This window comes from Pseudorca crassidens, chromosome 16 (genome assembly GCF_039906515.1).
Source record: "Pseudorca crassidens isolate mPseCra1 chromosome 16, mPseCra1.hap1, whole genome shotgun sequence".
Taxonomy (NCBI): Eukaryota; Metazoa; Chordata; class Mammalia; order Artiodactyla; family Delphinidae; genus Pseudorca; species Pseudorca crassidens.
In genome coordinates this window covers 77,493,946-78,037,210 of record NC_090311.1, presented here as the reverse complement: position 1 = coordinate 78,037,210, position 543,265 = coordinate 77,493,946, and the positions used below count along the sequence as shown (strand labels likewise).

Below are 543,265 nucleotides of genomic sequence, written 5' to 3'. Positions count from 1 at the left end.
TCATCAGTCGGAAACCTAGTGACTTTCTAAAATGCGTCCCGGAGATGCAAAGATAAACAACACCTTCCTACCCTCCAGGAACCTTAGACGAGGGAGAGTCATCGTACACGATGAGAGATGTTCCTGGAGAAAATGCCACACCCGTCCAGGAATGGGCAGAACAAAGTGAGAATCACTGACGTAGAAAGAAAGACAAGTAAATAAGCAGTCTGACGAAGTGCTTCAGATGCCGTGATATCTATATGTGAAGGGCGGTTTCATGGTTACTTTCCGCCCCTCCTAACTTTATCTCTCTGGTCCAGGCTTGTCCTCTGAGCTGCCAGACACCCACAACTACTAGCTTCACATCTCCACGCATGCGGATGTTTCCCAGGTACCTCAAACCCAACCCGTCCTAAAGGGAACCCATGACTCTTCCGTCCAAACTTGTTCCTCACCGGAGTTCCCTGTCGTACCATCCACCTTGTTTCTAAGTCATCATCAAATCCCCCTCTCCATCCCTCTCTCTTCCACCTCCCAAATATCTCTTAAATCTCTTCCCTCCCTTCCATCGTCATGACCGTCCTCACCCAAGCAGCCACCCTTTCTCACCCGATGACGGTCTCCCAAGTGGCCTCCATACGGTGGACGGATCCTGTCATCCCCACATTAACGCCTTTGATGGGTTCCCATTGAACATTAAGTCCCAAATTGGCAGCGTGGCCTCCAAGGCCCTGTGACTTGCCTGTGTGGCATGTCGTCGTGCTCCACTCGCCCACAGCTCCTGATGCTTCAGCCACACTGAACCGTGAGGTCCCCTTCCCACCCAAGACTTCACTGCGAGCTGCCTCATCTGCCCCGTCCACACCCTGGCCACACTCAGACCTGGACACACCAGCCTTCCCTAGCTCAGCCACCTCAGCCCCCAGGTCTCACGTCAACACCACTTTCTCAGGGAAAGGGCACCTGACTTCCAGACTTGGTTGCCTTCCTATTATTCACCCCGTAGCACTCATCCCAACAGTAATAACTTGATTACTGATCTCACCCCTGCCCGACTGCACACCCCAGAGGACAAGGGTATTGTTCGCTGTTCACTCTGTCTCATCAGCACCCTCTGATCCAGAAGCAATTGGAAATATGCTGAAATAATGAAATGGAACTAATGAATTAATACTCTAAAAAAGCAAGAACTTTTTTTTTTTTTACAATATCGTGGTCCTTGAGGAGGAAAAATGCTTATAAATATAAATACAAAATGAGGGCGTTTACATACCAAACCATGAATGCTTCTCGGACATGGGGAGCTTTTATTTTAATGAGGTTCAACCTGTTTCATTCATTTTCTGGGCTTCAAAGATCAAAGCAAAAATGTTCCAGGGTTAGATGGTAGTGAATCTTGCACAACGTTGTGAATATACTAAAAAGCACCTGAATTGTACACCTTAAAATGCTTAACGGGGTGAATTTTATGTTATGTGAATTGTATCCCAATTGGGGAAAAAAAAAACCCACAAAAAAACACACATAAAAAATAACCAAAGCAAGGGAGGGAGACGCAAGAGGGAAGAGATATGGGGGTATATATATGTATGTATAGCTGATTCACTTTGTTATAAAGCAGAAACTAACACACCATTGTAAAGCAATTATACTCCAATAAAAACGTTAAAAAAAAAAAAACCAAAGCTGCTCCCACAGGGGAGAGTAAGGCAGAAAGAGCAGCTCCCAGCTCAGAGCCAGGCGTCTGTGGCTGAGGGGAGTGGGGTGAAGGTGGAGGGCTAAGTGAGGAAGAGGCTGGTCTTGAAGCCCGTGAGGACTTCTCAGTGAGTCCAACCAAACAATGCGCCTTCCGTCTCCTTGGTGACAGCTAAAACAATGCGCCTTCCGTCTCCTTGGTGACAGCTATGATGATGAGAGCGCTCTGGACCCCTGCTGTCCTCTGGGGAGCTGAAGATCCCGCTCCTCAGACAGTCTGTGGAGCTAGGGACCCTGCTCCAAATACCACCATCCATCTAACCTCTTTGCCCTGCCGCCCTCTCCCGGGACAGCACAGACCAAAACACCGAAGAGGCCAAAGTGATCAGGGCAGTAGCTGTTGGATTGGGCCGAGTTACAGAAAATCATCATATGTTTGCTGTGGACTCAGTAAATAACAACATGGGAGAACCAACCGGACCAGGTAAATGAAGAGAAATAAATGGCAAAAATTGGTTCTTCCTCTACATGTATGTCTCTGAAACAAGCCAGATCAAAAAAAGGGTTATTTTTCTGGAGTGACCGATTCGGACAGATTTTACCTCTTTTAGATGATTTGTTTCTAGTTTTAATGTTAAAAAGACATTAATAGAGGAATTCCCTGGCGGTCCAGTGGTTAAGACTCCAAGCTTCCACTGCAGGGGGTGCGGGTTCGATCCCTGGTGGGGGAACTGAGACCCCGTGTGTGGTGTGGCCAAAAAAATAAAAAAGACACTAATAGAAGAAATCACATTAGTTCGGTCAACAGACATTTACTGAGCGTTTACTGTGGTCAGGCCCTCAGCTCACTTCTGAGAATGTAATGACAGCTCTTGGCAGTCCCCAGCCTCAAGGGGCCAACAAGTCCAGGAATGAAGACAGACAAGAAGACAGGCAGCTGTCCTGTTAGGAAGCTGAAGGTTGTCTTTTATACCTAGAATATAGAATTTCTAGTTGTTTCAGTCAGTTTCTTTTTGGAGAAACAAATGGTAAGTTCCATCAAGGGAATTTAATAAAGGAACTAATTACAAGAGTTAAAGGAAACCAGTGAGGAGCTAACAGATGTAGGCATCTTTAGGTCTAAAGGAGGAGGGTGAGGAAGAGGTCAGTGGGAACATGGCTTGGTAGCTCATTTCTGTTTTTTGGGGGGTTTTTTGGCCATGCCACGTGGCTTGCAGGATCTTAGGCCCCAACGAGGGATCGAACCCGCGCCTTCCACAGTGAAAGCGCAGAGTCCTAACCACTGGATTGCCAGGGAATTCCCTGGTAGCTCATTTCTTTCTAGCACTGATTATCTGGTTGTAACACAGTTTATTTAACCACTCACCTACTGAGGGACATCTTGTTTGCTTCCAAGCTTTGGCAGTTATAAGTACAGTTATATTATACTGCTGTATAAACATTTATGTGCAGCTTTTTGTGTAGACATAAGTTTTCAGCCTCTTTGAGCAAATACCAGGAAGTGCAATTGCTGGATCATATGGTAAGACTTTAGTTTTGTAAGAAACTTCCCAGCTGTCTTCCAAAGAGGCTCTACCATTTTGCATTCCCACCAGCAATATATGAGCGTTCCTGTTGCTCCACACCCTCACCAGCATTTGGTGGTGTTAGTGTTCCAGATTTTGGCCGTTCTAATAGGTATGTAGTGTTATTTCATTGTTGTTTTAATTTGCTTTGTCCTGATGACACATGATTTAGTGCATCTTTTCGTACGCTTATTTGCCATCTGCATGTCCTCTTCTGTGAGGTATTTGCTCAAGTCTTTTGCCTGTTTCAAAATCAGGTTGTTCATTTTCTTATTGTTGAGTTTTAATAGTTCCTTGTATATTTTGGTGTCTATTGAGGTCTTTGATCCATTTTTAAATTGGGTAGTTTTTTGTTGTTAAGCTTTAAAAGTTCTTTATATATTAATATTTTGGATAATAGTCTTTTATCAGAGGTATCCTTTGCCAACAATTTTTTCTCCCAGTCTAGGGCTTATCCTCTCATTCTCTTGACACTGTCTTTTGCAAGAAGAAGTCCTTAATTTTATTGAAGTCCAGATTATCAATTATTTATTTCATGAATCGTGTCTTTGGTGTATCTAAAAAGGCATCACCATACCCAAGGTCATCTAGGTTTTCTCCAGTATTATCTTCTAGGAGTTTTATAAAAGTTTTGCATTTAACATTTAGGTCTAAGATCCATTTTGAGCTGTTTTTTGTGAAGGGCATAAGGTTTGTATTTAGATTCATTTTTTTACATGTGGATGTCCAATTGTTCCAGCACCATTTGCTGAAAACACTATCTTTACTCCACTTTATTCCCTTTGCTCTTTTGTCAAAGACCAGTTGACTGTATTTATATGGCTCTATTTCTGGGCTCTCTATTCTGTTCCATTGATCTATTTGTCTATTCTTTCACCAATACCATGGTATTCTTGATAACTGTAGCTTGAAGTCTTGAATTTGGGTAGTGTCAGTCCTTCAATTTTGTTCTCTCCTTCAATATTGTGTTGGCTATTCTGGGTCTTTTATCTCTCCATATAAACTTTAGAATCAGTTTGTCAATATCCATAAAATAGCTTGCTGGAATTTTGATTGGGATTGCATTGAATCTATAGATCAAGTAGAGAAAAACTGACATCTTGATAATATTGTCTTCCTTTCCGTAAACATGGAATATCTCTCCATTTATTTAGTTCTTTGATTTCATTCACCAGAGTTTTGTAGTTTTCCTCATATATATTTTGTTAGATTTATACCTAAGTATTTCATTTTCGGGAGTGCTAATATAAATGATATTGTGGTTTTAATTTCAAATTCCACGTGTTCATTGTTAGTATATTAGAAAGCAATAACTTTTGTACATTAATCTTATATCTGCAGCCTTGAAATAATCACTTATTAGTTCCAGGAAATTTTTTTGCCAGTTCTTTCAAATTTTCCACATAGATGATCATGTCATCTGTGAACAAAGACAGTTTTATGTCTTCCTTCCAAACCTGTATACCTTTTTTTTGTGTGTGTGTGGTACGCGGGCCTCTCACCGTTGTGGCCTCTCCCGTTGCGGAGCACAGGCTTCGGACGCGCAGGCTCAGCAGCCATGGCTCACGGGCCCAGCCGCTCTGCGGCATGTGGGATCTTCCCGGACCAGGGCGCGAACCCGTGTCCCCTGCATCGGCAGGCGGACTCCCAACCACTGCGCCACCAGGGAAGCCCCGCCGTATACCTTTTATTTCCCTTTCTTTCCTCATTGTGTAAGCAAGGACTTCCAGAACAATGTTAAAGGGAAGGTTACATAGTTTTTCAAAATTCCATTAGAGGTTATGTGAGCAGAAGTGTTTAAAGAGCACTTACCTGAACTAGTGTATCGTCGAGCTAGGATTAAGTTCCTTGTCTCTCTCAACGCCAAAGCTCAAGATCTTACACATAAAGATCTATATCATCTCCAGGTATCTCATGGTTTGCTGTTTTTCCTGCTTCTCCCATCTCCAAATAAACAAAAGTACTAACATGCCTCACCTCACACAACCCTAAGGTTTAACCAGTTGGCTGTTTAACCTGGAAACCATTGTTATTAAAACAAACCATTTTATTAAAATAAACAACTCTACTTATGGCTCAAGTACAAAAGATTATAAAATTTACCCTCACTTTCCTAAAGTTCCTTGCACTTTAAATGTGCAATATTATAACTAAATTATAGAAGAAAAATGAATATAACTACTAAGGTGGGAGGAGATTTTGAGTGATTGTTGCCCTTTCTGCATGGCCCGTAAGCCCAGCTAACTTGAGCAAGGCCGTGGCTGGACCATGTGACACCTTTGTACAAGTTAGAAAAAGGTGGTCTACACCCTACCACTATTCCTTTGCACCTGAAGATGGAGCACTTTATCGGTTTGGTGAGTAAAGTAGAAACTGGGTTTCAGCTACCATGTCTTCCTTCAGCTAATTGCCCTTGTGCATTTTATGAACATATGCAATGACTCTGTGACTTTGCATTATGCTCCAGCCAGCCAAGAAAAGAATGGAGGAAAGCAGCTGCTCTTCTGGGTAATTACCTTGACTACTTCCCAATTTGCTCCCAACCTTTGGGCATTCATTATTCCCACACTTCTGTTCCTGCATTGAAGCTTCCATATCTCCTCGTGGTCCCTATTTGAATTCCCCTAGATTTCCTTCCTGGCTTCTTGACTTTGACTTGCCATGTGTTTCCTGGTCCTGTTTACTCCTTTGGTTTTTCTGTTCCTCTCTCATCTCCGGTGAGAGGTTTCTCAGTACAGCTTCTCAGGCCTCACCTCCAATACCCCTTTCCCATCAGAGTAGCCTGGATCTTCTTCTATAGTAGAGTAGGGACAGAGAATTTGAATGAATTCTCAAAAAGTGCTTGGAGTCATATCTAGCAAAATTACATAGCATTTAACCTTTGACATAAAAATGCCACTTCTAGGAATCCCACAGAGGCAGTGTGGCAAATATACAAGGACATGTACACAAAGTTATGTGCTGAAGCATTACTTATGATAGATAAACAATCCAAATGTCCACAGGTTAAGTAAACTATGGTATGTTGACACCATGGAGTAATATGAAGCTATGAAAAGAAATGAGGAATGTCTCTGTAGTATACTAGTGCAGAGAGATCTTCAAGCTATATGTGAAGTAAAAGCCAAATGCAAAACTATTCATGGAGTGCCACCTCTTGTCTAAGGGGCGAAAATGAATAGAGATAGAGGTAACCATCGAGCTATGTTACCTGTAGAAAGAGGGAGGGAACAGCATGGAGAGGACAGGGGTGGAAGTTAGATTTCCTTGAATGTATCTTGTCTGTAAATTTGACTTTGAAACCATGTACTATATTTCACAAAATTATAAACCAAAATGGAATAAATGAAAAGCAAGGCCCAGGATCTGAAAGCAAGATGAAACCAATGAGTCTAATGGTGTATTGAGATGGTGGCTTCCTCACAGAGATACATTATTTCAAATTACTTTTTTAAAAAAATTGTGTTTAACACATAACATAAAATTTACCATCTTAACCATCTTTAAGTGTAAGGTTCAGTAGTATTAAGTACATTCATACTATTGTGCACCAGATCTCCAGAACTTTCAAAACTGAAACTCTCTACCCATTAAACAACTTCCCATTTCCTCTTTCCCCCAGCCAGTGGCAACTACCATTCTACTGTCTGTTTCTGTGAATTTGATTACTTTAGATGCCTCATATGAGTAGAATCACACAGTATTTGTCTTTTTGTGACTGGGTTATTTCACTTAGCATAATATCCTCAAGATTCATCCGTGTTGTAGCATGTGACAGAATTTCCTCCCTTTTTTAAGGTTGAATATATGACATTTGGTTTACCTTCATCTGTCAATGGGCATTTGGGTTGCTTCCACCTCTTGGCTATTGTGGATAATGCTGCTATGAACATGGGTATGAAAATATCTCTTTGAGATCCTGCTTTTAGTTCTTCTGGACATATACCCAGAGGTGAGATTGCTGGATCATAGGGTAATTCTATTTTTAAGTTTTTGTTTTTGCGGTACGCGGGCCTCTCACTGTTGTGGCCTCTCCCACTGCGGAGCACAGGCTCTGGACGCGCAGGCTCGGCGGCCATGGCCCACAGGCCTAGCCGCTCCACGGCATGTGGGATCTTCCCGGACTGGGGCACCGTGTCCCCTGCATCGGCAGGCGGACTCTCAACCACTGCGCCACCAGGGAAGCCCTATTTTTAAGTTTTTGAGGAACCTTCATACTGGTTTTCATAGCGGGTGCACAACTTTGTATTCCCAACAGTGCAAAAGAATTATGATTTTCCACATCCTTGCCAACACTTATTATTTTTTGATAACAGCCATCCTAATGAGTGTGAGGTGTATCTCGTGGTTTTGGTTTGCATTTCTCTAATTACTAGTGATGTTGAGCACCTTTTCTTATGCTTGTTGGTCATTTGTATACCATCTTTGGAGAAATGTCTATTAAAGTCCTATGCACATTTTTGAATTGGGTTATTTGTCTTTTTGCCGTTGAGTTGTAGGGGTTCTTTATATATTCTGGATATTAACCCCTTATCAGGTATATAATTTACAAATATTTTCTCACATTCCACAAGTTGCCTTTTCACTCTGTTGGTTGTGTCCTTTATGCACAGAATTTTTAGGTTTGATGTAGTCCTATTTGTCTATTTTTAAATTTATTATCGATGCTTTTGGTGTCATATTTAAGAAATCATGGCCAAAATCCAATGTCATGAGGTTTTCTGCCTATTTTCTTCCAGGAATTTTATAGTTTTAGGTTTTTGTTTATTTCTTCAATCCATTTTGAGTTAATTTTTGTATATGGTATGGTAAGGATCCAAATTCATTCTTTTGCATGTGGACATCCAATTTTCCCAGTGTCATTCGTTGAAGAGACTGTGTTTCCCCCGTTGAGTGGTCTTGGCACCCTTGTTGAAGATCATTTGACCATATACACGAAGGTTCATTTCAAGGTTCTCTATTCTGTTCTGTTGGTCTGTGTGTCTGTCTTTATGCCCGTACTACCCTGTTTTGCTTACTAACTTTGTAATATGTTTTGAAATTGGGAAGCGTGAGGCCTCCAACTTTTATGTTCTTTTATGTTCAAGGCTGTTTTGGTTTTTCAGGTTCCCTTAAGATTTCATATAACTTTTTGGATTCTTTTTTTCCATTTCTGAAAAAATGCTGTTGGGATTTTGATAATGATTGCAGTGAATCTATAGATCACTTTGGGTAGTATTGTCAAATTACTTTAAAACACAAAAATTTGATTATATATATCTTATGAGATATAGCCTCAGGAGAGAAAAAGATGGCAAATAAACCTTAGTTTGGTTATGTAATCATATTGTTATGATAATATTTATCTTTTTATCCTGAAACTACTATATATGACAGGATAAAGCAAATAAGTAATTTTGTTAGAAACTAAGATTTTCATAAGAAAAATGAGGTATAAATATAAAATAAAAAAGCTAAATGAAAACATTGTAATCCTAAATTGAGTGAAATCAGTATAAACTCAGATATTAAAAACAAAAATCAAAAAACTTTTTTCCTAGCTCTATCCATTGAGGAAGTCTAGAAACCAACCCAGTTGCCATGAACACTCCTTTCCAAAATTGTAGTCTCTCTATACCATTTCCCACTAAAACTTTCCTTGGAGAAACTGCTAAGTCCAAGTTTGGCAGGAAATGAAAATGATACCTTGGGATATTTTGTCATACCAGGAAGCAAGGAAACTAAGGTTACTATGTTGTGTCAAAAGAAGACAGATGCCAGCTCAAAGGGGTCCCGTTTGGTTATAGATGGGATAATTTAAGTATCAGGAAAAAAAGAAACACATCAAATATATTAATATTCATGAATTCATAATGACATTTTAAAAAACCAACTCATTGGTTACCTTTTGTGGAGGCTAGGAAAGCAGCTTATTATTAAGAAAACTCTTAAGTAAAGGGAAGGAATCAAGCTTTTGGCCTGCCTTTCTGGCATAAACTTCACCTTGGGGTCACCAAATAGGAAACAATATTTCCTTATAGAAGAACTCTAACTCATAAATGCAGGAAGAATGTTGGAATTGATGTATCACCACTTTTCAATTTTTAGTGAAATAATGGCTCTAGGCAGTGAACATGAATAGCAGCTGCTAAAACCATTCGATCAAAAACTGATGGGAACTTTGTAACAGATGAATGGATCAGCTGAGAACAGCGGAAACCACTGACCAGTCTTGATATCATACAAAGAAAAACAACCAGTGTTGCGTAGTTGCAGTGTCATCGCCAGTGAGGTTTATCCAAGGAGTGATTATTGCTAATAGAAAAACAACCAGACCTTCAGTTTCTCCTGTTGACTTGCGATTGGAAATACATACCACCTATGAAGTCTTCTGGCCAAAAAAACTGAACCTGGGTCTTATTAACCTTACAGTCTAACAACCAGTTTTGAAGTTTTATAGATTAAATGAAGTCTGAGATTTGCTTCAAAGTGGGCCGGGGTGGGGAGACAGTAGGTGAGGAGTAGATGAACCAAGATAGGGCATGTTGATAAGATATGTCCATTTTGGAGCTGGACCGTGAGTGGATGGGAATTCATCACACTATCTCTTATGTGTATGTTTTGAAATTTCCAAAATAAAAAATTAAGTATTTGGACTTAATAACATTTTTCTATTTGGAAAAACCACCTGGATTTCTTACTTGCTTCAACCTGTCACAGAAATTCTTCCCTTGAGGTTTCGCTTGTCAGTTTATTTTATAATGAGCTGTGTAAATACAAGCTGGAAGGAGATTAGCTATGTGCATGGCGGGTTGGTTAAATATTGAGAGAGCGAGGCTGAGGGAGGCCTTTTAATGGTTTTATGAGTTGCAGCAACTTTGCAGGAACAAAGATCACAATGAACATTAACAGTTACTAACAGCACTCTTTTGCACTTCTAAAAATCCATATATGTGATTACTGAATGTCTAACTCCTACTGGATTTAAGCTCCAGGAAAGCTATATTTTTTACCTGCCGTGTCTCTAGAGCCTAACACGTTGCCCAATTTATATATATATATAAACTTCTAAAGGATTCTATTTTGTTTTGACTTTTAGATAATTTCAGATATATTTTCATGTCAAATAACAATACAACATTTTCTAGTTAACATACCATAATGTGCCAAGCCATTCAAGAAAAGTATTTTAAAAATGGGACAGCATCTCATTCTTTGAGCCACTGGGATAAATAAATTAATCCACACTACTCTGAAGATTTCTCCCATCTCCAAGATTCTTTTATTTTATGACAGAGCCATAGTTCTAGAAGCTTGTTTCTCACACCTGAAAAGACTAGATTTGGGACATGATCCTGTAGAACGTAAGAGGTAAGCCTGATCAGTCTGAACACAGGGTGTCTGGAGGGTGAGAAAAGAGTTTGAGTCCTTATAGGTGATACTAGTATTGGTGTGTGGGAGACATTAGTTCAAAGCATGACGATTCAAAGAGGAAATGAGTCCACTGAGAATGGGGAAGATAGAGGAGGAAGATGACGCCAACCATGAAAACTTCCCTGGGAAGTAGACATACGCATGAGTGCTGTGATTTTGTAAAGAATGCACTCCTAAAGACTGCATGATTTAAAACCTGCATAGTTCAAGACTAATTTTTCCATGGGAATAAATGGAACAGAGTATGTGTTCTCAGAGTTCATAAGTCTATAACTTTTGTGGCAAATTTTTACTTTAATATCGCTTTTATTTATCATTATTATTGCTAAAGGTTCTAGAGTTCTGGCTCCTAAGTTCATAGTGAAAAAGAAGTAATTATTTAAAGTTCTTTACAATGTTTTATCACATCTAACTTGTATTTCAGACTTATTGATTTGGGAGCATATTTTCCCATCAATGGCACCACCATTTAATGAATGGAAGGCCAACATTTTAAAAAATTACTATTATTGTAATAACAAAAATAACACAGCAACACAACAATAAGCAAAATCACTACCAGAGGTGTTTCCTAGCTTGAAACAACATAGTTCACATTGTTGACAAAATATGGCAGGAATTTGTTTAGTCAACTAATCCTGCCAAGTAGCAAGTGTATATACAGTTTCAATTCGTAAGTCTAAAATCATGTGATTTGTTTTTTACTAGTTTTTTGAAAATTGGGGCAATATATATTACTTCACATTTTAATTTTTTTAATTGAAGTATAGTTGATTTACAATGTGTTAGTTTCAGATTTACATCAAAGTGATTTGTTGTTATATATATATATTCTTTTTCATATTCTTTTCCATTGTAGGTTACTACAGAATATTGAATATAGTTCCCTGTACTATACAGTAGCTCCTTGTTGTATATCTATTTTATATATAGTAGTGTGTGTATATTTAATATTTTTATATCACACTATTTCTAAATTTGTACTTTGTGAATGTGGCTTCTTGGGTAAGGAAAGAGGACAATAAAGATAGATGGAGGGGCTTCCCTGGTGGCGCAGTGGTTGGGAGTCCGCCTGCCGATGCAGGGGACATGGGTTCGTGCCCCGGTCCGGGAGGATCCCACATGCCGCGGAGCGGCTGGGCCCGTGAGCCATGGCCGCTGAGCCTGCGCGTCCGGAGCCTGTGCTCCTCAACGGGAGAGGCCACGACAGTGAGAGGCCCAGGTACCAAAAAAAAAAAAGATAGATGGAAAAGAAATTGATCCAACCAGAAATGATCCCTTCATCTCTGGAAGTCTAAGGCAATTATCTACAAATAATTAGTAACATCTCGTCTTGCAAACATTTTAGTGAGTTATAAACAATATTTTTTTAAAATGAAAAATTAGAGGGCTTCCCTGGTGGCGCAGTGGTTGGGAGTCCGCCTGCCGATGCAGGGGACACGGGTTCGTGCCCCGGTCCGGGAGGATCCTGCGTGCCGCGGAGCGGCTGGGCCCGTGAGCCGTGGCCGGCTGGGCCTGCGCGTCCGGAGCCTGTGCTCCGCGGCAGGAGAGGCCACAGCAGTGAGACGTCCGAGTACCGCAAAAAAAAAAAAAAAAAAAAAAATGCTTCATGCATAACAAGAGTATCGTTTTGTGAAATTTTTGTTTCCATGATTTTAAGTACATATGTAACAAGTCACAATGTAAATGTATTTATTTTTAGTTTTAGTTTTTTGGCCGCACCGCATGGCTTGTGGGATATTAGTTCCCTGACCAGGGATCAAACCTGGGCCCTTGCGGTGAAAGCACGGAGTCCTAACCACTGGACTAAATACATTTAGGTTCCCTAAATGTATTTATTTCTTATTGTGGTTTACTTGATAAAAGTCTAAAAGGCACCACTGTAGTATCTTCTCTTTTAAAAAACAAAACAAGACAATCAAAATATTCCCTTTACCCCACTGCTTCCCTAGCCTCTGCACTTCTTTGCTCCTCTTCACAGCGACATTTCTTGAGATATTTATAGTCATTAGTCCCACTACTTCTTTACCTCACGTCTCAACGCACTTCAGAGTCAGTCCCCAATGACCTCCATGTTGCTAAATCTATTGGTTATTTCTGTGTTCCTTGACCTCTTAACACCACAACTGGTTGTTCTACTCTCTTGAAACACTTCCTTTCTTTGGTTGCTAAGACACATTTTCAGCAGGTCTCCATGGTCGCCTCTTCCCAGCCTCTTTTATTGTTTTGTTTTGTTTTTTAATCTCCCTAGGGCTCTGTCCTAGGTCAACTCCTCCATCTATCTACTCGCCCAGGTGACCTCATCCAATTCCATGACTTCATGTCATATAATTTCCCCCTCTTTTATTATGCTTAGCCATGCTGGTGGCGTCTCTGTGCCTGAACACACTAAATGTATTCTCAAGAGCCTTAGAGACTTTGCATTAGCTGTTCCCTCAGCTGAGAATGCTCTCCCCCAAGATCTTCATGTAGCTGCCTCCTTTCTTTTCTTTTCTTTTTTTAAATTGAAGTATGGTTGATTTACAATGTTGTGTTAGTTTCAGGTGTACAGCAAAGTGATTCATATACGTATCCTTTTTCAGATTCTTTTCCATTATAGGTTATTATAAGATGTTCAATATAGTTCCCTGTGCTATACAGTAGGACCTTGTTGTTTATCTATTTTATATATAGTACTGTGTATCTGTTAATCCCAAACTCCTAATTTATCCCTCCCCCCTTTTCCCCTTTGGTAACCATAAATTTTTTTTCTATGTCTGTGAGTCTGTTTCTGTTTTGTAAATAAGTTCATTTGTATTATTTTTGTTAGATTCCACATAGAAGTGATATATTTGTCTTTCTCTGACTTACTTCACTTAGTATGATAATCTCTAGGTCCATGCATATTGCTGCAAATGGCATTATTTCATTCTTTTTTATGGCTGAGTAATCCATTGTATATATGAACCAGATCTTCTTTATCCATTCATCTGTCAGTGGACAGTTAGGTTGTCTCCATGTCTTGGCTATTGTAAATAGTGCTGCTATGAACTTTGGGGTGCATGTATCTTTTCAAATCAGAGTTTTTGTCTTTTCCAGATACATGCCCAGGAGTGAGATTGCTTGATCATATGGTAACTCTATTTTTAGTTTTTAAGAAACCTCCATACTGTTTTCCATAGTGGCTGCACCAATTTCACATTGCCATCAACAGCGTAGGAGGGTTCCCTTTTCTCCATACCCTCTCCAGCATTTGTTACTCGTGGACTTTTTGATGATGGCCATTCTGACTGGTGTGAGGTGATACCTCATTGTAGTTTTGATTTGCATTTCTCTTAGAGATGTTGAACATCTTTTCATGTGCCTGTTGGCCATCTGTATGTCTTCTTTAGAGAAATGTCTATTTCGGTCTTCTGCCCATTTTTTGATTGGGTTGTTGGGTTTTTTGTTTTTTTGATATTGAGCTGTTTATATATTTTGGAAATTAAGCCCTTGTCGGTGGCATTGTTTGCAAATATTTCTCCCACGCCATAAGCTGTCTTTTCCTTTTGGTTAGCTGTCTCCTTTCTTTCATTCACTACCAACTTAAACTTTACCTCTTTGGAGAAGTTTTCCTAGGCATGCAACTAATGTAGACACCCAAGTGCTCCCAATTATACATCATCCTATCTTTTTTTTTTTTTTTTTCAGTACGCGGGCCCCTCTCACTGTTGTGGCCTCTCCCGTTGCGGAGCACAGGCTCCAGACGCGCAGGCTCAGCGGCCATGGCTCACAGGCCCAGCTGCTCCGCGGCATGTGGGATCCTCCCAGACCGGGGCACGAACCCGTGTCCCCTGCATCGGCAGGCGGACTCTCAACTACTGCGCCACCAGGGAAGCGCCATCATCCTATCTTAATCTTCTCCGGAATGTATCACCATCTGTGTCCCCCACTGGATTAAGCACGATTGAAACAAGAACAGTCAAAACTCTGTCCGGGCTTCCCTGGTGGCGTAGTGGTTGAGAGTCCGCCTGCTGATGCAGGGGACGCAGGTTCGTGCCCCGGTCCGGGAAGATCCCACGTGCCGCGGAGCGGCTGGGCGTGTGAGCCATGGCCGCTGAGCCTGCGCGAATGGAGCCTGTGCTCCGCAACGGGAGAGGCCACAACAGTGAGAGGCCCGCGTACCGCAAAGAAACAAACAAACAAAAAAACTCCCTGTCCTCATGGAGTTTGTAGTCTGGTGGATGAAGTAATATAAAATAAAAAGGTAAATAATGTAGCATATTAGAATGTGGTAAATGCTAGAGAGAAATAAAGCAAGAAAGAGTGATAGGGATTGTGTGTGTGTGTGTGTGTGTGTTTTGGGAGGGTGTTTGTAATTTTAAATACGGTGGTCAGGAAGGGCCTCACTAAGAATCGACATTACTCACTGTCATTACTCAATTTTAAGGAGGTAAAGGAAACATCACATGCAAAAGTTCTGAGCTGGGAGTGTGACAGGCAGGCGGTAAGAACACCACAAAGGCCAGTACGGTTGTTACAGAACAAGGGAGGAGGAATGTAGTAGGAAATGAAGTCAGAGCGTGTGGAGGTGGAGGCGGGTCATGAAGTGTAAGGACTTGGATCTTTACTCAAAGAACGAGCAAAAGCTAGTGGAAGGTTTGAGCAAAGTAACATTGTTTAGGCTGTGTTTCCCCATGATCTCTCTGACTGTTGTGTTGAGAACAGACTGCAGGGGGAAGGGTAAAAGCAGGGAGATCTGGGCTTCCCTAGTGGCGCAGTGGTTGAGAGTCCGCCTGCCGATGCAGGGGACACGGGTTCGTGCCCTGGTCCGGGAAGATCCCACATGCCGCGGAGCGGCTGGGCCCGTGAGCCATGGCCGCTGAACCTGCGCGTCTGGAGCCTGTGCTCCGCGATGGGAGGGGCCACAGCAATAAGAGGCCCGCGTACCGCAAAAAAAAAAAAGCAGGGAAATCAATGAAGAGGCTATTGTAATAATCCAAGGAAGAGGAGTGGGACTTCCGTATATTTATATCGCTTCTCTGCGTCTAGAGGGCCCGGCTCGGTACGGCAAATGTTACAAAGCCCTTTGTATACTTATCACTGTGCCTTGTCATGGCGGACATCGAGTACATACTTGTTGATTCTAAAAGATATAAAAAACATACGGAGCTCATTGAACAAAACCGGACCAACGAAGGGGTTTTTCTAAGATAAATTCTCTGGATGTGTGGATCTTTTAATCCAGAATTACTGCACCAATACAGGATTTCTGGCCCTTTTGCACAGTCCTATTTATACCTAAATTCTACTTACCAAAGAAGTGGAGCATTGATGTGTATTTATTTCAGCTTACTTTGTATGGGGGAGGTAACCAACCCAGGCAAAGTTGTGAAGACATTCAATTGCTCCTCACTTTATCAATAACCTATCATTTCAACCTAATATTTACAGAATGTCTACTTCATGCAAAGCATTACACTAGGCATTGGGGAATATTCACGACATCCTCTTCTCAATTTAAATTCGAGTTGGATAGATAAAACAACACACAGAAAGGTAAGTACAAATCCCAGGCAGTGTATGTTAAGGGTTAAATACAGCTATTGAAGTTGGATCCCAAAGAGTGAAGCAAACTTGGAAAATGAATAGGAGAGCAAAGTAATAGGGAATCAGAATGTGAGTTCGATGGTATTGGGTGTGTAATGAATTTCTCAATTTAAATAAAAAATAATAAAACCCAAAGCTACAGAGGAGAAAGCCCAGAGTAGGGACACCAAAACATGTCTCTCAAAGGAAACGTGGATAAAAATCAAGTAGAGACAAGTAGGAAGATAAGAACTTTGTGATCCCTAACAGAAAACAAACTGTACCAGCTGTTCAAGGTAGCTTACATAACTTTATTTGTATTTCTCGCTGACGTTTTTTACAGCCAACAGGTCAAACTGGCAGTCATTATGGGCACTTGCCTGAAAAGTTGGTTATTTCTGAACATCTACCGTGCTCAGAATTGTGCTCTATACTGCTGACATTTCCCTCGGGGTAGTATATAACTTAGAAAACAACAACACACAAAATTGGCAGATAAGCCGCAGTGGCTGAAGTCCAAGTTAGACTCACTAGATAGGGGCTCCGGGCTGGACTCAGTCCAGCGATACTGAACCCATTTCCCCCCGCATTTTATTTACACCCAAAGGTGTGGCAAACAAAACACCGGGATGCCTCCAAGTCAGCTTCTCTTTTATTGCACTGTATGTACTATTTGGACTCTAACCCATGGCAGACAAGGAAGCAGACCTTGAGAAATAGCTGGCACTGACCCCGCTGAGCCGGGCGACCAGGGAAGGTCACAGACGGCCCCTCTGGCCGCGTGGGCCCCTCTCGGCCATCACCGGATCGAGGCGGGGCCTGTGCGAAGTCCACACCGGCCCTGGAGGCCGGGGACACGCGGGCCGAGGGAGCAGAAGGTCTCTCCTTCTCTCTTCCCCATTTCCCGGCCCCCCAACCCCGGCGGCGGGGCAGAGGCGGCCAGATCCACCCGGGAATTTTGGAAGCACACACTCTGCCCCCTCCCTCTCTGCTCGTCTCGCAGCAAGCCACTGGCGGTCCGAGTCCCCGAGGCCGTGCAGGGCGCCCCGCCGGGGGAGCAGCCAGCAGCGGACCAGCCACTAGCCCAGCGGAGCCGCCAGCGCGCCCCGCACGCAGACGCAAGGCCGACGGCGACGCCAGGGGCGCGCGAACCAGAAAATGGCGGCGGACTGACTCCTCTCGCTTCCCGTTCTCGCCCACGCACGCCCGGCCGGGAACCCGGAAAACGCGCCGCGGCCGCAGAACAGCCTCCTACGCAGAACAGCCTCCTACGCCGAGCGCGACGCTAGTCCCGGGGTGAGTCGGCTGGCGGTCGCGGCGGTGGGCTCGTCGGCCGAGGAGGGGATGCGGTGTTTCTGGCCCCGTGTCAGAGTCAGACGGGCGGGACCGGCTCCGGTAACCCTGTCGCGCGGGTCTTCACCGCGGAGGGTCGGGCTGGGCGGCTGGCAGTGCCCTGCGCGCTGCGACCCGGGAACGAGGGATGGTCGGGAGTCGCAGCCCTCGGGCAAACCGGCGCTGTCCCCGGAGGAAGCCCCGCTGTCGACCACCGCCTCGTCCGGTGCTGTCTTGGCTCGTGCGACCTCCTCGCCCGGGGGCGAGCGCCGCCTTCGCGCAGTGGAATCCGGGGACGTTTCTTTCTTGGTGTTTTAAATGACGGGTTCTTTAAATTTAATGACAGACCTCCGTGGCCCTCCCGGGCTCTGAACATCGTCTTTTGAGATGCAGAGTCATTTACTGCAGTGTGAAACGGTAGGAAACGTTTGTCCTCAGAATTGCAACAGCATCGTGATGGCTTCTTGGGAAGCGAACGAAGAGTTAATAACACCAGGACCCATGCCTGTGGATGTTTCTGGGAATGATTGGTTTCACGCGGGCCTGTGGCTTAAATTGGGTCACTCTCTACTAACGATGTAAATTATGAATGTGGCTGTGGCATCTCTGTATCCTTTGTTTTTGCTCTTGTTGATGCTTCTCGAGTTTGATGGAGCAAAAGTTTTGAGGTTTTGACTAATGTGTAAGTTAATAGATGGGGTTACATTTATAAACCAAGAGGGTTGCAGGGTTTTTGTTTTCCCAGCTTTATTGGGGTATATGTGACAAATAGAAATTGTATACATTTAGAGCATAAAACTTGATGTTTTGATTACACCCACTTATTTTCTTAATAGATCTTAGATCAGACATTAGGGGGACCAAAAATAAAATTAGGCAGACCAGGCTGAGTACTCTGATTAGGGTGTCACAAGCTGAAGTTCAGGTGTTATCCAGTTTGGGCTCTATTCTCTGGGGAAGAATCAACTTCCGGGATACTTTAGTTTGTTTTCCAGGTTTGTTTCCTTCTTGCAGTTTCCGTGTATGCCCACCCGCACTCCATCGAAATGCCACCAAGAATGTGTTGAATCCTTCTCAAGCTTCAAATCTCTGATTTCTTCTGCTACTGCATCTCTCAGGCTTCTTTGTTTATTAAGCGCTCATGTAATTACATTGGGCCCACCAGTTAATCCAGGACAATCGCCCTATCTTGACATCAGCTGATGTTAATTACACCTGCAAAATCCCTCTTGTGAGCCCATCTGACATTGTTCAAAATAGAGTAATGCCTGTCAAAGGCCACTATCATGTCTCTTTGAGACACCCAAGGACTGAAAAATTACTGAAGACAAAAAGTTACAGATTCTCAGAAGAACCACATCCTATAGAAACACAGCAAGCCAGAATACAACTGTGGGCCAAAATAGATGTGAACCCACCCGCTCTTTCCTGCACTTTGCCCTTTGAAACCCGTTAAAAGACTCAGACCGCCACCCTTCAGGGCCGATGCCACTCTATGTGTCTGGCCCCTTTCCTCCCTTGGAAAGTGAATAAAAACTTTCTTTTCTTCCCTTGTTAATACTTCTGTGAATTCTTTCACAACCTGCATCTGCTCAGCTAACACCTCTTGCTGTAACTTAACCACTCAGTTTATGTTACATCCAGGGTTGGAGATGCAGTTTTTTCTTAATAGAGAAAAAGTAATACATGTGATCAGTGCGTATTGCCCTTTGGTATAATGACAGAATCGGAGGAAGTAAAATGTAGGAAGCTTGAGTTTCATTTCTCTTTTGGTTCTGCTTAGTCTTCAAGTCTTCCCTGGAGCTGTTATATGTAGTACTGATGGGTACTTTTACCTTTAAAGCTTTTATCTTTTTTTAGCCACATGGAAGTTAATATTTGAGGCATTGGATTTTTTTTTCCTTTTGACTTGTTTAATTTGGAGGAGGAAGAGCAATCCCTTCTACTAATAACAATAGATAAAACTTATAAAGCACGTACTATTCCATTGCTTTATTAATTCATTTAATCTGCAGAACAAACCTGTGAGGTGAATACTGTTATTCTCATTATACAGATGAGAAAAGTTAAATGAATATCTCAGATAGCTGTACAGGAGTATTTGCTATTATTTGATATAGTATTTTTTTTTTTTTTTTTTTTTTGGTGGTACGCGGGCCTATCACTGTTGTGGCCTCTCCCGTTGCGGAGCGAAAGCTCTGGACGCACAGGCTCAGTGGCCATGACTTACGGGCCCAGCCGCTCTGCGGCATGTGGGATTTTCCCGGACCGGGGCACGAACCTGTGTCCCCTGCATCGGCAGGCGGACTCTCAACCACTGCGCCACCAGGGAAGCCCTGATATAGTATTTTAATAACAAATTTTTGTTTCTGTGTTTTTTGGCTGTGCCGCCTGGCTTGCGGGATCCCTGTACCCCGACCAGGGATTGAACACAGACCACAGCAGTGAAACCACTAGGCCACCAGGGAACTCGCAGTAATAAGTATTTTTAATAAATTTTCCAAATTAGAAGTTTTCTAATGATGTAGTTTTAAAATCAATATTTCCTGTACTCATAATCCAAAATTATTTAGTAAAGTACATTAGATAAGAACTGGAGTCAGATCTTTGTTATAGCATCCTGTTATTTGGTAAATATCAGTAAAATAATTTATGTACTTAAAAATAGTTATAAGAAGGGGCTTCCCTGGTGGCGCAGTGGTTGAGAGTCCGCCTGCCGATGCAGGGGACACGGGTTCGTGCTCCGGTTCCGGGAAGATCCCGCATGCCGCGGAGCGGCTGGGCCCGTGAGCCATGGCCGCTGAGCCTGCGCGTCCGGAGCCTGTGCTCCGCAACGGGAGAGGCCACAACAGTAAGAGGCCCGCGTACCGCAAAAAAAAAAAAAAAAAAATAGTTATAAGAAAAATGGTGCTTATTTTCCTTTCCCTCTATTTTGATTTTACACAGGTCAGGTGCCTCAGTTTCAATCTGGGAATTCTTTAAATGAAACTTGTTTAAACTCTTAGACCATACCCAAAAGAGAGACCCCAGTCAACAGTAAGGTGGAAAAGAATGATGTCCTTAAACAGTCTACAGAATGTCATCTGTAACCCGGTAAGTAATTTCTATAAAACCACTTTTTGCCTATGCCAGGGTTGAGAGCAAGTCCAACTGGATAGTAATTATCCACTGCTGGGGGATAGGGGCAGAAGTAAAATTCAGTAAACATAAAGCACCTGCTATGTGGTGGGACTGCAGTGGGCCCTGACTGAAAACCAGATCCAGCCCTTGGAGCTCCACAGATGTTTAAGTTCCCTAGTCAGCCCTCCTCGGTACCCAAGGTTCTGCATCTGAGGATTCAGCCAACTGCCCATCAGGTGGTGTGTGTTTATTGAAAAAAATCTGAGTATAAGTGGATTCAAACCTGCACAGTTCAAACCTGTGTTGTTCAAGGGTCAACTGTATAAGACGATAAGACGTGTTATGAACGGAGAACTTGGGAGGACAGTGGAGGGAAGGCTCAGACCATCCTAAGACATAATTTTCAGGGGAAAGTGGATTTCTTTGTCTACACATTTTAATTTTCTTTTTAAATTAGACCTGTTCACGAGAAGTTAATTTCTCAGCTTTTCCCTCTGCCTTTCAAATCCTGCTTGGTAGTTGAGCAGGGGAATGTCAAAAGCCAGTGGTGAGATGGAGAATGAGGAAAACTAATGGTCACGTCCCAGCCTCAGGCTGGTCCAGGAACCCCTGAATATAATTGCTGGAAATTTCAGTATACGTCCTGGGAAGTAATGAACTTGTTCAGTTTCATGTGGTGTGAGAATCTTTAGAAATGTCTAGTTTCCATGTGTCTGAAGCTGAATCCTGAATTTAGGTCTGAGACAAAGTTGCTGCCATTTTTTGTTTTTTCTTGTAAACCCTTTATAGGAGATTCTTGGTAAGGCTTCAAGTAAGGCTTTAAACCAGTCTTATTAGTGTAAGTGGATTCAATTTTTTGTTATTTACTTGTAGCTGTAGCTCTTTCTTTTCCCCCTAAGGTTTACTGTCATTGTGCAGGAATGAGGCTTAGAAGAAATAGCCTTCAATCGTAGTATGTTTAAAAAGGAAGACTTGATGAATTTGAAGTCAGCTAGACATTTAAAATAATTTTGGGCATCTTAAGAGTTAAAAACATCTCAAAGTTGTAGACTGACTTTCTGCGAAGATTTAAAAAAAAAAAAACAACGCTGCCTGCCAAGGGGGACTGAAGTAATGTTGGTGCAAGCCAGGAGGCTTGGATGGTCGGGTTAATGCCCTTCAGTTCTGCCCTTCATCACAGAGATGTCTTATTTGAATGTTATTTAGAAAATAATTTTATAGCTTAAAATTCCTGCATGTCTTGGTATTAGAGTGTAATGATGATTCCTGTAATTTCTGGGGTTAGCACCCTCGACTACAGAGTTGAAACAAAAATCAGCTGACGTTTCATTTCCTGAGGACAGGGGCCTGCAGAAGTAGTGCTGCTTTCGAGCAGCAGCTGCATTCAGGGCTCCCGGTGGCCTTGTGCTGTTCTGAGGATAGGTCGTGATAACTTTCCAAAGTAAATATTTCGTTGCATTCTGGTTACTTTGTTAGTGATCAGTTCAACAACAGGGAAGTGTTTATTGAGTTTCTGCTATACTCTTTATTAAGCCTTGTGAAGACAGGGAACTGCCATCTTTCTGTTTTTATTTCTTAATGTTTCCAAAGTTTTGGTCCACATTTATTGCCTCTTATACCGTAAAATGTTAAATTTTAATTCGTATAACCCTGCATACTATTCATTAATATCAGTAAAAAACTTAGCTTTAGGGCACTTTTTTATTTTGAGAGCATGAAGTACAGAATGTGTCAATGATAAAGCTGAAGCCTCTTGCAAAATGATTTTTTAAATGAAATGCATAAAATCTTTTTGAATAACATAGTATGCTCTATTTACTTGTGTGATGTCGAAAGTGTAACTATTTTTTTAAAAAAGTGTAACTATTGTAACAATATATTCCAAAAACAAGCTGGATTACTTTGAGGATGTTGAATAGCATTCACAATGACTTTGTTTTAGTTTGGTTTGGGGCAGCTGCCAACCAGGTAAAACAGTGTTATTAAAATTAATTCAATAAAAATGACTTAAAATATATTTTAAAAATTGTGGTAGACAAATTCTGTCCATATAGATATATATATATTTTTTTGTGGTACGCGGGCCTCTCACTGTTGTGGCCTCTCCTGTTGCGGAGCACAGGCTCCGGACACGCAGGCTCAGCGGCCATGGCTCATGGGCCCAGCCGCTCCGCGGCATGTGGGATCCTCCCAGACCGGGGCATGAACCCATGTCCCCTGCATCGGCAGGCAGACTCTCAACCACTGCGCCACCAGGGAAGCCCTCTGTCCATATTAACTCTTGGAAAAGATAAATTGTATAACTGGCCTGTGTAATTTTTTCCTACTTAGTATATTTCATTGACTAGTTCAGTTGATAGAATTCCAAGACTTAAAAAAGTCCGGCTCACTTTTCTTTTCCTTTTTTTAAAAAAATTAATTTATTTTATTTTATTTTTGGCTGCGTTGGGTCTTTGTTGCTGCACGTGGGCTTTCTCCAGTTGTGGCAAGCGAGGGCTACTCTTCGTTGCAGAGCACGGGCTTCTCATTGTGGTGGCTTCTCTTGTTGAGGAGCACGGGCTCTAGGTGCATGGGCTTCAGTAGTTGTGACACATGGGCTCAGTAGTTGTGGCTCATGGGCTCTAGAGCACAGGCTCAGTAGTTGTGGTGCACAGGGTTAGTTGCTCCGCGGCATGTGGGATCTTCCTGGACCAGGGCTCGAACCTGTGTCCCCTGCATTGGCAGGTGGATTCTTAACCACTGCACCACCAGAGGAGCCCGGCTCAGTTTTCTTTCCGCTCAAATTGAGTGAATAATTTGGAAGACGGTATCTTCATACCAGAAATGCTCTCAGTGAAATCTCTTGTTTGGCAACTCAATATCTGCTTAAATATTTTATTATTGCTGTTTATAGAGTTAAAACGTGATTAAGTGTTAGTTGAGAAGTTATTTAGAAATTAAACCGATTGGTTGTCACTCCTAATTAACAAAACACTTATTAACATTAATCCCACCTGGCCCTGAAAAGCTCATCTGTTCCAATTTCCTTCAGAACCTTACTTCCACACTGATCCTTTTTTCCTTAGTATTCTAAGTACTTCCGTTTCTACCTTGCAATTTAACCTTACAAAACAAAACAATAAAATCTTTTCTTTTTAACCTCTGAAGGTCCTTCCCCGTCTTTGTTCCCTTGTTCTTCTTTTGCTGACTTACCTTTTTTGTTTTTTTAATATTTTATTTATTTTTTATTTTTAATTTTGGCTGTGTTGGGTCTTAGTTGCAGCACGCGGGATCTTTCGTTGTGGTGCGCGGGCTTCTCTCTAGTTGTGACTAGAGTTGTGTGGGTTTTCTCTCTCTAGTTGTGGGGCGCAGGCTCCAGAGCATGTGGGCCTTGTAGTTTGTGGCACTCGGGCTTAGTTGCCCCACGGCACGTGGGACCTTAGCTCCCCCACCAGGGATCGAACCTGCGTGCCCTGCCTCAGGAGCCGGATTCTTTACCACTGGACCACCAGGGAAGTCCCTGACCTCCATCTTGAGAGAGTCGATTTCTGCTGCCTTAATTTCCTCACCATGGCTCTGCCCTCTGATTTTTTTTTTCTGAATCCTAATTCTTTTTTTTAATTCTAATTTTATATTGGAGTACGGTTGATTTACAATGTTCTTTTAGTTTTAGGTATACAGCACAGTGAATGAGTTTTACATATACACATATCTATTCTTTTTCAGATTCTTTTCCCACATAGGTTATTACAGAATATTGAGTAGAGTTCCCTGTGCTCTACAGTAGGTCCTTGTTGATTATCTATTTTATATATAATAGTGTGTATCTATTAATCCCAAGCGCCTAATTTATCCCTCCCTGCCCTCTGATTTTTTACTCTCTTAATTTCTTTATCAATCTTGTCTTCAGTGTCTGTCTTTATTTCTCTGATGTCTTTACTGACCAGAATATGAATACAGTTTGCATACAGTCTGCGTACAGTTCTGCCCTCTCACCCAGGGTGAATCTCCAGCCCTCTTAGATGCCCTGCCAGCCCTTGAAGACTGTGAGTTCAAAATGAAACTCCCATCGTCCTTCCCAAACCAGCTTCCGTTTTGTGGTTTTCCATTTCGCTCAGTGTCCTTCCACGCTGTCAGGCCCCTAACAGTTTGAAGATAATCTGTCTTTAAAATTTTAAATTCATTGATGTCATCAAACTCAGTGGCTTTTCCTTTTTTATTATTATTTTAAAAGTATAAAGAAAATATGTGTAAATCATTTTTAAAAATTCAAGCAGTATTTAAGGGTTTCATTAAAACATGAATTTTGGGCTTCCCTGGTGGCGCAGTGGTTAAGAATCCGCCTGCCAATGCAGGGGACACGGGTTCAAGCCCTGGTCTGGGAAGATCCCACATGCTGCGGAGCAGCTAAGCCCATACGCCACAACTACTGAGCCTGTGCTCTAGAGCCCGTGTGCCACAGCTACTGAAGCCCATGTGCCTAGAGCCCGTGCTCTGCAACAAGAGAAGCCATCGCAATGAGAAGACCGTGCACTGCAACTAAGAGTAGCCCCAGCTCACTGCAACTAGAGAAAGCCCATGCACAGCAACAAAAGACGCAACACAGCCTAAATAAATAAATAAATAATAAAATAAATAAATTTATTTAAAAAAAAACCCATGAATTTTCCTTCTACCTGGTGCTCAGTTGCCCTCCCTAAAGGCAATCATTTCCTCCCAGATTTTTGTATATCCTTCCTGAGAATATGTGTGTTGTGTGTGCATGTGTTGTGTGTGTCACCTTTTGTATACCCTGTTTCTTTACATGCATGTATCATACCATATAAACTGCTATACCTTGCTTTTTTCATTTAACACATTTTGCAGATACCAGCATGTTTAGAGTTTACTCACTTATTTTTAATGGCTGCATAATTTGTCCACTGTATGGAGGTACTGTAACTTATTTAACCAGTCCCCTGTTAAAGAGCTATTTCCTTTCATGATTGTATCCAGTGCTGTGCTGTACATCCTTGTAGATGCATCTTTCTGCACATGTGCTAGTATTTTACAGGATAAATCTGTAGAAGTGGAATCACTGGATCAGAGGGTATGATATCCATTTTAGTATCATTTGGGGGGCAGCCGGGGGGATCTTCCTTATTTTTCCATGTTAAAGACATTGACAGTCCTCCCGTTTTTGAAATCAACTTCCTTGATACACCTGCCCTCTCTGATAGATCCTTCTCTCTTCTTTCTCTTCTCACCCCCTGCATCGAGGTCTCCCACACACCCTCAGTTTTGATGATTCACCAGCATAGAGTCATACCCATGGCTGTGATATATCCCAGTGAAAGGACGTAAAGCAAAATCACAAAGGGAAAAGGCACATGGGGCGAAGTGCAGGGGGAAACAGCGCAGGATTTCAAGGGTATTCGGCCAGTGGAGTCACACACGATGGGCTTAATCTCCCAGCAACTAGTTGTGACAGCACGTGTGAAATGTTCTTTACCAGGGAAGCTCATTAGGGACTCACTGCCCAGGGTTTTTATTGAGGGCTTGATGCGTAGATAGCGTCTGCCTAGCACATACCCAAACTCCAGACTCTAAACAGGAAAGCAGGTTTTTAGCATAAACCATAGTGTTTGCACAAACAGTTTAGGTGGGTAACCCACCCTTCTCACCTAGGGTGGTGGGTGCTCTCTCCAAATCCAAGTTCCTAGACAGCAGCTGTGGGCCAGCCTTGGATGGAGGCCTTTCAAAGATAGCAGCCAGGTGTGCTGTGTTAACTCTTTCTGCACACCCCCTAATCTGACAGCCTTTGAGGCTTTGCTCCTGACTTTTCCTCTCTCTCAGTTTATCTAGTAGCTCTCATTGTACTTAGTAATCATCTCTACTCTGACTTCTGAGTCTTGGCCATTCACTTAATGTTGGTCCTGAGTGTTCCGCTCCTTTCAGTATGTTCCCTCTTAGATGTCCTGCCAACCCTTTACACTAAAAGTATTCCAAGCCAAACTCAGCAACTTCCCTCTGAAATCTTTCTTCCCCAGTGTTACCATTGTAGGTGGTGGCCCGGGATAGACAGCTTCCTTTGAAATAGCTCGTGTTTATCTCCTGCCTCCCCTTCCCCCTCAGTGTCTGCCGCCATCAGCCTGGATTATGTCCTTATCTCCTTGTGCTAGGCTTCCCGGAAGGAGTCAGTCTCACAAATAATCCCCTGCCCTCCAGTGAATTTTACCCCCACTGGATTGTTGTTCCCAACCCCCGCTTTCCTTATGTCCTTCCAAAATCTGACCCTAACTCTGTCTGTCTTTAATTGCTCCCTTACTATTTACTGGCTCCCAGATACGTTTTGTCTTTTCCTGCCTCTCTGCTTTTGTAAACGGACATTTCTACCTGAACTGGCTTCCTTCTCCTCTCTGCCTAACCATATTCTTCCCAGCTCAAATCATACCTCGTTATAAACTTTGGCCACCTCAGTTATTATTTTTTATACATTTTTCTGAAGCATTTATTCGACACTTACTGCCCCATTTCTGTGGATGTTGAATTGGTCAGGGTTTGTGGTTGTAAACATGGAAGCCAACCCCTAATTTAAGCAGAAAAGAAATTTATTAAGTGATATCTATCAGCAGGCAGGACTGAAGAACCAGGCTTGTCAACTACAGCATCACAGACAACAGCCAAAATCAGGCTGCAGGGCTGTTCTAAGAGACGTCTGTCGCCACCACTGAACAAACGTGGTACTTCTTGCACTGGCGACACCACCGGTGCCACTGCTGCCTCTGACCCTAGATGTAGCTGCTGCCCCCTGGCCAGAGTGAATACTGCATGATTCTGGCTGCTGCTTGTCACGAGTCCTAACTCAGAGTCTGAGCTGGGGGTACTGATGGACAGATTTTCATCGTATGCTCTCGCCACAGTTCAGATGAGGTCTCATGTTTATAAGGTAGAGGATTTTCCACCTGTGGAAGGAGATTCCAATTTGAACCGCTAAACAGTGTCACATTTCCTCTCTAATCTTTCCATAGGTATCTGACTTCTTCCCAACTGTATCAGCTCCTCCCGGATGGACGGGACTCATACTTCTTTCCAGCTGCAGGCTACCTTAACATGACCCTGGTGTAGAGCAGACATTTAATGAATGCCATAAAAAAGGCAAAGCAATATGAATCAGCTAGGATGTTTGGGCAGGTAACACCAAACCTAACTAGGGCTTAAGCTTATGGTATTGTCTCTAGTGTGTTCAGATCTGTACTTTATTGTTTTACATCAATTATTTTTGAAACAACAAAGCCTCAAAGCTTGGAGTTGCCTAGAAAACCACCTTCTGCCTTTCCTCAGGAGCAATGTTTGGGAGTAAGTGAGCGGGCTGTCGGGCGTTTGTTTCCTTCACCTGGTCCAAAAAGTTGAGTATTGTTGACATAAGTTAGGATACTTTCCTAAGTAGACAGCGTTAATATGGACAACTGAAACAGCAAATGGCCCAAGTTTGCAGCGCAGTTGTTTCTCAGACTGGAACAACTCATTAACAGTTGTAACAACCTATTAGCAGTGATGGGAATAGATGGTTGGTCTCAAAAAGCTCTTTGCACTTTGCTGTACAGCAGACATGGGGACAGCATTGTAAATCAGCTATACTTAAATTAAAAAGAAAAACTCTCACCCTAAAGTTAAATATATAATAAAAAAAATCTGTGGTTATAAACATTATAAGTACTTATTATATAAATCTGGAAAATATACAACTATATGAAGAAGAAAATTAAAATGTCATCCCTCAAGAAAAGTGCTGTAATATTTTTGGCTTATCTCTTTTTTTTTAACATCTTTATGGAGTATAATTGCCTTACAATGGTGTTAGTTTCTGCTTTTTAACAAAGTGAATCAGCTATACATATGTTCCCATATCTCTTCCTTCTTGCGTCTCCCTCCCTCCCACCCTCCCTATCCCACCCCTCTAGGTGGTCACAAAGCACCGAGCTGATCTCCGTATGCTATGCGGCTGCCTCCCACTAGCTATTTATTTTACGTTTTGTAGTGTATATATGTCCATGACACTCTCTCACTTTGTCACAGCTTACCCTTCCCCCTCCCCATATCCTCAAGTCCATGCTCTAGTAGGTCTGTGTCTTTATTCCCGTCTTGCCCCTAGGTTCTTCATGACCTTTTTTTTTTTTCTTAGATTCCATATATATGTGTTACCATATGGTATTTGTTTTTCTCTTTCTGACTTACTTCACTCTGTATGACAGACTCTAGGTCCATCCACCTCACTACAAATAACTCAATTTCGTTTCCTTTTATGGCTGAGTAATATTCCATTGTATATATGTGCCACATCTTCTTTATCCATTCATCTCTTGATGGACACTTAGGTTGCTTCCATGTCCTGGCGATTGTAAATAGAGCTGCAGTGAACATTTTGGTACATGACTTTTTGAATTATGGTTTTCTCAGGCCCAGTAGTGGGATTGCTGGGTCGTATGGTAGTTCTGTTTTTAGTTTTTTAAGGAACCTCCATACTGTTCTCCATAGTGGCTGTATCAATTTACATTCCCACCAACAGTGCAAGAGTGTTCCCTTTTCTGCACACCCTCTCCAGCATTTATTTTTTCTAGATTTTTTGATGATGGCCATTCTGACCAGTGTGAGATGATATCTCATTGTAGTTTTGATTTGCATTTCTCTAATGATTAATGATGTTGAGCATTCTTTCATGTGTTTGTTGGCAATCTGTATATCTTCTTTGGAGAAATGTCTGTTTAGGTCTTCTGCCCATTTTTGGATTGGGTTGTTTGTTTTTTTGATATTGAGCTGCATGAGCTGCTTGTAAATTTTGAAGATTAATCCTTTGTCAGTTGCTTCATTTGCAAATATTTTCTCCCATTCTGATGGCTCTTTTGGTCTTGTTTATGGTTTCCTTTGCTGTGCAAAAGCTTTTAAGTTTCATTAGGTCCCATTTGTTTATTTTTGTTTTTATTTCCATTTCTCTAGGAGGTGGGTCAAAAAGGATCTTGCTGTGATTTATATCATAGAGTGTTCTGCCTATGTTTTCCTCTAAGAGTTTGATAGTGTCTGGCCTTACATTTAGGTCTTTAATCCATTTTGAGTTTATTTTTGTGTATGGTGTTACAGAGTGTTCTAATCTCATACTTTTACATGTACCTGTCCGGTTTTCCCAGCATCACTTATTGAAGAGGCTGTCTTTTCTCCACCGTATATTCTTGCCTCCTTTATCAAAGATAAGGTGACCATATGTGCGTGGGTTTATCTCTGGGCTTTCTGTTCTGTTCCATTGATCTATATTTCTGTTTTTGTGCCAGTACCATACCGTCTTGATTACTGTAGCTTTGTAGTATAGTCTGAAGTCAGGGAGCCTGATTCCTCCAGCTCCATTTTTTGTTCTCCAGATTGCTTTGGCTATTCAGGGTCTTTTGTGTTTCCATACAAATGGTGAAATTTTTTGTTCCAGTTCTGTGAAAAATGCCAGTGGTAGTTTGATAGGGATTGCATTAAATCTGTAGATTGCTTTGGGTAGTATAGTCATTTTCACAATGTTGATTCTTCCAATCCAAGAACATGGTATATCTCTGCATCTATTTGTATCACCTTTAATTTCTTTCATCAGTGTCTTATAATTTTCTGCATACAGGTCTTTTGTCTCCCTAGGTAGGTTTATTCCTAGATATTTTATTCTTTTTGTTGCAGTAGTAAATGGGAGTGTTTTCTTAATTTCACTTTCAGAGTTTTCATCATTCATGTATAGGAATGCCAGAGATTTATGTGCATTAATTTTGAATCCTGCTACTTTACTGAATTCATTGATTAGCTCTAGTAGTTTTCTGGTAGCATCTTTAGGATTCTTTATGTATAGTATCATGTCATCTGCAAACAGTGACAGCTTTACTTTTTCTTTTCCAATTTGCATTCCTTTTATTTCTTTTTCTTCTCTGATTGCTGTGGCTAAAACTTCCAAAACTATGTTGAATAATAGTGGTGCGAGTGGGCGACCTTGTCTTGTTCCTGATCTTAGTGGAAATGGTTTCAGTTTTTCACCATTGAGGATGATGTTGGCTGTGGGTTTGTCATATATGGCCTTTATTATGTTGAGGAAAGTTCCCTCTGTGCCTACTTTCTGCAGGGTTTTTATCATAAATGGGTGTTGAATTTTGTTGAAAGCTTTCTCTGCATCGATGGAGATGATCATATGGTTTTTCTCCTCCAGTTTGTTAATATGGTGTATCACATTGATTGATTTGCGTATATTGAAGAATCCTTGCATTCCTGGAATAAACCCCACTTGATCATGGTGTGTGATACTTTTAATGTACTGTTGGATTCTGTTTGCTAGTATTTTGTTGAGGATTTTTGCATCTATGTTCATCAGTGATACTGGCCTGCAGTTTTCTTTCTTTGTGACATCTTTGTCTGGTTTGGTATCAGGGTGATGGTGGCCTTGTAGAATGAGTTTGGGAGTGTTCCTCCCTCTGCTATATTTTGGAAGAGTTTGAGAAGGATAGGTGTTAGCTCTTCTCTAAATGGTTGATAGAATTCGCCTGTGAAGCCATCTGGTCCTGGGCTTTTGTTTGTTGGAAGATTTTTTTTTTTTTTTTTTGCGGTATGCGGGCCTCTCACTGTTGTGGCCTCTCCTGTTGCGGAGCACAGGCTCCAGACGCGCAGGCTCAGTGGCCATGGCTTACGGGCCCAGCCGCTCTGCGGCACGTGGGATCTTCCCGGACCGGGGCACGAACCCGTGTTCCCTGCATCGGCAGGCTGACTCTCAACCACTGCACCACCAGGGAAGCCCATGTTTGTTGGCAGATTTTTAATCACAGTTTCAATTTCAGTGCTTGTGATTGGTCTGTTCATATTTTCTATTTCTTCCTGGTTCAGGCTCGGCAGGTTGTGCATTTCTAAGAATTTGTCCATTTCTTCCTGGTTTTATCCTACTGTCCATTTTATTGGCATACAGTTGCTTGTAGTAATCTCTCATGATCCTTTTCATTTCTGCAGTGTCAGTTGTTACTTCTTTTTCATTTCTAATTCTATTGATTTGAGTCTTCTCCCTTTTTTTCTTGATGAGTCTGGCTAATGGTTTATCAATTTTGTTTATCTTCTCAAAGAACCAGCTTTTAGTTTTATTGATCTTTGCTATCGTTTCCTTCATTTCTTTTTCATTTATTTCTGATCTGATCTTTATGATTTCTTTCCTTCTGCTAACTTTGGGAGTTTTTTTTTCTTCTTTCTCTAATTGCTTTAGATGCAAGGTTAGGTTTATTTGAGATGTTTCCTGTTTCTTAAGGTAGGATTGTATCACTGTAAACTTCCCTCTTAGAAATGCTTTTGCTGCATCCCATAGGTTTTGGGTCGTCGTGTCTCCATTGTCATTTGTTTCTAGGTATTTTTTGATTTCCTCTTTGATTTCTTCAGTGATCACTTCGTTATTAAGTAGTGTATTGTTTAGCCTCCATGTGTTTGTATTTTTTACAGATCTTTTCCTGTAATTGATATCTAGTTTCATAGCGTTGTGTTCGGAAAAGATACTTGATATGATTTCAATTTTCTTAATTTTACCAGGGCTTGATTTGTGACCCAAGATAATGATCTATTGTGGAGAATGTTGCATCAGCACTTGAGAAGAATGTGTATTCTGTTGTTTTTGGATGGAATGTCCTATAAATATCAATTAAGTCCATCTTGTCTAATGTATCATTTAAAACTTGTGTTTCTTTATTTATTTTCATTTTGGATGATCTGTCCATTGGTGAAAGTGGGGTGTTAAAGTCCCCTACTATGATTGTGTTACTGTCGATTTCCCCTTTTATGGCTGTTAGTATTTGCTTTATGCATTGAGGTGCTCCTTTGTTGGGTGCATAAATATTTACAATTGTTATATCTTCTTCTTGGATCGATCCCTTGATCATTATGTAGTGTCCTTCTTTGTCTCTTCTAATAGTCTTTATTTTAAAGTCTATTTTGTCTGATACAAGAATTGCTACTCCGGCTTTCTTTTGATTTCCATTTGCATAGAATATCTTTTTCCATCCCCTCACTTTCAGTCTGTATGTGTCCCTAGGTCTGAAGTGGGTCTCTTGTAGACAGCATATATATGGGTCTTGTTTTTGTATCCATTCAGCCAGTCTGTGTCTTTTGGTGGGAGCATTTAATGCATTTACATTTAAGGTAATTATCGATATGTATGTTCCTATTCCCATTTTCTAAATTGTTTTGGGTTCGTTATTGTAGGTCTTTTCCTTCTCTTGTGTTTCTTGCCTAGAGAAGTTCCTTTAGCATTTGTTGTAAAGCTGGTTTGGTGGTGCTGAACTCTCTCAGCTTTTGCTTGTCTGTAAAGGTTTTAATTTCTCCATCAAATCTGAATGAGATCCTTGCTGGGTAGAGTAATCTTGGTTGCAGGTTTTTCTCCTTCATCACTTTAAATATGTCCTGCCAGTCCCTTCTGGCTTACAGAGTTTCTGCTGAAAGATCAGCTGTTAACCTTATGGGGATTCCCTTATGAGTTATTTGTTGTTTTTCCCTTGCAGCTTTTAATATGTTTTCTTTGTATTTAATTTTTAACAGTTTGATTAATATGTGTCTTGGCATGTTTCTCCTTGGATTTATCCTGTATGGGACTCTCTGTGCTTCCTGGACTTGATTAACTATTTCCTTTTCCATATTAGGGAAGTTTTCAACTATAATCTCTTCAAATATTTTCTCAGTCCCTTTCTTTTTCTCTTCTTCTTCTGGGACCCCTATAATTTGAATGTTGGTGTGTTTAAGGTTGTCCCAGAGGTCTCTTGAGACTGTCCTCAGTTCTAATTCTTTTTTCTTTATTCTGCTCTGTGGTAGTTATTTCCACTATTTTATCTTCCAGGTCACTTATGCTTTCTTCTGCCTCAGTTATTCTGCTATTGATCCCTTCTAGAGAATTTTTAATTTCATTTATTGTGTTGTTCATCATTGTTTGTTTGCTCTTTAGTTCTTCTAGGTCCTTGTTAAATGTTTCTTGTATTTTTTCTATTCTATTTCCAAGATTTTGGATCATCTTTACTGTCATTATTCTGAATTCTTTTTCAGGTAGACTGCCTATTTCCTCTTCATTTGTTTGGTCTGGTGGGTTTTTATCTTGCTCCTTCATCTGCTGTGTGTTTTTTTGTCTTCTCATTTTGCTTATCTTACTGTGTTTGGGGTCTCCTTTTCACAGGCTGCAGGTTCGTAGTTCCTGTTGTTTTTAGTGTCTGTCCCAAGTGGCTAAGGTTGGTTCAGTGGGTTGTGTAGGCTTCCTGGTGGAGGGGACTAGTGCCTGTGTTCTGGTGGATGAGGCTGGATGTTGTCTTTCTGGTGGGCAGGACCACGTCTGGTTTTGTGTTTTTGGGTGTCTGTGGCCTTATTATGATTTTAGGCAGCCTCTCTGCTAATGGGTGGGGTTGTGTTCCTGTCTTGCTAGTTGTTTGGCATAGGGTGTCCAGCACTGTAGCTTGCTGGTCGTTGAGTGAAGCTGGGTTTTGGCGTTGAGATGGAGATCTCTGGGAGATTTTCGCCGTTTGATACGACGTGGAGCTGGGAGGTCTCTTGTGGACCAGAGTCCTGAAGTTGGCTCTCCTACCTCAGAGGCACAGCACTGACTCCTGGCAGCAGCACCAAGAGCCTTTCATCCACACGGCTCAGAATAAAAGGGAGAAAAAATAGAAAGAAAGAGGATAAAATAAAATAAAGTTATTAAACTAAAAAATATTAAGAAAAAAAATTTTAAGTAAAAAACAAAAACAACAACAAAAAAATGGATGGATAGAATCCTAGCACAAATGGTGAAAGCAAAAGCTATACAGAGAAAATCTCACACAGAAGCATACACATACACACTCACAAAAAGAGGAAAAGGGGAAAAAATAATACATCTTTGCTCCCAAAGTCCATCTCCTCAATTTGTGATGATTCATTGTCTATTCAGGTATTCCACAGATGCAGGGCACATCAGGTTGATTGTGGAGATTTAATCCGCTGCTCCTGAGGCTGCTAGGAGAAATTTCCCTTTCTCTTGTTTGTTCGCACAGCTCCAGGGGTTCAGCTTTGGATTTGGCCCCGCCTCTGCGTGTAGGTTGCCTGAGGGCGTTTGTTCTTCGCTCACACAGGACAGGGTTAAAGGAGCAGCTGCTTTGGGGGCTCTGGCTCACTCAGGCCAGGAGGAGGGAGGGGTGCGGATGTGGGGTGAGCCTGCGGTGGCAGAGGCCAGCGTGATGTTGCACCAGCCTGAGGCGCACCGTGCCTTCTCCCAGGGAAGTTGTCCCTGGATCCCGGGACCCTGGCAGTGGCGGGCTGCACAGGCTCCCCGGAGCGCAGGTGTGGAGAGTGACCTGTGCTCGCACACGGGCTTCTTGGTGGCGGCAGCAGCAGCTTTAGCGTCTCGTGCCCGTCTCTGGGGTCCATGCTTTTAGCCGCGGCTCGCGCCCGTCTCTGGAGCTCCTTTAAGCAGCGCTCTGAATCCCCTCTCCTGGCGCACCAGGAAACAAAGAGGGAAGAAAAAGTCTCTTGCCCCTTCGGCATCTCCAGACCTTTTCCCGGACTCCCTCCCGGCTAGCTGTGGCGCACTAGCCCCCTTCGGGCTGTGTTCACGCAGCCAACCCCAGTCCTCTCCCTGGGATCTGACCTCCGAAGCCCGAGCCTCAGCTCCCAGCCCCCGCCCACCCCGGCGGGTGAGCAGACAAGCCTCTTGCACTGGTGAGTGCTGGTCAGCACTGATCCTGTGTGCGGGAATCTCTCTGCTTTGCCCTCCGCACCCATGTTGCTGCGCTCTCCTCCATGGCACCGACGCTTCCCCCCCTCCACTGCCCGCAGTCTCCGCCCCCGGAGGGGCTCCTAGTGTGTGGAAACCTTTCTTCCTTCACAGCTCCCTCCCACTGGTGCAGATCCTATCCCTATTCTTTTGTCTCTTTTTTCATTTTTCTTTTGCCCTACCTGGGGAGTTTCTTACCTTTTGGGAGGTCTGAGGTCTTCTGCCAGCGTTAAGTAGGTGTTCTGTAGGAGTTGTTCCACATGTAGATGTATTTCTGATGTATCTGTGGGGAGGAAGGTAATCTCTGTGTCTTACTGTTCCGCCATCTTGAAGCTCCCTTTTGGCTTATTTCTTTACAGTGTTTTCTTTTTCCCTTTTAATGTTTATTATTAACTTGGTTAAGACCGTACTGTATGGGGTTTTGTAGGCCACTTTCTCACTGATAATTATATCACTGACATTTTTGTGTTATTAAATAATCTGCATAAATACAAGTTGAACATATAAAAAAATCTCAAGTCACAAAAACTGTTCTCATTTTATTAAGAGATTTAGAAAATGGAACATGCTATTTATTCTTGGGCTGTGGCCAAGAGGAGTAATTGCTTCCACATTCTCTATACATGAAAACCATCCACTCTGAGGTGCAGCTGTAGCCATGCTCTATACATCTGTTATGCTTTTCGTTTTCTGGTCTGATAAGCTTGTTCATCTCCCCCATGCTGCTTTCAGCAGTTGCCGTGACACCAGGTGACAGCTGGATTTGGTGATTTCTTGTCTTATTGCTTAAGGCAGCAACGCTCCATTCAGCAGCGGCTTAGTTGCTGCTCCTTTGCACATGTGAGGCCTGCCAGAGCCCAGCTTCCGGGCTGGTGAGAGCTCCTTCATTCACCAAGTGATTATTGATCATCCCTTGACCTCTGTCCTGGGGGTGTAAAGGTGACGACCCAGTCCTGCCCCATGCAGCTCGCAGTGTAGGCATTTGTTTGCAAGTGAACAGAGTACAGAGTGCCGTGATTGACCCTCAGAGGGCGGCTAACTCAGTTGGCCCAGGGAGTCTGAGCAAGGCTCCACAGAGGAGATTGTGCTTGAGCTGAGATCTTCAGCCGATGAGCCACTGACTTACAACTACTTTTATACGGCCTCTCTTGTTTTCTTTCTTTCTTCTTGACAATCAGAGCTACCCTGGATCAATTTTAGCATAGATGTAACCCGGGTGAGCTTGGTGTAAGGTATGCTGGTGTCTGGCCTGCTTGGTGTGGTCAGAGGCTCCCAGGGGGAAGAGGGAGGTGGTTGTGGCGCAGGAGATGCATCCACATAGCCAGTGGCCCGGGAGGATGGCGGATCCCCTGGGGGAGGGTGGAGCATCGGGGGGAGGGGAGTGACAAGATCTGATCATGTCAGGCCCCAGACAAAGAGGCTGGCTTCCAGCTGATTGGGGGGAGGGGGAGACCCGAATCCTGTGTGGGACCACCAGTCGGGGCATGGAGGTGCTGTGTCGTGAGAGATCCACAGGCACCCACAGCATGTCCTTCAGATCAAGCAGTTCTCTGGTTCCTGGCAGTACCCTGTGGGGTGCAGCTTGGAAGCCCAGCAGGGAAGGCGAGGCATGCAATCCCAGTTGCAGCAGAGCGGCTGCATTTGGAGCACCCTCTGCAGGCAGTAAGTGCTTACCATTATCTCTGTCAGCACTGGCCTAGGGCCTGGCCTCTTCTGGATCCTGCTGTTGGGATCAGTGGAACTTTAGGAAGGACGGAGGGGTGGGGTGTGGCATGTCACAGAACCCCCAGCCACATAAAAAGTACTGGGAATAATATGTGTCTTTTCCTAAAGAACTCGGAGTGGTGTGCAGGTGTTGCGAGCCTCCTAGCCGTGTTGTTCCGGTGTAGCTGTTTGAATGGTGGGGAGGAAGGACCTGGAAAATGCTAGTGTCTGAGCAGACTTGTGTGCAGCCTTTTTTTTTTTTTTAAATTAATTTTTATTGGAGTATAGTTGCTTTACAATGTTGTGTTAGTTTCTGCTCTACAGCAAAGTGAATCAGATATATATATACATATGTCCCCTCCTTTTTGGATTTCCTTCCCATTTAGGTCACCACAGAGCACTGACTAGAATTCCCTGTGCTATACAGTAGGTTCTCATTGGTTATCTATTTTATGCATAGTAGTGTATATGTGTCAATCCCCTCGTCCCAATTCATCCCACCCCCCCTTCCCCGCTGTTACCCATATGTCCTCTACGTCTGTGCCTCTATTTCTGCTTTGCAGATGAGTTCATCTGTATCGTTTTTCTAGATTCCACATATAAGCGATACTATACAACATTTGTTTTTCTCTTTCTGACTTACTTCACTCTGTATGACAGTCTCTAGGTCTAGCCACGTCTCTGCAAATGGCACAGTTTTGTTCCTTTTTATGGCTGAGTAATATTTATGTGCAGCCTTTAAGAATGTAGTCTTTTGATTCTGTAAATGAACATTTGTTAAAATTATTTTTTTCCTAGATAATCCCCTATGTTGGGACCATTTCTGAGCAGCTGGAGCCTGGAACTTTGATTGTACTACGTGGGCATGTTCCTAGTGACTCAGACAGGTAAAGTCATTCTGTTAGATGAGAAGAGAACAAGAATAAACTCGTTGTGATTGTGGGACAACAAAAAATCATGAGGGAGAGACCATTTGGATACTCGGAGGCCTGATTTTGCTTTCATAGCAGCCCCGGCCAAGGTGCTGAGGAAATTGGAATGAAAAACTGAAATACAGGTTATTTGGACTTTTTGTTGCTGTAAGTCTGATTGTAGTATAAAGAATTAGAGATACGGTTAATGAAGGGAACTGTGGTCAGATGACAGGGACACAGTCTAGTTACAGTGTAACATTCCCACACCATCTCTTAAGGCCTGTTCTGGGTGGTTTTATCTAATGCTTGCTTTGGGTAGAGTCTGGACGAGGCTGTATCAGCTAGAGTTGGGCTCGGCTCTGTGTGGTGGATGCCTGAACAACAGTGGTTTAAATAAGATGTGAACGTGACATCTAAAGGGGACAGTCTGGAGGGCTGAGGGCGCACGCCAGCAAGCTGTTGGAGGAGTGGGCCTCTTCACGCACTCACCCTGCCATGCCAGGGTGAGGTCCTCTTTCTCGTGGTTCCTGGAAGCTAGGACTCTGGTCCTCACGTTGTGTTTGGGTAGCTGCCTGGGACTGTGTGCTATTTGGGGGGAAGGGGTGGGGGGTGGACAGAAGGCAGATGCCAACTGACTTTAGAGACCGTTTCCAGGAATCTTCCTTGCACACTTCACTTCTACCCCATCGGCAGAGCTTGGGGCACCTGGGCGAACGCACCTGCGGGGAGACTGGGCAATGTGGGTGCTTGTGGTGGACCGCCACCAAAAGCATGTGAGTGAACAGAAGATCCGTCAGCTGTCACTCGGCCTGGGTTTCTGCGCTGCCGGGCCTGCGAGGCTGCCTTCCTCCCTGAGTCCTCACGCAGCCTGTGTTTCCTCCCCTCCTCAGGTTCCAGGTGGACTTACAGTGTGGCAGCAGCGTGAAACCTCGAGCGGACGTGGCCTTTCATTTCAATCCACGGTTCAGAAGGGCCAACTGCATTGTTTGCAACACTCTGAAAAATGAGAAGTGGGGCTGGGAAGAGATCACCTATGACATGCCTTTCAATAAAGAAAAATCTTTTGAGATCGTGATCATGGTGCTGAAAGACAAATTCCAGGCAGGTTTTGGAGAACAGTGGTTAGATCCTCATTCATGAGAATAAGCACGAGGAAAGCTTTTCACATGAGTGAACTCACCCTTGCGTGTCCTAAATCCAGAGGAAGAGTTTGCCTTTATCATGTTCCTCTAGAGGAGGGCCCGGCGGGGACCTTGCTGTGAGGCGGGCACAGCCAGCATCCCTGCCGGGGTCGCCATGCTGGCAGAGGGCGAGGCCAGCGCAGCGGGATTTTGTTAGATCGTTGCTCCTCGCAGGGCTGAGCTTCCTTCTGACCTGGCACAGCCTTACACTCAGGATGGGAAAGTAAACCCCAGGCAGCAGGACCCGCAGGGTGGGAGAGTCTGAACTGACAGATGGGATCCTGGCGTGGGAGTCGGGGTTTGTAAAGTTGCATCCTGCCGCAGCCTAGTCCCGTAGGATCTTGAGATTCTAGACCCAGAGGAGCTCATAGCAACCCCGCTGCGTGTCGTCAGTGCTCCCGCTGCTTCCTCGGGTGTGTGTGGTCCTGGAGGCGCCTCCACCTCCTGGCCCACGAGCCTGTGGAGGACTTGACGGCTCAGGTGGAGACTCCCCACCCGAGGTGCAGACCCCTCTGACCCTCAGAGCCTGCTCCCACCAGCACTTCTCCCCTAAACCTCCTCTCTCCCCTCATCCCTCCTCTGGCCATTGGAGTACTTGGGTCTGGATCGTTCTTTTTAATGCTTGTCCGTGCTCTTGAGCTTTGGTTTTTTTCCTGTGTTTCTTTTGCCCGCCAATGGGATTTTCAGCTCCTTGAGATCAGAGACTGTACTGTGTTCGGCGTGTCTTCCCGACACTCCTACAAGTACTGACATCTGGCGGGAGAGGGAGGCGCCCTGTGCACTGGTACCCGCTAAAATGCATTTATTAACTGTTTTATTCGTGGGGGGGACCTGTCTTCTGTGTTTGTCCAGGTGGCTGTCAATGGAAAACATACCCTGATCTACGCCCACAGGATCAGCCTAGAGAAGATCGACACCCTGGGCATTTATGGCAAAGTTATCATTCACTCCGTGGGTTTCAGCTTCAGCTCGGTCAGTCCCCTTCCATGGGGGGCGGCAGGGGGTCTTTGGTGATGTTTTCTTGAAAACTGTGTAAATATGTCCCTCGTTAGTGTGTTAATTTCTTGGAAGTAAATCTTTCAGACTAGTAGGATGCTAATCATTGACCAGGGCTTGCTTGTCTGTAGGATCTCAAATCTAGCATGGTTCCAACAAAAACCCAAACAGTAACAACAAAACAAACAGCCTTTACAGCTGGAGAGCGGCCGTTTCCCTGATGCAGGAGCGTAGTGGAGCAGTTCGCTAGGATTGTTTCCTAGAAGCGGGACGTCAAAGGGTACCTGCATTTTAAGTTAGGATTGAAATTGCTAACGTGCCCTCCAAAGAGAGTAAAACAAAGTAGTCTCAAGATCTGTATTCATTTGCTCACATTCTTCTTCTTCTTTTTTTTTTTTTTTTTTTTTTGCGGTACGCGGCCCTCTCACTGCTGTGACCTCTCCTGTTGCGGAGCACAGGCTCCGGACGTGCAGGCTCAGCAGCCATGGCTCACGGGCCCAGCCGCTCTGCGGCACGTGGGATCTTCCCGGACTGGGGCACGAACCCGTGTCCCCTGCATCGGCAGGCAGACTCTCAACCACTGCGCCACCAGGGAGGCCCCTGCTCACATTCTTCTTGACATTAGTTCTGATTTTAACATTTGCCAGCTTGACAGAGGGGAGAAGGTTGCTAATGTTCATGCATTTTTGGATAATTTTCTGTCATATTTTCATGTTTAATACCATTTATAATTTTTGTTGATATGTCAAGCAGGTTATATTTAGAATTCTGATGGATGGTAAATATTAATCTGAACTTTTCTTCAGGATTTAAGAAGTAGCCAAGCATCTACTCTGGAATGGACAAAGATAAGTGAAGAAAATGTAAATATTAAATCTCTTAATCAACCACCAGTTTAAAAATGTTTTTTTAGTTGCCATGTAAATTAGGTGGCAGGCAGGCTGAGTTTTAAAAAAACTATGTTTTTAATATGAAAACTTATATTTTTAGTAATTAACAGGCTGGAAGTAATCGTTCGAAAATTGAGGCATATACTTCAGGGTGCCAGGTGCTATAAGTTTTGCTGTTTAGACTCTCAGTGGATCTGACCACTACCCACCAATCTTCTGTACAAAGAACTCTCTGAACTGCTGAATAGGCCTATCCAGAGGTGTTTATAAATAGTGAGCACAGCCAGTGCATGGGCAAACGAACTTCCACATGTATCTTCTCCCCCTGTGGAAACAACTGCAGTTCAGACATTTTTTGCTGTTATTAGTGTGGAGAAAGTGAGGCCTTACTGATCTCAGCACGTTCCTAGACAGACTAGAATCTCAGCATTTGGGGAGCACCCTGGCAAGAACAAGGAAAATGTGTTTGAAGCCCACATGTGGCCTTCGGGAAAGGCTCAGCTTGTGGCGGAGGCTATAGGATTCAGATGAACAGGACAGTCAGTCTGTTCCCAGCCTGAGTGGCACTCTGCAGCTCCAAAGCACTTGGTCAGGAAGCACTGGCCACCTGCATGTCCCCCCACAGGAGTGGAGCAGGCACTACCGGCCCAGGCTCTGGGTGGTACAGCCAGTAAGATCCAACTGCTCATGTTATAAAACGTATTTCTTCCCTGTCAATCATCTGTATTTTGTCTTTCTCTTCCAATAGGTACAGAAGTCTGGCATGTCACAGTTTGTAAGTATTTTTGCTATAACCTGTGGAACCTTTTATAAGATTGCCCAGGAAATGAATAGTTGAAGACTTGGAAGACAGGTTCATTCATTCCATACCTTATTGCAGAACTGTTTCCCTACAGCCTAGTAATAGAGGAGACATTTCTAAAATCGTCCCCAGAACTGTCTACACCAAGAGCAAAGGTTCGCCAGCCAATCACACTTTGACTTGCTCCAAAATACTACCTACCGACTGTTTGTCAAAGGTTTGAAGAGCCAAAATTTTCTTAATTCTGTCTAACAAGTATTTAATGTTAGTTAGCTGATATGCGTAACTGCTACCCTCAGTACAAGCCCAAAGCAGCCACTCTGTGTTTGCACTGGTGTCCTGGACGGCTATCAGTCAACCGGACATCAGGTCCCTGAGCCGTTAGTGTGTTTCTGTAGCTCCCCCTACCTCAGCTGCTTCCCCTCCGGGCTGAAGGCAGTGCACGCTTCAGGCCAGCCGAGGTGACTTTCTCAGAGGGCATTTCACTCAGGCAGAGGATGTCAGGTCCCTCCCCACATCCATTCATTTCATTGTCTGAAAAATGGAGTGTTTGCTGTGAGCCAGGGACCCACCTGGGACCAAGGCAGACTTGGTCTGTCCCTTCATGGGGTTCATGGCCTTTAAACATTTCCCAGTGTCTTCTGGCAGTTTTCCCTCAAGATCCCTTTTTGCAGGCTTCCTGATGCTAACTGGGATTTCTTTGCAGACTCTGCCATTCGTAGCGAGGTTGAACTCCTCAATGGGCCCTGGACGGACTGTTGTCATAAAAGGAGAAGTAAATACAAACGCCAAAGGGTCAGTATCAGTAAGTGGCCGTAATAACGCGGCTGCTGCTGCGTGTCTCTTACAGCTGTAACCCTGTCAACAATCTCGTGAGGTGTAAGTCGGGCTAATGTCATAAGCTTCATTTGAAAAGTGAGACTGTTAAAGCCAGATGAAGTTAGACTGCTGACAACTAGCAGCTGGCGGCACCTCGGCTTTTTGTGGCCAGACAGGAGGGTGGCATTTTTGTCCACGAGGCCCACCCTTGTAGAACTGCAGGGCAGCTCTGTGAGAGCAGATCACTTTTATTAGGGCTTGTTCCCCTTGCCATGGGTCTTATAAGATTCCTGCTTTTAGAACCTTTTCCAGAGGTGTTCAGAGTTCTGAAAGCTTGAAATGAGAGCTATTTCCTAGCAAGTAGTACACTTTGAAGAACAGGGCATTGTAAATGCTGAGACTTCCTGCTTGGAAGGACCCTGTTCTTGCAGCAGACGTGATCCTTTGGGTCGCTTGCTCTAACCGTTTAATTTCTTCCTGTAGCCTTAAATGTGGATTTTAAAGCTTTTCATATTTTTATTTTGCAAATAACATACTTATACCAACGGTGTGCTGACTCGGAATTTTAAATTTCACCTTCATCGGCATTCTGGGTCCTTGTGTGTACATGTTTTGTGTAATCATTCTGATTGTTAAAATTGCAGAAACTCGACTCCTGTCTTCTACTTGGCTAATAGTGTTTTAAAATTCTCTCAAAAGCTTTGCTGTTGATCTACTATCAGGAAAATCCAGGGATATTGCTCTCCACCTGAACCCACGCCTGAATGTTAAAGCATTTGTAAGAAATTCTTTTCTTCAGGAGTCCTGGGGAGAAGAAGAGAGAAATATTACCTGTTTCCCTTTTAGTCCTGGGATGTACTTTGAGGTGAGATGATTATCTTTTTTGAAAATGGGACAGGAAAAAGAATCCTGCGGGCAGGGGTAAGATGCAAGATAAATGGTCCATTTAAATTGAGTCCAACTTAATATGTGGAGGTTGTGTGTGGTTTTTGTTTATTTGGAGATTGTATTTTGAATGCCGTCTTTTATAACGCAAATAATCAGCATAAATGGCCAAGCCAGTCGAGTGCCACGTTATTTGCATTGGAATTATCTGACATGTTTTCATAATGACAATTTCTGTGTAACCCCATATTAGTTAATAGGAATTTGAACAGGAACCTTGTCTCAGGGCGGGAGTAGCACGTTTAATCCTAAGTGAACGTGAGGACGTAGGAGCCATGAGACTGCCGGCACTATCCGTCGTCTCGGTGACACACAGCTTAGGTGGCAGTACTCTGTTCCAGGCGGTCCTGTTTGTATATATTCAAAGAAAGACATTTAGACTACCGGGACTTGAAGGCATGTAGTCCTGAGCCCCCAAAGGTGCGAATGTTCTAACACAGCCTCTCCCCAGATGTGCTTCCGGGGAGTCTCGCCACGTGGTGCTGCAGGGTTGGCTGGGTGCCCTCACCAGCTTACGTGGCTCACTGCTCACGTGGTCATTCAGGGTCACTGATTTCGGTCGTGGCTTCTCCAGCATTTTAAACTGTCACATGCTCTGGACGGTTGGAGCTCGCAAGACTCCTCAGAGTTGTTAGAAGTGTGAACATCAGGCTGAACAGAAGGTGGTGATTTGGCATTAATATTTATCCGTAAGTTCCTGTCTAATGCAGTGCCCTGGTTTGGGGAGTGATAGACAGGAGCGAGCTCATCACAGGTTCCCTGGAAGTGGTGGGTACTCGTTTGGAATTCAGAAGGAGGTGGGGGTGTGAAGGTAATCTGGGTTTTACAGATTTCGGGGATGATACGGACAAGTCGCTGGAGGTCGGAAGGGCGGCACAGGGGTTGCTGACTAGGCGGCAGTCAGGGTGTGAAGGGTGACGTGGGTTCACTGGAGGGAGAGGTGGCTGCTCCGGCAGGAAGCTGATCCTTGTGGTTGGTGACTGGAAACTCGTGACCTGTTTTCTGGCCTATTTGAGCCCCAAGTTTGCGACTACTGTATCAAAATAAAAGAGGAAAATAACACATTCTCTTAAATAATCTTTTCCTTTTGTTAGTTTTCTACTTCAGCAAGAGTAGTTGTCCTCGTGTGGGATCACTGTTGTCAGTTTTTTTGTAGTGATAGCTTTAAACTCCTGCCTTTTTAATAGGCTTTCATTGAGATTCTCAGATCCTTCCATTAAAGCCATTGCTTTGCTTTTAAACAGTATCTTCTGTTCCGTGGCATTTCAGACTCACTTGTTAGTTCCAGCTGGAATCATTTAAAAACTATCTTTCGGTTTTGTAATGTCATCTGTGAGCTCTTTATCAAATTAATGTTCTTAGGAGCTGTTCAGGTGGTTGAGGGATCTTGGTGTTCCATGTTTGCATGTATGTACTTTGTTTTGCAACAGTGTGTCCACTAGGCTTCCTGCCATTTCTCTTCCATTTGTAACATAAGGTGCTGGCTCTGCACTTGCTCTGACTTAGTCTAGAGAACTCTTTTCCCACTGCATCCGTCTAATGCCAGTTTGTTTTCCCTTCTGAGCATAAGGCTGTGTGTTTTGTGTTCTCTTGAGATTTTGTTAAATGTCCATCACCAAAGGTCCCTTCCACCTGGTTGAAACTGGGATTTCCACCATTGTTGTGGGCATATAATCCCCAGTTATGGCTATTTTCCCCAGTTCTCTGTATAGCCCTGCGCCTTCATCTGTGTCAGTTATTGCTGTTATCCATGGAATTTCCCCCTCTTCCTAATCTCCCCCAGCAGCCATTTCCACTAGTCCTAGCAAAAGAAAAAAAGACACTCCGTTGGCTGCTTTGCAGATCCAGATTTTGTGCCTCAGTCTGGCCTCCGGGGATGGAGGCGGGGAGTGCCGGGGAGAGCACAGTGTGGGTTCACCCAACTGGCCTCTGCAGTGTGGGTGGGAAACGAATGGTAGTCAGTGGCCAGACTGGCACGGGGAACATGGTAGCAGAAGTAAGAGGTTTAGGTGTACGAGCAATTTAAAAGGATCGCAGTTAACGCTGAAGGGCTAACACCAGTGAGGACTCTGAACTGAATCTCTTCCAAAACTCAGAGGTTCATAGAACACTGAGCTTTGAAGAGCTTTGGAGAAACAGACAAGAGGTGCTGAGCTAGGATGCGAATCAGGGTCACCAAGCAGCTCTGCAATCCCTGGCAAGTGACCTAAACTTCTGAGATTTCATATTGTCCGAGTTGCCCAAGACCCTAGAGTTTGAGGCAGCAAAGTGAGGATCCAAGCCCCTTGGTACCAGCCTGTGACTGGGAACCAGCTCTTCTGTGAACGAGTGTCACGGTCAGCCACTTTCTCCTTCCCAAGTGTCGGCGAGGAGGGCGGCTTGCCACTTCCCCAGGAGCACAGGGCAGGAGAGGGCGCGTGCTGAGGACAGGAAGCCAGCAGGCCCTGGGGACAGTGTGAGGGTCCAGGCACATGAGAGCCACTTCCTGGAGTGGGACAAGGCAGAAAGTGCCACTACAGATACACGTTAGTCAGATCCTGGAAACTGCAGCAGGGAGTCGGCGCTGGCAGGCTGGGAGAGGAAACCAAATGGTTTACTTGACACGCCTGTTCGTGTGCGGGAAACAAACTCTTAAGCCCAGGGGCACCACTAATGTTGTGTATACTTTCCTTCCAGATGATAATTTATTGTGATGTTAGAGAATTCAAGGTTGCAGTAAACGGTGTACACAGCCTGGAGTACAGACACAGATTTAAAGACCTGAGTCATATCGACACGCTGGAAATCGATGGCGATATCCACTTACTGGAAGTAAGGAGCTGGTAGCTGACAGGTGTGCTACAAAAACTGAAATACAGGTGACTTCTGTAACACTGGCCTTGTTAAAATGCATCTTACTCTCATGATACAGTTTATATATATTGTTAAAATGAGCTGTAAGTCCTACTGGGTGTCCTCAGTCCATGTCACGCAGTGAGACTTTGTCAAGCAAAAAGTGAGGACATTTGAGGCAACAGCAGCTTATAGCCATTATTATAACAGGCCTTTCTGCTCTCTCTCCTGTACCCTGGCCGCCTCTTTTTTAAACCTACTTCACATTCAACAAGTGTTTATTAAGAGCCTGCTGTAACACAGTAGCCACCCTGCATGGAGCGCTTGTCTTTTGCCAGCACTGTGCTGGGAGCTGGGAGGGCACAGTGAGGCACGTACGTTCCCTGTTCTGTTCAGCTCAGAACCTTCCGTGCTTTGCCACTGTGCCGTTGTTTCTCCTCCACGCACTACATAAACTCACCAGGCACTTAAAAGAATTATTCTGTTAGATCACCTGAGGACACTATAGGCGACACCACTCTTCCTGCAGTGCTGCCTTTCATACCCAGTGTTTGATCGTATCCTGTAATTGAGAGGATTGATGTTGACCTACATCTGGCAGTTTTCTTTAGCATAATATTTGTATCTTCTAGCTGTAAGCATTACCAAATAATTATCATTATGAGATCGGAACACAGCACAAGATAGAGGCAAAAAACAAAGCAAAACGAACAAAACCAAATGGTACTGAAATTAACTTGATGTCAATCTCCAGGCCACTGATCTTCTGTACCAGTAAATGGTTATTTTAGAATATTGGAATTTAGGGTGAGTCAGAGGTCTCCTCTGAAAGTTTAAGGTAGACGAGAGATGGATTCAATTTGTAAAATGTTTGTGGGCAACAAAGCAATGTCAAGATTAGACTTAATGATTGATTATAGAACAGGCCCTATCAGAAAGTAAAATACACCAGCAGAGACCAGTGAAGTAGAGAGAGGCCGTGTGTGCCTGTTGCTTGTCTGCACGCAGACCAGCACTGCCTCTCCTCTTCTAAGACGACCCCGTCATCGTTAGTGACTGAGATCAAAACGCTGTTCTCCCTTCAGTGATTAAAATCAAACCTGTATCAGCAAGTTAAACTGTTGTTGCATTTCTGTATTTTTTTCTGTTATTCTTTGAAGAGAGTTGGCAGAAGTTCTTTGTAGAATTCTTACAGGTCAGATCTTGTCACAGGGAATTTCAGAGCCTTGGGAGTGGGGAGGTAAAAAGCTAGATCAGTCAGATCATTTTATATTAAATCGCTGGGCTGAATTCTGCCAGGATTTGGGAATATTTTCATAACAGCTTTTGGTTAGGTATTATTTGTATCCCTATAGTGGAAAAAATACTGTTACCAGTCTTACTTTTAAAAAGTACTCAGTGTAGCACTTAATTCTTTTCCACCTTGTCATATTAATTTATTATGCCCAGTCTTGCCAAGCTAAAACAAACAAAAAAACACTGGTGGAGGAGAGGATGTTGGGAAAGCTGTAGAAGGCAAGAAGGGTCTAGTATCCCCCAAGGTTTTTTTTTTCCTCCAGAAAAGAACATCAGAGGGCCTGGCAGATGGTGGAAACGGTGGACCACTTAGGAAAAAAGAAAAGCCCACTTACCTTGTTTCCTGTAAGTCTTAAACATAGTTCATTTTCATTTTATGTGGATGATACTAAGAAGGCTGACTATTTCTTTGATAGAATAAATATAAAATCTTAAGATTTTTTTGGAAAAGAAGCCATTAGCATTTATTAATGAATCCTGTTGAGATGTTTCATAAAGAGAAATATGTGTTCCTAGCAAACTCCGTCTCCAGACTGCAAATCAGCCTTTGCTTGTCACGATTCCACACTAAGTTTCTGTATTAAATTAGATCAAGGGCTTTCAGACTTGATTTGAACACCTATGGAACAGTGCTTAGAGGCCTTACATTTTATAAAGGCATAAATAAATAAAATGCCTTAAACAAAATAAAGGCAGATTTGTTTACTTTTATTTGCACCCTCACTTTGCAGCTTCACCATGACATTGTATAGAGATTAGAGAACTTCAAAGCTTTGAAAAAAAATCTGTTGTTTACTTTTTTCCTCATAAAAGTAATCCTTGGTTAACCACCGATAGAAATGTGAGCATTTCTAACCCTGAAGGGGCTCCCTCTTACCACCTGGTGTTTCTGAGCCCTCGTTATTTGTGGGAGCAGTGAGGTGTGGCTGTTTTATAAACAGCCTACTGCTTCCACCCCCTGTCCCCCAAAAGACTGAAGGATAAAGGAGAGACGATCATATTCCAGAGCAGAAAATGCATCCCACAACTACTCCCCTCCATGAGCACACGCAAAAATTAAGACTGAAGTGTCACCTACCCAAAATGAAAAGTAAAAGTCCAAATGGCTTTACAGTTGAAAGCATTCTTGTTGGGTGCTGAATAACTCTCATTTTCTTGAAGTAAAGAGCTGCTTTGAGTGAAATCTCTGACAGCGATGCTACGTACAAAAGACAGTCCTTTACCAGGAAAGTTAAGGCTTTACAGTCTAAATGGGGGTTAGCTTTGGGTGCTAAAATTAATCATGTATGTAATGGTAATAACATCACTCAGAAAAGACCATCATCCACGGTCTTAATTAAACAAACAGCAGTCTGTATAAAAATACCATGTATCATTTACTCTTTTTCTATATTCTGTACAACTGGCAGGAGAGGCTTATGTGGTAGCACAAACCAGGTGGGAATTTTGTAAAGAAGTCCAAGTAGGTGTTAGCGGCACCAAAAGTAATATGGTCCTAAACACCCAAGATAAAAATATGAGAAGTCAGTCTGACCTCTGAACAGCATGAAATACCAGAGATCAGGGCTTTAGAAGTAGCTCTGGAGCGGCTCTCCCAGGATCGTTTCCAGCCGCTGAACAGTCTTCTGGCACTGATGCTCCACCTCTTCACATTCATCTAAAAACAAAATCAAAATCAAAATGAGTCAGTCTTCCTGCCTCAGTTCTCAGAGCCTGGTTCCTCACATCTCGCATTCGCTGGCCGTCAGTCAGAAGAGAGAAATGAAGCACAGTCCTGAGGCGGAAGCCATCCTGGAAACCCCTCCTCTGCCTTCCTCCTTCCTGCCTTCATTCCCTTCTTTCGGTCTAGGACTGGGGAAGCAGAATAAGACAGACCCCAAAAGAGTGGTGCACAAACGAAAATTCCAGATGCCTAGCGATGCCACTCTTAGTAGTTCACACAGCCCCTCTCCAGGAGGGAGGAAACAAAGGTGCAGGCACCTGGCTTTGGATCAGCAGTGAATCGCTAACGTGAAGGCATCTGTCTACTCGCCTCCACCACCCCGCTAATAAGCTGCACTGTTATTTCTTGGGCTGCGTGGTGGCACAGTGCTCGTTCTGCCGTCGGTCCAGAACTGCGCAAACCTGGACTTAAACCCCAGTTCCACCTGTCACACATTTTTATCAGCTAGATTACTTAATCTCTTAAAGCCTCTAGTTTTTTCCTTTATAAAAGGGGGATAACGGCATATGCCTTGTGAGGATTAACGACATCATCCACGTAGAGCACAGAGTAAGTGCTGGTCATTAACAGGCAGCCACCCCATTGCAGCCTTAGTGGCACTGGATGTTTTGGTATAATAACCCTATATCTGTGGACCAAAACATTCAATCACAGACATGCGTGAGGTTAAAGAAAAACAGTATCATAGTCTGCACCGTCAGCAAAAAAACACAAAAGTAAAGATAGTGAGATTATGCTATAAACAAATCTCAAATGACAATGAGGCAGCCCGTGCATCCCACTCAAACCAGGAGCTCAGCCTCTGCACAGAGGGCTGGAGACACGAGCTCATCACAGGCTATCCAAATGTGCATTCTCATTGGGCACATTCCCACAGAAGTTCACTCTAATTATTTCTTAATAGTTTGGGAATTACCTTCCATCAATTCAGCTAAGAAAGGAATGGATTCTGGTAACAAGACGATATAATTCTCTCTTAGTTTTTCAGCCAGTGCCAGCACCGTAATCAGAGCAGCAAATCGAACCTGAAAGGGATAAAAAAGGTGAAGAATAATTAAAAAAAAAAACAAAAAACTAGTATTCTTGTATTACTTTATGATCTAACTTGAGATCAGCTCCGAATTTTAAACTGTTAGCCTCACGTGAGTTTATTTCACTTTCTGGCCAACTTTCATCTTGGAATACCAGTTTGTTTAACAATTCGGGATCCATCTATAATATGGGCAACCTTATATATCAGTGCTTTTCAATCTGTGTTCTAGAATTACAAGCCTTTCATGTGAATGTCTTTTTATAACATTTTTCTTAAAACAAACCAGTAAAAATGCCACCTGCAAATTCAAGTGTGTCATCAAATGTGACTGCACTGGAGCCGCCAGCTGGCCTGGCCGCTGGTGATGCTGACCTGGCAGGACCGCGTCCCCGGCCACTGCAGGCAGGACTCCCGTCCTCAGGACCCTGACTGGGGTCACAGTGTGGTTGTGTGAGGGGCCAGGCGCCGGCTCTGGCCACACCCTCACCTCAGCCTGACTAAAAAACACACTCATTGTGTCATAAATGTCCTAGTTTTGGAACTTAAAAGATTGGAGTGTTGCTCACGACTTGTCCCTGACAAGGAATGCAACCAGTTGTTTGTTTTTTTAGTGATTCACTTTGAAACAAAAGCTATGTTAGTCTTCCTTCTGGTTTTGGGTAATTCTGGTAAAGAATATTTGGATAGAGAGCAAAGTGAGTTGTTGAAAAAACGTTTGTTACTGCCTATGTTCAATCAGGATTTTCTTGATATTGTACTATCAAAACAACATATTACAAAACAACAAATTTAATGCTGCAACTTTGTTAAGATCCTACAATTTAAAATTTGGGGGTTCCCATCCATACATCTGTGAAGAAGAATTAGCATAATAAGAAGAAAAATACATTTTGTTAATTACATTTTACTTCCAAGACCTTTCAAGCCAATGTAGAAAAAGAAAACTTTGGGCACTGTGATCCTTTCATGTGTAAGAAGGAAACTGAACTAGAAAAAATTAAAGTAATAAAAACATTAATCTGAAAAATAATAAGTAAATAAAATAAAATTTGGGGGTTCATCGAAACAGCCTCATTGTTTTCATTACTTCCTAATAAATGCTGTGAATTTCAACTAATAAATTTATTAACAAAATTCTGCTTCAGTCTGTTTTATCCCCTGAGGTTCTAGTGTGATAATTAGCTTGAGGAATGGCGATTCATTGCTAGAACAGTTTGAAAACTTCCAAACTTCCGCTCATTCCCCCCCCCCCCCACGTTAATGGGCATCAACCGCTAGCCCTTACCGTGCGTTACTCCACCAAGTCCTATGCCTGAGATCGATACACAACAGGGACTCTGCTCTAACTCAAAGGAATGTTCTGTAGACAAAGCATGCTGTCTCTGGGAGCACACTGACATTTAAATGGTGCTTAAGAAACATGAGGAATTCAAGTCTTTTCAATATTTAAAAGTGTAAAGTATTTTAGTGCTCGTGCCTAGCACACCATGGGGGTGGGGGAGGACTGCCATTATTTGTAAATGGCCTGTAAGAGAAAACCAAGTTTCCCAGGCTCAACCTTCTGCCTGACACAGCCAAACCCTGGTGCTAGAAGACACGCAGCAGTGCAGACCGGTGAGGCCCCAGGGAGAGCGCACAGCATCCCTGCTGGCCCTGCGGCTCCTAACCTTGGGTGAGGAGTCCCTCATCTTCAGCAGGATCTGGTAGTTCAGTGGTTTCCAAAGCGAGTCGTCTGCCATGGCCACTGCGAATTGTGCAAGGCACGGGATCAGGTGCTTCGTCACCCGTTCCTGGAACGTCTCTTCTCCTCCAAGCCTGTTTTCCAGCTGTTAACAGTGAGACAAGGACTGAGCAACGGGTCTCACTGCTGTTTGAGAAAATACTCAATGTATATAGTACTTTACTACCCTTCCTGGTATCAGCAGGCTCAAAAACCAAGGTGCTGTTTAGTCTCAAAAACCAGGTACTATTTGCGCTCAAGAGAAAGAGAGCAAATTTACTACCTTATAAGAACTCAAATGGAATCACAGCCCTTAGCATCATCCCTTTCCCCCTGCAGAACCTCTGAGAGGAGGGCAGCCAGACCCTGACGCATTCTCAATGAACCCAGTTTTTAAGAATTAAAAACTTAATACACCTTACATCATATCTCTTATTTGAAAAAATTTAAAGTAAAACTCGGTAAATGCCACTACAAAGATAAGTTATTAATATATCCATGAAAAATGAGAAATCAATTTTGAAATAAAAATTTCATGAAAAGGAAAAAAAACACCAGCAAACTGTGGTTCTGGTTGATATAAACCCCGCAGGCATGTAACACTGATGGCTTCCTTATCTTTTAACAAAAGATGATTCCACTGGTTACCTGATCCACCAGGGGCATCATCAAGGCTTCTGCTCTCTCTCTACTTAGAAAATGCTGGGTGTCAAAGAGGAAGATTTTATATAAACAGTTCAGAATAAACTGCAGTAGCAAGCAGCACTTTTCAGGGTCACTTTCAGAGTCAAAAAACGCTTCATCTGTAGATAGGGGCGAGAAACAAATGGAAACAAAAATAACAAAAAACTGAATTTCACAATTTGATCTCCAGTGTTTAACTTCAAATCGCTATTAACAGATAACCAGAAGGTTATTTCTAAAATGATCTAGAAACCACAATCAGGATGAAGGCAGAGCACAAATTAAATGGACGGTCTCTCGGGGTAGTGATCTGTTCTTTCAGAGTTGTTAAGATTTTTGGTTATTAAGGGCTTCCCTGGAGGCGCAGCGGTTAAGAGTCCACCTGCCGATGCGGGGGACGCAGGTTCGTGCCCCGGTCTGGGAGGATCCCACATGCCGCGGAGCGGCTGGGCCCGTGAGCCATGGCCGCTGAGCCTGCGCGTCCGGAGCCTGTGCTCCGCAACGGGAGAGGCCACAACAGTGAGAGGCCCGCGTACCGCAAAAAAAAAAAAAGATTCTTGGTTATTAAGATTGCTTAGTTTGGCAAGTGGACTGCTTATTAGCATTAAAAAATAAACCAATCTTAATGTTTTAGAGTTACTTCCAATAACACAGGACTGCCCATTTATTCTTCCTCCCAAGTGAGTCAGTTAATAACATTAACTGCTAAAGGAAAAGTGCTACAACACTTCAGTGTCTGACAACTGACTATAAAGAATTCACCTTCCTTACACTTACTGCATCTCGCTAAGGTGCACAGAGCAAGGGCACCAGCTGACCTGGAGTCAGCTACCTACCTGTTTTGGAGATGTTCACCTGGTTCAAGGTGTCAGCGAAAGGCTTCACTAAGTGGCCAGCAAACAGGGTAAAAAGCCCTTTCAGTTTTTCAGCAATGCAATCTGCCAAGCTGTAAAATGTCAACAGTCTGTCCTTTGGGGCGTCCTCTGTTTTAGCCCAATCAAACAGCTAAAAGACAAAGTAGCATTAGTTTCTTCTTCAGATCTTATAACTGATACGTGAGTAAAAGGAGAAGTAGAGGAAAAGAGCTCACCTTGAAGAACAGGGGTCTGAATGTGACCTCAGAAAGTTTTACAACCATGGCCATGAGACAGTCAATGATGTAATTTTCCGTTTTTCCAATTTCCTCCAGATCATTCTGAAAACAGAAAAGCTGATTTGTTAGCCAGAGTAGTGACATCTAGCCCTAACTTTGACAAGTACAACAGATCTGAGTCAGGTGAGAAGTTTAGGACGGGGGGTCGGGGGCGGGGAACACGCCTACCTCAGAGTGCTGGGCGCGGAAGTCCAGGGCCTCCAGGAAGAACGTGGTGAGCTGGGGCTGGTGGGAGGCGAGCTCCTCCTTCCTCATCACCCCGATGTGCTCGCACAAGATGCTCATAAATGGGCCCATGAGATTCTGAAAACACAGTCAAGAGACATGCCAACTGTTAATATTCCTCTAGTTCATTAATGCATTTATAATGGAATTAAACCACCATATTCTTTTTTAAGTGAAAATCTAAACATTTCAGTACCACATCTCCCTCCTCCAAAGTCTAATAATACCCAGTACGGTCTAACCTTCCAATTCTTCTCAATCTGCTTGTATGTCTTGTTGATGGCTGGCAGTAAGACTCGGGGTGACAGCGTGGTAGCCAGGGTCTTTTTAAGGGACATGAGATGGACATTAGCCTGGGAGGCAGGAGCTATTTCACTAGTGACTTTCTCCAAGTGAATCACCTGTAGGAATATAACAACAACGATCAAGGCCACCACGGGTCCTCGCCGGGAGCATCTGTCTACACACTTACAGAAAGTCCTGGTAAGGATGGAAAAGCCAGTCCAAACGCTGGTGACTGGGAAAGCTCAGTGCACTCAGCATCAACACAGGATTCCTTTTAATGCCAACCCCGAATGTTAAAATAAAATAAATAAAAATAAATATTTATTTGTAGTATTTAATATAAATTAAATAGATAAAAATGGACAGATGCCTCTTTCGAAGAGGGAGTCAGGGATGCAGGCAGATGATGGAAGGCAGGACACAGAGCTCTCAGAACGACCATCTTAGTGAACAGGAATCCGGGGCCCGTGAGGTGAGACAGTCACGTTCTCCTTTGCTGAAGAATCTAGAAAGCTCCTCAGATGCAGAGGTCCCTTTCTATAAGAAGTCTACCTTCAAGGCCTGGCTGGAGAGTATGTGAATTGGTTAAGTCATCTGCATCACGGCACTTAAGGCTCCTAACCTCATAAACGGCCAGGGGTCAATGCAACAGCATGGGGCGGGGCGGGAGGCCACTCTCGGGCATTTGCATTCAGTTGGAAATGCCATTAGCCCGCCATCGCCTTAGGGTGGTGAAGAACTAAGTGGGCATGCCTGTTTCTACAAGAAGCTCTACCAGACCAAGGCCAAGGAGCTCACGGGGGGGGGGGGGGGGGGGGGGGAAGCAATGAAATACATCCTGCAAAGTCAAAAAAGAGAAGAGCCTCATGACAGAGTGACACCCATACCAACGTCACGACTAAACAGGAGGGATGATGGCAGTGAAAAAAGGGACACATTCACTAAAAACAAGCACCTCTTCTCAGAAATAAGAATCTTCCTGCCAAACGAAAGACATCAAGCACAAATAAAACGATCAAATCTGTAAGCTTTCCCCTTCCTCCCCGTGGTCACCAGCTCACCTGCAGCAAGACATCTTCCAGGTAGGGGCTGATGAAGTGCGGCAGGGTCCCAGCCACCTTCTGCAGGGCCACCAGGGCGCTGAGCAGGTAGACCTCGCCCGAGGCCAGGTCGCGGGCGCGCCTCATGGTTGTCAGTAATGGCGGCATCAGGCTGGAAAGAAAGGGCACAAGTTTCTTTGAGGAGAATGGAGCAGAAGTCACTCTGAAAAAATCCAAATAACCATGTCCGTTACATCTCTGACGTCCCACAAAACGTCTACACGGTTTACGTGACCGAGAGCGAGAGCTCTCCCAGTGCCCACAGTACTGACACAACATCACAAATAACACCACCACCTTGCAGTTTAACACTTGCTGTGTGTCGGGCAAAAAAGCCCTGCACGCACTGCCCCACGGGCATCCTGTGAGGTTGGTGCTGCCTCGATTTGTAGACGGCAAAGCTCTAACAGGCTGCGTAACCCTGGCCAGCTGGCGAGGCTGCACGCTGGCAAACACCAGAGCCGACGAGAGAGCCAGCACCTGGCAGCTGTGGCCCAACCGGCTGGGCCCCTCTACGAAGCAGTGTTGTCACCTACTGCTTCTGAGGAACGCTGGTCAAAGGGGAGCAAAAACTGGGGGACAATACACATCAGGTAAACGAGAATGTTATTATTTTCCGGTTTGAAGAAAAGGTCACTTCTCTAACAAATCTAACTTTATGAAACTTCTACTGACACTCGGGAAAAAGTCACTAAGGTTTTATTTTCCAGCTGATACCAGAAACCTCGTGCGGTGGTCTTGTGTCCGGTCCCCTCGACATACCTGGGGAGCTGAGGGATGGCCAGGGCTTCCAGCGTGGAGACCACCTCGGCCACACACAGCAGGGCACCCCCCAGGACGTTCTTCTCCTCCTTTGTTCCTAGAGCAATCAGCCTCACGGCAGTGTTCAGCACAGGGACAAAAGGCTCTGGATTTTCTGCACCAAAATTCTTGCATAAAAGCTTTAAGGTGTATAAAGCTGTCTGTCTGTTGATTGGTTGTTCTTCTAATGTCTTTCTTTTATGCTTCACCATGGCCACAAGGACTGGGACCAGTTCCAGGAAGTGGTAAACCTGAAAAAGACAGCCCACCGTCCCACATAACTAAAGCTACAAACAAAATGCTAGTCCTTTTCTCCAGTTTTACTGCTTGAGACTCTGCCTAAATGGAGGTCAGACCAAGACGTCCTGCGCCACACGATTAAACACAAGCGACCTTTTCTCCATCTGCTTTATTTACTGATAAATGGACGCATGTGCTTGTGACCGATTCTGTATTTATATAAAGCACCCTACCCGTGTGGAGTGAAAGAGGATTAGAATCGTGCTAAAGTTAAGGCAACATATGGTCCATATTAAGCAAGAATACTGCTAGGGTGCAATTCCACTCTAAGAGCTCTTATAACACGTATATACGTGGCTCCTATCAAAATTAGCATCACATTTTAAACACACACGCATCACAGCATTGTATTTGGATAATAATACACTTATTTAAATTGTACCGCTGGAGAAACTTCAAGCAGTTAAATGCAGCTCTGATAAAGCAAAGAATGGGAAATGGGTCTGTAGCACAGTCTTCACTTACAATTTTCTTCTTCCAGGAGGTTTTCTGCTGTAATTTGTTGTTCAAAAGATCCAAAGCTTTCCGGCGAACAGAAGGCAGTGGGTTCTCCAGCAGCCCTCTGATCACAGGGATGAAGGTTTCTGTGGGCAGCAAGGCATTGACCTACACAGCAGTTTTACATTTAACAAAAAAGGAAAATAAAAAATACAAAAGGGAAGATGACTCATTTAAGACAGACCTCCATTCGCTGCACACCTTCTAGGTGCGAGGCATTTTCACCACTATCTAGTTGTTAGACTAACCTTTTAGGGAGGCATTACTAACCACATTTATCAAACAACAACAAAAGGATGCTCACACTAAGTGAACTGCTCAATGCCGTGGAGCTAAGCAATTCAGCTAGACCTTAAACAGTGGTCTTGGCCAGTGACTTTACTGATGAACTAGAAACTCCACTGAATAGGTATCTTTTATTCCACTTGAATAAAGCGAACATTATACAGCGGGACATGAATCAATATTTAAAGCATCATATTTATTGAGGCACATGTTCTCATAATTGGTAGGGAAACAACTGTTTTCCAGATAAAATGATCTCCAGTCATCAAGAGATTCTTTTCCAAGAAAAATCTGGGCTGCCTTCTGTTAAGCCATTGCTAAGTTTACTCTTAAAGTAAAACTTTCTGGTAAATAACTTTACGGTGACATAGAACAGCAACAAAACACAGAAGACAGGGAGAAATAAACACCCACCTTGTCCAGCATGTCGTACGCTTTGCTGAGGAGTGCTCGCCAAAACTTCCCGGTGAGCTTGTCTGCGTTTCTTTCCATGGACTGTGCTACAGCATTAATGTAGCCAAGAACCATTTCTAGCAACCTGAAACACAGGACACTCATAAGAGAGTCTTGTGTACTATTCTTCCAGCTTTTTGATTAAAAGTTTGAAATTATTTCCAAATACGAATTTTAAAAAGTAACATACCTCTGTTCAAGGCCTGTCAACACCTGAGGACCGCCACTTTCAACTACCTAATTTTTAAAGAAGGCATCATTAGAACAATAAGACAGCCGATGATGAAAAATCATTTGAAGTGCAATGAAACATCAGAGACCGACCAACTCACTCCCCAGTGTTTTCTGACATTACAATTTAATCAGGTCCAGATCACCCCGTCATACTGCAATAACTCCATTTCCCTTAATTTAATTAGTCTTTTCACTTATTTTGATTACATTCTATAGATATTCAAACTATCTGTAAAGTACTACAAAGATTCAGAAAAATACAGCAAACGATTAACACCTATTAGTTTTCTAAAGTGCTAATCTTTCGTTAGCCCATATCTAATTTTAAGATATTAAACTTAAGGACACAGCTGTAGTCCCCTCTGTATCGTTCCCTAATCCCAATCTCCTTCCACCCCAAGCCCCACAAACTGGAATCTGTGGCTGAATGTTATCAAAGAGTACGTATCAGCCGGCAACATGCTTTCTTGATTATATTAGATTTTTGAGATCTATCTATGGTAACTTATGTTGTTCTAGTTCATTCGTTTTAACTGCACACAGTATTCCTCTCCATGTACCAGGACTTATTTATTCATTCACCTCCCTTGGTAGATATTTAGTTTTATGGCCCTTTTTCCCCCCCTTTAGTAACAGTGCTAAAAAAGAACCTTTCTCCTTGAGCATCTAGGCAAGTTTTCATAGAGAAAGGAAACTGCTAGATAGCAGGGGTGAGCATCTTCACTTTGAATGGACACTGCCCCGCACTTTCTGAAGTGGCTGTACCAACTCCTGCTACCCACCACTGTACAAAAATGACCGTGTCCCCCCAGCCTTGCCACTTCTTGTATTAACAACTTTAAACTTCCTGCCAGTTTGATAACATCGTGGTATCCTCTATAATCTGAATTTTCCTTCTTACTAGGGAGGTTGTTTTTGTCACATTGGCCATTTGTGATTCCTCTTCAATGAATTCATATTCTTTGCCAGTTGTCCTAACAGAAACGGATACTTCTTGATTTATAAACAGCAATACCCTTCTTTTAGTCTGTGGCTTTCTTTTCATTGTTTATGGTGGCTTTTGGTTCAAGTTCTTAAGAAATTCTTTTCCACTCTCCAGGTACAACGATGTTTTCCCTTGGTTTTCTTCTCAAAGTGCTAAGTAATTCTTTTCACACTGAAGTTTTTAATCCACCTAAAACTGTCTTTTGTTTATATGTAAGATCAGTCTTTCTTCCTCCCACTTGGAAAACAGACCGTGCCAGCTCTAGTTTTTGGAACTTTTTCTCGCCCCACTGCCATGTGGTGCTACCAGCCATGGAGCACGTTTCTTACATCGCATGGGTGTGTCCGCCTGATGTCCAGTCACACTGACCCGCCTGCGAGCTTGGGAAGCACCGCCGTCCTCGGCAAGCCTGCTGGACACAGAGCAATGTCTACGCTGATCACTCTCTAGTCCAATCACACTGACCCGCCCGCGTGCTTGGGAAGCACCGCCGTCCTCGGCAAGCCTGCTGGACACAGAGCAATGTCTACGCTGATCACTCTCTAGTCCAATCACACTGACCCGCCCGCGTGCTTGGGAAGCACCGCCGTCCTCGGCAAGCCTGCTGGACACAGAGCAATGTCTACGCTGATCACTCTCAAGTGAGCTTGCTGAGCTAATTACCAGTTCTACAAGTTCATCAAGTCTCTTTTTTTCTGATTCTTACACTTCATTTCTTTTGCTGAGTAGGAATAGTGACAGAGGGCACTTTTGTTCCAGACTTTAACAGGCACATGTTAATGTCTCATCATGAAGTGTGCTGTAAACCACAGGCTTCTGACAGATGTCTTTATCAGGCTGAGGAGTTCTGTCCATCTCACAGTGGTGAGGATTATTTTTCTGAAATCACGAATAAACGCTGGATTCACTAAATTCTTTCTCTAAATATTTCAATGATCATAGGTTTCCCCCCGGATCTGTTCATGCATTATAACAGAAACAGAATACAGATATTTGAATGCTCAGCCATTCTTACGTTCCTGGTCATGACCCTGGATCCTCCTTTCTGTTTCTTTATTTCTTCATTTTGTTTCTGTATTTCCTTCTTTCTAATTTAAAGTTTAGCACACAAACAGAAAGGTGCACGAACCATGTGTGTAGAGCTCACTATATTTGGGTAAAGAAACAGCATGTTATCAGCACCTCAGAATCCTTCCGCTACTTGACCCTGCCCTTTCCTCCTTCCCAAAGAGAGACACTGTTGTTACGTCTAAAACCACAGGTGTGCTTTGCCTGTTTCTGAACTTCATACAACCGGAATCACAGGATGCATTCCTGTGCGTCTGCCTTCTCTCCTTCGATGTTATGCTGATGAGTCACCAGATAGCTGTGTGTCACTGAGGTTCACCCACGTCCAGCTATGACGAGACGCTCTGTCCACTCCATGATGATGGACACTTGGGTTGTGGCCAGTTCTGGGCACCATGAACAATGCTACCACGAACATTCTTGTCGATGTCTTTTGGTGCACATGTTCACACACTTCTGCGGGTATATACTACTGGAGAACAGAACTGCTGAGCCACAGGGTTTACGTATATACAGTCTTAGTAGATCGTGCCCAACGGGTGTTCATGTTGAGGTGAAGAGCACTACCTGTTTCTATTACAGGCATGCCTCACGTTTTCATGAGGGACTTGCCGAGCTGTTTTTACTAGCCTAAAACACAGTTCCTTCAAAAAAAGCAAACACATTGAAAGAACATCTCACCTTTCTGATAAAATTATTGGAGGCCAGGAGCTGAGACATGAAGGACACTGACAAAAATTTAAAATGCCGCAGTTGCTTGCTAGTGTGAGCATCTATGTTAAAAACCTGGAGCATTTCTTCTTGTGATTCGCTCTTGTAAGATACTGATATGGGAAGGGTTTCTGAAAAAGAGCAACAAAACAAGTGACCTCACTCATCTTCGACCTGATTCTTTGGTATATAGATACAGACATAATGAGCAGGGTAATTTGAATCTGAATTCAAATTTGAATCCCACATTCAAATGCATACAATTTTTAGAGAGAAATCTGTTACTCTGTTATACACATAATATACAATATGTATATTATTACACATATGCATGTGTATATATAATTTGTTATACCCAGTTTTTCCTCTTCTAAATAAGTGAAAGATAGGAGTATATTTACCAAGAAAGTACCCAAACAGCCCTGAGAATATAGAGTATGTAAGACAAAACCAACCAAACAAAAAATAAGGTAACTGAGACAAATAAATAGAAGACAAAGATACTGCAAAAGGAGTCTGAACTGGCTTCATGCCCCATTTCCAAAGCTGAAGAGACATTTACTTTGATGGCCCACAACAGACTAAAGGAGGGTCATCCCTTGCCTTCAACATTTAACCCTAAAAGCTGCAGATGTCTGTCCTAAAACTCTGTAGAATCCCACATTCAAATGTATCAAATATGAAAGGGGTTGGGGTGCCATGGCTGGGGGTCCGTGGTGGGCCACTTAAAAACCACTGTCCTAGAGAGTGACTCAGAATGAAGGCTTCGTCCTCAGCACGTCACCACACACAGCTCACCAGCGCCTCCCAGCTCTGTCCCTCCCAAACCCGGCCAAGCAGGGCAGACAAGGTAAACGGCCGGTCACCCAGACAACAGTCCCTGCGGAGTCTTCAGACCCTTCTTTCTAATGTACCTCACTGTTCTCCAAAGGGCAGAGAACTAAGAACAGTCAACACGTCAGCCCTTTCTTAAGCCAACCTCATTGGTGCTGTAATTAGCGGAATTTTCTTCAAGACCCCTACGTGATAAAATTTTCATATTTAGTTACCACTGCTGTGGTACCTGCTTTATTTTTCTTCTTATAAAGGTCTTCACGGGAACTCCCTGGCGGGCCAGTGGTTAGGACTCCGCACTTTCACGGCCGTGGCCCAGGTTCAATCCTGGTTGGGGAACTAAGATCCCTCAAGCCACACGGCGAAGACAAAAAACAAAAAAAAAGCTTCACATTTTAAGGGGAAACTAAGATACAGCTAATAAGATGCTGCTAACTTGCTGTCACTTTACCATCAATTCATCCCAGACACTTGGAACACTCCACAGCCCACACAGAGGCACAGAGGTCTGAAAGTCAACATGTGAGGAACAGCAAGCAGAAACCCCACTTACTGTTTTCCATAAACATTTGAGAAGGTAACAACCGTATACTCGAATAAAAATTACTAACTTTAAAAAATCCTTCTAAGGACGCACCATGGGTTCTGAAGACAAGCTGCATTACCTTCTGCCTCTCTCAAGCTTCCAGATTAAACAGTAATTAACATCGGACTTAATGCCCACCTTCTTTTTCCTCTGGCAGCTTCATTAAGTACTCAAGGATATTCATCAAGCTTTGGATCTGATGCTGCACAGTAAATTCACAACAGACTGAAATCCAAAATTCAGTGTCTGCCTCTAAAACAGCATCCTGTGTAGAGGAGAGAAACAGGTCGTAAACTGTACCTCTCCAATTTATGTTACTTAGTAAGTACAAATAAGGGAAACGTTTTAAAAGTACTTCTTCGCACAGAAAGCCACTCCACGCTGTTCCTTATGGTCACGTGTATGACCAGAGGAATCAGGTACTGAGCTTCTTACATAAAAAAGCCAATTTATGAGAATTATGAGGCATAATTCCAGGATAAACTGCATTATGATATCTGGCAGAAATGAACATATTACTTTACTTGGAGTAGGCCCTAGATCTATTCCTGGATCCCACGTCTAAGAAGCCATTTAAAAACAGCCCTGGACGTGTAACTTCTGCCCTCATCTCTCTTCAAAACAGGGCTCTTCAAAACTGTCACCTGCATCTCACTGACTTCAGTGACACCGACCCTCCTCCCCTGCCCCCTAAAAGGCCTTCAACACCATGTTCAGGACACAGCTTAATTCCTGTACAGCTGTACTCTTTGGGGCTTAATTAAAATACACCCACCCAGCACGGCACCAGCCTAGTTTCTTAGAAAAGTCAAGTCGCCCTCAGGAGAAGCCCTGTTGCTCCTGGGGGTATTCAGTGCCTCAGGCTCTGGAAGCAATTTCAGAGAATGCTAGAAACACCTTTAAGAGCCCTTCTGAGCACACACCGTTAAGTAGTGCACACTAAGCACCACCAGCCCCACGTTTAAAGTGGAAAGTAACACAAAATCTGTGTGAAACACCCCCCGTTTTTTCTTGTCACCGCGCCCTACGCTCTGACCTTTTCTCCGAAGGCAGCCACCAGCACTGTTTTGGTGACATACTGTTCAAACAGCAGGAGGAGGAGAACCCAGAGGAATCTCTCTGCGCCCAGGGTGCCAACAAGCTGGACGAGGACAGGCAGGCGCCTGTGCTCGGGCACGTGGGGCAGCGCGTCTACAAACACGCTCATGATCTTGACCACGATGCCCTCCACGTTCCTCGTGACTTCTGCAGAGTCGCCACCATCAGACTGCAGGACAGCAAGCAGGGACACTGAGTAGAAGCAAATAACCCTCCGAGAGACAAGCTATAAGCAGGCATGAAAAGGCCTTCAGATGTGCCCCCAAAAAGTTATCAAAGGAATTCTAATAATCAAAGACCAATCGGTAAGTATCCAAGGAGCATATATAGATTATGTCCTCGGCACTCTGTGGCCCTGAGGGGACTACAAAGTGCACGGCGTGAGCACTTCCCCAAAGGAGATGTATCATCTCCACGAGACACAATACACTTGTGAAAAGGTTAACAGGAGGCACTAGATGGCAGATGCCAAAGACGGGCCCTGAGAGCAAGGCTGCTCTCGGGCCGTCCTGCAAAAACCAAGCAGGATTTGAGTTGTGCCTCGAGAAGAACGGTTTAATCTGAAGAGCAGAGTGTGGCAAGGCCATCAGCTCCCTGCTGCTTTCAGAATAAAGTTCAAACCACCTGGTGTGGGTACTCAGAATATAACAGCCTAATGGATGAAAGGATGAAGGAACAGACACCTGCACGAACGGCTAGCCCGGTGCCCCTACTTCCACCCCCTTCGGCTCTCCACGTCCCTCACACACACTGCGCACACCACCCCCAGGCCGGGACTGCCTGCCCTGTCAGGGGGCAAATCCTATCTCCTCTTCAGACCCATTCAAAGTCCACTTCTTAATAAAGTCTGTGTGGTCATCCTGGCCCACGTGGACCTTCCCCTATCCTGAACTCTTCAGTGTTTATCAAATACCACTGGCATATACCATATTAACGCATATCGTTATTTTCCTTTTTATATACGTCTCCTGTAGTGGCTAACTTGCTGGACAGAGAATACCAACCTTGTACCAAGATTAAAAGGAGGAGGTGCTGGATATGGTCATCGCTGAAATGGTCAATAGCATGAGGAAAGACAGTGACAACAGTGGGGGTAAACAGAAAACGCAAGCCGACAGCCATGCCCATTCATGTGCAAGGCTACTTTTTAGTTTCAAACTCTTCACTCCTTGCCGAGACTAGTCCGGCAGAGACCAGGTCTCACTCATCTCTTTGCGTACTGAGCTCTCAAGGGAATGCTTGGTAAATGTTTGTTGAATTGTATGTTAACACATTTGCTCTAAAACTTCCTATTTCATCGACCTACACAGGGGTCTTGTCAAACTGACGCAATGTCCTGAGATACACAGTAAATGTAAATGCACTTTGTCAGAGCAATGTTAAGGCACTTGTATAGTTATACTGGCAGTACAGCAGAACCAGCTCGGCATGTTTATAGGTATTTCCGCAAAAGACATTATTTCCAAGAGTACTCCTTAGCTTCACCACTTTAAAATTTAAGGGGCATAAATAACTGAGCATTTCAGAAAGGCTTTTCATGTCATGTATTTACCACTACTTGAATTTCATGCTATGTAAAATCTTAAAAATCAGAAAAATAACACCCATGATGGTGGAAAGACAGCTTACCTGCATAAGTGCTGGAATTACCATTTTCACTGTCTTGTTAATAACTTGAAAACTGTAAGTATCATCTAGACGCATCACATTGGCTCCCATAAATGTAAAAATAGACATGATGTTGTGTAGAACTTTATCCTGAAAGAAAACACATTTTTCCATATTTTCCATTTTAAGCACATCAAGTATCAAGATTCATTAAAATCAGCAATAAAAAGAAATAACTCAAATTAAAAATAGGCAAAGGATTCGCAAAGACATTTCTCCACAAATAAACAAACGGTCAATAAGCACATGAAAAGATGATCAGTATCAATTATTAAGAAAATGCAAAATCCAAATCAGAAGACACCACTTCATACCCACTAGGATGACTATTATAAGACAATAACAGCTGTGAGGGAGTGGGGACATAGAACCTCAGACACTATTTGGTGGGTACAAAATGGTACAGACGCTCTGGCAAATAGTCTGACAGTTTCTCAGAAAGTTAAGTTGGCATATGACCCAGCAATTCCACTCCTATTGAAAATACTGAAAACATATTCACATAAAATCTCCTATACGAGTGTTCACAGCAGCGTAACTGTTAACAGCCAAAAAGTGGAAACAACTTAAATGTCTGTAAACTAATGATAAACAAAATATGGTATACACGTACAATGGTATATTATACAGCCGTAAAAAGAATACTGATTCAAGCTTCAAAACGGATGAACCTTGGAAACGTTACATGAAGTGCAAAACAGACACAAAAATGGCCACGTATTATAAGATTCCATTACAGGAAACGTCTAGGATAGGGAAGGTAGATCAGGGTTGCTGGTGGTAAAGGAAACAGGCAGTGAATGCTAATGCATACGGCGTTTCTTTCTGGGGTTGATGAAAACGTTTAGGAAGTACATAATGGTGATGAGTGTACAATTCTGTGAATGAAGTAAAACCACTGAATCGTACACTTTAAATGGGCGGCATTTAACTATATATTCTTATGGCATACGAACTATATTTCAATGAAAACAAAAGAAAAATAGCAATGATTCTTAATTTTTTCTGGAATATCTACCCCTTTGAGATCTACTGACTCTACACCAAGGGGAAAAAAACCCATACACCTTAAATCTTGTATATGATTTTAGTAGATTAAGAGACCCGCTAAAGGTCATGGAGAACGAACTCCAGGTTACGTACATCTGACCTAAATCCCCTACATGAAAATACTTTCAATCTCTTCAAAATTTTTTAAATGACGTATTTCTATAAGGAACACAATTTCTTTAACTGAGGTACTTTATAATCAAATTAATTTTAAGTCACTGGTTGAAAGCTGTGTGAGGATTACCTGAGGATTCACGGGATTTTTTCCAAATAACACTAATACCACCACTTATTGGATAGCTACATTGCACCTAGCACCGTGCTAAGTGCTAACAATAAATTATCCAATCCCGTTCTCACAACAATCCTACGAAGAAGGTTACTATTATTCTCCACTTCACAAAAAGGGGAACCAAAGCTTAGCAAGATCAACCAGCTTACGGTCTCAGCTATCAAAGCAGCAGGGCCAAGAGTCCCATCAGCGCTGTAAGACCCAGAATGTCCACTGAGTTCAGAACAGTGCAGGCCTACGCATTTCCACGGGAAAAGTATCTGCTTAAGTCTTAAATCATTAACACTTACAGGAAATATTCCAGCAACAGCACCCAAAAGTAAAAGGGCATGGTGATGGGTCTGAGGCATCTCGGAAACGCGGATGCACTGAACTATCAATTCCACGTTGAACTTCTCCTCATCAAGAACATCTACAGGGCGAGAAATAAAAAGTCTCTAAGTGGTAGGTACATTCATACTCAGAGTAGATAATCCTTCCCCCCTTTCCTTCCAACAAATTACACACCTTTTGGTATTTTGCCGCCATCTGGAGAGAGTTTTTGGCAGATGTTAAGCAAACAACTTAGAATTAACTGTTTGGTGTATTCCATACTTCCCTGCTCCGGTGGCAAAGGCTCTAAACACCTTCAGGATGCCCGGAAGAGAAATGATGGGAAATGAAAGAGTTGTACAATTTCAGTGCTGCATTAATGACCACTGTCCAGAACATATATTAAATAAACATTTAATTTAAAATAAAACATTAACATTAAACATTTAATGTTAATAAAATATTAACATTATTTAAACATCAAGTCTAGGGCTTCCCTGGTGGCGCAGTGGTTGAGAGTCCGCCTGCCGATGCAGGGGACACGGGTTCGTGCCCCGATCCGGGAAGATCCCACATGCCGTGGAGCAGCTAGGCCCGTGAGCCATGGCCGCTGAGCCTACGCGTCCAGAGCCTGTGCTCTGCAACGGGAGAGGCCACAACAGTGAGAGGCCCGCAGACCGCAAAAAAAAAAACAAAACAAAATCAAGTCTAGAGCCTGCGCTCTAAAGCCCACAAGCCACAGCTACTGAGCCCGTATGCTACAACTACTGAAGCTCACGTGCCTAGAGCCCCTGCTAGACACATCTACAGAAAGCCTGCGAGCAGCAACAAAGACCAAACGCAGCCAAAAATAAATAAATAAACTTATTAAAAAAACCAAAAAACATCAAGTCTATAAACATGATGTAAGATTTCTAACTCTGATTCTTCTAGTGCAGGCAGGCGCTTATGTCACATTACCTCTCCTCTCTATCACACCTTCCATCAACCTATTTTAAATCTCCTTAGAGGACAACCTTGGGAATTACTTTCTTTTTGGACGAGAGCACACATCCACGATGCAACGCATACACTATAGCTATCTAATAACGCACACCTAAAAACTACAGCGGGTGTCACACTATATCCTTAAATACAAGTAATGATGCCCCCGGGGACATGGTGTTGAAAGTGAGGAAGGAAAGTAGGCCGGAGAAAGCGCTCATTTATTACGTGATACAGGATGAAGGTTAGTTTCGGGCCCTGGCAACGGGTTCCTATAATCATTCTTTAAATCTTTCAACTATAGTATTCAACTTGCTCTATTTTACAGACTAGCTAAGCAAGAAGTGAATGTGAAAAGAGAATGTTAAATAAAATAAGATGGGCAAGAATTAGAATCTCATTCTCTCACAGATCAAAGGCAAGTGTCATTACCTTGACAGCAGGTTAAAAAGAGTCGGTATCAATATCTGAGGACTTTTGAGTTTCTTTTTGTGCTGCAGTAATTCTAGGATGAGGGTTGCTCTTTGCCAGTAAGAACCGCCAACTTCCTGAACAGATTCTAGATCTTGTGATTTTCTGGGAAACAGACAAGACAAAAAGTTAGAAGAGTAAACATTATCAACGCTAATAAGTAAAAATGACTGTATCCGATTATGCCCAATTGATGGGTATCAAAAAATCACAATGGTTCCAAAACATCCAAGGCCTAGGGGACAACAGTGTTCTCACTGCATTCATGACTCTTACTTCTGCTGCATTTTCTGCCTCCTTGTTTGCTGAATTGTGCCTAAGGACTTAGTTTTATCTGGTGGCTCCAGTTCTATTCTGACTTGTTCAGCATTAACGGAAATCTGGAATAGGAAGGAAGAATGGGTGATGACAGGATTCCATGGGTTAAAATTAGAGCAGTTTACGTTTATTCAAACAGATACAATGAACATGTTTCTGTCCACTTTGTCCCCCTACAACCCTACAGCCCAGTCCAATGCCCAAAGGCAAATATCACTGACAATTTCTTATGTATTGTTTGGGAAATTTTCCATATACCAACAGCTCTATAACGATTAAACACAGACAGACAGACAAACAGACAGACACACACACACACACACACTCACAGAGGAGCATATTATGTACACTGCTCTGTGCCTTAATTTGTTCCACTTAACTCATCTTAGAAATCTAAGTAATTATGTTAAAATTCTGAAAACTGCAGAATCTGGATACTAAGACTTTACCACACTATTATCTATTTTTGTGAAAGTATTTTCCTAAAAAAGCACAACAAAACAAAACACTAAGTAACTAGGTGGTTATTCTGATCTACAGCTAGGTTTCAATATACATATAAACCAATGAGCAGATTCTCAATTCCATTCTATATGTCATTAAACAGCTATTTAAATCAAGCAGAATAATCCACGACCCAGCTGAACATGAAGCCACCACTCATTCCTGTTCTTGCATAAGAGGGAGATCCTCCCTAATATGAGTAAGATCCAAACTAACACACACCCTACGTGTTCAAAACTATAATTATTTCATACAATAAAAATAATGATGGGGCTTCCCTGGTGGCGCAGTTGAGAGTCCGCCTGCCGATGCTGGGGACACGGGTTCGTGCCCCGGTCCGGGAAGATCCCACATGCCGCGGAGCAGCTGGGCCCGTGAGCCATGGCCGCTGATCTTGCGCGTCCGGAGCCCGTGCTCCGCAACGGGAAAGGCCACAACAGTGAGAGGCCCGCGTACCGCAAAAAATAATAATAATAAAATAATGATGAAGACTTATAACATTGATTTTGCACTTTCTCTATGACTTCCTTTTCCATGATTCTGGTTAATGGGAACATCTGACTTCCTAAAAGCATTATAAAATGGAGGAAACTTAAACATGGTATTACTTGGAAGAGAGTAAACATCAATAAACAAATGGCAGGAAGTTTGCAACTTACCCCTTTAAAAACACTGCTAACAGTCTGAGCACAATGTGAGTTTTTACAGTTCACCAATAAATCAAACAATGTGCACAAAAGCTTCTGCTGAACCCTTTCATCCGAAATAGCTGCAAAAAATGGCTTCGTAATCTAGAGGCAGAAAAAAGGGCAATTGAGATAAATGAACAAACTTCAATTCCAAACATGATCTTTCTATCATTCTCTTTTACAATGTGAAACTGGTCTCCATTTTGTCAGTTTAAATGACTCATGTACATCATTCAGTTTTGCAAAATGGGTCAAATATATCATATTCCTTTAAGGTATGCCCAGTCTATTTTCTTGAAGTAAGACATTACAGATCTTTGAAACCCTGAACATGTTTTAGTTTCTGACAGAAATCACTGACCTTTTCGAGGGCTGTAATCTGAATGGTTGGCATTCCTGTGCAAAGTTCCTTTGTTGTGTGCACAGCTTTTATAAATATATCTAGACTCTTCGGGTCCTTATGTAAAAGGGAAGCTGAATATTCATTATATTTTCCCAGAATGAGATGCAGAGCAATGACCTCATCTTTCAGGACAACTGTGGGCTCCTTCTGGATCTTTTCTAACAGTTGCTCAATCACAGGCAACAGCTGAGAAAGTACCATCTAAAGTTTGGAAAATTTATTAGTAAATAGTTATCTATATGGATACAAGTCTTTGCTAGCTGTACAAAGACATCCGAAGATATGCTGCAAGACTGGAAGCTTAGCCTGGAGAAAAAAAACCAATAAAATAATGACCTCTTAAGACACAGGGATAGCTATTAATCCAACTAAGGCACCCAGGTCCCCTCTGACAGTTCAGTCTGTAACAGTCAAAAGCTCCACACCCTTTAGAGATGACAAGAAAAATAATCTGTGAGCATCCTAACACTTTCTGAAAATAGGAAATACAAACTCAAGTTTTGGACTATAAAAATAAATTGTACTTTTTCTACACTACATTTCCAATGCTGTGTAATTAATATTGATTCAAATTATGTATCTGGAGTCTTTAATAACTCAACCAGGAGTCAGCAAATTACGGCTTGCAGGCCAAGTCCAGAGGACCATCTGTTTTTGTCAATTTTGTTTACTGAAACACAGGCACGCTCATTTGTTTACATACTGTCTGAGGCTGCTTTCGCAATACAATGGCAGAACTAAGTGGCTGCAACACATTCTGTATGGCCCACAGAGCCTAAAATATTTACTACTTGGTTTTTTACAGACCAAGACTGTCAATTCCTTATTTATACCAGGCTGATAAAGGCCATCTGTTTGCTTACAACAAGACAATATAATCAAATGGCTTTTACTCCATTTGATTCCTCTTTTAGTTCAAGTTGCAGTCAGTCCAAGAATGGTAAGGTCCATGGGCGTTTTTGGAACACAAGGATGAGAAGCAGTTTTTCTGTACCAGCACAAACCACCACACAAACATGTGATTCACAACCTCTTTCTTTTGAATCACAGGCTTCCTTGACAACATAATGAAAGCTTTGGATTCTCCCCACAGAAAAAGGTACAGCCACATACATTTTAAAAATGAGTAAATGATTTTGGAATGTGCACAGACTTTTATGTTCAAATATATTATTTTGTGGAGGATTTTCACCTGAAGAACAAACAAAAACTGACAGTTTTTCAGCAGTGCATCGCCAGTGTTTTTCCCTGTGTAACTGTAAAATTCATTTAAAATCACATCAGTGATGAGACAGGGATAACACACAATTTTAAAATGGAAAGAAACTCACTAATATTTGCTTTTTGTATCCTGTATCTCTTTTCTCCACCTCAACTCTTCCCCCTCCCAAATTAATAAAATGTTCACATCTGAGTGTATACATGCAACTCTCACAAAGTCTTACGCACATGTGAGCAGTTACAATAATCTTTAGTAACATCACATGGATTGGACAGCCCACTTAAACTGCACATACCTCACTGCTGACGTCCTGAAGTACTTTCATCAAATCTTTTGCAATATAAGATGGGCAACTATATACACAATAAAGTAGGTTTTTCAAAGTTTCAGACAACTTCTGATGAGATTTCAGCTTCTTTTCTCTCTGTAGTTCCTCAAATAAAGTAGCCAAATCCTAGTATACAAAAAAAGAAAACCGGATTGGAAAAAAAAAGTTACATGTGCTACTTATGGAAGATTCTTTGCCAAATGATGCGACACTGCTCATGATTTTCAATACCCTTAATAGGAAAGGGTATCACTACCCATCAGGTAGCTTACTATCAAAAGCTAAACACTGGCCTTTTAGCCAGTAAAAAGATAGCAGAAATGAAACATGGCATTGCTATCTTTTTAAAATGGGGGAAGAAAGACGTGCAGACATTGACATATCAATTTCTAAATTCAATGACTTAGTCAATAAAAATCCCTGCAGGGCTTCCCTGGTGGCACAGTGGTTGAGAGTCCACCTGCCGATGCAGGGGACACGGGTCCGTGCCCCGGTCCGGGAAGATCCCACGTGCCGCGGAGCGGCTGGGCCCGTGAGCCATGGCCGCTGAGCCTGCGCGTCCGGAGCCTGTGCTCCGCAACGGGAGAGACCACAACAGTAAGAGGCCCACGTACCGCAAAAAAAAAAAAAAAAAAAAAAAAAAAAATCCCTGCAAAGCAGAATGTCAAGAAAGGAGAAAAAGGTTCATGTGTCCACACGGGCATACACACTCTCAATCTTCTTTGCTACTGAGTTTACCTGAGCAACATAGGTGGCATCTGAGGTGATCTCCTCTGCTTTAGGAACCACATGATCTATGATCAGATGAAACTGGGATGCCACTCCGCTGAGGGCCTGGAGACAATGAATGGCAGCCCTACGTACTTCTTTTATGGGGCTTCCCAGATTAACGAGTAGAGATGTCACCACTAAAACCAAAGGGAAAAAAATTTAAGTAACAATTCAAAACATTGAAACAGTGTAAAACTTCAATAGTACCAAAGGGTGCATGATGCAAGTTTTCCTCTCAACTCCAGCTCCCTCTCTGAAGACCAGTCACTGTTTGTTTTCTATTCTAGAGAAGTGTTAGACATTTTCTGTTATATTCTTTTGAAAACACACAAATGAGACCACAGCATACATACCCTGTTCTGCACCAACTGCTATCACATCTCAATGTATACTGGAAAGGTTTTCCATGTAAGTACATACATATCTGCGTTAAGTATCCTTTTAAAACCGTACACAAATGCTCCATTGTATTTTACTTTACTGGTTACTGTATTTTACCTTACTGGTAAAAGTTTAGATTGTTTCTAGTCTTTTGGCATTAAAACTGCTGCAACAAACACCCTGTACATACATCCTTGCACAAGAGTGCAGAGGAAATAACCCATCTGTGCATGACACTTTGCAGATATTTTGTCCTGAATAGATGTTTGTTTTCACTTTCTTTTTGATGCGGAAATTTTATAGCTTTATAGAAGAATTTTTCTTCCAGTTTTACATGCTGCTTTGAAAGGTGCTCCCCACTCTAAAAGAGTTTTAAAAGTATCTACCTCTAGTATTCCATATTTTCTTCTAACACTAAAACTAAGTGTTTTTTAATGTGAAATCTTTAGTTCAGGTGAAATTTTTGTCTAAAGAATAAGGTTGGAGTCAAGCTTCTTTAATGTTTGCAAATGGCTAGCAGATGTCCTATGTAACAGTCAACCTAAGAACCCCACAGATCTGGGATATCAGCTTTGTCATTCACACATCTCATCAGTATCTGAAACGTATCTATTTTTGCCAACTATACTTCTAGAACCATGTTCAGTAAAAATGATGCACTTAACAGGAATGCTTCTGTTTCGCCAATTACGTGGCAAAAATACTAGCTTTTGATTTGAGAAGTATTTTCATCATGTTACTCCTACTCTGCTGTCACTTAATTAGGAGTAATTACTGATTTTTATCTCATGCCTTTTCAGATCTTTGGACATGATTATATGGGTTTTCTCTAGCCAGTTATATAATAGAATACCTTGTTTTGAACCAACTTTGTATTTTGGAATGAACTCTGGGGAAATGTTTATTTTCTAAAATAATGTTGCTGGACCCAGCAAGTATTTTATTTAGAATTTTTGCATCATTATTAAATACAGCGATCGCCTTTTATCTGTAAGGATGTTGTGCTGGTTTTAGACAAAGAATCTGGACGTTTTCCTTGGTTCTATGCCCTGCCCACTTCAATAACACTGAAATAACCGGCTTCAAGGACCTGGTAGAAATCAAGTGAATCAGGGTTTTTTGAAGAAAAGTCTCCAGGATAAAGAGACATCTAAAATCCTTTAATGGTAATTAGTTATTTAAGCTTTATTCCATACTACTTACTGGGGCAAATTTTGGTGATTTTTATCTTGCTGGAAATGATCCATTCTACATACACTACTTCTGGAATGCTAAGGAAGAGTGTGATAAGCTTTCATACTCTTCCAAGAAGGTCATATGAAAGCTGGAAATCCTTCGTGGTCTCCATGACATTAATTTATAAAGTAAAGCCAAATATGAACAGCTGAGAAGTTGAATTCATACAAAGGGCAGCATCAGGCCAAGGTATCTGTTTGCTAAAATTCCCAGTAGAGTGGGGCAGAGCTTTCAGAAAAAGCCAAATTCAAAAACAAAGTACTAACTACTATGGTTACTATGCTCAAGTAAGTAACTGGAACCCAAGGTGGGTTAAACTACATTATTTAAGCAATCAGCTGTTAAGTATGTCCTCCACTTAAAAGTCTATGTGACTTCATTCTCCCAACTAATATTTTCAGATTTGAAATAGCATATTTTACATAAAAGCTGAAAAAAATACTTGAGTTTTGCTTTTAAACATGTAGATAAACTTACTATATTGATAAGGCATAACAAACCAACAGCAGCCTCCAGCTTACAAACGTTAAACTCTTATTCATTTAGCAAAGACTTGCTCTATGCAAGCCTGAGCTGGAATACATATTTGCAAAGAAAGTGAAAAAACTGGTTAGATTCCCAAGCCACTGACAAAAAGTTAACTCATACAATTATATTAATATTGCAAACCCTTTTTCTTTTGCACAGCATAATATTTTCTTGTAAATATATGAAAACAAATACCAGCCAACACTTCCTAGACTCCTAAGGGAAAAGGTATGGCTAGAAGCTCACTGTGGATTCACAGTGGAGTGCTCTGAGGACAGGTGCAATGAGGAAGCAGCCCTCTGCTTGAGGCCCTGGGGGACTCTAGTGGTCCTTGAGCTTCCATGAAGAACAGAGTGCATCTCTCCTGTTTTCAGTGGAGTAACTGTGACATATCTAGGCAGCATAAATGCAAAAGTACTTCAGGAAGTGGGGAGGTGACAGAAGGCAAGACAGCAGGGGTAGAAAGGGAGCCCATCTTGCAGCAATACCAGAGGAAAAGTTAGGTCCTTTGGTCATGCTATGTACAAAGAGGCATATATTCCTCAAAAGCCACTGCCTTTGATGCCAAAGGATAGCACATTTCACACCTAATTAGAAAATCTAACTACTTATGACTTCGTTTTTTTTGAAAATTCGTAAGTTTAACAGTAGATAACTATTTTAATAAACTATGGTATCTTCACACAAAATATTCTGCAGACATTTAAAAAATATATATAATTCTATATTTATTAATATAGAAAGATGCTTACAATGTATTCATTCAAAAAGTTTAAAAAATGCCCAGGACATATACCCTGAGAAAACCATAATTCAAAAAGAGTCATGTACCACAATGTTCACTGCAGCACTATTTACAATATCCAGGACATGGAAGCAACCTAAGTGTCCATCAACAGATGAACGGATAAAGAAGATATGGCACATATATATAATGGAATACTCAGCCATAAAAAGAAACAAAATTGAGTTATTTGTAGTGAGGTGGATGGACCTAGAGTCTGTCATACAGAGTGAAGTAAGTCAGAAAGAGAAAAACAAATACCGTATGCTAACACATATATATGGAATCTAAAAAACAAAAAGAAAAGGTTCTGATGAACCTAAGGGCAGGACAGGAATAAAGACACAGACGTAGAGAATGGACTTGAGGACACAGGGAGGGGGAAGGGCAAGCTGGGACGAAGCGAGAGAGTAGCCTGGACATATATACACTACCAAATGTAAAATAGATAGCTAGTGGGAAGCGGCTGCATAGCACAGGGAGATCAGCTCGGTGCTTTGCAACCACCTAGAGAGGTGGGATAAGGAGGGTGGGAGAGAGACGCAAGAGGGAGTGGATATGGGGATATATGTATACATATAGCTGATTCACTTTGCTTTACAGCAGAAACTAACACAACACTGTAAAGCAATTATAGTCCAATAAAGATGTTAAAAAAAAAAAAGTCCAGGAAATTCACATCCGAAAAACCTGAATAAACCTTCTTAAAAGTAAATCCACCTTAAAAAGGGACTGCAATATTTCAGTAAGTAGTGGAGAAAAAATTACATTCGTGGGATTTTATTGTGTAAGTAAAACTTAAAATTGTATATCTATCTCACATATAACAAAATTTTGGTTACAACTGTAATTATGTGCTCTTTCAAGGAGCTAATAAAAGATAAATATTGAGAAATTGTTCTGGGGAAAATGTATGATCATTCACTTTGCTTTCATAGAAAATTTATAACAAGTGATTTGGGAATAAAAACCTTAATCAAGAGCATGTTCAAATTCTCCACAGGCCACTCTCATTCCTCTGATACTTAAATGATTCCATCATCCTCATCAACTTTCTCATCGTCAATCACTATAGGGTCTAATTCTGACAGATCCTCTCATTTGTCAATAGCTTTGCAAGTCAATCCACTTCTCAACAGCATATTTATCAACTTTATGAAATTCTGCATCTTTTGCAAAATTTACAATTTACTTTATAAAAACAGAAGTTTTATTTTTGGGTGTTTCATTAGTGAGCGTCCAACCTGATAAAAGAGATACCTGATAAAAGAGAGAAATCCAGGAGGGCTGCTTGAATGGAGACCAATTTAATAATTAATCAGTTGAATGCTGAATTGTATTATGATGGTTTGGCTTCCCTAGACAGCCCAGTTACTATTCAAAAAATGAACAGATGGATATTAAAAACCCATGATTAACCACCTGCCATTTTTATTATCTGTTTTGGTGAGATTTTGCCACTGACGTTTAGAACTTAAAAGCAATACTCAGAAGTAACCAAAAACAGTCTACAAATACACAAAAATAGATACGCACACAAATACATACATACACAGACAGAAAGAGTATCCACCCACACTAATAAAAAAATAAAAAGAAATTCTCCAAACTACGACCTTCACACACCACACGTGGAGAAAGAATTACCATCTGGTCACGACAGAACGGAACGATGCTACTTGTAGTACCTGGAGAAGATGCGGATGCCAGCTGATGTTTACACTGAGCTTTCTGAGAAGAGAGCATTGCAAAGCCCACATAAAGAGCTTGAGTCTGCAGCACTGTTGTCACCCTGCAGTTAAGTGGATTTGAAAGGCTAGAACCATAGGTCCATAAAACAGAAAAGAACTTGAATAACTGGAAAACATCTTCTAGATGTACCTAAATTAAAAACAAAACACAGTGAAGTTTAATTTAATTTTTACTCACATAAGCTGGTTCCAAATCCTCTTTCCACTAGTGTACAATTACAGAAAACAATTTATCGCAACGTTTTGCTTTGTCTAGTCACTTAAAATTATTCTCTGCTTGGTACTTTACCCGACTGGGAAGGGTGTGAAAGAATTCAGACGACTCACTATAATTTTGCACTTGAACACATTTAACAATGGAAAGCATGAGGTTGCCAGGCAGAAAACCAAGACAAAAGTGATGTCGGGAAGCCTCACTAAGAAAGTACCGTGAGGGTGGAGTGAGCAGTGTCAACTGTGTCAAATGCTGTCGAGAGGGCAGGTAAGACAAGAGCAAAGAACTGACCACTGGGCGTGGCAGCACAGAGGTCACGGTGCCGTGATGCAATCTCTTCACCGAGCGACTGCATATCCTAAATCACCTCTCTGAACTGCAGTTTCTCATTGGTAATGACAGTAGTCAACCGAACATATCTGGCCATTGTGATTACTAAACACCTGAGCAGGCCTAACGCATGAGGAGGCCGGCAGCAATGTCAGTCTCCGTCCAACCTACCGACAGGTGTCACGAATCAGCACTGCTTTACAGGGTCTGCATCCATCACCACACGCTCGTCTAAAAGTCTACTTTCATGTTCATTAAAAACTGTCATAACTCAAAGAATCTACAACATCTTCTTCAAGGGGAGAGTCTGCCTGAAAAAGGTGAGCTAGTACCTTCATGAAAAGTTTCATCAGAACCCGAAAATGGACGGTGTCAGCACCACTGAGAACCAGCTCGAAGAGCCCAATGAGCAAGCACAAGTAGTCTCTGCTGTCTTCTTTCAGCTGCTCAGGGTTCCACCAGGTATCGTCTACGGGGACGTTAAGAGAAGGAGAAACGGTGCATAAACTTATGCAAATACACCGCTGAGAACTTCTCATTCAAGACAAAGAACAAGTTGTGGAATCAATAACTCAGTTTTCCACAGTATCACATTCAAAGGATTCACAGCTTGTCCTACCTTTAGGAAAAGATTTAGGAGCCTTTAGTGCATGAATAAAATTTTTCAGTGAAAACACGAGTAAAACTGAGTCCTCCACAGCAATCCTCCGGGCAGTCTTGAGCTGTTCTACATAATGTGCCCACAGCTCCAATGGTATCCCTCTGTCCATCATCAGCTCAAAATTCCATTCTGAGGGGATCTCCTGAAATGTTAAAGGAAGCAAAAATAGCACAAGTTTAAAGGGGTTCTGAACATGGGTTATACAGATGGACTGCAATGGCTATATGACTGGGTAATTTGCAAAATCTTGTCTATATGTGTATTTGGGTGGGGAGAGGAATAATAGTTTTAATCAGATTTTTAAAGAGATCTAACCATCACTAGTCACAAGACACAAATAAGTTCATCATGGCTTCATTTTATCTATGTTTTCTTAAAACATCATCCCTAAAAACAAATGTTATTCATGTAATTTATCCTTGTCAAATAAAGGGTAGGCACGTTTCTAAACAGAAAAATAAGGTACTGGATTTCCAAGAGATCCTTAAGGGGACTTTTCTCATTTCATACTTTTCCTGCTTATCTGAAGAAGGTACATGGTCAAATCCCCAAACTTGCAGATGATTCTAAATAAGAAGCAAAACGTTAAGGTGTTTAGATGTTACACTACAAGCGCCAAAAGGAAGCATGAGAAATGGTGCAGGAAAACAACAAACGAGACTCCATGTAGGTGAGCGCAGAATAATAACTTGGTAGTAAAATAACCCAAAGCCAGACTTTTAAGATAATATCTCTAGTGAGGGATTTCATTGGCTCAAAGTGCTGCTACGGCCGAAAAGATGCTCGGGTCTCTCAGAAAGGGCATCAAATATAAAACCACCTGTTATCTACGTGTGTATAAAACACTCGATTTTTCCACACTTTACCACTGAGAACAAACACAGTCCGGGTCACCACACTTTCAAAAAATAAAGAAAGAAGTTAAGAAGGGCTCATCTGGGTATGTGGGTGTGTACGTATGTATTTATTTGCCACGCTACGTGGCTTGCAGGATCTTAGTTCCCCGACCAGAGATCAAACCTGGGCCCTGGCAGTAAAAGAGTGCCGAGTCCTAACCCCTGGACTGCCAGGGAATTCCCTGGGCTATTTTTTAAAATATGAAGATTCAGTCTCTTAAAGTTTACATAAATTTAGCTATAATGGCTATGACCAGAACTTATAAAATCCTAAGAGTATAAGTGAACGTTAAAAAGATGGGATTTGTTGAGCATCTCCTACAACAAGGAACCCTCTGAAGTCTGGAAAACAAATAAAAACAAGACACTATTAAATACAAGACACTATTCCATGGCAGGTATTAAAAGAAATAATCTATAACCCCAAGGTGTGGTGTTTCGTAAAAATATCAACAACTGAAACATGTTCCTTAGTAAGACTGTCAAAGATAATAGTATGCTGGCAAAATCCAAATTAAAATAATACAAAAGATCTATTCTAGTAAACAACAGAATGAAACAATACTTTATTCAAGCACTAATATATCTAGTGAATTCCTCACCACTAGACGTAGTTAAGTATAGCTTGGATACTTACCCAATAAAGATGATACAGGGGAGAGTCAACTATCAGACACAAACACCACAAACGCGAAATTCCATGATTCAATTAAATTTCTTGCAAAAGGAAGACAGCACCTAATCCACTATCTACTGCTACCCAAGGCTGACTCACATCTCACCCCTAGAATCCAAAGACTCAGCATCTCAGCCCCCGATTTTCAGTTCTGCTGCGATTAACAGGCCAGGCAGTCACTTTTCTAACATTCAACTTTCCAGAGAGTTTGCACTCCTTACCACTGTAGTAATGACACTTTCGAGCTTCTTTATTTTTTTCTGCAACAAATTGAAGACTCTTGTCGCAAATGGAAAATGAGTTTCTTTTAAAGACGAACAGCAGGAGACAAGTACAGCCATGATCACGTGAAAAGTCACTTTCTGCTTCAGGCTAAAGGACTCCTTTTCTCCAACACTTATTAAATCCTCCACCTTGAAAAATAGACAGACTCCGTGAATGGTAGCTCTTGGTTTGCATAAAAACTATTTTTTCTACCTCTGGTATCTAGGTATCATGTATTTCATATTTAGAGTGAGATGATATATATAAAACCTTAAAAAAGTAGTAAGCATTGATTTCTGGGTAACCATAAAAATAAATAATTTCAGAAATTATAACAAACACAACTGCACTTGCCAACTGGATGTTTTTATGCCTTTAAAAGATTTACTAAGGCAAAAGAAAATTTCTCCTCTTTTAGATATTTTGCTATTTTAACAAAAAATATGACTTTCATATTTTAAATGAGAGGAAAAAAGGTTAAAAAGTAGACATTATATTCCTACTGTCCAATATACAACCAGGATGAAATAAATTACATAAAATGTTAAGGATTTCAAACAATCTGCAAAATATACTAAACACTATGTTTTTAAAACAAAACAAAGTACTCAAGAATGGAAAAGTTATTTTAAAATAACTAGAAGAATCTAGTAAAGCAATCACTGAGGATCCAATAAGATTATGAGAAGGAAACCCAGGGGGTTGACTTCGACAACATACCTACCATCTTTAACATTGAAGAGGGATCCCCTGAATTTATATTGTCAGCCAGCAACTCAATCATCTTCTGATTTGCTACACCAATTAGTTCTCCTGACTTTGTGCTTTTAATCACATTTTCAAGAGCTGTTTAAAAAAGAAAAAGGAATTGAACACCAGAGGGCCCTTATGTTACTAACACTCACCTAAATATCATGTCAAGTAATGAATTTAGGCAAAAGTTTTACAATTTTCCTACGAAGGTTTGCTTTTTATTTTTCTTTTCATAAAATTACGAATTCTTCAGTGGGTCAGTGTCCTTTTCACTGTATACTTTCCATATTAGCAAAAATTTTAAAATATCTTGCTGGCATGTAACACAATGAACAATTTCAAATAACAATCACTGCCAATTTTTAATTATGGTTATCTTTTTTTAAAGTGTCACCTGTTCACTTTTTCTAAAAAGCAACTGAATTTCTTACCTTCTTTCCAGCCTCTTAATAAAGGATGCAGAGAGCAAATTCCTGATTTTGATAAATATATAGCCATTTTCATCTCAGCAGATTCCATATCATCATTGTTGATGACCATAAATGGCAGCAGGTGCACCACCACCTGATTCGACAACTGATCATTTTCACTCAGTATCTCTGCTTGAATTAGTATGTCTGCTGCTATCTCAAGCACATTGTACCTAAAAGATACATAAACACATTTGGTTGAGACACATTAGAGACTTCAGTTCAGCAAAAAGTCATCGTTACATTTTTCCAGCTCAACTGACACCATCCTAGTCTCTTTACCAAACACATTATTGAGAAACATCAAGATAACACTTAAAATCCATGCTAACAAAGGAGTTGTTTGGGACATTAATTTTAAACCAACTCTGTCAAATCTTTCTTTTTGAGAAATCATTAGGTTAACTATAACATAAAACGTATCACACTATACATCTCAACTCCACTAGAAAGCAGAGATTCACTCATCAGTTCAAAAAATATTATCTGAACACATACTATATGCTAAGAACTAAATAGGACACAAAAACCTGTAAGACATGCTCTCATCCTCTAAGGAGCTTAGTCACTTTTCCATGCAAAAAGCTTAGGTGCCAAAAATGAAATAACAAACGCTCATCAAAACATTACAGAAGGTATCATGTGATTCTGAGCTTATTTTTTACTTAATATATTTGTAACTGTTTTAATTATAAAGTATAATATATTATCCTTGTAAAATAGAAATACATTATATGAAGTAAAAAATTAAAGCTCCTTCCCATCCTACTTCCCAGATCTCAGTATTATATCATACATTATACACTTCTTTTTCCATTTTATTAAGAAAAATTTCAAACATAGAGAATGTTACAACAAATCCATACAAACCCAAATAAAAGTGAACTTAATATAAGAATTTCAGGCACTTCCCTAGTGGCGCAGTGGTTAAGAATCCACCTGCCAATGCAGGGGACACGGGTTCAATCCCTGGTCCGGGAAGATCCCATGTGCCGTGAAGCAACTAAGCCCGTGCGCCACAGCTACTGAGCCTGCGCTCTAGAGCCCGCGAGCCACAACGAGTGAGTCCGTGCGCCCAGAGCCCGTGCTCCGCAACAAAACAAGCCACCGCAATGAGAAGCCCACTCGCTAAAACTAGAGAAAGCCTGCGCCCATCAACGAAGACCCAACGCAGGCAAATATAAATAAATAAATAAATATATTAAAAAGAAAAGAATTTCATTAATTTATTTGTATGAGGAGATACAAATACATACCATCCCTTATTTTTTGAAAGTTCTGCTCTTTGAAAGAGATTCAGGAGATTTGAAACTGTCACTTCTGAACTAAACCGTTGTTTGAAAATCTAGAGAGAAAAAAATACCCGTAAGTAAATTTTTGCTTGCTTCAAATATGGTGCTTGTTAAACGAACTTAAAAAAATTATGAATTATAAAGAATTTATCTCCCAAGAATTCCAGTATAATTTAAAAGTTCTATGAGAGCAATTTCGCAAAAGTGCCATTCAGGATCCAATTTCCCAGGATCCCTACGTGTTTACTACTGGTAAAAACTCACAAAGCACTTTTCCTTTTTAAAAGAACTTCCAAATATATAAAGTTGTATGACCTAATTACTCCCATGTGCTTTCCCCAACCAGGCTTAAGTCTGTGCGCTCAACAGAACAAATTTCCAGTGAAAGAATAATTTCCAAATACGCTGCTGCCTAGAGCAGAGATTCATGTGAGAAGGGTAAGTAAAAATTTACAAACAAAACATGCATATCAATGAACAACAAATTCACTCACCTCAAATGCACTTATAGCTGACAAGACAACATCTATGTTATCATCACCTAATCGGGTTAAAATAGCTTCTTTAATGAAAGACTCCTCGATACTCTCCTGAGCAATAGAAAAAAATATTAATTTAGTTGTTGCTAAAACCTCTGAAGACTTTACATTAGAAAGAAAGTATGGTTTTGTGAAAAGCACTCCAAAATTCCAGTTAAGGAACACAGGTTCTGCTGCCCCAGATGCGAATTCAAAACTAAGCACACTTGCGTTGAACTAGGCAAACTCTAGAAGTCCTTTTTAGATGAATAATTGTTTGGTACAAACTCTTTCCAGTTTCCATTGAAAATATAATAAGATGTGCAATTAAAATACAATTCTGCATTAAAGAGTTCATCTTGTTAAAATGAGAACCTAGATTTTGGGAGAGCACAAACTAAAGAACCAGAATGTCTAAGTTTAAATCCCAGTTCCACCACTTACTAGCTGTGCGACCTTGAGCAAGTTACTTAACCTTCCTAGGTCTCATTATTCTCATCTATAAAATAGGGCTAATAATAATACCTACCTCAAAGGGTTGTTACAGGATCAAATAATACATATCAATACTTAAAACAGTACTTTAGACATAATAAGCAGTGTTAAAAGTTAGCTTTTAATTTTCAAGGTTTTTACAAGGATGATAAGTGCTGATGACAGTGCAGTCTGCCCCCAAAAGTTCATATTTTTCTTTTAAGTAACAAAGAAAATAAAGCATAAAATCATTCACAATAACAGAAAAATAAGACTGCTAACCAAACTGAATATATCCCTACCTGTAGGTGGTGAAAAGAAAAAAAACAAGTAAATAATCCCACAGAAATAATTTATGTCGGAACATTGGGAGACAAAAAGTAAAATCCCTAAAATTCATAAAACTGAAGTCAAAGTTTAATGCCAAATGCCAAAATTTTCTCAAAAGCTAACAAGTAGCCAAATAGCTCAATCTGGAATTTGAGAACAGAACAGAACATTAACAGTGAAGGGAAAAGGAAATCAAAGCATGCAAAGACAGACATTAACTGCAATTACAATACTAAAGCCTGTAAGTTGAATGTATACACTGCCCTTCACTGAAAAAACTAACAAATCCAGAGGAGGACAGGGTAGGACAGGATTAAGAGTAAAAGCAGGAAGGCTAAGAATGGCTTCAAGAATATTAAGAGATTCCAGGAATCTCTTAAGAGTAAAAGCAGGGTAGGACAGGATTAAGAGTAAAAGCAGGAAGGCTAAAAATGGCTTCAAGAATATTAAGAGATTCCAGGAATCTCGCTTTTTATTCTAGGCGCTGAAATCTTCCTATTACAACAAAGAACAGTATTCACTGAGTTTAATTATCCAACAAATCAATAAGACAAACCTACCAGCAATCTATGAAAGAAACATAATTTGTACCAGATCAGAAATGAATCAAGCCAAGCAATATTTTTCAAATTTGAATACGTCTACCATTTTAAAAATTATGTATAACTCTTTAAAAATATAAGAGAACAAAAATATTTTAAAATTACCAATTGAAAAGTAAAAAAACTAAAGAAAAAACAGTAAAATTTAAAATTAAATAAACAACATGGTAATTACGATTAGCTGAAATTAAATTCTACTTGTAATATGAATCTGGTTTTAATGGTCATGACACAAGTTTAGAGTTCAGTGTGTTTATACTACTATGTGCTATGGAGAAACTAAACTCTGGTAGCATTTTTATCTAGTCTAGAAATTTTCCAAATATGCAAACGGTAGTACATGAGATGATTTTAGATATTAACAGATGAACATTCTTATTTCAAACTGTATTACCTACAGTAAAATGTACATACAATTAGCACTTCAAACGCATGATTTTAAAAGCTATGAAAAAGACGAAGAGGATAAAGAAGTATAAACTACTAGGTATAAATTAAGTTACAGGGATATAATGCATAGCACAGGGAATATAGTCAAAATTTTGTATTTACTTTGTATGAAGTATATAATCTATAAAAATACTGAATTACTATGTTGTACACTTGAAATATAATATTGTAAATCAACCATAACTCAATTTAAAAAAACGAAAGCTATGTGAAAAAATGAGTCCATTTAAAAGAAACTAAAGAAAAATTTAAAAAAATAATAACATCAGTGGTCAGCTAATACAGCAAAATATTTGCTTGAATGACTAAAGTTTGGAAAATACTGCTCTATTTGAATCACTGCAAAGTCTTTGTAAAATATCATTTTGTTCTAAAGGCTTTATTTACAAATTAAGTCAGCTTCTGTACTTACTATTAGGAGCCACCAAAATTTTAAAGCCAAATGCAACTGGCAGGTACCGAAATCATGAACAGGGCTCCAAAAGCTATCACGCTATCACGCTCATGTTAAACTTAAGACTATCAAATTCAAATTTCAAAACTAAAAAATTCTCAGATAATTTATGACCCTCTGTAAATTAATCTATAAATCCCAGGTTGAAAAACTCTCAACTAAAGCTAACCTAATCATCTGCAACGTGGAAACATATACAGGTTAAAATGGTGGCTTCTGGCATGTATGGTCCTAAATCTTTGTCCAGTGAATGCCCATATTCTTTATTAGGCTTATCTCTATAATTAAACAGTATTGATTCTAGGTGGTAACTCCAATTTCTTATTCTAGAATTACACTGCTCATCATAAGGGTAAAAACATCACAAATGAAGGCTATCTGACACAAACCTTTGATGTTGTCATGACATTTTTCAGATGATTAACGGCCAGAAGTCTCACAGGAGCAAGTGGATGATTCAGACTGAGCATCAAGGAGGTATCAGAATCTGCTAAAAACTACAGGATTCAGCACAATTACCACATGATCTCGCCATTCAATCTGAGCAGCACATGATCAAGAAGAACCAGAGAAAACCACCCCGAGCTGCCCAACTTATTCAGTAACAACCATCTAATTTCAGAAACCAAAAAGTACACCAAACTGAAAGTAAAAAGTAAAGCAAAAATCTTTGTCTCCAGAACATAGTATGAGTAACAGCAGATAAAAATTTGTTTTGTGAATGTTGCGATTTCATGTATACTTGTGTCTACATGTAAGTTTAAATTAGTGAAGTAATTCTATGAAGTAATTTTGTATTCGGCATATATCTGATTCCAAGGTGAAAAGCACCTAAGATAAATCACTGTATTAGCGCCTAAATGAAAATATAAATCAAAAAAATTGATCACTGAAGAGAATGCAATTCATCTAAATGATGTAACAGTGACACTCAAATTAGTGACTACTTTATTTATGTATTGATAATTAGACTACGAAGGAAGTCTATCAACATATGGTTTTGGAAATGAAATACCATGAAAGACGAAAGTCTAATTATGGAAGAGAAAAACCCAAACAATCATATTTCTCTTCCTAACATTTATTTTCAAGGCTAATTATAAGAACTACTTAAATGTCTAACTTCTAGTATAAAGACTTAGGGCGAATCACCAGAAAATTTCTGAAGTTCTAACATAATCATGAAACAAAATCCACTTCTCTTTTCCTAATCAATGACTTAAAAAGCCACACGTGGCTGGTGGGTTCTGCACTGGGAAGATAAGGGTACAGGAGAAAGATAAGGAACACTAGAAACTTATGTTAGGCCATCTTTTGGTGATTGCTGATGGGCATCATATACAAAATTTCCAAACGCTTTTCCAGAAATAAGTATCAGGTTCACAGTTATCTAAAACTCACTGTACCCTTCTCCAATTATTTAATTCCTGCCTCAGAGTCTTACTTCAGCTAACTAGGCAAACTGTATAAAATCTTCTCTCTCTATGAAACTTCCCAAACAAAAGTGAAGTAGCAAATTTCCTTCCAGAGCTTTTCAACTAACCACACAAATACCCGTAAGTGTCATAATTCCCCTGAAAAAAGTTACCTGATACTTTCCACCACTTGCAGAAAGAGAGATAAATTGGTGAAAAAGCTCCTGTTTTTTTAGGTCTGTAATTTCCTTTAGGCGTTCCTCTAATACGGCATCTAATGTTTTGGGATATCTGGGATGAAATTAAAGAGTTAGTTCATTATTCGTTATTAACCACACACACCATATATGTATAAAAAATATATGTAATTTTTTAAATTACTGAGATTGAGACTTAAATTTTTGACAAATGGAACATATAAAACTAAATGATATTGATCAAGTTTGTTACTATGACTCTTTCAACAACAGAAAGTCTATATAAAAAAAATTATACTCTCCATAGTCCCCACACAACCCCTATTTTCCCTTATATTTCAAATATATTTAAATCCTATAACTGTCCCTTCCTGAAAAGGAGAACAGTATCTTTACAATTCATTCACCATATTAAGTTGTGACTTGTGAATCATCTCTTTATAAAACAAGACGTACACATTAAGAAGGGCACAAACACACACACAACTCACCTGCTTTCTACAAGTCTGATAAGTGGAAGAAACTGCTCATTAAGCAAAGATACTTTATTAGAATCGATTTCTTCCTGTGAGCTATAGGAAATATACTCCTCAAAAAGAAGGCTGCAGAACAAAACAAATAACGCAGACATGACAGTTACTATTTATTGAATACCTACTACCTTCTAGGTACTTTAGAAATATTCTCTGTCAGACATCTACAAGATAGAAATTAGACTCACTTTACAGATACAAAAACGCAGACTAAGAAGTCTTATAATTTGCCTGAGGTCAAACAAGAACAGCAGCAAGAGGCAATACTCAGTGAGCCCTACTGAGCCATAAAAAGTAGAGCAGGTTTTCCACCCCTGTCTGAGTCCAGAGCCAAGCTCTCAACAGTACTTTGCATATTTAACCTCATTGAATTCACAAGCCAACTACGGGAGCAAGAGACACAAATGACACGCCCACCAGATAGGTACCTGCCCAACGGCAAACCGAGATCCACGCAGCCTGACTGTCAGAACTTACTATTCTACTAGCCGGAGGCGGTAAGATTTAAACCTACATCTGACCACCATGACTACATTCTTTTCAATGCATCGAGTTGCCCTTCAAATAAGAAAAGAAAACAGGAGGCTGAACTATCTTTACTTCATGCCAACCCTCAATATTAAGTTTCTAATGGGTATTTACTGATTGCCAACTGTGATGTATTGTTTCAGGCATTTTGGTCCGCTTAGTACTAGGAAATTTTAAACCACCACAAATTACATGTAGTATAACCCAAATTTAGTTTTACTATTAACTTTCCATGACCACATATAAGCACTAAAGACAAACAAGAGAAATTACATTTTCTGTTGCCACAATCATTGGACTAAGTACTTATAATTAGATGAAATGGCATGGACAAAGCAAGAAATACATTATAAAGGGATACTGGAAAACTGTTAGCCAACCCTCAAAAGTATACTAAGCCACAAAAATACAAATCAAAAGCATGTCAAAAGTAACAGCTTACCTAGCCAACAAATGGTCTAAGTTGTTCTTCAGGTATATATTTGTAAGTATGGCTTCTAAGAGTCTCCTATAGATTTGACCATCCATCTCTTCAGTTTCTTCCCCTAAGCATATACAACAAATTAAAACTGATTGGGGAAAACTTTTCCCACATGTGTATGCTATTAAGTTTTTTTACAGCAGAAAATCTTTCTACAGGAATAACTTTAAAACATATATATATAACGACATCCAGCTTTTTACCTATTTTCAAAAGTGTACTTCACCTGTTTAGTCATTTATATCTTTTCAAACCACTTTTGTATACATTACCCTCACTTATCCTTTACCTGAAATTCTCTACATTTTTTAAAAACAAGTACTATCCATCGTAAAGCAATTATACTCCAATAAAGATGTAAAAATAAATAAATAAAAATATAAAAAACAAGTACTATCTTGCCTCTCTCGTGAATGAAACGGAAGTCCAAAGAATATAGTCTTTCCCCAGGCCACACTACAAGCGGTGAAGTTGGGATCTGAATCTACATCTCAATAAACTATCCTGAATACAGGCTAAACTTCATCTCAAAGCCTCCTTACCGAACCAAGAGCTGTCATCTTCCATTCCACATTTATGAATGAACGTGAGCCCTGGCTTCATTACTCATCACCATCAGAACAGGAAAAGTACACTTTCATTCGTGCTAGTCATGTTTCTGAAACTCACGTTTAAACTGAGATGGAGTTAAGCAAATCTTATTTTCCAATAAATGGATATAACTTTAGAAATGACTTTCTTAGTAGTCTTTCTTAGTCCAGTAGCAACAGGACCAAGTATTTCTTCCTTGTCTTTCTATATTTATTGAAGGGTGAAACACGTATAATGCAAATAATCACCTTCTAATTAACTTTCGAGCTTTTTTAAAATTTGAATTTTTCATGCATGAGATTTTCTTGATCTTGTATTTTCAATGACTCAAGGGAGAAAAACTGTTTTGGCAACTGGATATTTATTGTAAATGAATCACTAAAGTTCATTAAATACCTAAACGAGAAGGGAAAGTTGTACTGAGTAGTGTTCTGTTTTAAAATAATTCCAGTCTTTTTCATGTAGAGACTGTGTGAGAACACATATTAAAAAAAAAAAAACTGAGCATATTACTCATTTAACAAGGATTTCCTTTAAACCTGCTCCCCACCTCAAACATTTCTCTATTCATAAAAATAGATACATTACACAAAAAAAATTAGCAGAAACTCTAAATATCTTAAAGATATTAACAAGGATATGGTTCCTATTTTAAGAGAATCGCATCTGAGAAAGGAAGTTTCTGGACACAACGTGTAAAACCACATACCTGTAACATGATTAACAATGGAGACAACCAGATGGGGAAGCATGTAACGCAGAAGAGGACTGATGTCATATGTTTCAGAAATCCCGTGAAGTAGTGTAATAAGATCAGGAACAGTACATAAGTGAGGAAATGGCCTTTGAAGAAGCAAGACATAAGATGTTGACTTCACAAGTTAGACAATGAATGGCAATTTTTAAAAATAGTGTAAAATTTATCTTATGAAAAAAAACTATTCAAAATAACTCCATTCACTTGTAATTATTATCATTGCCAATTCAATTATACGTACTTTTTCCCCAGGCTCTCTGGCTTCTGTCTCTGCAGGAGCACTATCAAGCACCCCAATCCATCCTTGATCAGAGAGGGAATTCTGGTCAGTGTTTTGATGATCTGTGAAGCCAAGGAATTGACGAAGGTATCTTCCATGGTCACTTTCACCGAAATCTGACATATTATCATGTATGTTGCCGCTCTGTAATCTGGTAAAGATGATTTCAATCCCTAAATATATTTTAAAATATAAGGGAAAAATGACAAACTGTGTTATTGTATCCTACTTAAAATGTTACTTTACTTTGACAAATTGGAAACGTCATAAATTAGAGATTAATACAACCTAACACACACTGAGAGTCAACGCTCCTCGGAAGTGAAAAATCAAGATGTTGGCCCCTTTTCCTGAGGGGACATGGAAATGAGACAAGTCTCTTGAATGACAGAAGGGATCTCAGAAGGTCTCCCAACTCAAACCTCCACAACACATCCTAAGAGGAGCCAAGGAGTCTTCTTTTATATGAAAACATCCACCTGTGTAAGGGAGACTTCAATCAGGAACAAAACAGTGCCTAATTAAAGACAATAATTCTGGGACACTGGTGGGAAGCAAAGCAGTTCCTCCATCGGGAATCTGGGACGGTGGGACGCAATGAGGTACTTGGGGAGAAGAAACACTGAGAAGCAGAAGTCAATGCAAACGGAATGGTAAGAGAGCCTCTGCCCTGAAGAGATTTTCTAATCCGTTCTCTTTCCGCTGAGGTAACATGACTACTAAGAAAACAGATCTGGGAGAAGATGGCAGGGCCAAACAGCCAACATTCATCCCTAAGGAGCCCTAAGATCCCACTCTGGTAAGTTTTTAAGAAGTCATATTTTTTACCTATAAATTAAATCTCATTAACCACCTGAAATAAATTGTCAATGTGAAAACACTGATGTCTACGTGAAATTTTCAAAAGCAAGAAAATTCCTTCAGGTACAAAAAAATCTACTTTACACATGAGCAGGGCCAACCTTTTGAACATATGGGAACAGCTTGGCGACTATATTGTCGGATAAGTCCTCGGCGGTCACCAGAGCAGACACGATGGTAGAAGCATAGAAAGTTAAGAGCACCCTCAACTGAGCTGAGCTCCCAGGATACTCAGCAAAAACCTGGAAAAAACCACAAACCACACACAGTTTTAAGAGTGAAAGGCCAATCAGATGAAAGTATAAAAATATTTACAGCTCTCCTCAACTACTTCAGGCTGACACTTTAATTTTACCATATGTAACATTACATAAACACATCTAACAGTTCAATGAAATATGCCAAGAATGAACAACCTTCCTGACATTTTTAGACTGTGTCTTTGTTTAAACAGTCACTGTAAATAGAATCTGGCCAGGAAGAGAATAATTTATTTTTGTAGAAAAACAGCTTTGCTGATGAAAGACTGACCACTGCTCATGCTCCAAAACAGCAGATCCTTTAAAAAAAGGGCACTTCTTCAAAGTCCCACCATTTTAGAGAAGGTCTTCATTTGTTTTCTGTATGAAGAGGAAGCAACCTGCTAATGGAATTATATATTCATGAAACAATTTACTACTCACCTTCACGGATTTTGTCACCAGACTACAAATGAAATCCATGAATCCGAGATCTTTGTAGCAGTGGGTAACCAAAGTTCCCTTAGCTAAGGGCACTCCAGATTGCTATTACAGACAGAAAGGACCAGCTATTACTTAAGACATTCATCAACTCATCATTATTTTTAAAGTACCTACCAAAGTAACAGCTTCAAACTGCTGCAGTTCATAAATACGAAATATAGTCTTTCCTTATCGCTGTTGGTAAAGATGAAATTAACACATAAAATTGTGCAAACTTTAGAAATTCAAGAGAAGGCCAAGCAATGAGTGTGGATGTACTCAGTGAAAAACGCTTACTTATCACGTGTTGCATTTTGATATGTATTTATCTAAACTGGATTCTCTAGATTCTTAGTAACTCTACTGGTTAAATTTGGTTTTTGAGCCAATGTGCTATGGTTCTGTCACTGCTTCACAATAACACTAGTAATAGAAACAGAGAGGAGCACGGTCAACTTATACTGCTCTTCCCACTGCCTAGCACTGTGCATGGCATGTATTAGTGCTCAATAAATTTTGAATAAATCAATGAAAAAATAATTTGAAGTGAACTTTAATAGGTAAGGGGGGTTTGGATACCTGAAACAAGTGTGCCTAGAGAACAGCAGGGTCTGTGTGTAGACTAGGGGAAAAATAATTTTGATGTTATTAGCAGAGTGAACGTCGAGTAGTTGGATTAAGAAGCTTTATTTTAGGTTGGCCTTCTCTTCTTGAACATTCTTTAAGTTCAAGTGCTTTACATTCAAACACTTAAATTTTTCTTCTAATTAAAAATTCCCATTCCCTTTCTTTTTACTAATTCTGACCATGGACCTCCTGTCATCACCCATCAAGTTAACTCATTCCACAGGCCCAGCCTATTAACCTACTTTCATCCCCATTTGCCCTCCTGCTGGCCTGAATCGCCGTGCTCAACATTCAGTAAAACTCTTGCTAACAACATACATCTACTTTCCTCTACTATAGATGCAAACAAAGTGATAATGGCAAGTCAGTTGTTTTACTACAAAATCATGCTATCTGATCTCAGCCAGAGCTATCCTGTAAGACAACCATCCTATTATTCATCTATAAATTAATTTTCTAGCATCTTCTTCACAACTTTAATAATTTCCAAAGTCCTTCAAGTTATCCTTACCCCTTTAATTTTTGTAAGTATTTTATGCATTTCTTCACCTCTAACTTGTTTTAAGCTTCTCAGTTCCAAAATTTAAAATGCCAGACAGCACGGTATAGTGGAAAGACAAGCTTTATAATCAGATCTGGATTCAAATCCCAACTCTGCCACTTTAGAGTTACATGAACTTTGGCAAGTAACTTAATTCTCTGAACCTGTCCTCATCTGTAAAAACAGAATTTTGTGAGAATCCAAGATAATACAAATTGCCTATCCTGATATCAGGTACTAAATGAAAGCCAGCTATTATTCATAACAGTTTCAACTGGAAGTTAGGAAATACAAGTGATGGAGGTAATACTTGGTCTACTCTCAGGAGCACCAAAAACTTAATTTTTTCCAAATTATACCTTTAATGAAGGTTTGCAATGATTATAGATACATGTCATTCAACAATCATACCTTAATTGGCAATAACCAGAACCACTTGTGCTTTGAATTATTAATTTTTAGAAGCTGTATAACCCGCACAAATATTCTTGTCTCGTGGTATGGGAGAACACAGGCAATGAGGCTATCCTGATTATAAAGATGGATGTGGAACCTGGGGGAAAAAAGCAAACACTTCTAACTGACACAAAACTTACAAGCGTGATGTCCTTACATGTCCAAACGGTGTATCAATGAGCTAAACCCACTTAAAGCAACCATACAACTATAAGCAAGGTACAGCTCGCTTAAAGCATAGGCATGAAAGTACTCAACAGGGTTTGCCAATTCTCATGCAGTAGCATTTTAAAATATTCACTATCAAAATTGACATCCATTCACTGTCTCTCAACTTTTTTTCAAATCCATTATTACATTAACGTGACTTTGGGATCATTGCAGTCAAACCAACAGAAAACCGAACTGGTCAAGTAGGCAGCAACACTCAGCTTCTCTCCATGCTCCAAAGTTCACCTTCCACAGCTTAGTTTCCTCACCTCACCTAACTATCATAATCCTAAAACCAGAAGACTAATTATAAAGAAAATCATATTATCTTCTCTGAATAAAACAAAAAGATCAAATTACAACCATATTTAATTTGTACATGAACTTTACAAAACTTGGTATTGGTCACGCCACCCTAATAACGTAAAACAGATTTATTAACTCTGTCAGATCCATTACATCCTGTCTAGTCTTTAAGATCTAGCTCAAATGCATTCTTTTTCAAGATGCTTTTCTTAATTCTCCCAGCCTGGTGATCCCTCTTACATCTGTCTAAACTCTCCTATCCTTTCACCTGTACCTTTCTTACAGCACCACACCCCTTGCCTTTTATTAGTTCTATAATATGGCTTTAGTACTAGCCAAGACATCACTTTCTCCATGAAGCTTTCCTCTACTACTTCAGGCAGCACCACATGCCCCAAACTTTGTATACACCCTTATAGTGGCATTTCTTTCAAAATAGTAAGAAAGGGCAGCCTATTCATCCTTGTATTGAACTTACTGTTTGCTAAATAAATAAGTTACCTGAATTAATAAATGCAAAACCAAACGCAAAAAGTACTCCTTACAGTAACGATCTATTTGCGGTAAATTAAATGCTAGAAGACAGAGGGAAATAGTACAGGTTTGATTCTTTTTTTTTGTCTGATGAATCTAATGATACGATAATGAGAAGACCCAGGTTACACTTATGTTTTCTCAATGATTCACTGGCTTCCCTTACCCCCATGCCTCTAATTAATGAAGTGGAAGCCTTTCTACTTTTAAAACATACATAGGAGAAAAAATTAAAATGTGTCAACTATGATGTAATACGAATGTAATACAAATAAATGAGAAAATAAACTGAATAAACTTACTGAGACAATTTCCAAAGTAAAGATCAGACCTTGGAAACAAAATTTGCATCTCTGCTTACCAGTCATGTGACTCAGCCAACTTAACTCTGCTACACCTGTCTTTTCAACTGTAAAATGGGGATAAGAGAAGCATCTCCCCACAGGAATGTCGTGAGCGCTGAGATAATGCACACAAAGTGCTTACCAGAAGGCCTGGTGTACAAATGTTCAATACATATTAGCTATTATTGTTTTTCTTAAGTTATGGTATTTTAGAGAATACTCTTACCCTCTTCCCAAACCTTTTTTTTTGTTGTTATTTTGGCAAGAAGTTTAATAACACTCTTTGCCCCAAACATGCAGTAACGATTTGTAACGGCAAACTGACACAAGCCCCTCAGAACTAATGAGGCTATTTACTCAAGATCTTCAGTAGTTCTACTTCTTAGTATCAACAGAAATGAGTTCAACAGTAGAAGGGCATGCTTACCTCACCCAATACAAATTGTGTTAATCTCAATACACCTGATTTTTCAACTTTAAACTTTAAATTTAAAAAAATCAATGTTATTAGCCCATAATTATTTCCGTAATTCCATTTGCTACCTGTGGATCAACCACTCCAGACACTTCTGTGCCGGCTTCAGCAGGAAGTAAGGAGATAGGTGGATAAGAAATAATGAAATGTTTTCATCCAGCTGTTTGTTCACTGCCTTGGTCTGAACGCTCCGCTCCAAGGTTTTTGCTAGCTGGCTGAACAACGGTGCTTCAAAACGCTCAAAGGAAGGATCGATACCAAGCAGCTCTTCCAGGCCAGTGCATCCTAGGAAAAGGCCACTTTATTTAACAATTCTTTGTGAGCAAACTCATCTCACCCCTCTTTTACAGTGTTATTTTCGCCTAAAACTCTCTGAATTCTTTTAGCATATATAATCTGTAATACAGTCCCAAACATAGATTTCTAGTTTCCAACATAGAGAATAAATTTCATCTCACCAACTAGGAGAACAGAAAGTACCTTCTGGCAGGGGGCCTTTTTTCTTTTTTCAATACAATACAATTTCAATACAATAATTAGGCCAGTCCTAGGAAGGCTCCTCCCCAACCCTCCAGCCACAGCCTCCCGCCCCTTTTGACTGTTCCTCCTTTCTACAGCTTAGACGACCCCCCAACCTTGTTTATCACCTGTGACATTCAGATGCCGCTGCCTATATACATTTCACGTATCTAGCGCATGGCTTTTTGTTATTCTCTTTCCCCTTAACAACGTAAATGAGGTTAGCAAGTTAGAAACCGGGTCAGAAAAGAAAACAAGAAAATACACCAACATCCTGGAAACACACGCTTCCCAGAGCTTTCCTAAGTTAAAGGGTAGCTCACCAATGGCAAAGGCGGTGTCCCTGTCGATGGTGGCCGCTTCCTTGGGGTCAAACAACAAAGAGGCAACTTCATCTCTAGATAAGAGGCTGGGATCACTTTGAGGGAGGGCGAGTCGTTGGAGCTGCTGAGCTAAGGACGTCATCTTTCAGGCCAGCGGATTTCTAAACACACAGGCTAAGAAACATAACCCCGTGAGAAGCCTCTACAAAATTAAGAAGGTGGCTTAACAGTAAGCAGCAAATGTCTCACGTACAAGCAACTTTCCTCCGTACTCAACGCGGTCGCGGGCACATCACCTGCTGCCCAGGGACTCGCGGACGCCGGAGGTGCAAACACTAAAGCAACAGCGTTAACAGCTAATTACAGCCCCGGGGGCCGCGCCGAACGTTTCTCAACCCCGACTCCGCGGAGACTCGAAAACCCGCGGGCACCTTACGTTCCCCTGTATACCACTCCGACCCACAGCTCCTGCTCACCCGGAGCTCGACTTCGGGCAGGACTCAGAGCCCAACGAATCTTCTCAGCAGCTCCCACGTGGTACCAATAAGTCCAGCTCTCGCCCGGAAATGTGGACCACTCCTCGGGCGAACTTCCGGTTTCAGGCACTACGGCAAGTGAAGAGGTACAAGCTTGCCGGAATGAAAAAAAGGCGACTCCGCCCCCAGGCAGTGAAGCCCCGCCCCTCCGCCGCGCGGGACTTCAGGCTCAGGATCTGCGGTCCGCCAGCTGGGAGCTAGTGGTCCGTTTTTGGCTTGTGGCTGGAAGTTTCAGTTTCTGGGCGGGTCTTTTGTGTGCTTTAAGGTTCTGTAGCCGGAATCATTCATTCAACATATACGTATCCAGCTTTTACTAGGTACCAGCAGCATCGCGCAGTGATGTCACAGCCCGGGTTCGTATACCCACGCTAACGCCTTTGGGCGGTGTGAGCTACACCGAATTCTCATCTCTCTGTTTCTTACCTCCTCTATAAAACGAAAAGAAGCTACGAATTTCAGGCGATGAGCTACTGATTGCGGTGCGAGCCGCTCCGCACATTCTGGACACACCCGTCTAGGGGCTTGGGGGCCATCCCTTCCTCCACTTTGCATTCTTGGAGGCCACGCATTGTTTTTTGTTTGTTGGTTGGTTGTTTAAACTAAGCCTGGTGAGAAGTAATTTACAAATGAAATCACACACTTCAGTTTAGCAATTCGATGAGTTTTAACAAAAGAATAAGCAGGTAACACTATCTCCCCATTCAAGACATAGAAAGTTTCCATCGCCCCTAAAAAGTTCCCTCTTGCCCCTTTGCTGTGATGCCCACCCCACTGCCGGCCTCAGATAACCATTGGTCTTCTTGGTGTCACTATAGATTGGTGTTCCTGACGAGTGTCCCATATGGATATACAACAATCTGTTCCCAAAGCAGCAGTATGTGCCCAAGTGGAGTGAACTGGCCTCTCCAAGAAGCTGCACAGGACACAGGAGTGAAATTGGATATCCCACCTATCTTTTTTGGATGCATTCGTTTCTCTTAGGATGTGGAGCTCTTCGATGCCAGGGTGTCAGTATTCCTCCCTGGAGACTGTTGGAAACAGAGTTACAGTTTGGGGGGCTCACTTCTATACTCCGTGCCGATCTCTCCCTTTTGTGAACACAATCTTCTGTTGTGCTTTGCTTTAACAGCAACTAAAACAACCAAAAAAATCTTTTCAGTTATTTCTACAGAGTTAATAATCTCCTTTTGCATGGGGTGTTGATTGCCTTGTAGTGTGGTTTTTCAAGTTCTGGTGGTATCTCTTTCATCCTTAACAACATATCTCTCAAAGGAATTTTTTTTTTCTTCACAAAAGCAGTCAGTTTGGGGAGAAGTGAAAGTAGTGAGAAATGAAAATCAGGCCTATTTTTATCCACAAAGACATATTTGGTTTTTTGCCTAAAAAAAAAATCCTCATATTTTTAAAAGCTTCATCAAAGTGAAAATAAATGGAAAGTTACCGCAAGTATTTGGTTCAACCATTTTTATGTCAGTTCCAATGGTGGATGGTACCGTGTGAATTTTACTTTAGAAGCAAACTAGCAGGGCTTCCCTGGTGGCACAGTGGTTAAGAATCCGCCTGCCAATGCAGGGGACACGGGCCCGAGCCCTGGTCAGGGAAGATCCCGTGTGCCACGGAGCAAATGAGCCCGTGCGTCACAACTACTGAGCCTGCGCTCTAGAGCCCACGAGCCACAACTTCTGAGCCCACGTTCCACAACTACTGAAGCCCGCATGCCTAGAGCCCGTGCTCTGCAACAAGAGAAGCCACCGCAATGAGAAGCCCACGCACAGCGACAAAGACCCAACACAGCCAAAAATAAATAAATATATATTTTTAAAAAGTAAACTAGCAAAGTAAAAAGAACAAGTCAGAGATCCATAAACGTAATATTCATTTCAAAAAGCTTTGATTTAAAAAAATATGCCGTGATCTTGAGTTGCATCTTTTTCTCCAGAATTTCTCTAGAATTCTCATCTAATTTCTCCAGAATTTAAAAAGAATTCTTTTGATATATTCCTAATTGTTTTCTGATTATTACCACCTCAGTTTTTGTGATTATAAGCCTGTCTCCTGGTTTGATTATTCAGCCGAGGACCAGAGCAAGTGTCCTTTCTCAGTTGTTATTTGAATTTAAAATATTGGTTATAGATCATCTGTAGCTCTGCAATTCCTCCTATCTTATAATCCTTTTAATGCCTTGTGCCATTTTACATTCATTAAATCCAAAATTTTAGCCGTAGTGATACATATTTCTTTTTTTTTTCTTTTTTTTCTTTTTTTGCGGTACGCGGGCCTCTTGTGGCTTCTCCCGTTGCAGAGCACAGGCTCCGGACGCACATGGTCAGCGGCCATGGCTCACGGGCCCAGCCGTTCCGCGGCATGTGGGATCTTCCCGGACCAGGGCACGAACCCGCGTCCCCTGCATCGGCAGGCGAACTCTCAACCACTGCGCCACCAGGGAAGCCCGTGATACATATTTCTTGATGCAAGTGTAAACATTGTTTTCAGAGACGGTATTTTAACCATGCATTCTTACATCTTATGAGGGATGTCATATGGCAGAGTGATGATTCTACTCCTTATTTCAATCACTCTTCATAGCAAGGACTCTACCCCCAAAAAGCAAATTCATAAGTGATTTGAATGAATGAGTTCTTTTTAAAAGGATTTTTATAAAGGACTTTTAAAAAGCCCTTCCTCACTCCACTCCCCTTTAATCCAGAGCACGGCTACTTTGATTCATTCCATGTGTACTTTATACCAGGCTAGGCATATGGTGGTGAACAAGACAGGTAAGTTCTCTACTCTTGTGGAGCTTACATCCCACCAGGAAGACACAGATAAAAGGCAAACAGATAAATCGGAAAACCATCAGGCAATGTAATAAGGGGTCTGATGACAATAATACAAAGCCATATGATAGGGGTCACAGAGGGAGGGCATCATTAGTCTGAGTGGTTGGAGAAGTACCCTCTGAGGAGGGAACATTTATGCTAAGACCTGAGTGACAATTCTTGATAAAGTGGAGATATCTCAGCTAGGGTTGATCTTGACATTTACTCCAATCACAAGAGGGCTAATTTCTGCCCATCAAATACACCATGCTCGTATTTTCCTCATGTCACTTACAGCTACCTGAAATGATCTGATTTGTTTGCATATCTATTTATTTCTCGTATCCCCTCACTAGAATACTGTCTCCATATAGGCTGGCATGGAGCCTGCCCCTATGATATTGGAGCCAGGGCAAGGATACAGAGGGGCACACACCTGTCAGTCTAAATACTTAAGAGTTATAAATCAACCTCACACACTGTTACCTCGGATATGTTATAACCTCCAATTTTTTTTTTTATAACCTCCAATTTTGACAAGTAAACAATTATAAAGATAACATGAAAATGTTTTCATACGGCCGAAAGACAGCGAAATACAAAAGATGGCAGCATTTAATTACCATTGTAACTGTCTGGGTACAATATTGATTGGCTGATGATTGTGGATGAGTAATAAAGATATGTAGAGCTAATACATATCCTATATATTTAGCCCATAAAATTTTGCCTTCATTTCAGCAAAATTACCAATTATGTTGTTTAATCCAGACTTGTATTATTTGTGTTCTATTGGCAAAAATGATAAAAGAGATTTAAAAATAAAATTTAATTACATTCAAAGTGTACAAAATTTGAATATATTTTCATAAAATATAAATTATGTAAAAATAAATACATTATTTTCCAAGAGAATTATCTTCAAGAACGCAAAAGTACAGATTATAATGAGAACGTTTTAAATAAAATTAAGTTAAAGTTTTTTTTTAATTTTTTGGAAAATTTTATAACCTTATTTCAATAAAATATTTTCATAAAAAATTATTCACAAGTTTATTAATCCATGTCCTTCTAGTTGCCAGTGTAAAGAATCAGTATCACCCTTCATTCATGTTATATCTATATCTACCTATTTTTAAATGTAAGAGTCCTATGAATTGTTTAATGTGGTTAAAGGATCCTCAGCTACCACATCCAATTTTTGAGAACATGTAGTACAGTAATTCCTGAGTACCTCCAGAACCATAAATTGGAAAACAAAAGGAAACAAGATGGGCTTCCCTGGTGGCGCAGTGGTTGAGAGTCCACCTGCCGATGCAGGGGACAGAGATTCGTACCCCGGTCTGGGAAGATCCCACATGATGCGGAGCGGCTGGGCCCATGAGCCATGGCCGCTGAGCCTGCGCGTCCGGAGCCTGTGCTCCGCAACAGGAGAGGCCACAGCAGTGAGAGGCCCGCGTACCGCAAAAAAAAAAGGAAACAAGAAACTACATGTTTGGAACTACTTAGGAATAATACTTTACTATGCAAAAATCTAATGTGTACATGCAGTCTAAAAGGAAGATTGTGACAAGTTCATCAATTTATCCTTTCTCTTATCTAAGCACTTCCAGATTCAAATCTTCCCCCTACTCTGAAGCAGTGTCCAGAAACAGTACAATCCACAAAGCAGAACATTCAAACAGGCTTTTTTCTTTTATTTGAGGACGCAGGTTAAGAGACCTGTTTCCCTGAAATTTAAATACAAAAATCAGAGACTGGAGATTCAGAGTTATAGGATGTGCAGACCTAAGTGGCAGTTTTTGAGGGACAGGCTTCCACATTAAAAAAAAAATTATTTCTTATGTATTTGTGATATCCACGTTCAGACCTTATGCTGGTCCAAGGATGGTGTTGAAGACAGGGCTTCCTCAAGTTTATGGCTGAATCCATGCTACACAGTAAAGTGCATGGTGTATGGTTGACAATAAATATTTATGAGCTGAACAAATGAATGAATGAATGTAAATGTGTGTAAGCTCTATCTGTATCTCCTTCCTGTTCAGGAAATATGTATCAGAATGCAAGTAAGAGTAGCATTGTTACAGGAATAACTTAGAATTATTCTAACTATAATAAAAGTAAATCATTCAGAAAATTCAAAATTGTATTTTTAGCAGATTATTTGCATCATATATTACAACTGATGGCATACTGTCTCCTTGAAAATGTATCTATTGATGACAAACCAAGTAAGATGTACCTAATTAGCACTGTAAATGCAGCATGTGAAATCTACATTTTAGTCAAGGGCCAACAAATACATGACTAGTTCAATGACTGAGAAGTTAAGAATTTGTTTCTTCATGTTGTGTCCCAAACAAAGTAATCTACATTATTATGAGGTTGAGCACTGTGGTCTTGCCACCCAAAATTGCAATGATTTTTCTGGTTATTTTGAAAGCCATTGGTAGGGAGCTGGGAGTTGAAAGAAGTGGTTTGGAAATCAACTGGTATAATTTCAGGAACCAGCAGATGGCACCAGAGTATTTTCCAGACCCCGGAGTGCATTCAGCTATACCTCCAGGTACCTTCTGTGGAGCAGCAGTTTTCAAACTTTTTAAATTTGAAAATTATGTACAATCATATAAAAATTGGTTCATTAACTCTTCCATATATTATAACATGTAATAAAAAATAATGTTTTCAAAATTATTTTAGAGAACCACGGGACTTTAAAATGTTTATAGTTTCTTAGCTAATGAGAAGCATTCAAAGTCATCTGTTTGATAAGTACACTAAACGGTAGGTATGGGTAGCCTGAATCCACCTCCTGCCCCTGCCCCAGGCCCATCCTAACTTAAATTCCATTGAATATTTGCCACTGGAAAGATTTTTTTTGTTGGTTAGGGTAATGGTGATGTAGAGAACCAAGAAAGCCAGCAAAGTGGAATTAATAGGGTTATCAGAAAATACAGGAAACTTTGGGTGGTGCTGGTGGGGGAAGGACTTGGCTCTGTGTGAGCTGGATTTGAAGAAGAATGTGGGGCAGAGAGAGGAGTTTTGGGGATAAATTGAAGAGCAGTTCCCTGTGTGAGATGATATTAGATAGACAAGAAGTAAATAGAAAAAATAAAAACCTTTTGTTTTGTGTTACATTTGGATTCTTCCTTTGGTATTTTTAAAAGGATTCTATGAAGATTTCAAATTATTTTCAGTTCAATTTGGGATCCAGACTAATATTTCTTGTAGTGTAACTCTATGTTGTAGCCAGTTTCACGACCCATTTTATGGAATTATTTAAGTATTGTAAATAAAGTGACAAAAATACCATTATTTCCTAGTGACATGATTATATACCTAGAAAAGTCAAGGGTTCAGTTCTAAAAACAACTGGATATAGTATGGAATATGGGAAGCCAGATCAGTGCAAGTATATACACACAGACGCACAGGCACACATGTGGCGTCAAGAACATTTTATCTGTAATTGTAGCAAAACAAATTGACAAAATAAAGGTCAATTTCCGGGCTTCCCTGGTGGCGCAGTGGTTGAGAATCTGCCTGCTAATGCAGGGGACATGGGTTCGAGCCCTGGTCTGGGAAGATCCCACATGCCGCAGAGCTACTGGGTCCGTGAGCCACAACTGCTGAGCCTGCGCGTCTGGAGCCTCTGCTCCGCAACAAGAGAGGCCACGATAGTGGGAGGCCCGTGCACTGCAATGAAGAGTGGCCCCCGCTTGCCACAACTAGAGAAAGCCCTCACACAGAAACGAAGACCCAACACAGCAAAAATAAATAAATTAATTAATAAACTCCTACCCTCAACATGTTCTAAAAAAATTAAAAAAAATAAAGGTCAATTTCCAATAGCAAACACATACACAGAAGTACCTGAGAGAAAACTTATATTCACAAGATCTTTGTGAAGAAACTATAAAAAACTTTAGAAAATTAAAATGAAAAATTTGAATGAGTGGTGAAGATTGATAGCTATATTATGCTCCTGGATAGGAAGACAAATATTATATAAAATTTCTGTAGGCCATCCTCAAGTTAATTTCCATATTTAATTCAGTCTTAAGAAAAATCCCAGAATGGTTTTTTAAATTTGACAAAATGCCTCTTAAACGGATATAAAAGAATAACAGAATAAAATTAAAAATTCTCAGAGGAACACTTAATGGAAAAGTATAATAGGGAAGATTAGCATTATCACATATTAAAAATATATGACAAAGCACCTGTCAGTAAAAGAGCATAGCTCTGGGGCAAAATTAGACAAATAGATCCCCAGTACCCAAGAGGTGATCCAGAAATAAACCCCAACTTAAGTGCATGTTTAAAATAGTGCAATGTAAATATCAACAACAATCAGGGAAGAAAATTTTCACTAATTAATGTTGGGGTAAATAATTTGGATGGAGTAAAAAAAAAATCAAAATAGATATGCACTTCAACCCATATGAAAGAAGGGATTCCAGATACCTAAAGAAATTATAGTTCTGAACTGAATGGAGTAACACGTACCATTTTTACACTCTCACTGGAAACAACCAAAACGAGGACAAAATATATGAAACAATGGTTTTCGAGACACTGTACATCAGGCAACTAAGCTGCCAGTGATCCTAGAAAGACATGACATAAACGAGGTGAGCCCCATGGTTCTCCCAGTTTACTGCCTTGGGAGAGTCTCCTGGCTGCAGCCCAAGAAGAGGAAACCCAGGCAGAACACAATGGACCCTCAGAGTTGAAGAAATGGAGCTAAGAGTCCAGGGAGGACAAGGTGGCTGGAGATTGTGGGTCAGAGTATGAAGAAGAAAAAAACTCAGAGAGGGCTCTGAAGATATGCAGAGGGTCCGCCTCAGGTAATGGTCAGCACTTGCTTGTGAGGAAGCTATCTCAAGCTGAGGAAAGAGTCATCTGAAAGGATCAGAGGGAACAATATCTGTATTCGCCAGGAATGAAATTCTATCCAATCATGAGGCTTTCATCTCACTCATGTCACCAGCGAGATGAAAGTCTCATGACTGGGTAGAATTCATGGAAAGATCTTGCCTCAGAAGTGGGGAATAATTGCCCCTGACTGACCACTGCTCCAATCCCACCTAACATCTTAACAGCAAGACATGGAAGATGAAACTGTTTCCAAGTAACCTAACCACATTCCAGAGCAAAACTCAAGCATGTCTAAAGGAAAACAAAAACAGCCAGCACCCAACAAGGTAAATTTCACAATGTCTGAGACATGCAATAAAAAAAAAATTATGAGGCATGCAAAAAAAGGAAGAAAACACAACATGCAGTGAGGAGAAACATCAATTGAAACAGACACAGAACTAACACAGGTGTTAGAATTAGCAGACAAGGACAACAAACAATTGTTATAACTATATTCCGTATGTTCAATAAGTTAAAAGAGACATGGAATATTAGAAAGAAAAGAAAAAGACCCACATTGAACTACTCGAGAAGGAAACTACAATGTGTGAGATGAAAAATACACCACATGGGTATAATGGCAAAGTAGATATCACAGAAGAAAAGATTAGTGAATTTGAAAGCATAGCAATAGAAACTATTCAAATGAAACACCCAGGGCAAAGAAAATTTTTTTTAAAAATGAACAAAGCATCAGTAAACTATGGGACAACTTCAATTGGACAATGTGTTTGTAATTGGACTCCCCAAAGGAAGGGAGCAGGCAGAAAAAACATCTGAAGAGATAATGGCTGGACATTTTCCAAACTGATGAACAATGATGAATCCATAGACCCAGGAAGCTCAATAAACACCCACACAAGAAACAAGAAGAAGATGACACCAAGTCTCATCATAATCAAATGGCAAAAATTTATATAAAAACTTAAATATTAGAAAACCCAGAAAATAATGGAATTGCGTATTTATCAATTTGGGGGACGTCATGAGAGAGGACTTCCTAGAAGTTTCAGAAAACAATTACTGAGGAAAAGGTCAGCAGGTATAACTACATATAAATGACAAATTTAAGTAGTTCTGCTTTTTAAAATAACATGTAAACAAACTAAACAACTTTTAAAAGACAATCAACAGCGTGAGAAAACAGCAAATATAGAAGATAAAAGATACTATATATGTATATATGTATGCTTATAACACATAGCTCATAATAACAATGAGAAAAACTCTAAGATTTCAATAGACAAACAGCCAAAAATCAGAAACAAATGATTCACACACACAAAATCCAATTACTAAATTTACAGGAAAATGTTGAACTCTGTTAGAAAGCAAACAATGTAGATTAAAACAATGCACCAAATATCTACTAAATTAGCAAACTTTTTTCACAAAGTAATATTGTTTATTCCTGGAAAAAGCAGATTTTTAATTTATATTTTCATGCATTACCAGTGATACTATAAAGTGGTGTCACCCTTTCAGAAGCAATTCGGAAATATGCATCAGGAATTCAAAATATGTCTGGACCCATTAACTTCCTAATTCCATATCTGGAAGTCTGTAACAATCCAACATTCCACAGCTGTAAACAGACTGTTGTCACTTTATTGTGTGGAATGGTAGATTTTAAAAAGCATAATTATATATAATTAAATATACAGTTAATATAAGTATAAAATTTAAATTATAAACTTAAAACTATAATTTGATAGTTTTAAACAAAAATAATCAAAGATCAACTACAAATGAAAAATATAATCAAAGGTCTTTTTCTAATTTATCTATGCATACAAACCATTTTTACATGTCATTTTCCATTTTAAGTCAGTCTCTAATATTTAAACCTTAATTAATATAGTTAACATTTTTCTTCATAAATAACTATATAATTGATTAGAGAATATCTATTAACAAGTATTTAAATAAAAATGGACATTTTGTGACATGCTATTTTTTTCCAGTTTGATTGAGAAATAATTAACCTACCACCACATTAGGTACAGCTAAAATCCATCTTCTCGTGTAGATAGATACAGTAAAAGGAAAGAAAAAAGGAAAAATTTTTCTTCTTATGATGAGAACTCAGGATTTATTCTCTTAATTTTCCTATATATCATAAAGCAGTGCTAACTATAGTCACCATGTTGTACATTACAACCTTAGTACTTATTTATTTTATAACCGGAAGTTTACACCTTATGCTATTCTTTTTTAAAGGCTTTTTCTTTAGCCTGGGAACAAACAGCATACTTTGAAAAAGACATTCCATTCTGGGAATCAGGTTTCTATTACAGACGGAGTAATGAAATGAATTAACTCCATTTAATATACTTATAAAGACACTGAGAAATTTTTCAGTATGTATCTCAGAGGACTTTTCTGTAAAAGTCATTATACTTATAAAAATTTTAAGCTATCAGCATAATTGCAGACATTAAGGAATTGAAGGCCTTAGATTAAAGGGTGAGGTATTTATGTATAGGCAGTTATTATTTTGGACTGTCAGATAGGTAGAGGGGGAATCCATTCCATTTAAGCTCCAAAATTGGTCACGTCAAAATTCTTTAAACATTTTAAAGGTTGGGGATGGTGGTATACCTTTAAAAAATTAATTGGATGAAAACTAACAAAGCAAATTGTATTTTACTTCACACGTGGTTAGTCTTGTGTTTTCATTGAATGTGCTTTCAAACAGCTCAAAAGATCACAGAATCTTTAGGGAACCATGGCTATTGTACAAGAAGTACATCAAAGAAGACTGTAAAAAGAACAGAATGAAATCTTTCTCATACCTCCTTCTCCCAGTAATAAGGGGACTAGGATCACTGTGCCACAGACGTGATTCGTTCGGAGTTTGCATGATCTATAAGTGTAGTTTATATGACAATGCTTTCTTGGAACTTATTCCATGATCGCCAATAAAATGAGTCTCCAAATACACTCAGATTTGCCACTATGTCATTCAATTCAAGTCAATTCAATGAACACTAATTACGTCTGTACAGTATGCCCGGCACTTTGATAAATGCTGGAAAGATGACCGATACACAGAGCCTGTATTTACCCAGAAAGAGGCGTTAGCAGAGTCTAGTACAGAAAGCAGCCATTGAAAATAACCTCTGCCATCTGTTTAACAGGCACGAGACCAGACATTGAGGGCACAAAAGGGGTCAGCTTTCCCTGGGGAGGTCATCTGCCCAGAGAAGGTGATATTTGAGCTGCATCTTGAAACGTTGAATAGAAACAAACAAGGGGATGACATGCCGGGGGACAAGTCATGCTGGGTAGTGGGTCCACCTGTGAAAAGGCATGGAGATACAGAATAGAGAATTCGGAGAACTACCAGGTTGACATGCCCAGAACGTGGGATATGCTAGAAGGAAAAAGGCGAGGAAGGAAGTGGGATCGGGAGACCAAGATCAGATACGGAAGATGCTCTAAGCCAAATCTTCTATAAGGCAGGGACGTTGTAGGTTGGGTCAAAAGAGCGAAGGCTGGTGGCAGAGAGGCCAGTAGGAGGTGATTATAATGGTTCAGTCCTGGGGTTATGTTAACATTTTAATAAATTTCCCTACAGGGACTTCCCTGGTGGTCCAGTGGTTAAGAATCACCTTCCAATGCAGGGGACTGAAGTTCGATCCTTGGTCTGGGAACTCAGATCCCATATGCTGCGGGGCAACTAAACCCGCGCACAGCAACTACTGAGCCCGTGGGCCACAGCTAGAGAGCCCAGGTGCCACAACTACAGAGCTCACGCGCTCTGGAGCCTGTGCAACGCAACTAAGACCCAACTCAGCCAAAAATAAATAAATAAATAAAATATTTTTAAAAATCCCTACAGGTGCCGTTTAGAAATTATTTCCTCCATTTTTATAGTATGATTGATTGAAAATTTGAAAGGTAAAAGTTTTAAAACTGCACAAGGATTTTATGAAATAAAAAGAGCTACCTGGGGCTTCCCTGGTGGCGCAGTGCTTTAGAGTCCGCCTGCAGATGCAGGGGACACGGGTTCGTGCCCCGGTCCGGGAAGATCCCACATGCCGCGGAGCGGCTGGGCCCGTGAGCCATGGCCGCTGAGCCTGCGCGTCCGGAGCCTGTGCTCCGCAGCGGGAGAGGCCACAGCAGTGAGAGGCCCGTGTACCGCAAAAAAAAAAAAAAAAAAAAAAGAGCTACCTGAAAGGAAAGCATTAAACAAAAACCAATGGTAGTTAAGACATAAGCCTTTACCAACTTTCGGAGCTGGAGGGAAACTCAGGAGTACCTTAAATCTAGGAGACAGCTTCCAAACTGCTACTTGCAAGACGTAACTCTTTTTTTTTTTTTTTAAACATCTTTATTGGGGTATAATTGCTTTACAATGGTGTGTTAGTTTCTCGTAACTCTTAATAGAGCAATTGAGTGCCAAAGCCAGAAGGGCACATCAATCAAATTAACCTTCCCCTGGGTAGATTTTCCATTGCTCTGTCATAATCTTTTTTCCCCCTAGGGCTAACTGAAAGTTTTATTAGCATTAGCCTAATATCTACATATCTAAAGTTTAGCCAGAAAGAAGACATTAACAGAGATAGTTTCATCAGTAGAATTATTACCAATAGTTACAGAGTCCCTGTCAAATGCTAGATCTTAAGTACCGAGCTACTGTCCTTGGTTTATTTATAACATACAGTATTGAAGGAAGGATTATATATTTTTAGCCTTTTTGTTACTTTTTTTTTTTTTGGGTACTGTTTCCTCCCTTTTAGTTAAAATTGCTGAAAATAGCAACAATTGTCTTCCTTCACTTCAGATGAGATTGTCAGGTTCCATATCTCTAAATAGATGTCCAACCTCCTCTGGAACCCTCAGCAGAAACTCTCAGGACTGTGCATTATAGTTCTGCAGATGGGTCAGGAAGGGCTCGGAAAAGTCCATTATGATGGCAGACATTTATGTCTTTAGGGAAAGCAATTATGTTTTCCACATAATTCCACATGTAACATTTTAGAACCCAGACGTCCTTAGAGATCATGCAATCCAACTCTTCCTTTTATAGATTAAGAAAGTTTCAATAAGGTTCCATTTTCACTGATCAGACTGGCAGAATATAAGAAGATATGTGATATTTAATGCTGGTTAAAGTGTGCAGGGGGAATTAGGGGAAACATCAAATGGTATGATTTTGGAGTGCAGTTTCTCACCACCTACACAAACTTAAAATATATATACCTTTTGGCTCATTTTTAAAAAGCTATCCTAACGGAACCTAATACATACACATGAGAATATATGTTCCAATGTGCTTGTTTCATGATTTTTTATTTTTTACTTTTTGGCCATGCCGCTAGGCACACAAGATCCTAGTTCCCCAACCAGGGATCAAACCCACACCCCCTGCAGTGGAAGCATGGAGCCTTAACCGTTGGACCTCCAGGGAAGTCCCTGTTTCATGACTTTTAGATGGTGAAAAATTGGGGTCAAAGTAAATGCCCATCAGTAATGGAAATTGTTTCACCAATTAGGGTATCTCTGTACCACGAAATATAAGACTGCAGTTGGAATGTCCACGAACCCTCTTGCACTGTTGGTGGGAATGTAAATTGATACAGCCACTGTGGAGAACAGTATGGAAGTTCCTTAAAAAACTACAAATAGGGCTTCCCTGGTGGTGCAGTGGTTGAGAGTCCGCCTGCCAATGCAGGGGACACAGGTTCGTGCCCCGGTCCGGGAAGATCCCACATGCCGTGGAGCAGGGGGCCCGTGAGCCATGGCCACTGAGCCTGCGCGTCCGGAGCCTGCTCCGCAACGGGAGAGGTCACAACAGTGAGAGGCCCGCGTACCGCAAAAAAAAAAAAAAAAAAAAAGTATTAAAAAAAAAAAAAAACTACAAATAGAACTACCATATTACCCAGCAATCCCACTACTGGGCATATACCCTGAGAAAACCATAATTCAAAAAGAGTCATGTACCAAAATGTTCATTGCAGCTCTATTTACAATAGCCCGGAGATGGAAACAACCTAAGTGTCCATCATCGGATGAATGGATAAAGAAGATGTGGCACATATATACAATGGAATATTACTCAGCCATAAAAAGAAACGAAATTGAGCTATTTGTAATGAGGTGGATAGACCTAGAGTCTGTCATACAGAGTGAAGTAAGTCAGAAAGAGAGAGACAAATACCGTATGCTAACACATATATATAGAATTTAAGAAAAAAAATGTCATGAAGAACCTAGGGGTAAGACAGGAATAAAGACACAGACCTACTAGAGCATGGACTTGAGGATATGGGGAGGGGGAAGGGTAAGCTGTGACAAAGTGAGAGAGTGGCATGGACATATATACACTACCAAACGTAAGGTAGATAGCTAGTGGGAAGCAGCTGCATGGCACAGGGAGATCAGCTCGGTGCTTTGTGACCGCCTGGAGGGGTGGGATAGCGAGGGTGGGAGGGAGGGAGACGCAAGAGGGAGGAGATATGGGAACATATGTATATATATATAACTGATTCATTTTGTTGTAAAGCAGAAACTAACACACCATTGTAAAGCAATTATACTCCAATAAAGGTGTTTAAAAAAGAATATATAGAGTTTTATCCTATTTTTATTTTAAAAATATATTTAACTGCTTATAAAGAAATGTATAGAGTGATGTACACCAAATTTTAAACAGTGGTTATACCATGGAGTAGACTCAGAGAGTGAGGCAAAGTACATTTTTACTTTACATACTTAAATATTGCTTAAAATTTTACAAGAAGCATGCATTATTTTTGTCTTTTCTTTTTCCTTTTTCTTTTTTTGGAAAAAAAATCTGAGCCTCAGATAAGTGAAGTAACTTGTTCAAATCACTCAAATGGTTAGTGAAGATGACAGGACGAGAACCCAGGTTTTCTAATCCCAATCAGATGCTTTTTCTCCTACAGCAAGGCCTTGAGAGACTACCTGAACATCTAGCTTCCCACAGATCTAGTCAGAGCTCATATTTCTTAAGAAAGTAGGTAAAATGTGTGGTTTCCTGCTTTTATCAAGGCACAGAAATTTTTGGGTCTCTTAAACAACAATACATCCTTCTCAAAAATTTTTTCTCTATGTACTATTGTAATCATCATGGAAATATTCATTGATGGTTACCATATTTTACTCAGATGACCAGTTCTGACCATTTCCCTAACCACTAGCCCACAAAGACAGGATCGAAATTAACCTGGATATTATTTCATAGTTGAACAGAAGACCCAGACTTTCCAACAGAGCTCAAAAGTCTATTCTCAAACTACAGAGGTATTTGCTATCATGCTTCCTCATCTGTCCTTAGAATATCTTCTGCAGTCTTACTATTGTTGTTATTTTTAGCTGCATTTTGGTATTCATGATGAATGGCAGCATTAAGTAAAATAAAATATATGAAATCTTTGTTTAAAATCTACAGCAATAGTAGCTTTTTCCGTATGTTTAAGTTTTAAGTTACTTTTAGTGTTTAAAAATTTCCCAGTGTAGAGTTAGAATTTTCAAACTTTAGGAATGGCCATAATTATTGGGCTGATCTTTTTCCCAATTAATAGATGAAGAGAAACATCTGAAAGTAATTCAAGGGTAATTGCCTGTTTAATTGAACATTTAATTATGTTGGAAAATGTCTCTATGCTAAATAAAAAAAGATACCAAAAGTGTGTATCTCAAATTATCCCTACTCAGTAAACATGTTTTGTTTGTTTGTTTTGCGGTACGTGGGCCTCTCACTGTTGTGGTCTCTCCCGTGGCAGAGCACAGGCTCCGGCCGCACAGGCTCAGCAGCCATCGCTCACGGGCCCAGCCGCTCCGCGACATGTGGGATCCTCCCGGACCGGGGCACAAACCCGCGTCCCCTGCATCGGGAGGCGGACTCTCAACCACTGCGCCACCAGGGAAGCCCAGTAAACATATATTTTTTTATGCAATCATACATGCATAAAATAAGATCTTGAAAGAAATGTATGCCAATATTAGCATTAACTCAGGATGATGAAACTCTGTTTTCTTCTCTGTGTTCCTTGCAGTTTCTGGTTTTGTTGAAAGAATGTTTACTTTTGACATCAGAAAAAAATGTTTGAAGACCTGGAAGCCAATTTAACTTAAAACAATACTTCCTGAATGTCATTTCTTTTTTTAAAAAATTAATTTATTTTTGGCTGCGTTGGGTCTTCGTTGCTGCACGCGGGCTTTCTCTAGTTGCAGCGAGCATGGGCTACTCTTCACTGTGGTGCGTGGTCTTCTCATTGCTGTGGCTTCTCTCGTTGTGGAGCACGGGCTCTAGGCGCACGGGCTTCAGTAGTTGTGGCTCACGGGCTCAAGAATGCAGGGTCAGTAGTTGCAGTGCACGGGCTTAGTTGCTCCGCGGCATGTGGGATCTTCCCGGACCAGGGCTCGAACCCGTGTCCCCTGCATTGGCAGGTGGAGTCTTAACCACTGCACCACCAGGGAAGTCCCCTGAATGTCATTTCTGAGAACAACAGTCAACTTTAGGCACTCCTGGAAGGGCATGACATAACCTCATATTAATTTGTTAATATGAGGCAAGGTCTAATTGAAGTTTGACCTTTTTAAAGAAAAAGTGGACTTCAATAGAGAGAGAGAAAAGGAGACTAAAAGACAAGGAAAGAGAGAAAAGAGGTAAGTAGACTGTTGATTTGCCTGGGTGGAGCTCAGATTTCAAACACTGGATGTACAAAGCCGGGGGACTTCCAAGCAGGGACTTGTGGAAGATGGTAGAGAAAGAAGGTGTGTTATAAGAGTGAAAGGGAAAGGAAAAAAACTTCTGGCCACAGGAAAGCAGCAGCTGTAACTGGGTTTTCCTTTCCTCACCCCATCCTTCAGCCAGGCCTTACACAGTGTCTAGTACATGGCAGGGTCTTTTTTTTTTTTTTTAGGGATGATAAATGAGGAAAGTGCAGCAGCTGTTTGAACCTAGATGAGATTGAGGTAGTAGCTACAATTATATGGGAAAACCCAAGATGGGACACACCAGCAAACGCTTGCTGGGATCATGATGTTGGTGGACAGCTCTGTTTCTAAGCCAAGGCTGAAGAGTCTGTAACTGAAAGCCCCGTCTCGGGTCCCGAGAAAACGATTAGGCAACGAGTAGACTAAAAAGGGGAAACTGAGCTAATCATCATAAAATATTAGGATTGTAGAAGGAAAAAGAAAAGACCAATGATCTAATTATTTATTTGTTGTTTTATTTTCCTAGGAATCAAGAAAACGTTGAGTAGCATGGATGGACCTAGAGATTATCATACTAAGTGAGGTAAGTCAGAAAGAGGAAGACAAATACCATATGATATCACTTATATGTGTCATCTAAAATAGGACACAAACGAACTTACTTACAAAATGGAAACAGACTCACAGACATAGATAACAGACTTGTTGCCAACGACGGGGAGAGAGAAGGATTGGGAGTGTGGGATTAGCAGATGCAAACTATTATATATAGAATGGATAAACAACAAGGTCCTACTGTATAGCACAAAGAACTATATTCAATATAGTGGGGTAAACCATAATGGAAAAGAATATATATATGTATAACAATCACTTTGCTGTACAGCAGAAATTAACACAACATTGTAAATCATCTATACTTCAATAAAATTAAAAATCTTTTTTCATACATTAAAAAAAGAAAGAAAACATTGAGTAGGAGGTAAAAAGGTCTTAGTCATACTAAAGACAGATTGATCAATGATGTTAATAGCTATTATTTGATGGACCACTGACTTTCAAAGTAAAAATATTAATATCTATTATTTAATAGGCCATTGACTTTTCCATCTTGTAAAAATTTTTTAGCCTCTTTCCATGCTTTGATATTCCCCTCTGTAAAATAGGACCCAAGTTATACTTGCCCATATTCCTTAAAAATAGTGTAAGCATTAAAATTCAGTGCTGAAATAACAACTTATAAACATATCGTGATATGTTACCATCTAGTACTCTTGGGGAAAAATTCTCTAGCCCACTCACTCCTGGTGAAAAACAGTTTGTTTTGGGTGAAGTAAAAAATAACAAGGAATTATTTATAGTAAGTTCCCAATATTACAAGGGTTATTTACTTGGTTCCTTATTTTTCCTCCTCATTCATCCTGAAGTTCAAAATCAATTGTATACTTATTACCAACTCCTAGAGTGGTGGTCCGAAATAGGAAATGTAATGACAATTCCTTCCATTTTTCTTCCTAGTACTCATTTCAGAAGTCATATCGAGGAAGACGGTTGAAACTATAGATTAAAACAAGAAAAACTAGATTATTTGTGAATTTCACTTGTCTAAACTATCCTTAACCAGGAACCATGCCATCTGCCACCTTTGCCTCCTATAATAGTTGATTGCATTGGGGAAGGTGGAGTGGAGTTGGTTCCTTAGAAGAAATGGAGTGCAAGTTTTGGAGATATTTTTTTTGTTTGTAACACTGCATATAAATTAGTATTGCTGCATATCTCCACAGAATATCTTGACATTGGTTTTAAATCTTCTGAAACCCATATGTTTGTCAAAAAACATTTATTAAGAGCTTAATATGTCCAAGGGAGTTTTGCTAGAAATACAGAGATACATAACACAGTCCTCAATCTCCAGTAGATCACACTCTCAAATAAAAATGAGCAAAAACTTCTAAAGCTTGGACTTTCAATACAAAAGTAATACATTTCACTGTATTTTTTGATATAGCTAAGTCAAAAGAAGCACTATAAAATCACCTATTATCCTTATCACCTAGAGATAACCACTTTTAACATTTATAGACACATACATGCATATATTTAAAAGGAATCATGTTTGAAATATCTACTGTTGTTTCAAACTGTTCCCCCCTCTCCAGGAACATTTTTCCATGGTAAAACCTCTGTTAATAGCTACATAATTTGAGTGTACTATAATTTATGGGTGTCAAGTTTATTTAAATATTTTCCAAACACTTAAGCTGTGGAAAATATTCCATGTTACTAAAAAATATATTTAAGAGAGAATTCTGGGTATGTGCCACCTGAGGGAGGCTCACTTGTAACTTCACTTTCTGTGCCTCACCTGGGCCAGGTAGCTGTAGCAGCAGCTAGGAGAAGTAGACCCTTTGCCATGTGTGAGGTTGAGCTGCTCTCCAGGTACCAGGGAAGAGCATGGAGGCTAAGATATCAGGAAACTCTTACGTGAAGACCACAAAGGAGAGGCTCCTGGGTAGAACATGTACTGCTAAAATCGATGTTCCTTCCTATGGTAGGTTGACTTCGAATGCATGAGTGTGTCTGGTCTTCCTGGCCCCAAGAGGCAGACAGGTCCTAAAGTGGTCCCCATAGCCCCTGTACTTGTCCTCATGCCTTTATATAACACTCGCCTTTTGAGTGAAGATGAGACCTATGACTTGCTTCTAACCAACAGAATATGGCAATGGTGACAAGATATGTGTGATTACATTGCATACAATTGTGACATTAATCTTGCCAAGAGACTCTCCTCCTTGTTGGCTTTGAGGAAACAAGGAACTGTTGGGAAGACCCACCTGGCAAGGAACTTTGGGCAGCCTCCAGCTGACAGCCAGAGAGAAATGGAGGCCTTCAGTCCAATAGCCCACAAAGAAATGAATGCTGCCGACAACCACATGAGCTTGGACATGGGTCCTTCCCTTGAGCCTTAGACGAGCCCTAAGCCCCTGCTGATCCTTTTGGGTTTTTTCCCCAGTACGCAGGCCTCTCACTGTTGTGGCCTCTCCCGTTGCGGAGCGCAGGCTCCGGACGTGCAGGCTCAGCGGCCACAGCCCACGGGCCCAGCCGCTCCGCGGCATGTGGGATCTTCCCGGACCGGGGCACGAACCCGCGTCCCCCGTATCGGCAGGCGGACTCTCAACCACTGCACCACCAGGGAAGCCCCCCTGCTGACGCTTTAATTGCAGGTTTGTGAGATGCTGAAGCAGATGACCCAGCCTGGCTGTGCCTGGATTTCTGACCCACAGGAAGTGTGAGGTAATAAATGTGTTGTTTTAAACCACTGTTTGCAGTAATATTGGCACCTAGCAACGGTTACTGACACACAGTTCAATAATGTCCTGAGTCATCACTGATCCTGAGGCTAGGGAATAAGAAGAAACTGAGAACAGAAAGATTTTGTCTGTGATCCCCAATGGGACTGTCCACCTACCTTGTTCTGTATTGTCAAGCCATAGGAGGAGAGACAGCTTCAGCTTTTATTACACAGAGGGAGCTATCAACGTAGTCAATCTAATATCAGACCAGAGCCCAATAAGCCAACGAAGAAAAATACATCTTATTTCAGAAGAATTGCCAAAAAGAGGAGTTTAAGTCAGAACTAACAAAACACGTGTTGCTGAAGATGACAGCCAACATCTTGAATTTAAAAAAAGTAATAAAAGAAGTCTCACTTCCAGTACTGGTATAGTACCTAAGATGGACTAATTTTTTTGCTGATAAAAATCATTACATCTTCACAAAATATTTTTTAAAAACCTAATAATTTAAGGGACTAGAAAGACTGACCCATAGCAGGCAGACACTGCAGAGAACGTGATCCTTGAATAATGAGCCATGTACCAGTAAGATCTCTTAATGTGACCTCAGCCCATTTCCTCATTTATTAATTCTCTGCAAGAAGCCAGCCAGGCACTGCTGAACCTCTGTGTCTGGAGTTTGTTAATTCTGCCCTATGTCCTGGCCTTTCCTTGAATCTTCCTGTCTCTGTGGACTCAGGATCTCAGTGTTCCTCACTTACCCCCAGCCAAACCCTTGATCCAGTAGTGCAGCCTCTAGCCCTTCCCTTTCCATGGCTCATTTTTCCTTTTTTTGTCAGGGCTGCAGCATGCTTTTCCTAACGACTCCCAAATTACAACCATCCTTCTTATCTACACACGAGGTGAACTTGGCCTCTGAACATCACCATACCAAATTGGTGTAGTCTTATGCGTATTGTAAGTCAATGACCTATAAGGCCCTACTTACCCCTTACATTTCTTTGGCTTCTTCTCCTATTTCTCTCTTCTTTTCTCTCTTTATTTCAGCCACATTTGCCTCTTTGATGCTCGCTGCTTTTCCAACGCAAGAGATACACTTCCATCTCAGGGCCTCTGTACTTGCTGTTTCCTCTGCCTTAAATGTTCTTCCCCCAGATATCTCCATGGCTCTTTCCCTTTTTTCAGGTCTTTGCTCAAATATCACTCTTTTGGTGAGCCCTTACCTGGAAATTCCATCTAAACCTATCAAGCCAACTCCTCTGTCATGACACACCTACCTCCCCTTAGCACTTATTACCTAACGTGCTAAATGTTTTACTTATTTAGCTTGTTTGCTATCTGTTGCTCCATCTAAAATATGTGTCGTGTATGCATGGATTGGTGTCTGGTTTTTTTTCTTTTGTTACTTCTGTAGAGTTTGGAACAGTGACTGACACATGTCAATCATTACTTGTTGAATTTCTCAACTTGGCTTAAAAGTTTCATTTTCTCATAGTGTAACTTCTCCCATAGATTGGTAGGCTGGTACTAAGTTGCAGAGGTGTCTTGATGATCCACAATTATGGTTTTAATATTTCAGTTCGTTTTGGCTAGAAGTATTGATAGTTGATCCTAAGTGACTAAGGCAGAAGGAAATAGAATATCTAGGGCTACCCCAATGAACAAAGTCGTGGGCTCCAAAGTTCATTTATAAGTCAATTGTTTGGACATCCTGAACTTATTTTCAGAACACAATTGGGCACAGCTAGTTAACTGCAGGGAGTCTGAGAAGACCGGAAAATACCAGAACTTGGAACCAGATCTGCCCACTGAGATGGGGCAGGTCCCGAAAGGACAGGAACAGGTGCACTGCACTCCCAGGGTGTTCAACGTAGCCAGCAGGAGACATTGTCCTGAAAGCAATGGCACAGGCAGCAGTTAGGTTAGAGAGAACCCAGAGAAATGGGGGGACCCCACTGGGAAGTCGAGTTTAGCAATTGGCCATCTAGGAGTAGTGATACTTAAAAGACAAGTTTCTCGAAAAACACCACTAAGATAGTGCAAAGGCAGGCCAAAGATTAGAGAGAAAACATTTGCCATGTGTATATCTGACAAATGGCTCATATGCAGAATATTTAGGGAACGGCTTCAAATCAAAAAGAAAAGATAGACAACCCAATAGAAAACTGGGCAGAAGTCTTTAACAGTCATTTCAAAAAAGACAGTCTCTAAATGTGTAATAAATATATGGATATGTTCTTAGCATCGATTATAAACAGTCAAACTAAAGCCATGGTAGATTTTACTACATATCCCCCAGAGTGGCTAACAGTGGGAAGACTGGAAATAGAATGGTATTGGAAAATAAACGGATAAATAGATCGGCGGAACAGAATTGACAACCCAGAAACAGATCTACACATATATTATCAATTAATTTATGACAAAAGAGACAAGAACGGCGGAACAGAATTGACAACCCAGAAACAGATCTACACATATATTATCAATTAATTTATGACAAAAGAGACAAGAACATACAATAGGGAAGGGGCAGTCTCTTCAATAAATGGTCTTGGGAAAACTGTACAGCTACACGCAGAAGAATAAAACTGGACCACTCTCTTACACCACACACAAAAAGTAACTCAAAATGGTTTAAAGACTTGGACATAAGGCCTGAAACTATAAAATTCCTAGAAGAAAACGTAGTCAGTAAGCTCCTTGACATCAGCCTTGGCAATGATTTTTTGGATTTGACACCAAAAGCAAAGGTGACAAAAGCAAAAATAAATAAGTGGGACTATATCAAAGTAAGAAATTTCTGCACAGCAAAGGAATCCATCAACAAAATGAAAAAGCAGCCTACCAAATGGGAGAAAATATTTGCAAAGTATATATCTGATAAGGGGTTAATATCCAAAAGAGATAAAGAACTCACACAACTCAGTAGTAAAAAAAAAAAAAACCAGTCCAAGTTAAAAATGGTCAGAGGATCTAAATAGACATTTTCCCAAAGAAGACATACAAATGGCCAACAGGTATATGAAAATGTGCTCAGAGTCAGAAAGAGAAAGGCAAATAACATATGATATCACTTACATGTGGAATCTAAAATATGACACAAATGAACCTATCTATGAAACAGAAACAGAAGCAGGAACATAGAGAATAGACTGGTGGTTGCCAAGGGGGAGAGGGTGGGGGAGGAAATAATTGGGAGCTTGGGGTTAGCAGATGCAAACTGTTATATATAGAGAGAATGGATAAACAACAGGTCCTACTGTATAGCACAGGGACCTATATTCAATATCCTGTGATAAACCATAATGGAAAAGAATATGAAAAAGAATGTATATATGTGCATAACGGAGTCACTGTGCTGTACAGCAGTAACTAACACAACATTGTAATTCAATTCTACTTTAAAAAATAAATTTAAAAGAAGACAAGAAATAACAAGTGTTGGCAAGGACGTGGAGAAAATGGAACACTTGTGTGCTGTCAATGCGAGTGTAAATTGGTGCAGTCACTATGGAAAACAGTATAGACATTCCTCAAAAAATAAAAAATAGAACTACCAAATGATCCAGCAAATCCGCTTCTGGGTATTTATCCAAAGAAAACAAAAACCTTAACTTGAAAAGATACATGCACCCCAATGTTCATTGCAGCATGATTTACACCAGCCAAGATAAGGAAACAACCTAAAAGTCCATTAATGGATAAGTGGATAAAGAAAAATGTGCTATATATTATGGTGTAAAGTATATTTTATATATTTATATTTTATTACTCATAAAAATATTATGTAATGTTACTCAGCCATAAAAAGAGAAGGAAACCTTGCCATTTGCAACAGCATGGATGGATCCTGAGGGCATTATCCTAAGTGAAGTAAGTCAGACGGAGAAGACAAATACTATATGATCTTGCTTATATGTGGAATCTGAAAACAAACAAACAACTGAACTCATAGATAGACTGGTGGTTGCCAGAGATGGGGGTGAGAGGGTGGGAGGATGGGAGAAATGGGTGAAGGGAGTCAAGAGGTACAAACTTCCAGGTATCAAATAAGTGAGCCCTGGGGATGCGATGTACGGCATGGTGTCTATAGTTAATAAGGGAATTGGCTAGTCTCTGCCCCAGCAGTGTTAGGGCTGGGCAGCCTGGAAGGCAGGGGGGACTTGCTGTTGCCTTAACTCACACCCTGGTGGTTGATGCTGGTTGGTGGCTGGGACCTCAGTGGGGCTGGACCCCATACCTGGGGAGATCTCTCCACGTGGTCCCTCTGCCAGGGCTGGTCTGGGCTTCCTCACAACATGGCTAAGGATCCCAAGAGAACCAGGCAGAAGCTGTATCACTTTTTTCCTTGTGGTAAAAAACATATAACATAAATTCGACTATCCTAACCATTTAAAAAGAAAGAGAGAGAGAGAGAACCACTTCCCTGGCGATCCAGTGGTTAAGACTCTGAGCTTCCACGGCAGGGGGTGTGGGTTCGATTCCTGGTTGGGGAGCTAAGATCCCACATGCCACACAGCATGGCCAAAAAAACCAACCAACCAAACAAACAAAAAACACCTGTCCTCTTTTCAAGCAGAAGTTAGAGGAGGTATTTCTCGATTTGTCGGGTTGGAAAATAAAACTATTTCTTATTTTCAGCATCTCCAGCCCCTTTGAATATTGGCAGATGTGGTGGAAATGACATTCTGGGACTTCCCGTCTCAGCACTTAAAAAGGCATTGTGGCTTCTGCTTTCACCCTCTTGGGATCCAGTTACCTAAAAAGGAGTTCAAGATACACCACTAAATGATGAGAAACCACATGGATAGCAAAAGGCCCAGCCAGTCCCCAGCCATCCAGCTTCATTGGTTGCAGTGTGTGGTCCCTAACACACAGTTAACTTCTTTGTGGTTCCAGCCCCAGGGAAGCCCCCAGCTGAGCACAGCTGCATGCGGGACCTCAGCCAATACCTCATGGAACAGAGCCAAGTCATCCCCACGGAGCCCTGCCTAGACTGCAAAATCAGGAGCAAATAAATGGTGGTGTTTGCTTCAAGACACTAAAGGTTCAGATGGTTTTCGTGCAGAAAGAGATGGCTGAAATACCTAGCCCTAGGCAGCACACAGATGGTATGACATTTTCATATTCCTTACCCCAGTGCACAAGGTCCTAAAAGATCTGTTCCTCCGCCTGCTGTTCTTACTTCCTCTGGTATTAATCCCCGTGCTAGTTAGCTGGGGCTGCTATAACAAAATACCACAGACTGGGAGGCTTAAACAACAGAAATTAATTTTCTCACAGTTGCGGAGGCTGGAAGTTCAAGGTCAAGGTTCAGTTTCCGGTGAGGATGCTTCCTGGCTTGCAGACGGCCACCTTCTCGCTGTGTCCTCACAAGACAAAGAGATAAAACACATGAGCTCTCTGCTGTCTCTTCTTATGAGGTCACTGATGCCATCACAAGGGCCCCACCCTCATGACCTCATCTAACCCTAATTACCTCCCAAAGACCCCACCTCCAAATACCATCATAAAGAGAGTTAGGGCCTCAACATAGGAAGCTTGGGAGGATGTAACTCAGTCCACAGCACTCCATCTCTCATTTTTCTCCATCACCACTAAGTTTTCAGCTTCTCAAACATGACACACTCATTCCTACCTTGGGCTGTGTAACTGCTGTTCCCTGTCTGAAATATTGTGCCATCCAGACCTTCACCGTTTCCTTCTTATCATTCATCTCAGAGAAAATGTCACTAATATTTCCTCAGCATGGATTACCCTGACCACCCAGTTGTAAAGTATGCCTCCTGGCCACTCCACCACATCACCCTGTAGTATTTCATTCACAGAACTGAAGTCTCTCTGAAATGATTCTATTTGTTTGTTTACTTGTTTCTTTGCCCATCACCCCCACGTGATGACCACGACGATGGGCAACTTACCTGTCACTTTTATGGCTGTTTCTCTGATGTCTGGAATAGTTCCCAGCATGTGGTAGGTGTAAATTTTAATCTAATGAATAATCTACAATACACCTACATTGTCGAACTTTTCTTTTTTTTTTTTAAGATTTATTATTTATTTATTTAATTTATTTTTGGCTGCATTGGATCTTAGTTGTGGCACATGGGATCTTTGTTGAGGTATGCGGGATCTTTCATTGCGGCATGCGGGCTTCTCTCTAATTGTGGCTTGCAGGTTCTCTCTCTCCAGTTGTGGCACGCAGGCTCCAGGGTGCGTGGGCTCTGTAGTTTGCAGCACGCAGGCTCTCTAGTTGAGGCACAGGAGCTGAGCAGTTGTGGTGCACAAGCTCAGTAGGTGTGGCGCATGGGCTTAGTTGCCCCACGGCAGGTGGGATCTTAGTTCCCTGACCAGGGATTGAACCCGCATCCCCTGCATTGTAAGGCACATTCTCTACCACTGGACCACTAGGGAAGTCCCTGTCGAACTTTTTTTTTTTTTTTTTTGCGGTACGCGGGCCTCTCACTGCTGTGGCCTCTCCCATTGCGGAGCACAGGCTCCGGACGCGCAGGCTCAGCGGCCATGGCTCACGGGCCCAGCCACTCCGCGGCATGTGGGATCTTCCCGGACCAGGGCACGAATCCGTGTCCCCTGCATCGGCAGGCGGACTCTCAACCACTGCGCCACCAGGGAAGCCCGCAAACCCCACTTTGACAGAGACCTAATTCTGAATGTCAGGAACTTACGTCTCCTCCGCTGCAGTCCTAGAAATGGATTGAGAACCTCCCGGGTGTACACCACTAGCAAGGATCTCATGGCCAGGGCAGAAGTTACTGAGCCTCAGAGGCTGGGAAGAAGTGGGGAACAAGGATTGGGGACCCTAAGGAGGAAGGGACTATGGCAAGAGATGTGGGAGCAAATAAGGGCTGGGGGAAGACTGGACAAGGGTGGTGGGCAGAGGGCCCTGTGGGTGCTAATGGTGTGGTCCAGGGGGTCAGGGGCCGTGAGGGACAGCACTGCGCCCCAACCTCCTGGGGTCAATCTTTTCACATCTTCCTCTCGTTCTTCTCACCATGGACACGTGGCAGGCACGAGGTGGTGGGGAGGAGAGGGAGGTGCAGTGGCAGGACGTTGGTGAGAGACTTTCCTTTCCACATTCAATACCAGGGACTACTGTTGGGGAGAGAGGAACAGAGGGAGTGGAGTGAGGTAGAGGTGGAGAGGGAAGCTCTCTCCCCCTTTCCTCCACCAAAGGTCTTATTTTCTATTTCTATCTATCTATCTATCTATCTATCTATTTTTGGCTGTGTTGGGTCTTTGTTGCTGCGTGCGGTCTTTTCTCTAGTTGCGGCGAGCCGGGGCTACCCTTCGATGCAGTGTGCGGGCTTCTCGTTGCGGTGGCTTCTCTTGTTGTGGAGCACGGGCTCTAGGCACGCGGGTTTCAGTAGTTGTGGCACGTGGGCTCAGTAGTTGTGGCTCGCGGGTTCTAGAGTGCAGGCTCAGTACTTGTGGCGCACAGGCTTAGTTGCTCCGCAGCATGTGGGATCTTCCTGAACCAGGGCTCCAACCCGTGTCCCGCGCAGTGGCAGGCGGATTCTTAACCACTGCATCACCAGGGATGTCCGGTCCTATTTTCAACAGATACTCACAGTAGAACCAAGGAGAGGAGTTGGGGGCGGGGTTGTCATGCGGGAGACTTGGCTAACCTCAGACATGGTGCGACGCAGCGATGATTCTGCAATGGCAAAGGAACTGGGCAAAGAGAGGCAAAGCGTGTGTGTGTGCGCGCATGCACGCGAACCTCCAGGGTTACGAAGTGAGGGAGAGGGAATCTCTGGAATCACCCAGTTGGGGAGGTGGGTGGGAGGGAAAGAGGCAGGGACAAGGGGCAGCATAGATTAATGTCATGCTGTCAGGGACCGGCAGCCCAGGGCCGGAGCCACCTAGCAGATGGGAAGGCACATGACCTGGCTCCGTGGTTCTACCGCGTTGGCTTCGGAGGTTCTTGCCAAGAACTTCTTGATGCACTCCCACAGAACTGGTATTGGCTCCCCTACGGCAGGACCAAGAGGGTGTAAATTAGAGAAAAGTATGCTAGTCATTTGCTGGTCAGATTGCTTTTTTTTTTAATTAAGAAGCTTAGAAGACATATTACAAATTTGCTTTTAAGCCTTTTCACCAAACTCCTAGACTAGTTCCACTTCTATGCACTGTTTTCCTAAAACAGCACAAAAAAAGATTTTGGATTGCAAAAGTTGCCTTCTCCACCAAGACCTCATTCCATTACTATTAGAAGTAACTGTTTAAACTTAAATTTTAATGGAGTCAGTTTAATTATTGAAACCTCATAAATGAACAGTATTTAGATAAATATAATACGTATATATATTGTAAAGTCAAAGTATAAGAACTATGTGGTTATACAATACCAGTACTTTTTCATAGAATTGAAACATTAAAGCTGAATATATACATATATATGAATATATATTCATATATATATGAATCACTTTGTTGTACACCTGAAACTAACATAACATTGTAAATTAACTATACTTCAATTTAAAAAATGGTTAAAAAAAGATGGAGAAAGAGCAAAAACCTCAAAAATAAAAGATATCATCCATTCAATTATGTAAGGAATACACATAAGCTTATAACTAGGGTTTATTAATTTTTTGAGCATTATATTTCACGGTTTGTTTTGTTATACTACCAACTAATATCTATTAAAAAGAAGGTTCTGGAATCTTGCCCTGGCTTCCAGAATTCTTGGGGAAAATTTTTCTAGAAGCGTTATTTCTGTGCATCCTCCATTAAAATAGCGCTGCTCACATGTATATGATTCACTTGTTTGTGTACAACCTACTTGATGGAAGGTGCTGTGGCCACTACTCTGGGATGTCAGATATATAAGTATATACTTATATGTGTACACGCAGAATAACACTTTATGCATATGTCCTCTCCTGCTGGCTTGTGATCCTCTTTAGGGCAGGTTCCATGTCTGTTTTATCTTTGTTATTTGTCTGATTTTTTAGGACACTGCCTTGACCATAGTTAGGACTAATTAGTTGTTTGTTGCCTGCTGGACAAAAATGGTAAAGATGACCACAGAAAAGCTGGGTTTGGAAAAGTTTGGCTAAAACATACCCTTTAAATGAGTAAACTCTATCCTCTTCCAGAGTGCATTTCCAACATCAAATGGTGATGAACTAAAGCTTTATTTTCTCCTTAACGGGTAGGTTCGTTAGACAGGACACTTGAAGCAGGGAATAACAGGCGACGTCATTACATTCTCTGTCCACGATGGCGTCATATGCACTGGGCTCCAGTCCATTCAGCTTGTACAGCACTCGCTGTGAACGTCCTCTGAGGTTAAGATACCGTTCAGGCAACCCGCGTCATCACTTTCCATTCCTTCCGGCGCCTGGAGTCCCATTTTAGCTGCGGGGATCATGCAGTGTGTCTATCACGTCACTTGCAGAGATACCAGGACTGTTTTGCGTCTACTGTCCAGTGCCCCCACTCCAACACCCCGTGTCATGTACCGTGTGTGTGATTTAGAAGAAGGGCATCTGAGCAGAAGGCTTTGCCTGCAGCAAACTTTTCAAAAAGAAAGTGTGAGACATAGAGAACAAACTTATGGTTACCAAAGGGGTAGAGGGGGGAGGGATAAATTAGGAGAGTGGGATTAGCAGATATACACTACTAAATATAAAACAGATAAACAACAAGGTCCTACTGTATAGCACAGGGAACTATATTCAATATCTTGTAATAAACTATAATGGAAGTATATAGTTATAAGATATATATATAACTGAATCACTGTGCTGTACACCTGAAACTAACACAACATTGTAAATCAACTATACTTCAATAAAAAAAAATACAAAAAGGAAGTGTGAGCAAGGCAATTTCTCAGTGTTCAGCAACAAATTCAGTCCAAATACCTAGGTAGCTGTAACCCACATCATCTTTTCCCTACAATAAGAGACAGTAGGATAAAAAGTCCCCCTCTGAGTAGCCAGGGCTCCAACTGTCCTTCAAGTCCTCCTGAAATTCCATCAAGATTACCATCCCATGGGTAGCAGCAGGGATTTTTAGTAACCTATTTTTCCACCCGGGAATATCTCTTTAGGACAATCACTTTCACTTCATTGCTATTCAGTTCCAGACACAGAAACGTAAAGACGGAAATCCAGAAATAAAATCGGAGGGACAAAGAAAGCAAGCAATGGAACAAAATACTTTCTGAGAGTTACATGGACTTTGTGGCATTTCCTTTCTTAATAATCCTCAGGATCATCAAAAATAGGTCCCGGCTGCCCTTTTGGGTCCTGCAAAGTTCTCGGTCTTGTACCCCTCCTAACTTGAACACCAAGCTGGGCAGGTGGGAGCCCTCAGGGAAGGGGTCCCTTACAGAGCAGCTGCACAGAAGCTTCAGGAGCTCAGGGTTGCCAGCACTCCCTTAGCTGGTTGCCAGGTTTCCAGAGTGCTAGAATAGTAAACAGTTGTTTCTCAGAAACAGAGATGGGGTTATCCACAGCCTCACATGCTAAATTTAAATTTAATGAAGCTCTTTCCTAACAACCCATATCAGTGATTTTCAGCCGGGCTGGTGGTGAGACAAGATCCATCTCCAGGGGGTTGGGGGAAGGAACCAGCACGTGTACTTTGAGAAAGTTCCCCAGGTGACTCTGTATCCCACCTGCAAACCCCAATGCCTCTTCAGAAAACCACTGGCACAGATCTTGGATGCTGGTGGAGGGCCTCTCTAGCTTTTTCTGCAATTTGCCCACAATGCTCCTGACATTTCGGAGTTAACTTCTGAAGCACTTAAGGAAGATGACCTAAGCCTCCCTCCCCCAATGCTGCCCTGTGAACTTTCTCACACTTAGGAGTGCGTAGCTAAGGAGGCTGAATAGCATACAGAGAATGAGGTGGGTATAATTCAATATTGACAACAATTGACTGAATGTCTTAGGTTTATTCCTTGGAGCTGCCGAAGATTTCAAATGGAAATTTGGATGTCATCAATCACGTCTTCCATAATCCCTGCAGAACACGGATGGTTGCATAGCCTGAAGCCAAGGGCTGACGGTGGAGGCAGATGCATCCTTCTACTGTCCCATCTCAGACACATCTTCCTGCTCCATATCCTTCTCTCGCCACGAGCTTGGGAGGGAAGCTTCCTTCTTGCAGAGAAGGGAAGAAGGAAAGCACAGGCAACATTTATTTGACCCATGACTGAAAAGACCCTATGACTTTCTGAATCCAAATGCATATTAGGGAAACCAAAATGGGCCTATAACTACAAAACTGCCGGTCGTTTTCTGTTTGGTAAGCCGTTAAGAGCTGCACATAATCGTGGGGAAGACTGTTCCTTGGTTCTGAGGTTAACACTTGAATTGACCATTTAGTTATGCAAATAAAAGGCAAAGCCGCAAATTGGAAAATGAGACCATGGCAGACACCCCTCGATGGCTAACCCAGGGCTTCCCAACTAAAGACCACATTTATGCTGCACTGGTTCTCAAAGTGGTCCTGGGACCCTTTCAGGGGGTCTGTGAAGCTGGAACTATTTCTTCCAACACGAAGACAGTACTTGCCTTTGCCACTCCCATCCCTTCACGAGCGTACAGTCACATTTTCCTGACGTTATATGACATGTGATAATGAAACATTGCAGGAGCCGATAGAAGAATCCAGCTGTCTTCTATTAAGATACGTAATAGGGTTTCCCTGGTGGCGCAGTGGTTGAGAGTCCGCCTGCCGATCCAGGGGACACGGGTTCGTGCCCCGGTCCAGGAAGATCCCACATGCCGCAGAGCAGCTAGACCCGTGAGCCATGACCGCTGAGCCTGCGCATCCGGAGTCTGTGCTCCGCAACGGGAGAGACCACAACAGTGAGAGGCCCGCGTACCGCAAAAAAAAAAAAAAAGATACATAATAAAGAGATGTGCAAAAAAGGCAAAACAATGCTACTGTGCCCACCCATTTTTTTTTTATTTTTTTGGGAAAATAGAGTTATGGGGCTTCCCTAGTGGCTCAGTCGTTAAGAATCTGCCTGCCAATGCAGGGGACACAGGTTCAAGCCCTGGCTTGTGAAAATCCCACATGCCACGGAGCAACTAAGCCCGTGTGCCACAACTACTGACCTGTACTCTAGAGCCTGCGAGCCACAACTACTGAGCTCGCGTGCCACAACTACTGAAGCCTGCGCGCCTAGAGCCCGCGCTCCACAACAAGAGAAGCCACTGCAATGAGAAGCCCGCGCACCACAACAAAGAGTAGCCCCAGCTCACGGCAACTAAAGAAAGCCTGCACACAGCAACAAAGACCCAAAACAGCCAAAAATAAAAACAAATAAATTAATTAAAAGAAAAAAATCATTTAAAAAAAGTTATGTTTCATAAAAATATTTTTTTTTTAAGATGTTGGGGGTAGGAGTTTATTGATATATTTATTTATTTTTGCTGTGTTGGGTCTTCGTTTCTGCGCGAGGGCTTTCTCTAGTTGTGGCAAGCGGGGGCCACTCTTCATCGCGGTGCATGGGCCTCTCACTATCGCAGCCTCTCTTGTTGTGGAGCACAGGCTCCAGACGCGCAGGCTCAGTCGTTGTGGCTCACAGGCCCAGTTGCTCCATGGCATGTGGGATCCTCCCAGATCAGGGCTTGAACCCGTGTCCCCTGCATTAGCAGGCAGATTCTCAATCACTGCGCCACCAGGGAAGCCCATAAAAATATATTCTTTGTGTGAAACCTATATTATGGGTTTGTTACTGTTATTCTAAAATGAATTAAGAAATATTCTTAACATTTCTGAGTTTTCTTTTTAAAATTATTATTGTGATAAAATATACATCACAATTTAACATTTTAACTGTTTTAAGTGTGCAAGTTCAGTGGCATTAAGTACATTCATATTATTGTAGAACCATCACCACTATCCATATTCAGAACTTTTTCATCATCCCCAAATAAACTCTGTCCCCATGAAACAATAATTTGCCAATAGCCCTTTCTCCCAGTCCCTGGTAACCACTATTCAACTTTGTTTCCATAAATTTGACTATACCAGGTACCTCATGTAAGTGGAATCATACAGTGTTTGTCATTTTCTGTCTGGCTTCCATCACTTAACGTTTTCAAGATTCATCTGTGTTGCATCAGAATTTCATTCCTTTTTAAGGCTGAATAATATACCCGTGTAAGTACATACCACAGAATTTCTCAGTTTTTATATCTGCTATGGTAAATATTGAGAGATATAAGCCACAGAAATAAAAGCTCTTTATGGTTCCACTATAGAAAGTGGGGAAAACAAACAGGAAATAGATATTTGCGTTCCTGACTTACCTTGCATCCAGCATCCTTGCATCCACTGGCCATGTGTCTGAGTTCTCACCAATGAGACCTAAAAGTAGGTGAGAGTTGTTTCTGAGAAAGCTTCTGCTTCCTCCCAAAAGGTCCAGGTAAGAGACAAGGACATGCTGACATGACCCTGTCCTCTCCCTCTTGCCTGGAATGCCTGGACTGAGGCAGCTGTATTGCAACTGTGAGGGGCCGCACACAGGAGAACTGGCTGCTCAACGTGCAAGATCCCGCATGCTGCATGGCACGGCCTAAAAAAAAAAAAAAATCTGGGCACTAGGTAGGACTGACGTTTCCATGTAATTTGGTATTGGAAAAAGGAAATATTATAGAAAGAAAAAAATCACTGGACAAAGAAAGAAGATTAAGGGGTTTCTTTTAGGTTAATAATAAGAGACAGACTAAAAGCTAATTCTCAAAGCTATGGGAATATTCTTTTGTCCATAAGGATTACCATAAGTAACAGGAAAAATGGAACTTGAATACTTATTTTATTGTAGTTAAAGACAGCACTGAAGGAGAAGGAGGAAGGCGAAGAGGAGGAGGAAGAGAAGAAAAAGAGTAAGAAGAACAAGAAGAAAAGGGTAAGAGGAAGCAACAAGCAGAAGCAGAAATGATGCATCTAATGTGTAGTAAAATTACATTTTAAATATAACTAGTAATATACGGTAATATGCTATATATATACGTACATTCACAATCAGTATGTAATTATAAATATAATTTCCTAGATCATTTGCCATTTATGTCTAATTAGAAAATATTTAATTATAATATGTATAATTACATGTATAAATTAATAGCTTTCCTGAATTTATGGAATTACTAAGAAATGCAATTATACAGAGATGTCGGTTCAGCATACTATTGGAATGCACATGAATGCGTGACTAAGCAAAGTGAATGTTTTCTCTTTCCAATCTGCTTTTCATCATTTGATTAAATGAGGTGACATAAGCAATGCACACTGCATTGTGTTGGCACATAGTACATGCTTCATAAACTTTAGCTGTTTATGTTCTAATCTTGGGATTAACCAATCAATATGCATTTCCTGAATGGCTCAGTTACTATTGTACACTTCAGATTTGGAGGACGAAAAAGCCAATTCATAATCTATAAGGTTATTATTATTTTTTTTAATTTACTTATTTTATTTATTTTATTTTTGGCTGTGTTGGGTCTTCGTTGCTGCGCACGGGCTTTCTCTAGTTGCGGCGAGCGGGGGCTACTCTTGATTGTGGTGCACAGGCTCCTCATTGTGGTGGCTTCTCTTGTTGTGGAGCACGGGCTCTAGGCACGCGGGCTTCAGTAGTTGTGGCACACAGGCTTTAGTAGTTGTGCTGCACGGGTTTAGTTGCTCTGCGGCATGTGGGATCTTCCTGGACCAGGGCTCGAACCCATGTCCCCTGCATTGGCAGGCGGATTCTGTGCCACAAGGGAAGCCCTACAAAGTTATTTACAATCTACCTTCTGCTTTTCGAAGTGATTCCTTCATCTTCAATGTTCTTGTAGCATTTTGCTTATACCTCTAGTGTGGTTTTTCATTCTTATTTTTGTATTATATTTTTTTGCATGTGTATCTCCTTTATTTGAATCTAAATTCCTTGAAGTCAAGCATACAGCACCATTACCTGTGATTTGCACATAGGAATAACTCAATAAATGTTTTTTGAATATAAAAATTTGATTTACAGAGTCAAACTTTATAGATGACTTTTTTTTTTTTTTTTTTTTTTTTTTTACTTTTTTTTTTTCTTCGGTACACAGGCCTCTCATCGTTGTGGCCTCTCCCGTTGCGGAGCACAGGCTCCGGACGCGCAGGCTCAGCGGCCATGGCTCACGGGCCCAGCCGCTCCGCGGCATGTGGGATCTTCCCGGACCGGGGCACGAACCCGTGTCCCCTGCATCGGCAGGCGGACTCTCAACCACCCGTGCCACCAGGGAAGCCCTATAGATGACTTTTGATATGTTTTTTTCACGCCACATGTACAATGTCCTAAAAGAATATAGTTACCGGGCTTCCCTGGTGGCGCAGTGGTTGACAGTCTGCCTGCCAATGCAGGGGACACGGGTTCGAGACCTGGTCTGGGAGGATCCCACATGCCGCGGAGCAACTGGGCCCATGAGCCACAATTGCTGAGCCTGCGCGTCTGGAGCCTGTGCTCGGCAACAAGAGAGGCCACGATAGTGAGAGGCCCGCACACCGCGATGAAGAGTGGCCCCCGCTTGCTGCAACTGGAGAAAGCCCTCGCGCAGAAACGAAGACCCAACACAGCCATAAATAAATAAATAAATAAAATTAAAAAAAAAAAGAACATAGTTACCAAATTACAAGTTTTCTTCTGATACTTATTCATAAGGTAAGGATACACAAGTGCAAGATTTTCATTTATAGTTGAAAATGTAAATCTTGACAAAAGGGTGAGATCACGATTGAATTAAGTTTAAAAAAAATTTTGGTGGGGAGGGATAAATTAGGTGTTTGGGATTAACAGATACAAACTACTATATATAAAATAGATAAACAACAAGGACCCACTCTATAGCACAGTGAGCTATATCCAATATCTTGTAAGAACATATAATGGAAAAGAATCTGAAAAAGAATACATATAAAGAATATATATATATATATATATATATATAAATGAATCACTTTGCTGTACACCTGAAACTAACACAACATTGTAAATAAACTATACTTCAATTAAAAAAACAACAACAAACTTTGGTACGTTATACCATGGAATAACAATACAGCAATTAGAAAAGAATGCAGAATATCTACATGGCCTGGTGTAAAAGACCTCTAAGACATGCCATTAAGCAATGCTCCTTCTAAGCTTCCCTCTTCGTGTTCACAGTAGTCCACTCTTCTAGTGACACCAGCTCACCTCCCTTTTTTTTTTCCGGTACGCGGGCTTCTCACTGCTGCAACCTCTCCCGTTGCGGAGCACAGGCTCTGGACGCGCAGGCTCAGCGGCCATGGCTCACGGGGCCAGCCGCTCCGCGGCACGTGGGATCTTCCTGGACCGGGGCACGAACCCGCGTCCCCTGCATCGGCAGGCGGGCTCTCAACCACTGTGCCACCAGGGAAGCCTCTCACCTCCCTATGTCTCCTCACATCTAGAGTCATGTAGTCCTTTCTTCAAGATCTGCCATCTTAATTCCAATCCATAGCACAGCACTCACGTTGAAGTACTACAGTCTGTTGGTTTCTAGTTCCTTCCTGTTCTGCTAGTCCATGGTGGGTCTTCCTAAGATGTGACTTCACACGTATCATCCTTCACCCACCCATATTTTTTTTCAGAAGCCTGCATTTAACAGGTTTAGCCAGCAGTCAAGACTTTGAATAATTTCACTGCTACCTAAACTGGGGTTTTAATATTATCTCCCACTATGTACTTGAGTTGTTTTCTAGACAAACTCAATTAGGTTTTGCTCCCAACAGTCCACTCTCGTTCCTGGGATTCTAGGGACCATGCTGCCCTCCTCCCTGTTGAGTGCTGTAAGAGGGCATTAGACCCCGTTTCAGAGCATCTGGTCTCTGTTCTCCATTCTGTCATTTACTAGCAGTGATGTTGGCCGGCAAATCCAAGTCCTTGGATTCTACTGTCTCACCTGTGAGACAGACAGATGATTTTCACCTTGCCAACCTCTCCAGGTTGCTATGAGGAGTAACTGAGCTATGTCTGCAGGGGTTTTAGAAAGTGTAAATAACAATACAGTGGTAAGATTTAATAACTAATAAAAATGCAGACTAATAAGAAAATGAGGAGCAATTGAGCTATGTCTGTAGTGTAAAGAACAATACAAATGTAAGATTTAATAACTAATAAAAATGTAGGGGTTTTAAAAAGTATAAATAACAATTTTAAGAGATGAAATCTAATAAATAAAAGTGTCTTCAACCAAAAATTTCTCAGCTTTTAATAATCACTTTCTTATGGTCAATGTACCTGATTCAGCTGCTTCATGGTGTATTTATTTTTTGTAAATATCTTCTCTTTCCCAACTAAATTTTAGCCTTGTATGGAAGAAAATACACTGTGTCCTCTTTGTAAATCCCAACATGTAACACAATCCCTGCATGCAAGGAGTGCTCCATCAATAGGGTACTTGTCCCTACCATAACCATTAACAGCCTCTCCTTTCACTTTCAGATGTATCCCAGTTTGGACAACAAATTTTCTGGTCACTCTATGAATAAGTGATTGTGGATGGTGATCATGGTGCAGAAGCATCCTTCACGCTGCCTTTTATCTGGCTTCTTTTTCCACTCTTCCTTTCCTTTCTCCATGTCACAGCCAGATTTTTGATGTTTGTTTTTGAAAACAAAACAACAGCATTCATTAGCGGTTCTTTCACATAGAAAGATAGAATTGTAATTTTCCTTTCAAGTCCAGCAGTATGTTAGGATGAGAGAAGCATCTCCTGACAAGCTGTATGCAAAATATGGTTGTTCTCTTTTCGGCTTAGCTGATGGAGACAAGGGCAGAAGCAGGTTGGCACAGAGGCAACCCGGAACAAACTCGATATTCTTCAAGTAGCCTGAGCTAACCCTTTGAGCCTGAATGTAAGCACAGTGTAAAATCAGCAGGTGACACAATAAGACAGCAATTAATTCTCTGATATTTTAAAACATCATTATAATGACTGGCACAAGGAAGATGTGCTTTCGGATGTCAATTATCATTGGTATCAAAGGGATTAAGAAATTAAAATTCTATTTAGTCCCTAAGCAGTCATTTAAGATGTGATCCACCCAAGCAATGTGATTTGAGGATTTAGAGTCTGGTTTCAATCCCTCTGAAAATAGCAGACATTGCTTTGATCTGAATTTAGCATGGCCCTTTTGGCAATAGGCACAATTTGTGAGAAATCTCTAGCAGTGGTGGAGGCCATTTTATCCTCCATGTGCAGAGGGCTGCCTTGGAGTTGGGTACCTGTGTGAGTCTAAGAACGCTTCATGTGAGAATTGCACTCAGTTCAGACTTGGAGGAGACAAAACTGTTACACGACGGGAGGATTCAGAATTGACTCTTGTGGCCAGATTTCCCCTCCTGGAGTATGTATATTTTTGGCACAAGCAATGTTATGGTAGTGTTCAGTATGCTTAGATACATTTTGAAAAGCACGAAGTTTCAGAGGTGAGTGGTATGTTCAATTAACCCTGTGCTCCAGAATAAAAGCCAACTCTTTGCTGGAACCTAAATATCTTGTTGCTTTGGAAGATAAATCTTACCCCAGGTACCAGCATGCTGATATAAATGTTAATCCTCTTGTAACTCGGTTTGATTGAATTTTGATTCTGGGTTCTATTTTTGGTCACCTTCTTCTGGAAAATGTCTTATGTGCCCCACAAACATCATGTAAGACCCACATTCTGAAGTGGATCTCAACCTATGCTCCTGCAAAAACTCTGTTGCTCCAATGCTGAACTCAAGTGTCCTGCTGGTAAATTCAAAGAATGGTAACTGTTTCTTAACTTTCAGAAAATGATAATTTAATGGATAGGATTCTCTCAACTTCAAATTATTTTTTTCCCCTACTTTTCTTCACACTTAAGAACTTGGGTAGGGCTTCCCTGGTGGTGCAGTGGTTGAGAGTCCGCCTGCCAATGCAGGGGACACGGGTTCGTGCCCTGGTCCAGGAAGATCCGACATGCCGCAAAGCGTCCAGAGCCTGTGCTCTGCAACGGAAGAGGCCACAAGTCCACAACTTGGGTGGACCAAAGACAAAATGAATAAAAATTTAGCAAATAAATAAAAACTCACGTACTTCCTGTTTTCCTTTTTTAAGTTCATATTGATTGTTGCAATTTTACATGCATCTATTAAATAGAGTTATCCTTTCTTTTAGTCAAATTATCTTGGTTTTGGTGAAGGATTTGAATACATCAGTACGTATCAGAGCCTAGCACAGTGCAGACACTCAGTAAATGTTTGTTGAATGTCTGATTATGGGATGAATACATCATGGTCTTCCAGGGAAGCACCATGGGATTCTGCAAAGAGTATCCTGTCTCCTGAAGAAGTTGGTGAAATCACCCACCAACCAAAGGCAAGACACTGTTCTAGGCCCCTGGAGAGACAAAGAAGAGCTAGATAGTTTCCACCCTTTGGAGAATTGTTAATCTTTGGCAAAGTTTGATTGGTAAAATATGGCAAGAATACAGATTACTGTACTACCATATAAAGAAAGATGGATGTCTTGGATGGACCTAGCGATTGTCATACTAAATGAAGTAAGTCGGAAAGAGAAAGACAAATACCATATGATATCACTTATATGTGGAATCTAAAATATGGCACAGATGAATTTATCTATGAAACAGAAACAAACTCAGGGACATAGAGAACAGATTTGTAGTTGTCAAGGGGGGAGGGGCCGGGTAGGAAACCATTGGGAGTTTGGGATTAGCAGATGCAAACTACTGTATACAGGAAGGATAAACAACAAGGTCCTACTGTATAGCATGGAGAACCATGTTCAATATCCTGTGATAAAACATAATGGAAAAGAATATGAAAAAAGAAGATTTGTTTATACACCATAAAATTGAATCTAAAAGAGATATTTAAATGTTCCTATGCACTTGTCTGGACTATGAAAATTCCTTAACTGTGGAAAATTACTATAATATTTCTCCTTCAAAAGGAAAAAAAAAGAAAGATGGGTGTCAGAAGAGAGGTATTTTTCAATGGCAGAGTGAATAATTATGTCTGATTGGAGATGATCAGAGTAGATTTCACGGTGGTTCTAGTACTTAAACTGCACCCTGAAGGACAAACTGGATGTTGCTGAGTGAACTTAAGATGTGTAGAATGAAATGCAGGGGCAAAAGCAAAAAGTGAAGAAGCATGAAGGGCAGATCCAGCAAACCTTGAGTTCTATTTGGTGTGTGTGAATTACAGTGAATTGGGACCCTTCTGTGTGGAAAGTCCTACAGGCCTGGGTTGGGGTTATGGTTAATTAGGAAAGCAATGGAAACCCAGGAAGGTTTTGAATGGGGAAGATGATGTTACCAGAGCTGTTCTTTAGGAAGGTCAGTATGTATGGAATGGATTTGCTCCCCCCAGGAAGCAGGTATGATCGCACAACCATCCAGCGAAGAAATGATGATTAATAGCAATGCTATGTTCTTTTGAGTTCTTTTTTTTTTTTGCGGTACGCAGGCCTCTCACCGTTGCGGCCTCTCCCGTTGCAGAGCACAGGCTCCGGATGCGCAGGCTCAGCGGCCGTGGCTCACGGGCCCAGCCGCTCCGTGGCACGTGGTATCTTTCTGGACCAGGGCACGAACCCATGTCCCCTGCATCGGCAGGCGGACTCTCAACCACTGCGCCACCAGGGAAGCCCTCTTTTGAATTCTTATCACACAGCCATACCAAGGTCAATAGGCAGTAAGTATTAATTCTTGACAATGATCTGTACTGTTACCCGCAAGGAGATAATAGCTAACAGACCTGTCTAACATCCCCACGACTTTGGATCCTTAGAAATGGTCTTTGTTTAAAGTCTGGGTAAGTTGTACTGGCCCAACTGCAAGGAGCGCCATGCACTTCAGGACACCACAAATTTATATGGTGATGACGACAAGAAGCTGTAAAATGTCGTTAAGCAGGGGATCCCTTTTCTAAATTGCAGTCTCCTGTATGCACAAAGTGGGGTGGCGGGTACATGATCCTTCAGAGGGAAAGACGCTTACATTTCTTGGTATTTTTAGAGGGGCTGCTCCACGTTGGCTGAAAGCTAACTAGTGCCTTTCATTTCTAGTTTGCTAACATCCTATCATCCCAGAAACTCTTTACGAACCCTGGTAACTCAAACACCGGCTGAATCACTCCCTTCTTAGTGAGCGTGTCCTGTCCTCTTCCTACCACCTTGAGACCAAGAATCTTTCTCAGTCAGTCCAAGAAAATCTTAATTTAGGCAATGGCTCTTCCAATCTCCCATGCTTTTTGTCCTCTTGCCAAAACTTATGTAGGTTATCTGCTGCTAGCAGTTAAATGCCAGTTACCCCAGAGAAGCAAAAGAAACAGACTTTGGCTCTACGCTTCCCTACACTGTTGACATGCACAGTAATAGGACTGTATAAAACCCAAATGCTATTATTAGCTCTGACCCCCTGCCTCCCCTTCCCCCCAAAAATAAATAAAAAAAGAGGTATTCCAGGGTAGACATAAAAAAGGAAGTGGATGTCTTCATTTTATTACTCCAACCATGATCCAGTCAGTTGGCTTGGCCATGTAGTTGGTCTTACTTGGGTATTTTCAGGTCAGGCCCCTAAAGGATCTCTCCTCTTAGGGATAAGATAATGTTGCAGCCCAGTCTGAGAGACAGGCTGGGCAGACAGCACTTGCCTGTTATGATTCAAAGGGTGAAGTCCTCCACCCTCAAAAAAATATGTCTATTTATATAATAATATTGCTTTCTCCCTGTAAGTACAGTTACCCTTGAACAACACAAACAGTGAGGGGTGCCCACCCTCTGCTACAGTTGAAAAATCCACGTATAATTTATAGTTGGTCCTCTGTATAGGCAGTTCCTCCATGTCTGTGGTTCCTCCGTAACCCTGGTTCTGAATCCTTGGATTCAACCAAGCATGGGTCTGGACCATGTAGTACTTTAGTATTTACTACTGAAAAAAAATCCATGCATAAGTGACCCACGCAGTTCAAACACATGTTGTTCAAAGATTAACTGTATTCACCTTCTGAAACGTAGGCATTCCTGCTACAACCTGTTAAGGCTTTTCTGCCTGCGGCAGTGAGGAAGGCCCAGCCCATCTGGTGAACAGAGGAGAGGAAGGAGCAAAAGAAGGGGGAGGATAAGACTGGACCTCACCTTGCCCTAATTTTGCCAAGGGCTTGCCCACTTATGCACGTGGATTAGCAGACTGGCAAAATGCCTGTAACTAGAAGAACAATTTTTCAATAAGCCTGTTTCTTGGGGTGGAGAAGCAGCTGAAAAGTTCTTAGTGGTTTTTTAAGATGCCTTTTCCAAATGACATTTGTTCATTACCCAAAGTTTATTTGTAAAACCAAAACTATGAACAGGACCGGCTACGTAACGTATGGGGCCCAATGCAAAATGAAAATGCAAGGCCTCTTGTTTGAAAATTTAAAATTTCCAGTGGTTGGTGAGAGCAGAGCATTAAACCAAGCATGAGAGCTTCTGAGGGGAGGCAGGGAGCCTGGGGTGCTGCCCAGGTTGTGTGCCCATGAAGAGGCTTTATTCACCAACCCTCCTTGGACCAGTTTTCTCCACTGCCGAAATCTAGTGTTCTCAGGGGTGAGGTCCCTAGAAAGTGGCATCAGTGACATCCAGGAACTTGTTGGACATGCCCATCTTGGGCTCCTGTCTGTGATTTTATCAACCTTCCAGGTGATTCTGTCTCATGTTCAAGTTTGAGAACCACTGCCACGTGATGGAATTCGATGTCTAAAATGATGGATCTCGGTAAGTCAGACGGAGGACAAATACTGTATGATATCACTACTATGTGGAATCCAAAATATAAAACAAATTAGTGAGTATAACAGAAAAGAAACAGACTCACAGATACACAGAACAAACTAGTGGTTACCAGTGAGGAGAGGGAAGGGGGAAGGGATTGAAAGGTACGAACTATTATGTATAAAATAAATAAGCTATGAGGGTATATTGTACAACACAAGGAATATAGCCAATATTTTATAATAACTATAAGTGGAGCATAACCTTTAAAAATCATAAATCACTATGTTGTACACCTGTATAATATTGTACATCAACTATATTTCTATAAAAAAATTAAAATAATAAAATGAAATAAAATACAATACCATGGGGCTTCCCTGGTGGCACAGTGGTTAAGAATCCGCCTGCCAATGCAGGGGACACAGGTTCGAGCCCTGGTCCGGGAAGATCCCACATGCCGCGGAGCAACTAAGCCCGTGCACCACAGCTACTTAGCCTATGCTCTAAAGCCCGCGAGCCACAACTACTGAGCCCATGTGCCACAACTACTGAGTCCACGTGCCACAACTACTGAGCCCGTGTGCCTAGAGCCCGTGCTCCGCAATGAGAAGCCCGTGCACCGCAACGAAGAGGAGCCCCCACTTGCCGCAACTAGAGAAAGCCCGCACACAGCAACGAAGACCCAACACAGCCAAAAATAAATAAAATAAATAAATAATAAAATACAATACCATGTAAAAATAAAATAAAATGATGGATTTCGGAATGGAAGCAATCTTAGGGATCATGTGGCCTATCTTGTATTGAGGAAATGAAGCAGAGCGAGGCCTAGAGTTCGTGGTTAACTCTTTTTTTGCGTATGCGGGCCTCTCACTGTGTGGCCTCTCCCGTTGCGGAGCACAGGCTCTGGACACGCAGGCTCTGCGGCCATGGCTCACGGGCCCAGCCACTCTGCGGCATGTGGGATCTTCCCGGACCGGGACACGAACCTGTGTCCCCTGCATCGGCAGGCGGACTCTCAACCACTGCGCCACCAGGGAAGCCCCCGTGGTTAACTCTTTACTCATCCGCTGAATAATTTTTAGAGCACCAAATGGTCTATGGTTCATCACTCATGGTCACCTTCCCAGTCAAGCCAGCTCATATCCCAGTTTTAAAGATGAGGAAATCAAAATGCCAAAAGTGTTCAATGAGCCGACGAGTGGAGCTGGGATTAAAACCCTGAGTTCTTAAATCTCCTGCCCACTGTCCTCTGCTCGGCCTACAGGTAACATGATACAGGTGAGCTAAGCGGCTAGCCACTCTCCACCAGCATCAAAACCCAACACCAACCAACCCATGGGCCCAGCAAATGAGCAGCTCAGAGTGGCTCAGTTCAGTGTCATGACAAGGACTGATGGGGGCCTCGGCTGTTTTGAAGAAGCTGGTATTTGTGCTTCACGCTGTGTGTACTCGTGGATCTCAGCACTGGCACAGAAGCGAGTCTTGGGGTTTTCTACCCTAGTCTAAGCAGCCAGCAGGAGAGGGATGCAGCCTAAGTCCTCTGCACTCAAACGTTCTTCAGGAGGCCTGTAATACCCTCCTCTGTATCCTCAGGTCTGCCCCTTGCATTCCTGGCATTCAGTCACTTTGAAAGCTTTGGCCCCAGCTTATCATTTTTTCCATTCTTAGGCCAAGGCTATTTGTAGTTTCTCCACCTGTCACCATGTGTGTTCGGCTGCAAAGGGCGAGTGCAGCTTCATGCAGCACACGATCCCAGCTCGAGCTCATTTAGAACACCATGCTTTCTTTGAATGTTCCATTTGAGGGACACTTTATGAACCTTCACAGCTTTTCAGCTGTGCCGTTTCACTTGGGTTGTGTGATACATATTGAGTTAGGTATATATGAAGTTAGTTTCACTTAGGGTCTGAATTATTTCCCATTTTTAAATGAGAAATCTTTGACTTACTAATTGCAAAATATGCTCATGATTAAAGAAGCTACTGTACAAGTCCAAACCATATAGACGTTATAAAAGGATTATTGCAGAAGAAATACCAATGGAAAGAAAGCAGAAAAGCATAGTGGAATACAAAGTAAGAACACAATTTTCAAAGCGCAATTTATAGCGTGAATGGAAAATAGCCACCAATGCAATAATTAAAATGGAAAATTATGGAGAGCATTAATTAAAAAAGAAAATAGAATGTATCACAGATCTAAATGAAAAACTCCTGGAAGATAACACAGAAAAAATCAAGGTGACCTTGGTTTGCTGATGAGTTTTAAGTACAACACCAAAAGTGCTATCTATGAAAGGAAGAAATGAGTTAACATAGAAAACAAACATGGTTACCAAAGGGGAAGGGGCAAAGGGATAAATTAGGAGTTTGGGATTAACATATACACATAACTATATATAAAACAGATAACCAGCAGGACCTACTGTAGAGCACAGGGAACTATACTCAATACTTTGTAATAACCTATAAGGGAAAAGAATCTGAAAAAGAATATATATATATATATATATATCTGAATCACTGTGCTGTACACCTGAAACTAATACAATATTGTAAATTAACTCTAGTTCAATAAAAAAATTTTTTTAAAGAAATAAGTTGGACTTCATTAACATTAAAAAAAAAAACCTTCTGGGGCTTCCCTGGTGGCGCAGTGGTTGAGAATCTGCCTGCCAATGCAGGGGACACGGGTTCGAGCCCTGGTCCAGGAAGATCCCACATGCCACGGAGCAACTAACCTGTGCGCCACAACTACTGAAGCCCGCGTGCCTAGAGCCCGTGCTCCGCAACAGGAGAAGCCACTGCAACGAGAAGCCTGCACACCGCAATGAAGAGTAGCCCCCGCTCGCCGTCAACTAGACGTCAAAGCCCGCGCATAGCAACGAAGACTCAACGCAGCCAAAAATAAAATAAATAAATAAAATGATTTTAAAAAAACCTTCTGTTTAAGTTACTATTAAAAGAATGAAAAGGCAAGCCACACACTGGGAGAAAATATTTGCAAAAGAGATCTCTCATAAAAGACCGTTATCCAAAATATACAAAGAACTCTTAAAACTTAACAATAAGCTCTGAACAGATACCTTAAGAAACAAGATATACAGATGGCAAATAAGTGTATGAAAATATGTTTTATATCATATTGTCATTAGGGAATTGAAAATTAAAACAATAATGAGATACCACTACATACCTGTTAAAATGGCTAACATCTAAAACACTGACAACACAAATGCTGGTGAGAATGTGGAGCAACAGGAACTCTCGTCATTGCTGGTGGGAACACAACATGGTGCAGCCACTTTGGAAGACAGAGTTTCTTACAAAACTAAACATACTCTTACCATATGATCCAGCAGTAGTGTTTACTATTTACCCAATAATTTAAAAACTTATGTCCATATGAAAACCTGCATATGAGTGTTTGTAGCAGTTTTATTCATAATTGCCAAAAGTTGGAAGCAACCAAGACATCCTTCAGAAGGTGAATGAATAAACAAATTATGGTACATTCAGATAGTGGAATATTATTCAGTGATAAAAAAGCAATGAGCTATCAAGGCATAAAAAGACATGGAGAAAGTATAAAAGCATGTTACTAAGTGAAAGAAGCCAGTCTGAAAAGGCTACATCCTACATGACTATTTATGACATTCTGGAAAAGGCAGAAGTATTGAGATAGTAAAAAGATCAGTGGTTGACAGGAATTTGGGGGGAGAAGGCAATCAATAGGTGGAGCACAGGGTATTTTTAGGTCAGTGAAACTATTCAGTATTATTCTGTAATGATGGACACAAGTCATTATACACATCTGTCAAGAGCCAAAGACTGCAGTACCAAGTATGAACCCTAATATAAATGATGGACTTTAGTTACTAATAGCATATTAATGTTGGTGCATCAATTGTAACAAATGGACCACACCAATTGCAAGATGTTTGTATTAGGGGAAACTAGTATTAATAGGGGAAATAGGTGAGGGAGTAGATGGGAACACTCTGTACTTTCAGCTCAATTTTTCTGTAAACTTAAAACTGCTCAAAAAGTGTCTATTAATTAAAAGATTATATAAATTTACAATCGAATAAAGGATTAACCAAGCCTGAATTGCCTACCTCTGGATTTCTTGTTATGTGGGGCTATACATTCTCCTTGTTTAAGTGACTTCTAGTCAAATTTCTATTACTGGTAGCCAAAAGTGCCCCAACATAAATTTTTTTTGTTTTTGGTGGTGTTTTAGAATTATGCCTTTTACACCACTCTGTATTGCTTTAACACATTCGTTCTCAATGAAGGGGTGAAAAAATCTTACTCTTTTTATGTGTAAAGCACAGATATACATACAGTGTCTAAACAGATTTACAGATTTTCTCTCATATTTTAATTTCACGGAGAAGGGACAGGTTTAGGAGGAAAAAGACCAAAGAAGACTCCTGGGGATATAATAATGAAAAAAGTGGTTGAGAAGCTCTGCTTTCACAGAAAAGATTGGAAATTTAGATAGCAGCATGATGTACTAAAAAGAACATTTAATTTGGTGTCAGAACACCAGCTATATGACCTCCATAAAGACACCTAAATCTCTGGCCACATTTTCTCTGTCTAAACTATGGGATTGCACCGATGATCTCTAAAGGTGTTTTCAAGTTCCAACAGTCTATAATTTTTTTTAATTTTTACAAATGTGACATTTTCTACCATTAGAATACAGTGTTATCGAAAGCAATCTCAGTGCTAACAGCACCGTGTAACCTTAGAGTGAAGGAAACAATAGAAAAATAAAACCATGTTGTCTACACTGGAATTGATAACTCTTTTTAGTTTTCTGTCTACAGGAGCCTCTTCAAGATGAGCACTGACTAGAAAACTTTATCTTGCTGATGGAGATAGGGCTCTGAGAGCCAACTGCAACTGGTCCAAGGGTGATTGATGTGCGACAGGGCTGTTGCCAAGGTATGTGACAGCTCGCCTCTCTTCCCACTTCCACCCTCCCCCCACCCCCGAACACACAGACATAGACACAGTCACGCGCACATCCTTTTGCCTCAACCGATATGCAGCTGGAGACTGTGCTTTCTGATGAAGGTAGAAAAAAAGAGGGAGCAGAAATCAAAAAGAGAAGGGAAAGGATGGACCAGCTTCTGTTTATAAACTCAGGTGTGTGCAGGGGACTGGAAGTACTCTAGGTGGGAGAATGAATCCTGGAAGTTGAAAGAACTCTTCAAGAACAGAGCCTCTGCGTGCAAGCAGAGCTATGTGGTATTCCAGATGAGAAGGTTGGAAAGGAAGCCCATCCCCTGGCCTCTGCGCAGAACTCGACAATGCTCTGACATCCCAAGTCCTGGAAGCACTGGGGCTCGGAGGTTGGTGGTCCACGGATGGGCAATCAGTGAAAGTGTCTTTCAGGGCCATTCCACCAGCCAAGAGGCCAAGGAAAGGCAGGCCTGGCACTGGGAGGAAGTGAAGGTAACAAATTGCTTTATGAGCACTTGACAATCACTCTTTAAATTCTCCAAAAACAGCTGGGAGATGTTTTGAGGGGGGCTGAGACCCTGTTGTTATGCATATGAATGCTGTTGAGTCAGTCAGTACGTGGGTTAAGAATGATACCCTGAAATGGTACAGATGAACCTATTTGCAAAGCAGAAATAGAGACACAGATGTAGAGAACAAACGTATGGACACCAAGGGGATAAATGGGGGGGGGTGGTGGTGGTGGAATGAATCGGGAGATTGGAATTGACATATATACACTACTATGTATAAAACAGTTAACTAGTAAGTACCTGCTGTATAGCACAGGGAACTCTACTCAGTGTTCTGTGGTGACTAAATGGGAAGAAAATCCAAAAAAGAGGGGATATATGTACACATATAGCTGATTCACTTCGCTGTACTGCAGAAACTAACACAACATTGTAAAGCAACTATACCCCAATTAAAAATAAATAAATAAAGGCAATGTAAGGAGAAAAAAAAAAAAGAATGAAAGAATGATAACCTGTTTAATGGGTCCAGAGCTTTAATTTGGGAAGATGAAAACCTTCTAGAGGTGGATAGTAGCGATGGGTACACAACAAAGTGAATGTAATTTGTGCCATTGAAATGTATACTTAAAAATAGTTAAAATAGTAAATTTTAAGTTTTAAAACAATAAAAAAAGACCTGCAGAAATGCTGTCAATCATCTTGTATTGCCAGAGTCTTCTTTTTAAATAAAATTAATAAAACAGATGTATGACAATCACTTTGCTGCAGACCTGAAACACTGTAAATCACCTATACATCAATTAAATAATTAATAAAACAGAGGTCTGGGAAAGGAAAATTTGATTAATATTTCTGGGACTTTCTCCTCTGTAAAAATGATCTCCAATTTCCTCCAAGCTCGAAGATACCAAGCTTCATAGTTCTGTGACTTAATTTGACAGGGATGTTTGCAAAAGAGGAAGGTTGGATGGATAATGAAGCAAACATGAAATGGAAGCAAAAATGAAATGGATAAAGCATTTCCTGCTTTATCATTTCAAGGTGGGCTCAGCTCAGCTGTAGTTCTAAATGTCTCCACAGTCTATTGATAGAAGCAGACTTCCAGGAAACGAGACACAATTGTGAAGGGGCGAGTTTTTCTCTCTTGCCATTTGTGGTACTTTCTGCCCTTTTTGGGCAGCACTGCTGAACTCTCTCATACCCCTCGACCCCCTCCCTCTCCCTCTCAGCAGATGTCCTTGCTTCCTCCACTTCATTGGTGACTCTAAAAAGCCATCAGACAGAAGCGCCTCATCTTCCGGGGACCATGCCCACAGCCACCCAGTATCTGCACGTCTTCACCATCCCCCCACCCTGGGAGCCCCTGCCTTATCCTCATGTGCTCCAATCCCATTCCCTTCCTTTTCACACACACCTTCCTCCCTAGTTCTCATTTCTTCCTCGAATGCTTCCTCTCCTGCTCTCTTCTGGATTGTTTCCGTCCACATTCAAATTTGCTCTAATATGTTCTACTTTTCTGTTTTCCTTTCTTTTTTCTTGCCTTATAATGGATAAAATGTTTTCTTTTTTCCTCAATCCAATTTTTCCCCTTTACTACCTTGAAAGTTATAAACCATATTTCTATTCTGTTAGCAGTTAGATGGGAATTACAACATGATAAATGCTAACTTCTAAAGTTATACAACATCTTTAACTTCCTCCTGGACCATGCAAGGACTGTAGACCACTGTAATGCGGAGCACCTGTTCCTGATTCATATGCTATTGTCCTCATGCCTTTAAATATACATGACAGGGATTTCCCTGGTTGCCCAGCGGTTAAGAATCCTCCTGCCAGTGCAGGGGACACGGGTTCGACTCCTGGTCCGGGAAGATCCCACATGCCGTGGAGCAACTAAGCCTGTGCACCACAACTACTGAGCCTGCTCTCTAGAGCCTGCGAGCCACAACTACTGAGCCCACATGCCTAGAGCCTGTGCTCCGCAACAAGAGAAGCCACCGCAATGAGAATCCACCACAATGAGAAGCCTGCGCACAGCAACGAAGAGTAGCCCCTGCTCACAGCAACTAGAGAAAGCCCACGCACAGAAACAAAGACCTAATGCAGCCATAAATAAATAAATACATACATACATACATAAATAAATAAAACAGAAACAGACTCACACATTGAAAACAAAGTTTTGGTTACCAAAGGGGAAAGGGGGAGGGAGGGAGGGATAAATTAGTAGTATGGGATTAACAGACACACACTACCATATATAAAACAGATAAGCAACAAAGATTTTCTGTATAACACAGCCAACAATATTCAATATCTTGTAATAACCTAGGGTGGAAAAAAAATCTAAAAAAAAATGTATGTACATAACTGCATCACTTTGCTATAAACCTGACACTGACAGTGTATTGTAAATCAATTACACTTCAATTAAAAAATTAATTAAGTTGAATTAAAGGCTTGTTACTGAACCGGGTTCATTTACCTGACACACAACAAGCTGAACGCCGAGATGCCAAGGTCTGCAGCAGAGAAAAGGTTTATTTACGAGGCAACCAAGCGAGGAGAAGAGAGAACAAATATCAAATTGTCCTCCGCCAAGGCACAGAGCTCAGGATATTGATGGGCTGAGGCGCAGGATGGGCTGAGGCGGCGGGGGGCCCGTGGCAAGGTGAATGTAAATAAGAAAAAGGTGAGGTAATCATGGTTTTGCGCAGGTGCAATTAAGCTACAGGCATCTTCACAGAACACGTATTCAGAAATTTGGGCATTAGCATAATCTGAGTGTGGAGCTTCCAGCCCTCTGTTGTCAAAAGTTCAAAAGGTCAAAAGGTCATGGAGCGGGGCTTCCCTGGTGGCGCAGTGGTTGAGAGTCCGCCTCCCGATGCAGGCGACGCGGGTTTGTGCCCTGGTCCAGGAAGATCCCACGTGCCGCGGAGCGGCTGGGCCCGTGAGCCATGGCCGCTGGGCCTGCGCGTTCGGAGCCTGTGCTCCGCAACGGGAGAGGCTGCGACAGTGAGAGGCCCGCGTACCAAAAAAAAAAAAGGGTCATGGAGCGGACACTCGCGCATGCCGGGTTGGGGGGGGGGGGGGGTCGGTGGTCCTAACCAGTTTTAACCGGCTCAAGCTCCAACTGGACACAGCTGACTCCAGGTTCCTAAAGATCAGCTCAGGCAAACATTGTTTCTGCCACGTGACGCTTGGAGGACAGGAAAGTCTTTTGTAGCAACAATTAAAGCGAGCTTGAACTGTGAAGGCAGGTCACAGGTGGAAAAGATCTCACTGATGATTGATTGCCGTCAGTTTCGAGCTCCCAAGATCCATAACCTTAATTACATCTGCAAAATCCCTTTTGCCGTGTGACATAACATTGTCACAGGTTCTAAGGACTGAGGTATAGACATTTGAGGGGAAGGATATTATTTGATTTACCAAAGTATATTTTCATCTGTGTTTAATCTGTTGTTAAATTCCTTTGGGTTTTGTTTTTTTGTGGGGGGCAGGGAGGTGTTTGGCATGTGGGATCTTATTTCCCCAACCAGAGATCAAACCTGCACCCCCTGCAGTGGAGGCAGGGAGTTCTTACCACTGGACCGCCAGGGAAGTTCCTCCTTTGGGTTTTAATTTTCCATTATTGTAGGCTTATTTTTTTTAACTTTTAATTTATTTCATTATTTTGCAGTATTTAAAATTATTTTACAGTCCTTTATATCTTCATGTTTTTAATTATCTTTTATTTCTTTAAACATAGGAAGCATATTTTATTTTATATTCTGATTTTGTTCATTCCAATATCTGAAATGTTAGTCTGATTTTGATACCTAATTTTTTTCCTGCAGATTTTTTTTTTTTCTGCCTTCCTTCCTTTGGTGTTTGGGGAGTTTCGAACATGAGCTCAGAATCCTTTGAAGCTGATTGATGGGAATTTTTCAACCCCAGTGTTTAAGGTGTCTGGTCTTCCAGACAGCATCTGGATTTACTTCTACCAGGAGACTGTGGGCCCTAGCGATTGATAGCCCTTTATATTTTGTTTTGTTTTGTTTTGCTTTGTTTAAAATATATTAAGGCATCATTAACATATAATAATGTATACACATTTAAAATGTATAATTCAATGAAGCTGACATATGTATACACCTATAAAACCATCACCACAGTCACGATAATGAACCCCTCCAAAAGTTTTCTCGTGCCCTTTGTAATGTCTCATTTCTGCCCTTCCTCACCCCCAGGCAAACACTGATCTGCTTTCTGTCTCCATAGTTTGCATTTTCTAGAATTTCACAGAATTTCATAGAAGTGGAATCATGCAACATGTACTCTTTTTTTGGTCTGGCTTCTTTCACTTGGCATAATTACTTTGAAATTTAGCCATATTATTATGTGGACGCAGTGTTCATTTCTTTTTATTACTGAATAGTATTCTCTTGTATGTATATTAGTTTCCTGGGGCTTGTGCAACAAATTACCACAAACCGGATGGCTTCAAACAATGGAAATGTATTCTTCCCGTAGTTCTGGAGGCTAAAAGTCTGAAATCCAGGAAGACCACTCTGTTTCCACGGGCTTTAGGAGAGAAACTATTCCTTGCCTTTTCCAGCTCCTGGGGAAAGTCTCCATTCCTTTACTTGTGACTGCATCACAACCTCTGCCTCTGTGGTCACAGTGCCTTGGCCTCTTCTGTTTGTCTTCTCTTCCTCGTGTCACTCTTATCATGTCACTTACGGTGGTATTTAAGGCTCATCTGGATAATCCAGCATTATCTTTTCTTCACAAAATTCTTAACTGAATCATAAAAACAAAGACCTTTTTCCCAAATAAGGTAGCATTCAGAGGTTTCAGGCATTAGACTTGGGTGTCTTTGGGGGGCAATTTTTCAGCCTACTGCAGATGGATAGACCACAATTCTTTTATCTGCTCACCTGTTGATGGATATTTAGTTTATTTTCAACTTTTTGGCTACTACAAATACTGTAAGGACATTCATGTATAAGTCTTTGTATGTACATATTCATATTTCTTGGGTAGATATCGAGGAGTGGATTGATTGGAAGATATGGTAGGCATATATTTAACTTTTAAAGAAACGTCCAAACCATTTTTCATCAGCAATGTCTGAGAGTTCTGTTTCTTCCACATCCTGGCCAACACTTGGTATAGTAAGTCTTTTTAATTTCAGCCATTCTAACACGCATGTGATGTTATCTCATTATGCTTCTGATGTGCATTTCCATAGTAACAACTGATGTCGTGCATATTTTATGGTGCTTAGTTGCCACCCCTATATTTTTATTGGTGAAGTGTCTGTTTAAATATTTTGCCCTTTTTTTATGGGATTGCTGGTATACCTAAATATAGGTATTTAACCGATAGGATTTGTAAATATTTTCTCTCCTGTGTAATTTGTCTTTTCATTCTCTTACCAGTATCTTCTGAAAAACAGACTTTCCTAATTTTGAGGAAGGCCAATTTGTCAATTTTTTCCTTTCATGGATAATGCTTTTGGTGTCATATCTAATATAATAATGCCAGCTCATTAATGCATTTACAAAGATGTTTTAAAATAGTACGTCCAGTCTCTTAATTGATTTATTGTATTGAACTTCTTTCAATCCCAGGCTCCCATTAGAAAAATTCTGACATTTCCTGGATAAGAGAATGAAGAGGATGGAAGAAGCCTTCCCATCATTTCATAAACCTCACTGTGCAGGTAATTACCTCTCTCTATAAACAAAACCCATCCTATCAACTTCTCGAAGGTACTTTGTTCTACTATCAATAGAGTCAGGATTATCCCCTTTCTTTTTTTTTTTTTTTTCCTGTACGCAGGCCTCTCACTGTTGTGGGCTCTCCCATTGCGGAGCACAGGCTCCGGACACGCAGGCTCAGTGGCCATGGCTCACAGGCCCAGCCGCTCCACGGCATGTGGGATCTTCCCAGACCGGGGCACGAACCCGTGTCCCCTGCATCGGCAGGCGGACTCTCAACCACTGCGCCACCAGGGAAGCCCTATCCCCTTTCTTAAAAGTTGCTTCTCTGTAATAAACGTTTACAAAGTTCTTTTGCTCTTCATAATACCCCTGATGAAGTATGCAAGGCAGGAATTATTCACATTTTACAGCTGGGGAAGCTGGAGCTTGGGGGATAATTTGTCCAGCATCACACAAATAATAAGTAATAATTCTGGGCCTTGAATCTAAATTCTTAAGTCCTGATAATGTGAAATGTGAATTTGATCTGAACAGTAAGTAATTTGTTTATATATGCTTCTAATTTATGTTTTTTAAGTGTAAACACATTAAATGTAATGTTAATATAAATATAATACATAAATAATATAACTATAAATAAATAAAAAATATACATATAATGTTAATATAATTAGAGTGTTTGTGATCAACACTACAGCACAGAGTGTTTAAACACAGTGCTTCTCAAACTCTAAGCCAGTAGTGGATCTTGTTAAAATGCAGAGTCTGATTCACAAGGTCTAGTCTAGGGTTTGACCCACAAGCTCTGCTGTCTAATAAGCCCCCAGGTGTAGCTGAAGGTCTGCAGACAGCCCACTCTTTGAGTAGCAAGGGTTTCACAATTTTTGCAAACAAGAACTTATGGTGTGAGGGGCAGTAAAGTGTGGTTAAAATGTCCTGGACGAGCGACCAGGTAATTTTGGCTCTGATCTTAAAAAAGCCACTTGGGGACTTCCTTGGTGGTTCAGTTGTTAAGACTCTGCACTACCAACGCAGTGGGTACGGGTTCAATCCCTGGTCGGGACGACCAAAAAAAAAAAAAAAAAGGCACTTGACTGCTCCCCATACCCTTCCCCAGTGTGCGCCTCCCCAGCCCCGAGACCTTGGTGGCCATTTGACTGAGGCAGTGGCTCGCCCCCCCAAGTTCACATGGTGGTGCAGCACTGTGCATGCAGGCACAATTAAAATAAATAAAAAACAATGAAAAGCCCAACCAACCAACAACAACGAAAAGCCATTTTCAGGATGCTATCACTTGAAGTGATAGTAGAGATTTTATAACCCAGGTTTTTCTTTTTTACCTGGATGGAAATCTAGCTCAGAGAGGTAACTAAAGCTGCCTGAGGTCTCAGAGCAGGACCAGAAAAGCTGGGTCAAACTGGCTCTAGTACCAGTTCTTTTTCTGCCACCACACATGGCCTCTCCAGACACCAGTGATGATTAGCCCTAGGGCAGGCCCCTAAATCCATCAGCCTCAGTAAGTATATCCTCACCTGTAAAATGAGAGGGTTAGACATGATCACTATGACCCCACTACCTCTAATACTCTCTGAAAGTTGTATCTCCTTTACTTCTCATGTTGGAAAAGAATAGAAGGACAAGAGATGGGTCCCCCCTCCTACTGTAGCAATTTAGACCTAAGGCAATTAACTCAAGCACAAAGTGTTGTTTAAAATAAAATTTCAAGTGGGAATGTACTCTTTCCACTGTTAGGAGAAAGTCCCCTGATTCTCAGTCTCTGTCAAGTGAGAAAATTGTTTTGCCTTTTGCCTTGAAGCACTTGTGTTATTTTCAGCTGAGTTGCCTTAAGGACTAAATTATAGGGTGGGCTTGGAACTTGGCTTCTTTTTTGTGTCAAAGAGATAACAAAAACTCATCACCCTATTCCTTTGTCATTGCCAGACCTCCCAGGAGGGAGCTTTACTAGCCCTTCAGTTGTGGTCTTCCTACATTTCCTCCACTGCTTGACTTTTTATTTCGTTTAAACTGTCAGGGTCCATTACTAGGGATTGGGAAAGAGACAGTGGAATTGGTCTTTAGAAGATGTATTTGAAGATTTCTTTTAGATGAAGGAAATAAAAATTCCTAATGATTTTATAACTTTCTAGAAAAAAAGCATATTTGTACGAACATTCAGAAAAAAGAAACTGTATTACTCAATCCCACATACAAAATAAAGAAAAAAGAGACTAAAATAGAATAGAAAGTTTTCTGGCTTTTTGCCAAAGAAAACCAGCTAGCCTTTTGGTATATTCGGTAGATCCATGCATCCTGATTAAATTCAAACCAACAATAGCTATTTTGAATCTCTACTAATGAAAGTAGGATGCCATTAAAAAAATGATTGTCAAATCAATGAGCAAATCTGCCCACAACTAGTTAATGCTGCAGTCAGGATTCAAACATAGATCTTTCTGATTTCAAACTCCTTAGCTATTGTGGCATACTGCTTTTCTCAAGGCAGTAATCTCAGTCTATCTCATTTTAACTGGTAGATTCTGATCCAAGCTAGGCAAATATCCTCTGATGCAATTTTTTTTAATTTTACTTTTTTTTTAAAAAAGTATAGTTGATTTACAAAGTTGTGGCAATCTTTGCTGTGCAGCAAAGTGACTCAGTTACACGCATAGAGACATTCTTTTTTTTTTGTACTCTTTTCCATTATGGTTTATCACGGGGTATTGAATATAGTTCCCTGCGCTATTCAGTAGGACCTTGTTGTTTATCCACCCTATATATAATAGTTTACATCTGCTCATCCCAATCTCCCAGCCCTTCCCTCCCGCTTCCCCTTGGCAAGCACAAGTCTGTTCTCTATGTCTGTGAGTGTGTTTCTGTTTTGCAGATAGGTTCATTTGTGCCATATTTTAGATTCCACATATAAATGATATATTACGGTATTTGTCTTTCTTTCTGACTTACTTCACTTAGTATGATAATCTCTAGTTGCAGTCTGATGCAATTTTGAATTTAGTGATTCTCCCCAAGAGAGCGTAAGGAAACCCAAGGCAAAAGAATTTGCCAGACCTGTGCTTGGGGAAAAGTAGGTTCAACTCTTGTTCTTGAATGACCCACTTCCCTGGACCACTCCAATTTAGGAATACTCCCATACAAGTGAGAAACTTCCAGAAGTTCCTCTGTTCTCTGAATCAGCTCTGTTGCAGAACAATCAGGACAAGGCAGGTCAAGAAGGTCACTTCTTTACTCAGCAAATATTTTTTTAGCAGGTTCTAAGTACCAAGGACCTGGGTAGGTGCTGGGGATACGAAGAAGAAAGCAAATTGCTCTTACCTTCAAGGAGCTCACAGACTAAAGGGGAGAGAATCACAAATGAAGGGCTACACAGTAGAATCATTTAGTAGCTGTGATGGGAGTTTGTACAAATGCATGGGTGTAAAGGAAGATGGGACTCAGGTCTGATCAGGTGAGACAAGGCAGACCTTACAGAGGAGGTGGGGTTTGAGCTGAGATGTGAAAGTTGAGCAGGAGTTTTCCAGGTCCCTAAGCTGGAGTCGGTATTAAGGAAGAAGGAAAAACACATGCAAAGGCATGGATGCCTGTTAGAGCCCTGAGGGTGAGAATCTAACGTGAGGTGGTGGGGTGGGGCAGAGCAGGAAGTAAGAGCAGACACATCACAGGAGGGCTGGGGCAGACCCTGAGGAGGGGCCTCGTGTACTGCACTGGACAGTGTAGACCTGGTCTATAAGACAGGGGGGAGCTACTGGAGAATTTACTAAGGGCTCATAATTGGATTATCATGTTAGAAAGATCCAAAATTCAGGCCCTGGCACCCTGTAGAACCATAAATCTGCCAATGGCATTAGAGAGCTTTTAAGGAATTATTCCAGCCATTACCCAAGTTCTATCAAAATTACGAAGTACGTGAAAGTCTTCACCCACCTTTCTCACTTCCTTCTTCTCTTCCAGCACTGTGTTCTGTCCTTTACCATCTAACATCCTACATCCCACCCACCCAGGCATTCCCATTTTCCAAAAGTCCAAATTAAACCTTGCTACCTAGTACCTAAACTCAAATTCACAAGACCATCTCAGACATTGCCTCAATAAAACAGTTGGCACAAATGGATGTTTATGAACAGGTAGACGTAACACTGTGTCCTCCGGCCTTCTACCATCCCCCCACCAGGTGTGGGAGAATGCTGTCCTGGGGTGAACTTGGCTTGACTGAATCCAGAAGGGCAATTCTGGCAGGGAGAGGGTCTCTTCTCTGGAGATTACCTATCAAAAATTGTAAATGTGCTCTTTGACACAGAAATTCCATTTTTGTGAACCTACCCTACAGATACAGACAAATGTCCATGTGTAGGGGGTTGATTAAGGAAATTATGGAACATCTCTAAATGTTGATGTCTGTGATTTAGAAACGAAAAGCAAGTTGCAAAAGTGATTTCTTTTCTGGAAGAAAATTACATATGTCTATAAAATGTTTGTATTTAGAAGAAAACACTCCAAGCTCTTCATATCAGCAAACCATGGCAAATGGGTAGGGGATGGAAAGATGCGGGGACTTCGACTATTTATTTCATACCATTTTGTACTATTTGTATTTTTACAGGGAGTACGTCACATTTGTAATAAATGATAGCCTTTATTACTCCAGCTGTGTTCTCGCCAGCTCAGAGAACAATGCATCATCTAGAACTGAATATCACATCTATTAATCCAGTTTAACTTTGCATTTGATTTTTTTGGTCCACCTACAGTTGGCTTCTATTGAACTTGCTGTCAGTTAAGACACCTAGGTCTTTTTCACAGAAGCAGAAAGCAGTGTGGGTAAAAAAACAAGAGAGAAAATTCAGTCCAATTATTGTTACTTATTGTTAAGAACAGACTTAAAACAACGTGAAATCCTTGGCATTTCCAACATTTATTCATGCATCAACCCACATTCTCTTTCCTATTGATGATGTTTACGGTTTCCTTGAGTTACCATGAGGTTCAGAGTCTCTTAAGAGAGTGAAAAAGGGCAGGTGGGTGGTGTGTGCAGGTAGAGCTATTTGACTGTGCTGGGGGTATTTCAATTTGTTGGTTTTTTTAATAAATGTACATTTAAAAATGTGATGCTTTTCCATAAATTTTTTTAATTTAAATAAGATTAAACTATATGAATGATTGTACAACTTCCTTTTTTTAATGTAATACTATCTTGGATATGTTTCTATATCACTGCATGTAGATCATTCTTCCTAAAGGCAGCATTGTCTCAATAATGTTGATTTAACTTCTTGACAATCAATCTTTTTTTAACTGAAGTGTCGTTGGTTGTTTTGTTAGTTTCTGGTGTACAGCCAAGTGATTGAGTTATATATATGTGTGTGTGTGTGTGTGTGTATTCTTTTTCAAATTCTTTGAAATACTGAACTATTGAATATACTTCCCTGTGCTATACAGTAGGTCCTTGTTATTTATTTTATATATATGGTGCGTGTTTGTGAATCCCAAGCTCCTAATTTGTCCCTCCCCACCTTTCCCTTTTGGTAACCATAAGTTTGTTTTCTATAACTATGAGTCTGTTGTATAAATAAGTTCATTTGTATCATATTTTAGATTCCACATATAAGTGATATTATATGATATTTGTCTTTCTCTTTCTGACTCACTTCACTTAGTATGATAATCTCTAGGTCCATCCATGTTGCTGCAAATGACATTATTTCATTCTTTTTTATGGCTGAGTAATATTCCATATATATATATATATATATATATAATATATATATATATATACCACATCTTCTTTATCCATTCATCTGTCCTTGACCAATCTTTACATGTAGGTGGGAGGAGTTGGGGAGAAGGGGCCAAAGGAAGGGTAGAGATTTTATAAATTTTATTGTTTAAAAATGCTAACCATCATCTGAGCCTTCAGCAAGTTGTAATCTTTTTGCTGGTGGAGGGTCTTGCCTTGATGTTGATGCGTGGTGGTGGCCGAGCCTGGGGTGGCCGTGGCAATCTCTTACAATAAGACAACAAGGAAGTTTGCCATCAACTGACTCTTCCTTCCATGAACAATTTCTCTGCAATGCTGTTTGATAGCATTTTACCCACAGTAGAACTTCTTCCAAAATTGGAGACAGTTCTTTCAAACCCTGCCGCTGCTCTACCAACTAAATTTGTGTAATATTTAAATCCTTTGTTGTCATTTCAACAATTTTCATAGCATCTTCACCAGGAGTAGATTCCATCTCAAGAAACCACTTTCTTTGCTCATCCGTAAGAAGCAACTCCTCATCTGTTAAAGTTTTATTGTGAGATTGCAGCAATTCAGTCACATCTTCAGGCTTCACTTCAAATTCTAGTTCTCTTCAATTACTTCCTCCACTGAAACCTTGAACCCCTCAGAGTCATCTATGAAGGTTGGAATCAACTTCTTCCAAAGTCAACAAAGTTGTTGATATTTTGACCTCTTCCCATGAATCATGAATCTTAATGGCATCTAGAATGGTGAATCCTTCTCAGGTTTTCAATTGACTTTGTCCAGATCCATCAGAGGAATCACTATCTATGGCAGCTATAGCCTTAAAAAATATATTTCTTAAATAATAAGACTTGAAAGTTGAAATTACTCTTTGATCAATGGGATGCAGAATGGATGTTGTGTTAGCAGGCCCTAAAACAACATTAATCTCATAGTACATCTCCAGCAGAGCTCTTGCATGACCAGGTGCATTATCATTGAGCAGTAATGTTTTGAAAGGAATGTTTTTTTTCCTGTGCAGTGCCTCAACAATGGGCTTAAAATATTCAGTAAACCATGTTGTCAACAGATGTGCTGTCATCCTGGCTTTACTGTTCCATTTATAGAGTCAGAGAAGATTTAGCATAATTCTTAAGGCCCCAGGATTTTTGGAATGGTAAATGAGCACTGGCTTCAGCTTAAAGTCATCAGCTGCATTAGCCTCTAACAAGAGAGTCAGCCTCACCTTTGAAAATTTGAAGTGAGGCATCGACTTCTCCTCTCTTGCTATGAAAGTCCTAGGTGTTGTCTTCTTCCAATATAAGGCTGTTTCACCTACATGGAAAACCTATTGTTTAGTGTAGCCACCTTCATTAATTCTCTTAGCTAGATATTCTGGATAACTTGCAGCAGCTTCTAGATCAGCCCGTGCTGCTTCACCCTTTACTTTCATGTTATGGAGATGGCATCTGAGAAGAAGCTTCCTCACTTCTCTCAGCCATAGGATTGAAGAGTTAGGGCTTTGCTCTGGATTAGGCTTTGGCTTAAGGGAATGTTGTGGCTGGTTTGTTCTTTTATCCAGACCACTACAACTTTCTCTGTCTTAGCAATAAGGCTGTTTCACTTTCTCATCATTCGTGTGTTCACTGGGGCAGCACTTTTAATTTCCTCCGAGAACTTTTCCTTTGCGTTCACAACCTTTGCTCACTGCTTGGCACAAGATGCCTCGCTTTTAGCCTGTCTTGGCTTTTGACATGCCTCCCTCCCTAAGCTTAATCATTTCTAGCTTTTGATTTAAAAAAAGAGATGTGCAGCTCTTCCTTCCACTTGAACACACTTAAAGGCCACTGTTGGGTTTAAGTGGCCTGATTTCAATATTGTTGTGTCTCAGTGAATAGGAAGGCGCGAGGAGAGGGAGAGAGATGGGGAAATGGCCAGTCGGCAGAGTAGTCAGGAAACACACACAGCATTTACTGATTAAATTTGCCATCCTGGGCACAGTTCATGGCACCTCAACACAATGACAACAGGAACATCAAAGATCACTGATCACAGATCAGCATAACAAATATAATAATAATGAAAAAGTCTGAAATATTGAATTACCAAAATGTGACACAAAGACATGAAGTGAGCAAATGCTGTCAGAAAAAAATGGCACCAATTGACTTACTCAGTGCAGGGTTGCCACAAACCTTCAATTTGTTAAAAAAAAAAAAATGCAGTCTCTGCAAAGAGTAACAAAGTGAAGCACAAGAAAACAAGGTAAGCTGGTAGTATATCCTCTCAGGTGAATTATCTGTTCAAGCCATTTGACCATCTTTTTACTGGGTTGATTGTTTTCTTAGTGTTGCATGAAGAGAGTTTTAAAAATATATTTTGGATATAAGCTCTTTGTTGGATATGTGATTTGCAAATGTCTTTATTCTTTTTATACATAACCAGTTCAGTTTGCTAATAATTCATTGAGGACTTTTGTACCTAAGTTCATGAGGGAAACTGGTCTAGTTGGAAGAGACCAATTGGAATAGACTAATTAGAATAGTTTTCTCTCTCTCCCTTTTTTTTTTGCACTGTCTTTGTCTGGTTTGGGTACCAAGATAATGCTGGCTTCATAAAACGAGTTGGGAAGTGTTCCTGCCTCTTCTATTATCTGGAAGAGAATGTGTAGGATTAGAGGTATTTCTGTTTTAAATTCTGTTAAAATTTGCCAGTGAAGCCATTTGGATCAGGATATGTCTTAATACAGTTGATTTTTTGTATATTGATCTTGTATCCTGCAACTTTGATAAATTAACTTATTAGTTCTAGGAACTTTTTTGATGATCCCATTGGATTTTTTACATAGATGATCACTGTCTGTGAATAAATACAGTTTTACGGGACTTCCCTGGTGGTGCAATGGTTAAGAATCTGCCTGCCAATGCAGGGGACATGGGTTTGATCCCTGGTCCAGGAAGATCCCACATGCTGCGGAGCAACTAAGCCCGTGCACCACAACTACTGAGCCTGTGCTCTAGAGCCCGCGAGACACAATTACTGAGCCCTCGTGCCACAACTACTGAAGCCTGCGTGCCTAGAGCCCGCGCTCCGCAACAAGAGAAGCCCCCGCAATGAGAAGCCCGTGCACCGCAACTAGAGAGAGCCTGGGCACAGCAATGAAGACCCAACGCAGCCAAAAATAAATAAATAAAATAAATAAATTTTACTTCTTTTCCAATCTTGATGACTATTTCTTTTTTTTGCCTGATTGCCCTGGGTTAGAATCACCAGTACAATGTTGAATAGAAGTTGTGAGAGCAGACATTAACAGTTTTGTTCCTGATTAGTTCCTGATTTTAGGGAGAAAGCATTCAGTTTTTCAAAATTAAGTATGGTGTTAGCTATAGTGTTTTTTTTTAAAATAGATGCCCCTTTTCAGGTTCAGAAAGTTCCCTTCCATTCCAATTTGCTGAGGGTTTTATCAGTAATGAATGTTGGATTTTGTCAAATTTTTTTGTATCTATTGAGATGATCATATGGTTTTTCTTTTTAGTCTGCTTATATGATAAATTAAATTAATTGATTTTTGAATATTTAAATCAACCCTGAATTTCTGGAATAAATCCCACTTGATCATCAGGGATTGAATTGGTAAAATTTTGTTGAGGATTTTTTTTTTTTTTTTTTTTGCCGTACGTGGGCCTCTCACTGTTGTGGCCTCTCCCGCTGTGGAGCACAGGCTCCGGAGGCGCAGGCTCAGCGGCCCTGGCTCACGGGCCCAGCTGCTCCGCGGCATGTGGGATCTTCCCGGACCGGGGCACGAACCCGTGTCCCCTGCATCGGCAGGCGGACTCTCAACCACTGCACCACCAGGGAAGCCCCTGTTGAGGATTTCTGCATCAATTTTCATGAGAGATATTGATCTGTAGTTTTCCTTTTTTTGTAACATCTTTACCTACCTTTGGTATCAGACCAATACTGGTCTTATAGAATGAGTTGGGAAGTAGTCCCTTCTCTTCAGTTTCCTGGTTATGTATAACCAGGTCTTCCCTGGTGGTGCAGTGGTTAAGAATACATCTGCCAACGCAGGGGACACGGGTCCAAGTCATGGTCTGGGAAGATCCCACATGCCGTGGAGCAACTAAGCCCCTGCACCACAACTACTGAGCCTGTGCTCTAGAGCCCATGAGCCACAAATACGGAAGCTCGTGTGACACAACTACTGAATCCCACGCGCCTAGAGCCTGTGCCCCACGACAAGAGAAGCCACTGCAATGAGAAGCCCGCGCACCGCAATGAAGAGTAGCCCCAGCTCGCCGTAACTAGAGAAAGCGTGTGCGTAGCAATGAAGACCCAACGCAGCCAAAATAAACAAATAAATAAATAAAATTTAAAAAATTGTTTGATTGAATTCACTACAGAAACCATCTGGGCCTTAAGAGTTTTTGTGTGCCTGTGATGGAGGAGAGGGGTGTTTTAAACTACAAATTGAGTTTCTTTAACAGATACAGGGCTATTCCAATTTTTTACTTCTTCTTGAGTGAGTTTAGTAGCTTGTGTCATTAAAGGAATTTGTCTATTTCATCTAAACCGTTGACTTTATTGGAATATAGTTGTTAATAGTATTAATAATAGTTGTTATTATATTTTAATGTATATAGAATTGGTAATGATGCGACCTCTTTCATTCCTGATACAGATAATTTGTGGTTTTTCCCTGATCAACAGTGTGGCCTGAAGGGGATCAATTTTATTGATCTTCTCAGAGGACCAGCTTTAAGTTTACTGGGTTTCTGTTTTATTTATTTTATTGATTTCTATATTGACCTTTATTATTTCCTTTCTTTTGCCTACTCTGCTCTTTTTTCTAGTTTTTAAGGTGGAAGTTGAGGTTACTAATGTAAGATCCTTCTTCTTTTTTAATATAGGCATTTAGTGCTATAACTTTCCCCCTAAGCACTGCTTTAATGGCACCCCACAACTTCTGATATAAAGTGTTTTCATTTTCATTCAGTTAAAAAATGCTTTCTAATATCCTTTTGATTTTTCCTTTCATCCTTGGATTACCTAGAAATGTGTTATTGAATTTCCAAATATCTGGGGATCTTCTAGAGGTCTCTGTTTCTGCTTTCTAATTTAATCCTATTGTGGTCTGAGACCATACTTTGTAAGACTTATATCCTTTTAAATTTATTGAGAGTTGTTTTATGGCCCTGAATATGGTCTATCTTGCTGCTCATGCTGGTTTTCCATAATTCCTAGGTCCTATTGGGGTGATTCAAAGAACCCATAATGGAAGCCTGCACACACTGTGGGTTTCATTATAGGAGAGGAAGACTGAGCTTGGGGACTCATGACTTTCATTGCAAGCAGAAGCAAGACTGTTCTTTGTTCAAAGGGGTGAACATTACCTCATCTGTCAAGATTGCTCATTGCAAATACAACCTAGTGAAATTGCCTGGATAAAGTGGCCAGGGTTCTGCAATTCTGGCATACCTGCAAGAATGTGCAGGCATACTCAGGACCCATGGTGGACTACTCCCCAACAAGGTCACTGAAGTTCTTTTGATTCTTCTGGATTATTTTTTTCTTTCTGTATTTCATTTTGGATAGCTTCTATTTTTTTTAAAACTTATTTATTTATTTTTGGCTGTGTTGGGTCTTTGTTGCTGCTGGCGGGCTTTCTCTAGTTGCGGCGAGTGGGGGCTACCCTTTGTTGCGGTGCGCGGGCTTCTCATTGCGGTGCCTCCTTTTGTTGTGGCACACGGGCTCAGTAGTTGTGGCTCACGAGCTCTAGAGTGCAGGCTCAGTAGTTGTGGCACACGGGCTTAGTTGCTCCGCGGCACGTGGGATCTTCCCGGACCAGGGCTCGAACCCATGTCCCCTGCATTGGCAGGCGGATTCTTAACCACTGCGCCACCAGGGAAGCCCCTTGGATAGCTTCTATTTCTATGCTTTCAAATTCACTGATCTTTTCTTCTGCAATCTCTAACCTGCCCTTAATCCCATTTGGTGTATTTTTCATCTCAGATATTATAGTTTTATTACTAGAAGTTTCATTTGGATCTTTAAAAAAAAGAATCTTCCATGTTTCTCTTTAACTTTTTGAACATATGGAATACAGCCGTAATAACTGTTTTAGCGTCCTCGTCTGTCATCTCTAACATCTATGTCAGCCCTCGATCAGTTTTGATTGATTTGCTATTTTCATTATGGGTTGTGTTTTCCTGCTTCTTTGTATAGGTGGGAATCTTTGGTTGGGCGCCAGATATTTGTAAGTTTTACCTTGTGGAGTGCTGGATATTTTTGTGTTCTTACAAATCTTGAGCTTTGTTCTGTGATGTAGTTCAGTTGCTTGGAAACCGTTAACTTAACTTGCAAACAAGTTACTTGGAAAACATTTTTGTCCTTTTGGGTCTTGCTTTTATGATTTCATGATTGTTTTATAATTTTTTAGGCCAGTTGAGAGCAGTGGTCATTCTAGGACTAGTCTAGGAATAATTAATTCCATACCACTACCAATCTAGGAATAATTCATTCTACACTACTGAAGCAAGACCTTAAGTCCTCTACTCAATGCTCTGGGAATTAAACGTTTCTGCAGTCCTGTGGTTGAAGCAGCCACCCACCTGGCCCTGTGTGAATGCCATGCACTGCTCCCTCTAATCCTCTCAGATGGCTCTTTCCTCGGACTTGGGTGGCTTCTTCACAAGCATGCTCTGATCAGTACACGCTCAGGTGGGACATTCCGAAGATCTCCAGAGCTCTCTCTGTGTGTGGCCCTCTCCTCTCTGATACTTTATCCTATGAATACTAGCTGCCTTCTTCTTCCCATACTCTCAGCTTCATGTCCTCAACTCAGGGAGCCCTCCGGACTCTACCTCAATGGTCTGGTCTACAAGCCAAGGCTGTAAACTGAGGCAGTTATAGGACTCTCCCCATTTGTTTCCCATCTCTCAGCATTCCTGTCCTTCATTACATGATTTCTGGTGTATTGGAAAACCATTGCTTCATATGCTTTGTCTTTTTTTTTGCCCCCACAATTGTTTCAAGAGGAAAGGTGATTCCAGTCCTTATTACTCCATCTTGGCCAGAAGTAGAAGTTGCTTTATTAATTTCTTAACTTTAGCTGTTATGTCTTCAAGTTTGTTTGTTTGTTTTTTTCCTGTCCTCCCACTTCAGGGACTCCAATTACACAAATATTAGGCTGCTTAAAGTTTTCCCATCTCACTCATCCTCTGCTTATTTTTTTAAGTCTTTTTTTTTCCTCTCCATGTTTCATATTGCATTGTTTCTATTGCTAAGTCTTCGAGTTCATTCATCTTTTCTTGTCTACCCTGTATTTAATCCCATTCAGGGTATTTTTAATCTCAGATGTTGTACTTTTCATCTCTAGATATTCAATTTGGGTCTTTTTAAAATCTTCCATGTCTCTACATAGCATGTTCAATCTTTCTTTTAGCTTCTTAAATACATGTAATACAGTAATAGCTGCTTTTAGTGTTCTTTTCTACTAACTCTATCAATCATGTGCCAATTTTGGATCAGTTTGTTGTTGTTGTTGTTATTTTTTGCCATGCCACGGGGCATGTGGGATCTTAGTTCCCTGACCAGGGATTGAACCTGTACCCCCGGCATTGGACGCATGGAGTCTTAACCACTGGACTGCCAGGGAAGTCCCTGGATCAGTTTTGATTGATTGTTCTCCTCATTAGAGATCATACTTTCCTGTTTCTTTGCACACTTGGTAATATTTGATAGATGCCAGAAACCGCAAAATTTACCTTAAGTGTTGAATGTTCGTGTATTACTACGTGTTCAGCTTTGTTCTGGGACACAGTTACGTGACTCGGAAACAGTTTGACCCTTTCAGGTCTTGCTTTTGCGCTTTTTCAGGTAGCACCAGTACATCATTTAGTTTAAGCCTAATGCCCCTTCCCCCACTCCCCCACTTCTGAACACTCTATCTAATTAATGCCCTGTGAATTATGAATGGAAACAGGAACTATTCCCAGACCTTGGGAAATTCTAAGAATCATTCCTTCTAATCTTTTTGGGTGCTTCCTTCCTTGGCCTCAGGTGTTTTTCTCCCACACATTCACTGATAAGACTCAAGGGAGACCCTCTGCAAATCTCCAGGGTTCTCTCTCTCTTTGCAGCTCTCTCCTCTTCTGCAACTGGCCTTGCAAACTCTACCTGCCTCTGTCTCTCTGAACTCACAGTTGAGGGAGACCATTGAGCTGTGCCTGGGTTCCCCTTATTCTGGTACATCTTGGAAACCTTCTCCAGGCAATAACCTGGGGCAGAGTGCTCATGTCATTTGTTTTCTGCCTCTCAGGGATCATCATCTTTCATTGCCTGATGGTCAATGTCTTAAAAAGCTTTGCTTAATATATTTTCCTCCAGATTTTAGTTGTTTCAGGCAGCATTGTAAATCTGGTGTCTTTTAATACATCTCATCTGGAACCTGAAGTCCCCACAATTTTTGAAGCCTAACATTAACAGTTTTTGTAATTGCTGGTCCAGTTTCTAATAATTAAATTTACTCATAAACTTGTTTAGAGATTATAATTTTAATCCTAATTTAAACTTTAAATCCAAGCAAATTAGCTCAGTCACTGTTTCTAAGGATACTTATTTTGTCAACAAATACTTGAGCACCTAGTGGTTTCTGGGGATTACAGCTGTGAACAGGACAAGAGCCCTGGCCTCATGGAGTTCATATTCTAGTGGGCATGTTTTAAAAAAATGTTAGCATGATGTATTTGCTAATTTGTCAAAGTTTTTTTGCAGAAAGCTCAAAAAAATAAAACTAAGTGATGTAAAAATTCTAAGGAACAATGATGAATCCAGACATACTTTTGGCTTGAAATCTGTCAACAAAGTAGTAGACCTGAACCACAGTTGTGTAGCAGCGGTGGGCAACTTTTATTCAATTTGGACATAAGTTGCACGAGGCAAGTGCCCTGCCTGTCAGCTGGCCTCTGGATTCCCGGTGTCTAACACATATGTGATAAAAAAATTTCAACCTCCTCTTCAAGGGACCTCATCTTGGTTCCTATAGGGGCATAAGGCACAGGAAACAGCCAGCCAGGACATTAGGGAGGAAAAGCCTTAAGTGCAACACATCAGGGGAGATGGAAATGTAACATGAAGCTGGCTGCTTGTCCTCAGTTGTCAGTTGTTTTAAGACTGGCAGGTGAGAGCAGACACTTCCTGCCTTTGGTTTGGTTCCTGACTTTTTAACATGGCTGGGCCAACTCCCTTGCCTCGGTTTCCGCAGGTGAGGGCAGGGAGGAGAGGAGGAAGAAAGGGGATGCCGTAGCTTCTAAACTTTACTTTTTAGGGGTGTATGTGTGTGGTATCTACGAATATGTGGGAATATATGGAAAACGTGAAGACGCTGGACAACTTGGATGTGCTGGGGGTGGTCAGGAGCCCAGGCCGTGTGTCCCTCCTCTGATCCGCGAACATCCACTCACCCGGGTAACCCACCTGGGCGCCCGCATCCACTCACCCGGGTAACCCACCTGGGCGCCCGCAAGTCCAGCCGCGCAGCGAGGCAGAGGGTGGGTGGGAGGCGTGGGCTGGTGCCGGCGGCCTCAGCTCGCAGCGCCGGAGGTTTGGGGCAGCACCGGGAACGCTGACGCGAACCCCTGGCCCCGCTGCCCGCCAGCAAGCGCTCGGAGGGGCGGGGGCGGGGGCGGGGGCGGGCGGAGGCCCGGGCGGGGCGGGGCGGGGCGGGGGGTGGGGGCGCGGCCGGGCGGGCACGTGACGGGCGGCGCGGGTATTAAGCGGGGCGGCAGCTGCTCCGCAGCCCGAGCTGGTGCTTCGCCCGCGACCCAGCGCCCAGGCGTGCCGCCCCGAGAGGACCGCGCGAAGGTCACCCCGCGCCCGCCAGCCCGTCCGCCGCCCGCGCCTCCGCCGAGCCCCGCGCGCCTCGCCGGCCCCGCCGCGTCTCCGCCCGCCCGTCCGACCGCCCGAGCCCCGCGCGCCCCGCCGCAGCCCCGGCCACCCGAGCGCCATGAACCAGATCGAGCCCGGCGTGCAGTACAACTACGTCTACGAAGATGACGAGTACATGATCCAGGAGGAGGAGTGGGACCGCGACCTGCTCCTCGACCCGGCCTGGGAGAAGCAGCAGAGGAAGGTCAGCCAGGGCCGCGTGCCCGCCGTCTGCGGGCTGGACCCGCGTCTCTGTGTGTCGCCTTCCCCGGGGGGCGACCGCCCGGGGGCGCCGCCGACCGTGTGGACTAGCGGGAGGGAGCTTGATGGAGGGTCGTGTTGTCCCATGTCCTCGTATCCGGGAAAAGTCCAGGGACAGGCACGGACCTGGGCGTCGTGGGTGCGCGCGCGCACGATTGTGCGTGGGTGCGCGCGTGTGTCACATAAGAGTCACAAAACGAACAATGTTAGGGGAAGAACAGTGCAGCCGTTTCTGTTTTAACCTGCATTAGTCCAGAATGTGAAAGTCTCAGGTCTGTTCCTGATCCCTTGAGTCTGTGACCTTGGCCACAGAGTTGTGTCTTCTGGTCCCGTTGTGTCCCATTTCCCCCTAACCCGTCTTTCTCCAAGTAAAAGAGGTCAAAAGAACATCGGCTTCATTCCGATTTTCACAGAGCTGCCCCAGAGAGTAATTGAAAATCATTTATTACATGTTTTGGGGTTCCCTGGAGAGAGATGCTGTAAGAACACTAGACATTCACCGATAAATTAATAGTTATTTCACACTCTATTTACGGTTCATTGAGGTGAGCGCACAGGGACGAGGGAGTCAGCCAGCTCTAAAAGTTCCCTTCCCATCTTGGTTGGCGCTCTCTGGGGGCCCAATGGAACATTCCACTATCTCAAGGTTTCTTCTTGATCCCCTTGGCTAGAATTCTAGGGACTGCTCACCAGGAGGCTAAATCTCGCCTCCTGTTTGGGCACAGAGCCTGGCTGGGTCAGGGATGCCAACCCAGACCTGCTCACCCAACCTTATGATGACAGTGTCCTGGCAAAAGCAAAGTGCCCTCTGCTTTTCCCCCCTATTTTTCTCGGGGTGGGGCAAAGTGGGTTTCCCTTCTAAGGGCCTGCCATTAAGTGGATAACGTCTGTTGACCATCTGTGTGCCTGGGATTGCTCTGTGTAGCTGCCACTGTGGGGGATTATCTGATAGTGCCTGGTGAATGTGTCTGACTGTAGGAAACACATACTCCCAACAAACAGTGTTAGCTGAAGGAGAGAGGTCCCACATTTGGATAATTATCAGATAACCATTTTAGGGTTTTTTTTTTTTTGTTAAATAACCATGATATTTTCAAATCAAGATTTTTCTTTTGTTGTCTATTCTCTTTTAAAACCACTTACTATTATTGTTTTAAAGCTCTAATTTGGCTACATTTCATTCTCCCCCTTAGTTCCGTCATCCCTGCCTTCTTGGAAACAGTAGAATGGGAGTGATAAGTAGAAGTTGAGTCTATAAAGGAGAATAAAATTTCAAACCTTCTACAATTTTTTAAACACCTGGCTTGAAGATTATTAATGTGTTGTTATTATTAGTTCGTCATCTGAGCTAATTGCTGCATCATCAATGAGAAAGAAGTTAAATAGTTGCTTTAATTTTTAACAGTGAGTGTTTCTTTTTAAAAATTTTCCCCACAATTTTGATTACTACATTTTTTCATGGATTTTTAAAAAAGTCTTAAGTCTTTGTTGCAGAGATTGCTTTTTTTTTTTCCTCATGAGGAAGAGCAAAATAGCTAAGGAATTGGACAGGTAGTCTGCCCATCATTTTTGAAAGTAATAGTCTAATCACAGTGGTTTCTGTTGATTTTTTAAAATTACAGTACAGGATAGAGTTAATTTTAGTTTCCAAAGACAACATTGATATATGTCTTCTGTCATATACATATAATTTTAAAATTATTTTTAATATATGATATATAATTATATATATTTTTAAATTCACAGTATTTTTGGGTATAATTTCATTGTGATTTTTTTAAAGTTTGGGGTTCCTGCGTGAATATATTATTATAATTGTATAGCACTTGTATATTATATATTAAAAAACAGACATATGTCATCTTTTTCTCAGGTAGGTTGAGTGCTGTGTTGTGACTTTAGTGACAAACAAAACAGAGCCAAACATTACGTTAGGACACAGACCTGAACAGATCCAGAAGATCCTCTGTTTCTACTTTTGGTAGAGAACCCACTCAAGTCAGTAAAGTAATACTGAACTGTGAGGTCCCGGCAGGCAGAGCAGTAGCCTCTATTTATGTCCTATGAGCCAAACTGCTGGAACAGGACAGGGATAAAATGCCATTGTTTCTATTGTGGGCTACCTTTTCCACACTTGCCATTTCAATGATATGCTGGGTATGAGATCTGTCAACAGATGCTGGTAACACATGATGACGTCTGTAGCGTTATAATGGATGAGGGACCTAATTATATCCACAGTTCACAGAGTCTCATGGGCTGTGGTAAACCTTGCTCTGGTATGGAATGCCTTGCTACAGAAGGACTTAGTAAAACTGTAGTGCTGTGTGTGTATGTGATGGGAGATCTTTTTTTTTTTTTTTACATAAAATTTACCATCTTAACCATTTTAAATTTTTTTTTTTTTTTTTTTTTTTTTTTGCGTTACGCGGGCCTCTCACTGTTTTGGCCTCTCCCGTTGCGGAGCACAGGCTCCCGATGCGCAGGCTCAGCGGCCATGGCTCACGGGCCCAGCCGCTCCGCGGCATGTGGGATCTTCCCGGACCGGGGCACGAACCCCTGTCCCCTGCATCGGCAGGCGGACTCGCAACCACTGCGCCACCAGGGAAGCCCAATCTTAACCATTTTAAAGCGTCCAGTTCAGGCGTGCTACGTACATTCACATTGTCGTGCAATCAATCTCCAAGACTCTTCATCTTGCAGAATTAAACTCTGTATAAAACAATAACTTTCTATCCTCCCCACCCCCTAGCCCCTGGCAACCACCCTTCTACCTTCTGTCTCCATGGATTTGACCCCTGAGGACCTCATATGGGTGGAATCACAGACTATTTGTCCTTTTGCATCTGGCTTACTTCACTTAGCATAATGTCCTCAAGGTTCATCCACGTTGTGTCATGTGTCAGAATTTCCTTCCTTTTTAAGGCTGAGTAATATTTCACTGACTGTATGGACCACACTTTGTTTATCCATTCATTGATTGATGCACACGTGGATTGCTTCTACCTTTTGGTTATTGTAAATAATGCTGCTGTGAACATGGGTGTACCAATATCTCTTCATGTCCCCGCTTTCGAGTTTTTTTGGTTAGATACCTAGAAGTGGAATTTCTGGATCTTGTGGCAATGATTGGTTTTCAATTTTTTGAGCACATGCAGTGCTTTTTCCAAAAGAAGGGCAATTTAGAAGATGTTGAATTTGGCATGAGTATGTACAGGCATTTCAAAGTGCTCTCCTCTTGCCAGGGGTGTTTAAGAATATTTGTAGTCACATAAGTGAAGCTCTCTTTAGTGGACTTCTGAAACTTCTAGAGCTTTGGTGGTTAGAAGTAAGCTTCTCCTGGAAGCAAAGAGCACATTCAGCCTTTAATTCAACTGCGGCCTAATCGGGAGGTGACTTGTCAGAACAGCAATGCTGAATATGTGTGCTATCTCCGTGGGCACAGGGCGCTGTCCTTCACCACTCTGGGAGGCTAGAACAGACCTTTTAAGGAAATGACTGTGTGTTTCGATACATAAAGGGCCCTTACATCCTTAATCTGTATAGGGCTAGGTGATCGATACTCTTTTTCACCAGCTGTGGAGAGCATAAGAGAGTCGTTCATTTATTCCACATTCAGAATCCTGATTAGTTTTCATCGTTCCTAAAGAAATCCAAGTTCTTCCGCAGAGTCACAGTTTAGATGGAGCAGCTCACTGTTCTCCTCAGCACACCTGCTGCCTATCCTGTCATCAGGCTGAAATGTTGCCACGTGGGGTCAGGCAGTGGGGAAGGACGCTTGTGTGGGAGCAGCTGCTCACAGGTTGGATTAAATAGAGGATCCAGAACCTGCCAGTTGCCCCTTTCCGTGTCTCAAGGAGCAACTGCTGGTTAAGGGTGCAGGTCAAGGCTCTTCTCCCCTGCACAGTGGAGTACGCTCTTGCGGGAATTTTCCCTGGGGAAAGAAAGGCACGAATTGTTCCAACGAGGTAAACGATTAACGAGGGGCCTGGGAAGTGTCTCAGATTCATGAGACCCAGATGAATCTCAGCTCTGCCTGGTACCCTCTGTTTGGCCGTAATCAAGTCACTAAGCCTTTCGAGTTCCATCTAGAAAATAAAGATAAGGGATTCCTGTCTTTCTTGCCTCACAGAGTTTTTCAGAATCAAATGGTCAAACTAGTTTACGTCGAAGGGGCTTTGTACGCTGTACAGGGATCTGTAAATGTTCAAATATTATTACTATCCTAGTGCAGCCTAATAATTAATTTCATCAGGTGGTGTTGTAGTAATTAGCGCTGTGATTGAATTTGTGAGGTTGAAGAAGCACGTGATTTGTTCTTTAGTGACTTGGATTTACTTTTCAAAAAAATTGTGGTAAAATCGACATAACATAAAATTTACCATTTTAACCATTTTTAGGTGTACAATTCAGTGACATTAATACATTCACATTGTTGTGCAACCATCACCACCATCCATCTCCAGAACTTTTCCATCTCACCCCCAAGTTAAACTCTGTGTCTATTAAACAGTAACTTCCTAGTACCTCCTCCCCCCATGTACCTTTAAAGGTAGGGTTTACACGCTTCCACACTTAGAACAAGAAATTGTTTAATAACAAGTGCCAGGTGCTTGTTGTATAAAGAGCAAAAAATTTAGGAGATCAAGTAAGGAAAACCATTGTGGGTGAGGATAATGGGGAAACAGCTTTACAAGGGAGTAGAACTTGGGGTGGGCCTTAATTTGAGGAGTAACTAAATACTAGCTGGGTGGCGAGGAGAGAGAAACAGAACATTCCTGGCTAGAGAAATAAAGTGAACAGTCTAGGCTTAACTGAAGCTAAAGATACGATTCAGATTTAGAGAGAAAATTGCATAGGTGATCCAGGGCCAGTTTACAGAGGACCTAGGATGCCAGGGTGAGTGTGGACTTCGTTCTTCAAGCAGTGCAGAGCTCTGGGAATATTTGAGCCAGGAAGAGCCATGCTTCAAGTAGAATATTGTTTGCAGAATAAATTGCAGTGGGTGAAGGGCTGAGGTGGGGAACCCAGGTAGAAGCCCATTACGGGAATGATACGTTTAAAGTGGTGAGGATTAGAAGCAGTGGTGAGGAAGCCATCAATTTGAGAGTGATCAGGAGAGATTATAAAAAGTATTAAATAACCCCATGTTGTTGCATGGCAGGCTGTTGTATAAATCCAATTAAGCAGACATGATCTCATCATTAGAGCTCCTGGGCTTAAAACTCAAGATAGTGATATTGACAAGTAACAAACAAACTAATGAGGAGTGTCTGCTTATCTAACCAGGAGAGGTGTCTGGGTGGAAGGCTGACCATTTACAGGATGTATCATTCAGTGCAGGGGCTGAGTGCTGAGGGGCAAGTTGTGTGTCCACGTGGCCATTGCCTAAATGCAGGGCTGGAGTTTCAGGCAGCCTTTGATGTCCAGAGAGAGTTGCTGATGGGCAGGCTTGCAAAGGCAGAATCTTGTATGAGCCCTAAGAAATCTCTGCCCCCAGAAGGGCTGTTGTTCTCAAGATGCCCTTGGTTTGCTATGGAGAACCACAGGTGCAGGAGTCGTAAGGTGGGGAAATCACTCTTTGTGATTTCTGCATCTTCTCTTAGGCACTGCGGTGTGTCCTGGGGTCTGCCCTACCCCTTCAGCCACATTCACCAAGGAAGAAACTTGAGCCCAAGATACGATTTTCCGGGAGCGTGGGAGGAGGAATAGAACTCTTAGCTGGGAAGCCTAAAGAACAGCAGCTTCAGAAAACTGTCAGAAAGCCCTACAGTCGGTTGCTGCAGCTGGGCTACAGAAAAGGTGCAGCTCTGGGGTGGGTGGAGGCACTCCCGTGATGAGCAGAGGAGTTGGTACGGAATACGTTGGAGGACAGTCAGAACTGTACCGCTGTTTCCGTGGGAACGGTACTAGTTCTTCCAGAAAGAACAGAAAGCAGAGATGAGGGGGAAAACGCTTGCTAACTACTGTGCTAGACTTGGTTCAAAGGAAGGAAAATCTTGAGTGCCAGAAATGTGTTTTTCTAAAGAAGCTGAGGAACATGTTTTACACAAGCACATATCCGTCTGAGCACTTGCGCACTGGCCTCTGAGCCCACACCACACCTGTACCCCTCCCCACGATTTTCTTGATCAGAAACTGGATGTTTTCTCCTGCAGCCGTACTGAAGGGCAGAATAGAAGTGGAGCACAAGCATGGCTGTTTATCCTTTTCATTCCTTTGGCAGACATTTATTACGGTCCCGCTAGAGGCCGGGGTTAGGGAATGGAGTTGACACCACCCCAGGCTTTAAGGAGCTTGCAGCTTAGTTCAAGAGACAGAAAGGGCAGTGAGAAGTACAGAGGAGGGACACCCAGTTCACCCTGGCCGGTGGAAGGGAGTGGAGAGCATTTCCAAAGCCCCTCCTGCATGGTCCCCTTTCCCGGTGCCTGGAAGCATCTTCCTCCCTGGCGCCCATGCAGGGAAGCTGGGAGTTACCCTTGAGGCTACCCTCTCTCTCAGCTCCTGTGAGCCCACCTCCTAAAGTCCTCCGGACCCTGCCCCTTCCTCCCATCATGTGCTTTAAGGCCTTCAGGGCCTCTGCACTTCCTGCCTGGATGGGGGTGGTGGCCCCTGCTTTGTCACCCTTCCACATACCGTACTTGCCTTCAGGCTTTTTTCTGCCTGACGCTGCAGGAGAGATCTGTATAAAACACAGCCTGGTCATGGTATTTCTGCTTAAAGCCCCTGTGTGGTTCTTTATTGCCTTCAGGAGGGTGTTGGGAGCCAGGCCTGAGCCAGCCTCTGTCTGCTGCGCCTCTCCCCCTAGGGCTCCTGGAGCCCACGTGTTTGATTCTCCTCTTGGCTTATACCCGAGACTACCTCCTCTACCCGCCCTGGGAGTTCTTCTTCCTCGGGCCCCTCCTCTAGAACATGGGTCCCTGGGTGCTGTCCTGGTCTCCCCTATGAGCAGACACTGTCCTGTGGCCCCCTGGCCCTGCAACGGTCCTGCTTAGAGTCTGCACTCACATTTGTGAAATGCAGGAATTATAAGTCATATTTCTGAAAAGAATTTAGTACCATTAAATTTTTTTTTTGCAATCTTTGCAACTCCTTGAGCTACAAATGTATTAACTCCAGCTCATACTTGTTTAATGCTCCTTAAAGAGCAAGTTCCCCAAATGATGGACTTCTCCGACTTAGCTCTTATTCTCAGACTGAGCCTACGAAGATAAGATGTTTAATTAAAAAAAAAACAATAATTTGTAATTTAGACATTTGGGGAATAAAATAAAATCATACATGTAGATTTATTTAAATGATACTAAAATGTGTCACCATATTAATGAACAAAGCTCTGGGAGCCCAGATTGGATTGGAAATGACTGTTTTGTCCAGATTGAAAACCTTTACCCACATCATAGAGAAAATTCCAAATTCATTTAGATTCAGAGAAGTATACATTTAAATTTGTTCTTCTCAATGTAAAACCTGGTAAGACAAAAACTTTTGGAAGACATGGTATGCTTCACAGTAGCGAAAATGGAAAAGAGAGAAGAGATGCAGATGATTCTGCAGGGTATGTGGACCCTGGAAAAGAATTGGCCTGGGCGGTATTGATATAAGCCGAACCCAAGACTACAGGGTTAGCATGGCTTTGAGTTGTCTTGCTGTGTTTGTTTTTGCTAGGGGATAAATGTATTAGTCATCATTCCTAGAAATTTCTGTATAATGAAAATAGATTCTCATTAGCCTCTGTTACAACCTTTTCATTAAAAGGCATGCTATCGCGGGAAAAACTCTTATTTTTTAGTGATTGTAAGGATCAAGTGGGCAAGTAAGTGAATAGGAGGTTGAGGGGAAATGAGAACAGTATTTGATATTGAAGGTATGACTGAGTCTTATACAGACAATTATAATTGAGATTGGCAACTCAAGAAATGCTCGGGAATTCCCTGGCTGTCCAGTGGTTAGGGCTCCACGCTTCTACTGCAGGAGACACGGGTTGGATCCCTGGTCGAGGAACTAAGATGCTGCATGCCACGCAGCACGGCCAAAAAAAAAAAAAAAAAAAAAAAAAAATCCTGTCTTTTAGAGTCATGAGGAGTCTTTAAGTTTCTTCATTATAGTCCAACAGGATGGGAAGATAATAATTATTTAGAAGGTAGGTAATCTAATCTCATTGTTTTTTATTAGGATTTTAAGATATTTTGTATGCATTAGGTTGAACCGTAGGAAATTTTTGACACTGACCATTTTGACCTCCAAAAATTGCAGTTTCTTATGGCTCAACCCAATAAAACCACTTTACCACTATTGTCCCACTATATTCAAGTTACTTGACCAAGACCACACCACAGCCAAGCCATAAAACTGAGTTCAGCTTGTTTCTAGTCTTACCTCTAATGCCTTTGGTATTCATTTGGGAAAATAAGGGGTGGTTAGGTTTTGTAGAAGTTAAAAATGTGAGGTTTCGATTGAGGGCTTGACAGCCCATGGAAATATCGAGAAGGAAGGTCAAGCCTAGAGATTTAGGTGTGGGAGTTATCTGCTCAGAGGCCATGGTTGAAACTGTAAGGAGGGGATAGTGGAAGATCTACCTGCCAGGTGCTGAGGTGAGCTTAACATCGAGGGCTCCCAGAGGAAGCAGTGATTACTGGAACGTGGAAGCCTCGCTTCTCTGGATGAAAACATGCATTTACTGGATGACTTAAAACTAGATGAACTGTTGAAATGTCTGATTTTCTTCCGGGAGAAATCTCACCTTGGTATTTCTCTGGAACTTCGCCAGTCCGTCTGAATCTGACATTTGAATCCGTTTAGTCGCTGGAACAGAAACCCAGGGCTTTGGCACCGTGGAATGGGAGATCTTTTAGCTCATGAGATAAGTTATGCTTGCAAAGGAAGTGAGAAGCTGCAAGAAACTATTTATGGCGGTATGCTCAAGTCTGTGACATAAAATCCTTCTGCAGCTGGAATGGCCAAGGCTGGGCTTTATTGAGGAAGACTTTATTGAAAATTTGTAAGGATTACTGAAGAAAGTAGTTTCATTACTGAAAAGAATTGGTTTCATCTTAACATACCAAGTGTAGCATTCAACCACAAGGTGGGTTTCCCTTTTCTGTTTTATCATTTATAAAATTAAGAAAATAGGATGAGTGGTGGTCCTCATTTAGGGGTTTTGTTTTAAGGTTTAAAAAATATTATTGATATTTTGCGTGTATCAGTCATGAAAATAGTAAAAGACATAACAGAATTGCAATCAGTTTCGAGATTACCCATAGAGGGTAATATTTTCCTATTTTAAAACAAATCCATGTTGGAGGGGCGGCAAGGGTAAAGATCAGGTTGGGCTGGGACGTGAGGAGGGGATATTCGTTGGAAAAATGCAAACCATGTGTTTTACATTTTGTAAACCGTACAATTTCTATTCTGTTACTGCAGTTTATGAAATAGGAAGTATCTGAATATTTCATTGCATACCTTTCCTGTTAAATTTTGGGACAAAATGATGTTTATTTTCACTTTTTCAGTATAACAGCAAAACAAAAATACTCCAGTAAGACAGTAAAAGTGATATTTTAAGATATGGATTTTTTTCCAGTGGATTAAAAAAAAGAATGGGAGGGGATTTGGCATATGGTTCCCAGTATCCCCAACTATCAGTATATAGGGCAGAGCAGCTATTTATTGAGAATTTGCAGGCACTGTTTAGACCATATGTATTATTTTATTCGAACGTCACAACAGTCTTAGGAGATGAGTATTGTGATTCTCATTTTTCAACCAGGGAGGTTAAGTAACTTACCTAAGGGTGGTTGAGGGTGGGGAAGTGGTAGCTGGAACATGCACACAGAATTTTGTCTAAATTACAAAGACATTCTCTCTCACAATCGAAATTTTATAACACATGGAGATGCTAATTATTTTATTGCACATTTTGGTCTGCAAGTGCCAGAGCTGAAGTTTGGATCCAGGATGCTTAACTCCAGAGGCAGTGCTTTTATTTTTATATTTTTAAAATTTATTTTGTTGAATTTTAGTTGATTTATAATGTTGTGTTAATTTCTGCTATACAGCAAAGTGATTCAGTTAGACATATATATTCTTTTCCATATTCTTTTCCATTATGGTTTATCACAAGATATTGAATATAGTTCCCTATGCTGTACAGTAAGACCTTGTGGTTTATCCATTATATATATATATAATAGTTTGCTTCTGCTAACCCCAGACTCTCAATCTGTCTCCTTCCCCCTTGGCAGCCACAGGTCTGTTCTCTATGTCTGTGAGTCTGTTTCTGTTTTACAGATAAGTTCATTTGTGTCTTGTTTTACACTTCACATACAAGTGATACAATATGGTATTTGTCTTTCTCTTTCTGACTTATTTCACTTAGTATGATAATCTCTAGGCCCATCCATGTTGCTGCAAATGGCATTATTTCATTCTTTTTAATGGCTGAGTAGTATTCCATTGTATATATGTACCACATCTTCTTTATCCATTCCTCTGTTGATGGACATCTAGGCTGTTTATTGGCTATTGTGAGTAGTCAAAGGTGGTGCTTTTTAACCACTAAATTTTTCTCTTTTCGTTGCTTTTTTGCTCAGAGTTTTAACCAACAACCTAGAGAAAACACCTGGAATTCAGTATTCCTAAGTTTTCACTTATCCAAAACCTACTGCCCATGCATAAGGGTGTGTGTGTCTGAATTTTTAATTTCTAAATGGGTCCAGGGGGAGCATCTGATGAGAATGAGAAGACTAAATTTTGAGTTATGGAAAATACTGTCCTTCCAAGGTAACCCCAAGTGAGGGCCTAGCAATCACTCTGTCCCACAAAAGTGCCAGAGGAGGAGGAAACGGACCACAGGAAAAGCCAACTACACCTCTCAAATGGAGGCTTACAGGACATGCCATTAAGGGCACATCTTTGGAATTACCTGCTGGTCTGTCTGACACAGTTCCAAAAAGAAGCCGGAGTTCAGGATGCCTAAGCATTTGAGTCAGTTCCCGTTTGGAACTAGAAAAGGAGACTTCCAGTGGCAAGAGCATAGATTAGAGCCGTCCTCCTGCAGACGTGATGTCTTAGTGGACAGGGATGTTCTCCAAGATTTGGGCTCCACAGAGATTCGGCCAAAGGCAGTGCCAAGGACTCCCTTCACTTTACATTGAAAAAAATCCTGCCTTTCTTTTATTTATTTTTAACTTCTTATTATGGAAAATTTCAAACATATATAAAAACAGGACATATAGCGAATCCCTCTGAATCCCACTGGCCAAGGAAAACCAAAGTTTCATGAATAGGGGATGCCTGGTTCTTTTTTCCCCCAGCTTTATTGAGCTGTCATTGACAAATAAAACATTTTATATATTTAAAGTGTGCCACATGTTTTGATAAATGTATACATTGTGAAATAATTACCAGGGATGTCCAATACTAAAAGGAAAAAAAAAGTTTTTATGTTCAATAGATGCTTTATTCTCTAAACGAAATTTTGAATCAAAACTGCCAATTAAGCCTACAGTTGTCTTCCCTGTTTTGAAACATCAGTCTCCTCCCCCCCAGACCCCACGCTTCCTGCTACCCCTTTTGGCTGTCCAGGCCTCCTCCCTGCTCTGCTGGGATACCTCTCCTAACCCCCAGTTCTCCTAGTAATTTCTCATGCTGTTAATGTTACAACTGGCTATTTCTAAAAACCAAAGATTGCCAAGACCTGCTTTTCCAGAGATCATCAATATTTTAAAGGTGACCTTTCTAAGACAATAACGCTGTTATCTAATTCCAATGGTGAATTTCAGGCTCTGTAGGAGAAGAGGACAGAATTGTGCAAAGAAAGCACTGTTGGCAGAGGTAAAGCCTTTTAACATCCTGTAAACGGGGATGGTTAACTGCTGTTTGTGGCCCCTTGTAAAGTCAGTACTGATAGGGTATTTCTCTTCTCCTGCTGCAGACTGATCTGATAAACTGACCCCATAACCTCCTTCAGGTTTATTGGTCTAGCTCCCGCGACCACTGCTTTTACTTCTTTGAGTGGGGAGCCTGAATTTGAGACAGGAGGTGGGCACCGTGTCTGAAGAGGCTGAATTTGATACCTCTGCATCTTTGTTTCCTCCACCACCCCAGAGTGCAGGGAGGAAGGAGCAGAACACACGTGTTAAGTGTTCTTGGGGAAAGGTTATTTTTAGGGGCAGTTTTGCCAAGACTGCTTCTGCAGCTTTTCTTTAGGTACAGATCACATCCTCACCTGCTTAGGTATGTGAATTTCTAGGGGAGCCCTGGGAGGGATGGGGGCTGCTGCCTGCACGTAGCAGTTCCAGGCCACCCCCTTCCTTACAAAGATTCATTTTAGTTTGTTTCCCAGCTTTATTGAGATGTAATTGACATGTAATATTGTGTAAGTTGAAGGGTTACAACATCTTGCCCATCTTTCAGGTTCTCTATTCTTTTTTTTTTTAAGAAGATGTTGGGGGTAGGAGTTTATTAATTAATTTATTTATTTTTGCTGTGTTGCGTCTTCATTTCTGTACGAGGGCTTTCTCTAGTTGTGGCAGGCGGGGGCCACTCTTCATCGCGACGTGCGGGCCTCTCACTATCGTGACGCCTCTTGTTGCGGAGTACAGGCTCCAGACGCGCAGGCTCAGTAGTTGTGGCTCACGGGCCTAGTTGCTCCGCCGCATGTGGGATCTTCCCAGACCAGCGCTCGAACCCATGTCCCCTGCATTAGCGGGCAGATTCTCAACCACTGCGCCACCAGGGAAGCCCAGGTTCTCTATTCTTTATGGAAGGAAATGAGGAAGGAGGGTGGACTGATTCCAGAGGTAGGGTGACCCCTCATCCAGGTTTGCCCAGGACAATCCCAGTTGTGGCTCTTGTCCCAGAGTAACTATAAATAGCATCACCTTTCACTCTCAGAAGTGGTCCAGTTCGAATTCTGTGGTCACTGTTCAGAGGAGATACACAAGGCCACCTCAGAGAAGGTTACCATAATATTGAGACCCAAATAATTTGTATATTGGACAGTAATGCCTTTTCTCAAAGTTCTGGCCTATTTCTGAACTTGAAAGAATGCAAATATTGGTGAAATGAGAGTTCTAAAACTTCGACAGTTTTAAATATCACTGTCTAGTAATTTCTGAATCTTCTAACTCACGAATCCTTTAGAAGACCAAGCCTTGTAGCCAGCGGTGGGAGTGAGCCCTGCGTCTGGAGGGTGTGGGACCACGGACCCCGCTGGATGCCTACTGTGGGCCAGGTTTCCCTCTGAAATGCACATTGTCGTCGTCCTTATGGTAGTTTGTATGCCGTCCGTGTGGTTTTATAAATAGTATATATACTCATATGCAGATAGCTTGCTATTAATATGTGCTAGGCTTTAAGGATGCTTATTTTGCACATCTAAAAAACTAAGGGTTAAACTTTATTGAGATATCTGGACCAATTTCCAAGGTTGGATCTCTGGGTTTGTCCTTATGACAGCTTAAGTCTTTTTCTAATAAAATTGTATATATCTTTAGACACTTGAAAGTCTGGAAGTGAAGTGGTGATAAATATATTTACTGTGGGACAAAATCGTGTTTCATGTAAAATTATCCCTTCTGTCATGAGACACAGGTGGGGCTGTCACCATTCGAGTCCATTAAGGACTTGGTCGGGAAGCAGGGTGAATGTTGTCAGAAATACTTGGGGAGTGACAGTGGGTTCTATTGCTGTCTGTCACTGGTGTCTGGGTAACTGGATACTGAGGATTTCTCTGCTGCGGTCCTCGGACTTGGACAGTGTGTACCTTCTCCATGGGCATTTTAAAACTTCACATTGAAATAGGGATTTTAGTGTCAAACGTAAAAAAAGTCCTGAAGTAGCACCTCACCGACTGATTAACTTAAGAAATGTAAGCTTGCTGGAATGTATCCAATTTAAGTAGTTTTTCTTTTACAGGTAAAAAGATGGAGGCTGAGTGAAAGAAAGCTAGCTAACATAATTACAGATAACCAGGGAAGGGAGAAGAATCTAGCCTAACAAATTATATAGACTTTCCCAAACTACCTTTTTAAGATACATTTTCAAATAATCACATCACCCAAGTCATGTCTTCACTACAGAAAATATGGAGAAGAAATTTAAAAAGTCATACTGTAGGGAAAACTAGTGTTAACATTTTGCCATATTGCCTGCTAGATGACTTGACGCTGTACTAGAAAAGCATATATTTCTGTCTTTTATACTATAATATATAACTGTCTGAAATGGCTCAGGATACGAAGACTTTATTATCTATTTTTATGAACACTTTTTAGTCAGCATGAGCCCTAGGGAAGAACCTCTCGATGGAGGAAATCCCAGCCTGGTTCCCCCAGGGCAGAGTGGGCAGGAACTTTGGAAGTGACCGGCTTTCCTGGTTTTTAGCCCTTCTGTTTTCCAGAGCTTTCCGCGTATGTAGAGCAAAGCTGTAGACGGACCTAATTGGAGGCTGTTCCTCACTTAGAACTGTGCTCTGTCCAAACTGCCAACGCAGAGACTGGCGTATTATAGAGAGCTGTTCCCTTTGAAATGAACACTTGAATTTCTCTGTGCAGACAGCCATTTGTTTGGGTCCCTGAAAATAGTAACAGTATGGTGAACCTGAATTAAAGAATATTTATTTTGGTGTCTGGGTAGTACAAGCTGCTTCCCCGGTTGCTGGGATGGACCGGGGTTGGGGAGGGGGCCATCAGTGTGCTTTTCTTTAAACTTGAATTCATCCTCAAGAAGAGAATCGTGAAAGTACAATTAATGTTGCTTTTGCCTATAACCGAGCAACAGTTGGGTCTGCCCTGTCCCAGAGCCATGTCTTACACGTAATTACCCAGGCTCCAAGGGAACAAGTTATTTTGGAAAGCATAACTTAGGATCAATCGTATGTGAGGCTGTTGGGAGCCTTAAATGCTTGCTTACCAGAAAGTCGTCAAAGGAATTCTCCACGGAGGTCATGCCAGCTTGGGGGAGGCAGGTGTGACCCCACAAAACTCCCAGCCAGCGGCTAAGTCAGGCTCTTGACCTTAGGAAATCTTTAAGCTCAGGTGACCAGGCACCAATAGCTTTCATGTGGTTCTTTGAGCTTACCGCTTTTTGTTTTTAATACTTTAGAGCAAAAATGACCAAAACTTTGATTCTGTGGAGATTTGATTTGGTTAGCGTATGCCTCCAATTGTTTAGGAAGTATCTGCATATTTCTAATCTCAACTTTTTTTTTTTCCCATTTAACAGTTAAAATGGGGAAGTTTCATCAAGATCATTTAACTGTCCTTTAGAAGACAGAAGGCTGTAACTTTTTTTTTTATAATTAAGATTTTGTTTCAAGCATTGCAAAACATCCCTTGGAATTAAAGGAGAGGTAGTTTGGATTGCAAACTAGTATTGGGAGTCAGTGGCTCACAGAAGTGTTTGATGTCCTTGCTTAGGTTGCTTCCCTCTACCTTGAGGACTACAGAGATGCAGAGATGAGTAATTGCCCCTGAAAAATAAGAATTAGGAGAATGAGTAATAAGGACTCCTGTAAGTGGTAATAAAATGTTTGTAGGAAATTTCATGAGCTGGGAGGAAATTAACAGATGGAGGTACTTCAGCTTCCAGAGAAATGTAAGATTTTTTTATGAAACAGAGAAAAGTGCTAAATAATTCAACCCAAATCCAATATTATTTCTGGTGATCTGTATGAGAGGGAACACGGGGACGCACATTGGGTTTTAAATGAAAAAGGAATGCAGTAAGCTGAGACTTCAGACAGTTGTCATTTTCACAGGACAGGCAAAGCGTACTGATATTAACATCAGCAAGTGATAGACCTCAGTTATTTTAGTGTATCATTCTTTTTGTAAAATTTTTGCTCATGTCCTTTTTTATTTTTTATTGAAGTATAGTTGATTTACAATGTTGTGTTGATTTCTGGTGTACAGCAAAGTGATTCAGTTATATATATATATAACTTATAACTATATACTTCCCTTATAGTTTATTACAAGATATTGAATATAGTTCCCTGTGCTATATAGTAGGACCTTGTCGTTTATCTATTTTATATATATTAGTTTGTATCTGCTAATCCCAAACTCCTAATTTATCGCTCCCCCACCCTCTTTCCCCTTTGGTAACCATAAATTTGTTTTCTGTGTATCATTCTTGTGCATTAATTACTATTTGTCTTCATCAAAATCAGTAAAATTTAGACCAGAATAGTGAATATTTTAGCACATGTGAATGTTGACCTCTTTTTAGAAGAAAGACTAAAACTATTGAAAGATAGTTCTTAAATAAAGGTAAAACCACGACTCTCATACAAGAAGAAAAATAAACACGTTAAAGATGTTATTTAACTTACTAATGAGAAAACTGGAGAGGTGTACCAGCCAGTTCAAAAGAGAATCTGAAGAACAGTAACATTTATAGATCGGTAATATTGAAATTAATGTCCAAATGGTGGCAGATACTTTTCTGTGGGTGGAAGGAGGGTTGTCCCTGAACTGGACAGAATGCATTCCTTGTCTGTGGACAAGAATGACTTTGCATTGCTCTTGATCATCTTTGGCTTAGATAGATGAGCTGTAGAAGAGCATAGAAGTGATGCCGTAGACAATGCACAACTTTCCCTTTGGAGCTCAGATGCTTCCCAACATAAAGTACCTCATTTAGCTATTTCCTCTTTCCAAATTTCATAACTTTCTGTTACATCCTTTCTGGAAGTTACAGAAGAGACTCCACATAGTAGGCAGGTCATTCCTTTTTTATTTATTTACTTATTTATTTTTAATTTGGTTGAGACTGGGTCTTAGTTGCGGCAGGCGGACTCCTTAGTTGCAGCACATGGGATCCTTAGTTGTGGCATGCGGGATCTTTAGTTGCGGCATGTGAGCTCTTAGTTGCACCATGTGGGATCTAGTTCCCTGACCAGGGATTGGACCTAGGCCCTCTGCATTGGGAGTGTGGAGTCTTATCCACTGCTCCATCAGGGAAGTCCCAGACAGGTCATTCCTTAAACCGGAATTAGTCCGGGCTAGACTTGGCTTTGTTAAAAAAACTGAAAAACATTTTTGTCCCGTTAGGCAGCCTCAAGGGTTTTTAGCACATTTCTTAATCTATTCTGAACATCCAGGGACTAAATGGAAGTCAGTCTTATGAGCCTGGTGATTGAAGCCTAAAATTCATGATGAAAACCAGACCTGGTTAAGACTGTCTTTTCAGAGGCTGGGAGGGCCATCTTTAACCTCCCCACTTCAGTCATCCATTAGCCTGATTCTATTTTTAGGTCCCCTCAGCAGTAAGGTTGCCTTTTACTTTTTATGAGGTGTTTTTCGGGAAACAAGATTACAGACTCCTCTTTTTTTAACGTTTAAGGATTCTCTAGTTAAGTTTGACATGATAATAATAATTTTCAAAAGCCTGGAACTTGAGCAAATAGAGATTTTTAGCTCTGCGCTGTTTTTTATTTTTTCAGTTTAAAAAATCTGATTGCTATCTCCTTTGATCTATTCCAGAAGGTCAAATAAGATGTTATTCAGCAAATAGTTACGGAGTGCCACTAGGTCCCGGGCACTGTCTAGAACACAAAACAAAAATCCCAGCTTCTCTGTGTGGCACTTTCACAGATATTTTTAGAATGTTCCAGGTGGTGGTGTCACCCACCAGGTATTTCTGAGAGGATTATTCCTGCTTCCCTACCAAGTCCTTAAAGAATTCTAAATGGTGACAGCCCTACTTGAGTTGTTTGTAGGCTTTGATATTCCTTAATTAGAAATTGTTAGATATTCTCACATTGCCTACAAAGAGATCCTGAATCCTGCTTGAAGGCAGTATTTGTTGGGGATGAATAAGTGGGAAAAGGCTGCCTCTGTTTTTTTCTCTTTCTTTGTCTTTGAGTAATCAAATTTGTATTGATGAGTATTCCTGTTACTCAAGTTAAAAGCAGTATGTTGTTACTGTTGAGGCTCCAATTCATTTAGGACTGAAATTGTCAAGTTTAAGCTTGAAGTATTAAAAATTTGAATGAGTGCTAGCTCTGTGTGCGTGAATACAGGTGTCCCTGCTTGGTGCTGATACAAAGGTGAATAAGGGAAGACTAGGGGCTTCTGTGTTCATTTTGTGGTTCTCTGATTCATAATATGTATGCCTGCGGGCATATAAAAGCCTGGGAAACCAGTTGTGGGCCTTCCATTTGCAATGGAATGCAGTGGTATTTGTCTTTAAAAATTTTTTAAATTTATTTTATTATTTTACTTTATTTAAAAATATTTTTTGGCTGAGTTGGGTCTTCGTTGCGGTGCGCAGGCTGCTTCTTGTGGTGGCTTCTCTTGTTGTGGAGCACGGGCTTCAGTAGTTGTGGCATGCAGGCTGAGTAGTTGTGGCTCACGGGCTCTAGAGCGGAGGTTTAGTAGTTGTGGTGCACGGCCCTAGTTGCTCCACGGCATGTGGGATCTCCCCGGACCAGGGCTCAAGCCCGTGTCCCCTGCATTGGCAGGCAGATTCTTAACCACTGTGCCACCAGGGAAGCCTGGAATTTGTCTTTTTACATGAGATAATTTTAAAGTTCATGGGAAAAATATATTTACCCTCTATGAGCAAAAACTAGTGCTCTAAGCACCTTGTACCTTCAGGAAATTAAGATATGCCAGTGGGTGTCCTTGTTTCTTTTAATGGTGGGGTGAGTACTTGTGATAAACCAGCAAAGATGGAGACCTGGCATGGTTCTGGGTTCTTGGATCACAGACCTCCTTGTATCCTTCTCTGTGTACAGCAGTAGGCTATGAAATGTGCTGAATGACAGCATTTTTATGTTCAGTTATCAGAGGTGGAATATCTCCTCTGTTCAAGTAGACATAAATTGTGACCATGGGCTGTCTTCATTTTTCTATGTGATGACTTACTTCCATTTCCATTGTAAGCACTTCAGGTTTCTTTGAATTGCCATCACCGACTGCTGGTATTTCTGTGTGTGTTACTGTAGCATTTATATTTGCAAAATATTTTCCAGTCGCTTACAATTCATCACACTTCCCAGCCAACTCATCGAATTAGGTCCATGGTGCATTGCTTAGGGGAAGAAATAAGCCATATGAATAGCAGAGGCAAACTCTTATATATAGGATGGATAAACAACAAGGTCCTACTGTATAGAACAGGGAACTATATTTAATATCCTGTAATAAACCATAATGGAAAAGAGTATGAAAAAGCATATATGTATAACTGAGTCACTTTGCTGTACAGCAGAAATTAACACAACATTGTAAATCAACTGTACTTCAATAAAATGAAAAGAATACAGGATAAATCCAAGGAGAAACACGCTAAGACACATATTTAACCACACTATCAAAAATTAAATACACAGAAAAAAATGCTAAAAACAGCAAGGGAAAAGCAACAAATAACATACAAGGCAATCTCCATAAGGTTAACAGCTGATCTTTCAGCAGAAACTCTGCAAGCCAGAAGGGAGTGGCAGGACATATTTAAAGTGATGAAAGGGAAAAACCTACAACGAAGATTACTCTACTCAGCAAGGATCTCATTCAGATTCGATGGAGAAATTAAAACCTTTACAGACAAGCAGAAGGTAAGAGAATTCAGCACCACCAAACCAACTTTACAACAAATGCTAAAGGAACTTCCCTAGGCAGGAAACACAAGAGAAGGAAAAGACCTACAATAACAAACCCAAAACAATTAACAAAATGGTAATAGGAACATACATATTGATAATTACCTTAAATGTAAATGGATTAAATGTTCCCACCAAAAGACACGGACTGGCTGAATGGATACAAAAACAAGACCCTTATATATGCTGTCTATAAGAGACCCACTTTAGACCTAGGGACACATACAGACTGAAAGGAAGGGGATTGGAAAAAGATAGTCCATGCAAATGGAAATCAAAAGAAAGCTGGAGTAGCAATTCCCATATCAGACAAAATAGACTTTAAAATAAAGACTATTACAAGAGACAAAGAAGGACACTACATAATGATCAAGGAATCAATCCAAGAAGAAGATATAAGAATTGTAAATATTTATGCACCCAATATAGGAGCACCTCAATACATAAGGCAAATGCTAACAGCCACAAAAGGGGAAGTTGACAGTAGCACATTCATAGTAGGAGATTTAGCACCCCACTTTCACCAATGGACAGATCATCCAAACTGAAAATAAATAAGGAAACACAAGCTTTAAATGATACATTAAACAACATGGGCTTAATTGATATTTATAGGACATTCCATCCGAAAACAACAGAATCCACTTTCTTCTGAAGTGCTCATGGAACATTCTCCAAGATGGATCATATCTTGGGTCACAAATCAAGCCTTGGTAAATTTAAGAAAATTGAAATCATATCAAGGGACTTCCCTGGTAGCACAGAGGTTAAGAATCTGCCTGCCAATGTAGGGGATACGGGTTCAAGCCCTGGTCTGGGAAGATCCCACATGCTACAGAGGAACTAAGCCCATGCGCCACAACTACTGAGCCTGTGCTCTATCTAGAGCTTATGAGCCACAACTACTGAGCCTGCTTGCCTAGAGCCCATGCTCCGCAACAAGAGAAGCCCACATACCGCAACGAAGAGTAGCCCCTGCTCACTGCAACTAAATAAAGCCCGCATGCAGCAACAGAGAGCCAAGACAGCCAAAAATAAATAATAAATAAATTAAAAAAATAAAAGAAATCATATCAAGTATCTTTTCCAACCACAATGCTATGAGACTAGATATCAGTTACAGGAAGAAAACTGTAAAAAATACAAACACGTGGAGGCTAAACAATACTAAATAACCAAGAGATCACTGAAGAAATCAAAGAGGAAATAAAAAAGTACCTAGAAACAAATGACAGTGAAAGCACAACAACGCAAAACCTATGGGATGCAGCAAAAGCAGTTCTAAGAGAGGAGTTTATAGCAATACAATCATACCTCAAAAAACAAGAAAAATCTCCACAACCTAACCTTACACCTAAAGCAATTAGAGAAAGAAGAACAAAAAACCCCCAAAGTTAGCAGAAGGAAAGTAATCATAAATATCAGATCAGAAATAAATGAAAAAGAAATGAAGGACACAATAGCAAAGATCAATAAAACTAAAAGCTGGTTCTTTGAGAAGATGAAATTGATAAACCATTAGCCAGACTCAGAGAAGAAGTAAAGGGAAAAGACTCAAATCAACAGAATTAGAAATGAAAAAGGAGAAGTAACAACTGACACTGAAGAAATACAAAGGATCATGAGAGATTACTACAAGCAACTATATGCCAATAAAATGGACAACCTGGAAGAAATGGACAAATTCTTAGAAAAGCACAACCTTCTGAGAGTGAACCAGGAAGAAATAGGAAATATAAACAGACCAGTCACAAGCACGGAAATTGGAACTGTGATTAAAAATCTTCTAACAAACAAAAGTCCAGGATCAGATGGCTTCACAGGTAAATTCTCTCAACATTTTGAGGGGAGCTAACACCTATCCTTCTCAAACTCTTCCAAAATATAGCAGAGGGAGGAACACTCCCAAACTCATTCTACGAGGCCACCATCACTGTGATACCAAAACCAGACAGGGCTTCCCTGGTGGCACAGTGGTTGAGGGTCGGCCTGCCAATGCAGAGGACACGGGTTTGTGCCTCAGTCTGGGAAGATCCCACATGCTGCGGAGCGGCTGGGCCCGTGAGCCATGGCTGCTGGGCCTGTGCGTCCGGAGCCTGTGCTCCGCAACGGGAGAGGCCACAACAGTGAGAGGCCCGCGTACAGCTAAAAAAAACCAGACAAAGATGTCACAAAAAAAGAAAACTACAGGCCAATATCACTGATGAACATAGATGCAAAAATCCTCAACAAAATACTAGCAAACAGAATCCAACAGCACATTAAAGGATCATACACTATGATCAACTGGGGTTTATCCCAGGAATGCAAGGATTCTTCAATATACGCAAATCAATCAATGTGATACACCATATTAACAAATTGAAGGATAAAAACCATATGATCCTCTCAGTAGATGCAGAAAAAGCTTTTGAAAAAATTCAACACCCATTTATAATAAAAACCCTTCAGAAAGTAGGCATAGAGGGAAGTTACCTCAACATAATAAAGGCCACATATGACAAACCCACAGCCAATATCATTCCCAGTGGTGAAAAACTGAGAACATTTCCACTAAGATCAGGAACAAGACAAGGTTTCCCACTCACACCACTATTATTCAACGTAGTTTCAGAAGTTTTAGCCGCAGCAATCAGAGAAGAAAAAGAAATGAAAGGAATCCAAATTGGAAAAGAAGAAATAAAACTGTCACTGTTTTCAGATGACATGATACTGTACACAGAGAATCCTAAAGATGCTACCAGGAGACTACTAGAGCTAATCAATGAATTTGGTAAAGTAGCAGGATACAAAATTAAGGCACAGAAACCTCTTGCATTCCTATACACTAATGATGAAGAATCTGAAAGAGAAATTAAGGAAACACTCCCATTTACCACTGCAACAAAAAGAATAAAATACCTAGGAATAAACCTACCCAAGGAGACAAAAGACCTGTATGAAGAAATCTATAAGACACTGATGAAAGAAATTAAAAACGATACAAACAGATGGAGAGATATACCATGTTCTTGGGTTGGAAGAATCAACATTGTGAAAATGACTATACTACCCAAAGCAATCTGCAGATTCAACGCAATCCCTATCAAACTACCACTGGCATTTTTCACAGAACTAGAACAAAAAAATTTCACAATTTGTATGGAAACACCAGAGACCCTGAATAGCCCAAGCAATGTTGAGAAAGAAAAATGGAGCTGGAGGAATCAGGCTCCCTGACTTCAGACTATACTACAAAGCTACAGTAATCAAGACGGTATGGTACTGGCACAAAAATAGAAATATAGATCAATGGAACAGGATAGAAAGCCCAGAAATAAACCCACGCACATATGGTCGCCTTATCTTTGATAAAGGAGGCAAGAGTATACAATGGAGAAAAGACAGCCTCTTCAATAAGTAGTACTGGGAAAACTGGACAGCTACATGTAAAAGAATGAATTCCCTAACACCATACACAAAAATAAACTCAGAATGGATTAAAGACTTAAATGTAAGGCAGACATTATCAAACTCTTAGAGGAAAACACAGGCAGAACACTGACATAAATCACAACAAGATCCTTTTTGACCCACCTCCTAGAGAAATGGAAATAAAAACAAAAATAAATAAATGGGACCTAATGAAACTTCAAAGCTTTTGCACAGTAAAGGAAACCATAAAGAAGACCAAAATACAGCCCTCAGAATGGGAGAAAATATTTGCAAATGAAGCAACTGACAAAGGATTAATCTCCAAAATACACAAGCAGCTCATGTAGCTCATTATCAAAAAAACAAACAGCCCAATCCAAAAATGGGCAGAAGACCTAAATAGACATTTCTCCAAAGAAGATATACAGACTGCCAACAAACACTGAAAGGATGCTCTGCATCACTAATCATTAGAGAGATGCAAATCAAAACTACGGTGAGGTATCACCTCACACTGGTCAGAACGGCCATCATCAAAAAATCTACAAACAATAAGTGCCGGAGAGGGTGTGGAGGAAAGGTAACCCTCTGCACTGTTGGTGGGAATGTAAATTGATACAGCCTCTGTGGAGAACAGTATGGAGGTTCCTTAAAAAACTAAAAATGGAACTACCATATGACCCAGCAATCCCACTACTGGGTATATATCCTGAGTAAACTGTAATTCAAAAAGAGTCATGTACCCCAATGTTCATTGCAGCACTATTTACAATAGCTAGGACATGGAAGCAACCTAAGTGTCCATCGACAGATGAATGGATAAAGAAGAAGTGGCACATACATAGAATGGAACATTACTCAGCCATTAAAAGAAACGAAATTGAGTTATTTGTAGTGAGGTGGATGGACCCAGAGTCTGTCATACAGAGTGAAGTAAGTCAGAAAGAGAAAAACAAATACCATATGCTAACACATATATATAGAATCAAAAAAAAAATAGGTTATGAAGAACCTAGGGGCAGGACAGGAATAAAGCCACAGACGTAGAGAATGGACTTGAGGACACAGGGAGGGTAAGGGTAAGCTGGGACGAAGTGAGAGAGTGGCGTGGACTTATATACACTACCAAATGTAAAATAGATAGCTAGTGGGAAGCAGCTGCATAGCACAGGGAGATCAGCTCCGTGCTTTGTGACCACCTAGAGGGGTGGGATAGGGAGGGTGGGAGGGAGACAGAAGAAGGAGGAGATATGGGGATATGTGTATACGTATAGCTGATTCACTTTGTTATACGGCAGAAACTAACACAACATTGTAAAGCAATTATACTGCAATAAAGATGTTAAAAAAATTAAAAATAAAATGAAAAGAAAAGAAAAGGAAAGTAATAAGCCACAGGAGAGATGAGCTGACTTACCCACACCAGATGCTGAGCTGGTCACAGAGCCAGGCTTTGGATTTTAGGGTCGCTGTTTTTTAGGGACTGCTAAACTGAGCTGTTGCATGCCATGTTATGCAGCAGGATCTTGGAGACTAAGCAGAGATTTGTGGGTGGAGAAGAAAGGGCTGCCCGCCGTGTCGTTAGCTGCCTGGTTATGCCAGTTATGAGAACAGGAGGGCCCCAAATGGGCTTCCGAGATATCTGGTAATTGCTTGTAGCACATGCAGCATCCTTAGAAGGAACACTCTTCTACTTACGTATTTCTTGCTTTGATTCAATTTTTTAAATGTCTGTAGTTGAGAAGTGTACTTGGGTGCTTGGTAACCTTGAAGGTTTGGAATGTTTTCAACATCAGATGATTATTCAGCGTTCACTGTGCTGAACAGTCGGTGACAACTGTTGAGTGACTGCTGGGTCCAGAGAACTATCCTAATGTTAGTATAAACTCCAGCAGAAACACCATTTTTTTTTTTTTGGCAATTTACATTAAAAAAATTTGGGGGTGTTTTTTTTGTTTTGTTTTGTTTTGGCGGTACGTGGGCCTCTCACTGTTGTGGCCTCTCCCGTTGCGGAGCACAGGCTCTGGACGCGCAGGCTCAGCGGCCATGGCTCACGGGCCTAGCCGCTCCGCGGCATGTGGGATCCTCCCGGACTGGGGCATGAACCCACGTCCCCTGAATCGGCAGGCGGACTCTCAACCACTGCACCACCAGGGAAGCCCCTGGTGTTTTTTTTTTTTTTAATTGAAGTATAGTTGATTTACAGTGTTGTGCTAATTACTGCTGAACAGCAAAGTGATTCAGTTATACATATATATTCTTTTCCCTTATGGTTTCTCATAGAATGTTGAATATAATTCCCTGTGCTCTACAGTAGGACCTTGTTGTTTATCCATTCTATGTATAATAGCTTATGTCTGCTAATCCCAACCTCCCACTCCATCCCTCCTCCAACCCCCTCTCCCTTGGCAACCACCAGTCTGTTCTCTATGTCTGTGATCCTGAGAAACACCTTTTATTTAAAGATGGTTGAGTGTCTGAATCTTTCAATTTAAGGTCATTCTGCTGATTTTTCTGATGTGACGCTGGAGTGGCCCATTTTTCTGGGCGTTGTGGCATTGTCCAGGCTCACCCAGTGCTATTCCCCCTGTGATTTGTGGGTCAGGGTCTTTCTGGCTGAGGGGTGGTGAAGGTTTGTGGTGAACCAGCACATCTGCTTCTGCCAGCCACATGGTTTGCAGGAATTTCTGCCCTCTCAAAGGAGCGGCTCCCTGCCCTTCAGGAGGGCAGTGTGTCCTTTCTTAAACGCTGGAGCTGCCCCCCTTCTCCCTTACAAAATGTGTGCATCTCTCTAGACACCTGCACCCCTGCCTTACTTTTTGAATATTTAAAAAGAACAAGGAAAGCGATTAGGAGGGATCCTGGCAAATTGAGAATTTGTGAAGTGGAAAAGAAGACACTGTTATAATGATTATTGTAAATAGAAAAACAAATGGAGCATTTTTAGAAAATCAACTTAACAGAGCTGTGGTTTTCAACAGTTTTTCATGGGAGGCTGTTCAGAACCACTGTGATAATAGGTCGTGTGGCCCGGCTGGCCTTTGTATTTCTTCTCCTCCTGATAACCTTTTGAATTGTTTCATTAAGTTGATCATGACAATTTTTTGGTAGCTGGGAAGGTGTCAGGACGTGAAGGACAAATAATTGCATGGTGTCAGAGTCAGAAATAGAATCCGAGTTTGAGCCACGACTGTGGGCGGGACTGGGCTCCACCTGCCCTCCCTGCTCCCTCTCAGGGACCACTGCCCCTGCTCACCTGGGGCTCAGTTGTCCCACCCATAGGATGCAGGCCAGGAATTCCCATGCTAGCCACTCGATGTCTTTACTCTCTGAGAACAGTAAGTGATAAGCAAACTCAAAATTGTAGAACACTCTGATGGTGCCCCAAACCTGTTTAGACCTGATAGACAATGCTGTTTTTCTTTTTTTTTGGATGTATAGTTGATTTACAGTGTTGTGTTAATTTCTGCTGTAGAGCAAAGTGATTCAGCTACCCACACACACATATATAGTTCCCTGTGCCAGACAGTAGGACCTTATTGTTAGCCATTCTATATATAAAAGTTTGCATCTGTTAACCCCAGACTCCCAGTTGACAATGCTGTTTTATAATTAGTGGATTTAAAAGCTGAAAATTATTCGGGCTTGCCTATCCTGAGCTTCATGCTGCAGGCTCTGCCCGAACGTCCCAGCCCTCAGTAAACCCTGTTCTATTTTGTTCAGAAACGCCCAGTGGCTGTAGTGAGTCTCCATGTTAGGAAATGTGACCTCTAATTAGTATTTTATGCAGTTATTATGAAAATAAAAGCTGGTTAACAGAGTATAAAAGAAATTGATAGCTGTTGTGTTGCCAGATTTTTGTTTGGAGAAAATGGAATAGTAAATTGAACAGGGATGGTCTTATAGGAGCCAGCCCAACCCTAGAGCCTTATTGCTAGAAGAATTAATAATTAACTGATGGTATGAGATGGACTCAAACTCAGAGGACCGTGTCAGATTCAGGATTGATCTTTTTGGTTCTTATTTGTGTCTCCGGGTGATAATCTTTTCCAGGTAGAGATGCAAACTTGTGTTATTTAAACAATATATATAATCACAGATATTACTCATTTTGATTAAAAGACCTTGTTTTCCCTTCTCTCTTTGGAATAGTCTACAATGTAGGTTGTTGTGTCTGTGGAATTAATTGGCTTAATTAACTTATATAGAAACCAAATATGAATGCATAATGGTCAAGCTTATCTCAATATTTCAGTGAGGACATAAGTGCTTTTTTTTTTTTTTTTTTTTCCTGCTCTGCACGTCATGTGGGATCTCAGTTCCCTGACCAGGGATCAAACCCGCGTCCCCTGCAGTGGAAGCACAGAGTCCTCCTAACCATTGGACCACCAGGGAAGTCCCTTTTTTTTTAATAAGTGCTTTTTTTTGCCATTAAGCACATTGTATTGGTTGTCATGGCATATAATTTAACTTTCAGAAAGACAGTGGTCTTAGGATTCCTATGGACTTGGGACTTTGCTAGTATGTTCTTCAAGGAAGAAGGTATGGCCTCTGAATGGGGGTAGCAATTCTTGCTAACAGATATTCCTGGAAAACTCCCCCAACTGACATTTTTCTTTCTTTTTCTTTTTTTAAAATTTTTATTTTATTTTGGAGTATAGTTGATTTTACAATGTTGTGTTTCAGGTGTACAGCAAAGTGATTCAGTTATACGTATACATGTATCCATTCTTTTTCAGATTCTTTCTTATATAGGTTATTACAGAATATTGAGTAGAGTTCCCTGTGCAATACAGTAGGTCCTTGTTGATCATCTATTTTATATATAGTAGTGTGTCTATGTTAATCCCAAACTCCTAATTTACCCCTCCCCCCGATCTTTCCTCTTTGGTAACCAGAAGTCTGTTCTCTATGTCTGTGAGTCTGTTTCTGTTTTGTAGATAAGTTCATTTGTATCATATTTTAGATTCCAGATATAAGTGATATGATATTTGTCTTTCTCTTTCTGACTTACTTCACTTAGTATGATAATCTCTAGGTCCACCCATGTTGCTACAGATGGCATTATTTCATTCTCTTTTATGGCTGAGTAATATTCCATTGTATATATGTACCACATCTTCTTTATCCGTTATTCTGTTGATGGACATTTAGGCTGCTTCCGTGTGTTGGTTATTCCAACTGACATTTTTCTCAACCACCATGTTTCAGGGGTTGAAGAGCATTTCTGGATCTCTTAGATTATGTTCAGGAAGATAACGGGGTAGCGACCGCTGATTGTTTGAGTATCCTTCAGACTTATCCCAGGAAAACAGAATAGTATAAGTCACAGGCACATGGCCTTAACCCCCAGGCCCTCTTCTTCTGCCCCCTGTGTTTGGAGAGTTTCAGTACCATGACCAGAGAGGGTCCTGTATGAGCAGGGAGACCAGTCTGCACCCACAGGACTGTCCATCCTGGCCAGTGACTCATGGGTTATGATTCTGTATGTTTCAGGAAGAAATGCTAATATTTGCTCCCATTGCCTAAGGAATATACAAAGTGAGACAGTGACTCCCATGCCCTTCCGTCTTTTCCTCTGTGACTTGAACACTTGTTCTCTTAGCTTTTTTTTTAATATATACATATATATTTATTCATTTTTATTGAAGTATAATTGATTTACAATGTTGTGTTAATTTCAGGTGTACAGTGATTCAGTGATACATATATATCTATTCAGTGATTCAGTGATACATATATATCTATTTTTCAGATTCTTTTCCCTTCGAGGTTATTACAAAATATTGAGTATAGTTCTGTGCTATATAATAGGTCCTTGTCGGTTACCTATTTTATATATAGTAGTGTGTATTTGTTAATCCCAAACTCCTAATTTATCCCTCCCCCCACCGTTTCCCCTTTGGTAACCGTAAGTTTGTTTTCTATGTCTGTTAGTCTACTTCTGTTTGGTATATAAATTCATTTGTATCACTTTTTATTTTTAGATTTTACATGTAAGCAATATCACGATATTTGTCTTTCTCTGTCTGGCTTACTTCACTTAGTATGATCATCTCTAGGTCCATCATTCCCTTTGTTGTGCGCGTCTTTGAAGGGTGAGAAGGACTGGAAGCATCAGCCTTTCCTGTCTGCGGGTAGGCGGTTCATGCTTTCCCATCCTGGTTCTCTTTGTGTGGCTCTGAGAGGTTTTTTTCTTTTCTTTGTTTTTTGTTTGTTTGTTTTTTTGCGGTACGCGGGCCTCTCACTGTTGTGGCCTCTCCTGTTGCGGAGCACAGGCTCTGGACGTGCAGGCTCAGCGGCCATGGCTCATGGGCCCAGCTGCTCCGTGGCATGTGGGATCTTCCCGGACCGGGGCACGAACCCACGTCCCCTGCATCGGCAGGCGGACTCTCAACCACTGCACCACCAGGGAAGCCCCTGAGAGGTTTTTTTATGTGCTTGTTTTCAAGATGCAAAAAGTATATGTATTTATCACTAGGTGAACAGGGGCAGGGAAGAAGCTCTTCTCTAGGAGAGAGGTAGAGGAAGATTTGAGTTGGAAGCAAGGGAGGAGGTTGGAGGATCTCAGATGTGATGAGGCAGCTTCTGAGGTGAGCTTTGGGCTGGGGAGACGTTGGCCTCTTTCCTTGAGGGTCTCTGTCTCGTTTGTAACACCATGTCTTTATTTTTTTTTTTTTGCGGTACGCGGGCCTCTCACCGTTGTGGCCTCTCCCGTTGCGGAGCACAGGCTCTGGACGCACAGGCTCAGCGGCCATGGCTCATGGGCCCAGCTGCTCCACGGCATGTGGGATCTTCCCGGACCGGGGCATGAACCCGCGTCCCCTGCATCGTCAGGCGGACTCTCAACCACTGCGCCACCAGGGAAGCCCAACACCATATCTTTTAAGAAAGGACACCTGCCTTCCTAATCTGGTTTGAACCAAGGAGCCTCCCTCCAAAACCACGTGGACCTACATTGGTTCCATTTGATTTCTCCCAGATTTAGTTCACAGGGAACTTAAAGATGCATGTTGCCATCAAAGAGCAAGAAAATCCACAAAGAAGTCTTTTTTTTTTTTAATTAATTTATTTTATTTTTGTCTGCACTGGGTCTTCTTTGCTGTGCGGGGGCTTTCTCTAGTTGTGGTGAGCGGGGCCTACTTTTTGTTGTGGTGCGAGGGCTTCTCATTGCAGTGGCTTCTCTTGTTGTGGAGCATGGGCTCTAGGCGCGTGGGCTTCAGTAGTTGTGGCACACGGGCTCTAGAGCACAGGCTCAGTAGTTGTGGAGCACGGGCTTAGTTGCTCCGCGGCATGTGGGATCTTCCCGAACCAGGGCTCGAACCCGTGTCCCCTGCATTGGCAGGCGGATTCCCAACCACTGCGCCACCAGGGAAGTCCCCACAAAGAAGTCTTTTAGGTACAATATGTGGGATTTTGTTGCTGCTGTGATGGCTTTTGTTTTTATCTCCTCCACGATTAGCGGGATTTTCACAGAAGCTGAGGACAATAGGGAAGGCATAGGAACAGTCTCTGTAGGCCGTGGTAATGGAAACTGTAAATAGAATGAAAATTAAACAGTCTAATAAGCTTAAAATTCCTTTTCAGAGTGCACTGGCTTCTTTGCAAGCTATTATCACAGAGCCTTGGGGTCCTTTTTCGCATTTGAGTTGGTTAGTCAACCACCTTTATTGGCTCTTCGGAATACTCATTAAAGAAAACGAAACTTCATTAGGCTTAACTGACAAAATTGACCTGGTAGATTCAGTTCATTCTCTGGATTTGCACAGCTAAATAATTACCTGTGGTAAGTTACCTTCATCGCATGCATACCTATAAAAAGGTGGTATCCAGGGGCTTCCCTGGTGGTGCTGTGGTTGAGAGTCCGCCTGCTGATGCAGGGGACACGGGTTGGTGCTCCGGTCCGGGAAGATCCCACATGCCGCGGAGCGGCTGGGCCCGTGAGCAATGGCCGCTGAGCCTGTGCATCTGGAGCCTGTGCTCCGCAACGGGAGAGGCCACAACAGTGAGAGGCCCGCGTACGGCAAAAAAAAAAAAAGGTGGTATCCAGCAGATGTTCACAGTGTTCCATAGTGGGGGTCAGGAAACCTGCATTGATTTCATGAAAAGCTTTGGGGTTCTATCCAGAAGTGCTTCTGATACTTACATTATGAAGGGGCTTAAATAACATGGTAATAAGGTAATTTATACCAGCAACATTTGCCTTTATTATTATTATTTTTTTTGCGGTACGCGGGCCTCTCACTGTTGTGGCCTCTCCCGCTGTGGAGCACAGGCTCCGGACGCGCAGGCTCAGCGGCCATGGCTCACGGGCCCAGCCGCTCCGCGGCGTGCGGTATCCTCCCGGACCGGGGCACAAACCCTCGTCCCCTGCATCGGCAGGCGGGCTCCCAACCACTGCGGCACCAGGGAAGGCCTGCCCATTTTTAATTAGAGTATAGATAAAGATAATTCAATAAATATTTTATATCATTATATTTTTTTCTCTGTTAGTTCCATAACCCACTGTTCTCTTGTGCCTTCCCCAAAAGGTTATGTATATGGTTAGTCTCGGTATTGTGAAAAAAAAACAAACAGAAAACCTTTAAAGTAGTTTTGCTTGCTGAAAATGGGGCCTGGGAAGTTTTTCACCGTATGAACTTAGTTATCTGGAAGCAACCTAAATGTCCATCCAACGAGCTAGTTAGAAAATAAATGTGGTATAGTCACGAGAGTGGAATACTATGCAGCCACAAAGAGGAATGCTCTTTGCTGATACTGAATGACCCTAGGTTATAGTTTTCTTACAAAATATAAAAAAGCCAGGTGCAGAACAATGTGTATATTATGATTTGTGTTAAAGGGATAGAAAAAAGATGTGTGTGCCTTTGTGTTTACGTATGTATACAATATTGTTGAGGAGAAACACAAGACACTGAATCTCTTTGTCGTTCCCTCTGGGGAAGGGAACTCAGTGGCTGGAAACAGGAGTGAGAGGGAGGCTTTCCACTTTATGCCTTTTTGTACCACTTGAATTTTGAACCCAGGTAGTAATAGACTCTTGTTAATAATCTTAGCTTCAAAAAACAAAATTTGATTATGTATAGTAGCACTGTCCAATAGAACTCTCTGTGATGCTGGAAGTGTTCCGTACACATCTGCACCATCCAGTACAGATGTGCTTGTACACATGTGGCTTTTGTACACTCGAAAGATGGCTTGTACAGCTGGAAAACTAAAATTTTAATTTCCTTTCATTTTAATTAATTACATTTAAATAGCGAAGTATGGTTACTGGCTACCATATTGATTGGGTGCAGACCTAGAGTATATGACTTAGAGTATCTCTTCTGTTTAAACCTGACTAAAGTTTAGATGTGTTTTAGGAGAAATAACTATTAGTTTTGGCTCTCACAATAACATTTATTATTGGAAATCCAAGAAAATACCTATATTTTCTTTTTGTCCTAGAATTTAATGCCATCACATATTTCTTTTTCTTAAATTTATTTTATTGAAGTACAGTTGATTTACAGTGTTGTGTTTATTTCTGCTGTACAGCAAAGTGATTCAGTTATACATCTATGTTCATTCTTTTTCATGTTCTTTTCCATTATGGTATATCACAGAATATTGAATATAGTTCCCTGTGCTATACAGTAGGACCTTTTTTTTTTTAACATCTTTATTGGAGTATAATCGCTTTACAATGGTGTATTGGTTTCTGCTTTATAACAAATTGAATCAGCTATACGTATACATATATCCCCATATCCCTTCCCTTTTGCGTCTCCCTCCCACCCTCCCTATCCCACCCCTCTAGGTGGTCACAAAGCACTGAGCTGATCTCCCTGTGCTATGCGGCTGCTTCCCACTAGCTATTTTACATTTGGTAGTGTATATATGTCCATGCTACTCTCTCACTTCATCCCAGAGTAGGACCTTGCTCTTTATCCATTCTCTATATAATAGTTTGCATCTGCTAACCCCAAACTCCCAATCCATCCCTCCCCCAGCTCCCTTCCCCCTTGACAACCAGAAGTCTGTTATCTGTATCTGTGAGTCTCTTTCTGTTTTGTAGATCAGTTCATTTGTGTCCTATTTTAGATTCCACATATAAGTGATATCATATGGTATTTGTCTTTCTCTTTCTGACTTACTTCACTTAGTATGATCATCTCCAGGTCCATCCATGTTGCTGCAAATAACATCACATATTTCTTGAAATAAGTGCCCATCAGTCAGATTTGAAAATCCTTTTTATTACCCAGAAAAATCATTTTTATGGAAAACTGTGTCTTTTTGTAGTCTTACTTGGAAAAACTCTATTTTTGAGAGGTTCATCGTCTCATCTATAACACAAACCCTGTTTGTCTGTCTCGCTGCAGCGTAATGTGCGGGCACTTTGTTCCGGAGCCCAGCAGCTGTTGTGTGACAAGGGCACAGTTTGCATTCTTAGCCAGCAGCTGCCAGAAGCATTTCTAATCTGGTTTTGGCAGGAAATAGTGCACAAGTGGAAACCAAGTTAAAAGAAGTTTGAAAAATAAACAGAATGACTCTGGATGCCACTTAGTATAGAGTTCATCTTTCTGCTTAATATTGCCCTAGTTATTTGTTAACATGACTAGCCTCTGAGCCCTTCCAGGGCAGGGCTGTATCTAATTGTCTTTGAAATCCGGGGTCTAGCCCAGGACCTGGAATATGCCAGTAGGAGTTCATTATTATTGCTACTACTACTATTATTATTATTAATGATTGACTATACTGCAAATTTGTTTAATTGATTCAGTTACTAGCTTAAAACTGTTGTTCATCCAGGATAAACTAGTTGTAGATAATTAGTGGTTACGGGTCCCTCTTCTCTTCCCCTTTCTACTGCACAATGCCGCCCACCCTCTGCTCTAAAGTACGACATTTTGAACATTCTTTAAGCATAATTTATTCATCCATTCTGCAAGCACACTGATTTCTGTTGTATGCAGGGAATAAGCACATCCTTATTTCCTACAGAATAAGAGGTTTTCAGAAGGCAAAGGCATAGGTGTAAACATGGTATCTTTTAAAAAAAATTTTATTAGTTTTTTAATTGAAGTATAGTTGATTTACAATGTTGTGTTAGTTTCAGGTATACAGCACAGTGATTCAGTTATATATATATATTATATATATATATATATTCTTTTCCCTTATAGGTTATTATAAAATATTGAGTGTAGTTCCCTGTGCTATACAGTAGGTCCTTGTTGGTTACCTATTTTATATATAATAGTGTGTATATGTTAATCCCAAATGTGTTACCTTTCTAAACTGAAGGCAAAAATTCCTCAGGTGGTTAGACCCAAAAAATGATTTTTTTTGTCTCTAAAGAAGAAAGTTTATTAAAATCTTACCTTCAGGGCTCAAATCATGCTTTCCATCCAATTCGGTCTGCTCTCTCTCAAAGGTCCAGGATGCCCCAGCCTCCTGTTCTCCCCACGATGTGTAAGATGTCAGGCATGGTCCATGTGGAGGGGCTCTGAGTGCTGATGGGGCTGTGCTCAGCACTGTTTGCTTCTTGTTGCAGACCTTCACTGCCTGGTGTAACTCCCACCTCAGGAAAGCTGGCACTCAGATCGAGAACATCGAGGAAGACTTCCGGAATGGCCTTAAGCTCATGCTGCTTTTGGAAGTCATCTCAGGTGAGTCTTAAACATTTTTCATACATGTTATACCCAATCTTACATGTACTTCTATGTCCGAGCAGTAGATACGCATCTGTTTTTTTGTTTGTTTGTTTGTTTTTTAAAAAAAGCTCCCTTTGAACCTGGCTGGGGGAGATGGTATTATTGGCAAAGCAAACCTTTCCAAAGAGCGGTCTGCCTGGAGTTATTTTTCTGTTCTAAAAAAGGAGTGAATTCTGTTTAAAATTGACTTATTAAAATCATGTTTCTACCACCCACTTCAAAACAGAATAAGAGAAGAGAAAATGACATTTATATGACTGCCCACCAGACTGCCCTCTCCACTAAGTCCAGCGAGTGTGTATTCCAGAAATTGTCTTTCATGCCGAAGGCCAGTGTACATGTTGGCTTAACTCTGAAAACAGGAGTTCAAGTCCCAGAGGGGTTATCCTTTGCCCTAAATGTCAGCTGGCTGGTTTAGACTGTGGACTGGAGAGTGGATCGGGCTTAATTAAAGAGGTGTGAGTGGGAAGGATGAGGGCAGGGTGGCCCTGATCCAGGTGTCTCCGTAGCTCCACATCTGAGATGAACCCTGTGATTTGAACGAAGCTCCCTGACTCTCTCCCACAGCTGATCAGCACCTCTGAATGCTGCAGGGGCACCAGCCAGCTTCTTTCTTACTCATTCGTACTTTGGCTCAAAGACCAAACCGGGCTCTCCCAGCAAATCTGAAAAGCATATGGCCTTAATAGCACAGCTCCCCTCTGGTCCATTTGACCTTGAAAGTACTGTGATTTACAGAAACCGAGAACACATAAGGAACAGTCAAATAATGATTCCCATTTAAGGAGGGCACGGGCTCTGAACTTTGGCATCTTGATTCTGCATCAAGGGTCTCCTTTCTCTGTGTCTACATGATTCTTTCTTCATCCAACAGGGGAAAGGCTGCCCAAACCTGACCGAGGCAAAATGCGATTCCACAAAATCGCTAACGTCAACAAAGCCTTGGATTACATAGCCAGCAAAGGCGTGAAGCTGGTGTCCATCGGGGCGGAAGGTAAATGGGGTGTGATGCGAATGACCCTGACTGCGCACAGACCTCCCCGTGGGGCAGTGGGCCTGCAGCTGGATGCCTGCTTCCCTCCCCCCTTCCTTCTCCCCATCTCCTGTGTCAGCCTCTCTTGACAGGCTCTCCGCAGGCACCATGAACGGGAGACAAGGCTCTAGGATCATTTGTACATAATAGAGTCAAGGGAGTTCCCTGGTGGTCCAGCGGTTAAGACTCTGAGCTTCCACTGCAGGGGCCGCAGGTTCGATCCCTGGTTGGGGAACTAAGATCACACATGCTGCATGGTGTGGCCAAAAAAAAGGAGTCAAATATGATGCTGTCTTTTTCAAACTGATCATCCAAATGAGAAAGAACTTGTACATCCCAGTGACTCTTAATAAGAACTAGTAGGAAGGATCTCCATTCTCTGTGGGAGATTGGGAGTCCGGGTGAGTCTGGCAGGAGCTGAGACTGCCCTGCCTCTCAATCTTTACAACTGAGCTCGGGAAGAGGGATCAGGGTAAAGATGACCCAGTGTTCTCTCTGTTTGATTATTTAGAACCTTGGCTCATCTAGTCTGTAAACCTTGGAAACCCCTGGGTTGTTTTCAGTGACTTTGCATATGCAAGCTTTGTGTTCATCATTAACTCATAACTCATTTAAACTGTAGACATTTGGTTATGAATACCACATTTAGAACTAGACACGCTGCGACACTTACACAAACAGAAACTGGTCTTTGCATATGTATATCTTCCAGTAGCTCTGAAGTCAAAACTTTACAGGAGACTCATAACTTACAGGAAAACTTTATGTGCTGATTATGTTATCTTTACCCTCATTTGTTGCTCTTTCTTCTTACCTAAAGAAATTGTGGATGGCAACGTGAAGATGACGCTGGGTATGATCTGGACCATCATCCTGCGCTTTGCTATTCAGGATATTTCCGTTGAAGGTAAAGGACAGGGTTAAAAACCTGATCGTATTAAGATACTTAGCGTGATTTGTAAATTGAGCTGATGAAGTTGAGTTTGGATAGGCTTTTGTAAAATTGACTGGATTGAATGAAAGATAACGGGACTTGGGTTTTCACAAATTTTCTATTTGTATGAAAAAAAGACCCCAGCAATGCTGTTTCATTCATGGGATTGGAATCATTTTGGAAAAGATGAGTACCTGTTCAGAACAGAAGTCGCTTTTTAAAATGAGCATTTTTTGAGCTTCTTTATTGCTTATTATACTAGTAGGTTCACGACTATAACAGTTCTTTAGACTTAGATCTTGAAACACTTGAAACGCTTTCCTTCAAGTGCTGAAAGATAATCGATTGAAATCTGAGTTTGTTAATTTGTTCTTTCTTTTTTTCTCTCTCTCCCCTCCCTCTCTCCCTCCCCTCCTTTTTTTAAACAAAATATCTATTGTCATTGTGTCTTTTGGCCCAATAACTGTTCCATCATTGTAACATAACCCTAATCCTCAGCACTGCCACTGAAGATGCAGCTCTTTAGTCTTTTACGCCCACTGCACTCCAAAATATTTTGATGAATTCATCACTGTCAAAAGTGTCAAATTGACATTCTTAAAATTAGAACTTGGCCTATTTAGCACTCAAATCACAAAAGGTATAGCTGCAGAACATAGTTAGGACTTCCCTGGTGGCACAGTGGTTAAGACTCTGCGCTCCCAATGCAGGGGGCCTGGGTTCGTTCCCTGGTCAGGGAACTAGATCCTACATGCATGCTGCAACTAAGAGTTCGCATGCCACAACTAAGACCCAGCACAGCCAAATAAATAAATAAATATGAAAAAAAGAAAAAAAGAATGTACTTAAGGGTGGTCTGACTTATCCAACCAGGCAGTCTCCTCTAACTTTGTCACCTAGAAGGCAACCACGCACCCAAATGGTCAGGGCTGGGAGCGTGGTTCATAATTCTGTCCAGGAATTTACTTATGCCCTCTAAAAATCAAACTAAGATATAATGATATTAAAACCTCAAGAATTCAGGCTCAGAAATAACAGCCAGCTCGAATTTATGAAGAGTCTGAATTTGAAAACTTTCATACAATGTACTCTTATTAAAGTACATTTCTTTCATGCTAGTGAAAATAATAATCTGCTTTTTAAAAGTTCCTGCTTTATTAAAAAAGAATAGTTTGTAATCATTTAATCAGTTTTATATACTTCGGCATTTAAATATTTAAGCAGTTGAGCCCACTTGATAGAACAAATATTATTTTTTAAAAATCTTGTTCATACCACTGCATTTGCTACACTAGCAAATCCTTTTCCCACAAATATTACAGAGGTGAGCTTGACCTCAGGTTTTCTTCTGATTGGTTACAGATTTCAAATTGTGATTATACTAATTGAAAACTTAATTCTATTTCAAATGTAACTATGCATGGTGTGATCCATTAGAGGTTCCCCAATTTATTATTTATGTGCCCAAGATAAGATAATTAAAGCATAGTATTTCATAAAACATTATGATAGAAAGATATACTAATCTGCTTTTCAAAAGACTAAGAAATAAACATTCAAAAGTGTGATATCACTGACAAGGTGCTTAAATCTCTTCAAGCAGAGGTCTTCCAGTGTCCCACACAGCAGATGAAGTTAGTTTGCTAACTTATATTTTTATTTGTTTTACTTCTGTGGGGTCATTTCTTAACAACCTCACTTAATTTCTGTAAATCTATAGAAAAATTGTCTAATTTATTTTGATGATGTATATTATGTAGGAGAATGACATTGTCATTAAACTGAATTCTTTGAGGAGCCAGTCTCTGTCAACAGAATGATGGACCTCTTCGAAGAAGGGAAATGAGAGATTGACATACCTGTTGGTGAGGGCAGTGCAGAGATGCCCAAGTAGATGGGGCTTCTTGGTGCATCCTATGGTTTTTCATGATGGAATAACCAATGACATTACCTATTTATGACATGCTTTTTATACCCACCATCAGGGTTCTGTGTGTGGACTTCTCAGGTTTAACCTACACCTGCGGGGGCAGGGTGGAGGTACCACAGTCATGTACTATGTGGCACAGGCTTGTAACCTTTTGCTGAATGCCTCAGAATGGACTTGGGGTGGGAGAGAGTCAGCTTTGTTAGAGTAGCCAATTCAATAAGGAAAAAACTTTGTTCAACATTCATAGCATAAGAGTGTTCAGATGTATTCAGAAAGAAATTAAGTGAAACTCAATGACTTATAAATCTAAGCTTAAGTGGCAGTTGTAAGCTTGTATTGATCTGCTTTACCTCTGTTTACTTTTCTAATCTAAGTGCCATTTAAACTTTATAAAAAAGTTTGGATTATTTCCTCCTGTTATACTTTTTCTTACTAATTCCGTTCGCCAGGACCCCAAAGGCAGGCAGTTGTGTGTATAGCAGAACAGCTGGGTATGGAGTTCCATATTTCGATATCTATACCAGTTAATATTTTAATAAAGTCTTAGAACTTTCAGTCGTTTTCCTTAACAGGAATTTGGTAGATAAGAGACATGATCAGGAATCATTCAAATTATTCTTAGAGCATGTGGAAGTTTGCGAGGGGCGGGGGGGGGGTATTTCATATGGGTTATGGGTCAAAGAAAAATCTGAACTAGAAATGGAGAATTTAGATAAATAATTACAGAATACTTACTTTGATTTGAAGAAATCAACTTAAGCTCTTACTGAAATGGAAGGCCAGGTCCCAATGTTGGTTAGGAGTCCACATGTTCATAGGAGCTTTCTAAATTGTTAAGATGTAAATACAAGCAGAATCCCAGTTATGTAAGTGGCTTTGAGGAGCTGTTTGGATGTATAAAACTTTGGGTCCTCTAACAAGCAAGTGCCAAGATGGTGTTAGAAGTTGTCTTAGTCTGTTCAGGCTGCCATACAAAATACCATAGACTGGGTGGCTTAAACAACAGAAATTAATTTTCTCACAGTTCTGGAGCCTGGAAGATCAAGATCAGGGTGCCAACATAGTTAGTCTCTGGTGAGGACTCTCTTCTTGGCTTGTAGATGGCTGCCTTTTCTCTGTGTCCTCACACAGCAGAGAAAGAAAGGGAAGGGAGAAGGAGAGTGGAGGGAAGAGAGGGAGAGGGAGAGAGAGAGAGATTGAGCAAGCACTCTGCTGTCTCTTCTTAGAAGGGCACTAATTCCATCATGAGGGCCCCACCCTCACAACCTCATCTAACCCTAATTACCTCCCAAAGGCTCCATATCTAAATATCATCACATCGGGGGTTAGGGCTTCAGTCTATGAATTTTCGGGGGACACAGTCATTCCATCCATAGCAGAAATGCAAGAGATTTGTTGGGGGAAATGCCTGTGGAGGATAAGGGTGGGGAGAAGCAGAAGATGGCAGAGCCCCTTCAGGCATAGCGCCTGGCTGACACCCGTGCTGGGGAAGGAAGAGCTTGAGAAAGAAGAATCTCATTCTGCAAAGTGGTCCTCAGGCAGGGTCAGCAGGCCAATGGGGAGTTCTTCAGCCTCAGTTGCTCTCAGAGGAGTCCCACGTGTGGCAGGAATGGCCCAGCTCTGGTGCCCCTCCCTCACTCAGTCTGTGGCTGGAGTAGCCCTGAAGAAGTGTGGCCTCTGGGGAATGCAGGGGAGGATTCAGAGTGTGGTAGCTGGGACATCAGTTCTGTCCTGTGCTCCCTGCAGCAGGACATCTGAGCAGCACGTCTTCATGGCTGCCACAGGGGTGGTTGCTTTCTTAACTTGGTCAGAACCCAAGTGGCCAAACTTGGAATTTGCCAATAAAAGCCTTCAAGTACTTTAAAATCAGTGGGTAAGGGAATACATTTCAGACACAGTGGCCTCTGTGAATTCCAGTTACCTAAGAATATAAATTATAATTGAGATAAATGACAGGATAGTTAGGTCATAAATTATGCACATTAAAACAAATTTTCATCCGAAAGGTACGTTAGCAGTAACCCTGAAGTCCAGTTTTGTATTCATCATGTCATAACTTGCTGTAGCTCCTGCACTGTCCTTTTCAAGTCACTTCAAGTGGCCTCAGAAGTCAGTCCCTGGGAGCAGGGTTCCAGCTCCATCCTCTTGCAGAGACTGGAGAAGAGAGGTTGCCTTTGGTGTTGGCCCCCTGGGAGGTCTCTTTAGCAAGTGACTAGAAGTTGGGTGAGTGAGCAGTGAGGGTGAGTGTTGCCCTGTGGACACTTTTTCTTGGCTGTCATTACAGAAACCTCTGCCAAAGAAGGTCTGCTGCTTTGGTGTCAAAGGAAGACCGCTCCTTATAGAAATGTGAACATTCAGAACTTCCACACCAGGTGCGCAACCAGGGCCCTGGGGTCCTGGTATTCTCTTTGGAATCCGGGTTGGCAGGGAGAACAATGTTTATTTACTCCTGTGTCTCCTCCTGTCTGGCACGCGTTTTCTGTATGTAGTAGAGCTCAGGCTCTAGAATGATTGATGTTTAGGGTCTCTCAGGGGAAAACGTTGGATTAAGGTTTGGGAGGCTGGCACTGTTTATAAGTGAGTGTCATGCAGGGATGCGGCAGGGATGGATTCTCAGTGACAAGGAGACACCGTAGCAGGGTCTGCGTATCCTACATACGAGCTCCACCCCGTCCCTCCTCTCTGTCGTGCCCAAAAGATGCTTCATCAGTCAGCTTTGTAGGCTGGGATTGGAGAGAAGTAGGCAAATCATGTTTGAAAAACTGTAGGGAACTGGATGAAGGAAATCCAGATATAACCTCAGAGCATGATATTGTCCCTTGCTTCAGTCTTTTTCTTGCGCAGATCTTTTGTCAGGTGTTTATATTTTCTCCCTCTGTGTGGTGGGTTACCCATGAATATAAATGGGTCCCTGGCCCCCATAGATCAGAGAAAAGAAATGAAGGATATGGGGCTTCCCTGGTGGCGCAGTGGTTGAGAGTCCGCCAGCCGATGCAGGGGACGTGGGTTCGTGCCCCGGTCCGGGAGGATCCCACATGCTGTGGAGCGGCTGGGCCCGTGAGCCATGGCCGCTGAACCTGCGCGTCCGGAGCCTGTGCTCCTCAATGGGAGAGGCCACGACAGCAAGAGGCCCGCGTACCGCCAAAAAAAAAAAAAGAAATGAAGGATATGGACGAGCTACCAGGACAGACTGGGGAGGTAATCTAGGTAGATAAGTATTATTAGGCCCTGAGCCACTCCCTGAGTGCACACAGGTGAGGAGGAGGCTTCCTGTTCGTACATCACATGCCATCGGGGTGTGGGACCTGCTGGGTAGGATGTCTCAGGGCCCAGCCTGGCCTCCCACTCACCTTCTTGCTTTTCTTCTTCTGGCCCAAGATGGGCCTGAGCCCTTCGACAGTGTGGCCCCAGGGGCCTCCTTCTTCCCCGACCCTTGGAGGCACAGGCTCCTGACCTTCAGTGAACCTGCCGCTCATCACTTGGGAGCTCGTAGCCTGGGGGTGTCTGGGAACAGTGAGCGCTGGTGTCTCTGGGCAGACAGACTGGAAATCCAAACCCTCCCTGCTAAGTCCCTCAGCTGCTTACACATCTTTGCCTTTAAAAGAAGAAATCCAAAACAAAAAGGAACCTTATGAAGAAAGATAGAGGAGAACCGGAGAGTACTGAGTATACAAAGGAGTGTGCTCTTGGAGGAAAGTGTGTCCTGGGCATTTCTGGGTGGATGTCCTTGTGTCTGTCTGTTGGGCAGACTCTGGGGGTCAGGTCTAGAATGGAGACTTGGAGAAGAGAGGAGAAAGCCGGGCCTGCTGGGCACTGAGGGAGGTGGGGGACAGTAGGGGGCATCTTCCCTCCAGTCCCTGCCAGTTCTCCCAGCACAGCAGGGACCGGGGCAGGACACGGCGGGGGGTGCGGGGAGGTTAGGGGGAGTCCCCAGCAAGGCTGGGCCTGAAGCTGTAGATGGAAAGGAGACTGGTAGGGGGGTGGCAGACCCTGGGAGGGAGGCGAGAGTCCAGGGAAGGGGCCAGGGTGTCACTGGGTGGGGGAGGGAGGGAGGTACCTGGGGCCCCAGGTCCGAGATTTCAGGCCAACGTCTGACCAAGGTCAGCCCCTTGCTGCTGCCCGTCCATTAACCCGTGTTCCTGTTCCTCCCGACCGTGACCGTCGTGCAGCTGGAAAGACGGCCTTGGACTCTGTGCACTCATCCACAGACACCGGCCCGACCTCATTGACTACTCAAAGCTGAACAAGGTCATTTGCGGGGCCCGGCATGCTGTGTCTGCCCTGCCCCCAGCATGTCGTCCTGGAAGTGAGCCCATTGGCATTGAACTCACACCAACACCTAGGCTGCTGCCAGCATGCCCTCCCAGCTAGCCTGGCACGGGATGAAAACAGGAAGGGTGGCGGGAAAATACTCACCTGTTATAATTAGGGCAGGACAAGACCCAGAGCCAAGTCACCTTTTTGCCCACGTTACGATATGTTTGTTGATTTGGCCTGATTTCCTACGACAGCTTTTACACATGTTTCTCAGAGATTTTGCGTTCCCAGGTTGTAAATATGAGAAGTGAAGTGTCTGTTTTGCTGCAGGGTGGGCAGGCTGGGGGGAGAAAGGTTCAAATACCCCAAACCTTCTTTTTAAATTCCTTTTTCTGAAGGATTTAGTTGCTGACATATTTACTCAGAGTTGATTAACTTGTTTCTCACACAAGGGATGCTTATCTTGCTATTGATACAAGGTATGAGTTGCACCCTTAGAAAAGAAGTTTGGGGGATTTTTTTTTCTCTCTCTCTTTTCAGAAAATTCAACTTAGGGAACTTACGTTTTCAGCTGAGGAAACTTTCATTCTCCCTTTAAGCTTAAGCTGTATTGTGCTTAAGTTTCAAATAGTCTGCACATTCTTTCTTTAAAAGTAGTTTGCACATGGGATCTGTGATGGAGAAAAGAAATCCTGTTCCCTTCTAAATCTTGTGGTGGACAGTCCATCTGTCCTAGAAATAATGCCGTGTAAAGACTTAAGATGGAAAGTGTTGCCCGCCCCATGACCATTCCTGCCAGGAGTAGTGGGGCACATTTCCTCTGGTTGCTGGTGTGCTTCCTTGGCCGTGCACCTCGTGTCGCTGTGTTTGGTGTGGAATCCGGTCCTGCTGCATGCTGCCCTCCCCGTGTGGCACAGGGGGTAGTAGGAAGAGTGTCCTGGCTTTTGCCACCTTTGCAGTTGTCACGTGCTCACCACCCTTCCCCTGGCCTCTCTCCACTGACGACAGGATAGCACATGAAAAATGTACTTGTATCCTGAAGATGAGAGCTGCCGTACACGAATGGAAGGTTGCCTAAGGGAACGGGGCAGCCAGAGTTGCTTGACTTCCCCAAGCATATATTCTCATCCCTGAGTTATTTTGAAACGTTTCAAACATAGAGACGGTATATATTTTTTTCAGTTACTCTTTATCTCATTTGCAGAATGAAGGGATTATACTAGATAGACCTCATTTTATTAGCAGTTTATAATGGTCAGTTTCTATTACAAAAGGTCAACAGATGGGGTAATTGGCCACCTGTGATGGGTGGAAAAATGATAGTAATTAACCATAGCAGTGAATACTTCTATAGCTCTAGATTAGACACTGTTAATAAATAAGTATATATGTTTATTATATATATGTATTAATATGTGTTACATATGTGGATATTACATATATTAACGTTTTATATACATATACGTATGTTAATACATATATTTTATGTATGTTATACATACACAGTCATTCAATCTTCAAAATCTACAGTAAACTATATAATACCATGCATCTATAAAGGAGGTACTAATTATCCCAGTTTTACAGATGAAGAAGGGTGGAGTTCTTTAATCTTCCCAGGGTCACATACCAGTAGCTGAGCCAAGAAAACACTTAATTGCTACATTTTATCTAAGTTACAGTGTAAGTGAGATAGCTTTCACAAAGACTCAGAATCATTACTCTGTTTTTAATGCTGAAAATTTTCTTATATATTAAGAACAAAAAGAAACTTTCACTCAGCTATTTGGTTTTCTAAACATTTGCATAAAATATGCAGGTAAGACTCACCTTATTATATGGCTGCTTTTAGTGAAATGATTATATGCTTTGTTAAAATAACATGGAGTTGAAGAAACATTTTGCCTGAAATGATAGTAAACTCTGAGAGGCCAGGAAGCTTGCTTTGGTTTCTTCCTTGAGCACCGAATGTTTTTGAAGCCTCTATGTTTTAGATGTTTCACTGTATTAAAATGATTGTGCTTATTGCAAATCATTGCAGTTTCTGAAATGTTTAAATGGCTTTGATGTTAAAATTCATTACAGTCATCCCTGTACTAACACTACTTTTCATTTTGATTTTTCTGTCTTACATACCCCCATCCCATTTCAAATTCACAATACTTAATCTCTTTAGAAGATTAAAACAGGAAATGTTAAATACCTCTTTTAATTTTTCAGTATTTCATTTATACACCTCTGGTTCAATGTATTTTGTTACGTTACGTATATATTTAACCAGCTTTACCGTGGAAGACAAACGCAATCGGACGAACAAAAATTTCTTCACAATTTTCTATTATAATGTTAAGTTTCTTTCATTTCTTGTGGTCTTTAACATCCTAGAAACCTAACTTTTGCTCTTTGTAGCCATCTTGTAATATTCTTTAGTGACCCAGAAGTTTCACCTAAACATGCTGAAAGCAGCGTGTTTTCTTATATTTAAAACAAAAATAAACAAAGTTAGTGTGGTACTAAATATTCTCCATGATCACCTTCCAGATGTGGAAAATGTATGTTTCATGCTTCCTTTTGGAATCATCTAGATTTTTGTTACCCAGAGTTGAAGCTCAGCGCTGAGGTATCCAGGTGTTTTTCCATCCATGAGAAAATACCTCACAACTTTCCTTCTAGCTGCACAGTATCTGTTCTCTTCAACCTTTTGCTCACGTTTTATGAAGTTGGAGTGTGCATGGATTGGGTGATTCTCATGTCGTTTTTGATATTTCTCTAAATGTTTGAAATGTTTGGGAAAATATAAGAAGGAAGATCTTATCCTATTATGGTTATGTGTGGATGGGAAAGTTTCCTCCCCAGAATGAGGTATATAAAAAACAGTCGTAAGTCCTGTTCAAAAAAATATGCTAAAAAGCTGGTTATGCTGTTTTCCATGCAGGATGACCCAATAGGAAATATCAACTTGGCCATGGAAATTGCAGAGAAGCACCTGGATATTCCCAAAATGTTGGATGCTGAAGGTGAGATGAAAATTGTGTTTTTTGGCTTACAGAAAATCTGTTGCCTCCCTATGTGACGGCCACACATAAAGACCTGTAAACGTTATAGCCAGGTTACATCTGAAGGACTTAGGATTCCTAAGAAGTTTCTGTCATTGGCCTCGTGAATATTAGAGAATTTCGTATGTAGCTTTTGCTCAAAATTATTTTCTAGAATCCTGCTCAAAACCAAGCCAGCAAAACTACAATGAAAGGGTTGGGTAAAAGGTTCAGCTTTGGCAAAGAAACAGAATGCTTTGGTTTGTGATTTTCAATGGAAAGCTTCCTGTTTTTATTTTAACAACATTTTTTCTTTTTAAACCACATAGAAATTTAACAAATAAATCTCCTTGTTCTTTAAGACTCCACAAGGAAAAAAATGCTTCCTTCCAACTGGAAGTCATAGAATCTCAGTCTAGACTATGGAGCGGTCATTCATCATGTGCCTCTGAAACTTTCACGTTTCATTTTTAATTTGTCCAAATTAAATTTAGTTTTGTTAGAGCTAGAACCTCTCAATATTTTGCAGCTTTAGCGGCCCTCATGCTGGAGACTAGTTTCAGTACCTCTTGTGCCCTTTATCTGAGATGAGTTCATGGGAGTTTCGCCCTGGCACAGCATTTAAAGCACAGATACGTGGAGACCATCCCTTCGTTTCACTTATGCATGAGTCACCTCTCACTCAGCAGACGCTTACCGAGCACCTACCATGTATAAGACCCTGGAGATGCTGCAGGAGATAATGTGATGTATAAGGCAGGGCCCGGCCCTCAAGGACTTATATTACTGTGCTCGTTGTTAATCTTATTATTCTTGCTTCTTGTTCCTTGCTTCTGCTAATTAGCATGTTGGGGAAAAGCAAAGACCTTGATTCTAGTCAGTTGTCAGTCTTCTGTTCCTCCTTATTTTTGGTGACTGCATCATGGCTGCTGTACCAAGTCACCACAAAGTAGGTGGCTTTTGAAACAACAGAAGTTTATTCTCTTGTAGTTCTGTAGGCTGTAACTCTGAAATCAGGGTGTTGGCAGGGCCATGCTCCCTCCGAAGTCTGTAGAGAAGGACCTTTCCTTGCTTCTTCCAGCTTCTAGAAGCCCCAGGTGTTCTTTGGCTCATGGTAGCATCACTCCAGTCTCTGACTCTGTCTTTACATGGTCATCTTCCCTCTGCATCTGTCTCTGTGTCTTTTTCCCGCTACTTATGAGGACACCAGTCATTATGGATTAAGGCCACACCTCATTCCAGCACAACCTCATCTTAACTTGATCACGTCTGCAAAGACCTACTTCCGAATAAGGTCCCATTCACAGGTACCAGGAGGTGGGACTCCACCTATCATTTTGAGGGACACAGTGCACCTGAGACAGTAGTCTGTCAATTAGGATTCTAATTTTGCCCGTTTGTTAATTTAGCCATTTTATCAAACACCTGTATTATGGGGTGTTGACCACACTTGAATATGCTCTTCAGAATCTACTTTTTTCAGAAACTCTTTAGAGGGAGAAAGACAATAAAACAGTGAAGTTGCCACATAGGAAAATACCTTTTCCTTCTTGTCTGTCCTCTCTACGCTAAGTTTGCATTTGGGTGCTCTGCTCTGTCCTTTGACCTTTCCATTCGATAAATAACTACCCAGAGTTTACCACTTGAGTCAACAGCTAGGATACTGAAGACAGGAGAAAACAGGCGACATTTAGTAAATTCATCTCTCTGTCCATTGATGCCTCCCTGATTTCCTACAGTTGAGGGTGAGCTCAGGATTGCTGTCGTTATTACCCTGGGAGGCTGACCATCCTCTTGTTGCTGGGTTTCCCTTAGTCTCTGAGTCCTGGTCTGGGCGTGTGTTCTGCTTATCCTCTGAGTGGATGGGATGCGTTAGCACTCTATTCATTTCTTGCTCCCTTGTGACACATTCTAGTCTCTTATTACTTTTCTTTTTCTTTCCTTTTTAATGGCTCAGAAAAATGCTTGCATACGATATTATTTTCTTTGCAGAGCAATTTCTGTAAGAGTCTTCTGGTGAAAGAGTTATGAACTTGACTGACTTGGGTGAGGGGCGAGCTGTGGTATAACCAACTCCCCAGTAGATCAGCCCCCCATTTGTTAATTACCCTTTGCATCTTTGCCACCTGCACCCGGACTTACCTTTCCCACAGCTTCCTATGAATGTGTTCTTACTTCTCCTGCTCTTTTACTGTAATGTCTTATACTGATCTCCTCCCCTCAGATCACTTAATCCCTTTGGCGAATCCTTGCCTCTCCACCGCCTGCTGCGGTTGACCTTACTTCCTGGCATTTGTGATAGTCTCTGAATCCTAAATGGGGATTTTGAAGTGGCTAATTGGGCTGCTCACCCATAAACCTGTAGTGAAAACTGGTGAAACTCTTCCTCATCTTAACTACCTTGCATGCTTTTTTTTTTTTGCGGTATGCGGGGCCTCTCACTGCTGTGGCCTCTCCCGTTGCGGAGCACAGGCTCCGGACACGCAGGCTCAGCAGCCACGGCTCACGGGCCCAGCCGCTCTGCGGCATGTGGGATCTTCCCGGACCGGGGCATGAACCCGTGTCCCCTGCATCGGCAGGTGGACTCCCAACCACTGCACCACCAGGGAAGCCCCCTTGCATGCTTTTTAAAAGGTTATGAAAACTGTTTCTCTATTTTCCTCCCTCCGGTGAGTACTCGTTGTAGATTTGTGGGTGCCCGTGTTCTGTGTGGACTTGCAGGAAGGACCTTTGCTGACCCCTGGGCCCTCCATCTGTCCAGAGAGCGAAAGTGCTGTTGTGTGCACTCTGCGGAATTCTGGAGGTCCAGCTCGGCCATGGATGTGACTTCCTTGCTAGTTTAGGGCTCTTCTGAGCTGGCTGTGCCCTTCTCTCTGGTGGTTCTTAGAAGTGCACACAGAGTAATGACTTTGCAAATGTGACTTCTTTGATTTGAGCCAAAGTTTGAGCAACACAAGTGTGTGGGGCTGCTGGGGGAAGATTCATGACCTTGGCCTCTCTGAGGCAGCCCTTAGCAGGAGCCTGCTGCTCTCGGAACATCCGAGCAGTTAACCTTTTTTCCACACAGATTTAGTATACACCGCCAGACCCGAAGAGTCGTAATGACTTATGTCTCCTGTTACTATCATGCTTTTGCTGGTGCACAGAAGGTGAGGAGGTAGAACACAAGTCATCACTCATCCTTTACCTCTGTCTTGATTTTTCTTCAATTGTTTTTCTCTTTTCCCCCCACCGACTCCTCTGAGTAAGGAGACCCGTCTGGTTCTGAGGAGGCAGTCGTTTGTCTTTTTCAGTCCAGTTTTCTTTGAAACTTACTTCCTGTCCATGCAGTAGTATGCCATTCATCTTTGGTTTCCAGAAGATTCCATGCTGTTCCACATCCCCACAGCCTTTCTATCAATATCCTCTGGAAACCCAATGACTGGGTTTCACCTTAGGGAATTATGAGGCACCTTTTTAACTGCATTCTGTCCAGTGACTGAACTGAATCTGAAGTTAGAACGTAATTCAGCCCAAACTGGGGTGAGGCCAAGGTGAGGAAGGAAGGGTGTGTGTTCCCGTGGTTCTGTTTTCTCTCTTCCCGGTAGCTGTCTCAGCAGCTCATACAAATAGTGGCAAGGGTCATAGTTAATAAGTACAAGCCGTGTAGACCCTCCCCTTTAGATGCTTTGTTCCTCTGGGTAGCTTCTAGCAATGGCATGGCAAGTACGTATAGAAGGATTAGGAAACATGCCATCTTCAATGAACTTCATCCCCACACAAGCCAGGGCCGTGCACAGAGCAGAAAGCCAAGGATTATGAGGGTGGGGGCGGAGTGTGGCATCCGAGATAGGGCCAGAGAGGTCTGCGTGTGTCCCCGCATCTTGCAGAGGGCCACGCCTTGCTCACAGCCAAAGTGGCAGATGACCTGATCCAGTCAAAAGACAGGAAGACGGGGCCGCCCGGGTCCTTAGGAAGTGGTCACCAGCTCTGACAGGCAGCCCACGGGTTCCCCTAGGAATGCCTCGCCTACACTTTAAAAAAAAAGCCATCCAGGGTAGGGGAGGAGGGAAACCCTTGGTTTGATGATGTGAAAACAAAAAAACGTGCTGGTTGAAAGCATTCTGTTCACGAGTGTGTCAGTTCTGTACAGGCTTCCTGCGGGTCAGGGTTGTGGGCCCGAGGAACACAGAAAGTCAAGTGTAAACCAGTTCGTTCTTCCCTTTGTTCACCCTGGTTTCTGCTCTTCATCTGTGCGTGTGTCTGTTTTCTGTGTTATTTTTCCCTCCCTCAGACATTGTGAACACTCCCAAACCCGATGAAAGAGCTATCATGACATACGTTTCCTGCTTCTACCATGCTTTCGCGGGCGCGGAGCAGGTATTTAACCCTCGTCCGTCTGGTTGCCGTGCTGCCCTTGTGCATCGGTTTTAGTCGTGTGGGCGTGCGCGTGCATACCTGGGTGTGTGTGCGTGCACTTCACATCTTACCTTGGACTCTTTCTAAGTAGCTTGTGATGACCTAATATGGCAAGTTCCAAACTGCGAATGCTTTTTTAGTTAACAGCTTTACCCTTAGACGGTTCTGAAGTGTTCTTAGCTCTCTGTCTTTCTAAGATATTGCTCTTATCTCATTAATCAATGGTGGGAAACATTTGTGCTTCAGGAAAAAACAAGGGCCATGAAAATTGAGCCACACTGATTGAGCGGTGAAGGGGGACTTGGGCGAGGAGAAGTGAACGCCTTTCCAGGGCCCCTGTCCCGTTCTCCGCCTGGAGATTGCCTTCACTGTTCAGTGACGTGTTCAAGCATCTTGCGAGATGAATCTTAATTTAACTGAAATAGTGAAAGTCTAACAGTGTTAAAACCTCAAAAAAATTTATACTCCTTAAGATAAACAGCCTGAGGGACATCATGGGTGGATGTCCCTCTGCTTTCCCGCGTTCCCCTGTTTCTGCTTCCTGTCCCTCCCCCTATCTCTACTTGCAGAGTCCTGAGAGATGGGGTTGGACAGAGTATGTGTCATTTCTGTGATCTCTTTAAGACCATCACTGGGGGACTTCCCTGGAGGTCCAGTGGTTAGGACTCCACGCTTCCTCTGCAGGGGTTGCGGGTTCGACCCCTGGTCGGGGAACTAAGATTCCACAAGCCGCCTGGCGGGGCCAAAAAAAAAAAAAAAAAAGACCATCACCAGCGAACAATGATAACTGGAAATCGGCCCCTACTAGGGCTTCAGAGGCAAGGCTGGGGGCCAGGCTGCAGGCCCGGAAGCCGGACGGATCTCATGGTCACGGTTTAAGGCACTTGGCCCCTCCCGGCCTCAAGCTCCCCACAAAACAATGATCGGGAATTATTGATACCTCAACAGCTACTCACATGGGTTAAATAAAGTATTAAAGCAGGTTCTGCCCCGTGGAAGGATCCCATCTAGCACATTCGATGTATTCATTTCAGGAATGAATACGTAGAGGCCCTCGTGAACTCAGTGCAATGACAGGTATACATTCAGGATCCAGTCCTGTCTGCTTTGATTTCCAAAGGCTAATGTAACTCAGAGAGTTCTCTCCCTGTAGTTGTGAGGTTGGCAGGGGGCTCAGGTGGACGCCCAGGGACCATTGTTTCCTCAGCCCATCAGTTTCTGTTACTAACTTGCTTGATGTTTCACAAAGCTCGTGTTTGCGACTAATGCTATTTCCCTGTTACTCCCTACAGTATATTCAGCCTGCCATGTAAGTCTGTGTGAAAACGGTCCCAAAGGTGTGAAATGACCCATAGTGTGAACGAGCTGGGCCCTCAGGCTTACCCCACCCGAACCCAGAACCTGCACCACTTACAGCACATGCTGCCTCCCTGGTCACCCCCTGCCCTGCCACCTTCCACCTTGTGTATGCACGTCCCTGTCGACAGAGCCGTCCTGTTTACCTATTGTGTTTTACAGGCCGAGACAGCGGCTAACAGGATATGTAAGGTTCTTGCTGTGAATCAAGAGAATGAGAGGCTGATGGAAGAATATGAGAGGCTAGCAAGTGAGGTAAAGGAAACGGGTCCCCGCAGTCCTGTCCATCCCCACCCTGAGGGGGAGGCACAGAGGGTGAACACGGATTGTCAGTGTTGGGGGTTTTTTTTTTTGCATTTTTCATCTCAGACAGAATAAAAGTAGGAAAGTACACTCGCTCTCAGGGGTTGTTCATCCTGCTTAATTACGGGCACAAAGGTAGTGCTGCTGGTCTTTCCAGGCATTGCAAGGCACAGAGGTGGTTTGCATGTTACAAAACGTAGAATGTGATTCCATCCTCAGCTCTGCACCTCCGGGGTCGGGCTCCCCTAGATGACATTGTGTTCCTTGTTTTTTTCCTGCTTCATCGGCTACTGACATCACGTAGGGTGAGCTCTGTATTCAGAATCCCAGCTCCACGCGGTGACTCAGCATCTAAGGAACATGCCAGTGAGACAAGCCTCAGCCTTGTGTGTGTATTTAAATACCTAGAGGGAACCTCGGGAGAGGCAGAGCCCTCCGTCCGAGACATTTGAGCATGAGTTTCCAGGATGCCTTTCTACAGCTCTTCAGCTAGATTTCTCAGAATAGCCCTTTCCATGTTGCTTTTCTTTTTGTTCTTACTATAGTATAAATCTTAACTAAGCAGGATCTGAGTGAGGTCCATAGCCACCTTCTCTCTGGATTGAACTCAATCACAGTGACAATGTCAGAGACCACATAATGTTTGCTCTGACTTACTTTGGCTGATACTTGGTCTGTACTGTGCAAAGCATCAGGACACTGGGAATCAGTCTTCCCCAGTAGTGGTGTATATTAGTCCAAGCTAATGATACTGTTTATGTTTCCTGCTGCTATGGGAGAATTCCATTTGGCAACATTGTTTAATGCCAGCGATCGACATCAGGGTTGAAGTATGACCAGGACCGAAGGACAGATGCTCCTCAGTGATGATAGCCTTTCTTTTCTTACTTGGTCCTTCATTTATACCCCTCAAACAGACTATGCAGGGCCTTAGTAAGGCCTTGGTAGTAATTCAAGAGAAGGGGGCGTACTTCATCCTTGGAGTCACTGCCATTTTCACTTTCATCCTGTGGATTTCCTTGAAAGCTAGCTATTAAAATAAAATATACTTTGGCATTGAGTCAGTCTCAGATTTACGATACTTTCATCTCGTAAGTAGACCCGTTAGATTTGAGCTGATTTAAACTAGAAATACATTTTGAGTTAAACCCAGTTCTTTCCTGATTTTATTCCACCATGTTCCACCACGTGAGGTTTTTGTTTTCTCATTTGAAAGCTCCATCCAGCATTTGTCTGCTAATGTCTGGTCCCGGAGTTTCCTGTAAATGTCCCATTTTTGTAAAACATGACTCGTGCTGACTCTGAATTTTCGACCTGTGCGTGGTGTCATTGGGGCGATGGTGAGTGGCCCTTGGAGGGCACAGAAGTTTGTATTTATGCCCTCCTTCCAGTCAGACTTCTGTAATCTCGGGAGCATTCAGTCAATCCATTCCCAATCGTTCGGTGCCTCTGTTTTTTAACCGGGGGCGGGGGGCAGTTTGCTGGTGTTGTCAGCAGTTTTTTTGTGTGCGTGTGTTTTGGGAACAGCTTTTGGAATGGATTCAGCGCACGATCCCCTGGCTAGAGAACCGGACCCCTGAGAAGACCATGCAGGCCATGCAGAAGAAGCTGGAGGACTTTCGGGATTACCGCCGGAAGCACAAGCCTCCCAAGGTGCAGGAGAAGTGCCAGCTGGAGATCAACTTCAACACCCTGCAGACCAAGCTGCGCATCAGCAACCGGCCGGCCTTCATGCCCTCGGAGGGCAAGATGGTGTCGGTGAGTAGCCCCCTGGCCCCGGGGGCAGCCCCCCCCTTTTCTTTTCCCAAAGTCCTTCCTCTGATGGGCCACTGAGAAGAGGCACTGACTGTAATTCTGACCCTGTGACCACTTCCTTCTGGATACTTTTCCCCCTGCCGTCATGCAGTTCTTGACCCTCACTGCTCTTGGTGCCTCACGCAGAACAGGCCTCTGACAAACACCTAATGATGACGGTCCCCTTCCTCTCCTCCCCGCCTCTAGGTGGACCAGCATCTAGATCACAGGCCCTCTGTTCCCTCCTGTTACCATCTCCCCGATTCACCTTCTCCAGGCCTCAGTCCCATATTTACATCCCTCTTTGCATCATCAGTTTCTCCCGCTCTGCTGAAGCTTTCACATCCGCATAGGAAGCGCTCTAGCATCTGCCAGAGGAAAATGAAAACCTCCTATGACTCCACACCTCCCTGCAGCACCTGTCCTGTTTCTCGTCTCCCCTTTGTAGCAGGACATCTAGAGAGAGTTCTTTATGGTACTGGTTTTTGGTCACTTCCCGTTCCTTTATGTCTTTTACTCTTCAACCTGCAGTAAGTAATCCGGCTTCCGTACACCCTAAGACAGACTGTTCTGTTCAAAGGCAACGGCGTTCGTGTTGACAACCTAGTGGTCACTTTTTTTTTTTTTTTTTTTTTTTTGCGGTACGCGGGCCTCTCACTGTTGTGCCCTCTCCCGTTGCGGAGCACAGGCTCCGGACGCGCAGGCTCAGCGGCCATGGCTCACGGGCCCAGCCGCTCTTTTGGCATGTGGAATATTCCCGGACCGGGGCACGAACCCATGTCCCCTGCATCGGCAGGCGGACTCTCAACATTGCGCCACCAGGGAAGCCCCCTAGTGGTCACTTTTATTTTCATATTCGCTTTAGCTGTAACCATGGCCTTCTTCTTGAAACTCCTTCCACCCTTGAACTTAGCTGAGTTCCTCCCACCTGACCACCGAGTCCTTCCCGTCGCTGTTCACAGCTTTGCCTCCTCCTGTCCCTGGGCTGTATGTAGGTGGATGGTTTGTGGGTACAGGGATGCTGACCTTCTTCTCTGTCTTGATACCTGCAGGTGACCTCATCCAGGCCCGTGGCTTTAACTACCAGCTGTAATGGCAACACCTCCCAAACTTTACATCTTCAGCTCTGATTTCTCCCCCAGTTCCAGGTTCATAGAGCCACTTGGATGTCTCAAAACCTAACATCCAAGAGTCCTCCCGCAGTGATCTCTGTCTTAGTAAATAGCATCACCATCCCCTAAGTTACTAAAGCCCCAACCCCAGGTGTCATCACTGATCCTCCTAGTCTGTCCCTTTCTTGTACCTGGTTCCTCAGCCAGTGCCACTGGCTCTGCGTCCAGATTATATCTTAAGTCTGAGCAGCCCTTCAGCTGCTGTCGCCTATGCTAAGCCACCAGTGTCTCTCCTTCAACCTTGCAGTAACCCTCTCACTTGCTTTTCTTGTTCTTTTTCCCCTAAAATGCATTCTCTACGTAGCAGCTGCCGTCATCTTTTTAAAATATAAATCAGAGCGTGTCTCCTTTCTTCTCAGAACCCTCCAGTGACTTCCCGAAATACTTAGAATAAGATCCAGATTCCTTATCTGGGATCCGATGTGGTCTGACCCCACGGCCACCCTGCTGACCATGTCTCTGGCTGCTCTACCCCTCACCCACTGTGCGGCTGCCGCGCCTTCTGTGGTCCTTCCCCTACGTGGAGCGCACCCCGTCCTCGGGCCTTTAGCTCGTCCCCCACTTCATCACATACCTGGCTTTTCCATGAGTGAGGTCTGGGCTCCAATGCCACCTCCTCAGAGGGGTCTCCTCTAAGTAACCCGCCTAAAGGAACTGCCCCGACCGTGCTCTCATCAGCATCCCTTGACCGTGATTTGTTTTTCCTTCAGAGTGTATCGCTATCGGAAATAGGAATTACACTTGTTGTTGAATGCCTTATTTAATGTCTTTCTCCCCCAACAATCATGAAAGCTGCACGGGGGCCCAGGGAACTTTACAGGTGCTGTTGTTCACTCTTATATCCAAGGCTCTCACTGTGCCTGGCACGTGCGTGATGCCGGGGAGACAGTTAATGGCTGACTGAACCCAGTCGCTGAGTCAGAGTCGTTTTGGGCTGAGTCACTGTGAGGCTTCATCTTCTCGTAGCCAGAAAATTAAAGCCCTGTTAGCCTTTGTCCACATCCGGAGAAGCATCAGGTTAAATGTTCGCCGATGAGAACCGTGATCTTAGTTCTAAAAGGGTGCAGTGGTAATGAAGATGTTTAGAAGCCAAAACATTTGAATGGCTATTTGGGGCAGGTGTGGAGGCACAGGGGTGAGGGAAAGACAAGAAGACACAAAGGAAAACACTGTTGGACGTGGTGGAGGGGATTCGTAGAGAGGCCCAGGAGGCCAGGGCGTAACGGACGTGCCTTCGCCGGTCCCCACCCATCCCAGGACATCGCGGGCGCCTGGCAGCGGCTGGAGCAGGCGGAGAAGGGCTACGAGGAATGGCTGCTGAATGAGATCCGGAGGCTGGAGCGCGTGGAGCACCTGGCAGAGAAGTTCCGGCAGAAGGCGTCCACGCACGAAACCTGGGCCTACGGTGAGTCCACAGGATGTGGTGGGGCTCCTGGAGAATCGGGCCTGAGCTATGGACAGAGCCCCACGTGCAGTGACCACTGTCCCTGGCGCCTGTGACCCTGTGGGCAGCTGCCCTCGCCCCTCTCTCGTGTGCTGTCCCAGGTACTGCGGTTCTTCAAGAGGTGGGTGTGGGGATTCCCTGGCGGTCCAGTGGTTAGCACTCGGCGCTTTCACTGCCGTGGCCCGGTCAATCCCTGGTTGGGGAACTAAGATCCCTTAAGCAGCGTGGCGTGGCCAAAAAAAAAAAAAAGAAAGAAAGAAAAGGAGGTGAGTATGAAGATGGATGTTTTTATAAAACAGGACTCACAATGCGTTCTTCCCACACTTACCTGCATAGGTATCCGCCTCCTCCTGCCTCCCCCGCTTTCTTCTATCTGATTCCACAAGCATCTGTTTATTCCCTAACAGCAGGTCAGACAGCCCTGGCCCAGACACTAGCTTCTGCTGATAGAAGGTTTATTAAGTGCCGCAAAGCAACATAATTGCCCACTTAGAAAATCTGCTTGGAAAGGAAGAACACGAGGTGTGCTTTTCTATAGTCTTAACTCCTTTGTTTCACTTAGATTCATCTACTCCTTTCAGGCCTTGCAGACATACCCGTTTCCATGGCCGTGATACTATGGTCATGATTTTTTTGGCTCTGCTGTTTGCTGAGGTTAAAGAACAAAACATTCACCTCATTGCATGGTAATCTATTTCGAGAAAGGGCAGGGAGGTTCCCCTCATCCCTTGGGTCCCTTTTGCTTTCTTGCTGCTTGATTGTTGGCGTTGCTCAGCGAGACGGTCACAGGCACAGACATGCAGTTGATAACTTCCCAGCTGTGGGCCTTGGATGCATTCTCACCTCCCAGGGCCTCAGCGTCCTCTCCAAAGTGGAATAACAATCATACCTCCCTCACAGGGTTTTGATGAAGACTTAATGAGTTTGTATTATAAAGTAGTAAAATTGGTGTCTGGCGGATGGTAAGTGCTGTGTTGTCATTAAACATGTGAACATTTGCTTTCCACGTCTAGCTTTGTGGAATTAAATTCTTAAAGGTCATCAACCAGGGAATAAAAATGGGTCCAGTTATAACCACAGCAGTTGCTTAACTTAGGAAGTATTTGTGGGGAAATAGGTGGAGTTTCGGAGAGAAATTTTTCTAATGTTATTACATAAAAAATCACAAGCTGGGGGCTTCCCTGGTGGCACAGTGGTTGAGAGTCCGCCTGCCGATGCAGGGGACACGGGTTCGTGCCCCGGTCCGGGAAGATCCCGCATGCCGTGGAGAGGCTGGGCCCGTGAGCCATGGCCGCTGAGCCTGCGCGTCCGGAGCCTGTGCTCCGCAACGGGAGAGGCCACAGCAGTGAGAGGCCCGCGTACCGCCAAAAAAAAAAAAAAAAAAAAAAAAAATCACAAGCTGCATTTAACCACACTAAAAGAATAAAGCTTTCAAACAAAAAGAATTGGAGTAAAGGTTGAGCCCATGGGCAGACAAATAGAGTACAAGTGTTTTACCTAATAATTCCAGGTAATTTCTGTGAGCTAATAATTACTAACTTAACTGAGCATCTCACGGGAAAGTCAGATACTTGTTTCTTAGGTTTATCACAGACTTGTTATTTAGAAAGTGCTCAGCGTGCTTTCCGCCCTGTATTTGTAGACACGAGCTTTCAGAACACAGAGGGACTCGGGGCCTTAGCAGAGTGACAGCCTGAATTCCAGTTGAAATGTGGCCTCTGACTCTCGGGGCTGTCCTTTCCTCCTCTTGGTTCTATGGAATCACCCAGTACTTTGCATAGAGGCTGAAGTGTGACAGCACTCGCATTCCCTTGCTACAACCATTGCAGGCAAAGAGCAGATCTTGCTGCAGAAGGATTACGAGTCGGCGTCTCTGACCGAAGTCCGGGCTCTGCTGCGGAAGCACGAGGCATTCGAGAGCGACCTGGCGGCGCACCAGGACCGCGTGGAGCAGATCGCGGCCATCGCGCAGGAGCTCAAGTATGTGCTCTGTGTGGATGCCAGTGCTGACATTGAGCCCTGGGTCCAAGCGAGAACTCGGTGGAGAGCTTCCCCGGGCATTCCCAGAGAGGGGCAGGGGAGCTTGCCTTTCCTGTCCTGTCTTAGATGTACCCATAGAACCAAGCCAGAGGACCCTGTGATGGGATTGGTCCTGTTTTTTGTTTTAATTGAAATATAGTTGATTTACAGTGTTGTGTTTGATAGTTTCAGATGTACAGCAAAGTGATTCAGTTATACATATATATATCTATTCTTTTTCAGATTCTTTTCCCTTCTAGGTCATTACAAAATACTGAGTATAGTTCTCTGTGCTATACAGTAGGTCCTTGTTGACAACCCATTCAAAAAATGGGCAGAAGATCTAAATATACATTTCTCCAAAGAAGACATACAGATGGCCAACAGGCACATGAAAAGATGCTCAACATTGCTAATTATTAAAGAAATGCAAATCAAAACTACAATGAGGTACTAACTCATACCAGTCAAAATGGCCATCATCAAAACGTCTACAAATAATAAATGCTGGAGAGGGTGTGGAGAAAAGGGAACCCTCCTACACTGTTGGTGGGAATGTAAATTGGTGCAGCCACTATGGAGAACAGTACGGAGGTTCCTTAAAAAACTAAAAATAGAGTTGCCATATGATCCTGCAATCCCTGGGCATATTTCTGGAGAAAACTAAAATTCAAAAAGATACATGTACCCCTGTGTTCATAGCAGCACTATTTACAGTAGCCAAGACATGGAAGCAACCTAAATGTCCATTGACAGATGTCCATTGACAGACGAATGGATAAAGAAGATGTGGTACATATATACAATGGAATACTACAGCCATAAAAAAGAGTGAAATAATGCCATTTGCGGGCTCAGTAGTTGTGGTGCACAGGCTTAGGTGCTCTGACCAGGGCTCGAACCCGTGTCCCCTGCATTGGCAGGCAGGTTCTTAACCACTGCACCACCGGGGAAGCCCTTTTTTTAATATAAAGAGATGCACTGACTTCCTCTCTGGTGCTTTGATTGTGGTAGCATCCCTGTGTCCTCCCATTGGGCAACACCCCCAGCCCCAGCACAGGCAGCTTCGTATCCAAGAGGATGAGAAACAAGTAACAGGACAGAGCATGGCTCGCAAAGGTGGCCTCACCCAGGCCTGGGTGCAGGAGACGGGACCACGTTGCCCGCCCAGAAACCAAAAACAAGACACCTCTGAAAGAAGAAACATTAAGGCCCCACTTTTCTTTGTTGCAAATAAGTGCCATTTCTTTTTCATGCTTTTTTATGGGAGGAGCTAGCATGAGGTTGAGCCCAGGCTGGTTTACCCAGTGGGAGTTGTAGGTCCTGCTGGTCCAGGTGGTGCTGCCTCTGGCTGTGGCCACCCTCTGGGAGAGGGGCCTCCCTGCAGTGTTTCTAAGCTTTTTTTTTTTTTAAGACCCTTGCTTCTTTTTGAAAAATACAGAATTTCACTCCCTACTTCTCTCTCATTATAACCACGGATATATTTGCACAATTTTTAGAGCCTGTCACATAATGATAACTTTAAACAACCAATAATAAATGTTTATTATGATATGTTACATTTTAAGACCCCCATGTTGCTCATTCTTAACCAGAGCAAATGCCTTAATTAACAGAGATGGCCTCTTTTAAGAGTATCTTCCTATTTGGCCTTGCCTAAAAATATTCTTAATTATTTGTGGTCTTCGTATCTAATTTGTTCGCTGTGTTTGTGGCCTTACTCTTTTTTTTTTTTTTTAACATCTTTATTGGGGTATAATTGCTTTACAATGGTGTGTTAGTTTCTGCTTTATAACAAAGTGAATCAGTCATACATAAACATATGTTCCCATATGTCTTCCCTCTTGCGTCTCCCTCCCTCCCACCCTCCCTATCCCACCCCTCCAGGCTGTCACAAAGCACAGAGCCAATATCCCTGTGCCATGCGGCTGCTTCCCACTAGCTATCTACCTTACTACGTTTGTTAGTGTGTATATGCCCATGACTCTCTCTCGCCCTGTCACAGCTCACCCTTCCCCCTCCCCATAACCTCAAGTCCGTTCTCTAGGAGGTCTGTGTCTTTATTCCTGCTTTACCCCTAGGTTCTTCATGATATTTTTTTTCTTAAATTCCATATATATGTGTTAGCATACGGTATTTGTCTTTTTCTTTCTGACTTACTTCACTCTGTATGACAGACTCTAGGTCTATCCACCTCATTACAAATAGCTCAATTTCGTTTCTTTTTATGGCTGAGTAATATTCCATTGTATATATGTGCCACATCTTCTTTATCCATTCATCCGATGATGGGCAGTTAGGTTGTTTCCATCTCCGGGCTATTGTAAATAGAGCTGCAATGAACATTTTGGTACATGACTCTTTTTGAATTTTGGTTTTCTCAGGGTATATGCCCAGTAGTGGGATTGCTGGGTCATATGGTAGTTCTATTTGTAGTTTTTTAAGGAACCTCCATACTGTTCTCCATAGTGGCTGAACCAATTCACATTCCCACCAGCAGTGCAAGAGAGTTCCCTTTTCTCCACACCCTCTCCAGCATTTATTGTTTCTAGATTTTTTGATGATTGTGGCCTTACTCTTATTTCTCATGCTTCTTGCATGTTGGCTGTTTGGCTGCTTGTTAACAATTACAGATAAAATAAGGGGGAGAAACTCAAGCAATTGAATGCTCTATCATAGCTCCCATAAGTAATTTGGAATGGTTTTAAGTGTTGCCCTTAAAATTTAAGTAATAATTTTATATTATTATTATTCTCGGTTATCCTCAATGTGTATTTCTTTACACAGTCGAGAGAGGAACCACAGAATTTTAAGATGTGCTCATCTTACTGTTATTAGTCTCCCTTTCCTTTTTACCTTTTCTAAAATAACGAACATGTTTGTGCAGTTCTTAAAGTACAAAAAATAAAAATAGGGCTTCCCTGGTAGCACAGTGGTTAAAAATCCGCCTGCCAATGCAGGGGACACGGGTTTGAGCCGTGGGAAGATCAGGGAAGATCCCACATGCCGCAGAGCAACTAAGCCTGTGCACCACAGCTACTGAGCCTGCACTCTAGAGCCCTAGCCACAACTACTGAGCCTGCGTGCTGCAACTACTGAAGCCTGCGCGCCTAGAGCCCGTGCTTTGCAATAAGAGGAACCACCGTAATGAGAAGCCTGCTCACCACAACGAAGATTAGCCTCCGCTCACTGCAACTATAGAAAGCCCGCGTGCAGCAACGAAGACCCAACACAGCAAAAAATAAATAAATAAAATTATTAAAAAAATAAAAATAAAAATAGTATGCACAGTTATGCAAACCCTAAGTTCTTGAAAGCAAGTAGGTATAGAGCTAGTACGTATGAATTAGAGAAGAGGGGAAAAATGTACACCCTAAAGATAACCACAGAGAGATTAGTGTTGATGTCTCCATTGTGGATCAGTAGACGGTTCCTAGGTTTTTGTTTTTGAAATCTTTCTGTTCTTTAATAGTTGCATTTTGAAGGGCCATGGCCTTTTCACTTTGTATTCAAGGCTGTGCACATTGCTGGTGTGTTTTGGTTGGTTTTGGTTACCTGGTTATAATAATAAGCACAGAATCTCAATCCATCTCAATTAGTGAAGTGTGTGTACGTAGAAAGCTGCTCTTAAGAACTGGACAGGCTTTCATTAGGTGATAGGGAGCTTCTTACCCACTGAAATGACACTCAGATCACAACTGTATGCATCTTCTTTATTCAGTAAAAGAAACAGTAACATTCAATAAGGACAAGCTAATATCACTTAAGAGAAAAAACAAGTAATAAACAACCATTGCCTTCATTTAGAGTTGGAAGAAGAAATAAACTTAAGCTTCAGGGAAATGGATTTGGATGGATAGGAGGGAGTTTCCTAAAAGCCTCACCTTGGACCATTTTTGAAGGAGAAGTCTCCTGAAGAGGTCTTTAAACCTCCCTGAGTCTTGCTTTCATCTTAACTAAAAGGGTGATTACATTTTGTCCAGGATTCAAACTTTTTACCCCCAGAGATAATAGGTTAACCATCTAGTCGAGAATCTGCTTGAATGGTAAGTTTCAGTTACTTCACGTCACCAAGATCCCGTTAGGATGTACAGACGGAGCTGGAGAGGAAGAGGGACTACGGAGTGAGAAATCATTTTGTTCCTGCTGTCACACGAATGGCATAAGACGAGTTGGAATCTTTGTCAGAAGAGGAAGGACTCTGTCCTGCCAGGCTCAGCGGCCCAGTGCCCCTCCTGGACGTGGTGCCCCATCCAGCCCCGTGCCCTTTGAGGGCAGCCAAGGACACGAAGGGGTGCAAGCTGATCCCTCCCTCCCTCCCTCCCTCCCTCCCGCATGACTCATTTGATGTTCCCTTCCCCGTGGCTTCAGCACAGCCCCTGGGACTGTCCTCCAGGTCAGATACTTGGCTTCATTTACAGGTACATCACCACTTAAAAATAATGCACTCCGGAGGCCTGGCCAAGAAAACAAAGGGAGAATAGAGTTAGCCTACATTGTCGAGAAGACAGCGTTTCTCTCTGTTTAGAAATCTGCTGCCCACCAAGAGTTTTACTAATTCTTCTCATGATGTAAGGGAATAGTGATCATGTTTGTGATGGTGATGATGAACAAAACCCTGAAATACCCTGCCAGTTCTCCATCAGATCTTTTTTTTTTTAAAAAAAATTATCATCTGTTTATTTTGAGCCCATGTCCACTTTTCTTCACGTCATCTGGGAAAGTCAACCTTTATTTTCCCTTCTGATAGTGAACTGGACTATCACGATGCTGTGAACATCAATGATCGGTGCCAGAAAATCTGTGACCAGTGGGACAGGCTGGGAACGCTCACTCAGAAGAGGAGAGAGGCCCTGGAGGTGAGTCTCCAAGCCACCTGTTGGCACGAAATCTTTTAATAGGGGCTCTTTCAGTAAGTCACTGTTCCTTTGTTTTTCTGTGGTATGGTGTGTTTAAATCGAAACAGATTATCTAGGGAAGGGAGCTTCTACAGAGAACATGAAAAGTAGGAGAAAGAGGGAAATGGAAAGTCGGTAGTTTTGTACTTTAATTTATCCATACGGCAGTGACGCATCCTTTTGAATTAAAGAAACAGAAGTCCAGTAGTAGTAATGAGATAACGGTATAAACTCATTTTGTGTGAAGTAGTAATGGCAGATAATTCCCCCAGAGTCCTTATCTGAGAGTAAATTGAGCCATGAATGAGTCAGGAAATCAGGAGGAACGGAAGTTGAGATGTGCAAAGGGAAAATGGCAACACATGTTGAAGTAAGGAAAAGTGGATATGAAACAGAATCAGGATGAATCTGGCCTTGTTCAAGTATACGGCTTGGAGAAACAGCTGGTTTTTAGCTGAACCTCATCGTCTCTCACCACGGAAGACTCAGACGACGTGACAGAAAGAAGCAGTTAGCAGTTTTCTGAGTCTTTTCACCCTGACTCTGATGAAACTTTTAACACATGTGATACCAAGCTTCCTGGATGCCAGCCAGCGGTTAACATATCCACCTAAAGAAAAAGGCTGAGAGAAAGGAAGGACCAGGCATATAACAGAGACAGCTCAAATATTTTAGAACAGGAGGAAAAATGAATCTAATTATGGAAGACTTGAAGATACCAGACGCTTCCGTGCCAGCTCCCCGCCCTGTCTGCCATAGGAAGCGTGTAGTGCCATTCTCGGTGGCTTAAAGCCCTGTGCTTTCATGTGCTCAGAAAGGCAAAGAGGGTCTCTGTGTGAAATCCTGAATGAGGATTTAAGAATATGGAACTGTAGTTCCTTCCGTCTTCTCTAGGCGACTTTTGGGAAAGGCACACTGTTGATTATAAAATGAGGAAGATACCGTGAATTTCCTGTGAACCAGCACGGTTGGGGAATCAGGTCCTATAACTTACAAAGTACTGCTTTAGCTGAAATCAAGTGCCTCTATACCCTATGTGGAGTCTCAGTTTTCAAAAGAGTAGCATGTGGAGGAGGATTTTAAGTACTTTCAGAACAGTGTGACTCTGGATGTTGTTAAATCCATCTCTGATGCACAAGGCACTTCGGAGACCTGCAGGGCTCAGCCTCATCATTTGAACATCAGTTCATCTTTTGCATACACAAGCTAATGATGAGAGGATTGCGACCATCAAAACGTCAGATAGGGTTTCCCTGGTGGCGCAGTGGTTTGGAATCTGCCTGCTAATGCAGGGGACACGGGTTCGAGCCCTGGTCTGGGAAGATCCCACATGCCGCAGAGCAACTGGGCCCGTGAGCCACAATTACTGAGCCTGCGCGTCTGGAGCCTGTGCTCCGCAACAAGAGAGGCCGCGATAGTGAGAGGCCTGCGTACCGCGATGAAGAGTGGCCCCCGCTCGCCACAACTAGAGAAAGCCCTCGCACAGAAACGAAGACCCAACACAGCCAAAAATAAATAAATAAATACATTAAAAAAAAAAAAAGTCAGATAATAGTTTACTGCTCTGGAGTGCATCTTTACATGTTCAGAGAATTTTTATGATTTAACCTATGATAACACTGGTTTCTATTTGATCTCCAGAGAACTGAGAAATTGCTGGAAACCATCGATCAGCTTCACCTGGAGTTTGCCAAGAGAGCTGCTCCTTTCAACAACTGGATGGAAGGCGCCATGGAGGATCTGCAAGACATGTTTATTGTCCACAGCATTGAGGAAATCCAGGTAACTGAAGCCAGCTCTGTGCTCTCACTGTACCAGAAATGAATCGTAATTTTAAAAACGTAGAGTTCTCTTTTTGGTTTTGTTTCATTTTTTAACTTAAAAAAAAATGTGGTTAGAAAACCCATATTACCCTTTGGCCTTTAGCTTAAAAATGTGTATACCACTCTTTAATGCAACTAAATTAACATCAGCCAGATAGTGGTGACTACATCTAAAAGGGTCTGTTCTTTAAAATGGAATGTGGAATCATACGAGCAAGACAGACATATGCTCTTGGGGTTAGTCACAGCAGGTTATGAGTTTACTGGCTGCTGAGTTAACTACTTTGCAGATGTTTGCATATTACCCCTCATTAAGATCTATAGGGTTTTGCCGGATCGTAAAGCATAAGAAGCCACCAATCAGTACCCTCTGCTTCCCACCATCCAAAATGTTCTGCTTTTGATTTTTGCTGGAGCTTCAGATTGTAAATAAGACCTCTAAGTGATCGAGTTAGGGAGGAGCGTTCCTCTCCAATAGCCAGGACCCAATATATTAGAGACCATTGTATACTGAATTTGACGTATAATGGAATATAGAGAAAATACTTTTAGATTCTCTTTTTTCTGTAAAATAGATAGGTCATCGAAAAGAATCCAGATGTAAAGGAAATACTGAAGGTTGGGATTTGAACCCACATCTCCCTGCCAAGGGCCATTCTAGAAGGCTTTGCAGCGGGGTGTAAGAGGCAAGAAATTTGTTGAACATTGCCTTTGTCTTCTGAAAGAAGCTGTGATGGTGTTTCTTGCATAGACTCTTAAGCAGAGGTTGGCAACCTAAAACCATTTATTTTTGGAAAAAGTGAGATGTCTAAGTATGCCTTGGAAGCCATACCTGATGCATGAAGTAGTTTCTCTGTTTAGTGAAAGGTGTGTTAGCAGCTAATCTGTTGTAGCATCTGAACTGAGTGTTAGCTTCGCCCTGGAAGGTGGTCCACGTGGCACCTTCCTGCAGCTGAGTATAAAGGGCTGCTGTCTTATACTTTAGGGTCCAAGGGTATAGGGTTGTTAAGTGGAGGTTTTATAAAGCCTGAGGGGAAGGAGTTGGTTTCTGTGGCCTTTTCTTTTGGAGAAAGGGATGTACTTCCTGGTGATCTTTAGGTATAAAGGCAGCAAATGTGACGTTCTTTTCTTGGGCTATAGGTAAACTTGGTCATTAGAAAGGGCAGCTAATTTAAATTCTTTTTTTTAACTGTTACTGGGACACAGCCACACTTTTTTTTTTTTTTTTTTTTGGCCGCGTTGGGTCTTCGTTGCTGTGCGTGGGCTTTCTCTAGTTGCGGCAAGCGGGGGCTGTTCTTTGTTGTGGTGCACGGGCATCTCATTGCTGTGGCTTCTCTTGTTGCGGAGCACAGCCTCTAGGTGTACAGGCTTCAGTAGTTGTGGCATGCAGGCTCAGTAGTTGTGGCTCACGGGCTCTAGAGCACAGGCTCAGTAGTTGTGGCGCACAGGCTTAGTTGCTCCGCAGCATGTGGGATCTTCCTGGACCAGGGCTCGAACCCGTGTCCCCTGCATTGGCAGGCAGATTCTTAACCACTGCCCCACCAGGGAAGCCCTGATTTAAGTTCTGTATGTCAGTGGCGAGTCAGACCTAAACAATAGCTGGGGATCATATAAGATGAAATCAAACATAATTTTTTTAAAAGAAAACAATTATTTTTTGAAGACTTTGGATTAATAGCCACCAAGGAGTCATCAGGAGATCTTTTTTTCCCTTTTCGAGGAACTTGACTTTTGTGCACCAGGTAGCTTTTCTAAAGACATCCAGAATTTGTCTTCCACTGGAGATTCCCGCAGTTATGAAGTCATTTATATGCGTGCTGAAGGGAACAGCAAGCCTGTAAAATTCACACTGAAGTAAGTCGGGTTTTCTCCGCTCTGTCTCTGGCTTAGAGCTTGATCACCGCCCACGAGCAGTTCAAGGCCACACTGCCCGAGGCCGACGGCGAGCGGCAGTCCATCCTGGCCATCCAGAACGAGGTGGAGAAGGTGATCCAGAGCTACAGCATCAGGATCAGCTCGAGCAACCCCTATAGCACTGTCACCGTGGACGAGATCCGGTCCAAGTGGGACAAGGTGGGTGACTGAGGGGGGAGGGGGCGAGGCTAACGTTCTCAAAGCCGAGGTGGAGGGAAGAGGTGAAGCCCTGGGGGAGGTAGAGAGACTGCGTGACATTGCCTCACAATCAGGGTTGTCTTCATAGACATGTTAAAAGGGAAACTGAGGCATAGTAACAATTTTAAGTGTTTGAGCAAAAATCGATTCGAATTGGGCAGCATCCAATCTAGCTGGCAGAAAGGGACTCCAAGGAGCTGAACAAAATGAAAGGCTTTTATAGGCAGAAGGGAGTAGGAACAGGGAAGTTATCTGGCCAAAAAAAGGCAGATTGGTTATTGCAGAGTTACTTTCCTTTAGGGGAGGGAAGGGGTCTACCCAGATGACTGATTGACTAAGATTCCGTTTCTGGGAGAGTGGAAACTGTAATTAAGTTAAATCTTGGTCTGGTGGAGTGGGATTTAGCACTCGACTCTATTTTGGGCTTGTTTTTAACAGATGAAATATGTTATACTCTTAAATCCATTCAGCAGCTTCTGTGATTTGTAAGGAAAGAAAGTAGAAATGATTGTCCTTAAGGAAAACCTTATCAATGTTGGCAAACTCAGTACAGGTTATGATGCTAATACCATAAAGGAAACTATTTTTAAAACCCCAACTGAAAATTTGATGGTATCAGCTTGCCGCTAGTACTTCGTTAAAGAATTTTTAGAATATGGGATAGACATGTCCCAAGTGTGTGTGAATTTTAAATGCAGGAAAATTACTTAGAAAACTGTATCTGGGGAACCAAAGGACTTCCTGCTAATTTGCTGCCTCTTATATTTGGGGAAACCGTACAGGCTTAATTATAGTCCAATGGGATCATTTGAGCCTTTTTGTCTCATTCTTAAGAAAGATTTATTTTCTTGTTTAAATTGAGGCACGATCATCTTAGTATGCTACTACATAGTCTTTAAGAAATCCACCACGTGCATTTGAGGTGGCTTGCTATAAAAACACACATTCAGCAGTCGTTTAGTTATAAACGATGCAAAGAGAGAAAAAAAACAGGTATGGGAAAGAGAGTGTGCATCTGAGAGACCATAATTAGTTATTGTGTTTGACCTTAAAATTAGCTCTGTTCTTCTGACAGCCGGAGTGAAGAGGGAAACGTGTTGAGCTAAGTAGTTTCCTTGAAAAAAAACAGGGAAATGTGTCATTTCTTAAAGTGAGACAAACTTTTCTCTTGTCACTAAGTTATAAAGCAAAATTTGCCAGAGGGAGTTTTGTAAAAGGTACATTGAATAATAATGTCTTTAGCAGCAGTTTTGCCAACACACAGAAAAGCCTTCTTGAAGTAGCTCTTTTGTCTGCAGATTCAAAAAGAACTGAGACATAGCATTAAAGTGTAAATCACAGGGTACAAATGGAATGGAAAAGATGTAGGCAGGGTAGGATACTTTCCTGTGGTCCAACATCATATAGGACTGAACTCCTGAAACTGGCAGAGGTTCTCAACTTTTTTTGTGTCTTGGATCACTTGGTAGTCAGGGAAGCCCATGGATCCCTTCTGATAATAATATGTGTAAATTCATAAAAAATACTTAAGGTTACAAAGAAAATAAATTACATTAAAAATAGTTATTAAAGGGCTTCCCTGGTGGCGCAGTGGTTGAGAGTCTGCCTGCCGATGCAGGGGACACGGGTTTGCGCCCCGGTCCGGGAAGATCCCACATGCCGTGGAACGGCTGGGCCCGTGAGCCATGGCCATTGAGCCTGTGCGTCCGGAGCCTGTGCTCCGCCACGGGAGAGGCCACAACAGTGAGAGGACTGTGTACTGCAAAAGAAAAAAAAAAAAAAAGTTAGTAAAATATATTTTATATATATTTGTGTAACTGAATCACTTTGCTGTACACCTGAAATTAACACAACACTGTAAATCAATGGTACTTGGATAAAAAATAAATTTTAATGAAAGGATATATATATATATATATATTTAAAGTTGGGATATAGTAATGTATGTACTTCTTTACTACCACATTTTAAACCGTGATCTAATAGCAGGTCTAATAATTGTGAGTAGTGATGAGTGTATATGATATTTTGAGAGGCAGGCAGTAACTGATATATATGAGAATGTCTGTGATTTCTATTGTGGTAAAGTCACAGTGGATTTGGTGCCCGCATTCATAATCAAAGGAAATGCTCATTTTCCATTAGGGGTGGTGAAAATAAGGATGCCACTTTTCCTTCATTCAAGTTCACAAATTCTCTGCACCCTGGACCCAGCTCCCTGTAGGGTTAGTACTGCAGGCCAAGAGCCCCTGGCTAGAGGAACAGTCAGTGTCCCTCTTGCAGACTTAGCCAGTCTTTCAGCAGGCAGTGGAGGCACTGGGTGGCAGTCGAGGCTAGACTGAGCTCTTCCTTTAGTCCCTAAAGTAGGGACCCCACTCCCCTTCCCCTCCCTACCTCTCCTCCCCTCCCCACTACTCTCCCTCCCTCTCTCTCTGCTCCCACCCCTGCCCTTCAGCCACCACCACCGATCTTGGTCCCTCCTCCACAGCTGGCCTCTAACCCCTGTTGCCCTTGAACCCTGGCAGGTGAAGCAGCTCGTGCCCATCCGGGACCAGTCGCTGCAGGAGGAGCTGGCCCGCCAGCATGCCAACGAGCGTCTGCGGCGCCAGTTTGCTGCACAGGCCAATGCCATTGGGCCCTGGATCCAGAACAAGATGGAGGTGGGTTAGTGACCTTCAGAGGGAGCCTGTCACAGCCTCCAAATCGGTCCCTGAGCTGACACGACGACCTGTCTCCACTCAGTGCCGTGAGAGCACCATCCAGGTCTCCGTGGGCCTTACTCTTGATGGCCCCTGAGCTCTTGCAGCCTGGGTGCCCATGAGCGTCAGTGCAGGGCGGGGGGCAGGGAGGGCACCTGTGCACCAAATTTGAGGCTGTTCTTGCTGCCATCCATTCATCCTGTCCTTAAGAATGGTGACGGGGCTCTTTCTCAGTTTTCAGCCTCTGCAGGACCTAGAGTTTTAAACCGTGCGTCCCTAATGAGTCACAAATACTTGGCATTTTCAGAACATTCAGGGAAAAGTAATCTTTGAATGACACTGATTGCTGGGTTCATTTTATCACCAAGAACAGCCAAGAGACATTTATTGGCCTATTTATTCTTCTCCCAGCCTCCCTTTTGGTGATAAAATGTTAACTTTTTTCTTAAGAGGAGGACATCTAAAAATCTAGGAAATTCTTTTGACCGGTGATGAAGCATCCAGTGGTCTGAAATCTCCCTGGCAGCTGCATTCGTGCAGACCATCCCCTGGCCTCCTGCAGAAGAGGCAGCTCCAGCCTGGGGAGGCTTCTGTGTTCACTGGAAGAGGCCTAAATGGCTCCTTTCTTACCCGTCTTGCTTTGCTTTTATGGATCTTGGTGGGTTTGTTTTGTTTTTTCCCCATTCTCTAGACAGACTAGAAATAGAGCTTGCTTCATGCTGCAGTACTATCCTGTTTCCCACTTTATCTGAAAAAGCAAGTGTCTCTAGCTGCCGCCTGATGCCGGCGTGGCATTGGAAGCAGAAGCAGGAAGGCCCCCGTAGTAACCTGAAAGGCCGGCTCACCTTGTTTTCTTCTCCTGTTCATGCCTCCACCAGGAGATTGCCCGGAGCTCCATCCAGATCACGGGAGCCCTGGAGGACCAGATGAATCAGCTGAAGCAGTACGAGCACAACATCATCAACTACAAGAACAACATCGACAAGCTGGAAGGTGACCATCAGCTCATCCAGGAGGCCCTGGTCTTCGACAACAAGCACACTAATTACACCATGGAGGTACAGCCACTGCACAGGCCTGCGGCGCTCTGGTTTCTGGTTGTGACCACTTCACCTTCTCAGGGTGTTTTCCTCCCACATTGGTCTCCATCTGTTCCTGTTTTGTTCTATAAGTATGAAAGGGATCATTAAACCTTTCCTGTTACTGTACGTGAAAAAGCTTTGTGAACTAGATCAAGCGCTACATAGTTGTTAATTATCATTACCGTCCTCAACAACTTTATCATCATCATTATCACAACAATGAACCGAAATTGGACTATTACGTTTTGGCCAGTTTGACCCAATTTGATCTTGCAAATTGGCCAGTGGGTATAATCCAGGGCCCATCCTGCTATTTGGTAAACGCTAACGACAGATAATACACTGTACATTGTATATTTTATCTTCACAGTGCCAGTTGTCACTGCTAGAACCCTGGTCTCACTTCTGAGTATTTCCCACTATAGAATCTCGAAAAAAGTGGAAAAGTAGAATTAAAAAAAAAAAAAAGCATAGGGAAGCCCTACTTATCTCCCTTTGGGTTGACTCAGCTCGGTGCTTTGTGACCGCCTGGAGGGGTGGGATAGGGAGGGTGGGAGGGAGGGAGACGCAAGAGGGAAGAGATATGGGAACATATGTATATGTATAACTGATTCACTTTGTTATAAAGCAGAAACTAACACACCATTGTAAAGCAATTATACTCTAATAAAGGTGTAAAAAAAAAAAAAATGAAAATGAGGAGGCAAGATTGACCTGCTGGGAGGACCTGGAGCTGATCGTTTGATGTTTCCCTCGGTAGCACATTCGTGTGGGCTGGGAGCTGCTGCTGACGACCATTGCCAGGACCATCAACGAAGTGGAGACCCAGATCCTGATGAGAGATGCGAAGGGCATCACCCAAGAGCAGATGAATGAGTTCAGAGCCTCCTTCAACCACTTCGACAGGGTACCTCACTCCCTCTAGTTATTTGAAAGGCACCACTGGGGACATCAAAAGATGTATCTGAAATAATATTCATGCTATCATTTTAAGTTTTAATGTCCTTAAAGGTTATGGGGAAACAGGACGATTAAGGCCAAAGGAAAAGAGGCTCCGAAATGAAATGTGCTAAGCTCTGATGTCGCTGAAGGTGACACAAAGTCTGGCTTTGTGGGCTGTTTTATACAGAGCACTTAACGCATGCCTTTGTAGTTGGGATCAACACTAGATTTGTTCTAAGTGAAAGTGTACCCTACCAAAACGTGGTTTTGGGATTAGGACATTTTCTAAATACTTAAATACAAAGCTGTAGTGAACTTTTCCTAATTAACTATTTAGGTGAAGCACCTGGTGAAAATTAGCCTACTCTTTTGCCATAAAATTTAAGTTTCTTTTTTAATTAACAAAATTGATTCATGGAATGTTGAAGGAAAGTGCACCAACAAAATGGTGATCATATAAAAAGTTAAGTGCAGCTCTTAAAATATTATCTAGTGTTTTGATTTGAATACAATTGAGTAAAACCAGTTCTTCACAAGAAAATGCCCAGTTTGCTTATCATCTAGTTAAAAGTGACTCCTAAGGCCACATTCCATTCCTTAAAAGATCCGTAACAAAGTAAGTATATTTCATTACTTTGCTTGGGACCCTGTTTATGGTTTACAGATATCAGTTAAATGGTTCTTAAAATGCCTCTGCTCTAGACCAGCCATATTCAGGCCTATCAAAGAGTTCAGAAAGTAGACTTCTGATCAGGGAGCTGAGGCATAAATAAAGAATTATACACAGAGTTGGGCATTAAAGTTAGCTTGGCTTCAGCACAACTGTACTGTACAAAACATGCTGTAACACTGACCTGACTTCCTTCAGGTTGAGTCATTTTCCTCCTGTGGAGGGAAATAATTGATCATCGTCCCTACACACATCCACCCGGGCTTATGCGAAGACAGCCCTCAATCGTTTGGGCCACCTCATAGGAAAAAAAACCCAAATTTATTTGAATCTAGGATAACGAGACTGTCTTTTGCAACAAAAGTTCAAAGGCAGGCAATGCAGAACCTGCCAAGTTTAATAGTTTAAATTAAGGATTTTTGTGTCTTGGAGGGACATGGGCCTGAGAGTAGCTGCGGGGTAACTTTCCAGTGTGAGTCCTAGCCATGTTTTAATCTTTGGGGGAATTTTACAAGTGAGGACTGCCTGGGGCCACGAGAGCGTGAGGATTTCTCAGAACACTTAGAGTGTGTTCAGCCATCGGTGGGTGGCAGTGGGCAGCTCCTGACCAGGTCATTTTCACTGGCACTGGGTAGTCCCTCCTGCTTTCTTGAATGTGTGGTCTCCTTTCATTCTTGACTGCTGTTTACCCTCCTTTCCTCCTTTTTCCTTTTTAAGAAATTATTTTCTAACATCCCTGTGTCGGGTCTGTCCTTCCTCTAAGTCAGTGATGACATTTACAAATTATTTGGCAAATCTCAGAGTGTCCCTCCTTGTGTTGGATTTTGTTCCCTGGTCAAGTAGAGTTTTTTATTTTGCCTCTAACTCTCAACTTCTTTTTATTTATTTATTTATTTATTTATTTATATAATTTATTTATTTGGCTGCTTTGGGTCTTTGTTGCTGCGTGTGGGCTTTCTGTAGTTCTGGAGAGCGGGGTCTACTCTTCATTGCAGTGCGCAAGCTTCTCACTGCGGTGGCTTCTCTTGTTGCGGAGCACAGGCTCTGGGCATGTGGGCTTCAGTAGTTGTGGCTCGTGGGCTCTGGAGCGCAGGGTCAGTAGTTGTGGCGCACGGGCTTAGTTGCTCCGCGGCATGTGGGATCTTCCCTGCCCAGGGCTCGAACCTGTGTCCCCTGCATTGGCAGGCGGATTCTTAACCACTGCTCCACCAGGGAAGCCCTCAGCTTCTTTGTTCTTTGTATTTGTCGGCAGAGGAAGAATGGCCTGATGGATCATGAGGATTTCAGAGCCTGCCTGATCTCCATGGGTTATGACTTGGTAAGACAGAAGTTGAAAATTTTACTACCGTGTGATATTCTATTGAGCTTAGATTTGTATTATAGGAGACAACTGCCTTAAACTATGGCAGCTCATTTGGGGTTCGTTGACTTACATTGTCCAGGGTAACATTTTTGAAGGTTTGCCTGGTACCATATAAAAATAACTTCACAGAGCCAGAACATATATTTTCATTCAGTCATCGGTCAGCTGGTTTTTTCCTAGTGAAGGAAGAGAACATAAACTTTCCTGATGATTTTTAAACAGCTTTAAGTGAGAGATAATTCACATACCATACAATTCACCCATTGAGAGTATACACTTCAGTGTCTTTCCTTGCTGATTTTAAAGTATTTTTCCTCTAGTATTTTAGAAGATAAAAAGTTTTTAGTAAAAATCAGCTAAGAAATCTTACATTTCCCTGTGGGCTGTGAGTATGCCCTTATACCCTCACTTCTCTATTACCTGCTGATGTGTAATGTTGAACATGAGCTGCTTTGATTCCTCTCAGAACTGTCAAATAAGCATCATGAGAACCCTTTTCTGACCTGCCTTGTCTTTTGCAGTATTATTCTTCTCAACCGTAGTCTGAGAAAAGGCCTAACCCTCTTTGAATTCCTCTTCCATAACTATATTAAGTCCCAACGGCAACATGGGTTAGAGAGAGGAAGGAATTCTGACATTCAGGAGCTTCTGGGTTGATGCTACAGCAACGTTTAAAAATCATTTGACGGCAGTAAACTTAAGTCACCCATAAGGGGAATCTGTTCCAAAAGTGGAAGGGAAGTGCAGGGACTATGTAAGTTTTCAAGCAGAAAGGAACTTGCGTGCCAACAGGTAAAAGCAGGAGAACGGCACTGCTGAGAGTTGTCGGTTGAAGTAAATGTTTCTTTGCAACCTTGCCTCAGGGTGAAGCTGAGTTTGCCCGCATCATGACCCTGGTGGATCCCAACGGGCAGGGCACCGTCACCTTCCAATCCTTCATTGACTTCATGACCAGAGAGACGGCCGACACCGACACCGCCGAGCAGGTCATCGCCTCCTTCCGAATCCTGGCTTCCGACAAGGTCTGCATGGACATGTTTTCTTCTGCTTTTGTGACAGCCCACTGCTTCATTCTAATCAAAAAGGAAACAGCATTGCAAATAATAACCATTTTGATGCATTGCATTTTGTATCACGACAGCACTGAATTCAGAAATCACGTAAATATAACGGTGATGCCCCCAGAACAGGTTAAACACAGACATTCTGTCCTGGCATTTGTGCTTGTCCTTATGGGGAGTTTTATAGAAGGAACCGAGAGTATGTATTTTGCAGTTTTTTGGTGTGTTTTTCTGGTTCGACCCTACTTCACATTCTGGGTTGGTAGATATGACTCTGAAAGAAGGAACAATGCAATTCAGATGTTATAAAACTGAGAACCTTCTCTCAAGGATCAATGACCCTGACACTGTGCCCCGCCCCTGGAGCAAAGTTAAATAGAAGAGCCATTCATTCATTTAAAAAATTGGCTACTTTTTCATTATCTGAAGCCTAGAAATTAAGTAGGAGTTTAATTGCAAATACAGAATTTTCAAATCTCTTTCCCAAAACAATATAAAAACATCTCAGTATGTATAAACTCAATTTGAGCTATGATTCCTTTACCCTGTGTTCTAGCTGAGAGGGAAAGGAAGTTAGGATTCTAAAACACATCAGCATGGGACTTGCCCTGCAGTCTACTGGTTAAGACTCCACCTTCCAATGCATGGGGCGTGGGTTTGATCCCTGGTTAGGGAACTAAGATCCTACATGCTGTGCAGCACAGCCAAAAAAAAAAAAGAAACACATCAACATGGCCATGTTTATTACCTTAAAAAACCCTTATCAGACAAGATAAACTATGTTTAAAATAATTACGTTTTAAAATGAATCCTTTATCATGGGGATAGGGGTGGAGGGGAGGAAGTCCAACTGATGTAGGAGATAATAAACCAAGGCTTATTTAACCCCCCAAAAAACCCTACTATAAATTACACTATGATATTTGCTATTTATCTTGACCAGCCAATCTTTTTTTTTTAAAATAAATTTACTTATTTATTTACTTTTGGCTGTGTTGGGTCTTCGTTGCTGTGTGTGGGCTTTCTCTAGCTGCAGTGAGTGGGGGCTACTCTTGTTTTCTCTTGTTGTGGACCACGGGCTCTAGGCGGGCAGGCTTCAGTATTTGTCATACGCGAGCTCAGTAGTTGTGACTCGTGGGCTCTAGAGCGCAGGCTCAGTAGTTGTGGTGCACGGCTTAGTTGCTCCACAGCATGCGGGATCTTCCCAGACCAGGGCTAGAACCTGTGTTCCCTTCGTTGGCAGGCGGATTCTTTTTTTTTTTTTTGCGGTATGCGGGCCTCTCACTGTTGTGGCCTCTCCCGTTGCGGAGCACAGGCTCCGGACGCGCAGGCAAAGCGGCCATGGCTCACGGGACCAGCCGCTCCGCGGCAATGTGGGATCCTCCCGGACCGGGGCACGAACCCGTGTCCCCTGCATTGGCAGGCGGACTCTCAACCACTGCACCACCAGGGAAGCCCAGCCGATCTGTTTTATGAGAATTACCCTATTTCCTCTTGGACATTTGACATGAAAAAGAAAAACAAAAAAAAGACTCCATTGTTCAATGTCAGTTTTGTTTTGTTTTAGAAAGAGCTTTTCTCCAGTGGTAACATGCTGCTAGCTTTTAATAAACTGTGTAGGAAAGTGACTCCATTTTCTAAAAGCACACATCACATTATTTAAAAAAAAAAAACCACATTGATAATTTCAAATTAAATAATCCTGCGTTTTCATCAGCATATGATGTAAACCAGCCTACCCTTAATCTTTCTGGTATGAAATTTACCTCATAGTATTTTTCACTTGCATTATGGCTCAGTTCAAGGAGTACTGATGGTACTGCTCCCTTTGCCTTCATGGAGTATATTAAATTTCCTGCTGGCTAGATGATGAATTACAAGTAAAACTCAGCCTTTTGTTGGTTGTCCAGTACTGTGCACATTAGACACCCTGCCTTTAGTCCTTTTTATTTTTAATTTATTTCCTTTAATTTTTATTTCATATTGGAGTATAGTTGATTAACAATGTTGTATTAATTTCAGGTGTACAGCAAAGTGATTCAGTTAGTCCTTTTTTAAAATTACACAAATGCAAGCAGTGTATTTAAACCATTTATGTTCCTGTGTTTTCTGCAGTTGATTTTGCAAACACACGTGTATTTTTTTTCCAGCCGTACATCCTGGCGGAGGAGCTGCGCCGAGAACTGCCTCCTGACCAGGCCCAGTACTGCATCAAGAGGATGCCCGCCTACTCGGGCCCAGGAAGCGTGCCTGGCGCCCTGGATTACGCCGCCTTCTCCTCCGCGCTGTACGGGGAGAGCGATCTGTGAGGCCGGGGTTCTGTAATCGCTGGTCCCAGCAGGACGCAATAAAAGCTCGTTATAGTTTGTTTCTTGGAAACTTTGACAAGCTTTATTCAGTTAAGAGAGAGAAAACTTTTTTTGCAGCTCAGTTATTGCCAGCAATGTAATATGGCTGAGGTTTTTCCAGTAGATGACATAGCGTACTTAACAAATAAGTTTATTTCTGAGATTCTAGCCAAATGCAATGAAATATCAGGGGTTTTGTTGGTTTCTTTGATAAAGCAAAGCAAATTACTTGAGTAGTGTGAAATTAGGAAGACCCAGGGACAGAAGAAATGTACAAAATGGGAAAATTCCAAAATACCCAAGATTCAAGAGCAGAAAAATAATAGTAAATGTTTGATACTTTAAAAAATATTCTTCATATATATAATATGCTTATATGGTTATCCCTAGGGGAAAATATTTGGGATACCGGTGTTTTACTTTCTTGCTTATCCAAAGATTAGCTATGTTTAAGATAAATGGTACTGTCACCTCTTTAGCTGAATTTAATATTGTGAGATGGAACTTCCAGGGAATAGAAACAGACTACCCAAAAGATCTTTAGTACTTAAAACATTTTAGATAGAAATTATAGTCAGCTCTTCATTATTTAGGACTGTGTAGTCTAATTAGTGGGTTTCAATGCCTTACTCATCCTCCAAAGTAGGGACCTCAGGAAACATGGAAGTCAGTTTAATTGCTGGGGAAGAAGATGGAATCACTAGGTAAAATGAGTTTTTTAGGATTATTTATTGATTCCGGGTTTCTGTACTTTGTCTAGAGCTTGTTAGTATGTTAGGTTCTCAAGAGATGACCGTACATAAGTGCTCTGTTTTTAAACAAACAGGTGTTGATAGTAGTTCATAATGGGGACAAGTCAAAAACTGGTACCTTTATAAGCTCTCCAGGCAGAACTTCTCCTTTATACCTTGAGTTTTATGATATGGTGAAGAGAAGGCATTGGAAGGGAAGAGTTAGTACGAAAGGACTAGTTCTCAACAACAGTAGAGGTAAGTTCTTTCACTGTAGAACCTTTACATACTTCAGGTGAATTCATTTCGTGTAGTAGGAGTTCCTAGATGTTTCTGCCAGCACTCAGAGCATGTTCCCGCTGTGATTGGATGATGCATCCTAACACATCCTGAGTCTGGCTCTGTCCGCGTGGAAGCCCCATGCAGAAGATGCCAGTGGCTCCCACCATCAGCTAGATCTGTCAGTGTTCGTTCATTTTCCTGCTTGTGCTACCGTATGCTGTACCTCCCCTGTTTTTCCACCTTGTTGACAGCTTGTAGAGAATAAAGCAGGCATTCTTTTTATATCTGAGTCCTTAATGATCAGGACATGAATTATAAACAAAAACAGTTGTAAACAGCAATTAAAGTGTCACTAGAAAAGCAGTAATGTGTTACCTACAGTTTGTTTCCTCAGATTTTTGTAGATTTCCACCAGTAGTTGGAAATGTGATATTTTCCATTCATGACTGTCTGGTAACTTTACACAGTTGGCCCTCTTAGAACCTTCAACCTTTATAAATTTCATTTAATTTGCTTCATTTTATTAAGTAGTTGATAGTTTACAAATTCCTGAAATATCTAAGTCCTTGAGTTCAGTGCCAAACACTTTTGGGGTGTCATTTAGATGAACTGTGACTCCTTATTTTACTTCAAGCAGGTGCTATATTCCAGCCATAAACATTAAGGGAAAAAATGGGAAGTTGTTCTGCCTTTGAGGCTACTAGGGGGATTTGTGGTGTTTTAGAATGGGTATAGGTAGTTCATCTACCTAAAACTTTAATTTCTTTACAACATTCAGGCAAGAGAATGGATCAATACTGTCTGCTAATAAATGAAAAAAGGAAATAAACTCTGAAAACACTTAACATGTTTATACTCTCATTTTAGAAGTTATTTTTATTTCTGAAGCTGAATTATTAAACTTAATTTGTAAAAGAAAAGGAATCCCTGTTTTTTATTATTTCAAAGAATAACCAGCTTCTTTGGTTAACCACAGACTTTTCTCATGTAAAATTTCCATCATCATTAAAAACTCTCATTTGGTTTAGTATTTGCCTTCCTTAAATTATTAGAGACTGGCTTGTTGGGTAAAGGGTAAATTTGAGATGAGGAATTAAGGTTTGACTCAGAGGTGAGTGATAAATGGATTAGGAAACTAAATGGATTAGGAAGACATTTTTACCCAGGAGATCACTTCAGAGTCCCCAGTAGGTATTTTGATTAGGATCAGAAAACCCATCTGAGGTGTCTCTGTTCTTCTGCCTCTGCCTTAGGCCACACCCTTATCTCTTATTTGGACTATTGCAACATCCTCCTTAAAATCATATCTTCGTTTTCTTCCGTGGATCTTGGAATGCTTGTTATTACCATGCATGAAAGAATATTCTGTCGTAAAACCACCTCAGCTCTCTATGGGGGTGGAAGGTGGGTGTTGGTCTTTGCCTCTCTCCTGGGCACTCCACCTGCACACCGCTCACTGTCAAACATTTTCATCAAGCACCTCCTTCATGTACCAACCAGCCCTCCTCTTATCTGGCCGAGATCAACCTTGAGAAAGCTGACAGCAAGCTCAGGAGTATCCATCATGTCTATTTTGCCAGTGAGCTGCGCTGCAGACAGCCCTCACCCAGGGGCCATGGTCCCTGGGAAATTTCTGGGGACCTAAGCCCTGGGGCAGAAAAAGACAGACAAGCTTTGGCCAGTGGTGGGCACTGGCATAAAGCAGGTGCAAGCACTGACTGAGGCCATATGTCCCTTGCTTAAAAAAAAGAAAGAAGCTTAAGAGTTGAGACATTATCATTTATTCAACAAAGATTTATTGAGCTCCTGCTGTATGCAGGCACTGTGATAAAGAGTGGGGATCCAAAGATAAATAAGGCATGGTCCCTGTCTTTAAAGAACTTGCAGTCTGGGCTTCCCTGGTGGCACAGTGGTTAAGAATCTGCCTGCCAATGCAGGGGACACGGGTTAGATCCCTGGGCCAGGAAGATCCCACATGCCGTGGAGCAACTAAGCCCGTGCACCACAACTACTGAGCCTGTGCTCTAGAGCCCATGAGCCACAACTACTTGGCCCACGTGCCACAACTACTGAAGCCCGCGCGCCTAGAGCCTGTGCTCCGCAACAAAAGAAGCCACCGCAAGGAAAAGCCTGTGAATCACAATGAAGAGTAGCCCCCGCTTGCTGCAACTAGAGAAAGCCGGCACACAGCAACGAAGACCCAACGCAGCCAAAGATAAATAAAATAAATTTAAAAAAAAAAGAACTTGCAGTCTACTGGGGATAAAGAACTTCAATTCTATAATCTCATTGGACACTGGACTTTTAAGGAAAGACTTACCAGCAAGGAGGGGATTTAAAGAAACAGGATCTATTTTTCCCCTTGTGGGAGCCAGACATTTAAGGAAATCTTTGTAAGGTCAAAGACTGACTGCAGAAACAATGGAAGAGAAACTTCAGTGATTGTATCTAATAAGGAATACAAACTTTGCAAAATTAGTTTGGAAAATTCACATGGCTCTAGACCTCAACAAGCAAAAACTAGCAATCCCTGTGGAGTTGGAGAATTAGATTACCAGAATTACCAAAACATTATACTCAGAATGTTCAGTTCTCAACAAAAAAATTACAAAACATACTAAGAAACAGGAAAGTATGATCCATTCATTGGAAGTAAAGAATTGGACAGCAATCATCCCTGAGTAATTCAGATATTAGAATTATTAATCAAAGACATTTAATCAACTATCTTAAATATGTTCAAAGAGATAAAGGAAACCATGGACAGATGAACTAAAGGAAATCAGGAAAATGGTGTATGAATAAAAGGAGGGTATCAATAAAGATATAGAAATGATCAAAAAGAACCACACTGAAATTCTAGTGTTGAAAAGCACAATAACTGAATTGAAAAACTCACTAGAGGGATTTAATAGAAGATTTGAGCCGACAGAGGAAAGGATCAGCAAACTTGAAGATAAGACATTTGAAATTACCCAGAAAAAGAATATGATAATATGCAACACCTCTGCATGATAAAAACATTCAATAAACTAGGAATAGAAGGAAACTTCCTTAATGTGATAAAGGCCGTATGAAATGAAAAACACATAGCTAATATTATACTCAACATTGAAAGACTGAGGGCTTCCCTGGTGGCGCAGTGGTTGAGAGTCCACCTGCCGATGCAGGGGACATGGGTTCATGCTCCGGTCCGGGAAGATCCCACATGCTGCGGAGCGGCTGGGCCCATGAGCCATGGCCGCTGAGCCTGCGCGTCTGGAGCCTGTGCTCCACAATGGGAGAGGCCACAACAGTGAGAGGCCCACACACCGCAAAAAAAAAAAAAAAAAAAAAAAAAAAAAGACTGAAAGCTTTTCCTTTAAGATCAAGAACGAGACAAGGGTTCCTTCTTTCACCACTTCTATTAAACAAAGAATTGGAAGTTGTAGCCAGAACAATTAGGCAAGAAAAAGAAATAAAAGACATTCAAATTGGAAAGAAAGTGAAATTATCTCTGTGCTACAGATGATATGATTTTGGATGTAGAAAATCCTAATGAATCCACAAAAACATTGTTAGAGCAAATAAATGAATTCAGCAAGGTTGCAGATACAACTGATTTTGAGGTGTTGATGTATTTCTACACACTTGGAATTAACAATCTGAAATGGAATTCATGAAGTAATTCCATTTACAACTTCATTAAAAAGAATAAAATACTTAGGAATAGATTTAACCAAGGAGGTGAAAGACCTGCACACTGAAAACTATAAAACATTGCTAAAAGAAATTAAGGAAGACCAAATAAATCTCGTGCTCATGTCCTGGAATATTGTGTGATGTCAATATTACCCAAGGCAATCTATAGATTCAATGCAATCCATATCAAAATTCAAATGGCATTTTTTTTTTTACAGAAACAGAAAGAGTCCCCCTAAAATTTATATGAACTCTCAAAGAACCCCAAATAGCCAAAACTATCTTAAAAGAGAGAAAAAAAGCACAAAGTTGAAGGACAGACACTTTCTGATTTCAAAACTTACTACAAAGCTAAACAGTGTGGTACTGGCACAAGAACAGACATATAGGCCAATGGAATAGAGAACTGAGGAATAATTCAATGTGGAAAAGATAGTCCTTTCAACAAATAGTGCTGGGAAAATTTGGATTCCACATGCAAAAGAATAAATTTGGACTTTTATGTTACACCCTGCACAAAAATTAACGAAAAATGGATCAAAGACCTAAACTTAGTAGCTAAAACTCTAAAAATCTTAGAAGAAAACACAGGGGAAAATTTTCATCACACTGGATTTAGCAATGACTTAGATATGACACCAAAAGCACAAGTAATAAAAAAAATAGATAAACTGGACTTCAACAAAATTAAAAGCTTTTATGCATTAAAGGACACTATCAAGACAGTGAGAAGATAACCCACAGAATGGGAGAAAATATTCACAAATCATGTATCTGATAAGGGATTAATATCCAGAATACACAAATAATTTCCACAATACAACAACAAAAAATAAACAACCCAATTCAAAAGTGCGCAAAGAATTTAAGTAGATATTTTTCCAAAGAAGATATACAAATGGCCAATAAACACATGAAAAGTTGTTTAACGTCACTAATCATTAGGGAAATGCAAATCAAAACCACAATGAGATACCATTTTACTCCTATTAGGATGGCTACTAACAATAAAATGAAAAATAACAAGTGTTGGCAAGGATACAGAGAAATTAGAACCCTTGTATATTGCTGGTAGAAACGTAAAATGCTGCAGCCACTATGGAAAACAGTCTGTTCCTCAAAAAGCTATACCAATACCACCAAAATCCACTTAATTATATGCCTTAAATAGGTGAACTGCATGATATGTGAATTATATTTCAATAAAGCTGTTAAAAAAAAAAGAAGACGATGCGGCAATCAGCTTCGAGGGGAAAAGGTTGTGTATCAAGAATTTCATAGGCAGCCAGTTAGTTGTGCATGTAAATGAACAGTAGAAAGACATTTTACATATGGCAGAGTTTAGAACGTCTGTTATCTATGTGCCCTTCAAAAAATTACTTGCAGCCAAGTAATAGCCTTTTCCTTCCTACCCATTTGTCTTAGTCCGTTTGGGCTGCTCTAACAAAATACCATGGGCTAGGTAGCTTATTAACAACAGATATTTCTCACAGTTCTGGAGGCTGAGAAGTTCAAGATCATGGTGTCAGCATGGTCAGGTGAGAAGCCTGTTCTTGGTTGCAGACTTCCCTTTATATCCTCACACGGCAGAAGGGACAAGGGAGCCCTGCTGGGCCTCTCCTATAAGACCCCAAATTCCATTCCTGAGGGTTCCACCCTCATGACCTAGCCACTTCCCAAAGCCCCATCTCCTAATACCATCACATTGGGCATTAGGATTTCAACATATGAATTTGAACACAAACATTCAGCCCATAGCACCATTTTTTGTAGTCCAAACTCACCTCCTTCCATGAATCTTTCTCAGTTCTTCATATTTTGAATGAACTTTACTTCCTTTTCCCTAGTCAGTAGCTTTTCATTTGTATTTCCGTTATTCCATTTATTATGATCTGCTTTGTCTTATTCATTCATAATTTGTCTTGAAGTGTCTTTGGGGAAGGAATCTTATCTTGAACATCTTTATATTCCCCAAGGCACCTGACCTGGTTCTTATCCACTTCAGGTATTTAATTGGCACTTGTTTTATTGAATTTTCTGAAGTTCTGCTGTCAGTATTAATTATACATTTTGATAATCTGAACAAGGCCATAGGCTTCAGTTTCTTTGAAATTAATTTAATTCCTAATAACAAAAATTCCAAGATTGAACACACTGCAGAACTAATCCTGCAATATACCTTAATGATTGACAAATAGAATGAAAGAATAATTGGTGATTAAATATTTACTTAAAGAAAAATACATTATTTAATTTTAATGTTTTCAGGCTATAGTTCATTTCTGTGCAACATCCAAATTGATAGTTTTATAATAACATTTATATTAAGGTTCTTAATACCAACTGGCTAGCCAAGTGTAAAAGCTACCTCACATCGTTTTATAAGTACATGATACTTATACGTGGCTATTCTTTTTTTTTTTTTTTTTACGTAGCTATTCTTAATCATACACCAGGTATAGTATTTTTCCACTTTAAATGTGAAGAGCAATACCAACATGGTTGTCTGTCACCAGAGAAAGACTAGCTTTCTAAAAAGACCCAGGCAATAGTTGAATGGCTTTGAAGACTAGTGCTATCAAACCAGGACAACCTGAGGTATGCAATCTCCATTATAGATACCAGCTGCACTTTCATCTCAGGGACAGGGTTAAAGATCCCAGCAACCAGGTGAACATTCCCGAGTTCCCTAGTCTATGCCTCCAATCCTAACCAGTACTCACTCGGCCCCAAACCCCACATTTGCTGACAGACAGGTGTTTCTTCACCAGGATTAATACCTTTAACCAAATTACACTTGACCTGGGGATTATTTTGCTTTATTTAATGTTAACCTTAGTGAGATTTATCTTACCATTGGCTAATTAGGGAATCATATTTCCAATCTTAGAGAATGATTATAGCTTTCAAATTACATCCTGGTGAAGACAAAATAAAACAAAAATCTCTCTTTCTACCAGTAAAGCGTCTGCTATGAAAGCTGAGCTAGCGGTGTTCATTTAATAATGTCCAGAAAATGATGACTGCAATATTTCTCCAGTAATTTATTCTTGCAAACATTATTTCCTCACATGCCACCATGTGCCAGGTATTAAATGTTTCTGTAGCTATAGCTAGGACCAAACCAGAAAAAGTCTGTACTAAAATAAGACTTTCTTAAACTGAAGCAAAGACTTAAGTAAGCAAGGCAAAAGAGCAGGCAAGGCACCTGGCCTACCAGAGCTCAGGAATGTCTTGTACTAACACTCTGGGGATGATGTTTGGTGACCTTTAAACATGAACCCTTTAAACATTAAAGTTTTATCTGTTCCCAAAAGCCAAGTAGGAATATCTCCCATTGAAAATGTAGTATATTTAAAATTCCATGGTTTCATGAATGAAGATAGCATTTGTTTAATTCTAACGACGTGGCAACATTTTATAAACTCGTGTTATTCTGTAAATTAAGGCCAGGGAATCTGAGTAACAATGGAAATTGCAAGCAATTCCATGTGTCCACTTTTCTGCAGAGAGGGCTCTTTCATCAGCTATTCAAGGGCAAGTACTGGCTTACAGATAAAGAAGAGGAATGCTGAAACGAGTTTTCCTGGGATTGAGGCCCAACTGTACCACCTCTTAGAAGTGTGACCTTGGGCAAGTTGTTTAACTTCTCTCTCTCTTCTTTTTTTTCCTTTTTCTTCTTGATTAGTTAAGTGAAGCAGTGGGGGTGGGGAAGGAACAAAGAAATCTGTACCTGGCTGTGATCAATGAATTGTAAACACTGTTACACTCTTGCACTCTGGCCAGCCAACGTCTCTTTACTTTGGTTTTCTCATCAGTAAACAAGGATGATAACAGAAACTAGCTTATAAAGATCCTCCTCCGTGGCACTAATCTTGTTTTATAATGATATATTTGATTATCATTTGTCATACCCTCTAGGCTGCAGGACCTGGATCTGTTTTGTCTCATTATTTTAGCTTCAATGCCTGGCACATAGCATTGTCAATAAATATTTGTGAAATAAATAAATGCCCCAACAATTCATAGGATTTCAACAATTAGATCTTTAAAAGCCAGTATAACAAGAACTCTTATCTTTTAATGAGTTTGATAATGTCCCCCAAACCACAGAATTTCTAGGTTTCAACTTGATTATCTTTTTTTTTTTTTTTTTTTTTTTTTTTTTTTTTTTGCCACGCCACGCAACTTGCAGGACCTTAGTTCCCTGGTCAGGGACTGAACCCCGGCCAAGGCAGTGAAAGCACCAAGTCTTAACCACTGGACCGCCAGGGAATTCCCCAAAACTTGATTATCTTAATTGCACTTCACCTTCCAGTCTGAGCCAGAAAACAATACTGGCTAGTTCACTTAATTCTTTTAAATCACCTGTATTTTGAAATTTTAAAAGAAAACCAAAGCAAAATACTAACTGGTTTAGGTTGCTGAACTTGAGATTAGTTTAGATCGCATTGAACTTTAACCAGTTTCCTTTTTGGTTATGAGAAAAGAATTCGTTCTTCATGTACTCTTTTCAATTTAAAAATTATTTCTGGGACTTCCCTCGTGGTGCAGTGGTTAAGAATCCGCCTGCCAATGCAGGGGACATGGGTTTGAGCCCTGGTCCGGGAAGATCCCACATGCTGTGGAGCAACTAAGCCCGTGCACCACAACTACTGAAGCCCGCACGCCTAGAGCCCGTGCTCCACAACAGAAGCCACCACAGTGAGAAGCCTGGGCACCACAACGAAGAGTACCCCTGCTCACCACAGCTAGAGAGAGCCCACGCACAGGAACGAAGACCAAATGCAGCAAAAATAAATAAATATAAAACAATAAAATAGCACCCATATTAAATGAAGTGTAGGTTAAAAAAAATAAAAAAAATAAAAATTATTTCTGATTTCCCTCCATGTTTAGGACACAAATTTCCAGGATTCAAAGACAGAACTTTAAAAAGTGTTTGTCAGAGCACTTTCCCCTCCTTATACCTCATTTATAAGTCAGATAGATTAGCAATTATCAATTTAGCTCTCAATTCAACATCTTAAGTACCAGATTCCTGTCTATTAAACAAAAATACTTGACTACTCTTAGGCAAAACCAAAAGAAAAAAAAATAGAAAAAAACCAAAACAAATTAAAAAACCAACCCCTCACAAACAATAAGAACAACCCCCCCCCCCGAAACCAAAAAATCCAAGTCAAAGAAGAAAAAAACAAAAAACAGAACACATTGCATTTTCTGAGAAAGTTTTAAAATAATTCTTACAATTACCTACAGGGGAGAATCCTTCCTTGTCTCTTCCAGCTTCTGATGTTTGCTGGCAATCCTCAGCATTCCTTGGTTTTCTCGACGAAAAATTGATTAGTCGATCTAAGAAAGAAACAGAAATTTTTATTTGAGCCAAATTTGAGGATTATAACCGGGGAAAAGCATCTCGGAAAGCTCTGAGAACTGTACCGCCCGTTAGAAGTAAAGGCACTGTTACCTAAGTTGTTTGAGACAGAGGGCTGTACATCAAATGACCTATTATTGACAGTTTACATAATCCAGATCTGCAAGTACAAGGTGGTGGGTCATGTGACCCCTTACAAGCTCAGGAAGGAATGTTATCTTTTAAGGAGTTGTCTTGGTGCTGGGAGAATGTTGCTCTTTATGGTTGAGCAGCATCCTGCTGATGTGGAAGGTTTGGTCCATGCATAATGTAGACACAATGCACAGTGACGGGAGAGAGGAGGCCAAAGGGCAGAGAAGAATTTTGTATGTTTAAATTTTTCTTGTCTGGCCATAAACTATGAATTTTACTTCACAGTTTGTAGCTGCATCACACCAACATCTGCCTTCACTGTCACATGACTGTTTTCTTCTTGTGCATCTCTCTCCTTTTCCTATAAGGATGCCACTCTGCTCCTGTATGATTTCATGTTAATTACATCAACCACCACCCTATATCCAAATTTATTCACATTCTAAAGTACCGGAGTTTAGGACTAACCTCAACATATCTTCCTGGGAGGACACAATTCAACCCACACGAGTATTCTTGGAACTTTTAAGTTGTGTGAGTTTTTGTAGTAGGAATTCACTGCCGCATTAGGCATCATGTATCCCTTAAATCTTGTTCCCCTTTTACAACTAAGAAAATAGTGAATTTGGTCAGTTTTATCTGAGAAAGTAAACTTCTGATGACTTGCTAACAACAGAGACTGATATACAATACCTGGAATTTTTACTAGGATAGGGGATAGTAAATGACTAGGTGCTTTTAAGATTACTTTTCAAGAGAGACATCAACAAACTTGGAGAGAGAGGTGAAAAATTTTAAACTAGCCCTTACAGTCTTAAGAAGACCTTCAGCTATTCAGGGATATCCCCTCCCTCTCACACTCTTGTTTCATTCTCTCCGCACTCACTCCATTTTCCCCCCTCCAGGTATTACCGTCCTTGGTAAGGATGCTATACACATTACTATAATTTTGTAGATTTAAACAATTGAGGTACAATTACATACAGGAAAATGAGAAGGGCAAGCAAACTTGTGCTCTTTCTGAAAGTTAGTAGGCTTCATTATTTTGTCTCTATTTTATTTTATTTATTTATTTTTTGCGGTACGCGGGCCTCTCACTGTTGTGGCCTCTTCCGTTGCGGAGCACAGGCTCCGGACGCGCAGGCGAAGCGGCCATGGCTCACGGGCCCAGCCGCTCCGCGGCACGTGGGATCTTCCCAGACAGGGGCACGAACCCGTGTCCCCTGCATCGGCAGGCGGACTCTCAACCACTGCGCCAGCAGGGAAGCCCTGTTTTATTTTTTCTAGATTCATTTGCTTTTCCTCCTAGCATGCTTAGCCGTACACAGCTGTCTTTTATTTTCAAATTCTCTCAGGTGCTGTGTTCTACCTGGGAGTTTCTCCCAACTGGAATGGCCTTAGCTGGCACACACCTTTCCTTCAGAACTCAGCGTCTTCTTCGAAACCTTCCCTTGGGTTTCTGAGTTCCTTTGGCACAATGTATGTGATTCTTTTTATTTTTCCCTGTTCAATTACTAGTCTTAACCAGACTGAGTTCTTCCTCTTAAGACAAAGGTGGGGGGTGTGACGTACCTTGTCTGTCTTTGCATTCCAAGTGTGTAGCCCAAAGCCTGACACATAGTGCGCGCTCAATAAAAGTTTATTGTCAGTAAGTGACAATTAACACGCATATATGTACTTCATAGTTTTCCCTGCGCGTTCACACGATCTTATTTGATCCCTACTACAACCCTATAAAATAGTAATTATCACCACCCTATCATTTCCTATTTTATTAAGTGTAGAGTAGAGACGAAGAAGTTAAGTATCTTGCCCCGCGCCAGTCAACAGTAAAGCGTGACTCGCACCTGGTTTTCCAAGACTCCCAAGTACCGGGCTCTTGACATCATACAACATGTTGAGGTCAGCGCCAACTTCACACCAGGATTTAAACTTGGGGAGACCCGCTGCGGCCGCACTTTCGGACGCAGGGCTGAGATGCGCAAAGCCTCAGAGGGGCACCTGGGACCCTGGACTACATCTCCCAGAAACCCCTGGGGGCAAAGCCTCAGGTGAGTGGTTGAGATCTAGCAGCCCATAGAGCCGCGACGAGCTCCTACAGACCAATCACGGGCCTGAAGGGCGGATCCTCCCACGCTGAGGCTGGATTGCGCGCAGAAACTAACAGTATTCTGAGTTTCCCCAAACCCTGAGGGGACTCAGAGTCTCGGCCGGCGCCTCGGCCGCCACGTCGTTCTCCTCTTCGGGTCTATCCCGCGCCCTCCCGGCGACCCGGCCTCCGGTCGCGCGGGTCTAGCCGCCAGGCCCTTGCCGAGGACAGGCCAGGTGGCCGAGAAGAAAGCACGTGCTTGAGCAGTGGTCTGGGCCAGGGGTCCGCCTGTCGTCGCCGCGCCGCGCCAGGGTCCTGAGGGGAGGCCCCTCCCTCAGTGTCCCCCGGACTCCGGCCTTCTGTGAACCACTGGCCCCGCGCTGGCTGGCGTGGCTCTGGGCCGTCACGTGTGGAGGGAAGGTGCGTCTTCCCCGCCGCGTCCCCGGCCCGAGGAGGAGAGGACTCCGCAGCATGTCCCCCGCGCTCCACGACCTGACGCCATCCGGTAACGCTACGACCCGCTCTCCGCGCTTCGGTGGTTTATTGCCTCCTAATCCCTGGGGTGATTCAGTCACCACCCGGAGACACCTGGTTAGGTTTCCCCGTGGGCGGGCGGCGCCTTTGAACTTGCGGAGGAGCCCCGAGGTACCACGTTTTCTTGCTGCGTTCCTTCCCTCCACCCACTTCCCCCTTCCTCCCCAGGCAAACCAACCATCAAATCCGTAGAGCACACCCCCTACCCGCAATGCCCCCGAAACACATTCTGAACGTCAAGGTAACTACACTTTGCAGTTTGACGTAGCGTATTCCTGCAGGGCCCTATGGAAGTTTTGCATGATTGAACGTTCTCATTCAGCATATGTTTACTGAGCACCTAAGCCAAAGAAGGTTCAGGCGCTGAGAGGTAAGGAAGCCCAGAGAACTATTTAAAACTGCGTTGAAGTTTTATTTTCCACTTCGGGGTTAGAGCAGTAGTTCTGCAAACTCCAGTGTGCATAGAATCACTATGTTAAAATAGATTAGCAGGTACACAGTAGGTCGGGATGTGGAGTAATAATCCTGAGTGATTTTGATGTTGGTGGCTCCGGCATCAACAATGAGGGGAAAAAAAACGAACAAACTAGTTTAGCACAAGAACAGAATATATTTTCAGCTTTAAAATGAGCTCTGGGCCTTTAATGCCGTCCCTGATTATAATTTGTGGACAAATACACCCATAAAAACATGTGAGGTATGAAGTAGAAAATGAAGAAACAAGAGAATCAGTAATAAGGACGGAACAGTAGCAATGCTATGACAGATGATGCTGTTCAGCTCAGGGAGGAGCGTGAAGACTGAATTCATAACTCAGAAATTTTTCAGAGGTGAGCTAGTGACCCTTTAGATTGTAAGGTCCTGATAAATGGGACCGTTAGAATTGTTCATGAAACAAGTGGAACTATGACTGAGAAACATTTGATCACTGTTGCTATAAAGTAAGACCTGTATCTCTCACAGGGGTGTCATTTATTTATTTGAACAATATCTCTTACCGATGACTTGTGGCACTCCCCTCCCCGTTTAATTAAAAAAGGAGGTATGTGATTTCCCTCATCCAGCAGCAAAATGCCTCTAAAGATTTAGAATAGTTTGAATACTGAGTGATCTTTGTACAGCAGATGAAAGGAAAATTGTTGAGTATTTGAATCTAGCTCAGCTCCCTGACCCCAAGGCTCACTTCTGCTGCTTCTCTCTGTGTGGGCAGCCTGTATGTTGGGGTGAGAATCAGGTTTTAACTTCCTAAAAACCCTTACTTAGTTACTTATTGGTGTCCAGTCTTAGTGAAGCTCTTTAATGAAGAACTGGGAATTCTTGAATCTCGAGGTCAGGCCTTAAGCCTAAATGTCCATGACCTCAGACCATGGTTGTACCCGCTTAGGAAAGAGGCTGGTGGGCTAGCAAATACTTCTTGTGAGAAAAGTTTAACTACAGCTTCTAAACATTTCTTAGTTTCATCCTTGCTATCTATGTTATCTGGAACTCAGTTGTTAAGTGATTAATGAAAGAATGACTAAATGAGCCAGTGAATTGATATCAGCCAGTTACCTGATTCTAATTCTTCCCTGTCTTATTAAAATCAAAGCGGAAATAGTATATTTCAGAAATGGAACATTGCACAAGCAGAGAGATGTCTACAAAGTGTAGCAAGTTGGTGCAACCTAGAAGTTAGAGATTCAAAAATGAAGTATCTTGCAAGGGACTTATAGGGCAGCAGTAAGATAGTCTTTAATATAGTAAAGTCAGGAAACTGCTGAGAATGTGTTGGGATCATTTTTTTACAATGCAGAAAATGAAAACTTCTTTTCCTTGCTCTGTGTGTTCCCCAGTTAGTGCAGTGGATATGGGAGTCCTAAATAAATGAGCTACATGGGATCATTCTATCCCCAGAGGAAATGTGTTCCTGACACTAATTTATTACCTAAAATCCTGTGTATTAGGGGTTTATTTGTTTATGCCTTCATCTTGTCATTCTTCAGGATGGTTCTTAAAGGTGATAGTATCTGACTTACCCACCTCAACATCTAATTGGTGTTTTAACCAGTTAACCCATGTTTGTTTATTCTTTGGAACACTTACTATGAATCACAGTATTATTACTGGGAAATAAAACGTTAGTGGTAGAAAAAAAATCACCCAAATAAACAAAATACATTGTCTAGGTCCTCTCAAACTGGGAAAAATACTATGATCTCTTAGGCTCGCTAGATAAGGACTCTCTCTTCTGGACTGCATATCTATATAATACATATATATGTTAAACTTAAAGGTATTTCTGAGACACTGTTGTAACTAGTCAGTTAAATGAAGGACCTGCAAAACTTCTACTGTGAAAGATGTTAGGGAGAATCTGCTCTGTTTAGAACCTGACTAGTCAGGAGTAAAATGTACAGAATGTACAGAATGTTCTAGGGCTTCCCTGGTGGCGCACTGGTTGAGAGTTCGCCTGCCGATGCAGGGGACACGGGTTCGTGTCCCGGTCTGGGAAGATCCCACATGCTGCGGAGCGGCTGGGCCCGTGAGCCATGGCTGCTTTACCTGTGCACCCGGAGCCTGTGCTCCACAACGGGAGAGGCCACAACGGTGAGAGGCCCGCGTACCACAAAAAAAAAAAAAAGTACAGAATGTTCTAGACCTAATGAACTGAATACAGATAAATACCAGAGGTTTGATTTGTTGTTTTTGTTGTTTATGGGAGAGCAGCATTTCAACAAATGCTCACCCTGCCAAGGGAAAGGAGAATTGTTAAGGTGACTTACTCTTATGAGAAGGTTCTGGAGGAGCAATGGTGATTAGAAGCCAGTGAAAGATAATCCCATACTGGAAAGTCTTGCGGAACACATAAAGATTAGAACAGTGAACACTTATGCTAACAAATATGGGAGGAGGATCTTTTAGTTTCTCTTATGGTAAATCTTACGTTATCCCCCAAAGGATAAATAAACGTGGAAAATGTAGATGCATTGGATTTTTAAGGACCTCAGTTGCAGAGGAGTTTTGTGTTCAATCCTTACAATTTCCACTCATATTTTTTTTATTATGTGTTCCCTTTTGCCTCTATTTTCTGTTCACAATTCTCTTGCTCCTGTTTCACATATTTCCACGTATTTGTACATTTCCTTGTAGACTCTAGTCTGTGTATGTATTTTTAATTCATATAAATATAAACCTGGTAGTTAGTCATTTCTAACTTTCTCCCTCAATATTCTGTCTGTACAGTAGAGCAACACAGAGGTAGATCCGGCTACCACCCAGCAGTATTCTGCATGAGCATCCTGCACATTTGACTTTGCTATTTCCCAAGGTTGTCTGCAACTTGCCACTTCTATAAACATCCTCTGATTTGTTCTCTGTGGATCGATGGAGACTTTGTTTGGGAAATACCAGGAGTAAGATTGTTGGGTTTTCCTCATGCTTAATTTTACTGACTCCTGCTAGGCTGCTCTCCACAATGGCTGTATCTGTCTATGTTCCAAAAAGCAAGAGTTCAGATTTTCTTTGGCATTATCCAGTCTTCTAATTATTGCCCATCCATTGTGTATATATTGGTTTTGTCTTGTTTTAATTCCTGTCTTTTTGATAGTTAATGAGTTGGAGCATCTCTTCATATACTTGTTGATTATTCAATTTTTCCTTCTCTTGGTTTGCTTATTCACATCTTTTGCCCATTTTTCTATTTGATTTCTTATTGATTTGTAGGAGCTCCTGGTACATAATAGATGTTAGTCCCTTTCACTTACACCTTTTTTTTTTTTTTAAATTTTTTTTTCTTTGGCCGTGCTGTGCTGCTTGTGGAATCTTAGTTCCCTGAGGCGGAATCTTAGTTCCTGCTTAGTTCCCTGAGCAGGAATCGAACCTGGGCCCCCAGCAGTGGAAACGCGGAGTCCTAACCACTGGACTGCCAGGGAATTCCCAGTCCCTTTCAGTTATAGACATTGCAGAATCTTCCTCCAATTCATAATCTGTTTATTACTTTTGTCTGTAGTGACTGTCATTTAACAGAAATTCTTAGTTTTTATGTAATCAAATTCACCTTTTTTTTTTTTTAACATTATAGATTGAGCTTTTTGAGTCTTTGGAAGTCTTTCCCTATGCTAAGTAATAAAGATATTCTATATTTTACTTTCCTTATTTTATGATATTGTTTTGTAGTATATCATAGTATTTGGTAGGCCAAATAATCTCTTCCTACTTTTTAAAAGTTAACTTAGCTCTTTCTGGACTTTTAGTCTTCCACATAAGTTACAGAGTAAGTTTATCAAGTTTCTCATAAAAATTCACATGTTTTGTCTAGAGTTTACAAAAAACCTTTGATCTCTTACATATGTGATGACTCTTAACAAGATACCACAGTTTGTATGTGTGGGGATGGGGTTGTTTTATGGTAAATAGTGAACTATCTTTTTTTTTTCTGGCTTTGCCACGCGGCATGCGGGATCTTAGTTCCCTGATCAGGGATCGAATCTGTGCCCCCTGCAGTGGAAGCCCAGAGTCCTAACCACTGGACGGCCAAGGAAGTCCCTATAGTGAACTGTCTTACAGATTGAAAACAATCTATATTTCTGATTTGAGAAGTGAATACAGTGGAGGCCTCATGAAAAAATGCTTAGACTTCTTATGAAAATGGGAGAAGTGAGGTGCACTCCATTGTCAGATTTGCAGTGAGTAGAGAAAAGCCAAACCAACACTGATGAGCTAGACCAGGGTGGGAGGAGGTGGGGCATTTCTTATGTTGTTAAGTTAATTTCTCCTTTCTTCTTCCTGTCTCCTTAAGCATCTGTGCACGTGGTCAGTGGAGGAGATAGAAGGACAAAGACATGTAAATAATATGATACTGATTGACTATTTTGCTGATGCGAAAGGCATATTTCATTGTGGAAAAGACTGGGGTTTTTTTCCTAGAAGGTTTGAATACTTTTTAAATTTCAGATGCATCACTTACTCCCCCCCCCACCATGTCCACACCCTGTGCGCCCACAGTTGGGTGATTCAGTCACACCTACTTAAGCTCACATGCTCTTATTTCAGGGTGGATTGCAGCTGCATTCTTTTAAGAAAAAAGGAACTCAGTTGAGCATATAGGTTAAAGTTTTTAATCTTCTCTCTTCTTATTCCCCATCTGAAAGGATCTCCATTTAAAAGTTTTCACCGAGTATTGTCTTCCCTCTGCCACATTCATGTTCATTTCCAAACCTGTAAACATGCCATCCCTGCTTCCTGCCCCAAGATGAACAGAGCTGATAGCTTCAGGCTTATGTGATGCTTTTTCATGGTCTGCTGGACACTGTAGTATATAGAAAGCAACCTTTAGAGTTTCAAGCCCAGCTCCACTTTTTATCAGCTATGCAATAATAATGACATAGTAAGAGTCATTAACATTTACGGGCTGTTTATGTGAAGGATATATGTCTCATTTCATGACTTGTGTGATTTGAGAGTCCCAGCTGTTAACATCTGAAATTTGCTTTCAAACACATTGTTTCATTCTCTTATCACACTTTCTGTGATAAAGGCGGGGCATATCTTGTCCAAAACCCCATAGCTACTTATGAGAGTGAGGACTAAAACCCCAATTTCTTGGCTTTTTTTGTCGTCACCATTAATTAATCATGTCAAATTCTGGGTGCTTATTAGCTGATAGGACAACCACATCATGGGGTGTCCAAATTAATGCCACACCTGAATTACCTTTTTTGACTTTAGCTGGAAATGACTGGACCACTGCCGGATTGCCTACCAATCTTTCTATTATACATGTCTCAATAAGCCCTGCTTTTCTTCACATTCCCAGGAAGTGATTTTTTTCCTTTGGTACTTGAAGTACTACTGGTCAGATCATTGGATCTTAACTTTGTTCCTTTTTCAGGAAGAGTTTTCTTTCACCTGTCAGTTCAATAAACAGAATTAGCCAGTGAGTTGGTTTTGGAAAGGAATAGTAAACCCTGAAATAAGCATAATGTCCTTTGGGAAAGAAACCAGATATTGGCAAATTTGCCTTGCGGGTTGCTAGAGCAAAGCTTTCTGAAGCCTATTAGGAGTAGATCAGTCAAAATAGCTCTGTAGCCATCATTTAGCTCCTGTTTCTGTATTGAGTACCTAAGACTCTGGACAGTAAGACAGCGCTGGCTTGTAAATTTGCACCCAATGCCAGCTTACAAATCTTCATACATTACTGGTTTGGGTTTTAGATGACCTTCTCTTCTTTCTCATCTTTCCTCACTTTCTTGCTGTCTCAATTAAGGAAAGAGTTACTGAACACTTAGGTGCCAGGTACTGTCCTTGGTATTGCTAGGGACAGTGATCAGTTGGTGTAGTCACAGTCTTTTCCTCCAAGAGGCTCAAATAGCTTAGAGCCAGCTGCATTTTATTCCAGCTTTGTTCCTCTTTTAGGGAGCACAGAAGGCCATGTTGACAGCAGAGGTGGGTGTCATTGTGATTTGTGGTGAATAACTTGTAAGTTTGGTGGGCAGTAAGGGATTTTTTTTTTTTTTTTTTTTTTGCGGTACGCGGGCCTCTCACTGTTGTGACCTCTCCGGTTGTGGAGCACAGGCTCCGGACGCGCAGGCTCAGTGGCCATAGCTCACGGGCCCAGCCGCTCTGCGGCATGTGGGATCTTCCCGGACTGGGGCACGAACCCGTGTCCCCTGCATCGGCAGGTGGACTCTCAACCACTGTGCCACCAGGGAAGCCCGGCAGTAAGGGATTGGTGAAGGTTTTTGAGCAAGGGAAGCAGCTGGTTTAAACTTGTACTTTAGGAAGATGAATCTGGTCGTGGTGCATAGGATGGGTTGGAATGTAGGGTGACCAGGTACAGTCACCCCGGTGGTCATAATCTCTTACCTTTGTAGGACACTTGATTTTTTACAAAGCATCTTCATATCTGATCCCATTTAACCCGTAAGACAACTCCATGAGGTAGGATGAGCAGGTATTGTTATTCTCAGTTTTCATGGATGCAAACTGAAGCTCAGAGAGGATCTGTGATGGCTGGGATGTGTAGTAAGGGCTTGAAGAAAGGGTGGCACTGGGGATGGAAGGTGGGCCCAATGTGAATGCTTTTTTGGTTTTTGGGGGTTCTTTTGGCCATGCCACTTGGCATGTGGAATCTTAGTTCCCCGACCAGGGATCAAACCCATGCCCCCTTTCTGTAGTGGAAGTGCGGAGTCTTAACCACTGGACCACCAGGGAAGTCCATGAATGGCATTTTGGATGCCAGATCTATAGGGCTTGAGATCTGAGTAGATGCTGGTTATCAGGGCGAGTGAGGAGTCAGTTGACACTGAGGTTGTCAGGTCAGGCTTCTGGGAAGGGTGGTGCCATTCACAGAAACAGGAAGAGCAGACAGGAAATTTGGCAGGTTTGGATTTGGATAATAGATTGAGGGGCAGGTGGGTATTCTAGGGGGCCGTCACAGGTGGACACCTTGAAATCTGGGTCTAAGATTGGAGCCATTGTTTGAAAATTCGAAGGTCGTGGGTGCCTTTGGAGAGTAATTGCGGTAGAGAGGCAGAGGAGGAAGCCACAGCGAGAAGACAGGTTGAGCTAGAGCTGCCCGGGGTTGGCGGGGGTGGGGGGGTGGGGGGCGGAGTTGGAAGGGAGGAGCAGTGGGAGGTGTGGGTGGAGCTGGTCAAGTGCTCTTCTTTAGGTGCAGAGGGAGCCGAGCTGCAAGAGGATTTTGAGGTGGAGGGGGGTGAATTTGAGGAGCTCCCCAAAGAAGACTCTTTTGTACAGGATTAGGTGAAATCACCTGTGAGTGAAAAGGATGAGAAGGATTTGGTGCCAAAAGCAAGCAGAGGTTTGGGACAGCAGGTGTGGGAAGTGTTGAGAGCACCGAGAAAAGGTGAACCAAACGAGAGGCTCCATGTTAGGAATTTTCAGTGACTCCAAACAGCATGGTTTTGTGGCTTTCCAGTAGTTCTTGGAGACCATAAAGTAGGATTGGAAGGAGTAGGCCTTGGGGCTTTTGAGGACCGGGAATTAGGAGAAGTCAAGGGCACAGGGAGAGTTGAGAAGCTCCAGGGTGTTAAGCAGCCATCGGTCCGGAGGTGGAGCAGGGGTGAGGAAAACCCTGTGTGTAGGCTACGTGAGTTCTGGCAGTAGGTGGGAGAGACCGTCAAAGTTAACAGTCTAAATGGCAGTTTGGAATTATTGATGGCTTTCAATTATCAAGCTAAATCTCCTTATTGAGGGGACACATGCACAGAACCAACAGAGAGCCCTAAAGATGTTCTCCGGCAGGTGGCCTGGCCTTGTTAACACTGGGCTCTTTGCTGCCTGTTTTGCTCATCTTCGAAACAGGAACAACTGGAGCCTACTTTAACCTTGGTGTCGTGCTTTACCAGTGATTCTGTGCTTTGTAGAGTGTCCTATTTCATTAAGCATTGTTATTTAAACATTCTGGGGCAGCATTTTTCAAATGCCTCAAGGTTACAAGCACATGTTTTATGAGCCCCATTTACTCCCTGTTGTGAATTAGTATAATTTAGTCTACACTCCCTCTCCACACACGTTTTCCCCCTTTCATTTTGTAAAGTCCGATTTTCACTTTCTTTAAAGCAGGAATGAAGAAGACCCTGCAGGATGAGATTGACGCCATCCTGCGGGAGAGGATTATGGTGCTTGATGGAGGGATGGGGACCATGATCCAGCGGCACAAGCTGAGTGAAGATGACTTCCGAGGACAAGAATTTAAAGATCACGCCAGGCCCCTGAAAGGCAACAATGACATTTTAAGTATAACTCAGCCCGATGTCATTTACCAAATCCATAAGGTAAAGCATCCCCAGGTTCTTATATTTTCATCCTGTCATTCCGAAAGGCCTTTGGTGTCCTGAGGGCAGACCACTGGGCCAAGTGCTCTGGGGGAGAGAGAAGAAAGGGGTGATTTGTTCAGACAGAGGTGGCTTATTCAGAAAGCAGGTTTTGGGCACCATGTAAAAGTCGTATTGAGCATTCAAGATAAGGAAATGAGGACGGCAGGTTTTCTGCCTTTGAGGCATTTCAACGACAGTGAAAAACCATAAAATCCTGGACAAATTAGGGTTTTTACCTACACTAACTTATTTAAGTCACCACAACAGCCCTGATGAAGTAAAACTGAAAGGTAGTTGTTACTCTCATTTTGTAGATTTGGAAACTGAGCACCTCAGAGTTTAAATAACTTGCCTGACGTTACAGAGGTTTACTGACTTGAAAACCCATGTTCTTTCATGCCATTTTCCTGTCTTTAATAAAAATGACTAGCCTTGGTCAGGGAACTAAGATCCTGCAAGCTGTGTGGCATGACCAAAAAATAAATAAATTAATAAAAATGGCTAGCCAACATAAAGAAATCAGAAGCAAGTAACTGAGTATTGCTAGACTTTTAAAATTTAAAAATAAGTGTAGGACTAAATTGTTTCATAGGTTATCATGGGAATTTCATAGGATTATGACTAGAAGAGATAATAAGGTGATTTAATCTGTTTTTCTGGTCTGCATTCAATTTGAAGGACAAACATATTTACCAGGGAAGTGAGAAAGTCTTATCTTTTGGAGAAGGGCATTGTTATAGGTGTTTCAGACTTTTTTTAAAAAAATTGAGGCATAATTGACAAAGAACATAACATTGGTTTCAGGTGTACAATGTCATGATTTGAAATTTGTATATATTGTGAAACGGTCACCATAGTAAGTCTAGCTAACATCTGTTACCCTACACAGTTGCAATTTTTTTTCCTTGTGATGAGGATTTTTAAGATCTACTTTCTTAGCAACTTTCAAATATACAATACAGTAGTATTAAACATAGTCACCATGTTGTACATTACATCCCCATGACTTATTTATTTTATAACTGGAAGTTTGTACCTTTTGACCCCTTCATCCATTTCCCCTCCCCTCCACCCTCCACCTCTGGCAACCACCTTCCTTCTTTTTTATAGCTCAGTTATATTCCATTGCATATACATATAACATTTTCTTTATTCAGCCATCAGTGGACACTTAGATTGTCTCCATATGTTGGCAACTGTAAATAATGCTGCAGTGAACGTGGGGGTGCATCTATCTTTTTGAGTTAGTGTTTTTGTTTTCTTTGGATATTACCCAGAAATAGAATTGCTGGATCATATAGTAGTTCTATTTTTAATTTTTTGAGGAACGTGCATTCTGTTTCCCATAGTGGCTGCACAAATTTATATTCCTGCCAACAGTGCGAGAGGATTCCCTTTTCTCCACCTCCCCACCAACACTTGTTATTTCTTATCTTTTTGATAATAGGCATTCTGATAGGTGAGAGGTGATATCGTGTGGTTTTAATTTGCATTTTCCCTGATGATTAGTGATGTTGAGCATCTTTTCATGTACCTGTTGGCCATCTGTATGTCTTCTTTGGAAAAATGTCTATTCAGATCTGCCCATTTTGTTTTTTTGGCCGTGCTGCGAGGCATGTAGGATCTTAGTTCCCTGAGCAGGGATCGAACCTGCACCCCCTGCAGTGGAAGTGTGGTGTCTTAACCACTGGACTGCCAGGGAAGTCCTGTCTTCTGCCCATTTTTGAATTGGATTGTTTGGATTGTTTTTTGCTACTGTGTTGTATGAGTTCTTTGTCTATTTTGGATATCCTTATCAGACACATGATTTGCAAATATTTTCTCCCATTCAGTAGGTTGCCTTTTCATTTTGTTGATGGTTTCCTTTGCTATGCAGATGCTTTTTAGTTTGATATAGTCCCACTTATTTATTTTTTGCTTTTGTTGCCTTTCAGACTCTTCTTAGAGAAAAAAAAACTCAAATGAATCAGTGATTAAATGATTCATTGAGGGTGGAAAGGACCCTTCTCTTGGGTGGTCAAGACTTTGTTCTAGATAAGATGCAGAACGGTTTTCATTTGAAGAAGAACTAGGAATGCCTTTCCTTTGGTCATGATGGAAATTGTAGTTGCTGGAAGATTTTAAATTGGTCCTTGAAGAGTTTTGGTTCTACGAGTTTTTCTGCGAGGCCTGAGACTATGTAGTCAAATTGCATTATAAAATTCCAGTATATTGTGGACTGGGAATGCCATCATGGGTATGAATTGCTTGGCGTGGTTACAAACATCAGTTCTTATTATGCAGTTGGTAAAATCACCACCCTCCCCCAACCCCCGACACCCAGGCCAGCCCATGATGTGTGGCTTTGTCCTCATTCAAGTGGATTATCACTAGAGTATGAGCTTCCTGAGGGCAGGAATTTGGGCCTGCTTTTCACTACTGAATCCCTACTGCCTAAAACAGTATCTTGCACGTAGTAAGTCAGTAAATTTTTTTTAAAATAAATTTTATTTATTTATTTATTTTTGGCTGCGTTGGGTCTTTGTTGCTGCACGGAGGCTTTCACTAGTTGCAGCAAGCAGGGGCTACTCTTCGTTGCGATGCACGGGCTTCTCATTGCGGTGGCTTCTCTGGCTGTGGAGCACGGGCTCTAGGAGCGCAGGCTTCAGTAGTTGTGGCTCGGGCTCAGTAGTTGTGGCTCACAGGCTCTAGAGCGCAGGCTCCATAGCTGTGGCACACGGGCTTAGTTGCTCCGCGGCACGTGGGATCTTCCGGACCAGGGCTCAAACCTTTGTCCCCTGCATTGGCAGGTGGATTCTTAACCACTGCGCCACCAGGGAAATCCCAGTAAATGTTTTTTGAGGGAACGAATCTTTGTCCTGTGAGTTAGATAGGCATGTAGATAGAACAGCAAGTTTCCCAAGATAGGGACATGAAGCAAAAATGACTGTAAATACCATAAGGTGTAACCTAGCTGTCCCATTCGTGGGGGAATATTGACTAGCTGGAATTCTCTGGATGTAGAGACCGTGTCGTGTTCATGGATGAGGAAGGGAAAAAGACTGGGTTATTTTCACACTTAGTTATTTCTAGTGGAGTTACTGACCATAGAGCTGATCCCCTGATACTTAATTTTAATGGAATGGCCAGGTCCTATTTGAAGTGCAAGTGTCTGACACTAAGCTTTTTTGATTGTAATGTAAGTGCCTGACATTAAGCTTTTGGTTGCGGAGGCATCGTTTCAGAGGCATCCATGTCAATTAACACCCTGCCAGTTGTGTGACACATCTGCTAGCTAAACAGCCAGACCAGGAACCAGGCTTCTCCCAGCCATGAAATACCCTTTTTAGAAAGGGAATTTTCATAACCTCGATGAATTACCCTGCTTTTTCCTTCCTGAGCCCTAATTTCTGCTCTTAGGTTTTAAGTTCTCCAATAAAGAGTGAACCCACAAAACCCTAGGCACCCCTGCATTGACCCCAATAAAGGCAGAACCCCCGGTTTTCTCGGTCATTCCTGCCCAACCCCCGCCTTCCCCCAGCTACCTCACTGTATGGCCCGGGCATGCCTGTGAGTAATAAACCTTGATTTTTTCCAAAAGTTCCCTGATGGTTGTTGCTGAGGTGAGTCTTGCAATCATAATAAGAACCAGTAGCGCCAGTGTAGCTGTGGCATTGGCTCGGTCCTGGCTCAGCACAGGCGGTAAGGGCCTATGTGAGTGCATCAGGCATTCCTAGCCCATCACTGTTGATAGGCTGAGACCAACAGGAACCAATATTTAAAACACCTGTTGGTAGCCTGTGGCCTTGCTGTCATTAATGACCTCCTTTAATCTTGACAGCTTTCTATTGATTCATGGGAAAACTGAGGAGAAATTAAGTAGCTTGCCCTTATCACACGTGTTTTAAATTGGTGAGAATAGGCTTAGAATCTCAGGGGTGTCATATCCGGGGCTCATGAGTGGGATATTGTTCTGGGAAAAAAGGTGGAGAGAAAGGGTGAAGAGCTAGAAGAAACACCTTTTAAACTTTATATTATTTAAAATTTTAAATCTACACACAATTGGAGAAAATAATAACTAGGAATTTAGAAATATTTTTTCCCTAATTATAAAGACAATATGTGTTCATCGTTACAAAAATAAAATGTCTAGCTAGATGCTATAGAAAGCATAAAGGAGAAAATTAAAACCACCTGTGATATCCATACCAAGACATAATTGCCATTCACATATTTTAATTTATATTTCAGTCTAGTTTTCTGTGTTTGGATTTTTAAAATTAAATTGGGATTATTATTGCTTCATACTATTTTATAATTTGCATTTTTTACTTAATACCATGAGCCTTAAATATCCTGAGACATGGTTTTAATAACTTTATTATAATCTATTCTACATATATACCATCATTTACTTAACTAACCTTATTCTTAGGCATTAAGGTTGTTTTCAGTTTTTCTTGCTCTTTGTTGAAAAACTGAATTTTAATTTGTTCTTATAAAACAGAACCCATAGATAAGAATAAATTCCCTTTTTACCACTACTCCAAATTTCTATTTTTTCCTCAGAGATAACCACTTATACTAGTTGATGTATGTCTTTCCAGATCATTTGTTATGCATTTATGTATATGTATATATTATGTATGTACATGTATACATATAGATATCTGTAGAAAACTCAGTACAATTTGTGTGTATGTATGTTTTAAACTTAATGGTGTCATGGTTTACATATCAGTCAATTTTGTTTTTCTACTCAATACTTTTGGAGATTTTCCGTGTTAGTGTATGTACATATATGTGCACACTGTTTTTTAGCTGCCACATAGCATGTAATAAAATGGACATATTATAGTTTATTTAGTCATTTCCCTAGTGATAGATAGTTGGGATGTTTGTGACTTATTATAAATGTGTGAATCTTGGTTTTCATTTCCCAGCTCTTCTGCAAACAGTGTCCATCTGCTTAGGTGGGGTTGGGCTTACTCACTATTGGAAAATCAAGAGATTCCAGAATTTTCATCGGATTGAAGTTGAGATGGTGTCCAAAGAGTGAAACAAGGCAGAAATGTTTCAAACAGGGAGAACCGGAGGGCACCGAGGTCCTCAGGGTTTCGTAAGGGTGCAGATGTGGCTCAGAGGGACCAGGAGCTGTGCACTGAAACAACGGTGGTCAGAATCAAGACTGCAGAGATAGTGCCCTTCTCAGCGGGGTTCTCACTGTGCTGAAGCAGAGAGCTGGCAAAGGAACAGAAGGAATGTTCCTTGGCCATCGTGTGCCAGAAGCTTGGTGTGTGATCTGTACCATCATCTGGCCACCCGGTGAAGTAGGGTTAGGGTTATACTATTTTCAAATGAGGAAACTGAAACTCAGAGTTTAAAGAACTTGACTCAATTCACACCACAAGTGAACTTTGTCTGAATTCAAGTTCTGTGTTTATTTGTTCATATCACAGGCCTTTCTGTGAAATCCTTAGGTCTTTTTGCATCCCCAGCCTCTATCTAGTACAGTGCCTTGCACTTAGTAAGTGGTCAAAAGATGTTTGGTGGCCTTGGTGAGGAAAAGACTAGTTTATTGTTGGGGGACAGGGATTCTAAAATTCATAGCATTGACATTACTTTCTCTTGTGGCAGGATTACTTGCTGGCTGGGGCAGATATCATTGAAACAAATACTTTTAGCAGCACTGCTATTGCCCAAGCTGACTATGGCCTCGAACACTTGGTAAGGATTTCATTTTTCCTTGTATCTAAGATATTCATGAGCGTTTGCTGCATTGGTAATTGCTAGTGAGAAAACCAGCCAAAGCTGCAGAGTCAAGCTAATGCCTAGTTATCTATTATTTGTGGTCAGATGCGGAAAATGGTTAGAATCGCTTCTGCTTATACACACAACAGCCCATTCATTTTCCAGCTGCTTTCTTTATGGGCAAGTAATAATCAAATAAAAACGATGCTCATTATGCAGTGACTTGAATAAAAGCATAATGATTGGCCATGTGCACAGTTCTGTGAAGCCTTTTTAAGTTGGGGGCCAGATTTGGTTTCCTTTCTTTAAAAAATTGTGGAAAAATACATGTAACATAAAATTTACTATTTTAACCAATTTTAAGTGTACAGTTCAGTGTCATTAAGTACATTCACATTGTTGTGCTACCATTACCACCATCTGTCCGTGGAACTCTTTTCACCTTGTAGAACTTAGACTCTGTACCCATTAAACAATAATTCCCAATTTTCCCTTCCACCTCAGCCCTTAGAAACCACCATTCTACTTTCTGTCTCTATGAATTTAACTCCCCTAGCTACCTTATCTGAGTGGATCATACAGTTTTTGTCCTTTTGTGACTTATCTTGTTTCACTTAGTTTAATGTCCCTAAGGTTCACTGATGATGTAGCATGTATCAGAATATCGTACTCTTTCGAGGTTGAATAATATTCCACCGTATGGATATGCCACATTTTGTTTATTCATTCATCCGCTGAGGGACATGGGCTGATTCCACCTTTTGGCTCCTGTGAACAATGTTACTATGAGCATGGTGTACAGATAATCTGTTCTTCATCCCTGCTTTCATTTCCTTTGAGTATCTATACATAACCAGAAGTAGAGTTGCCGAATTATACACTAATTCAATGTTTAATTTTTGGCGAAACCACCATACTGTTTTCCACAGTGGCTGCATCATTTTGTATACCCACCAATAGTGTACAAGGTTTCCAGTTTTTACACATCTTTGCCAGCATTTGTTTTGTTTTTGTTTTTTCCTGATAGTAAGCATCCTAGTGGGTGTGGGGTAAAGGATTTCATTTCTTTTTAGTCAACAGGATGCTTCCATATTCAAGTTTTGTAAATGGTTAATGATGAAAATATATGGTAGATGCTGAGGTCCCCATTTCTGGGTGGGATTTTTCCAGAACTTGCCTCTGTGTTCATGCACATAGTTCTGAGTTCTCTGACACTGTTTTCCCTTATGGTGATGGGGCTTTGTGAAATCACTTGCCTTGTGGGTTATCAAGGGAATTATTTGAGGGCAGGAGTTGGCAAACATTTTCCGTTAAGGGCCAGACAGTAAATATTTTAAGCTTTGTTGGCTAGTACTGTCTCTTTTGCAACTACTCAACGCTAGCATTATAGTGCAAAAGCAGCAACAGACAATACGTAAATGAATGGGCTTGAGTGTTTTTCGGTAAAACTTGCTGGCACTACTTTGTATGTTTCTGCATGCTTGCTTTATTTCCTAGTGAGAGGGTTCGTGGCCCTTCTCCAAATTCTCAAGAGTTTCATAATCTACAAAAACTTGAGACCCACTGATTCCCACCATTGTACGGTGTAGGAAGCCAGGACCTGGAGGAGTTCCTAAGGGAACCACCCTGGCAGGTAGTGACAGAGCTGGTTTTAGAACCCAGGTCTTCTGTCTCTGAAGCCCCTGCTTTTTCCATTACTATGCTTTTTTCTAACTCAGAATATTTCACTACATCAGCTTATTCTGACATGCCAGACGTCCGGAGATTGCCCTTTTTGCCAGCTGGCTCATGGTTCTGTGGAAGACCGTAAAAGCAGTTCCCAAAGACTCTTGCCTTTCCTGTTGCCCTCAAGGCTGGGGCCGCTGGTAGGCCTTTTTGACTAAGATTTCATTCAGACCTCAAACTAATTCACTCCACCTTTCCTTACTGAATAAAACTGTGTTTTAGAAGGTCATGAATTCCTTATTTTATGGAGGGAAAGAAGGACAAACTAACATTTGCAGTTGATGTGTTAGGCCTACAGGATGAACAAGTGCTCTGCGGGAGTGGCCAGAAAAGCAGCTGAGGAGATAACTCTCCAGACAGGTAAGGAACAGTTTTCTCCTTTTTTTTTTTTTTTTTTTTTTACAAAGATGTTTCCTTTGACATCCTCAGCTATAATATACTGTCCTTACTGCCCCTTTTCCTTTCGCGACAGTTGGCCTACAGCAGCACTGCAGACACCATCACGTACTTGTTTGTAGGTTACTTCTCTGCAGTTTCATAGTCAAGCATTCAGTGTCCCTCTGAATTGACTCTGTTTCCTTGGGGCTTGGGCTCAGGGTTTACGCTGTGTTTACTCTACTGGGTGTTTTATCCTAACTTTGTAGGCAGAACTGTGACTTCCGTGTACATTTACAGCTAAAATGATTTGTCTCCCTTTGGGAGTACGTGTTTTGGTTATTGAGGCACAGCTGTTTTGGTTACATTGGTGATCATTAAGATATTTGATCTTCTCGCTTGAAAGCTTCCCTCACCCCTGTGATTTTGCCTTATTTAGGTAAAGAAAGATTGTCTTTTGAGCATCTTCTACTTCATACCACTACTGTCTTTGAAGGTGCTGTGTACCACACAAAGAGGGTGGCATGAGAATCAGTCTTACTGGGATTTGAAAAGTGCCTCCCTAAAGTAACTAGCCTCCTGGCTGGCTGCCATAAGAACACTTGGGCACCAGCTGCAGGGGAGGCTTTGAGGGTGGGAAAGGAATGGAAGAAATACCTGCCCCTTAAGATTTGGAAACGTGAAATTATTGCCAACAGGGAAGATGTAAAGCAAAATTGTTGGGAAGTTAGACACAGCATACTGATGAAGACTGAAGCAATTTATAGGAGCTCCGTTTCTGAGAGATAATGTTGAAATCAGAAGGGCATAGACTGTTGCCCCAACAAAGTCACAGGTCAGAGGCTATCAAACCAGCTAAAGCAGGGAAAGACAAGGACGTTTTTCTTACACCCATGTTATTGTTCAGCTTTGGGGAAGATAAAGAATATCGGGGCTTGTAAGCTGTTCAAAGGCTGGGCTATCAGCTAGTGGGTAGTTTGCTCCAGTTAGATGGTAAAGCATAACCACCTGGTTAAAACCACCAAAGGTGATGAGCACTGCGGCCCTGCCCTGTGTTCCCATATGTAAGAAACACAGTATCTCCGGCTCCTTTAGAAGCACCTAGACTCTAGCCTAGAGGAAAGCTTATTAAAACATTCATGAAAGAGTTTTAATGTGAGATTTGATCTGCTTCATACTTGAATTTCAGGCTTCATAATTGTTAATCGTGCTTTAATATTTTCCCCCAGCAAAGGCCCTGTAGTACAGCAGTGGAGAGCATTTCAAGATCAATGCTACTGTGAAGAACTTCTGCAAAACCTATGTTCACGACCTTCAGGGTTTCTTAAGATTAGGGAGAGAGAGCATTTGTTCAAGCATAGCTATGGTGACAGGAAAGGATTGCTAACTGAAATTCTTTGAAGCCACATGTGTGAGAATTCAGAGTTTTTGGCTTGGCGGTAACATGTGCACATACTTTATATTTCATAATTTCCTCAGTGGGATCCAGGACAGCCTCATAATCAAACATCTGTTTGCAGTAAAATCTATGAATCGTCCACTAAGTGAGGTAAAGACTATGAATAGCCTCTTGTAGTTTAGGAGAGGTCAAGTTTTGTTGTCAAATGAATTAAGGAAAAAAGTGGGGCTTTTGTGCTTTTTGGATTTCAGAGTTACGGACAAAGGATTGTATACCTGTGTTCTAGGGGAAATCTGATAGCGTATTAACTTATGAGCTGTTTAGAGATTTCACACTTGTTTTTCTTTTCCTAAAGGAATTAAGAGGTATGTGGCAGGAGCTCTGGGTCCAACTAACAAGACACTCTCTGTGTCCCCATCTGTGGAAAGACCAGATTACAGGAACATCAGTGAGTATGAGATATAATCATTGACCTTGGGCAAGTACCTCTGTGTTTCAGTAATCTATAAATCTGTAAAATGGGGCCAATACCAGCATCTACTTAAGGATTATTGTGACTTAAGGGCTTACAGCAGTCCCTGGAATGTAGTAGACATTAAGATAAAAAGTGAGCTAGTATTAGTCATAGTATTAGTATTACTCATTTTGAGCCTGCTTTCAAAGGTGCATGTTGTTGTGTTTGGGCTTCTTTATGAGCTGCGGAAATGAAACCAATCAAAACAAAACTTTAAACTGAGAAGTTGAGCAAATATAGATACCAGGCCTTGGTCAGTTATAGGATAACCCACTAGACTCCCACTTTATTTATCAGAAAACAGTCTAAGCTATATATGCATGCTAGCATTGTAAACGTTGTAAACCACCATCTGTAAGCATACTTGCATTGAGAGTGTATGAAAAGTCTAGAAATCTAGGGCAATTTCTTAAGCATCAGACTACAAAAAAACAAAAAGTATTGAATGATTAGAGCAGAATAGTAATGATGCTACGCGTGGTAATGAGTTCTGTGTAGAAGGCAAGTTCAGGCAAGTGTGGATTGTAGGTTTTGGTGACAGATACCACACTTTCCACCGGGGGTTGCTCATTCTGGGCTGACGTGTGGCAGTGAGGAGCTAACGTTTCCTGTCTCTTGTGCTGAATAGGATGAAGTAGGCTTCTCTATTGAATATATGAGCATCTTTTCTTTCTTGGGTGAGAGATCAAATGGGGAGAGGGGTGACCTCTCAGATGGAAGTAGACATTTCTAACAGAAATTTTATCTAGGAGTGATTAGACACTTTTGTGTTTGAGAGTGAAATTGCCCCCCAGGCAGGTTTCTTCTCTGACAGAGTTGGTGTCAGAGGGCAGGAGCAAAATCTACAGGACCGCAGACTTTTACCTTAGAGGGTGTGAGAGAATGTGATGCAACCGGTGTTGTATCCAGATCAGTGTGACACGTTTCTCCTGTTGTTCCTCACACTCATCCCTGAATTGATTAACACCATCCCTGGAAAGATCTATATTAAAGATCTTAAAAGTAAGAGCCAGGGCTCAAGAAATCAAACACCTTTCCACCCAGCCACTCATTCTCGGCTCACACATGGGAAGTGAGCCCGTGTGCTAAGTGCTTAGGAGCATCTGTGTTCAATTTGCTGGTTTAACTTGCATCACTGCCATGTTTCTTACAAAAGGTGGTGTTGCCCTTAAATTATGTATTATAAACCAGCAGTGGTCAGTTCACCTGGCACCAGGCCTGAACTCAGCGTGTCCTGGGCTTTCAGAGGATGTCCATGACTAATGTCCTGGGTGTGGTTTGTTTTTTGCAGCATTTGATGAACTCGTTGAAGCATACAAAGAGCAGGCCAAAGGGCTTCTGGATGGTGGGGTTGATATCTTACTCATTGAAACTATTTTTGATACTGCCAATGCCAAGGTGAGTTAAAGGAGAAAAAAGGGGCTGGGCTGGGCTGGGGGCTGGGGTGCATCCCCTAATGTAGTGAGGAGATTGTAATAGCCATTATTAAAGTTAAAGCAAATTCCTTGATTCCATTTTCTTCTTTTTTTTTTACATCTTTATTGGAGTATAATTGCTTTACAACAAAGTGAATCAGTTATACCTATACATATGTTCCCATATCTCTTCCCTCTCTCTCCCTCCCACCCACCCTCCCTATCCCACCCCTCTGTGTGGTCACAAAGCACCGAGCTGATCTCCCTTTGCTATGCGGCTGCTTCCCACTAGCTATCTATTTTACGTTTGGTAGTGTATATTTGTCCATGTCACTCTCTCACTTTGTCACAGCTTACCCTTCCCCCTCCCCATGTCCTCAAGTCCATTCTCTAGTAGGTCTGTGTCTTTATTCCTGTATTACGCCTAGGTTCTTCATGACATTTTTTTTTTCTTAAATTCCATATATATGTGTTAGCATATGGTATTTGCCTTTCTCTTTCTGACTTCACTCTGTATGACAGACTCTAGGTCCATCCATCTCATTACAAATAGCTCAATTTCATTTCGTTTTATGGCTGAGTAATATTCCATTATATATATGTGCCACATCTTCTTTATCCATTCATCCAATGAGGGACACTTAGGTTGTTTCCATCTCCTGGCTATTGTAAATAGAGCTGCAATGAACATTTTGATACATGACTCTTTTTTTTTTTATTTTTGCCGTACATGGGCCTCTCACTGTTGTGGCCTCTCCGGTTGCGGAGCACAGGCTCCGGACGCGCAGGCTCAGCGGCCATGGCTCACGGGCCCAGCCGCTCTGCGGCATGTGGGATCTTCCCGGACCAGGGCATGAACCCGTATTCCCTGCATCAGCAGGCGGACTCTCAACCACTGCGCCACCAGGGAAGCCCACATGACTCTTTTTGAGTTATGGTTTTCTCAGGGTATATGCCCAGTAGTGGGATTGCTGGGTTGTATGGTAGTTCTATTTGTAGTTTTTTAAGGAACCTCCATACTGTTCTCCACAGTGGCTGTACCAATTCACATTCCCACCAGCAGTGCAAGAGTGTTCCCTTTTCTTCACACCCTCTCCAACATTTATTGTTTGTAGATTTTTTGATGATGGCCATTCTGACAGGTGTGAGATGATATCTCATTGTAGTTTTGATTTGCATTTCTCTAATGATTAATGATGTTGAGCATTCTTTCATGTGTTTGTTGGCAGTCTGTATATCTTCTTTGGAGAAATGTCTATTTAGGTCTTCTGCCCATTTTTGGATTGGGTTGTTTGTTTTTTTGTTATTGAGCTGCATGAGCTGCTTGTAAATTTTGGAGATTAATCCTTTGTCAGTTGTTTCATTTGCAAATATTTCCTCCCATTCTGAGGGTTGTCTTTTGGTCTTGTTTATGGTTTCCTTTGCTGTGCAAAAGCTTTGAAGTTTCATTAGGTCCCATTTGTTTCTTTTTGTTTTTATTTCTATTTCTCTAGGAGGTGGGTCAAAAAGGCTCTTGCTGTGATTTATGTCATAGAGTGTTCTGCCTATGTTTTCCTCTAAGAGTTTGATAGTTTCTGGCCTTACATTTAGGTCTTTAATACATTTGGAGCTTATTTTCGTGTATGGTGTTAGGGAGTGATCTAATCTCATACTTTTACATGTACCTGACCAGTTTTCCCAGCACCACTTATTGAAGAGGCTGTCCTTTCTCCACTGTACATTCCTGCCTCCTTTATCAAAGATAAGGTGACCATATGTGCGTGGGTTTATCTCTGGGCTTTCTATCCTGTTCCATTGATCTATATTTCTGTTTTTGTGCCAGTACCATACTGTCTTGATTACTGTAGCTTTGTAGTATAGTCTGAATTTAGGGAGCCTGATTCCTCCAGCTCCATTTTTCATTCTCAAGATTGCTTTGGTTATTTGGGATCTTTTGTGTTTCCATACAAATTGTGAAATTTTTTGTTCCAGTTCTGTGAAAAATGCCAGTGGTAGTTTGATAGGTATTGCATTGAATCTGTAGATTGCTTTGGGTACTAGAGTCATTTTCACAATGTTGATTCTTCGTATCCAACAACATGGTATAACTCTCCATCTATTTGTATCATCCTTAATTTCTTTCATCAGTGTCTTATAATTTTCTGCATACAGGTCTCTTGTCTCCTTAGGTAGGTTTATTCCTAGATATTTTATTCTTTTTGTTGCAATGGGAAATGGGAGTGTTTTCTTGATTTCACTTTCAGATTTTTCATCATTAGTATATAGGAATGCCAGAGATTTATGTGCATTAATTTTGTATCCTGCTACTTTACTGAATTCATTGATTAGCTCTAGTAATTTTCTGGTGGCATCTTTAGAATTCTCTATGTATAGTATCATGTCATCTGCAAAGAGTGACAGCTTTACTTCTTCTTTTCCGATTTGGATTCCTTTTATTTCCTTTTCTTCTTTCATTGCTGTGGCTAAAACTTCCGAAACTATGTTGAATAAGAGTGGTGAGAGTGGGCAACCTTGTCTTGTTCCTAATCTCAGTGGAAATGGTTTCAGTTTTTTCACCATTGAGGATGATGTTGGCTGTGGGTTTGTCATATATGGCCTTTATTATGTTGAGGAAAGTTCCCTCTATGCCTATTTTCTGGAGGTTTTTTAATCATAAATGGGTGTTGAATTTTGTTGAAAGCTTTCTCTGCATCTATTGAGATGACCATATGGTTTTTCTCCTTCAATTTGTTAATATGGTGTATCACATTGATTGATTTGCGTATATTGAAGAATCCTTGCATTCCTGGAATAAACCCCACTTGATCATGGTATATGATCCTTTTAATGTGCTGTTGGATTCTGTTTGCTAATACTTTGTTGAGGATTTTTGCATCTGCGTTCATCAGTGTTATTGGCCTGTAGTTTTCTTTCTTTGTGACATCCTTGTCTGGTTTTGGTATCAGGGTGATGGTGGCCTCATAGAATGAGTTTGGGAGTGTTCCTCCCTCTGCTATATTTTGGAAGAGTTTGAGAAGGATAGGTGTTAGCTCTTCTCTAAGTGTTTGATAGAATTCGCCTGTGAAGCCATCTGGTCCTGGGCTTTTGTTTGCTGGAAAATTTTTAATCACAGTTTCAATTTCAGTGCTTGTGATTGGTCTGTTCATATTTTCTGTTTCTTCCTGATTCAGTCTTGGCAGGTTGTGCTTTTCTAAGAAGTTGTCCATTTCTTCCAGGTTGTCCATTTTATTGGCATAGAGTTGCTTGTAGTAATGTCTCATGATCTTTTGTATTTCTGCAGTGTCAGTTGTTACTTCTCCTTTTTCATTTCTAATTCTATTGATTTGAGTCTTCTCCCTTTTTTCTTTTTTTTTTTTTTTTTTTGTGGTACGCGGGCCTCTTTCTGCTGTGGCCTCTCCCGTTGTGGAGCACAGGCTCTGGATGCACAGGCTCAGCGGCCACGGCTCACGGGCCCAGCCACTCCGCGGCATGTGGGATCATCCCAGACCGGGGCATGAACCCGTGTCCCCTGCATCAGCAGGCGGACTCTCAACCACTGCGCCACCAGGGAAGCCCCCAGTCTGTGTCTTTTGGTGGGAGCATTTAATCCATTTACATTTAAGGTAATTATCGATATGTATGTTCCTATTCCCATTTTCTTAATTGTTTTGGGTTTGTTATTATAGGTCTTTTCCTTCTCTTGTCTTACTTGCCTAGAGAAGATCCTTTAACATTTGTTGTAAAGCTGGTTTGGTGGTGCTGAACCCTCTCAGCTTTTGCTTGTCTGTAAAGATTTTAATTTCTCCATCAAATCTGAATGAGATCCTTGCTGGGTAGAGTAATCTTGGTTGTAGGTTTTTCTCCTTCATCACTTTAAATATGTCCTGCCAGTCCCTTCTGGCTTGCAGAGTTTCTGCTGAAAGATCAGCTGTTAACCTTATGGGGATTCCCTTGTGTGTTATTTGTTGTTTTTCCCTTGCTGCTTTTAATATGTTTTCTTTGTATTTAATTTTTGACAGTTTGATTAATATGTGTCTTGGCGTGTTTCTCCTTGGATTTATCCTGTATGGGACTTTCTGTGCTTCCTGGACTTGAGTAACTATTTCCTTTCCCGTATTAAGGAAGTTTTCAACTATAATCTCGTCAAATATTTTCTCAGTCCCTTTCTTTTTCTCTTCTTCTTCTGGAACCCGTATAATTTGAATGTTGGTGCGTTTAATGTTGTCCCAGAGGTCTCTGAGACTGTCCTCAGTTCTTTTCATTCTTTTTTCTTTATTCTGCTCTGCAGTAGTTATTTCCACTATTTTATCTTCCAGGTCACTTATCCGTTCTTCTGCCTCAGTTATTCTGCTATTGATCCCTTCTAGAGAATTTTTAATTTCATTTATTGTGTTGTTCATAATTGTTTGTTTGCTCTTTAGTTCTTCTAGGTCCTTGTTAAATGTTTCTTGCATTTTCTCATTCTATTTCCAAGATTTTGGATCATCTTTACTATCATTATTCTGAATTCTTTTTCAGGTAGACTGCCTATTTCCTCTTCATTTGTTAGGTCTGGTGGGTTTTTATCTTGCTCCTTCACCTGCTGTGTGTTTTTCTGTCTTCTCATTTTGCTTATCTTACTGTGTTTGGGGTCTCCTTTTCACAGGCTGCAGGTTCGTAGTTCCCGTTGTTTTTGGTGTCTGTCCCCAGTGGCTAAAGTTGGTTCAGTGGGTTGTGTAGGCTTCCTGTTGGAGGGGACTAGTGCCTGTGTTCTGGTGGATGAGGCTGGATCTTGTCTTTCTGGTGGGTAGGTCTATGTCTGGTGGTGTGTTTTGGGGTGTCTGTGGCTTTATTATGATTTTAGGCAGCCTCTCTGCTAATGGGTGGGGTTGTGTTTCTGTCTTGCTAGTTGTTTGGCATAGGGTGTCCAGCACTGTAGCTTGCTGGTCGTGGAGTGAAGCTGGGTGTTGGTGTTGAGATGGAGACCTCTGGGAGATTTTCGCCGTTTGATATTAACGTGGAGCTGGGAGGTCTCTTGTGGACCAGTGTCCTGAAGTTGGTTCTCCCAGCTCATAGGCACAGCACTGACTCCTGGCTGCAGCACCAAGAGCCTTTCATCCACACGGCTTAGAATAAAAGGGAGAAAAAGTAGAAAGAAAGAAAGAAAGGAAGAGGGTATAAGAAAATAAAATAAAGTAAGGTAAAATAAAATAAAGTTATTAAAAAATAATTATTAAGAAAAAAAATTTTTTTAATGTAAAAAAACCACAAAAACGGATGGATAGAACCGTAGGACAAGTGGTGAAAGCAAAGCTATACAAAATCTCACACAGAAGCATACACACTCACAAAAAGAGGAAAAGGGGAAAAAATAATACATCTTGTTCTCAAAGTCCACCTCCTCAGCTTAGGATGATTCATTGTCTATTCAGGTATTCCACAGGTGCAGGGCACATCAAGTTGATTGTGGAGCTTTAATCTGCTGCTTCTGAGGCTTCTGGGAGAGATTTCCCTTTCTCTTTGTTCGCACAGCTCTGAGGTTTCAGCTTTGGATTTGGCCCCGCCTCTGCATGTAGGTCACTGGAGGGCGTCTGTTCTTCGCTCAGACAGGATGGGGTTAAAGGAGACGCTGGTTCGGGGGCTCCGGCTCACTCAGGCCTGGGGGAGGGAGGGGCACGGATGCGGGGCGAGCCTGCGGCGGCAGAGGCTGGCGTGACCAGCCTGAGGCGTGGTGCGTTCTCCCGGGGAAGTTGTCCCTGGATCCCGGGACCCTGGCAGTGGCGGGCTGTACAGGCTCCCCGGAAGGGAGGTGTGGAGAGTGACCTGTGCTCGCACACAGGCTTCTTGTTGGCGGCAGCAGCAGCCTTAGCGTCTCATGCCTGTCTGTGGGGTCTGCGCTTTTAGCCGCGGCTTGTGCCCGTCTCTGGAGCTCCTTTAAGCAGCGCTCTTAATCCCCTCTCCTCGCGCACCAGGAAACAAAGAGGGAAGAAAAAGTCTCTTGCCTCTTCGGCAGCTCCAGACTTTTCCTGGACTCCCTCCTGGCTAGCCGTGGTGCACTAACCCCTTCAGGCTGTGTTCACGCCGCCAGTCCTCTCCCTGCGCTCTGACCGAAGCCCGAGCCTCAGCTCCCAGCCCCGCCCGCCCTGGTGGGTGAGCAGACAAGCCTCTCGGTCTGGTGAGTGCTGGTCGGCACCGATCCTCTGTGCGGAAATCTCTCTGCTTTGCCCTCCGCACCCCTGTGGCTGCGCTCTCCTCCGTGGCTCCGAAGCTCCCCTCGTCCGCCACCCGCAGTCTCCGCCCGCGAAGGGGCTTCTTCTGTGTGGAAACCTTTCCTGCTTCACGGCTCCCTCCCACTGGTGCAGGTCCCGTCCCTATTCTTTATTTTATTTATTTTTGCTGTGTTGGGTCTTTGTTTCTGTGCGAGGGCTTTCTCTAGTTGCGGCAAGCAGGGGCCACTCTTCATCACCGTGCGCGGGCCTCTCACTGTCACGGCCTCTCTTGTTGCGGAGCACAGGCTCCAGACGCGCAAGCTCAGTAGTTGTGGCTCACGGGCCTAGTTGCTCCACGGCATGTGGGATCCTCCCAGACCAGGGCTCGAACCCGTGTCCCCTGCGTTAGCAGGCAGACTCTCAACCACTGCGCCACCAGGCAAGCCCCCATCCCTATTCTTTTGTCTCTGTTTATTCTTTTTTCTTTTGCCCTACCCAGGTACGTGGGGAGTTTCTTGCCTTTTGGGAGGTCTGAGGTCTTCTGCCAGCATTCAGTAGGTGTTCTGTAGGAGTTGTTCCACGTGTAGATGTATTTCTGGTGTATCTGTGGGGAGGAAGGTGATCTCCGCGTCTTACTCTTCCGCCATCTTCTTCGCCAAGCCCATTTTATTCTTGAATATTTTTAACTGAGTCCAGTAGAATGAAGGAAACTTCAAAAGGTTATGTTTCTAACTTTTAAAAAATGGTTTTTTAATTATGAAAGTAAATATTTTCATATATAGCTACTATATGTACATAGATGCATAGGTAATAAATATATACGCATGGTTCTAAAATTCAGAAGACACAGAAATAGGAATTCCCTGGCGGTCCAATGGTTAGGACTTGGCGCTTTCACTGCCAAGGGTCCGGGTCCTATCCCTGGTTGGGGAACTAAGATCCCGCTAGCCGTGCTGCTCGGCCAGAAAAGAAAAAAAAAAGACACATAAATGTATGGAGTAAAAAGTAAATATCCTTCTGTTTCCTATTCCCTGGGTATTCGGCCGTCTTCCCCATGGACCACTGCTCTCACTGGTGTGAGGGTCCTGACAGGGATTCCATGCAGATAAAAGTGTGCGTGACGCGTGTACATATGTGTATGTGATTATATTCTTTGTATATGTACAAAGGTACATAAGTGTGTAGAATAAAAAGTAGATATCCTCATACATAACGTTTTTGCACAGTGTCTCTGAAGATAAATTTCTACAAGTGAAATTGCAAGGTTTAAAGGGTCTGGGCACTGTTAATTTTGAGTTTTAGTGTCAAATTCCCTCTAAGATTATACTCATTTATCCTCCAGTCAGCAAGCAGTGCACAGTAGTGCTGCTTTCACCACACCCTCTCTGTTGAACTTTTTTTTTTTTCGGTACACGGGCCTCTCACTGTTGCGGCCTCTCCGGTTGCGGAGCACAGGCTCCGGACGCACAGGCCCAGCGGCCATGGCTCATGGGCCCAGCCGCTCCACGGCATGTGGGATCTTCCCGGACCGGGACACGAACCCGTGTCCCCTGCATCAGCAGGCGGACTCTCAACCACTGCGCCACCAGGGAAGCCCTCTGTTGAACTTTTTGATCTTTTACAATCTGATAGCTGAAAAATACTACCTCACTATAGTTTTAATTTGTGCTGTCGGCCCTCTGTGTCAGTGAGTTCCGATGTGGAACGGCCTTGAGCATTGGAGGACCTTGGTGTCTGGTCCCGGAACTTAATAAAACATGGACGGTACAGATTGACATAGGATTTGTGCCTTTACAACCCATTCTAGCTCATACTCTTTTTTGCAATGACATACACTGTTGGTTCATGTACCTACCATGTATATATGAGGCTGTGGAAAGCAGAGGCTTCTTATTTATCTATTTTTAATTTTGACTGAGCAAAAGAAGAAAGTAGCTCTTCAGCCCTTCCTCAGAGGAAGTATTAGTTCATGGAGGGACTTTCAGTCAGCATTTGTTTTGTTGTAACATGTACAGTGTTACCCTTGAGAAAGGGGCCCTGGGGTTGTGCGTTATCAGGAGGACGTGTTTCTTCTTCTCCTCCCCAGAGAACGTGATGTGTATCTTATCTGAAGAGGTCTGGGTAAGGGAGCATTCTGATCAGCCATTTAGGCTGACCTGTGTCACAGTCTTTCAGAAACAAAGGTGTCCTTTTTCTCCCTGACAGGCAGCCTTGTTTGCAGTCCACAAACTTTTTGAAGAGGAGTATGCTCCCCGGCCTATCCTTGTAAGTTCTCAAATATTTGCATGATGAATTTTGGTTTTTATTAATACTGTCATTTTGAGGGTGGGGTTTTTGTTTTCCTGTCATGGAACTATTGATAGTATCTTTTAGGAACCAGCTTCTTGCTTGGTTCACCTCCCTTCTTCCACCACCTCTAGATCAATAGCAGTCTTATTCGTGGAAATGTACAGAAAATGAATGTAGCAGTGGTTTGTGGAAGGCAGGCTATTCCAAAGAAGCCTGGCTGAACTTGTCCCCCAAAGCCAAAGGCTCACTCTCATTAGGGCCTGAGGGCAGATGGACTGGTGTGCTGACCGTGAAGCATCCAACACCAGAGACAGCATGCTGCCAATTCATTAATGCAACAGGCAGGCCCCCATTGCTTGGTGAGAATAGAATAGAGTCAAACAGGGGTGTTAGATGAATCAGATGTTGAACAGCAGGAGACCAGGATAACCTGAGGTATCTGTGGGGAAGTCTTCTCCAGTGGGACTGGAGGTGTGAATCCTAAAGCTTTTCTGGACACTGCTTTTGTCTCCGTGACTTTCCCTTTTCTCTGTTTCTGTGGCTTTCCAACCCCTCCCCTGGGCACTTTGCATTCATCTGTTCTGACCATTAAAGAAAACAGTGCTGCTTTGGAGTTTGAGTGCCACAGTTCTCTTCCTTGTAAAAAAACAAAGAAAGTCAGCTTACTCATTTTATTTTGTTTCTGTGACTGTATTCATAACTCAAGTCTATGCTGTTGACAGTTTACTTTGTTCAATTCAGATTTCAGGGACAATTGTTGATAAAAGTGGGCGGACTCTCTCTGGCCAGACCGGGGAGGCGTTTGTCATCAGCGTGTCTCATGCAGGCCCACTCTGGTGAGTGATCATTCTTTTCTGACTCCATTCCTTTTGGGGGGATCTCTTCTGATGACTACAGACTGTGACCCAGGAGGGGATTGCTTCTCTATATTTCTATGGTACCACTTGTATGAGATGTTGTCTTTCCTTGAAGTACATTCTGACTGCCCTGAGGACGTCAGAAGACACTGCCTAAATGGGTCGATTTGAGGGAGGGGGAGAGTTCTCATACGCCCTGGGCCCACCAGAAAGTTGCCTTTTTGTCTGTAAGTGTCCCCCTTATAGTTTAAGACTGGCTTGGCCTGCTAACAACACTTTAAATCTATTATCAGCACTTAAAAATTTTGCAAGGTGTTTTCACTCCCTGCTTGTGGAACAACCAGAAGTAGTGTAGTTTGAAATAAGGTGGGAATTCTAAAGCTCAGATATTTATCTTTAAAATTAACGTGGCTTTTACATTCTAGTTTGTAACATCTCTCTATTTTTCTGATCAAAATGGTTTAACTTCTGTACCATGAGTGAGATGGAAGCTCCAAGAGTCTATACAGTTTCCTCCTGTGCCTTTTCCGTGCACGTTCTACTCCTGCCTGGAGGCCATGCCTGCCCTGCAGGGTCACCCCGCCACGTGAGCCTTTCAGACCCATCTCTAGGGTCCTCTCTGGGGACCCTTCCCTCTCTTACCAGCCCAGGTCGATGTTCTTCTCAGAGCACTCTATTCACTGCTATTATAGCCTTGGCCATAAAAATAAGAGTCATAGATATTTATTGAGAGTTTGCTGTGTGCCAGGCTTGGTTCTAAGTGCTTTATGAGAGTTCTTGCTTTTAATTTTGGCAACAACACCTTGAGGTAGCTTCTCCTCTTCAGATCTTTTGCTTATTGTTTTAGTTGGGTGGTTTTCTTATTGTTGAGTTTGAAAAATTAAAGAAAATATTTTGGATACTGCATATGTGTTTTGCAAATATTTGTTCCTAGTCCGTGGCTTGTCTTCTCATGCTCCTAACCATATCTTTTGCGGAGCAGAAGTTTGTAATTTTAGTGAAGTCCAGCTTATCATTTTTTTTTCTTTCTTTCTTTCATGGATCCTACTTCTGGTGTTGTATCTAAAAACTCATCTCCAAACCCATGGACACCTAGATTTTTCTCCTATGTAATTGTTATATATATATTTATATCTTTAATAGTTTTGCAACTTGCAATTAGGTCTGTGATCCATTTTGCGTTAATTTTTATGAAAGATGTAAGATCTTTGTCTAGATTAATGTATTCAGATGTGAATGTCCAGTTGTTCCAGTACTGTTTGTTGAAAATACAATCCTTTCTCCATTGGATTGCCTTTGCTCGTTTGTCAAAGATTAGTTGACTGTATTTGTGTGATTCTGTTCTTGGACTCTGTTCAGCACCATTGATCTGTTTGTCTGTGCTCTCTCATCAATACCAGAGATTCCTTTAGCTTTTCAGTGAGTGTTGAAGTCAAGTAGTACCAGTGCTTTGACTTTATTCTTCTACAGTAGCTAATTGTATTAGCTATTCTGGGTTGTTTGCTTCATCATGTAAACTTTAGAATCAGTTTGTTGATATCCACAAAATAACTTGCTGGAATTTTTACTGGCATTTTGTAAATGTATATAAAATTGGGAAGAATCGACATCTTAACTATATTAAGTCTTCCTGTTGATGAACATCGGATAGATTTCCATTTATTTAGATCTGCCTTGATTTCTTTCATCAGAGTTTTGTAGTTATACACAAGTATTTCATTTATTTTGGTGCCATTGTAAATAATGTGTTTCGTATTTCAAATTTCAATTGCTCATTGCTGGTATATAGGTCAACAGTTGACTTTTGTATATGAAGCTTGTGCTTTACAACCTTGGTTCTAAGAATTTTTTAGATGATTCTTTAGAACAGATAGTCTTATCTGTGAACAAAGACAAATTTATTTCTTCCTTTCCAATCTGTATACCTTTTATTTTCCATCTTCTCTTATTGCCTCACCTAGGACTCCCAGCATGATGTTTAGCAAGAGGTGAAAGCGGGCATCCTTGTCTTGTTCCCGATCTTGCGGGGAAAGCATCTAGTTCTGTATCATTAAGTATGATGTTAGCTATAGGTTTTTTATAGACCTTCTTTATCAAGCGGAGGAAGTTCCCCTCTATTCCTAGTTTACTAAGAGTTTTTATCAGGAATGGGAGTTGGGTATTTGTTAAATAAACTTTTTATTTTGGAATAATTTCAGATTTACAGAAAAGTTGCAAAGATAGTACAGAGAATTCCCATATGCTCTTCATCTAGTTTTTTCTAATGAGACATCTTGCATTAACTGTGGTACTTTCGTCAAAACTAAAAGTATATTACTATTAACTAACTCCTGACTTTATTCTGGTTTCAGGTTTTTCCACTAATGTCCTTTCTCTGTTTCAGGATCTAATCTAGTATATCACATTGCACTTAGAAATCATAGTCAAAGAAAAAAAGTAAAATGTGAAAAAATAAAAGATGACATAGTCCTGTCACTTCATAGTTAATTCTTGAATTCCTGAAGACTTCAGCGGCTCCCACTGAGTGTGATTTTGGAGGGGTTTTAGCAGCTCTGCTTTGATCTATTTTATTTTAGTCTGCAGTAAGTTTCATTTGCAAAACAGAGAGCCCCTTGGTTACAAATTAATTTATAAGAGGACAAATTCTAAGTGCAAGGTCACGTTGCAATTCAGTTGGAGCAAGGACTGAGTCTTGGTCTTCAAGACCCCCGAAGTGGCTTCCATGTGCCATTAATGTTCCTTCTACCTCCAAGATTTTCCTTTTTCTTTCTCTTAAGTATTGCTTTCCAGTGTTTATTAGCAGTGGTAGTTCGCAGACATTTCTGTTTCATGGTATACCATTAACTAAACGGTGAGCTTATTTAAGGAGTCACATCCGTAGGCAGCATCTAATGTTGGAGACATGGGCAGAAATATTTAGTGTTGTAGGGAACTTCAGTGAGGTGGCTTTGACTGGAGCTGAATAAACTTGCTTTGAATCAGGAGACTTACTATCTGCTTGGTTTTAAATGTACTCCTTTCTTTATCATAACTTTTTATATGTATAAATATTTAGAATAGAAGAGGGTACTTCTAATACCTTCTTTTTGTTTTTCCAGCATTGGATTAAATTGTGCTCTGGGTGCAGCTGAAATGAGACCTTTTATTGAAACAATTGGAAAATGTACAACAGCCTATGTCCTCTGTTATCCCAATGCAGGTGTGTGTTTCAAGGGAGTCACACATAGGAAATGCAAATACACAAGACCTGGGTAGATAGGATAACAGATCTGGATTAAAAGAGTTTGTTTTGCAGGTCTTGGTATATAGTTGACTTTCAATAGGAATTTTCTAAATGAAGAGTATTCGGGTCTAGACCACTGTTTCCCTCTAGACTTGAAGGAACAGTTTGGCTCAGCCTGAAAGGGTCAGAAGTGGACAGAACTTGGGGGCATGAAGCCTAGTCATAACTTATCTGGCCAGAGCCTTGGAATTGGTGACAGTCCTTGCCATGTGGGCGTGGCCAAAGAGATGAGTGCAAAGAACGTGAGAGAGAGAGCCCTCTTCTTTGTTCCACTGTATCGACAAAAGAGCCTGTTACTTTTCTCCTTTTTAAAAGTTAGGACTTAATGGTATATAAAAATTCCTAAGATAAATGTAGACAATTTTCAGACTATCCATTTAATATTGGTAATCCATTCTGGGTTAACCAGATTTCCTGGTGAATGTTTCTGAGCACCAGTTAACTACTTGGGGCTAAAAATCATTTTCCAGCCTTCTTTCTCCAAATATGTACATTTTAATGTGCAGTAAATTTTATTTCCCACCAGGAGTAAGATAACTGGAAGGGGATAATAAATAAAACAGGAAATTGCAAAATTAGATGCTAAAGTCTTACTTGGGAAAACTTACTTGAGAGGAGATGGGTTGTGTTTTGCTTGTTTTTAATTGCATGTCTGGTGCTCATTAGTTCAAAGCATGTGTGGTACTCTTCCAACCCCTACCCCTAGGCGTCTAGGAGACAAGAATGAATTTCCTATACAGAAAAGGGAGGGATAGGGGTAGGGAAATTCTGTCTCATGTAGCAGTGATGCTTTTCTTTCAAATAGAAAAGAAATAATGGATGTTTATTTTCCTCTGTGATTTTATTGTTGTTGTCTGGTATGGAGTCTCTGTACTTATTATGTTTAATGTTAAGAATTCTTACTTGTTTTTGCAAGTAATCACGATTTAATTATAAATATTTTTGTAACATTTTAACCTAAAGCCTTTACAAATACTATGTCATTTGTTAAAGTAATTTCCAGTAATGGCTGAAATATACTTTCTTAGGTCTTCCCAATACCTTCGGTGAATATGATGAAACTCCGCACGTGATGGCCATGCACTTAAAGGTCAAGAATCCTCTTTCACTTCGTTTTTAAGAGATAGAGAAATGGAATTTTTGATTTAGAATATCTAGAAGTAGACTTTTCCCCTAAAGAAATCCCAGTGTATATATAAAAAATAAAAGCTTAAGATGAATTAAAATGATGGAGGCAGAGGGAGGGGCTCACTGTCAGCATCCTTCTCCACAGTGGGTACTAGTGGCTATTGGGAAATTCTCAGAGAGGTCCAGCCCAAACTAACTGAAACTCGGCTCTCCTCTGCAGCCCTCCCAGGTGGTCCCCTCCACCCCGCAGACTGCTGGGTGGAGTCTATGTCTCCTAGCTCCCCACTGTCACCTCCCCCATTCTCCTTCTCTCACATACACCTCCCATCTTTGAATCCCAGGTCACGAAACCATACTACCCATGACCCCTCCTTATCACTAACCCCTGGATCTCTTTTCCCTCATTCCTTGAATTTTTAGCTTCTGGCTTACCGACATTCTCTCCTAAACTATTTCTCATTTAATTCTTATGTTTTCAGTACCTTATGTAGATGCTCTTTTCAATACTCTGACTTCTCACTTCCTTGACTTCCTCTCTCTCGGTTATCTTGTGCTTCTTTCAAACCAGCTGTGGTTAAACTCCAGCTTTCAAACCAACTGTGGTTGAACTCCAGACCTGCACTGTGCAATATATGTAGCCACATGTGTAGCCTCTACCACATGTGGTCATTGGAGCACTTGAAATGTGGCTGTTGTGACTGAGGAACTGAATTTTTAATTCTTTAAACATTTGAATTTAAATTTAAAAACTGAATACGTATTATTGGAAAATGAATTACTTAGCTCCCATTCATTCTGCTCAGCATATGGGTAAAAAAAAACTTTATCGTGATCAGATAGGCAAATATCTCATTGCATTTCATAGTATCTGAACTGGTCTCTGCTTTTAACCTTATGTCTAAGGCTTATCAAAGCTTGATATCTAGAGTTAAGTATGTTTAGCTCTCTTTTAAATGGAAAATTAGTTATTCAGGAAATGCAGATTTTCTGCTGAATTGGTAGTGGTGAGCTTAGAATTCAGATGAACTCTCTGAAACTTTTTCTTTTCCTAAATGCAGGATTTTGCTATGGACGGCTTGGTCAATATAGTTGGCGGGTGCTGTGGTACGACACCAGATCATATCAGGTGATAATCCTTTCTAAGTATTTTACCTTTTGTTATGGGATGAATTGTGTCCCCAAAATTCATAGGTTGAAGCCCTAATCCCCAATTCCTCTGAATGTACCTGTATTTAGAGGTAGGGCCTTTAAGGAGGTAATTAAGGTAAAATGAGGTCATATGAATGGATCCTGATCCAATGTGACTGGTGGGGACACAGGCACACACAGGAAGGGGCCATGTGAAGACCCAGGGAGAAGATAGCCAGCTACAAACCAAAGAGAGGTCTAAGAGGAAACCGGTCCTACTGACACCTTGACCTGAGACTTCTAGCCTCCAGAACTTGAAGAAATAAATTTTGCTGTTTAAACTACATAGTCTGTGGTATTTTGTTATGGCAGCCCTAGCAAACTAAGATACTTTATATTATGAAAAATTCCAAAAATTAAAGTAGAAAAATAATAAAATGAACCCCCATGCACCTATTGCATAGTTTCCATAATTTTCAGCATTTTGCTATTCTTATTTATTCTCCAACTTTTTTTTCCCTTAGACTATTGTAAAGCAAATCCTACATATCTTTTTTTTTAAATTAATTTTTGTTGGAGTATAGTTGCTTTACAATGTTGTGTTAGTTTCTGCTGTACAGCAAAGTAGATCAGCTATACGTATACATATATCCCCTCTTTTTTGGATTTCTTTCCCATTTAGGTCACCACTGAGCATTGAGTAGAGTTCCCTGTGCTATATAATATGTTCACATCAGTTATCTGTTTTATACATAGTATCAATAGTGCATATATGTAAATCCCAATCTCCCAATTCATCCCACCTCCCCTTCCCCCTTGGTATCCGTACGTTTGTTCTCTATGTTTGTGTCTCTATTTCTGCTTTGCAAATAAGATCATCTGTACCATTTTTCTAAATTCCACATATATGCATTAATATACGATATTTGTTTTTCTCTTTCTGACTTACTTCACTCTGTATGACAGTCCCTTGGTCCATCCGTGTCTCTGCAAGTGACCCAATTTCGTTTCTTTTTATGGCTGAGTAATATTCCATTGTATATATGTACCACATCTTCTTTGTCCATTCTTCTGTTGTTGGACATTTAGTTGCTTCCATGTCCTGGCTATTGTAAATAGAGCTGCAATGAACATTGTGGTACATGACTCTTTTTGAATTATGGTTTTCTCAGGGTATATGCCTAGTAGTGGAATTGCTGGGTTTTGTGGTAATTCCATTTTTAGTTTTTTAAGGAGCTTCTGTACTTTTTTCCATAGTGGCTGTATGAATTTACATTCCCACCAACAGTGTAAGAGAGTCCCCTTTTCTCCACACCCTCTCCAGCATTTGTTGTTCGTAGATTTTTTGATGATGGCCATTCTGACTGGTGTGAGGTGATACCTCATTGTAGTTTTGAAGCAAATCCTAGATATCTTAACACTCTACCTTTAAATACCTGAATAATATTCCAGTGCTCAAAGAGGGACAGCCGATATTTCTTGTGGGCAAATACCTGCCTCCACTAGATTCTCTCATGAAAGGAAGAGACAATAAGCAACAAGCACCTTGAGGTCAACAGGAGCATCTTCACCTCGCCTGACACAGTCACTGCTTAACCCACGTTGTAGAGTGAGGGCATGAAGGAAGGGGGTGGGAGACAAGGGCAGGGCGAAGGGTGTGTTTAAGTCCCTGCAGTTTCGTGGTTTATAAGAAGATTGGAAAGATTGGAATTGAGTGGAATAAAACACCGTTGAGGACTGTTTGTATTTGTTTTTTTTCCCTAGAGTGACTGATGATCATATTTTGAGCCAGTCTGCTTGCATGCCTATAATACGTTCACTGTACTGAACTGCCTAATGTTGCACTGAGTTTGTTGACTTCCATGATAGACTCTGTGAAGAGTCTCTATAATTTTTTAAACATAACATCTTTTAAATAATATCTGAAAGTTATCAGTAGTTGAGGATAGCTTATCTTTGGATCTCTTTTTGTTTTTAAGATTATCTCCTTCTTTATAAAAAGAGTTGTGTTTTTTGTTTCTTAACATTTTTATTGGAATATAATTGCTTTACAATGGTATGTTAGTTTCTGCTTTATAACAAAGTGAATCAGTTATATATATATACATATGTTCCCATATCTCTTCCCTCTTGCATCTCCCTCCCTCCCACCTTCCCTATCCCACCCCTCTAGGTGGTCACAAAGCACCGAGCTGATCTCCCTGTGCTATGCGGCTGCTTCCTACTATCTATTTTACATTTGGTAGTGTATATATATCCATACCACTCTCTCACTTTGTCACAGCTTACCCATGCCACTCTCTCACTTTGCCACAGCTTACCCTTCCCTCTCCCCATATCCTCAAGTCCATTCTCTAGTAGGTCTGTGTCTTTATTCCCATCTTACCCCTAGGTTCTGTTTTTTTTTTGCCGTACGCGGGCCTCTCACTGCTGTGGCCTCCCCTGTTGTGGAGCACAGGCTCCGGACGCGCAGGCCTAGCAGCCATGACTCACGGGCCCAGCTGCTCCACAGCATGTGGGATCCTCCCGGACCGGGGCACGAACCCACATACCCTGCGTTGGCAGGCAGACTCTCAACCACTGCGCCACCAGGGAAGCTCTCTTAGATTCCATATATATGTGTTAAGCATACGGTATTTGTTTTTCTCTTTCTGACTTACTTCACTCTGTATGACAGACTCTAGGTCCATCCACCTCACTACAAATGCTCAACATCATTAATCATTAGAGAAATGCCAATCAAAACTACAATGAGGGGCTTCCCTGGTGGCGCAGTGGTTGAGAGTCCGCCTGCCGATGCAGGGGACACGGGTTCGTGCCCCGGTCCGGGAAGATCCCACATGCTGCGGAGCGGCTGGGCCCGTGAGCCATGGCCGCTGAGCCTGCGCGTCCGGAGCCTGTGCTCCACAACGGGAGAGGCCACAACAGTGAGAGGCCTGCATACTGCAAAAAAAAAAAAAAAAAAAAAAAAACTACAATGAGATATCATCTCACACTGGTCAGAATGGCCATCATCAAAAAATCTAGAAACAATAAATGCTGGAGAGGGTGTGGAGAAAAGGGAACACTCTTGCACTGTTGGTGGGAATGTAAATTGATATAGCCACTATGGAGAACAGTATGGAATTTCCTTAAAAAACTACAAATAGAACTACCATACGACCCAGCAATCCCACTACTGGGCATATACCCTGAGAAAACCATAATTCAAAAAGAGTCATGTACCAAAGTGTTCATTGCAGCTCTATTTACAATAGCCAGGACATGGAAGCAACCTAAGTGTCCATCATTGGATGAATGGATAAAGAAGATGTGGCACATATATACAATGGAATATTACTCAGCCATAAAAAGAAACGAAATTGAGATATTTGTAAAAGAGTTGTTTTAAAAATACCTGTGTGTGTATGTCTATCTATCTCTGCATATATATTTGCTGCTTTTACTTTGCCATTCACATACTCATTTGGGGGGCAGTAGAGTGAGCAGTTCATTCTGGTCCTGATAAATTTAGTAGAGCAGCCAGATTTTTCCAGGCTGATCAGAAGACATATTTCATCGAAGCTGATAAGGTTCAAAAGAGTATGAATAATTAAAACAAATTTTTAGGAGTAATAATTTTGGAGTTTCAGTGATGTATTACTCTTTACCCTCCTTACCATATATGTGTGCTTGAAAAAAACAGACCTAAAGGATTTAATTTCCTTCACTCCTGGCACCTCCTCTCCTATTTGCTTTCCTTCTCAACAATGAAGCCTTTTTTTCTTTTAAATTACCATGTGGATTTGATGGAGTTAAGGATATCTTCAGGTTTGGGAAGGGGTGGAGGAGATTTGCTATTAGCGTTTGTGCAAACCATCACGTCTGTAGGTTCACATCTGTGAGCACAGAACTTGGTACAATCAGTGCACAGCAACGGGGCAGATACAGAAATGTTAAAGATTATAGATTCATTTTCTGCATTACTGAGAAAACTGAAAAGCACAGTTGCTGCTTTACATTTGGAACTAGGTATATAATTATATTAAACAGACTTAATTTCATAGGTGGAAATTAGTTTAATTGAATTTTGTTTGGATTTAATGGATATTGTGTTTTCTCTTTTAACTCAGAGAAATTGCTGAAGCTGTGAAAAACTATAAGCCTAGAGTTCCACCTGCCACTGTTTTCGAAGGGCATATGCTACTGTCTGGTAAGTCATAAAGACATGATTTTTTATGATTTCAGAAATTGTTTGTAGATTGTTAGTATGTTTAGTCTACGTGGTAGTGATATTTCTGCCACAGAACTTGTTTATTAGGTCAAAGAAGTGTACATATTTTTCTTGGTACTTAAATGAATTCTAGTAAAGGACGCTTTGGTTTTTTTTAGGGGTGAGAGCGGGAAGATACTGACTTCAGGGAAATGTGAATGAAAGCACAGGTAGTGGCCTTGGTCAAACGTATTGTGCACTGCTTTGAAAATGTACATAGGCCACAGCCTAACACTTTTAATCATCAGATTTGCTGCTAGTTCCTAAAAAATCTAGCCCAGGCTTAAGGTTTTTTAATGATGGTAGCCTCTTCCTAGAAAATTTTGTTTGCTTCTATAACATTATTGTCATGCTCTTATGTTGGCTGTGTGTTTAGGTTTTACAAAGAGTTGTGATATTTATTATTCTGTTTTGTTCTCAACAGCCCTGTGGAGTAGGCAGCTTCCCTTTTTCAGAATGAGCTCTGATATTCACAAAAGGAACATTAGTAAAATAGATTATCATGCCAACTATTAGAAAAATAACTTTAAATTTTATATTTTTCCCATAATACTTTAATGATGTATTCTTAGATAGTATCTTTAAGCAAAAAAAAAAAAAAGTGTATACAGATTTTGAGAGAACCTGCAAATAGCACACATATGGAATTATGCACCCTAATAATGGAGAATTTAATGTTTCTCTAAATTGATGTATTTTTGTTCCATATGCTCTCCTAAGAAAAATGAAATAAAATGACAGTGAAATAAAATAAAAGTGACAGCAAAAGTAATACCCACTTTTCTCACTCAGAACATATTGTATAGAATTACTCCCAGTGAGTGAAAATAAAGTTGGGTTAGAAATATGCCTCTTCAGGCTACCCTTTTTTTCCTTTTATACTCTAGAAGCTGGGATGAGATTAGAAGAAGAGGGATTTGTGATTTATGACACACTCCCTACCCTGAAAAAGTGGCTTTTGTCAGAGAAAGGTGTGGTAGGATAGTTTCTTTTAACCTTAGATCTTAAAGCTATTAATTGACTTCAGCCAAGGACTAAGTTGAAATTGTTAGCCTTTGCCAAAATGGAAACATGAAAGAACCATTTAGTTATGATTTTTAAAGAGTTTATGTGTAAGAATGAAAGAATTCTTTCTTCTGATTTGAATTTCATGTGCTATTTCTAAATTGTTTTAAAAATCACCTTCAATCAGATTTTAAAAGAATGGCACCAAATATACTCTTTTTAATTGTTCTTTTATAAATTGCAGACTTGAGAACAATGTAAATTTTTTTTAACTTATTTATTTATTTTTTAATTTTTGGCTGCGCTGGGTCTTCGTTGCTGTGCGCAGGCTTTCTCTAGTTGCAGAGAGCAGGGACTACTTTTCGTTGCAGTGCAGTGGCTTCTCTTGCTGTGGAGCACGGGCTCTAGGTGCTTGGGCTTCAGTAGTTGCAGCACATGGGCTCAGTAGTTGTGGCTCGCGGGCTCCAGAGCGCAGGCTCAGTAGTTGTGGCGCACGGGCTTAATTGCTCTGCAGCATGTGGGATCTTCCTGGACCAGGGCTTGAACCCGTGTCCCTGCATTGGCAGGCGGATTCTTAACCACTGCACCACCAGGGAAGTCTGAGAACAATGCAGTTTTTGTGTCAGATACTTCACATTCATAATAGATCAGAAATGCTTTGTGTGAAATACTTTTAGGGCAACACCACAGGTTCTCTTCACCATTTAAATGCTGGCAGCCCTGCTTGTCTTCCCTGGGAACCCCAGGGTCTGACTAAGGGTCGACATGGAGGGGAGGGGCTGTGAGGATGTTACCAATGGGAAAGGAAATCACAGCCCAAACTGGAAAGTGATAGTCTTCCCAGTTGGGGAACAGAAGACCTGGAATAGTTTTGTAATTATCTATCTTCATTATTTTCCTCTCCCTCATGTCTGTTTCTTCCTCAACCAATGCTTTGGGAAAGGACTCAAAAGCCATTTCCTTTTATTAACAAGAACAGCTGGTGCTAATTTTATAAGCTTGATAACGCTTATCAATGTTACCTAGTCTCATTTTTACAGTAACATTGTGAGGCAGATACTTCTGCTGTCTCTATTTTATAAGCTTAGAGGCTCTGCGAGAAGTGCCCCAGAGTGTTCACTGAGTCGGCTGTGCAGGGCTCAGACCCTAAGGCTGGCTTCCCGAGAGCCTGCTTGTAACCATCTAGCAAGACTTCTGCTCCTAATACTGTAGATACAATGAGTAGAACAAAACCAGTTAAAGGCCTTTTCCTGTAGCGGTACTGTATGCTGCATGTTGCTTTTTTACCTCAGTGTAATGTGTCCACATTAATTATCTGATATTTGCCCCTAAATCAGCCTGTAATAGTGGAGATGATATTGTCCCTTTGCAAATAAGGAAGGAGGAGCAGAAAGCCCAGGTGGCTTGCCCAGAGTCAGCCATCTCCCAGGGCTCAGCCCAGGTCCTTCCTCGTGACCCTGTTAGGCCTTGCTGGTTACTCGTTCTTGGCTTCTGGATCAAAGAGACGAGATAAAGCTCTAAACACACTGTTGGTGGGATTAAGAACGCTTGCTCCATCAGGCTTCAAGCCGATGTCTGAATGGACAGCTGTAGAGCAGTCCTTAGATTCTAACTTCATGGTTTTTGCCCCAGGCTCTTGGTTACATAAGAATATGATGATAATTTTTCCTTGTTTCTCAGAGCTGATATGATTCAGCTCTTGAGAGAAATTTGCAATTTAAAACCCTGAAATATTTCTTCTTTTGAGAGTTCTGGTTATAAACATAGAGCCTTTTGTTGTGTTTAAATATCCCTAGGGGGGATGGCCATGACCCTTTTTACACGTTAGGTCTCCTTAGCTAGTCAGACGGGCTGTGGCACAGAAACTTCTTTTCTTTTTCATGAAAACATTTATTTTCTGTCTGTCTCATGTCGTTACATGCATTTTCAGAAAATTTTCAAAATGCTTCTCCTTTCAAGGTCTAGAGCCCTTCAGGATCGGCCCTCACACCAACTTTGTTAACATTGGAGAGCGCTGTAACGTTGCAGGATCCAGGAAGTTTGCTAAACTCATCATGACAGGAAATTATGAAGTGAGTATCTAAATAAGACCCTCAAGGCATCTGCCAGGCTTTTGGCTAAGACAGCACGGCAAGTCAACAGCTCTGCCTTTGATAATCATTAGCAGAGCTGCTGGGAAGTGTGAGAAGAACAGTAGAGTGTGTTTGTAGCTGGCAGAGCTGGTGGGAGGATGAGGCTTCGAAAAATCATAGCTGCCCTTGTCAATATTTTTCAAAAAAATTCATCCAGGGTATGAAGTGGGATGAGATGGGAGGCACCCAGGTTCTAGCTATTTCTGTTAGTAGTGAAATACATTTAAAAATTTGAGGATACGCTTCATTTTGGCTTCTCACAAATCTTTCCAAGAAAAGGGAAAGCCAAGACAATTCCTATTCATTTCCTCATGACCACATCAGACACTGACTAATGTGGTATTATTGATTCTTTTCACTGTAAAATAAGCTAAACAAACACAAAGCTTGCAAGGTAGTTTCACCATAGGATTCTTAAACTCGGTCACTGTAAGGATGAGCAAAATTTAATCCAAATAGAGCCCACTCTAAAAATCTGGACAAATTTGTTTTTCTTATGCAAATACAAAGTTAAAAATGGAGGAACCTGATCTGAGCTTTAATGATAGCCTTTGCAACCTTTAGGAAATAGATCTTCCAGCAACCAGTATCGAAGCAGACTTAGTTCTAATCACAAAGAAAGGGCTCATTTATCGTCCTTTATGGACTTGTTAATGACGCTCCGTGGCCTCCCTCAGCCATCTCCTCTGCAGGTAGGTCAGTAGGACCTGGTTACCTGGTTCCTGACAGTTCCTGTCAGTCCTATTCTCTTCGTTCCCACTGCTGCCTAGCCAGCACGTGCTGCTGCCATGGTCCTCCCCAGTTTAGAAGCTTTCACGGGGTGGCTTTTTTTGCACATGGGATAAAACCCAAACTCCTTTAGACCATCATCCACATAGACACCAAACTGCCTTCCATCCTGATTTGTCATCTGAACGTTCCAGGAGGCTTGCTTCTGCCTCCAGGCCTTTGTTCCTGTTTGTTCCCTTCTGCAGTCCTGATGACCCTTCATGGTTGTTTAGGGTTCTTCAGTTGGCAGTATTTCTATTTCTGTTTTGATTCTTAAGACCATTCTGTGGTGTCCCTTTCAGCTCTCAGATTTGATACATTTGCTACTGAGGGCAGATGGCATTTTAGGAAGAAGCAAACAAGTCGGAGTGATATCTGTCATCTTATAAGGTCTTACTATTGAATATACGCCAGTCACTGTGCTGAGCGCTATACAGCATTGCTCGTGTAATCTTTACAGACCTGTGAGATAGGTGCTGCTATTATCCCCATTTTACAGGTGTGCAGCTGGAGGCTTGGGGGAGGTTAAACCACTCGCCTACTGTTTGAGAGCAAGTGGATGAGAGACCCTAAGTCCTCAAAGCCCATACCCTTCACTGCTCTGCTGTCTTGGCTTGGAGGACACGGGAAGGAGGCCGGGAAGTAGGAGGGGGTTGGGGAGGAATGGCTCCTCACTGGATTCCAGTTCCCCATAGTTAGTGACCCCTCAAGGCTCTGTGTTAAGGGAATGACCTGAGAGAAGGTCCATTCCTGTCTTTGTGCCCAACTTGTACACCTTTAAACAAATCACTTCATCTCTTGGAGCCTATTTGGGAAGGTTGGACCGCTGAGCTGTGATTCTGTGGCTCTTCTGATGTAGAAAGGTCAGGCATTGGCATCTGTGTTGCGTGTCTTTTGACCCCTGGTCTAACCAGGTCGCTTGCTATCCCCCCTGTGCTCCCTCCAGTCCATTTCCCAGGGGCAGCTGAAGCTGCTCCCTCTCAGGTAGCTTTCTCCACTTCAGTCTTCAGAGATCTTGCCCTTCCTGGTGTTTAGGCAGGACATTTGACTCGTACGTTGTATGGCAGTAGCTTTTCATGTGCTACATCATATGCCCCCAACTAGATGAAAGCCCTTCAAGAACAGGGACTGTGACTTATACTTCTTTTTATTCTTTATGGTATTAATATTTAACATACTGCTGATACCGAAAACATTTTTTGCTGAATTTTATTGCGATCCTTTTTCTCTGTGTAACCTTGTGTCATTATGAGTGGTCTTTCCTTGCGGCCTATGCCAAAGTGTCTCATGCCTGTTCTTTTACAGTGATTGCTAAAAATTTCTTTGGTTTCTTTGGCTAAGAAAAAATTAGGACAACATCAGAATCTACAGTTGATTTTACCCCTGCTTATTTTATGACACTATGAAGTGTGCAACAAAGACTTAAAGTCTCTGCTGTACCAGTCAGTTAGAAAGCCTTATTGAACATGTCTCTTTTGCCCAGTATTGTTCAAATGAGAGTGGGAGATACCTAAGACCTTTCTAGATTTCCAAACGCTTAAAATCTATTTCGGAGAATAAGCTAATACTCGTGAAATTGTGAGGAAATGATAATGTAATACACCATGTGATAATGTTTATAATAGTTACAGATGTTTAGAGGCAGCCGGTCATTGAGGAATAAGCAGTGTTTCCCGAAGTATGTTCTCGGAAACACTGATCCTACATGATATTCCTTAAATGACCGTAAGTGGGAAATGCTGTGTATTGTATCTTGTCCTTGGAGATTTACGGTGTATAATAGTGTATCAAAGGATTTGAAAATCCTTTTAGCACAGAAGAAGTTTATTTATACGCATATTTCATGTAACTTCTATCAACAGCCTACAATGACTGCTTTGCGTGTTTCGGCAAACACTGAAGAGTTAGATAAGTTTCAGACTGTTTCTCTAAGGACTTTTTTTGGAGGAGATGGGACTTGAGCTGGATCTTAAACAGTACAGGAAGGAAGGGGATTGTGTTGGAAGCAGAGGGAACATCATGTGTGACACAGAGGTGGAAACAGATTTGGCTGGGTGGAGGGTGCCGGGAGTGGGCGATGGGCAAGAAGTTCAGTTGCATGAGAAGATGGGGCAGGTCCCAGAGGGCCCGGAACACCAGGCTGAGGGCTAGAGGCTCTTTGCAGGAAGAGTCGAGCTTTGCTGGGTTCTGAGGAGTGACCCGCTGTGATGGAAGCAATGTGTAAGAAAGCTTCATCTGAGATGGTTGAGAGCAGGCTCAGGGTCGGGGGTGCTGGCCAGGCAGTCTAGTGGAATCTAAAAGGACTGCCTGCTGGGGGTGGTGAAGGACTACATTTGTCAGCCTTCTCTTAGTCACCCTCTCCCAATGCTCGTTCCCCTTGAATTCCATCCTCAGGAAGCTCTGAGCGTTGCCAAAATGCAGGTGGAAATGGGAGCCCAGGTGTTGGATATCAACATGGATGATGGCATGCTGGATGGACCAAGTGCAATGACCAGATTCTGCAACTTCATCGCTTCCGAGCCTGACATTGCCAAGGTCGTACAAAACCTTGATTCTTCAAGGGAGTTTACATGTGCTGCTCTGTCGCTCATTTAACTTTGTCACTTGTCCCTTTGTCTGTCATGTCATACACTGGTTTTCTGTTGTCCTGTGTTGAAAGCCCAGTGGTTTCTGATTGTCAGTTTTCTCACTTAATGGCAGCCTTTCGATAGAAACCAGACTTTAGAGAGAGATGTGACTTCAGGGTGGCTGTTTCCAAGGCTTCTGGAGTTGGTCACAAGGATTGACTGAGTTTCCTCTGATGTCTGGCTAGGCTAAGAACCAACTTTTCATGTCTCTGAAGGATATACTTACTGTTCTTACCGAATCATTAGTTCTCTCCCTATCACAGACAAGGGAACTCTGTTAATCCTTCCTTATTGCAGGAAGAAGAGACCTTTTTAGGTTTATCAGAGTGAGACAGACTTATAAAACAAGATTAAATCAAGGTGTTAATGTCAGCTTTTACATTTGTTCTTTAAAAGATGAAAGTTAATTTTTGTGTCCATCTTTTCAAAAATTTTAGATCGATTCTAAAAACTTTCAAAAGTCTCACTTCACTTCTCTACCATTGAATTTGTGATGAGGAGTGATTTTTGAAGTTGTTTTTATTGTTGGTGTTGTTTGAAAGACACCTCCTATAGTGCTTTAAGAGATAGGGCTGTCATTTTTTTGTTAAGCTTCATTCAGCAAATGTGTAAGTTAGAAGTCTTGTGGTAAGCAGTGAATGACATTAACCTGTCCTTCATTTGTCTTCAACTCCTCACTTAAAAGCCTCCACGGTCCTCTGGGAGTAAATATTTTGCGAATTTAAGGTGCAGAGAAGCTAAATGACTTGTTCAAAGTCTGAATCAGACGGGGAGCCCGTGAAATGACTTCAGTGCTTTCATTCTGATGTTTAGCTGTGATCTTTTGAGTTACCAGTTTCTGGCCCATGCATGGGGTCTTTTGTGAGACTGGAATTACTCCAAGTCTTTTGGGATTTAGGAACAAGGGCTTAAAATCACATTAAAATCGTATCTCTGTCACACTACTGTTATTTGTTTCTTGTTTCCCTAAGGAAGAAAGAGGGAATATCTGGGGGTCCTTGGAAGGGGATTTGTGGTAACTTACAGGCTTTCTGTTATCACCTTACCCTTCTGACCTCAGGTGCCCTTGTGCATCGACTCTTCCAATTTTGCTGTGATTGAAGCTGGGTTAAAGTGCTGCCAGGGGAAGTGCATTGTCAACAGCATCAGCCTGAAGGAGGGAGAGGATGACTTCTTGGAGAAGGCCAGAAAGATTAAAAAGTTTGGAGCTGCTGTGGTGGTTATGGCTTTTGATGAAGAAGGACAGGTGAGTGATTTCTTTTGCTCTCGCTCCATTGTGTTACACAGGCTTAGAGCAGTGGAAGAGAACTGAGTCCAGAACAAATGTGTTTACCATATATATCATATGTGTGTGTATACACACACACAGAGGCATACCTCAGAGATACCACGGATTCCGTTCCAGGCCACTCTAATAAAGCAGATATCACAGTAAAGTGAGTCGCATGAATTTTTTGGTTTTCCAGTGCATGTAAAAATTATGTTTACACTATACTGTAGTCCATTAAGTGTGCAATAGCATTATGTCTAGGAAAACAATGTACATACCTTAATTAAAAATACTTTATTGCTAAAAAATGCTGACCATCATCTGAGCCTTCAGGGAATTGTAGTAGTAACATCAAAGATCACTGACCACAGATCACCATAACAAGTAGAACAATAATGAAAAAGCTTGAAATATTGCGAGAATTACTAATACGTGACACAGAGACATGAAGTGAGCAATGCTGTTGGAAAAATGGTGTCGATAGATTGCTCGAGGCCGGGTTGCCTCAAAGCTTCAATTTGTAAAAATGCAGTATCTGTGAAGTGCAATAAAGGCCAGTAAAACGAGGTATGCCTGTAGATATACATGTGTGTATGTGTGTATACACAAGTACATACACACATGTGCATACATACTTATATATATATGTATACATATATATGTATGTGTGTGCGTGTGTGTATATATATATATATATATATATATATATGAAAATTACATAAGACACAATAAGGTTTTTACATCAGTTGAGAAAGGAATTATTCAGTAAACGCTATTGGAATAACTGACTCTGCATTTGGAAGAAAAAGAGCCCCATTTCCCACCATATCCCAATATAAAATATACATCAATTAAAGATCTAAATGTAAAAAAAATCTGAAGAATATATGAGAAAATATTCACTGAAACTTGGGAAGCCAGAAAGAAAACTGATAGACTTATTTACCTAAAAATGTAAAACTTTGTATGACAAAAGATACGGTATTATTTGCAGCATGAGTAATAGCAGTGCGTTAATATCCCTACTCTGCAAAGAGTTTCTATAAATCAGAAAGTAAAATGCCCTAATCAAGTCAGTAGCAGAATGAACAAAGGAAAAGAACAAGTGATTTTTAGAAAAAGAAACACAAATAGCCAATAGACCTATGAGAAGTTACTATACTTACTAATAATTATATTATATTTCTATAAATAAAAAATGAAGCAATAATGAGATATTAGTTTCCTTTATCAAATAGAGGAAAAAAGGGGAAAAATTGAGAAATGGCAACTCCAATGTTTTCTGTGCCACAGAATCAGGGAGAGGCGATGGGAGGCTTCAAACACAGTGATTGTTTAACCTGGGTGATGGGTGTGTGGTGATTACTGTATTGTTGTTTTATAATGTTATAAATACTTTCATATCTCTTCCGTATTTAATTTGATTAAATATTAATATAAAAAAATCCATACCTTATAATTCAGCCTTCTTCTGGGAATCTTTATTAGGTTGAGTATGTGTTCATATTCATTGTAGCACTGTAGTAGCAAAACATTGAGAAGGCTCTAAATGTCCATTAATAGGGGAATACTTAAATCTGCCTACATGTCATATAGAATACTGTGTAGCAGTTAGAAAGAATGAGGTGATGGAACCATGTCTAGAATATATGTATGTACATATACATATGTTTGTATATATGTGTGTGTGTGTCTCTCTCTCTGTGTATATGTATATATATATATATTTTGGCCACGCCATGTGGCATGCAGGATCTTAGTTCGCCAACCAGGGATCAAACCTGTGCTCCCTGCAGGGGAAGCACAGTGTCTTAACTACTGGACCACCAGGGAAGTCCCTAAAATATATTGTAAAGTAAAAAAACAAACAAACAAACAAAAAAACAAGTGGCACGATCCTGGTTTTATTTAATAAAAAAGGATTTATATGAATATATGTGTGTCTGTAAACAGAGAAAAAAATTTGGTTGTTAACTGGAGGGTAGAGCTGAATTGACTTCTTATTTATATAATTGATAAGTGGTGGGGTTATATGTTATTTTTCTTTTCTTTGTTTTCTCGTGTTTTTGAAGTAAAACTTTTTTAACAGAAGTGTCTTGTTTTTGTGCAAAAGATGTATTTTCTCCATGAAAAAAATTCACATAGTCCAGAAGAGGACAAAAGAGAGTTAATTTTGATAACAAACATGTATTGAACCTTTAGTTGCACCAAGCAAGCACACTCACATGTTAAATCAGTTTTTCTTCCCAACATATAAATGTTGGGTATATATTATTATTTTTGTATTTCATGTGAGTAAGCCAAAGCACAAAGACTTTACCTGACTGTTGTCGTGCTCAGATTCAAACCCAGGAGATCTGGGTCTGTGCTAAATGGTTGGGTGAAAGAATCCAGGGTGAGGCTGTCAGGGAAGAGTTGGCTATTTTAGAGAAGGTGGTCTTGAAAAGCCCCTCTGACGGGGAGATGTTTGAAAACCTGAATAAAATGAGAAAGCCACGTGGCCATTTAGGGGACGAGAAGAGGTTCTAGAAAATTGAAGATTTTGTATGAACTGCTGTTCTTTAACTCTTGCCCTGACTCAACAAAATGTTGACGTCTTCCCGTCTTAGTAAATATGGATTATAACTCCATCTTTTATGGTTGCATTATATTCCAGTATGTATGGTTTACTTAGTCTATTATTGCATAAAATTTTAGTAGGATGAACAGTTGCCAGTGAATATACTAATTCGTGCAGCCGTTTTCCTCTCGTAGAGTGATTTTCTTAGTTCATAGAAGTGGTCAAAGGCTGGGTCAAAGGGTGTGCACATTTGACATTTTAACACACATTGTTAAATTGTCCTTCTGAAAAGTTGTATCTAGTCATCTTCCGCTACTAGTTCAGTGTGGTAAGACCATTTGACATAATTTTTATTTTTACCAAAGGTGTATATGCAGATAGTGAAAGAGACAAATAGTTCTTTTTATGAAAAACAGAAGCCTTAAGCCTCCAGGTCCTCAGAGGCAACCACTTACAAGTTAGCTGATTCTTGCATCATTTACCTCCTTAACTTCAAATTACAGTTTTAGTTATTATTTGTTGTCTTTCTATACTGGCTAAGGATTTAACTTTTCTCCATCTTCTACTCCCCACTCCACACATCTTTACTTTTAATCCCCCCGTCCTTCCAATATAGTTAATTTCAGTTGTAACTGTTTTTGGCACTTACATTAAGCTGTGTAAAAGCTGAGCCATGTAGTATACCATGATTCCTTTTCCTTTCCTGCACCCTCTTTCTTTTCTATGAAGTTAATACCTATCTTTGCATTTGCTTTGCTTCTTATGTATTTTCAGACTGTTCCCTAGTTGTGTAAATGTCCAATATCCAGTGTATCCAAAGACACTAAGTAGACTGTTGTTTTAATTTCTTGAAGAATTATCTCTCCAAATCTCCTGACATAATCTGGAAAGGTTGCTCAGTGGGCCAGCCGCACAGCTGTCACTGCAAGATATCCCTCCCCATCATGTGGACAGTTCTTCTCACCTCTCTCTTAGGTGTTTAGATCTCATAATTTCCTCATTCTTGGTTTAATCTCTCATTTAGTGAACTGTATCCTCTGGTTAGCTTCTTATGAAAGAAGACATGGCAGTAAATATTTTTGAAACCTTTCATGTCTGAAAACGGCTTTATTCTACTTTTATACTTAATTAACAATTGTGTGGGTATAGGAGTACAAGCTTGAAATTATTTTCTCTATGTTTTGAACTCATTGATCCATTGTCTTCTAGTTTCCATTGGTATTGGTAAGAAGTCCAGTGCTATTCTAACCCTTGATTCTTTTTGTGGAACCTATTTATTGTCTCATTTTCTGGATGCTTCTTTGATCTTCTGTGTCCATGGTATTCTGAAATCTAGTGATTATGAGCCATTCCTTGTGCTGGGCACTCAGTAGGCCTTGTCAGTCAGGAAACTTAGAGCCGCAGTTGCAGGAAGTTTCCTTGAATTGTTTAGCCTCTCTTGGCCTGTGTATTATTCAGAAACTGGATGTTTTAGAAAGATCGCCTAATTTTCTTATCTTTTCCCTCCTGTTTTTCAGTGCTGACATTTTGTTCTACTCTATGTGAGATTTCTGCATCTGTGTTTATGTCTGCTTTTTCCAGGAGCTCTTTTTTGTTACCTAAATGTTCTTTTTCAAATTTCTATAGCAGCCTGTTATTATTTAATGGAGGCAGATGTCTTCTCAAATTCCTTCAAATATATCTTGAGCACCTAGTATGTGCCAGGCCCTGAGGAGATAGCAGGGAACAAACCTAGTCCCTGCCCTTGTGCAGTTTATGTTCTTAGGGGGCAAAGGGAATAAGAAATGAAAAAACATAAAGATACACACACACACACACACAAACCCCTGGATGGTACTGAATACACTGAAGGGATATGGAAGGGATAAGCGTGATAGAAGTACCAGGATGAGGGTGGGGGATGCTCTTTTATATAGGATGGTTTGGGACGGAACAGAGGGGAGAAGAGGAGATTGAGAAGTTCTGAGGTTAAAAAGGCAGCTGCGGGCTTCCCTGGTGGCGCAGTGGTTAAGAATCTGCCTGCCAATGCAGGGGACACAGGTTCAATCCCTGGTCCGGGAAGATCCCACATGCCACAGAGCAACTTAGCCCGTGCGCCGCAACTACTGAGCCTGTGCTCTAGAGCCCGCGAGCCACAACTACTGAGCCCACATGCCACAACTACTGAAGCCTGCGTGCCTAGAGCCTGTGCTCTGCAACAAGAGAAGCCACCGCAGTGAGAAGCCTGCGCACCGCAATGAAGAGTAGTCCCCGCTCGCTGCAACTAGAGAAAGCCCGCGCAGCAACAAAGACTCAACGCAGCCAAAAAAAAAAAAAAAAAGGCAGCCACCAAATCTCGTGAAGGGCCTTGGAGACCACTGTTAACACTTTGGCTCTTCCTGTGAGTGAGCTGGGAAGCCGCTGAAGGGTTTTGAGCAGAGGAGCGACCTTGGTCCGATTTACGTTTCAAAACCACTCTTGTTCTTCGGGGAGAATGGTCTGCGGGGCCAAGCAGAGCCACTGGAGGTTGTTGCTGTAGCGCAGATGAGGGATGATGGTGGCCGGGACCAAGGCGGGAGCAACAGAAAACGTGAGGAGTCATCCATTTCTAGATGTGTCTTTAAGGTAGAGCCAGTAGAATTTGCCTTCGCGTTGGTTGTGAGCCGTGAAAGGAGGAGGAGTCACAGATAATATTCAGCTTTTCAGCCTGGGTGTCGAGGTAGGAGGGCAGTGAGCAGCCGATCTGGGACGGGCTGAGGAGAAGTTCCTGTTGGGACGGGCCGAGGAGAAGTTCCGCTTTGGCTGTGTGTTTCCAGTGGTGTGCTCAGGATGTGGTTGTGGAGATGAGTGTGGGCTTCATGGGCAAAGTCTGGCTTGAAGATAGGATTGCCTTACTTGGGAATTATTTCTTCCTAGATGATATTTAAAGCAGTGAGACTGACTTCACCAAAGGAATGACAGGAGAGAAGAGGCCCTAGGACTAAGCGAGTCTTGGAGCCACAGTGCTTCGTGGTCAGGGAGAAGAGGAGACGCCATCAGAAGAACTTGGGAAGGAGCGGCCTGTTTGGTAGGAGAGGAACCAGAGGGGAGAGTTCACCTGGAAGCCATGTGAAAAGAAAACTTCTGGAAGGGCATGACGAGCTATTTTAAAGAGCTGTGGGTAGATCAGGGAGGAGGAGATCAAGAATTTACCCTTGGATTTAGAAATGGGGTAGTTTATGATCTTGCTGTGCTGTTTCCAAGGAGATGAAAGCTTAATCGCAGTGGGTTCAAGAGAGAAGAGGAGAATTGGGGGCAGCAGGTATAAACCATTTTGGGGGAGTTTTGCCAGAAAGGGGAACAGAAATAGGGTGGAAACCAGAGATGGATATGAGGTTAAGAAAGGGTGTGTATGTGTGTGTGTGTGTGTGTGTGTGTGTGTGTGTGTGTGTGAAGACAGATGATGTGACAGTATGTGTTTGTAAGCTGGTGGGAGTGACCTGGTAGAGAGAAGGGGAGGAATTGGTGCGCAGGAGAAAGGGAGCACTTGCTCAGTCCATGACCTTGTGGGTCGAGGGGCTGGCAGCCAGTGTGCAGGGGGTGGGGCAGCGTGCTCACAGCGCAGCAGCAGCAGGCAGGGCTGGGAGTGCTGGGGGTGTGTGTGGTTTGACTGCTTCTATTTTCTCAGCGAAGCAGGAGGCAAGGTCAGCCCTGAGAATGAGAATGGCATGTTGTTTGCTTCGTGTACTGGTGCTTTACCAGAAGTGTGAAACAGAAGCACTCCCATGGGGAAGGGTGGTCACTGCCTGTGCTGTTAAAACACATACACACCCCTGGGCTCCACCCGTGAGTTTCTGGCTTATGTGGTCTGGGGTGAGACCTGGCTTCGGTAATTTTAAAGCCTTAGACGTGATTCTCCTGTATACTCTGGCTGAAAACCACCAGCAGAGTTTATCTCATTTAGTCCTCGTAGTAACCATGTGGGGTAGCTGTTGCCCCATTTTACAGTGAGCCAAGGTCAAATGGCTAGGACGTCATGGAGCCCTGGTCTGCCTAGTTTGAAGACTGATGCATGCTTCCAAATCCTGTGTTATCTCCCCTGCAGAGTGCTTGATCTTGGCTGAGAACAAGCTTTCCCAATTTAGATTTGAATGAGTCCACAAATAAAAAGCAAATGTAGGGGAAATTTCTTAACTTGCTAGTTATGAGAGAAACACACATTAGAGCAATATTAAAGTGACATTTTGTGCTTATTAAGTTAGGAAAAGCAAAATTTAAAATGATCAAGATCTGTGCTGGTACAGCAGTGGTAAACAGAAGGCCTCATTCATTGTAAAGTATAGTAAAAACTGAGACAGTCCTTTTGAAAGACCCCATAATGCCTATCGAGAGTCATGAAAATGTTCATACCCTTTGAGGTAATGATCTCATTTCTGGGAAAGTATCCCAATAAAAACATTCAGCAGCATAAGAATTCTATATATGCCAAGGTTTTTCACCAGCTTTTTATTGAAGATAAAACAACCTAAATGCCCAACTGGAGAGAAAGTGATAACTTAGGTTATCATTCTGTTGTAATATTATCCAGAGTATTTCAATATTAATTATGAAGATTATGGAGCAGCATGACAGTGCTTACAAGATATAAATAAAAAATTAAAAACCAATAGTTATATAGACACTGTATATGCAACTACATAAAAACCACATTTGATAAAGATTGGAGGATAATGCTATTAAGAAGAATAGCTGTTAGAGTAAAGGTGGTGGGATTAAAGGTCCCTTTTCAAAAACTGCTTTTCCTGATTAAAAGTAATTTTTCTATATAATTATAGACCTACATATGCTTGTTGAAGGATTGTAGTATTGAAAATTATAAAGACCAAAGTAAAAAACTCATATACTTGAATAGTTCAGAAATCAGCAATACAGATATTTTGATGCAAAGGCATTTCTTCTATTAATTGAGTTCGTAACACCTTTGAGTGTAACAATCAGGTAAGAACCAAGATTTGCTTTGCTTGGATGACACCACTGGTTATAAGGAGAAAACAGCTCTCTTAAATGGAAGACCACTGTTGCAACTAAACAAAGCAGAGGAACATACAACGTGCTTATGTTCCAGTACATGGCGACTGTCTTTGCTTTATGTTTGTGATCCATAGTGCAATGAAAACTGCAAGGTCAAGGCCAGATATGACAGGGAGGACTGGCCCCGAGCCTGGATTAGAAGGCATATAAGGAAGCACTTCTGTGTTTTTTGTTATGTTAGTAGTTTTGATCAGCTGTTACTTTTAACTCTAAGTAACAACAACAACAAAATATATATATATATAATATATATAATAATATATAAAATACGAAGAACACTTTCATTATTGAAATTTCTATGGGAAGAATTATTACTACTCACCTCCAGATTTAATTCTCCTTTTCTAATTGAAGTGATTATTTTTATGGCAATTTTTGCTAATGTAAGTTTTCTTAGAAATACAGTTATCACATAGTAGAATAGACTATATTATTTTTGTTTGCATGTGTGTAAACTATGTAAAAGAATAATCAATATCATCCTATAAAAGATCCATTATATTCAGCACATTTTCCTATGTTAAAATGATTTGAACATAATATTCTAATTTATGGAGAAATAAAACTCCATTAGGATATTGATTAAAATGTAATAAATCCTAACCTAGAAAATAATGAGGAATTGGTATCTGGGAGACATTCAGGAACATGATATATCTTTCTGGTTACTATTCAATCAAGTTTTATACTTTTTCTTAAATAGGAAACCTCAAAAACATTCCTAGGTATTTGTGTTGTTTTGTTGTTGTGATTTTGGCTTTTTTTTCCTTGGTAGTAATTTTTTAGAGTTTTATTACATAACATCTTCTTTTTAAAATTTAGATAAATTGACACTGTTTTCGAGTTGAATATCTTATATTTTCCAGTAGGTTATGCACCATAGTATGATAAACACATAGTTGTAGGAAACCAAAATCAATAGTTTGCCCTTTATTTTTTTCCTTGGTGAAGGTAGTTGACCCACGCCTAGGAGTTGATTCTCAGAGTTTCCGCTCTAACGCTCTCCCAGCTTTGTTAAAATCTGACATATATTTCTGCATTTCAGGGGCCTCCTTTTTAGTGACTATAGAGAGGTCACCCCTCTCTGGTTAAGATGCCATGATTGAGTATTTATCTCCTTGGACCTTTCTTTATAAGGTAGTTATATTTTAAATTCTCACTTTGTAAGAAGGAGACTTGTCCAGATTGCCTTCAGAGGTAGGAGTTTGTGGTACGGATATGAGGAACATAGGCTCTGAGCCACGCCTGGTCTCAAGACGTCCATGCCTGAGGTGTTCATTTGTCCTACAGGAATAACAGCACAGCATACAGTAGGCATACCTCCTACGCTGAGGGTCCCCGCTCCCTGGCATGTGCCTGGCACCCCTCGCTGTGAGAGAGAAGATTTGAGTGGGTTCATTTGCCCCTGCTGGGATGTGGCGTTGCTTCATCTGGGCCTTAGTATTTGGCTTTGCAGAGTAGGATTTTCCAGCAAACAGCCTCTCTCTGCAGGTTGTAGAGAAAAGCCATGAGCACCTGCTGGCTCATGATAATGACCTTGCAGATGAGTCTGGTTTCTGGTCTCCTCACCTGCTGTATCCCCTGTGGTTCCTCTAAACCAGTAGTTCTCAAGTGGGGGGGGGTGATTTTGCCACCCCAGGGGATATTTGGCGATGTCTAGACAGATTTTTTATTGTCATGACTGGGTTGTTGGGAGGGGATGTGCTCTGTCATCTAGTGGGAGTGGGCAGCGATGCTGCTGAAAGCTCTCCAATGCATAGGGCGGCCCCGCAGCAAAGAATGCTCTGGTCCAGATTGTCAACAGTATCAAGGTTGAGTAACCCAATTCTTAACCCAGGGCAGCTTCTTTTCTGCTACCCGTTTTTCTCTCTGATGTTGTCTGGCTGATGGGGAAAGGACAAATATGGTTTTCCTATTTTAATCCTCTGTGCCAAGCCTTGGGCTCTGGGCACTGAGGATAAATAATGGTTAGCAGAACGCCCAGCTCCTTGCAAGATTCAGTGCCTTTCAGAGGTTTTGGTGAAAGTGGAAGAAAGACCTGATGAAGCAGGGAAAATCTAGCATGGTGGGATTCCAGAAAGATCTGAAGGGCAGGGAAAGAGTTCATAGTTAAAGCTCGATTGTTAAAAGGAAGGCAAAACTAGATAGGTTATGGGTCTTTTCTAAATATTTTTGGGTATTGGTTTTAAATACATCTCTGGATAGTAGGTCAGTCTTTTTCTTTGCTCTTCCTATGAGCTGTCTCTTTCTATTGTATCCCCTTCCTAGCTCTCCCTTTGAATGTACTAAAGCCGACCAATCCTCCACTCTCTCCAGGAATCGATAAACATATTAAGAATTTCCTTCTCTTTCCTCCCTTTCACCCCGCACAGAATTTGCATCCTCTCCTAGAAGGTGACATTTAAAACAACTTGTCTTCTTTAAAGAGTTCAGAAGTTTTCAGTGTGGTGGCACCTGCAGTTTCTAGTTTGCAACTGACACCCCTTTTTCCTCACCAGATCGCCTCTCGGTGTCGATTCCACGTCTGAAATCCTATCCATTTCCTCTATAATCCTGAGTTCCTGGCATCCACATTCTGCCTTAAATGTGAGTTCTTACAGAGGCACAGCCTCCGTTCTTTCAGGAGAAGGGTGAGCCAGGAGGCGTTCCAAGGTGACCTTGCGTCTCCTGCAACCCCACTCAGTGCTCTGTCCTGTCCTTCATCCCATGCCTCACTTCTGTCTGCAGGCCTGCGGCTTCTGCCGGCCTCTGGGTGTCCTAACCTTCAGCTGCTTACGCCCACACATTTACCCCAGTAGGGAAGTCACTCCAGGGATTTCTGAACCAATCCCTTGCCCTGAGTGATTTTAAGCCAACGGGTCTCTTGTCCTGTGTTTTCCCTTGGAAACTTCCCTTCTTCAGCTTTTTTCTTTCTGACTTTTCGGTGCCTTTCTGATGGTGGCACACACGTCCCTTTCTGTCACTTCCATTTTGAACTCTGCTGTGTTCCGTGGCCCACTTTAAGCTGGTTCAGTCAAGTTTGAAACCTTTAACTTGCCTCTGAAGTTGGTCCCGTTCCTTCTCTGTTCTTGTCAGGGTGCATTTTCACAGAACCTAGGTGTCTTTGATCCTTTTTCTTTCTTTCTCATAGTATCAGCCTTGATAACTAAATCAAAAATTGTTTTATGCTTATCTCATTTTTCCCTAAGTGATAATCTAGCAAAACCTGAGCAATGGATTTCTTAACTGAAGCCTCCTACCTACTGATGGCTGTCTAGCTTTACTGCAGCTTAAGAATAAACCTGATAAATCATAAAATCATAAAAGATAGATTTGCAGTATTTTCACTGAGCTTTCTTCTACCTCAGGCTGAGAAGGTGCATCTCGCTCTTTAGTGGTTCTCACCTGGGCTGTATGTTAGTATCGCTAAGGGGCCCTTTAAAAATACTGTTGCTTAGGTCTCATCTCAGGATTCTGATTGAACTGGTCTTGAGTGAGGTTCAGGTATTAGTATTAGAAAACGAAAATCCTTCCGGGTTATTAAAACATGCCACCAGAGTTGAGAGCTTCTGCATCTTTGAAATCCTCAAGCCTTGAAGCTTATTAGTATGTTTATCTCACAGCCCTGGCTGAGGAACAGGACAAAGAGAACCTTGGAGAATCTAACATGATATGCTCCTGGCAAAGGCCTGTCCATTGAAACTCTGTGCATTCTGAGATTTGCTTTTTATTCAACAGACAGTAGCTGCTTGTCTATTAATGTGGCAGGTAGTGTACTAGGTGCTGGGAGAACAATTTGACAGGGGCCTCATCCTTGCAGAGCTGATAGTTGATGATTCAGTTCTGACCTAGAAATGAATTCCTGTCCTGTGAGATGTCATTCATGGCTCAGGGAAAGAAAGGACCAGGACCTACCAACCAAACTAGGTGATGAAGAAATGCTAACAGCACTGGTAGCCCCAAACCCCCGTGCCTTTTCTCTTAGTGAGCTTAGCTGGGCCATGAACCTAGAACCTAGAACTCTGGCTCTCTGTGAAGGGGGAAATAAAGTCCAAGACTAAAGGTGACCCTGGGTGACCTGCTCTTGACCACTTTCTTCTGGGCCCACATCTTGATCTTAACCTTATCACTAGCTGAAGGAAGAAGTAAGAAGTTTGTTGAAGACATTCAGTTAAGGAAGATGAGAGCCTGCCACCTTCCCTGAAGCCTGGAGCAGTGGGGCTGCAGAGCCTGCTCCTTGTGGTCCTTTCCCTGGGTCCCTTGGTCTGCTAAGTCGTGGGAGCACATCCCCAGCAGGAGGTAAACTCTAACCCCAGCAGCTGCAGGAAGCAGGGATAGATTAGACATCACGGAGAACAGTTGAAAAAGAACACCAAAGTAGGTGAGCAATCAGAAGCCTAGATCTGAGTGAGTTCTTTTTATAATTCCCCCGCCACGCCTTTCTCTGGAGGCTGGGGCCTCACTGAATGTCCTTGAACTACAGCAGTATCTGCACCCCTCATCCCTGCGGTCGCCTGAGAGCTCCCTCTAGAGGTCAGGATGTGTGTGATCAGCAGCTTATTTACCATACTTCATGTTCACATCTGGTCAAGGGTATCCTCCCTCCCAAGTAGTCAGCCTGGAAGATTCAACACTTAATTCAGTGGTGTTGGACAATTTTCAAGAACATTTGCACATTTATTCCGAACTGTATGTGACTTATTTTATTGGAACCACTGTAGTGATAGCAAGTATTCATTTTTTCTTCAGAGCAGATTTGTTTTTTTTCTACAAACAGAAATTATTCAGCATGAAATTTGTTGAATAAGCCTCGCGTTGAGGTTGTAAATTTGACCTGAAGACAGTTTCCATGACCAAGTTCAGAAATGCCTTGAGTCAGGGCTTCCCTGGGGGCGCAGTGGGTAAGAATCCACCTGCCGATGAAGGGGACACGGGTTGGATCCCTGGTCCGGGAAGATCCCACATGCTGCGGAGCAACTAAGCCTGTGTGCCACAACTACTGAGCCTGTGCTCTAGAGCCCACAAGCCACAACTACTGAGCCCACGAGCCACAACTGCTGAGCCCGCATGCCACAACTACTGAAGCCCGCACACCTAGAGCCCATGCTCTGCAACAAGAGAAGCCACCACAATAAGAAGCCCGTACACTGCAAGGAAGAGTAGCTCCTGCTTGCCACAACTAGAGAAAGCCCGTGCACAGCAACGAAGACCCAACGCAGCCAAAAATAAATAAATAAATAAATAAATAAATAATAATAAAAAGAAATGCCCTGAGATAAAGCCTCATTCATTCATTCATTCAACAGTAATATTGAGCACATCCTCTGGCAGGCACTGCCCTAGGCTTTGGGGATACAGCAAGACTGATTCTAGCTCACGATGACGAATTAATAATAAAACAAAAAATAATAAACAAGTTGCCAAATAAATATATTTTCTAGAAGGAGAGATACCATGAAAAAGAGTGGAGGATGCAAGAGGGGTGGCAGGGGCCTGGTTTAGAGATGGAGATTAAGGAAGGCTTCTCTGAAAAGGGGACATTTGGGTGGAGACCTGAGTGATGCAAAGCACAAAGCCATGTCACAGTGTGTCCCGGGCAGTGGCAGCAATGAATAGAAAGGTTCTGAGGGAGGACAAGCTTGGTGGGTTTCAGGAACATCAAGGGAGCAGTGTGGGGAGAGTGGAGTAGATGAAGGGGCAATGATAGGAAACAGAATTGGAGGCATGGGACCTGATTCTAAGGATATTGGGAAGCAACAGGAGGACTGGGATTTGCTGGAGTCAGTGCTTGGCTTTCTAGGGTCACTGTTTTGAAAAGTAATATTAATTTATATTTATGACTTGAGGCACAAGTTAGTTAGCTAATGTTATGGTGGGTGGGGTTGGAGGTGGGGAATAAATAAACATCTTTGAATATGTGTAGACTGTTACTGCAGGAAGGTCCAAGAAAGCCTGGGTGATGGGTTAGGACACTGCAGGCAGGTCCAGGAGAGAAAGGGCACGTATTTTTAAATTTATTCTTTAGTTGTATTTGAATTTTTATCATATGTGTTTTTTGTTTTTTTTTGTTCTTTTGTTTTTTTGCGGTATACGGGCCTCTCACTGTTGTGGCCTCTCCCGTTGCGGAGCACAGGCTCCGGATGCGCAGGCTCAGCAGCCATGGCTTATGGGCCTAGCTGCTCCGTGGCATGTGGGATCTTCCCGGACGGGGGCACGAACCCGTGTCCCCTGCATCGGCAGGCAGACCCTCAACCACTGTGCCACCAGGGAAGCCCCCCATATGTGTGTATTTTTAAGAAGCCTGTTTATTAGCATACCATACGTGTATGTAAGATTTGATCTTTACAGAAGTAGTGTAGCTGTTGTGTCCACGAAAACACAAAGGGACTTTAAACCAATTCCTCCTTGGAGATAATTTGATAAACATTGAGAGGCTGCTTGGCATTTGGATTTCTATGAAATCCAAGCATTGATACTTAAGCGCTTTCAACAAGTGAATTGTCCTTCTGTTTTCATAGATAACACCTCATTTTTCTATTTCAAATTACATCTTTTACTCCTTTCCCCAGGCAACAGAAACAGACACCAAAATCAGAGTGTGCACCCGGGCCTACCATCTCCTTTTGAAAAAACTGGCCTTCAATCCAAATGACATCATCTTTGACCCTAATATCCTCACCATTGGTACTGGGATGGAAGAACACAACTTGTATGCTGTTAATTTTATCAATGCAACAAAAGTCATTAAAGTGAGTATGAGTATTTTTCTCCTTTCTACCCAAGACATTGCTTAGATTTATCACATGGCTCCAGTGAATAGTTTGAGCTAACATATATTTATTGGCCAGGAATATTGACATTCTTATTCTTAGGTAGTAAATTGGTTTTCTGAAATTTAGGGACTTTTATTGTTTTTCTTTTATATGTTATTTTATACTGTGAAGTAAAACACACATACCAGGAAATATAGAAAAAATAATAGAGTATGATAAATAATTAATTATGAAGCATATAATAGCTTTCACTTTCACTTGCGTCCTGAAATGGAGCATGGGTAGTGCCCCCATGGCTCTCCCTTTCTCATTACACCCTCATTCTGAATTTTATGCATGTTTCAACAGGCTGAGTTTTATGATTCTACTTTGTTGCTTTTCTTTAAAATTTTATCACTTCTGTATACACAATCTGAATTATCCATGGATTTTGTATCTGCAAATTCACCTACTCACTAAAATTTATTTGTGACCCCCAAATCAATGCTGATGGTGCTTCTGCATCATTCACAGGCATATGCATGTGCAGAGTGGTGAGAGAGCTGAGTGCCTGACCTACGTGTTCAGATGAGTCAACAGGGTTGAACCTCTGGGTTCAGCCCTCATTCCGTAAACAAGTGGCCTTTTCATGGTCTGTTTAGTGCCATGTTTTTCACATTTTTGAGCTTTTTCTTGGTGATTGATTTCTGTATTTAAATGGCTCCCACGCATTGTGCTGAAGTGTTATTTAGTGTTCCTATGTGCAAGAAGGCTGTTATGTGCCTTATGGAGAAAATATGTGTGTTAGATGAATTTTGTTTAGACACGAGTTGTGGTGCTGTTGGCTGTGAGCTCAGTGGTAGGCAATCAACAGTATATACTAAACAAGATGTCTTTAAATGGAAACACATATAAAACAGGGTTGTATGTTGATCAGTGATGATAATTTTGGGACCAGAGGTTCACGAAACTAACCCTGCATTTCCCATTGGAGCAGTGGTTTTTTTCCCCAATTTGCAGTGTTCGCAGTGACTTCATAGAACATAACTATCACAAATAATGAGAATTAACTGTATAAACAGTATAGTTTTGCCTGTTTTTGAGCTTTAAGATTCTAATGCCTTTTTTCCTCACCCAGTCTCATTTTAACGATTCACCTGTGTTGTTGTAGCTGTACTTTGTCATTTTAATTAATGTATAATATTCCATCATATACCTGTTTCATAATTAACTGTTCTGCTGTTGATAGACATTTGGTTTTCTTTTTTTTTTTAAATGTTTTATTTTTGGCTGCGTTGGGTCTTCGTTGCTGCCTGCGGGTTTTTCTCTAGTTGCGGAGAGCAGGGGCTACTCTTCCTTGCAAGTGTGCAGGCTTCTCATTGTGGTGGCTTCTCTTGTTGCAGAGCATGGGCTCTAGGCACGCAGGCTTCAGTAGTTGCAGCGCATGGGCTCGTAGTTGTGGCTCACAGGCTCTAGAGTGCAGGCTCAGTAGTTGTGGCGCACGGGCTTAGTTGCTCCGTGGCACGTGGGATCTTCCTGGACCAGGGCTCGAACCCATGGCCCCTGCATTGGCAGGTGGGTTCTTAACCACTTCCCCATCAGGGAAGTCCCTAGATGTTTGGTTTGTTTCCAATTTGGGTATGTTATGAGCAAGGCTGCTGTGAGCGTTCTTGTATATATCTCTTGTATATATCTCTTGCATGAGCTTCCCTATAAAATATACCCAGAAGTGGAAGGGTTGGGTCACAGTAGCAGACAGTGACCAGCTCTCTCCCAAAATGCTTGAGCAAGTTTGTACTTTAACCAACAGTAAGTAAGAGTTCCTGTTGTTCCACACGCATACTAATGCTTGATTATGTCATAAGGTGTGGTGGGAACCTCAATTTCCTTTTGCCCTTTTAAACTTAGTCAAGTTTATAGTGAACCTGCGAGTTTGTTCATTTAGGCAGTGGAAGCCTTCTAGTAGCTTGTGCCTTCTGTGAATGACCAACTACTCTCTGTTTGCTCTCTCTGTCTGTCTCTCTCTCTCTGTTATCTGTCCCTGCTTCTTTCTTTTTCTGTTATTTATCCAGCAAAGTTTTTTTCTTTCTAGCTGTGCGGTGCGGCAGGCAGGATCTTAGTTCCCCAACCAGGGATTGAACCCATGCCCCCTGCAGTGGAAGCACAAGAGTCTTAACCACTGGACCGCCAGGGAAGTCCCTCTCCAGCAAATATTTTATGACATACTCACCATGTATTGTGGCCCTATCATGGTCCCTGTAGAAGTATACAGAGATAAAGCAGAATTTTTTATTTTCCCTTAGGGAGATTAGAATCTAGTAGGAAAAACTATGAAGCACTGCCTTTGTGATGTCCTGATATGCAAGGTGTGGTCTACGTCTAGCTAAAAGAAGCTCTGAATTACTTTGAACTCTATATGTTTGGGTTTTTTTTAACTTTCCACTGTTATAAATAAAGCTTAAGGGATGTGATGGCTGCTTTTGGCAAAGTAGGGAAATATTTTCACATTTAAAAATTTTTTCCAGGAAACGTTACCTGGAGCCAAAGTAAGTGGAGGTCTTTCCAACTTGTCCTTTTCATTCCGAGGAATGGAAGCCATTCGAGAAGCAATGCATGGGGTTTTCCTTTACCATGCAATCAAGGTATAGTGGAACACCTGTTTACCTTTTGACACCAACTTGTACTTAGGGCAGGGGTTTACAGACTTCGGCCCACAAACTAACTCTGCTCTGCTTTATTCACAGAGTTCTGTGAATACAGTTTTATTAGAACAAAGTCACACACTCTCACTCGTATCCTGTCTATGGATGCTTTTTTGCTACAGCAGCAGAGCTGAGTGGTTGCGACAGAAGCTATGACCTACAGTATTTTCTATCTGGTTCTTCACAGAAAGAGTCGCTGACTCCGATTTAGAGTATCCCTAGAAATCCTCATTTTTCTTTTTATTGCCCTTAGTTTGGTATGGACATGGGGATAGTGAATGCTGGAAACCTTCCTGTGTATGATGACATCCACAAGGAACTTCTACAGCTCTGTGAGGACCTCATCTGGAACAGAGACCCTGAGGCCACCGAGAAGCTCTTACACTACGCCCAGGTAGGGAGAGGTGTTCCGATGGATGGCTTTTCCTATCTTTGAATCTTTCATTCACTTAGTGTTATCAGACCTTCATTGTAGCATAGAAGCAAGGATCCAGCCATGTCTTTGAATCATTGAAGGTTTCTACAGAGAGTTCTAGAGAAGGTGTTTTCATTAGGGCAAGCAAGGAGAAGCAGGCCTTACCTATCTGCTTCAGTATTCTTAATTTATATTTCTTCAAGTTTATTTTAAAATGTAAAATTAATTTTTCTCATACCAAAGTAATACATATTAACTCTAGAAAATGTACAAAATACTGGTAAGCAAAAGAAGACAATAAAAATTCCTCACAACCCTACTGCCCGTTTTTAACCACTGTTGAGATTTTGTTACAACCTTCTAGTCATGGTTTTGGTTTTTTTCAGTACGAATGTGTGCTAATAGGTGTGTCCACACACACACACACACGTACACGCACACTCACACACAGTTTTTATAAAAATGTTAACTATATTCTCAGTGCTTTTTTGATAACCTGTTTGTTTAGCAGTATACTGGGAACATCTTTCCATTTTATTGGGTATTTTTCTACCTCATAATGTAAATTGGCTACTTTGGACATTTCCTTGTGTGGCTGTGTGATTACCTGGTTCCCATTGTTACAGCTTTATATTTGTATTTATACCTGTTTATATTAGGATCTAGTCCAATTGTGGCACAGTTCTACAGTTCAGGGCTTGAGGTCTGTACACATTTGATCTATAGTCATGAGAATAATTTTAGTTAATCCAAAAATCAGTTCCTTGTTTCCGTTTATTATGTGTTCGGCAGTCCTAGGTGTATTAAGTATCTATTATGGGTGCTGCTTCCTAGAACTCAGTTTAAGGAAAGATGAGATCTTTACCTCAAGAAAACTTACTTTTTAATTTATTTCAGAAAGTGATAGCAAGGGAAGACATTTTTCTCACAAAGCACGTTGGGAAAGTGGTAGAATGCTTTTGTGTGTGTTGCCACCTGTGTTAATGTTTTCCATGTTAAAATCTGAATTCATCTCTGGCAGAACTGCTAACTTTTCCTCTTCCTTCGAAGAGTACTGAAATGTTCTGGAAGAAGGATAGGACAATTTAGGATTAACTGCATCCTTGATTTATCAGCCTCACGGGAGACAAGATTTAGATTTATGAAACCGCTCATGTTAGCCTTAGGTTCATTCAGGAAAGCTGAGTGGAGTTCAGACTCAGTGCCAGTGAGCACATGACCCTCCGCTCAGTTCCTTGGGACATTTCTGATTTCTCATGTGGACCCAGGACAGAATGTCTTGACGGTTGCAAATATAATCAAGTTCTGCTTCACAGCTCATTACATAAGAAACAGTGCCTAGCTTTCCTTCACTATTTCCATGATTGTTTCTACTCAGGTAGACAAAGTGCTTAGCCCGAGACGTGAGTGTGAAACACTATTCAGTTTTTGTCTTAGTCTGCCTTCAACTTAGTGGGGGATCCTTCATGAATCACTGACTAAAACAGGGTTCTGCTGAAGGCCAGAAGGGCAGCATAGCTTCTATATCAGGAAGTTATACTAGAGCGTTCTTAATTAACCCATAAAGTGATGTGCTATTTCATCTTCTCCACTGTTCAGATAAGACAGCTCTCGCTTAGGAAAGGTAGGGCTCCATAAGCCTATTCTTATATATGGTTTTGCTGGTTTTGTATTTTATATCAGTCATTCTTTTCGGTCTTTGTTCACTTTTAGTATTTGCTTACAAGTTTTTGTTTCTGTATATCTTGCTGAGCTGCCGAGGGGTTTTGCCCCTGGGGCACAGCTGAAGGTTAACGGGGAAATCTTCATCACAATTGCAAGGGTTCAGGCTTCGCTGGTGGTGGTGGTGAAGAATCCACCTGCCAAGGCAGGGGACACGGGTTCGAGCCCTGGTCCGGGAAGACCCCACACGCCGCGGAGCACCTAAGCCTGTGCGCCACAACTACTGAGCCCGCGTGCCGCAACTACTGGATCCCGCATGCCACAACTACTGAAGCCCGTGCACCTAGATCCCATGCTCCGCAACAAGAGAAGCCACTGCAATGAGAAGCCCATGCACCACAACGAAGAGAACCCCCGCTTGCCACAACTAGAGAAAGCCCACGCGCAGCAATGAAGACCCAATGCAGCTAAAAATAAATTAAGAAAAAAAAATTACAAGGGTTCAACAATCCATCTTATGAACAAGTGCCTCCCTCTTCATGTAAGCATGAGGACTTATCACAAGCCATTGACCCCTCTGTCAAGTAGGCTGTCTGCATTCAAGGTGACTTCTGTCACCAGTAAGGAATTAATAACCAAAACAGGTATGCTTTCATCACTGCCAGGAGTCGTCAGCTCTGTAGCCATTCCTCAGGATACACCGAGTGCAAAGGGAGCGTGAAAAGCAGGAATATTATGAGACAAATAAGGGTTGAGGAATTATTTTCTATATAAGAGAATGATTATTTCTTTTTGTTATGAAATGATGAACTCTGCACCCAAGTTTCATCTGATAGATTATTCAACATTATTATTAAAAAAGGTGGAAAGAGTCCTGTCTCTGATCTTCCTAAGCTCTGTAATGGACTTTATTGAAAAATAATTCCCCTGATTTGGTGCAGGCTGAACTGTGGTGAGTAAATTCCAGGTGTCATGAGACCATGCAATTCCCGTGGCGTTTGTTTATTAGGCAGTACTCTTTGGGCATGAACGGGGAGGATCTCTGCTCTGGGTGGGATGGCTCTTGAATGGCCTCAGATTGTGCGAATACACAGGTCCCCAACTTACGATGGTGCAAAAGCAGTAAGCACTCAGTAGAAACCGTACTTTGAATTTTTGAATTTTGGTCTTTTCCCAGGCGAGCGATATTCAGTACCATCCTCTCTCCTGATGCTGGGCAGCGGCGACGAATCACAGCTCCCCGTCAGCCCGCCATCACGAGGGGAACAACCACTACACTTACAACCACTCTGGACCCACACAGCTGTTCTGTTTTTCACTTCTAGGACAGTATTTTTTTTTTTTTTTTTAGATTCCAAATATAAGTGAGATCATACAGTATTTGTCTTTCTCTGTCTGACTTATTTCACTTAGCATGATGCCCTCAAGGTCCATCCATGCTGTTTCAAATGGCGGGATTTCCTCTTTTTTATGTCCGAATAATATTCCATTGTATATATATATATATATATATACACCACACTTTCTATAGCCATTCATTCACTGATGAACACTTAGGTTGTTTTCACATCTTGGCTATTGTAAATAATGCTGATGTGTGTGTATATATATATATATATATATATTTTTTTTTTTTTTAATTGCCATCTTCTTTAAGGTTTTTCAGCATGCGAGAGAGACATTGGTCTCTTGACATGTGACAAAGCCCTGCGTCATTCAGTTACCCCAGACCTCAACCCTGGAGCTCCCCCCAGGCCCTTCCTTCTTTCCTACCACACTGTCCATTACTTGATGCCTTTATGTTTGTGCTTTCCTCCTCTTCCTGTTCCTACCGCTGTAGTTCAGGCCTTCAGCATGGACTGTTAAAATATTCTCCCCCTTCTAGGGTTCTCTTAAAGATACTACTTTGATGGGAATTCCCTGGCGGTCCAGTTGTTAGGACTCGGTGCTTTCACTGCCAAGGGCCTGGGTTCAATCCCTGGGTGGGGAACTAAGATCCCACAAACCATGTGGCCAAAAGAAAAAAAATTACTACTTTGAATGTTACTCTGCAGCTTCAGAACTTTGTATTGTGTCATTCCCCCACCTCCACCCCTACCTACCACCACTGCCTGGAAGGTTAAGTCCAAACTCCAGAGCATGGATTTCTGGCACTCTGTGACTTGGCCTCTACTATCCTGCCCAAACATTGCTCTGGAAAATCCGTTCTTGTTCAGGATTAAATCATTCAGCTAATATTTACTCATTTTTGTTTTGTGCTTTCTGTACTTAGAGGATCTAAGTAGTAAGAGAGACATACCCCTACAGAGCCTGCAGCTTAGTGAGACATGCAGAAGTGTGTAGAGGCAGTTGTCATTGAGTGTGGTGGGTAGGTGCTGTGACAGGGCATGTATAGGATGCTCTAGACTGCTTAGGAAGGGCACTGAACCCAAAGGTAGAGGTGGTCAGGGAAGGCCTCCCAGAAATGCTGGGTCAGGTGAGACCTGAAAGCTCAACAGGAGTTAGGCAGGCTAATGTTTGGGGTTGGATTGTACTGGTATTCCCTGCCAGAGGAGGAGGATTTGCATCCAGCTGGGGCCTGGCATCTGGTAGGTGCTGAATAAATGTCAGGTGAACGGAAGTGAAGACCCGGGGGTGAAAGAGCTGATGGAGAGTGTAAGGAATTGAAATGTTCAAGACGGCTGAGCTCCTCAGGAGTGGCAGAAGATGAAGCTGGGAGGAAGTCAGGTCAGGGCATTGTATGGCGTGGAGAGGAGTCGGTACCGTATCTGGAGAGAAATAGGGAACTTACAGTGAATTTTTTCCCATGGGCACAGTTTGATCAGGTTTGCATTTTGGAAAGGCCCCTCTGGCTGCAGGGTGGAAGATGCATTGGAGACCAGGGTGATCCTGGGCTGTGGAGACCAGTTAGCTGCTTGCACTAGGAAAGTGGAAGCGGGGTAGAAAGAAAAATTGAGATGATGTAATCGTTAGGACTAGGCGATTGAATGAATGTGAGGAATGGATGGAGAGTCAAGAGTGATACTGAGGTTTATGGTTTGGGCAACTAGTGCCATCAGTCGAGATGGAGGAAACAGATAATGCCATTCACCTTCCATACCATGATCATTGTGCTTTTGTCCCTTTGCTGAATCTGTCAGCTTCTTCGAAGTCTCTCTTCACCACTCCAGTTTGCGATGATATGCAAAATTCCTAGCCTCGTCTGTGTCATCTCCTCATTCAGCCCTTGGCACGTGCTTTCTCTTTAGCTTACCTTTCTTTGTGTATTTCCACCTCCCTTATGATACGGCAAAGTCCCCGAGAGCACAGTCTTGCACCTCGCAGTGTGCCCACCTCTGGGATGATTTCTGACTTAGCTTCATTACAGCCTCTCTGTACATATCTGTGGGTAGTGATGGTCCTTGTTGAGAACTTTAAAAGCTCATCAGATATGAGGTTTAGCTAGCTTCTCTTACTGTCCTGGAAATCTTTGGTCCTAAGATGCTATCTTTTAGGAAAAAAGAAAAGAAAAAAAATGGAGCCTCACTCTGTCTCTCTACTAAGCATTCAAATCGTAGTGGTGATCATTTTGTGATTATAGAAATATTGAAGCACTATGCTGTGCACCAGGAACTAACATAGTGTTGTAGATCGATTATGCTTTAAAAACAAACAAACTCGTAGAAAAAGAGATCAGATTTGTGAATACTAGAGGCAGGGATGGTGGGAGGGAAAATAGGGTGAAAGCAGTCAAAAGGTACAGACTTCCTTGTAAGATAAGTAAGTACTAGGGGTGTAATGTACAACATGATAAATATAATTAAGCTTCTGTATATTATATATGAAAGTTGTTAAGAGGATAACTCCTGAGAGTTCTCATCACAAGAAAAAATGTCTTTTTCTTTTATTTTGTATCTATATGAGATGATAGATGCTCACTAAACTTATTGTGGTAAACATTTCATGATGTATGTAAGTCAACTCATTATGCTGTATACCTTAAACTTACACAGTGCTGTATGTCAATTCTATTTTAATAAAACTGGAAGGAAAAAATTTTTTAAAAAATAAAAGGTCAAATCCTAAAAGACTTCTCTCTTTCCGTCTCTCCTTACCTCAAACATTTACCAAGATCTTAATTCATGCTGGGTACTCTACTAGGACCTTGAAATGTAAAAGAAGAATAAGGCATAGTTTGTTTCTGCCCATTAGCTGAGTAAGTGACCTGTTGTGTTATCTCTCTGTCCAAATTTCAATCCAGACTCAGGGCAAGGGAGGGAAGAAAGTCATCCAGACTGATGAGTGGAGGAATGGCCCCATCGAAGAACGCCTTGCATATGCTCTTGTGAAGGTGAGTGTGGGCTGGAGGCTGGGGCTTGTCCTGAGGGCTGGTGATGTGGCTGGAGGGGAGGTGCTGACAGCAGCTGACAAAGGAGGTTCCCTGGACCACCCTGGGTGATTTTGCCCTCCACGCCCCCCGCCTCCAGTACTTTTGGTAGTATCTAGACATACTTTTGGTTGTCCCACCTTTGGTTGTCCCAGCTTTTACTGGCATCCAGTGGCCAGGGGTGCTGCTGAACTGACCATCCTACATGCACAGGATAGGCCTGTACCACAGAGAATTATTCAGTCCAAACTGTCAGTTATGCCGAGTTTGAGAAATGCTGTCTGAGACCAAGTTGCTATCGTTTGGTCAACAAGCGAATCCTGGCTCTTCTGCTATAATTGGAATTTTAGGCCAAATAAATAATCTCTTGGCTTCAATTTCCTCATTTGTGAGTCTGGAAAATTTCAGAGTTTTTTTTTTTTTTTAAATTAATTAATTTATTTTGGCTGTGTTGGGTCTTTTGTTGCTGCACATGGGTTTTCTCTAGTTGTGGTGAGCGGGGCCTACTCTTGCTTCGGTGCGCGGGCTTCTCATTGCAGTGGCTTCTCATTGCGGAGCACGGGCTCTAGGCACGCAGGCTTCAGTAGTTGTGGCTCACGGGCTTAGTTGCTCTGCGGCATGTGGGATCTTCCCAGACCAGGGGTCGAACCCGTGTCCCCTGCATTGGCAGGTGGATTCTTAACCACTGTGCCACCAGGGAAGCCCCAGAGTTCTTTTTTTGCCTCTAGAATTTAATTTTTAATTTCTTGGACTTTTGAGATTCACCTACTTCAGGTTGTGGAACTAGTCAGCCACCTCTAAGGATCCTTGAACTGGGGATGCTGGAGGATTAGGGCCTGACCAGTGCAGGCAGGACAGGTCAGTAGAAGCTTCATGGACTGAACTTCGTCTAAGTGTCCTGCCCATTGTTATTCCTCCCCCCAACCCAGCCCTGTAACATTACAGTGAGAAAACATACTGTTTTCACAGGAGATATTTGTTAATATATAACCTGTTAAACCACTAGAAAAAAAAGTGTATTTTATTATGAATTTGAACTTATTTGTACTCCTTCTGTCACTAATTTTTCACTTTTACTCAATATTTACTTTATATCGATAAAGCCAGCTAAGCACTTTACACGGGTTATCTCATTTAATCCTCAGAATAACCACATGAGGTTGGTACTGTGTGATATATTAATCGAGGAAACTGAGGTTTAATGAATTGTCTAAATTAGTGATAGGAGCCAGGGTTTGAACAGTCTGATTCCAAAACTCATAATCTTAAGTATTTCCATGATTTATTCTTTGTTGGCTATTTGAACTTAAGCCAATTTTTTCTGTGATATTTTTCCTATTTTTTTTGTGTGTGTGTAGGGCATTGAAAAATACATTATTGAGGATACTGAGGAAGCCAGATTAAACCAGGAAAAATATCCCCGACCTCTGAATATCATTGAAGGGCCACTGATGAGTGGCATGAAAATTGTTGGTGATCTTTTTGGAGCTGGAAAAATGTTTCTACCTCAGGTTGGCAAATGATGGGGGGAAATTTTCATAATTGAAAGAAAAAGCCTTTATCTTTTAAGTTTGGGTAAGTTTGGGTATATTTCTCAGGTTTTAATTTTGACAAGAGCTCAGGGGCATTGAGATGTGATTCTGGTCATTCTTTCTCTAAATTCATTTTTAGGAGTAGTCTGGAAAAGTCCATCTAGACTGGTGTGGAGGTTAGAGGTCATCTGGATATTCCCAGCGTTCTAGTCTTCATGTTCTGGGCTTCTGTATCACTTCTTACCCTAACACATGTCTCTCCTCCACCCCCAAATTGAAATAAAACCCAAGTTATACAGAGTGCATTAAGTCAGATAGAGAAAAACAAATACCGTATATTAACGCATATATGTGGAACCTAGAAAAATGCCACAGATGAACCGGTTTGCAAGGCAGAAATAGAGACACAGATGTAGAGAACAAACGTATGGACACCAAGGGGGGAAAGTGGCGGGGGGGTGGTGGTGGTGGTGGGATGAATTGGGAGATTGGGATTGACATGTATACAGTAATAAAATGGATAACTAATGAGAACGTGCTGTATAAAAATAAATTAAATTAAAAAAATAAAACCCAAGATTAATGTAAAATTATCATATTAAGATTTGATTTGACCAGCCAGTGCTCATCCTTAAGGATGAATATTTTGAAAAGGTCATTACCATTTTAAATAGTGATATACATTAAATGATATATTTCAAGTAAAACCAGTACTCTTACTCTTATTTTGACTTACAGCAGCTACTGACCACATCAGTTAATAAATCACGTTGAGCCTTCTGGTCTGTGAGGCATACAAAAAATAAGTCCTTGTTCTTTTTTTTTTCTTATTTAACTTTTTTAAAAATTATAGTTGATTTTTTAAAAACTCATTCTACATTTAATTATTCATTGCCCATTTCCCCTGTTTCCTTCATAGCATTCATCTTTTCTTATAGCTTTATTGTTTTATAATTAATATACAATAAACTGCACGTATTTAAAGGATGCAGTTTGATAAGCTTTAACATGTCTGCACCTGTGAAACCATAATCACACTCAAAATAAAGGGCGTTCAGTTGTCCTGTCTTAGTCTCCCCCCATCTGGGGCAGTTCCTCAGTCTTTATTTTTCATGATGTTGACTTATTATTTTAACTTTTTATTTTTGAGTTAACTTTAGACTTACAGACAAGTTGCAGATGTAGTTTAAAGTGTCCATGTATCCCTCACTCAACTTCTTCCCCTAATGTTAACATTTTCACTTGATCATAGTACAGTTATCAGAACCAGGAAGTTAGCATTGGTATAATACTGTTAACGAAAGACCTTATTCAGATTTCACCAGTGTTTTCGCTGCTGTTCTCTTTGTGTTCCACAACCCCACATTGCTTTTATCCTGCCTTTTCTAACAGTTCCTGAGTCTTTCCTTGTGACCTTGAATTTTGAAGAGTATAGTACAGTTTGATAACGGTAGCCTGTCCCTCAGTTTGAATTTGTCTGATGTTTTTTCATTTTGGGCAAGAATAACACAGTATAATGCTGTGCCCTTCTCGGTGGATCATATCAGGAGGCCCATCATGTTGCTGTGTCTCATTACTGGTGAGGTTAACTTTGATCATTTGGTTAATGGTGCCTGCTATGTTTCTCCACTGTAAATTTACTTGTGGGGAGAAACTTTGAGACTATGCAAATATCCTGTTTCTCATCCTACTTCTACTCATGAATTTTAGCATACGCTGATGAATTTTATAAAAGGCCCTGTTCTTTTTTGTCTGTTTAATAAATTTGACATGTTTTGTTTTGTAAATTTAAAGTGCACAGTGATACATTTACATATTGTAATATGATTGCCATTGAAGCAATTTTTATCACACTGTATCATTATAGTACAATATTATTGTCTATATTCATTATACTGTGTGTTAGATCTCCATGGCTTATTTACTTGTTACAAGTTTGTACCCTTAAATACCATCAGTCTTATCTTCCCATCCCCTATCCTTTGGTAACCACCATTTTACTCTCTGTTTTATTTTGTTTTTTCTTTCCTGTTTGCCTTTTTCAGGTTCCGCATGTAAATGATATCATACAGTACTTATCTATCTCTATCTGATTTATCTTGCTTAGTATAATGTACTCAAGGTCCATCTGTGGTTTTTGCACATGGCAGGATATCCTCTTATCATGGCTGAATAATATTCTATCGTATATATATGTACCACATCTTTTTTATCCATTCATCTGTTGATGGGCGTTTGGGTTGTTTCCATATCTTGGCTACTATAAATAACGCTGTGATAAACATGGATGTGCAAATATCTTATCAAAATCCTGTTTTCATATCCTTTGGGTTTATACCCAGAAGTGGAATTGCTGGATCGTGTGGTAGACCTATTTTTAATTTTTTAAAGAACCTCCATATCGTTTTCCATATAGTTGGACTAATTTACATTCCCACCAGCAGTGCATAAGAGTTCTCTCTTCACCACATCCTCACCAGCACCTGTTGTTTCTTATCTTGATGATGGCCATTCTAACAGGTGATAGCTCAGTGTGGTTTTTTTTTTTTTTTTTTTTTGCGGTATGCGGGCCTCTCACTGTTGTGGCCTCTCCCATTGCGGAGCACAGGCTCCGGAGGCGCAGGCTCAGCGGCCCTGGCTCACGGGCCCAGCTGCTCCGCGGCATGTGAGATCTTCCCGGACCGGGGCACGAACTCGTGTCCCTTGCATCAGCAGGTGGACTCTCAACCACTGCGCCACCAGGGAAGCCCTCAGTGTGGTTTTGATTAGCATTTCCCTGATGATTAGTGGTGTTGAGCATCTTTTCATATGCCTACTGGCCATTTTGATATCCTCTTTGGAAAAATGTCTTTTTAGTTCTTCTGCCCACTTTTTAATCGGAATATTTGTTTTTTTGTTATGAAGTTGTGTTAGTTCTTTATATATTTTGGAAATTAATCGCTTATCCAATATATGTTTGCAAAATTCTGTAAGCTTTAAAAGGTCCTTTTTTGCATAAGTCTTAATTGTAAGTGAATTGTAACAGTGGGGATTGAGAAGAAAAGGCTGACAAGGGGCTCTTGGAGGAGAAGCTTGACACCTGAAGGATGTATAGAACTTGGAGATGTGATGGAGGGCCTTCTAGGCAGAGAAAAAATAACGTGCAGAAGTTCAGAGGACAGAAACTGCAACATTTGGCTTCTAGCCTTATTTTCCTTCTGCTCTACCTCATTCATTGACTTTCCTCACGGGGGTCTCCTACCTTACCCCACCCACTGTCATAAGTGGACTCCAGGGTGGCTGACCTGAGGACAAAGCATGCATAATAATTTGTGCTAAAATTTCACGAGTGGCCAGTAGCAATCCTCCAGGTGTTCTGGTAAAGATGCCTGACTCTGTGTATTTACCCCAGGTTATAAAGTCAGCTCGGGTCATGAAGAAAGCCGTGGGTCACCTTATTCCCTTCATGGAAAAAGAGAGAGAAGAAACCAAAGTGCTTCCTGGCACGATAGAAGACAAGGTGAGTCACTTTGTCCGAGCCCGTGGGCCCTGTGGGGATCGGCTCTGCACACTCTTACTGGGGTGTGGGTAGGGACCTAAGCCATCAGGCTTGGCTGTGTTTGTCATTGAAGATGAAAGGGAGGAATGATCCAGCTCTTTTACCAAATATCAGAATACCCTGGGATTTTTCCCATAAATGTGGCTTCATGAAATTTTTAATAGGAACATAATTTTTCAAACAAAGCCCATGATTTCAAGACAAAAGCAGTTTGTTCATTCATCTACTGACTATTTACAAAGCTCCTACTACGTGCCAGGTACTATGCTCGACACTGTAGCTAAAAAAGATTGGTCCCTACCCTTGAGATGCTGTTTAGTTTTGGATAACCTCTTAACCTCTTAACTGAGTATTTCCTGTGTGCTGGTCATGTTCTTGTCACCACTTCTGGATTCAGATCCATTCTTGTTGGCTGTACCACCACAGTAAATCATTAAGCTTTTGACCTTGTTTAGCCCCCTGTGAAGTTCAGGCAGCTTTGGCCCCTAGGATTCTGAATTCTAAAATTGATCTGAGTTTGTGAATGGCTCTTGCATAGTGTTTATAAAAATCCCGTTTGCCTTGCGTGCCTTTTTCTTTTCTTTTTCTCTTTTCTCCCTTCCTTCCTTCCTTCCTTCCTTCCTTCCTTCCTTCCTTCCTTCCTCCCTCCCTCCCTCCCTCCCTCCCTTTTTCCGAGGGAGGGAGTGCTGACAGTTTGGAGCAACAGTGTTGAAGCCCCCCTGCACTGGTCTGTTGTGGTCCTTCCCATCTGACAGGACACGTGCGATTCACCGGCTCCTTCCTCTCCCTTTACTGCTAATAGTGAATGTTTATCAGACAGGTTTTGGGGGTTAAGGATATGATCTTCAGCGATGGGACTGTTTTGTATTTGAACTTAAACTGTCCTTTGAGGTGATGGAATGCATGATCATGGTTGAAGCCCCCTGAGCTAACCAGCTGGGCGGGCTTCCTTCGAGCTGCTGGGGCTTACAGCCGCCTTCTCACAGAGCATGGGACCTAGCTTCTGGGTCCATCTTCTTTTTTTTTGGCCATGCCACGCAGCACGTGGGATCCTAGTTCCCCAGCCAGGGATCAAACCCACACCCCCTGCATTGGAAGCCTGGAGTCCTAACCACTGGACCACGAGGGAAGTCCCCCGGGTCCATCTTTGAGGTTGCCTTGATTGTATTGAATTGCTTTCTGTGCTGATACCTGTCTGGCTTTGGAGAACTGGGTGATCTGCTCTGAAGTGACCACAGCGATGCTTAGCTGCTTGGCTTCCTCTCCAGGACCCTTACCAAGGTACCATTGTGCTGGCTACCGTGAAAGGCGATGTGCACGACATTGGCAAGAACATAGTTGGAGTAGTCCTTGGCTGCAATAATTTCAGGTGAGTTAAGACCTGTTGTTTTCACCCCCTTTCTTATTTAAAGTAAAAGCATTAACAGGGTAATTCTTTACTGGGTGCGAAGGGCAGGGTAGGGCAGTAGATGTTAGAGGTTATTTTTAATTTCTTTTTCTTCACTGTGTTTTCAAATTTTCTACATTGAACATACCTTTTCAAATGAAGGAAGTTAGTAATTATTTAATGTTGTATGTTCAGTAAGGACAAAAATAATAGAAAAAACTATTCAAGCAGTGTCAAAACAACAAGAGGCCTCTGGGGATTTGACCTCCGGCCAGAGGCTAGAACATTGGGTCCCACCCCATGGCCCATGACATTGAGCATATTTCCGTTTTCCTCTCGATGAACTGCCAGATTTTTAGAGCCAAGATCTTATTAAGACCTTGGCTAAATAGAGTTTTATAAGAAGGCTTTGACTGTACAGTTCTTTTTGCTTTGCTTAGAACAGAACCAGGCATGCATCCTGGTGTTGATGAAGCTAGTTTTTGAATGTTGTATACAAGTAAAATCCCTTTCTTATATCTTTCATTATAGTTGAATGATTATTCAGCGCAAATTTATTTCTATGTGAGAGCTCATGACCCACAGTAAGAGCATGTTTTGCTCAGATTTCAACATATTCTTTGTAATAAAAAGCCTAATATAACTAATGTCTTCTCTGGCCCATGTCCAACCAACAGTCTCTGAATCATGGACTTCTTTCCAATGTGCGTTTTTCTCTGTAGAGAAGAGAGACTTGACTGCAGCTACAGCCGGGCTCCCTTGGAGTTGTCTTTGCCCACTGTCGGATAATTACCCTCTAAGCCCCCCGCCTACTCTCAAAATATTTATCCATGTCTGCGTTCAAGGCTAATTAAATGCAGCTAAGAACCACTCAGAAAGGCTGGAGATGGAGGAGCAGTGTGAGGGCGGCACCTTCTTCCCTCTGACTGTCTTCACAGGCACTTCCGTTTGGCTGCCTGTTCACTGTCAAAGACTTAGCATTCTCTCCTGGTCCTGGAAATGAGGAATATTGTTCTTGGAATATATTAATTTTTTTTAAGATAAAAATACTGGAGATACAGTGGAGGTTGTTATAATGAGATTTTACCTATAGGATAAGTATTTGGACGAGAAATAAGTATTTGGATGAGGTATTTGCTTCCTAAAATCTCTGACATTTCTTCTGTTGTCTCATCTTTTCAAACCCTATGTTGTTGGTTTCTGTTTGCATTCATCATAATTAGTTCAAGTTCAGTTACGCTGATAAATGTTTATAGATCATCTACTACATACCATGCATTGTATCAGAGACACCAAAGTGATTGAGTTGACTTTTCTCCATTCAAGAACTTTACTGTTTATCAGGCTAAAAAGCAGGAACATGTTCAGTGGTGATAGTGGGACAAGAACTATTGAAAAGGCAATTTGTAGACAAACTCTCTACAGCAATTCTTGAGATATCATTGTCATGTGTTTATCATTTTTTATTATGAAAAATGGACAAGTAGTTGAGAGAATCATACCAGGAATGTATTTTCCTCCAGTTAAAACATTTTAAGGGACTTCCCTGGTGGCGCAGTGGTTAAGAATCCGCCTGCCAATGCAGGGGACGTGGGTTTGATCCCTGGTCCGGGAAGATCCCACATGCCGCGGAGCAACTAAGCCCGTGCGCCACAACTACTGAACCTGTGCTCTAGAGCCAGCGAGCCACAACTGCTGAAACCCACGCGCCTAGAGCCCATGCTCCGCAACGAGAGAAGCCACCGCAATGAGAACCCTGCTCACCGCAACGAAGAGTAGCCCCCACTCGCCGCATCTAGAGAAAGCCCACGTGCAGCAACGAAGACCCAAAGCAGTCAAAAAAAAAAAAAGAGGCCAGGGAAAACTGTGACCAGCATACCCAGTTCCTCTGGCTTGTGCACTGGGGGCCACTTATCTGGAGTAACTGGAGAAACGTCTTCTGATGAAATTCTATTCTTTTTGCAAAAAAAAAAAAAAGTTAATGTGCAAACTTTTTCTATCAGGTCAAACACTCCTTTGGGTCTTATGTCTTATAACACATAGACTCTTGGCACTGGTGGGTTTAATGTTATGACATCAGCTAGTAGACAGGTGCCCCTGATAGCTGCTTTATATAGTTAAATGTATGCTTTTGCTGGGTATCCATGTTCCAGCTGATGCCTGGGTGAATCACCCAGCTAGTGAGTGAGTCTAGCAAACCATCCAGTACCAGATATTAATGTAACTTTCTCATTCCTGGTTCTTTGTCGTTGATGCAGTAAATCTCATGAAGAGACATGTTCTTTGTGGGGGAAAAAAGAAGTAAAGAGGACTGAAAGTGATAGTTCTGTCTAGACAGAAAACACATTTTTTATGGGGATGATGCAATAGAATTTGCAGATTTGAGAATTTAAATGGATCTGGGGATGTGTCCACCAAGAGTTTATTAATACCTAATATTTGTTTTCTGCTTCACAATTTATATAGTGCTTTTATATAACTGATTTTTCTTTTTCTTTGTTTTTTGGTATTCTTTTCCTGATTCCTTCCTTCCTTCCTCCCTCCCTCCCTCCCTCTTTCTTTCTTTCTTTTTGTTCATTCTCTTTATGGTTTTGATCCTGCTTTGCCTGCCTCAATTATTGTATTTCTCGTTTTACACAGCTAGCAAGTGGCAGGCTGTACTCAGGGCTTCTGAATCCAAAAGTCGGGATTCTATGTTATGTCAGTTTAGCTTCCAGTATTTATTCCAGTTATAAACAACTTTAACTGTAATGTATAATATTAATATGCTAGTTAAATTTCTCTGAAGAAATAATTTAGAATACTTAAAAACATTTTTGATCAGATATTTGATTACATGAAAGTTGATTTTAGATATACTCTTTAATAATAATTATATAAAGAGACAAATGTGGACTTTCCCCATGTAACAGATAATGCACACTGTTTAACTGGGTAAGAAAAAGTAGGATATATTAACAGAAATGTTAAAATTAGATATACATCTAGTACTTTAAAAAATATGGATCTGATGAAACAGATAATGAGGTATATTTTCATTTTAACCAGTGGTTCTTAATATAATTGTCTAGTATGGGTAAATAATACGCAATATATGGCTAAGAAGGGGACACTTTGAAACTGTATAATGTTAGAGCTTTCAGCTGAGTGAGGAAAACAACTATCTAAGTCAAGGGCGCACTAGAGACTTCTCCTAGCACCTCAACATGCTCTCTTTATAATTATTCGGAGGCTTTCAACTGTGTGTGTGTGTGTCTGTCTGTGTCTGTCTGTCGTTTTCTAGCTTAATTGAGATATAATTGACATGTAACATTGTTTAAGGTGTAAAACGTTGATTTGATACACTTATATATTGCAGTATGATCACCACCATAGTGTTAGCTAACACCTCCATCACATCACATAATTACCATTTCTTGTTTGTGGTGAGCACATTAAGATCTACTTTCTTAACACTCTCAAGTATATCATACAGTATTGTTAACTCCATTCATAGTGCTGTGTATTATATCCCTAGAACTCATTCATCTTCCAACTGGAAGTCTGTACCCTTGACCAGCATCTCCCCATTTCCCCACCCCTCAGCCCCTGGTAACAGCTGTCCTACTCTCTGTTTCTATGAGTTCAGCTGTTTTAGATTTCCTGTGTAAGCATATCCTACAGTATTTGTCTCTCTCTGTCTGACTTATTTCACTTAGCATAATGCCCTCATAGTCCATCCATGTCATAATGGCAGGGTTTCCTTCTTTCTTATGGCTTCTTATGGTTCCATCGTATGCATGTATCACTCCTGCTTTATCCATTTATCTGTTCTTAACCACAGCTTGGAAACCTTATAGGGGCTGCAGACTGGTACGGTACTCCCATCTAGTGGTGGTACCTGTGAATTGCAGGATCAGAAGAAGCTGCCACCTTTAACTTCATTTCACATGACAGTAAATATGAGGCACCCTAAGTGGATGCAGATGCAAAGCTAGCTTTATATTCCATTTTAATTCCTTCTGGAGAGTAAAAGGGGCTTTATATATTACAATATTTATTTTCTAAATTGTATGAATTCTTAAATAGTATTGGATGCCTTTGCTAAGGCATTTAGTGCAGCTTAATTTTTTTCTGTATTAGAAACTCAAATTAAATGCCTGCATTTACAGCTCTGTTATAAGCACTTTAGAAAGATGATTATAAAATACAAAATTTTCCATAACATCATTTTTATTTTCTTTAATCTCTCATGTGGCAAAATATAAGAATGTGTATAAGAGGCCTACAGACACTGGGTATAGCTCAGAGTGCAGAAGGGAAACCAAGGGAAAGCCAAGGGAGGTGGAGAGTTATATGGGGGATGCAGGGAGTTGTAGTAAAGGGGAAAGAAAATGGGAAGAGATGGTGGGAAGAATGGCAGCTGCCACGGAAGGCAGGGATGGGATTGACCCAGGCTTCAGATCCTTTCCTTCAGCCAGGGTTCCCCAGGGCCAGTTGTTTGTGATTCTGGACCTTCGTAGTACTAGTTTCTGCCTGGGTGGCCCTCTTTTTTCCTTCATCCAGCTAATACCTACGTATTTTTTCAAAATGCAGCTGGAATCACCCTCCTGGGGTGCTTCTAGTTGTTACCGAGATTAGATGGTCTCCCACAGCACACTGTAAATGCCTCCTCTGTGGCACTTGTCACACCATATTCTAATTCAGAATATGAATTAGAATTCATATTCTAATGAACTCACATGTGCTCAGAAACTGATTTCTCAACTCACACATGCTCAGGAACTGATCCCCTTCTTCTGGGGTGGGGCTGGGGACAACCCGAGGCCTAGATTGGTTGTTCCTGGTGGTGAGCAGCCTCCTTCCTGTATCCCAGTGCCATAAATACTACTTTCTATGCATGGAAAACTTTGGGAAGTGCTCCTCTAAACAGTGATATATTTGACTGTCTCCCAGCAAGACCTCTTAAGACAGCCTAATACGTTGGAAGTTGAACTTGTACCCCAGACCCCTGGCTCACTGTTTCCAGACCTCTTCTTACCTGCCTGACTGCCGGTTGTCACTCTCTTGCTGATTTCTCCTTCTCTGTGTGACCCCTGAACGGGGGAGTGCTCCGAGGCTCAGCCCTGGGACCTCTTCTCTGTCCTCACTACCTAGGTTAGTGCTTCTCGGACTGTAATGTGCCTTCTGACCACCTGGGATCTTGATAAAGGTCAGATCAGGTTAAAGTAGGTCTGGTCAGATAGTCTTAGATCATCTCATTCAGTCTCATGACTTTTTTTTCTTGCTCCTCTCCGCTTTCATCTCCCCTCCCCTTCCCCTCCTCTCTCCCCACCTTCCCTCCCCCCCTTTCTCCCCACCCTCCACCCGCTTTTGGCAATTTATTTTTCTACATCTTTTACACACGGTCTGAGGGCTTTTTAACACCACCTAATATGCTGTCAAGTCCCAGGTTTTATCCCCAGCATGGATCTGTCACCTGGACTCTAGGCTTACCTATCCAGATGACTACCTAAGGGCTCCATTTGGATAGCTAAAGAAACAATATTTTGAAGAACTAATCGCTGCCATTAAGATGCCCTCTACGGGGCTTCCCTGGTGGTGCAGTGGTTAAGAATCTGTCTGCCCATGCAGGGGACACAGGTTTGAGCCCTGGTCCAGGAAGGTCACATTTGCTGTGGAGCAACTAAGCCTGTGGGCCACAACTACTGAGCCTGTGCTCTAGAGCCCGCGAACCACAACTACTGAGCCCACTTGCCACAACTACTGAAGCCCGTGCACCTAGAGCCCGTGCTCCGCAACAAGAGAAGCCACTGCAATGTGAAGCCCACACGCTGCAACGAAGAGTAGCCCCTGCTCGCCGCACCTAGAGAAAGCCCGCACGCAGCAACGAAGACTCAACGTGGCCAAAAATAAATAAATAATAAAAATTTAAAAAAGAAAAAATGATGCCCTCTTCTCCCCCTCTGACCTTACTCCCTACAGCTTTCTCCTTCCTCCATTTCTGTCCGGCCACGAGGTCTCCTTAGTTTTCCTCAAACAAAAGCAAGCATCACACGATGTTCCTGAACGATACAGTGCCTAAAACAAGAAAAAGAATTGAGAGCAAGATGATTCTTGCCATCATACTGATGATTTTTAATTGAATTTTTAAAATATATGCAATGCTGAAAGCAGTGAGCTTTGAAATACATGCCTCTTTATCTTGATATAAAAGCAATATGCTATTTTGCTTAGTTTTATAAGCTGTATTTAGTCACAGTTTAACAAATCTAGTTCCAGACTGAGTGCAATGTGCTAAAAAAAAAAAAAAAAAAAAAGGGTTCCACCTTGCCCCTGTTATAACCTGCAGGCCCCATCATCAACACTTACAGCATTTGTTCTCTACTGGCTTAGTGCTAACAGACCTGAATAGAGTTAGCATTGATTTGAAATTGTGTACTTAACTGAGGATTCCATATACGCTAGTTTATTTTTTTTTTAATTTAAGTAATATGGCAACAAACTAAAAAATCTAACCGTATGAGAAGGTATATAGTGAGAAGCAAGGCCCCTTCCTGCCCCTGGTGTCCAACTACACCCACCTGTTAGCAGCTGACATGATGTCAGGTAGTAGTTCTTAAGCATTGATTTTTTTTTTATTTAAAATTATTTTGCCTATTTAGTTTTAAGAATTGTTGACATTAGGAAGCAAGTGAAAACGCGTACTGTAATTTTTTAAACATCTTTATGACAAATACTTATGATCAAATTAAATTGTCAAAATGACTGGCATTCCGTGTACTCTCTAACTCTAGAAGAGTAGTTTATAGAACATTTTCAAGGGCAGAAGTCCCATTTTCTCCGAGTTCCAGAAAGCTGTCTCCTCCCTGAGTTACAGTTCCTTGGTGTTACTCTGTCCTCTGGGCGTAACAGGCTCCAGGCTTCCTTTGCCCAGTTGCGTCCCCCTTCTCATGTGCCCGCCCAGGGTCAGCTCTTCCTTTGAGTCTCACTCCATCTCTCGTGGTTACCTGCTCTCTGATTCAGTCTCCCTCTCCCTCAACTTAAGTCACCAGGTTCCTTCTCGTCAGCTTTTCATGTGCAGGAACTGACCTCTTCTTGCTTATCCTCCTAGTTGGCTTCCATGTAGGGTATACTGTTCAGTTGATATTTATTGAGTCAACTTACCCGGCATCTTTATTGGCCTACATGGCTAAGAAGATGGATTTTGGTGTCAGATCCTGGTTCAAACCTCAGCTCTGCTACTGATTAGTTGTTTGACTGGACAAGATGCTTAACTTCTGGGCCCACACTTCTCTGGGCCCTTCCTCATTAAAATGTAAAAATCATGTTTTCAAGAATTTTAAAAATAGAGAGTATTAATTGGTAAAACCTGCCTCAAAATCGAGTTTAAAATATGAATCAAGCATCGTAAAAATATTTATATTCTTTAATGCAATAATGCCATTTGTATTAACCATCCAGTGTATATATTTGGATAAATGCATGAAGTAAAATATGAAAACAAACCACAGAAAATGGGCCCCATGGTAGTGCTTCCATGCAGAGTTCCTGTGAGGGTTAAACAAGATTGTTTATGCAGAAGGCTTAGCATAGTGGAAACAACCCAGGTGTCCATTGACAGGTGGATGAATAAACACCATGTGGCACATTCATACAATGGAATATTATTCAGCCTTAAAAAGGAATGAAGTTCTGACACAGGCTACAACGTGGAGCATCCCTGAAGTCATTATGCTAAGTGATATAAGCCACACACAAAAGGACAAATAATGTATAATTCCACTTATATAAATACCCAGACTAGGCAAATTCATAGAGACAGAAAGTAGAGTAGAGGTTACCAGGGGCTGGGACGGACCGATCAGGGATTGTTGCTGAGGGATTGCAGAGTTTCTTTTGGGGCGATGAAAGAGTTTTGAAAATAAATGCTGGTGATGGTTGCACAACATTGCAACTGACTGATTAGTGATGCTGAATTGTACTTAGGTTAAAATGGCAAATTATGTGTTATATATATTTTACCAGAGCTTAGGAAATAATAGTGTCCTCTATCAAAAATTATTGGTCTACTTTAAATAGGTGGATTAGATGCTCTGTGGATTAAGTCGGCAAAGGTGTTTAAAAAAGCTCAGCATAGTCCCTGACCCATGGTCAGTTCCTAATAAATGACAGTCGTCGATGAGTTGGTGGTTGATATTTAGTGAGCTTTTCAGTGTGATTCCAGTTTACGTTAGAGTAATATTTAATGGCTAAATAAAAATGTTCGTCTAGCTTTTTCCTAATGGGTTCTCATTAATTTTCTCACATCTCATTTCTGTGCCCCAGAGTTATTGACTTAGGAGTCATGACTCCATGTGACAAGATACTGAAAGCTGCTCTCGACCACAAAGCAGGTACTGTGCAGCCGTGCTCCTGGGCATTTCAGTAAATACCATTTCCTCCCATTGTGTGTCTATCGGTGAAGAGCCATGCCCCAGCCCATGTGGGATGGTGGGACATTCAGACATTCAAGTGCTAGCTCTGCCTGGGGGTGCTGTCATTGCCGTTTATAATGGAGGTAGAAGGGGTGAGCAGGTAACCGTGAAACTCCTCTCTAGCTATGAGGAAGGGTAATGAGGACAGGCTTCTTAAAAGAGAACAGTTTTATTAGACTTTTTTCCTCTGTGTGTAGTTGCTTTTATGTTTCTTCTGACACTGTGACACATTGAGTCTGGGAAATCATGAACTAACAATTGTGCGGCTTCCCGAAACTGTGGCAAGCATATTATTGCAACTTGAAGTTGCAAATCATATTTACTCCTGAAAGCAAAAAATAAATTGAAAACCCCAGTCAGAAGAGAAGCCTCAGAATTAGAAATTGGGAATTTATCTTCTGTCTTGTGGTCTTTATTACAAAGTTTTGAAAATGAGTCTTCATACTTTTCCTCTCATCCTCCTTCTCACTGTCCTTTTTTCTCTTTTTTTAAATAATAGATATAATTGGCCTGTCAGGACTAATCACTCCTTCCCTGGATGAAATGATTTTCGTTGCTAAGGAAATGGAGAGATTAGCTATAAAGATTCCGTTGTTGATTGGAGGAGCTACCACTTCGAGGTAAGTCATGCTACTGAGCTTTGTGCTTCCCTTAAATTCTCTTAAATGCCAGCATTTAAAAACAGTGATAAAACCTGACTTTTTTTCTTATGCATAGTGCATTGGCTTCTTATTATATAAATACATGAACTTTTCAGCCTTCACACCACGAGAGCCAGAATCATTTGGGGGCCTGCTGCAGGAAACTCCTCTGTCATCTACCCCCTCTCCCTGTTTTTGGATTCCTTTGGCCTGCAGTCCTCTTTTCCTTCATCTTCTCACCTCCCATTCAGTTCCTGAGACTTCTAACGAACACATATCCTCTTGAAATCAAACTGAGTGGAGAAGCTGTGTTTTTTGGTACAAAAACACTGCTTGAACTTTAGCCCACTCTCTGTCTTGAAGCAGGTATCTGACTGAATAATTACAGGTTCTCTTGAAGAAACTCCGACCTTGTAATAGTTGAGATAGAAAGCTGACCTAGAGAGAATGAATCAGAGGATCACTTTGGGAAGTTGTTTCTGGAAGAGAGACCTTTGGGGAACCTTTGGGTCAAATAATTTAAAGAGAAAGTTCAAATTCGGTCACATGATTATTATTCAGTTTGTCGGATTTCTCCTGGGGTCACGATCATAATGATATTTGGTGAGAGGTATGTTAATTATGGGTATTAGACTTTAAAAAAATTTTTATTTTATATTGGAGTGTAGTTGATTAACAATGTTGTGTTAGTTTCAGGTGTACAGCAGAGTGATTTAGTTGTACATACACGTAGATCCATTCTTTTTCAAATTCTTTTCCCATTTAGGTTGTTAGGTAATGTTGAGCAGAGTTCCATGGATATTAGATTTCTCATGACACATTCCTTATGCCCCATGTAGTTCACTTTGGCAGGGAGCAGTGCCCAGGAGGAGCATTGACCTTGATGGTCACACAAGCATGCAGTTTACTTTTCTGATACAATATACAGTAGATGTGGGACAAAGCTATTCCAGGGTTCCTTTCACTCTGGAAACAACTGTATGTTAAGCCATTTGTATTAGGGATCTCCACAGAAACAGGATCAGTAAGGGGTGTGTGCGTGTGTGTGTGTGTGCGCGTGCGTGCGTGTGTGTGTGTGTGTGTGTGTGTATCTATACAGGGGGTGTGGGGGAAGGGAGGGAGAGTGATTGATTTTAAGGAACTGGCTTATGCGATATGGGGGCAGGTATGTCTGAAATCTACAGGGAACGTGGGCAGACTGGAGGCCAGGCAAGAGTTGCTGTTGTATCTTGAGTCCCCAGGCAGTCTGGAGGCAGAAGGCCTTCTTCCTCTGGCGACTGCAGCCTTTTCTCTTAAGGTCTTTAATTGATTGGATGAGGCCCACCCACACGGAGGACAATCTGCTTTACTCAGAGCCTACTGATTTAAATGTTAATCATATCTAAAAAATACCTTCACAGAAACATCTAGATTGTTGTTTGACCAAAAACTGGGTACCATGGCCTACCCAAATTGGCACATAAAATTGACCATCCTTCCATTTATAACCTGAATGGACCATGTTCATGAATAGTCAGGGTTCTATGTCATGTATCCACTAATTACTTTTCATACTTGAAGGACTCAGTAGTGTGGCTATCGTTGCTCACATTAGAAAACTAGGTTTGTTTTTCCACGAAGGACTTACCCACTAGGATACTGGCAGATCGTTCTCCAGGGATATGACCTCATCGATACCTGAGGTTTCAGTGAGCATGGTTGTGGGTAATTGATGATTATAGTGTGAATATTCATTAGCTTAGCAAAGAGAATGGTAAGGGAATCTACAGATTATTGTCAAAATGAAAGACCTTTTAAAATCATGGTTGTAAAAGAGGATAAATAAATACTTAAATGAACAGATGTAATGAAATGCATTATGAGTTATGTAAATGTGATGCTGGTTTCCAAATGAGAACCACTTTATGTGGACACTGCACTCGGGAATTCAATACCAGGAAACCACATATTGCTACTTGTGCAAGTTGGAATGTTACCAATAGTTAATTCTACTGTATCTCTTACCAAGTAAGAGCCACCAGATTAAAGAGGTTTCTTAAAAAATAACCGGAAGTAACATGACTAACCTCTCAGGATACATCATTGGCAAACTTAGCCATAAAGGACTCTTATGGCTATGACTCTATACCAGTTATAACCTGGTATATCAAGTTAAAATTAATCAGATCAGAAATCACCCACAGTCTTAGTGCTATTGTAGAATATCTATTCTCATCATCTGGGAAACTAAATGTGTTCCTCCAAGGAGAGAGAAATCTGGATCCCATGACCTCCCAAGGTCTCTTTAACTCTCTGATGTTTTGTTTCTCGATGAGCTTTTCTGGTTCTATTCTCTTCCATGCCTGTTGCAGTTTCTGAAAAATTATTTAGAAGATAAAAGCCAGTAGTGGTGCTTCCAGGTAACCATCCCCTTCTCCATTGTGGTGCAAGGGGCAGCCTTTGAAAAAGAGATTCTCGTGCAGCCTCCAGGAATGTCAGTGTAAAATTCCCCCTTCTGCCTTCATTTTAAAGTGGTGACAGTGGGTGAGGTCTCAGACCTGGAGGCTTGCTTCGTCAAGCCCTCTTATTTAAGTAAGCACTTTTGCTAAGTATAGCACTCATGTAGAAAAGTACACAAGTCACAGGTAAGCAACTTGATGAATTTTTTAAAAAATGAAACCACCCATGTAATAACCCCCAGATCAAGAAATAGAACATTAATGACACTCTGGGAACTTCACTGGATCCCCGACCTAGTCATTCTATCTTCTATCACCACAGTTTGGTTTTGTCTGCATTTCAACTTTGTGTAAGTGGAATCCTACTGTACGTATTCATTCTTCTGTGTCTCGCTCAACATTATGTCTTTAAGGCCTAAACTCATTATTACAGTAGTGTTTTTGTTTTTTTTCCCATTGTGGTATAATATGGCATTGTATTATGCCCTCTGGCTTATTTATCCATGCTAGTGTTGGTGGACATTTGGGTTTTTCCAGTTTGGGGCTATTACACAGAATGCTGCTATGTATGTGTTTCTGCCCTGAAGCAGACTTGCTGGGTCACAGAATATGCATATGGTCATCGGCATTAGATATTTTTTCTAAAGTGATTGTATTAATTTATACTCCCACCGGCAATTATGAGATTTCCAATTATTCCACATCCCTTTCAGTTTTATCCATTTTAGTGTGTGTGTAACAATATCTTGCTAAGGTCTTCATTTGTATTTCTCTACTGACTAATGATGTTGAGTACCTTTTCATGTGTATATTGACCACTTGGATATGCTTTTTAAATCTTTTTTTTTTAATTAGGTATTCTGCCCTTTTTTTTCTTTTACTGATTTGTATGCATTCTTTATATTGGAAACAAGACCCTTTATCAGAAATATGTATTGCAAATAGAGTTTTCCAATATGGCTTACCTTTTGCTGTCTTAGTGGTATTTTGGGTAACAAAAGTTCTTCATTTTCATGAAGTCTGATTTATCGATCTCTTTATGGTTAGTGCTTTTCACATCTGTGTAAGAAGGCTTCTACCCTAGGAGAGTCAGCTTTGCTAGAAAGCATTCGGGAGTTTGATTGTCTCAGAAGTCATCTGAGAACGCTTATCATCACCTCCTACAGACCTGTGGAGGGCTCAGCAGAGGCCCAGTTCTTTCCTTTGCTGTTTTTGAGCAAATGGAGGCTCAGGACTTCCAAATTCTCATGAAAGCAGATCTGTGAGGGGAATAGCAGCATGGCTTTTCCAAACCTCAGGGGCCTGAGGTAGGTAGCGTGAGAGAATTAGAACTGTACCCCCAAGACACGAAATGAGGCTTGAGGATGGATCCTTGGAGAGGCTGAAAGGGTTATACAGATTTGGGGTCATATGTGGGTAGAAATCTGTTTGGAATGGCCCCTTTTAACCTGTAGCTATAAGAGACTAGAAAACTGAATTTTCTCCTGTCTGTAATACAGATGGTTTTGTATCACAAACTAGAAATGACTTTAATGGAAATCTGGCCCTTTTAGCTACAGAACTTCTCAAGGGCACAAGTCTGGCAGTTAGCTCTCAATTTTTAACTGGTTTAAAGCCAATAACTGCAAAGTATCTTTTTCAATTATCTTTTGTGTAGTTTAAACTTGGAGAATTCAACAGGAAGTCACATTGCTCAAAGCTGGAGGTAATTTTCTGAGTTTTCTGTTTTTTTTTTTTTTAACTGCTATGAGGTAAGGTGCTGAATTACATAACTGATAATATTTTCCTCTGTATAGGATTTCAAGGAATGAATTTTACATGCTAATCTCACTCCTGATTCCATCTTTTTTTAAAATAAATTTATTTATTCAATTTATTTATTATTTTTGGCTGCGTTGGATCTTTGTTGCTGCGTGCGGGCTTTTACTAGTTGCAGCGAGCGGGGCCTACTCTTCGTTGCGGTGCGTGGGCTTCTCATTGCAGTGGCTTCTCTTGTTGCGGAGCACAGGCTCTAGGCGTGCGGGCTTTAGTAGTTGTGGCTCCCGGGCTTCAGTACTTGTGGCTTGAGGGCTCTAGAGCGCAGGCTCAGTAGTTGTGGTGCAAGGGCTTAGTTGTTCTGTGGCATGTGGGATCTTCCTGGACCAGGGCTCGAACCCGTGTCCCCTGCATTGGCAGGCGGATTCTTAACCACAGCGCCACCAGGGAAGCCCTCCTGATTCCATCTTAATTTTCCCATCCTTATTTCCCATTTTCTCTCATCAAATTTTAAGTTTTGGTTATGCTGCATTAATGTAAAACACTAGTTCTGAGATAGGGTATGACATGAAATAAGTGCTTGTTCTTTTTTTTTTTTTTTATTGCGGTACCACGGACCTCTCACTGTTGTGGCCTCTCCCGTTGCGGAGCACAGGCTCCGGACGTGCAGGCTCAGCGGCCATGGCTCACGGGCCCAGCCGCTCCACGGCATGTGGGATCCTCCCGGACTGGGGCACGAACCTGTGTCCCCTGCATCGGCAGGCGGGCTCTCAACCACTGTGCCACTAGTGAAGTCCGGAGTGCTTGTTCTTTTTCCGAGTGTTAAAAAAGATCTTCTAAGGCTAACATGATCATGCCTATTTGGCTGGTGTGGGAGGTGACTAATTAAATCCTAAATGTTGACTAGTGACTTAGCAGAGATGGATTTGAGATTCAGCCTCAGCGTTTAGCCCTTTGCCCTAGGTACGTAGGAAGGGGAGGAGAGTTTCTACTGTTTTGCATCTTTTCAGACTTCAGAAAGAAATCTTTCAGCTGGAGAAGTTCATGTAAACGGGAGCTTAGAAAAAAGTGGAATCATTGTCAAACTGGAAGCACTCTTTTTTTTGTTTTTTAAGTAATGATGTGGTATTTTTGTTTTTATTTTTTGCGGTACGCGGGCCTCTCACTGTTGTGGCCTCTTGCGTTGCGGAGTACAGGCTCCGGACGCGCAGGCTCAGAGGCCATGGCTCACGGGCCCAGCCGCTCTGCGGCATGTGGGATCTTCCCAGACCGGGGCACGAACCCGTGTCCCCTGCATCGGCAGGCGGACTCTCAACCACTGCGCCACCAGGGAAGCCCTGATGTGGTATTTTGTTTGTTTGTTTACTTTGGCTGCACTGCGCGGCATGGGGGATATTAGTTCCCCGACCAGGGATGGAACCTTCACCCTCTGCAGTGGAAGCGCAGAGTCTTAACCACTGGACTGCCAGGGAAGTCCCCGGAAGCACTCTGATAGCTGGGCAAGCTCAAATTTCATACCTGTGCTCATCCAGCTTGGGCAGTGTTTGCGTTGGAAAGGAGCACTTTGATTTGTTTTGTTTTGTCTTTTTAAATCATGAAATCCATCCATTTCTTCTCAGTTCCCTTTCCCAGAAGATCATCAAAGAGAGAATGGCCAGAATTACACTGAGAACCCTTGGATACTTACTAAATATCAATTATATTGATTTAAACATTGTAAATTTTACTGGCTGTCCTTAAAAGATATGTTGCTGAAGTTACGTCAGGCTTAAAACATTGTTTCCTGGGGGAACTTCATGCAGAAGAAAGACTGAGGTATATTTGTGTGTCTCAAGTTACTAAGGAAGCATCTGAGGAAGAGGACGCATAAAGAGTCTAACTTGTGTTTTGAAACTGGAAGCAACATCTTCTTTATAACTTTTCCTACTGTTTGAAAATCTTCACCCCCTCATAGACTACCCAAGATATTTTCAGAATCTTCGGTCCCCAAACACACAATAGGCACAAAACGGGTCCTGAGGAGGCAATGGTGTTCGTTAGGCTGCTCCAGGGCCGAGATGCAGCTCCCCCTGCTGGTGGGCCTCCCAGTCCAGAAGGCATCTCCTGCGCTAACTGGCCTAGGCCTCAACTTCCATCTCACAGCCCAGTTCTGGTGGATTATGGCTTTAGACCTTTGCTTCCTATTTATGCACAGAAATATGCTTAGAAAGGGGACAGGTGAAATGTTAGAGGCCTCGTCTGTCTCATTATGAATAAGTCTTTAGAGCCTTCCCTTAGAAGCCTCTTAAAAACACACTCACACAAATAATGCACCTTTAATATTCTCTTGGTTTTAAAAAATTACCTCAGTAATCCACACTTATTAGAACACGTCAGACAATTCAGAGGAATGGAAAGTAAAATTTAGTCTCTCCCTCCCCACTTTCAGTCCCAGTTCTAACCTCCGTATAACCAGTGCTGACTCTTTGATGTCTGTTTCTCTGTGTTTTCTAAATATACAGACACTTACATACAAGTTGATTGGTTGGGGCAGGTTGAGGGTGGTAGCGTTTTGTTTATTTTTGGCTGCATTGGGTCTTCGTTGCTGCGTGCAGGATTTCTCTGCTTGTGGCGAGCGGGGACTACTCTTCGTTGTGGTGCACGGGCTTCTCACTGCGGTGGCTTCTCTTGTTGCGGAGCACGGGCTCTGGGCGTGCGGGCTTCAGTATTTGTGGCACGTGGGCTCAGTAGTTGTGGTGCACGGGCTTAGTTGTTCCGCAGCATGTGGGATCTTCCCGGACCGGGGCTCGAATCCGTGTCCCCTGCATTGGCAGGCAGATTCTTAACCACTGTGCCACCAGGGAAGCCCTGTTTTGTTCCTTTTTTAAATAAAATTGTATTAAACATACTGTTTTGCTACTTTAGTTTTTCCTTATAAAGTAGCATATTCTGGACATCTTTCCAAATGAAAATACATTTTAGTTGAGGGGAAAGAATATGAAAGTATCTGACTTGGGGAAAGTTGCTGCTACATTAAGGGGGAAGGAAGGAGAAGAAAAGACTGGGAACACTGTCCATCTTGTGGAAACTACTGTTGTCACCCTTTTATGTGGAATTGTGGCAAAGTTCACACTTCTGTCCCAGCTTCAGGGTCCTGGTTTAACTACAGTAGCAGAGGGTGTATACATTTCCAGTTCTCACTTTAATATGTTATGTTCCGTAATGAAATAGCAGATGTGTAGCCTATGCTATTGCTATAAACATTCAGCAATCAGAGGGCAATTTTGCGGTAAAATTAGGTAATTTTAAGGATTAAAGGGTGTTTCTTCCTCAGAACTGATATTTTCAAGTTTGGCAAAAGGGATTTGGGGCTGAGCTAGTGTTAGGATAAGATATTGTTGCTTTGGCCTCTCTGTGTTACTTTGTGTTGAATTTATTTACGGTCCAAGAATCCTTTGTACAAGTACAAGGTGGGCTTGAGGTGGAGAGGTGTTATTGTCTCCCGGGGGCAGGGAGCAGCAGCTGGGGAGTGGTGACCCGTGGCCCCTGCCAGTGTCTGGTTCTCCAGGGCTCCTGGCTGGAGGCCTAGCTCATCTGCAGGAAGAAACGCCACTTGACCTTTATGACAGCAAAGTGCTGTTCCTGGGCCGGTCCGTTCCCTTACTTCAGACAGGCTGCTAGTACAGAGAGCTGAGGACACCATCCTTCTCATTTTCTCCTAGGTTTCCTTGTAGTCTGGGCCAAAAATCCATGCCTTTTTCCCCTTGGCTTCCCCCTCTTAGGGTGGGGAGAAAGTCATTCTCATTTTCCAAGGGAAATTTGGAGTTCAATATTTATAAGTACCTTGAAATCTTTCTCTGGAAGGCACTGTAGAATCACATTATCTCTAATGGTTCTGAACAAGACTTGTGTAGGAACTGTCAGCCCTGACGGATGTGTTTTTCTCCCTGACGCCTCTTTTCAGAACCCACACAGCAGTTAAAATAGCCCCAAGATACAGCGCGCCTGTGATCCACGTCCTGGACGCATCTAAGAGCGTGGTGGTGGTAAGTGTGGGCCTCGCGTTGTTTCAGAGCTCCTGTGAAGGCAAAACAGAGAGCGATGAGAGTTAGAGCTGCTATGAAGGGGCAACAGAGAGCGCGGAGATTTAGTCAGAGCTGCTCTGAAGGGCAATAGAGAGCGCTGAGAGTTCGAGCTTTGTTAAAGGGGGAACACAGAGTGCTGTGAGTTAGAGCTGCACTGAAGGGGCAAATGAGAGCGCTTAGCGTTAGAGCTGCTGTGAAGGGGCAACAAAGAGCACTGGAAGTTAGAGCTGCTGAGAAGGGGCAACTGAGAGCACTTAGAGTTAAAGCCGCTGTGAAGGGGCAACAGAGAGCGTAAGAAGTCAGGGCTGCTGTGAAGCAGAAACAGAGATTGGTGAGAGTTAGAGCTGTTGTGAAGGGGAAACAGAGAGTGGTGAGAGTTACAGCTGTTGTGAAGGGGCAACACACAGCGCTGAGATTTAGAGCTGCTGTGAAGGGGCAACGGAGAGCGCTGAGTTATTGCTGTTGTGAAGGGGCAGTAAAGAGTGGTGAGCATTACAGCTCCGTTGAAGGGGGAACACAGAGCGTTGAGAGTCAGGGCTGCTGTGAAGCAGAAACAGAGAGTGATGAGAATTACAGCTGCTGTGAAGGGAAAACAGACAGTGGAGAGAGTTAGAGTTGTTGTGAAGGGGCAACACACAGCGCTGAGAGTTAGAGCTGCTGTGAAGGGGCAACAGAGCTCGCTGAGGTTCAGAGCTGCTGTGAAGGGGCAACTGAGAGCGCTTAGAATTAGAGCTGCTCTCAAGTAGCAAACAGAGCGGTGAGAGTTAGAGCTCCTGTGAAGGGGCAATAGAGAGCGCTGAGAGTTAAAGCTGCCTTGGGGAAACAGAGAGCGCTGAGATATAGTCAGAGCTGCTCTGAAGGGCAACAGAGAGCGGTGAGAGTTAGAGCTGCGTGAAAGTGGGAACAGAGAGTGCTGTGAGTTATAGAGCTGCATTGAAGGGGCAACTGAGAGCGCTTAGAGTTAGAGCTGCTGTGAAGGGGAAACAGAGAGAGCTCTGAGAGTTAGAGCTGCGTTGAAGGGGCAACACGGTGTGCTGCGAGATAGAGCTGGTGTGAAGGGGCAACAGAGAGCGCTGAGATTTAGTCAGAGCTACAATGAAGGGTCAACAGAGCGCTGAGAGTTATAGCTGCTATGAATGGGCAACAGTGAGCGCTGAGTTACAGCTGTGTTGATGGGCAACCCAGAGCGTTGAGAGTGAGGGCTGCTGTGAAGCGGAAACAGAGTGGTGAGAGAGCTGCTGTGAAAGGGAAACAGAGTGGTGAGAGTTCCAGCTGTTGTGAAGGGGCAACACACAGCGCTGAGATTTAGAGCTGCTGTGTAGGGGCTACACAGAGCGCTGAGAAAGCTTCTGTGAAGGGGAAACACAGAGCGCTGAGATTTAGTCAGAGCTGCACTGAAGGGGCAACCCAGAGTGCTGTGCGTTAGAGCTGCATTGAAGGGGCAAATGAGAGCTCTTAGAGTTAGAGCTGCTGTGAAAGGGCAACAGAGATCCGTGAGAGTTACAGCTGCGTTGAAGGGGCAACACAGAGCGCTGTGAGTTAGAGCTGCATTGAAGGGGCAACTGAGAGAGCTCAGCGTTAGAGCTGCTGTGAAGGGGCAACACAGAGCACTGGAAGTTAGAGCTGCTGAGAAGGGGCAACTGAGTGCACTTAGAGTTACAGCTACTGTGAAGTGGCAACACAGAGCGCTTGAGAGTCAGTCAGTGCTCCTGTGAAGGGGCTCATAGATCGCTGAGAATTAGAGCTGTGTTGAAGGGGCAACACACAGCGCTGAGAGATAGAGCTGGTGTGAAGGGGACACAGAGAGCGCTGAGATTTAGTCAGAGCTGCTATGAAGGGGCAACAGAGCGCTGAGAGTTATAGCTGCTATGAATGGGCAACAGAGAGCGCTGAGATTTAGTCAGAGCTCCTCTGAAGGGGCAACAGAGCGCTCTGAGAGTTAGAGCTGCTGTGAAGCTCGGTGAGGTTTAGAGCTGCTGTGAAGGGGCAACTGAGAGGGCTTAGAATTAGAGCTGCTCTCAAGTAGCAAACAGAGCGGTGAGAGAACTCCTGTGAAGGGGCAATAGAGAGCGCTGAGAGTTAAAGCTGCCTTGGGGAAACAGAGAGCACTGAGATTTAGTCAGAGCTGCTCTGAAGGGCAACAGAGAGCGGTGAGAGTTAGAGCTGCGTTAAAGTGGGAACAGAGAGTGCTGTGAGTTACAGAGCTGCATTGAAGGGGCAACTGAGAGCGCTTAGAGTTAGAGCTGCTGTGAAGGGGAAACAGAGAGAGCTCTGAGAGTTAGAGCTGCGTTGAAGGGGCAACACGGTGTGCTGCGAGATAGAGCTGGTGTGAAGGGGCAACAGAGAGCGCTGAGATTTAGTCAGAGCTGCAATGAAGGGTCAACAGAGCGCTGAGAGTTATAGCTGCTATGAATGGGCAACAGTGAGCGCTGAGTTACAGCTGTGTTGATGGGCAACCCAGAGCGTTGAGAGTGAGGGCTGCTGTGAAGCGGAAACAGAGTGGTGAGAGTTAGAGCTGCTGTGAAAGGGAAACAGAGTGGTGAGAGTTCCAGCTGTTGTGAAGGGGCAACACATAGCGCTGAGAGTTAGAGCTGCTGGGAAGGGGCAACACAGAGCGCTGAGATTTAGTCAGAGCTGCTCTGAAGAGGCAACAGCGAGCGCTGAGCGTTAGAGCTGCGTTGTAGGGGCAAGAGAGAGCGATGAGGTTTACAGCTGCTGTGAAGGGGCAACTGAGAGCGCTTACAATTAGAGCTGCTCTCAAGTAGCAAACAGAGCGGTTAGAGTTAGAGATCCTGTGAAGGGGCAATAGAGAGCGCTGAGATTTAGTCAGTGCTACTCTGAAGGGCAACAGAGCGCGCTGAGAGTTAGAGCTGCTGTGAAGGGGCAACAGAGAGCCTAGAGATTTAGTCAGAGCTCCTCTGAAGGGGCAACGGAGCGCTCTGAGAGTTAGAGCTGCTGTGAAGGGGCCACAGAAAGCGCTGAGATTTAGTCAGTGCTACTCTGAATGGCAACAGAGCGCACTGAGAGTTAGAGCTGCGTTGAAGGGGCAACAGAGCTCGCTGAGGTTTACAGCTGCTGTGAAGGGGCAACTGAGAGCGCTTAGAATTAGAGCTGCTCTCAAGTAGCAAACAGAGCGGTGAGAGTTAGAACTCCTGTGAAGGGGCAATAGAGAGCGCTGAGAGTTAAAGCTGCCTTGGGGAAACAGAGAGCACTGAGATTTAGTCAGAGCTGCTCTGAAGGGCAACAGAGTGCTCTGAGAGTTAGAGCTGCTCTGAAGGGGCAATAAAGAGTGCTGAGAATTAGAACTGCATTGAAGTGGCAACACAGGGCGCTGAGAGTTAGAGCTGCTGTGAAGGGGCAACCGGGAGCGCTGAGAGTTAGTCAGACTGATCTGAAGGGTCAACAGAAAGCACGGAGAGTTAGTCAGAGCTGCTCTGAAGGGCAACAGCGCGCTGTGAGTTAGAGCTGCTGTGAAGCTCGGTGAGGTTTAGAGCTGCTGTGAAGGGGCAACTGAGAGGGCTTAGAATTAGAGCTGCTCTGAAGAAGCAAACAGCGCTGAGAGATTGAGCTGCTGTGGAGGGGAAACAGAGCGCTGAGATTTAGTCAGAGCTGCTCTGAAGGGCAACAGAGCGCTAAGAGAGCTTCTGTGAAGGGGCAACACAGAGCGCTGAGATTTAGTGAGAGCTGCACTGAAGGGGCAACAGCGAGCGCTGAGAGTTAGAGCTGCGTTGAAGGGGCAACACAGAGCGTTGAGAGGGCTGCTGTGAAGCGGAAACAGAATGGTGAGAGTTAGAGCTGTTGTGAAGGGGCAACACACAGCGCTGAGAGTTAGAACTGCTGTGAAGGGGCAACAGAGCTCGCTGAGGTCAGAGCTGCTGTGAAGGGGCAACTGAGAGCGCTTAGAATTAGAGCTGCTGTGAAGGGGCAACGGAGAGCGCTGATTTATTGCTGTTGTGAAGGGGCAGTAAAGAGTGGTGAGCATTAGAGCTGCGTTTAAGGGGCAACACAGGGCGCTGAGAGTTAGAGCTGCTGTGAAGGGGCAACCGGGAGCGCTGAGAGTTAGTCAGACTGATCTGAAGGGTCAACAGAAAGCACGGAGAGTTAGTCAGAGCTGCTCTGAAGCGCAACAGAGCGCGCTGGGAGTTAGAGCTGCTGTGAAGCTCGGTGAGGTTTAGAGCTGCTGTGAAGGGGCAACTGAGAGGGCTTAGAATTAGAGCTGCTCTGAAGAAGCAAACAGCGCTGAGAGATTGAGCTGCTGTGGAGGGGAAACAGAGAGCGCTGAGATTTAGTCAGAGCTGCTCTGAAGGGCAACAGAGAGCGCTGAGAGAGCTTCTGTGAAGGGGCAACACAGAGCGCTGAGATTTAGTGAGAGCTGCACTGAAGGGGCAACAGCGAGCGCTGAGAGTTAGAGCTGCGTTGAAGGGGCAACACAGAGCGTTGAGAGTCAGGGCTGCTGTGAAGTGGAAACAGAATGGTGAGAGTTAGAGCTGTTGTGAAGGGGCAACACACAGCGCTGAGAGTTAGAGCTGCTGTGAAGGGGCAACAGAGCTCGCTGAGGTTCAGAGCTGCTGTGAAGGGGCAACTGAGAGCGCTTAGAATTAGAGCTGCTCCGAAGAAGCAAACAGCGCTGAGAGATAGAGGTGCTGTGGAGGGGAAACAGAGCGCGCTGAGATTCAGTCCGAGCTTCTCTGAAGGGGCAACAGAGCGCTCTGAGAGTTAGAGCTGCTGTGAAGGGGCAACTGAGAGCACTTAGAGTTAAAGCCGCTGTGAAGGGGCAACAGAGAGCGTAGAGAGTCAGGGCTGCTGTGAAGCGGAAACAGAGATTGGTGAGAGTTAGAGCTGCTGTGAAGGGGAAACAGAGAGTGGTGAGAGTTACAGCTGTTGTGAAGGGGCAACACACAGCGCTGAGATTTAGAGCTGCTGTGAAGGGGCAACACAGAGCGCTGAGATTTAGGCGGAGCTCCTCTGAAGGGGCAACAGAGCGCTCTGAGAGTTAGAGCTGCGTTGAAGGGGCAACACAGAGCGTTGAGAGTCAGGGCTGCTGTGAAGCGGAAACAGAATGGTGAGAGTTAGAGCTGTTGTGAAGGGGCAACACACAGCGCTGAGAGTTAGAGCTGCTGTGAAGGGGCAACAGAGCTCGCTGAGGTCAGAGCTGCTGTGAAGGGGCAACTGAGAGCGCTTAGAATTAGAGCTGCTGTGAAGAAGCAAACAGAGCGCTGAGAGATAGAGGTGCTGTGGAGGGGAAACAGAGAGCGCTGAGATTCAGTCAGGGCGGCTCTGAAGGGCAACAGACAGCGCTGATAGTTAGAGCTGCATTAAAGGGGCAACAAAGAGTGCTGTGAGTTAGAGCTGCTGTGAAGGGGCAACAGAGCCCGCTGAGGTTCAGAGCTGCTGTGAAGGGGCAACTGAGAGCGCTTAGAATTAGAGCTGCTCTCAAGTAGCAAACAGAGCGGTGAGAGTTAGAGTTCATGTGAAGGGGCAATAGAGAGCGCTGAGAGTTAAAGCTGCCTTGGGGAAACAGAGAGCACTGAGATTTAGTCAGAGCTGCTCTGAAGGGCAACAGAGAGCGGTGAGAGTTAGTGCTGCGTGAAAGTGGGAACAGAGAGTGCTGTGAGTTACAGAGCTGCATTGAAGGGGCAACTGAGAGCGCTTAGAGTTAGAGCTGCTGTGAAGGGGAAACAGAGAGAGCTCTGAGAGTTAGAGCTGCGTTGAAGGGGCAACACGGTGTGCTGCGAGATAGAGCTGGTGTGAAGGGGCAACAGAGAGCGCTGAGATTTAGTCAGAGCTACAATGAAGGGTCAACAGAGCGCTGAGAGTTATAGCTGCTATGAATGGGCAACAGTGAGCGCTGAGTTACAGCTGTGTTGATGGGCAATCCAGAGCGTTGAGAGTGAGGGCTGCTGTGAAGCAGAAACAGAGTGGTGAGAGTTAGAGCTGCTGTGAAAGGGAAACAGAGTGGTGAGAGTTCCAGCTGTTGTGAAGGGGCAACACACAGCGCTGAGAGTTAGAGCTGCTGTGTAGGGGCTACACAGAGCGCTGAGAAAGCTTCTGTGAAGGAGAATCACAGAGCGCTGAGATTTAGTCAGAGCTGCACTGAAGGGGCAACCCAGAGTGCTGTGCGTTAGGGCTGCATTGAAGGGGCAAATGAGAGCTCTTAGAGTTAGAGCTGCTGTTAAAGGGCAACAGAGATCCGTAAGAGTTACAGCTGCGTTGAAGATGCAACACAGAGCGCTGTGAGTTAGAGCTGCATTGAAGGGGCAACTGAGAGAGCTCAGCGTTAGAGCTGCTGTGAAGGGGCAACACAGAGCACTGGAAGTTAGAGCTGCTGAGAAGGGGCAACTGAGTGCACTTAGAGTTACAGCTACTGTGAAGTGGCAACACAGAGCGCTTGAGAGTCAGTCAGTGCTCCTGTGAAGGGGCTCATAGATCGCTGAGAATTAGAGCTGTGTTGAAGGGGCAACACACAGCGCTGAGAGATAGAGCTGGTGTGAAGGGGACACAGAGAGCGCTGAGATTTAGTCAGAGCTCCTCTGAAGGGGCAACAGAGCGCTCTGAGAGTTAGAGCTGCTGTGAAGCTCGGTGAGGTTTAGAGCTGCTGTGAAGGGGCAACTGAGAGGGCTTAGAATTAGAGCTGCTCTCAAGTAGCAAACAGAGCGGTGAGAGAACTCCTGTGAAGGGGCAATAGAGAGCGCTGAGAGTTAAAGCTGCCTTGGGGAAACAGAGAGCACTGAGATTTAGTCAGAGCTGCTCTGAAGGGCAACAGAGAGCGGTGAGAGTTAGAGCTGCGTTAAAGTGGGAACAGAGAGTGCTGTGAGTTACAGAGCTGCATTGAAGGGGCAACTGAGAGCGCTTAGAGTTAGAGCTGCTGTGAAGGGGAAACAGAGAGAGCTCTGAGAGTTAGAGCTGCGTTGAAGGGGCAACACGGTGTGCTGCGAGATAGAGCTGGTGTGAAGGGGCAACAGAGAGCGCTGAGATTTAGTCAGAGCTACAATGAAGGGTCAACAGAGCGCTGAGAGTTATAGCTGCTATGAATGGGCAACAGTGAGCACTGAGTTACAGCTGTGTTGATGGGCAACCCAGAGCGTTGAGAGTGAGGGCTGCTGTGAAGCAGAAACAGAGTGGTGAGAGTTAGAGCTGCTGTGAAAGGGAAACAGTGGTGAGAGTTCCAGCTGTTGTGAAGGGGCAACACATAGCGCTGAGAGTTAGAGCTGCTGGGAAGGGGCAACACAGAGCGCTGAGATTTAGTCAGAGCTGCTCTGAAGAGGCAACAGCGAGCGCTGAGCGTTAGAGCTGCGTTGTAGGGGCAAGAGAGAGCGATGAGGTTTACAGCTGCTGTGAAGGGGCAACTGAGAGCGCTTACAATTAGAGCTGCTCTCAAGTAGCAAACAGAGCGGTTAGAGTTAGAGATCCTGTGAAGGGGCAATAGAGAGCGCTGAGATTTAGTCAGTGCTACTCTGAAGGGCAACAGAGCGCGCTGAGAGTTAGAGCTGCTGTGAAGGGGCAACAGAGAGCCTAGAGATTTAGTCAGAGCTCCTCTGAAGGGGCAACAGAGCGCTCTGAGAGTTAGAGCTGCTGTGAAGGGGCCACAGAAAGCGCTGAGATTTAGTCAGTGCTACTCTGAATGGCAACAGAGCGCACTGAGAGTTAGAGCTGCGTTGAAGGGGCAACAGAGCTCGCTGAGGTTTACAGCTGCTGTGAAGGGGCAACTGAGAGCGCTTAGAATTAGAGCTGCTCTCAAGTAGCAAACAGAGCGGTGAGAGTTAGAACTCCTGTGAAGGGGCAATAGAGAGCGCTGAGAGTTAAAGCTGCCTTGGGGAAACAGAGAGCACTGAGATTTAGTCAGAGCTGCTCTGAAGGGCAACAGAGTGCTCTGAGAGTTAGAGCTGCTCTGAAGGGGCAATAAAGAGTGCTGAGAATTAGAACTGCATTGAAGTGGCAACACAGGGCGCTGAGAGTTAGAGCTGCTGTGAAGGGGCAACCGGGAGCGCTGAGAGTTAGTCAGACTGATCTGAAGGGTCAACAGAAAGCACGGAGAGTTAGTCAGAGCTGCTCTGAAGGGCAACAGAGCGCGCTGTGAGTTAGAGCTGCTGTGAAGCTCGGTGAGGTTTAGAGCTGCTGTGAAGGGGCAACTGAGAGGGCTTAGAATTAGAGCTGCTCTGAAGAAGCAAACAGCGCTGAGAGATTGAGCTGCTGTGGAGGGGAAACAGAGCGCTGAGATTTAGTCAGAGCTGCTCTGAAGGGCAACAGAGCGCTAAGAGAGCTTCTGTGAAGGGGCAACACAGAGCGCTGAGATTTAGTGAGAGCTGCACTGAAGGGGCAACAGCGAGTGCTGAGAGTTAGAGCTGCGTTGAAGGGGCAACACAGAGCGTTGAGAGTCAGGGCTGCTGTGAAGCGGAAACAGAATGGTGAGAGTTAGAGCTGTTGTGAAGGGGCAACACACAGCGCTGAGAGTTAGAGCTGCTGTGAAGGGGCAACAGAGCTCGCTGAGGTCAGAGCTGCTGTGAAGGGGCAACTGAGAGCGCTTAGAATTAGAGCTGCTGTGAAGAAGCAAACAGAGCGCTGAGAGATAGAGGTGCTGTGGAGGGGAAACAGAGAGCGCTGAGATTCAGTCAGGGCGGCTCTGAAGGGCAACAGAGAGCGCTGATAGTTAGAGCTGCATTAAAGGGGCAACAAAGAGTGCTGTGAGTTAGAGCTGCTGTGAAGGGGCAACAGAGCCCGCTGAGGTTCAGAGCTGCTGTGAAGGGGCAACTGAGAGCGCTTAGAATTAGAGCTGCTCTCAAGTAGCAAACAGAGCGGTGAGAGTTAGAGTTCATGTGAAGGGGCAATAGAGAGCGCTGAGAGTTAAAGCTGCCTTGGGGAAACAGAGAGCACTGAGATTTAGTCAGAGCTGCTCTGAAGGGCAACAGAGAGCGCTGAGAGTTAGAGCTGCTGTGAAGGGGCAACAGAGCTCGCTGAGGTCAGAGCTGCTGTGAAGGGGCAACTGAGAGCGCTTAGAATTAGAGCTGCTGTGAAGAAGCAAACAGAGCGCTGAGAGATAGAGGTGCTGTGGAGGGGAAACAGAGAGCGCTGAGATTCAGTCAGGGCGGCTCTGAAGGGCAACAGAGAGCGCTGATAGTTAGAGCTGCATTAAAGGGGCAACAAAGAGTGCTGTGAGTTAGAGCTGCTGTGAAGGGGCAACAGAGCCCGCTGAGGTTCAGAGCTGCTGTGAAGGGGCAACTGAGAGCGCTTAGAATTAGAGCTGCTCTCAAGTAGCAAACAGAGCGGTGAGAGTTAGAGTTCATGTGAAGGGGCAATAGAGAGCGCTGAGATTTAAAGCTGCCTTGGGGAAACAGAGAGCACTGAGATTTAGTCAGAGCTGCTCTGAAGGGCAACAGAGAGCGGTGAGAGTTAGTGCTGCGTGAAAGTGGGAACAGAGAGTGCTGTGAGTTATAGAGCTGCATTGAAGGGGCAACTGAGAGCGCTTAGAGTTAGAGCTGCTGTGAAGGGGAAACAGAGAGAGCTCTGAGAGTGAAAGCTGCGTTGAAGGGGCAACACGGTGTGCTGCGAGATAGAGCTGGTGTGAAGGGGCAACAGAGAGCGCTGAGATTTAGTCAGAGCTACAATGAAGGGTCAACAGAGCGCTGAGAGTTATAGCTGCTCTGAATGGGCAACAGTGAGCGCTGAGTTACAGCTGTGTTGATGGGCAACCCAGAGCGTTGAGAGTGAGGGCTGCTGTGAAGCGGAAACAGAGTGGTGAGAGTTAGAGCTGCTGTGAAAGGGAAACAGAGTGGTGAGAGTTCCAGCTGTTGTGAAGGGGCAACACACAGCGCTGAGATTTAGAGCTGCTGTGTAGGGGCTACACAGAGCGCTGAGAAAGCTTCTGTGAAGGAGAATCACAGAGCGCTGAGATTTAGTCAGAGCTGCACTGAAGGGGCAACCCAGAGTGCTGTGCGTTAGGGCTGCATTGAAGGGGCAAATGAGAGCTCTTAGAGTTAGAGCTGCTGTGAAAGGGCAACAGAGATCCGTAAGAGTTACAGCTGCGTTGAAGATGCAACACAGAGCGCTGTGAGTTAGAGCTGCATTGAAGGGGCAACTGAGAGAGCTCAGCGTTAGAGCTGCTGTGAAGGGGCAACACAGAGCACTGGAAGTTAGAGCTGCTGAGAAGGGGCAACTGAGTGCACTTAGAGTTACAGCTACTGTGAAGTGGCAACACAGAGCGCTTGAGAGTCAGTCAGTGCTCCTGTGAAGGGGCTCATAGATCGCTGAGAATTAGAGCTGTGTTGAAGGGGCAACACACAGCGCTGAGAGATAGAGCTGGTGTGAAGGGGACACAGAGAGCGCTGAGATTTAGTCAGAGCTGCTATGAAGGGGCAACAGAGCGCTGAGAGTTATAGCTGCTATGAATGGGCAACAGAGAGCGCTGAGATTTAGTCAGAGCTCCTCTGAAGGGGCAACAGAGCGCTCTGAGAGTTAGAGCTGCTGTGAAGCTCGGTGAGGTTTAGAGCTGCTGTGAAGGGGCAACTGAGAGGGCTTAGAATTAGAGCTGCTCTCAAGTAGCAAACAGAGCGGTGAGAGAACTCCTGTGAAGGGGCAATAGAGAGCGCTGAGAGTTAAAGCTGCCTTGGGGAAACAGAGAGCACTGAGATTTAGTCAGAGCTGCTCTGAAGGGCAACAGAGAGCGGTGAGAGTTAGAGCTGCATTAAAGTGGGAACAGAGAGTGCTGTGAGTTATAGAGCTGCATTGAAGGGGCAACTGAGAGCGCTTAGAGTTAGAGCTGCTGTGAAGGGGAAACAGAGAGAGCTCTGAGAGTTAGAGCTGCGTTGAAGGGGCAACACGGTGTGCTGCGAGATAGAGCTGGTGTGAAGGGGCAACAGAGAGCGCTGAGATTTAGTCAGAGCTACAATGAAGGGTCAACAGAGCGCTGAGAGTTATAGCTGCTATGAATGGGCAACAGTGAGCGCTGAGTTACAGCTGTGTTGATGGGCAACCCAGAGCGTTGAGAGTGAGGGCTGCTGTGAAGCAGAAACAGAGTGGTGAGAGTTAGAGCTGCTGTGAAAGGGAAACAGAGTGGTGAGAGTTCCAGCTGTTGTGAAGGGGCAACACAGAGCGCTGAGAGTTAGAGCTGCTGGGAAGGGGCAACACAGAGCGCTGAGATTTAGTCAGAGCTGCTCTGAAGAGGCAACAGCGAGCGCTGAGCGTTAGAGCTGCGTTGTAGGGGCAAGAGAGAGTGATGAGGTTTACAGCTGCTGTGAAGGGGCAACTGAGAGCGCTTAGAATTAGAGCTGCTCTCAAGTAGCAAACAGAGCGGTTAGAGTTAGAGATCCTGTGAAGGGGCAATAGAGAGCGCTGAGATTTAGTCAGTGCTACTCTGAAGGGCAACAGAGCGCGCTGAGAGTTAGAGCTGCTGTGAAGGGGCAACAGAGAGCCTAGAGATTTAGTCAGAGCTCCTCTGAAGGGGCAACAGAGCGCTCTGAGAGTTAGAGCTGCTGTGAAGGGGCCACAGAAAGCGCTGAGATTTAGTCAGTGCTACTCTGAATGGCAACAGAGCGCACTGAGAGTTAGAGCTGCGTTGAAGGGGCAACAGAGCTCGCTGAGGTTTACAGCTGCTGTGAAGGGGCAACTGAGAGCGCTTAGAATTAGAGCTGCTCTCAAGTAGCAAACAGAGCGGTGAGAGTTAGAACTCCTGTGAAGGGGCAATAGAGAGCGCTGACAGTTAAAGCTGCCTTGGGGAAACAGAGAGCACTGAGATTTAGTCAGAGCTGCTCTGAAGGGCAACAGAGTGCTCTGAGAGTTAGAGCTGCTCTGAAGGGGCAATAAAGAGTGCTGAGAATTAGAACTGCATTGAAGTGGCAACACAGGGCGCTGAGAGTTAGAGCTGCTGTGAAGGGGCAACCGGGAGCGCTGAGAGTTAGTCAGACTGATCTGAAGGGTCAACAGAAAGCACGGAGAGTTAGTCAGAGCTGCTCTGAAGGGCAACAGAGCACGCTGTGAGTTAGAGCTGCTGTGAAGCTCGGTGAGGTTTAGAGCTGCTGTGAAGGGGCAACTGAGAGGGCTTAGAATTAGAGCTGCTCTGAAGAAGCAAACAGCGCTGAGAGATTGAGCTGCTGTGGAGGGGAAACAGAGCGCTGAGATTTAGTCAGAGCTGCTCTGAAGGGCAACAGAGCGCTAAGAGAGCTTCTGTGAAGGGGCAACACAGAGCGCTGAGATTTAGTGAGAGCTGCACTGAAGGGGCAACAGCGAGTGCTGAGAGTTAGAGCTGCGTTGAAGGGGCAACACAGAGCGTTGAGAGTCAGGGCTGCTGTGAAGCGGAAACAGAATGGTGAGAGTTAGAGCTGTTGTGAAGGGGCAACACACAGCGCTGAGAGTTAGAGCTGCTGTGAAGGGGCAACAGAGCTCGCTGAGGTCAGAGCTGCTGTGAAGGGGCAACTGAGAGCGCTTAGAATTAGAGCTGCTGTGAAGAAGCAAACAGAGCGCTGAGAGATAGAGGTGCTGTGGAGGGGAAACAGAGAGCGCTGAGATTCAGTCAGGGCGGCTCTGAAGGGCAACAGAGAGCGCTGATAGTTAGAGCTGCATTAAAGGGGCAACAAAGAGTGCTGTGAGTTAGAGCTGCTGTGAAGGGGCAACAGAGCCCGCTGAGGTTCAGAGCTGCTGTGAAGGGGCAACTGAGAGCGCTTAGAATTAGAGCTGCTCTCAAGTAGCAAACAGAGCGGTGAGAGTTAGAGTTCATGTGAAGGGGCAATAGAGAGCGCTGAGAGTTAAAGCTGCCTTGGGGAAACAGAGAGCACTGAGATTTAGTCAGAGCTGCTCTGAAGGGCAACAGAGAGCGCTGAGAGTTAGAGCTGCTGTGAAGGGGCAACAGAGCTCGCTGAGGTCAGAGCTGCTGTGAAGGGGCAACTGAGAGCGCTTAGAATTAGAGCTGCTGTGAAGAAGCAAACAGAGCGCTGAGAGATAGAGGTGCTGTGGAGGGGAAACAGAGAGCGCTGAGATTCAGTCAGGGCGGCTCTGAAGGGCAACAGAGAGCGCTGATAGTTAGAGCTGCATTAAAGGGGCAACAAAGAGTGCTGTGAGTTAGAGCTGCTGTGAAGGGGCAACAGAGCCCGCTGAGGTTCAGAGCTGCTGTGAAGGGGCAACTGAGAGCGCTTAGAATTAGAGCTGCTCTCAAGTAGCAAACAGAGCGGTGAGAGTTAGAGTTCATGTGAAGGGGCAATAGAGAGCGCTGAGATTTAAAGCTGCCTTGGGGAAACAGAGAGCACTGAGATTTAGTCAGAGCTGCTCTGAAGGGCAACAGAGAGCGGTGAGAGTTAGTGCTGCGTGAAAGTGGGAACAGAGAGTGCTGTGAGTTATAGAGCTGCATTGAAGGGGCAACTGAGAGCGCTTAGAGTTAGAGCTGCTGTGAAGGGGAAACAGAGAGAGCTCTGAGAGTGAAAGCTGCGTTGAAGGGGCAACACGGTGTGCTGCGAGATAGAGCTGGTGTGAAGGGGCAACAGAGAGCGCTGAGATTTAGTCAGAGCTACAATGAAGGGTCAACAGAGCGCTGAGAGTTATAGCTGCTCTGAATGGGCAACAGTGAGCGCTGAGTTACAGCTGTGTTGATGGGCAACCCAGAGCGTTGAGAGTGAGGGCTGCTGTGAAGCGGAAACAGAGTGGTGAGAGTTAGAGCTGCTGTGAAAGGGAAACAGAGTGGTGAGAGTTCCAGCTGTTGTGAAGGGGCAACACACAGCGCTGAGATTTAGAGCTGCTGTGTAGGGGCTACACAGAGCGCTGAGAAAGCTTCTGTGAAGGAGAATCACAGAGCGCTGAGATTTAGTCAGAGCTGCACTGAAGGGGCAACCCAGAGTGCTGTGCGTTAGGGCTGCATTGAAGGGGCAAATGAGAGCTCTTAGAGTTAGAGCTGCTGTGAAAGGGCAACAGAGATCCGTAAGAGTTACAGCTGCGTTGAAGATGCAACACAGAGCGCTGTGAGTTAGAGCTGCATTGAAGGGGCAACTGAGAGAGCTCAGCGTTAGAGCTGCTGTGAAGGGGCAACACAGAGCACTGGAAGTTAGAGCTGCTGAGAAGGGGCAACTGAGTGCACTTAGAGTTACAGCTACTGTGAAGTGGCAACACAGAGCGCTTGAGAGTCAGTCAGTGCTCCTGTGAAGGGGCTCATAGATCGCTGAGAATTAGAGCTGTGTTGAAGGGGCAACACACAGCGCTGAGAGATAGAGCTGGTGTGAAGGGGACACAGAGAGCGCTGAGATTTAGTCAGAGCTGCTATGAAGGGGCAACAGAGCGCTGAGAGTTATAGCTGCTATGAATGGGCAACAGAGAGCGCTGAGATTTAGTCAGAGCTCCTCTGAAGGGGCAACAGAGCGCTCTGAGAGTTAGAGCTGCTGTGAAGCTCGGTGAGGTTTAGAGCTGCTGTGAAGGGGCAACTGAGAGGGCTTAGAATTAGAGCTGCTCTCAAGTAGCAAACAGAGCGGTGAGAGAACTCCTGTGAAGGGGCAATAGAGAGCGCTGAGAGTTAAAGCTGCCTTGGGGAAACAGAGAGCACTGAGATTTAGTCAGAGCTGCTCTGAAGGGCAACAGAGAGCGGTGAGAGTTAGAGCTGCATTAAAGTGGGAACAGAGAGTGCTGTGAGTTATAGAGCTGCATTGAAGGGGCAACTGAGAGCGCTTAGAGTTAGAGCTGCTGTGAAGGGGAAACAGAGAGAGCGGTGAGAGTTAGAGCTGCATTAAAGTGGGAACAGAGAGTGCTGTGAGTTATAGAGCTGCATTGAAGGGGCAACTGAGAGCGCTTAGAGTTAGAGCTGCTGTGAAGGGGAAACAGAGAGAGCTCTGAGAGTTAGAGCTGCGTTGAAGGGGCAACACGGTGTGCTGCGAGATAGAGCTGGTGTGAAGGGGCAACAGAGAGCGCTGAGATTTAGTCAGAGCTACAATGAAGGGTCAACAGAGCGCTGAGAGTTATAGCTGCTATGAATGGGCAACAGTGAGCGCTGAGTTACAGCTGTGTTGATGGGCAACCCAGAGCGTTGAGAGTGAGGGCTGCTGTGAAGCAGAAACAGAGTGGTGAGAGTTAGAGCTGCTGTGAAAGGGAAACAGAGTGGTGAGAGTTCCAGCTGTTGTGAAGGGGCAACACAGAGCGCTGAGAGTTAGAGCTGCTGGGAAGGGGCAACACAGAGCGCTGAGATTTAGTCAGAGCTGCTCTGAAGAGGCAACAGCGAGCGCTGAGCGTTAGAGCTGCGTTGTAGGGGCAAGAGAGAGTGATGAGGTTTACAGCTGCTGTGAAGGGGCAACTGAGAGCGCTTAGAATTAGAGCTGCTCTCAAGTAGCAAACAGAGCGGTTAGAGTTAGAGATCCTGTGAAGGGGCAATAGAGAGCGCTGAGATTTAGTCAGTGCTACTCTGAAGGGCAACAGAGCGCGCTGAGAGTTAGAGCTGCTGTGAAGGGGCAACAGAGAGCCTAGAGATTTAGTCAGAGCTCCTCTGAAGGGGCAACAGAGCGCTCTGAGAGTTAGAGCTGCTGTGAAGGGGCCACAGAAAGCGCTGAGATTTAGTCAGTGCTACTCTGAATGGCAACAGAGCGCACTGAGAGTTAGAGCTGCGTTGAAGGGGCAACAGAGCTCGCTGAGGTTTACAGCTGCTGTGAAGGGGCAACTGAGAGCGCTTAGAATTAGAGCTGCTCTCAAGTAGCAAACAGAGCGGTGAGAGTTAGAACTCCTGTGAAGGGGCAATAGAGAGCGCTGACAGTTAAAGCTGCCTTGGGGAAACAGAGAGCACTGAGATTTAGTCAGAGCTGCTCTGAAGGGCAACAGAGTGCTCTGAGAGTTAGAGCTGCTCTGAAGGGGCAATAAAGAGTGCTGAGAATTAGAACTGCATTGAAGTGGCAACACAGGGCGCTGAGAGTTAGAGCTGCTGTGAAGGGGCAACCGGGAGCGCTGAGAGTTAGTCAGACTGATCTGAAGGGTCAACAGAAAGCACGGAGAGTTAGTCAGAGCTGCTCTGAAGGGCAACAGAGCACGCTGTGAGTTAGAGCTGCTGTGAAGCTCGGTGAGGTTTAGAGCTGCTGTGAAGGGGCAACTGAGAGGGCTTAGAATTAGAGCTGCTCTGAAGAAGCAAACAGCGCTGAGAGATTGAGCTGTTGTGGAGGGGAAACAGAGAGCGCTGAGATTTAGTCAGAGCTGCTCTGAAGGGCAACAGAGCGCTAAGAGAGCTTCTGTGAAGGGGCAACACAGAGCGCTGAGATTTAGTGAGAGCTGCACTGAAGGGGCAACAGCGAGTGCTGAGAGTTAGAGCTGCGTTGAAGGGGCAACACAGAGCGTTGAGAGTCAGGGCTGCTGTGAAGCGGAAACAGAATGGTGAGAGTTAGAGCTGTTGTGAAGGGGCAACACACAGCGCTGAGAGTTAGAGCTGCTGTGAAGGGGCAACAGAGCTCGCTGAGGTCAGAGCTGCTGTGAAGGGGCAACTGAGAGCGCTTAGAATTAGAGCTGCTGTGAAGAAGCAAACAGAGCGCTGAGAGATAGAGGTGCTGTGGAGGGGAAACAGAGAGCGCTGAGATTCAGTCAGGGCGGCTCTGAAGGGCAACAGAGAGCGCTGATAGTTAGAGCTGCATTAAAGGGGCAACAAAGAGTGCTGTGAGTTAGAGCTGCTGTGAAGGGGCAACAGAGCCCGCTGAGGTTCAGAGCTGCTGTGAAGGGGCAACTGAGAGCGCTTAGAATTAGAGCTGCTCTCAAGTAGCAAACAGAGCGGTGAGAGTTAGAGTTCATGTGAAGGGGCAATAGAGAGCGCTGAGAGTTAAAGCTGCCTTGGGGAAACAGAGAGCACTGAGATTTAGTCAGAGCTGCTCTGAAGGGCAACAGAGAGCGCTGAGAGTTAGAGCTGCTGTGAAGGGGCAACAGAGCTCGCTGAGGTCAGAGCTGCGGTGAAGGGGCAACTGAGAGCGCTTAGAATTAGAGCTGCTGTGAAGAAGCAAACAGAGCGCTGAGAGATAGAGGTGCTGTGGAGGGGAAACAGAGAGCGCTGAGATTCAGTCAGGGCGGCTCTGAAGGGCAACAGAGAGCGCTGATAGTTAGAGCTGCATTAAAGGGGCAACAAAGAGTGCTGTGAGTTAGAGCTGCTGTGAAGGGGCAACAGAGCCCGCTGAGGTTCAGAGCTGCTGTGAAGGGGCAACTGAGAGCGCTTAGAATTAGAGCTGCTCTCAAGTAGCAAACAGAGCGGTGAGAGTTAGAGTTCATGTGAAGGGGCAATAGAGAGCGCTGAGATTTAAAGCTGCCTTGGGGAAACAGAGAGCACTGAGATTTAGTCAGAGCTGCTCTGAAGGGCAACAGAGAGCGGTGAGAGTTAGTGCTGCGTGAAAGTGGGAACAGAGAGTGCTGTGAGTTATAGAGCTGCATTGAAGGGGCAACTGAGAGCGCTTAGAGTTAGAGCTGCTGTGAAGGGGAAACAGAGAGAGCTCTGAGAGTGAAAGCTGCGTTGAAGGGGCAACACGGTGTGCTGCGAGATAGAGCTGGTGTGAAGGGGCAACAGAGAGCGCTGAGATTTAGTCAGAGCTACAATGAAGGGTCAACAGAGCGCTGAGAGTTATAGCTGCTCTGAATGGGCAACAGTGAGCGCTGAGTTACAGCTGTGTTGATGGGCAACCCAGAGCGTTGAGAGTGAGGGCTGCTGTGAAGCGGAAACAGAGTGGTGAGAGTTAGAGCTGCTGTGAAAGGGAAACAGAGTGGTGAGAGTTCCAGCTGTTGTGAAGGGGCAACACACAGCGCTGAGATTTAGAGCTGCTGTGTAGGGGCTACACAGAGCGCTGAGAAAGCTTCTGTGAAGGGGAAACACAGAGCGCTGAGATTTAGTCAGAGCTGCACTGAAGGGGCAACCCAGAGTGCTGTGCGTTAGGGCTGCATTGAAGGGGCAAATGAGAGCTCTTAGAGTTAGAGCTGCTGTGAAAGGGCAACAGAGATCCGTAAGAGTTACAGCTGCGTTGAAGATGCAACACAGAGCGCTGTGAGTTAGAGCTGCATTGAAGGGGCAACTGAGAGAGCTCAGCGTTAGAGCTGCTGTGAAGGGGCAACACAGAGCACTGGAAGTTAGAGCTGCTGAGAAGGGGCAACTGAGTGCACTTAGAGTTACAGCTACTGTGAAGTGGCAACACAGAGCGCTTGAGAGTCAGTCAGTGCTCCTGTGAAGGGGCTCATAGATCGCTGAGAATTAGAGCTGTGTTGAAGGGGCAACACACAGCGCTGAGAGATAGAGCTGGTGTGAAGGGGACACAGAGAGCGCTGAGATTTAGTCAGAGCTGCTATGAAGGGGCAACAGAGCGCTGAGAGTTATAGCTGCTATGAATGGGCAACAGAGAGCGCTGAGATTTAGTCAGAGCTCCTCTGAAGGGGCAACAGAGCGCTCTGAGAGTTAGAGCTGCTGTGAAGCTCGGTGAGGTTTAGAGCTGCTGTGAAGGGGCAACTGAGAGGGCTTAGAATTAGAGCTGCTCTCAAGTAGCAAACAGAGCGGTGAGAGAACTCCTGTGAAGGGGCAATAGAGAGCGCTGAGAGTTAAAGCTGCCTTGGGGAAACAGAGAGCACTGAGATTTAGTCAGAGCTGCTCTGAAGGGCAACAGAGAGCGGTGAGAGTTAGAGCTGCATTAAAGTGGGAACAGAGAGTGCTGTGAGTTATAGAGCTGCATTGAAGGGGCAACTGAGAGCGCTTAGAGTTAGAGCTGCTGTGAAGGGGAAACAGAGAGAGCTCTGAGAGTTAGAGCTGCGTTGAAGGGGCAACACGGTGTGCTGCGAGATAGAGCTGGTGTGAAGGGGCAACAGAGAGCGCTGAGATTTAGTCAGAGCTACAATGAAGGGTCAACAGAGCGCTGAGAGTTATAGCTGCTATGAATGGGCAACAGTGAGCGCTGAGTTACAGCTGTGTTGATGGGCAACCCAGAGCGTTGAGAGTGAGGGCTGCTGTGAAGCAGAAACAGAGTGGTGAGAGTTAGAGCTGCTGTGAAAGGGAAACAGAGTGGTGAGAGTTCCAGCTGTTGTGAAGGGGCAACACAGAGCGCTGAGAGTTAGAGCTGCTGGGAAGGGGCAACACAGAGCGCTGAGATTTAGTCAGAGCTGCTCTGAAGAGGCAACAGCGAGCGCTGAGCGTTAGAGCTGCGTTGTAGGGGCAAGAGAGAGCGATGAGGTTTACAGCTGCTGTGAAGGGGCAACTGAGAGCGCTTAGAATTAGAGCTGCTCTCAAGTAGCAGACAGAGCGGTTAGAGTTAGAGATCCTGTGAAGGGGCAATAGAGAGCGCTGAGATTTAGTCAGTGCTACTCTGAAGGGCAACAGAGCGCGCTGAGAGTTAGAGCTGCTGTGAAGGGGCAACAGAGAGCCTAGAGATTTAGTCAGAGCTCCTCTGAAGGGGCAACAGAGCGCTCTGAGAGTTAGAGCTGCTGTGAAGGGGCCACAGAAAGCGCTGAGATTTAGTCAGTGCTACTCTGAATGGCAACAGAGCGCACTGAGAGTTAGAGCTGCGTTGAAGGGGCAACAGAGCTCGCTGAGGTTTACAGCTGCTGTGAAGGGGCAACTGAGAGCGCTTAGAATTAGAGCTGCTCTCAAGTAGCAAACAGAGCGGTGAGAGTTAGAACTCCTGTGAAGGGGCAATAGAGAGCGCTGAGAGTTAAAGCTGCCTTGGGGAAACAGAGAGCACTGAGATTTAGTCAGAGCTGCTCTGAAGGGCAACAGAGTGCTCTGAGAGTTAGAGCTGCTCTGAAGGGGCAATAAAGAGTGCTGAGAATTAGAACTGCATTGAAGTGGCAACACAGGGCGCTGAGAGTTAGAGCTGCTGTGAAGGGGCAACCGGGAGCGCTGAGAGTTAGTCAGACTGATCTGAAGGGTCAACAGAAAGCACGGAGAGTTAGTCAGAGCTGCTCTGAAGGGCAACAGAGCACGCTGTGAGTTAGAGCTGCTGTGAAGCTCGGTGAGGTTTAGAGCTGCTGTGAAGGGGCAACTGAGAGGGCTTAGAATTAGAGCTGCTCTGAAGAAGCAAACAGCGCTGAGAGATTGAGCTGCTGTGGAGGGGAAACAGAGAGCGCTGAGATTTAGTCAGAGCTGCTCTGAAGGGCAACAGAGCGCTAAGAGAGCTTCTGTGAAGGGGCAACACAGAGCGCTGAGATTTAGTGAGAGCTGCACTGAAGGGGCAACAGCGAGTGCTGAGAGTTAGAGCTGCGTTGAAGGGGCAACACAGAGCGTTGAGAGTCAGGGCTGCTGTGAAGCGGAAACAGAATGGTGAGAGTTAGAGCTGTTGTGAAGGGGCAACACACAGCGCTGAGAGTTAGAGCTGCTGTGAAGGGGCAACAGACCTCGCTGAGGTCAGAGCTGCTGTGAAGGGGCAACTGAGAGCGCTTAGAATTAGAGCTGCTGTGAAGAAGCAAACAGAGCGCTGAGAGATAGAGGTGCTGTGGAGGGGAAACAGAGAGCGCTGAGATTCAGTCAGGGCGGCTCTGAAGGGCAACAGAGAGCGCTGATAGTTAGAGCTGCATTAAAGGGGCAACAAAGAGTGCTGTGAGTTAGAGCTGCTGTGAAGGGGCAACAGAGCCCGCTGAGGTTCAGAGCTGCTGTGAAGGGGCAACTGAGAGCGCTTAGAATTAGAGCTGCTCTCAAGTAGCAAACAGAGCGGTGAGAGTTAGAGTTCATGTGAAGGGGCAATAGAGAGCGCTGAGAGTTAAAGCTGCCTTGGGGAAACAGAGAGCACTGAGATTTAGTCAGAGCTGCTCTGAAGGGCAACAGAGAGCGGTGAGAGTTAGTGCTGCGTGAAAGTGGGAACAGAGAGTGCTGTGAGTTATAGAGCTGCATTGAAGGGGCAACTGAGAGCGCTTAGAGTTAGAGCTGCTGTGAAGGGGAAACAGAGAGAGCTCTGAGAGTGAAAGCTGCGTTGAAGGGGCAACACGGTGTGCTGCGAGATAGAGCTGGTGTGAAGGGGCAACAGAGAGCGCTGAGATTTAGTCAGAGCTACAATGAAGGGTCAACAGAGCGCTGAGAGTTATAGCTGCTATGAATGGGCAACAGTGAGCGCTGAGTTACAGCTGTGTTGATGGGCAATCCAGAGCGTTGAGAGTGAGGGCTGCTGTGAAGCAGAAACAGAGTGGTGAGAGTTAGAGCTGCTGTGAAAGGGAAACAGAGTGGTGAGAGTTCCAGCTGTTGTGAAGGGGCAACACACAGCGCTGAGAGTTAGAGCTGCTGTGTAGGGGCTACACAGAGCGCTGAGAAAGCTTCTGTGAAGGAGAATCACAGAGCGCTGAGATTTAGTCAGAGCTGCACTGAAGGGGCAACCCAGAGTGCTGTGCGTTAGGGCTGCATTGAAGGGGCAAATGAGAGCTCTTAGAGTTAGAGCTGCTGTTAAAGGGCAACAGAGATCCGTAAGAGTTACAGCTGCGTTGAAGATGCAACACAGAGCGCTGTGAGTTAGAGCTGCATTGAAGGGGCAACTGAGAGAGCTCAGCGTTAGAGCTGCTGTGAAGGGGCAACACAGAGCACTGGAAGTTAGAGCTGCTGAGAAGGGGCAACTGAGTGCACTTAGAGTTACAGCTACTGTGAAGTGGCAACACAGAGCGCTTGAGAGTCAGTCAGTGCTCCTGTGAAGGGGCTCATAGATCGCTGAGAATTAGAGCTGTGTTGAAGGGGCAACACACAGCGCTGAGAGATAGAGCTGGTGTGAAGGGGACACAGAGAGCGCTGAGATTTAGTCAGAGCTGCTATGAAGGGGCAACAGAGCGCTGAGAGTTATAGCTGCTATGAATGGGCAACAGAGAGCGCTGAGATTTAGTCAGAGCTCCTCTGAAGGGGCAACAGAGCGCTCTGAGAGTTAGAGCTGCTGTGAAGCTCGGTGAGGTTTAGAGCTGCTGTGAAGGGGCAACTGAGAGGGCTTAGAATTAGAGCTGCTCTCAAGTAGCAAACAGAGCGGTGAGAGAACTCCTGTGAAGGGGCAATAGAGAGCGCTGAGAGTTAAAGCTGCCTTGGGGAAACAGAGAGCACTGAGATTTAGTCAGAGCTGCTCTGAAGGGCAACAGAGAGCGCTGAGAGTTAGAGCTGCGTTAAAGTGGGAACAGAGAGTGCTGTGAGTTACAGAGCTGCATTGAAGGGGCAACTGAGAGCGCTTAGAGTTAGAGCTGCTGTGAAGGGGAAACAGAGAGAGCTCTGAGAGTTAGAGCTGCGTTGAAGGGGCAACACGGTGTGCTGCGAGATAGAGCTGGTGTGAAGGGGCAACAGAGAGCGCTGAGATTTAGTCAGAGCTACAATGAAGGGTCAACAGAGCGCTGAGAGTTATAGCTGCTATGAATGGGCAACAGTGAGCGCTGAGTTACAGCTGTGTTGATGGGCAACCCAGAGCGTTGAGAGTGAGGGCTGCTGTGAAGCAGAAACAGAGTGGTGAGAGTTAGAGCTGCTGTGAAAGGGAAACAGAGTGGTGAGAGTTCCAGCTGTTGTGAAGGGGCAACACATAGCGCTGAGAGTTAGAGCTGCTGGGAAGGGGCAACACAGAGCGCTGAGATTTAGTCAGAGCTGCTCTGAAGAGGCAACAGCGAGCGCTGAGCGTTAGAGCTGCGTTGTAGGGGCAAGAGAGAGCGATGAGGTTTACAGCTGCTGTGAAGGGGCAACTGAGAGCGCTTAGAATTAGAGCTGCTCTCAAGTAGCAAACAGAGCGGTTAGAGTTAGAGATCCTGTGAAGGGGCAATAGAGAGCGCTGAGATTTAGTCAGTGCTACTCTGAAGGGCAACAGAGCGCTAAGAGAGCTTCTGTGAAGGGGCAACTGAGAGGGCTTAGAATTAGAGCTGCTCTGAAGAAGCAAACAGCGCTGAGAGATTGAGCTGCTGTGGAGGGGAAACAGAGCGCTGAGATTTAGTCAGAGCTGCTCTGAAGGGCAACAGAGCGCTAAGAGAGCTTCTGTGAAGGGGCAACACAGAGCGCTGAGATTTAGTGAGAGCTGCACTGAAGGGGCAACAGCGAGCGCTGAGAGTTAGAGCTGCGTTGAAGGGGCAACACAGAGCGTTGACAGTCAGGGCTGCTGTGAAGCGGAAACAGAATGGTGAGAGTTAGAGCTGTTGTGAAGGGGCAACACACAGCGCTGAGAGTTAGAGCTGCTGTGAAGGGGCCACAGAAAGCGCTGAGATTTAGTCAGTGCTACTCTGAATGGCAACAGAGCGCACTGAGAGTTAGAGCTGCGTTGAAGGGGCAACAGAGCTCGCTGAGGTTTACAGCTGCTGTGAAGGGGCAACTGAGAGCGCTTAGAATTAGAGCTGCTCTCAAGTAGCAAACAGAGCGGTGAGAGTTAGAACTCCTGTGAAGGGGCAATAGAGAGCGCTGACAGTTAAAGCTGCCTTGGGGAAACAGAGAGCACTGAGATTTAGTCAGAGCTGCTCTGAAGGGCAACAGAGTGCTCTGAGAGTTAGAGCTGCTCTGAAGGGGCAATAAAGAGTGCTGAGAATTAGAACTGCATTGAAGTGGCAACACAGGGCGCTGAGAGTTAGAGCTGCTGTGAAGGGGCAACCGGGAGCGCTGAGAGTTAGTCAGACTGATCTGAAGGGTCAACAGAAAGCACGGAGAGTTAGTCAGAGCTGCTCTGAAGGGCAACAGAGCACGCTGTGAGTTAGAGCTGCTGTGAAGCTCGGTGAGGTTTAGAGCTGCTGTGAAGGGGCAACTGAGAGGGCTTAGAATTAGAGCTGCTCTGAAGAAGCAAACAGCGCTGAGAGATTGAGCTGCTGTGGAGGGGAAACAGAGAGCGCTGAGATTTAGTCAGAGCTGCTCTGAAGGGCAACAGAGCGCTAAGAGAGCTTCTGTGAAGGGGCAACACAGAGCGCTGAGATTTAGTGAGAGCTGCACTGAAGGGGCAACAGCGAGTGCTGAGAGTTAGAGCTGCGTTGAAGGGGCAACACAGAGCGTTGAGAGTCAGGGCTGCTGTGAAGCGGAAACAGAATGGTGAGAGTTAGAGCTGTTGTGAAGGGGCAACAAAGAGTGCTGTGAGTTAGAGCTGCTGTGAAGGGGCAACAGAGCCCGCTGAGGTTCAGAGCTGCTGTGAAGGGGCAACTGAGAGCGCTTAGAATTAGAGCTGCTCTGAAGAAGCAAACAGCGCTGAGAGATTGAGCTGCTGTGGAGGGGAAACAGAGCGCTGAGATTTAGTCAGAGCTGCTCCGAAGGGCAACAGAGCGCTAAGAGAGCTTCTGTGAAGGGGCAACACAGAGCCCTGAGATTTAGTGAGAGCTGCACTGAAGGGGCAACAGCGAGCGCTGAGAGTTAGAGCTGCGTTGAAGGGGCAACACAGAGCGTTGAGAGTCAGGGCTGCTGTGAAGCGGAAACAGAATGGTGAGAGTTAGAGCTGTTGTGAAGGGGCAACACACAGCGCTGAGAGTTAGAGCTGTTGTGAAGGGGCAACAGAGCTCGCTGAGGTCAGAGCTGCTGTGAAGGGGCAACTGAGAGCGCTTAGAATTAGAGCTGCTGTGAAGAAGCAAACAGAGCGCTGAGAGATAGAGGTGCTGTGGAGGGGAAACAGAGAGCGCTGAGATTCAGTCAGGGCGGCTCTGAAGGGCAACAGAGAGCGCTGATAGTTAGAGCTGCATTAAAGGGGCAACAAAGAGTGCTGTGAGTTAGAGCTGCTGTGAAGGGGCAACAGAGCCCGCTGAGGTTCAGAGCTGCTGTGAAGGGGCAACTGAGAGCGCTTAGAATTAGAGCTGCTCTCAAGTAGCAAACAGAGCGGTGAGAGTTAGAGTTCATGTGAAGGGGCAATAGAGAGCGCTGAGAGTTAAAGCTGCCTTGGGGAAACAGAGAGCACTGAGATTTAGTCAGAGCTGCTCTGAAGGGCAACAGAGAGCGGTGAGAGTTAGTGCTGCGTGAAAGTGGGAACAGAGAGTGCTGTGAGTTATAGAGCTGCATTGAAGGGGCAACTGAGAGCGCTTAGAGTTAGAGCTGCTGTGAAGGGGAAACAGAGAGAGCTCTGAGAGTGAGAGCTGCGTTGAAGGGGCAACACGGTGTGCTGCGAGATAGAGCTGGTGTGAAGGGGCAACAGAGAGCGCTGAGATTTAGTCAGAGCTACAATGAAGGGTCAACAGAGCGCTGAGAGTTATAGCTGCTATGAATGGGCAACAGTGAGCGCTGAGTTACAGCTGTGTTGATGGGCAATCCAGAGCGTTGAGAGTGAGGGCTGCTGTGAAGCAGAAACAGAGTGGTGAGAGTTAGAGCTGCTGTGAAAGGGAAACAGAGTGGTGAGAGTTCCAGCTGTTGTGAAGGGGCAACACACAGCGCTGAGAGTTAGAGCTGCTGTGTAGGGGCTACACAGAGCGCTGAGAAAGCTTCTGTGAAGGAGAATCACAGAGCGCTGAGATTTAGTCAGAGCTGCACTGAAGGGGCAACCCAGAGTGCTGTGCGTTAGGGCTGCATTGAAGGGGCAAATGAGAGCTCTTAGAGTTAGAGCTGCTGTTAAAGGGCAACAGAGATCCGTAAGAGTTACAGCTGCGTTGAAGATGCAACACAGAGCGCTGTGAGTTAGAGCTGCATTGAAGGGGCAACTGAGAGAGCTCAGCGTTAGAGCTGCTGTGAAGGGGCAACACAGAGCACTGGAAGTTAGAGCTGCTGAGAAGGGGCAACTGAGTGCACTTAGAGTTACAGCTACTGTGAAGTGGCAACACAGAGCGCTTGAGAGTCAGTCAGTGCTCCTGTGAAGGGGCTCATAGATCGCTGAGAATTAGAGCTGTGTTGAAGGGGCAACACACAGCGCTGAGAGATAGAGCTGGTGTGAAGGGGACACAGAGAGCGCTGAGATTTAGTCAGAGCTGCTATGAAGGGGCAACAGAGCGCTGAGAGTTATAGCTGCTATGAATGGGCAACAGAGAGCGCTGAGATTTAGTCAGAGCTCCTCTGAAGGGGCAACAGAGCGCTCTGAGAGTTAGAGCTGCTGTGAAGCTCGGTGAGGTTTAGAGCTGCTGTGAAGGGGCAACTGAGAGGGCTTAGAATTAGAGCTGCTCTCAAGTAGCAAACAGAGCGGTGAGAGAACTCCTGTGAAGGGGCAATAGAGAGCGCTGAGAGTTAAAGCTGCCTTGGGGAAACAGAGAGCACTGAGATTTAGTCAGAGCTGCTCTGAAGGGCAACAGAGAGCGGTGAGAGTTAGAGCTGCGTTAAAGTGGGAACAGAGAGTGCTGTGAGTTACAGAGCTGCATTGAAGGGGCAACTGAGAGCGCTTAGAGTTAGAGCTGCTGTGAAGGGGAAACAGAGAGAGCTCTGAGAGTTAGAGCTGCGTTGAAGGGGCAACACGGTGTGCTGCGAGATAGAGCTGGTGTGAAGGGGCAACAGAGAGCGCTGAGATTTAGTCAGAGCTACAATGAAGGGTCAACAGAGCGCTGAGAGTTATAGCTGCTATGAATGGGCAACAGTGAGCGCTGAGTTACAGCTGTGTTGATGGGCAACCCAGAGCGTTGAGAGTGAGGGCTGCTGTGAAGCAGAAACAGAGTGGTGAGAGTTAGAGCTGCTGTGAAAGGGAAACAGAGTGGTGAGAGTTCCAGCTGTTGTGAAGGGGCAACACATAGCGCTGAGAGTTAGAGCTGCTGGGAAGGGGCAACACAGAGCGCTGAGATTTAGTCAGAGCTGCTCTGAAGAGGCAACAGCGAGCGCTGAGCGTTAGAGCTGCGTTGTAGGGGCAAGAGAGAGCGATGAGGTTTACAGCTGCTGTGAAGGGGCAACTGAGAGCGCTTAGAATTAGAGCTGCTCTCAAGTAGCAAACAGAGCGGTTAGAGTTAGAGATCCTGTGAAGGGGCAATAGAGAGCGCTGAGATTTAGTCAGTGCTACTCTGAAGGGCAACAGAGCGCTAAGAGAGCTTCTGTGAAGGGGCAACTGAGAGGGCTTAGAATTAGAGCTGCTCTGAAGAAGCAAACAGCGCTGAGAGATTGAGCTGCTGTGGAGGGGAAACAGAGCGCTGAGATTTAGTCAGAGCTGCTCTGAAGGGCAACAGAGCGCTAAGAGAGCTTCTGTGAAGGGGCAACACAGAGCGCTGAGATTTAGTGAGAGCTGCACTGAAGGGGCAACAGCGAGCGCTGAGAGTTAGAGCTGCGTTGAAGGGGCAACACAGAGCGTTGAGAGTCAGGGCTGCTGTGAAGCGGAAACAGAATGGTGAGAGTTAGAGCTGTTGTGAAGGGGCAACACACAGCGCTGAGAGTTAGAGCTGCTGTGAAGGGGCAACAGAGCTCGCTGAGGTCAGAGCTGCTGTGAAGGGGCAACTGAGAGCGCTTAGAATTAGACCTGCTGTGAAGGGGCAACGGAGAGCGCTGATTTATTGCTGTTGTGAAGGGGCAGTAAAGAGTGGTGAGCATTAGAGCTGCGTTGAAGGGGCAACACAGGGCGCTGAGAGTTAGAGCTGCTGTGAAGGGGCAACCGGGAGCGCTGAGAGTTAGTCAGACTGATCTGAAGGGTCAACAGAAAGCACGGAGAGCTAGTCAGAGCTGCTCTGAAGGGCAACAGAGCGCGCTGTGAGTTAGAGCTGCTGTGAAGGGGCAACAGAGCTCGCTGAGGTCAGAGCTGCTGTGAAGGGGCAACTGAGAGCGCTTAGAATTAGAGCTGCTGTGAAGAAGCAAACAGAGCGCTGAGAGATAGAGGTGCTGTGGAGGGGAAACAGAGAGCGCTGAGATTCAGTCAGGGCGGCTCTGAAGGGCAACAGAGAGCGCTGATAGTTAGAGCTGCATTAAAGGGGCAACAAAGAGTGCTGTGAGTTAGAGCTGCTGTGAAGGGGCAACAGAGCCCGCTGAGGTTCAGAGCTGCTGTGAAGGGGCAACTGAGAGCGCTTAGAATTAGAGCTGCTCTCAAGTAGCAAACAGAGCGGTGAGAGTTAGAGTTCATGTGAAGGGGCAATAGAGAGCGCTGAGAGTTAAAGCTGCCTTGGGGAAACAGAGAGCACTGAGATTTAGTCAGAGCTGCTCTGAAGGGCAACAGAGAGCGGTGAGAGTTAGTGCTGCGTGAAAGTGGGAACAGAGAGTGCTGTGAGTTATAGAGCTGCATTGAAGGGGCAACTGAGAGCGCTTAGAGTTAGAGCTGCTGTGAAGGGGAAACAGAGAGAGCTCTGAGAGTGAAAGCTGCGTTGAAGGGGCAACACGGTGTGCTGCGAGATAGAGCTGGTGTGAAGGGGCAACAGAGAGCGCTGAGATTTAGTCAGAGCTACAATGAAGGGTCAACAGAGCGCTGAGAGTTATAGCTGCTATGAATGGGCAACAGTGAGCGCTGAGTTACAGCTGTGTTGATGGGCAATCCAGAGCGTTGAGAGTGAGGGCTGCTGTGAAGCAGAAACAGAGTGGTGAGAGTTAGAGCTGCTGTGAAAGGGAAACAGAGTGGTGAGAGTTCCAGCTGTTGTGAAGGGGCAACACACAGCGCTGAGAGTTAGAGCTGCTGTGTAGGGGCTACACAGAGCGCTGAGAAAGCTTCTGTGAAGGAGAATCACAGAGCGCTGAGATTTAGTCAGAGCTGCACTGAAGGGGCAACCCAGAGTGCTGTGCGTTAGGTCTGCATTGAAGGGGCAAATGAGAGCTCTTAGAGTTAGAGCTGCTGTTAAAGGGCAACAGAGATCCGTAAGAGTTACAGCTGCGTTGAAGATGCAACACAGAGCGCTGTGAGTTAGAGCTGCATTGAAGGGGCAACTGAGAGAGCTCAGCGTTAGAGCTGCTGTGAAGGGGCAACACAGAGCACTGGAAGTTAGAGCTGCTGAGAAGGGGCAACTGAGTGCACTTAGAGTTACAGCTACTGTGAAGTGGCAACACAGAGCGCTTGAGAGTCAGTCAGTGCTCCTGTGAAGGGGCTCATAGATCGCTGAGAATTAGAGCTGTGTTGAAGGGGCAACACACAGCGCTGAGAGATAGAGCTGGTGTGAAGGGGACACAGAGAGCGCTGAGATTTAGTCAGAGCTGCTATGAAGGGGCAACAGAGCGCTGAGAGTTATAGCTGCTATGAATGGGCAACAGAGAGCGCTGAGATTTAGTCAGAGCTCCTCTGAAGGGGCAACAGAGCGCTCTGAGAGTTAGAGCTGCTGTGAAGCTCGGTGAGGTTTAGAGCTGCTGTGAAGGGGCAACTGAGAGGGCTTAGAATTAGAGCTGCTCTCAAGTAGCAAACAGAGCGGTGAGAGAACTCCTGTGAAGGGGCAATAGAGAGCGCTGAGAGTTAAAGCTGCCTTGGGGAAACAGAGAGCACTGAGATTTAGTCAGAGCTGCTCTGAAGGGCAACAGAGAGCGGTGAGAGTTAGAGCTGCGTTAAAGTGGGAACAGAGAGTGCTGTGAGTTATAGAGCTGCATTGAAGGGGCAACTGAGAGCGCTTAGAGTTAGAGCTGCTGTGAAGGGGAAACAGAGAGAGCTCTGAGAGTTAGAGCTGCGTTGAAGGGGCAACACGGTGTGCTGCGAGATAGAGCTGGTGTGAAGGGGCAACAGAGAGCGCTGAGATTTAGTCAGAGCTACAATGAAGGGTCAACAGAGCGCTGAGAGTTATAGCTGCTATGAATGGGCAACAGTGAGCGCTGAGTTACAGCTGTGTTGATGGGCAACCCAGAGCGTTGAGAGTGAGGGCTGCTGTGAAGCAGAAACAGAGTGGTGAGAGTTAGAGCTGCTGTGAAAGGGAAACAGAGTGGTGAGAGTTCCAGCTGTTGTGAAGGGGCAACACATAGCGCTGAGAGTTAGAGCTGCTGGGAAGGGGCAACACAGAGCGCTGAGATTTAGTCAGAGCTGCTCTGAAGAGGCAACAGCGAGCGCTGAGCGTTAGAGCTGCGTTGTAGGGGCAAGAGAGAGTGATGAGGTTTACAGCTGCTGTGAAGGGGCAACTGAGAGCGCTTAGAATTAGAGCTGCTCTCAAGTAGCAAACAGAGCGGTTAGAGTTAGAGATCCTGTGAAGGGGCAATAGAGAGCGCTGAGATTTAGTCAGTGCTACTCTGAAGGGCAACAGAGCGCTAAGAGAGCTTCTGTGAAGGGGCAACTGAGAGGGCTTAGAATTAGAGCTGCTCTGAAGAAGCAAACAGCGCTGAGAGATTGAGCTGCTGTGGAGGGGAAACAGAGCGCTGAGATTTAGTCAGAGCTGCTCTGAAGGGCAACAGAGCGCTAAGAGGGCTTCTGTGAAGGGGCAACACAGAGCGCTGAGATTTAGTGAGAGCTGCACTGAAGGGGCAACAGCGAGCGCTGAGAGTTAGAGCTGCGTTGAAGGGGCAACACAGAGCGTTGAGAGTCAGGGCTGCTGTGAAGCGGAAACAGAATGGTGAGAGTTAGAGCTGTTGTGAAGGGGCAACACACAGCGCTGAGAGTTAGAGCTGCTGTGAAGGGGCAACAGAGCTCGCTGAGGTCAGAGCTGCTGTGAAGGGGCAACTGAGAGCGCTTAGAATTAGAGCTGCTGTGAAGGGGCAACGGAGAGCGCTGATTTATTGCTGTTGTGAAGGGGCAGTAAAGAGTGGTGAGCATTAGAGCTGCGTTGAAGGGGCAACACAGGGCGCTGAGAGTTAGAGCTGCTGTGAAGGGGCAACCGGGAGCGCTGAGAGTTAGTCAGACTGATCTGAAGGGTCAACAGAAAGCACGGAGAGTTAGTCAGAGCTGCTCTGAAGGGCAACAGAGCGCGCTGTGAGTTAGAGCTGCTGTGAAGCTCGGTGAGGTTTAGAGCTGCTGTGAAGGGGCAACTGAGAGGGCTTAGAATTAGAGCTGCTCTGAAGAAGCAAACAGCGCTGAGAGATTGAGCTGCTGTGGAGGGGAAACAGAGAGCGCTGAGATTTAGTCAGAGCTGCTCTGAAGGGCAACAGAGAGCGCTGAGAGAGCTTCTGTGAAGGGGCAACACAGAGCGCTGAGATTTAGTGAGAGCTGCACTGAAGGGGCAACAGCGAGCGCTGAGAGTTAGAGCTGCGTTGAAGGGGCAACACAGAGCGTTGAGAGTCAGGGCTGCTGTGAAGTGGAAACAGAATGGTGAGAGTTAGAGCTGTTGTGAAGGGGCAACACACAGCGCTGAGAGTTAGAGCTGCTGTGAAGGGGCAACAGAGCTCGCTGAGGTTCAGAGCTGCTGTGAAGGGGCAACTGAGAGCGCTTAGAATTAGAGCTGCTCCGAAGAAGCAAACAGCGCTGAGAGATAGAGGTGCTGTGGAGGGGAAACAGAGAGCGCTGAGATTCAGTCCGAGCTTCTCTGAAGGGGCAACAGAGCGCTCTGAGAGTTAGAGCTGCTGTGAAGGGGCAACTGAGAGCACTTAGAGTTAAAGCCGCTGTGAAGGGGCAACAGAGAGCGTAGAGAGTCAGGACTGCTGTGAAGCGGAAACAGAGATTGGTGAGAGTTAGAGCTGCTGTGAAGGGGAAACAGAGAGTGGTGAGAGTTACAGCTGTTGTGAAGGGGCAACACACAGCGCTGAGATTTAGGCGGAGCTCCTCTGAAGGGGCAACAGAGCGCTCTGAGAGTTACAGCTGCTGTGAAGGGGCAACAGAGCGTGCTGAGAGAGTTTCTGTGAAGGGGCAACACAGCGCGCTGAGATTTAGTCAGAGCTGCACTGAAGGGGCAACAGCGAGCGCTGAGAGTTAGAGCTGCGTTGAAGGGGCAACACAGAGCGTTGAGAGTCAGGGCTGCTGTGAAGCGGAAACAGAATGGTGAGAGTTAGAGCTGTTGTGAAGGGGCAACACACAGCGCTGAGAGTTAGAGCTGCTGTGAAGGGGCAACAGAGCTCGCTGAGGTCAGAGCTGCTGTGAAGGGGCAACTGAGAGCGCTTAGAATTAGAGCTGCTGTGAAGAAGCAAACAGAGCGCTGAGAGATAGAGGTGCTGTGGAGGGGAAACAGAGAGCGCTGAGATTCAGTCAGGGCGGCTCTGAAGGGCAACAGAGAGCGCTGATAGTTAGAGCTGCATTAAAGGGGCAACAAAGAGTGCTGTGAGTTAGAGCTGCTGTGAAGGGGCAACAGAGCCCGCTGAGGTTCAGAGCTGCTGTGAAGGGGCAACTGAGAGCGCTTAGAATTAGAGCTGCTCTCAAGTAGCAAACAGAGCGGTGAGAGTTAGAGTTCATGTGAAGGGGCAATAGAGAGCGCTGAGAGTTAAAGCTGCCTTGGGGAAACAGAGAGCACTGAGATTTAGTCAGAGCTGCTCTGAAGGGCAACAGAGAGCGCTGAGAGTTAGAGCTGCTGTGAAGGGGCAACAGAGCTCGCTGAGGTCAGAGCTGCTGTGAAGGGTCAACTGAGAGCGCTTAGAATTAGAGCTGCTGTGAAGAAGCAAACAGAGCGCTGAGAGATAGAGGTGCTGTGGAGGGGAAACAGAGAGCGCTGAGATTCAGTCAGGGCGGCTCTGAAGGGCAACAGAGAGCGCTGATAGTTAGAGCTGCATTAAAGGGGCAACAAAGAGTGCTGTGAGTTAGAGCTGCTGTGAAGGGGCAACAGAGCCCGCTGAGGTTCAGAGCTGCTGTGAAGGGGCAACTGAGAGCGCTTAGAATTAGAGCTGCTCTCAAGTAGCAAACAGAGCGGTGAGAGTTAGAGTTCATGTGAAGGGGCAATAGAGAGCGCTGAGAGTTAAAGCTGCCTTGGGGAAACAGAGAGCACTGAGATTTAGTCAGAGCTGCTCTGAAGGGCAACAGAGAGCGGTGAGAGTTAGTGCTGCGTGAAAGTGGGAACAGAGAGTGCTGTGAGTTATAGAGCTGCATTGAAGGGGCAACTGAGAGCGCTTAGAGTTAGAGCTGCTGTGAAGGGGAAACAGAGAGAGCTCTGAGAGTGAAAGCTGCGTTGAAGGGGCAACACGGTGTGCTGCGAGATAGAGCTGGTGTGAAGGGGCAACAGAGAGCGCTGAGATTTAGTCAGAGCTACAATGAAGGGTCAACAGAGCGCTGAGAGTTATAGCTGCTATGAATGGGCAACAGTGAGCGCTGAGTTACAGCTGTGTTGATGGGCAATCCAGAGCGTTGAGAGTGAGGGCTGCTGTGAAGCAGAAACAGAGTGGTGAGAGTTAGAGCTGCTGTGAAAGGGAAACAGAGTGGTGAGAGTTCCAGCTGTTGTGAAGGGGCAACACACAGCGCTGAGAGTTAGAGCTGCTGTGTAGGGGCTACACAGAGCGCTGAGAAAGCTTCTGTGAAGGAGAATCACAGAGCGCTGAGATTTAGTCAGAGCTGCACTGAAGGGGCAACCCAGAGTGCTGTGCGTTAGGGCTGCATTGAAGGGGCAAATGAGAGCTCTTAGAGTTAGAGCTGCTGTTAAAGGGCAACAGAGATCCGTAAGAGTTACAGCTGCGTTGAAGATGCAACACAGAGCGCTGTGAGTTAGAGCTGCATTGAAGGGGCAACTGAGAGAGCTCAGCGTTAGAGCTGCTGTGAAGGGGCAACACAGAGCACTGGAAGTTAGAGCTGCTGAGAAGGGGCAACTGAGTGCACTTAGAGTTACAGCTACTGTGAAGTGGCAACACAGAGCGCTTGAGAGTCAGTCAGCGCTCCTGTGAAGGGGCTCATAGATCGCTGAGAATTAGAGCTGTGTTGAAGGGGCAACACACAGCGCTGAGAGATAGAGCTGGTGTGAAGGGGACACAGAGAGCGCTGAGATTTAGTCAGAGCTGCTATGAAGGGGCAACAGAGCGCTGAGAGTTATAGCTGCTATGAATGGGCAACAGAGAGCGCTGAGATTTAGTCAGAGCTCCTCTGAAGGGGCAACAGAGCGCTCTGAGAGTTAGAGCTGCTGTGAAGCTCGGTGAGGTTTAGAGCTGCTGTGAAGGGGCAACTGAGAGGGCTTAGAATTAGAGCTGCTCTCAAGTAGCAAACAGAGCGGTGAGAGAACTCCTGTGAAGGGGCAATAGAGAGCGCTGAGAGTTAAAGCTGCCTTGGGGAAACAGAGAGCACTGAGATTTAGTCAGAGCTGCTCTGAAGGGCAACAGAGAGCGGTGAGAGTTAGAGCTGCGTTAAAGTGGGAACAGAGAGTGCTGTGAGTTACAGAGCTGCATTGAAGGGGCAACTGAGAGCGCTTAGAGTTAGAGCTGCTGTGAAGGGGAAACAGAGAGAGCTCTGAGAGTTAGAGCTGCGTTGAAGGGGCAACACGGTGTGCTGCGAGATAGAGCTGGTGTGAAGGGGCAACAGAGAGCGCTGAGATTTAGTCAGAGCTACAATGAAGGGTCAACAGAGCGCTGAGAGTTATAGCTGCTATGAATGGGCAACAGTGAGCGCTGAGTTACAGCTGTGTTGATGGGCAACCCAGAGCGTTGAGAGTGAGGGCTGCTGTGAAGCGGAAACAGAGTGGTGAGAGTTAGAGCTGCTGTGAAAGGGAAACAGAGTGGTGAGAGTTCCAGCTGTTGTGAAGGGGCAACACATAGCGCTGAGAGTTAGAGCTGCTGGGAAGGGGCAACACAGAGCGCTGAGATTTAGTCAGAGCTGCTCTGAAGAGGCAACAGCGAGCGCTGAGCGTTAGAGCTGCGTTGTAGGGGCAAGAGAGAGCGATGAGGTTTACAGCTGCTGTGAAGGGGCAACTGAGAGCGCTTACAATTAGAGCTGCTCTCAAGTAGCAGACAGAGCGGTTAGAGTTAGAGATCCTGTGAAGGGGCAATAGAGAGCGCTGAGATTTAGTCAGTGCTACTCTGAAGGGCAACAGAGCGCGCTGAGAGTTAGAGCTGCTGTGAAGGGGCAACAGAGAGCCTAGAGATTTAGTCAGAGCTCCTCTGAAGGGGCAACAGAGCGCTCTGAGAGTTAGAGCTGCTGTGAAGGGGCCACAGAAAGCGCTGAGATTTAGTCAGAGCTACTCTGAATGGCAACAGAGCGCACTGAGAGTTAGAGCTGCGTTGAAGGGGCAACAGAGCTCGCTGAGGTTTACAGCTGCTGTGAAGGGGCAACTGAGAGCGCTTAGAATTAGAGCTGCTCTCAAGTAGCAAACAGAGCGGTGAGAGTTAGAACTCCTGTGAAGGGGCAATAGAGAGCGCTGAGAGTTAAAGCTGCCTTGGGGAAACAGAGAGCACTGAGATTTAGTCAGAGCTGCTCTGAAGGGCAACAGAGTGCTCTGAGAGTTAGAGCTGCTCTGAAGGGGCAATAAAGAGTGCTGAGAATTAGAACTGCATTGAAGTGGCAACACAGGGCGCTGAGAGTTAGAGCTGCTGTGAAGGGGCAACCGGGAGCGCTGAGAGTTAGTCAGACTGATCTGAAGGGTCAACAGAAAGCACGGAGAGTTAGTCAGAGCTGCTCTGAAGGGCAACAGAGCGCGCTGTGAGTTAGAGCTGCTGTGAAGCTCGGTGAGGTTTAGAGCTGCTGTGAAGGGGCAACTGAGAGGGCTTAGAATTAGAGCTGCTCTGAAGAAGCAAACAGCGCTGAGAGATTGAGCTGCTGTGGAGGGGAAACAGAGCGCTGAGATTTAGTCAGAGCTGCTCTGAAGGGCAACAGAGCGCTAAGAGAGCTTCTGTGAAGGGGCAACACAGAGCGCTGAGATTTAGTGAGAGCTGCACTGAAGGGGCAACAGCGAGCGCTGAGAGTTAGAGCTGCGTTGAAGGGGCAACACAGAGCGTTGAGAGTCAGGGCTGCTGTGAAGCGGAAACAGAATGGTGAGAGTTAGAGCTGTTGTGAAGGGGCAACACACAGCGCTGAGAGTTAGAGCTGCTGTGAAGGGGCAACAGAGCTCGCTGAGGTCAGAGCTGCTGTGAAGGGGCAACTGAGAGCGCTTAGAATTAGAGCTGCTGTGAAGGGGCAACGGAGAGCGCTGATTTATTGCTGTTGTGAAGGGGCAGTAAAGAGTGGTGAGCATTAGAGCTGCGTTGAAGGGGCAACACAGGGCGCTGAGAGTTAGAGCTGCTGTGAAGGGGCAACCGGGAGCGCTGAGAGTTAGTCAGACTGATCTGAAGGGTCAACAGAAAGCACGGAGAGTTAGTCAGAGCTGCTCTGAAGGGCAACAGAGCGCGCTGAGAGTTACAGCTGCTGTGAAGGGGCAACAGAGCGTGCTGAGAGAGTTTCTGTGAAGGGGCAACACAGCGCGCTGAGATTTAGTCAGAGCTGCACTGAAGGGGCAACAGCGAGCGCTGAGAGTTAGAGCTGCGTTGAAGGGGCAACACAGAGCGTTGAGAGTCAGGGCTGCTGTGAAGCGGAAACAGAATGGTGAGAGTTAGAGCTGTTGTGAAGGGGCAACACACAGCGCTGAGAGTTAGAGCTGCTGTGAAGGGGCAACAGAGCTCGCTGAGGTCAGAGCTGCTGTGAAGGGGCAACTGAGAGCGCTTAGAATTAGAGCTGCTGTGAAGAAGCAAACAGAGCGCTGAGAGATAGAGGTGCTGTGGAGGGGAAACAGAGAGCGCTGAGATTCAGTCAGGGCGGCTCTGAAGGGCAACAGAGAGCGCTGATAGTTAGAGCTGCATTAAAGGGGCAACAAAGAGTGCTGTGAGTTAGAGCTGCTGTGAAGGGGCAACAGAGCCCGCTGAGGTTCAGAGCTGCTGTGAAGGGGCAACTGAGAGCGCTTAGAATTAGAGCTGCTCTCAAGTAGCAAACAGAGCGGTGAGAGTTAGAGTTCATGTGAAGGGGCAATAGAGAGCGCTGAGAGTTAAAGCTGCCTTGGGGAAACAGAGAGCACTGAGATTTAGTCAGAGCTGCTCTGAAGGGCAACAGAGAGCGGTGAGAGTTAGTGCTGCGTGAAAGTGGGAACAGAGAGTGCTGTGAGTTATAGAGCTGCATTGAAGGGGCAACTGAGAGCGCTTAGAGTTAGAGCTGCTGTGAAGGGGAAACAGAGAGAGCTCTGAGAGTGAGAGCTGCGTTGAAGGGGCAACACGGTGTGCTGCGAGATAGAGCTGGTGTGAAGGGGCAACAGAGAGCGCTGAGATTTAGTCAGAGCTACAATGAAGGGTCAACAGAGCGCTGAGAGTTATAGCTGCTATGAATGGGCAACAGTGAGCGCTGAGTTACAGCTGTGTTGATGGGCAATCCAGAGCGTTGAGAGTGAGGGCTGCTGTGAAGCAGAAACAGAGTGGTGAGAGTTAGAGCTGCTGTGAAAGGGAAACAGAGTGGTGAGAGTTCCAGCTGTTGTGAAGGGGCAACACACAGCGCTGAGATTTAGAGCTGCTGTGTAGGGGCTACACAGAGCGCTGAGAAAGCTTCTGTGAAGGAGAATCACAGAGCGCTGAGATTTAGTCAGAGCTGCACTGAAGGGGCAACTCAGAGTGCTGTGCGTTAGGGCTGCATTGAAGGGGCAAATGAGAGCTCTTAGAGTTAGAGCTGCTGTTAAAGGGCAACAGAGATCCGTAAGAGTTACAGCTGCGTTGAAGAGGCAACACAGAGCGCTGTGAGTTAGAGCTGCATTGAAGGGGCAACTGAGAGAGCTCAGCGTTAGAGCTGCTGTGAAGGGGCAACACAGAGCACTGGAAGTTAGAGCTGCTGAGAAGGGGCAACTGAGTGCACTTAGAGTTACAGCTACTGTGAAGTGGCAACACAGAGCGCTTGAGAGTCAGTCAGTGCTCCTGTGAAGGGGCTCATAGATCGCTGAGAATTAGAGCTGTGTTGAAGGGGCAACACACAGCGCTGAGAGATAGAGCTGGTGTGAAGGGGACACAGAGAGCGCTGAGATTTAGTCAGAGCTGCTATGAAGGGGCAACAGAGCGCTGAGAGTTATAGCTGCTATGAATGGGCAACAGAGAGCGCTGAGATTTAGTCAGAGCTCCTCTGAAGGGGCAACAGAGCGCTCTGAGAGTTAGAGCTGCTGTGAAGCTCGGTGAGGTTTAGAGCTGCTGTGAAGGGGCAACTGAGAGGGCTTAGAATTAGAGCTGCTCTCAAGTAGCAAACAGAGCGGTGAGAGAACTCCTGTGAAGGGGCAATAGAGAGCGCTGAGAGTTAAAGCTGCCTTGGGGAAACAGAGAGCACTGAGATTTAGTCAGAGCTGCTCTGAAGGGCAACAGAGAGCGGTGAGAGTTAGAGCTGCGTTAAAGTGGGAACAGAGAGTGCTGTGAGTTACAGAGCTGCATTGAAGGGGCAACTGAGAGCGCTTAGAGTTAGAGCTGCTGTGAAGGGGAAACAGAGAGAGCTCTGAGAGTTAGAGCTGCGTTGAAGGGGCAACACGGTGTGCTGCGAGATAGAGCTGGTGTGAAGGGGCAACAGAGAGCGCTGAGATTTAGTCAGAGCTACAATGAAGGGTCAACAGAGCGCTGAGAGTTATAGCTGCTATGAATGGGCAACAGTGAGCGCTGAGTTACAGCTGTGTTGATGGGCAACCCAGAGCGTTGAGAGTGAGGGCTGCTGTGAAGCGGAAACAGAGTGGTGAGAGTTAGAGCTGCTGTGAAAGGGAAACAGAGTGGTGAGAGTTCCAGCTGTTGTGAAGGGGCAACACATAGCGCTGAGAGTTAGAGCTGCTGGGAAGGGGCAACACAGAGCGCTGAGATTTAGTCAGAGCTGCTCTGAAGAGGCAACAGCGAGCGCTGAGCGTTAGAGCTGCGTTGTAGGGGCAAGAGAGAGCGATGAGGTTTACAGCTGCTGTGAAGGGGCAACTGAGAGCGCTTACAATTAGAGCTGCTCTCAAGTAGCAGACAGAGCGGTTAGAGTTAGAGATCCTGTGAAGGGGCAATAGAGAGCGCTGAGATTTAGTCAGTGCTACTCTGAAGGGCAACAGAGCGCGCTGAGAGTTAGAGCTGCTGTGAAGGGGCAACAGAGAGCCTAGAGATTTAGTCAGAGCTCCTCTGAAGGGGCAACAGAGCGCTCTGAGAGTTAGAGCTGCTGTGAAGGGGCCACAGAAAGCGCTGAGATTTAGTCAGTGCTACTCTGAATGGCAACAGAGCGCACTGAGAGTTAGAGCTGCGTTGAAGGGGCAACAGAGCTCGCTGAGGTTTACAGCTGCTGTGAAGGGGCAACTGAGAGCGCTTAGAATTAGAGCTGCTCTCAAGTAGCAAACAGAGCGGTGAGAGTTAGAACTCCTGTGAATGGGCAATAGAGAGCGCTGAGAGTTAAAGCTGCCTTGGGGAAACAGAGAGCACTGAGATTTAGTCAGAGCTGCTCTGAAGGGCAACAGAGTGCTCTGAGAGTTAGAGCTGCTCTGAAGGGGCAATAAAGAGTGCTGAGAATTAGAACTGCATTGAAGTGGCAACACAGGGCGCTGAGAGTTAAAGCTGCCTTGGGGAAACAGAGAGCACTGAGATTCAGTCAGGGCGGCTCTGAAGGGCAACAGAGAGCGCTGATAGTTAGAGCTGCATTAAAGGGGCAACAAAGAGTGCTGTGAGTTAGAGCTGCTGTGAAGGGGCAACAGAGCCCGCTGAGGTTCAGAGCTGCTGTGAAGGGGCAACTGAGAGCGCTTAGAATTAGAGCTGCTCTGAAGAAGCAAACAGCGCTGAGAGATTGAGCTGCTGTGGAGGGGAAACAGAGCGCTGAGATTTAGTCAGAGCTGCTCTGAAGGGCAACAGATCGCTAAGAGAGCTTCTGTGAAGGGGCAACACAGAGCGCTGAGATTTAGTGAGAGCTGCACTGAAGGGGCAACAGCGAGCGCTGAGAGTTAGAGCTGCGTTGAAGGGGCAACACAGAGCGTTGAGAGTCAGGGCTGCTGTGAAGCGGAAACAGAATGGTGAGAGTTAGAGCTGTTGTGAAGGGGCAACACACAGCGCTGAGAGTTAGAGCTGTTGTGAAGGGGCAACAGAGCTCGCTGAGGTCAGAGCTGCTGTGAAGGGGCAACTGAGAGCGCTTAGAATTAGAGCTGCTGTGAAGAAGCAAACAGAGCGCTGAGAGATAGAGGTGCTGTGGAGGGGAAACAGAGAGCGCTGAGATTCAGTCAGGGCGGCTCTGAAGGGCAACAGAGAGCGCTGATAGTTAGAGCTGCATTAAAGGGGCAACAAAGAGTGCTGTGAGTTAGAGCTGCTGTGAAGGGGCAACAGAGCCCGCTGAGGTTCAGAGCTGCTGTGAAGGGGCAACTGAGAGCGCTTAGAATTAGAGCTGCTCTCAAGTAGCAAACAGAGCGGTGAGAGTTAGAGTTCATGTGAAGGGGCAATAGAGAGCGCTGAGAGTTAAAGCTGCCTTGGGGAAACAGAGAGCACTGAGATTTAGTCAGAGCTGCTCTGAAGGGCAACAGAGAGCGCTGAGAGTTAGAACTGCTGTGAAGGGGCAACAGAGCTCGCTGAGGTCAGAGCTGCTGTGAAGGGGCAACTGAGAGCGCTTAGAATTAGAGCTGCTGTGAAGAAGCAAACAGAGCGCTGAGAGATAGAGGTGCTGTGGAGGGGAAACAGAGAGCGCTGAGATTCAGTCAGGGCGGCTCTGAAGGGCAACAGAGAGCGCTGATAGTTAGAGCTGCATTAAAGGGGCAACAAAGAGTGCTGTGAGTTAGAGCTGCTGTGAAGGGGCAACAGAGCCCGCTGAGGTTCAGAGCTGCTGTGAAGGGGCAACTGAGAGCGCTTAGAATTAGAGCTGCTCTCAAGTAGCAAACAGAGCGGTGAGAGTTAGAGTTCATGTGAAGGGGCAATAGAGAGCGCTGAGAGTTAAAGCTGCCTTGGGGAAACAGAGAGCACTGAGATTTAGTCAGAGCTGCTCTGAAGGGCAACAGAGAGCAGTGAGAGTTAGTGCTGCGTGAAAGTGGGAACAGAGAGTGCTGTGAGTTATAGAGCTGCATTGAAGGGGCAACTGAGAGCGCTTAGAGTTAGAGCTGCTGTGAAGGGGAAACAGAGAGAGCTCTGAGAGTGAAAGCGGCGTTGAAGGGGCAACACGGTGTGCTGCGAGATAGAGCTGGTGTGAAGGGGCAACAGAGAGCGCTGAGATTTAGTCAGAGCTACAATGAAGGGTCAACAGAGCGCTGAGAGTTATAGCTGCTATGAATGGGCAACAGAGAGCGCTGAGATTTAGTCAGAGCTCCTCTGAAGGGGCAACAGAGCGCTCTGAGAGTTAGAGCTGCTGTGAAGCTCGGTGAGGTTTAGAGCTGCTGTGAAGGGGCAACTGAGAGGGCTTAGAATTAGAGCTGCTCTCAAGTAGCAAACAGAGCGGTGAGAGAACTCCTGTGAAGGGGCAATAGAGAGCGCTGAGAGTTAAAGCTGCCTTGGGGAAACAGAGAGCACTGAGATTTAGTCAGAGCTGCTCTGAAGGGCAACAGAGAGCGGTGAGAGTTAGAGCTGCGTTAAAGTGGGAACAGAGAGTGCTGTGAGTTATAGAGCTGCATTGAAGGGGCAACTGAGAGCGCTTAGAGTTAGAGCTGCTGTGAAGGGGAAACAGAGAGAGCTCTGAGAGTTAGAGCTGCGTTGAAGGGGCAACACGGTGTGCTGCGAGATAGAGCTGGTGTGAAGGGGCAACAGAGAGCGCTGAGATTTAGTCAGAGCTACAATGAAGGGTCAACAGAGCGCTGAGAGTTATAGCTGCTATGAATGGGCAACAGTGAGCGCTGAGTTACAGCTGTGTTGATGGGCAACCCAGAGCGTTGAGAGTGAGGGCTGCTGTGAAGCAGAAACAGAGTGGTGAGAGTTAGAGCTGCTGTGAAAGGGAAACAGAGTGGTGAGAGTTCCAGCTGTTGTGAAGGGGCAACACATAGCGCTGAGAGTTAGAGCTGCTGGGAAGGGGCAACACAGAGCGCTGAGATTTAGTCAGAGCTGCTCTGAAGAGGCAACAGCGAGCGCTGAGCGTTAGAGCTGCGTTGTAGGGGCAAGAGAGAGCGATGAGGTTTACAGCTGCTGTGAAGGGGCAACTGAGAGCGCTTAGAATTAGAGCTGCTCTCAAGTAGCAAACAGAGCGGTTAGAGTTAGAGATCCTGTGAAGGGGCAATAGAGAGCGCTGAGATTTAGTCAGTGCTACTCTGAAGGGCAACAGAGCGCTAAGAGAGCTTCTGTGAAGGGGCAACTGAGAGGGCTTAGAATTAGAGCTGCTCTGAAGAAGCAAACAGCGCTGAGAGATTGAGCTGCTGTGGAGGGGAAACAGAGCGCTGAGATTTAGTCAGAGCTGCTCTGAAGGGCAACAGAGCGCTAAGAGAGCTTCTGTGAAGGGGCAACACAGAGCGCTGAGATTTAGTGAGAGCTGCACTGAAGGGGCAACAGCGAGCGCTGAGAGTTAGAGCTGCGTTGAAGGGGCAACACAGAGCGTTGAGAGTCAGGGCTGCTGTGAAGCGGAAACAGAATGGTGAGAGTTAGAGCTGTTGTGAAGGGGCAACACACAGCGCTGAGAGTTAGAGCTGCTGTGAAGGGGCAACAGAGCTCGCTGAGGTCAGAGCTGCTGTGAAGGGGCAACTGAGAGCGCTTAGAATTAGAGCTGCTGTGAAGGGGCAACGGAGAGCGCTGATTTATTGCTGTTGTGAAGGGGCAGTAAAGAGTGGTGAGCATTAGAGCTGCGTTGAAGGGGCAACACAGGGCGCTGAGAGTTAGAGCTGCTGTGAAGGGGCAACCGGGAGCGCTGAGAGTTAGTCAGACTGATCTGAAGGGTCAACAGAAAGCACGGAGAGTTAGTCAGAGCTGCTCTGAAGGGCAACAGAGCGCGCTGGGAGTTAGAGCTGCTGTGAAGCTCGGTGAGGTTTAGAGCTGCTGTGAGGGGGCAACTGAGAGGGCTTAGAATTAGAGCTGCTCTGAAGAAGCAAACAGCGCTGAGAGATTGAGCTGCTGTGGAGGGGAAACAGAGAGCGCTGAGATTTAGTCAGAGCTGCTCTGAAGGGCAACAGAGAGCGCTGAGAGAGCTTCTGTGAAGGGGCAACACAGAGCGCTGAGATTTAGTGAGAGCTGCACTGAAGGGGCAACAGCGAGCGCTGAGAGTTAGAGCTGCGTTGAAGGGGCAACACAGAGCGTTGAGAGTCAGGGCTGCTGTGAAGTGGAAACAGAATGGTGAGAGTTAGAGCTGTTGTGAAGGGGCAACACACAGCGCTGAGAGTTAGAGCTGCTGTGAAGGGGCAACAGAGCTCGCTGAGGTTCAGAGCTGCTGTGAAGGGGCAACTGAGAGCGCTTAGAATTAGAGCTGCTCCGAAGAAGCAAACAGCGCTGAGAGATAGAGGTGCTGTGGAGGGGAAACAGAGAGCGCTGAGATTCAGTCCGAGCTTCTCTGAAGGGGCAACAGAGCGCTCTGAGAGTTAGAGCTGCTGTGAAGGGGCAACTGAGAGCACTTAGAGTTAAAGCCGCTGTGAAGGGGCAACAGAGAGCGTAGAGAGTCAGGACTGCTGTGAAGCGGAAACAGAGATTGGTGAGAGTTAGAGCTGCTGTGAAGGGGAAACAGAGAGTGGTGAGAGTTACAGCTGTTGTGAAGGGGCAACACACAGCGCTGAGAGTTAGAGCTGCTGTGAAGGGGCAACAGAGCTCGCTGAGGTCAGAGCTGCTGTGAAGGGGCAACTGAGAGCGCTTAGAATTAGAGCTGCTGTGAAGAAGCAAACAGAGCGCTGAGAGATAGAGGTGCTGTGGAGGGGAAACAGAGAGCGCTGAGATTCAGTCAGGGCGGCTCTGAAGGGCAACAGAGAGCGCTGATAGTTAGAGCTGCATTAAAGGGGCAACAAAGAGTGCTGTGAGTTAGAGCTGCTGTGAAGGGGCAACAGAGCCCGCTGAGGTTCAGAGCTGCTGTGAAGGGGCAACTGAGAGCGCTTAGAATTAGAGCTGCTCTCAAGTAGCAAACAGAGCGGTGAGAGTTAGAGTTCATGTGAAGGGGCAATAGAGAGCGCTGAGAGTTAAAGCTGCCTTGGGGAAACAGAGAGCACTGAGATTTAGTCAGAGCTGCTCTGAAGGGCAACAGAGAGCGGTGAGAGTTAGTGCTGCGTGAAAGTGGGAACAGAGAGTGCTGTGAGTTATAGAGCTGCATTGAAGGGGCAACTGAGAGCGCTTAGAGTTAGAGCTGCTGTGAAGGGGAAACAGAGAGAGCTCTGAGAGTGAGAGCTGCGTTGAAGGGGCAACACGGTGTGCTGCGAGATAGAGCTGGTGTGAAGGGGCAACAGAGAGCGCTGAGATTTAGTCAGAGCTACAATGAAGGGTCAACAGAGCGCTGAGAGTTATAGCTGCTATGAATGGGCAACAGTGAGCGCTGAGTTACAGCTGTGTTGATGGGCAATCCAGAGCGTTGAGAGTGAGGGCTGCTGTGAAGCAGAAACAGAGTGGTGAGAGTTAGAGCTGCTGTGAAAGGGAAACAGAGTGGTGAGAGTTCCAGCTGTTGTGAAGGGGCAACACACAGCGCTGAGATTTAGAGCTGCTGTGTAGGGGCTACACAGAGCGCTGAGAAAGCTTCTGTGAAGGAGAATCACAGAGCGCTGAGATTTAGTCAGAGCTGCACTGAAGGGGCAACTCAGAGTGCTGTGCGTTAGGGCTGCATTGAAGGGGCAAATGAGAGCTCTTAGAGTTAGAGCTGCTGTTAAAGGGCAACAGAGATCCGTAAGAGTTACAGCTGCGTTGAAGAGGCAACACAGAGCGCTGTGAGTTAGAGCTGCATTGAAGGGGCAACTGAGAGAGCTCAGCGTTAGAGCTGCTGTGAAGGGGCAACACAGAGCACTGGAAGTTAGAGCTGCTGAGAAGGGGCAACTGAGTGCACTTAGAGTTACAGCTACTGTGAAGTGGCAACACAGAGCGCTTGAGAGTCAGTCAGTGCTCCTGTGAAGGGGCTCATAGATCGCTGAGAATTAGAGCTGTGTTGAAGGGGCAACACACAGCGCTGAGAGATAGAGCTGGTGTGAAGGGGACACAGAGAGCGCTGAGATTTAGTCAGAGCTGCTATGAAGGGGCAACAGAGCGCTGAGAGTTATAGCTGCTATGAATGGGCAACAGAGAGCGCTGAGATTTAGTCAGAGCTCCTCTGAAGGGGCAACAGAGCGCTCTGAGAGTTAGAGCTGCTGTGAAGCTCGGTGAGGTTTAGAGCTGCTGTGAAGGGGCAACTGAGAGGGCTTAGAATTAGAGCTGCTCTCAAGTAGCAAACAGAGCGGTGAGAGAACTCCTGTGAAGGGGCAATAGAGAGCGCTGAGAGTTAAAGCTGCCTTGGGGAAACAGAGAGCACTGAGATTTAGTCAGAGCTGCTCTGAAGGGCAACAGAGAGCGGTGAGAGTTAGAGCTGCGTTAAAGTGGGAACAGAGAGTGCTGTGAGTTACAGAGCTGCATTGAAGGGGCAACTGAGAGCGCTTAGAGTTAGAGCTGCTGTGAAGGGGAAACAGAGAGAGCTCTGAGAGTTAGAGCTGCGTTGAAGGGGCAACACGGTGTGCTGCGAGATAGAGCTGGTGTGAAGGGGCAACAGAGAGCGCTGAGATTTAGTCAGAGCTACAATGAAGGATCAACAGAGCGCTGAGAGTTATAGCTGCTATGAATGGGCAACAGTGAGCGCTGAGTTACAGCTGTGTTGATGGGCAACCCAGAGCGTTGAGAGTGAGGGCTGCTGTGAAGCGGAAACAGAGTGGTGAGAGTTAGAGCTGCTGTGAAAGGGAAACAGAGTGGTGAGAGTTCCAGCTGTTGTGAAGGGGCAACACATAGCGCTGAGAGTTAGAGCTGCTGGGAAGGGGCAACACAGAGCGCTGAGATTTAGTCAGAGCTGCTCTGAAGAGGCAACAGCGAGCGCTGAGCGTTAGAGCTGCGTTGTAGGGGCAAGAGAGAGCGATGAGGTTTACAGCTGCTGTGAAGGGGCAACTGAGAGCGCTTACAATTAGAGCTGCTCTCAAGTAGCAGACAGAGCGGTTAGAGTTAGAGATCCTGTGAAGGGGCAATAGAGAGCGCTGAGATTTAGTCAGTGCTACTCTGAAGGGCAACAGAGCGCGCTGAGAGTTAGAGCTGCTGTGAAGGGGCAACAGAGAGCCTAGAGATTTAGTCAGAGCTCCTCTGAAGGGGCAACAGAGCGCTCTGAGAGTTAGAGCTGCTGTGAAGGGGCCACAGAAAGCGCTGAGATTTAGTCAGTGCTACTCTGAATGGCAACAGAGCGCACTGAGAGTTAGAGCTGCGTTGAAGGGGCAACAGAGCTCGCTGAGGTTTACAGCTGCTGTGAAGGGGCAACTGAGAGCGCTTAGAATTAGAGCTGCTCTCAAGTAGCAAACAGAGCGGTGAGAGTTAGAACTCCTGTGAATGGGCAATAGAGAGCGCTGAGAGTTAAAGCTGCCTTGGGGAAACAGAGAGCACTGAGATTTAGTCAGAGCTGCTCTGAAGGGCAACAGAGTGCTCTGAGAGTTAGAGCTGCTCTGAAGGGGCAATAAAGAGTGCTGAGAATTAGAACTGCATTGAAGTGGCAACACAGGGCGCTGAGAGTTAAAGCTGCCTTGGGGAAACAGAGAGCACTGAGATTCAGTCAGGGCGGCTCTGAAGGGCAACAGAGAGCGCTGATAGTTAGAGCTGCATTAAAGGGGCAACAAAGAGTGCTGTGAGTTAGAGCTGCTGTGAAGGGGCAACAGAGCCCGCTGAGGTTCAGAGCTGCTGTGAAGGGGCAACTGAGAGCGCTTAGAATTAGAGCTGCTCTGAAGAAGCAAACAGCGCTGAGAGATTGAGCTGCTGTGGAGGGGAAACAGAGCGCTGAGATTTAGTCAGAGCTGCTCTGAAGGGCAACAGAGTGCTCTGAGAGTTAGAGCTGCTCTGAAGGGGCAATAAAGAGTGCTGAGAATTAGAACTGCATTGAAGTGGCAACACAGGGCGCTGAGAGTTAGAGCTGCTGTGAAGGGGCAACCGGGAGCGCTGAGAGTTAGTCAGACTGATCTGAAGGGTCAACAGAAAGCACGGAGAGTTAGTCAGAGCTGCTCTGAAGGGCAACAGAGCGCGCTGTGAGTTAGAGCTGCTGTGAAGCTCGGTGAGGTTTAGAGCTGCTGTGAAGGGGCAACTGAGAGGGCTTAGAATTAGAGCTGCTCTGAAGAAGCAAACAGCGCTGAGAGATTGAGCTGCTGTGGAGGGGAAACAGAGCGCTGAGATTTAGTCAGAGCTGCTCTGAAGGGCAACAGAGCGCTAAGAGAGCTTCTGTGAAGGGGCAACACAGAGCGCTGAGATTTAGTGAGAGCTGCACTGAAGGGGCAACAGCGAGCGCTGAGAGTTAGAGCTGCGTTGAAGGGGCAACACAGAGCGTTGAGAGTCAGGGCTGCTGTGAAGCGGAAACAGAATGGTGAGAGTTAGAGCTGTTGTGAAGGGGCAACACACAGCGCTGAGAGTTAGAGCTGCTGTGAAGGGGCAACAGAGCTCGCTGAGGTCAGAGCTGCTGTGAAGGGGCAACTGAGAGCGCTTAGAATTAGAGCTGCTGTGAAGAAGCAAACAGAGCGCTGAGAGATAGAGGTGCTGTGGAGGGGAAACAGAGAGCGCTGAGATTCAGTCAGGGCGGCTCTGAAGGGCAACAGAGAGCGCTGATAGTTAGAGCTGCATTAAAGGGGCAACAAAGAGTGCTGTGAGTTAGAGCTGCTGTGAAGGGGCAACAGAGCCCGCTGAGGTTCAGAGCTGCTGTGAAGGGGCAACTGAGAGCGCTTAGAATTAGAGCTGCTCTCAAGTAGCAAACAGAGCGGTGAGAGTTAGAGTTCATGTGAAGGGGCAATAGAGAGCGCTGAGAGTTAAAGCTGCCTTGGGGAAACAGAGAGCACTGAGATTTAGTCAGAGCTGCTCTGAAGGGCAACAGAGAGCGCTGAGAGTTAGAGCTGCTGTGAAGGGGCAACAGAGCTCGCTGAGGTCAGAGCTGCTGTGAAGGGGCAACTGAGAGCGCTTAGAATTAGAGCTGCTGTGAAGAAGCAAACAGAGCGCTGAGAGATAGAGGTGCTGTGGAGGGGAAACAGAGAGCGCTGAGATTCAGTCAGGGCGGCTCTGAAGGGCAACAGAGAGCGCTGATAGTTAGAGCTGCATTAAAGGGGCAACAAAGAGTGCTGTGAGTTAGAGCTGCTGTGAAGGGGCAACAGAGCCCGCTGAGGTTCAGAGCTGCTGTGAAGGGGCAACTGAGAGCGCTTAGAATTAGAGCTGCTCTCAAGTAGCAAACAGAGCGGTGAGAGTTAGAGTTCATGTGAAGGGGCAATAGAGAGCGCTGAGAGTTAAAGCTGCCTTGGGGAAACAGAGAGCACTGAGATTTAGTCAGAGCTGCTCTGAAGGGCAACAGAGAGCGGTGAGAGTTAGTGCTGCGTGAAAGTGGGAACAGAGAGTGCTGTGAGTTATAGAGCTGCATTGAAGGGGCAACTGAGAGCGCTTAGAGTTAGAGCTGCTGTGAAGGGGAAACAGAGAGAGCTCTGAGAGTGAAAGCTGCGTTGAAGGGGCAACACGGTGTGCTGCGAGATAGAGCTGGTGTGAAGGGGCAACAGAGAGCGCTGAGATTTAGTCAGAGCTACAATGAAGGGTCAACAGAGCGCTGAGAGTTATAGCTGCTATGAATGGGCAACAGTGAGCGCTGAGTTACAGCTGTGTTGATGGGCAATCCAGAGCGTTGAGAGTGAGGGCTGCTGTGAAGCAGAAACAGAGTGGTGAGAGTTAGAGCTGCTGTGAAAGGGAAACAGAGTGGTGAGAGTTCCAGCTGTTGTGAAGGGGCAACACACAGCGCTGAGAGTTAGAGCTGCTGTGTAGGGGCTACACAGAGCGCTGAGAAAGCTTCTGTGAAGGAGAATCACAGAGCGCTGAGATTTAGTCAGAGCTGCACTGAAGGGGCAACCCAGAGTGCTGTGCGTTAGGGCTGCATTGAAGGGGCAAATGAGAGCTCTTAGAGTTAGAGCTGCTGTTAAAGGGCAACAGAGATCCGTAAGAGTTACAGCTGCGTTGAAGATGCAACACAGAGCGCTGTGAGTTAGAGCTGCATTGAAGGGGCAACTGAGAGAGCTCAGCGTTAGAGCTGCTGTGAAGGGGCAACACAGAGCACTGGAAGTTAGAGCTGCTGAGAAGGGGCAACTGAGTGCACTTAGAGTTACAGCTACTGTGAAGTGGCAACACAGAGCGCTTGAGAGTCAGTCAGTGCTCCTGTGAAGGGGCTCATAGATCGCTGAGAATTAGAGCTGTGTTGAAGGGGCAACACACAGCGCTGAGAGATAGAGCTGGTGTGAAGGGGACACAGAGAGCGCTGAGATTTAGTCAGAGCTGCTATGAAGGGGCAACAGAGCGCTGAGAGTTATAGCTGCTATGAATGGGCAACAGAGAGCGCTGAGATTTAGTCAGAGCTCCTCTGAAGGGGCAACAGAGCGCTCTGAGAGTTAGAGCTGCTGTGAAGCTCGGTGAGGTTTAGAGCTGCTGTGAAGGGGCAACTGAGAGGGCTTAGAATTAGAGCTGCTCTCAAGTAGCAAACAGAGCGGTGAGAGAACTCCTGTGAAGGGGCAATAGAGAGCGCTGAGAGTTAAAGCTGCCTTGGGGAAACAGAGAGCACTGAGATTTAGTCAGAGCTGCTCTGAAGGGCAACAGAGAGCGGTGAGAGTTAGAGCTGCGTTAAAGTGGGAACAGAGAGTGCTGTGAGTTACAGAGCTGCATTGAAGGGGCAACTGAGAGCGCTTAGAGTTAGAGCTGCTGTGAAGGGGAAACAGAGAGAGCTCTGAGAGTTAGAGCTGCGTTGAAGGGGCAACACGGTGTGCTGCGAGATAGAGCTGGTGTGAAGGGGCAACAGAGAGCGCTGAGATTTAGTCAGAGCTACAATGAAGGGTCAACAGAGCGCTGAGAGTTATAGCTGCTATGAATGGGCAACAGTGAGCGCTGAGTTACAGCTGTGTTGATGGGCAACCCAGAGCGTTGAGAGTGAGGGCTGCTGTGAAGCGGAAACAGAGTGGTGAGAGTTAGAGCTGCTGTGAAAGGGAAACAGAGTGGTGAGAGTTCCAGCTGTTGTGAAGGGGCAACACATAGCGCTGAGAGTTAGAGCTGCTGGGAAGGGGCAACACAGAGCGCTGAGATTTAGTCAGAGCTGCTCTGAAGAGGCAACAGCGAGCGCTGAGCGTTAGAGCTGCGTTGTAGGGGCAAGAGAGAGCGATGAGGTTTACAGCTGCTGTGAAGGGGCAACTGAGAGCGCTTACAATTAGAGCTGCTCTCAAGTAGCAGACAGAGCGGTTAGAGTTAGAGATCCTGTGAAGGGGCAATAGAGAGCGCTGAGATTTAGTCAGTGCTACTCTGAAGGGCAACAGAGCGCGCTGAGAGTTAGAGCTGCTGTGAAGGGGCAACAGAGAGCCTAGAGATTTAGTCAGAGCTCCTCTGAAGGGGCAACAGAGCGCTCTGAGAGTTAGAGCTGCTGTGAAGGGGCCACAGAAAGCGCTGAGATTTAGTCAGAGCTACTCTGAATGGCAACAGAGCGCACTGAGAGTTAGAGCTGCGTTGAAGGGGCAACAGAGCTCGCTGAGGTTTACAGCTGCTGTGAAGGGGCAACTGAGAGCGCTTAGAATTAGAGCTGCTCTCAAGTACAAACAGAGCGGTGAGAGTTAGAACTCCTGTGAAGGGGCAATAGAGAGCGCTGAGAGTTAAAGCTGCCTTGGGGAAACAGAGAGCACTGAGATTTAGTCAGAGCTGCTCTGAAGGGCAACAGAGTGCTCTGAGAGTTAGAGCTGCTCTGAAGGGGCAATAAAGAGTGCTGAGAATTAGAACTGCATTGAAGTGGCAACACAGGGCGCTGAGAGTTAAAGCTGCCTTGGGGAAACAGAGAGCACTGAGATTCAGTCAGGGCGGCTCTGAAGGGCAACAGAGAGCGCTGATAGTTAGAGCTGCATTAAAGGGGCAACAAAGAGTGCTGTGAGTTAGAGCTGCTGTGAAGGGGCAACAGAGCCCGCTGAGGTTCAGAGCTGCTGTGAAGGGGCAACTGAGAGCGCTTAGAATTAGAGCTGCTCTGAAGAAGCAAACAGCGCTGAGAGATTGAGCTGCTGTGGAGGGGAAACAGAGCGCTGAGATTTAGTCAGAGCTGCTCTGAAGGGCAACAGAGCGCTAAGAGAGCTTCTGTGAAGGGGCAACACAGAGCGCTGAGATTTAGTGAGAGCTGCACTGAAGGGGCAACAGCGAGCGCTGAGAGTTAGAGCTGCGTTGAAGGGGCAACACAGAGCGTTGAGAGTCAGGGCTGCTGTGAAGCGGAAACAGAATGGTGAGAGTTAGAGCTGTTGTGAAGGGGCAACACACAGCGCTGAGAGTTAGAGCTGCTGTGAAGGGGCAACAGAGCTCGCTGAGGTCAGAGCTGCTGTGAAGGGGCAACTGAGAGCGCTTAGAATTAGAGCTGCTGTGAAGAAGCAAACAGAGCGCTGAGAGATAGAGGTGCTGTGGAGGGGAAACAGAGAGCGCTGAGATTCAGTCAGGGCGGCTCTGAAGGGCAACAGAGAGCGCTGATAGTTAGAGCTGCATTAAAGGGGCAACAAAGAGTGCTGTGAGTTAGAGCTGCTGTGAAGGGGCAACAGAGCCCGCTGAGGTTCAGAGCTGCTGTGAAGGGGCAACAGAGAGCGCTGAGATTTAGTCAGAGCTACAATGAAGGGTCAACAGAGCGCTGAGAGTTATAGCTGCTATGAATGGGCAACAGCGAGCGCTGAGTTACAGCTGTGTTGATGGGCAATCCAGAGCGTTGAGAGTGAGGGCTGCTGTGAAGCAGAAACAGAGTGGTGAGAGTTAGAGCTGCTGTGAAAGGGAAACAGAGTGGTGAGAGTTCCAGCTGTTGTGAAGGGGCAACACACAGCGCTGAGAGTTAGAGCTGCTGTGTAGGGGCTACACAGAGCGCTGAGAAAGCTTCTGTGAAGGAGAATCACAGAGCGCTGAGATTTAGTCAGAGCTGCACTGAAGGGGCAACCCAGAGTGCTGTGCGTTAGGGCTGCATTGAAGGGGCAAATGAGAGCTCTTAGAGTTAGAGCTGCTGTTAAAGGGCAACAGAGATCCGTAAGAGTTACAGCTGCGTTGAAGATGCAACACAGAGCGCTGTGAGTTAGAGCTGCATTGAAGGGGCAACTGAGAGAGCTCAGCGTTAGAGCTGCTGTGAAGGGGCAACACAGAGCACTGGAAGTTAGAGCTGCTGAGAAGGGGCAACTGAGTGCACTTAGAGTTACAGCTACTGTGAAGTGGCAACACAGAGCGCTTGAGAGTCAGTCAGCGCTCCTGTGAAGGGGCTCATAGATCGCTGAGAATTAGAGCTGTGTTGAAGGGGCAACACACAGCGCTGAGAGATAGAGCTGGTGTGAAGGGGACACAGAGAGCGCTGAGATTTAGTCAGAGCTGCTATGAAGGGGCAACAGAGCGCTGAGAGTTATAGCTGCTATGAATGGGCAACAGAGAGCGCTGAGATTTAGTCAGAGCTCCTCTGAAGGGGCAACAGAGCGCTCTGAGAGTTAGAGCTGCTGTGAAGCTCGGTGAGGTTTAGAGCTGCTGTGAAGGGGCAACTGAGAGGGCTTAGAATTAGAGCTGCTCTCAAGTAGCAAACAGAGCGGTGAGAGAACTCCTGTGAAGGGGCAATAGAGAGCGCTGAGAGTTAAAGCTGCCTTGGGGAAACAGAGAGCACTGAGATTTAGTCAGAGCTGCTCTGAAGGGCAACAGAGAGCGGTGAGAGTTAGAGCTGCATTAAAGTGGGAACAGAGAGTGCTGTGAGTTATAGAGCTGCATTGAAGGGGCAACTGAGAGCGCTTAGAGTTAGAGCTGCTGTGAAGGGGAAACAGAGAGAGCTCTGAGAGTTAGAGCTGCGTTGAAGGGGCAACACGGTGTGCTGCGAGATAGAGCTGGTGTGAAGGGGCAACAGAGAGCGCTGAGATTTAGTCAGAGCTACAATGAAGGGTCAACAGAGCGCTGAGAGTTATAGCTGCTATGAATGGGCAACAGTGAGCGCTGAGTTACAGCTGTGTTGATGGGCAACCCAGAGCGTTGAGAGTGAGGGCTGCTGTGAAGCAGAAACAGAGTGGTGAGAGTTAGAGCTGCTGTGAAAGGGAAACAGAGTGGTGAGAGTTCCAGCTGTTGTGAAGGGGCAACACAGAGCGCTGAGAGTTAGAGCTGCTGGGAAGGGGCAACACAGAGCGCTGAGATTTAGTCAGAGCTGCTCTGAAGAGGCAACAGCGAGCGCTGAGCGTTAGAGCTGCGTTGTAGGGGCAAGAGAGAGCGATGAGGTTTACAGCTGCTGTGAAGGGGCAACTGAGAGCGCTTAGAATTAGAGCTGCTCTCAAGTAGCAAACAGAGCGGTTAGAGTTAGAGATCCTGTGAAGGGGCAATAGAGAGCGCTGAGATTTAGTCAGTGCTACTCTGAAGGGCAACAGAGCGCGCTGAGAGTTAGAGCTGCTGTGAAGGGGCAACAGAGAGCCTAGAGATTTAGTCAGAGCTCCTCTGAAGGGGCAACAGAGCGCTCTGAGAGTTAGAGCTGCTGTGAAGGGGCCACAGAAAGCGCTGAGATTTAGTCAGTGCTACTCTGAATGGCAACAGAGCGCACTGAGAGTTAGAGCTGCGTTGAAGGGGCAACAGAGCTCGCTGAGGTTTACAGCTGCTGTGAAGGGGCAACTGAGAGCGCTTAGAATTAGAGCTGCTCTCAAGTAGCAAACAGAGCGGTGAGAGTTAGAACTCCTGTGAAGGGGCAATAGAGAGCGCTGAGAGTTAAAGCTGCCTTGGGGAAACAGAGAGCACTGAGATTTAGTCAGAGCTGCTCTGAAGGGCAACAGAGTGCTCTGAGAGTTAGAGCTGCTCTGAAGGGGCAATAAAGAGTGCTGAGAATTAGAACTGCATTGAAGTGGCAACACAGGGCGCTGAGAGTTAGAGCTGCTGTGAAGGGGCAACCGGGAGCGCTGAGAGTTAGTCAGACTGATCTGAAGGGTCAACAGAAAGCACGGAGAGTTAGTCAGAGCTGCTCTGAAGGGCAACAGAGCACGCTGTGAGTTAGAGCTGCTGTGAAGCTCGGTGAGGTTTAGAGCTGCTGTGAAGGGGCAACTGAGAGGGCTTAGAATTAGAGCTGCTCTGAAGAAGCAAACAGCGCTGAGAGATTGAGCTGCTGTGGAGGGGAAACAGAGCGCTGAGATTTAGTCAGAGCTGCTCTGAAGGGCAACAGAGCGCTAAGAGAGCTTCTGTGAAGGGGCAACACAGAGCGCTGAGATTTAGTGAGAGCTGCACTGAAGGGGCAACAGCGAGCGCTGAGAGTTAGAGCTGCGTTGAAGGGGCAACACAGAGCGTTGAGAGTCAGGGCTGCTGTGAAGTGGAAACAGAATGGTGAGAGTTAGAGCTGTTGTGAAGGGGCAACACACAGCGCTGAGAGTTAGAGCTGCTGTGAAGGGGCAACAGAGCTCGCTGAGGTCAGAGCTGCTGTGAAGGGGCAACTGAGAGCGCTTAGAATTAGAGCTGCTGTGAAGAAGCAAACAGAGCGCTGAGAGATAGAGGTGCTGTGGAGGGGAAACAGAGAGCGCTGAGATTCAGTCAGGGCGGCTCTGAAGGGCAACAGAGAGCGCTGATAGTTAGAGCTGCATTAAAGGGGCAACAAAGAGTGCTGTGAGTTAGAGCTGCTGTGAAGGGGCAACAGAGCCCGCTGAGGTTCAGAGCTGCTGTGAAGGGGCAACTGAGAGCGCTTAGAATTAGAGCTGCTCTCAAGTAGCAAACAGAGCGGTGAGAGTTAGAGTTCATGTGAAGGGGCAATAGAGAGCGCTGAGAGTTAAAGCTGCCTTGGGGAAACAGAGAGCACTGAGATTTAGTCAGAGCTGCTCTGAAGGGCAACAGAGAGCGGTGAGAGTTAGTGCTGCGTGAAAGTGGGAACAGAGAGTGCTGTGAGTTATAGAGCTGCATTGAAGGGGCAACTGAGAGCGCTTAGAGTTAGAGCTGCTGTGAAGGGGAAACAGAGAGAGCTCTGAGAGTGAAAGCTGCGTTGAAGGGGCAACACGGTGTGCTGCGAGATAGAGCTGGTGTGAAGGGGCAACAGAGAGCGCTGAGATTTAGTCAGAGCTACAATGAAGGGTCAACAGAGCGCTGAGAGTTATAGCTGCTATGAATGGGCAACAGTGAGCGCTGAGTTACAGCTGTGTTGATGGGCAATCCAGAGCGTTGAGAGTGAGGGCTGCTGTGAAGCAGAAACAGTGGTGAGAGTTAGAGCTGCTGTGAAAGGGAAACAGAGTGGTGAGAGTTCCAGCTGTTGTGAAGGGGCAACACACAGCGCTGAGAGTTAGAGCTGCTGTGTAGGGGCTACACAGAGCGCTGAGAAAGCTTCTGTGAAGGAGAATCACAGAGCGCTGAGATTTAGTCAGAGCTGCACTGAAGGGGCAACCCAGAGTGCTGTGCGTTAGGGCTGCATTGAAGGGGCAAATGAGAGCTCTTAGAGTTAGAGCTGCTGTTAAAGGGCAACAGAGATCCGTAAGAGTTACAGCTGCGTTGAAGATGCAACACAGAGCGCTGTGAGTTAGAGCTGCATTGAAGGGGCAACTGAGAGAGCTCAGCGTTAGAGCTGCTGTGAAGGGGCAACACAGAGCACTGGAAGTTAGAGCTGCTGAGAAGGGGCAACTGAGTGCACTTAGAGTTACAGCTACTGTGAAGTGGCAACACAGAGCGCTTGAGAGTCAGTCAGCGCTCCTGTGAAGGGGCTCATAGATCGCTGAGAATTAGAGCTGTGTTGAAGGGGCAACACACAGCGCTGAGAGATAGAGCTGGTGTGAAGGGGACACAGAGAGCGCTGAGATTTAGTCAGAGCTGCTATGAAGGGGCAACAGAGCGCTGAGAGTTATAGCTGCTATGAATGGACAACAGAGAGCGCTGAGATTTAGTCAGAGCTCCTCTGAAGGGGCAACAGAGCGCACTGAGAGTTAGAGCTGTTGTGAAGCTCGGTGAGGTTTAGAGCTGCTGTGAAGGGGCAACTGAGAGGGCTTAGAATTAGAGCTGCTCTCAAGTAGCAAACAGAGCGGTGAGAGAACTCCTGTGAAGGGGCAATAGAGAGCGCTGAGAGTTAAAGCTGCCTTGGGGAAACAGAGAGCACTGAGATTTAGTCAGAGCTGCTCTGAAGGGCAACAGAGAGCGGTGAGAGTTAGAGCTGCATTAAAGTGGGAACAGAGAGTGCTGTGAGTTATAGAGCTGCATTGAAGGGGCAACTGAGAGCGCTTAGAGTTAGAGCTGCTGTGAAGGGGAAACAGAGAGAGCTCTGAGAGTTAGAGCTGCGTTGAAGGGGCAACACGGTGTGCTGCGAGATAGAGCTGGTGTGAAGGGGCAACAGAGAGCGCTGAGATTTAGTCAGAGCTACAATGAAGGGTCAACAGAGCGCTGAGAGTTATAGCTGCTATGAATGGGCAACAGTGAGCGCTGAGTTACAGCTGTGTTGATGGGCAACCCAGAGCGTTGAGAGTGAGGGCTGCTGTGAAGCAGAAACAGAGTGGTGAGAGTTAGAGCTGCTGTGAAAGGGAAACAGAGTGGTGAGAGTTCCAGCTGTTGTGAAGGGGCAACACAGAGCGCTGAGAGTTAGAGCTGCTGGGAAGGGGCAACACAGAGCGCTGAGATTTAGTCAGAGCTGCTCTGAAGAGGCAACAGCGAGCGCTGAGCGTTAGAGCTGCGTTGTAGGGGCAAGAGAGAGCGATGAGGTTTACAGCTGCTGTGAAGGGGCAACTGAGAGCGCTTAGAATTAGAGCTGCTCTCAAGTAGCAAACAGAGCGGTTAGAGTTAGAGATCCTGTGAAGGGGCAATAGAGAGCGCTGAGATTTAGTCAGGGCTACTCTGAAGGGCAACAGAGCGCGCTGAGAGTTAGAGCTGCTGTGAAGGGGCAACAGAGAGCCTAGAGATTTAGTCAGAGCTCCTCTGAAGGGGCAACAGAGCGCTCTGAGAGTTAGAGCTGCTGTGAAGGGGCCACAGAAAGCGCTGAGATTTAGTCAGTGCTACTCTGAATGGCAACAGAGCGCACTGAGAGTTAGAGCTGCGTTGAAGGGGCAACAGAGCTCGCTGAGGTTTACAGCTGCTGTGAAGGGGCAACTGAGAGCGCTTAGAATTAGAGCTGCTCTCAAGTAGCAAACAGAGCGGTGAGAGTTAGAACTCCTGTGAAGGGGCAATAGAGAGCGCTGACAGTTAAAGCTGCCTTGGGGAAACAGAGAGCACTGAGATTTAGTCAGAGCTACTCTGAAGGGCAACAGAGTGCTCTGAGAGTTAGAGCTGCTCTGAAGGGGCAATAAAGAGTGCTGAGAATTAGAACTGCATTGAAGTGGCAACACAGGGCGCTGAGAGTTAGAGCTGCTGTGAAGGGGCAACCGGGAGCGCTGAGAGTTAGTCAGACTGATCTGAAGGGTCAACAGAAAGCACGGAGAGTTAGTCAGAGCTGCTCTGAAGGGCAACAGAGCACGCTGTGAGTTAGAGCTGCTGTGAAGCTCGGTGAGGTTTAGAGCTGCTGTGAAGGGGCAACTGAGAGGGCTTAGAATTAGAGCTGCTCTGAAGAAGCAAACAGCGCTGAGAGATTGAGCTGCTGTGGAGGGGAAACAGAGCGCTGAGATTTAGTCAGAGCTGCTCTGAAGGGCAACAGAGCGCTAAGAGAGCTTCTGTGAAGGGGCAACACAGAGCGCTGAGATTTAGTGAGAGCTGCACTGAAGGGGCAACAGCGAGCGCTGAGAGTTAGAGCTGCGTTGAAGGGGCAACACAGAGCGTTGAGAGTCAGGGCTGCTGTGAAGCGGAAACAGAATGGTGAGAGTTAGAGCTGTTGTGAAGGGGCAACACACAGCGCTGAGAGTTAGAGCTGCTGTGAAGGGGCAACAGAGCTCGCTGAGGTCAGAGCTGCTGTGAAGGGGCAACTGAGAGCGCTTAGAATTAGAGCTGCTGTGAAGAAGCAAACAGAGCGCTGAGAGATAGAGGTGCTGTGGAGGGGAAACAGAGAGCGCTGAGATTCAGTCAGGGCGGCTCTGAAGGGCAACAGAGAGCGCTGATAGTTAGAGCTGCATTAAAGGGGCAACAAAGAGTGCTGTGAGTTAGAGCTGCTGTGAAGGGGCAACAGAGCCCGCTGAGGTTCAGAGCTGCTGTGAAGGGGCAACTGAGAGCGCTTAGAATTAGAGCTGCTCTCAAGTAGCAAACAGAGCGGTGAGAGTTAGAGTTCATGTGAAGGGGCAATAGAGAGCGCTGAGAGTTAAAGCTGCCTTGGGGAAACAGAGAGCACTGAGATTTAGTCAGAGCTGCTCTGAAGGGCAACAGAGAGCGGTGAGAGTTAGTGCTGCGTGAAAGTGGGAACAGAGAGTGCTGTGAGTTATAGAGCTGCATTGAAGGGGCAACTGAGAGCGCTTAGAGTTAGAGCTGCTGTGAAGGGGAAACAGAGAGAGCTCTGAGAGTGAAAGCTGCGTTGAAGGGGCAACACGGTGTGCTGCGAGATAGAGCTGGTGTGAAGGGGCAACAGAGAGCGCTGAGATTTAGTCAGAGCTACAATGAAGGGTCAACAGAGCGCTGAGAGTTATAGCTGCTATGAATGGGCAACAGTGAGCGCTGAGTTACAGCTGTGTTGATGGGCAATCCAGAGCGTTGAGAGTGAGGGCTGCTGTGAAGCAGAAACAGAGTGGTGAGAGTTAGAGCTGCTGTGAAAGGGAAACAGAGTGGTGAGAGTTCCAGCTGTTGTGAAGGGGCAACACACAGCGCTGAGAGTTAGAGCTGCTGTGTAGGGGCTACACAGAGCGCTGAGAAAGCTTCTGTGAAGGAGAATCACAGAGCGCTGAGATTTAGTCAGAGCTGCACTGAAGGGGCAACCCAGAGTGCTGTGCGTTAGGGCTGCATTGAAGGGGCAAATGAGAGCTCTTAGAGTTAGAGCTGCTGTTAAAGGGCAACAGAGATCCGTAAGAGTTACAGCTGCGTTGAAGATGCAACACAGAGCGCTGTGAGTTAGAGCTGCATTGAAGGGGCAACTGAGAGAGCTCAGCGTTAGAGCTGCTGTGAAGGGGCAACACAGAGCACTGGAAGTTAGAGCTGCTGAGAAGGGGCAACTGAGTGCACTTAGAGTTACAGCTACTGTGAAGTGGCAACACAGAGCGCTTGAGAGTCAGTCAGCGCTCCTGTGAAGGGGCTCATAGATCGCTGAGAATTAGAGCTGTGTTGAAGGGGCAACACACAGCGCTGAGAGATAGAGCTGGTGTGAAGGGGACACAGAGAGCGCTGAGATTTAGTCAGAGCTGCTATGAAGGGGCAACAGAGCGCTGAGAGTTATAGCTGCTATGAATGGGCAACAGAGAGCGCTGAGATTTAGTCAGAGCTCCTCTGAAGGGGCAACAGAGCGCTCTGAGAGTTAGAGCTGCTGTGAAGCTCGGTGAGGTTTAGAGCTGCTGTGAAGGGGCAACTGAGAGGGCTTAGAATTAGAGCTGCTCTCAAGTAGCAAACAGAGCGGTGAGAGAACTCCTGTGAAGGGGCAATAGAGAGCGCTGAGAGTTAAAGCTGCCTTGGGGAAACAGAGAGCACTGAGATTTAGTCAGAGCTGCTCTGAAGGGCAACAGAGAGCGGTGAGAGTTAGAGCTGCGTTAAAGTGGGAACAGAGAGTGCTGTGAGTTACAGAGCTGCATTGAAGGGGCAACTGAGAGCGCTTAGAGTTAGAGCTGCTGTGAAGGGGAAACAGAGAGAGCTCTGAGAGTTAGAGCTGCGTTGAAGGGGCAACACGGTGTGCTGCGAGATAGAGCTGGTGTGAAGGGGCAACAGAGAGCGCTGAGATTTAGTCAGAGCTACAATGAAGGGTCAACAGAGCGCTGAGAGTTATAGCTGCTATGAATGGGCAACAGTGAGCGCTGAGTTACAGCTGTGTTGATGGGCAACCCAGAGCGTTGAGAGTGAGGGCTGCTGTGAAGCGGAAACAGAGTGGTGAGAGTTAGAGCTGCTGTGAAAGGGAAACAGAGTGGTGAGAGTTCCAGCTGTTGTGAAGGGGCAACACATAGCGCTGAGAGTTAGAGCTGCTGGGAAGGGGCAACACAGAGCGCTGAGATTTAGTCAGAGCTGCTCTGAAGAGGCAACAGCGAGCGCTGAGCGTTAGAGCTGCGTTGTAGGGGCAAGAGAGAGCGATGAGGTTTACAGCTGCTGTGAAGGGGCAACTGAGAGCGCTTACAATTAGAGCTGCTCTCAAGTAGCAGACAGAGCGGTTAGAGTTAGAGATCCTGTGAAGGGGCAATAGAGAGCGCTGAGATTTAGTCAGTGCTACTCTGAAGGGCAACAGAGCGCGCTGAGAGTTAGAGCTGCTGTGAAGGGGCAACAGAGAGCCTAGAGATTTAGTCAGAGCTCCTCTGAAGGGGCAACAGAGCGCTCTGAGAGTTAGAGCTGCTGTGAAGGGGCCACAGAAAGCGCTGAGATTTAGTCAGAGCTACTCTGAATGGCAACAGAGCGCACTGAGAGTTAGAGCTGCGTTGAAGGGGCAACAGAGCTCGCTGAGGTTTACAGCTGCTGTGAAGGGGCAACTGAGAGCGCTTAGAATTAGAGCTGCTCTCAAGTACAAACAGAGCGGTGAGAGTTAGAACTCCTGTGAAGGGGCAATAGAGAGCGCTGAGAGTTAAAGCTGCCTTGGGGAAACAGAGAGCACTGAGATTTAGTCAGAGCTGCTCTGAAGGGCAACAGAGTGCTCTGAGAGTTAGAGCTGCTCTGAAGGGGCAATAAAGAGTGCTGAGAATTAGAACTGCATTGAAGTGGCAACACAGGGCGCTGAGAGTTAAAGCTGCCTTGGGGAAACAGAGAGCACTGAGATTCAGTCAGGGCGGCTCTGAAGGGCAACAGAGAGCGCTGATAGTTAGAGCTGCATTAAAGGGGCAACAAAGAGTGCTGTGAGTTAGAGCTGCTGTGAAGGGGCAACAGAGCCCGCTGAGGTTCAGAGCTGCTGTGAAGGGGCAACTGAGAGCGCTTAGAATTAGAGCTGCTCTGAAGAAGCAAACAGCGCTGAGAGATTGAGCTGCTGTGGAGGGGAAACAGAGCGCTGAGATTTAGTCAGAGCTGCTCTGAAGGGCAACAGAGCGCTAAGAGAGCTTCTGTGAAGGGGCAACACAGAGCGCTGAGATTTAGTGAGAGCTGCACTGAAGGGGCAACAGCGAGCGCTGAGAGTTAGAGCTGCGTTGAAGGGGCAACACAGAGCGTTGAGAGTCAGGGCTGCTGTGAAGCGGAAACAGAATGGTGAGAGTTAGAGCTGTTGTGAAGGGGCAACACACAGCGCTGAGAGTTAGAGCTGCTGTGAAGGGGCAACAGAGCTCGCTGAGGTCAGAGCTGCTGTGAAGGGGCAACTGAGAGCGCTTAGAATTAGAGCTGCTGTGAAGAAGCAAACAGAGCGCTGAGAGATAGAGGTGCTGTGGAGGGGAAACAGAGAGCGCTGAGATTCAGTCAGGGCGGCTCTGAAGGGCAACAGAGAGCGCTGATAGTTAGAGCTGCATTAAAGGGGCAACAAAGAGTGCTGTGAGTTAGAGCTGCTGTGAAGGGGCAACAGAGCCCGCTGAGGTTCAGAGCTGCTGTGAAGGGGCAACAGAGAGCGCTGAGATTTAGTCAGAGCTACAATGAAGGGTCAACAGAGCGCTGAGAGTTATAGCTGCTATGAATGGGCAACAGCGAGCGCTGAGTTACAGCTGTGTTGATGGGCAATCCAGAGCGTTGAGAGTGAGGGCTGCTGTGAAGCAGAAACAGAGTGGTGAGAGTTAGAGCTGCTGTGAAAGGGAAACAGAGTGGTGAGAGTTCCAGCTGTTGTGAAGGGGCAACACACAGCGCTGAGAGTTAGAGCTGCTGTGTAGGGGCTACACAGAGCGCTGAGAAAGCTTCTGTGAAGGAGAATCACAGAGCGCTGAGATTTAGTCAGAGCTGCACTGAAGGGGCAACCCAGAGTGCTGTGCGTTAGGGCTGCATTGAAGGGGCAAATGAGAGCTCTTAGAGTTAGAGCTGCTGTTAAAGGGCAACAGAGATCCGTAAGAGTTACAGCTGCGTTGAAGATGCAACACAGAGCGCTGTGAGTTAGAGCTGCATTGAAGGGGCAACTGAGAGAGCTCAGCGTTAGAGCTGCTGTGAAGGGGCAACACAGAGCACTGGAAGTTAGAGCTGCTGAGAAGGGGCAACTGAGTGCACTTAGAGTTACAGCTACTGTGAAGTGGCAACACAGAGCGCTTGAGAGTCAGTCAGCGCTCCTGTGAAGGGGCTCATAGATCGCTGAGAATTAGAGCTGTGTTGAAGGGGCAACACACAGCGCTGAGAGATAGAGCTGGTGTGAAGGGGACACAGAGAGCGCTGAGATTTAGTCAGAGCTGCTATGAAGGGGCAACAGAGCGCTGAGAGTTATAGCTGCTATGAATGGGCAACAGAGAGCGCTGAGATTTAGTCAGAGCTCCTCTGAAGGGGCAACAGAGCGCTCTGAGAGTTAGAGCTGCTGTGAAGCTCGGTGAGGTTTAGAGCTGCTGTGAAGGGGCAACTGAGAGGGCTTAGAATTAGAGCTGCTCTCAAGTAGCAAACAGAGCGGTGAGAGAACTCCTGTGAAGGGGCAATAGAGAGCGCTGAGAGTTAAAGCTGCCTTGGGGAAACAGAGAGCACTGAGATTTAGTCAGAGCTGCTCTGAAGGGCAACAGAGAGCGGTGAGAGTTAGAGCTGCATTAAAGTGGGAACAGAGAGTGCTGTGAGTTATAGAGCTGCATTGAAGGGGCAACTGAGAGCGCTTAGAGTTAGAGCTGCTGTGAAGGGGAAACAGAGAGAGCTCTGAGAGTTAGAGCTGCGTTGAAGGGGCAACACGGTGTGCTGCGAGATAGAGCTGGTGTGAAGGGGCAACAGAGAGCGCTGAGATTTAGTCAGAGCTACAATGAAGGGTCAACAGAGCGCTGAGAGTTATAGCTGCTATGAATGGGCAACAGTGAGCGCTGAGTTACAGCTGTGTTGATGGGCAACCCAGAGCGTTGAGAGTGAGGGCTGCTGTGAAGCAGAAACAGAGTGGTGAGAGTTAGAGCTGCTGTGAAAGGGAAACAGAGTGGTGAGAGTTCCAGCTGTTGTGAAGGGGCAACACAGAGCGCTGAGAGTTAGAGCTGCTGGGAAGGGGCAACACAGAGCGCTGAGATTTAGTCAGAGCTGCTCTGAAGAGGCAACAGCGAGCGCTGAGCGTTAGAGCTGCGTTGTAGGGGCAAGAGAGAGCGATGAGGTTTACAGCTGCTGTGAAGGGGCAACTGAGAGCGCTTAGAATTAGAGCTGCTCTCAAGTAGCAAACAGAGCGGTTAGAGTTAGAGATCCTGTGAAGGGGCAATAGAGAGCGCTGAGATTTAGTCAGTGCTACTCTGAAGGGCAACAGAGCGCGCTGAGAGTTAGAGCTGCTGTGAAGGGGCAACAGAGAGCCTAGAGATTTAGTCAGAGCTCCTCTGAAGGGGCAACAGAGCGCTCTGAGAGTTAGAGCTGCTGTGAAGGGGCCACAGAAAGCGCTGAGATTTAGTCAGTGCTACTCTGAATGGCAACAGAGCGCACTGAGAGTTAGAGCTGCGTTGAAGGGGCAACAGAGCTCGCTGAGGTTTACAGCTGCTGTGAAGGGGCAACTGAGAGCGCTTAGAATTAGAGCTGCTCTCAAGTAGCAAACAGAGCGGTGAGAGTTAGAACTCCTGTGAAGGGGCAATAGAGAGCGCTGAGAGTTAAAGCTGCCTTGGGGAAACAGAGAGCACTGAGATTTAGTCAGAGCTGCTCTGAAGGGCAACAGAGTGCTCTGAGAGTTAGAGCTGCTCTGAAGGGGCAATAAAGAGTGCTGAGAATTAGAACTGCATTGAAGTGGCAACACAGGGCGCTGAGAGTTAGAGCTGCTGTGAAGGGGCAACCGGGAGCGCTGAGAGTTAGTCAGACTGATCTGAAGGGTCAACAGAAAGCACGGAGAGTTAGTCAGAGCTGCTCTGAAGGGCAACAGAGCACGCTGTGAGTTAGAGCTGCTGTGAAGCTCGGTGAGGTTTAGAGCTGCTGTGAAGGGGCAACTGAGAGGGCTTAGAATTAGAGCTGCTCTGAAGAAGCAAACAGCGCTGAGAGATTGAGCTGCTGTGGAGGGGAAACAGAGCGCTGAGATTTAGTCAGAGCTGCTCTGAAGGGCAACAGAGCGCTAAGAGAGCTTCTGTGAAGGGGCAACACAGAGCGCTGAGATTTAGTGAGAGCTGCACTGAAGGGGCAACAGCGAGCGCTGAGAGTTAGAGCTGCGTTGAAGGGGCAACACAGAGCGTTGAGAGTCAGGGCTGCTGTGAAGCGGAAACAGAATGGTGAGAGTTAGAGCTGTTGTGAAGGGGCAACACACAGCGCTGAGAGTTAGAGCTGCTGTGAAGGGGCAACAGAGCTCGCTGAGGTCAGAGCTGCTGTGAAGGGGCAACTGAGAGCGCTTAGAATTAGAGCTGCTGTGAAGAAGCAAACAGAGCGCTGAGAGATAGAGGTGCTGTGGAGGGGAAACAGAGAGCGCTGAGATTCAGTCAGGGCGGCTCTGAAGGGCAACAGAGAGCGCTGATAGTTAGAGCTGCATTAAAGGGGCAACAAAGAGTGCTGTGAGTTAGAGCTGCTGTGAAGGGGCAACAGAGCCCGCTGAGGTTCAGAGCTGCTGTGAAGGGGCAACTGAGAGCGCTTAGAATTAGAGCTGCTCTCAAGTAGCAAACAGAGCGGTGAGAGTTAGAGTTCATGTGAAGGGGCAATAGAGAGCGCTGAGAGTTAAAGCTGCCTTGGGGAAACAGAGAGCACTGAGATTTAGTCAGAGCTGCTCTGAAGGGCAACAGAGAGCGGTGAGAGTTAGTGCTGCGTGAAAGTGGGAACAGAGAGTGCTGTGAGTTATAGAGCTGCATTGAAGGGGCAACTGAGAGCGCTTAGAGTTAGAGCTGCTGTGAAGGGGAAACAGAGAGAGCTCTGAGAGTGAAAGCTGCGTTGAAGGGGCAACACGGTGTGCTGCGAGATAGAGCTGGTGTGAAGGGGCAACAGAGAGCGCTGAGATTTAGTCAGAGCTACAATGAAGGGTCAACAGAGCGCTGAGAGTTATAGCTGCTATGAATGGGCAACAGTGAGCGCTGAGTTACAGCTGTGTTGATGGGCAATCCAGAGCGTTGAGAGTGAGGGCTGCTGTGAAGCAGAAACAGTGGTGAGAGTTAGAGCTGCTGTGAAAGGGAAACAGAGTGGTGAGAGTTCCAGCTGTTGTGAAGGGGCAACACACAGCGCTGAGAGTTAGAGCTGCTGTGTAGGGGCTACACAGAGCGCTGAGAAAGCTTCTGTGAAGGAGAATCACAGAGCGCTGAGATTTAGTCAGAGCTGCACTGAAGGGGCAACCCAGAGTGCTGTGCGTTAGGGCTGCATTGAAGGGGCAAATGAGAGCTCTTAGAGTTAGAGCTGCTGTTAAAGGGCAACAGAGATCCGTAAGAGTTACAGCTGCGTTGAAGATGCAACACAGAGCGCTGTGAGTTAGAGCTGCATTGAAGGGGCAACTGAGAGAGCTCAGCGTTAGAGCTGCTGTGAAGGGGCAACACAGAGCACTGGAAGTTAGAGCTGCTGAGAAGGGGCAACTGAGTGCACTTAGAGTTACAGCTACTGTGAAGTGGCAACACAGAGCGCTTGAGAGTCAGTCAGCGCTCCTGTGAAGGGGCTCATAGATCGCTGAGAATTAGAGCTGTGTTGAAGGGGCAACACACAGCGCTGAGAGATAGAGCTGGTGTGAAGGGGACACAGAGAGCGCTGAGATTTAGTCAGAGCTGCTATGAAGGGGCAACAGAGCGCTGAGAGTTATAGCTGCTATGAATGGACAACAGAGAGCGCTGAGATTTAGTCAGAGCTCCTCTGAAGGGGCAACAGAGCGCACTGAGAGTTAGAGCTGTTGTGAAGCTCGGTGAGGTTTAGAGCTGCTGTGAAGGGGCAACTGAGAGGGCTTAGAATTAGAGCTGCTCTCAAGTAGCAAACAGAGCGGTGAGAGAACTCCTGTGAAGGGGCAATAGAGAGCGCTGAGAGTTAAAGCTGCCTTGGGGAAACAGAGAGCACTGAGATTTAGTCAGAGCTGCTCTGAAGGGCAACAGAGAGCGGTGAGAGTTAGAGCTGCATTAAAGTGGGAACAGAGAGTGCTGTGAGTTATAGAGCTGCATTGAAGGGGCAACTGAGAGCGCTTAGAGTTAGAGCTGCTGTGAAGGGGAAACAGAGAGAGCTCTGAGAGTTAGAGCTGCGTTGAAGGGGCAACACGGTGTGCTGCGAGATAGAGCTGGTGTGAAGGGGCAACAGAGAGCGCTGAGATTTAGTCAGAGCTACAATGAAGGGTCAACAGAGCGCTGAGAGTTATAGCTGCTATGAATGGGCAACAGTGAGCGCTGAGTTACAGCTGTGTTGATGGGCAACCCAGAGCGTTGAGAGTGAGGGCTGCTGTGAAGCAGAAACAGAGTGGTGAGAGTTAGAGCTGCTGTGAAAGGGAAACAGAGTGGTGAGAGTTCCAGCTGTTGTGAAGGGGCAACACAGAGCGCTGAGAGTTAGAGCTGCTGGGAAGGGGCAACACAGAGCGCTGAGATTTAGTCAGAGCTGCTCTGAAGAGGCAACAGCGAGCGCTGAGCGTTAGAGCTGCGTTGTAGGGGCAAGAGAGAGCGATGAGGTTTACAGCTGCTGTGAAGGGGCAACTGAGAGCGCTTAGAATTAGAGCTGCTCTCAAGTAGCAAACAGAGCGGTTAGAGTTAGAGATCCTGTGAAGGGGCAATAGAGAGCGCTGAGATTTAGTCAGTGCTACTCTGAAGGGCAACAGAGCGCGCTGAGAGTTAGAGCTGCTGTGAAGGGGCAACAGAGAGCCTAGAGATTTAGTCAGAGCTCCTCTGAAGGGGCAACAGAGCGCTCTGAGAGTTAGAGCTGCTGTGAAGGGGCCACAGAAAGCGCTGAGATTTAGTCAGTGCTACTCTGAATGGCAACAGAGCGCACTGAGAGTTAGAGCTGCGTTGAAGGGGCAACAGAGCTCGCTGAGGTTTACAGCTGCTGTGAAGGGGCAACTGAGAGCGCTTAGAATTAGAGCTGCTCTCAAGTAGCAAACAGAGCGGTGAGAGTTAGAACTCCTGTGAAGGGGCAATAGAGAGCGCTGACAGTTAAAGCTGCCTTGGGGAAACAGAGAGCACTGAGATTTAGTCAGAGCTACTCTGAAGGGCAACAGAGTGCTCTGAGAGTTAGAGCTGCTCTGAAGGGGCAATAAAGAGTGCTGAGAATTAGAACTGCATTGAAGTGGCAACACAGGGCGCTGAGAGTTAGAGCTGCTGTGAAGGGGCAACCGGGAGCGCTGAGAGTTAGTCAGACTGATCTGAAGGGTCAACAGAAAGCACGGAGAGTTAGTCAGAGCTGCTCTGAAGGGCAACAGAGCACGCTGTGAGTTAGAGCTGCTGTGAAGCTCGGTGAGGTTTAGAGCTGCTGTGAAGGGGCAACTGAGAGGGCTTAGAATTAGAGCTGCTCTGAAGAAGCAAACAGCGCTGAGAGATTGAGCTGCTGTGGAGGGGAAACAGAGCGCTGAGATTTAGTCAGAGCTGCTCTGAAGGGCAACAGAGCGCTAAGAGAGCTTCTGTGAAGGGGCAACACAGAGCGCTGAGATTTAGTGAGAGCTGCACTGAAGGGGCAACAGCGAGCGCTGAGAGTTAGAGCTGCGTTGAAGGGGCAACACAGAGCGTTGAGAGTCAGGGCTGCTGTGAAGCGGAAACAGAATGGTGAGAGTTAGAGCTGTTGTGAAGGGGCAACACACAGCGCTGAGAGTTAGAGCTGCTGTGAAGGGGCAACAGAGCTCGCTGAGGTCAGAGCTGCTGTGAAGGGGCAACTGAGAGCGCTTAGAATTAGAGCTGCTGTGAAGAAGCAAACAGAGCGCTGAGAGATAGAGGTGCTGTGGAGGGGAAACAGAGAGCGCTGAGATTCAGTCAGGGCGGCTCTGAAGGGCAACAGAGAGCGCTGATAGTTAGAGCTGCATTAAAGGGGCAACAAAGAGTGCTGTGAGTTAGAGCTGCTGTGAAGGGGCAACAGAGCCCGCTGAGGTTCAGAGCTGCTGTGAAGGGGCAACTGAGAGCGCTTAGAATTAGAGCTGCTCTCAAGTAGCAAACAGAGCGGTGAGAGTTAGAGTTCATGTGAAGGGGCAATAGAGAGCGCTGAGAGTTAAAGCTGCCTTGGGGAAACAGAGAGCACTGAGATTTAGTCAGAGCTGCTCTGAAGGGCAACAGAGAGCGGTGAGAGTTAGTGCTGCGTGAAAGTGGGAACAGAGAGTGCTGTGAGTTATAGAGCTGCATTGAAGGGGCAACTGAGAGCGCTTAGAGTTAGAGCTGCTGTGAAGGGGAAACAGAGAGAGCTCTGAGAGTGAAAGCTGCGTTGAAGGGGCAACACGGTGTGCTGCGAGATAGAGCTGGTGTGAAGGGGCAACAGAGAGCGCTGAGATTTAGTCAGAGCTACAATGAAGGGTCAACAGAGCGCTGAGAGTTATAGCTGCTATGAATGGGCAACAGTGAGCGCTGAGTTACAGCTGTGTTGATGGGCAATCCAGAGCGTTGAGAGTGAGGGCTGCTGTGAAGCAGAAACAGAGTGGTGAGAGTTAGAGCTGCTGTGAAAGGGAAACAGAGTGGTGAGAGTTCCAGCTGTTGTGAAGGGGCAACACACAGCGCTGAGAGTTAGAGCTGCTGTGTAGGGGCTACACAGAGCGCTGAGAAAGCTTCTGTGAAGGAGAATCACAGAGCGCTGAGATTTAGTCAGAGCTGCACTGAAGGGGCAACCCAGAGTGCTGTGCGTTAGGGCTGCATTGAAGGGGCAAATGAGAGCTCTTAGAGTTAGAGCTGCTGTTAAAGGGCAACAGAGATCCGTAAGAGTTACAGCTGCGTTGAAGATGCAACACAGAGCGCTGTGAGTTAGAGCTGCATTGAAGGGGCAACTGAGAGAGCTCAGCGTTAGAGCTGCTGTGAAGGGGCAACACAGAGCACTGGAAGTTAGAGCTGCTGAGAAGGGGCAACTGAGTGCACTTAGAGTTACAGCTACTGTGAAGTGGCAACACAGAGCGCTTGAGAGTCAGTCAGTGCTCCTGTGAAGGGGCTCATAGATCGCTGAGAATTAGAGCTGTGTTGAAGGGGCAACACACAGCGCTGAGAGATAGAGCTGGTGTGAAGGGGACACAGAGAGCGCTGAGATTTAGTCAGAGCTGCTATGAAGGGGCAACAGAGCGCTGAGAGTTATAGCTGCTATGAATGGGCAACAGAGAGCGCTGAGATTTAGTCAGAGCTCCTCTGAAGGGGCAACAGAGCGCTCTGAGAGTTAGAGCTGCTGTGAAGCTCGGTGAGGTTTAGAGCTGCTGTGAAGGGGCAACTGAGAGGGCTTAGAATTAGAGCTGCTCTCAAGTAGCAAACAGAGCGGTGAGAGAACTCCTGTGAAGGGGCAATAGAGAGCGCTGAGAGTTAAAGCTGCCTTGGGGAAACAGAGAGCACTGAGATTTAGTCAGAGCTGCTCTGAAGGGCAACAGAGAGCGGTGAGAGTTAGAGCTGCGTTAAAGTGGGAACAGAGAGTGCTGTGAGTTACAGAGCTGCATTGAAGGGGCAACTGAGAGCGCTTAGAGTTAGAGCTGCTGTGAAGGGGAAACAGAGAGAGCTCTGAGAGTTAGAGCTGCGTTGAAGGGGCAACACGGTGTGCTGCGAGATAGAGCTGGTGTGAAGGGGCAACAGAGAGCGCTGAGATTTAGTCAGAGCTACAATGAAGGGTCAACAGAGCGCTGAGAGTTATAGCTGCTATGAATGGGCAACAGTGAGCGCTGAGTTACAGCTGTGTTGATGGGCAACCCAGAGCGTTGAGAGTGAGGGCTGCTGTGAAGCAGAAACAGAGTGGTGAGAGTTAGAGCTGCTGTGAAAGGGAAACAGAGTGGTGAGAGTTCCAGCTGTTGTGAAGGGGCAACACAGAGCGCTGAGAGTTAGAGCTGCTGGGAAGGGGCAACACAGAGCGCTGAGATTTAGTCAGAGCTGCTCTGAAGAGGCAACAGCGAGCGCTGAGCGTTAGAGCTGCGTTGTAGGGGCAAGAGAGAGCGATGAGGTTTACAGCTGCTGTGAAGGGGCAACTGAGAGCGCTTAGAATTAGAGCTGCTCTCAAGTAGCAAACAGAGCGGTTAGAGTTAGAGATCCTGTGAAGGGGCAATAGAGAGCGCTGAGATTTAGTCAGTGCTACTCTGAAGGGCAACAGAGCGCTAAGAGAGCTTCTGTGAAGGGGCAACTGAGAGGGCTTAGAATTAGAGCTGCTCTGAAGAAGCAAACAGCGCTGAGAGATTGAGCTGCTGTGGAGGGGAAACAGAGCGCTGAGATTTAGTCAGAGCTGCTCTGAAGGGCAACAGAGCGCTAAGAGAGCTTCTGTGAAGGGGCAACACAGAGCGCTGAGATTTAGTGAGAGCTGCACTGAAGGGGCAACAGCGAGCGCTGAGAGTTAGAGCTGCGTTGAAGGGGCAACACAGAGCGTTGAGAGTCAGGGCTGCTGTGAAGCGGAAACAGAATGGTGAGAGTTAGAGCTGTTGTGAAGGGGCAACACACAGCGCTGAGAGTTAGAGCTGCTGTGAAGGGGCAACAGAGCTCGCTGAGGTCAGAGCTGCTGTGAAGGGGCAACTGAGAGCGCTTAGAATTAGAGCTGCTGTGAAGGGGCAACGGAGAGCGCTGATTTATTGCTGTTGTGAAGGGGCAGTAAAGAGTGGTGAGCATTAGAGCTGCGTTGAAGGGGCAACACAGGGCGCTGAGAGTTAGAGCTGCTGTGAAGGGGCAACCGGGAGCGCTGAGAGTTAGTCAGACTGATCTGAAGGGTCAACAGAAAGCACGGAGAGTTAGTCAGAGCTGCTCTGAAGGGCAACAGAGCGCGCTGGGAGTTAGAGCTGCTGTGAAGCTCGGTGAGGTTTAGAGCTGCTGTGAAGGGGCAACTGAGAGGGCTTAGAATTAGAGCTGCTCTGAAGAAGCAAACAGCGCTGAGAGATTGAGCTGCTGTGGAGGGGAAACAGAGAGCGCTGAGATTTAGTCAGAGCTGCTCTGAAGGGCAACAGAGAGCGCTGAGAGAGCTTCTGTGAAGGGGCAACACAGAGCGCTGAGATTTAGTGAGAGCTGCACTGAAGGGGCAACAGCGAGCGCTGAGAGTTAGAGCTGCGTTGAAGGGGCAACACAGAGCGTTGAGAGTCAGGGCTGCTGTGAAGTGGAAACAGAATGGTGAGAGTTAGAGCTGTTGTGAAGGGGCAACACACAGCGCTGAGAGTTAGAGCTGCTGTGAAGGGGCAACAGAGCTCGCTGAGGTTCAGAGCTGCTGTGAAGGGGCAACTGAGAGCGCTTAGAATTAGAGCTGCTCCGAAGAAGCAAACAGCGCTGAGAGATAGAGGTGCTGTGGAGGGGAAACAGAGAGCGCTGAGATTCAGTCCGAGCTTCTCTGAAGGGGCAACAGAGCGCTCTGAGAGTTAGAGCTGCTGTGAAGGGGCAACTGAGAGCACTTAGAGTTAAAGCCGCTGTGAAGGGGCAACAGAGAGCGTAGAGAGGCAGGACTGCTGTGAAGCGGAAACAGAGATTGGTGAGAGTTAGAGCTGCTGTGAAGGGGAAACAGAGAGTGGTGAGAGTTACAGCTGTTGTGAAGGGGCAACACACAGCGCTGAGATTTAGAGCTGCTGTGAAGGGGCAACACAGAGCGCTGAGATTTAGGCGGAGCTCCTCTGAAGGGGCAACAGAGCGCTCTGAGAGTTAGAGCTGCTGTGAAGGGGCCACAGAGAGCGCTGAGATTTAGTGCTACTCTGAAGGGCAACAGAGCGCGCTGAGAGTTACAGCTGCTGTGAAGGGGCAACAGAGCGTGCTGAGAGAGTTTCTGTGAAGGGGCAACACAGCGCGCTGAGATTTAGTCAGAGCTGCACTGAAGGGGCAACAGCGAGCGCTGAGAGTTAGAGCTGCGTTGAAGGGGCAACACAGAGCGTTGAGAGTCAGGGCTGCTGTGAAGCGGAAACAGAATGGTGAGAGTTAGAGCTGTTGTGAAGGGGCAACACACAGCGCTGAGAGTTAGAGCTGCTGTGAAGGGGCAACAGAGCTCGCTGAGGTCAGAGCTGCTGTGAAGGGGCAACTGAGAGCGCTTAGAATTAGAGCTGCTGTGAAGAAGCAAACAGAGCGCTGAGAGATAGAGGTGCTGTGGAGGGGAAACAGAGAGCGCTGAGATTCAGTCAGGGCGGCTCTGAAGGGCAACAGAGAGCGCTGATAGTTAGAGCTGCATTAAAGGGGCAACAAAGAGTGCTGTGAGTTAGAGCTGCTGTGAAGGGGCAACAGAGCCCGCTGAGGTTCAGAGCTGCTGTGAAGGGGCAACTGAGAGCGCTTAGAATTAGAGCTGCTCTCAAGTAGCAAACAGAGCGGTGAGAGTTAGAGTTCATGTGAAGGGGCAATAGAGAGCGCTGAGAGTTAAAGCTGCCTTGGGGAAACAGAGAGCACTGAGATTTAGTCAGAGCTGCTCTGAAGGGCAACAGAGAGCGGTGAGAGTTAGTGCTGCGTGAAAGTGGGAACAGAGAGTGCTGTGAGTTATAGAGCTGCATTGAAGGGGCAACTGAGAGCGCTTAGAGTTAGAGCTGCTGTGAAGGGGAAACAGAGAGAGCTCTGAGAGTGAAAGCTGCGTTGAAGGGGCAACACGGTGTGCTGCGAGATAGAGCTGGTGTGAAGGGGCAACAGAGAGCGCTGAGATTTAGTCAGAGCTACAATGAAGGGTCAACAGAGCGCTGAGAGTTATAGCTGCTATGAATGGGCAACAGTGAGCGCTGAGTTACAGCTGTGTTGATGGGCAATCCAGAGCGTTGAGAGTGAGGGCTGCTGTGAAGCAGAAACAGAGTGGTGAGAGTTAGAGCTGCTGTGAAAGGGAAACAGAGTGGTGAGAGTTCCAGCTGTTGTGAAGGGGCAACACACAGCGCTGAGATTTAGAGCTGCTGTGTAGGGGCTACACAGAGCGCTGAGAAAGCTTCTGTGAAGGAGAATCACAGAGCGCTGAGATTTAGTCAGAGCTGCACTGAAGGGGCAACCCAGAGTGCTGTGCGTTAGGGCTGCATTGAAGGGGCAAATGAGAGCTCTTAGAGTTAGAGCTGCTGTTAAAGGGCAACAGAGATCCGTAAGAGTTACAGCTGCGTTGAAGATGCAACACAGAGCGCTGTGAGTTAGAGCTGCATTGAAGGGGCAACTGAGAGAGCTCAGCGTTAGAGCTGCTGTGAAGGGGCAACACAGAGCACTGGAAGTTAGAGCTGCTGAGAAGGGGCAACTGAGTGCACTTAGAGTTACAGCTACTGTGAAGTGGCAACACAGAGCGCTTGAGAGTCAGTCAGCGCTCCTGTGAAGGGGCTCATAGATCGCTGAGAATTAGAGCTGTGTTGAAGGGGCAACACACAGCGCTGAGAGATAGAGCTGGTGTGAAGGGGACACAGAGAGCGCTGAGATTTAGTCAGAGCTGCTATGAAGGGGCAACAGAGCGCTGAGAGTTATAGCTGCTATGAATGGGCAACAGAGAGCGCTGAGATTTAGTCAGAGCTCCTCTGAAGGGGCAACAGAGCGCTCTGAGAGTTAGAGCTGCTGTGAAGCTCGGTGAGGTTTAGAGCTGCTGTGAAGGGGCAACTGAGAGGGCTTAGAATTAGAGCTGCTCTCAAGTAGCAAACAGAGCGGTGAGAGAACTCCTGTGAAGGGGCAATAGAGAGCGCTGAGAGTTAAAGCTGCCTTGGGGAAACAGAGAGCACTGAGATTTAGTCAGAGCTGCTCTGAAGGGCAACAGAGAGCGGTGAGAGTTAGAGCTGCATTAAAGTGGGAACAGAGAGTGCTGTGAGTTATAGAGCTGCATTGAAGGGGCAACTGAGAGCGCTTAGAGTTAGAGCTGCTGTGAAGGGGAAACAGAGAGAGCTCTGAGAGTTAGAGCTGCGTTGAAGGGGCAACACGTGTGCTGCGAGATAGAGCTGGTGTGAAGGGGCAACAGAGAGCGCTGAGATTTAGTCAGAGCTACAATGAAGGGTCAACAGAGCGCTGAGAGTTATAGCTGCTATGAATGGGCAACAGTGAGCGCTGAGTTACAGCTGTGTTGATGGGCAACCCAGAGCGTTGAGAGTGAGGGCTGCTGTGAAGCAGAAACAGAGTGGTGAGAGTTAGAGCTGCTGTGAAAGGGAAACAGAGTGGTGAGAGTTCCAGCTGTTGTGAAGGGGCAACACATAGCGCTGAGAGTTAGAGCTGCTGGGAAGGGGCAACACAGAGCGCTGAGATTTAGTCAGAGCTGCTCTGAAGAGGCAACAGCGAGCGCTGAGCGTTAGAGCTGCGTTGTAGGGGCAAGAGAGAGCGATGAGGTTTACAGCTGCTGTGAAGGGGCAACTGAGAGCGCTTAGAATTAGAGCTGCTCTCAAGTAGCAAACAGAGCGGTTAGAGTTAGAGATCCTGTGAAGGGGCAATAGAGAGCGCTGAGATTTAGTCAGTGCTACTCTGAAGGGCAACAGAGCGCGCTGAGAGTTAGAGCTGCTGTGAAGGGGCAACAGAGAGCCTAGAGATTTAGTCAGAGCTCCTCTGAAGGGGCAACAGAGCGCTCTGAGAGTTAGAGCTGCTGTGAAGGGGCCACAGAAAGCGCTGAGATTTAGTCAGTGCTACTCTGAATGGCAACAGAGCGCACTGAGAGTTAGAGCTGCGTTGAAGGGGCAACAGAGCTCGCTGAGGTTTACAGCTGCTGTGAAGGGGCAACTGAGAGCGCTTAGAATTAGAGCTGCTCTCAAGTAGCAAACAGAGCGGTGAGAGTTAGAACTCCTGTGAAGGGGCAATAGAGAGCGCTGACAGTTAAAGCTGCCTTGGGGAAACAGAGAGCACTGAGATTTAGTCAGAGCTGCTCTGAAGGGCAACAGAGTGCTCTGAGAGTTAGAGCTGCTCTGAAGGGGCAATAAAGAGTGCTGAGAATTAGAACTGCATTGAAGTGGCAACACAGGGCGCTGAGAGTTAGAGCTGCTGTGAAGGGGCAACCGGGAGCGCTGAGAGTTAGTCAGACTGATCTGAAGGGTCAACAGAAAGCACGGAGAGTTAGTCAGAGCTGCTCTGAAGGGCAACAGAGTGCTCTGAGAGTTAGAGCTGCTCTGAAGGGGCAATAAAGAGTGCTGAGAATTAGAACTGCATTGAAGTGGCAACACAGGGCGCTGAGAGTTAGAGCTGCTGTGAAGGGGCAACCGGGAGCGCTGAGAGTTAGTCAGACTGATCTGAAGGGTCAACAGAAAGCACGGAGAGTTAGTCAGAGCTGCTCTGAAGGGCAACAGAGCACGCTGTGAGTTAGAGCTGCTGTGAAGCTCGGTGAGGTTTAGAGCTGCTGTGAAGGGGCAACTGAGAGGGCTTAGAATTAGAGCTGCTCTGAAGAAGCAAACAGCGCTGAGAGATTGAGCTGCTGTGGAGGGGAAACAGAGCGCTGAGATTTAGTCAGAGCTGCTCTGAAGGGCAACAGAGCGCTAAGAGAGCTTCTGTGAAGGGGCAACACAGAGCGCTGAGATTTAGTGAGAGCTGCACTGAAGGGGCAACAGCGAGCGCTGAGAGTTAGAGCTGCGTTGAAGGGGCAACACAGAGCGTTGAGAGTCAGGGCTGCTGTGAAGCGGAAACAGAATGGTGAGAGTTAGAGCTGTTGTGAAGGGGCAACACACAGCGCTGAGAGTTAGAGCTGCTGTGAAGGGGCAACAGAGCTCGCTGAGGTCAGAGCTGCTGTGAAGGGGCAACTGAGAGCGCTTAGAATTAGAGCTGCTGTGAAGAAGCAAACAGAGCGCTGAGAGATAGAGGTGCTGTGGAGGGGAAACAGAGAGCGCTGAGATTCAGTCAGGGCGGCTCTGAAGGGCAACAGAGAGCGCTGATAGTTAGAGCTGCATTAAAGGGGCAACAAAGAGTGCTGTGAGTTAGAGCTGCTGTGAAGGGGCAACAGAGCCCGCTGAGGTTCAGAGCTGCTGTGAAGGGGCAACTGAGAGCGCTTAGAATTAGAGCTGCTCTCAAGTAGCAAACAGAGCGGTGAGAGTTAGAGTTCATGTGAAGGGGCAATAGAGAGCGCTGAGAGTTAAAGCTGCCTTGGGGAAACAGAGAGCACTGAGATTTAATCAGAGCTGCTCTGAAGGGCAACAGAGAGCGGTGAGAGTTAGTGCTGCGTGAAAGTGGGAACAGAGAGTGCTGTGAGTTATAGAGCTGCATTGAAGGGGCAACTGAGAGCGCTTAGAGTTAGAGCTGCTGTGAAGGGGAAACAGAGAGAGCTCTGAGAGTGAAAGCTGCGTTGAAGGGGCAACACGGTGTGCTGCGAGATAGAGCTGGTGTGAAGGGGCAACAGAGAGCGCTGAGATTTAGTCAGAGCTACAATGAAGGGTCAACAGAGCGCTGAGAGTTATAGCTGCTATGAATGGGCAACAGTGAGCGCTGAGTTACAGCTGTGTTGATGGGCAATCCAGAGTGTTGAGAGTGAGGGCTGCTGTGAAGCAGAAACAGAGTGGTGAGAGTTAGAGCTGCTGTGAAAGGGAAACAGAGTGGTGAGAGTTCCAGCTGTTGTGAAGGGGCAACACACAGCGCTGAGAGTTAGAGCTGCTGTGTAGGGGCTACACAGAGCGCTGAGAAAGCTTCTGTGAAGGAGAATCACAGAGCGCTGAGATTTAGTCAGAGCTGCACTGAAGGGGCAACCCAGAGTGCTGTGCGTTAGGGCTGCATTGAAGGGGCAAATGAGAGCTCTTAGAGTTAGAGCTGCTGTTAAAGGGCAACAGAGATCCGTAAGAGTTACAGCTGCGTTGAAGATGCAACACAGAGCGCTGTGAGTTAGAGCTGCATTGAAGGGGCAACTGAGAGAGCTCAGCGTTAGAGCTGCTGTGAAGGGGCAACACAGAGCACTGGAAGTTAGAGCTGCTGAGAAGGGGCAACTGAGTGCACTTAGAGTTACAGCTACTGTGAAGTGGCAACACAGAGCGCTTGAGAGTCAGTCAGTGCTCCTGTGAAGGGGCTCATAGATCGCTGAGAATTAGAGCTGTGTTGAAGGGGCAACACACAGCGCTGAGAGATAGAGCTGGTGTGAAGGGGACACAGAGAGCGCTGAGATTTAGTCAGAGCTGCTATGAAGGGGCAACAGAGCGCTGAGAGTTATAGCTGCTATGAATGGGCAACAGAGAGCGCTGAGATTTAGTCAGAGCTCCTCTGAAGGGGCAACAGAGCGCTCTGAGAGTTAGAGCTGCTGTGAAGCTCGGTGAGGTTTAGAGCTGCTGTGAAGGGGCAACTGAGAGGGCTTAGAATTAGAGCTGCTCTCAAGTAGCAAACAGAGCGGTGAGAGAACTCCTGTGAAGGGGCAATAGAGAGCGCTGAGAGTTAAAGCTGCCTTGGGGAAACAGAGAGCACTGAGATTTAGTCAGAGCTGCTCTGAAGGGCAACAGAGAGCGGTGAGAGTTAGAGCTGCGTTAAAGTGGGAACAGAGAGTGCTGTGAGTTACAGAGCTGCATTGAAGGGGCAACTGAGAGCGCTTAGAGTTAGAGCTGCTGTGAAGGGGAAACAGAGAGAGCTCTGAGAGTTAGAGCTGCGTTGAAGGGGCAACACGGTGTGCTGCGAGATAGAGCTGGTGTGAAGGGGCAACAGAGAGCGCTGAGATTTAGTCAGAGCTACAATGAAGGGTCAACAGAGCGCTGAGAGTTATAGCTGCTATGAATGGGCAACAGTGAGCGCTGAGTTACAGCTGTGTTGATGGGCAACCCAGAGCGTTGAGAGTGAGGGCTGCTGTGAAGCAGAAACAGAGTGGTGAGAGTTAGAGCTGCTGTGAAAGGGAAACAGAGTGGTGAGAGTTCCAGCTGTTGTGAAGGGGCAACACATAGCGCTGAGAGTTAGAGCTGCTGGGAAGGGGCAACACAGAGCGCTGAGATTTAGTCAGAGCTGCTCTGAAGAGGCAACAGCGAGCGCTGAGCGTTAGAGCTGCGTTGTAGGGGCAAGAGAGAGCGATGAGGTTTACAGCTGCTGTGAAGGGGCAACTGAGAGCGCTTAGAATTAGAGCTGCTCTCAAGTAGCAAACAGAGCGGTTAGAGTTAGAGATCCTGTGAAGGGGCAATAGAGAGCGCTGAGATTTAGTCAGTGCTACTCTGAAGGGCAACAGAGCGCTAAGAGAGCTTCTGTGAAGGGGCAACTGAGAGGGCTTAGAATTAGAGCTGCTCTGAAGAAGCAAACAGCGCTGAGAGATTGAGCTGCTGTGGAGGGGAAACAGAGCGCTGAGATTTAGTCAGAGCTGCTCTGAAGGGCAACAGAGCGCTAAGAGAGCTTCTGTGAAGGGGCAACACAGAGCGCTGAGATTTAGTGAGAGCTGCACTGAAGGGGCAACAGCGAGCGCTGAGAGTTAGAGCTGCGTTGAAGGGGCAACACAGAGCGTTGAGAGTCAGGGCTGCTGTGAAGCGGAAACAGAATGGTGAGAGTTAGAGCTGTTGTGAAGGGGCAACACACAGCGCTGAGAGTTAGAGCTGCTGTGAAGGGGCAACAGAGCTCGCTGAGGTCAGAGCTGCTGTGAAGGGGCAACTGAGAGCGCTTAGAATTAGAGCTGCTGTGAAGGGGCAACGGAGAGCGCTGATTTATTGCTGTTGTGAAGGGGCAGTAAAGAGTGGTGAGCATTAGAGCTGCGTTGAAGGGGCAACACAGGGCGCTGAGAGTTAGAGCTGCTGTGAAGGGGCAACCGGGAGCGCTGAGAGTTAGTCAGACTGATCTGAAGGGTCAACAGAAAGCACGGAGAGTTAGTCAGAGCTGCTCTGAAGGGCAACAGAGCGCGCTGGGAGTTAGAGCTGCTGTGAAGCTCGGTGAGGTTTAGAGCTGCTGTGAAGGGGCAACTGAGAGGGCTTAGAATTAGAGCTGCTCTGAAGAAGCAAACAGCGCTGAGAGATTGAGCTGCTGTGGAGGGGAAACAGAGAGCGCTGAGATTTAGTCAGAGCTGCTCTGAAGGGCAACAGAGAGCGCTGAGAGAGCTTCTGTGAAGGGGCAACACAGAGCGCTGAGATTTAGTGAGAGCTGCACTGAAGGGGCAACAGCGAGCGCTGAGAGTTAGAGCTGCGTTGAAGGGGCAACACAGAGCGTTGAGAGTCAGGGCTGCTGTGAAGTGGAAACAGAATGGTGAGAGTTAGAGCTGTTGTGAAGGGGCAACACACAGCGCTGAGAGTTAGAGCTGCTGTGAAGGGGCAACAGAGCTCGCTGAGGTTCAGAGCTGCTGTGAAGGGGCAACTGAGAGCGCTTAGAATTAGAGCTGCTCCGAAGAAGCAAACAGCGCTGAGAGATAGAGGTGCTGTGGAGGGGAAACAGAGAGCGCTGAGATTCAGTCCGAGCTTCTCTGAAGGGGCAACAGAGCGCTCTGAGAGTTAGAGCTGCTGTGAAGGGGCAACTGAGAGCACTTAGAGTTAAAGCCGCTGTGAAGGGGCAACAGAGAGCGTAGAGAGTCAGGACTGCTGTGAAGCGGAAACAGAGATTGGTGAGAGTTAGAGCTGCTGTGAAGGGGAAACAGAGAGTGGTGAGAGTTACAGCTGTTGTGAAGGGGCAACACACAGCGCTGAGATTTAGGCGGAGCTCCTCTGAAGGGGCAACAGAGCGCTCTGAGAGTTAGAGCTGCTGTGAAGGGGCCACAGAGAGCGCTGAGATTTAGTGCTACTCTGAAGGGCAACAGAGCGCGCTGAGAGTTACAGCTGCTGTGAAGGGGCAACAGAGCGTGCTGAGAGAGTTTCTGTGAAGGGGCAACACAGCGCGCTGAGATTTAGTCAGAGCTGCACTGAAGGGGCAACAGCGAGCGCTGAGAGTTAGAGCTGCGTTGAAGGGGCAACACAGAGCGTTGAGAGTCAGGGCTGCTGTGAAGCGGAAACAGAATGGTGAGAGTTAGAGCTGTTGTGAAGGGGCAACACACAGCGCTGAGAGTTAGAGCTGCTGTGAAGGGGCAACAGAGCTCGCTGAGGTCAGAGCTGCTGTGAAGGGGCAACTGAGAGCGCTTAGAATTAGAGCTGCTGTGAAGAAGCAAACAGAGCGCTGAGAGATAGAGGTGCTGTGGAGGGGAAACAGAGAGCGCTGAGATTCAGTCAGGGCGGCTCTGAAGGGCAACAGAGAGCGCTGATAGTTAGAGCTGCATTAAAGGGGCAACAAAGAGTGCTGTGAGTTAGAGCTGCTGTGAAGGGGCAACAGAGCCCGCTGAGGTTCAGAGCTGCTGTGAAGGGGCAACTGAGAGCGCTTAGAATTAGAGCTGCTCTCAAGTAGCAAACAGAGCGGTGAGAGTTAGAGTTCATGTGAAGGGGCAATAGAGAGCGCTGAGAGTTAAAGCTGCCTTGGGGAAACAGAGAGCACTGAGATTTAGTCAGAGCTGCTCTGAAGGGCAACAGAGAGCGGTGAGAGTTAGTGCTGCGTGAAAGTGGGAACAGAGAGTGCTGTGAGTTATAGAGCTGCATTGAAGGGGCAACTGAGAGCGCTTAGAGTTAGAGCTGCTGTGAAGGGGAAACAGAGAGAGCTCTGAGAGTGAAAGCTGCGTTGAAGGGGCAACACGGTGTGCTGCGAGATAGAGCTGGTGTGAAGGGGCAACAGAGAGCGCTGAGATTTAGTCAGAGCTACAATGAAGGGTCAACAGAGCGCTGAGAGTTATAGCTGCTATGAATGGGCAACAGTGAGCGCTGAGTTACAGCTGTGTTGATGGGCAATCCAGAGCGTTGAGAGTGAGGGCTGCTGTGAAGCAGAAACAGAGTGGTGAGAGTTAGAGCTGCTGTGAAAGGGAAACAGAGTGGTGAGAGTTCCAGCTGTTGTGAAGGGGCAACACACAGCGCTGAGATTTAGAGCTGCTGTGTAGGGGCTACACAGAGCGCTGAGAAAGCTTCTGTGAAGGAGAATCACAGAGCGCTGAGATTTAGTCAGAGCTGCACTGAAGGGGCAACCCAGAGTGCTGTGCGTTAGGGCTGCATTGAAGGGGCAAATGAGAGCTCTTAGAGTTAGAGCTGCTGTTAAAGGGCAACAGAGATCCGTAAGAGTTACAGCTGCGTTGAAGATGCAACACAGAGCGCTGTGAGTTAGAGCTGCATTGAAGGGGCAACTGAGAGAGCTCAGCGTTAGAGCTGCTGTGAAGGGGCAACACAGAGCACTGGAAGTTAGAGCTGCTGAGAAGGGGCAACTGAGTGCACTTAGAGTTACAGCTACTGTGAAGTGGCAACACAGAGCGCTTGAGAGTCAGTCAGCGCTCCTGTGAAGGGGCTCATAGATCGCTGAGAATTAGAGCTGTGTTGAAGGGGCAACACACAGCGCTGAGAGATAGAGCTGGTGTGAAGGGGACACAGAGAGCGCTGAGATTTAGTCAGAGCTGCTATGAAGGGGCAACAGAGCGCTGAGAGTTATAGCTGCTATGAATGGGCAACAGAGAGCGCTGAGATTTAGTCAGAGCTCCTCTGAAGGGGCAACAGAGCGCTCTGAGAGTTAGAGCTGCTGTGAAGCTCGGTGAGGTTTAGAGCTGCTGTGAAGGGGCAACTGAGAGGGCTTAGAATTAGAGCTGCTCTCAAGTAGCAAACAGAGCGGTGAGAGAACTCCTGTGAAGGGGCAATAGAGAGCGCTGAGAGTTAAAGCTGCCTTGGGGAAACAGAGAGCACTGAGATTTAGTCAGAGCTGCTCTGAAGGGCAACAGAGAGCGGTGAGAGTTAGAGCTGCATTAAAGTGGGAACAGAGAGTGCTGTGAGTTATAGAGCTGCATTGAAGGGGCAACTGAGAGCGCTTAGAGTTAGAGCTGCTGTGAAGGGGAAACAGAGAGAGCTCTGAGAGTTAGAGCTGCGTTGAAGGGGCAACACGGTGTGCTGCGAGATAGAGCTGGTGTGAAGGGGCAACAGAGAGCGCTGAGATTTAGTCAGAGCTACAATGAAGGGTCAACAGAGCGCTGAGAGTTATAGCTGCTATGAATGGGCAACAGTGAGCGCTGAGTTACAGCTGTGTTGATGGGCAACCCAGAGCGTTGAGAGTGAGGGCTGCTGTGAAGCAGAAACAGAGTGGTGAGAGTTAGAGCTGCTGTGAAAGGGAAACAGAGTGGTGAGAGTTCCAGCTGTTGTGAAGGGGCAACACATAGCGCTGAGAGTTAGAGCTGCTGGGAAGGGGCAACACAGAGCGCTGAGATTTAGTCAGAGCTGCTCTGAAGAGGCAACAGCGAGCGCTGAGCGTTAGAGCTGCGTTGTAGGGGCAAGAGAGAGCGATGAGGTTTACAGCTGCTGTGAAGGGGCAACTGAGAGCGCTTAGAATTAGAGCTGCTCTCAAGTAGCAAACAGAGCGGTTAGAGTTAGAGATCCTGTGAAGGGGCAATAGAGAGCGCTGAGATTTAGTCAGTGCTACTCTGAAGGGCAACAGAGCGCGCTGAGAGTTAGAGCTGCTGTGAAGGGGCAACAGAGAGCCTAGAGATTTAGTCAGAGCTCCTCTGAAGGGGCAACAGAGCGCTCTGAGAGTTAGAGCTGCTGTGAAGGGGCCACAGAAAGCGCTGAGATTTAGTCAGTGCTACTCTGAATGGCAACAGAGCGCACTGAGAGTTAGAGCTGCGTTGAAGGGGCAACAGAGCTCGCTGAGGTTTACAGCTGCTGTGAAGGGGCAACTGAGAGCGCTTAGAATTAGAGCTGCTCTCAAGTAGCAAACAGAGCGGTGAGAGTTAGAACTCCTGTGAAGGGGCAATAGAGAGCGCTGACAGTTAAAGCTGCCTTGGGGAAACAGAGAGCACTGAGATTTAGTCAGAGCTGCTCTGAAGGGCAACAGAGTGCTCTGAGAGTTAGAGCTGCTCTGAAGGGGCAATAAAGAGTGCTGAGAATTAGAACTGCATTGAAGTGGCAACACAGGGCGCTGAGAGTTAGAGCTGCTGTGAAGGGGCAACCGGGAGCGCTGAGAGTTAGTCAGACTGATCTGAAGGGTCAACAGAAAGCACGGAGAGTTAGTCAGAGCTGCTCTGAAGGGCAACAGAGCACGCTGTGAGTTAGAGCTGCTGTGAAGCTCGGTGAGGTTTAGAGCTGCTGTGAAGGGGCAACTGAGAGGGCTTAGAATTAGAGCTGCTCTGAAGAAGCAAACAGCGCTGAGAGATTGAGCTGCTGTGGAGGGGAAACAGAGCGCTGAGATTTAGTCAGAGCTGCTCTGAAGGGCAACAGAGCGCTAAGAGAGCTTCTGTGAAGGGGCAACACAGAGCGCTGAGATTTAGTGAGAGCTGCACTGAAGGGGCAACAGCGAGCGCTGAGAGTTAGAGCTGCGTTGAAGGGGCAACACAGAGCGTTGAGAGTCAGGGCTGCTGTGAAGCGGAAACAGAATGGTGAGAGTTAGAGCTGTTGTGAAGGGGCAACACACAGCGCTGAGAGTTAGAGCTGCTGTGAAGGGGCAACAGAGCTCGCTGAGGTCAGAGCTGCTGTGAAGGGGCAACTGAGAGCGCTTAGAATTAGAGCTGCTGTGAAGAAGCAAACAGAGCGCTGAGAGATAGAGGTGCTGTGGAGGGGAAACAGAGAGCGCTGAGATTCAGTCAGGGCGGCTCTGAAGGGCAACAGAGAGCGCTGATAGTTAGAGCTGCATTAAAGGGGCAACAAAGAGTGCTGTGAGTTAGAGCTGCTGTGAAGGGGCAACAGAGCCCGCTGAGGTTCAGAGCTGCTGTGAAGGGGCAACTGAGAGCGCTTAGAATTAGAGCTGCTCTCAAGTAGCAAACAGAGCGGTGAGAGTTAGAGTTCATGTGAAGGGGCAATAGAGAGCGCTGAGAGTTAAAGCTGCCTTGGGGAAACAGAGAGCACTGAGATTTAGTCAGAGCTGCTCTGAAGGGCAACAGAGAGCGGTGAGAGTTAGTGCTGCGTGAAAGTGGGAACAGAGAGTGCTGTGAGTTATAGAGCTGCATTGAAGGGGCAACTGAGAGCGCTTAGAGTTAGAGCTGCTGTGAAGGGGAAACAGAGAGAGCTCTGAGAGTGAAAGCTGCGTTGAAGGGGCAACACGGTGTGCTGCGAGATAGAGCTGGTGTGAAGGGGCAACAGAGAGCGCTGAGATTTAGTCAGAGCTACAATGAAGGGTCAACAGAGCGCTGAGAGTTATAGCTGCTATGAATGGGCAACAGTGAGCGCTGAGTTACAGCTGTGTTGATGGGCAATCCAGAGCGTTGAGAGTGAGGGCTGCTGTGAAGCAGAAACAGAGTGGTGAGAGTTAGAGCTGCTGTGAAAGGGAAACAGAGTGGTGAGAGTTCCAGCTGTTGTGAAGGGGCAACACACAGCGCTGAGAGTTAGAGCTGCTGTGTAGGGGCTACACAGAGCGCTGAGAAAGCTTCTGTGAAGGAGAATCACAGAGCGCTGAGATTTAGTCAGAGCTGCACTGAAGGGGCAACCCAGAGTGCTGTGCGTTAGGGCTGCATTGAAGGGGCAAATGAGAGCTCTTAGAGTTAGAGCTGCTGTTAAAGGGCAACAGAGATCCGTAAGAGTTACAGCTGCGTTGAAGATGCAACACAGAGCGCTGTGAGTTAGAGCTGCATTGAAGGGGCAACTGAGAGAGCTCAGCGTTAGAGCTGCTGTGAAGGGGCAACACAGAGCACTGGAAGTTAGAGCTGCTGAGAAGGGGCAACTGAGTGCACTTAGAGTTACAGCTACTGTGAAGTGGCAACACAGAGCGCTTGAGAGTCAGTCAGCGCTCCTGTGAAGGGGCTCATAGATCGCTGAGAATTAGAGCTGTGTTGAAGGGGCAACACACAGCGCTGAGAGATAGAGCTGGTGTGAAGGGGACACAGAGAGCGCTGAGATTTAGTCAGAGCTGCTATGAAGGGGCAACAGAGCGCTGAGAGTTATAGCTGCTATGAATGGGCAACAGAGAGCGCTGAGATTTAGTCAGAGCTCCTCTGAAGGGGCAACAGAGCGCTCTGAGAGTTAGAGCTGCTGTGAAGCTCGGTGAGGTTTAGAGCTGCTGTGAAGGGGCAACTGAGAGGGCTTAGAATTAGAGCTGCTCTCAAGTAGCAAACAGAGCGGTGAGAGAACTCCTGTGAAGGGGCAATAGAGAGCGCTGAGAGTTAAAGCTGCCTTGGGGAAACAGAGAGCACTGAGATTTAGTCAGAGCTGCTCTGAAGGGCAACAGAGAGCGGTGAGAGTTAGAGCTGCGTTAAAGTGGGAACAAAGAGTGCTGTGAGTTATAGAGCTGCATTGAAGGGGCAACTGAGAGCGCTTAGAGTTAGAGCTGCTGTGAAGGGGAAACAGAGAGAGCTCTGAGAGTGAGAGCTGCGTTGAAGGGGCAACACGGTGTGCTGCGAGATAGAGCTGGTGTGAAGGGGCAACAGAGAGCGCTGAGATTTAGTCAGAGCTACAATGAAGGGTCAACAGAGCGCTGAGAGTTATAGCTGCTATGAATGGGCAACAGTGAGCGCTGAGTTACAGCTGTGTTGATGGGCAACCCAGAGCGTTGAGAGTGAGGGCTGCTGTGAAGCAGAAACAGAGTGGTGAGAGTTAGAGCTGCTGTGAAAGGGAAACAGAGTGGTGAGAGTTCCAGCTGTTGTGAAGGGGCAACACAGAGCGCTGAGAGTTAGAGCTGCTGGGAAGGGGCAACACAGAGCGCTGAGATTTAGTCAGAGCTGCTCTGAAGAGGCAACAGCGAGCGCTGAGCGTTAGAGCTGCGTTGTAGGGGCAAGAGAGAGCGATGAGGTTTACAGCTGCTGTGAAGGGGCAACTGAGAGCGCTTAGAATTAGAGCTGCTCTCAAGTAGCAAACAGAGCGGTTAGAGTTAGAGATCCTGTGAAGGGGCAATAGAGAGCGCTGAGATTTAGTCAGTGCTACTCTGAAGGGCAACAGAGCGCTAAGAGAGCTTCTGTGAAGGGGCAACTGAGAGGGCTTAGAATTAGAGCTGCTCTGAAGAAGCAAACAGCGCTGAGAGATTGAGCTGCTGTGGAGGGGAAACAGAGCGCTGAGATTTAGTCAGAGCTGCTCTGAAGGGCAACAGAGCGCTAAGAGAGCTTCTGTGAAGGGGCAACACAGAGCGCTGAGATTTAGTGAGAGCTGCACTGAAGGGGCAACAGCGAGCGCTGAGAGTTAGAGCTGCGTTGAAGGGGCAACACAGAGCGTTGAGAGTCAGGGCTGCTGTGAAGCGGAAACAGAATGGTGAGAGTTAGAGCTGTTGTGAAGGGGCAACACACAGCGCTGAGAGTTAGAGCTGCTGTGAAGGGGCAACAGAGCTCGCTGAGGTCAGAGCTGCTGTGAAGGGGCAACTGAGAGCGCTTAGAATTAGAGCTGCTGTGAAGGGGCAACGGAGAGCGCTGATTTATTGCTGTTGTGAAGGGGCAGTAAAGAGTGGTGAGCATTAGAGCTGCGTTGAAGGGGCAACACAGGGCGCTGAGAGTTAGAGCTGCTGTGAAGGGGCAACCGGGAGCGCTGAGAGTTAGTCAGACTGATCTGAAGGGTCAACAGAAAGCACGGAGAGTTAGTCAGAGCTGCTCTGAAGGGCAACAGAGCGCGCTGGGAGTTAGAGCTGCTGTGAAGCTCGGTGAGGTTTAGAGCTGCTGTGAAGGGGCAACTGAGAGGGCTTAGAATTAGAGCTGCTCTGAAGAAGCAAACAGCGCTGAGAGATTGAGCTGCTGTGGAGGGGAAACAGAGAGCGCTGAGATTTAGTCAGAGCTGCTCTGAAGGGCAACAGAGAGCGCTGAGAGAGCTTCTGTGAAGGGGCAACACAGAGCGCTGAGATTTAGTGAGAGCTGCACTGAAGGGGCAACAGCGAGCGCTGAGAGTTAGAGCTGCGTTGAAGGGGCAACACAGAGCGTTGAGAGTCAGGGCTGCTGTGAAGTGGAAACAGAATGGTGAGAGTTAGAGCTGTTGTGAAGGGGCAACACACAGCGCTGAGAGTTAGAGCTGCTGTGAAGGGGCAACAGAGCTCGCTGAGGTTCAGAGCTGCTGTGAAGGGGCAACTGAGAGCGCTTAGAATTAGAGCTGCTCCGAAGAAGCAAACAGCGCTGAGAGATAGAGGTGCTGTGGAGGGGAAACAGAGAGCGCTGAGATTCAGTCCGAGCTTCTCTGAAGGGGCAACAGAGCGCTCTGAGAGTTAGAGCTGCTGTGAAGGGGCAACTGAGAGCACTTAGAGTTAAAGCCGCTGTGAAGGGGCAACAGAGAGCGTAGAGAGTCAGGACTGCTGTGAAGCGGAAACAGAGATTGGTGAGAGTTAGAGCTGCTGTGAAGGGGAAACAGAGAGTGGTGAGAGTTACAGCTGTTGTGAAGGGGCAACACACAGCGCTGAGATTTAGAGCTGCTGTGAAGGGGCAACACAGAGCGCTGAGATTTAGGCGGAGCTCCTCTGAAGGGGCAACAGAGCGCTCTGAGAGTTAGAGCTGCTGTGAAGGGGCCACAGAGAGCGCTGAGATTTAGTGCTACTCTGAAGGGCAACAGAGCGCGCTGAGAGTTACAGCTGCTGTGAAGGGGCAACAGAGCGTGCTGAGAGAGTTTCTGTGAAGGGGCAACACAGCGCGCTGAGATTTAGTCAGAGCTGCACTGAAGGGGCAACAGCGAGCGCTGAGAGTTAGAGCTGCGTTGAAGGGGCAACACAGAGCGTTGAGAGTCAGGGCTGCTGTGAAGCGGAAACAGAATGGTGAGAGTTAGAGCTGTTGTGAAGGGGCAACACACAGCGCTGAGAGTTAGAGCTGCTGTGAAGGGGCAACAGAGCTCGCTGAGGTCAGAGCTGCTGTGAAGGGGCAACTGAGAGCGCTTAGAATTAGAGCTGCTGTGAAGAAGCAAACAGAGCGCTGAGAGATAGAGGTGCTGTGGAGGGGAAACAGAGAGCGCTGAGATTCAGTCAGGGCGGCTCTGAAGGGCAACAGAGAGCGCTGATAGTTAGAGCTGCATTAAAGGGGCAACAAAGAGTGCTGTGAGTTAGAGCTGCTGTGAAGGGGCAACAGAGCCCGCTGAGGTTCAGAGCTGCTGTGAAGGGGCAACTGAGAGCGCTTAGAATTAGAGCTGCTCTCAAGTAGCAAACAGAGCGGTGAGAGTTAGAGTTCATGTGAAGGGGCAATAGAGAGCGCTGAGAGTTAAAGCTGCCTTGGGGAAACAGAGAGCACTGAGATTTAGTCAGAGCTGCTCTGAAGGGCAACAGAGAGCGGTGAGAGTTAGTGCTGCGTGAAAGTGGGAACAGAGAGTGCTGTGAGTTATAGAGCTGCATTGAAGGGGCAACTGAGAGCGCTTAGAGTTAGAGCTGCTGTGAAGGGGAAACAGAGAGAGCTCTGAGAGTGAAAGCTGCGTTGAAGGGGCAACACGGTGTGCTGCGAGATAGAGCTGGTGTGAAGGGGCAACAGAGAGCGCTGAGATTTAGTCAGAGCTACAATGAAGGGTCAACAGAGCGCTGAGAGTTATAGCTGCTATGAATGGGCAACAGTGAGCGCTGAGTTACAGCTGTGTTGATGGGCAATCCAGAGCGTTGAGAGTGAGGGCTGCTGTGAAGCAGAAACAGAGTGGTGAGAGTTAGAGCTGCTGTGAAAGGGAAACAGAGTGGTGAGAGTTCCAGCTGTTGTGAAGGGGCAACACACAGCGCTGAGATTTAGAGCTGCTGTGTAGGGGCTACACAGAGCGCTGAGAAAGCTTCTGTGAAGGAGAATCACAGAGCGCTGAGATTTAGTCAGAGCTGCACTGAAGGGGCAACCCAGAGTGCTGTGCGTTAGGGCTGCATTGAAGGGGCAAATGAGAGCTCTTAGAGTTAGAGCTGCTGTTAAAGGGCAACAGAGATCCGTAAGAGTTACAGCTGCGTTGAAGATGCAACACAGAGCGCTGTGAGTTAGAGCTGCATTGAAGGGGCAACTGAGAGAGCTCAGCGTTAGAGCTGCTGTGAAGGGGCAACACAGAGCACTGGAAGTTAGAGCTGCTGAGAAGGGGCAACTGAGTGCACTTAGAGTTACAGCTACTGTGAAGTGGCAACACAGAGCGCTTGAGAGTCAGTCAGCGCTCCTGTGAAGGGGCTCATAGATCGCTGAGAATTAGAGCTGTGTTGAAGGGGCAACACACAGCGCTGAGAGATAGAGCTGGTGTGAAGGGGACACAGAGAGCGCTGAGATTTAGTCAGAGCTGCTATGAAGGGGCAACAGAGCGCTGAGAGTTATAGCTGCTATGAATGGGCAACAGAGAGCGCTGAGATTTAGTCAGAGCTCCTCTGAAGGGGCAACAGAGCGCTCTGAGAGTTAGAGCTGCTGTGAAGCTCGGTGAGGTTTAGAGCTGCTGTGAAGGGGCAACTGAGAGGGCTTAGAATTAGAGCTGCTCTCAAGTAGCAAACAGAGCGGTGAGAGAACTCCTGTGAAGGGGCAATAGAGAGCGCTGAGAGTTAAAGCTGCCTTGGGGAAACAGAGAGCACTGAGATTTAGTCAGAGCTGCTCTGAAGGGCAACAGAGAGCGGTGAGAGTTAGAGCTGCATTAAAGTGGGAACAGAGAGTGCTGTGAGTTATAGAGCTGCATTGAAGGGGCAACTGAGAGCGCTTAGAGTTAGAGCTGCTGTGAAGGGGAAACAGAGAGCTCTGAGAGTTAGAGCTGCGTTGAAGGGGCAACACGGTGTGCTGCGAGATAGAGCTGGTGTGAAGGGGCAACAGAGAGCGCTGAGATTTAGTCAGAGCTACAATGAAGGGTCAACAGAGCGCTGAGAGTTATAGCTGCTATGAATGGGCAACAGTGAGCGCTGAGTTACAGCTGTGTTGATGGGCAACCCAGAGCGTTGAGAGTGAGGGCTGCTGTGAAGCAGAAACAGAGTGGTGAGAGTTAGAGCTGCTGTGAAAGGGAAACAGAGTGGTGAGAGTTCCAGCTGTTGTGAAGGGGCAACACATAGCGCTGAGAGTTAGAGCTGCTGGGAAGGGGCAACACAGAGCGCTGAGATTTAGTCAGAGCTGCTCTGAAGAGGCAACAGCGAGCGCTGAGCGTTAGAGCTGCGTTGTAGGGGCAAGAGAGAGCGATGAGGTTTACAGCTGCTGTGAAGGGGCAACTGAGAGCGCTTAGAATTAGAGCTGCTCTCAAGTAGCAAACAGAGCGGTTAGAGTTAGAGATCCTGTGAAGGGGCAATAGAGAGCGCTGAGATTTAGTCAGTGCTACTCTGAAGGGCAACAGAGCGCGCTGAGAGTTAGAGCTGCTGTGAAGGGGCAACAGAGAGCCTAGAGATTTAGTCAGAGCTCCTCTGAAGGGGCAACAGAGCGCTCTGAGAGTTAGAGCTGCTGTGAAGGGGCCACAGAAAGCGCTGAGATTTAGTCAGTGCTACTCTGAATGGCAACAGAGCGCACTGAGAGTTAGAGCTGCGTTGAAGGGGCAACAGAGCTCGCTGAGGTTTACAGCTGCTGTGAAGGGGCAACTGAGAGCGCTTAGAATTAGAGCTGCTCTCAAGTAGCAAACAGAGCGGTGAGAGTTAGAACTCCTGTGAAGGGGCAATAGAGAGCGCTGACAGTTAAAGCTGCCTTGGGGAAACAGAGAGCACTGAGATTTAGTCAGAGCTGCTCTGAAGGGCAACAGAGTGCTCTGAGAGTTAGAGCTGCTCTGAAGGGGCAATAAAGAGTGCTGAGAATTAGAACTGCATTGAAGGGGCAACACAGGGCGCTGAGAGTTAGAGCTGCTGTGAAGGGGCAACCGGGAGCGCTGAGAGTTAGTCAGACTGATCTGAAGGGTCAACAGAAAGCACGGAGAGTTAGTCAGAGCTGCTCTGAAGGGCAACAGAGTGCTCTGAGAGTTAGAGCTGCTCTGAAGGGGCAATAAAGAGTGCTGAGAATTAGAACTGCATTGAAGTGGCAACACAGGGCGCTGAGAGTTAGAGCTGCTGTGAAGGGGCAACCGGGAGCGCTGAGAGTTAGTCAGACTGATCTGAAGGGTCAACAGAAAGCACGGAGAGTTAGTCAGAGCTGCTCTGAAGGGCAACAGAGCACGCTGTGAGTTAGAGCTGCTGTGAAGCTCGGTGAGGTTTAGAGCTGCTGTGAAGGGGCAACTGAGAGGGCTTAGAATTAGAGCTGCTCTGAAGAAGCAAACAGCGCTGAGAGATTGAGCTGCTGTGGAGGGGAAACAGAGCGCTGAGATTTAGTCAGAGCTGCTCTGAAGGGCAACAGAGCGCTAAGAGAGCTTCTGTGAAGGGGCAACACAGAGCGCTGAGATTTAGTGAGAGCTGCACTGAAGGGGCAACAGCGAGCGCTGAGAGTTAGAGCTGCGTTGAAGGGGCAACACAGAGCGTTGAGAGTCAGGGCTGCTGTGAAGCGGAAACAGAATGGTGAGAGTTAGAGCTGTTGTGAAGGGGCAACACACAGCGCTGAGAGTTAGAGCTGCTGTGAAGGGGCAACAGAGCTCGCTGAGGTCAGAGCTGCTGTGAAGGGGCAACTGAGAGCGCTTAGAATTAGAGCTGCTGTGAAGAAGCAAACAGAGCGCTGAGAGATAGAGGTGCTGTGGAGGGGAAACAGAGAGCGCTGAGATTCAGTCAGGGCGGCTCTGAAGGGCAACAGAGAGCGCTGATAGTTAGAGCTGCATTAAAGGGGCAACAAAGAGTGCTGTGAGTTAGAGCTGCTGTGAAGGGGCAACAGAGCCCGCTGAGGTTCAGAGCTGCTGTGAAGGGGCAACTGAGAGCGCTTAGAATTAGAGCTGCTCTCAAGTAGCAAACAGAGCGGTGAGAGTTAGAGTTCATGTGAAGGGGCAATAGAGAGCGCTGAGAGTTAAAGCTGCCTTGGGGAAACAGAGAGCACTGAGATTTAATCAGAGCTGCTCTGAAGGGCAACAGAGAGCGGTGAGAGTTAGTGCTGCGTGAAAGTGGGAACAGAGAGTGCTGTGAGTTATAGAGCTGCATTGAAGGGGCAACTGAGAGCGCTTAGAGTTAGAGCTGCTGTGAAGGGGAAACAGAGAGAGCTCTGAGAGTGAAAGCTGCGTTGAAGGGGCAACACGGTGTGCTGCGAGATAGAGCTGGTGTGAAGGGGCAACAGAGAGCGCTGAGATTTAGTCAGAGCTACAATGAAGGGTCAACAGAGCGCTGAGAGTTATAGCTGCTATGAATGGGCAACAGTGAGCGCTGAGTTACAGCTGTGTTGATGGGCAATCCAGAGTGTTGAGAGTGAGGGCTGCTGTGAAGCAGAAACAGAGTGGTGAGAGTTAGAGCTGCTGTGAAAGGGAAACAGAGTGGTGAGAGTTCCAGCTGTTGTGAAGGGGCAACACACAGCGCTGAGAGTTAGAGCTGCTGTGTAGGGGCTACACAGAGCGCTGAGAAAGCTTCTGTGAAGGAGAATCACAGAGCGCTGAGATTTAGTCAGAGCTGCACTGAAGGGGCAACCCAGAGTGCTGTGCGTTAGGGCTGCATTGAAGGGGCAAATGAGAGCTCTTAGAGTTAGAGCTGCTGTTAAAGGGCAACAGAGATCCGTAAGAGTTACAGCTGCGTTGAAGATGCAACACAGAGCGCTGTGAGTTAGAGCTGCATTGAAGGGGCAACTGAGAGAGCTCAGCGTTAGAGCTGCTGTGAAGGGGCAACACAGAGCACTGGAAGTTAGAGCTGCTGAGAAGGGGCAACTGAGTGCACTTAGAGTTACAGCTACTGTGAAGTGGCAACACAGAGCGCTTGAGAGTCAGTCAGTGCTCCTGTGAAGGGGCTCATAGATCGCTGAGAATTAGAGCTGTGTTGAAGGGGCAACACACAGCGCTGAGAGATAGAGCTGGTGTGAAGGGGACACAGAGAGCGCTGAGATTTAGTCAGAGCTGCTATGAAGGGGCAACAGAGCGCTGAGAGTTATAGCTGCTATGAATGGGCAACAGAGAGCGCTGAGATTTAGTCAGAGCTCCTCTGAAGGGGCAACAGAGCGCTCTGAGAGTTAGAGCTGCTGTGAAGCTCGGTGAGGTTTAGAGCTGCTGTGAAGGGGCAACTGAGAGGGCTTAGAATTAGAGCTGCTCTCAAGTAGCAAACAGAGCGGTGAGAGAACTCCTGTGAAGGGGCAATAGAGAGCGCTGAGAGTTAAAGCTGCCTTGGGGAAACAGAGAGCACTGAGATTTAGTCAGAGCTGCTCTGAAGGGCAACAGAGAGCGGTGAGAGTTAGAGCTGCGTTAAAGTGGGAACAGAGAGTGCTGTGAGTTACAGAGCTGCATTGAAGGGGCAACTGAGAGCGCTTAGAGTTAGAGCTGCTGTGAAGGGGAAACAGAGAGAGCTCTGAGAGTTAGAGCTGCGTTGAAGGGGCAACACGGTGTGCTGCGAGATAGAGCTGGTGTGAAGGGGCAACAGAGAGCGCTGAGATTTAGTCAGAGCTACAATGAAGGGTCAACAGAGCGCTGAGAGTTATAGCTGCTATGAATGGGCAACAGTGAGCGCTGAGTTACAGCTGTGTTGATGGGCAACCCAGAGCGTTGAGAGTGAGGGCTGCTGTGAAGCAGAAACAGAGTGGTGAGAGTTAGAGCTGCTGTGAAAGGGAAACAGAGTGGTGAGAGTTCCAGCTGTTGTGAAGGGGCAACACATAGCGCTGAGAGTTAGAGCTGCTGGGAAGGGGCAACACAGAGCGCTGAGATTTAGTCAGAGCTGCTCTGAAGAGGCAACAGCGAGCGCTGAGCGTTAGAGCTGCGTTGTAGGGGCAAGAGAGAGCGATGAGGTTTACAGCTGCTGTGAAGGGGCAACTGAGAGCGCTTAGAATTAGAGCTGCTCTCAAGTAGCAAACAGAGCGGTTAGAGTTAGAGATCCTGTGAAGGGGCAATAGAGAGCGCTGAGATTTAGTCAGTGCTACTCTGAAGGGCAACAGAGCGCTAAGAGAGCTTCTGTGAAGGGGCAACTGAGAGGGCTTAGAATTAGAGCTGCTCTGAAGAAGCAAACAGCGCTGAGAGATTGAGCTGCTGTGGAGGGGAAACAGAGCGCTGAGATTTAGTCAGAGCTGCTCTGAAGGGCAACAGAGCGCTAAGAGAGCTTCTGTGAAGGGGCAACACAGAGCGCTGAGATTTAGTGAGAGCTGCACTGAAGGGGCAACAGCGAGCGCTGAGAGTTAGAGCTGCGTTGAAGGGGCAACACAGAGCGTTGAGAGTCAGGGCTGCTGTGAAGCGGAAACAGAATGGTGAGAGTTAGAGCTGTTGTGAAGGGGCAACACACAGCGCTGAGAGTTAGAGCTGCTGTGAAGGGGCAACAGAGCTCGCTGAGGTCAGAGCTGCTGTGAAGGGGCAACTGAGAGCGCTTAGAATTAGAGCTGCTGTGAAGGGGCAACGGAGAGCGCTGATTTATTGCTGTTGTGAAGGGGCAGTAAAGAGTGGTGAGCATTAGAGCTGCGTTGAAGGGGCAACACAGGGCGCTGAGAGTTAGAGCTGCTGTGAAGGGGCAACCGGGAGCGCTGAGAGTTAGTCAGACTGATCTGAAGGGTCAACAGAAAGCACGGAGAGTTAGTCAGAGCTGCTCTGAAGGGCAACAGAGCGCGCTGGGAGTTAGAGCTGCTGTGAAGCTCGGTGAGGTTTAGAGCTGCTGTGAAGGGGCAACTGAGAGGGCTTAGAATTAGAGCTGCTCTGAAGAAGCAAACAGCGCTGAGAGATTGAGCTGCTGTGGAGGGGAAACAGAGAGCGCTGAGATTTAGTCAGAGCTGCTCTGAAGGGCAACAGAGAGCGCTGAGAGAGCTTCTGTGAAGGGGCAACACAGAGCGCTGAGATTTAGTGAGAGCTGCACTGAAGGGGCAACAGCGAGCGCTGAGAGTTAGAGCTGCGTTGAAGGGGCAACACAGAGCGTTGAGAGTCAGGGCTGCTGTGAAGTGGAAACAGAATGGTGAGAGTTAGAGCTGTTGTGAAGGGGCAACACACAGCGCTGAGAGTTAGAGCTGCTGTGAAGGGGCAACAGAGCTCGCTGAGGTTCAGAGCTGCTGTGAAGGGGCAACTGAGAGCGCTTAGAATTAGAGCTGCTCCGAAGAAGCAAACAGCGCTGAGAGATAGAGGTGCTGTGGAGGGGAAACAGAGAGCGCTGAGATTCAGTCCGAGCTTCTCTGAAGGGGCAACAGAGCGCTCTGAGAGTTAGAGCTGCTGTGAAGGGGCAACTGAGAGCACTTAGAGTTAAAGCCGCTGTGAAGGGGCAACAGAGAGCGTAGAGAGTCAGGACTGCTGTGAAGCGGAAACAGAGATTGGTGAGAGTTAGAGCTGCTGTGAAGGGGAAACAGAGAGTGGTGAGAGTTACAGCTGTTGTGAAGGGGCAACACACAGCGCTGAGATTTAGGCGGAGCTCCTCTGAAGGGGCAACAGAGCGCTCTGAGAGTTAGAGCTGCTGTGAAGGGGCCACAGAGAGCGCTGAGATTTAGTGCTACTCTGAAGGGCAACAGAGCGCGCTGAGAGTTACAGCTGCTGTGAAGGGGCAACAGAGCGTGCTGAGAGAGTTTCTGTGAAGGGGCAACACAGCGCGCTGAGATTTAGTGAGAGCTGCACTGAAGGGGCAACAGCGAGCGCTGAGAGTTAGAGCTGCGTTGAAGGGGCAACACAGAGCGTTGAGAGTCAGGGCTGCTGTGAAGCGGAAACAGAATGGTGAGAGTTAGAGCTGTTGTGAAGGGGCAACACACAGCGCTGAGAGTTAGAGCTGCTGTGAAGGGGCAACAGAGCTCGCTGAGGTCAGAGCTGCTGTGAAGGGGCAACTGAGAGCGCTTAGAATTAGAGCTGCTGTGAAGAAGCAAACAGAGCGCTGAGAGATAGAGGTGCTGTGGAGGGGAAACAGAGAGCGCTGAGATTCAGTCAGGGCGGCTCTGAAGGGCAACAGAGAGCGCTGATAGTTAGAGCTGCATTAAAGGGGCAACAAAGAGTGCTGTGAGTTAGAGCTGCTGTGAAGGGGCAACAGAGCCCGCTGAGGTTCAGAGCTGCTGTGAAGGGGCAACTGAGAGCGCTTAGAATTAGAGCTGCTCTCAAGTAGCAAACAGAGCGGTGAGAGTTAGAGTTCATGTGAAGGGGCAATAGAGAGCGCTGAGAGTTAAAGCTGCCTTGGGGAAACAGAGAGCACTGAGATTTAGTCAGAGCTGCTCTGAAGGGCAACAGAGAGCGGTGAGAGTTAGTGCTGCGTGAAAGTGGGAACAGAGAGTGCTGTGAGTTATAGAGCTGCATTGAAGGGGCAACTGAGAGCGCTTAGAGTTAGAGCTGCTGTGAAGGGGAAACAGAGAGAGCTCTGAGAGTGAAAGCTGCGTTGAAGGGGCAACACGGTGTGCTGCGAGATAGAGCTGGTGTGAAGGGGCAACAGAGAGCGCTGAGATTTAGTCAGAGCTACAATGAAGGGTCAACAGAGCGCTGAGAGTTATAGCTGCTATGAATGGGCAACAGTGAGCGCTGAGTTACAGCTGTGTTGATGGGCAATCCAGAGCGTTGAGAGTGAGGGCTGCTGTGAAGCAGAAACAGAGTGGTGAGAGTTAGAGCTGCTGTGAAAGGGAAACAGAGTGGTGAGAGTTCCAGCTGTTGTGAAGGGGCAACACACAGCGCTGAGAGTTAGAGCTGCTGTGTAGGGGCTACACAGAGCGCTGAGAAAGCTTCTGTGAAGGAGAATCACAGAGCGCTGAGATTTAGTCAGAGCTGCACTGAAGGGGCAACCCAGAGTGCTGTGCGTTAGGGCTGCATTGAAGGGGCAAATGAGAGCTCTTAGAGTTAGAGCTGCTGTTAAAGGGCAACAGAGATCCGTAAGAGTTACAGCTGCGTTGAAGATGCAACACAGAGCGCTGTGAGTTAGAGCTGCATTGAAGGGGCAACTGAGAGAGCTCAGCGTTAGAGCTGCTGTGAAGGGGCAACACAGAGCACTGGAAGTTAGAGCTGCTGAGAAGGGGCAACTGAGTGCACTTAGAGTTACAGCTACTGTGAAGTGGCAACACAGAGCGCTTGAGAGTCAGTCAGCGCTCCTGTGAAGGGGCTCATAGATCGCTGAGAATTAGAGCTGTGTTGAAGGGGCAACACACAGCGCTGAGAGATAGAGCTGGTGTGAAGGGGACACAGAGAGCGCTGAGATTTAGTCAGAGCTGCTATGAAGGGGCAACAGAGCGCTGAGAGTTATAGCTGCTATGAATGGGCAACAGAGAGCGCTGAGATTTAGTCAGAGCTCCTCTGAAGGGGCAACAGAGCGCTCTGAGAGTTAGAGCTGCTGTGAAGCTCGGTGAGGTTTAGAGCTGCTGTGAAGGGGCAACTGAGAGGGCTTAGAATTAGAGCTGCTCTCAAGTAGCAAACAGAGCGGTGAGAGAACTCCTGTGAAGGGGCAATAGAGAGCGCTGAGAGTTAAAGCTGCCTTGGGGAAACAGAGAGCACTGAGATTTAGTCAGAGCTGCTCTGAAGGGCAACAGAGAGCGCTGAGAGTTAGAGCTGCGTTAAAGTGGGAACAGAGAGTGCTGTGAGTTATAGAGCTGCATTGAAGGGGCAACTGAGAGCGCTTAGAGTTAGAGCTGCTGTGAAGGGGAAACAGAGAGAGCTCTGAGAGTGAGAGCTGCGTTGAAGGGGCAACACGGTGTGCTGCGAGATAGAGCTGGTGTGAAGGGGCAACAGAGAGCGCTGAGATTTAGTCAGAGCTACAATGAAGGGTCAACAGAGCGCTGAGAGTTATAGCTGCTATGAATGGGCAACAGTGAGCGCTGAGTTACAGCTGTGTTGATGGGCAACCCAGAGCGTTGAGAGTGAGGGCTGCTGTGAAGCAGAAACAGAGTGGTGAGAGTTAGAGCTGCTGTGAAAGGGAAACAGAGTGGTGAGAGTTCCAGCTGTTGTGAAGGGGCAACACAGAGCGCTGAGAGTTAGAGCTGCTGGGAAGGGGCAACACAGAGCGCTGAGATTTAGTCAGAGCTGCTCTGAAGAGGCAACAGCGAGCGCTGAGCGTTAGAGCTGCGTTGTAGGGGCAAGAGAGAGCGATGAGGTTTACAGCTGCTGTGAAGGGGCAACTGAGAGCGCTTAGAATTAGAGCTGCTCTCAAGTAGCAAACAGAGCGGTTAGAGTTAGAGATCCTGTGAAGGGGCAATAGAGAGCGCTGAGATTTAGTCAGTGCTACTCTGAAGGGCAACAGAGCGCTAAGAGAGCTTCTGTGAAGGGGCAACTGAGAGGGCTTAGAATTAGAGCTGCTCTGAAGAAGCAAACAGCGCTGAGAGATTGAGCTGCTGTGGAGGGGAAACAGAGCGCTGAGATTTAGTCAGAGCTGCTCTGAAGGGCAACAGAGCGCTAAGAGAGCTTCTGTGAAGGGGCAACACAGAGCGCTGAGATTTAGTGAGAGCTGCACTGAAGGGGCAACAGCGAGCGCTGAGAGTTAGAGCTGCGTTGAAGGGGCAACACAGAGCGTTGAGAGTCAGGGCTGCTGTGAAGCGGAAACAGAATGGTGAGAGTTAGAGCTGTTGTGAAGGGGCAACACACAGCGCTGAGAGTTAGAGCTGCTGTGAAGGGGCAACAGAGCTCGCTGAGGTCAGAGCTGCTGTGAAGGGGCAACTGAGAGCGCTTAGAATTAGAGCTGCTGTGAAGGGGCAACGGAGAGCGCTGATTTATTGCTGTTGTGAAGGGGCAGTAAAGAGTGGTGAGCATTAGAGCTGCGTTGAAGGGGCAACACAGGGCGCTGAGAGTTAGAGCTGCTGTGAAGGGGCAACCGGGAGCGCTGAGAGTTAGTCAGACTGATCTGAAGGGTCAACAGAAAGCACGGAGAGTTAGTCAGAGCTGCTCTGAAGGGCAACAGAGCGCGCTGGGAGTTAGAGCTGCTGTGAAGCTCGGTGAGGTTTAGAGCTGCTGTGAAGGGGCAACTGAGAGGGCTTAGAATTAGAGCTGCTCTGAAGAAGCAAACAGCGCTGAGAGATTGAGCTGCTGTGGAGGGGAAACAGAGAGCGCTGAGATTTAGTCAGAGCTGCTCTGAAGGGCAACAGAGAGCGCTGAGAGAGCTTCTGTGAAGGGGCAACACAGAGCGCTGAGATTTAGTGAGAGCTGCACTGAAGGGGCAACAGCGAGCGCTGAGAGTTAGAGCTGCGTTGAAGGGGCAACACAGAGCGTTGAGAGTCAGGGCTGCTGTGAAGTGGAAACAGAATGGTGAGAGTTAGAGCTGTTGTGAAGGGGCAACACACAGCGCTGAGAGTTAGAGCTGCTGTGAAGGGGCAACAGAGCTCGCTGAGGTTCAGAGCTGCTGTGAAGGGGCAACTGAGAGCGCTTAGAATTAGAGCTGCTCCGAAGAAGCAAACAGCGCTGAGAGATAGAGGTGCTGTGGAGGGGAAACAGAGAGCGCTGAGATTCAGTCCGAGCTTCTCTGAAGGGGCAACAGAGCGCTCTGAGAGTTAGAGCTGCTGTGAAGGGGCAACTGAGAGCACTTAGAGTTAAAGCCGCTGTGAAGGGGCAACAGAGAGCGTAGAGAGGCAGGACTGCTGTGAAGCGGAAACAGAGATTGGTGAGAGTTAGAGCTGCTGTGAAGGGGAAACAGAGAGTGGTGAGAGTTACAGCTGTTGTGAAGGGGCAACACACAGCGCTGAGATTTAGAGCTGCTGTGAAGGGGCAACACAGAGCGCTGAGATTTAGGCGGAGCTCCTCTGAAGGGGCAACAGAGCGCTCTGAGAGTTAGAGCTGCTGTGAAGGGGCCACAGAGAGCGCTGAGATTTAGTGCTACTCTGAAGGGCAACAGAGCGCGCTGAGAGTTACAGCTGCTGTGAAGGGGCAACAGAGCGTGCTGAGAGAGTTTCTGTGAAGGGGCAACACAGCGCGCTGAGATTTAGTCAGAGCTGCACTGAAGGGGCAACAGCGAGCGCTGAGAGTTAGAGCTGCGTTGAAGGGGCAACACAGAGCGTTGAGAGTCAGGGCTGCTGTGAAGCGGAAACAGAATGGTGAGAGTTAGAGCTGTTGTGAAGGGGCAACACACAGCGCTGAGAGTTAGAGCTGCTGTGAAGGGGCAACAGAGCTCGCTGAGGTCAGAGCTGCTGTGAAGGGGCAACTGAGAGCGCTTAGAATTAGAGCTGCTGTGAAGAAGCAAACAGAGCGCTGAGAGATAGAGGTGCTGTGGAGGGGAAACAGAGAGCGCTGAGATTCAGTCAGGGCGGCTCTGAAGGGCAACAGAGAGCGCTGATAGTTAGAGCTGCATTAAAGGGGCAACAAAGAGTGCTGTGAGTTAGAGCTGCTGTGAAGGGGCAACAGAGCCCGCTGAGGTTCAGAGCTGCTGTGAAGGGGCAACTGAGAGCGCTTAGAATTAGAGCTGCTCTCAAGTAGCAAACAGAGCGGTGAGAGTTAGAGTTCATGTGAAGGGGCAATAGAGAGCGCTGAGAGTTAAAGCTGCCTTGGGGAAACAGAGAGCACTGAGATTTAGTCAGAGCTGCTCTGAAGGGCAACAGAGAGCGGTGAGAGTTAGTGCTGCGTGAAAGTGGGAACAGAGAGTGCTGTGAGTTACAGAGCTGCATTGAAGGGGCAACTGAGAGCGCTTAGAGTTAGAGCTGCTGTGAAGGGGAAACAGAGAGAGCTCTGAGAGTGAAAGCTGCGTTGAAGGGGCAACACGGTGTGCTGCGAGATAGAGCTGGTGTGAAGGGGCAACAGAGAGCGCTGAGATTTAGTCAGAGCTACAATGAAGGGTCAACAGAGCGCTGAGAGTTATAGCTGCTATGAATGGGCAACAGTGAGCGCTGAGTTACAGCTGTGTTGATGGGCAATCCAGAGCGTTGAGAGTGAGGGCTGCTGTGAAGCAGAAACAGAGTGGTGAGAGTTAGAGCTGCTGTGAAAGGGAAACAGAGTGGTGAGAGTTCCAGCTGTTGTGAAGGGGCAACACACAGCGCTGAGATTTAGAGCTGCTGTGTAGGGGCTACACAGAGCGCTGAGAAAGCTTCTGTGAAGGAGAATCACAGAGCGCTGAGATTTAGTCAGAGCTGCACTGAAGGGGCAACCCAGAGTGCTGTGCGTTAGGGCTGCATTGAAGGGGCAAATGAGAGCTCTTAGAGTTAGAGCTGCTGTTAAAGGGCAACAGAGATCCGTAAGAGTTACAGCTGCGTTGAAGATGCAACACAGAGCGCTGTGAGTTAGAGCTGCATTGAAGGGGCAACTGAGAGAGCTCAGCGTTAGAGCTGCTGTGAAGGGGCAACACAGAGCACTGGAAGTTAGAGCTGCTGAGAAGGGGCAACTGAGTGCACTTAGAGTTACAGCTACTGTGAAGTGGCAACACAGAGCGCTTGAGAGTCAGTCAGCGCTCCTGTGAAGGGGCGCATAGATCGCTGAGAATTAGAGCTGTGTTGAAGGGGCAACACACAGCGCTGAGAGATAGAGCTGGTGTGAAGGGGACACAGAGAGCGCTGAGATTTAGTCAGAGCTGCTATGAAGGGGCAACAGAGCGCTGAGAGTTATAGCTGCTATGAATGGGCAACAGAGAGCGCTGAGATTTAGTCAGAGCTCCTCTGAAGGGGCAACAGAGCGCTCTGAGAGTTAGAGCTGCTGTGAAGCTCGGTGAGGTTTAGAGCTGCTGTGAAGGGGCAACTGAGAGGGCTTAGAATTAGAGCTGCTCTCAAGTAGCAAACAGAGCGGTGAGAGAACTCCTGTGAAGGGGCAATAGAGAGCGCTGAGAGTTAAAGCTGCCTTGGGGAAACAGAGAGCACTGAGATTTAGTCAGAGCTGCTCTGAAGGGCAACAGAGAGCGGTGAGAGTTAGAGCTGCATTAAAGTGGGAACAGAGAGTGCTGTGAGTTATAGAGCTGCATTGAAGGGGCAACTGAGAGCGCTTAGAGTTAGAGCTGCTGTGAAGGGGAAACAGAGAGAGCTCTGAGAGTTAGAGCTGCGTTGAAGGGGCAACACGGTGTGCTGCGAGATAGAGCTGGTGTGAAGGGGCAACAGAGAGCGCTGAGATTTAGTCAGAGCTACAATGAAGGGTCAACAGAGCGCTGAGAGTTATAGCTGCTATGAATGGGCAACAGTGAGCGCTGAGTTACAGCTGTGTTGATGGGCAACCCAGAGCGTTGAGAGTGAGGGCTGCTGTGAAGCAGAAACAGAGTGGTGAGAGTTAGAGCTGCTGTGAAAGGGAAACAGAGTGGTGAGAGTTCCAGCTGTTGTGAAGGGGCAACACATAGCGCTGAGAGTTAGAGCTGCTGGGAAGGGGCAACACAGAGCGCTGAGATTTAGTCAGAGCTGCTCTGAAGAGGCAACAGCGAGCGCTGAGCGTTAGAGCTGCGTTGTAGGGGCAAGAGAGAGCGATGAGGTTTACAGCTGCTGTGAAGGGGCAACTGAGAGCGCTTAGAATTAGAGCTGCTCTCAAGTAGCAAACAGAGCGGTTAGAGTTAGAGATCCTGTGAAGGGGCAATAGAGAGCGCTGAGATTTAGTCAGTGCTACTCTGAAGGGCAACAGAGCGCGCTGAGAGTTAGAGCTGCTGTGAAGGGGCAACAGAGAGCCTAGAGATTTAGTCAGAGCTCCTCTGAAGGGGCAACAGAGCGCTCTGAGAGTTAGAGCTGCTGTGAAGGGGCCACAGAAAGCGCTGAGATTTAGTCAGTGCTACTCTGAATGGCAACAGAGCGCACTGAGAGTTAGAGCTGCGTTGAAGGGGCAACAGAGCTCGCTGAGGTTTACAGCTGCTGTGAAGGGGCAACTGAGAGCGCTTAGAATTAGAGCTGCTCTCAAGTAGCAAACAGAGCGGTGAGAGTTAGAACTCCTGTGAAGGGGCAATAGAGAGCGCTGACAGTTAAAGCTGCCTTGGGGAAACAGAGAGCACTGAGATTTAGTCAGAGCTGCTCTGAAGGGCAACAGAGTGCTCTGAGAGTTAGAGCTGCTCTGAAGGGGCAATAAAGAGTGCTGAGAATTAGAACTGCATTGAAGTGGCAACACAGGGCGCTGAGAGTTAGAGCTGCTGTGAAGGGGCAACCGGGAGCGCTGAGAGTTAGTCAGACTGATCTGAAGGGTCAACAGAAAGCACGGAGAGTTAGTCAGAGCTGCTCTGAAGGGCAACAGAGCACGCTGTGAGTTAGAGCTGCTGTGAAGCTCGGTGAGGTTTAGAGCTGCTGTGAAGGGGCAACTGAGAGGGCTTAGAATTAGAGCTGCTCTGAAGAAGCAAACAGCGCTGAGAGATTGAGCTGCTGTGGAGGGGAAACAGAGCGCTGAGATTTAGTCAGAGCTGCTCTGAAGGGCAACAGAGCGCTAAGAGAGCTTCTGTGAAGGGGCAACACAGAGCGCTGAGATTTAGTGAGAGCTGCACTGAAGGGGCAACAGCGAGCGCTGAGAGTTAGAGCTGCGTTGAAGGGGCAACACAGAGCGTTGAGAGTCAGGGCTGCTGTGAAGCGGAAACAGAATGGTGAGAGTTAGAGCTGTTGTGAAGGGGCAACACACAGCGCTGAGAGTTAGAGCTGCTGTGAAGGGGCAACAGAGCTCGCTGAGGTCAGAGCTGCTGTGAAGGGGCAACTGAGAGCGCTTAGAATTAGAGCTGCTGTGAAGAAGCAAACAGAGCGCTGAGAGATAGAGGTGCTGTGGAGGGGAAACAGAGAGCGCTGAGATTCAGTCAGGGCGGCTCTGAAGGGCAACAGAGAGCGCTGATAGTTAGAGCTGCATTAAAGGGGCAACAAAGAGTGCTGTGAGTTAGAGCTGCTGTGAAGGGGCAACAGAGCCCGCTGAGGTTCAGAGCTGCTGTGAAGGGGCAACTGAGAGCGCTTAGAATTAGAGCTGCTGTGAAGAAGCAAACAGAGCGCTGAGAGTTATAGCTGCTATGAATGGGCAACAGTGAGCGCTGAGTTACAGCTGTGTTGATGGGCAATCCAGAGCGTTGAGAGTGAGGCCTGCTGTGAAGCAGAAACAGAGTGGTGAGAGTTAGAGCTGCTGTGAAAGGGAAACAGAGTGGTGAGAGTTCCAGCTGTTGTGAAGGGGCAACACACAGCGCTGAGATTTAGAGCTGCTGTGTAGGGGCTACACAGAGCGCTGAGAAAGCTTCTGTGAAGGAGAATCACAGAGCGCTGAGATTTAGTCAGAGCTGCACTGAAGGGGCAACCCAGAGTGCTGTGCGTTAGGGCTGCATTGAAGGGGCAAATGAGAGCTCTTAGAGTTAGAGCTGCTGTTAAAGGGCAACAGAGATCCGTAAGAGTTACAGCTGCGTTGAAGAGGCAACACAGAGCGCTGTGAGTTAGAGCTGCATTGAAGGGGCAACTGAGAGAGCTCAGCGTTAGAGCTGCTGTGAAGGGGCAACACAGAGCACTGGAAGTTAGAGCTGCTGAGAAGGGGCAACTGAGTGCACTTAGAGTTACAGCTACTGTGAAGTGGCAACACAGAGCGCTTGAGAGTCAGTCAGCGCTCCTGTGAAGGGGCTCATAGATCGCTGAGAATTAGAGCTGTGTTGAAGGGGCAACACACAGCGCTGAGAGATAGAGCTGGTGTGAAGGGGACACAGAGAGCGCTGAGATTTAGTCAGAGCTGCTATGAAGGGGCAACAGAGCGCTGAGAGTTATAGCTGCTATGAATGGGCAACAGAGAGCGCTGAGATTTAGTCAGAGCTCCTCTGAAGGGGCAACAGAGCGCTCTGAGAGTTAGAGCTGCTGTGAAGCTCGGTGAGGTTTAGAGCTGCTGTGAAGGGGCAACTGAGAGGGCTTAGAATTAGAGCTGCTCTCAAGTAGCAAACAGAGCGGTGAGAGAACTCCTGTGAAGGGGCAATAGAGAGCGCTGAGAGTTAAAGCTGCCTTGGGAAAACAGAGAGCACTGAGATTTAGTCAGAGCTGCTCTGAAGGGCAACAGAGAGCGGTGACAGTTAGAGCTGCGTTAAAGTGGGAACAGAGAGTGCTGTGAGTTACAGAGCTGCATTGAAGGGGCAACTGAGAGCGCTTAGAGTTAGAGCTGCTGTGAAGGGGAAACAGAGAGCTCTGAGAGTTAGAGCTGCGTTGAAGGGGCAACACGGTGTGCTGCGAGATAGAGCTGGTGTGAAGGGGCAACAGAGAGCGCTGAGATTTAGTCAGAGCTACAATGAAGGGTCAACAGAGCGCTGAGAGTTATAGCTGCTATGAATGGGCAACAGTGAGCGCTGAGTTACAGCTGTGTTGATGGGCAATCCAGAGCGTTGAGAGTGAGGGCTGCTGTGAAGCAGAAACAGAGTGGTGAGAGTTAGAGCTGCTGTGAAAGGGAAACAGAGTGGTGAGAGTTCCAGCTATTGTGAAGGGGCAACACATAGCGCTGAGAGTTAGAGCTGCTGGGAAGGGGCAACACAGAGCGCTGAGATTTAGTCAGAGCTGCTCTGAAGAGGCAACAGCGAGCGCTGAGCGTTAGAGCTGCGTTGTAGGGGCAAGAGAGAGCGATGAGTTTTACAGCTGCTGTGAAGGGGCAACTGAGAGCGCTTACAATTAGAGCTGCTCTCAAGTAGCAGACAGAGCGGTTAGAGTTAGAGATCCTGTGAAGGGGCAATAGAGAGCGCTGAGATTTAGTCAGTGCTACTCTGAAGGGCAACAGAGCGCGCTGAGAGTTAGAGCTGCTGTGAAGGGGCAACAGAGAGCCTAGAGATTTAGTCAGAGCTCCTCTGAAGGGGCAACAGAGCGCTCTGAGAGTTAGAGCTGCTGTGAAGGGGCCACAGAAAGCGCTGAGATTTAGTCAGAGCTACTCTGAATGGCAACAGAGCGCACTGAGAGTTAGAGCTGCGTTGAAGGGGCAACAGAGCTCGCTGAGGTTTACAGCTGCTGTGAAGGGGCAACTGAGAGCGCTTAGAATTAGAGCTGCTCTCAAGTAGCAAACAGAGCGGTGAGAGTTAGAACTCCTGTGAAGGGGCAATAGAGAGCGCTGAGAGTTAAAGCTGCCTTGGGGAAACAGAGAGCACTGAGATTTAGTCAGAGCTGCTCTGAAGGGCAACAGAGTGCTCTGAGAGTTAGAGCTGCTCTGAAGGGGCAATAAAGAGTGCTGAGAATTAGAACTGCATTGAAGTGGCAACACAGGGCGCTGAGAGTTAGAGCTGCTGTGAAGGGGCAACCGGGAGCGCTGAGAGTTAGTCAGACTGATCTGAAGGGTCAACAGAAAGCACGGAGAGTTAGTCAGAGCTGCTCTGAAGGGCAACAGAGCGCGCTGTGAGTTAGAGCTGCTGTGAAGCTCGGTGAGGTTTAGAGCTGCTGTGAAGGGGCAACTGAGAGGGCTTAGAATTAGAGCTGCTCTGAAGAAGCAAACAGCGCTGAGAGATTGAGCTGCTGTGGAGGGGAAACAGAGCGCTGAGATTTAGTCAGAGCTGCTCTGAAGGGCAACAGAGCGCTAAGAGAGCTTCTGTGAAGGGGCAACACAGAGCGCTGAGATTTAGTGAGAGCTGCACTGAAGGGGCAACAGAGCGCTCTGAGAGTTAGAGCTGCTGTGAAGGGGCCACAGAAAGCGCTGAGATTTAGTGCTACTCTGAAGGGCAACAGAGCGCGCTGAGAGTTACAGCTGCTGTGAAGGGGCAACAGAGCGTGCTGAGAGAGTTTCTGTGAAGGGGCAACACAGCGCGCTGAGATTTAGTGAGAGCTGCACTGAAGGGGCAACAGCGAGCGCTGAGAGTTAGAGCTGCGTTGAAGGGGCAACACAGAGCGTTGAGAGTCAGGGCTGCTGTGAAGCGGAAACAGAATGGTGAGAGTTAGAGCTGTTGTGAAGGGGCAACACACAGCGCTGAGAGTTAGAGCTGCTGTGAAGGGGCAACAGAGCTCGCTGAGGTCAGAGCTGCTGTGAAGGGGCAACTGAGAGCGCTTAGAATTAGAGCTGCTGTGAAGAAGCAAACAGAGCGCTGAGAGATAGAGGTGCTGTGGAGGGGAAACAGAGAGCGCTGAGATTCAGTCAGGGCGGCTCTGAAGGGCAACAGAGAGCGCTGATAGTTAGAGCTGCATTAAAGGGGCAACAAAGAGTGCTGTGAGTTAGAGCTGCTGTGAAGGGGCAACAGAGCCCGCTGAGGTTCAGAGCTGCTGTGAAGGGGCAACTGAGAGCGCTTAGAATTAGAGCTGCTCTCAAGTAGCAAACAGAGCGGTGAGAGTTAGAGTTCATGTGAAGGGGCAATAGAGAGCGCTGAGAGTTAAAGCTGCCTTGGGGAAACAGAGAGCACTGAGATTTAGTCAGAGCTGCTCTGAAGGGCAACAGAGAGCGGTGAGAGTTAGAGCTGCGTTAAAGTGGGAACAGAGAGTGCTGTGAGTTACAGAGCTGCATTGAAGGGGCAACTGAGAGCGCTTAGAGTTAGAGCTGCTGTGAAGGGGAAACAGAGAGAGCTCTGAGAGTTAGAGCTGCGTTGAAGGGGCAACACGGTGTGCTGCGAGATAGAGCTGGTGTGAAGGGGCAACAGAGAGCGCTGAGATTTAGTCAGAGCTACAATGAAGGGTCAACAGAGCGCTGAGAGTTATAGCTGCTCTGAATGGGCAACAGTGAGCGCTGAGTTACAGCTGTGTTGATGGGCAACCCAGAGCGTTGAGAGTGAGGGCTGCTGTGAAGCGGAAACAGAGTGGTGAGAGTTAGAGCTGCTGTGAAAGGGAAACAGAGTGGTGAGAGTTCCAGCTGTTGTGAAGGGGCAACACAGAGCGCTGAGAGTTAGAGCTGCTGGGAAGGGGCAACACAGAGCGCTGAGATTTAGTCAGAGCTGCTCTGAAGAGGCAACAGCGAGCGCTGAGCGTTAGAGCTGCGTTGTAGGGGCAAGAGAGAGCGATGAGGTTTACAGCTGCTGTGAAGGGGCAACTGAGAGCGCTTAGAATTAGAGCTACTCTCAAGTAGCAAACAGAGCGGTTAGAGTTAGAGATCCTGTGAAGGGGCAATAGAGAGCGCTGAGATTTAGTCAGTGCTACTCTGAAGGGCAACAGAGCGCGCTGAGAGTTAGAGCTGCTGTGAAGGGGCAACAGAGAGCCTAGAGATTTAGTCAGAGCTCCTCTGAAGGGGCAACAGAGCGCTCTGAGAGTTAGAGCTGCTGTGAAGGGGCCACAGAAAGCGCTGAGATTTAGTCAGTGCTACTCTGAATGGCAACAGAGCGCACTGAGAGTTAGAGCTGCGTTGAAGGGGCAACAGAGCTCGCTGAGGTTTACAGCTGCTGTGAAGGGGCAACTGAGAGCGCTTAGAATTAGAGCTGCTCTCAAGTAGCAAACAGAGCGGTGAGAGTTAGAACTCCTGTGAAGGGGCAATAGAGAGCGCTGACAGTTAAAGCTGCCTTGGGGAAACAGAGAGCACTGAGATTTAGTCAGAGCTGCTCTGAAGGGCAACAGAGTGCTCTGAGAGTTAGAGCTGCTCTGAAGGGGCAATAAAGAGTGCTGAGAATTAGAACTGCATTGAAGTGGCAACACAGGGCGCTGAGAGTTAGAGCTGCTGTGAAGGGGCAACCGGGAGCGCTGAGAGTTAGTCAGACTGATCTGAAGGGTCAACAGAAAGCACGGAGAGTTAGTCAGAGCTGCTCTGAAGGGCAACAGAGCGCGCTGTGAGTTAGAGCTGCTGTGAAGCTCGGTGAGGTTTAGAGCTGCTGTGAAGGGGCAACTGAGAGGGCTTAGAATTAGAGCTGCTCTGAAGAAGCAAACAGCGCTGAGAGATTGAGCTGCTGTGGAGGGGAAACAGAGCGCTGAGATTTAGTCAGAGCTGCTCTGAAGGGCAACAGAGCGCTAAGAGAGCTTCTGTGAAGGGGCAACACAGAGCGCTGAGATTTAGTGAGAGCTGCACTGAAGGGGCAACAGCGAGCGCTGAGAGTTAGAGCTGCGTTGAAGGGGCAACACAGAGCGTTGAGAGTCAGGGCTGCTGTGAAGCGGAAACAGAATGGTGAGAGTTAGAGCTGTTGTGAAGGGGCAACACACAGCGCTGAGAGTTAGAGCTGCTGTGAAGGGGCAACAGAGCTCGCTGAGGTCAGAGCTGCTGTGAAGGGGCAACTGAGAGCGCTTAGAATTAGAGCTGCTGTGAAGGGGCAACGGAGAGCGCTGATTTATTGCTGTTGTGAAGGGGCAGTAAAGAGTGGTGAGCATTAGAGCTGCGTTGAAGGGGCAACACAGGGCGCTGAGAGTTAGAGCTGCTGTGAAGGGGCAACCGGGAGCGCTGAGAGTTAGTCAGACTGATCTGAAGGGTCAACAGAAAGCACGGAGAGTTAGTCAGAGCTGCTCTGAAGGGCAACAGAGCGCGCTGGGAGTTAGAGCTGCTGTGAAGCTCGGTGAGGTTTAGAGCTGCTGTGAAGGGGCAACTGAGAGGGCTTAGAATTAGAGCTGCTCTGAAGAAGCAAACAGCGCTGAGAGATTGAGCTGCTGTGGAGGGGAAACAGAGAGCGCTGAGATTTAGTCAGAGCTGCTCTGAAGGGCAACAGAGAGCGCTGAGAGAGCTTCTGTGAAGGGGCAACACAGAGCGCTGAGATTTAGTGAGAGCTGCACTGAAGGGGCAACAGCGAGCGCTGAGAGTTAGAGCTGCGTTGAAGGGGCAACACAGAGCGTTGAGAGTCAGGGCTGCTGTGAAGTGGAAACAGAATGGTGAGAGTTAGAGCTGTTGTGAAGGGGCAACACACAGCGCTGAGAGTGAGAGCTGCTGTGAAGGGGCAACAGAGCTCGCTGAGGTCAGAGCTGCTGTGAAGGGGCAACTGAGAGCGCTTAGAATTAGAGCTGCTCCGAAGAAGCAAACAGCGCTGAGAGAGAGAGGTGCTGTGGAGGGGAAACAGAGAGCGCTGAGATTCAGTCCGAGCTTCTCTGAAGGGGCAACAGAGCGCTCTGAGAGTTAGAGCTGCTGTGAAGGGGCAACTGAGAGCACTTAGAGTTAAAGCCGCTGTGAAGGGGCAACAGAGAGCGTAGAGAGTCAGGGCTGCTGTGAAGCGGAAACAGAGATTGGTGAGAGTTAGAGCTGCTGTGAAGGGGAAACAGAGAGTGGTGAGAGTTACAGCTGTTGTGAAGGGGCAACACACAGCGCTGAGATTTAGAGCTGCTGTGAAGGGGCAACACAGAGCGCTGAGATTTAGGCGGAGCTCCTCTGAAGGGGCAACAGAGCGCTCTGAGAGTTAGAGCTGCTGTGAAGGGGCCACAGAAAGCGCTGAGATTTAGTGCTACTCTGAAGGGCAACAGAGCGCGCTGAGAGTTACAGCTGCTGTGAAGGGGCAACAGAGCGTTCTGAGAGAGCTTCTGTGAAGGGGCAACACAGCGCGCTGAGATTTAGTCAGAGCTGCACTGAAGGGGCAACAGCGAGCGCTGAGAGTTAGAGCTGCGTTGAAGGGGCAACACAGAGCGTTGAGAGTCAGGGCTGCTGTGAAGCGGAAACAGAATGGTGAGAGTTAGAGCTGTTGTGAAGGGGCAACACACAGCGCTGAGAGTTAGAGCTGCTGTGAAGGGGCAACAGAGCTCGCTGAGGTCAGAGCTGCTGTGAAGGGGCAACTGAGAGCGCTTAGAATTAGAGCTGCTGTGAAGAAGCAAACAGAGCGCTGAGAGATAGAGGTGCTGTGGAGGGGAAACAGAGAGCGCTGAGATTCAGTCAGGGCGGCTCTGAAGGGCAACAGAGAGCGCTGATAGTTAGAGCTGCATTAAAGGGGCAACAAAGAGTGCTGTGAGTTAGAGCTGCTGTGAAGGGGCAACAGAGCCCGCTGAGGTTCAGAGCTGCTGTGAAGGGGCAACTGAGAGCGCTTAGAATTAGAGCTGCTCTCAAGTAGCAAACAGAGCGGTGAGAGTTAGAGTTCATGTGAAGGGGCAATAGAGAGCGCTGAGAGTTAAAGCTGCCTTGGGGAAACAGAGAGCACTGAGATTTAGTCAGAGCTGCTCTGAAGGGCAACAGAGAGCGGTGAGAGTTAGTGCTGCGTGAAAGTGGGAACAGAGAGTGCTGTGAGTTATAGAGCTGCATTGAAGGGGCAACTGAGAGCGCTTAGAGTTAGAGCTGCTGTGAAGGGGAAACAGAGAGAGCTCTGAGAGTGAAAGCTGCGTTGAAGGGGCAACACGGTGTGCTGCGAGATAGAGCTGGTGTGAAGGGGCAACAGAGAGCGCTGAGATTTAGTCAGAGCTACAATGAAGGGTCAACAGAGCGCTGAGAGTTATAGCTGCTATGAATGGGCAACAGTGAGCGCTGAGTTACAGCTGTGTTGATGGGCAATCCAGAGCGTTGAGAGTGAGGGCTGCTGTGAAGCAGAAACAGAGTGGTGAGAGTTAGAGCTGCTGTGAAAGGGAAACAGAGTGGTGAGAGTTCCAGCTGTTGTGAAGGGGCAACACACAGCGCTGAGATTTAGAGCTGCTGTGTAGGGGCTACACAGAGCGCTGAGAAAGCTTCTGTGAAGGAGAATCACAGAGCGCTGAGATTTAGTCAGAGCTGCACTGAAGGGGCAACCCAGAGTGCTGTGCGTTAGGGCTGCATTGAAGGGGCAAATGAGAGCTCTTAGAGTTAGAGCTGCTGTTAAAGGGCAACAGAGATCCGTAAGAGTTACAGCTGCGTTGAAGAGGCAACACAGAGCGCTGTGAGTTAGAGCTGCATTGAAGGGGCAACTGAGAGAGCTCAGCGTTAGAGCTGCTGTGAAGGGGCAACACAGAGCACTGGAAGTTAGAGCTGCTGAGAAGGGGCAACTGAGTGCACTTAGAGTTACAGCTACTGTGAAGTGGCAACACAGAGCGCTTGAGAGTCAGTCAGTGCTCCTGTGAAGGGGCTCATAGATCGCTGAGAATTAGAGCTGTGTTGAAGGGGCAACACACAGCGCTGAGAGATAGAGCTGGTGTGAAGGGGACACAGAGAGCGCTGAGATTTAGTCAGAGCTGCTATGAAGGGGCAACAGAGCGCTGAGAGTTATAGCTGCTATGAATGGGCAACAGAGAGCGCTGAGATTTAGTCAGAGCTCCTCTGAAGGGGCAACAGAGCGCTCTGAGAGTTAGAGCTGCTGTGAAGCTCGGTGAGGTTTAGAGCTGCTGTGAAGGGGCAACTGAGAGGGCTTAGAATTAGAGCTGCTCTCAAGTAGCAAACAGAGCGGTGAGAGAACTCCTGTGAAGGGGCAATAGAGAGCGCTGAGAGTTAAAGCTGCCTTGGGGAAACAGAGAGCACTGAGATTTAGTCAGAGCTGCTCTGAAGGGCAACAGAGAGCGGTGAGAGTTAGAGCTGCGTTAAAGTGGGAACAGAGAGTGCTGTGAGTTACAGAGCTGCATTGAAGGGGCAACTGAGAGCGCTTAGAGTTAGAGCTGCTGTGAAGGGGAAACAGAGAGAGCTCTGAGAGTTAGAGCTGCGTTGAAGGGGCAACACGGTGTGCTGCGAGATAGAGCTGGTGTGAAGGGGCAACAGAGAGCGCTGAGATTTAGTCAGAGCTACAATGAAGGGTCAACAGAGCGCTGAGAGTTATAGCTGCTCTGAATGGGCAACAGTGAGCGCTGAGTTACAGCTGTGTTGATGGGCAACCCAGAGCGTTGAGAGTGAGGGCTGCTGTGAAGCGGAAACAGAGTGGTGAGAGTTAGAGCTGCTGTGAAAGGGAAACAGAGTGGTGAGAGTTCCAGCTGTTGTGAAGGGGCAACACAGAGCGCTGAGAGTTAGAGCTGCTGGGAAGGGGCAACACAGAGCGCTGAGATTTAGTCAGAGCTGCTCTGAAGAGGCAACAGCGAGCGCTGAGCGTTAGAGCTGCGTTGTAGGGGCAAGAGAGAGCGATGAGGTTTACAGCTGCTGTGAAGGGGCAACTGAGAGCGCTTACAATTAGAGCTGCTCTCAAGTAGCAGACAGAGCGGTTAGAGTTAGAGATCCTGTGAAGGGGCAATAGAGAGCGCTGAGATTTAGTCAGTGCTACTCTGAAGGGCAACAGAGCGCGCTGAGAGTTAGAGCTGCTGTGAAGGGGCAACAGAGAGCCTAGAGATTTAGTCAGAGCTCCTCTGAAGGGGCAACAGAGCGCTCTGAGAGTTAGAGCTGCTGTGAAGGGGCCACAGAAAGCGCTGAGATTTAGTCAGTGCTACTCTGAATGGCAACAGAGCGCACTGAGAGTTAGAGCTGCGTTGAAGGGGCAACAGAGCTCGCTGAGGTTTACAGCTGCTGTGAAGGGGCAACTGAGAGCGCTTAGAATTAGAGCTGCTCTCAAGTAGCAAACAGAGCGGTGAGAGTTAGAACTCCTGTGAAGGGGCAATAGAGAGCGCTGAGAGTTAAAGCTGCCTTGGGGAAACAGAGAGCACTGAGATTTAGTCAGAGCTGCTCTGAAGGGCAACAGAGTGCTCTGAGAGTTAGAGCTGCTCTGAAGGGGCAATAAAGAGTGCTGAGAATTAGAACTGCATTGAAGTGGCAACACAGGGCGCTGAGAGTTAGAGCTGCTGTGAAGGGGCAACCGGGAGCGCTGAGAGTTAGTCAGACTGATCTGAAGGGTCAACAGAAAGCACGGAGAGTTAGTCAGAGCTGCTCTGAAGGGCAACAGAGCGCGCTGTGAGTTAGAGCTGCTGTGAAGCTCGGTGAGGTTTAGAGCTGCTGTGAAGGGGCAACTGAGAGGGCTTAGAATTAGAGCTGCTCTGAAGAAGCAAACAGCGCTGAGAGATTGAGCTGCTGTGGAGGGGAAACAGAGCGCTGAGATTTAGTCAGAGCTGCTCTGAAGGGCAACAGAGCGCTAAGAGAGCTTCTGTGAAGGGGCAACACAGAGCGCTGAGATTTAGTGAGAGCTGCACTGAAGGGGCAACAGAGCGCTCTGAGAGTTAGAGCTGCTGTGAAGGGGCCACAGAAAGCGCTGAGATTTAGTGCTACTCTGAAGGGCAACAGAGCGCGCTGAGAGTTACAGCTGCTGTGAAGGGGCAACAGAGCGTGCTGAGAGAGTTTCTGTGAAGGGGCAACACAGCGCGCTGAGATTTAGTGAGAGCTGCACTGAAGGGGCAACAGCGAGCGCTGAGAGTTAGAGCTGCGTTGAAGGGGCAACACAGAGCGTTGAGAGTCAGGGCTGCTGTGAAGCGGAAACAGAATGGTGAGAGTTAGAGCTGTTGTGAAGGGGCAACACACAGCGCTGAGAGTTAGAGCTGCTGTGAAGGGGCAACAGAGCTCGCTGAGGTCAGAGCTGCTGTGAAGGGGCAACTGAGAGCGCTTAGAATTAGAGCTGCTGTGAAGAAGCAAACAGAGCGCTGAGAGATAGAGGTGCTGTGGAGGGGAAACAGAGAGCGCTGAGATTCAGTCAGGGCGGCTCTGAAGGGCAACAGAGAGCGCTGATAGTTAGAGCTGCATTAAAGGGGCAACAAAGAGTGCTGTGAGTTAGAGCTGCTGTGAAGGGGCAACAGAGCCCGCTGAGGTTCAGAGCTGCTGTGAAGGGGCAACTGAGAGCGCTTAGAATTAGAGCTGCTCTCAAGTAGCAAACAGAGCGGTGAGAGTTAGAGTTCATGTGAAGGGGCAATAGAGAGCGCTGAGAGTTAAAGCTGCCTTGGGGAAACAGAGAGCACTGAGATTTAGTCAGAGCTGCTCTGAAGGGCAACAGAGAGCGGTGAGAGTTAGAGCTGCGTTAAAGTGGGAACAGAGAGTGCTGTGAGTTACAGAGCTGCATTGAAGGGGCAACTGAGAGCGCTTAGAGTTAGAGCTGCTGTGAAGGGGAAACAGAGAGAGCTCTGAGAGTTAGAGCTGCGTTGAAGGGGCAACACGGTGTGCTGCGAGATAGAGCTGGTGTGAAGGGGCAACAGAGAGCGCTGAGATTTAGTCAGAGCTACAATGAAGGGTCAACAGAGCGCTGAGAGTTATAGCTGCTCTGAATGGGCAACAGTGAGCGCTGAGTTACAGCTGTGTTGATGGGCAACCCAGAGCGTTGAGAGTGAGGGCTGCTGTGAAGCGGAAACAGAGTGGTGAGAGTTAGAGCTGCTGTGAAAGGGAAACAGAGTGGTGAGAGTTCCAGCTGTTGTGAAGGGGCAACACAGAGCGCTGAGAGTTAGAGCTGCTGGGAAGGGGCAACACAGAGCGCTGAGATTTAGTCAGAGCTGCTCTGAAGAGGCAACAGCGAGCGCTGAGCGTTAGAGCTGCGTTGTAGGGGCAAGAGAGAGCGATGAGGTTTACAGCTGCTGTGAAGGGGCAACTGAGAGCGCTTAGAATTAGAGCTACTCTCAAGTAGCAAACAGAGCGGTTAGAGTTAGAGATCCTGTGAAGGGGCAATAGAGAGCGCTGAGATTTAGTCAGTGCTACTCTGAAGGGCAACAGAGCGCGCTGAGAGTTAGAGCTGCTGTGAAGGGGCAACAGAGAGCCTAGAGATTTAGTCAGAGCTCCTCTGAAGGGGCAACAGAGCGCTCTGAGAGTTAGAGCTGCTGTGAAGGGGCCACAGAAAGCGCTGAGATTTAGTCAGTGCTACTCTGAATGGCAACAGAGCGCACTGAGAGTTAGAGCTGCGTTGAAGGGGCAACAGAGCTCGCTGAGGTTTACAGCTGCTGTGAAGGGGCAACTGAGAGCGCTTAGAATTAGAGCTGCTCTCAAGTAGCAAACAGAGCGGTGAGAGTTAGAACTCCTGTGAAGGGGCAATAGAGAGCGCTGACAGTTAAAGCTGCCTTGGGGAAACAGAGAGCACTGAGATTTAGTCAGAGCTGCTCTGAAGGGCAACAGAGTGCTCTGAGAGTTAGAGCTGCTCTGAAGGGGCAATAAAGAGTGCTGAGAATTAGAACTGCATTGAAGTGGCAACACAGGGCGCTGAGAGTTAGAGCTGCTGTGAAGGGGCAACCGGGAGCGCTGAGAGTTAGTCAGACTGATCTGAAGGGTCAACAGAAAGCACGGAGAGTTAGTCAGAGCTGCTCTGAAGGGCAACAGAGCGCGCTGTGAGTTAGAGCTGCTGTGAAGCTCGGTGAGGTTTAGAGCTGCTGTGAAGGGGCAACTGAGAGGGCTTAGAATTAGAGCTGCTCTGAAGAAGCAAACAGCGCTGAGAGATTGAGCTGCTGTGGAGGGGAAACAGAGCGCTGAGATTTAGTCAGAGCTGCTCTGAAGGGCAACAGAGCGCTAAGAGAGCTTCTGTGAAGGGGCAACACAGAGCGCTGAGATTTAGTGAGAGCTGCACTGAAGGGGCAACAGCGAGCGCTGAGAGTTAGAGCTGCGTTGAAGGGGCAACACAGAGCGTTGAGAGTCAGGGCTGCTGTGAAGCGGAAACAGAATGGTGAGAGTTAGAGCTGTTGTGAAGGGGCAACACACAGCGCTGAGAGTTAGAGCTGCTGTGAAGGGGCAACAGAGCTCGCTGAGGTCAGAGCTGCTGTGAAGGGGCAACTGAGAGCGCTTAGAATTAGAGCTGCTGTGAAGGGGCAACGGAGAGCGCTGATTTATTGCTGTTGTGAAGGGGCAGTAAAGAGTGGTGAGCATTAGAGCTGCGTTGAAGGGGCAACACAGGGCGCTGAGAGTTAGAGCTGCTGTGAAGGGGCAACCGGGAGCGCTGAGAGTTAGTCAGACTGATCTGAAGGGTCAACAGAAAGCACGGAGAGTTAGTCAGAGCTGCTCTGAAGGGCAACAGAGCGCGCTGGGAGTTAGAGCTGCTGTGAAGCTCGGTGAGGTTTAGAGCTGCTGTGAAGGGGCAACTGAGAGGGCTTAGAATTAGAGGTGCTCTGAAGAAGCAAACAGCGCTGAGAGATTGAGCTGCTGTGGAGGGGAAACAGAGAGCGCTGAGATTTAGTCAGAGCTGCTCTGAAGGGCAACAGAGAGCGCTGAGAGAGCTTCTGTGAAGGGGCAACACAGAGCGCTGAGATTTAGTGAGAGCTGCACTGAAGGGGCAACAGCGAGCGCTGAGAGTTAGAGCTGCGTTGAAGGGGCAACACAGAGCGTTGAGAGTCAGGGCTGCTGTGAAGTGGAAACAGAATGGTGAGAGTTAGAGCTGTTGTGAAGGGGCAACACACAGCGCTGAGAGTGAGAGCTGCTGTGAAGGGGCAACAGAGCTCGCTGAGGTTCAGAGCTGCTGTGAAGGGGCAACTGAGAGCGCTTAGAATTAGAGCTGCTCCGAAGAAGCAAACAGCGCTGAGAGAGAGAGGTGCTGTGGAGGGGAAACAGAGAGCGCTGAGATTCAGTCCGAGCTTCTCTGAAGGGGCAACAGAGCGCTCTGAGAGTTAGAGCTGCTGTGAAGGGGCAACTGAGAGCACTTAGAGTTAAAGCCGCTGTGAAGGGGCAACAGAGAGCGTAGAGAGTCAGGGCTGCTGTGAAGCGGAAACAGAGATTGGTGAGAGTTAGAGCTGCTGTGAAGGGGAAACAGAGAGTGGTGAGAGTTACAGCTGTTGTGAAGGGGCAACACACAGCGCTGAGATTTAGAGCTGCTGTGAAGGGGCAACACAGAGCGCTGAGATTTAGGCGGAGCTCCTCTGAAGGGGCAACAGAGCGCTCTGAGAGTTAGAGCTGCTGTGAAGGGGCCACAGAAAGCGCTGAGATTTAGTGCTACTCTGAAGGGCAACAGAGCGCGCTGAGAGTTACAGCTGCTGTGAAGGGGCAACAGAGCGTGCTGAGAGAGCTTCTGTGAAGGGGCAACACAGCGCGCTGAGATTTAGTCAGAGCTGCACTGAAGGGGCAACAGCGAGCGCTGAGAGTTAGAGCTGCGTTGAAGGGGCAACACAGAGCGTTGAGAGTCAGGGCTGCTGTGAAGCGGAAACAGAATGGTGAGAGTTAGAGCTGTTGTGAAGGGGCAACACACAGCGCTGAGAGTTAGAGCTGCTGTGAAGGGGCAACAGAGCTCGCTGAGGTCAGAGCTGCTGTGAAGGGGCAACTGAGAGCGCTTAGAATTAGAGCTGCTGTGAAGAAGCAAACAGAGCGCTGAGAGATAGAGGTGCTGTGGAGGGGAAACAGAGAGCGCTGAGATTCAGTCAGGGCGGCTCTGAAGGGCAACAGAGAGCGCTGATAGTTAGAGCTGCATTAAAGGGGCAACAAAGAGTGCTGTGAGTTAGAGCTGCTGTGAAGGGGCAACAGAGCCCGCTGAGGTTCAGAGCTGCTGTGAAGGGGCAACTGAGAGCGCTTAGAATTAGAGCTGCTCTCAAGTAGCAAACAGAGCGGTGAGAGTTAGAGTTCATGTGAAGGGGCAATAGAGAGCGCTGAGAGTTAAAGCTGCCTTGGGGAAACAGAGAGCACTGAGATTTAGTCAGAGCTGCTCTGAAGGGCAACAGAGAGCGGTGAGAGTTAGTGCTGCGTGAAAGTGGGAACAGAGAGTGCTGTGAGTTATAGAGCTGCATTGAAGGGGCAACTGAGAGCGCTTAGAGTTAGAGCTGCTGTGAAGGGGAAACAGAGAGAGCTCTGAGAGTGAAAGCTGCGTTGAAGGGGCAACACGGTGTGCTGCGAGATAGAGCTGGTGTGAAGGGGCAACAGAGAGCGCTGAGATTTAGTCAGAGCTACAATGAAGGGTCAACAGAGCGCTGAGAGTTATAGCTGCTATGAATGGGCAACAGTGAGCGCTGAGTTACAGCTGTGTTGATGGGCAATCCAGAGCGTTGAGAGTGAGGGCTGCTGTGAAGCAGAAACAGAGTGGTGAGAGTTAGAGCTGCTGTGAAAGGGAAACAGAGTGGTGAGAGTTCCAGCTGTTGTGAAGGGGCAACACACAGCGCTGAGATTTAGAGCTGCTGTGTAGGGGCTACACAGAGCGCTGAGAAAGCTTCTGTGAAGGAGAATCACAGAGCGCTGAGATTTAGTCAGAGCTGCACTGAAGGGGCAACCCAGAGTGCTGTGCGTTAGGGCTGCATTGAAGGGGCAAATGAGAGCTCTTAGAGTTAGAGCTGCTGTTAAAGGGCAACAGAGATCCGTAAGAGTTACAGCTGCGTTGAAGAGGCAACACAGAGCGCTGTGAGTTAGAGCTGCATTGAAGGGGCAACTGAGAGAGCTCAGCGTTAGAGCTGCTGTGAAGGGGCAACACAGAGCACTGGAAGTTAGAGCTGCTGAGAAGGGGCAACTGAGTGCACTTAGAGTTACAGCTACTGTGAAGTGGCAACACAGAGCGCTTGAGAGTCAGTCAGTGCTCCTGTGAAGGGGCTCATAGATCGCTGAGAATTAGAGCTGTGTTGAAGGGGCAACACACAGCGCTGAGAGATAGAGCTGGTGTGAAGGGGACACAGAGAGCGCTGAGATTTAGTCAGAGCTGCTATGAAGGGGCAACAGAGCGCTGAGAGTTATAGCTGCTATGAATGGGCAACAGAGAGCGCTGAGATTTAGTCAGAGCTCCTCTGAAGGGGCAACAGAGCGCTCTGAGAGTTAGAGCTGCTGTGAAGCTCGGTGAGGTTTAGAGCTGCTGTGAAGGGGCAACTGAGAGGGCTTAGAATTAGAGCTGCTCTCAAGTAGCAAACAGAGCGGTGAGAGAACTCCTGTGAAGGGGCAATAGAGAGCGCTGAGAGTTAAAGCTGCCTTGGGGAAACAGAGAGCACTGAGATTTAGTCAGAGCTGCTCTGAAGGGCAACAGAGAGCGGTGAGAGTTAGAGCTGCGTTAAAGTGGGAACAGAGAGTGCTGTGAGTTACAGAGCTGCATTGAAGGGGCAACTGAGAGCGCTTAGAGTTAGAGCTGCTGTGAAGGGGAAACAGAGAGAGCTCTGAGAGTTAGAGCTGCGTTGAAGGGGCAACACGGTGTGCTGCGAGATAGAGCTGGTGTGAAGGGGCAACAGAGAGCGCTGAGATTTAGTCAGAGCTACAATGAAGGGTCAACAGAGCGCTGAGAGTTATAGCTGCTCTGAATGGGCAACAGTGAGCGCTGAGTTACAGCTGTGTTGATGGGCAACCCAGAGCGTTGAGAGTGAGGGCTGCTGTGAAGCGGAAACAGAGTGGTGAGAGTTAGAGCTGCTGTGAAAGGGAAACAGAGTGGTGAGAGTTCCAGCTGTTGTGAAGGGGCAACACAGAGCGCTGAGAGTTAGAGCTGCTGGGAAGGGGCAACACAGAGCGCTGAGATTTAGTCAGAGCTGCTCTGAAGAGGCAACAGCGAGCGCTGAGCGTTAGAGCTGCGTTGTAGGGGCAAGAGAGAGCGATGAGGTTTACAGCTGCTGTGAAGGGGCAACTGAGAGCGCTTACAATTAGAGCTGCTCTCAAGTAGCAGACAGAGCGGTTAGAGTTAGAGATCCTGTGAAGGGGCAATAGAGAGCGCTGAGATTTAGTCAGTGCTACTCTGAAGGGCAACAGAGCGCGCTGAGAGTTAGAGCTGCTGTGAAGGGGCAACAGAGAGCCTAGAGATTTAGTCAGAGCTCCTCTGAAGGGGCAACAGAGCGCTCTGAGAATTAGAGCTGCTGTGAAGGGGCCACAGAAAGCGCTGAGATTTAGTCAGAGCTACTCTGAATGGCAACAGAGCGCACTGAGAGTTAGAGCTGCGTTGAAGGGGCAACAGAGCTCGCTGAGGTTTACAGCTGCTGTGAAGGGGCAACTGAGAGCGCTTAGAATTAGAGCTGCTCTCAAGTAGCAAACAGAGCGGTGAGAGTTAGAACTCCTGTGAAGGGGCAATAGAGAGCGCTGACAGTTAAAGCTGCCTTGGGGAAACAGAGAGCACTGAGATTTAGTCAGAGCTGCTCTGAAGGGCAACAGAGTGCTCTGAGAGTTAGAGCTGCTCTGAAGGGGCAATAAAGAGTGCTGAGAATTAGAACTGCATTGAAGTGGCAACACAGGGCGCTGAGAGTTAGAGCTGCTGTGAAGGGGCAACCGGGAGCGCTGAGAGTTAGTCAGACTGATCTGAAGGGTCAACAGAAAGCACGGAGAGTTAGTCAGAGCTGCTCTGAAGGGCAACAGAGCGCGCTGTGAGTTAGAGCTGCTGTGAAGCTCGGTGAGGTTTAGAGCTGCTGTGAAGGGGCAACTGAGAGGGCTTAGAATTAGAGCTGCTCTGAAGAAGCAAACAGCGCTGAGAGATTGAGCTGCTGTGGAGGGGAAACAGAGCGCTGAGATTTAGTCAGAGCTGCTCTGAAGGGCAACAGAGCGCTAAGAGAGCTTCTGTGAAGGGGCAACACAGAGCGCTGAGATTTAGTGAGAGCTGCACTGAAGGGGCAACAGCGAGCGCTGAGAGTTAGAGCTGCGTTGAAGGGGCAACACAGAGCGTTGAGAGTCAGGGCTGCTGTGAAGCGGAAACAGAATGGTGAGAGTTAGAGCTGTTGTGAAGGGGCAACACACAGCGCTGAGAGTTAGAGCTGCTGTGAAGGGGCAACAGAGCTCGCTGAGGTCAGAGCTGCTGTGAAGGGGCAACTGAGAGCGCTTAGAATTAGAGCTGCTGTGAAGAAGCAAACAGAGCGCTGAGAGATAGAGGTGCTGTGGAGGGGAAACAGAGAGCGCTGAGATTCAGTCAGGGCGGCTCTGAAGGGCAACAGAGAGCGCTGATAGTTAGAGCTGCATTAAAGGGGCAACAAAGAGTGCTGTGAGTTAGAGCTGCTGTGAAGGGGCAACAGAGCCCGCTGAGGTTCAGAGCTGCTGTGAAGGGGCAACTGAGAGCGCTTAGAATTAGAGCTGCTCTCAAGTAGCAAACAGAACGGTGAGAGTTAGAGTTCATGTGAAGGGGCAATAGAGAGCGCTGAGAGTTAAAGCTGCCTTGGGGAAACAGAGAGCACTGAGATTTAGTCAGAGCTGCTCTGAAGGGCAACAGAGAGCGGTGAGAGTTAGTGCTGTGTGAAAGTGGGAACAGAGAGTGCTGTGAGTTATAGAGCTGCATTGAAGGGGCAACTGAGAGCGCTTAGAGTTAGAGCTGCTGTGAAGGGGAAACAGAGAGAGCTCTGAGAGTGAGAGCTGCGTTGAAGGGGCAACACGGTGTGCTGCGAGATAGAGCTGGTGTGAAGGGGCAACAGAGAGCGCTGAGATTTAGTCAGAGCTACAATGAAGGGTCAACAGAGCGCTGAGAGTTATAGCTGCTATGAATGGGCAACAGTGAGCGCTGAGTTACAGCTGTGTTGATGGGCAATCCAGAGCGTTGAGAGTGAGGGCTGCTGTGAAGCAGAAACAGAGTGGTGAGAGTTAGAGCTGCTGTGAAAGGGAAACAGAGTGGTGAGAGTTCCAGCTGTTGTGAAGGGGCAACACACAGCGCTGAGATTTAGAGCTGCTGTGTAGGGGCTACACAGAGCGCTGAGAAAGCTTCTGTGAAGGAGAATCACAGAGCGCTGAGATTTAGTCAGAGCTGCACTGAAGGGGCAACCCAGAGTGCTGTGCGTTAGAGCTGCATTGAAGGGGCAAATGAGAGCTCTTAGAGTTAGAGCTGCTGTTAAAGGGCAACAGAGATCCGTAAGAGTTACAGCTGCGTTGAAGAGGCAACACAGAGCGCTGTGAGTTAGAGCTGCATTGAAGGGGCAACTGAGAGAGCTCAGCGTTAGAGCTGCTGTGAAGGGGCAACACAGAGCACTGGAAGTTAGAGCTGCTGAGAAGGGGCAACTGAGTGCACTTAGAGTTACAGCTACTGTGAAGTGGCAACACAGAGCGCTTGAGAGTCAGTCAGTGCTCCTGTGAAGGGGCTCATAGATCGCTGAGAATTAGAGCTGTGTTGAAGGGGCAACACACAGCGCTGAGAGATAGAGCTGGTGTGAAGGGGACACAGAGAGCGCTGAGATTTAGTCAGAGCTGCTATGAAGGGGCAACAGAGCGCTGAGAGTTATAGCTGCTATGAATGGGCAACAGAGAGCGCTGAGATTTAGTCAGAGCTCCTCTGAAGGGGCAACAGAGCGCTCTGAGAGTTAGAGCTGCTGTGAAGCTCGGTGAGGTTTAGAGCTGCTGTGAAGGGGCAACTGAGAGGGCTTAGAATTAGAGCTGCTCTCAAGTAGCAAACAGAGCGGTGAGAGAACTCCTGTGAAGGGGCAATAGAGAGCGCTGAGAGTTAAAGCTGCCTTGGGGAAACAGAGAGCACTGAGATTTAGTCAGAGCTGCTCTGAAGGGCAACAGAGAGCGGTGAGAGTTAGAGCTGCGTTAAAGTGGGAACAGAGAGTGCTGTGAGTTACAGAGCTGCATTGAAGGGGCAACTGAGAGCGCTTAGAGTTAGAGCTGCTGTGAAGGAGAAACAGAGAGAGCTCTGAGAGTTAGAGCTGCGTTGAAGGGGCAACACGGTGTGCTGCGAGATAGAGCTGGTGTGAAGGGGCAACAGAGAGCGCTGAGATTTAGTCAGAGCTACAATGAAGGGTCAACAGAGCGCTGAGAGTTATAGCTGCTCTGAATGGGCAACAGTGAGCGCTGAGTTACAGCTGTGTTGATGGGCAACCCAGAGCGTTGAGAGTGAGGGCTGCTGTGAAGCGGAAACAGAGTGGTGAGAGTTAGAGCTGCTGTGAAAGGGAAACAGAGTGGTGAGAGTTCCAGCTGTTGTGAAGGGGCAACACATAGCGCTGAGAGTTAGAGCTGCTGGGAAGGGGCAACACAGAGCGCTGAGATTTAGTCAGAGCTGCTCTGAAGAGGCAACAGCGAGCGCTGAGCGTTAGAGCTGCGTTGTAGGGGCAAGAGAGAGCGATGAGGTTTACAGCTGCTGTGAAGGGGCAACTGAGAGCGCTTACAATTAGAGCTGCTCTCAAGTAGCAAACAGAGCGGTTAGAGTTAGAGATCCTGTGAAGGGGCAATAGAGAGCGCTGAGATTTAGTCAGTGCTACTCTGAAGGGCAACAGAGCGCGCTGAGAGTTAGAGCTGCTGTGAAGGGGCAACAGAGAGCCTAGAGATTTAGTCAGAGCTCCTCTGAAGGGGCAACAGAGCGCTCTGAGAGTTAGAGCTGCTGTGAAGGGGCCACAGAAAGCGCTGAGATTTAGTCAGTGCTACTCTGAATGGCAACAGAGCGCACTGAGAGTTAGAGCTGCGTTGAAGGGGCAACAGAGCTCGCTGAGGTTTACAGCTGCTGTGAAGGGGCAACTGAGAGCGCTTAGAATTAGAGCTGCTCTCAAGTAGCAAACAGAGCGGTGAGAGTTAGAACTCCTGTGAAGGGGCAATAGAGAGCGCTGAGAGTTAAAGCTGCCTTGGGGAAACAGAGAGCACTGAGATTTAGTCAGAGCTGCTCTGAAGGGCAACAGAGTGCTCTGAGAGTTAGAGCTGCTCTGAAGGGGCAATAAAGAGTGCTGAGAATTAGAACTGCATTGAAGTGGCAACACAGGGCGCTGAGAGTTAGAGCTGCTGTGAAGGGGCAACCGGGAGCGCTGAGAGTTAGTCAGACTGATCTGAAGGGTCAACAGAAAGCACGGAGAGTTAGTCAGAGCTGCTCTGAAGGGCAACAGAGCGCGCTGTGAGTTAGAGCTGCTGTGAAGCTCGGTGAGGTTTAGAGCTGCTGTGAAGGGGCAACTGAGAGGGCTTAGAATTAGAGCTGCTCTGAAGAAGCAAACAGCGCTGAGAGATTGAGCTGCTGTGGAGGGGAAACAGAGCGCTGAGATTTAGTCAGAGCTGCTCTGAAGGGCAACAGAGCGCTAAGAGAGCTTCTGTGAAGGGGCAACACAGAGCGCTGAGATTTAGTGAGAGCTGCACTGAAGGGGCAACAGCGAGCGCTGAGAGTTAGAGCTGCGTTGAAGGGGCAACACAGAGCGTTGAGAGTCAGGGCTGCTGTGAAGCGGAAACAGAATGGTGAGAGTTAGAGCTGTTGTGAAGGGGCAACACACAGCGCTGAGAGTTAGAGCTGCTGTGAAGGGGCAACAGAGCTCGCTGAGGTCAGAGCTGCTGTGAAGGGGCAACTGAGAGCGCTTAGAATTAGAGCTGCTGTGAAGGGGCAACGGAGAGCGCTGATTTATTGCTGTTGTGAAGGGGCAGTAAAGAGTGGTGAGCATTAGAGCTGCGTTGAAGGGGCAACACAGGGCGCTGAGAGTTAGAGCTGCTGTGAAGGGGCAACCGGGAGCGCTGAGAGTTAGTCAGACTGATCTGAAGGGTCAACAGAAAGCACGGAGAGTTAGTCAGAGCTGCTCTGAAGGGCAACAGAGCGCGCTGGGAGTTAGAGCTGCTGTGAAGCTCGGTGAGGTTTAGAGCTGCTGTGAAGGGGCAACTGAGAGGGCTTAGAATTAGAGGTGCTCTGAAGAAGCAAACAGCGCTGAGAGATTGAGCTGCTGTGGAGGGGAAACAGAGAGCGCTGAGATTTAGTCAGAGCTGCTCTGAAGGGCAACAGAGAGCGCTGAGAGAGCTTCTGTGAAGGGGCAACACAGAGCGCTGAGATTTAGTGAGAGCTGCACTGAAGGGGCAACAGCGAGCGCTGAGAGTTAGAGCTGCGTTGAAGGGGCAACACAGAGCGTTGAGAGTCAGGGCTGCTGTGAAGTGGAAACAGAATGGTGAGAGTTAGAGCTGTTGTGAAGGGGCAACACACAGCGCTGAGAGTGAGAGCTGCTGTGAAGGGGCAACAGAGCTCGCTGAGGTCAGAGCTGCTGTGAAGGGGCAACTGAGAGCGCTTAGAATTAGAGCTGCTGTGAAGAAGCAAACAGAGCGCTGAGAGATAGAGGTGCTGTGGAGGGGAAACAGAGAGCGCTGAGATTCAGTCAGGGCGGCTCTGAAGGGCAACAGAGAGCGCTGATAGTTAGAGCTGCATTAAAGGGGCAACAAAGAGTGCTGTGAGTTAGAGCTGCTGTGAAGGGGCAACAGAGCCCGCTGAGGTTCAGAGCTGCTGTGAAGGGGCAACTGAGAGCGCTTAGAATTAGAGCTGCTCTCAAGTAGCAAACAGAGCGGTGAGAGTTAGAGTTCATGTGAAGGGGCAATAGAGAGCGCTGAGAGTTAAAGCTGCCTTGGGGAAACAGAGAGCACTGAGATTTAGTCAGAGCTGCTCTGAAGGGCAACAGAGAGCGGTGAGAGTTAGTGCTGCGTGAAAGTGGGAACAGAGAGTGCTGTGAGTTATAGAGCTGCATTGAAGGGGCAACTGAGAGCGCTTAGAGTTAGAGCTGCTGTGAAGGGGAAACAGAGAGAGCTCTGAGAGTGAAAGCTGCGTTGAAGGGGCAACACGGTGTGCTGCGAGATAGAGCTGGTGTGAAGGGGCAACAGAGAGCGCTGAGATTTAGTCAGAGCTACAATGAAGGGTCAACAGAGCGCTGAGAGTTATAGCTGCTATGAATGGGCAACAGTGAGCGCTGAGTTACAGCTGTGTTGATGGGCAATCCAGAGCGTTGAGAGTGAGGGCTGCTGTGAAGCAGAAACAGAGTGGTGAGAGTTAGAGCTGCTGTGAAAGGGAAACAGAGTGGTGAGAGTTCCAGCTGTTGTGAAGGGGCAACACACAGCGCTGAGAGTTAGAGCTGCTGTGTAGGGGCTACACAGAGCGCTGAGAAAGCTTCTGTGAAGGAGAATCACAGAGCGCTGAGATTTAGTCAGAGCTGCACTGAAGGGGCAACCCAGAGTGCTGTGCGTTAGGGCTGCATTGAAGGGGCAAATGAGAGCTCTTAGAGTTAGAGCTGCTGTTAAAGGGCAACAGAGATCCGTAAGAGTTACAGCTGCGTTGAAGATGCAACACAGAGCGCTGTGAGTTAGAGCTGCATTGAAGGGGCAACTGAGAGAGCTCAGCGTTAGAGCTGCTGTGAAGGGGCAACACAGAGCACTGGAAGTTAGAGCTGCTGAGAAGGGGCAACTGAGTGCACTTAGAGTTACAGCTACTGTGAAGTGGCAACACAGAGCGCTTGAGAGTCAGTCAGCGCTCCTGTGAAGGGGCTCATAGATCGCTGAGAATTAGAGCTGTGTTGAAGGGGCAACACACAGCGCTGAGAGATAGAGCTGGTGTGAAGGGGACACAGAGAGCGCTGAGATTTAGTCAGAGCTGCTATGAAGGGGCAACAGAGCGCTGAGAGTTATAGCTGCTATGAATGGGCAACAGAGAGCGCTGAGATTTAGTCAGAGCTCCTCTGAAGGGGCAACAGAGCGCTCTGAGAGTTAGAGCTGCTGTGAAGCTCGGTGAGGTTTAGAGCTGCTGTGAAGGGGCAACTGAGAGGGCTTAGAATTAGAGCTGCTCTCAAGTAGCAAACAGAGCGGTGAGAGAACTCCTGTGAAGGGGCAATAGAGAGCGCTGAGAGTTAAAGCTGCCTTGGGGAAACAGAGAGCACTGAGATTTAGTCAGAGCTGCTCTGAAGGGCAACAGAGAGCGGTGAGAGTTAGAGCTGCGTTAAAGTGGGAACAGAGAGTGCTGTGAGTTATAGAGCTGCATTGAAGGGGCAACTGAGAGCGCTTAGAGTTAGAGCTGCTGTGAAGGGGAAACAGAGAGAGCTCTGAGAGTGAGAGCTGCGTTGAAGGGGCAACACGGTGTGCTGCGAGATAGAGCTGGTGTGAAGGGGCAACAGAGAGCGCTGAGATTTAGTCAGAGCTACAATGAAGGGTCAACAGAGCGCTGAGAGTTATAGCTGCTATGAATGGGCAACAGTGAGCGCTGAGTTACAGCTGTGTTGATGGGCAACCCAGAGCGTTGAGAGTGAGGGCTGCTGTGAAGCAGAAACAGAGTGGTGAGAGTTAGAGCTGCTGTGAAAGGGAAACAGAGTGGTGAGAGTTCCAGCTGTTGTGAAGGGGCAACACAGAGCGCTGAGAGTTAGAGCTGCTGGGAAGGGGCAACACAGAGCGCTGAGATTTAGTCAGAGCTGCTCTGAAGAGGCAACAGCGAGCGCTGAGCGTTAGAGCTGCGTTGTAGGGGCAAGAGAGAGCGATGAGGTTTACAGCTGCTGTGAAGGGGCAACTGAGAGCGCTTAGAATTAGAGCTGCTCTCAAGTAGCAAACAGAGCGGTTAGAGTTAGAGATCCTGTGAAGGGGCAATAGAGAGCGCTGAGATTTAGTCAGTGCTACTCTGAAGGGCAACAGAGCGCTAAGAGAGCTTCTGTGAAGGGGCAACTGAGAGGGCTTAGAATTAGAGCTGCTCTGAAGAAGCAAACAGCGCTGAGAGATTGAGCTGCTGTGGAGGGGAAACAGAGCGCTGAGATTTAGTCAGAGCTGCTCTGAAGGGCAACAGAGCGCTAAGAGAGCTTCTGTGAAGGGGCAACACAGAGCGCTGAGATTTAGTGAGAGCTGCACTGAAGGGGCAACAGCGAGCGCTGAGAGTTAGAGCTGCGTTGAAGGGGCAACACAGAGCGTTGAGAGTCAGGGCTGCTGTGAAGCGGAAACAGAATGGTGAGAGTTAGAGCTGTTGTGAAGGGGCAACACACAGCGCTGAGAGTTAGAGCTGCTGTGAAGGGGCAACAGAGCTCGCTGAGGTCAGAGCTGCTGTGAAGGGGCAACTGAGAGCGCTTAGAATTAGAGCTGCTGTGAAGGGGCAACGGAGAGCGCTGATTTATTGCTGTTGTGAAGGGGCAGTAAAGAGTGGTGAGCATTAGAGCTGCGTTGAAGGGGCAACACAGGGCGCTGAGAGTTAGAGCTGCTGTGAAGGGGCAACCGGGAGCGCTGAGAGTTAGTCAGACTGATCTGAAGGGTCAACAGAAAGCACGGAGAGTTAGTCAGAGCTGCTCTGAAGGGCAACAGAGCGCGCTGGGAGTTAGAGCTGCTGTGAAGCTCGGTGAGGTTTAGAGCTGCTGTGAAGGGGCAACTGAGAGGGCTTAGAATTAGAGCTGCTCTGAAGAAGCAAACAGCGCTGAGAGATTGAGCTGCTGTGGAGGGGAAACAGAGAGCGCTGAGATTTAGTCAGAGCTGCTCTGAAGGGCAACAGAGAGCGCTGAGAGAGCTTCTGTGAAGGGGCAACACAGAGCGCTGAGATTTAGTGAGAGCTGCACTGAAGGGGCAACAGCGAGCGCTGAGAGTTAGAGCTGCGTTGAAGGGGCAACACAGAGCGTTGAGAGTCAGGGCTGCTGTGAAGTGGAAACAGAATGGTGAGAGTTAGAGCTGTTGTGAAGGGGCAACACACAGCGCTGAGAGTTAGAGCTGCTGTGAAGGGGCAACAGAGCTCGCTGAGGTTCAGAGCTGCTGTGAAGGGGCAACTGAGAGCGCTTAGAATTAGAGCTGCTCCGAAGAAGCAAACAGCGCTGAGAGATAGAGGTGCTGTGGAGGGGAAACAGAGAGCGCTGAGATTCAGTCCGAGCTTCTCTGAAGGGGCAACAGAGCGCTCTGAGAGTTAGAGCTGCTGTGAAGGGGCAACTGAGAGCACTTAGAGTTAAAGCCGCTGTGAAGGGGCAACAGAGAGCGTAGAGAGTCAGGACTGCTGTGAAGCGGAAACAGAGATTGGTGAGAGTTAGAGCTGCTGTGAAGGGGAAACAGAGAGTGGTGAGAGTTACAGCTGTTGTGAAGGGGCAACACACAGCGCTGAGATTTAGGCGGAGCTCCTCTGAAGGGGCAACAGAGCGCTCTGAGAGTTAGAGCTGCTGTGAAGGGGCCACAGAGAGCGCTGAGATTTAGTGCTACTCTGAAGGGCAACAGAGCGCGCTGAGAGTTACAGCTGCTGTGAAGGGGCAACAGAGCGTGCTGAGAGAGTTTCTGTGAAGGGGCAACACAGCGCGCTGAGATTTAGTCAGAGCTGCACTGAAGGGGCAACAGCGAGCGCTGAGAGTTAGAGCTGCGTTGAAGGGGCAACACAGAGCGTTGAGAGTCAGGGCTGCTGTGAAGCGGAAACAGAATGGTGAGAGTTAGAGCTGTTGTGAAGGGGCAACACACAGCGCTGAGAGTTAGAGCTGCTGTGAAGGGGCAACAGAGCTCGCTGAGGTCAGAGCTGCTGTGAAGGGGCAACTGAGAGCGCTTAGAATTAGAGCTGCTGTGAAGAAGCAAACAGAGCGCTGAGAGATAGAGGTGCTGTGGAGGGGAAACAGAGAGCGCTGAGATTCAGTCAGGGCGGCTCTGAAGGGCAACAGAGAGCGCTGATAGTTAGAGCTGCATTAAAGGGGCAACAAAGAGTGCTGTGAGTTAGAGCTGCTGTGAAGGGGCAACAGAGCCCGCTGAGGTTCAGAGCTGCTGTGAAGGGGCAACTGAGAGCGCTTAGAATTAGAGCTGCTCTCAAGTAGCAAACAGAGCGGTGAGAGTTAGAGTTCATGTGAAGGGGCAATAGAGAGCGCTGAGAGTTAAAGCTGCCTTGGGGAAACAGAGAGCACTGAGATTTAGTCAGAGCTGCTCTGAAGGGCAACAGAGAGCGGTGAGAGTTAGTGCTGCGTGAAAGTGGGAACAGAGAGTGCTGTGAGTTATAGAGCTGCATTGAAGGGGCAACTGAGAGCGCTTAGAGTTAGAGCTGCTGTGAAGGGGAAACAGAGAGAGCTCTGAGAGTGAAAGCTGCGTTGAAGGGGCAACACGGTGTGCTGCGAGATAGAGCTGGTGTGAAGGGGCAACAGAGAGCGCTGAGATTTAGTCAGAGCTACAATGAAGGGTCAACAGAGCGCTGAGAGTTATAGCTGCTATGAATGGGCAACAGTGAGCGCTGAGTTACAGCTGTGTTGATGGGCAATCCAGAGCGTTGAGAGTGAGGGCTGCTGTGAAGCAGAAACAGAGTGGTGAGAGTTAGAGCTGCTGTGAAAGGGAAACAGAGTGGTGAGAGTTCCAGCTGTTGTGAAGGGGCAACACACAGCGCTGAGATTTAGAGCTGCTGTGTAGGGGCTACACAGAGCGCTGAGAAAGCTTCTGTGAAGGAGAATCACAGAGCGCTGAGATTTAGTCAGAGCTGCACTGAAGGGGCAACCCAGAGTGCTGTGCGTTAGGGCTGCATTGAAGGGGCAAATGAGAGCTCTTAGAGTTAGAGCTGCTGTTAAAGGGCAACAGAGATCCGTAAGAGTTACAGCTGCGTTGAAGAGGCAACACAGAGCGCTGTGAGTTAGAGCTGCATTGAAGGGGCAACTGAGAGAGCTCAGCGTTAGAGCTGCTGTGAAGGGGCAACACAGAGCACTGGAAGTTAGAGCTGCTGAGAAGGGGCAACTGAGTGCACTTAGAGTTACAGCTACTGTGAAGTGGCAACACAGAGCGCTTGAGAGTCAGTCAGCGCTCCTGTGAAGGGGCTCATAGATCGCTGAGAATTAGAGCTGTGTTGAAGGGGCAACACACAGCGCTGAGAGATAGAGCTGGTGTGAAGGGGACACAGAGAGCGCTGAGATTTAGTCAGAGCTGCTATGAAGGGGCAACAGAGCGCTGAGAGTTATAGCTGCTATGAATGGGCAACAGAGAGCGCTGAGATTTAGTCAGAGCTCCTCTGAAGGGGCAACAGAGCGCTCTGAGAGTTAGAGCTGCTGTGAAGCTCGGTGAGGTTTAGAGCTGCTGTGAAGGGGCAACTGAGAGGGCTTAGAATTAGAGCTGCTCTCAAGTAGCAAACAGAGCGGTGAGAGAACTCCTGTGAAGGGGCAATAGAGAGCGCTGAGAGTTAAAGCTGCCTTGGGGAAACAGAGAGCACTGAGATTTAGTCAGAGCTGCTCTGAAGGGCAACAGAGAGCGGTGAGAGTTAGAGCTGCATTAAAGTGGGAACAGAGAGTGCTGTGAGTTATAGAGCTGCATTGAAGGGGCAACTGAGAGCGCTTAGAGTTAGAGCTGCTGTGAAGGGGAAACAGAGAGAGCTCTGAGAGTTAGAGCTGCGTTGAAGGGGCAACACGGTGTGCTGCGAGATAGAGCTGGTGTGAAGGGGCAACAGAGAGCGCTGAGATTTAGTCAGAGCTACAATGAAGGGTCAACAGAGCGCTGAGAGTTATAGCTGCTATGAATGGGCAACAGTGAGCGCTGAGTTACAGCTGTGTTGATGGGCAACCCAGAGCGTTGAGAGTGAGGGCTGCTGTGAAGCAGAAACAGAGTGGTGAGAGTTAGAGCTGCTGTGAAAGGGAAACAGAGTGGTGAGAGTTCCAGCTGTTGTGAAGGGGCAACACATAGCGCTGAGAGTTAGAGCTGCTGGGAAGGGGCAACACAGAGCGCTGAGATTTAGTCAGAGCTGCTCTGAAGAGGCAACAGCGAGCGCTGAGCGTTAGAGCTGCGTTGTAGGGGCAAGAGAGAGCGATGAGGTTTACAGCTGCTGTGAAGGGGCAACTGAGAGCGCTTAGAATTAGAGCTGCTCTCAAGTAGCAAACAGAGCGGTTAGAGTTAGAGATCCTGTGAAGGGGCAATAGAGAGCGCTGAGATTTAGTCAGTGCTACTCTGAAGGGCAACAGAGCGCTAAGAGAGCTTCTGTGAAGGGGCAACTGAGAGGGCTTAGAATTAGAGCTGCTCTGAAGAAGCAAACAGCGCTGAGAGATTGAGCTGCTGTGGAGGGGAAACAGAGCGCTGAGATTTAGTCAGAGCTGCTCTGAAGGGCAACAGAGCGCTAAGAGAGCTTCTGTGAAGGGGCAACACAGAGCGCTGAGATTTAGTGAGAGCTGCACTGAAGGGGCAACAGCGAGCGCTGAGAGTTAGAGCTGCGTTGAAGGGGCAACACAGAGCGTTGAGAGTCAGGGCTGCTGTGAAGCGGAAACAGAATGGTGAGAGTTAGAGCTGTTGTGAAGGGGCAACACACAGCGCTGAGAGTTAGAGCTGCTGTGAAGGGGCAACAGAGCTCGCTGAGGTCAGAGCTGCTGTGAAGGGGCAACTGAGAGCGCTTAGAATTAGAGCTGCTGTGAAGGGGCAACGGAGAGCGCTGATTTATTGCTGTTGTGAAGGGGCAGTAAAGAGTGGTGAGCATTAGAGCTGCGTTGAAGGGGCAACACAGGGCGCTGAGAGTTAGAGCTGCTGTGAAGGGGCAACCGGGAGCGCTGAGAGTTAGTCAGACTGATCTGAAGGGTCAACAGAAAGCACGGAGAGTTAGTCAGAGCTGCTCTGAAGGGCAACAGAGCGCGCTGGGAGTTAGAGCTGCTGTGAAGCTCGGTGAGGTTTAGAGCTGCTGTGAAGGGGCAACTGAGAGGGCTTAGAATTAGAGGTGCTCTGAAGAAGCAAACAGCGCTGAGAGATTGAGCTGCTGTGGAGGGGAAACAGAGAGCGCTGAGATTTAGTCAGAGCTGCTCTGAAGGGCAACAGAGAGCGCTGAGAGAGCTTCTGTGAAGGGGCAACACAGAGCGCTGAGATTTAGTGAGAGCTGCACTGAAGGGGCAACAGCGAGCGCTGAGAGTTAGAGCTGCGTTGAAGGGGCAACACAGAGCGTTGAGAGTCAGGGCTGCTGTGAAGTGGAAACAGAATGGTGAGAGTTAGAGCTGTTGTGAAGGGGCAACACACAGCGCTGAGAGTGAGAGCTGCTGTGAAGGGGCAACAGAGCTCGCTGAGGTCAGAGCTGCTGTGAAGGGGCAACTGAGAGCGCTTAGAATTAGAGCTGCTGTGAAGAAGCAAACAGAGCGCTGAGAGATAGAGGTGCTGTGGAGGGGAAACAGAGAGCGCTGAGATTCAGTCAGGGCGGCTCTGAAGGGCAACAGAGAGCGCTGATAGTTAGAGCTGCATTAAAGGGGCAACAAAGAGTGCTGTGAGTTAGAGCTGCTGTGAAGGGGCAACAGAGCCCGCTGAGGTTCAGAGCTGCTGTGAAGGGGCAACTGAGAGCGCTTAGAATTAGAGCTGCTCTCAAGTAGCAAACAGAGCGGTGAGAGTTAGAGTTCATGTGAAGGGGCAATAGAGAGCGCTGAGAGTTAAAGCTGCCTTGGGGAAACAGAGAGCACTGAGATTTAGTCAGAGCTGCTCTGAAGGGCAACAGAGAGCGGTGAGAGTTAGTGCTGCGTGAAAGTGGGAACAGAGAGTGCTGTGAGTTATAGAGCTGCATTGAAGGGGCAACTGAGAGCGCTTAGAGTTAGAGCTGCTGTGAAGGGGAAACAGAGAGAGCTCTGAGAGTGAAAGCTGCGTTGAAGGGGCAACACGGTGTGCTGCGAGATAGAGCTGGTGTGAAGGGGCAACAGAGAGCGCTGAGATTTAGTCAGAGCTACAATGAAGGGTCAACAGAGCGCTGAGAGTTATAGCTGCTATGAATGGGCAACAGTGAGCGCTGAGTTACAGCTGTGTTGATGGGCAATCCAGAGCGTTGAGAGTGAGGGCTGCTGTGAAGCAGAAACAGAGTGGTGAGAGTTAGAGCTGCTGTGAAAGGGAAACAGAGTGGTGAGAGTTCCAGCTGTTGTGAAGGGGCAACACACAGCGCTGAGAGTTAGAGCTGCTGTGTAGGGGCTACACAGAGCGCTGAGAAAGCTTCTGTGAAGGAGAATCACAGAGCGCTGAGATTTAGTCAGAGCTGCACTGAAGGGGCAACCCAGAGTGCTGTGCGTTAGGGCTGCATTGAAGGGGCAAATGAGAGCTCTTAGAGTTAGAGCTGCTGTTAAAGGGCAACAGAGATCCGTAAGAGTTACAGCTGCGTTGAAGATGCAACACAGAGCGCTGTGAGTTAGAGCTGCATTGAAGGGGCAACTGAGAGAGCTCAGCGTTAGAGCTGCTGTGAAGGGGCAACACAGAGCACTGGAAGTTAGAGCTGCTGAGAAGGGGCAACTGAGTGCACTTAGAGTTACAGCTACTGTGAAGTGGCAACACAGAGCGCTTGAGAGTCAGTCAGCGCTCCTGTGAAGGGGCTCATAGATCGCTGAGAATTAGAGCTGTGTTGAAGGGGCAACACACAGCGCTGAGAGATAGAGCTGGTGTGAAGGGGACACAGAGAGCGCTGAGATTTAGTCAGAGCTGCTATGAAGGGGCAACAGAGCGCTGAGAGTTATAGCTGCTATGAATGGGCAACAGAGAGCGCTGAGATTTAGTCAGAGCTCCTCTGAAGGGGCAACAGAGCGCTCTGAGAGTTAGAGCTGCTGTGAAGCTCGGTGAGGTTTAGAGCTGCTGTGAAGGGGCAACTGAGAGGGCTTAGAATTAGAGCTGCTCTCAAGTAGCAAACAGAGCGGTGAGAGAACTCCTGTGAAGGGGCAATAGAGAGCGCTGAGAGTTAAAGCTGCCTTGGGGAAACAGAGAGCACTGAGATTTAGTCAGAGCTGCTCTGAAGGGCAACAGAGAGCGGTGAGAGTTAGAGCTGCGTTAAAGTGGGAACAGAGAGTGCTGTGAGTTATAGAGCTGCATTGAAGGGGCAACTGAGAGCGCTTAGAGTTAGAGCTGCTGTGAAGGGGAAACAGAGAGAGCTCTGAGAGTGAGAGCTGCGTTGAAGGGGCAACACGGTGTGCTGCGAGATAGAGCTGGTGTGAAGGGGCAACAGAGAGCGCTGAGATTTAGTCAGAGCTACAATGAAGGGTCAACAGAGCGCTGAGAGTTATAGCTGCTATGAATGGGCAACAGTGAGCGCTGAGTTACAGCTGTGTTGATGGGCAACCCAGAGCGTTGAGAGTGAGGGCTGCTGTGAAGCAGAAACAGAGTGGTGAGAGTTAGAGCTGCTGTGAAAGGGAAACAGAGTGGTGAGAGTTCCAGCTGTTGTGAAGGGGCAACACAGAGCGCTGAGAGTTAGAGCTGCTGGGAAGGGGCAACACAGAGCGCTGAGATTTAGTCAGAGCTGCTCTGAAGAGGCAACAGCGAGCGCTGAGCGTTAGAGCTGCGTTGTAGGGGCAAGAGAGAGCGATGAGGTTTACAGCTGCTGTGAAGGGGCAACTGAGAGCGCTTAGAATTAGAGCTGCTCTCAAGTAGCAAACAGAGCGGTTAGAGTTAGAGATCCTGTGAAGGGGCAATAGAGAGCGCTGAGATTTAGTCAGTGCTACTCTGAAGGGCAACAGAGCGCTAAGAGAGCTTCTGTGAAGGGGCAACTGAGAGGGCTTAGAATTAGAGCTGCTCTGAAGAAGCAAACAGCGCTGAGAGATTGAGCTGCTGTGGAGGGGAAACAGAGCGCTGAGATTTAGTCAGAGCTGCTCTGAAGGGCAACAGAGCGCTAAGAGAGCTTCTGTGAAGGGGCAACACAGAGCGCTGAGATTTAGTGAGAGCTGCACTGAAGGGGCAACAGCGAGCGCTGAGAGTTAGAGCTGCGTTGAAGGGGCAACACAGAGCGTTGAGAGTCAGGGCTGCTGTGAAGCGGAAACAGAATGGTGAGAGTTAGAGCTGTTGTGAAGGGGCAACACACAGCGCTGAGAGTTAGAGCTGCTGTGAAGGGGCAACAGAGCTCGCTGAGGTCAGAGCTGCTGTGAAGGGGCAACTGAGAGCGCTTAGAATTAGAGCTGCTGTGAAGGGGCAACGGAGAGCGCTGATTTATTGCTGTTGTGAAGGGGCAGTAAAGAGTGGTGAGCATTAGAGCTGCGTTGAAGGGGCAACACAGGGCGCTGAGAGTTAGAGCTGCTGTGAAGGGGCAACCGGGAGCGCTGAGAGTTAGTCAGACTGATCTGAAGGGTCAACAGAAAGCACGGAGAGTTAGTCAGAGCTGCTCTGAAGGGCAACAGAGCGCGCTGGGAGTTAGAGCTGCTGTGAAGCTCGGTGAGGTTTAGAGCTGCTGTGAAGGGGCAACTGAGAGGGCTTAGAATTAGAGCTGCTCTGAAGAAGCAAACAGCGCTGAGAGATTGAGCTGCTGTGGAGGGGAAACAGAGAGCGCTGAGATTTAGTCAGAGCTGCTCTGAAGGGCAACAGAGAGCGCTGAGAGAGCTTCTGTGAAGGGGCAACACAGAGCGCTGAGATTTAGTGAGAGCTGCACTGAAGGGGCAACAGCGAGCGCTGAGAGTTAGAGCTGCGTTGAAGGGGCAACACAGAGCGTTGAGAGTCAGGGCTGCTGTGAAGTGGAAACAGAATGGTGAGAGTTAGAGCTGTTGTGAAGGGGCAACACACAGCGCTGAGAGTTAGAGCTGCTGTGAAGGGGCAACAGAGCTCGCTGAGGTTCAGAGCTGCTGTGAAGGGGCAACTGAGAGCGCTTAGAATTAGAGCTGCTCCGAAGAAGCAAACAGCGCTGAGAGATAGAGGTGCTGTGGAGGGGAAACAGAGAGCGCTGAGATTCAGTCCGAGCTTCTCTGAAGGGGCAACAGAGCGCTCTGAGAGTTAGAGCTGCTGTGAAGGGGCAACTGAGAGCACTTAGAGTTAAAGCCGCTGTGAAGGGGCAACAGAGAGCGTAGAGAGTCAGGACTGCTGTGAAGCGGAAACAGAGATTGGTGAGAGTTAGAGCTGCTGTGAAGGGGAAACAGAGAGTGGTGAGAGTTACAGCTGTTGTGAAGGGGCAACACACAGCGCTGAGATTTAGGCGGAGCTCCTCTGAAGGGGCAACAGAGCGCTCTGAGAGTTAGAGCTGCTGTGAAGGGGCCACAGAGAGCGCTGAGATTTAGTGCTACTCTGAAGGGCAACAGAGCGCGCTGAGAGTTACAGCTGCTGTGAAGGGGCAACAGAGCGTGCTGAGAGAGTTTCTGTGAAGGGGCAACACAGCGCGCTGAGATTTAGTCAGAGCTGCACTGAAGGGGCAACAGCGAGCGCTGAGAGTTAGAGCTGCGTTGAAGGGGCAACACAGAGCGTTGAGAGTCAGGGCTGCTGTGAAGCGGAAACAGAATGGTGAGAGTTAGAGCTGTTGTGAAGGGGCAACACACAGCGCTGAGAGTTAGAGCTGCTGTGAAGGGGCAACAGAGCTCGCTGAGGTCAGAGCTGCTGTGAAGGGGCAACTGAGAGCGCTTAGAATTAGAGCTGCTGTGAAGAAGCAAACAGAGCGCTGAGAGATAGAGGTGCTGTGGAGGGGAAACAGAGAGCGCTGAGATTCAGTCAGGGCGGCTCTGAAGGGCAACAGAGAGCGCTGATAGTTAGAGCTGCATTAAAGGGGCAACAAAGAGTGCTGTGAGTTAGAGCTGCTGTGAAGGGGCAACAGAGCCCGCTGAGGTTCAGAGCTGCTGTGAAGGGGCAACTGAGAGCGCTTAGAATTAGAGCTGCTCTCAAGTAGCAAACAGAGCGGTGAGAGTTAGAGTTCATGTGAAGGGGCAATAGAGAGCGCTGAGAGTTAAAGCTGCCTTGGGGAAACAGAGAGCACTGAGATTTAGTCAGAGCTGCTCTGAAGGGCAACAGAGAGCGGTGAGAGTTAGTGCTGCGTGAAAGTGGGAACAGAGAGTGCTGTGAGTTATAGAGCTGCATTGAAGGGGCAACTGAGAGCGCTTAGAGTTAGAGCTGCTGTGAAGGGGAAACAGAGAGAGCTCTGAGAGTGAAAGCTGCGTTGAAGGGGCAACACGGTGTGCTGCGAGATAGAGCTGGTGTGAAGGGGCAACAGAGAGCGCTGAGATTTAGTCAGAGCTACAATGAAGGGTCAACAGAGCGCTGAGAGTTATAGCTGCTATGAATGGGCAACAGTGAGCGCTGAGTTACAGCTGTGTTGATGGGCAATCCAGAGCGTTGAGAGTGAGGGCTGCTGTGAAGCAGAAACAGAGTGGTGAGAGTTAGAGCTGCTGTGAAAGGGAAACAGAGTGGTGAGAGTTCCAGCTGTTGTGAAGGGGCAACACACAGCGCTGAGATTTAGAGCTGCTGTGTAGGGGCTACACAGAGCGCTGAGAAAGCTTCTGTGAAGGAGAATCACAGAGCGCTGAGATTTAGTCAGAGCTGCACTGAAGGGGCAACCCAGAGTGCTGTGCGTTAGGGCTGCATTGAAGGGGCAAATGAGAGCTCTTAGAGTTAGAGCTGCTGTTAAAGGGCAACAGAGATCCGTAAGAGTTACAGCTGCGTTGAAGAGGCAACACAGAGCGCTGTGAGTTAGAGCTGCATTGAAGGGGCAACTGAGAGAGCTCAGCGTTAGAGCTGCTGTGAAGGGGCAACACAGAGCACTGGAAGTTAGAGCTGCTGAGAAGGGGCAACTGAGTGCACTTAGAGTTACAGCTACTGTGAAGTGGCAACACAGAGCGCTTGAGAGTCAGTCAGCGCTCCTGTGAAGGGGCTCATAGATCGCTGAGAATTAGAGCTGTGTTGAAGGGGCAACACACAGCGCTGAGAGATAGAGCTGGTGTGAAGGGGACACAGAGAGCGCTGAGATTTAGTCAGAGCTGCTATGAAGGGGCAACAGAGCGCTGAGAGTTATAGCTGCTATGAATGGGCAACAGAGAGCGCTGAGATTTAGTCAGAGCTCCTCTGAAGGGGCAACAGAGCGCTCTGAGAGTTAGAGCTGCTGTGAAGCTCGGTGAGGTTTAGAGCTGCTGTGAAGGGGCAACTGAGAGGGCTTAGAATTAGAGCTGCTCTCAAGTAGCAAACAGAGCGGTGAGAGAACTCCTGTGAAGGGGCAATAGAGAGCGCTGAGAGTTAAAGCTGCCTTGGGGAAACAGAGAGCACTGAGATTTAGTCAGAGCTGCTCTGAAGGGCAACAGAGAGCGGTGAGAGTTAGAGCTGCATTAAAGTGGGAACAGAGAGTGCTGTGAGTTATAGAGCTGCATTGAAGGGGCAACTGAGAGCGCTTAGAGTTAGAGCTGCTGTGAAGGGGAAACAGAGAGAGCTCTGAGAGTTAGAGCTGCGTTGAAGGGGCAACACGGTGTGCTGCGAGATAGAGCTGGTGTGAAGGGGCAACAGAGAGCGCTGAGATTTAGTCAGAGCTACAATGAAGGGTCAACAGAGCGCTGAGAGTTATAGCTGCTATGAATGGGCAACAGTGAGCGCTGAGTTACAGCTGTGTTGATGGGCAACCCAGAGCGTTGAGAGTGAGGGCTGCTGTGAAGCAGAAACAGAGTGGTGAGAGTTAGAGCTGCTGTGAAAGGGAAACAGAGTGGTGAGAGTTCCAGCTGTTGTGAAGGGGCAACACATAGCGCTGAGAGTTAGAGCTGCTGGGAAGGGGCAACACAGAGCGCTGAGATTTAGTCAGAGCTGCTCTGAAGAGGCAACAGCGAGCGCTGAGCGTTAGAGCTGCGTTGTAGGGGCAAGAGAGAGCGATGAGGTTTACAGCTGCTGTGAAGGGGCAACTGAGAGCGCTTAGAATTAGAGCTGCTCTCAAGTAGCAAACAGAGCGGTTAGAGTTAGAGATCCTGTGAAGGGGCAATAGAGAGCGCTGAGATTTAGTCAGTGCTACTCTGAAGGGCAACAGAGCGCGCTGAGAGTTAGAGCTGCTGTGAAGGGGCAACAGAGAGCCTAGAGATTTAGTCAGAGCTCCTCTGAAGGGGCAACAGAGCGCTCTGAGAGTTAGAGCTGCTGTGAAGGGGCCACAGAAAGCGCTGAGATTTAGTCAGTGCTACTCTGAATGGCAACAGAGCGCACTGAGAGTTAGAGCTGCGTTGAAGGGGCAACAGAGCTCGCTGAGGTTTACAGCTGCTGTGAAGGGGCAACTGAGAGCGCTTAGAATTAGAGCTGCTCTCAAGTAGCAAACAGAGCGGTGAGAGTTAGAACTCCTGTGAAGGGGCAATAGAGAGCGCTGACAGTTAAAGCTGCCTTGGGGAAACAGAGAGCACTGAGATTTAGTCAGAGCTGCTCTGAAGGGCAACAGAGTGCTCTGAGAGTTAGAGCTGCTCTGAAGGGGCAATAAAGAGTGCTGAGAATTAGAACTGCATTGAAGGGGCAACACAGGGCGCTGAGAGTTAGAGCTGCTGTGAAGGGGCAACCGGGAGCGCTGAGAGTTAGTCAGACTGATCTGAAGGGTCAACAGAAAGCACGGAGAGTTAGTCAGAGCTGCTCTGAAGGGCAACAGAGTGCTCTGAGAGTTAGAGCTGCTCTGAAGGGGCAATAAAGAGTGCTGAGAATTAGAACTGCATTGAAGTGGCAACACAGGGCGCTGAGAGTTAGAGCTGCTGTGAAGGGGCAACCGGGAGCGCTGAGAGTTAGTCAGACTGATCTGAAGGGTCAACAGAAAGCACGGAGAGTTAGTCAGAGCTGCTCTGAAGGGCAACAGAGCACGCTGTGAGTTAGAGCTGCTGTGAAGCTCGGTGAGGTTTAGAGCTGCTGTGAAGGGGCAACTGAGAGGGCTTAGAATTAGAGCTGCTCTGAAGAAGCAAACAGCGCTGAGAGATTGAGCTGCTGTGGAGGGGAAACAGAGCGCTGAGATTTAGTCAGAGCTGCTCTGAAGGGCAACAGAGCGCTAAGAGAGCTTCTGTGAAGGGGCAACACAGAGCGCTGAGATTTAGTGAGAGCTGCACTGAAGGGGCAACAGCGAGCGCTGAGAGTTAGAGCTGCGTTGAAGGGGCAACACAGAGCGTTGAGAGTCAGGGCTGCTGTGAAGCGGAAACAGAATGGTGAGAGTTAGAGCTGTTGTGAAGGGGCAACACACAGCGCTGAGAGTTAGAGCTGCTGTGAAGGGGCAACAGAGCTCGCTGAGGTCAGAGCTGCTGTGAAGGGGCAACTGAGAGCGCTTAGAATTAGAGCTGCTGTGAAGAAGCAAACAGAGCGCTGAGAGATAGAGGTGCTGTGGAGGGGAAACAGAGAGCGCTGAGATTCAGTCAGGGCGGCTCTGAAGGGCAACAGAGAGCGCTGATAGTTAGAGCTGCATTAAAGGGGCAACAAAGAGTGCTGTGAGTTAGAGCTGCTGTGAAGGGGCAACAGAGCCCGCTGAGGTTCAGAGCTGCTGTGAAGGGGCAACTGAGAGCGCTTAGAATTAGAGCTGCTCTCAAGTAGCAAACAGAGCGGTGAGAGTTAGAGTTCATGTGAAGGGGCAATAGAGAGCGCTGAGAGTTAAAGCTGCCTTGGGGAAACAGAGAGCACTGAGATTTAATCAGAGCTGCTCTGAAGGGCAACAGAGAGCGGTGAGAGTTAGTGCTGCGTGAAAGTGGGAACAGAGAGTGCTGTGAGTTATAGAGCTGCATTGAAGGGGCAACTGAGAGCGCTTAGAGTTAGAGCTGCTGTGAAGGGGAAACAGAGAGAGCTCTGAGAGTGAAAGCTGCGTTGAAGGGGCAACACGGTGTGCTGCGAGATAGAGCTGGTGTGAAGGGGCAACAGAGAGCGCTGAGATTTAGTCAGAGCTACAATGAAGGGTCAACAGAGCGCTGAGAGTTATAGCTGCTATGAATGGGCAACAGTGAGCGCTGAGTTACAGCTGTGTTGATGGGCAATCCAGAGTGTTGAGAGTGAGGGCTGCTGTGAAGCAGAAACAGAGTGGTGAGAGTTAGAGCTGCTGTGAAAGGGAAACAGAGTGGTGAGAGTTCCAGCTGTTGTGAAGGGGCAACACACAGCGCTGAGAGTTAGAGCTGCTGTGTAGGGGCTACACAGAGCGCTGAGAAAGCTTCTGTGAAGGAGAATCACAGAGCGCTGAGATTTAGTCAGAGCTGCACTGAAGGGGCAACCCAGAGTGCTGTGCGTTAGGGCTGCATTGAAGGGGCAAATGAGAGCTCTTAGAGTTAGAGCTGCTGTTAAAGGGCAACAGAGATCCGTAAGAGTTACAGCTGCGTTGAAGATGCAACACAGAGCGCTGTGAGTTAGAGCTGCATTGAAGGGGCAACTGAGAGAGCTCAGCGTTAGAGCTGCTGTGAAGGGGCAACACAGAGCACTGGAAGTTAGAGCTGCTGAGAAGGGGCAACTGAGTGCACTTAGAGTTACAGCTACTGTGAAGTGGCAACACAGAGCGCTTGAGAGTCAGTCAGTGCTCCTGTGAAGGGGCTCATAGATCGCTGAGAATTAGAGCTGTGTTGAAGGGGCAACACACAGCGCTGAGAGATAGAGCTGGTGTGAAGGGGACACAGAGAGCGCTGAGATTTAGTCAGAGCTGCTATGAAGGGGCAACAGAGCGCTGAGAGTTATAGCTGCTATGAATGGGCAACAGAGAGCGCTGAGATTTAGTCAGAGCTCCTCTGAAGGGGCAACAGAGCGCTCTGAGAGTTAGAGCTGCTGTGAAGCTCGGTGAGGTTTAGAGCTGCTGTGAAGGGGCAACTGAGAGGGCTTAGAATTAGAGCTGCTCTCAAGTAGCAAACAGAGCGGTGAGAGAACTCCTGTGAAGGGGCAATAGAGAGCGCTGAGAGTTAAAGCTGCCTTGGGGAAACAGAGAGCACTGAGATTTAGTCAGAGCTGCTCTGAAGGGCAACAGAGAGCGGTGAGAGTTAGAGCTGCGTTAAAGTGGGAACAGAGAGTGCTGTGAGTTACAGAGCTGCATTGAAGGGGCAACTGAGAGCGCTTAGAGTTAGAGCTGCTGTGAAGGGGAAACAGAGAGAGCTCTGAGAGTTAGAGCTGCGTTGAAGGGGCAACACGGTGTGCTGCGAGATAGAGCTGGTGTGAAGGGGCAACAGAGAGCGCTGAGATTTAGTCAGAGCTACAATGAAGGGTCAACAGAGCGCTGAGAGTTATAGCTGCTATGAATGGGCAACAGTGAGCGCTGAGTTACAGCTGTGTTGATGGGCAACCCAGAGCGTTGAGAGTGAGGGCTGCTGTGAAGCAGAAACAGAGTGGTGAGAGTTAGAGCTGCTGTGAAAGGGAAACAGAGTGGTGAGAGTTCCAGCTGTTGTGAAGGGGCAACACATAGCGCTGAGAGTTAGAGCTGCTGGGAAGGGGCAACACAGAGCGCTGAGATTTAGTCAGAGCTGCTCTGAAGAGGCAACAGCGAGCGCTGAGCGTTAGAGCTGCGTTGTAGGGGCAAGAGAGAGCGATGAGGTTTACAGCTGCTGTGAAGGGGCAACTGAGAGCGCTTAGAATTAGAGCTGCTCTCAAGTAGCAAACAGAGCGGTTAGAGTTAGAGATCCTGTGAAGGGGCAATAGAGAGCGCTGAGATTTAGTCAGTGCTACTCTGAAGGGCAACAGAGCGCTAAGAGAGCTTCTGTGAAGGGGCAACTGAGAGGGCTTAGAATTAGAGCTGCTCTGAAGAAGCAAACAGCGCTGAGAGATTGAGCTGCTGTGGAGGGGAAACAGAGCGCTGAGATTTAGTCAGAGCTGCTCTGAAGGGCAACAGAGCGCTAAGAGAGCTTCTGTGAAGGGGCAACACAGAGCGCTGAGATTTAGTGAGAGCTGCACTGAAGGGGCAACAGCGAGCGCTGAGAGTTAGAGCTGCGTTGAAGGGGCAACACAGAGCGTTGAGAGTCAGGGCTGCTGTGAAGCGGAAACAGAATGGTGAGAGTTAGAGCTGTTGTGAAGGGGCAACACACAGCGCTGAGAGTTAGAGCTGCTGTGAAGGGGCAACAGAGCTCGCTGAGGTCAGAGCTGCTGTGAAGGGGCAACTGAGAGCGCTTAGAATTAGAGCTGCTGTGAAGGGGCAACGGAGAGCGCTGATTTATTGCTGTTGTGAAGGGGCAGTAAAGAGTGGTGAGCATTAGAGCTGCGTTGAAGGGGCAACACAGGGCGCTGAGAGTTAGAGCTGCTGTGAAGGGGCAACCGGGAGCGCTGAGAGTTAGTCAGACTGATCTGAAGGGTCAACAGAAAGCACGGAGAGTTAGTCAGAGCTGCTCTGAAGGGCAACAGAGCGCGCTGGGAGTTAGAGCTGCTGTGAAGCTCGGTGAGGTTTAGAGCTGCTGTGAAGGGGCAACTGAGAGGGCTTAGAATTAGAGCTGCTCTGAAGAAGCAAACAGCGCTGAGAGATTGAGCTGCTGTGGAGGGGAAACAGAGAGCGCTGAGATTTAGTCAGAGCTGCTCTGAAGGGCAACAGAGAGCGCTGAGAGAGCTTCTGTGAAGGGGCAACACAGAGCGCTGAGATTTAGTGAGAGCTGCACTGAAGGGGCAACAGCGAGCGCTGAGAGTTAGAGCTGCGTTGAAGGGGCAACACAGAGCGTTGAGAGTCAGGGCTGCTGTGAAGTGGAAACAGAATGGTGAGAGTTAGAGCTGTTGTGAAGGGGCAACACACAGCGCTGAGAGTTAGAGCTGCTGTGAAGGGGCAACAGAGCTCGCTGAGGTTCAGAGCTGCTGTGAAGGGGCAACTGAGAGCGCTTAGAATTAGAGCTGCTCCGAAGAAGCAAACAGCGCTGAGAGATAGAGGTGCTGTGGAGGGGAAACAGAGAGCGCTGAGATTCAGTCCGAGCTTCTCTGAAGGGGCAACAGAGCGCTCTGAGAGTTAGAGCTGCTGTGAAGGGGCAACTGAGAGCACTTAGAGTTAAAGCCGCTGTGAAGGGGCAACAGAGAGCGTAGAGAGTCAGGACTGCTGTGAAGCGGAAACAGAGATTGGTGAGAGTTAGAGCTGCTGTGAAGGGGAAACAGAGAGTGGTGAGAGTTACAGCTGTTGTGAAGGGGCAACACACAGCGCTGAGATTTAGGCGGAGCTCCTCTGAAGGGGCAACAGAGCGCTCTGAGAGTTAGAGCTGCTGTGAAGGGGCCACAGAGAGCGCTGAGATTTAGTGCTACTCTGAAGGGCAACAGAGCGCGCTGAGAGTTACAGCTGCTGTGAAGGGGCAACAGAGCGTGCTGAGAGAGTTTCTGTGAAGGGGCAACACAGCGCGCTGAGATTTAGTCAGAGCTGCACTGAAGGGGCAACAGCGAGCGCTGAGAGTTAGAGCTGCGTTGAAGGGGCAACACAGAGCGTTGAGAGTCAGGGCTGCTGTGAAGCGGAAACAGAATGGTGAGAGTTAGAGCTGTTGTGAAGGGGCAACACACAGCGCTGAGAGTTAGAGCTGCTGTGAAGGGGCAACAGAGCTCGCTGAGGTCAGAGCTGCTGTGAAGGGGCAACTGAGAGCGCTTAGAATTAGAGCTGCTGTGAAGAAGCAAACAGAGCGCTGAGAGATAGAGGTGCTGTGGAGGGGAAACAGAGAGCGCTGAGATTCAGTCAGGGCGGCTCTGAAGGGCAACAGAGAGCGCTGATAGTTAGAGCTGCATTAAAGGGGCAACAAAGAGTGCTGTGAGTTAGAGCTGCTGTGAAGGGGCAACAGAGCCCGCTGAGGTTCAGAGCTGCTGTGAAGGGGCAACTGAGAGCGCTTAGAATTAGAGCTGCTCTCAAGTAGCAAACAGAGCGGTGAGAGTTAGAGTTCATGTGAAGGGGCAATAGAGAGCGCTGAGAGTTAAAGCTGCCTTGGGGAAACAGAGAGCACTGAGATTTAGTCAGAGCTGCTCTGAAGGGCAACAGAGAGCGGTGAGAGTTAGTGCTGCGTGAAAGTGGGAACAGAGAGTGCTGTGAGTTATAGAGCTGCATTGAAGGGGCAACTGAGAGCGCTTAGAGTTAGAGCTGCTGTGAAGGGGAAACAGAGAGAGCTCTGAGAGTGAAAGCTGCGTTGAAGGGGCAACACGGTGTGCTGCGAGATAGAGCTGGTGTGAAGGGGCAACAGAGAGCGCTGAGATTTAGTCAGAGCTACAATGAAGGGTCAACAGAGCGCTGAGAGTTATAGCTGCTATGAATGGGCAACAGTGAGCGCTGAGTTACAGCTGTGTTGATGGGCAATCCAGAGCGTTGAGAGTGAGGGCTGCTGTGAAGCAGAAACAGAGTGGTGAGAGTTAGAGCTGCTGTGAAAGGGAAACAGAGTGGTGAGAGTTCCAGCTGTTGTGAAGGGGCAACACACAGCGCTGAGATTTAGAGCTGCTGTGTAGGGGCTACACAGAGCGCTGAGAAAGCTTCTGTGAAGGAGAATCACAGAGCGCTGAGATTTAGTCAGAGCTGCACTGAAGGGGCAACCCAGAGTGCTGTGCGTTAGGGCTGCATTGAAGGGGCAAATGAGAGCTCTTAGAGTTAGAGCTGCTGTTAAAGGGCAACAGAGATCCGTAAGAGTTACAGCTGCGTTGAAGATGCAACACAGAGCGCTGTGAGTTAGAGCTGCATTGAAGGGGCAACTGAGAGAGCTCAGCGTTAGAGCTGCTGTGAAGGGGCAACACAGAGCACTGGAAGTTAGAGCTGCTGAGAAGGGGCAACTGAGTGCACTTAGAGTTACAGCTACTGTGAAGTGGCAACACAGAGCGCTTGAGAGTCAGTCAGCGCTCCTGTGAAGGGGCTCATAGATCGCTGAGAATTAGAGCTGTGTTGAAGGGGCAACACACAGCGCTGAGAGATAGAGCTGGTGTGAAGGGGACACAGAGAGCGCTGAGATTTAGTCAGAGCTGCTATGAAGGGGCAACAGAGCGCTGAGAGTTATAGCTGCTATGAATGGGCAACAGAGAGCGCTGAGATTTAGTCAGAGCTCCTCTGAAGGGGCAACAGAGCGCTCTGAGAGTTAGAGCTGCTGTGAAGCTCGGTGAGGTTTAGAGCTGCTGTGAAGGGGCAACTGAGAGGGCTTAGAATTAGAGCTGCTCTCAAGTAGCAAACAGAGCGGTGAGAGAACTCCTGTGAAGGGGCAATAGAGAGCGCTGAGAGTTAAAGCTGCCTTGGGGAAACAGAGAGCACTGAGATTTAGTCAGAGCTGCTCTGAAGGGCAACAGAGAGCGGTGAGAGTTAGAGCTGCATTAAAGTGGGAACAGAGAGTGCTGTGAGTTATAGAGCTGCATTGAAGGGGCAACTGAGAGCGCTTAGAGTTAGAGCTGCTGTGAAGGGGAAACAGAGAGAGCTCTGAGAGTTAGAGCTGCGTTGAAGGGGCAACACGGTGTGCTGCGAGATAGAGCTGGTGTGAAGGGGCAACAGAGAGCGCTGAGATTTAGTCAGAGCTACAATGAAGGGTCAACAGAGCGCTGAGAGTTATAGCTGCTATGAATGGGCAACAGTGAGCGCTGAGTTACAGCTGTGTTGATGGGCAACCCAGAGCGTTGAGAGTGAGGGCTGCTGTGAAGCAGAAACAGAGTGGTGAGAGTTAGAGCTGCTGTGAAAGGGAAACAGAGTGGTGAGAGTTCCAGCTGTTGTGAAGGGGCAACACATAGCGCTGAGAGTTAGAGCTGCTGGGAAGGGGCAACACAGAGCGCTGAGATTTAGTCAGAGCTGCTCTGAAGAGGCAACAGCGAGCGCTGAGCGTTAGAGCTGCGTTGTAGGGGCAAGAGAGAGCGATGAGGTTTACAGCTGCTGTGAAGGGGCAACTGAGAGCGCTTAGAATTAGAGCTGCTCTCAAGTAGCAAACAGAGCGGTTAGAGTTAGAGATCCTGTGAAGGGGCAATAGAGAGCGCTGAGATTTAGTCAGTGCTACTCTGAAGGGCAACAGAGCGCGCTGAGAGTTAGAGCTGCTGTGAAGGGGCAACAGAGAGCCTAGAGATTTAGTCAGAGCTCCTCTGAAGGGGCAACAGAGCGCTCTGAGAGTTAGAGCTGCTGTGAAGGGGCCACAGAAAGCGCTGAGATTTAGTCAGTGCTACTCTGAATGGCAACAGAGCGCACTGAGAGTTAGAGCTGCGTTGAAGGGGCAACAGAGCTCGCTGAGGTTTACAGCTGCTGTGAAGGGGCAACTGAGAGCGCTTAGAATTAGAGCTGCTCTCAAGTAGCAAACAGAGCGGTGAGAGTTAGAACTCCTGTGAAGGGGCAATAGAGAGCGCTGACAGTTAAAGCTGCCTTGGGGAAACAGAGAGCACTGAGATTTAGTCAGAGCTGCTCTGAAGGGCAACAGAGTGCTCTGAGAGTTAGAGCTGCTCTGAAGGGGCAATAAAGAGTGCTGAGAATTAGAACTGCATTGAAGTGGCAACACAGGGCGCTGAGAGTTAGAGCTGCTGTGAAGGGGCAACCGGGAGCGCTGAGAGTTAGTCAGACTGATCTGAAGGGTCAACAGAAAGCACGGAGAGTTAGTCAGAGCTGCTCTGAAGGGCAACAGAGCACGCTGTGAGTTAGAGCTGCTGTGAAGCTCGGTGAGGTTTAGAGCTGCTGTGAAGGGGCAACTGAGAGGGCTTAGAATTAGAGCTGCTCTGAAGAAGCAAACAGCGCTGAGAGATTGAGCTGCTGTGGAGGGGAAACAGAGCGCTGAGATTTAGTCAGAGCTGCTCTGAAGGGCAACAGAGCGCTAAGAGAGCTTCTGTGAAGGGGCAACACAGAGCGCTGAGATTTAGTGAGAGCTGCACTGAAGGGGCAACAGCGAGCGCTGAGAGTTAGAGCTGCGTTGAAGGGGCAACACAGAGCGTTGAGAGTCAGGGCTGCTGTGAAGCGGAAACAGAATGGTGAGAGTTAGAGCTGTTGTGAAGGGGCAACACACAGCGCTGAGAGTTAGAGCTGCTGTGAAGGGGCAACAGAGCTCGCTGAGGTCAGAGCTGCTGTGAAGGGGCAACTGAGAGCGCTTAGAATTAGAGCTGCTGTGAAGAAGCAAACAGAGCGCTGAGAGATAGAGGTGCTGTGGAGGGGAAACAGAGAGCGCTGAGATTCAGTCAGGGCGGCTCTGAAGGGCAACAGAGAGCGCTGATAGTTAGAGCTGCATTAAAGGGGCAACAAAGAGTGCTGTGAGTTAGAGCTGCTGTGAAGGGGCAACAGAGCCCGCTGAGGTTCAGAGCTGCTGTGAAGGGGCAACTGAGAGCGCTTAGAATTAGAGCTGCTCTCAAGTAGCAAACAGAGCGGTGAGAGTTAGAGTTCATGTGAAGGGGCAATAGAGAGCGCTGAGAGTTAAAGCTGCCTTGGGGAAACAGAGAGCACTGAGATTTAGTCAGAGCTGCTCTGAAGGGCAACAGAGAGCGGTGAGAGTTAGTGCTGCGTGAAAGTGGGAACAGAGAGTGCTGTGAGTTATAGAGCTGCATTGAAGGGGCAACTGAGAGCGCTTAGAGTTAGAGCTGCTGTGAAGGGGAAACAGAGAGAGCTCTGAGAGTGAAAGCTGCGTTGAAGGGGCAACACGGTGTGCTGCGAGATAGAGCTGGTGTGAAGGGGCAACAGAGAGCGCTGAGATTTAGTCAGAGCTACAATGAAGGGTCAACAGAGCGCTGAGAGTTATAGCTGCTATGAATGGGCAACAGTGAGCGCTGAGTTACAGCTGTGTTGATGGGCAATCCAGAGCGTTGAGAGTGAGGGCTGCTGTGAAGCAGAAACAGAGTGGTGAGAGTTAGAGCTGCTGTGAAAGGGAAACAGAGTGGTGAGAGTTCCAGCTGTTGTGAAGGGGCAACACACAGCGCTGAGAGTTAGAGCTGCTGTGTAGGGGCTACACAGAGCGCTGAGAAAGCTTCTGTGAAGGAGAATCACAGAGCGCTGAGATTTAGTCAGAGCTGCACTGAAGGGGCAACCCAGAGTGCTGTGCGTTAGGGCTGCATTGAAGGGGCAAATGAGAGCTCTTAGAGTTAGAGCTGCTGTTAAAGGGCAACAGAGATCCGTAAGAGTTACAGCTGCGTTGAAGATGCAACACAGAGCGCTGTGAGTTAGAGCTGCATTGAAGGGGCAACTGAGAGAGCTCAGCGTTAGAGCTGCTGTGAAGGGGCAACACAGAGCACTGGAAGTTAGAGCTGCTGAGAAGGGGCAACTGAGTGCACTTAGAGTTACAGCTACTGTGAAGTGGCAACACAGAGCGCTTGAGAGTCAGTCAGCGCTCCTGTGAAGGGGCTCATAGATCGCTGAGAATTAGAGCTGTGTTGAAGGGGCAACACACAGCGCTGAGAGATAGAGCTGGTGTGAAGGGGACACAGAGAGCGCTGAGATTTAGTCAGAGCTGCTATGAAGGGGCAACAGAGCGCTGAGAGTTATAGCTGCTATGAATGGGCAACAGAGAGCGCTGAGATTTAGTCAGAGCTCCTCTGAAGGGGCAACAGAGCGCTCTGAGAGTTAGAGCTGCTGTGAAGCTCGGTGAGGTTTAGAGCTGCTGTGAAGGGGCAACTGAGAGGGCTTAGAATTAGAGCTGCTCTCAAGTAGCAAACAGAGCGGTGAGAGAACTCCTGTGAAGGGGCAATAGAGAGCGCTGAGAGTTAAAGCTGCCTTGGGGAAACAGAGAGCACTGAGATTTAGTCAGAGCTGCTCTGAAGGGCAACAGAGAGCGCTGAGAGTTAGAGCTGCGTTAAAGTGGGAACAGAGAGTGCTGTGAGTTATAGAGCTGCATTGAAGGGGCAACTGAGAGCGCTTAGAGTTAGAGCTGCTGTGAAGGGGAAACAGAGAGAGCTCTGAGAGTGAGAGCTGCGTTGAAGGGGCAACACGGTGTGCTGCGAGATAGAGCTGGTGTGAAGGGGCAACAGAGAGCGCTGAGATTTAGTCAGAGCTACAATGAAGGGTCAACAGAGCGCTGAGAGTTATAGCTGCTATGAATGGGCAACAGTGAGCGCTGAGTTACAGCTGTGTTGATGGGCAACCCAGAGCGTTGAGAGTGAGGGCTGCTGTGAAGCAGAAACAGAGTGGTGAGAGTTAGAGCTGCTGTGAAAGGGAAACAGAGTGGTGAGAGTTCCAGCTGTTGTGAAGGGGCAACACAGAGCGCTGAGAGTTAGAGCTGCTGGGAAGGGGCAACACAGAGCGCTGAGATTTAGTCAGAGCTGCTCTGAAGAGGCAACAGCGAGCGCTGAGCGTTAGAGCTGCGTTGTAGGGGCAAGAGAGAGCGATGAGGTTTACAGCTGCTGTGAAGGGGCAACTGAGAGCGCTTAGAATTAGAGCTGCTCTCAAGTAGCAAACAGAGCGGTTAGAGTTAGAGATCCTGTGAAGGGGCAATAGAGAGCGCTGAGATTTAGTCAGTGCTACTCTGAAGGGCAACAGAGCGCTAAGAGAGCTTCTGTGAAGGGGCAACTGAGAGGGCTTAGAATTAGAGCTGCTCTGAAGAAGCAAACAGCGCTGAGAGATTGAGCTGCTGTGGAGGGGAAACAGAGCGCTGAGATTTAGTCAGAGCTGCTCTGAAGGGCAACAGAGCGCTAAGAGAGCTTCTGTGAAGGGGCAACACAGAGCGCTGAGATTTAGTGAGAGCTGCACTGAAGGGGCAACAGCGAGCGCTGAGAGTTAGAGCTGCGTTGAAGGGGCAACACAGAGCGTTGAGAGTCAGGGCTGCTGTGAAGCGGAAACAGAATGGTGAGAGTTAGAGCTGTTGTGAAGGGGCAACACACAGCGCTGAGAGTTAGAGCTGCTGTGAAGGGGCAACAGAGCTCGCTGAGGTCAGAGCTGCTGTGAAGGGGCAACTGAGAGCGCTTAGAATTAGAGCTGCTGTGAAGGGGCAACGGAGAGCGCTGATTTATTGCTGTTGTGAAGGGGCAGTAAAGAGTGGTGAGCATTAGAGCTGCGTTGAAGGGGCAACACAGGGCGCTGAGAGTTAGAGCTGCTGTGAAGGGGCAACCGGGAGCGCTGAGAGTTAGTCAGACTGATCTGAAGGGTCAACAGAAAGCACGGAGAGTTAGTCAGAGCTGCTCTGAAGGGCAACAGAGCGCGCTGGGAGTTAGAGCTGCTGTGAAGCTCGGTGAGGTTTAGAGCTGCTGTGAAGGGGCAACTGAGAGGGCTTAGAATTAGAGCTGCTCTGAAGAAGCAAACAGCGCTGAGAGATTGAGCTGCTGTGGAGGGGAAACAGAGAGCGCTGAGATTTAGTCAGAGCTGCTCTGAAGGGCAACAGAGAGCGCTGAGAGAGCTTCTGTGAAGGGGCAACACAGAGCGCTGAGATTTAGTGAGAGCTGCACTGAAGGGGCAACAGCGAGCGCTGAGAGTTAGAGCTGCGTTGAAGGGGCAACACAGAGCGTTGAGAGTCAGGGCTGCTGTGAAGTGGAAACAGAATGGTGAGAGTTAGAGCTGTTGTGAAGGGGCAACACACAGCGCTGAGAGTTAGAGCTGCTGTGAAGGGGCAACAGAGCTCGCTGAGGTTCAGAGCTGCTGTGAAGGGGCAACTGAGAGCGCTTAGAATTAGAGCTGCTCCGAAGAAGCAAACAGCGCTGAGAGATAGAGGTGCTGTGGAGGGGAAACAGAGAGCGCTGAGATTCAGTCCGAGCTTCTCTGAAGGGGCAACAGAGCGCTCTGAGAGTTAGAGCTGCTGTGAAGGGGCAACTGAGAGCACTTAGAGTTAAAGCCGCTGTGAAGGGGCAACAGAGAGCGTAGAGAGGCAGGACTGCTGTGAAGCGGAAACAGAGATTGGTGAGAGTTAGAGCTGCTGTGAAGGGGAAACAGAGAGTGGTGAGAGTTACAGCTGTTGTGAAGGGGCAACACACAGCGCTGAGATTTAGAGCTGCTGTGAAGGGGCAACACAGAGCGCTGAGATTTAGGCGGAGCTCCTCTGAAGGGGCAACAGAGCGCTCTGAGAGTTAGAGCTGCTGTGAAGGGGCCACAGAGAGCGCTGAGATTTAGTGCTACTCTGAAGGGCAACAGAGCGCGCTGAGAGTTACAGCTGCTGTGAAGGGGCAACAGAGCGTGCTGAGAGAGTTTCTGTGAAGGGGCAACACAGCGCGCTGAGATTTAGTCAGAGCTGCACTGAAGGGGCAACAGCGAGCGCTGAGAGTTAGAGCTGCGTTGAAGGGGCAACACAGAGCGTTGAGAGTCAGGGCTGCTGTGAAGCGGAAACAGAATGGTGAGAGTTAGAGCTGTTGTGAAGGGGCAACACACAGCGCTGAGAGTTAGAGCTGCTGTGAAGGGGCAACAGAGCTCGCTGAGGTCAGAGCTGCTGTGAAGGGGCAACTGAGAGCGCTTAGAATTAGAGCTGCTGTGAAGAAGCAAACAGAGCGCTGAGAGATAGAGGTGCTGTGGAGGGGAAACAGAGAGCGCTGAGATTCAGTCAGGGCGGCTCTGAAGGGCAACAGAGAGCGCTGATAGTTAGAGCTGCATTAAAGGGGCAACAAAGAGTGCTGTGAGTTAGAGCTGCTGTGAAGGGGCAACAGAGCCCGCTGAGGTTCAGAGCTGCTGTGAAGGGGCAACTGAGAGCGCTTAGAATTAGAGCTGCTCTCAAGTAGCAAACAGAGCGGTGAGAGTTAGAGTTCATGTGAAGGGGCAATAGAGAGCGCTGAGAGTTAAAGCTGCCTTGGGGAAACAGAGAGCACTGAGATTTAGTCAGAGCTGCTCTGAAGGGCAACAGAGAGCGGTGAGAGTTAGTGCTGCGTGAAAGTGGGAACAGAGAGTGCTGTGAGTTACAGAGCTGCATTGAAGGGGCAACTGAGAGCGCTTAGAGTTAGAGCTGCTGTGAAGGGGAAACAGAGAGAGCTCTGAGAGTGAAAGCTGCGTTGAAGGGGCAACACGGTGTGCTGCGAGATAGAGCTGGTGTGAAGGGGCAACAGAGAGCGCTGAGATTTAGTCAGAGCTACAATGAAGGGTCAACAGAGCGCTGAGAGTTATAGCTGCTATGAATGGGCAACAGTGAGCGCTGAGTTACAGCTGTGTTGATGGGCAATCCAGAGCGTTGAGAGTGAGGGCTGCTGTGAAGCAGAAACAGAGTGGTGAGAGTTAGAGCTGCTGTGAAAGGGAAACAGAGTGGTGAGAGTTCCAGCTGTTGTGAAGGGGCAACACACAGCGCTGAGATTTAGAGCTGCTGTGTAGGGGCTACACAGAGCGCTGAGAAAGCTTCTGTGAAGGAGAATCACAGAGCGCTGAGATTTAGTCAGAGCTGCACTGAAGGGGCAACCCAGAGTGCTGTGCGTTAGGGCTGCATTGAAGGGGCAAATGAGAGCTCTTAGAGTTAGAGCTGCTGTTAAAGGGCAACAGAGATCCGTAAGAGTTACAGCTGCGTTGAAGATGCAACACAGAGCGCTGTGAGTTAGAGCTGCATTGAAGGGGCAACTGAGAGAGCTCAGCGTTAGAGCTGCTGTGAAGGGGCAACACAGAGCACTGGAAGTTAGAGCTGCTGAGAAGGGGCAACTGAGTGCACTTAGAGTTACAGCTACTGTGAAGTGGCAACACAGAGCGCTTGAGAGTCAGTCAGCGCTCCTGTGAAGGGGCGCATAGATCGCTGAGAATTAGAGCTGTGTTGAAGGGGCAACACACAGCGCTGAGAGATAGAGCTGGTGTGAAGGGGACACAGAGAGCGCTGAGATTTAGTCAGAGCTGCTATGAAGGGGCAACAGAGCGCTGAGAGTTATAGCTGCTATGAATGGGCAACAGAGAGCGCTGAGATTTAGTCAGAGCTCCTCTGAAGGGGCAACAGAGCGCTCTGAGAGTTAGAGCTGCTGTGAAGCTCGGTGAGGTTTAGAGCTGCTGTGAAGGGGCAACTGAGAGGGCTTAGAATTAGAGCTGCTCTCAAGTAGCAAACAGAGCGGTGAGAGAACTCCTGTGAAGGGGCAATAGAGAGCGCTGAGAGTTAAAGCTGCCTTGGGGAAACAGAGAGCACTGAGATTTAGTCAGAGCTGCTCTGAAGGGCAACAGAGAGCGGTGAGAGTTAGAGCTGCATTAAAGTGGGAACAGAGAGTGCTGTGAGTTATAGAGCTGCATTGAAGGGGCAACTGAGAGCGCTTAGAGTTAGAGCTGCTGTGAAGGGGAAACAGAGAGAGCTCTGAGAGTTAGAGCTGCGTTGAAGGGGCAACACGGTGTGCTGCGAGATAGAGCTGGTGTGAAGGGGCAACAGAGAGCGCTGAGATTTAGTCAGAGCTACAATGAAGGGTCAACAGAGCGCTGAGAGTTATAGCTGCTATGAATGGGCAACAGTGAGCGCTGAGTTACAGCTGTGTTGATGGGCAACCCAGAGCGTTGAGAGTGAGGGCTGCTGTGAAGCAGAAACAGAGTGGTGAGAGTTAGAGCTGCTGTGAAAGGGAAACAGAGTGGTGAGAGTTCCAGCTGTTGTGAAGGGGCAACACATAGCGCTGAGAGTTAGAGCTGCTGGGAAGGGGCAACACAGAGCGCTGAGATTTAGTCAGAGCTGCTCTGAAGAGGCAACAGCGAGCGCTGAGCGTTAGAGCTGCGTTGTAGGGGCAAGAGAGAGCGATGAGGTTTACAGCTGCTGTGAAGGGGCAACTGAGAGCGCTTAGAATTAGAGCTGCTCTCAAGTAGCAAACAGAGCGGTTAGAGTTAGAGATCCTGTGAAGGGGCAATAGAGAGCGCTGAGATTTAGTCAGTGCTACTCTGAAGGGCAACAGAGCGCGCTGAGAGTTAGAGCTGCTGTGAAGGGGCAACAGAGAGCCTAGAGATTTAGTCAGAGCTCCTCTGAAGGGGCAACAGAGCGCTCTGAGAGTTAGAGCTGCTGTGAAGGGGCCACAGAAAGCGCTGAGATTTAGTCAGTGCTACTCTGAATGGCAACAGAGCGCACTGAGAGTTAGAGCTGCGTTGAAGGGGCAACAGAGCTCGCTGAGGTTTACAGCTGCTGTGAAGGGGCAACTGAGAGCGCTTAGAATTAGAGCTGCTCTCAAGTAGCAAACAGAGCGGTGAGAGTTAGAACTCCTGTGAAGGGGCAATAGAGAGCGCTGACAGTTAAAGCTGCCTTGGGGAAACAGAGAGCACTGAGATTTAGTCAGAGCTGCTCTGAAGGGCAACAGAGTGCTCTGAGAGTTAGAGCTGCTCTGAAGGGGCAATAAAGAGTGCTGAGAATTAGAACTGCATTGAAGTGGCAACACAGGGCGCTGAGAGTTAGAGCTGCTGTGAAGGGGCAACCGGGAGCGCTGAGAGTTAGTCAGACTGATCTGAAGGGTCAACAGAAAGCACGGAGAGTTAGTCAGAGCTGCTCTGAAGGGCAACAGAGCACGCTGTGAGTTAGAGCTGCTGTGAAGCTCGGTGAGGTTTAGAGCTGCTGTGAAGGGGCAACTGAGAGGGCTTAGAATTAGAGCTGCTCTGAAGAAGCAAACAGCGCTGAGAGATTGAGCTGCTGTGGAGGGGAAACAGAGCGCTGAGATTTAGTCAGAGCTGCTCTGAAGGGCAACAGAGCGCTAAGAGAGCTTCTGTGAAGGGGCAACACAGAGCGCTGAGATTTAGTGAGAGCTGCACTGAAGGGGCAACAGCGAGCGCTGAGAGTTAGAGCTGCGTTGAAGGGGCAACACAGAGCGTTGAGAGTCAGGGCTGCTGTGAAGCGGAAACAGAATGGTGAGAGTTAGAGCTGTTGTGAAGGGGCAACACACAGCGCTGAGAGTTAGAGCTGCTGTGAAGGGGCAACAGAGCTCGCTGAGGTCAGAGCTGCTGTGAAGGGGCAACTGAGAGCGCTTAGAATTAGAGCTGCTGTGAAGAAGCAAACAGAGCGCTGAGAGATAGAGGTGCTGTGGAGGGGAAACAGAGAGCGCTGAGATTCAGTCAGGGCGGCTCTGAAGGGCAACAGAGAGCGCTGATAGTTAGAGCTGCATTAAAGGGGCAACAAAGAGTGCTGTGAGTTAGAGCTGCTGTGAAGGGGCAACAGAGCCCGCTGAGGTTCAGAGCTGCTGTGAAGGGGCAACTGAGAGCGCTTAGAATTAGAGCTGCTGTGAAGAAGCAAACAGAGCGCTGAGAGTTATAGCTGCTATGAATGGGCAACAGTGAGCGCTGAGTTACAGCTGTGTTGATGGGCAATCCAGAGCGTTGAGAGTGAGGCCTGCTGTGAAGCAGAAACAGAGTGGTGAGAGTTAGAGCTGCTGTGAAAGGGAAACAGAGTGGTGAGAGTTCCAGCTGTTGTGAAGGGGCAACACACAGCGCTGAGATTTAGAGCTGCTGTGTAGGGGCTACACAGAGCGCTGAGAAAGCTTCTGTGAAGGAGAATCACAGAGCGCTGAGATTTAGTCAGAGCTGCACTGAAGGGGCAACCCAGAGTGCTGTGCGTTAGGGCTGCATTGAAGGGGCAAATGAGAGCTCTTAGAGTTAGAGCTGCTGTTAAAGGGCAACAGAGATCCGTAAGAGTTACAGCTGCGTTGAAGAGGCAACACAGAGCGCTGTGAGTTAGAGCTGCATTGAAGGGGCAACTGAGAGAGCTCAGCGTTAGAGCTGCTGTGAAGGGGCAACACAGAGCACTGGAAGTTAGAGCTGCTGAGAAGGGGCAACTGAGTGCACTTAGAGTTACAGCTACTGTGAAGTGGCAACACAGAGCGCTTGAGAGTCAGTCAGCGCTCCTGTGAAGGGGCTCATAGATCGCTGAGAATTAGAGCTGTGTTGAAGGGGCAACACACAGCGCTGAGAGATAGAGCTGGTGTGAAGGGGACACAGAGAGCGCTGAGATTTAGTCAGAGCTGCTATGAAGGGGCAACAGAGCGCTGAGAGTTATAGCTGCTATGAATGGGCAACAGAGAGCGCTGAGATTTAGTCAGAGCTCCTCTGAAGGGGCAACAGAGCGCTCTGAGAGTTAGAGCTGCTGTGAAGCTCGGTGAGGTTTAGAGCTGCTGTGAAGGGGCAACTGAGAGGGCTTAGAATTAGAGCTGCTCTCAAGTAGCAAACAGAGCGGTGAGAGAACTCCTGTGAAGGGGCAATAGAGAGCGCTGAGAGTTAAAGCTGCCTTGGGAAAACAGAGAGCACTGAGATTTAGTCAGAGCTGCTCTGAAGGGCAACAGAGAGCGGTGACAGTTAGAGCTGCGTTAAAGTGGGAACAGAGAGTGCTGTGAGTTACAGAGCTGCATTGAAGGGGCAACTGAGAGCGCTTAGAGTTAGAGCTGCTGTGAAGGGGAAACAGAGAGCTCTGAGAGTTAGAGCTGCGTTGAAGGGGCAACACGGTGTGCTGCGAGATAGAGCTGGTGTGAAGGGGCAACAGAGAGCGCTGAGATTTAGTCAGAGCTACAATGAAGGGTCAACAGAGCGCTGAGAGTTATAGCTGCTATGAATGGGCAACAGTGAGCGCTGAGTTACAGCTGTGTTGATGGGCAATCCAGAGCGTTGAGAGTGAGGGCTGCTGTGAAGCAGAAACAGAGTGGTGAGAGTTAGAGCTGCTGTGAAAGGGAAACAGAGTGGTGAGAGTTCCAGCTATTGTGAAGGGGCAACACATAGCGCTGAGAGTTAGAGCTGCTGGGAAGGGGCAACACAGAGCGCTGAGATTTAGTCAGAGCTGCTCTGAAGAGGCAACAGCGAGCGCTGAGCGTTAGAGCTGCGTTGTAGGGGCAAGAGAGAGCGATGAGTTTTACAGCTGCTGTGAAGGGGCAACTGAGAGCGCTTACAATTAGAGCTGCTCTCAAGTAGCAGACAGAGCGGTTAGAGTTAGAGATCCTGTGAAGGGGCAATAGAGAGCGCTGAGATTTAGTCAGTGCTACTCTGAAGGGCAACAGAGCGCGCTGAGAGTTAGAGCTGCTGTGAAGGGGCAACAGAGAGCCTAGAGATTTAGTCAGAGCTCCTCTGAAGGGGCAACAGAGCGCTCTGAGAGTTAGAGCTGCTGTGAAGGGGCCACAGAAAGCGCTGAGATTTAGTCAGAGCTACTCTGAATGGCAACAGAGCGCACTGAGAGTTAGAGCTGCGTTGAAGGGGCAACAGAGCTCGCTGAGGTTTACAGCTGCTGTGAAGGGGCAACTGAGAGCGCTTAGAATTAGAGCTGCTCTCAAGTAGCAAACAGAGCGGTGAGAGTTAGAACTCCTGTGAAGGGGCAATAGAGAGCGCTGAGAGTTAAAGCTGCCTTGGGGAAACAGAGAGCACTGAGATTTAGTCAGAGCTGCTCTGAAGGGCAACAGAGTGCTCTGAGAGTTAGAGCTGCTCTGAAGGGGCAATAAAGAGTGCTGAGAATTAGAACTGCATTGAAGTGGCAACACAGGGCGCTGAGAGTTAGAGCTGCTGTGAAGGGGCAACCGGGAGCGCTGAGAGTTAGTCAGACTGATCTGAAGGGTCAACAGAAAGCACGGAGAGTTAGTCAGAGCTGCTCTGAAGGGCAACAGAGCGCGCTGTGAGTTAGAGCTGCTGTGAAGCTCGGTGAGGTTTAGAGCTGCTGTGAAGGGGCAACTGAGAGGGCTTAGAATTAGAGCTGCTCTGAAGAAGCAAACAGCGCTGAGAGATTGAGCTGCTGTGGAGGGGAAACAGAGCGCTGAGATTTAGTCAGAGCTGCTCTGAAGGGCAACAGAGCGCTAAGAGAGCTTCTGTGAAGGGGCAACACAGAGCGCTGAGATTTAGTGAGAGCTGCACTGAAGGGGCAACAGAGCGCTCTGAGAGTTAGAGCTGCTGTGAAGGGGCCACAGAAAGCGCTGAGATTTAGTGCTACTCTGAAGGGCAACAGAGCGCGCTGAGAGTTACAGCTGCTGTGAAGGGGCAACAGAGCGTGCTGAGAGAGTTTCTGTGAAGGGGCAACACAGCGCGCTGAGATTTAGTGAGAGCTGCACTGAAGGGGCAACAGCGAGCGCTGAGAGTTAGAGCTGCGTTGAAGGGGCAACACAGAGCGTTGAGAGTCAGGGCTGCTGTGAAGCGGAAACAGAATGGTGAGAGTTAGAGCTGTTGTGAAGGGGCAACACACAGCGCTGAGAGTTAGAGCTGCTGTGAAGGGGCAACAGAGCTCGCTGAGGTCAGAGCTGCTGTGAAGGGGCAACTGAGAGCGCTTAGAATTAGAGCTGCTGTGAAGAAGCAAACAGAGCGCTGAGAGATAGAGGTGCTGTGGAGGGGAAACAGAGAGCGCTGAGATTCAGTCAGGGCGGCTCTGAAGGGCAACAGAGAGCGCTGATAGTTAGAGCTGCATTAAAGGGGCAACAAAGAGTGCTGTGAGTTAGAGCTGCTGTGAAGGGGCAACAGAGCCCGCTGAGGTTCAGAGCTGCTGTGAAGGGGCAACTGAGAGCGCTTAGAATTAGAGCTGCTCTCAAGTAGCAAACAGAGCGGTGAGAGTTAGAGTTCATGTGAAGGGGCAATAGAGAGCGCTGAGAGTTAAAGCTGCCTTGGGGAAACAGAGAGCACTGAGATTTAGTCAGAGCTGCTCTGAAGGGCAACAGAGAGCGGTGAGAGTTAGAGCTGCGTTAAAGTGGGAACAGAGAGTGCTGTGAGTTACAGAGCTGCATTGAAGGGGCAACTGAGAGCGCTTAGAGTTAGAGCTGCTGTGAAGGGGAAACAGAGAGAGCTCTGAGAGTTAGAGCTGCGTTGAAGGGGCAACACGGTGTGCTGCGAGATAGAGCTGGTGTGAAGGGGCAACAGAGAGCGCTGAGATTTAGTCAGAGCTACAATGAAGGGTCAACAGAGCGCTGAGAGTTATAGCTGCTCTGAATGGGCAACAGTGAGCGCTGAGTTACAGCTGTGTTGATGGGCAACCCAGAGCGTTGAGAGTGAGGGCTGCTGTGAAGCGGAAACAGAGTGGTGAGAGTTAGAGCTGCTGTGAAAGGGAAACAGAGTGGTGAGAGTTCCAGCTGTTGTGAAGGGGCAACACAGAGCGCTGAGAGTTAGAGCTGCTGGGAAGGGGCAACACAGAGCGCTGAGATTTAGTCAGAGCTGCTCTGAAGAGGCAACAGCGAGCGCTGAGCGTTAGAGCTGCGTTGTAGGGGCAAGAGAGAGCGATGAGGTTTACAGCTGCTGTGAAGGGGCAACTGAGAGCGCTTAGAATTAGAGCTACTCTCAAGTAGCAAACAGAGCGGTTAGAGTTAGAGATCCTGTGAAGGGGCAATAGAGAGCGCTGAGATTTAGTCAGTGCTACTCTGAAGGGCAACAGAGCGCGCTGAGAGTTAGAGCTGCTGTGAAGGGGCAACAGAGAGCCTAGAGATTTAGTCAGAGCTCCTCTGAAGGGGCAACAGAGCGCTCTGAGAGTTAGAGCTGCTGTGAAGGGGCCACAGAAAGCGCTGAGATTTAGTCAGTGCTACTCTGAATGGCAACAGAGCGCACTGAGAGTTAGAGCTGCGTTGAAGGGGCAACAGAGCTCGCTGAGGTTTACAGCTGCTGTGAAGGGGCAACTGAGAGCGCTTAGAATTAGAGCTGCTCTCAAGTAGCAAACAGAGCGGTGAGAGTTAGAACTCCTGTGAAGGGGCAATAGAGAGCGCTGACAGTTAAAGCTGCCTTGGGGAAACAGAGAGCACTGAGATTTAGTCAGAGCTGCTCTGAAGGGCAACAGAGTGCTCTGAGAGTTAGAGCTGCTCTGAAGGGGCAATAAAGAGTGCTGAGAATTAGAACTGCATTGAAGTGGCAACACAGGGCGCTGAGAGTTAGAGCTGCTGTGAAGGGGCAACCGGGAGCGCTGAGAGTTAGTCAGACTGATCTGAAGGGTCAACAGAAAGCACGGAGAGTTAGTCAGAGCTGCTCTGAAGGGCAACAGAGCGCGCTGTGAGTTAGAGCTGCTGTGAAGCTCGGTGAGGTTTAGAGCTGCTGTGAAGGGGCAACTGAGAGGGCTTAGAATTAGAGCTGCTCTGAAGAAGCAAACAGCGCTGAGAGATTGAGCTGCTGTGGAGGGGAAACAGAGCGCTGAGATTTAGTCAGAGCTGCTCTGAAGGGCAACAGAGCGCTAAGAGAGCTTCTGTGAAGGGGCAACACAGAGCGCTGAGATTTAGTGAGAGCTGCACTGAAGGGGCAACAGCGAGCGCTGAGAGTTAGAGCTGCGTTGAAGGGGCAACACAGAGCGTTGAGAGTCAGGGCTGCTGTGAAGCGGAAACAGAATGGTGAGAGTTAGAGCTGTTGTGAAGGGGCAACACACAGCGCTGAGAGTTAGAGCTGCTGTGAAGGGGCAACAGAGCTCGCTGAGGTCAGAGCTGCTGTGAAGGGGCAACTGAGAGCGCTTAGAATTAGAGCTGCTGTGAAGGGGCAACGGAGAGCGCTGATTTATTGCTGTTGTGAAGGGGCAGTAAAGAGTGGTGAGCATTAGAGCTGCGTTGAAGGGGCAACACAGGGCGCTGAGAGTTAGAGCTGCTGTGAAGGGGCAACCGGGAGCGCTGAGAGTTAGTCAGACTGATCTGAAGGGTCAACAGAAAGCACGGAGAGTTAGTCAGAGCTGCTCTGAAGGGCAACAGAGCGCGCTGGGAGTTAGAGCTGCTGTGAAGCTCGGTGAGGTTTAGAGCTGCTGTGAAGGGGCAACTGAGAGGGCTTAGAATTAGAGCTGCTCTGAAGAAGCAAACAGCGCTGAGAGATTGAGCTGCTGTGGAGGGGAAACAGAGAGCGCTGAGATTTAGTCAGAGCTGCTCTGAAGGGCAACAGAGAGCGCTGAGAGAGCTTCTGTGAAGGGGCAACACAGAGCGCTGAGATTTAGTGAGAGCTGCACTGAAGGGGCAACAGCGAGCGCTGAGAGTTAGAGCTGCGTTGAAGGGGCAACACAGAGCGTTGAGAGTCAGGGCTGCTGTGAAGTGGAAACAGAATGGTGAGAGTTAGAGCTGTTGTGAAGGGGCAACACACAGCGCTGAGAGTGAGAGCTGCTGTGAAGGGGCAACAGAGCTCGCTGAGGTCAGAGCTGCTGTGAAGGGGCAACTGAGAGCGCTTAGAATTAGAGCTGCTCCGAAGAAGCAAACAGCGCTGAGAGAGAGAGGTGCTGTGGAGGGGAAACAGAGAGCGCTGAGATTCAGTCCGAGCTTCTCTGAAGGGGCAACAGAGCGCTCTGAGAGTTAGAGCTGCTGTGAAGGGGCAACTGAGAGCACTTAGAGTTAAAGCCGCTGTGAAGGGGCAACAGAGAGCGTAGAGAGTCAGGGCTGCTGTGAAGCGGAAACAGAGATTGGTGAGAGTTAGAGCTGCTGTGAAGGGGAAACAGAGAGTGGTGAGAGTTACAGCTGTTGTGAAGGGGCAACACACAGCGCTGAGATTTAGAGCTGCTGTGAAGGGGCAACACAGAGCGCTGAGATTTAGGCGGAGCTCCTCTGAAGGGGCAACAGAGCGCTCTGAGAGTTAGAGCTGCTGTGAAGGGGCCACAGAAAGCGCTGAGATTTAGTGCTACTCTGAAGGGCAACAGAGCGCGCTGAGAGTTACAGCTGCTGTGAAGGGGCAACAGAGCGTGCTGAGAGAGCTTCTGTGAAGGGGCAACACAGCGCGCTGAGATTTAGTCAGAGCTGCACTGAAGGGGCAACAGCGAGCGCTGAGAGTTAGAGCTGCGTTGAAGGGGCAACACAGAGCGTTGAGAGTCAGGGCTGCTGTGAAGCGGAAACAGAATGGTGAGAGTTAGAGCTGTTGTGAAGGGGCAACACACAGCGCTGAGAGTTAGAGCTGCTGTGAAGGGGCAACAGAGCTCGCTGAGGTCAGAGCTGCTGTGAAGGGGCAACTGAGAGCGCTTAGAATTAGAGCTGCTGTGAAGAAGCAAACAGAGCGCTGAGAGATAGAGGTGCTGTGGAGGGGAAACAGAGAGCGCTGAGATTCAGTCAGGGCGGCTCTGAAGGGCAACAGAGAGCGCTGATAGTTAGAGCTGCATTAAAGGGGCAACAAAGAGTGCTGTGAGTTAGAGCTGCTGTGAAGGGGCAACAGAGCCCGCTGAGGTTCAGAGCTGCTGTGAAGGGGCAACTGAGAGCGCTTAGAATTAGAGCTGCTCTCAAGTAGCAAACAGAGCGGTGAGAGTTAGAGTTCATGTGAAGGGGCAATAGAGAGCGCTGAGAGTTAAAGCTGCCTTGGGGAAACAGAGAGCACTGAGATTTAGTCAGAGCTGCTCTGAAGGGCAACAGAGAGCGGTGAGAGTTAGTGCTGCGTGAAAGTGGGAACAGAGAGTGCTGTGAGTTATAGAGCTGCATTGAAGGGGCAACTGAGAGCGCTTAGAGTTAGAGCTGCTGTGAAGGGGAAACAGAGAGAGCTCTGAGAGTGAAAGCTGCGTTGAAGGGGCAACACGGTGTGCTGCGAGATAGAGCTGGTGTGAAGGGGCAACAGAGAGCGCTGAGATTTAGTCAGAGCTACAATGAAGGGTCAACAGAGCGCTGAGAGTTATAGCTGCTATGAATGGGCAACAGTGAGCGCTGAGTTACAGCTGTGTTGATGGGCAATCCAGAGCGTTGAGAGTGAGGGCTGCTGTGAAGCAGAAACAGAGTGGTGAGAGTTAGAGCTGCTGTGAAAGGGAAACAGAGTGGTGAGAGTTCCAGCTGTTGTGAAGGGGCAACACACAGCGCTGAGATTTAGAGCTGCTGTGTAGGGGCTACACAGAGCGCTGAGAAAGCTTCTGTGAAGGAGAATCACAGAGCGCTGAGATTTAGTCAGAGCTGCACTGAAGGGGCAACCCAGAGTGCTGTGCGTTAGGGCTGCATTGAAGGGGCAAATGAGAGCTCTTAGAGTTAGAGCTGCTGTTAAAGGGCAACAGAGATCCGTAAGAGTTACAGCTGCGTTGAAGAGGCAACACAGAGCGCTGTGAGTTAGAGCTGCATTGAAGGGGCAACTGAGAGAGCTCAGCGTTAGAGCTGCTGTGAAGGGGCAACACAGAGCACTGGAAGTTAGAGCTGCTGAGAAGGGGCAACTGAGTGCACTTAGAGTTACAGCTACTGTGAAGTGGCAACACAGAGCGCTTGAGAGTCAGTCAGTGCTCCTGTGAAGGGGCTCATAGATCGCTGAGAATTAGAGCTGTGTTGAAGGGGCAACACACAGCGCTGAGAGATAGAGCTGGTGTGAAGGGGACACAGAGAGCGCTGAGATTTAGTCAGAGCTGCTATGAAGGGGCAACAGAGCGCTGAGAGTTATAGCTGCTATGAATGGGCAACAGAGAGCGCTGAGATTTAGTCAGAGCTCCTCTGAAGGGGCAACAGAGCGCTCTGAGAGTTAGAGCTGCTGTGAAGCTCGGTGAGGTTTAGAGCTGCTGTGAAGGGGCAACTGAGAGGGCTTAGAATTAGAGCTGCTCTCAAGTAGCAAACAGAGCGGTGAGAGAACTCCTGTGAAGGGGCAATAGAGAGCGCTGAGAGTTAAAGCTGCCTTGGGGAAACAGAGAGCACTGAGATTTAGTCAGAGCTGCTCTGAAGGGCAACAGAGAGCGGTGAGAGTTAGAGCTGCGTTAAAGTGGGAACAGAGAGTGCTGTGAGTTACAGAGCTGCATTGAAGGGGCAACTGAGAGCGCTTAGAGTTAGAGCTGCTGTGAAGGGGAAACAGAGAGAGCTCTGAGAGTTAGAGCTGCGTTGAAGGGGCAACACGGTGTGCTGCGAGATAGAGCTGGTGTGAAGGGGCAACAGAGAGCGCTGAGATTTAGTCAGAGCTACAATGAAGGGTCAACAGAGCGCTGAGAGTTATAGCTGCTCTGAATGGGCAACAGTGAGCGCTGAGTTACAGCTGTGTTGATGGGCAACCCAGAGCGTTGAGAGTGAGGGCTGCTGTGAAGCGGAAACAGAGTGGTGAGAGTTAGAGCTGCTGTGAAAGGGAAACAGAGTGGTGAGAGTTCCAGCTGTTGTGAAGGGGCAACACAGAGCGCTGAGAGTTAGAGCTGCTGGGAAGGGGCAACACAGAGCGCTGAGATTTAGTCAGAGCTGCTCTGAAGAGGCAACAGCGAGCGCTGAGCGTTAGAGCTGCGTTGTAGGGGCAAGAGAGAGCGATGAGGTTTACAGCTGCTGTGAAGGGGCAACTGAGAGCGCTTACAATTAGAGCTGCTCTCAAGTAGCAGACAGAGCGGTTAGAGTTAGAGATCCTGTGAAGGGGCAATAGAGAGCGCTGAGATTTAGTCAGTGCTACTCTGAAGGGCAACAGAGCGCGCTGAGAGTTAGAGCTGCTGTGAAGGGGCAACAGAGAGCCTAGAGATTTAGTCAGAGCTCCTCTGAAGGGGCAACAGAGCGCTCTGAGAGTTAGAGCTGCTGTGAAGGGGCCACAGAAAGCGCTGAGATTTAGTCAGTGCTACTCTGAATGGCAACAGAGCGCACTGAGAGTTAGAGCTGCGTTGAAGGGGCAACAGAGCTCGCTGAGGTTTACAGCTGCTGTGAAGGGGCAACTGAGAGCGCTTAGAATTAGAGCTGCTCTCAAGTAGCAAACAGAGCGGTGAGAGTTAGAACTCCTGTGAAGGGGCAATAGAGAGCGCTGAGAGTTAAAGCTGCCTTGGGGAAACAGAGAGCACTGAGATTTAGTCAGAGCTGCTCTGAAGGGCAACAGAGTGCTCTGAGAGTTAGAGCTGCTCTGAAGGGGCAATAAAGAGTGCTGAGAATTAGAACTGCATTGAAGTGGCAACACAGGGCGCTGAGAGTTAGAGCTGCTGTGAAGGGGCAACCGGGAGCGCTGAGAGTTAGTCAGACTGATCTGAAGGGTCAACAGAAAGCACGGAGAGTTAGTCAGAGCTGCTCTGAAGGGCAACAGAGCGCGCTGTGAGTTAGAGCTGCTGTGAAGCTCGGTGAGGTTTAGAGCTGCTGTGAAGGGGCAACTGAGAGGGCTTAGAATTAGAGCTGCTCTGAAGAAGCAAACAGCGCTGAGAGATTGAGCTGCTGTGGAGGGGAAACAGAGCGCTGAGATTTAGTCAGAGCTGCTCTGAAGGGCAACAGAGCGCTAAGAGAGCTTCTGTGAAGGGGCAACACAGAGCGCTGAGATTTAGTGAGAGCTGCACTGAAGGGGCAACAGAGCGCTCTGAGAGTTAGAGCTGCTGTGAAGGGGCCACAGAAAGCGCTGAGATTTAGTGCTACTCTGAAGGGCAACAGAGCGCGCTGAGAGTTACAGCTGCTGTGAAGGGGCAACAGAGCGTGCTGAGAGAGTTTCTGTGAAGGGGCAACACAGCGCGCTGAGATTTAGTGAGAGCTGCACTGAAGGGGCAACAGCGAGCGCTGAGAGTTAGAGCTGCGTTGAAGGGGCAACACAGAGCGTTGAGAGTCAGGGCTGCTGTGAAGCGGAAACAGAATGGTGAGAGTTAGAGCTGTTGTGAAGGGGCAACACACAGCGCTGAGAGTTAGAGCTGCTGTGAAGGGGCAACAGAGCTCGCTGAGGTCAGAGCTGCTGTGAAGGGGCAACTGAGAGCGCTTAGAATTAGAGCTGCTGTGAAGAAGCAAACAGAGCGCTGAGAGATAGAGGTGCTGTGGAGGGGAAACAGAGAGCGCTGAGATTCAGTCAGGGCGGCTCTGAAGGGCAACAGAGAGCGCTGATAGTTAGAGCTGCATTAAAGGGGCAACAAAGAGTGCTGTGAGTTAGAGCTGCTGTGAAGGGGCAACAGAGCCCGCTGAGGTTCAGAGCTGCTGTGAAGGGGCAACTGAGAGCGCTTAGAATTAGAGCTGCTCTCAAGTAGCAAACAGAGCGGTGAGAGTTAGAGTTCATGTGAAGGGGCAATAGAGAGCGCTGAGAGTTAAAGCTGCCTTGGGGAAACAGAGAGCACTGAGATTTAGTCAGAGCTGCTCTGAAGGGCAACAGAGAGCGGTGAGAGTTAGAGCTGCGTTAAAGTGGGAACAGAGAGTGCTGTGAGTTACAGAGCTGCATTGAAGGGGCAACTGAGAGCGCTTAGAGTTAGAGCTGCTGTGAAGGGGAAACAGAGAGAGCTCTGAGAGTTAGAGCTGCGTTGAAGGGGCAACACGGTGTGCTGCGAGATAGAGCTGGTGTGAAGGGGCAACAGAGAGCGCTGAGATTTAGTCAGAGCTACAATGAAGGGTCAACAGAGCGCTGAGAGTTATAGCTGCTCTGAATGGGCAACAGTGAGCGCTGAGTTACAGCTGTGTTGATGGGCAACCCAGAGCGTTGAGAGTGAGGGCTGCTGTGAAGCGGAAACAGAGTGGTGAGAGTTAGAGCTGCTGTGAAAGGGAAACAGAGTGGTGAGAGTTCCAGCTGTTGTGAAGGGGCAACACAGAGCGCTGAGAGTTAGAGCTGCTGGGAAGGGGCAACACAGAGCGCTGAGATTTAGTCAGAGCTGCTCTGAAGAGGCAACAGCGAGCGCTGAGCGTTAGAGCTGCGTTGTAGGGGCAAGAGAGAGCGATGAGGTTTACAGCTGCTGTGAAGGGGCAACTGAGAGCGCTTAGAATTAGAGCTGCTCTCAAGTAGCAAACAGAGCGGTTAGAGTTAGAGATCCTGTGAAGGGGCAATAGAGAGCGCTGAGATTTAGTCAGTGCTACTCTGAAGGGCAACAGAGCGCTAAGAGAGCTTCTGTGAAGGGGCAACTGAGAGGGCTTAGAATTAGAGCTGCTCTGAAGAAGCAAACAGCGCTGAGAGATTGAGCTGCTGTGGAGGGGAAACAGAGCGCTGAGATTTAGTCAGAGCTGCTCTGAAGGGCAACAGAGCGCTAAGAGAGCTTCTGTGAAGGGGCAACACAGAGCGCTGAGATTTAGTGAGAGCTGCACTGAAGGGGCAACAGCGAGCGCTGAGAGTTAGAGCTGCGTTGAAGGGGCAACACAGAGCGTTGAGAGTCAGGGCTGCTGTGAAGCGGAAACAGAATGGTGAGAGTTAGAGCTGTTGTGAAGGGGCAACACACAGCGCTGAGAGTTAGAGCTGCTGTGAAGGGGCAACAGAGCTCGCTGAGGTCAGAGCTGCTGTGAAGGGGCAACTGAGAGCGCTTAGAATTAGAGCTGCTGTGAAGGGGCAACGGAGAGCGCTGATTTATTGCTGTTGTGAAGGGGCAGTAAAGAGTGGTGAGCATTAGAGCTGCGTTGAAGGGGCAACACAGGGCGCTGAGAGTTAGAGCTGCTGTGAAGGGGCAACCGGGAGCGCTGAGAGTTAGTCAGACTGATCTGAAGGGTCAACAGAAAGCACGGAGAGTTAGTCAGAGCTGCTCTGAAGGGCAACAGAGCGCGCTGGGAGTTAGAGCTGCTGTGAAGCTCGGTGAGGTTTAGAGCTGCTGTGAAGGGGCAACTGAGAGGGCTTAGAATTAGAGGTGCTCTGAAGAAGCAAACAGCGCTGAGAGATTGAGCTGCTGTGGAGGGGAAACAGAGAGCGCTGAGATTTAGTCAGAGCTGCTCTGAAGGGCAACAGAGAGCGCTGAGAGAGCTTCTGTGAAGGGGCAACACAGAGCGCTGAGATTTAGTGAGAGCTGCACTGAAGGGGCAACAGCGAGCGCTGAGAGTTAGAGCTGCGTTGAAGGGGCAACACAGAGCGTTGAGAGTCAGGGCTGCTGTGAAGTGGAAACAGAATGGTGAGAGTTAGAGCTGTTGTGAAGGGGCAACACACAGCGCTGAGAGTGAGAGCTGCTGTGAAGGGGCAACAGAGCTCGCTGAGGTCAGAGCTGCTGTGAAGGGGCAACTGAGAGCGCTTAGAATTAGAGCTGCTGTGAAGAAGCAAACAGAGCGCTGAGAGATAGAGGTGCTGTGGAGGGGAAACAGAGAGCGCTGAGATTCAGTCAGGGCGGCTCTGAAGGGCAACAGAGAGCGCTGATAGTTAGAGCTGCATTAAAGGGGCAACAAAGAGCGCTGTGAGTTAGAGCTGCTGTGAAGGGGCAACAGAGCCCGCTGAGGTTCAGAGCTGCTGTGAAGGGGCAACTGAGAGCGCTTAGAATTAGAGCTGCTCTCAAGTAGCAAACAGAGCGGTGAGAGTTAGAGTTCATGTGAAGGGGCAATAGAGAGCGCTGAGAGTTAAAGCTGCCTTGGGGAAACAGAGAGCACTGAGATTTAGTCAGAGCTGCTCTGAAGGGCAACAGAGAGCGGTGAGAGTTAGTGCTGCGTGAAAGTGGGAACAGAGAGTGCTGTGAGTTATAGAGCTGCATTGAAGGGGCAACTGAGAGCGCTTAGAGTTAGAGCTGCTGTGAAGGGGAAACAGAGAGAGCTCTGAGAGTGAGAGCTGCGTTGAAGGGGCAACACGGTGTGCTGCGAGATAGAGCTGGTGTGAAGGGGCAACAGAGAGCGCTGAGATTTAGTCAGAGCTGCTCTGAAGGGCAACAGAGCGCTAAGAGAGCTTCTGTGAAGGGGCAACACAGAGCGCTGAGATTTAGTCAGAGCTGCACTGAAGGGGCAACAGCGAGCGCTGAGAGTTAGAGCTGCGTTGAAGGGGCAACAGAGCCCGCTGAGGTTCAGAGCTGCTGTGAAGGGGCAACTGAGAGCGCTTAGAATTAGAGCTGCTCTCAATTAGCAAACGGAGCGGTGAGAGTTAGAGCTCCTGTGAAGGGGCAATAGAGAGAGCTGAGAGTTAAAGCTGCCTTGGGGAAACAGAGAGCACTGAGATTTAGTCAGAGCTGCTCTGAAGGGCAACAGAGAGCGGTGAGAGTTAGAGCTGCGTTAACGTGGGAACATAGAGTGCTGTGAGTTATAGAGCTGCATTGAAGGGGCAACTGAGAGCGCTTAGAGTTAGAGCTGCTGGGAAGGGGAAACAGAGAGAGCTCTGAGAGTGAGAGCTGCGTTGAAGGGGCAACACGGTGTGCTGCGAGATAGAGCTGGTGTGAAGGGGCAACAGAGAGCGCTGAGATTTAGTCAGAGCTACAATGAAGGGTCAAGAGAGCGCTGAGAGTTATAGCTGCTATGAATGGGCAACAGTGAGTGCTGAGTTACAGCTGTGTTGATGGGCAACCCAGAGCGTTGAGAGTGAGGGCTGCTGTGAAGCAGAAACAGAGTGGTGAGAGTTAGAGCTGCTGTGAAAGGGAAACAGAGTGGTGAGAGTTCCAGCTGTTGTGAAGGGGCAACACATAGCGCTGAGAGTTAGAGCTGCTGTGAAGGGGCAACTGAGAGCGCTTAGAAGTAGAGCTGCTGTGAAGAAGCAAACAGAGCGCTGAGAGATAGAGCTGCTGTGGAGGGGAAACAGAGAGCGCTGAGATTCAGTCAGAGCTGCTCTGAAGGGCAACAGAGAGCGCTGATAGTTAGAGCTGCATTAAAGGGGCAACAAAGAGTGCTGTGAGTTAGAGCTGCTGTGAAGGGGCAACAGAGCTCGCTGAGGTTCATAGCTGCTGTGAAGGGGCAACTGAGAGCGCTTAGAATTAGAGCTGCTCTGAAGAAGCAAACAGCGCTGAGAGATAGAGGTGGTGTGGAGGGGAAACAGAGAGCGCTGAGATTCAGTCAGAGCTACCCTGAAGGGGCAACAAGGCCCTCTGAGAGTTAGAGCTGCTGTGAAGGGGCAGTTGAGAGCACTTAGAGTTAAAGCCGCTGTGAAGGGGCAACAGAGAGCGTAGAGAGTCAGGGCTGCTGTGAAGCGGAAACAGAGATTGGTGAGAGTTAGAGCTGCTGTGAAGGGGAAACAGAGAGTGGTGAGAGTTAGAGCTGCTGTGAAAGGGAAACAGAGTGGTGAGAGTTCCAGCTGTTGTGAAGGGGCAACACACAGCGCTGAGATTTAGAGCTGCTGTGTAGGGGCTACACAGAGCGCTGAGATTTAGTCAGAGCTGCCCCTAGGTTCTTCATGACCTTTTTTTTTTCTTAGATTCCACATATATGTGTTAGCATATGGTATTTGTTTTTCTCCTTCGACTTTTACTTCACTCTGTATGACAGACTCTGGGTACATCCACCTCACTACAAATAACTCAATTTCGTTTCTTTTTATGAGTAATATTCCATTGTATATATGTGCCACATTTTTTTTATCCATTCATCTCTTTTTTGTTTTGTTTTGTTTTTTGCGGTACGCGGGCCTCTCACTGTGTGGCCTGTCCCGTTGCGGAGCACAGGCTCCAGACGCGCAGGCTCAGCGGCCATGGCTCATGGGCCCAGCCGCTCCGCGGCATGTGGGATCTTCCCGGACCGGGGCACGAACCTGTGTCCCCTGCATCGGCAGGCGGACTCTCAACGACTGCGCCACCAGGAAAGCCCCCTCATTGTAGTTTTGATTTGCATTTCTCTAATGATTAATGATGTTGAGCATTCTTTCATGTGTGTGTTGGCAATCTGTATATCTTCTTTGGAGAAATGTCTATTTAGGTCTTCTGCCCATTTTTGGATTGAGTTGTTTGTTTTTTTTTATATTGAGCTGCATGAGCTGCTTATAAATTTTAAAGATTAATCCTTTGTCAGTTGCTTCATTTGCAAATATTTTCTCCCATTCTGAGGGTTGTCTTTTTGTCTTGTTTGTGGTTTCCTTTGCTATGCAAAAGATTTGAAGTTTCATTAGGTCTCATTTGTTTATTTTTGTTTTTATTTCCATTTCTCTAGGAAGTGGGTCAAAAAGGATCTTGTTGTGATTTATGTCAGAGTGTTCTTCCTATGTTTTCCTCTAAGAGTTTGATAGTGTCTGGCCTTACATGAAAGTCTTTAATCCATTTTGAGTTTATTTTTGTGTATGGTGTTAGGGAGTGTTCTAATTTCATACTTTTACATGTACCTGTCCAGTTTTCCCAGCACCACTTATTGAAGAGGCTATCTTTCCTCCACTGTACATTCCTGCCTCCTTTATCAAAGATAAGGTGACCATATGTGCGTGAGTTTATCTCTGGGCTTTCTATCCTGTTCCATTGATGTATATTTCTGTTTTTGTGCCAGTACCATACTGTCTTGATTACTGTAGCTTTGTAGTATAGTCTGAAGTCAGGGAGCCTGATTCTCTTTTGCATTATTGAATATAGGACATTGAATACAGTTCTCTGTGCTATACAGTAGGACTCTGTTGTCTATCTGTTCTCTATATAAAAGCTTACATCTTCTAACCCCCTCCCCCTTGGCAAACACCAGTCTGTTCTGTATGTCCCTGATTCTGTTTTTGTTTCATAGATAAGTTCATTTGTGTCCTATTTTAGATTCCACATATAGGTGATATCGTATGGAATTTGTCTTTTTCTTTCTGATTTACTTCACTCAGTATGAAAATCTCTTGGTCCATCCATATTTCTGCAAATGGCATTATTTTGTTCTTTTTTATGGCTGAGTAGTAAGGAATGTAGAATTTTTTTTAATGACCCATTTCCAGGTAGAAAAACGTTTAATCTGGAATGGGCCAGTTGACCCTACCCAAGGGCAGAAAAGCATTCACAGATATATGTTGAAAACACAGGATTTGGTAAATATAATAAAGAACTTACCTAAGTGGTTTTTCCTGCTTTTCTCCATCAGTGAAGCCTAACATCGTCTCTTCTTATGTGTTTCATTATTTTCACTGAATAATGGGATATAATAGGTTGTGGGAATCTGAGTGACCATGTGGTGCAGTGGTTTCCAAGTTTGTTTTAGCCACAGAAACCTTGTTTGCAAGTGATGTCTCCGCTGAAAACTCAGTAGTATACAAAGGAGAGCAGCCCCTTCCACCCCTCATCCCATTCCTGGTTCTCATTGGAAGAGCGCAATTTAAGCACCATTAATCTAGTCCAACCTTCACATTTGCAGGCGAGGGGCCTGGTGACTTGTGACACTACCAGGCACTGTCACGCAGCCTGGACCAGGGAGACACATTTCCTGAGCCATTTTCCAAAGGAATTCTTTCAGATCTTTGAATTTACTTATATGAAAATTATACAATAATCAGTAACATTATTAAATATTTATAGTGTACCCAGCACTGTGCTAAGTGCTTCACATGGATTTTTTATTTTATCCTCATGAGGTAGACACTTTCATTATCCCCATTTTAGAGGTGAGGAAACAGGAACGAAGAGATTAGTAACTCTTGAGGCCACACATCCCTGAAGCAACAGGTGTGGATTTGAATGCAGGTGCTCTTACTCTGTGAGGCATTAGTTAAACTTGTTTCCATTAATATCTAATGTCCCCTTTATTAAGAAGGATAAAATTAAATCGGGCTGGAGTCATAAAATTGCAGTTATTTAAATTGCCATTGCAGTTATTTAAAGTGCAAATAAACTACATTTCTACAACTCAATTTAAAAATAATTTTTTGGATCTTATATTTGGCTAGTGTTTCGTAAAGAGGTTATGTCAGGTCCATGGTTGAGTAACCAGTGAGCCTCTCTTTAAGGCTTATTCCTGTTTTCAAATGCTAATGAATGACTGTGAACATTTCCTGTTTGGAGACCAGGCCGTTGGTCCCGTTTGCATGCACAGTGGTAACACTGACCCCACAGGTCGGGGAAGACTTTAGCTGGGAATGACTTGGTCCCTTGATTCTCTTCCGAGGACACTCCTCCACCGTCTGGAAGAGCTAAAGCCCCGTGGACCCAGCTGGAAGCCAGCAGAGGATGAGGCGTGGGTGTCTGTGCCTTTTACCGTTCGGTCCAGCCAGGCAGTCGACAGTAGTTGGCTCTTCTCATATACAAAGAAACAGCCACCTTTTGAAATTACTCAGACATAAGTCTGATGGCAAATCATTTGGGTAATTGCCAGTGACACATTTCGGGAGTCAGTGGTACAGTGTGTTTAGGTTGATTTGTTTAGATTGATTGATGGTTCAGAGTCCTTTGATCTCACTGCAGTGATCATGACGCAGGTTTACACTCTAGCTACTGTGTCATGTATTTATTTGAAAGGTTCCAAAATGTGGCAATTACGTACATAATAGTTGGAGATTTAGACCGGATGATGATGTCTCCTTACTTTCTTTCCTTTTTTTAAAAAAAATAAAAAACAAGGTGTGAATATTCAGTCCTCTTTAAATTAGAAAATAAATTTTCAACATATTCCCAACGTAAATTGTGCTGCAATTTGCCGTGAGAAAGAAAAAAGAAAAAAAAGGAAAAGTTCTACTATGTCTGATGGTTGGCAAGAAAACACAGGATGGACTCTGGTTTTGTGATGGAAGGACCACATAGATTAGCCCATATAATTGGCCATGAGCTTGTTTCCATTGAGCAAGTCAGCCTGGGCAGGGAGGGGCCTGTCACCGCAGCTCTGGCAGCAGGAGCTCCACGGGGGGTGTGGAAGGGACCAGCCAACAGCAGCAACCCCTTCCATTTACCCAGTAGTTCCTGTATTGGATGCTGTCAAGTTCTGGAAATCGGGGAGTTACTTTCTCAGAGTTTAAATTCTAGCAGAACGCAACAGTGTTTTAAAACAGTGATTGCATGTACTTTGGGGGAGCTCAGGAGTAGACATCCTTTCTTGTTTTCATGAGCTCTGCTGGATTTCCTAAATGAGGACTCCATTGAGGTGAGGTTCACGTAAGACTGGGAATTACTCTAATATGCATACCCTTTGGGAGCCTGTTTTTAGGCTTATCACAATGGCCTTTACTGATTATATTTCTTAATAAAGTGATTTGGTTTTATACTAACTTACAGGTGATTGGATTTTTATTAGAGATACTCAGACAATTCACACAGAATTATAGACATTTAAAGCTGATGGGCACTTTAGCCATCACCCAGCCGAACTTCCTCCATTTCAGATAATGGTATTGAACTTCCCTGCCTTTTTGTGTGTTAGAAAATCCTGCTGGAGGATGCAGGGTTGGGGCAGTGCTGTGATTTTGGAACTGATGTGAACAGCAGCAGCCATTTCCTCTTCCTTCGTGATTTTATTTTGAGCTTTGGTGGCAGCTGTTCTACCTATTTGATAATCATAGTCATAAATACTATTTAGCTGATTCTAGTTTTACAGTTTACCGAGTAGCCTCACTTTTCTCAGATGATCAGTTTCCTTTCTTATTTTAGCACAAGCTCATGGTTGACTGTGAAGATCAGCCTCATTCCATCAGCAAACATTTTGTGAGGATGCACCTTCTACGTGCTGGGCCCCACGTTAGAAGCCAGGGGCACGAAGGTGGTTAAGGTGCAATCCTACCCTCACAGGGCCTGTCCTCTAGTCAGGGAGGTAGATGCCTAGGCAGATGCTGGAAGCCTGTGGTAAATGCAGTGATGGAGAGATGAACAGAGTATCTTTGAAACCCTGAAGAGGGGGTACCTAACCAGTGTGTTTTGGGGCCCCAAGACCACCCCCAGTTTCAGTGATTTGCTAGGACTCACAGAACTCAGAAACACTGTTATACTCACAATCACGGTTTATAACCATGAAAGGATACAGATTAAAATTGAGTGGAATCTAGAGAAGGCCAGGCACCAGCATCCAGGTGTCTCTCCCCTCGGAGTCATACGGACAGAGCTTAATTCTTCCACTAATGATGTGTGACAGCATGTACAGAGTGTTGCCGACCAGGGACGCTCGCCTGAGCCCTAGTGTCTTGGGCTTTTATTGGAAGCCAGTCACATAGGCAGGGCATACTCACCTGTCTGAGTACCTTAGGGGGTTCTCAGGCTTCAACCCCTCCAGAGGTTAGATAGCACGTAAGCCAAGTTCCCCCATAATTCACATCATTAGCATAAACTTTCTGGGATGGCCTGAGGCCCCAGGTAGACAAAGACATTCTTTATCAGGCAGGATATTCTGAGGGCTTAGAGTTTATCTCCCAGGAGCGGTCAAAGTCCAGTCTCTTCTTTGTAACGTGCAACATTGGAGCATCCCAGGCCTGCTGAGTTAACCCTTTACTGTAAAGCCAGGCAGGCATTAGCACAACTGGTGAAGGGAGAGGAAATGATGTTAGTATGGGAAGGCTTCCTGAAGGAGGTGACCCTAGGACTGACCAGTATTACTCATGTTTTATCTTCTTTCGCTGCTCTATGGTTATTGAACTTTGATCTTGCATTTTCAGTGTTCTCAACTGTTAGATGAGAATCTAAAAGATGAGTACTTTGAGGAGATCATGGAAGAATATGAAGATATTAGACAAGACCATTATGAGTCTCTCAAGGTAAGTGACAAAAACAGGTCCCCGCTTGTTTGGGTAATAAAACGATCCTACAGTTTTTTGTTTTTTGTTTTTTTTGGCCGCGTCAGGTCTTAGTTGCGGCACGCAGGATCTTCATTGCGGCACGCGGGCTTCTCTAGTTGTGGCCCATGGCTCCAGGGTGCACGGGCTTGGTAGTCGCGGTGCGCGGGCTCTCTAGTTGTGGCGCACGGGCTTAGTTGCCCCACAGCATATGGGATCTTAGTTTCCTGACCAGGGATTTAACCTGCATCCCTTGCATTGGAAGGCGGATTCTTAACCACTGGACCACCAGGGAAGTCCGATCCTACAGTTTTTAATGTGAATTTGCTGTTTGGAGGAGGGGAAGGTTTGGGATCATTTTTGGGAAGTCCTACTTTCTAGTTCACATCAGCGTTCTTCAGTGTTCCCAGTAATTTTGGGTTATATTAAGGTTAATTTTATTTATTCCTCCAAACATGTACTGAGTAAGAAGTAGGTGTTGGGTGCTGTGCTGGCTGCCACTTATGAGAATGAATAAAACATGAGCTCATAGGCAGCAGGGAGATGGGGACTGAGTGTACTGGGGTGGCGCCCACAGATCCTTATGCTTGAGGAAATAATGGAAGAGAATGAAGACATTAGACAGGACCAGTGTCAGTCTCTCTGCCTGATCGCCCGAAGCTCTCTGTGCAGAATAATGTTTCAAGAACTGGCCCTCTGTAGACTAGCTTCAGGAGATGCATGGAGACTAGGCATGATGACTCCTTAGAGGTCGTTGGGATATTTCTTCCTGGTTATCTGCTTGCTGGGCCTTGTGTATGGGGAGGCGGGGGGTGTATTTCAGGGGTGGCCAGGTAAGTGAAATGGGATAACAGACAGCGAGACGGGAACAAGTTTCTGAGGCGTCAGCTGGACCAGGGCACTGTGGTTGGCCTTCCCCTTCCTTAGTTTGCCTACGTTTGGCTGTTTCTTGGTTCTGCCTTCTGGGCCTCAGGGCAGTCGGTGGCCACCAGTTAATCCCAGCCTCAGGTGAAGTACAGGCAGGAGGCCTCACGGTGAAGGCTGCAGGTCCGCCTTGCATTTACGTATCCATACGTAACGGGTGCTCATTGCATCTTTACTCTCTATTGTTCTGGTGCTGATGTGAAGCCATATTGGATGAAAAAGGAAGAGCTTTCTAGGATATGAATTTTCGTGAATAAAAGCATATTTTTTCTTGCAAAACTTATTTACTAGCTTCCTTGGGCATGCTTTCATAGTAGCAGCTGAAACGCTGAGTCTCTGACTGAATAACTTTTCCTTTTTTCATAGGAAAGAAGATACTTAACTTTAAGGCAAGCTAGAGAAAGCGGTTTCCATATTGACTGGCTGTCAGAGCCTCCCCCAGGTCTGTATGGCTATTGGTTAGAGAAAAGTGCATGTGATAACTGTGCTTGAAGAGATGTTTGCATTTACTGAGCAGCAGAATCAAACAGGCAGCTAAAAACTCTTAATTATGTTCAGTGATGATCAAAAATAAAAGTCTACAGGTGCCATTTATGGAGAACTAAACACTGTCCTGAGATTGACCTGCAGCGGCTCTGAGTCCTTGACACAGGAAGTGCTATTATCCCCACTTTTACTTGAAGAAACTGAGTCTCGGGTAATAACTTGGGAGGTTACTAGCATTCTATCTCTGATCTGTCTTCTAAACCCATACTCTTGCCTCTGTGCTTTGTTTGAGTGGGCCTCCTTCAGGTTGAAGCCAGTACTAGAGACCTGCCTGGGTGGTGCTGTCACTACCTTGGCCTAGGTCCCAGGCGGGCCCAAGTGCAGATGTGGAATGTCTGAAATTGCAAATGCCTGTGCATTGAACAGACCTTAAAACATAGCAGTGAAGCAGGCTCTCCTATTTTTGTTCACTCTCATTCTCTCTTGGATGCTTCCCTCTTTTGATTTCTTTCATTTGGTTTCTTGCCCTTCTGATTTCTAGCCACTTTTCTTGCCTTGCATAGGTGTTCATGAAGGAATAAAATGTGTAAGACGTTTTGACAGGTTCAAAGAGGCATGTGATACAAATGCAAAATCGAGACAGGGTGAACAGGGGTTATATTAATTGAATCTGTATTTCCAAGGTAACATCTCAAATCCACTTTCATTGCTCACGACCCCCGTGTTCTGCACACACTCAGCAGAGTGGATTAAATTGGAAACGTAGATGAGCTGGGTTCTAGATTCAGTCCTGCTGAGTTCAGTGCGGTTTAGTGAGAAGAAGGCAGATGGGGACCTGGGAGGCTTGGGTTCTGATCCCAAGTGACCTTGAGCATATTGCTTCCATGTTTGACAGTTTCTAATATGTAAAAAAGAAGTTACTTTATGGAAATGTGAGGATAAAATAAGACATGTAAACCTTAGAAAAAATATAAATCACTATATAGTCCAAACTATTATTTTCTCTTTTCCTTTCAGTATGAAATTGGAAAAATATCACAAGGGGGAGCCCATTTTAGCCAGGCCAAGCGTCCAAAATACATGTCAGTGGCAATAGTCCACTGAAGGCCTGCAGCACCAGGTGGCAGTGGTGACACTTTTCAAGTGGCTGTTTAAGCCCCATGTAGGGCCCCTAAGGACAACCCAGCCTTAGCGTAGTTGCAAGAAGTCAATAAAGAGAGAAGGAAAGGTTTCTTCTCTCTAGGTCTTTGGTGGTAAAACCTCAAACACATCTCCAACTCTGGCCAACAAGCTCATTCAAGAATAACACCCTTGAGTGACCCGGAAGCAGAGCGTTTCCCTGACTTTCCAGGCAGGGTGGCACTTCAGTCAGGAGAATAGCTGTAATTTCTTTTTCATTACCAAACAAACCAGCATAATGGAATATTTACAAAGCAAGGATTGTCCTGTATAATAAAAAGATGACCAGGAACACATGGGGGAAAGCTACCATGAACTATGTCAAAAGGTAGAGATTTCCAGGCAAAATTAAGAAGCTGCACATACTTTTCTTTTCCTGTACTTTCACCTCTCACTGTTACTGTCTAACGAGGGAAAAACACTCTTGAGACTTCCGTGTTATCCCTGAGCACCTGAGCGTGGTGCTTTAAGTTCTCTGATCCTTATTTGCAGATCAGGAAACTGAGGGCGTGAGGGCTGGGAAGCGGGCAGCGGAGTGGTCACCTTGGACCCCAGCCTAACCAACCGGGACTTGGTGGCGCGGGGCGGTACTGGTGCCCCAGGAAGCCCAGTGGCACCGTCTGTCTCTGAAGTCTTCACCAGTATTTCACTTAGGATCTTTTTTAGATTCACAAGGAGGCGTAAAGAAGACTGTATTGAACATTCGTGTATCTCCACCAGGCACTTAAGGAATAAGCTACTGCCCACTTAAAAAAGACAAAACCATACATGTGGGAATTACTGTGAGCCCCTCCCTCCCCTGCAGGATCCTGAATTTGATGCCTCATTTTTGTGCATTTCCGCAGACTTCGATTATGTGCATATGTTCAGTAGGCAATACATTGATCGATTATTGATTCATGTTTTTAAACTTTATGGAAGTGGCCTGTTACATGTGTCTTTCTCCAGTGCTCTTTCTTTTAGTATCATCTTCATTTGTACAAGGGAGATCCACCCCAGTCTGTCTTGTTTCTTGGGCGGGGGTGTTGGTGGGGAGGGTTGAGGGAAGAGTTTCCAAGGGCGGTGCAGTCAGTCAGCTGCAGGGGAAGAAGAGGTTTTTTTAAGATGTGCTGGCGAATTACTCCTTCTCCTCAGTAATTTCAAGTTCCCCTCTTTGTAAAACAACTCCTCCGGGTGACAGGAGGGAGGCGGAGCGTGGGAGCCAACAGAGCGGGAAGGCCTCCCGCAGGCGGCACCAGGCATGAGTGGCACTGAGCCCCAGGCCGGCGCCAGGGTTCACGCCTCTCACTCTGTCCTGTAGTGAAGCCCACATTCCTTGGGACTCGGGTCTTTGAAGACTACGACCTGCAGAAGCTGGTGGACTACATTGACTGGAAGCCTTTCTTCGATGTCTGGCAGCTCCGGGGCAAATACCCAAACCGAGGCTTTCCGAAGATATTTGACGACAAAGCTGTAGGTTAGTTCAGTAAGTCCTTCCATCCTGCTCTGGTATCTGAGACATGATCTTGGGACTTTGAAGACAAGAATAGATGGTGAGCAGCGGGGTGGATTATGCAGGAGAGAGTTTACTGTTACGACATGATGAAAGGTACTGTTCCATCCGCTCGGCTCTTTGACAGTTTGTAATCTGCTGGGTTGGTCCTTATTTACTGACTACATTTCGCATTTCATTTATCCATTCTTTACTAAATGTTTATTGACATCAGTTACATGCTGGGCACTGGGGATAAACAAAAGAAAAATGTATCAAAAAGAAGATGTATCATTGCTGCCGTCTGGTACCCAGCTGGCTGGTGCAGCATTGGAGGGTGATTCCCGTACAGCAGGACGAGCTCGTGCTGCGGGACCAAGGCCCAGCTTCTGTGGACACAGGGAAATGAGTCAGACCTCAGAGTGGGACATCAGGAGAGGCTTCCTGGAGGAGGTGGTGTTTGAACTGCTTTTTGAAGATTAGTGGGAGCTACTGGGCCTGGGACTGGGAATGTGAGGTGGTGATGAAGAAAAGGACACTCCACGCCGAGGAGACCGAGTGGGAAGGCACAGACACGTGGGCTGATTTGGGGACCGGCAAGGAGGCTATTGTGCCTGCTGGGGAGGGGCTGGGGGTGACAAGCTAGTTGATAGATAAACTGCTAGCCCTGCGTCTCGCTGTCAGCCCTGCCCCCAGAGACATGGGACCAAAACACTAAGCCCTTCAAAGGGTTCTGTAACAGCCAGCTCAGAGCGAGGTGGGGGGTGGACTGGTGGGTGTGTGGGGTTAGGGCTGAGGGGAGCCTGGGAGAGTGGCCCTTGCCCACTTCCTGGGGGGGCCCTGGGGTGCGTGTTAGGTGCTGTGACTCAGCGGCTCCCAGGCTAGCCAAGGTGCAGCAGTGGGCAAGGGCCTCTCATTCTGATCTGCTCCTGGGTGATCACAGATGAGCAGTTGAGTGGCTGAAGCAGGGCTGGCCAGGCCCGGACAGAAAGCCTAACCCTAACCCCGCTGGCTCCTGCCGGAACCAAGTGAGGGCCGGATGGGCCCTGGGCTGGGCCATCCAGGAGCAGCACTGAAGTCACACTCCACTCCTCAGGCTGTTCTGCATCCCCAGGGGTCACGGTGAGGTCAGGGGAGCTGTCTGTGCATGAGGAACGTGGTGGTGGAAGGGTCTGGCCTGCCTTGTCTCGCTCTCTGTCTGACACATTGCTGCGCGGAGCCAAGAGCTGGCTCTCTGCCTTTTGTTAAATGGAAAAATAAGTGGCTTGAGCTGGCGAAGCAGACTGTGTACGGGAGCTGCACTTAGCAGAACTGCTGAACCCTTAGCTCATGGACCTGGGGTTGCTGATGGCAAACACTGATTTTTAAAGTATTTGAGGGGAAAAGAGAGGGGTGAAGAGAGAAGATGACTGAGGAGAGGTAGTAGTTTTAAAAAGAAGCATGCTTTGCTGGTTATTATTGGCATATCTAAGTGAATTCTTACGATATTTTCCTAACAGGTGAAGAAGCCAAAAAAGTCTATGATGATGCCCAAAATATGCTGCAGGCACTGATTAGTCAGAAGCAGCTCCACGCCAGGGGCGTGGTTGGGTTCTGGCCAGCGCAGAGCAGCCAGGACGACATCCACCTGTATGCGGAGGGCGCGGCACCCCAGGCTGTGGAGCCCATCGCCACCTTCTACGGACTCAGGCAGCAGGTGCGGAGGCCGTGCGGCCAGCGGACACATTGCCCTACTCTTTGTTTTAAGCACTCACAAAACATAAATAAGAATGGTGTAAGTTTGAACTTTGTGTAAGCATAGCTCTTCCCCACCTCACCCCAAATGACCAGTCACAGCCCCGAGCTCAAGGCATTTGTGATATAGAGAAAGGGCCAGTGTGGGTTTAGAAGCTGGGCCTCTCGGGCACCAGCAGGAGGGAGGTGTTTCCTGTCGGGGTTGGATGGGTGAGGAGAAACACTGCTGCTGCCTCGGGGGGTCATGCACAGGTGGACATTCACTTGCTCAAGAACATGGGTTCGCATCCGGGCCTGTCATTAAAATAGGCTGGTGGCTCCTTTCTCAAGGCGAAGACGGGGTAGGGGGGAGCAGACATTCGCTGGATGTCTACCAGGGGCCAGCTGCTTAGCAGGGCACTTAATGGACCATCTTGTTTCATTTCCACACAACCTGTTGTCGGGCAGTTTATATGTTTCCATTTTGCAGAGGTGAAAACGAAAGCTGATGGAGGGTGCGCTGAGCTGCGCAGCTTGGAGGGGAGAGCCCAGCCTGTCCACACCCCGATGGCTGTTCTCTCATGCCACTCGCTTCTCCCGGGTCATAGAACAGGCTCTCTTCCACACGGCTCCCTCTCCTATGACCCCACCTTTAAACATGCAAATCTGTAAGCATGTCCCTTTAGCTGCTATAAAAAATGAGCTGGGGCTTCCCTGGTGGCGCAGTGGTTGAGAGTCCACCTGCCGATGTGGGGGACACGGGTTCGTGCCCTGGTCCGGGAAGATCCCACATGCCACGGAGCGGCTGGGCCTGTGAGCCATGGACGCTGAGCCTGTGCGTCCGGAGCCTGTGCTCCGCAACGGGAGAGGCCACAGCAGTGAGAGGCCTGCGTACTGCAAAAAAAAAAAAAAAACTGCCCTGATCAAGAATCGGAGCCAGAATTCACCAGTCATTAACAAAGGACAGTAGCAAGTGCTTCTCGCATGGTCTTATTACCATTTTCAGTCATTCAGGAGTGATAGTATTGCTTTTAATCATAATCACAATGTAATTCATAATGTCAGATGTTTTAACTATAACAACGTCTGAGGGAATCGTTAAACTTGGGACATTAAACAGTACCATAACAAGTTAAACGGGGACAGCTGCACCATTACTGTGTGCACCCAGGCCCGGTACATCCTCAGTCTCTGCACCCAGGCCTGGTGCATCCTCACTCCGTGCACTCAGGCTCAGACACCTCAGAACACAAGAGGATTCTAATGTTAAGTTCTAGCCCCTCCTCACTAGGGAACTGGTGACTTTTCTTTTAAAGAAGTAATTAAGGTCAGAAACCTCCACCCTGGCCTGAATTTCCATCCTTCAAGCCCTGTGTCCTCTGACCTCTTTTTACATCCAACACCATTCATGTCCAGGCAGTCTGTGAGGGACTGTATTAGGGCATTTAATATAATGACTTTTCAAAGTACGTGTATTACCTACCCAGATAGCTATTTCTAAGGATGTGCTTTTTTCCAGTACGCTGGAAAATTCTGGCTGCAGCGACTTACTGCTCCGGGAGTCTTCTGTTCTGAGTGGCTCTGATCGCTGTCTATTTTAAAGAGCTGTGTGGCTCTGTGACCTGTCTCTCCTTGTGGTGCTGGGAAACTTTGTATCTCCTGGCTTTTGTTAGCAAAGAGCAGTTGTTGGGCAGAGTACAAGTGGAAGGCAGCTCCTCCCTGCATAGCTGGCCCTGGCTCTGTGACATTTCCACTTGCCTTTATCAAATACCTTCTTGTCTGCAGCCACTTAACTGTTTTTTGCCCAGTGTCCATTAGACTGTACTTGTTTCCAGAGCTGGCAAGCAAGTAGCTGTGAAGCTTCTGGGTTGACTGCTCATTAATTGATCTGTCCTAAGCAGTGTTGTATAGTGGTCAAGAGCATTGGTTGTGGATCAGACCCATGGGCCTGCCACTGTCTGACCTTGAACTAGTTCTTCAAGCTCTCGCTGCCTTGGATTTCTTGTATAAAATGGAGCTGGTGGTGTCACTTACTTCACAAGGTTGTTGAGAGGATTGGATTAGTTAATTCATATAAAGCACCAAGACCAGTGCCTGACACAGTCAGCACTCAGTAAATATTAGTCATTTGTTATTTACCTTCTCAGCAAACGTGTTGATTGTGAAGTATGTGTAAGACCTTATTTGTCAGCTCAGTAGCAGGGATAAGTCAGTCATCAGCTGAAGATGGAAAGCAGGCGAGGATGGCCACCTGGCCTGAGGAGAGAACCCCAGAAGCAGATCCTGCTCAATTTTTTGATTGGTTTCAGGCCAGCCCAGCAGTGTCCTTAGCCATCCCCTGACCCACCGCCCGTGGTGGACAGCACGTGGCCCTGTGTTGCTGACCTTAGCCGTTTGTTGAACTGCTTCTGTCGATGTAAAGTAGAGGCTTACACACTTAGTGGACCCCTTTTGAACATAACTTTAGGATTTAATGTGGGTCTTGAATTGAAAACACTTTTGGAGGAAAAGAAAACCTTTTTATATGAATATTTAGGGTTCCAGTTCCTGTAGGCATTCAGTAAATGTTTGGTCAGTGTGTGAATGAGCGAGTTAACTGGTTTCTCGACTGTGTATGTCATTTCATGTCATATCTTTCTAAAAATCTCGTTCCATTTATTTATTCAACACATGTTTATTGAACACTCACTACATATCAGGCGCTCTCCTAAGTGCTGGGGATGTAACAGTGAACAAAACAGCCCCATTTGAAGCTGTATTCTTGCGAAGGTGCCCGATTGCTCTTCTCTCTGTGTTGGTGCCAATTCCATGCTAATGGCCACTCTGCCCACTCCTTGTGTTTCAAGGCCGAGAAGGACTCTGCCAGCGCAGACCCCTACCTCTGCCTCTCGGACTTCATCGCCCCTCTGCACTCGGGCGTCCCTGACTACCTGGGTCTGTTTGCCGTCGCCTGCTTTGGGGTGGAGGAGCTGAGCAAGGCCTACGAGGAAGAGTGTGACGACTACAGCAGCATCATGGTCAAGGCGCTGGGGGACCGGCTGGCCGAGGTAGGGCCGCGGTGCCCTGAGGCCAGAGTGCGCGCGCACGTGTGCATGTGCGTGTGTGTGTGTTTGGCTCTGACAGCACACATACTCTTAAATCCTGTATTTTCGAGTCACTCTCATGCCTCGTCTTTGGGCACAGAGTACCCTTCAGCGATGCTGTAGTTGGAGTGGCCCGTGGAGCCTTGACTTCATTGTCTTGGTTCTGGTGTCGCCCTGTGCTTGTGATTTGATGTTTTCCAGAGGACCCTGCAAAAAGCCAAACAGGTTCTGTTTCAGAGCTTCTCGTTCTGATGTTGGGCTCCCCTGTAGATCCCTCATCTTCCTCTGTCGGGTGGGGCAGCCTAAGCTGTGGGAGCCGCTCCCCTTTTCCCGAGGCTCACAGCAGAGTCACTGGCTGCTGTCATGGTCCCCGCTCCTCCTTCTGGCCACCATAAGCTGTAGCCTGAGCGTCAGAGAAAGATCTGAAGGGCCTCAGATCCTCGGATCATTGAATATGATCCTTGAGAGCCTGGGCTGAGGCCAGAACTGAGCCGCAGAGCAGCTGATGACAGTACAGATGAGTTGAGCCCCCGGCCCATCCCTCTCGCCGGTTCCCCCACCTGCTGTCGGGTCAGGGAGGTGTGTTTGCAGGCGGGACGGAGGGCAGGAGGGAAGGCAGGAGAAGGGCTCCCGCCTCCATCTGACGGTGTGTTCCGCCCCAGGCCTTCGCCGAGGAGCTGCACGTGCGGGTCCGCAGGGAGCTGTGGGGCTACTGTGGCGGCGAGCAGCTGGCCGTGGCCGACCTGCGGAGGCTGCGCTACGAGGGCATCCGGCCGGCGCCCGGCTACCCCAGCCAGCCCGACCACACCGAGAAGCTGACCATGTGGAGGCTGGCGGACGTGGAGCGTCACACAGGTCAGCACCAGGAAGGCGCGCATCCTGCCTCATGTTACACACACGGTAGCGGAGGGAAGGCGTGCGGATGGAGCAGGTGGGGGACACGGAGAGGCTTACAGTGAGATCCCTGATCCCGTCGTTTCTCACTTCCAGCAGTGTGTTCTAGTCCTTCACCTCCATATTATTATTATTTTTTTTTGCGGTACGTGGGCCTCTCACTGCCGTGGCCTCTCCCGCTGCGGAGCGCAGGCTCCGGACGCACAGGCTCAGCAGCCATGGCTCACGGGCCCAGCCGCTCCGTGGCATGTGGGATCCTCCCAGACCAGGGCACGAACCCGTGTCCCCCACATCGGCAGGCGGACTCTCAACCACTGCGCCACCAGGGAAGCCCATATATTATTATTATTTTAACGGGAGGAAAAGAAACTCATTTCAATTCGTGCACATGGAGGCCCTGTAGAATTATTGTTGAGTAGTGGTCTTTTATCACCATTTTCAGGTTTATCAGTTTTCATTATTTTCCTTTCACCTACAATAGATGGGAGCTTCGCTGACTCACACCAGCCCGTACATCCCCTGCCCCATTTTCCTATTACACGTGTGTTACTGTTTTCAGTCTCTCCACTATTGAGTGACCTTTGTAACCTTTAATAATGTATTTGACGTCGCTCTCTCCTTCCACCACTTCTAGGAGTGTCTCTGGACCCTCGTCTCACAGAATTCCCACCCTTCCCTTCCGCTCCCTCTCTCTTTACTTCTACACCACTGTGAACACAGTGTACTGTTTTCAGTGGCGTTCATCAAAAGCGTGCCATCCACGCCGAAGACGTTAAAGGAATGTAGATGGACATGAAGAGCTATGAGGCTCATTGAATCTGGGCTGGCAGGATGGCAGCGGCTCCAGGAGACAGGAGACGGGGACTTGGGGACCCGTTTCTGCCGTAAGCCAGCTGGGCGACCTTTGGCAAAGCACCGAGCCTTTACGTCGCTCCGTTGCCTTGTCCAGAACGTGAATGGCGTAGACTAGATAGCCTTGGTGTGGGCTCATCCTCAGTGGGGCCTGGCTGTCTGTCATTCCCCTAGTGGCCTTGGCCTCACAGGTGCGCTTGGAGGTCCAGGTGGTGTCCCCATCTGCAGGGTTGGAGTCCTTGTCTAGAAGGCCCAGGCGTAGCCTCCATGGCTGATCTTGGAGGGCAGGCATAAGAATGTAGAGAGTCTTTTCCAGACCTCTCCCCCCAGGTTAGAGGAGATCTGCACATCCTGAATTTGTTCATCCCTTCGGCGGGAATTTGCTAGACGAGTCTGCTCACATCTTTCATGCTGTGTTACGTGTCCACCTGGAAGGCACAAGCTCACTCTCATTCACTTGTAAACAAGAATATGCTGGGAGCCTACCACTCGGCAGGCCTGTCTCAGCACTGAGTAAACGAACGTTTCTCCCCATGCTGCTCTCCCCAGGCATCAGGTTAACAGAATCGCTGGCCATGGCACCTGCTTCAGCGGTATCCGGCCTTTACTTCTCCAATTTGAGGTCCAGATATTTTGCCGTGGGGAAAATTTCCAAGGATCAGGTAGGTTAGCTGTTTCATTGTGTGTGGCATCCCTAGAGGCCTGTCTTGTTTTGAATGGAACTGTTAGACCTGTTTTATTTTACATGTGAGTGAGAATAAAATGAGAGGGAAAGGATGAAGAGATGTACTCCGGTTTATGTCTTGATTTGATTTCAGCCCACTGCCCCATTTCTCGCCCTGCCGTTTACACAGAGACCAACCCTCCCACACCCCTGCCACACACACACCCCAGCCAGGCTCTCAGCCTGAGGTAGTTACGACATGTTGTTTTTCTGCCCGGAAAATAAGGCACCTCGATGAATAGATAAATATCTGTCTCTGTTTAACTCAGTGGATTACTATTAAGGCAAAAGACATAAAACGTACTTCATGTATCTTGGCGAATGCTGTGGAAACTTGAGTTCACAAAGTCTTATCATTTTGGTTTAATAAACTGCTTTTAATCTTTTGCAGATTGAGGATTATGCTTTGAGGAAGAGCATGTCTGTGGCCGAGGTTGAGAAATGGCTGGGACCCATTCTGGGATATGATACAGAATAACTTCTTTTTTTTTTTAACCTTGTCTATACTTGTTTCCTCAAAGAAACACAGTCAAAAGTGCCTTAATAATAACAGCACAGCGGCCGCGAGCCTGTCTGCATCTGGTTGACCTTTGTGCCGCTCCAGGTTGTGGACGTTTGCTGGGACCTTGTGGAAGAACAGAGTGTTCCTACAGTTCTTGGAAAACAAGCAGCTGTTTCCCAGGGGACTTTGAATGAAGAGCAGTGAGCAAGATCCGGGGGGGTCCCCGGTCCCTCGGGACTAGGACAAGCCGGAGATGGAGGTCTTTTGCATTTCAAAGCAAGTCAACTTGCTTTTTTCATTTTTACCCCAGACCTAGGAGACCATTTCTTCCTTTCTTTCTTTTTTCTTTTTTTCTTTCTTTCTTCTTTCTCAGAGAAAAGCCTGAAAGTCAGTTGAATAGGGGTATGTGACCCTGTGGCAGAGTGATGCTGTGAGCAACGGGGCGTTTTGTCCTGAGTGGCTAGAGCGGTTACTCTGACAGGGGAGAAGCATCACTGTGCTCTCTCTCCCGAGACCTCCTTTTCTGAAGCCTCGATTAGACGCCTGCAGAAGTCCCTGTGGCCAGAGGCATGCTCTCCCCGCCGGCTTATCAGAGGTACTCAGGCTGCTGCTGGCCCTGGCAGGTCAGATACAGTCACGTTCTCCAAGCATTTTGTCCTCTCGTGATCTCATATTCCCTCACCCTGAGGGGGGAAAAAGGAGGTGGACAGAGAGAGTGGCTGCTAAGGGTAGTGAACAGCCTTGGGTTGTTTTCCGGAACTGAGTAGGCTCTCGGCTCAGCTGCGTGTCCATGCAGCGTGGATAGGTGAGCGGCATCACTCCACTCAGTTCTTCCTTTTCGGCGCTGCCCCAGCTCCAGACTCGCACGATATGGGAACAGCATGTGGACTTGTTTGTGGTCATCGCAGGGAGATGGTTAAGAACCAGGGCTTTGAAGTCAGACACACCCAGATTCACGTTTCAGGTTTGCCGCGTTCTTGCTGTGCAACTGAAGTATCAGCACGATTTTCTCATCTGTGAAATGGAGACGAGAGACTAGCTCCTCTCTCACAGGCATGAGGTGTGGATTAAAGGAGATGATGCACGTAGGCAGGTAACATGGGCTGCGGCGCACAGTGAGAGCTTGATGGACGGCAGCTTCTGTAGAGATCTCTAGGGGGTCCCCGAGCTCAGCACAGGGTAGGTGCTCATGGAAAGGGAATAAGAGATTAATGGAGGTGAAAAGATACTGGGGAAATGCATATGGGAACGACCGTGTTGAATATACTAGGTACCCTTTCTGGGATTAGAGCCCCATTGAACACAGTGACTGGAGAGAGAAGCTACTGTCTATGTCATAGGCACCATCAGCCTTCATTGTCTGCGGGACAGTGCCCCCTCCCCTCATGATGTAAGCTGGCCTTGCCCCAAAGCAGTTATATCAAATATACACTCAGGTACATTGGAGGTGAAAGGGGAAAAAAACCTTAGCAAACGATAATCCTGCATAACTGTAGCATATACGTGTTTACCTGCAGAGTAACATGCCTTCTTAGGCATCGCTTGCCCTTAAAGTGAAGAGAATTGTATGCTTTCTTTAGGTCCATTTAATCTGTGCTAGATTGAGACGGGGACTCATTTTCCCCGAGACGCTCAGGTGGAGGACTTATTTTCTCTTCCATAGCAGGTATGTTATTCTGGGTGGTGGCACATCCTTCTTTAAGAAAGAATAACCCCCTCCAAATATTTTAATGTATTTTATCCAAATTACAGTTGCTAAGAGTCTCCCAGTTTCATTAAGTATGTACCATATCTTTTCTCAACTAGTTATGTGTTGGAATGGCTTCCTTAAATGTATTGTTGATCTAATCCCATGATGGATGCCTTTTATCTAAAGACAAAAACAGTTTGTGCAAGTTCAAGTGCCTATATGTTCATTAAAGAATACAGAACATAGCTTGAAAACCCCTTAGTTTATGTCAGGTGACCTCAAAGGCAGGAAGGTGACCATTCTGCAGCCGGGGTCTTTTCCGTGTCTCTGCAGGTACGTCCAGAACCTCTCCTTGTCATCAACGTCCGTGGCTCTCACATTCCACTCACTCACTCTCATCATTTCCATTAGGGATCCCATTTTTATTTTTTCCCTCTAAAGAAGCACTTGTTCGGAACCTTCCTCACTCTGCTGCTCACCCTGCTGTCTGTAACGTGGAGGCTGGTGTGTGGGATGGTGGTTGAGGTCAGGTCCTACAGCGCCCTGTTTCTCATCTGAGATATTCTGCCGTCAGCCTCCCTCTATTCACAGCTGAGCTCATTTAGAGAAGAGTCTGCCCTCTTTCCATTTCTCTCAGGCTTGTCCTCGACAAATATCCGAGTGTCTACTCTGTGCCAACCACCTTCTCCTCCCATACTCTCTTTAACTCAGTGAAGTTAGGTTTTTTTTGTTGTTGTTGTTTGTTTTTTTTACCCATCTCTTCTGTCATTAGTGCCCTCTTAATTGTTAGATCCCGTGGCCTTTCCAGTGATCTTTCTTCTCTGGGTTTGGGCAATATTAACCACTTCTTCAAAAATCTCCTTTCCCTGGTTCCCCCTTGACTTCACTCTTCTGATTTACCTTCCATGTTTCTTGTAATTTCTTAGCTACTTTCATAGTTTTCTCTTCCTCTGCCCGTTTAAAGCCTGGTCCTCATGAGCCTGTCACTAGTTAACTTCTTAGTCATACAGTTTCAGTGGGCAATCTATCCAGACTCCTCTGTGCTGAATCACACCGAAGACTCGGTGTGTCTCAAACCAGTGTCATCTTACTCTTCTCGAATTCTCAGTGTACTCAGCAACAAACCTCAAACACACCCCATCTTTTTCTTGGACTCTTGCAGCTATCTAAAAAATTTGCACGTGAAAGACACGCTTGTCCTCCTTTTAGCTGAGAAGGTAAAATGCATGTTTGAGGCAGGCAGTGTTTAGGTTAAGGCTTGACTGAGGATTTGCAGGATAAAGATGAAGCAAGTAGAAACAAATGAAGAACCAGAGTGTCTTTGTTCATGAAGGTAGTAAGGGTATCAAACCTCCCAAAAATGATCTACAGATTCAATGCCATTTCCAGCAGAAATTCCAACAGGTTTTGTTGGATGTGACAGGCAGATATCTGAACATCTGTGGAACAGCAAAGGACGAAGATGGCTGGCTGCTTCTGACTATAATGAGGAGGTTGAGGGGACCTTTTACAAGACAGTAAGTTTTATTACAGAGTTTGTGTTGTATGTGGTGCAGAAGTAGGCGCTCTGAGCAGTGCAGCGAGCTAAGGAGCCTGAGAAATAGCCCAGGTGTATATGCTGCCCTTTGAGATGTGATGAGGTGGCACGGCAGGTCAGTGGGGGCAGGAAGCGCGGCTCCATAAGTAGTGCTAGAATAAGGGTTATCCTTATGGAAAACAATGGAATGGATTTCTGCCTCACACCTCACCTAGCAGTCAATTCCACATACATTAAGGTTTTGATTACGAAAAGCAAATACTTAAATGTTTGCATGGAAAAAAACCTTAGGGCCGGAAAGAATCTCTTGAGACATATGCTAATCATAAAAGAAAAGATGATTAAATCAAATATATTAAAACTAGCACTTGTTAAGCTAACAATTTAGTGTAGTAGAAAGACAAACCAAGACTTGACATTTACAATACAGTTAACCGAGAAAGGAGTAGTAAGCAGAATATATAGAGAATTCCTATTTTTAAAAAAAAAACAGAAAATAGCCTTCCTCTTCCGGGGACGGTATCCAGAGGCATTCAGGATGGTCCAGCGTTTGACATACAATTGTAGGCTGTCCTACAATACAGTCTCTTAACAAAACCAGCCTGTCCCGAACCCCTGGTAATAGAATTGTTTACCTTTATACCAAGAAGATTAGGAAAACACCAAAATCCGCCTGTGGCGTGTGCTCAGGCCGACTTCAAGGAGTTCGCACTGTGAGACTTTAAGTTCTTGTGAGATCGTCTAAAACAAAAAAACATGTCAGCCGGGCCTATGGTGGTTCCATGTGTGCTAAATGTGTCTGTGACAGGGTCGAGCACACGTTCCTTACTGAGGAGCAGAAAATGGTTGTGAAAGTGTTGCACGTACAAGCACAGAGTCAGAAAGCTTTATTTAGCTTTTGTATTTAAAAGTGAACCTTTTTGAGTAATAAAAAAAAATAGAAAATACAAAAAAAAAGAAAAACAGAAGAAACTTGAAAAGACATTTCACAAGAAGAGGAAATACATAGGGCTTATAAATGAGTAGAAACTAGAAACCTTGGAGATATGAATTAAGACCACCATGAGCTTGCAGTTTATATCCACAAGATTTGTAACATTAAGGAGTCTGACAGCACCAGGTGCTGAATGTGAGCTCATCCTTGTGTGGATGTGTAGACAGGCACCTCGGCTTCAGAGAACAACTACACCTCACAGAGTTGAACATTTGCATACTTCAGGATCTAGCTTATGACTCCACCTCCCAGTTGTGTATCCAGTAAACTCTTACATTTGTGTACCAGCAGGTGTGTACAAAAATGGTTATAGTAACATCTTCATAATAGTTAATAACGGGAAAAACTGAAATGCCATTCTGTCTACAAGAGAATGTTTAAGTAAATTAGGTATATTCACACTACGGGATATTATTCTGTAGTGACAAGAGGTGAACTACAGCTATACCTGACAATAAGAATGAATCTCAGAAAATATTAAGAAAAAAAAAGCAAGTTCCAGGGTATGGTTGAGACTATTTTTATTGAGCTCAAAACCAAGCAAAACCAAAGAGTACATTGTCTAAGCATACATAAATGGCAAAACTATACTGTAAGAAACAAAGCAAAACAATGCTAAACCAAAATTTAACCTACTGCTTACCTCTGAGAGGGAAACAGAGGGAGCGGATAACAGAGGGACACATGGGTAGTTGCTGGTTATTAGTAATGTTCTCGTTCTTAGGTTGTATGGTAGGTTTATGGTTTATTATGCTTTATAACTCATGTATATCGTAGAATTCTGTATGTGTTAAATATGTTGTATGTAATGTATTAAACATAAAAATAATAAAGGAAAAAGGGAATAATAAGCCAAAATCTGGGATGGTGACTTTGTAGGTAATGTTTTGTGTGTGTCAAATGTATTTTTTAAAGAAAGGAAGGACAGAGTGCACAGCAATGCAAAGGTGGGGACAGAGAGTGGAGCATCTGTGCCCTGTCCAGCCAGAGCTAAGCGTGGCTCCAGATACCGGGCTTTGGAGGATGATCGCTGGTGGCACCGTTGACGCAGGCAGAGAATGTAGGCGGGGAGGAGAAAGGAGCTCTGGACAAGTTTCCTGTGG

The 543,265-nt window shown here is 45.5% G+C and overlaps 4 protein-coding genes and 1 pseudogene across 13 annotated transcripts; 4 read left to right on the top strand and 1 right to left on the bottom strand.

Annotated features, from left to right (window-relative positions):
- The first annotated feature begins 16,980 nt into the window (after positions 1–16,980).
- LGALS8 (galectin 8) lies at positions 16,981–48,458 on the top strand. 7 transcript variants are annotated; one of them, XM_067711007.1, is made up of 11 exons: positions 16,981–17,498; positions 20,486–20,627; positions 37,891–37,979; positions 38,897–39,107; positions 40,040–40,159; positions 40,990–41,046; positions 41,822–41,848; positions 41,970–42,092; positions 42,582–42,670; positions 43,394–43,559; positions 46,316–48,458. In XM_067711007.1, exons 2-11 carry the CDS (start codon positions 20,586–20,588, stop codon positions 46,463–46,465), a joined length of 1,074 nt encoding a protein of 357 aa, XP_067567108.1. In that variant the 5' UTR covers positions 16,981–17,498; positions 20,486–20,585; the 3' UTR covers positions 46,466–48,458. The 7 variants fall into 7 exon arrangements, with proteins under 7 accessions (XP_067567108.1, XP_067567109.1, XP_067567110.1 ...); XM_067711008.1 differs by having other exon boundaries at positions 20,481–20,627; XM_067711009.1 differs by having other exon boundaries at positions 17,474–17,597; positions 20,481–20,627.
- A 666-nt stretch (positions 48,459–49,124) lies between these two features.
- On the bottom strand, positions 49,125–96,915 carry HEATR1 (HEAT repeat containing 1). 2 transcript variants are annotated; one of them, XM_067711004.1, is made up of 45 exons: positions 96,796–96,915; positions 96,320–96,493; positions 95,546–95,762; positions 93,564–93,705; positions 91,946–92,047; positions 91,364–91,504; positions 90,363–90,574; positions 90,074–90,207; positions 88,735–88,837; positions 87,723–87,833; positions 87,208–87,325; positions 86,009–86,116; positions 83,286–83,381; positions 82,756–82,844; positions 81,461–81,672; positions 81,001–81,122; positions 80,234–80,425; positions 78,399–78,582; positions 78,112–78,248; positions 77,173–77,365; positions 72,523–72,692; positions 71,752–71,910; positions 70,193–70,435; positions 69,802–69,933; positions 68,597–68,700; positions 68,282–68,425; positions 67,061–67,179; positions 66,844–66,965; positions 65,173–65,301; positions 63,482–63,712; positions 62,584–62,710; positions 60,996–61,156; positions 58,218–58,264; positions 57,989–58,112; positions 57,257–57,397; positions 56,453–56,742; positions 55,652–55,802; positions 54,548–54,706; positions 54,249–54,383; positions 54,018–54,122; positions 53,764–53,932; positions 52,892–53,046; positions 52,191–52,349; positions 50,407–50,515; positions 49,125–49,424 (listed from the first exon to the last, which is right to left on the bottom strand). In XM_067711004.1, exons 2-45 carry the CDS (start codon positions 96,459–96,461, stop codon positions 49,336–49,338), a joined length of 6,429 nt encoding a protein of 2,142 aa, XP_067567105.1. In that variant the 5' UTR covers positions 96,462–96,493; positions 96,796–96,915; the 3' UTR covers positions 49,125–49,335. The 2 variants fall into 2 exon arrangements, with proteins under 2 accessions (XP_067567105.1, XP_067567106.1); XM_067711005.1 differs by lacking the exon at positions 96,796–96,915 and adding an exon at positions 96,573–96,786.
- Positions 96,916–166,182: 69,267 nt separating this feature from the next.
- On the top strand, positions 166,183–243,936 carry ACTN2 (actinin alpha 2). Its single transcript, XM_067711003.1, has 21 exons — positions 166,183–166,445; positions 201,073–201,187; positions 202,107–202,226; positions 203,086–203,172; positions 207,414–207,501; positions 209,299–209,377; positions 212,322–212,403; positions 216,695–216,780; positions 218,338–218,430; positions 220,006–220,236; positions 222,702–222,849; positions 224,718–224,868; positions 229,658–229,766; positions 231,447–231,587; positions 233,519–233,701; positions 236,266–236,400; positions 237,318–237,497; positions 238,282–238,428; positions 240,386–240,451; positions 241,360–241,518; positions 243,708–243,936. Exons 1-21 carry the CDS (start codon positions 166,320–166,322, stop codon positions 243,864–243,866), a joined length of 2,685 nt encoding a protein of 894 aa, XP_067567104.1. The 5' UTR covers positions 166,183–166,319; the 3' UTR covers positions 243,867–243,936.
- A 12,295-nt stretch (positions 243,937–256,231) lies between these two features.
- On the top strand, positions 256,232–543,020 carry MTR (5-methyltetrahydrofolate-homocysteine methyltransferase). Of its 3 annotated transcripts, none has more exons than XM_067711001.1 (33): positions 256,232–256,702; positions 265,294–265,505; positions 271,164–271,253; positions 273,293–273,362; positions 275,132–275,224; positions 276,582–276,688; positions 285,078–285,137; positions 285,903–285,997; positions 289,117–289,217; positions 290,330–290,391; positions 291,488–291,555; positions 295,670–295,749; positions 298,774–298,886; positions 302,109–302,249; positions 303,402–303,587; positions 317,769–317,948; positions 320,477–320,593; positions 320,907–321,047; positions 326,971–327,060; positions 328,455–328,607; positions 332,020–332,127; positions 333,435–333,535; positions 341,861–341,928; positions 342,509–342,629; positions 350,787–350,868; positions 525,997–526,095; positions 527,404–527,479; positions 530,003–530,158; positions 531,673–531,869; positions 534,733–534,933; positions 535,632–535,824; positions 537,265–537,377; positions 537,831–543,020. In XM_067711001.1, exons 1-33 carry the CDS (start codon positions 256,669–256,671, stop codon positions 537,915–537,917), a joined length of 3,795 nt encoding a protein of 1,264 aa, XP_067567102.1. In that variant the 5' UTR covers positions 256,232–256,668; the 3' UTR covers positions 537,918–543,020. The 3 variants fall into 3 exon arrangements, with proteins under 3 accessions (XP_067567102.1, XP_067567101.1, XP_067567103.1); XM_067711000.1 differs by having other exon boundaries at positions 256,233–256,702; positions 265,291–265,505; XM_067711002.1 differs by lacking the exons at positions 256,232–256,702; positions 265,294–265,505; positions 271,164–271,253; ... (7 more) ...; positions 291,488–291,555; positions 295,670–295,749 and adding an exon at positions 295,939–295,979.
- On the top strand, positions 541,707–543,020 carry LOC137209372 (large ribosomal subunit protein eL34-like; annotated as a pseudogene).
- Positions 543,021–543,265: the final 245 nt, after the last annotated feature.

Excerpts from the sequence above, each read along its gene's own strand:
- LGALS8 (XM_067711006.1), top strand. The coding sequence starts at position 27,753 with ATGAATGCCATAAAAAAGGCAAAGCAATATGAATCAGCTAGGATGTTT. Across the intron at positions 41,849-41,969 it reads AGTCTGGCATGTCACAGTTT|CCTAGTAATAGAGGAGACAT; the intron begins GTAAGTATTTTT and ends GTTTCCCTACAG. Across the intron at positions 42,093-42,581 it reads CTACCGACTGTTTGTCAAAG|ACTCTGCCATTCGTAGCGAG; the intron begins GTTTGAAGAGCC and ends ATTTCTTTGCAG.
- ACTN2 (XM_067711003.1), top strand. The coding sequence starts at position 166,320 with ATGAACCAGATCGAGCCCGGCGTGCAGTACAACTACGTCTACGAAGAT. Across the intron at positions 166,446-201,072 it reads GGGAGAAGCAGCAGAGGAAG|ACCTTCACTGCCTGGTGTAA; the intron begins GTCAGCCAGGGC and ends TTCTTGTTGCAG. Across the intron at positions 229,767-231,446 it reads AGAGGAGAGAGGCCCTGGAG|AGAACTGAGAAATTGCTGGA; the intron begins GTGAGTCTCCAA and ends TTTGATCTCCAG.
- MTR (XM_067711000.1), top strand. The coding sequence starts at position 256,669 with ATGTCCCCCGCGCTCCACGACCTGACGCCATCCG. Across the intron at positions 285,138-285,902 it reads ATGCTCCCCGGCCTATCCTT|ATTTCAGGGACAATTGTTGA; the intron begins GTAAGTTCTCAA and ends TGTTCAATTCAG. Across the intron at positions 328,608-332,019 it reads GAAAAATGTTTCTACCTCAG|GTTATAAAGTCAGCTCGGGT; the intron begins GTTGGCAAATGA and ends TATTTACCCCAG.
- HEATR1 (XM_067711004.1), bottom strand. The coding sequence starts at position 96,461 with ATGACGTCCTTAGCTCAGCAGCTCCAACGACTCGCCCTCCCTCAAAGT. Across the intron at positions 92,048-93,563 it reads TCTGGTTATTGCCAATTAAG|CAATCTGGAGTGCCCTTAGC; the intron begins GTATGATTGTTG and ends TGTCTGTAATAG. Across the intron at positions 82,845-83,285 it reads CAGCTATAAGTGCATTTGAG|ATTTTCAAACAACGGTTTAG; the intron begins GTGAGTGAATTT and ends TTTTCTCTCTAG.